The following is a 576,716-nucleotide window of genomic DNA, read 5'->3' as shown; positions in this document are numbered from 1 at the left end:
GTGCAACATTTTTGGCATATGACGCTTTATTATTTCGAGAAAGGTAAAAACACAACTGAAATGCAAAAAAAGATTTGTGTGGTGTCTGGAGAAGGTTCTGTGACTGACCGAATGTGTCAAAAGTGGTTTGCGAAGTTTTGTGCTCGAGACTTCTCGCTGGACCATGCTCCACGGTTGGGTAGACCAGTTGAAACCGATGGCCTCACATCAAGACATTAATTCAGAACAATCAATATGATACCATGTGGGAGATGGCCAACATAGTCGAAATATCCCAATCAATAAAGTTATTGGTGAAAATGAAAAATGTGTCTTTTGTTTTAAGGAAAAAATCTAAGTGGACTTTTTGGCCAACCCAGTACACGGGTTGGTCCAGAATGGCCACTCTGAAGAAGTGACTTGAAGGATGAGGCAATGTGTCAAAGGATCAGCCTAGGAAAATCTCCAAGCTGTGACAGAACTTGGCCTATCTGAGGGGGAAAGAAGGCGGGTCCGGCCGGAACACAGTCGCAAGTAGTGGGGAGACAGGAGATGGAGTCGGAATGGAGGGGGCCCAGTCCTTACAAGCCTCACGCATAAGGAGTTTCAGTTTTAGTCTAAGGGTAACAGGAAGTAACAAGTATTTTAATCAGGGGATGATGCAAACTAGTTTCCATTGTTAAAAGGCCTCTCATTGCCTGAATGGAGAGTGGACGGTAGTAGGACCGAGCTGGGAGCAAGAAGGGTTAGGAGCTCAGGGAGAGGAGACGGCAGTTTGGACAAGGGTAAAGGTCATGGGAGTGAAGCAAACGGGTTTGGTTCAAGTTAGAGTTTAATGGGTGAGCACAGCCATGGAAGAGCCAGATGAAGTTGTGGTGATTGTAAGCTAATCCGTAAGTTCTTTGCCTCTCCTTCTGTGCGTCCCCTTCCCTTGACTCTGAGCGGACGATCATGACCCACCTTAACCCCAACAAATGCATACCAATTAATGTAATGTAAGTTTTATATGACACAGGAGTCTTCCTAAAAGAAATAAGACCTGAGGAAATGTTCATCCCTGAGTGTTTTCATCTGAGGTTTGATGAAGGGTGGAAAGTCGTAGGAAGACAGACGAGGACAAAGAGTTTGGCTTCACTGTGGGAAACTGAGGAAACTTAGTAAGGCATTTGTTCAGACTCCTCCCTGTGTCCATCTGTCTTTGCCGACAAGGAGGCTCCTTTTCTCCAGGTATAAAAAGGGCACGTCTGACCTGTCTCCACCTGCCATTATTCAAATTTCTCATGCCTGAAATAGTCAGCATGTCAGAGTGCCATATGTGGGGGCAATATGTTCTGAACCCCACCAACAAAACACGTATTTACCAATGTTTTGTAACAAGTGTGGAGGAGGAAAAACTTCTCATCAGTTAAGTTCTGTCCCTGGAGCATGCAAACGAAACTGACAAAAGACCAATTAGCAGACCAAAAGGCATATGCATTTTTTTCATTGATTTTACTATTTTCACATGCGTAGGGGCTTCACAGAAAAGAAGGGCAAGACCGAAGAGGCTGTTAGACTTGAGAGCTTATGTAGGACTTTAAGAGAGGGAGATAAATTATAGAGAGGCAACCAGACAAAGGAGAAGGTGTTTGGGTTCCAGGGATGGAAACTTCTGGAAAAGTGACTAAGAAATGTGTGTCGTTAAGGCTGTTGAGTGAGGTTTGGCGTGCGGACTCATGTGTGATCCCCGGGGAGGGAACCCCTTTATAAATGGAAAGCGGGGTGTGGCTTTCATGCCCCGCTTCTGAGGAGGAGGACGGAGAGCAAGCCTTGTGTCTGCCGTTGTTTCTCGGTCGCTTCAGCCCTAAATCATCAGCATGCCAATGTGGCACAGCCAGACTGGCATTTACTGACCCCCTTCAAACATTAGAAACTGCTGGATGGGCAACTATTACTTTAGGGTAGTTGTCTTGGACTTTACTATTCAGATCCATTCTTGAGAATGAAATGGGTCACAGGTTACAAAATACCCTGCCTGTGCTGAAAGTCAGGTTTATCTCATTAGAGGAAACCAGCTGTGAACGGGCGTTGGCACTGCCGGACTGTAGTGAGCGACCCAAGGTCAATGTATAGCGCGTAAATCATGATACCTAAGGCCACCGTCAATGAATACGAAAGCATTTAGACTGAGTATAATTTATCTACAACTAATTTCATTCTTTTCCATGAACAGCGGATATAGCTGGGAAGAGTGAGATCTGTGCTAAGGCTAGAAAAAATCATTGCTCATTCCAACGTCTTGTGACATCACGATGACGAAGGAGCCTTTGGCACTGGTGTGTGCAGGTGGCCTATCCTGAGTCACATTTCAGCGAGGACTGGCCAAAGGGCTTGCGATCAAAGGCAGCCTGCGAAAGAAGTACCGTTGGGTGTTTTCGGAATCCACCTTAACAGGGCCTTGGCTCAGGGTGTTGGCCGAAGTCCAGGGGCTGCAAACAATAGGTACCGAGCACCCGGCATACGAAGCGCTAAATCAGACCAGATTTGCGAAAGGACTGACTCCAAAACCTGTTTCACCAGAATCAGCCAACCTGCCCCGCTCCAGGGAATACCAGAGAAAAGGCTGAGTGTCCTCTCCTCCAATGAGGGGAGCATCGTTGCTTCCCCATGTCAAGCCAAAAGATGAGAAACTTTGAAAAACCCAGAGAGGGCTTGACCTGTGCCCTTGGTGTTTGAGGTCTGGGGGGGCCTGCTGCCGCCAGACTCACCCATGAACATGCTGGAGAATAGGGACTGTCCACAGCGGCCCTCGCCCAGCAGCAGGACGAAGAGGAAGACCTGCCTCTGAGAGTGAGTCAGGCCAAGGGCGGGGAGCCACCTGCACTTGACCCGCCTCTGTGGGCTGCAGACCCACAGAGCTGGAACTGGGTGACTGACAGGCACTCTGCCCTAGAGAGAACTCGAGGAAAAATGATTTCCTCGAGAGGAAAGAGGGCTTCATTGGGAGAGGTTGCAAGGCTACTGTGATGGGAGAGAGAGCAGGTTTACCTCTTCATAAAGGAGAAGCAGCTGAGGATTGGCAGCCAACAGGCAGAGTGAAGGGCGGTCAATGGAGGGTAAGTTGCTAGGAGACGACGCTAAGGGAGAGGGCTTCGTGCTCAACCCCCGCTGTCTTGAGAGGAGACTCAAGCAGCCCAGGACAAGCCCAAGTGGGCAGGACTGAGACCGCCAGCCCACAGCCGGCACCACTGGAGTAGGTCACCGGGAAACCCAGACAAGCTTTTGAGGAGCGGCAGCCCGGCACATGCTTGACCGTAACTTCCTAAGAGACCCCAAACCAGGACCACCCAACTAAGTGGTTTCTGAATTTTTGTCCCAAAGATAGTGTGAGATACTATGCGTTTATTGTTTTAACCTCCCACTACATTTTGGAGTGGTTTGTTATGCTGTAGTAGATAGCTAATATCTCCCATTTTACAAACGTGGAGAATAACTCACTGAGGGGTTAAATAACTTGCTGGGTGCCCCGCAGCTAAAAGTGGCAGAATCGGGGTTTGATCTCGCCTCACTTGTGTAGCAGCCCTCCTTAATCATCACGCGCTACCCTCCACCCCTTAAAGAAAGCGAGGGGTGAGTTCCAAGTGGCCAATATGTACATGAGTGCATGAGCGTGCCAGATTTTAGCATTTTCTTTCTCTTTTTTTTAATTTTAAGTTTTTAAAGATCATCTTTATTTATTTTAAGAAAGAGGAAGGGAAGGAGATAGAGGGGGAGAGAAACATCAGCATGTGGTTGCCTCTTGAGCTCCCCCTACTGGGGACCTCATCTGTAACCCAGGCCTGCGCCCTGACTGGGAATCAAACCGGCGACCCTTTGGTTCGCAGGCTGGTGTTCAATCCACTGAGCCATACCAGCCAGGGCTAGAATTTTAAATAAGCTTAGTTTTTAGAGCATTTTGGAGTTCACAGCAACATTGAGTGGAAAGTCCTGATGATTATTTTGTAAACATCACGCCTTTGCGCGCATTTGAGCTATTCAGAAGCTGATAATAACTGAATATTTTATAATAAAGACTTTTTGCATTCTTTTTATTTAAAAACTTTTATGGGGGGGAACATATTTCTTTTACCCTGATTTACCTCCCTTCTCCATTAATATGAACCTGGATTATTAAAACATAACGTGTCATAAATTAGAGGTTTCATTTCAATAACTTGATGAAGTAGTAACATTTTCAGAAAGACGACATTCAATCTCCACCGGGAAGGGGTCAGAATATACAATCTGCTTAATCTTAACCCCATTTTTCGTAAAATAACCCTGAGCATGTTCTTGCTCTGGCTCCCTGCCTTCTCTACCACTGACACCAGGGCAATCCCTGGCTGTGCGCACAGTAACCCTGTTTTGTAGGGAAGGAGTGATGTGACAAGTCCATGACAGAGGTGGGGAGGGAACTGGTTTTCAATTCCCTCTCATTCCTAAACTTTGGATCGAGAGAAGTCGGCAATAACTGAAAAGTAGAGTTCAACATTCAGCTGTATATTAATAGTGATCCCCAGAAGACAGATGCTAAGTGGGCCACCTATGCACCTCTTTCCTCCCTCCCATAATTACCGCTAGGTTGCCATCATCAAAAAGTATGACTTCCAGGGAGATCCAGAAGCAGAGGAGGCTGTGCCCCAACTGAGGAAAAACACGTGGCAAAGACCACTCTTCTTCAACAGGTAGGAAATAAATGAATGCCTGTCAGTAAATACCTCTTTCAAGATTACGTTTTCACGGGCATACGGTGTAGGCTTCAATCTAGTAGCAGACGCACGGCAGCTGCCTTCTTTGGCTCGGGGCCCTGCCGAGACGCCTCTCAGCCACCCCTGCCTCTCTCTCTGGAGCTGTCCCCTTCTCTGGCCAAATCAGGCCACTCTGGGGGGTGAGGGTTTCCTACTGTTGCCAGTTACTGAGTGTCATCGTCCCTGGTTGGTCCTTAACTCCGCTCACCCCTCTGTGCGCTCTCCCTTTCTCCAGCTGCTGGTGGTCAGACCCTCCGGGTGTTCCCCTGTGTCTGCCAGCGCTCTGAGCGACAGGCAGACTGATGTCACTCAGGTCTGTAGTTCGGGGGAGTGTCACTGGAGCACACGTTTTAGAACCACGCTGCCATTTTTGCGTTCTGGATAACCCCTAAGCGCGCTCTGGCGGCCTGGCACCATGCTAAGGTGGGGAGGCCGGACGGACCACAGACAGTTCTTGGAAATCCCGTCCCTGGGCATTTCTAGCCAGGATGAGCCACCCAGGCACCCGGGGGGGCGGGGAGTGAAGCCGTATCCTATTCCTCAGATGCACAGGAGAGCGATCGGTGGAGAGGCACAGGCATTGTGGCCGTGTTCCTGCTGACCCCCTCTTCAGTGTGGGCAGTCCTGGGGGGCAGCTGCCTCGTCACCCCCACCTCCTCCTATCCCTTCTCTGGTGCTGGGCCAGGCAGGTGGGCTCTCAGATGGAAAGCACCAACTCCCCCGCAGGCGCCACAGCGACGATGCGGGAAGTGTCCAGAGACTCACCGGGCCCCAGGCTGTCTTTGGGGACCCCTGCTCTTACTCTCCTCCTCCACTTGTCACTGCCTTTTCTTCCTCCCCAAGGACAAAAGGTCAGAGACCAGACAGGAAGACTACAGCCTTCCAGCGACTGCCTGACCATGAGAGCTGACGACATGCTGTGTAAGGTCAGCCCTCATATTGATATTTGCATGAGAAAAATAGATATAATGGGAAAACCCTCACGTAGCTACTCCACCATTCTTTTATCTTCCTATATGTACATGTTAAAATATTTTATCTTTCTTCTTTATTGATGCTGTTTCAACTATAACTTCAGGGCCTCTTTAGATTTTAAAATATCTTAGTGACAACGCTGTAATTGTATTCTCTGTGAGAACATAATTAACTACGTAATGCCAATTTGGAGGCCTGCTTTGGGGTCATGAGCATCCTCACAGAGGCTAAGATTTGGAAACTAAACTAAAATTCAAATGAGCTACTTTTTGCTCTTTCTCAAACTGTGATATGGTAGTTATTAGATTTTGTAAAATATTATAAAAGTCTTTAACTTATAAATTTTAAATGATCTGTGCATTTCTTTTGTCCATATTAATCCTGTTCTTTCTCTCCTTTTTCTCTTTAGTTTACAGATGTCTAAATTGGCCAAACATTTATTTATTCTTTAATTAAGCTACTCTTAGTAAACGACCTGCTTTTATTTCAGCGTTTTGTCAGTGGAAGGTCAGTGGACCTTCTTTCATGGGTCCAATAAAAATCCCTCCATATGAGCTCATTTCTGATGTACCATTTCTTGCAAACAAACACATTTTTCCCTATTCTTCTGGTAGAATTTTTCACATATTTTTATAATCCCTCACCCAAGGATGTGCTTATTAATTTTAGAAAGGAAGAGAGAGAAAGAGAAAGAGAGGCAGGTGAGAGAGAAACATCGTTCACGTGCCTCCCGTACACGCCTGCCCGAGGCTCGAGCCTGCGACCTTTTGGTGCCACCAGACGACACTCCAGCCCACGGAGCCGGGGCCGCCGCGCCGAGGCTTTTCCACATGTTTGGACTCATTATTATGTCACCTGTGTCCTCTGTCTGTGTGAAATAAAGGATCCTGGTTAGTCTTTCTTTTTTACCTTGGGGTCTAGAAGTCACCCCATTCCTATTCTCTTATTTTGGAATTTTTTCTTCAAAGTTAAGACTCTAATGGCTAGAGTATATGGATTGTCTGATATCCATATCTGGTAGAAAAATGTGACATGACAAGAGATAATAACTTCCAGAATAAATTATGTCTGGACTTTCTTTTCTATGAATGCTTTGCTTTTATGGATTATGTAATATTGTAGATTGTGCCTGAATATTTTTATATTAAAAAGGGAAAAGTATAGTCTCATAAAAATATGGATCTTAACAAGACCAAAATACCTACGAATCACAAGACCTTTTATTTCAAAAAGAATACAATGAGGAAAACTAACATCTTAATTTGTCAATTTGTGAAATTAATACAATATTGTGTGTGACGCAATAAATATTTAGAAAACAATTGTACTTCAAAATCCTTTTATATTCACCAACCTGAAAAATATTATTTGATGTAACCAGTAAATTGGGACTTTCTTTGCTATGTGAACTCCCTCTTAAGAGCTAAAAAGGAACATCCACAGAAACAAGAACATGCATTATCTTATTTAATTAAGTGCCACCCACAGTGGGGCTCATCAGCCTGAGGAGAATAAGGGACTCGCGTACCGTCACGCCGCAGTAGAAACTAAGCCTAGGCTTTCTTCTCATTTTAAAAACTATCTTCTAAATCAAATACGTACATTGGTACAGTGTTCATTTTAGTTTAAAAATGTTTATTTTTAAAATAATTGGCATAGAACCTGGACAGTGTTCTATTTCACTAATTTTATAGTCCTGGGGAGCTCACTACAAATAGATGAGAAGCATGGTTAGTAATTTCCTGAGCCAAATAATTAACAGAGTTTGTTTAAATGGGGTGAAGGGAGAGAAGAGAAATAAATTCAGAGGAAGGTCATATGAAATCAACATTAAACTTTGCACAGTAAAAACATATTGTATATAATTTACTACTAACAAATTGATTTCATTTATACGTTATACACTCCATAATTTTCTAAAGTATAGGCTATCATATAAACAATAATACAAAGACCATAGTAATTACCTAGACTGAAAAAAATCACTGGAAAAGAGGCAGACAATTTCTGTTCTGTTTTCAATGTGGAGAGAAAGGAAGAGAGCAGTTGCCTTATAAATTTTATTCCTTGCTTAATGCAACAACTGTGGGACATTTTTAGGAATAAAAAGATATTTCAACACAAATGAAAATTACCTAGTGACATTTAGATCTAGAATTCCTAGTGGAATTCCCATCAATAAAGGTAAAGTGCTAATTTCCTTTCCAGGAAAACAAAGTAAAAAATTATCCTCTTTTAAGTAGGATTTTAAAAACATTGCTTTTGAATTGATACTATTTGACGTCATTATTTTCTATTTTTTAATAATGAAATGACCCATTCACGTACTGGCACAATGTTAAGCATATTATTCCTCTTGAATTAGTTGCCTAGCCTTTGCGTTCATATCCAGTTATTTGTTTATTGATTGATCGATTGGATTTATTGGGGTGACATTGGTTAATAAAATTATATAGGTTTCAGGTATACAATTTTGCAAGACATTATCTGTATAGTGTGGTGTGTGTTTACCACCCCAAGTCAAGTTTCCTCCCATATCAAGTTATTTATATATTCACTGCCAATTCCCCAAACCTTAAGCATGGATGTTCGCTTTTTTAACCTTAAATACCTTAAAATAAACAGAATGACTTTTAAGTGCATAAGTCCAAGTATTACTTACATGTCTTTACAATGTCAACTCTATACCTCACCGTGCTGGTTTTCAGCAGCATAACTCACAGGAGAAATTTTGGGTATTTCACCACTGGCTGATTCCCTACATGGATTCAAGGACAAAAATTGTGCTACTTTACATCTAGGAAACTTTATTGCTGGAAACACGTCCCCAGTGTTCTATGACTATGTAAAAGTATCACTGGGCTTTTTCTCACTTGTGTTTTCATTTTATGAAGTGATATGATGTCGAATCTACAGGCATGAGTTGTCATGCCATAATTCAACTTGCAATGCTAAAATTTTAACAGAGACCAATCTACGTTTTTGGATTGCCTGCCATGAAATGAGCATGATCCCTTTGGTCGGACCCTGTTAATGGATTCTTCCTCGCTCTGTTTAGACAGATTCATAGCCCTGTCGAGCATCACATAAGGCTGGTGGCATGGAAGCATTATTCAATGTGGTTGCATAGCGGTATTGCAAGCTAACAATGAGGAGCTTCTAAAAGCAGGTTTGGAGAATGGGACTCACTGCAACATTGTTGTCCTTTAGGAAACTGCAAATCCTTGAAGATAATGAGAATGTGTTAAAAAAGATGTAAAAAAAATGTAATACAGTGCATCAAAAACACCAAGGAAAGGCTTGCTTTAGAAATTAATTACTCTTATTGCCATTTATTATAGATTTTCATTCTTACACAATATCCGTCATCAGGGCACCGTAAACACTTAGAAAATTTTAAGTAAGCATGCATGACGACTTATTATTTTATCTGAATTTTATGATAATTCTCCCTGGATGAATTTCATGTTTATTTTGTAAAAAGATCTCTTGTTATAATGGTGAATAAGTTGCTTGATACTCAGCAGTTTGTGAACTCCTTGGAAAGGAAGCCAGGATCATAAGACTAGGGCATGGTTTCACCAAAAACAAGTGATGTCACACTAACCTTAGTTCTTTTTTAGACAGTGTGACCAAAGGGGTAATTAAGGGACATCCTGTAGACCCAGGGTATTTAGACTTCAGCAGAGCATTGGGCAAAGTCTCTCATATGATATCTTTGAGGATTCACTGGAAAAATGCTAGTTAGAGGCAAGAACCATTTGATGGATTGAACTCAGGATGAGTGATTATAATAAAAAAATGTCAAATGATCATAATCAAGGGCAAGCTTTGTCCTTGGGCCTTTGTTGATGAAATTTTTTAATGAGTTGGATAAAAACATAGACCCCCTTAGATTTCTAGCTAGTATAAAAAATTGAACAGAAAGAGCTGGTCAACTGGGTTGAATCTGCTAAGATGGAATTTGACACAATACATTCTTGAAACTTGGTCTCAAAAAAATTAAACAGTAGGATTGAAGGAAATTTAGCTCAGCAATTTCAGTGAGAATATGCATCAACAGTAAGATATGACCTTGGCAAAACACTGACCTTGGGCTGAATTGCTTGAACTATAATGTCCAGAGTGAAGAAGACAATAATTTCAATCAGACCCTGTTTGGAAAGTATATTTTCTGGGTGCAAATTGGAGCTTATTCAAAAAACAGTGACCAGAATGTTCAAGGGGTTCCAATGCCTGCAATCTGAGACACAGCTAAAGAAGTGGGAATGCTTAATTGGGAGACAAGAATGATGAAGCAATCTGAAATCGTGGCTTTAAAACATTGGAAGGACAGCCAGGAACAGAAGGATTCGCCTTGGGTGCGTTCCCAACAGCTGACACAGACCTTCCTCTGGAGGGAGGAGGAAAAGCATTCTGTGCAAATCGATGTCCGCTTGTAAATACAGAAGGATTGATGGAATTTGAAAGTCACCACTTTGTAAGTGCCATTGAAATCAATGATTCAGGCAGGGATGATCAATAGATATTAAACCAGGATGACAAAGGTTGATAGGGAACAGGGCATTCATCTGGTTCCAAGGTGTCAAGCCACAGATGACGTTCTGCTACAATGCTTGTTTTAAAAGCGCAGTTCAGTTCCAATACGATCAATATACGAGGAAACCATGCAAGCGTGACACAAATTTCACGTGTGTTTACGCATGTTTTCATCCAGCACAGTCATCCTCCTGACACACGCAGGCAGACTTCATGCCTTTTCAGGAGAAAATGCTGTATTTATACAGTGTTTATCTATTTCTAAACCATTCAACATACATACACCTGTGCTAGCATTTTTATCGGGTTTTCTTTCTCAATGATTTCTTGGAAGTGTGTCACTGATGAATTTTATTTGATTTGTGCTTCTACCCCATTTTCCTCATGAATTCTGTGGCTTTTATTTTATAATTTTGCGTAGCTGATGGTTTCTAGAAGTACATTTACTGAGTCGTAAATAACCCAATCTATTTCTTAATCACAAAGTTTAAAAGTTCCTGCAATAGAGTGATCTGTCTTTGCGTTACAGGAAATGATTCTGCCTTCCAGGAAATGCCTTATGATCATCTGACATTATGTACTGCTTGATGGCATATAACATGAAGTATACGTACCACCTATACAATGGCTGGAAATATATGATGTGGGATAGATCTTAGTAGAGTCAAATGCATCTGATCAAGCCTTTACACCAAAAGAAAATCGAATATACAGGGTCCAGCAAAAGTCGCTCCTGCTTGAGTGTGGTTGGTAGGGTAATAATTTATAGTTTTAATTTGAACATTTCACCAAAAATATCATATGATGTGCTTGAGTGTGGTATTGTTATGTTGCAGAATTGCATGCTTATGGTTTTGTAATAAAAGGTCTTGTAATAAAAAGGGGGCATTATTTGTGCCAGACCCTGTGTATTTATATAACAAACAAGATTGGCACAGAATTTGCAATTAGGACAAGTATTATACTTCATTTGAAAACAAAAACTAAAATAAAACCAGCTAGAAAAGAGCACTTGCAGAAAATTGGGGAAATTTGAAAATAGCCTGGGTATTAGGGAATTACTGTGAGTTTTCTTGTATGATAATTGTTTGACGATGCTACAGGAGAACATATTTTTAGGGGATGCATGTTGACATTGAGGTAAAACGTCATGTTAGGTGAGCAGTGTGGTAATTCATCATATCGTTCTTTGAAAGTTATGTTTAAAAATTTTAACAATAACTAGTTGAATAAATTAATAAAACATCATGAAAAATGGTGAATGATAGGGCTGGAAAGGGGCTAGTATTGATCATGGACTTTCAGGCTACATACGGTTTTTGGGGTCGGCTCCCACTTGAAATTTCCATGTAAGTTTTATACATACATCCAATTTTGTTTATTTGAAAAAAACTAGACTAATTACTGTCAAGTCAATATTAAAGTGCCTGGCATTAAAAATGATAGCTCCCCTCCTTTGAATAATGGGCTTCAGAAAACTGTATTGGAAAGCAATAAGTAAAGAAATGATTTATTTATGTGAAACCAAGGATGATAAAATGATAAAAGATGAGAAGGGTAATCTGAGGAACTATAGCATGGGTGTGAAAAATGAGTAAAAACCGTTAGCAGCAATTTGTGAAAGTAAAACGAACACAACATCTGTGAGTGCGTTTGTACAAAACATCAGCTGGAAGAGTGGAAGTGAGGCCCCTGCTTGCTGGCCTTCCCTGGGGCGACAATTCGTCTGCACCGACCCCCCCCACCCCCCATGAGATTATGCCGGAGAAACTGCTGTCCTGTTTTTCTTAAGGAAAAACAATTTCAAGTTTTTAATAAGGTGGGTTCTCTTTGAACTAACAAAAAAAGACAATGTCATTGGGGAAAAAACACCAGTTACGTGGCTTATGCCATATAACCCTGATTAGACTCTGGCTTCGGCTTTAGAAGCAGCAGGGATAAACTGTGATCATACCGTCAATTCAGTCACCCACGAGGTCGTGACAGCTCCAAACCACCTGTAGGGCTTCGCTTTTTCTATGCTTTGGCTTCTCTTCAAATTGTTAATCTTTTATCTTTTCTTTATCGATGGGAAGAAAGTCGATTTCATTGACATAAATCTGAGACCATTGAAACAGGCGGCCTCCCACCCTTGAAAACTGACGACCGATATATCAAAATGACAAGATAAATCGTTACATGCTAATTTTAACTCAGAACCAAGCCTCCATATAGTTCACTTGACCTCTGTCTCGCGGAGTCACAGGCCAGAGCAAAGCGAAGTCTTTCGGAGACGAGCGGGGCAGAGGTGGGCACCAGGCCAGCTCCAGGTTCGCAGCGCCGTCGGTGGTGAGGCGGCAGGAAGGCGCGGGGCAGCGGGCCGGACTCCGCAGGGCGGACCCGCGCCGGGGCGCGCGGAGCGGGCAGTTGCTGTCAAGGGGCAGACAGCACACGCATCCAGACCCACGGGGACCGGCGCGTTTCACCCGCGGACCTGACCACGGGAACCTCTGGGACATGATTCTTTTGCACACTGTTGAGAGTCAAGATTTACCTATTATTTTTCAATGGCAAATGACTTATCTCTTGCTCCCTAAAATCCGGATCTGCCGGAATGCTGGCATGTGTTATAAATGCCGGCTGGCCGCCCAGGTTGGTATGGATCAGTGGATTGAGTACCGGCCCGTGGAATGAAAATTCACGGGTTCGATTGCTGGTCAGGGCACATGCCTGGGGTGCCAGCCAGGTCCCCAGTTGGGGTGCGCGAGAGGCAAACTGTCAATGTTTCTCTCCCTCTCTCCCTCCTTTTCCATCCCTCTAAATAAATAAATAAATATTTTTTTTTTAAAAAAAATGGATAGCTGACCATATTTCATAGCTTCTGGACTGTAGACAGCACGAGTTCATTGTCTCCGAGGGCCCATTGTTGGAGAAGCACAGGAGAAAATAAAGGGGCTGATTCATTTTCTTTCCCACCTCTTCTCCCCGTTGGTGGCTGCTGAATTGATTGGTACATGCACTCATTTCCCGCTCTCCCCAACACTGCCACTTTTCTAAAGCAAAAGAAGGGACAATCCACCCTCGTCCTTTTTGTGGCCTTTCTTTTCCTTCAGGGGAGGCTTTGAAATATATTTAACTTGATTCCAGCTGGACAGAAATGGATGGTGTGGAAGAGAAGGAAGCATGTAATGAGATCATGTGTTCCCCAACACTTCCTGGAAATAGCCCTGTGCACCTCATTCCCCTACGGACAAGCCTCGCTGTTGCATCGCCCATAGAGCATCTTGTCATTATACAGCCATTTATTCCTCTTCCTGCTTTCCATTTCATGGATTGGCTTATCTCACAGTGCCTTTGAAGCCCACATATCATTTGTCACCATTAATCAGTTATTCATGAGTTTTATCCATCTCTGAAATCTGTTCATCAGGAAAAATCGCCTCAATTTACATTTTAATTGACCAGTGTATGGTGGTATCTGGTGATACAAACAGTGATTTCTGGTTAAGTAGAAGCTTGTGTTTAGTAAGATTAAAATGATCTTTATTTTACTGTTCTCAGTAAATGCACTAAAATAAAAGGTAGGGATTGCGTGTACATTAAACTGGTTTCACATGGAGCCATTACAACTCGGTTGCCAAATAAAGTATAGGAGGCCCTACCGAATTTGAATCTCAGCAAAACGACAAGTAATTTTATACATAAGTATGCATACAATATTTGGGACATATTTACACTAAAAATATTCATTGGTTATCAACTCCTACCGATGTCCAGTTAGACTTAGAATTGCTGACCACTATTTAACTTCTGTGCTCCCCTCTCATCAGAATCCTGGAGTACTGACTACGCTGGAAACTGTCAGGAAGCCTTCGTGGCCGCTGAGAAGGATTCTCCAGGAGTCACCCTGTGTGACGTTGTGGGAAGACAGGCATTGCAAAAGGAGATGGTAAGTGTGGAATTTGTGTGTGTGTGTGTGTGTTTTCATTTAGTACATTTCTTGTCATAGAAATTCTGAGTGCTTGTTTTATAGAGTACCGTGGACATTAATAAATATCGATATTTATATGAACAATCTACCTATGATCTAAGCAATACAATATAGCTGATGATACAAGCAATACAATATAGCTGATGATACAACACAGCTTTTTAAGTTAAACAAATGATTTCTGCTTTAAATGTGCTCCCTTATTTAAAATATGCATATGGAATACCATTGATATAAATTAATGTCTGTCTGTCTACATCTCATCTGCCTGTCTATCTACTTCTGTGTATCTACATCATAATATTTTTAAAAACAAAGAAAAGCACAAATTACCAGACTACCTTAACATTACCACTACATTAAAAAAAATTGCTTTGCATTAGAGTTCTTAATACATTGTCCATGTATGTAAAGCCTTAAGTTTTTGTCTGATTTTTATGATTATGAAAAGGAGCAATACATTTCACTTTTTGGTACACTGATTTTTTTTTTTCCTATGGATAAACTGCAAAAATAAGTTTGGAAAGTATTTTCCATTAAATAAAAAAGTATTACGTTCCTGAGTGTGTGCTGTTATTGTTTCCACCCACGAAAATAACACTGCATTGCTACTCAAAAAATGTCACATTTATTTTTTTGTTTCCAAAACAGTGTCAGAAATTCCCATGATACTTTTCCATTTGAAAAATTATTTGCTAAGGTATAAGGGAGTGAATATTATGCTGTAGACCTTTGTCTTGTGTACCATTGCAATTAAGCTTTGAGAAAAATGATTTTGAGTAAGCAAGGAAATAAAACCCCGAGCATGGCACTTGTGTAAGTAAGCACAGTTAAATCACATGTGAGCCTTTGTTTCAGGACACAGAAAAGGTAAATAGGGCAGTTCCTCTCACAACATGAGCCAAATTCCATTCAGTTTTCCTGCATGCCCAAATTAGTGACAGATGCCGTTTACTGAGATTCATGCTTCATGACCGGTTTCCACACAAATTCAAGCTATTGTATTAGTTGGAATTCCTTCAAGCTCGGCCAGGATTTTGCTTGGCGTTGCAATGCCCTACAAATTTGTGCCAAGAAATATATCTCTGTTAAACAAACAAACAAACAAACAAAGCTTTTCAAAATTACTTCAGAACTTTCAATAGGACTATTTTTTGTTTGTTTCTGGCTCCGCTCTGACCGTCCAAGAAAGCAGTGCAATCACTGGTGAGTTTTCCATGGCCTGTGAATGGGGTCGTCTTCCGCGCTTTTGTTTGGATAAGCCTTTAATTTCCCAGTGTGGCCTCCACCACACCCTGGCTAAGTTCTGCTAACAGAGGCACACCTTGGAAAAGTATGCAGGATGTGCTGTCATTTTTTCCTTGTTATAAAATCTCACCATGGCTCGGCTTGGTGGAGCAATTAAAAGCGACTAAAGAAATGATACTTTACGAAAGAGCAATTGTTGGGAAAGCCTGTAAAGGTTCAAATAGGAATTGGACTTTCCCGATTCCTTCATTCTTTTATTGAACATACCCTTCCAGCAGATTTTGATCTCAGATGCAATTTTATTTCCTAACAAGCTGAAGTTCAGATGGCCAAGAGGAATGGCGTATAGCCCAAATTGACGCGGTTGTACTCTTTCTTTTCTGATTTTGCTACAGGAACTGCCTGGTTGTTCGGCTAACTCAGAGAGGGCAAGTGGGATGCAGGTAGGCTTGCAGGCTGTGCCCATGGGGAGGCGCCCCCAGGGTTCAGGGGGTTCCCCTTCACCCTCGGATTTGGGCACAGAGACACTGTCCCCTCCTCCCCCACCATGTGATTAGTTTCTCCCTACAGTTATACACAGCAGAAGAGAAAGAGAAAAAGCAATCAGTTGGCATTGATATTCATTCAAACGTTATTGGGATGCTCACAAGCCAGGCACTTGGGCGCTTACCCCTGAGAGGAGAAAACATGCGGACAGGCCATTCAAACATACAGTGATTAAGTCTCATTAGCCATCACACCTTGGGGGTTTAGAACCAGTCATCCCAAGATGTGCCTCGTGGGTGTGCAGAATGTTTTAAGCTAAAGGCAGCTTCAGCCATAGGCTCAAGAGAAACTTCTGCTCCTCCCTTAACTACTTAGAAGAACGTGAATGAGGGGCCCTGGAACCTCATGAGTGATGATCAGCAATGACCTCTTTTGGCCTTTCTATAAAGCAGGTCGGACTTCTATTCACTAAGCATCTGATCCCCTCATCCTGCAACGCCCCTTTGAAGTCCCCCAGGGTTCCTGACTTCACCCCTAGCTCAGGATGTGTTATATCCTGTGTTAGCTTTCTGTCCCTGACTCACATACGCTGGGTTCCCATGCATATGTATTAAATACGCTTATTTTCTCTTGCTGTTCTGTGTTAGGTCGATTTGATTATTAGATCAGCCAGAAGAACCCTCAGGGGACAGGAAAAATGTGTTCCTCCCCCACAATGCATACACCTGGTGGCTCCACGCTATGAACTTGTTTTATTTTTCCTGTGTTAATGAATTTAGCTTGCTTAGGGAAAAAGACGAACAGTTTCCAAGTAAAATGTGCCTTCTTTCCTCTTTTTTTGCAGTAAAATGACCCCTGTTGCACACCAGGGTTCCCTGCCCAAATTGATAAATACTTCCAAGTGGAAAACCTAGCGTAATATAACTAGGGGCATCACTGGCATTTAAAAAGGAAGACGGTTATCTCTTCTCAGACACTTAAGCCATAGAATTCAACGCTGCTCTGAGAGGCAGCTTTTCCATTCCAACAGCACTCATTCATTGCCTGTTACTCTGTGTGAAGAAAGGTGAATAAACCCTGGAAAGCGTATCTGCCAATAGACCCAGGGTGCTGGTAACTGTGGGTGGGAAATTCAGGGTTTCGGTTCTTACTGTCGAATGACGCTGAGTAAACAGTAGCAGTGGCCACAAAGGACTTGACACACTATTCTGTACACTTTTATTCCGAATTTTTTAAATTGTAAAATCCTTTTTTCTTTCTTGGGTTGTTTTCTGTGACTTTTTTTCAGACCGAAAAATATAATAATTACGGAGCAAGCAATGCAAGAACCACATTGTCAAAACCCATGCAAATACTTCATGCACTCGTTTTTGTAAGATCTTTGTGAACTTTGGCAACATGTAAGGAAGTTACTACCTTTGCCTCTCTGTGACAAAAGGAGAGTGAATTGATCTAAAGCTGACCTTCGATTCATGCACTTATATCGTATTTCGTTCATCTTCTCTGTGATGATCCAGTCTCAAAACTGGAAATGAGAATACCTCGCAAGCAGGTTGTCAACAACTCTGTCTTGACATATTCTCTGCAGACAGGTTTGTTTGAAACACACTACTTCTCCTCTCTGGAATGTATGTTGGTAAACACTAAAGCAATAGATTTACCCTGCCTTTTCTCATGCCTTACCACTTTTGATTTCCATAATACTTAAAAGGAGAAGTGCCAATATCATTTCTACTCTACAGATAGATAGGACAGTCCAGAGATGTCAAGTTTCCCAGCCCAGGCATGGCAGAGCTAGATATTAAATTCACATCTTTGATTTTGTAATCTGTTCTCTGAGAATAAGGGGATGTGCTTCCGACCACAAGAACGTTGACATAAATAGCAAATGTGAATGTGTGAGTTTCTGTCCTAAATCTGTAAATGATTGACAAGGAAGGTGATAAGAGACCTTTTGGGACTCTCATGCTGGCTTTCCAGAGGTAGAGTTCCATTCTGAAGGCATAAAAAACCACCTTAGAGGCTTGAAAAATACCACGGGTGGCTTAGCCTTAAAGTCAAGAAAGGATGTTGTTACCAGACACCAGTGCATTTTCGTTCATTTTCTGTCTTGGTGATTGGCTTTTACTTTAGACCTCGTAGTGACTTAATTTTAAAAATAATGATAGGCATAGTACCTGGAGGTGTGGAATCAAAACATTGTCCAAAATGAAGAAAAATAGGACGCCTTCATTTCATGTTATGCATGAGGGAGGGGAGTGCTGAATCAGTGAAAATGACTGAATGCATTTACCTTCTTTTGCGACGTGCTGGGGAAAGATGACCCCAGTGTGCAATGTCCACGGACCAGTCTTTGGGAACCACCCACGGGGATGAGGAACGTGGGCCCTGGCATCTAGTTCTAGCTCTGTGACCTTGGGGAGTTACTTCTTGCAGGATCTCAGGGTTTTTTTTTGTGTGTGAAACAGAGAAGGCCTTGGACTAGATAACTTCCAAAGGACTGCAGTTCTAAAATTTGAGGCTCTTAAATTCTCTGGGGAGTCTGTGGCCATCTGCCGGAGCCTCACTCTGCCTTTTGCTGCCCGCAGCCAGTTGCCCGTCATTTCCCAGCCCAGCGCTCATTAGAAGGGATGTGCTGGCATCTGTACAAACTCCCTAACTAGTAGAAGGGTGCATCTTGGGGGGAGAGTGGGCAAAAGAGAGAAGTCTGGGAGTGGTGCTTTCTCAGACCAATAATTGTATCAAAGGTCGCATAAAAAAGGTAAATGCACGTGAGAGTTTGTGCCTAAACCCTAGATTTTACTAAACTCTAAGTTCCACTGAGGTTGGGGCGCTAACTTTTTGATTTTTGTATGTTTTCAAAAAGATGTTTTGAATAGACAGATTTCTAAATACATAAGGATTGTTATTCAAAATGTATAAAGTGGTTAAAATCTAGATATGTCTTTTACAAATATTTTCACAAATAAAACTCTTATTATTAAAACTATATTCTTTATGAGAACATCTCTTGCTCTAGAAAGCAATTCTTGCATATTCTTATATTACCATGCTTTTAAAATTGTTATTATTTTAGTTAACAGATATATAAAATTAAAGAAGAATATCATTGTTGACATTAATACTATTACCTTGAAAAAATTTTTTAATCTTCACCTGAAGACATTTTCCCATTGCTTTTAGAGAAAGAGGAAGGGAGAGAGAGAAACGCACATGGATCCTGTATTCACTCATACTGGGGATCGAATGTGCCTGGACCACAGATGGCGCCCACAGCCTAGGTGGGGGCCCTGAACGGGAATCAAACCTGCAACCTTCCGGTTATGGGATGACACTCCAACCAACTGAGCCACACCAGCTGGGGTGGAAACATTTTATAGTAAGGAGAATATACTGTAAATAGTTATTTGTGGCCAATCTTATGTTTGGCTTCAATAATACGGTACAAACTTGCTTTAAATTAAACCAGGGAAAACAGATGTTACCTCAATGAGTACTGGGCCTTTTCACAACTCCGTGGTCTCATTTAAATAGTGTAATATATGCTTTTCTATGCCCATACTGTCTTATAACAAGTCATACAAAATATGTTGCGCTTCATTGACATAGCATACTTTTGATCAATCATTAAAACTTCAATATAGTCTTGATTTCTACTGATAGTCAAAAACAATTCAAGCTCTCTACCTGTGATGAATGATATTGGTGTATTTCCTTTACAGTTAAACTGAGCTTTGCCCTTCAGAAACCGCTAAACGTAGCCAGTAGAGTAATGTACCTAGAGTGAAACTCATTTTGAACCATTGTTGAAATAATTCAGTTGGAGGATGGGATTGAGGAAAGAATTTACAGCCAAATTTATACTCCATGAGATAGACACAAAAATTGACCTTGTATGGCTTTGTAGGAAATGGGGACAGTTACTAGGGGTTTACTGTTGAGATATGTCTCAACATAGCCCACCTAGGCTGTGGGCTAGGACATAACACTATGGCCTAGCAGGAGCCACCGAATAAACTGATCTGAAATCCTGAAAGCAGTATGGATCATAAATGAAACATTTGGGAGGATAGAGTGCTGACTGCTAGGATAGCGATGATTTCGGACCGCTTCCCCATCCAAGAGAGATCAGGTAGGCTACTCCTTTTGCGATCCACTCTTTGGCTTCCCATAGAATAGGATGCGGGTTTGTCACACACAGAAGTAAAAACTGGCTCTTCCTGGTGGCTTCTGATGTCAGTGAGGAACTGCCACCTGTGTTTCAGTGACAGTGACATGTAGCAAACCATGTGATGTGAGTGCCTTCACTCACTGGGTCTGTGAGCCTCTCTGTTCAGTGAGCTTTAGGGTGAGACTTGTCTGTTTCTGCAGAAAAGGCAGTTGGGATTTTGTTCTTGATTGCATTATATCTACAGATCAATTTGGGAGTATGGCCATTTTAACAATATTGGGTCTTCCAACTTATGACACGGGATGTCTTTCCATGTATTAGGGTCTTTAAAATTTTGTTCAGGGACATTTTGAAATTTTCAGTGTATGTTTTACATTTATTTTGTTAAATTTATTCCTAAGTATTTCTGATGCTATAATAAATGACAAATGGAATATTATGCAACTATTAAATGCAATTTAGAAAGTATGGTATAATAACAAGTTATTATTGGAGGTAAAATATAATAACATTGGAAGATGATCTTTACTGAAGGTAAAAAAAAAAGCACAAATTTTATGCATTGTAAAACTGTGACTATGTACCCAAAATAAGCAAAGAAAGCTGTATATAGAATACCTGAAGTAAAACTAAATGTAATTTTCCTCTTTTTCATCTTTTTGTAATTCCAAACATGTCATTAACAGCAATGATTACTTTTATAGCATAAACTCCAAATATATAATTTTAAAAAAGCTAATAATCTTGAATTATTTAGGTGGTTAAAATAACCAGATTAGAGTATTTGTGATACATTTTTTGAGAGTTTATTGCATGTTTATTCTGGTGATTCTGAAAGTAAAATTGCTGCATTTGCTGTCAAATCGAAACCAGTTATTCACATATTTTTCCAATTTCCAATGCTAAGCAGCGTGTATAACATTCATTTACATAATGTTTAGATACAAACTGTATTTACACAGTACTTATTGGATTTTTTTTCCATATAGATTTTTGAGTTTCAATTGTATCTGCATACTACGTATTGGACTTTTTTGCCATATAGATTTTTAGTTTCTTTTTTAACCCTCATTCAAATTTTTTCACACTAAACATTATTATAGATAATCCTTAGCTCAGCAGTTGGTACATGATTAAAAAAAATTATATCAACAGACACCTGTACATGTGACATCACAGAAAAAATAATTTTTATTTTTTCACAGAGTAAATCATTCAAATTCTGGCTGCAGCATGAGGGTCCCCGTCAGAACAGTGTCACTGACGTGTCTCAGGCCTCCTGACTGCTCATTCCACGGATGCAAGGAAAAGCAAACCAGGATCTCTTCTTGTACAATCTTTGCCACCCACTTTTCCTGGAAGAGGTAGACACCAAGTCACATACAGGAGAGTGACATCGCTGGGACCTTCCACGCCCGTGATGATGCCTTCCCGGAGCGAGCCCCCTGAGCTGCCATGGACGATTCTGCTGAGTAAGTGGCCGTGGAATCCACTCTTGCTGCTGACTGCTCCTCCTGGCTGCAGACACTGTGCCCCACAACTGAATTAGGTGATAATTCTAATCTACTAATTTAACCAACACTTCTTTTGAGCATTGTGTCACTTGGCCTGTTTTGGAGACTTACTGGGAAAGGACGCCGTTTCCGGGCAGAGGGCCCTCAGTTACTGAACCACGGTGGCCCCTTTGCTATTGGACTTGACTCGCCTGTTCCCTGGTATGGGGAGGTTTCCAGCCAAACCCATTATTGCTGCGTGCCCATGAAGATGAATTGTCTACAGGGCACCTGCTTTCCTGAGAAGGGATCTAATTACTAACACGCAGCTAGCTCTCGCCAAGAAGAGGGTTCACATGTCTCTGGCTGGCTCAGTGCTTTGTCAGCCTGCCTGCTTGGTCTTTGCGGTCCAAGTTTCTTCCTCCTCCTTTTGTCCTCGGAAGGTCCTGCTTGCAAAGCGCTCTCCATCCTCTGGCTCGGAGGCTGGACCCGTGTGCCCAGTCCTGCATCTAGATTGCGCTCTGATATGAGGACCATTGTTCCAGTTCCTGCCTCCATCTCAGGGGAGTCATTTAGGCCAAAGGACATCCAGAGAGTCACAGCGGCCCCGCCCCCTCCTGTGGCTGCTGGCGAACACTGCGCCCTTTCTCTGCTTCTGCTTGTCGCCCTCCTCCCAGCCTCACTGAAGGACTCCCCCTGGACGCAGGAAAGGCAGGAGCAGCAAAGTTGGGGTGGGGGGGCACCACAATCCATTCCTTTGTTCCAAGGACAGCTAGTCCCAGCAGTGCCCTTAAGAACGGAAGCACTTCCGCAAGGGAAAGTCACCTGAAACTCAAAGTGCCTTCCTGGGAAAGAGAAGCGGAATCTACCCTGGCTGACTCGGTGACCCGGCCTGGGAGCCACGTTTCTTCCCATCTCGGCTTCCACGCGGGACAAAGGCGAGGGCTGACTGGCTCTGTTCCTGTGTTTCTCTGCAGGTTGAGAGAATGTTTGGGGAATCGCATGAACGCCACAGAATAGTGTACTTGGGCAGGTAAAACAAGTTATAACCAGAGAGGCGTCCCCTCACACTCTGAGGTCCATGGTCACCGGCTTAGAATAAACAAACAAAACTTTGACCGCAATCTCTTAATTCATTTGGGAGTCTTACATGCTGGGATTCTAGCCGTCCGTCCTGGATCTTAACCTGACTCCAGTGTCCTCAGGCACTATTTGTGGGATTGTATAGTATTTGTCCTTTACTTGTCACAATGTCTTCAAGGCTCATCCATGTTGTTGCCTGTATTACCAATTCATTCCTTTTAAAGGCTGAATCATATTTCCTTGTCTATGTGAGCCACGTTTCATTTATTCATTTATGGATGGACACTTGGGTTGTCTCTACACGCTGGCTCATACGAGTAATGCTGCTACAAACATTCATGCACAGGTTTTGTGAGTACTCACACTTTCATTTTGGTGGGGGGTTGGGGGGTAGTATATACCTAGAAGTGGAACTGCTGCATTAGACAATAACTGTTTAATTTTTTGAGGAACTGTTGACTATTTTCCAAAATAGGAGTGACATTTTACATTTTAGTACATAATGGTTTAATTTCTCCACAACCTTGCCAAAACTTATTCTCTGACCTTTAAAAAGGCTTTTTTAATCCGCACCTGAGGACATTTGTTTCCCCCTCTGCTTTTAGAGAGGAAGGGAGAGAGAGAGAGAAACATCCATGTCAGAGAGAAACACTGATTGATTGTCTCCCACATGCACCCCAAATGGGGATCAAACCTGCAGATCTTTGGTTATAGGATGACGCTCCAACCAACTGAGCCACATTGGCCACGGCTGGTCTCAGACTTAAAAATAAAAGCCCTATCACATAAAATTACAAATTTTAAGTGTATAATTCAGTGAAACATAGAAAAATATATCTGTATATCCCGTAAGAATATACGCTTTGCAAGACCTGGCTTTTAATGTTTTAGCATCTACAGTTTTCCAATTTGCTGTGGATTTTCTTTGCTAATAATATTGTCTTTTATTTAAAAAGGTAAAGTGTACAATTCAGTAGCGTTTAGTAAATTCACAATGTTGTGCAACCATCATCTTTATCTGGGTCCAAAACACTTCCATCCCCTCTGAAAGATTTTACATCCATCTATAAGTCAGTCCCTACCTGCCATCCCACCAGACCCTAACAACCAACAATCTGCTTTCTGGCTCTATGAGTCTGCTTGTTTTGGATATTTCATACTGTTATGGACTGAATGCCCACCCCCACCCCCCGTTCATAAGTTGAAGCCCTAACTCCCACTATGACTATATTTGGAGAGAGTTCCTTAAAGGAAATAATTAAGGATAAGAGACGTCAAAAAGGTGGGGCCCTAATCCAATAGGATCGGTGTCACAGGGAGGGGTGCACACAGAGGGGTAAGGCCAGGTGAGGTCACAGCTGGAAGGTGGCTCATCACAGGCCAGGGAGGGGGCTCTCATGAGAATCCAAATCTTCTGGCACCATGATATTGGACTTCTTGTCTCTAGAACTGTGTGAAAATAAATTTCTGTTGTTCAATCCACCCAGCCTGTGGTACTTTGTTATGGAAGCCTGAGCAGACTGATACATAGGCACATGGAATCATACATTATAAGGCCTTTGGGACTTGCTTCTTTTCCTTAATATCATGTTTTCAAAGTTCATGCATGTCATAGCATGTATCACTACTTCATTCATTCTTAAGGCTGAATACTATTTGGCTGCATGGGTACACTACACTTTGTTTATCCATTCCTCTACTGGGGACACTTGGGCTGTTTCCACTTTGGCTACTGGAAATAGTGCTGCTGTGAACATTTATGTGTTTGAATACCCATGTTTAATTCTTTGGGGCATATCTCTAGGATATATATTCAGGAATTGCTGTGTCATATGTTAATCCTATGTTTTACTTTTTGAGGAACTTCTGATATGTTTTCTACAGAGACTGTACCAATTTACATTCCCAATAGCTATGTATGAGGCTTCCAATTTTCTCCATGAAGTTATTGCTCCTGCTTTTGATTATAGCCTTCCTGGTGGTATCTCATTCTGGTTTTTCAATTTGCATTTCCTTGATGACTAATAGCATTTAGACTCTTGTCATGTGCTTATCGGCCATTTACACATTTTCTTTGAAGAAATGTTTATTCAGATCCTTTGCACATTTTTAATTGAATTATTTGTTGTTTTATTGTTGAGTTTTAAAAGTTCTTTACATATTCTAGATAATAGACTCTTACTAGTCATATGATTTACAAATGTTTTCTCCCAATCTCAGGTTGTCTTTCTACTTTCCTAATAGTGTCCTTAGATGCACAAGTGTTTTAATTTGGATGATGTCCAATTTATTATTTTTTTTGCTGTGTTTTTGCTTTCACATGTAAGAAGCCATTGCCTATTTCATGCTCATGAGGATTCTGGCCTAAGTCCTATTCTGAGAATTTTATCATTATAGCTCTTGCATTTAGCCCTTTGATCCATTTTGAGATTTTTTAAAAAAAATATGGTGAGGTATGGATCCAAATTCATTCTTTTGCATATGAATAGTCAGTTGTCCCATTTGTTGAAAAGACTATTATTTTCTTATTGAATTGTCATGGCATACTGATTGATAATCAATTGACCATAACTATGAGTGACTCTTTTTGGACTTTCAATTCTATTCCATTGATATATATATGTCTGTTCTTATTCCAGTACCAGACAATCTTGGATATTGTAGCTTTGTAGTAAATTTTGAAATTGGGAAGTGTAAATCTTTCAACTTTGTTCTGTTTCAACATTGTTTTGGCCAGTTTGATTCCCTCGATTTTCCATGTGAATATAAGCCAATAATGTTTATTTTATTTCCAGATGGATAAGTTTATCAATGTCTTCTTCAAAGGCAGCTGGGTATTTGACAGGGATTGCTTTGAATCTGTAATTTAATCTGGGGGTATTGCCATCTTAATAATACTAAATTTTCCAATCCATGACATGGATTCTTTCTATTTATTTAAGTCTTTGATTCCATTCAATGGTATTTTATAGTTTTCAGTGTAGAAGTATTACATTTATTGTGTTAAATTTATTCCTAAGTATTTTTTCTTTTGGATGTTATTATAAATGAAATCATTTTTCTTATTTTTTGGACTGTTTATTGCTAGTATATAGAAATAGAATTGGTTTTATATATTAATTTTGTATATTGCAAACTTGCTGAAGTCTTTAATAATTTCTTTGTGGATTCCTTAAGATTTTCTGTATATACGAGCATCTCAACTGCCAATAGAAATACATTTACTCTTCCTTTCTCACCGGGATGCCTCTTAATTTCTTTTTCTTGTCCAATTGCCCTGTATAAAACTTCCAGGACAACGGTAAGCAGAGGGGGTAATGGCAGACATTCCTGTTTGCCTCTTTGTGTCTATAATCAAGACCCTTATTTATTCAACTGTTCAGAGAAAGCAGAGTTCAAATCCATGTTGCTTTGCTATTTGAAATGCAATAAAAATATACCTTGTTTCACACTTTAAAATGGTGTGAAATATTTATTAATTTTCTATTTTAGTGTTGGGAAGATAAATTAGAATTTGACAAACTCCTTAAAAATGAAATATTATATAACCACATAAGACAGAGCTATGGAGTGTGACAGGAAAATTCGTAAGTGGAGGATGGAAACTCGTGTTTCAACCATTTTTCCTTCTCAGAGGTCAGACCTACCATAAAACCACGCTCTTCATTTTTAAACAAGGCAGGCTGGTGTCCAGGCGACTTTCTGGAAGACACACAGATTGCCTGCCTGCCCCGGGGGGCTGTGAATACCTTCTACACGTCTATTGGATCGAACCCTTCTTGTTTGGGAATCCCGCTTGCTTGGTTTTTTTCTTTTTTCTTTTTCTTTTTTTAAACATTGTCCTCATAAACAAATTAGTATCCCAATTAATGTAAAAGTAGGTTTTGTGTTAACTGTAAAACAATTTCCCCCTAGGCCAATAATTTCTTCACTTTGAAAAATGAGGAAAGATGGGTTAGAGCCTTTTTTTCTTTTTTCTTTTTTTTGCTAGAAAGGCTGCCTGAACGTGGTTGCACAAACGGCTGTATGGCGGCGGGGCGGGGCGGGGCGGGGCGGTGGGGGCACCTCCACTATCAAAGCCCCGCCTACCGAGGTGCGAGGCTGTCTGGGCCCCGGGACGGCTGCGATAGAGGAAGAGCTACGACCTTGTGGTTCCGCTTGCAGGCGGTACCAGGACATGGTCTGATGTTGCATCTGATTCCTAGAAAGAGGAATATTCCAGTCCACTGGGGCGGCCATAACCAAGTTGTGCAGACTGAGAGTTGTTTATAGGCTGGAAAGCCCAAATCCAGATGCCAGCAGACTCAGTGTCTAGTGACAACCCACTTCCTGGGGTAGAGACGGCTTTTTTTCTTAACCCCAATTCATGAAGGCTCTACCCTTACGACCTAATCATATCCCAAAGGTTCTACCTCGAATGCTATCACACTGGGAATTTGATTTTAACATGAATTTTGGGGTGACACAAACATGCAGTCTCCCGCAAAGAGGCAACCGCAAGTTGGCAGCTTCTGCAACAGCTGTTACTTATAGTAACCTGCTGTTAGGGAGGCCTGGGGTAAGTGCTTTCTCTAAGTAATCTCCTTTGGTCTTAGAACGATTGCATCGGTAGGCACTATTACTAACCCCAACTTCTACTTGTAGAAGCTGAGGCTTAGAGGTTATAGAGGCATCAGGTCTCCCCAACCCCCTGCCCAGACCCCAAGATTCTTTCCCCTCCTTTCCATTAATCCCACCCCTTTCCTTAATGGAAGTCCTTTGCCCACCTCCATGTAATTCTGATGTAGTGACGATAGGCTGCACTCCTGCTCGGGCTGTGAATCAGCATATGTAGGGTCAGGTCATCTTATAATGATGATTCGAATGGGGATTTTTGTCCTGGTTCATACACAGGCGTTGAGAGAGTAGCTTTCTTCTCCCTCTAGGCTCATCCTCTAGGGGAGGATGGACGCCTGGGCCACAGGCCCCTGTTCCCCTGCAGTTCGGTAGAATCCTGCTAGCGATACAAGAGAATGAGGCAAACGCACTGAGAGAAGCAAGCCAAGAGATTGAGAGAAAAAGAATATTGATATTGTTTGGAGTCTCTCAGGCCAGATCCTTTTCTAGATTGCAATGAGAAGTAACTCGTCTTTACTTCCTTGCTCAAGCTAGAGTTTTGCCATTTGCATCCAGAAAGTTCCCTAGCTTACCCACTGCTAGGAGACGGAGAAGGCTGCGAAGCTGGTTTTAAATCTGTGCCGGTCCGGCTCCAAAGCCCGCGCTCTATGCAGCGCTTTGTTTGCTGGCAGGGCTGGGAGCCAGATATTTTAAGATAGTCAAGCAACAGAAATAAAGGTTTGAAATGCATATGATGACAACTAAAAGAACTACTGTCCATGACCCCAAGTATTAAAATTCATGTCCGTGCCAGGAGGAAGAGCAAAAATGCATGTCTTTTCCCAGAGAAAATAAAGCATTTATTTTACTCTTAGAATAAATCACCATGGATTGTAATACGAGTTCTTAGGAGAGGAACTGAGTGTTTCCGGTGACTTTGGGTATAACTGTCTCCATCTAATCTGAGTGATCTGATCCAGCAGACTGCGGCAGTGACTGCTAGTGGTTCCTGGGTCTGACTAAGAGGTGGAAGAAACACTGAGAATTAAGCGGAGCTCAGTGACTACCCCAGTGTGGCCTGTCCTCTGGGGCCATGTGTGGTTCTCTGCGACGCTGCCTGGCTTGTGGCAAGAGCAGACTTCAGCCTGTGGAGTCTCTGCCCTTCACCCCTTTCCGATCCATATCTGTATTGTCAGCTGAATGAACTAGCATTTTCCACCATATTTAGGTCAATAGGTTTTTATCACAAGGTAGCATTTAAATAAATGTAACAAAAACTATTATAAATACAAGGAGAGAGTTACAAAGTCACATATACATACAGTTCTCCATTCAGCCACACAGATACCTGCTGTCCATTTTTTTCAAGCAGTTGGGTATCACTTAAAATATTTGACCTTGAAGGTCAAAATTACGAAAGCCTCAGTTGCTGATTGGGATATAATGTAAATTAATAACTAATGTATATCCAAGAAAGTCTTTACAACCCTCCTAAATAGATCTTAGGTGAAATAAAAAGTATCAAAACAGCAGTTACAGCATGGTTGTGAATAACAATAGTTAGAACATTGTAAATCTAAATTCACAATGTGTTATTTAAAGCTTTTTTTTAGATGCAGATTCTTGGACTTCATATTTTCTATAACTAAATTAGAAAGAACGAAAATAAAGCGATGAAACCTTCAGCCCAAGAAGTCACAAAAGAAACAGAAAAACAAACCTAACATAGGAATGATAAACTGATAACAAATAAAAATATGGTTAAAACATTATAATACATGTGTGTGAAACTGAAGGTTGATTCTTTGAGGAAAACCTGATAAATAATATTTAGTCTAATAGGAAAATTATAGTTTTTTTTGCTTTGAAGTAATAAGCAGGACCTAATGAGTTTGTGTAATTATAAGCAACATACATTCAACAGTAACAATACAAATTTTTTAAAAAAAGCATAAAAGAGACCATTCCCTACTTTGACCCCCATCTTACAAGCGGCATACTTGTTTTAATTTATTTTTCTCCCTCAGTAGTATCACCTTTTTCCCTCTGACATCCCCAATTCCCAGTTTCTTTTCATCTTAGAAATAGCGCTGAAAAGTTATTTCTATTATTTCTCTGTTCTGTCACTTCAAATCCACAACTCAAACCTTCGTGCCTGGACAACGACGGAAACTTCTCAGCTGGTGTAATGGCCTCACGGTTTCCACTTTTCGGTCCATTTGGCACCCTGTGCACAGGAGCCAGCACCCTGGGGTGGAGGAAGGCAGCCAAGGGCCTGGGGGGCTGCAAGGTGCAGGTCACTTACTGCCCATGAAGAAGTGGGGGGTGGGGGGAGAATAACGAGCCAATAACAGCCGCTTCCCCCTCCCTCTCTTCCTTCGAGAGGTAAGCTGGCCACCTGGAATCTCTCCTTTTCCCTTTTTTGACAGACTCCCTCTGAATCCTTGCCTTTGCGGGTACCGTTTTCTCTGGCGGGCCACCCCTTACTCCATTCCTTTGCCAGGCAAATAGGCTCCTCCTTACTTACCTTTCAAGATTCGCTTCTAGGGTCCCCCTCGCTACTGGTGCAGAGGCAGCAAGAACCTAAAGATATTTATTACAAAGGAAATTAAGGTCAGGTGTTTAATCCACCACTTGCCAGTTGGTGTGACATTTCTTTGATTTTAAGTCCCCCACTCCTCTCCCCACCCTGCCACCCCGCTTTCTTTTTTGAAATAAGAATGGGAATAGCTGCCTTGACATCCCTTTCCACGGGAAATTCAAAAGGCTTAGTGAGAGGAAATGCGCTCTAAAATGCAAATCATTTTACAAGTTACACTTTCTCGTTGTTGCTCTCCCATTGCTTAGAATTTCTTCCCTGTTTGTTCAGATCAGTCACAGTGCAAAACTCCACTTTGGTGCATTCGAATACTAATTAAAACGTCCCCCCCCCCACCCCTTCTCCCCCCGCCCCCCGCGTCGTCTGCAGCCTCCTTTTTTTCTCTTCTGTTCTCTCATTCCCTTTCTCCCCGTTCCCCTTTCCTCCTGTGGCTTGCTTGTTTATACTGAATTTATCCGAGACCCAGCTTAATTTAGCAGGTACGTTTCACAGTTCAAGAGTGTAAGTCATTTAGTAACGCGAATGAGGGGAATCCAAACAAAACAAATAAAAACTCCGCACCCTAGCTTGTAAAGTTCTGGGCCCGAGAATTTAGATCGGCAGGATCCTAAAGGGATCTCGGCAGAGCGAGGGCGCCGGGCCAAGCTGGGCTTCCGCTCTGAGCGCGCGCTCAGACGCGGGAACCCCACGCAGGCGGGCGAGCTGGCGGGCCCGGAATCCCGGGAAGGGAGCACGGCGGGGCCGAGACTACAACTCCCGACGTGCACGGCGGCCAAAGCAGGTTCCACCTCTGCTTGCCCCTCAATCTTTCCGGTTCCTGCCTCACAGATGGCCGTCTAAGAACTGCGTGGTGGTAATCAGAGAAAAACCTTCAGCTTCTCCTGGCGCGCAGGAGCCGGGAACAGCCCAAGCAATGCCTGTCCCTGCTCCGGTGGTTCGCCCCGGCGTGGCGGAACCCACAGTCACACTGCTCGGGTTTCCGGGGGGACCGTCATCGTGGCCGGACTCTGTCGCGCGGCAGTTTAATTCTCCGGCAGCGGCTGATTGAGCGGGACGGGATGGTCTTGACCGTCCTCATCAGGAAACTCGGTAACAATCTGAGCTGCCCCTCGCTGGATTTGCCCGCCCTCCCGGCGTGGCCACTTGCTGAGAACGGCCGTGTCACGTTTCCTTTCCGGTCTTGGCTTGTCCAGGGCAGCCCCCGGGGACCCCCGTCGGACTCTGTGTAGACGCTGCAGTGCGCGTCCTGGCCGGTGGAAAACATTGGCTTCTTTCTGTCCCTCGTGACCCCCGCTGACCCCCGCTGACCCCCGCCGACCCCCTCCCACCCTCTCCCACCCTCGCCCACCCTCGCCCTGGGCCCCGCGTAATCGCGATCTCCGGGCAGGTTCCGGGTGGGCGACTCCGGGGAGTCAGGCACGGCTGCGAGCGGCGTTTCCTCGGCAGGTCATCAGCTGGCCGAGATCCGGGAGCGCGCGCTGCGGACCATTCTCAGCAAGGTGGAGCTCAACTTGGTGGGCTGCGCGGACCTGGCTCAGGACCGGCTGCTGTTCGTGCACCTGCTGCAGTGGTTCAACTTCCCGTCCGTTCCCCTGCAAGCGGAGGTGCTCGGCCTCCTCAGCACGCTGGTCAAGGTACGATCATCCTGACATAGGGACTCAGAGGAGCGAGCGTGTGTTAGCCATTTCATCGGGGCATTGGGGGAAAAGTTAATTTTACAAGTTTTTGAAAAACGATTTTTTCAAAAGACGTTGAACTTGAACTCATTTAGGTATATGGTTCTAGTCTTCCTTTTCTCTGATTTGGGATGTTAAATCTCACGTTGTCTCCACTGTGCTCTGAACACAGATCTGAGTTCCGGTAGTCGGGTTTTTGGAAATCTTCCGGGGAGGTTAATAGTTGCTATTCTGTTTTTCCTTGTGTTCTGTTATTTGCATGTTAAAAACTGAGCCTGTCTGTATGAAAAATGACACGTTTTAAGGTAATGTTGCAGACCACAATTAATAGGTCGCAAAAGTGTGTTAAATTGTTTTTGCCATATCTGCTTTTCAGATTTATGTTCCTTAGTGTATCTTGAGAATAGCTAGTAGCCGGGATCAGACGTCAAGGTGCAAGTTTAACCTTACAAATCTGTAAACCGCCGGGCAGTTGTGGGTGATTCTTACTACTTCGGCTGGTTGGAGGTAGGAGATGATAGGGTGAATGTCAGTGGACAGAAGTCATCCTTTTGATAAATGAGTACAGGAATTGACATTGTGCATTTCCAGTGTTTAGTTTGGGTTTTTCTCTCCTAGGTGTTATTTAACATTTAATGTCTCTAGAAATCTCTGTCCTATCCATGGACGTTCTTAACTCACGTATATCACTGCACATGGAGTTTTTAAAGAAGGAACATCTCATATATTAAAGTGCTGTACGAGAAAGTCCAGAAATTTTCTTGTTTGCTCTCATGACTCCTCTTCTTTCAGCATCCCGCAGCAGTCCAGCATTTGGTTGATCTTGGTGCGGTCGAATTCTTATCTAAACTTCGCGCTAATGTGGAACCAAGTCTTCAGGCTGAAATTGACGGCATTCTGGATGGACTTTTTATCCTTCCTTCAGATGTTCCCGCGCTGTGTTCTGCATCTTACCAAACCAATCAAACGGGTAACTCTTTGGAATCATTCTGATGCATTTGGTTAAAATATAAATATATCGGGTCTAGTGATTAATTCTAAGGAAAGGAATCTTAGATTTAAAAAAGAAAATCTACCTCCCCACCTTATTTTTCTTGTGTTGACTTATAGGAACTCGACCTTTTGTCCCTCCTCTATTATCATTCAGAGGAGGATACATTTGTATTTATTGCTTTTTTGGTGAAAGGGCCTAAGAGATGCGGTGAGTTTCTTTCTGTGAGATCAGTTTGACAGATTATTTAACAATAACAACACATTTCTGTCGAGCACTCATTACCATGTGCCAATGGTTGTTCTCATTGTTTCATACTTGCATTTTTGGACTGTTTTTCCTGTAGTGCTGTGTTGATATCTGCTCTAGCTCATGATTTTTTTATGGGCTCCCGTCAAAATGATGGTATAGTGGATACGATCAGAGTCAAAGAGACATGGATTTAAGCCTCAGTTCTGCCACTGGTTGTGTGACCTTGGCTGAGGCACTTAAGTGTGCCTCACTTTTTTAAATTAAAGCTTCTGGGCTTTAGTTTTCTCATCCCAGAATGGGGACAATAAAGACCTTTTCGTAAAACTGTTGTGAGGATGAAATGAGGTGGTGCCCAAGTAGAGCTCAGCCCGGGCCTTGAGCCTGTGAGGCACAGAGGGGTTGTCTGCTGCAGTTGTGTTCTCTCTATTTTATGCCCTGTAGTGTGCCTTCCATATGGGAAGCACTGGAATTGATTTGAAGGGAAAAAAAGGGCCCATGCAATTTATGTGATGAGTGGTAAAAGTGTAAAAAGTGTTTTTGTGTGCTTAGTCTGTTGGACCGTATTTTTCTCTCTATCAGCGCTGTATTGCTGTTGCTGTGCCTGTTGGTAGCACTGTTAACAGGAACTGTGGTGGGTGCCATTCATTGACATCTTGCGTGATGGTGATTTTTAACAAAGTAGTTCACAATTTCTGTCTAACCCATAATAAGTAAAGTAGAATCTTAAACTGTGACTTTTCAAGCTCGTTCCTCACAGGTGAGGTTAGCAGTGTGGTCTAGGGCTCTAATTTCTAGTTATCTGTATTAAGAACCACTGGTGTAAAAACTAACAGAAAATCAGAAAATTTAGTTTTAGCCTTTTTCTCACTTTTACTTTTATTGCATCTGTACTGCTGAACATGTAATCGCATGTGATAGGATCGTGGAAGGCATTGAAAGAGTGCTTGACGCCTTTGACAACTTTTTAAAAAAGGTATTAATGTAAATTGCTGTGACCAGGAACTATATAATTGGAATAAAAGACAGGAGGGAGGTAGACTTAGAAGCAGAGATAGACAGTCCTTCAATAAATACTTTGTAACAGATTCTTTATGTACACTGTGGGTGTTTTCATTCTAACAAATAACTTAACAATAACAGAGAAAGGAAGGAAAAAATACCCCAATTTGAAATTGACTCAGCATTCACATTTTTTCCTCTTTAGGAAGACAGATTATTCAGAGGAAAATAACTGGATTATTTTTCTAGTTTTTAAAATGATTCACCAATATGTTCAAGAGAACATATTAACTCAAGAGAACACATTAATTTTGAAAAAGTATCTTACACTTTTTGCAAATCATGAATCACTAATACATACAATAATATGTATTTTCTTTTCAGAATTTCCACAACCACCTGAAATCTTACCAGGCTATTTTCCTCAAGACAGAAGTCACTTGCAGCAGACAGACGGGCCTCCAGGACCCGCAGGTGAGCGTGTGCGGGGAGGGAGATGGTGCTGTCCTGGTAAATCAGAAGTCAGTACGCTTTCCTCGTTGCTGTGAAGATGCATAGTGATCCAACCTGAGTGCCTCGGTACCAAACTGAGTGTTTCAGTTTCTGCAAATTAGTTTAGGACAGGGAGTCTAACAGGTGACATTTCAGCTATCCTAACTGCACCTGAGCAGCTGGGCAGGTGGGTGGCAGTGGCGGCAGTAGCACTCAGTGCCTGCTGAGCTCAAGCCCTTTGTCGGGGACTGTGCGGTGCGCTCTGCGGGTCTCATCTCCGTCTGCAGCGCGTGCAGTGCACCGGCTGCCCAGTCCCCCAGGCCAGGGATGCAGGAGCGTCTCCGTCTCGTTATCTTTATCTCGACATACTGCTGAGTCTAGAGTTCCAATTTAGATGCCTCGTCCAGGTCTTTTCGCATCTGCTGTGTCCGGCCTCTGCTCACATGCCACCTCCTTAAAGAGACCCTTTGACCACTCTAGCCAGTGAGCACTGTCTGTGTTTAGTTTTCTTCCTAACACATGTTATGATTGGAAGTTGTCCGTTTCTTTCTTGTTTTCGTCATGGTAAGTTCAGAGGTAGCGGCAAAACACTGCTTTATCTCCATGTGCAGAATGATGCCAGAAAGGTATCGGATGCTGAGAATGTCTTCTTTGAGGGAGAAAATGAATCCTCACAGAGCCCCGGTGAGACGGATCTTATGGTATCCCCATTTCCTGATGTGGACACTGGGGCTGAGAAAGGATGAAACCTTTGTCCCAGGTGCCCCGGCGGCTGGGAATGGTTAAGCAAGGGTTCTTTTTATACTTTATTGCCTGCAGAGTTGAAAAAAAGTGTCCCCAAAGGTGTATCTGCTGATATCAGGGATTCAGTTTAACTCAACTTGGATGCCCCTTGTTATCAAAAAGCTTCCTTAGAAACTCCCAGGCGCAAGAATAGCATGAGAAAAAACAAACCTTGTTCAGCTGCTAAAATACTTTACCTTTCCTTCTGGAGAAACTTTGTGAGGCTTGTAGGGAACTTTGGTGTTGAGACAGTCGTCCTCTGTGTGTGTGGCCCGGAGGCTTAACGCAGTGGCAGTGAGAGGCGTCTGAAGGGGCGAGGGTCTCCAGGGCTGGGACGTGGCGGTGGAGCTGCAGGTGTCGAAAACGAGACCCCCAGGCAGAGGTGCTTTTGCATGGGGGTTGCAGCTCGTGCGTTGGCGGTCTGGCGGGTTTTGGGACACATTTCTGTGCGTGCAGTATAAACCTGCCCTACCCTCTCCCCACTGCTCGCTCGTCCCTGAGAAAGCAAAGCCTGCTCTTGTGTCAGCACTGTGGAAAGGAGCAACTATGCTGTGTTTGGGAAAATAATAATAATCTGAATTTGACGAGTCCATGCTCCTTTCACAGTATTTGGCAGGACTGTTTGTCATTTGGAACGGCTTTCGTAGATGCTATTTCTCAGTGCACCCCCTTAACTTGTATGATATAAGATCTGTTAAAACAATAAGAGAGTAGATCTTCAACGTTGCTCCCACAAGAAAAAATTCGTAATTCCGTGAGAGGTTGGAGATGTTAACCAGTGCTACTGTGGTAATCATTTTGCAGTACATGTGTAGCAAATCATCATGTTTTACACCTTAAACTTATACAATGTTGTACATTTGTCAATTATTTCACAATAGACCTTGGCAGGGGCGGGGGCTGTTAAAAATAACGTGAACAGTGGTAGTTTAGAGTTGTGTTGGTTTCTCGGATTTCTTTTAATCTTTGAGGTTGAAGACATTTGATCTTCAGCCTTATGGTTTTCAAGTTTTCTTCAAAGAGGTTTAACCATCTAACACCATTTAATCCTAAATGACTAATTTGAAAATGACTAATTAAGTATAGTTTATGATTATGTTTTATCATTTGTAATTTCTGTAATTATAGATCTCCAAATGCCAGGGCCTTTTATGTTAAATTTAAGATCTGTGTTTTGGTCAGCCAGTAAAATGGAAAATGTAATTGAAAGTAAATGTCATTTGGTATGGGTTTGTATTTAATGCTCTTCTAATAATAGCATATGAGTTCTCTTTAAATTATGGAGAGAGAGCTCTGTTGTTTGTCCTTTGAGGGAAAAAAATTTGCAGCTGACCTTGTTTGGTATATTTTAGGTCTCTGTATATGTGACTTTATTTTGTGACTTACTTTAAAGGTGAGTCTGTCAACCCTGTCTTCTTTGATGGCTTAAGTGTTGCTTTTCCATTAACAGTGACTCAGACTGTGAAGTGTCTGAAGTTTTCGACGTTCCCTTGGCTGCCCCTGACCACGACAGACAGACACGTCCTCTCCTCCAACGAGAGGTAATGGGCCTGATGGCTTCCTGGTGTTCTCGGTTCATCGCTAGCCATTGCATCTGGCGGTTATTACGCTACATGTTCAGCAGGAAAACAAAGATATTACGTGGCTGTAAATGGAAGAATGGGAATGGATGAATGATTTTCAGTATTTCAGAAAGCAAGCCTTTGATCAGGCGGAAGTCTTGTGACCACCTCTTACTGACCAGATATTCTGATTGGCCATGGCTATGCCTTTGCTTAACAAAAATGGAAAAACTGTACATAGATGCAGTTTTCTTAGCAGGCAATATATTTCAAAACATGAACTCTGTAATAAGGGTGGGGACCACTGATCTTATGTAATGGATGTTAATTTGTCGTTGCACCCCAAAGTAGGGGGCTGATATATAGAAGTTTGGAAAGTGTCTTAATGTCTAGTTTCATTTTCTTGCTAAGACTTTGATTTCTGTAAATATTACAACAAATGACTTGTCTGTCTTTTTTATGGGGGGGTGGAGAATCTGGAAGATAAAGACCAATATCTTAGAATTAGGTCCAGAGATAGGAGGATGCTGTTCACTGAGTTTTGGTAACGCACCTTGAGGAGGGGCAGGGCGGATGTGACCCGCAGGTTCTGAGTCAGCCCCCGAGGGGGGAGGTGCTCTCCAGTGACACACTGGCGGGTAGTGGCCTGGGGCTGGGCTGAGGGGGTGCTGGGGGTAGGCCTTCTGCACCCTAGGAGGGCAGATACAGTCTGAGATGTTGAGGTGGCGTCCCTGCTTGATTTCACTTAGAATAAGGAAGAACAGTAAGGGGCCGAATTCCTAGAATTTAACTCTATGGTAACTGTTCTTTTTTCTGTCTTATTTCTTAGTTCACATGGCAGGTGTCTTTGAAGTCTGTTCCCTTTGACCCTCTCAGTCTCACTTTGTAGCACAGTGAGGGTCTCTGGCACGCAGTCTCGAGGAGGGTCCAGTGGGGGATGCAGAGTCAACAGGCAGTCACCGTGGCGCCCGCACAGGGCTGGGCCACGGCAGCAGCCCCGGCCCAGGGTGTTTGTTGTTCAGGGAAGAGATGGAGGGAGGCTTCCCAGGGGAAGCGATGCCTCAGCTGAGACTGGAAGGATGTGAGAAGAGTCATTTGCCACTAGGTTACTCAGAATCTGGTATAGGTAAACTCTTTTTAAAAATAAATAACACTCTATTTTGTAGTTCTCTAAGAAGTAGTAACCACACTTTAATCTGGAACACCTGTGAACTATTGAAGGACGTCATCATGCAAGACTTTCCTGCCGAGATTTTCCTTCAAAGGCCGAAAATTGTTCAGGTGCGTATCCTCTTTCATTGTGTTAGATTTTGAAATAGAACTTTTTGCAATGAAATCAATTTTGCAGTGTAAGTGTCCTTAGGAAGGAAATGTGCCCTACCATAAACAATAAAGTATTGGGCCATTAAACCCCTTATTCTCTAACTTATTTCAATAGTGGTAGTTCTTCTGATAGGAGGAAGTCTCATTTGACACGTGCAGTCCATGTGGCCACCCTGAATTTACCGTTCATGGGTCACCTGAAGAGGTGACTAGACTTTGGAAAGTGAGCTTGAGCAGCAGCAGTGCTCCTGAGCATGAAGAGTAGCCCCGCTCTCTGATTCTCCGGTGTGTGGAGGGCGCAGGGCTGGCTGCCGTGGGGGCAGCAAGCAGGAGAGGTGGACTCTTTGCAGCCTGGCCTGTTGCTTGCAGAGGGAGGCGTTGGACCCAGGGCCGGGGGGCGGGGCAGCTGTGCAGTGTCTGGTAGCGTCCGTGCCCCCTCACTCGGCAGTCACAGGGCGGACGCCACCCCGGTGAACGCAGCCATGAGTGGTACTGTGGCCGCTGTCACAGGAGAGCAGGGGGGAAGCGGTCAATGACCAAAACATGACACAGTGATTTAGCTTTTGAGATGTGGAGACCTTGTGCTTTTTACAAAGTACTGTGACCCTGAATGTCCCCAGTGGGGAACAATGCCCGTGTTCCTTCTGAAGGCGCTTAGCTCGTCGGTTCAGGATGGAGCAGCGCTGACTGTTCTTCTCACGTTTTCTCTGATTTTGACCTGTTTCCTTGCGTTATGCTAAATCACTTTTGCCCATTTGTTTCTTGTCTTATAAGTATCTGGCAACTTACTTCTTTTGGGGACTCATTTAACCACCCTTCAGCTCCCCGTCCCCCCTTGAAGCCGAGCACCTGGTTCCGCGATGGTTTTCACGGCCCCGCTTCATTTCAGAGCCTCCTCTCCCTGCTGAAGCTGGCCTTCGGCGCCGAGGGCGCGCCCCGCCTGGCGCTGCAGTCGCTGTCCTGCTTGCAGCAGCTGTGTGTGTATTTACGGAGCAGACTCCGCTTCCACCGCGACCCAGGCTTTTTCTCCAGCAAACAAGGTATTTCTGGTTATGTTTTCATTAGTTTGTGGCAGCGTGGGCAGCATCTTCCGAGAAAGGGCCCCCTTGTACTCATGGTCAGGGCTTACTGTATGTGAATTGTCAGGCAGACTCCCCATTCCTCAGCGTAATCAAAGGATCACCCGGGAAGACAAACTGCCTGCGTCAGAACTGCGCACGAGCCACTGCTTTTCTTTGTAAGAGACCTTTGCGAGGTGTGCGCTTTTTCATCCGTGTGTAGAGCGTTGTTGGGAGTTTGGCCTTGGGATTCCACGTCCAGCTATTCGTGTGGGACTTTGGGTATTTTTTGCAATTATATGTTGTGTTAATAAGTTGGGTTAAAAAATACTGATTTTTATTTTATGGCAGTTGTTTTTATGCCACTTGTGATGTCTTCAGTTTACTGGGTGATCATAGTGCCTGACTTTTCGTGGAAAAGCACCACCTAATGGACAAATAGAGGACTAGGCTGGCTTTGTCAAAACTGCACAATTTAGGATTTCCGTGCACTTCCTTACACAATAGGCATTGAAAGTCGAATATTACATTAGTGTGATTGGTGATCAAGCTTCGCAGATAATCCCTATTTTCTTAGGTGTTTCACTGACCCTCAGCTACTTGAATGTTTCTGCTTTGATGAACTTTCTTAGAGATCTCAGGGGGTGTTATCGTCCTTAGATACAATCTTCTGCAGATGATTGAGGATAATGAGGTTCTGGGTAGCCCCTCCTTTATCCGAGAAAGAGTTACAGTGTCGATCATTTATATCTCTGAAGGTTTATCCATTAATTAAGTAAATATTGTTCACCTACTATATGCCAACAGATATTCTAGTCTCAGGACAGGGGTTATAATACTGAACAAAACTGGGATAAGTTTCCAGCCTCTATGAGCTTGTATTTTATAATTAAATTTATTTTATAATAAAAATTTATTTATTTTATAAATAAACTTGGTTCAGACAGGGAGATGTGTGTGGAGAAATGTTTAGTAAAGTCCATTGCCCATTTTTAAAACTTTTTATTGTTATGTCTAGGAGATTTTTATGTATCTTGGATATTAAATTCTAATCAGATACGTGATTTACAAATACTCGCTCCCATTCTGTAGGTTGGCACTTTCTTCATAATGTCTTTTGAGGTGTAGGAGTTTTTAATGTTGACAAAGCCCAGTCCACATTTTCTTTGGTTGGTTGTACCCTTAGTGTCATGTCTAAGAATCCATTGCCAAATTGAAGGTCATGAAGATTTACCCCGCTATTTTCCTTGTAGCTTTGATTTTAAGTCTCATATTTAGGTGGTTGATCCATTTTGAGTTAATTTTTGCATATGGTTTGAGGTGGGGGGTTCTTGGAGAGTGTTAAGCAGGGGAGTGCGTGACCTGGCATTCAGCCTTGGCCGTCTCTCATGCTGTAAGTGACGCATGTTGGCCTGAAGGTTCTGTGTATAGTCAGGTTAGACAGAAACCTCGATGGGCTAAGTGAAGACTTGCAGAAAAGGCTGACCTTTATTTTTATTTTTATTTTTACCCCTATAGAAGCATTTCTACCAACTTAATTTTTTTTAGAGATACTACATAATCAGTAATCTGTCTCTACTAAGGGATCATTTTCTTCTTATCCCCCCACCCCCCAGATACAGTTTCCCAAAATTCCTCTTTGTCTTACTGTCCTGAGGTAAGAGTTACTCATCATTCTCAGAATGCTTCTCCGGGAAGCAGCAGCCCCCGGCCCTCTGTGGTCGGACGCACGGGCCAGCGACCCAGAGGAGACGGCCAGGACTGGGACGCAGTGTCTTCCAGGTGAGTGCAGGACAGAAGTTACACCGGGTCGCGTGCGTGTGTGTTTCAGTTTCCAAGGGAGGTCATTCTTTTTCTCTGCCTTCTCTTTTGAAACATTACCACTGGTGTCAGCCTTGTGTTAAACCAGCAACTTTCATACTTTTCTGACTATGGCCCAAAGCTTCCTCACGGGGCCTTTGTGAGTTGAGAGGAGCTTGGGGTGCTTGGGATATTGAAATTGAAGAATTGATAAAACACGTATTAAAAACTGTGGGAGTTCTACATGTTCAGTAGCATTAGTGTGCCTCTGTGACCCAGCTTTGCTTGTGGATGACATCAAAAGTCAAAATTTTAGGATACTGGCAAATGTAGGTTCAAGCCTTTTTATACACTTTTATCTCCACCCTATTAACTTTATAGCAAGTTAAGAATTTTTTAATGAAGAATGCCAACAGAGATGGGATGTCCCATCTTTTGGTGTGTTTTCAAAATCATTATGGGATGTAGAATGTGCTAAATAGTCCGTTTTTCCTTTTTTTTTTTTTTTTAGCACTCTTTGGTTGTTAACAGTGGCTTACTTAGAACATTTGGTGGAAATAACAAAAAATCTAGGTCACTGTATAAACTATTTAGTTTTGCCGTTATAGTTGATTTCAGAAGAACTTTGCAGTGAATCCGCTCGCTTTCCTTAACAAATGAATGGGTTATCAGTGCTAATGTTGATTGCTGCTGTAAGAATGTTGACACATTTCTAGAGCATCAATTTGAAAAGCAAACTATAAAGCATTTTGGTTTCATTTACAACTTGGAGCCATCTCGATGGAATTTAATCTCAGATTTGTCAGGGTCTCTACAAACCTGAGGCGAATTGTCGCTTGAAGTCCTAGAATCGTGTCCGCTCCGAGGCCCGTCCTGCACCAGGCGGCGGGGCTCTGCGTGGGCCGCCCCGTGTTCAAGGACTCTCCTGTCGCCCCGCAGCGGGAGCAGCAGCCGCGCGCCCGCCGACTCCCGGGCCTCCGCGCCCTCGCCCCTGGACGCGCCGCCGGAGCCGCCGGAGCTGCGGGAGCCGCCGGACCCCCCGGAGCTGCGGGAGCTGCGGGAGCTGGAGGCCGAGGACGCGCTGCGCTTGCAGTTCCAGCAGCTGAGCCTGCCGCAGTTCTGCGTCTGCGCGCTGGAGGCCGCCGCGCCGCTGCTGCGCTCAGGTCGGTGGTCCCGCGGCGCGCGCCGTGGCCGTTTTGTCCGCTCCCTGGCCGTCTTGCTTTTCTTTTCTCGCCTTCTAGCTGCGTTAGGGCCTTTGGAATCTGTGATATTTATTTTGTCCCTTGGGGAAGACATTCCTAAAGACTCAATGCGGTCTTTGTTACCTGTTTAGTCAAATGTCACCAACGCTAGTGGCGCGGGGCCGCCTTCGGGTGGAGCCTGGCCGGCCGCCCGTGGCTGCGAGTACGCAGGCCGCCCTCAGAGTGGCCGCGTTCAGCGGCATCGCCGGGAGCCGGGCACTTGCCGTCGGCCAGAGGTGGTGGGGTGGCCGGGCAGACGAGGGACAAAACCCCTGGCCTGTGTCCTCAGTTCATTCTTTACACTTGGCGGTTACATCACGTATGAAGCCTGCTAGAAACACACCTACAACTGGATTCTTACCTTTGCTGGGATTTTTCCTAAAAACAGACGACAAAACTCAAACCACCTGAACCTTTTACATTTCCTTTCAAAGGCACTAGTAGAGTTGCAGCGGTACAGTGCAGTGTGCAGTGCGCTGTGGCCGTGACGGCAGTGACGGGCGACCGGAAGGCAGCCGCGCGGCCAAGGAGGGCGGACAGCCTCGTCCTGGGGCTGGAGACCGCGGGGCTGCCGCCGGGCGCGCGCTGTCCGCCGCGGCCGCCGCGCGCTCCCTGCGGGGAGGGTCGGGCTCAGCGGGCGCTGCAACCCGGGACACCGAGCTCTCGAGTGCGGTAGGAAATGCCCAAAGCCCCGCAGCTGAGGTCAGACTGGATCCAATGGAAGCAATGATTCTTATTCTCTAAACATTTTGAGTAGCTGATAAGCTTGTCTAGATACTAATACAAGATAAACGAGTTTTGCCTTTTTTCGATTATGCCGGCTGAGTAAAACAGAGATCGCGTGCTGATGGTCCTTTAGGGCCTGTGGCCGTTTTTTTGTCTGCTTGAGGGCGAGGGGGAGGAAGGCGGGAGGCCAGCGTTTATTGGGAAAGCATTAACATTTTATTCTATCCTGACCATCTGACTGCGTAGTTCTGCTGCCGGGAGTTAGGAGTACAAAACAGTTCATGCACTAATAATGTGGTGAAGGAAAATCTGAACTTTGGCATTATAAAGTATATATGTTTGTCTCTGCGTGGTATACTGAGAACAGCTTTAAATTTAATGATTTTGCATTTAACCTTTTCTTAATTTGCTGTAAAAAGTCAGATTGATAATTATAAAGCTGTATCTTGGTATATAAAATTTTCTAAATGTTCTCTTGCCCTTTTGCGGTAAATTATTGCGTAATTTATAATTGTTCAGTCTCATCAGAGATTTCTAAAAGAACCTTTTTTTAAACCTTTAGACAGAGGGGAAGGGAGGGAGAAAGAGAGGGAGAGAAACGTCAACGTGTGGCTGCCTCTTGCCCGCCCCCTAGCGGGCACCTGGCCCGCAACCCAGGCGTGTGCCCTGATGGGACTCGCACCTGCGACTCGTCGGCCCGTGGCCCGCACTTAATCCGCTGAGCCACACCAGCCAGGGTGAAAAGAACGTAAGCCATTTGTTCTAATGAAACGCTTAATGCGGACCTTTAGGATCCAGTGGTCTGTTTTGCTCTCACTCACCAGAAATGTGCGTCTCGTAGATGGGCACGGAATGTCCGCCTGTCTCAGAGCGCGGGGGGCTGGCTTTCCGTTGCCGCTCTGTCTTTATGGAGAAGGGACATTACACGGGTGGGTGTGAACTTAGGCCTGAGAACATGTTTCAGGCGGCATTTCTCCAGATCGCTTCAGCATGGACCTTTATCCTTCGGTTGCTCCAGTCCCAGGGAAGCTTCCCAGGCAACTCCTGCGTGGGAACAGTTTCTGCCAGGGCTTAAGCCTTCTCGTCCTAAATGGGAGGTTCTTAGAGTGCATTTTCTAAACCAAGCTGGTGCTCTGTCATGGATTACGTGGAACATGGATGGTCTCTGAACTTGAAAAATTATTTTAATCTGTCTCCCAATACTTGTAGTTAAGTTATTGCTACTCTCTTCTTGAGTGTCTTTCCTCTTAGGAGCACATTCAATTTGTTGTAGTAAAACAGCATTATGATCAGAAGTCTTTAGTGGTGGTTGTAGATTGTGACTTCCTTGTTTTTCTCCAGCAATTCTAAAATCGATGTATTAAAAGAGAAGTAGGAGTTTGTGGGTGTGACTAGAAGATTTGAGAATCTGGCATTCAGCTCTTTATGTGGAAGTTAACTGTTTTCTTATCTCTCTCCTGCTTATTTTTCTAGGTAGTGGACAGATGATAATAAGAGTTCTGGAATTGCTTGCAGAGGATTTGATACTTATTGGCGAAGCAATTTCAACAGATATCTGGGATGACAGCAGCCTTTTTGCTATAGATATGGTGAGAATCAACTGTTTCCTTGAGCAGTGGCATTATGTTTTGTTTTGTTTTGGTCCTTTTAAGCTGGTATCATTGTCCCGTTAGTCTTTGAAAGTGTTCTCTCCTTTAGACACAGTGTGTCCCGGGCTTGTTTTGTGCATCATCAGGGACAGGCCGTTGCTCCAGAGATTCTGGTCACTTCCCACAGGGGCGTGTGTGTCAGGTTTAAAACAGGCCACCAGGGCTGATTGCAGTTACTGGGATATCGTTCTTTCCTTTTAGTAACAGAACTAGGAAATAATGTATTTTAAAAAACTCATACGTTCAGAATCCCGTTTCTGTGATTTTAAACTTGTATGTTTTTGCTTGTATTTGTCTCTCATAGAAAGTCTTAGGTTTTAACAGTATCAACGTAATTCTTTTTTAGCTTTACCTTCAGGGTACATTAATTTCAGAAGAGCAATATTAGTACTGCTGTGGTCCATAACTAATAAAGTTCCAGATTTCCCTGTAGTTCTTTTTTACTGAGACTAATTCTCACTAAGAATATAGAGTCAAAATACTGTGCCTTAAAGTCAATTGGAAGAATTCTTTTCTCTGTTGCCAACACAGTATACAGTTAGATTTGTTTCAGTTTATTTTTATTTTTGGACATAGTTTTCTCTTCATAAAATTAACTCAGAGATGTCCCCCTGCCATTTTGTTCTCTGATTTACTTTTCTCATTATTTTAGTTTTTTGCAAATGTAAAGTATGTAGTTTTATTCCTTCCCCACATCTTTCATAAAAGGTAATACGTACAATTTTACACACTTTTTACAATTAAAAATGCATCAGTATGCATAGAGTCATAGGCGTGGCGATTATTCCATGTTTATACCTGGAGATCTTTATCTTTCTACTGTTTTAATCTGCAGGCACTTCATTGGTGTTTATCACTTAGTTCCCTGGTGATGGACATTATTGCTCTCAATTATGAAATGAATACTGTGCATATATCATTTCATACTTCTGCAAGGATGTCTCTAGAATAGATTTTTATCAAGTGGGATTGCTGTATTAAAATGTAAATATTCTTAATGGTAGATATTGTCACATTATCCTATATACAGCTATACCATTTCCATCACTCGCCAGCAGTTTGTTAGAATGTGGCTTCACCTACAAGCTCAGCAGTAGGATTTATAGTCAAACCTCAGATTTTTGCCATTCTGATAAATGACATATATCAGTATAGTATTAATTTACACTTTGCGCTGAGTAGGGTTGAACATCTTTTTGTAACCCTAAGAGCCATTTTCATTTCTTTTTCTGTAAACTGTCCAAACCTTTATCCATTTTTTTCTTGGGTCATTAATTGGTCTTTCATTCTTTCATTGATTTCTAAGGACTCTTTATATATCAAGGACATTGGCTTTCTGAAACAAGTTTCAATTTTTCCCCTATTAGTTTTTCTTTTTTTTTAAACTCTCCTACTGATATTTATTTATTTTTATGTAGCTGCATTCATTAATTTCTTTAAAAAAAAACAAAACAACTTGGTTCTGGATTTTGAATCAAAGTTAGATTTTCTTTACATCTTGGGAAAATGTGTTGTATTTTCCACTTATTGAGATCTACATTTTTGTCTTTTAGGAGTATTTTCCACACATAGATTTTGCACATTTCTTATTGTTTTTTAATGTATATGTGTGTGAATATATTTATGTGGCTTTTAACAGGTTTACTGAAGTATAATTGACATATAATGGGCTGTGCATGTTTCTTAAAGTTTGTTGTTACATTTTGACGTATGGATACACCTATGATATAGATTATCTTGCATTTTTCAGAATTTTACATGAATGAAACTCACTGTATTTTTTTTGTCTAACTTTTTTTCTTTAGTCTGATTGCTTTGAGATATACCCATATTGTTGCATTAGTTCATTTTATTACTGGATGTCTTGTTCTTTGCTATTTGCATTTCAATAGGGAAGATATTTTTTGGAAAATATGGCATTACATTTTTTTGAAAGAAATATTTTGATTAATATTTGCATGAGTAAACACATGTACAAGTTTCCTAGGAATATTATATTATAAATAATATTTAAGACATCTGTGAACTAACAGAGTATGTCTCCATGTAATTATAAATTGTATCCTTTTATACATTTCAACATATCAATTATTTGTCATTTGATATCTTTTATTTTGAAATTTTCAGTTAATCTTGATTGTTTTTGAAATACTGGTGGTCTATCATTTTTAAAATGTAAATTGGTAATTTAGCCTCTTTTTTTCCCCCTTGCATTGTCAGAGATATGGAAGGAAAATTTATTAGTCATAGAAATATATATTGACTCATAGTTATCAAAGTTGTTTTTATGTTGTTTTGACCTACGTCTATGTTGTATTAAACTTTGTTATATGCTGTCTGAAACCCTCGTTGACTAGAGGTTAGAGTATGAAAAGGAAATGCTGATGTTTACTTAATACCAATTCCCACGTGTAAAAAACCCACATTTTTTAAGAACAAACATTTCTTGAAAAGAGAAACCAATGAAGTATTTTACAATTGGTATAATATATTGTGAAGGCCCTTCAATTTCTTTTTCTGTGAAATAGCGGAGATAGTTCTTAATCTTAGTTTTGCTTTAGTCCTTAAGGTTACCCTACTATTTTACAGTATTTTTAGAAGATTTTCACATATTGAAGGTTTTCAACAAGTGAGTTTTTCCTTAGATGTGTGAAGACTGTTTTATCAGTTGCTTCTTAAATTAACTTAAATTTTCTTGGCCAGAACATTTATCTGTAAAAGTTAGTCATTCACTTTTAACTTTTGGCTGCTAATCTTTTCTGATTCAATGAATTATTTTTTACTTTAAAGGTTAAATCTGTTGTATAAGTGCCAGTTGGTATGTTAGAAATGTTAAATAAAACATGCTGTTTAAAATTATATTTGACTTACTCAGGCTATATATTAATAAAAAGAAACTATTAAGTAGAATTGCATAATGTCTTTACTTTTGCCAAGTTTAAAAAGAAAGATAGAAGCAATATTTTTGTTCCTTCATTAAGGAAGCAAAATAATAAATGTGTTGTTGCCAATTTAGAAATTAAACACCTGCGAGCATAGGGTCAAACCTCTGGATCTTTACAAGCGGTGCTGACGGCGCCCATGGCTGGGGCTCGTAGCTCGATCTGTGGAAGCACAGTCAGAAGAAATGTCTCCAAGTGGACACTTTTTATTTCACTTGGAGTAAATAAAGCAAAAAAATTTTAACTGAAGTTATATTTTGTTAAATAAAAAATGTGTTGATCAGCCCTCGTGAAGGTTAGGTCGACCCGAAGTGCGGCATCCGCTCTTTGGAAGGCAGCTCCCAAATCAAGTCTGTCCCCTTATCCACGCAGCAAGTCGGGTTCCAAGAGGAGGATCTTCCCCGAGCCCCGGCACCCGGGCTCCCGAGGTCGGCGCCGGCCATTTGGGCCTTCGCCGCCGCTCCTGCCCTCATAAGGCCGCAGAAAGCAGCCTTTTCTCCTTCCCCGTGACGCGTTGCCTCCTGGTGCCCGTGCGTCCTGCCTCGAGCTGGTCCCCTTTTGTGCCAGGCAGGTCGGAGGATTTGCCGAGGGCACGGCAGGGCTGGAAGGTCCGAGGCTTGCGTCCGGGAGGGGGCGCTGCGGGCGAGGGAACCCCCGGGGCTGGTGCGGGGTGGGCGGGGTCCCGAGCTGGCTTTCACCTGCCCTGCCACGGCCACAGTCAGGGACTGTTCTTGTAAGTCACCGGACATTTTTGAGTGCCTGTCGTAGGTTAGGCCCTGCATGTGAATGAGCGCAGTGTTCTCTCCAGGGGTGAGGTGGGGGGGACCGCAGGCACTTTTGCTGTGACACTCGTAGAACGGGGAAAGCCTAGAGGAACGATAGCAACTGAGGGGTTTCATACCAAGCTTGCTGGAGGACAGGCACTGTTGAACCACGCGGGGTTTGTGCGGCCTCTTAATTTACATCACGGCCCTATAAGGTGGGCAACTCATCACAGGCAAGGAAGTGGAGGCACAGTTTCTTTTCAAGGTCGGTTCTGTTTTTAACCATGTTTTATTGCCAAGGATGCTTGGAAAACACTCAGCCTGGGATCTCAGGGCGGGCTTCTTGTAAATCGCGACTGAACTGTGTCTTGGATTATAATTAGGACTCGGCTAAGCGAACGAGGGTGGGCTTTTTGAGCTGGCAGTGGGAGGAGAATGTCAGGGACGCATGGATAGTGCCGTTTGGTGGTGATCGGCAGGGCTGGTGGGGCAATGAATGCACAGCCAGGGCCTCGGGTGGGAGCTGGCGGGAGAGGCTCTGCGCTCTGTGGCCCGCGCCGGGTGGCGGGGCCGTCCGTCCGTCTCTGTGTCCAGCAGGCAGGAGAGTTTGCCCTCCAGCAGGGGCGTGCCTCGCTGCCCGCCCCTGCTGGGGGGATCGGCTGCAGCGGGGGAGGGAGTGGGTGAGACTGTCAGCGTGTGGGGGACACCCGGTGCCAGTCGCGGGCTCAGATGCTCTGCAGACTCCACAGTCTGTTTCCTCATGTGCGTTTGCAGAAGCTGTGTTTGCACTATAAATTCTGTTTTAATGGGAGTATTGAGAATATTTTGCTAATCTGGTATTTTAACACTGTGCCTTCTTTTGTAAAAACTGTGAATATCCTAAAACTGCCAACCCCCTCCATCAACTACTTCATAGGCGTTTCAACATTTTTTAGCCTTTAAATTAAAACTGTGGACCAGTTACTATTTTTTAATCCACTCTTTTCTTAAAACCTGTTTTAAAAAACCACTTTTATTTGACATCGAAGAAATGCTGGAAATAGTGAAAATCACAAGACTGATTCACACAGTACTTCCTTTTTGTATTATTTTGAGAAGCAGGTACTGGTAATTCATCATTAACATAAAGAAGGTTATTTGAAACAATGTTACAAGTACACAGACTTCTAGTAAAGGCCTGAAAATACTGCAGTCTTAAAGATGTTCATTGATTTAAAAATTGTAAATTGTCAGAGTTAATCTCGAGTAACAGATATGTTGTAGGAATATAAAAGCGTTATTTTAATGGAGAAGTACTGAGTGAAAGAATTGCCCGCCAATATAACGAGGCTGTCAAGTGTGTTTCTGAGTTGTTTTCCCTAGACTAGTAGTTATTAATATAAATCTATTACGTTTTTTGTTTTAATTTAGTAAGCGTTGCCCTCCTTTTGGTTTAAATTTTATTTTTAGTTTTATTTCCTTGGGATCAGAGAAGGCAGCTGTAAACACATATTGAAGTTTTCTTTGCGATTAAGTAGATGGCTAGTTTTTTGTCAGTGTCCTTGGAAACTTGAGGGGTTATAGTCTTTGAAATGTTCCAAGTTTATCTATTTATTTGATTAATTAGTTTCAAAAAGCATGAGTTAAAACTTATAAAATCCATTCTCATTTTACTAACAGGTTTTACTTGACATTCCATGTTATTCAGACCACAAAGACTCGATTTGGGGCTTAACTCTTAGTTATGCATTTCATCAATAGAAAATGTCCTCCCTTTACCCATTTTTTTGGTCTTGAATAATTTATTCATATTTCATATATTTTTGTTACTTTTTCACTAAAACATTTAACTTTTAACTTTTTGTGCACAGAATTATTTTCTATTATTTTTGACAGTAGCCATCCTAATGGGTGTGAAGTGCTATCCCACATTGTGGCTTTGATCCTTGATGTAGTTTTTATAGTGCTCATAGCTTTTAGTTTTGTTTCCCATGTATTCATTCGCCCGGGAATAAAACAGTTCATTACATGCATGAGAGTTTGGTCCTCAGTCTGCAGGTTCTATGCTAAGTTATTTTTGGATATTCCCCCTGGGGAGGTGAGAGCGAGGAGCTGCCCTGGCGTCTGCCTCCGACCTACGCGGTCCCGTTCCCACCTGCTCACGGGGTGTGTCCTCCCATTGAGGATGTGATTGGTCTCCTATATATTGTGATTTGCAAGTTAGTCTCCTGCCTTTTAGCTTTCTCTTCGTATTTTATATAGGCCTTTCAATTTAAAAGATATAACATCTATTTAAGTAATGAGTTGTCTAGAAATTGATGATGGCAGAACATTTTCCCTCGAAACAACCTTTTTACTTGGAGAGCTTCCACTCAACTGGACATTTAATTGTTTTTTAATTATTTGCCTCTCCCTGTTTCATTTCTCTATAGTGCTTTTGGGTTTACTTTGAGGGCAAGGATTATGTCTCTTATACAAAGGTGTTTTTTTCCCCATTATACCAGCCACTGTGTTTAGCATGCAGTGAGCCTAATAAATACTTGATGAGAGGTTTATATGCAGATGTTCAAAGTTGGAAAAATTAATTACAGGAAATTAGGAGAAATTTATGGTTCATTAAGCTTTCCTACATTGTTTATTTTTTATTCATTATTAGTTAGAAGTCATCAGATTAAATGCTTCAAGATTGTTTTTTAAAAATTTAGGTGTGCTTATCATTCTTTCATTATCTCAGCAGCTATTGATTGGAATAATTGCATTTGGGTTTTTGTTATTTAGCAATAATATTTCTAAGTTGTTCTCCATGACAGATTGGTTGTTTTCCTGTTCTGTGTGTAACTGTTTGCAGAAAGAGAAATTGCTTGTGGTGCTGGCGTCCCTGGGAGAAACCATGTGCTACCACCAAAGCAGCGTCGGTCTGGAGCAAGCGGAGGCCGCGCGCCGGCTCCACAGAACGGCCTTTGTCAGCGTCTCCCTGTTCACCGTCCGGCTGCTGCAGACGCTGCTCCCCGTTGAAAAGGTGAGGCCGGGGGTGTCGCTCACCTGTAATTCACTGAATGTTACAGGTACGTGTTTTAAATTCCTGCTGCTCATTTCACAATGTACAAAGATTATATTGGAATATGGAAACGGAGAAATGGCTAACAATTTTGACAAATTATTTGATTGGAACAAACACATTAATTCTGTAAATTTTTTTTTTTAGGACCTTTCAAAAAATATAGTGCAACATAGATTAAGACAGGTACACAGTTCAAAGTACCTTTACTAAGTGAATGTATCTGTGTTTCACAGGTGTAACCAAGCACATGACAGAGAACACCACTAGCATTTCAAAGGCCTCTCCCCATCCACCGCCTCTCTTTCCTCCCCAAGGCCGAACTCCTCCTTCTGACTTGGTTGCCATAGATCAGGTTGTTTTTAAACAACATACTAGTGGAATTACCAAGTTTGTACTCAAGATTTTTTTTTCAAGATTCATCATTGTTACTGCTTGTAGCAGTTGCATGTTAATTTTTATTGCAAAATACTATTCCACTCTATGCTTTTTTGGTAAAGGTGATTTTCATAGGTGTAATTATTCTTTAAAATTACTTGTTGACTATTTTAAAATAGAAGTTATATTTTTGAGTTTGCATATTAGTGGTCAAAATATCTCAAATGACTCTTGCACAAGTGCTTAGCAGTGTACTTACTGCAGAAAGGAGGGCGCGGCAGGCATAAGAGAATGTGCAGGAGGTGTTACTGTAACCTAAGAATGGTGTTCTGTACCTTTGTTGCCCTGGTTGTAGCCGTTTGCCCTTCCATTCCCGAGAATTCTGCAGAGCGTACAGTCTGGACTCCAATTTTGAATAAGTTGCACATGAAACACTGTCAGGTTGTCTGGGAAAACAAGAATAAAACACTAAATAATACATATAGTATTTTGCTTTGGGGAAAATAATACCATTTCTGCTCATGTTAATTTTTAACTTTTATTCATTAGTCAGGTTCCTGAAGAATTTCTTGGTTTTAAGGAGTGGTAATTTTTCAAGGTATAAGCATTATCAGTTGAAGCATTCTACTCATGTAAGACTGGAATTGCATTTAAAACATGTCTCACTTTACATAATAATATAACTGAAAAATTAGTGCTACAATAATTTGTTATTAAGTATTATAAATGATCAGTCGATGCATCGGTTGAAGTATTGATGGAAAACTTCATTTTCAATTGTAGCATAGAGCTTATTTATTGCTTTTTTAATTATAGATTTTTTTCATCTACATGCTTATTTGGGCAGGAAACAGTTGATATAGAAATCAATAATTTGTTTTTTTAATTTCCTTAGTTTAGTGTTAAAAAAGGTAAAACCAATTTTCCAGTTTTTTGAAGGTAGTTATTTTTTATTTATTTGTTTTTGTTTTTGAAGGCAAGTCAATACCTGTAATTTTTGGGAGCTCTTTTAAATATATAACTTGGATGTTCATTAGAAGAGTTAATAAGGTCATTGAAGAGAATGTAATTGAAATACTGATTTATAGATGGTTATAATTGCCTTGACTGATGAGCTGAGAACTTTAAAATGAGATCTAAACAAACCTGCTGTCCCGTGGCTGTTAGATGCCCCTCGGGTTTGCGTGTGAGCGCGTGTGAGCGGGAGGCTCCCTGCCCCTGCGCGCGGCCGCCCACCCTAGGGGGGGGGGCGGGGGGGCGGGGGGGGGGTGGGGGGGGTGGCGGAGGACCTGGGCTCTGCGAAGTCTCCCCGGGAAGTGCTCTTTGAATATTTGACTTTCTACTGATCAGATTTATGATTTGGAGGTGGGAAAATGGAGGAGTTTATGGAGAGATTTCTCAGATTTCCAAGAGTTGACAAAGTGGCCCTTGAAGGCCTTTTTTAAAAATTTCTAATTTTTGATTTTAAATGATTTTGGAGAATCAACAATTTTAACCCAGGGACAGGTTAAAATGCTACATGGGTAATATTACAAAAATATTCTGCTTGGTTCATTCAAGTTGGTAAAGCAAATGAAGGGGGAACCCTCTGGGAAGTAAGGGATAAAATTGCTGGCCCTGCACTGGAGGCGGGTGCCGAGCCTCCCAGGAGCCCCTGTCACCTGCTCCCCAGGCCAGCGGGGTCCGGAGGGGCTGGACCTCCGCTGTGGCTTTCTCAGCCAGGCGGGGAGGTGCGTCGTCTGGTGGAGCTGATGGACTGAGGGTGGCGCTTCTCAATGTGGAAGGTCCTCCGTGGCCTAAACATCTGAGTCCTGTATTTCTGTCCTTACTTGGCAACTTCATTTTAAAACTGTTGTTTAACTGATTCAACTCTTAATCTTAGACTTCTAGGCAGTTAGTGATTATCTTTAAAATGGGTTACCCCTGAAATAAATCATGACCAACCTTCTTTAAAAAAGACAGCATTTCAGCCATAATAGTGAGCTCTGCCTGCCAGATGATTTCCTCTGAATGTTGAAGTTTTAATCCTTTTTATTTTCTCAGTTGATGCCTACAATCCTATCATGAAGCTAGAATTATTTTTTTTAAAAGAATAGTTGTTTTAGTTTAAACTAGTTGATTTAAAGTATAAAACATAATATTTCATGTGGACTTGATCATTTTTATACTAATTAAGGATCAGTCTTCTATGCGTGTTCTAGAACTACTTTAAATACTATGTTGAATTTTACCTTTCTCCTCTGGAACACAGACAAAACCGAATAAACATCAATTTCTGTTCACATCGGCTTTTAGTTGTACCTGATGCAGTGCTGTTCCCGGCCTGTGTGCTGGCGAGCCCCGGGGCGTGTGCCTACGGTGGGTGTCCTCACCCCCGGCCAGCCCTTGCGTGTTGTTTGGTGACTTGTGTGCACGTGCTCTCTTGCCCTAGGCACTTAGAAAGGAGGCCCGCCCTGGAGGCATAAACAGTACGCAGTAGGGCTGGGGAGAGTGACCCTGAGCAGTGGCGGAGAGAGTTGGGAAGGAGTTGGAATCCGGGCTTGGGACATTCGGGACTTAGAAAAATTGTATCCGATACAAGCAGAGAGATGAAGTTTTGGAGAACAGAGTTTTCTTTAGAAAAGCATAGACTTCGTGATAGAGAATTACTAAGAGAAAGTTGAACTACATTAAGGTTATAGTTTACCATGTTTATCTAAACATTTTTTTTAATTAGTTTTTTTTTTTTTTATTTCTCAAGGCAAGACACTTTTTACCAGAGTCTATGTCAGCAGCATTATTTCTAGTTTCTTTGGACATGCCTATTTCTTTGGAATATCCAAATATTCATGAAGCTGCGGTGGCCTACTTGGAACAGCTGGATTCTGAAAACTACAGCATTTATAAACGGACTGCAGAGGCTGTGTATTCAATTGAATGCGCCTGTAACTTCCTGTCGGACATTGGGAAGGAGGTAAGAAGTTTTATTAACATCTCTTTTAAATTCCTTGGATGAAATATTTGGAAAATGTAACCTGTACTTTTTGAATTGATGGACATAGGACAGTTGAATTGTTAAGATGCGGGACACATAATTAGTGAGTGGGTGAATTATCAGGTTGAAGTAAGGATATGACTTGTAAAAACATAAAATGAAGACTTTAGGTTAATGACTGATATGTATTTATGAAACTAGAGGTTTTAAAATATCAGTAGTCATTAATTATTCTCAGTGTCTTAGCATTTAATAGTGAGTTCTCCTCTTTGAAGAGGCGTACTGTGTACGAACAGGAACACTTGCCATACACAGAATTATATAAGGGCTTATAGTTCCATATACAGGCTGTTGTGAAGAATGCCAGAATTCACATGAGAGTACAGATGGCTCTTCACAGAATTTAGTGCTTATTTGTAGACACAGTTTTTCTTTAATATTGATAGATCCTTATTCACTCACACAAGGAGCCTGATGCTGCTCTTCAGTGAAGTCATGACCTAGGCTGTAAGGCGCACGATGCTTTTAGGTTCAATGTTAGAACTGTGTGATGCTCCTTATTCCTAGGAGGACGTTCTTTAGTATCTTATCAGCGAAAGGTTAGTGAGTCTAATGTGGACGTTGACTGCAATAATTGTTTATTGTCTGAAAATACCAAATTAGGTCCTGAAGATCTTAAAAACATGGGGGCAAAATCCTTTTTTGGGGGCCTTACATTGCAGTCTCTCTGAAGCTCATATTTCCAATTTTCCTTTATCCACTCTTGTTTTTTTCTTCTTCCTCTGTTCTTTTTGCCGGATCTTAAATGCCCTTGGCTTCTTGTGTCCTCCATGGTAGGATTTCGAGTTGTCTTTCTGCTGAGTTATTTCTGTAGTTTTCTGCATTGTCAGCCGACCACACGAGTATTGGGCGGGATGCTAGAAGGGGGAGTGGGTCGCAGGACCCCGAGTCCCGCCTGGAGCTCCAGCTGGTAGGGCGGTAGGGATGCAGGCAACTAGTCCAAGGACCATTCAGGCCTGCCCAGAGGGGGTCCCAGACAGTCTCATGTGGCACTTAGCCGGGGGTTTTTCCCACCTCTTTCTTCCTGGACCGACAGCTTAAATGCTTGTTGAGAAAATGGACTTAAGCAAATGCGAGCAATCTCAGGGCCTCTGAATAATCTAATTTCTTGAAGCTACTTAGTTAGCTACAGGGAGTTTTGTTATTTTGTTACACATGAACTTGACATTTACTGTTTTATTCTGATTTTTTTTAGGGAGAGAAGAATCTTCTAGAATTAGTGGAGCTGGCAGACCAAGCCTTGCGTAGCTTTTCCTATCATCAGTATTTTCCCCTAATAAAGGAAATCATCTGCATTTGTTCAAAGATGTAATGTTTTCTTTCTTAATATGATTATATTTATAGGATATGGTGGGGGCGTGTGTATGTGAGAAGTTAGGAGCAATGAAAATGAATTTGGTCTTAAATCTTGTTGTTATCATTATTTTTTAGTTTAAATTGCTTTGATATATGTCTGACCTTTTCACTATATATGTATAACTTGGTGCATTAGGACTGTTGGCTTATTCAAGAGTAAACTTTAAAAATGTCATGCTGCAATCAAAGTGAATTGTCCTTGGATTTTTATACATTTGGTTTGGTATCCATTCAAACCATGTATTCAACCATATTAATTTACTTAGTTATCTTTAAAATTTTAATTAATAATTTTTTTTAATGTAAGTCTCATTACTTTCTAGTTTTTCCTTTCTAGTTTTCCAAAACTCCATGTAAGGAAAGCATCATGCATTGGTCGATTTTTGGGGGGAATCATTGGAGCAGATTCATAGTAGAACTTAGTATTTTTATTGCTTTGGGAAAGAGCAAATTCCATGGTGGTAAATATCAGTGAAATATGGGATTTTATCATTTATTTATTTTGTACCTTACACAACTACCATTTTCGTGTGTGTGTAACATTTAACAAACATCACGTGTACAACACAGGACTCTTGCCAGCAGTCACCACGTACTGCGTCAGGTCCCCAGAACTTGCTGGTCCTGCCTAACAGAAACTCTCTGCCCTTTGACCAGCAGCCGCCTCCCCGCTGCCCCCCTCCCGGAAAGCACCCCTGTACTCTGCTGCTGTGGATTCGACCATTCCAGATCCACACGTACAGGAGGTCACGCATCGTTTACCTTCTGTGTCTGGCTTATTTCACTTGGCATCATGTCCTTTGGGTCTCTCTATGTGACCAATAAACTAGGTTGTAAGGCTTGGGATGCCTCTAGGTACAGTGTTACAGCGACAGCTGTGCGTTGCTCCTTATTCCTTTTTAAAGGCTGGGTAGTGTTTTATTGTATATACACACCATATTTTCTTCATTCATTGATGGGTGGAGACATGGGTTATTTCCATATACTTACTATTGTGAAGAATGCTGGAGTTAACATGGGATGGGAGTATGGATATCTCTTCAAGATACTGATTTAACTTCCTTTGGATACATATCCAGCAGTGGGATTGCTAGGTTGTATGGTAGTCGTCTTTATAACTTTCTAAGGAACCCTCCGTATGTTTTCCATAATGGTTGTATCAGTTGACATCCCAAGTATAGGTTTTAAAGACATTTTGGGTGTTTTTTGCACTTTTTTAGAGAATATTCTTTGTCTTGCAGCGAGTGTGTGCGTGGGTAAATACTGCTAACACGTCACTTAAATACGACCCCAGTTAGAGGATGTGGAATGGGAGGAAGCTCCTTCCACTGTGCTTTTCTGCGTCTTTTGGTGATTTCTTTGCTGTGATGCCTTGGCTGTTCTGTCTCTCCACAGCTGGAAGTCGGCACAGGCCAGCCCGCTGCTGCAGGGGGAGAGCCAGAAGGTCTTCCTGCGCATGTTGTCTCACCCACTGCTGCCAGTGAAAGCCGAAACTTACCGCTGCTGTCTGGAGATTGTTAAGGTGGGGTTTCTGCTTTTTGATGTTTGGGAGGTGAACTGACAGTGGGTTTTCTCCTTATAACTCCAGAATTAAATTGCTTGCCCTTTTGAATGCGATAAAAGGACTATTACCATAAAAATAGATGCAGTTATTAGTCAACCCTAAGCAATTTGTACATTAAACTCCCTTAGTTTAGCAAGGCTAGCAATTGAATTGCTTTATTAGAGGTTTTAGTAAGAATTACATTTATGTTGTGTTATTTAATGATGGCAAATTGTAAGGAAAAATAGCAGGTATTTAAAAGTGATCTCTATGTTCAGGGAGAGTTTTAGATTATGATGGCTTAAATTATGTACTTTCAGGTCTTTTTTTCTTAGTAATATACTTCTTTTGAAACATTTGTTTTCTGTGTTTTTAAATTAAAATATTTCAGCATAGAACATTAACTTCTCCAATATTGAAAAGAACATTGTATGTAGGAAAATATGGAAAAATGTATGTTCCTCTGTCCTCTTGCAAATGTTCTCTTGCATTTAACATTCTTGTAAGTAGTATCTATACATAACAAATGTTTACATGTTACCATTTTTACTTCTGATCCTTTTCTTTTTTTTAAGATTTTAAAATTTATTTATTTTTAGAGAGGAGTAGGGAGGGAGAGAAACATCCGTGTGTGGTTGCATCTTGTGCATCCCCTACCAGGGACCTGGCCTGCAACCCAGGCCTGTGCCCTGACTGGGAATTGAACCGGTGGCCCTTTGCTTCCCAGGCTGGCACTCGATCCACTGAGCCACGCCAGCCAGGGCTAATCCTTTTTTATTAAGAGAAATAAAAATATTGCTGTTATAACTGAGGATTCTTTCGTTTCTTTTATCCTTCTTCCACCAAGATAACAACTTTTATACAGTTGGTGTTTATCCTTCCCATCCATTGTTTTATATAGTTTACTCTATGTGCACATCTTTATAAATAATATATATTATTGTTTTTATACCAAGCATATGTTTTTGTTGTCTATTCCTTTCATGTAGTAGTAGGATTTGACATCTACCTGGTTCGTTCATCTTAACTGCTCTTTAATTTCGGTGGCCTCTCCTATTGAAATAAATGTTTAGGTTCAGTCTATTTTTTACTTCAATAAGTTTTCCAATATTTTCAATGACAGTCTGTGCTTAATGGTACATATGTTTGAAAACCTCTTGGCTTTACCTTACTCCTGAAGGGTAGCTTAGCCGTGTATGGAATTATGGGCCGACTGCTGTTTTTCCTCAGCGCTTTGTGACACTGCTTGGTCCTGATTGTCGTCGTTGAGAAGTCTGCTGTCAGTTAAATTATAATTGCTTTGTATTTTTTCCTCTGGTTGCTTTGAAGATCTTTTCCTTGTATCATTACAATGTCTTTGTATACATTTTCTTTTTAATTACCTTGTTCAGCACTTTTCAATCTGGAGACTCATATGTGCTGTCATTTCTGGGTAATTCCCAGTCATTATTATTTCTCTTAACCTGCTGTTCCTCCCCAGTGACACGCTCATGAGATCTATGTTAGACCTCGTATTCTACCCTTTGCACCTTTTAAGCCTTTTTTTATATTTTCCATATCTGTTTTGTTTGGATGGAGTTCCCAGTGCCACCATTCAGTGCACTAATTCTTTCTTTAGCTATGTCTAATTTGCTTTTTAAAAAGAGTGGTATAATATATATAACACGAAACTTAGCATTCCAGTCATTTTTAAGTGTGCAGTTAAGCGGCACTAAGTACATTCAGACTGTTGTGCAGCCATCCACATCATTCGCCACAGAGCGTTCTCCTTTTCCCGAATTGAAACTCTGTGCGCATTAAACAGTGTCTCCTCATTCCTCCCCCATGTGCTCACAGCCACCATTCTACTTTCTGTCCGAGTTTGACTCCTGTAGGTTCCTCCTGTAAGTGGAATCATATTTTTCCCATGAGCCTGTTTCTTTTCATTTCACATAGTGTCCTCGAGGTTCATCCCTGTGATAACTTAGATCAGAATTGCATTCTTTTTTAAGGCTGAATAATATTCTGTTGTCTGTATGTATCATATTTTTGTTTATCCATCCATTGAATTTTAAACAGAAGAAAGAGGAATCCTTTTGAAAAGTCAGTGGCACTAGCATTTAACAACTTTTTGTTTTCTTTTCCAGGAGTGTTTAGGTATCCATAATGTCACTAAACCTGTGTCGTCACTTTGTAATGGGATTCATTTTCTACTCCACCCGAAAGTTCTGTATGAAATCTGTGCATTCGGCATGCAAGAACCCAAAAATGAGGTACGACGCGTCCAAGTGAGTGTGGAACTCTGTGGTTCCTTAGATGCTCGGCCAGACCAAGGTCACATCCTCATATAAGTAGAGAGTATGATGAGAAACGGGAGAGAAGCTTTCCTTTGATGTAGGGGTTCAGTCAAGTTGTTTAAATAAATGGAAATGTGAAAGAAAATATGAGAATCAAACCATAAAACACACCTACTCTCAAAGCATTCAGATGAACCTGTTCTGTTTTCCATCTGAGATGTAGAGAACTATGCAGTGGGTATAGTTAGCAAGTTATTTCCTTACGGGACATTTTTCTTCAGTGGAAGAACATACCCTAAAGGTAAAAGAAAAGGAGTGTGAGATGATGCGACCGCAGTCCCATCAGTTGAAGGACGAGGTGTTAACCGCAGCCCGGTCCAGGTTTTGGCTGAGGCCCCAGGCGTGCCGGCGACCCCCGGCTGCCGCCTCACCCGACGGTGCTGGTCTGTGTGCCCGGCAGGTGAACGCCGCCGCCAAGGCCATCCTGCTGTACCTGCTGCGGGGGCGGCTGATGATGACCGCGCCGACCTGGGCCAGGCTAGTCCAGGCCCTGTGCCCCGTCATCCCAGTGCTGCAGGTACGACGTCAGGCCCGGTTGCGACCCGCTTCCCTTGGGTGGGCGGGAGGGACGGGACGGGGCTGGGCACCGGCGGGGCTGTCGTGTTGTGCGAGGGATGTGTCGACCTCGGATGACAGCAGGAAGCGCAGGCGGCCGCGTTTCTGGCAGAGGAGCAGGACACTAACGGCTCCGCCTCTGCGTCTGGGTGGGGGGTGCCGAGCGAGCGGGGCGCAGGCTGTCCGCCCAGCGAGAAGAGCAGAACCGGGAGCGCCGTTAAGCAGACTCGATGTAACAGCGTGCTCCGCGAGTTATTTCTATGCACAGAAGTGACTAGAGCTTTCCTTAGAGGAATGCACCCTCTGAAGCAGCTTTCCCAGCAGCCCTGTGGGCGGTGCAGGAGCAGGGGGCGCTGGGTTCCTGCCCGCGAGTGGGCGGCGGGGTGGGGGAACAGCCTGAGGACAGCGGCTCCCCGCCAGGCGTGCCTGGCCCGCCTCTGTCCTGTGCGCACAGGCCCGGAGCCCGGGTTGCCTCCTCTAGGATCCTGGGCAGCCGCAGAACAGTTTGCAGGTGTCCAGTGGGATGATGTGTTTTCCTGAAGGTCTTCAGTATTATTTTTAAAGTACAGTTTTAGGTAGGCTTTCCACATCCATCATGTAGGTTATTTTGAAAAGAAACTTCTCAGCTAAATTGAGAGAAACTGAGGAGTTGCCTGACAGGTCGGCGCAATTCTCATTTTCAAGTGGGAAACTGAAACGCCGTGTATACAGTTGAACGGTAACTTCTTTTCTCACGCCGCCAGGGCTATGCCGACACGGAGGACCCCTTGGGTAGCTGCATTCTCCTCCTCAGCGAGGCGAGCTCGGAGGGGGACGAAGGGGCTCTCCCCTGTGCCGCCCGGCTCAAGTCCGTGCTGCGACTCCTGCTCGTGAAGAAGCCCTCGTAAGTACAGCAGAAACGGGAATGCTCTAAGGAAGGACAGCACGGTACCTACGTCAGTCTGAGGCAGACTGGAACTAGGGAAGGTAAAGGAAGGCGATCCTTTTCATTAGACAGAGGAAACTGATGGGTGAAGCTCTGAGCAGATGCAGGTGTTTTGGGTGCTTCCTGGAAGCGTCCCTGCGTTCCCAGCACAGTGGCCGCGCCTGCGTCGCTGCTGAGCGGGGCGCTGTGGGCAGGGCCGCGTGCAGGTCGGGAAGCCGTGCAGAGCTGTAGGTTGCAGGGGTCACAGAGCATCTCCTCGTGTCTTCCCTTTAGAAATCGCTGGCCTGGAGCGGTCCTTTTCTAAATGCTTGTCCTGAAGATGATGTGTTTCGCAGAAGCGTAGTGGCCCAGTTGCCTCTCATACCAGAGTGTCCAGGCAGTTTAATCTTGTTCGGCTTGTCCTCTTGGGAGTCTGAAAAAGTGGCCTTTCCTCCATTGTTAGTGTCAGTGTCATTTTAACTAATGGAAAAGGATAAGTGTGTTGTCCCTCCGTTCCCGTCAGTGCAGCGGGAGAGTTCTCTGTGGCTCTGCAGGTAGCTGGTTAGATTCTCCCTCATCGAGAAGAGACAGCTCAGGGCAGACGGAGAAGTGGGGGCGGTGAAGGGAGGCGTTGGCTGGAAGGCTCGGGAGGCTGACACGCTCTTCGACAACGGACAGTCGAGTTCTTCCCAAACCTTACATCCTGATAACACAGTGGCTTATCCATAAGCAGAGGATCAGGCTTTGGAAGATAAGTAGGGGGAAATAAAATATTCAGAGAATGAAAGGGGGTAATCAAAAGGATCAATTATGAGGATCTCTGTGTAGCGTGAAGTTAGGGGCGATGCAGGGCGGAGGGTGGGCCAGTGTCTGCTCCGCAGGGATAGGCTTCCGCATGCCAGTCACGTGCTGGTGTGGCACATGCCCTCCCCTGAAACTGGCCATTGAGCACAAAAGAAGTTCCCTTGCTGGTTGCCCGTGGGCCCAGGGTGTCTGGGTAAACAAAGACATTCCTGGCAGGCAAGGCCAGACCTCTCTTTGGGTAAGGCTCTATCACACAGACCTTAACACAGTTTGGATTACCTTTTTTTTTTTTTAATTTGAATTATTCTACCCCATTCCACTAGATCATAAACTGCATTAGGCAGAAACCCTGTCTGATGGCTAATCTTTCCATCCACAGCACTTCTTGGAGTACCTTGGACATAAATATGTTCAAAAAGTACTTGTGTAGTGTAGAGGAATGAATAACTGGACCCCGCGGCCCCAGGCGAAACCCAGAAAGATGCTAACTGTATATCCGAGCTGGGGAGATGCAGAAATACTTGTGCTGTACATCCCTCTCTAGCTTTCTTACTGGGGTGGTGACCGTCCCGGAGCCGACAGCCCCAGACCTCGGCGTCGGGGGCCGTGGGCGGGAACAAAGGGAGCCCAGGAAAAGCATCGCTTTCAGGAGGGAACAGCCGCGGGACGGGAGGAAGTCTGCCTGACTTCCCACACCCTTGCGGAGTAAATGTTAATCCCCTGAAGATGGCGTTTGTCCGTAAGGGTTCAGGAAATTCCTGCACGGAGCATCAGCTGTGTGCCCAGGAAGTGAGGACGGACAGCCGCGGGGACCGAGCAGCACACGGCGGGACAGGCCCCCCTGCTCTGGGCCTGGGTTGAGAAGCGAGGTCTTGTCGAATGCGCCCGGTTCCCTGGGACAAAGCGAGACCAGGGTTACGACAGGGGACCGCGGGGCATCGGGACACAGTGAGGCGACCCCGCGGTGGCTGAGGCAGCGGCAGGTGCGGGCTTTAGTTGCCGTCTGTAAGTAGCTCTGTAAGTAGCGCTTGAGACCCGGCACCGCATCACCACCGAAAGCTGGCCCGCGCTGTGTAGGCCAGGGCCCGCCTGAGGGGCGAGAGGCCATGTGTTGGCTCCCTGTCGCCTGCTGGCGGTCCCGGTGTTCCTGGTCTCCCTGCCGCTCTCTAAGGGCACACAGAAAGTCGCCTTTTCTCGAATCTCCCGCCTCTCACTCAGCTGACCTCATTCCTAATCCATTCCAGATAAAACAGGATTTTGATGGGGATCGAAAGTATTTCTGTGTTCATATTTGAGGGGAATCCATACGATTTTTATCCGTTGTTGTGATACTAGTTATCAGTTATTGCTGCGCTCACGCCCTGGAGGGTGGACCTCGTGTCTCCCCTCGGCTCATGGCTCTGGGGTCATTTCTGCGACGCAGACCGCGCAGGAGGCTTGGGGCCAGGGGCCGCAGGGGCGGCCTGCAGGCTGGCTGACTCAGGTTGACCGCGTCCTCGCCTGACGCTCCCAGCGGTACCGGCTGTGAAGTTGACGGTTTCAGTGAGTGTTTCTTCATTTGTAATGATTGATTCTTCTTTATTCCTGATGTTTATTTATAAATATAAGATTGAAAGGATGATTGTAGTTACACACTAAGTATTTTGACAGGAAAAATAAAATATTACCAGTAATGTCCGTATAAGCATGGCTGGTTGTAGTGTGGCTTTATGATAATCTGTTGCCACTGGAGACCGTTCTGCTTTGTAGACATTTGTGCACTGCAGAGTGTCGACTTGTGTATTTTGTCTCTTCAGGGTCCGCGTGCTGGCCCTGAAGCTTTTAGCGTGTCAGCTTACAAGGGAAGAAGGCGCCGATCGAAAGCGCCCTGCGATAGATGCCAGAGTCCTCTCCAGAGTTACTAATTTATTTGTTGTGAAGAAGCCTATTGAACTCAAACTGGATGACAGAAGAGAGCTGATTATTAAGGTGACTGTGACTTTTGGGTTTATCTCTGTGTGGTTATTTGATCCATTCGTGTGTCACATCTTACGTTTTCTTCCTTAGTTTGTGTTCTGCGCCGACAAGGGAGGGAAGCGGTAGCTTCAAGTGTGGTTACTCACGGCTCCTTTGAAATCGTGTTCTGGCTTTATCTGGTCCTTGGACACCCTTGTTTACTGGGCAGATAAATTTCTTGAGTGTCTACTGTGTGCCAGGCACCTTGTCCTTTTTCATTTAACATGCTGCTGGAAGCGCAGGTAACTTGAATAGGGTCTTCAGTACAGCATGAGGCCAGGGCAGTGGGAAGGTCGCTGGCGTAACGCTCTTCAGAATTCTTGTTCTTATGTTGGGACTTGCCTGTAACAGGAACAAAGAAAACGTTCCTATGGTAAAAATTTTTAGCCTCTTCATTATCAGAGGAAAAAAATAATACAGGGGCAAAGGCAGTTTCTCTTCTAAGGGTAGGGCAGCGCCCGGCCTGTGGCAGTGCTGGGGGGCCTCGGGGGATGCGTGATACGGTGGCTTTTCTAAAATGGGGGAGCACAGCAGTGCTCTTCCAGCCGCCGCGTTTGGGGCCGCCGGCCAGCCGTGCAGGAGGTCGGAGAGCCTTCCCCGGGCCAGGGCCAGGTCCTCTTGGGGACTCCCTGTGTCCTAAGCATTGGTCGTCCCTCCTGTGCCCTGTGTGTGGTAGGCAGGAAGGCTGTTCTAGAACTGTCTCGTGAGTCCCCGTGAAAGCAGCAGACGACAGCGGGTGGGGGAGAGGAGAGGTGTTGTCTCCATCCTTTTCTTCTCCCCCTTCCCGCCTGAGTGTTGCGGCCTCGCACCCCATTCCGGTGTGAACGTCAGTCAGGGACTGGTGTTGGGGGCGGCCTGGCCGGGTGCTGGGCGGCAGGTCCCAGAGGCCGTGCGCTTCCTGGTCGGGGGAGGGAGGTCAGGGCAGAGCCCAGGGAGTTCCCGTGGCCAGCGTCTGAGCCGCAGAGGCTCGCCAGTCCGCGTCCTCGGTCCGAGAGGGACCGCTGGTGTCGGGCGGCCGGCTGCCCCGCCGGGACGTTTCCCATGGCCTTCTTTGGGTGGCTCATGGGCTCGGAATGACTTCCAAGCAAAAATATCCAGTAGGAGAGGCTCGTTTGAGACCACGGCTCTTTGTTTTAAATCCTAAGTTCCTCCCTGACCTAGCACATTGTTATTGCAAATGTTGCAAATTTACATGTATGTAAATATGTCATTTCTGGAAGCTGACTTTTTGAGCTTTGTTCTTGTGGTATGAACTATAACGTTTTATTGGAGCATTGGAAGTAGATGAAAGAAATTTTTTTTTTTCTTTTGGTTTGCAGTTGGAGACTGTTGAAAAGGTGTATGAAATCTTTATCTCAGATGACGCTGACCTTGTGCTGAGGAAGTCAGCCGCGGAGCAGCTGGTGGTGATTTTGCAAGGTAATGTCTGGGGGCTGTACTGGCTGGCGAACTGCGGCCCGAGGCCTGGTCGGACCCTTTGACAGCCCTTGAGTTAAGAATGGTTTTTATGTTTTTAAAGAGTTGTTAAAAAGGAAAGAAAATAAAAAAATATGGGACAGACCCTTTGTGGCCAGCAAAGTTAACCTATTACCATCTAGTTCTTTACAAAGGAGTTTGTTGACCCCTGGTCTGCATTCTCATTATTTTACCTACAGAATGTCATTTGATAGAATTATTTTCCTTCTAAGAGATTGATGTAATTTTAACAGTAATTGCATGTTCCTTTCTCAGTTTACCTAGTAGATGATGTTTTCAATCTGTTCCATCTTGCTTAGAGAATCAATCAAACAGTACTGTTTGTGGGTAGGTAAACTAATAATAATGTACTGTAACTGTGTTTTCTTTAAAGGCTTATTTTAAAAAACACTAGTAAAATATATACTGTTAACTTTGTAGTGTTGTTATTCCATTCTTTGGGCTAGTTTTTTATTTTTTTTCCTATATTTGTAATATATAATTTATCTTTCCTACTAGAGAGAGAGAGTAACTTTGTGTTACATGAAAAGATTTTTCTGATTTGGAAGATGGGGCACGGTTGATATTGCTGTCCTGCATTAGCAGGAGCTCGGATGAGAGAGTTATTTGAAAAAACATATGCAATCTGTTTGGGGCTTTAATAATAATAATAACACAGACTACAGAAAAAGAGGCTCTAAAAAATGTGATGAGCCATGACAAGAAAGGTTTAAAAACTTTTAGAAAGTGCTCTTTCAGTATTATTAACATTTCAAAAATACAACGTATAATTTTGGTGTACACTATATTGGGGGTAGTGAAAACTACTTTTCTAATAAGTGCCAGCTAAAGATATTTACAGCAATAGCTACTGATCCAGTACGAATACGTGTATTTGTTTCTCAATATGTGTGTTCATTGAGAGTATAGGAGAACAAATTAACAAGATTTGTTATCAAATTATTAAATGCTTGTCACTAATCTATAAGCACCTAGCGTTCTGGAGCCAGTGAGACTGCCTGTGTGTGCGCATGTCTTCGTCTGCTCAGGCTGCGGCACTAAGACACCGCAGACGGGGGCTTGTAAACGAGACCCTTGCTTCTCTCGGGGCTGGAGCTGGCGCCCGGGACCCTGGGGCCAGCGGACTGGGGTCTGCTGACAGCCTCACCTGAGAGGGCAGGGAGCCCTCGGGGCCTCTTTCGCTAGGGACACAGAGCCACCTCGTGACCTGGCCTCCTCCCCGAGGCCCCGCCTTCTAATCCCGTCACACTGGAGATTTGGTTCCTGCCTAGGAATCTGGGGGGACATAAATATCATAAATATTGGGTCCATAGCAGCGGGTGCACACACACATACACATACGCTTATGAAAATTCAATCCCTTTCCCTTTATATTTGCTGTTAACAACTAGAGGTTAGACATCTTACTAGTAGAAAAACGATCATGTTGCAAACTGTTTTTATACATTAACTTGTGAAGAATTCTAAACATTTCGAGGTAATGGATTTAGAAAAGAGAAGAATTGTCAATGAAACAATATAAACACAATAATATGTCATGTACAAACACAAGGACTCATTTCTGTGCCTAAAATTCTAGTACTTTTCGGAGTCTGAACTCTTTCAATTAACTATTCTTTTTTTAACTGTTTTATTTTTTACAATACAGGGTAAGATCTGATTCTCGCTTTAAAGTTTTCAAATTGTTCAGAGGTTTATTAAGTAAAAACTTAAGAAGGGGAAGGGGCGAGCAGAGGAGCATGAAGAGAGCGCGTCCATGAGCGTGGACGACGGGCTGGGGCGATGCGGTTGCTGGGGGCGGGCGGGGTGAGCGGCGGGGGAAGGGGGGGCACTGCAGCTGAGCAGCAGTAAAAAATGGCTAAAGTTTTATCCTTGAATTTCAGCACCAGGTGTGACTGTTTTTAATAGTGTGAAAGTTATGTGGATGCCTGTTCTGTATTATTAAAACTACAAAAAATGTTCTTTAACTTTTAGTAACTTTTTTTTTTTTTTTTGCCTACAGATATTAAAATGCATGCTGTGGTGAAGAAGTTATGCTTAATTGACAAGATAATTGAGTATTTAAATGAGTTTGTGGGTCCGGATGGTGAGGTAAGACTAGTGGGTATCTAGGCACATTTTCCCAGATCAGTATTTTTATTAGTCAGATCTGAGAGTGAATTCAGCTGAATTTGCATGAGACCCTGGAGTTTAAGTCCTAACACCTACGACCTTGTTTGTTTGTTTATTTCCAAGATTGACGTCTGTATAAAGAAAAGCTAATCTTGAAATTTCCGTACGATGTGCACACAGAGGTATATACAAAGCTTAATGTTAGTGGAAATTAATTCTTAATATTTATTTGCGTTTTTGTTTCACACACTTCTGATAAAGCGTAACGTTTAGAATAGGTTAGTAAGGATGTGACAGAACAGCAGCACAGTGTACGTGGTGTCCCCTTCGAGTTGGCGACCTCGGGGCGACTGTGCGTGTCCCTCCCCGCCAGGTGGTGGGGTGCCTCATCCCGCCCAGCCTCGTGCTCCTGCGGAAAGTCCTCTGCGCGGACCCCGCCGCCCGGGAGGCCCTCGCACAGCGGCCGTCGCTGCTGACCCTGCTGTTCAGAGGTGAGTGGACCCGTCCTGCTGCATTTGAGACCGACCTTCAGCTGCAGGTACTATTGTTTAACTGCGGGGGACGTTTACTTTACATTTCACTGACTTTACTGGTCACGTAAAGGACCCGTTGCAATGGAAGCTGTTGAATACTTCTGTGCACGTTTCCCGGAGAACGGCCTCTCTCCCCTCTGTGCAGGATACTTGGCGCTTGAAGTCCATTCTTTGTAATATTTTATAATGTCACACTTCTTTTTATTTCTCAGTTTCCTTGATATTTCATGAGGACTGCACTGTTGTGACTGAGGTCGGAGCGTTGTTTTGTCTTCTGTTATTTGATGAAGTCTCGAGAATGGATGTGTGGTGAGTTTAAAAGGCTGTGGCCCGCGGTTCTGTGCCTGAGGTTTCTCATGCAGCCGTCCGGCAGAGCGTGGGATTTTCCGACCTAGGGCGCGTGTGCCTTCCGAGGTGGACGTGCCGCGGGGTGGTGGTGGGTTCGAGGAAGCCCAGTGGCTCCGAAAGTCATGCTGAACTTTTATTTGTGAATATTATAAGTATAAAATTGAAAACTACTGCAGTAATTTTTGCTAATGATCTATTTTTCAGGATATATTTTCAATTTTGTGTGTTTTTCTTTAATACTTTATTTAAAAAAACTTTAGGAAGATTATGAGGATGGTAATATCTGTTTGACACTGGCCTTGAGTGGGGTCAGCAGCGGGGGCATAGGTCCACCTGCCACCACAGCACTTGTGTTGTGTGAACCAGTTACCATACGCACTTCCTCAAGGAAGGTGTAGTTATGCTTCCTAAGCAGATCCCAGTCGCAGGGAATCTGTTAAAACTATTCTCGATGCTGGGGCCGGTCACCCTTGTGCTTGGCGTTTGGGTCGAGGTGGCAGAGTGAGTTGTGTTTGTTAGCCCGTGGGCCGCTCAGCTGTTCCTTTCCTTGCGTGTTTCCTTCCTGACGTAGGTCTGTCACTCCTCCTGGGACACCTTCTTCACCATCAGTCTTCAGTTTGCCTGTTTCCGTTTTCAGAAGGTAAAGGATGTTTCTCTTTTTCTTGAAGGTGAACTGTTGTTACGGAAATGGGACTTGGAAGCTGTGCATCTGTCACAGTTTTCATCTGGCACGTAAACCACATGGCTTGCAGTGTTGTGACGCGTCCTTCACAGGGGTGCCAGGAGCGCTCAGCAGGGGTCTGTCCCCATCGCCAGGCTCTTGTCTTGGTGGTGGGCTAGTTCACAGGACGTCCGAGTGCACACAACAGTGAAAGGCTGAGCCGTGAGCTCTGGTCCGCCCTCCAGCCTAGATTTAGCAGCTGTTAACACATGGCCTGTCTCGACCCCCTCCCCATATATTTATTTATATGCAGTTTTTCCTCCTGGCCCATTTGAAAATAAGACATAATTTTACTTCCCTCCTAATTATTCTAGCAGGTACCTCCTTAACTCTTAAATCAAGGACATTTTCCTACACAAGCACTGTCAACATAACCTACGTAAAGTATACAAACCCTGAGAGTGTGGCCGATACGTTTCCCACACACATACAGCCATGCCACTCCCCTGCATGTTAAGGCGCAGAACGCTGCTGGCGTGCCAGGGGACCTTCGCGCTCCCTCATTACCTTCCACCTCCCGCGAAGGTAACTGTTTTAATTCCCGTTGCTGTGCATCATTGTCGCTGGCTTTGCTCTTTAGGAACAGAGTATGTGCTTGCGTTCAGCTTCTTTGGCCCCCCGTGGGGGACGTGTCTGTTGGCCACGCTCCTTGCTCTGTAGGAGTCAGTGTAAGAACGTGCAGCCGTGCGCCCACCCTTCTGTCGGTGACGGGCATGTGCCCTGAGCTCATGTGGGCCAGGGGGCAGTCATATGCTTAGTCCATACTTCCAAACAGTCCTGGCCGCTGCACATCCTGCCCGGCCCCGGTGTCTGCCCCACCCGCTCTCTATTTGCGTTAGGATGTTTGTGCATCTTTGCCTGTAGTGGCCAATAGCTAGAAACGCCCCAAATTCCCAATGGCAGGAAGACCTGGTAAACGGACTGCGCTGTCTTCATGCACGGACTGCTACCCAGCCTGGAGGACCACCCTCCTCGCAACGGGGGTCTCATAGATGTGACAGGTGCCGCATCGCCACAGCACGTAGCTGAATGAACGCACGAGGGACAGCACGTAGTGTTGGGCATAAAGCAGGCTTTCATGTGTTAGCCGAATACCTTCTGTGGTTCGAAGGGGCACTGGCCCTCTCTGCAAACAGCCCTGTACGACCTCAGCAAGCCCCCCAGGGAGAGCTGACTGAAGCGACTTTGGGAGGGGAGAGGAGGGAAGAAGAGCAGGTGGGAACTCACCTCTGGATTGCTGTGGAATGGGGTGCGTAGAGCTAGCCCTCCTTTGTGGCTCGTCCTTTTGATTAGCATTGAGGCGTTGAAAAGTTTGTCATCATTTGTGTGCATTCTCTCAGGTACCACCTGCCAGTGCGTGTGCTTGGCCACCATGCTGTGAGCCCTTACTCCATCGTCCTGCCGTTATCTGCCGATTGTTTGGCCCTGAAGCCGGTCTCAGACATGCTGAGAATAGCCTGGAACCTGTCGTGGTATCACGGGACTGACAATCTGTTGAAGCACGTGAACTCTGAAATGAAAAGCCAAGAGTAAGCTGCTACATTTAGCTGAAAAAGCATTCACATTTAACCCATTAGTCAGGTTTTATTTTTTCTTTAGGTCAAGTAGTTTTTTTACTTACCGCCTCCTGATTCTGCTTTTGCGTTGGAGAGTGTAATTTCTACTTTGTTTTAAAGATTACATGTGTTCATTACTTTATAAATAAAGGGTCACATGAGGAAATTAAATTGGAAAGCACAGGGCACCTGTGCTGTCTTAACGGCGAGATGAAGTCGGCCCAGTTACTGGGCGTGAGTCACCAGGACAGGTGCCCCGGATCGGAGCACGAGGCCAGCAAGCGCGGGTAGGCACGCGGGCGAGGCGTGCTGAAGGCGGGGAGGGTTTCTTCTGAGTGTCTGAATTCTCTCATCCGCCTGGACCTTCCTACTTCAATGAAAGTCACTCCGTGGTGCTGTGGCAGGAACGTGTCCACGCGAGCATGTAGGATGCTGGCGTGAGGGCCTCACGCTGGCAGATACAGACCAGGCCTCCTTGTGGCTGTGAGCCAACCTTCGATGAAAGGAAAAGGAAGATAAAACAGAATTTTGGAGAGTTTACAATGAAAGGGAGCTTTGATTTTAATAGCTTTATGTCCTTTCTTTTTTCTGTTCCTTTAGATTTTCAGACACCTTGAGGTTATCCTCCGAGGACACCCTGGCGCTGACAGCGACGCACGCAGCGAGCGGCCTGGGGGGCTGCCTCCAGGCCATCGTTGGGGCTGCAGGCCACAGGGAAGTGAGGGCCGCGGTCACCAGCATGAGCTTTTACTTCCTGAATGACAGGCTGTCTTGCGAGGGCGGCGCTGGCCCACGTGGGGCTGCCCTGAGGTCCTTGGCTTGGCACAGCGCCCTCGGCAGGTCAGTGGGGGCGCCCGTCTGCGGGATTCACAGACTGGGCTGAGCTGCGTGTGGATTCAGCACCGCAGCTTTGGAGATAAGAGCGTGTGGTCTTCCGGTTGCCATTGTGAAAAAAATATTTATATAGAAGGGAAACCCCAGGATTTCTATCACTTGTAATACATATCTGATAGCAGAAGCAAAAAATTTTAACCTAATCACTGTGTTTTAGAAGGACTTATTAATAAACTTAAAACAATTTTTAAAATATCCTTATGGAAAATTTTGCTCTTATAAAAGTAAATGACTAAGCTGAGACATGAACGAACAAACGGAATGTTTATTCCTGTCCATATTATCAGTGACTTGAGACATCAGTGGGTTGGTAGTAGGTTTGGTACCCGTGGAGCAGGCCGTTTTATTTTGTTTTGCTCTTGCTTTTTTCCATAAGCAAGTGATCTTGCTTCTGTCCTTGCTGTGACTTGCGCCAAGTTTGTCGCCCAGTGTGGAGGTCTGTTTGTTGCTGTGGGGGAAGCGTGAGCCCCGCCCTGCAACCCTCTCGCTGCTCGTGAAACCAACAGAGACGCACTGGTGGGCAGCAGCAAGCTTGCGTGCTTGCCTCCCTGGGACTCCAGTAGAGAGGGGGCAGCTTCCTCATGCAACATACCGTGTGCCCTTCTCAGAACGCGAGGTGGAAGGGGTCCCCAGGGGCGAGCTCCTTATTCCGTGCGGTGCTCATGGCTCTGGCTCTGCGTCTCCGGTGCCGGCCGTGCACCAGGGCTGCCCGGGCGAGACCCGGTGCCTGCCTTGCGGGGGGCTCACCATGGTGCATGGTGGTTGGTTTAAACAAAGCTGCTCCTCAATATTAGATGATGTAAACGTACAATTCAGTGAGTTATATTAAAATAAAGGTAAAGGTTATGCGAAATTTGTCACTTCCCAGTTATTTTACGGCACTCCATGATTTTCTGTGCCCTCCAGGTTGCGTCTGTTCTGCGTTACAGAGATGGTGCTGTGCGTCTCTCCATAGCTCTGTGTCATGTTGGTGGCTGGCTCTTGGCCTCGGGGGATATTTACGCTGTGGAAATGGGCAAATGCAACAAAGCGGCGCCCACTTCTCAGCCGGTTGTTAAATATTTATCGACATACCACCGTATGAACCAGAAACCATGCTTGTTGTCTTCTCGATCGTAGGTTTTTACAGGTGCTTCCTGCTTGCACTGAAGATGAGAAACTGCTGATAGATATCGTACATTTCCTAAATAAGTTATTGAAGGAACAAAGGAAGAACTCATCAGTGGAACTTCTCAGCTGGCTTATGGAATTACTTCTTAGGCCCGTAAGTGTTGTGAAGGAATTTGGGTTTTAGGTTTGACAAGTGATGTATTGGAAAATTATTAATACTGTGTTATGGAAAGGTAAAATACTTATGTGGCCCGTGCTAAGACAAGTGCTCGTGTTGTGACAGAGGGCCCATGGCCAGGTGGCTTCCTTGATGTCGTTGTGACTGGGTTTGTTAAATTAAGAGTCTGCAGATGAATGGGACCTTCAGTCTTGCTGTTTAACAAAACCTATATCCTGTGAGTTTTTGCTGCAACTCTATTTTGAAGTGGGGGCCTTGGGGTGCGGGAGTGCAGACAGAACTTGGAGAGGCGGGGCAGAGTCCGAGGAGGCCAGCGGGGCGTGGGGGTGGGGAGGCTGGCGCGGAGGACACCGGGGCTCCGCGTCGGATGCGTTCACCGAGGTCTTTGCCCTGCGGCCCGGCCCCTCCCAGCTTCTCAGCCCACTGCGCGCTGAGGAAGACTTGCCAAGAAGCTGGCTCACTGTTGTTGCTGTTTATCTGTTTTGTTTTGTTTTTCAAACACCATATGAATTTACTTAGCAAAGATAAACCTTCTTACAAGTAATCACGGAAAAAACCACATAAAAATGAGAAAAGAGGGCCTGAATTGATACGAAGATAGTAGACCTTATAAGGCAAATATGTTCCATTATATGTTAATATATTTACAAAGCTTATTTAAAAACATGATTCTCTGTAAAAGTACCAAATGCCAAAATGGTGAAAATTAAAAAGTCTAATTGAGAATACTTTTTGGTTTAAGTTAGAAGTTCTGATAGAGAATACTTTATGAAGTATTTATAGATTTAAGAAATCTGTATGTATATGAATGTGTGTGTAAAAGTTGTTTAGATGTTTATTGTTTTCTACTTTTGTGTAGATTGGTGAAAATGAGGACTTTTTTCACAGTTACATCATACACCATAGTACCTTATGCGGACAGAGCTCTCAGCAAACATTTATTAACTCAGTAGTAAACTTAAGACATTAAGGAATCTATTCAGTTAATTATAAGAAAACAAGAAAATTTCAGTGTCATAACCTGTTAAAATTTAACAAAAATGGAAACTATGGGCCATATTACATATGCACGTATATACTTATAGACACAATTCCTAGAACTGTATTTGCTGAGACAGTTAAAAATTGCAAAGGTGCTTGTGAAGATGTCTTTGTTTTGAGGTTCCCAACGACCTCAGTGCCTTTGCGTTTCCTTTTGCCTCTGGCTGGCGCTCCCCTTCCCTAGATAGCTGTGCGCTGCCTGCCGCGCCCAGCGCAGGGCTCTGTTCAGGTGACCACGCGGTGTGACGTCCCTCCTTCCATACTGTCTCTCTCTGCCTCAGCTCTTCCTTCGCGTTCTGTATAGCACTTGGACGCAGAACAGCTTTGTTGATTGTAGGTGTACCCTGCTGGAAGTAGACTCCATGAGGACAGTTTATTTATTTTATTCACTGCTGTATTATTTTTATGTAGTCACATATGAGTTTCTTTATAGGTTCTAAATTATGTATCTCATTGGAAAGGTCTTTCCTACTCTAAGGTTTTGAGTATACACTCCTATGTTTTCTTTTATTACTTCTAAGGTTTTATTTTTGTTTATATTTTTTATTCCTCTGGTATTTTTTTTTTTTTTTTGGTGTAGATTATTTCCCTTCGTTTCAATTACCACCATTTTAAAAAACCACACTTATTTCCTATATGTACATGACTGTTTAGCTGGACTTTGTATTTGTTCTTTTGATATGCTCATATTTTCTCAAGATACACATTTTAAAGTTATTTTAACAATTTTTCTGTAATAAACTTTATTTTCTATATTTTTCTGGCCATTTTTACTTCTTTCAGATTGATTTTATTTCCATTTTGTGAAACTCAGGACAGGACAGTTGTCCAATGGATGGATATTATATGTGAATATTATTGGCTTCTCTGTGTAAGGCAAGAAATGCCTTAAACATATCTAAAAAGATAGGATAAACTCAGAAAAATATGTATAATACAAATGAGAGAGACAAAAGATTAACTACTTTAAAGTACACTTTTTGAATCTAATAAGATGATTAAACTTCCAAAGTACATAGACTCACTGTTCAGTAAAGTTTGCTCTTTCATTACTCCCTCAAGGAGGATTGCAAAAAACCATATGAATTTTCTCTTTTAACTATTAAAAAAAATTAGGAAAGTATTCCGAGGCAGTTATTTTCTGAACATTTTTAATAAAGCAAAACCAGTAAAGCCTAATGCCATTATAGTTCTTTTAGCTTTTAAGCATGTTTAAATATTCCAGAAATTAGATATTAAAATATTGTTAAAAGAATCTCTAGAAAGCTTTCCCTCTGAATGAGTTTTTTGATAACTCAAATTAGTTTTTGATCTACAAATATTTTATAACTTTCATCTTTTTACTCATTTTTTAAAAAGAATAAGCTCTAAAACAATCGCCTTCTTGGGTTAGAGTTCTTATGAGGATTATGGTTGCTTTGAGTTGTGAAATAGCGGATATAGTAGGCTTTAGTTTTAGAATCTTTCCTTGAAAATCTGTGCATTAATTAGAAATTAGCGTAAAAGACTTTGCATATAGTATATAACAATGGAAAAATCACTGCATATTAAAATATATTTTCCTAAATTATGTATAACTGTAGATATTAAAAACTTTTCGTTTAAATGATTATGAATTTTGTAGTGTGCTGAGTGCAGATATTGATTGTATAATTTATTCATAGTTTTGAAATTAAAGTGAAATTTGTGTGTGATTTTAGATGATTGTACTGTAATTTAATTCAGTTTCAGAAAAGATCTTTAGTATAATTGAATGTCTTTGCTTGACTCGGCGTAGTAGCAAGGCTGTCTCAGGAAAGCTTTTACTTTATTTCCTCTTATGTTATCATTACTAGTGTCACAAAATAATACTTCGAGGTGGGGCAGAGTGGGCTTCAGCATCCACTCTTGGAGGGCTTCCTCTCCAAATCCAACGCCACAGAAATTAAGTTAGTAAGTGTTTGTAATGACCGAGGCTCAAAATAAAGGAAGCCTGAAATCAGGCAGCCAGGTGTCTCTTGACATTTATCGTCTGAAGTGGGTGAAGGAGTGAGAAATGATTTCAGGTGGTCAGTAAAATAACATTCCCAAAGGGGTTGTTTTGAATGTATAGACAGACTATGAAATGATTGCCAAAGTAATGGTGGCAGAAGCTAACAAAAACAGGCGGATATGAATACCTGATTTGATGGGAGAGTGCTCATAGGAAATGTAATGATATTTGTGAGTACATAAAATAACCTGGAAGTGGTGAGTTATAACGCCTTTCTTGACAGGATGAGTTTTTGGATGGCAGTTTGTCAAAGTGGAACCATAATTTTTGGGGGGTGGCAGTTCAGAGCCGCACTGCGCATGTCCCTGTGTTTGGCCACTTTCCTGGGTGCCCGCGTGCTCGGAGTTCGTGGGGGCAGTGCACACCGTGCCGTGGTAGCTGCTGACGGCCAGAAAATCGGTTACATGCATGGTGGCTGTGCTTAAAGAACACAAGCCGCCGTTCCAGAAACTGCTGCCTTTTGGAGGCCAGCCGCGGCAAAGTAATGGCCGAACATCTGGTTCAACGTTAGGATTGAACACTAATGTCTGAAGACAAAACCTTCAGATATGATTAAGCACTTGAGATTAACAGGCATTAGTAGAGACATCTATTCTCTTTATTGCACCCGAGGAATCGCAGTGCATGCCGTACGTTAGAAGCGATGCTGCTGAGAGTCACTGTATCTGAATGCGAACGTGTAAATCCCAGAAGATAAAGGGAAAAAGGCTCAGCCGTTTCCAAGCAAAAACAAGTTATAGACAGAAGGAGATTCTTTGGAGGAATCTTTCAATTTTAGGTTATACATACTATATCAATATATTCATATATGAATCTGTATCCTCTACTAAATTTTTTATCTGTATATCAAAATCAAAAATTCCTGATAGTAAAGTTATATTTTGGTAAGATGGGGTTGGCATGAAAAACAGCTGGTTGACCTGGCCATGTGTATGGGGTTGGAGGGGCTGCGGGTCCAAGTCCGCCTTTGGTTCTGTGGGGCTAAGAATACTGTAGATATATATTGATTTTTATAATTTTATTAAATGCGTATCTTGATTGTCCTATTCATGATGAAACATGGAAGTTGTAGTTACGTTTCATGTCATTTTACTTGATCCAAATGAAGCAGTTCTTGCTCATGCGGTGGGTGCACGTGAGTGACTCTGAGTCAATCCAGTCAATCCAGTCCATCGTGAGCAAGGAGACGGTCGTGGGAAACCACTCATTGCCCCATTAGGGAGTAAACGTGTTCTACCCATTTCATGTTTTAGAGTCCAAACCCGCTGTTCGACCTGCTGGTTCTGACAGAGTCGCAGGCGCGAGAGGAAGCAGACGACGTCCGGGCTGCTGTCAGGCAGCAGCTCCAGAAAGAACTGGTGGCCTTCTTCAACACCCTGCTGCTCAGTTTCGCAGCAGTCACTGACAGGTACTGTGGCGTCGCTGGACGTCTGGGCATGTGGACAGAGAACCAAGTTCTCTTTTGAGTTCCAAAGAGTCTTTCTGCTTTCTTCAGACTACGAGGAGGAAAGACTTCAGTACTAATCAGTGTGGTGGTCTGTTTTTGTTGCAGTTGAATCTCTGATGTAGCCTGGTTGCAATTTCACACGCAGGGTATTTTTTTGTTCTTGAGGTTTCAATTCTTGGTCTCCTCTTAATTGTCGACACATCGCCCTGAGCAGTCATACCCACTTCTGTGACTTTATGAATATTTTGCAGTCATGCTTTTTAAATGTGGTTTTGACATTTTTTGTTTGTTTGTTTTTAAAATCAGGTGAATTTTACTGTTTATTTTGACCATTTGAAAGTGTAGAATTGATGGCTTTTGGTGTTTTCACAGTGTTGTGCCATGACCACTGTTTCATTCCAGAACACTTTCATGTCCCCCTAAGAAACCCGGTGCCCGTTGAGCAGCCTCTTCCCAGTCACCCCTTACCAAGGCGTGGCAGTGAGGAACGTTCCTCCCTTTTCTGTGGGTTTGACCTCTCTGGGAGTTTTCTGTAAATGGGATCAAACGATGCGGCCTTTTGTGTCTGGCTTCTGCCACCTAATATTGTGTGTTCAAGGACTGTCCATTTTATAGTGCCTGTCAGTGCTTGTTTCCTCCTGTGACTAAATAATATTCCCAGTGTGCCTGCGCCACATCTTGTTTTCCTGTTTATCCGTCGGTGGACCTGTGAGTGGTTGGCCCCTGAGGACTCTGACAACGCCGCTGCGAACACTCGTGTCCAAGTCTGACCGTCCACGCGGCGGATCTGTGTGGCCCGCAGCAGTCACGCCGCGTTCCCCCCTCCTGTGGGGGCCGCGTGTTCTCGGTTCTCCACATTCTCACCAACTTGTCTTTAACTCTTTGGAGAAACATCTGTGCAAGTCTTTTTCCTGTTTTTGAACTGGATTTTTGTTGTTGTTGTTGTTGTTGTTGTTGTTCAGTTGTCTTTAGATAGTCCATCCATTAATCCGTTATCAAATGCATGATTTGCAAATTTTTCTGCAGTTCTGTGGGTTTCTTTTCACTCTCTTGGTAGTGCCCCCTGACGCACAGAAGTTTTTAATTTGGTGAGGTCTTCCTGTGCTCAGACCCCAAGGCTCTGCTGGGAGGAAAGCCCCGGTCCCACACTTGTGACATTGTCTTCAACAAACTGAGGTGTCCAAACGGCCCTGGTTCAGCTCAACACCTGATCAGACCCAAAAGGTCAGCCCCTGACCCAAGTCCTGTGACCAAAGGGTGAGCTGTTACTCTGAGACAGCATTATGCACTTCACCCTTAGTAGCTCGTTATAAATACATGTGATACATACTCACAAATGAGAATTGTGAAGGAGCAGAAACTGTCTGCCATAACTAGTCATTAAAGTCATTAAAAAGTCATTAAAAAGTCATTAAAAATAGATCCATTGATGTCCGATATAAGAACTTTATTACTATTATTATTTATTTATTTTATTGTTCAAGTGCCGTTGTCTCCATTTCCCCCCACCCCCACCTCCCTCCTTCAGTCGAACCCCCCTTTGGCTTTTTCCATAAATATGAGAACTTTAAAGTTGCGATTATAAATAACATTATTTTAAATAAGCATAATAAATATTAGAGGAACATATGGAGAAGATTAATAAAACTATGGAGAATACCAGCTGCAGAGAAATGGAGAGTGCAGAAAAAGAACTAAATACAAATTCTACAACTGAGAAATACAATTTCAAAAATAAAGACTTCATTGTATGGGGTTAGCAGCAGACTAGACACAGTAAAAGAGAAGATCCGTGAATTTAGAGCACAAGTCAATACAAATTTCACCAGAGAAGGACACCTGGAAGCCTTCTGAGGTGCTGAGAATGTTTTCCATCTTGTTATGCTTAGGGGTTACATGTTGATATACATACAGAAAGCCATTGTGTAGAGTGTACCTAAAACTTGTGAATTTTAGTGCATGCAAATTATGCCTCAGCAAAGTACTGAAGAGAAGAACAGAGTGAATCCAAGGATGGGAAAGCCTGTGTACCCGGACTGGGATGTGTATAAGACCTCCTGGGGGGCTTGTGAAAGTGATAACGTCAGTGGCTCAGGAATCCACGCGTTCAATAAGCACCGCAGGCGGCCCTTGGACCAGGCTGGGAGAAACGGTGGTGTGGGCTGTTCTCTAGGTGAGCTTTGATGCTCAGGAGAGGAGTCGTTGAAACACCTTCTTTCACGTGTTGGTCACGAACAGGTTAGGATTTTTATTTGTTTTAGGATGGAAGATACTTATGCGTGCTTAGAGGTGGTTGGTCCCACGCCTATGGTAAGGGACAGTGAAGAGGAAGAAGGTGGAGGGGAGAAAAGCGAGGCAGGAGGTAAGGGGAGGCGGACGTACGCGGGCGAGGAAAGGAGAGGAGGGCAAGAGATGGGTATTGAGGGCGACAGAACTGAGTGAACAACGCGTTAGCAAAGGCTAGGGGACGAGAGAGAACTATGGGGTGCGAACTTGCCTTATGCTATTGGATTGTCTTGTTGACCTGTGAGAAATATGAATTTATAGACATATTTCAAAACTTTAAAAGCATCTGGATGACAGAGATATAAAAATTAAGATCTTTAAAAGTTGTATACCTGTGTACCTAGAATATGGGGTTAGAAAGGGTAATGCAGTCAGCCGTTGTCACTTTTGGAGTCTAAAGGTCTGTAAAACTGAAGAAATTTTTAGACTTTATTTTGTGTTTTCTTATACAATGATATCACTTCTGGGAATTACATCTTTGGATCCATGCCTAGCTACTTAAGTTCAGAGATTTTATTTTCTAATAGAAATTGTATCTTGATTGTTTTGATGGTTTTATATAAATTATGTGTCAAGTGCATTATAACCTTTCATTTTCTTTTATTTTAGCTTTCTGGGAAAAATACATTTTAGCCAATTAGAAATTCAGTTTTTTTAATGAGATAGTGAATTATTAAAAGTACAGGTTTAATATATAGCAATTAAACTAATTCAAAATATGCATTTAATTTTTCATTCCAACTTTTCGTATTATTGGGTGGCAATACCAATTTCCATTTATGTATTTTTATTTTTTAAGAAAGGATTCTCTTTGTTTTCAGAGACAGGGGAGGAAGGGAGGGAGGGAGAAAGAGATGTGTGAAAGAAACATGAGTAATTTGCCTCGTGCGCGATCCCCTACTTGGGATCTGCCCGCAGCCCAGGCATGTGCCCTGACTGGGAATCGAACCTCCGGTTCTCAGGATGACTGCTCAATCCACTGAGCCACATGGGCCAGGGCTTTGTAGTTTCCAATGTATTGCTGGTATTTTACATTCTACACCCAAGGTGGTGATTTAACAACACCTTTTTTTTTTTTTAAGTCTTCTTTGAGAGGGAGTATTTTCTGCCTGTTCTCGTAGTGCATGCTCTTCTGATACAGCGCTGGCAGGGACCCTCCACCAGCAGGAAGGCCGCCCCGCGGGCCCCCACGGCTGACCGCGCCCTTCTCTGCCTGCACAGGGCCTGCTTGGACCTCTTCCGCGCTTTCCAGACGCGGCTGGCTCTGCAGCTGCTCCAGTGCCTGCGCGTCACGGACGCGCCGCACTTCTACGGCCTGCCCTCGCTGGAGAGGACCCTGCGGGGCCTGGCGCACCTCACCGCGCTGCCGGGCTGGGGCTCCCATGCCGCCCGCGCCAAGCCTCTGGAGATTTGCGTGAAGTACTTGTCGGGGCTCCTGGAAGTGAGTCCCAGCCCCAGCGGCTGTCCCAGGCCTGACCGCAGCCCCCAGCTGGTAGTGGCTTACTGCTCGCTCAGGAGGGCCGCTTTTACGAATACCCTTATTTTCAAGAAAAGCAAGCTAAGGCTTACATTTAAGTCCTCACATTAGGGTGGTTTGCTCATTTACTTATATTGTTTAACCTATATATTTGCATCATACAACAGATATGCAGGAAATTGAAGAATGTAAACACATAGCCCAGTCGGTTATCACACAGTGACACCCACGGAAAATATGTTTTAAGAAGCAAGCTTCCCTAATGTGTTTAAAGTATGATTCAGTCTACAAGGACCTCATTTATAGCATCATTTGTAATGTGAAGGGCATATCCCTTTAGATAAGAAACATTTTGTTGTTACTGATGGAAGTGTGTCAAATCCTGAGAAATATGGGAGAAAAAGTTGATAGCTAATGATTTAAATAAGCATATACTTAAATATGAAATAGAAATCTGAGATTGTTCAGAAGAGGGGAAAAATGCTCATTTACATTTAAGCCATAATTCTAGAAAATCTAGCCTAACCCTGGCAGTCTGTAGGAGTTTCATATAGCTAGTGTTTTCTGAGTATACTTTTCGCAAGATATTTATAAACTCTTGCTTAAAAGAATTAAACATTTAAAGAATGTTATGAGTATTTTCTGAATCACTAAAATCTCTTAGGAGGACATTATCCATTCTTTATATAAGTTACAGAGGAAAACCATTTTATGATTTACTCTTAACAGATTTTTAAGTACATAGTACAGTACTGTTGACTATGTGTTTTTTAATTGTGGTAAAATGACAACATTTACCATCTTAACCATTTTTAAATGTATAAACTGTGATTAGGAGTCAATTCAGACGCATCAGTGGCAAGCGACATATTTAGCCGTATTGAGCACCTGGAGTAAAGTCGCTGCGAAATCGTTGGCCTTGTTTTTCAGGTCATCACCTCTTTTTACGTGGAGCGCGGAGGAAACGCTATGTCCTTCATGGGGAAGGGCGTCACCAAGAGCACGGTCCTCTGCTTGCTGCACTTGTCTCACGAGATGAAGGCCCAGGACCAGAGCTCGGTGAGCCTGTCACCTGAGCAGCTGCTAGAAGGGGGTGTGCGCAGCTGAATGCGTTTTCAGCCCAGAGGTTTCTCTCAGGCAGATCTCTTTTGTCTTTTCTCCTTAGGAGACAAAAATGATTTTTGACTAAGATGTTTCTTAGCAGTTGCACATTACAGAAATCTGAATTTTATTTGTCATTTATGTTGACGGACATCTGCCTTGTAGCCTACATTGATTCTAAATCACTGGGAAAATAGCTGTTCAGAAAAAACTGTTATGTTTAACTTTTTAAGGAGAAGCCAGTATTTTTGTTTGCCTTGTTTAGGCTAAATAATGATTTGAAGCCAAGTGTTTAGTATGTTTTTACTTTGTTTTGATTTTTTAAGATTCAGAGTTATTTGAAAAAACCTACATTTTATCCTTGGAAACTTACTTAATGTGGCCCTGTTCCCTTTTTTCTTTTTAAATTCTAGGAGTGGATGTCACTTTGGTTCCTGCCTTTGGGTGGTCACAGTGAGGAGCACACGCCCACCCAACAGGGGCTGGCTTGGCTGATTCCCTTATGGGTTGACCGGGACCCAGAGGTCAGTGGGAAGAACAACGAGTCCATTATGTGTAGATTAAGAAACAAATGAAACAAAACATGTGCATATACATGGTCGTATTTTCCGAAGTGAGATTATTTTAGTTATTGTTCCTTACGTATTATTTACCCATGTGTTAACCAGCTTGCACTGCTGTGACAAAATACTGTGGATGGGGTGGGGGCGGGGTGGGGTGGGGGTGGGCTTTAAGAACAAACATTTCTCACAGTTCTCTGAGGCTGGAAGTCCAAGATTAAGAGGTAACGGGGTTGGGTTCTGTCCTTCTTGCTTTTAGATGTTTGACTTTTCCCTCCTCCTCTCCTTATAAGGCCACTAATCCTATCAGCCTAGGACCCCACCCTTATGACCTCATTTAACTTTCCTGACCCAAAAGCTTTGTCCTCAAATGCAGTCACGTTGGGAGTTAGGGCTTCAACATATGACTTTTGAGGGGTACATTTCAGCCTATAGCATCTGCTCTTCAGTCAGACTCATTAGGGTGCAGATTAAAAATAAAAAGAAAAGGAAAGAGTTATAGAATTTATCACTTTTAAAAAGAACAGTGAAAATTATTGGAAAACCCCAGCCATTTTCAACCAGTTTAGAAGGTTAGCTGCCAAGTGACATTTGGGTGTCACTAATAGAATAGTCCCGTTACGGTGCAAGGTTTTATATTATGAATGAAGTTTCCCTAGGATTGTCCTACAGAAAGCTGTAGCCCTTAATATGCCAGCTTCCTGAGTTTGGAGAAACCACAGCCACTGCCTGTACCACCAACACACCCTTCCCCCCTTCTTTACTGTTTGGTTGTTTGTTTAATTTTATGATCTACTCTTAGCAAATTTTTAAGTATATAATACAGTAATGCTTATACCCATCATCCGTTAACTCAAGCAAGAAATTATTATATCCCATTATAATAGAAACCTTGATTCACAGAGCTATTGTTCGATCTGAACTGAGAGGTTACATTGTTTAGATGCATTGAACTTGGACTTCCTGCAAGTTCCCCCCTTGTACTTGTTCCTTGACTATATCATGACTGTAGTTTTTGTTACCTCATAGTTATCAGTGAAACTGTATTTGGGGATTAGAATTCGGAGGATTGAGGAGTCACCACAGTGCGTAGCTTGGGCAGCTGTGGTACGATGCCAAACCTGTTGCACCACATCGGCCTTAATTGAAAGTATTTTTTAAAATATATTTTTTGGGGAAAATGCTGAATGTCTTTAAGAAGTAATTCCATTACTTCTTTTTGAAAAGACGTTTTAAGGAAGTTAAAGCCATTTATTTGGAAGAAACACTAAAAAATTAAAGATGGTAGTGCAAAATAATAGGTAGTCTTTTTAAAAATGAGGGCCGCACAGGAATTGGCTCATTAAAGATGTGTGAGCGCCCTGTGCTTTCCCTAGAAAAAGTCTTGTGAGCTGTATTTTTTATTCTTACTTGTACCTGGTTTTGACATTTTGTGACATTTCCTTTCAGTTAACTTTTTTCTATATTATTACTTTCTTGAAGTGTGGAATAGGATTTTATTTATTCATGCATTTATAGGACACTGTTTTTTGTGTGTCTTTTATAATTTAGGATTGTAAAGACAATGTTGTCAAAGTATGGTATTTAATGTACAGGAGAAACTGAGAATTCGTGTGAGGAAATCAGTCTTTGACTTGAGAACTTCCCTTTCACCTGAGCAGGTGCGGTTCACGTCACTGGGGCTGGGGTCGGCCCTGACCGCCCTGGAGAGCGGCTGCGTGGCCTTGGCCCAGAGCTGCCGGAACATTCCGGGCGGGCTCTGGGGCACCGTGGTGAACATCCTCCTGGACCAGTCGGAGTGCAGCCTGGTGCGCCGGGAGGTACGTGCCCGTGTCCGCCACCCCCCTTCCCGTGGAAGCTCAGGGTGATGGGCCTTGGGATGGCTGACCCCCCCCCCACGCCCACGTGAGGCGCTAGCGCAGAGGCACCGCGGTGTTAGCGCACGGTAAGTGTGGGAGTCCTGTATTCTGATAAGGTCGGAGCAGGGTGTGGTGCGCTTTAATAGACTCTGTTTTATTCCACATTGAAAGGATTCACAGAAAAAACTGCTCTCATATCTCCTCCGTGTCGATGGGTCTCTGGTGTCTTCAAGCTTTAGTTAAGGGGTTGTCCCCACGCTCTGTAGTAGTCGTCACATGCCGTGCAAGAAGAGAAGTAAACCCTGTTTTAAATCTTCCAAATAGTTTGTGGTTTTCTTTCCTTTCTGCCTTTATCCAAGTGATGGTTGATGTAAATAGCTGTACAAACAGGAGTGAAATCAAGCTGAGGGGTGGGTGAAGCGAACCGCAGCTCCCGGGCTCGCTGGGAGCCTGCTCCTCGCGCCAGACCCTAAGGCTGTGCTTGTGTGGGTGCGACGCTTAAAACCGCAGCGTCCGCTCCATCGACCAGCTCCAGCGGTCATCTGCTGACTTCTGGTTAAGACGGTTGAAAATTTCACTCTTCGGATCCGCTCTGTGACCCTTGGTAACTGGGAAATTTTTATGGAGGGGAGTTTGTGTGAGAGAGAGACGAAGCTGGGGAGAGGGTGGGTGCGCACACGTAGTGCGTAGGGGATAATAGGAACGTGAGCATGTGTTTCCTCATTGCTACCTGAACAGTTGATATTTTATACAGATCGTTGTTTTTTGAAAAGTAAAATTCTGAACTAGGAGAGAATATATTTCCCGATGAAATACTTTCATCCCCAAACTAGAAATGCGGTTTGGCATTTCCGTAATGACCTGTCAGCGTGTGCAGTTGACCAGTGACCTGCTTTTTTTATTGTTAAATTACCATCTGTTGTTGGTTGTTTCAGAGATGACACCAGATGGCAGTATTGACTTTCTTTTTTTTTTAAATTTCAGGCTGCGTTTATTCTTCAGAATCTCCTTGTAATTCCAATGCCGTCAGTAATTATAAAGGATTATACTTGGCAGGTGGGTGACTTCAAACAATTATCAATCGAGTAGATATTTGAGATTGATTATGATAAAGTTTCAGCATGTGTGTATTTCATTATTGATGAAATTTCATATAAGGCAGCGGGATCTCTTAAAAAGAAATGTGGAAATTGTCGCGTGCTCACTCAGGTTTATAAATTCTGCTCGGTGGCAGTAAAGTAACTTTGCACAGAAGTGGTCGCGCACGCGCTGGTGACTGTGCACGTGCCACGCAGGGTTGTGGTTTCCATTGGGTGTCTTTCATCTAAAATACAGTGGTTCCTACCTGCTTAACATTTGTGACCTCAGCATTTTTGAGGCTTGCAGCCTGTTTAGTTTTTGTAATAGTCTTTAATTAGTTAGGTATTTTTTTCAGAAAAGCCATGGAAGTGTGTGTCATTAGTGTAGTCTATCTGGAGATATGCTGTCTCTCTGTCCCATTACTGGTGACTTGACTTTGCTCACTTGGTTGAGGTAAAGACCGCCTGTTTTCTTCATTGTGGAGTTGCATGGTGGTTTTCCCTTTTGCAGGGAGATCCTTGGAGATGGTATGAGTGTCTGTTCTTCAACCGTGTTCTTAGTTTTAACTTGTACTTGTTGATTCTTATCCAAAGCAATTATTACAGAATGATTGCCAAATGGTGATTTTTTTTAATTCCATCACTTCTCGTACATTTATCACATTTTACTGTAAAGAAGAGCTTTCCTTTCTTCCCCATTTACTTATTCACTTTTTTTGGTTAAATTTACACAGAATGGACTCCAGGAAACTTTGTTTGTCTCATGGGTTATCATCTGTTTCTGCCATTATTTAGATGTTGAAATTGTCTGAGATTTGGCCAGGAGGAACCCCTTCGTGATATCTTGCGTCCCTCTCATGTGTCTGCACCCATCTCTGAGCACTTTCTTACCTTCTGGCACAGTCTGGACTCCCCAGCCCCAGCCCAGAATCAGATACCTGCTCAGAGAGCCCGGGTTGCCCCAGGTGGAGAGCTGGTTTCCAGATGTGCTCATTGGTCCTGGGGGTCGGGGGCGGGGAGGGCGGTCATTGCTTCCATGCATGCTCGGAGGACACAGCTGAAGTCTGCGTGCGTGTGTTTGTGTGGTTTAGATAGTGGGGTCATTTCTGTTTATAGTATAGATCATTTTCATACATAATGTGATACTGTCATTGCGTATCTTTCATCTTCTAATGTGTTCATCACAAGTCATTATGAATATTGATTTCACAAAACAGTAACAACTCAGTGTCAAAGACACAGTCTCATTTTAACTATATTCATAATTTATATGCAGTTAAGGATTTCTTATGTCATCAAGGTGATTTTTTCTAATCTCTAGATTGCATTATCACATTTGAAAATTGTGTTATATATCAAAAAAATTTTTTTCTTCTGGAAAATATTAAATCTCTGTTTTTCTTCAGTGTACTTTTAATTTTCTGTCTGGTTCCTTCTGAAGCACAGCTAGAGGGTGTGCCGCGCTCTGACACTAGGTGTAAAATGTGTTTGAATGTTAATATTAGAGCTTACTGCATCCTTGAGAACAATTTTTTCGAACTAATGGGCATGTTCTATGACATCCTGTCCAAAGCAATTATTATAGAATGATGGCTAAATGGTGGCAATATTTTCCTAGTGATTTGAGGAGTTTTCCCAGTTAATTTTTTCCTAGTGATTGAAGAGTTTTCCTGCTCTGCGTACTGTCTGTCCCGGCTCTGCGGCTGCTGGGCGGCCCTCGCCTGAGGGCGGGACGGGGAAGGGCACAGGCACCTGGTGTCCCCGCTGTGCGGGAGCCAGCCCTTTGGGCACTGGTGGCCCTGCGGGGCGGGGCCTGACGTCTGCGTGGAAGGTGTCACGCTTCTGGCCCGTGGGCCTTTGGTCACCTGTGGAAAGCTGGAGTCAGACCCTTCGCGCCTCGGCTGGGCTGGCTTGGCTGCCGCGAGTCAGGCCTGCTGCTCAAGTGCCGTCCCAGTAGGAAGGTGGGGCCTGCGGGGAGCGGGGGTTCAGGCTCACGGCTTAGTTACGATAAATCAAATCAAAAAGATACGTACATATTCCAGATCACTTGGTTTTCTTTGAGAAGTTAAAAAATATTTTGAATTGTTTGAGTTTTTCAAAGAAATGATTTTTTTCAAGTAATAAGTACGTGTGGTTACGAGAGCAAAAAGAGCTTACAATGAAATCCACTACCCCCTCCATTCACAGAGCTTTGCCTCCTACTGGTTTTAATTTTTCAGCATGGTTGCAATAATACATTTCTTCCTTTACTGTGTGGATACATAGAACTTAGCTCATTTCAACAGTGTCCTGCAATATAGGCCTGTCGCCGTTCTTATGGCCTCCTCTGCCCGCCCTGCGGATTCTGGTCTTGTTGTCTACGGCCCCTTCTCTGGGCCCCATTTAGAAGGCGAGGAGGTACGGCCGAGGCATTGTTCCTACCCTCTCATTGGTATCTGCTCCCCACTTCTGCTGCTGGTATTTGCCAGTTTTATCTCTCTGCCTGTTTTATCTTTACCTTTACCTCGTGAAGATTGATGACATTTGTGTTCCCTTCTGCATTCCATTTATCTGCATAGTTTAGTTCTAGAAAGTGAAAACCAGTGATTCACTACAGGACCACTTGCTGGGCTGTGGTTATGCTTCCTTATGTCTGCTTCCAGGGCCGGCTGCGCTGGTCCGCAGAGGGGGAATGTGCGTGCGTGCGTGCGTGCGTGTGTGTGTGTGTGTGTGTGTGTGTTAAGATTACAGAATTTATTTGGGTGATTTTTTTCCTCTTGGAGTTTATATTACACTGTGACTTTTTATCATGTCTCAAGTTTTTCTAAGCTCATAATCATCCTTTTTTCTTTAGTTAGAATTTTCTTTTCTAGTAATCAGCTTCAAAATAATTGTATTCTTACTTAAAAACCACTGTATGAGGGATAAACCTCATGAGCTCCTGCGTATTAGAAAATTTAGTTAAGTTGCACTGGGTTGACTGGGCTAGATACCAGATACTAGGTTGAAACTGCTCATGGGAGTTTTGCTCTGCGGTCTTCTAGCGCCCTGTGCTACTGATGAGCCGGTGGATACCCAGCTGGGTTTTTTTTTTTTTTTTTTTAACCTCTTTATGGCTTTTTCTTTTACCATCTTTTCTTTATCTTGGATATTCTAGAACTTTATGATTCTCTGTCTTATTTTATTTTTTCTTGTTTGACATTCATTAAGCTTGATCGGAAGATGTAGATGTTCTCTATCTCTTGGCTCTGACATTTTTTTATGTCTATTTTAAAAATCACTTTTCCTTTTTTTGTTCCCTTTTATCTTTACACAAATTATAGGAGTCCCATATTAGGCCTCCTGAATCAATTTTCCTTGTTTCCTTTTACATTTCTATCTCTTAGTCTTTATTTTCTGGGATATTAATGCTTTGGTTCATATCAGAATTAGTTTAACGTCAGTCTTCATAAACCAAATAATTTTTACTGTGATTTCGAGGCAAAGAACAAAAAACAGGTTCTAAAGCTTTATTAGGTGGATTTAATTTTAAATTTATGTCTTTTACGACATTTTTTATCTTTATTTTATAAATCTTTTTTATGTTGGTAAGAATTAGAGAAAAAAATCAATTTTAAAATACATAAAGGATAAATGTGATTATTTAGACATCTTTATGACGATTATACATATTTATAGCATAGCTACTACAGTTCTACATTATAGTTTCATGTATAGATTCTCACTTACTTTGAAAATACTTCTAAGTAAGGAAGAGATGGGTTTTTGGGGACAGTGGGTTTCCAACACCTGTCGTTCTAGCAGAAGTTACAACCCTCAGCCTCAGGAAGTCTGTAGGAAGAAAAGGTCCGCAGATTTAGGAACTCTGAAACGACTTGTTTTTGATGTTTACAAAGTTCCCATTTTCTCATGTATTTTTCTTAAACCTGTGCCAGTGTTGCCCTGTGGTTGTAACTCACCCAGGAAGCAATTATATAGGCACAATTTTGCAAAAGTAAAAATTTTGAATAATTTTATGTAATCTGTGTGATATTTTTAAATTGTTCTGGGCATTATTATGAAATGTATATAGAAAAGTAGTGTTTGTGCTACTTGTTTAGTAGTTTTATTTTATTAGTTTATTGAGGGTTGTCATGTAGGTGGAGTTAAGCCAGTAAATTTAGTTGCATTGTTTATAATTCTCATCTTAGTTGTTTATCCCTTTTCTGAATTATTATAACAAGGCCTTTACATTGTGATGTTAAGCAGCTCCTGCAAATCTGTCGTGTGTTTGACATGTTTTGCACACTTAAGGGCATTGTAAGTTGCCTGAGCGGTGGCACATTTGACGTGTGAGCGGCAGAACTGGCTCTGTGGCTGTGGTGAGTTGCTTCGTCCTGGGTGATCCAATGAGGGGGCGGGCGAAAGGGCCTCGCGGCCTGACACGGGCCACGGTCAGTGAGCGGGAGCCGTGCGGCCTGCGCTCCCTGCCCTCCGCCCTGTCTCGCCTGCCTCCTCGGGGCCTGACAGCATCAGTCACCCTGTGGCCATCGTGTGCTGGCTGCTTGTTCAATAGCTGTGTTTCTTCTTAAACATGTAAACTGCTGTACTGACAGAGAGCAAGCTAACGGTGTTGGGCAGGTTCATTAGAACACATCTGTAACAAATTCACAACCATAGAAGGTGTTTAATACTGAAGTAAGAGGTTTACTTTTCATGACCATACCCTTAAAAAGAAGGGTTAGTGGAAATAATCTTATTAATGCAATCCTACCTTTAACTCGTGAGTTACTTGATCTTTCTGGATAGTAAGTTTTAATACCCATCGTCCCTTAGTGTGATGAGGCATGAGAGAAGAGACACACTCAAACCTCACTGTTGAAGATCAGTTGTTAATGTGTTTTGACCATAACTTTCTTAGTGGCACTTAGATCTCTGTTTTCTTTTATTTTTCTCTCTTATGGTCTGTTTTAAAATCTTAACTTTTTAAGTTATTTCCCCCCAAATAGAAATATTTATAAACTAATAATGGAATTATTTGCAACTTTAAACTAGTCTTGTTGCTGCTGTTTGCCACTGGATATTCCAGGAAAAGCGGCTTTGTGAAAAATTGGTTGAAGAAAAGCCCCCAGAGATTGGAATTGTGGAACGGCAGGTTCTTCTCAGTCTCCTGTGGGAAGTGTGTGCACAGTGTCCACACACGCGTCCCCCGCCCCCGGCACAGCTAGGGCAGCGGGAGGGAAGTGGCAGACGCTCCGACTGTGGGTCTTGATGGCTCTCTGCGATTTATCTGCTGTAGTGATTACCACGAAGACTAATTTTAATAACCTGGGTCACAACATTTCTGTTATTGTAATACTAATTATTCTGTGTAGGTTGTAAAATAGCTTTTTGTGTTTATGGCTCAAGTGTATAATTACTTGCTTGAAGTTGTACCATTTCATGGATGAATTTTAGACTAACTGGCCCCTCGAGAGATGGGGAGGGCCTTCAGCCCTCAGTGGATCCCTGGGCGGCTGTCAGAGAACGCACGTGGTTCCCTGCTGTCAGTGTGGGGGGCGGGGGGGGGGCTGTGGGCGCGTCTGGGCCCTGCTGGTGTCCTTGAAGGAACTGTGGATACGTCACTGTCTCTCCTGCAGGGCCCCTGTGTCCACGATGAGGACTCTGGCCTGTCGCTCGTCGGAAAGCCCGCCCTGCAGGCCCTTTTGTCCCACTGCCATTTTTACGAACACTTCAGTCAGATGGTGAGACAGCGATACCTCGGGCTGTACGCGTGTGACTGGAAGGGCTCTGCTCTCGACGGAGCTTCCGACAGCAGCGACTTACACGGTGAGGGCGTTCTACTTACAGGTCTCGTGAACGTGACACGGTTTAAACTGTTAACAACCACTGTGTTTGTTACAAAATGTTTGAAAAATAATGACAAGTACACAGGAAAAGCTGATTTCGCCTCTTGCCCGTGGCCCACTGTGTTACGGTGTACTCTCTTCCCGTCTCCTTTCTCTGAGCAGCTTTTGCTTGTTTTACAGAATTGTGTTCCTATCTTATGTACATTTTTGTATTCCTTTCTCTCATGAAACATTGCCTTTCATGAAGCATTTTCCTGTTATAAATTCTTCATGGAAACCATTTTTGAACTCGTATAAATGTTTCATAAGTTATTTCACAACCTTCAGCAAAGTTTTAGGCTTTCCTGTTACTGTTTTGAACTTTAGAAAGGTTCTTCTTAAGCAGTCAAGAATAAGACATTTTCCTACTAAATTTTCTAAGGTTTTGCTAATGTATCAAAAATTTATTTGTATTTGGCATGTTACTCATTTATCCAAATATCTTGCTGAAACCTTTTCATTTCTATTGGTAGATTCTCTTGGATTTCCTAAGTATAAGATCTTAGAACATGTAATAATTTACAATGATTTAATAATATAAATTGAATTTTAAAATTAATTTCAAAGTAATTTCTAAAAATCTTGACATAATTTCACACTTACAGAAAAGGTCCAAGAAGAGTAGAAGTTTTATTATATTTGCCTCCCATGATGTGTGTGTATATATATGTGCTTATGAATAAAATTTATTTATGTGCATGTATATATGTATGTATATGTTTTTCTGAGACATTGAAGAGTAAATTACAGACATGAAGTTTCTCTGCCCTGAAATATTTAAGTGTAAATTTCTAATTCACTTTCCTGCTCACTTCTTGGAGGAATTAAGAGGGTACTTTTTGCTACAGTGTTGAGTTCTAAATAAATGTGCCTATTAGGAAAGTGACCCATTTAATTATTTGGGTGTCTTTGGACCTGTGTTACTGAAAACATAGCCCGTGACCCATGAACGCAGACATCGCTCTGAGCGTGTTAGCTATGCGAGTGTATGGCCGCCCCATTTAGGGGGTGGAAGGAGTTTCTTGGGTTAGGACCCAGGAACTACTTTAGCACATGGAAGTTTGGGAGCTAGTGCTCTTGATAAATTGCATATGATTAAGCTATCACACACTTAACTAATTGTCTTTAAATTTTCTGTAAAACTAGCTCTATATACAGATTAATTAGGCAAACCTCTTTCCTTAGTTCTTGATTGCTTTCATCTAATGATTTTTTTCTGTTAATTGTTACAGTACCTAGGAGACTATTCATGGTGACCGTCCTCTGTTGTCACAGGTTTGGATGACTCGTTCAAGTTCTGGAGTGCTCCATCTAGAATGTCCCATCAAGATCGAGATCCAAGTTCTCTCTCCACCTCGGAAACCATGGTACGTCCAAAGAATTCACAAGTGCTGTTTTTAAACCTTTGAAGAAAGTTGAGTAGACCTAGTGGAGAGAGGCCGGCAGGACGTGGGAGGCCTTGTTTGCTACAACAGCCGTGACTTGCTCGAAGCGCTGCCTGAGCCTTGCTCGAGTCGTGGCACTGAACTACCTTTGAGATGAGCTTCCAACCCCTTTCCTGTCTTTTCTGATAGCACCAAAACTTTAAAAGTGCTTCTCAGGTGTAGAAGGAGAAGAGAACAGATCCCCAGTCATTCATAATGCTTGATTCCCCTGACCTTTGGCTTAAGGACAAGGCAATTTGGAGAGAGTTGCCCAATCAGATGACTGCAGCGTGGTGCTGACGCGCACATTTCTGCACACTTGCGTCAGGGAACTGCTTGTCTGGATCGTGCGGAACACCTGAAAGTCCGGTGGGCCTGCCAGCCTCTTCCCCTTTTCTTTCCGTTCATAAGGTGCTCAGTTCTAAAATGTTTGACACACCAAGTATTTCTAAATAATAATGATCCCAGGTGTCATTGGTTTTACAAGCAGGCAGAATCGTTTATTCTCAGCTGGAAAGCATTGCATTCGGTTGTAAAGTGCTGTTGGGATAATTACGGCTGTTGTAGAACCAGGAAGCCCAGAGCTTGTCACTCCCGATTCCAGCAGCAAAGAAGTGCAGGAGTGGCACCTGTTATACAGGCATTAGTAAGAGTCCCTCCTGCACAGTTTCTCAAGAGACTGGTACTTTTTGCTACAGTGTTAAGAGTCTCATTTTTTTGAGACTCAGAAGAGTTTATTTTATTTTATTTTTTTTTTAGTGCTAAACTGAACCTTTGCTGAGGAAAGTGGAATAGTTACCCTGGTTCCACTAGGGGTCATGCTTTCCTTTCCAAGCTAGAAAGACTGTGTGTGCATCTTTGTCTCAGTAAGAAATAATATGACTGAAGGCAAAGAGGATTATTTAATTCATGGAAGGAGAGCATTACCATGTCCTTCAAGGTACTACTTAGGTTTCCCTGTTTGTTAAAAGGGCTGTTGATTAACCTGGAAATCTGTGCATTTTTCTGTTCTTTGCATATAGTAAGTACCCAGTGAATACTAATTGCTCTAATTAAATTTGAGCTGTCTTTGCTATTTTGTAGATATCAGGTTGTATTTATCCTATATAAAAACACAAGTACAAAAAGCAAAAGCAAATCAAACTTGTGCATTTCTGAATTTTATTATAACATATAGATCTTAGGATTTAGGATCCTAAATTAGGATTAGGATTCTAGGTTTTCTGAGAAGAACTTTGGAATTTTGTTATTTGTCGTAATCATTATTCAATTAGGGGCACCTCTGTTAGTGTGAAAACCTTTAGCTTGTTTGTGCTGGGACATCACACACACTTTCAGAAATACATCCCGGTGAGATCTGTTTAGAATTAATACAGTGGCAGGTAAAAATAGGACATTCATTCTCTTTTGTGTGCATGGCATACTCAATTATATAAATATTTTTTAAAAAATTATAAGGAAGAGCCAGGATTATTTATTGTGGTTTTTTCTGTGTTTTATTCTTATTTTGGTGTGTTTGAAGTTCTCCAAGCTAAGTAATTACAGAGTTATAGCCATTGCTATCAAGTGCAAACATTTAAAGAGACAGGCAAAAACATTTTGAACTAGATTTCAGCAATTTTTATTAAGCAGTGACTTCTAACTGAAATAAGTAAAATGGGTTTGGGTCTTATATTTGTACTAAAATAAACTTTCTGCTTTTTGGTAAAACTCAATTATTTTATATCGTACATTTTGGCGTGTGGAACCAGCGTGGCCTGCGGGCTCCGGGGCAGCGTCGGCCTGTGCGCTGTGTGCTGTCCCCGCCCTAAAGCCTCAGATCCAGGCCCTGGAGGGCGGTGGCCTCTCCCAGACTAGCAGCCGAGTCTCAGAGCAGCGGGCCTCCGCCCAAACTCCCAGAGCTGGGAGGCGGGGCAGGACACGCTCTGAGAGGCTTGTTGTCTTCAATTAGATGTGGCCCTGCCTGGGATGCAGGCTGTGTCCTGGGCTCCGAGGTCTGGGTGGGAGTTGGGGGGCTTACAGTCAGACAGGCAAGGGCCCCCAGTCCTCTTCTGCTGGGTCCTTCAGTGGGGCTTTCTGAGCTCGCTCTCTTTTTAGAGTGGACACAGTCCATTTGAATCACAACTGTAGTCTACACAGTTAAAGTGATCTCAACTTCCTGTTGGGATTTACCTAGATTTCCTGATTAGAAATCGTGGAGCACGCCAGAGCTTTTCCGCTCTTGGGCATATAGAGAAAGGTATCAGAAAATTGAACACAGGGAACCTAAAATTCCTTTGAAACTTCACGTACCTTTTTTGGTTATGCTTTAAAAATGTGAGTAGATTTGTACTCCATCTTTTTTTTCATACCACAAACCCTCATTTTCTTCCTTTGTTCTCTTTTAATTTTTGTTTTTTTAAATCAGATAACCTGTTTTGGCACTGATGCTGTTTTTGATGAAAGAGGATAAAAGGCATTAGGACATCATTTTGAAATATAAAATATACAACTCCTGAATTAACTTTGGGAAAATTTTAAAGTGTCCAGTGAACTCTTTTATTTCTGTAAGGCAGAACCCAAAGAAAACAGTTTTTAAACAGTTGGTGCATTTTGTTTATATGACAGGAAGCTAAGAAAATAGTTTTAAACTCAAATTTTATTTTGCTATGGTAAATGACTTTGCTATTTGCAGCTATTTCAAAAGGACTCCCTTAAAAGTGTAACTGCTTATATTGCAATGCAGCACGATTTAGAAAGCCTCTTTAGTTACCATATCTGTTTATAAACACATTGACGAAAAGGTTATCTCTTTTAGCTTTTATAAGCAAAATGTGAATCTGAGTGCGGTGGCTTTAGGTAGCATCTGTCCGTCTTCACTGACAGATATCTGTTGCCTTTTATAACGTCAGTGAGGCAATAAGGCTAGAAGTGTGTACACCTCAGTTCAAGGAAAACTCAGTTTCATTTGTCTTATTATGGGACGTAAATTCCAAATCTCAGGGTGTGTCACGTGGCAGAAGTCAAAGTGAGGGAAAAGTCGAGGTTGTGGGTTTTCCCGAGGCCGTTTTAATGACTGGGGCAAGCGTGGGCACAGAACTAGACAGAGTCACGGGTTCGGGGGGTGACTGTGGCCTCCCATTCAGGAGTTGTCTGTCCTGTGCAGTGGACAGCAGACGAGACTGTGTTCTCCGCTGGCGGGGACCAGGGGTGACGTAACATGCCGTTTGCTCTTAGCCTAAGCCCGCCTTCTCCCCCTGGGAATGGGCAAGAGTCTCTCAGTTCGGCAGAGGTCTCTCCTTAGGAAAGCGTGCCCCCCCCCCCCCCACGTGAGTAGTTTGTGCTGCTCTGACTGCCGTCTCAGTCTCGGGGTCCTAAGTGGCCACACCCCCGACTTGTCCTTTTCTGTCCGTGGGACCCTGGCGAGGGCAGGCCTTTTCTCTGCAGCATTGGAGACCTAACGACCCCTTGCCTCCTGGTAGCTGACACCTCAATTTCAAGATGAGACAAGTAACATATTTCCATATTGATGTGTCTTAGTAAATGTAATCAAATACATATTCACTAAAGAGTATTTTGAAACAAGCAAGGATCCGAACATTCGAGTAGAGCAATTCAGTCTAATACTTTTTTGTCTTTTTGAAATATATTAGTGTAGCAAATATTGAAGTATAGACAGGCTAGTAGAAATATAAACCACCCATAATTAATTTTTAAAATGCTATATTACTGTATAAAGAAGTCCTTGCATTTTCTCATCCGCATGGGGTAAGGTGTAATCCATGAGTGGGAAAAAGTAGGTTTACAGTTGTGAGTGCATGAAACACAGTTTATTCTTTTATTAGTATTTATCATTTATTGTATTTTTCCATATAGACAACTATAAACCTATGTTTGCCCAACCGTGTACAACTAATTGGTAGGTTCTATGTAAAATCCTATTTTGCAAACTTATGTTTCTCTTCCTTGGACAATTCTGAGGAAAATACGTATACAAAATACCGCTTTTATTACTCCCTGGCCTTCGGCCATGAATTGCAACTGTACTTTCTCCTGAGAGCCAGGTACTTCCCGGACCCCTAGCAAACTGCAGGGGAGGTCCCTCTGTGTCTGTCAGTAGTGAGGACTGCGCGAGTGTTTGTCAGCCAAGAGGGTGTCCCGGGTAAAGACAAGCATTCCCACGTCCTCCCCCTTCTCTTCAGTTTTCTTACACGACCGGCAGGCGCGGCAGCGGGGCCAGGGGCGGCAGTCACTCCCAGTGGCCCGGCTGCCAGCCTGGTGTGTGGCTGCCGCCTTCACGCCTATGTTATCCGCATGTCTGCTGACAACAGTATTCTTCCATCTTGTACATCACTTATATCCAATCGTAGGCAAATGTTTAAAAAAAACAAATTTTAGGTTATTTTTTCCTATTATCTAGATCTAATATAATATTTTAAAAAAGCATATAATACATGCCTGTTTATGTGTTATTTATTGAGACTGAAACTCATCTAGGTTTACTTTTTGGATGCCTTGATGTGTGTAGCTTACTTTTTGGCTACAGCTTCCTATCACTTATTTCTTCTTTTTTCAAAATGTCAGACTTGAAGTGGCAAGAGGTGAATAAGGTCTTAAAGTTGAATGGTGGGTTTTAAAACTGTATGTTAATTTCATCTACCGTTTCCTGCAAATTGATATTCTTTGTGCCGTCAGAAACGGTAAACGAAAACAGCCGTGGTTTTTGCCTTCACCCTGTTGCCTCGAGGCCAAGGTGTTGCCCCCAGGGGCCTGCGTGGCCGTGCGCTGGTGCACAGGGAGCTGGGGCGTGTCTGAGCCAGAGGCAGGGCGATCCCCAAGTTCAGCCAACAGCGCCTGCCTTCCGCACGCTGGCAAAGACCGCGCCCAGGTGTGGGAGTTCGTGCTATCAGAGAAAATAAGCTGGCGGTGAGGAAAAGGGTTATCTGACCTCTCCAGATAAGGCATTTTTCACACGGGAGGCGCTGGGCTCATCGGTTTGGGCTTTTTCAATTTTAGGAGGCCACGCAATCTTTACCTAATAAACCTTGAGTGAAATTGTGTTTACGTTCTACAGAATTTCTGTTATGTCTAATGATTTAAAAAGTGTAACTGAAACATAGTGACAGCATATTGTCAAATTTTTAAAACAATTCTTTTACAGTATGGGAAGAAGTAAAGAAAACTGTTAATACTTCAGCTAATTTTTTTCATGGGCACTATTAAAATCTGTGTGTGCCATTTGAAACTTAAACAAACCTCTTTTATTATGCATTAAGAACTCAAGAAATTAACCCAAAGAAAAGGAAAACACTAGCCCAAAGAGATCTGTGCACCCCCATGTTAGTTGCAGCATTATTTACAGTAAGCAGGAGATGGCGACAGTCTAACCCCGCGGAGGGGAGCCGATAAATTACGGTGGGTGCATACAGTGGCGTGACAGTCGGCTGTAAAAAGCAACGGAAGTGTGTCATGCGAGACCAGCGGGGACCTCGGGGGTGTTTGCTAAGTTAATTAAGTCAGGCAGGAAAATGCCATGTGACTTCTCTTATATGTGGAGTCTATAAGTAAATCCATTGGTAACTGAAGCTCATAAAAAAACAATAAAAAAAACTGTAACAGGTCTTATAACAAGTAGAAAATGCCATTCCCAAAACGGTGATCACTCTCAAAATGTAGAGCATTTCCTGTTAGATTATTGAGTGTAGTTGCGCTGTAAGCCTTCTGTTTCAGGATATCTGTTGTGTGCACACCTTGTTTACGTTTCCTTGTCCGTGTCCTCACGTTAAGATGCGATTGCTGTGAGTGAAAGGATGTTCTTGCTGGTCCGTAGGTGGCGCCTTCCTCGGGGAGCACGGGACTGTCGCCGCTGGCCCCCTCCGCAGCGTCTCTCCCCGAAGCCTCGCACGACCCGTTTGTGGCTCCAGGTACCCTGTGGAAGAGTCTATTCAATACTTTCAGAAGGAAAAGTGACAAGTCGGTCCAGACAGATATTTTGACAGCAAATGTCTAGATAAGAACAGAATTAAATAAGTTCCAGAACAAAGCATCTAGATAAGAACAGAATGAAATGTCACAGAACATGACAGAATAAATTAGAATAAATATATCAGAAAGTAACAAAACAAATACTTCTCACTAGTAAATGGGAATTTGGCCATCCATTAAACAGTCTGATTTTGTTAGTTAAGCATAGGTAAGCGGGGAACTGACGGATATTAGTTAACTCCATTTTTTCCCCTCCTTTCGAAAGACCCTTCATTCACCCCAGTAGTCTACCTGAAAGTGATGAGATCCGGGTCCTAAGTATTTTTCAAAGGCTGTGCTTCCATTATAAAGCACACAAAATGCATTGAGTCTCTTATATTGCAAATGCCTGATGAGTAACCTAGGATTTATTTTTATTAGTGGCAATATATACATTTTTACACCTTGCATTAGGAACTGTTTCCAACTCTATTATGCTTTCAAATATATGTACATATATGTATATATTTATACTTGAAGGTCACAACTGAACATTAAATTCCTAACCTGTAAAGAATATGCTGTCTAAAAAGAAGGTGGTTTTAAACACTGAAGTGTAAGCATCTGCTGGGAAAATGCTTTCTAAAACTTCCGAAATACGTGTTTAATGAAGACATTACTCTGAATTTTTATTTCAGTACTTGCTCATAACTTCCTAAACAATTTCCCATTTTGATTTTTAGTACTTTATGTTGACAACATACAAAAGTGAGGAAAAGCTTACTTGATTTTCTTGAGAACAAAGGAACACACTCAGATTGTTTAAGTAGCTAAGGACACAGTATGTAATGAAATTCGATAATGAAGGTCATGAATATTTATCTCTAAAAGTATGTTGTATTACCCTTTTTTGAAGTGTTTTTGTGAGATACAGCTCACGAGCCGCGTTAAGTGCACTGTTCATCTGTTTCCAGCCTGTTCATGGGGTCGCGTGGCCGTCAGCACAGCCAGTTGTAGAATGTTTTCACCGGCCCGGACCCCGGCATCTGTAGCGGTCGCTGCCCCTGCCCCGTTCTCCCCAGCCTTGGTGCCTCACCAACACACGTCCCCTGTCTGCATTCACCCATTTCGGGCATTTCCTGTAAATGGAACCACACTGCTCGTGCCCCTTTGTGGCCGACGCCCCCGCGCGGTGTTCCCAGGGCTCGCGGCGTTCCCAGGGCTCGCGGCGTGGCAGCTCGCGGCGTGGCAGCGCGCACCCGTGCTCCAGCCCCTTCTGTTCCCAAAGGACGTGCTGCTCTGTGGGTGGACCACACGCGGCTTACCCGCTCATCGGTTGATGGGCATGTGGAGTTTGTCCACTTTTTGGCTATTATGAAGAATAATGCTACCAACGTTTATGTACAGGCTTCTGTGTAGCCACACAGGGGTGGGCAAAAGTGGATTTCAGTTGTGAGTACATGAAGCTCACAGTTTATGCTTATATTCTAATTTATTCCTTATAGCATTATTTGTATTCTCTGTCATCTTTTTGTTATTATTTTGCGTCCCTGTTCATGATTCATCTTTCAGAGAGTGACGCCTGGCAGCGTGACCTGCTCTCGCCCTGCCCTGCACACGCGCGTGGGTGTTTGGTTGCATTACTCTCGATTTGGATTTACTTCATTCTCAAGGATTGTGCTTAGAATATATATTCATAGACAATTCTACTGATTGCCAGTCACTTCAGTGTGTGTATTTGACACGAAAAAAGCTTTTGAGCCCCTTTGTTGAATCTGTCGCACGTCTTTGAACTGGGCTGGAAATCCAGCATTGCATTTATACTGCCAGTGAGTCGCAAGACTAGAGCAAGTTTGGATGCTGTTGATGCCTTTCTGAATTCCATCTCTTTAAAATAGTATTCAGGTGCAATTTTTTTTTTTTATTGATAATGAGATTTTAGTTCGCTCAGTCGGAACGTCTAGCAGGGTACTCCGGTGAAGCTGGGTAGCCCTTTCACTGCCTGTTCTGCTGTTCTTGATTTGCGATTTGCTTGGGAATTATCACGTCTAATCACCGTGACGCAGAGCCAGACGGCGGGTGTTTTCTCCAGCACATTCGTTAGGTCCACTTCAGACATGCGACCTTTCATTTTTAAATGCAGTTTCTGACTTTTGTAAAAGAAAAATTGTATTTTGGTAGAAGAAAGCCATTACCAGGGTCTCTCATGAGTAAGCTGCATTTGATTAATAGTTTAATCATCACAAAATAAGTGTTCGTCTCTTTGAGTACTATGCGTATAGATAACTGAGATAATTCTGTCCACGAAAAGTATAAAAATTATATTGAATACACTGGAATTCTGTCCAGAGAAAACGTAGACTTATTCTGACTACAGTGTGGGTTCCGTGCGTGCCACGCTCCGCCTGTTTCGCGGTACCTTTTCCTCTGTGTGCTTGCCCTGGATGGACGTGCTGAGGATGTGTAGTCCATGTTTTGTGCCTAGTCTTTAAAATTCTTCCTCAGGACCATTTGAACTATTTCTGTGGAATTACCTAAGTTTAATTTTCCCAGTTTTTTTAAATTTAAAATATCAAATCTTTCTTGGTGATAATATACTCTCAGAAGTGCCTCTCTGAAGGAATTAATTAATTACCAAGGGAAACTTCTGTCTTTTATAATCACAAAAATTCACAGGAAATCCACAATGATGCAGCAGTATGATGTATTCTGCAGACCTTTTACTAACTTTTGCGTGTTGTCCCACGAATGTGCTTTCTAGCAAAGGTAAAAAGTTCTCTCTCCCCTGGATCCAGCCCAGGTCCGGCCGTGCACGTAGCCGCCCCATCTCTCAGGTGCTGAACGGGAAGAGCTCCCTGGCCTTGCCTGGTCTTCCAGGACGCAGGCCCTTTGTGACGGTCGCAGGCCAGTCACGCTGCAGGAGGCCGGTGTCTGGCGGTTTCCCCGTCCTGAGGCCTCCCGCACAGCCGCCGCGGAGCCGTGATCCCCCCGTGTCCCTTGCCGGTGGTGTTGACGTGGACCATCGCGTCCTGCACGTCTCCGCTGTGAAGGACCCACGCCGAGCGCCCGCGGAGTCCCCCGCCGCCTCTCTTTGGCGCGTGCAAAACTTCCCTCTGACTGTCAGGACCTGGGACTGTTGCACGTAACGGCAAGTAAACCAAATAGTGACGTTCTCCGTGCCCACTTTCAATCACAGGTCAGCCCGACACCGCGTCTCCACGGCTTCCTCGTGACTCGTCCCTTTCTGCCCCGCTGCCCCGACCGTGCGTCCTGGTCACCCCGCCCCTTCTCTCCGCGATGTGCAGCCTCTCCGACAGCCTCTTGGTGATCGCGCCCGCCGACACGGCGCGGGCTTTTCGACAGGCTCGGCTGGTAGAGCTTCTCTGCAGGTGAGGCGGCCCCCCGCAGAGGCGCCCCCAGGCTGCGTGGCTACTGGGCGGCCTCGCGTTCCGGCCGCCTCCCGCCTCGTGGGCCGCCGGACTGCAGCCTGTGCTGTTGCCGGGGCTGGCGGCCGGCCTTTGCTTCGGATCCGGGCGCCTGCGTGTGTCGCTTTGGGATAGTGACTGCTCGCCCCCCTCACAAAAGTCCTGGTTTTGTACCATCCAAAGGCTCTACCCTATTTGTCAACCACGCGCAAGGAATGTTCGGCCCCCTCTCATTCTAGTGGGACGGGAAGGAGTTGGGGGATTTAGCTCCTTGGCGGTCATATCTGATTCATGTCCATGGGCTGAAAAACCGTTTTTAAAATTCATTTGGATTTACATAGTTATGGGAGGCTGAACTTTTTATTAGAAAGTAGTCTCATAAAATTTAGGGAAATGATGGTTTGTTCTTCCATTCATCTATAATATTAATAAGCCCCTGACATAAGGTTTTCTGGCGTTCTCGGTGGTTATCTGGCTTAGTAAAAACAGACTTGGGTGTCGCACCCAGCCCGCCTTAGGGCTGACTCCCCAGGCTCGTCCCCTCCCCAGGGCTGCCGCTGTGCCTTCAGGGTGTCGTTGGTAGCTCCTGCGTGACCGGGTTAACGTGAGGCTACGAGGGATGTGTTTAATAAGGTTTCATTAGACATTTGCCTTTGACAGTCTCTGCTTCCCACTCCATCTGATAAGATCTTTTCCTGTGTTCTAAAATACCTTTTTATAAACGTTTATTGACTTCCTTTATAAAAACCCTTTCTCTTGAATTCTACTCAAGGTCGCAGTCAAACGTCAAATTCTGATGTATCAATCTTTAACTGGAGGCCTGCTAACTGGCGGGAGGGCTTTCTTTTCCTGTCCCTGACAGCGTTGCAGATGCCGCCCCCCTAGAGAGCTGTGTGCAGGAGCTGAAGGCCCCGCTGCCCTCGTCCCCGCCCGTGGAACACACACAGGCCCAGGTGAGGGTCTCCCGCTGCCTTCCTGCCCCACGTCTGTCTGGGCCAGAAACACGAACCCTGCTGAGGCTGCACTAACCACCCTACTAAGGCCGCACTAACCATAGAAAGGGGCGAACACCTCTCCGGTTACACAGGGCCTGGTGGGGTTAGTTGAAATAGGTTACTTAACATTGTAATCTTTAGGGGGTAGAAGAGAGCAGGGGGCTTTGAAGACCTCGATTCCACGCCTGATTCCATCATGAACTAGCTATCGATGTTTAATCAAGGATCTGGATATCTTTCAGCACCGCATTCAAAAAGGAGGATGTTGTATAGCAGCCCGCCTTCCCCGTCTGTGATTTTAGGCTATCTCTGTCATTTTCACCTCAGTTAGCATTGCTAGAAGTCCTGTATCTTTTCAAAACCCAGTCTAATAAGCATGCATTGATTATTTTTAAGTTCTTGCCTGCAACGAGAGTCTGTAAAGAGCATTTAATAGACCTTTGGGTCGTTGTGGCTAACAGAAACATTACGTCAAAATCAACAGTTTTGTACGAAGGGCTGCAAGAGGCATTTGGGGTGAAGTCAAAGGCGGACAGACTTAGTCTCTCTTGGTTTGTAATATCTTCTCTGAGCTTCCTGAATAAGGCAGGCCTTCCCCCCTCCCCCAACAAGGGTGAGTGATGCTGCACTCTGTCTTCAAGCGCTTGTCCCGGCAGCGTTTTTGTCCGCCACGAGCTGCTCTGCACGGTGGCCATCTCCTCCATTGTCTGCCTGTCCAGCAGTAAACCGTTACCCAGGGCCTGCCGCATGCCAGGGTCTTCCCTGCATGAAGAAGACAGAGACCAAGAGCAGACCCACACGTGCTTCATGACGTCATGGGTGGACAGCCAAAGCGGGGCACAGGCCAAGTGACGTCCTTGCTGGGAGGGTAGGGTTTTGCCATATCAGGTGGTCAGCAGAGGCCTACTTGGCTGTGACGTGTGATGTGAAGTGAGGAAGCTAGTCCTGTGGGGCACAGCAAGGCCCCCGGAGTGGGGCATGTTTGGCCTCAAGAGGCAGCAAGGCCGGAGTGGCTGGCGCAGAGTCAAGAGGGGCAGTGGGGTCAGAGCGGGCGGGGAGGCGGGGCCTCTCCCGTTTGCGTGCGCCCTCGGCCCCAGGACCGCCCTGCGCCTGTCCCAGGGCAGCGCCCCTGCAGTACTCGGGGTGCATGAGCCTCACAGTGATAAGCATGAAGCACCAGCAGTGGCCTCAGGGCGCGGCGGGCGGCCTAAGCGCGTGGTGTGTGCATGTATAGTGAGGGGGCCTTCGGGATGTCTCTCACGTTGATTGTGTGGACAGTCTCATTTCCTGGTGATAACGGATAAATGAGACATCATAGCTTATTCTTTAATTTTTACATATTCAGAAAATGATTTTTTAAGAGCTTTTGTTAGTTAATGCTTCTTATAATATTACAAGCAACATTCCAGAAATGGTTTTATTGGTAATATTGGGGCAGATTGAATTTTTATTTTGTAACTAAGAGTAGTATTTTTATGCTGAAGGGTAGTTGAGGGCAAACATGCAACGATTTGCATTTGATTTGTAGCAACCAGTATACTATTAGGCTACCTGTTCCCCCCACCCCGCTTTGAAGAGTGTTTTGTAATTTTTTTTTTTTCTGTATAAAATTATAGGCTCTATGGTTTTGGAATGCCCTTTGCTGCTTCTCTCAGAATATTGATTCCACAATTTAGCTACTTGAAGAATTCTGAGGCTTTCTTTGTCTAAATGGCATTCAGTTGGCTTTATAAATGTTGTTTTGTTCTGTGTCATTATAGTAGATGGTGTTAATGTGGCCATTAACGATGTGCTCACAAGAAAAGTAATGCTCTGTCCACCATGTATTCATTTGAGGTCTTTGAAAGTTATGATTGCTACTTTATTAGGTTGTTTTTTTTTTATGACTGTATTTACAAAGAAGTTCCTTCCAATGCGTAGAAAAGTGAAACACCTCATCGCTGAGGTGGGCCTCGCCTCACTTCCTGTCCTCTCTGGCAGGTGTCCTTCCTCCTCGAGTACCTGTGCTCCTTGTCCCGGCTTCTGCAGTCGTGTGCAGTGGTGGACCCCGACCTTGTGCTGCAGGACGAGCTGCTGAAACCCCTGGTCGCAAACATCGTCAGAGTCCTCACCATCTCCCCCGACGACCTGTTGGGTAAGCTTACTGTTTCAGTTTAGGAGGGATGTGAGTAATATTGAGGGAAAAAATCTTTGCACCTGATATTCACTGCAAGGTACACTTCAGGCGACCCTTTGCCAGTGTTTCGGAAGGTTTCATGATGAGTTTTCTAGTCTGGATGCGGTAAGAGGTGCCAGGAGACCGTTTGAAGGGAGGCTGCGTGGGCTCAGGGCCGTCGCTGTGCCATCAGCTTCAATGAAGGTCAAGTTCGTAATGGAACGTGAGGAAGTGCCCATGAGCTTTAGGTAGTAATTATTCTTGTAAACTGGCTAAGGCCAGGTGACCCACCAATACCTCGTTTCCAGTAATAAGTATACGCAAGTCTAGCATATAACATCTAGGTGTGAAATGATTGAAAAATAAACTGATGAAAAGTTGAATATAGTACTTAGTAGTAGAGACCAATAAAAAAAAAAAAGTAGGATCTTTACCAAAATGCGATAATTGCCTAACATAGTTTATAATGAAGTAATTGATCGTTTGGCAATTCTCATTGGAATCTCACGCCCGGCTGGGTGTGAGGTCTGATAAGTGACACCAGCGCTGCTGCTCGGCAGAGCTGGTCCCCCGAGTCTCTCGTCAGTGTTAAAATGATTGCAGTGCCAGAGGCGTGAGGTCCTGACTAAGCTAATCAGTGAGACCCTGCCTTCTGCAAGGGTGATGTCACCTGCCCTGGAGCACAAACTGACTCTGGGGGGAGGGGCGGGGCCTCCGAAGCTGGCCTCTGCCCAAGAAAGTATCGCTCCCTAGTCTCTTATTGTCCTCCCGGGTTTCCTTGGGTGTCACTTGAGAAGCATTAACTTTGTGTCCTTGGAAGATGCACAAGAACGGTGCCAGGTCGGCGCTGAAGGACCCGTGGCTGTGAAGGGCGGGCTGGCTCGATCGTTTGCCCGCGCCCGCGCCTTGTGGCAGCGGCGCCCCAGCACCTGGAGGCCACACCTGCCTGTGGACGCACTGCCGATTCTCTGCTTTTGTGTGTGACTTGCGATTTGAGAATTAAATGAAAATAGTGTATTATTATTTAATTATATGAAAGTGTTTAACCTGTCATTAATTATGTCAAGTACTGAGGAGAAAAATGTCAGGAGCAGCTGAATGTGCATCTAGTAAGTGGTTAAGTTAAAAGTTGTTTTCTCATATCTAGCAAAAGTTGCAAGTCCACTAAAATGTTTTTTAAGAAATTAAAAACTTTTTCCTGGAAAAATAAATTTTGAATAGTTTTATAAAAATTGATATTTCTAGTGTATATTTATATGATTTGCAATTTTCATGTATAATTTGATACATTTTAATATATGAATAAATTACATTAAAAGTTGTTCAGCAAGCACAGTTATGAAGTTAAATGTTAATAGCTTTTTAATTTTTAATTTAACTTCCAACTTAAATATTTCATTTGGTCCCCTTAAGCCTGTATTGAATAAAATTAGTAAGCTTTATACTTACTCTTTTTATGTGTAAACTACAGATATACAGAGAGCACATAAACAGATACAATATCTGTGGAATTAATATTTCATGGGGCTGATAATGAGAAAACATGCGTCTAATAGACTCCTGTAGCACTGGTAACAACAGAAAGGTAGAGGCATAAGGGGATGCTCTCCTGACGCCCCGAAGGGGCTGTTTCCAGATGCCTGTGGCGCTGATGAAGGCCAGGAAGGAAGTCCTCGGTTCGCCTCGTGGCAGGGTTAGACAGACGGGGCAGAGCCTGCTGGTGGGCGGGGCCGGGGGGGGTTAGACAGACGGGGCAGAGCCTGCTGGTGGGCGGGGGGGGGGTTAGACAGACGGGGCAGAGCCTGCTGGTGGGCGGGGCGGGGGGTTAGACAGGCGGGACAGAGCCTGCTGGTGGGCGGGGCGGGGGGGTTAGACAGACGGGGCAGAGCCTGCTGGTGGGTGGGGGGGGGTTAGACAGGCGGGACAGAGCCTGCTGGTGGGCGGGGCGGGGGGGTTAGACAGACGGGGCAGAGCCTGCTGGAGGTTGGGCAGAGAAGACAGGCCTCAGATGCTGGCTGCGTCCAGTTCTCCGGTGTCACGTGGAGACGGCGGAGAAGCCGTCCTTACCCAAGGAGGTTGCCTGTCATGTCAGCCATAGCGGAGCTACAGACCCGCTTCTGGGTCACCGTTTTCCTTGTGGGAAACGCTCCCCTGGTCCCCAGAGAGCTTCTCCTCTCCTCTGTGGTGACCTCGGTGCACTGTTTGCCGCTTCCCTCCCTCCACAAAGCTGCTGGAGGAGGAGGAGGAAACCAAGAACCTTTACCTTTATAGAAGTGGCACAAACATTGCCATGTTTTCGCAATGTGCCCAGTAAGTACTTCTGAAGTAATGGCTTAGTATTCAGTTTGTCTCATGTAGTGTTTGTAGAATATCCTTTAATGAGAGGAGATGTGCGCGTGCATATTTATTTGTCCATAGGAAGATGGAGGGAAGATGCATCTAAGAAGCAAAGTAAAAGAAAAAGGAATTGAAATAAATTCATGCTGAATTACATTTGTGTCTCTTTGACAAGTACACTCCTTGTTTTAAGTGTAATGAAGCATCTGATGAGTCTTGTATTTGAAAAGGCCCTTTATGTTTGCATTCATAACTTGACATGTTTTGATTAACTCAATAGATGGAGAGTTAGTATCGGCGTTTCATCAGACATGGACACACTTGTTCAACCTCCTGGCCGCCCTCCTGAGGAAGGCTGCGGCTGCCTCTCTGCCGCCCATAACCGCGGGCCTGGCCACGCACTGGCCGGCGGCGCTCGGTAAGGGACACTCTCCCCCAGCTGGGGTCTTCTGCCGATTCAAATGACAATGGTCTTTATTACAGTTTCACATATATGCGCCTTCTCTAAAATTAAGTAGTAACAGCATGGCTCATGAAAGAGAAACCAGGTTCTGGCTTCAAGACGTTTGCAGTGCCCTTGAGAAGCCCCAAAAGCAGGAAATTTTAGGAAAATTGCAACACATTTCAGGGGGCCCTGAAAACAGGTAAGAAAGCCTGTGGCGTTATGAAGGTACAGGCAACGTGGCTATGAAACAGCCCGGATTGGTGTGGGAGCCGGCGGCGTGCACTTCAGTGGGTGAACCTGTGCATAGCATCCTGTGTATATGGTCGTGTCGGGGGTTCTGGTAAAAGTGGTGTCTTGTCCCAAGCTACACGGCTTCTCTTATAGCACAGAAGTGTCAAGAATAGAGTGTAGTTATTTTCATAAAATGTTTTCTCTGTAATAGTTGCGTACTAAACAGTATTTGTTAAATAACTGCCGCCTTTAATTTTTCATGAAGTTTCTTCTAAATTTTAGCATAGCAAGAAGCTTTTTTTACATAAATATTTTAAGTAACATGTATGTTACCTTTAAAAAATAACCAGTTTAAATATATTCAAAGTTGAATTTCAGTTTCCAAGTTATCAGAAATTTACTTTTTTCCCACATTTTATTTTATCATTTGGTCATCCTCTAAATTAAATGTATGATATATTTTGTAACCAGAATGCTGTTTTGAAGTAAGATTTATGGGGAAATACATGTTTACTAAGAAATTGTTAGGTATGTGTCTATAGGAGTTCTGAGCTTCCCTAAGGGGAATAGTATCCATTTAGAGATCATTATTTTGTTAAAAGAAACAAAAATTGAAGGAGATGGGTTGACTGACGGGTGGAGACGGAGCTTCTCCTGCTGCACCCACGGCTCTCGCCGCCAGCATGCCCAGCGAGGTAAAGCCAGACGCCCAGCGGTCCGCCCCGAGTGCCCGGCCCGTGGCCGTCGGCCGTCCTGGTGGAGGCGGTGGGATGCGGGCGGGGCTGCACCGAGCTCTCGCTTCCTGCCCGGCGGGCATCCACGCTGCCGTCTGGGCGTCCAGCCGCGGTGGCGGAGGCCGGGGTCCCGCAGAGCTTGGAACCCTCAGCCCCGCTCTGGGCCTGTGCAGAAAAGGCCGCTGACCCTGGGTTAGGCCTGTTGATCTGGACACTGTCTCCCTAGTGATAACATAAAGACATATCAAATTCAAAATTTTTCTTCAAAACACAATTTTAATTAATAGTGGTGCTAATGAAAAATAACCTACTACATAGATAATTGGCTTTGATAATAGTGATGCTGATGAAAACATAACTAATAAAAACAACCATTTACATTCCTTGCCATGGAGATGTTTTTGTTTGTTTTTGTTGATTTTCCATGCCACGTATGCACACACATTTAAAATATCTTGTGGTTCTGTAACTGACGTTATCTGTAACAATCTTTGCTCAAACTTTCAAACTGGCCTAACATTTAGACATAATTTACATGAACATAATTCTCATGAAATCCACTCCTGACTAAATTATTTTCCTTATGTTACTTAAGAACATGGCAATTTCTATAACCAAAACCTAGGTAGAAACCCTCATGGTTGTAACTCTTAACACAAGTATGAATCCAAAATAATATATAAAGAAAACAACAAAATTATAAACCGGTGCTAGCAAATTAATACCATTAAGGTAATGCAGCAAATGCCCCTCTGATTACATGCAGCAGCGCTCACAGCAGGCGGTGAACACGGCTGACCCGCGGTCAGTTTTCCTCCCGGCCGCCTGCGCGGCGGCCCCCGCCCTCGCGTTCTCCACGCGGCGCCCGCGGGGCTTTCCTCCCTGGCTCCCGCCTGCGCCGCGTGTGAAGGCCTGTTTTAAATGCTGTGGAGCATCAGCTTGTTTGAAAGGGGAAACACAGCCACACCTGGAAGGTGGTCATCTAGGTGATTCAGAGCAGCTGCGTGAACTCTTCTTTTAGATTAGCCTAGAAATTAAAAAAAAAAAAAAAGCTGAGGACTCTAGGCATTTTGGGGATCCCAGGACCTCCCCAGAGGGATCTAGAGGGATCCATACATCGTCCTCTTACGAGGAGTGTTGTGGGTCTTAGCAGATACCACGCACATGTGCATTGTATACACACACAGACTCCTTCATGTAGAAAAGAACTCATCTAAAAAGGATGAAGTGAAAATGAAATAGATTCCTTGATTCAGTATGTTGTCTTAGTACTGTTTAAATTACTTTTGAACAATAGAGTTATTCTTGTGATACTTGAACTGGTGAACATCCTTTACCTCATTAAACATTGCTCATCAGTCTGATTCGCTGCTTTCACTCTGCGGTGATTTTCAAACACTCACACGTGGGATTACCCTGCCTCCTAGACAGGCTCTGCGGGTGTGCGGGCCTGGCCGCCGCCTGCCCTCCGCTCTGCGCTGCGAGCCTGCAGTTCCTCTCCGTCCTCTTCACTGAAGAAGCCAAGAGGCGCCTCCGGGAGAAAGACACAGCCAGCTCCACTCCAACCATGGCTTCCCTTCTGGACGAGACTCAGGAAGCTCAGAAGCCTCTAGAACGACTTAACGAAGTCATGATTCAGGTACATGATTTCTTGAGTTTTTTAAAACTTTATGTTTTCCAGTCCTGGTTTTGTAAAAACAAAAAATTTTCAGTCTTTTGAATTAAAAAGTAATGAATGCTGCCCTGGCGGGTGTGGCTCAGTGGGTTCCGCGTCATCCTGCAAAGAGAAAGGCCGCCTGCCCGCTTCCTGGTCCGGCACAGGCCCGGGTTGCCGTTCGCTCCCAGGTCGGGGCACGTGCGACAGGCAGTGATGGACGTTTCTCCCTCTCTCTCCTCCTTCCCCTCTCTCTAAAAATAAATAGATCTTTAAAGAAACAAATAATTAATACTCATGACGACCATTTGCATAATAGAAGAGTATATGTAGTTAAATTAACCATTTTCTATTCAGTTCCACCCTCAGGTGTTGACCAGTCTATGATATAAAAATTCAAACTGCAGTATTAGTCATCAGAGTCCAGCAGTTTCTCACAATAGTGTGTCATATCATGACCCCTGGGTATATTTCAAGGATGAAGGTGGTGTTCACAATATATTTCCACTTTAAAGACAGTTTGCATCTTTGAAAATCTACTCACCTAAGTGGCATTTGATTTATATACATGAACTGTGTATATTTAAGGTGCTTGTGCATATAGACATAGCAGACCTGGTGGTCCCCTTTTTGAGAAAATGCCCCCTTTCTAAGGTTGGATGCCTTTTTTCTATTTTAACTTATTTTTTACAATGCTAAAATAGGAACAAAGATTTTTACTTCCTCAAAAATGTTCGAAAATCACTGTCAAGGATTTTTACTTTATAGAGTAACAGTGAAGACAACCAGAAGCGTTTCCTAAGAGACAGTTGTCTCTTGCCACGAGGAGTCCTTGCCAGACTGTTAGCGTTAAGACCCCTCCTTCGCAGTGACTGGGTGGCACTGTGCCCTTTGCCCTTTTGCTGTGAAGAGAAGAGTCCACTGACAGGCGTGTTGAGAATCTGCCCCTGCTCCCCAGCCGGCGGGACCCGCCGCCCTCTTCCTTTGGCTGCTTGGGGCCTGGGGGCGTTTGCCCTTTCCTGCCTGCGCAAGCCCTGCTGGTGCAGACCTTTCTGGAATGGCCAGTTGCGCATGCTGCTTGGTGGCCTTGACTGTGCTGGGATGCAGGTGGGGCCAGCAGAGGCCAGGGCAGCTGCCCGAGGAGGGGTCACGGGCTCCCCGCGGCCCTGGCACCCCGCCCAGCAGGCGGTGCTCATCTGGGAAGCGGGGTTGAGGAGCCCGATAAGAGACCCCGGGCGTTTTCTCCTCCGTTTCTCTCTGGCAGCTCCTCAGACACAGGGTCTCTAGGGAAAAAAAGTCCTCAGAATTTCTCAACGTCCCTCGTTCTGGAGGACACAGCGTCCCTGGGGCTGCTCACCCATTCCACTCGGCTTTCCTCCTCTTAAAACCAGGACTGGGTGCTCTTGGCTGGTCTGATTCACCAACAGAACCATAGGCTTTATTCCCCCGGTGATTGACGGAGTGCTGCTTGGCACTGTAAAGAATATAATACGCGCCCTGGCTGGTGTGGCTCAGTGGGTTGGAGCCCCGTCCTGTACACCAAAAGGTTGCGGGTTTGATCTCCGGTCGCGGCGAGTAGGAGAGGCAACCAGCTGGTGTTTCGTTCTCACATCAGTGTCTGTCTGCTTCTCTCTCCCCCCACCTCTCTCTCTCCCAGCAATGAAAAAATGTTCTTGGGTGAGGATTTAAAAAGTGAATATTAAAGAATATAATAAGCAGGAAAACTCAGGTTCACACCTTGACAGAAGTCCCCCAGCCCCGATCCAAAAGCTTTATTAACGTCCGGTCTGGGGCTGGTGGAGCACTTCTCTGCTGCGGAAGGGCCCTGGCTCTGTTCTTCAGGGAGCTGGACTGGCTTGCGGAGCAGGTCGCCTGCTTTCCCTCTGGGGGGCGGCGTGACCCGCCCCTCCCCCATCGGCCCGAAGGCCCCACAGCTCCGGCCAGGACCACGGTGGCACGCATGGCCCCTGCGGCCAGGCCCCCGGGCCCCGGGGGTTGAGGGCCCCCAGCTGTTTCTCTCGCTTGTCAGTGCTGCTGTGTTCCAAGGAGCCGCGAGTGGGCTTGTGGTGAATACGACCCACGGCGGGTGAGGGGCCACATTAAAAGTAAGGTAGCTGCGCCCCAGGAATGTGGGGCCACGTCCTTGTTTTTCTCTAATGTTTTATAATATTATAAAAGTTACTGTTTCTACTCTTTTGCTGTTCCCTTCTGGGTGGAGGAATTATTTTGAACATAACTGGTAGAAGGAAAAGTTATGAAATTTGAATTCTCTAATATTTGTAAATCTAATGAGGCACTTCTTGATTCTGACACGGGAATTGACGAACCCCTGGACACTAATAAAAAGGCACGTGCATATCCACGTGAGAACCTTACCACAAAAAAGTTCCACCTGAATCTAGTCAAGCCTTTAGAGCTCAAATACCCAGTAACTGAGAAGCGCAGAGGAGAGGAGACAAGGTGAGGTCTTCGCTGGGAAGCAGACAGACAAATGCAGAACGTGGGCGTGCCGAGGTGTCGCGGGTCTGGTTTATTCAGCGACAGGACCCTCCTGGGGGCAGGCGGGAGGGAGCCAGGGGGTCAGGATGTGGGGCCTGACGTGCCGCTGTTCACTCTCTCTGCAGTGCTATGAAGGCCAGCCGTCCGGAGACACCCTGAGGAGCGCGGCGGGCCGCGGGCTGGCGGCGCTGCTGGCGGCCAGCCGCCGGGCGCAGAGGCTCGCTCGGGAAGGTGGGCCGCGGCCCTGCGCGGGCTTCGGGGGCGGGCTGTCCGTGCAAGCTCCCCTGCTCGTTCGCTTTACTTTGGGGGAGCCCTAAATGTAAACAGCTTGCACTCTCAGGGCCACTAAAAATAGCCAAGCATGCCTTTTAACATAAAAAGGTCATATGTGTAGATTATTGTGTGTGTGTGTGTGTGCGCGCGCAATGGTTCCTACTTTAGAAAATCTCTAAATATTATAGAGGCTTAAAAAGCAACACATCACTTAACTTTGTAGTGACTAAGTATTAGTAACAGAAGCATGTGTTACATACCTGAAAAATAAAACATAGTATTAATGGCGATACCGACAGCATTAGATGATCCTATATTTCAGTACAAATGTCCCCCCCACCTGCTCCCCAAGTATTTTGATTTCTCGTCTGGAGAGCGAGCGCAGGTCTGAGAGCCCAACGGGAGGCGCAGCCCCGTCCATCCCGCCGATTTCCATGGTGAAGCAACGGCTGCCTTTCTCAGGATGCAGCCCAGGTTTCGGGAGCAGTGTGCTCAGTTGGAAACAAGTCGGCTTTAGCCTCTTGGTTCTCTTCTATTGCTTCCTCTGACTCATTATCCGCTCACTGAAAATACTAACATGGAGCTGGTCAGCAATATAAAGGGTTATTTTTGAGGATTGGGTTGATGTATGTGGCTATAACTCACTTGGAAATGGCATCTGCTTTTGCTGGTTTTCGGTTTTGTCTTCCAGCCGACCTAATAGACGTCTGCGTCGCGCGGATGAAGCACATCAGCGCCCAGCTGAGCCTCGACTCCCTGAAGCCGGGGAGAGCGGCGCTGAGGAAAAAGGTAGCAGGTTCTGGAACCCTGGGACAGACGCCCAGCCATGGGAGAGATCCCTCGCCCGTGTCCTCGTACCTAGAAATGGCACCAACATCGGGTTCAAATGAGTGTCTGACGTAGAAGGAAGGCACAGTCAGAAAAATGAATGGGGTTTCTACATTAGCAGGTTTGGGGGTTTTGTGTTGGGTCTTGGTTCTCACTTCAAGATCTTTAAATGAAACGTATGTACTTGCTGTTATAAACATTTTGGAGTGGGCACGGTAACATACTGTGGAAAGCAGGTCTTTCAGAGCGAGCGCAGGTGCACCGCGAGTGACCTGCGGCTCGCCGTGCCGGGCGCTGTGCTGACATTTTCCTGTCTGTCACCCTGGGCACAGTTGTCATGAGAAAGCCAGGATTTCCCCCACGTCTGGCGGGTTGCAGAGCGGATGTTCCTCGTCTCCAGTTACCATTCCCTTCCTTCTGCTGGACTCACGTTCAGGCTTCATGTTTACATAAACTTGAAATAATACAAGTTTTATGTAATAGTAATGGTTAATAATAATACCTGTGGTTAAAAAGAGCTGCCACGCAGGCTCCCTGAGAAAATGGATGTGTATGTATTTATAAACGTATAAATGCACGTGCATGTGTACAGCAAAGGCCATTGGAGAGCAGAGATCTGTGTGACAGCCAGTTCCTGCTGCGTTTGGTTGGAAACCAGAGAAAGCCACGTTCAATTGGCCGAGTGATGCAGGGCGTTTCACGGCTTTCAGTTTCCTGCCCCCTCCGCTCCCCGCCAAGGCCCTGGACGTCCTCACTGACGAGGCCAGCCAACACCTGAGGCGACCTGTCGGCACCTGCTTCACTTTGTTGAGATGAAACAGGGAGCTTATTAAGTATCTCGGTTTCTCCATAGAATGGAAATCGCTTTCTCGTGGTGGGTGCGCTTGAGGCGCGGCCCCTGCTCAGAGCTCCAGAGCATCTCAGGCCCTTTGGAGGGCGGGGCGGCCCTGCCCTGGGGCCGGAGGCCGGGCAGCCACCGCACCCAGCGTGGGCTGGGCCGCCGCGTCCCGGCGTCTCAGTGCTTTCTGTCCCAACAGGAGGATGGCTTCGCTGAAGAGTTGGGCACCGCCATGCAGCTTCTCAGGAACTGTCTTTATCGGAACGAAGACTGCAAGGTAAGTGGGGCTACTTCTCGGGTTTCGCAGCAGCGCCGGCACGGGGCCATTCAATTTCTGTATGAGGCAGCGTGTGCCGGAAAGTGGAAAGCCCTTTGAAGCTCCTCCGATGCACAGCCATTCGGAGCTCAGAGTCAGCGGCCCTGACCGCCGCGCCCTTCAGCGCTGATGACAGTCCCTGATCACGTCTGCATTTTTTTCTCACTGACACTTTGACTTCCCGTGGCTCAGACACACACGTGCCCCGTTCTGTCCCGTCGGGCATGTCACCTGCTTTTTGCTGAGATGGGTGAATGGCCGTGTATGTCCCGTGAGGCAGGAGCTTCAGAGGCAGCTGGCTGGCAGGCGGCTTTCCAAGGGAACAGTAAGCAGAGGTGCCCGTGTTCCCAAGGAGAGAGGATGAGCGGGCCCTGTCTGCCGCCTCGGGGCTCCGCTCCCCAGGCCCTGCTGGCTCAGCGCCTCTGCCTGGCGCCACTGAGGTGCCTGCTCACTCTGTCAGGAGCAACGATTTAAAGACAGGACTGTGCCCCTGGTCGATCTAGTTCTGCCTCTGCCCACATAGGTGCGCGCGCGCGCGCGCACACACACAGTCAGGGAGAGCTCAGAGTTGACCAGAGTGTTCACTTAAGCAGAAAATCTCATTTCTTAACTGTATCAGGGCATTTACGGTTTATTCGGGGTTGTGAGATCTCACTGTATTGTTACCTGACATGTCAAAGCTGTTTTTCTCCATTCCTGGCGTAAGTTGCCCGTCCGGCGCCCTGACGTGGGAGGCGCTCCCCGAGGGCGGTCAGGCTCATGGGGCCATCCTGGCGCGAGGGCTCCCGGGCCTGCTTGCGCTCATCAAACCAGGATAATTTGATCTTTGTCTGCTTGCGCTGGTGACCGCTGACCTGGGTTTGATCTAGTTTTGTACGTTCCTGCCTCCAGACTAACGCTGTCCTCCTTCCCCGTCCGCAACAGGAAGCAGCGCTCGGAGCCCACCTGGTGCCCGTCCTGCATGCGCTCTGGCCTTGGCTTTTGATGGACGACTCGCTGATGCAAACGGCCCTGCAGCTGCTTTGCGTCTACACTGCGAGCTTTCCCCACGGTAAAGAGCCCCTTGTGCCTTGGGCAACGTGGCATGAGCTCAGATGCCCGTCCCGTGCACCCTTGTCAAAGTGGGCTGGGAGGGCCAGCGCGCGGCCTGTAGGGTGTCTCCCCCTCGCTGAGGGTGTGCGGGCCGAGGCCCGCGGCCTTGTCGGCGTCGTAAGGGCGCGCGGGTGTGCTCGTGCGTTTGGTGAGGAGTCGTGACTCAGCTCAGGGAATGGAGAGGGAGAGATGGGCCTGATCCTGTCGTGGGAAATTGAACTTCATAGGAAAATTGAGAGAGTGAAAATCAGGATGTCAGTCCTTAAAACGCAGGAAAGGGTTAAACCTCTAGTGGATTCAAGAGCAGGGCATGGGCATGACGGGCAGTAGTTCTGAGTGCGGCTGGGGCGGGGGTGGTTGGTGCCGTTGGACGCCTCTTCCCTCCTTCCGCTCACCGCCCAGACGTTGTGCTGCGCACCCACTGTGGCCACGCGTCTGTGGCGGCCAGCCGCTGGGGGCCGGCACAGACGGGGGCAGAGCGAGAACGGGCGAATGGGTGCTGGAGTGGAGGGCCAGGAGCCTGCCGGGGAGGTAGAGCGGGGTTGCGGGTGGCCCGCAGGTTTGTGCGCTTCCCCGTGTCGACATTCAGCTGCCTGGCCACTGGGCCCTCCAGAGAGCAAAAGGCGCACAGAGAAAGGCCTGGAACTCACAGCAGTCGGAGCCTGTGTGGTCACCCCACACAGCGCCCAGCGTAGCTTACTGCCCTCCGGCGCCGTCCGTCGGTGGGGTCCCAGCAGCGCGTCTGTGGCCGGCGCGCACTGGCCTTGGAGCTCCGGCGCCTTCCCCGTGGGGTGCGGGGCGGGCCTCTCCCTAGCCCCTTCTCTGCCCGCCCCTGCATCCCTCAATTTAGGGATATGGGGAGGAAGGAGGGAAAGAGAATCCCTGGCTAAATATTGAGCAAAAATCCCCATTTACTTTAATATCAATCTTTTGAAACTATTATCCGTGTTACTTTCATACTTAAAATTGATATAACTATGAGAATGCGATCAGGTAACTCAGCTGAGGAAGAAACTTCCTACTTTCCTGTCTGGTTTGCTTCCAGGCAAAGTCGCATCGTCCGTGACAGTTTTATGTGACAGTTAATAGGAACAGTGGTGTTTGGCTACCGCTGTGCAGCGAGCACGGAAGAGCGCCGCGTCCGTCCAGGGGACTGGCCTGGCGTGAGTTTGTCTCGCGGAGCGTGGTCACACTTAAGCCGGCCCCTTGCTGGGCCTGCACCCTCGGTCGGCCAGCCCGTGTCTGTTTCATCACGGTCCGATGCACGTCTGGTTCCCTGGTGGTCGTCCTTCTCCCCCGGTAACTCCCAGGCGGCTGCTTAAGTAATGGAGCGGACACGCGAGCCTGGGGGACCGGCGGGCGCCCCTGCTGCCTGTGGCTGCCCGTGAGCTGCGGGACCTGGAGCCGGCCACTGGCCGCTCTGGGCCGCGTCCCTCCCCCGGCCTCTGTGGCTGTGCCATTTGTCCTGTCCCCACGCCCCAGCGTGACTGTGTTTCTTTCTTCCAGGAAATGAAGGCGCTAGACCAAGTTACTGCCCATTTCTAAAATTCTTTTCCTGTTTAATTAGATGTCTTATTTAGGAGCTATTTTAAAACCCTATCATGCTTTTTTTATTTTCTTAAAAAGTAACCTAGTGCTGCGTGGCGCTCTGTTGCCGTCACGAGGCCTTCGTGAGGTCTGCCAGGCTCGCTGGGCGCGCCAGCGCTGGCTCTGAGCCCCGACACCGTTCGCAGGTCGATGGCCAGGTCGTTGGGTGGACCGATAGGCGTGGCTGCTGAGGGTGTTTTGGACCAAACAGCGAAGCTGAGAAGCCATTATGACAAGCTCTTATTTTTAAGGTTGCAGTTCTCTCTGCTGGTCCAGCTCTGGACAGTCCCCTGCTCCGGCCGTGGGCCGGGGCGGCCCCGGCAGCTCCCTGATGCTGTGTGTGCTGCGGCTGGCCTCCCAGGTGCCCCTCGCGAGCTCCGCCGTCCAGCAGGCCGTCTTCACGTTGCTGTCCAACCTGGCCCTGTCCCACGACTGCAGAGGAGTGATCCAGAAGGTCAGTGCTCACGTTGCGTCCTGTCCTCAGCCGGGCAGCGGAGCCGTCTTCCCCGGCAGGGACGGGTGTGGGAAACCCAGACCGCAGCGTCTCGGATTAAGTCAGTTGATTTCAAGACGTTTGATTTGAAAGGGTGGTAAAACGATTGAGAGGTTCCCTTTGTTCCAAGTTGATACATGGAAAGTGGAAGAAGCTGGAATATGACCAGCCTGTTTCCTTTTGGTTTATCTTCTTAGCTTTGGGTTACATTTTATCACTCTGAAATGAAAGGCAGCTGTCTTACATTTATTTGCTATCATAAAGGTAATATATTGGTCTTTAAATAAGACCAAATTGAGCAGTGACAATTTCAGTTCAATTTACATTCTCAGAATGGTTTATGAAATCACAGCCCCTTTCTCTCCGAGTTAGACCTGACGGCTTTATGACAAAAGGCGATTTTATCAGTCCCCGGGGACTCCAGCGCCCAAACTTGAATTCTTATCACTGATTTTAATTTAAAAGGGACTGAGTGGTTGAAACAAATTCTAGCACAGCTGGTCTGTTAGACTCCATTTAGGTGCGTTTCAACAGGATCCCTAAAATGTGAATGTGATCACATGATCTCTTACTTAGTAGCACATGCTAAATCCAGTACTTCTCCTCCTTTTACATGAAGGCCAAGATGATGGCAAAAGTTCACAGCATTCACCAGAATTGAGTCTTCCGCCACTGCCTCATCTCCCCTCCCTGCAAAAAAAACCTTCCACTTTGATTGCAATTTCCAAATAAACTGCAGCCTAAAAAGTAAGGCAGGATCTTTTCAGTGCTGTGTTGGAGCTCACCCATGTTGGCTCCCGAGTGGCATTAATTTTCAGGCATTTGGAAGCCAGTCGACCTCCCAGTGGTACCTTGAAATCAGCTGTAGCTGATGGTATTCACACCAGGTCACTTGGCAAAATGTGCCAAGCAGGGACCCACTGCTGTCCCTGGAGCCAGCGGCTTGCTTCCCGCACACGGCTGGGTGTTTTCTTCATATGTGTGAGTTGAGTGTGTGTGTGTGTGTGTGTGTGTGTGAGAGAGAGAGAGAGAGAGAGAGAGAGAGAGAGAGAGAGAGAAGAGAGAGGCGCCATCCGGCCTGGAGGCCTGTGGTCCCCCTGTTGCTCTGGCGAGGCCGCAGAACCGGGTGCAGGGCCGGGCGCAGGGCCCATTAGCGGGCGTAGGGACAGGAGGCAGGGTGGCCCCCTTGCGGCGTGAGAGCCAGCCTCAGGTTGGCAGTGCGGCTGTGAGCTAGCTGGAGGCCTCTTCTTTTTTAACACTTAGTTTCTTCATTTTTAAGCTTAAGGGGTTAAACAAGTGATTTCTAAGGCATCTGCAGGGATCAGTCTCTGACTAAGCATATTTTGGCATCGAGATGATGAGACGGAGGGGCAGGCCAGCGTGGTGTTTTTCCTCTGCTCTCGGGAGGCACCCCAGCCTTGCTCGGCCGCAAGGCCGAGGCTGTAACGAGCCCCGGACACGCCCGTGGCCCCCGTCGGGTCCTCAGCCGCAGGCTCTGGACGGTGCTGCCCGCGCTGCGCTGCAGCTCGGACTCGGGGATGCCGGCCCTCCGCCCTGGCGCACTCCCGCACCACGCGCGGCCGGGGCCCTTCTACGCCTCCGCGGGCCCAGCGGGAAAGAACGGTCGCCGGCAGCACGTTTCCCTCCGCGGCGCTGCTGTGTGTCTCCTCACTGTCGTCAGCCCGACGGCCACTCTCACAGCAGCAGCTGGCCGAGTGGGCCGCCCTCCCGGCGCTGATTCGGGGGACAGGCGAGGGGTGGGTGTGAGTGCGCGCACTCGGAGTCCTTGTGTGCGAAAGAGTTGAGTTTATTTCATGGCGTCGAGGCATCGTCTGGGTTGAAGTGCAGGGGAACCCAGCAGTAAGCCAGAGCAGGCCGTGGCGGAGGGAGGGGGCCGGGGGCGGAGACCGCACTCCCGCCCCATGTCAGATGCGCCCCCTGCCTGAGGTCCCCGTGCTGTCCTGGGCTGCCGCTCCCTGGGCTGCTTCCCTTCATTCATCCTTTCATTCTTTCTTCCTTTGCCTATAGACTGTTCTAGGCAACAACTTCCTGTCTTTCACGTAGTTTTGCAGAAGGATTTTATTGGGAAGTCGAAATGACTCTTACACTTCCCTACGAGAGCTCCCTCCTCTCTGTTTATGCGGCCGGCCGACGTTCGCCATGAGAAACCTGTAAACACAGGCCGCAGCTGGGTCAATGGAGTCGGAGCTGTCCCCGCGGGCCGTTTTTAGCGCGTCCAAAGCGCCAAAGATTCAGGTTCTCCTCAGCACTGCCAGGGCTCTCCGTGTGGGCAAGATGATTGGAGTTTCGGTTCTTTTCTTTCTTTCCTTTTCTATTTGTTAGTTTTCAAAGTTCTTCTCGTCAATTTTCTACAGTTAGAGTTGGCGTACGGAGTCGTGTGGGTTTCAGGTGTCCGGCACAGTGACTGGGCATTATGGGCCCTCCGACGCGGCCACACAATGAGTGTAGCAGCATGTCGTTGTCATGCTCTCATTGACCGGTCTCCCAGGTGGCACCTCACATCCCCGGGGCGGGCTGGCTTTGTAACGGGGGTTTTGTGCCCTGTGTTCCCGTTCACCGTTCTCCCCCACACCCTCTCCCCTCCCTCTGGCAGCCCCCGCGGGTTTTGCCCCATGTTCCTCCCCATAGGACAGCTCTTAATGAGCAGCCAACTGCCAGAGGCAGGCAGGGGGAACTCGGGAGGCCTGAACCGGTCCCCGAACGGAACCTTCAGTCCTAAATAATTAAGAGTTGACTGTACCTACTTTATCCATCATCAGAAAAGAATTACGGTTAAAATTTGAGCACTATTTTGTTCTCCTTAACTTTTTCACTTATACCTGGAAACAACGTAGATGGGCTATGAGGAGGGTATTGGAGGAAGGAGACATTCAAGTTGGGAAAAGAGCAGAATCCTCGTTAATTGGTCTCCAAGGGACTAGGAAAATAATGCAGAGACTCAAAAAGAAAATAACCTTCTCTCTGTTTACCCGCAGACCAACTTCTTACAGAACTTTCTGTCTCTCACATTGCCAAAAGGAGGAAATAAACATCTCAGTCAGCTGACCATCCTCTGGCTGAAGCTGCTCCTGAATGTGTCATTCGCAGAAGATGGGCAGCAAATGATCCTGCGGCTCGAGGGCTGTTTGGACTTGCTGACGGAGATGAGCAAGTTCAAGCACAGGCGCAGCCCGTGCCTGCCGCTCCTCATCTTCCACAATATCTGCTTCAGCCCTGCCAATAAGCCCAAGATCCTGGCTAATGGTGAGAGCCCACTCCATACGCCACACCCGCATGCGCGCGGGGCCTTTTCTACGTGTGGTGGTTCGTTCACCATTCAGAGTGGAACACAACATGGTTGTATAAATAATTTGCTGGGTGTTTATTAAGCCCCATTCTGTTGAAGGCACTGTGGGCTGCAGAGAGAAGGCATCAGGTGTGATGCCTGTCCTCAGGGGTGAACCAGGTGTGGCTCCGGCCCCTCGAAGCTCCCAAGGCTGCGCAGAGTCCGCTAGCTTACCCGTCTGCCAGACAAGGGTCGCTGCTGGCTTTGGTCAGCAGGCCCAGATGTCTGGTTCAGACGGTCCCAAGTGGAGAGGGCCGTGGGGCCTGCCCTGGCTGTTCAAACAGATCCCGAGAACTCCACATTTCTGGTCACGTCAGGCCAGGTGAAAACAGCAAAAACATGTGAGATAGCAGAGGTAAAACTCCCCTTTACAACCATCACAGAAGCAAAAAGGCGGTGAAAAACTTTGAGGCCAATTCTTCGTGGAAGTCTGTGCCTAGAGAGGTAAGAGGTATGTAGAGAGCCCTGTTGTCCAGGGACATTTGCCAAGGCTGTGGGCTTTTGCGCAGGACCACCAGTGGGTCAGGGATCAGAAGCCAAGGCTCCCTGTGACGGGGAGGCTTGGGCCATCCTGCCTGTACAACGCCGGGCCTCCAAAGAACCGACTGTGTAGGAAATGGATGGATCAGAATTAAATTGGTCCCCCGACCCTCATCCAAGTGGCTGTAAAGAAAACAGGCATGAGGCCGTGTGAGACCGGGTGCACGGCCCAGGTGGCCCGTGACCTGGGCCCGAGCTGGTCCTCGACTGACTGACAGCCTCTGGGCGCTCCGCAGAAGTGGATGTCTGCTCCGGCGCGGGGAGGGCGAGGTCGTGCTGAGCTTCCAGGAGCCCCCACACGTGCGTGTCCAAGAGTGTCGACCCAGGTGCAGTGAAAGGAGACCAGGCCTGTCGGGAAACAGGGCAACGGGAGCCAGAACCAGCCTGGACTTCAGACATTGCAGTTAAAAAACAGTCAGAAACAACTTGAATGATACCCTATTTAGTAAATAAATGCAAACATTGAGGACACTTGCAGGGAATAGGAGACTGGAAAGTAGAAAGATTTGAAACAGAGCATTGAGAACTTCAGTGTCCAATGAGACAACCTGTTAGCTACGCGGAGGTATTTAAATGTAAAGCAATTGGCCCATGCTGCTTGTTGGTCACGCCAGGTGCGCCTGGCCACCAGCTGGCCGCTCGGTGGCACGCGTCAGCGCTGGCTTCCTGGTGGGAGTCGCGCGGAGAGACGAGCCTTGGCGGCACATATGACAACTCGTGCCTCTGCCCAGCGGCGTCTGGTGCCTCCGAGGAGACTTTAGGGATAGAAGACAGTCAAAAAACCAGTGTCCGGGATGCAGTACAGCGCCCGGAAGGGGAGAGGTGTCCAAAGAATGAAGAGGGAAGAGCAAAGGGCGGCGGCCACAGAGGCATTGAGCCGGTCCAGCCGCGAGTTCGGTTGAGGTCCTCAGAGGGGAGACGAGAGAGGGAATGTTTGACATGATGATGGCCCAGCATCGAAGACCTGCTGTAAGACACAAATTGACAGATTGAAGAGACTCAGAGAAGTCCAAGTGGATAAATAATAGTAAGCCCACTTCTAGACACATCACAGTAAATCTGCAAGAAACCAAAGGAAAAGAGGAAATGGAGACTTGCCCTGCGAAAACGCGATGGCGCGTGCTCAGAGTGCGAGCTCCCGTGACGCGCGTGATCGGGGAGCTGCCGACACGGACCAGCTGGCGGGTCCTGCCGCGGGAGACGTGGGGCCGCGGCGTGAGAACGGCAGCACCGCAGCGCCCCTCTGCCCCCGCTGCTCAGAGGGTACTGTAGGGAGCAGCTGCTTTTTTTTTTTTTTTTCCTGTAAAAGACGTTAAATTCCTTAAAATTTCTTTAAAAACAACCGAGTCACTGAAACAGCATTGTCATTTGCATTACTTACGGACTCTCATCCAGCTAGTGTTTGCTGAGCCTCTCAAATCAGGGGGCGCAGTGGCGGGGTCCCCAACAGGGAGTGGACGGGCCTGCCCTCAGCCGGGCTGTGCGGTGGCCAGAGGCATCTGGCCGGGTGGGGGGCAGCCGGGGACAGGTGTCCCCCGATTCCGAAATCTTGCCCTGTAGAAGAAAAGGGTTCAATGTAATGACAGGAAAATACGTCATAAGATATGCTCTGATGTTGCTCTGAAGTGCCTGGGCCATCTCTTCGGTGCCAGGCCACCTGCCTCTTCACTGAGAAGGGGCAGGCCACCGTGCGTGACCCCAGGCTGGACTTCACCCCCCGGCTGCCTTTGCCAGCAGGGCCATCTGTGTGTGGATGTGCCTTTGGGTCCCTCTCCCTCTGACACATGCATCCGCAGCAAAGCACATTCCTCTACGATGTCTGGTGCTTTGTAAAAGGCTTAACTCATGCTAGTCCTTGATTACCAATTTATACAGTAGCCCATGCTATGGATATGTCTGTGTAAAGTCTTTATAATTTATGACAAGAGCAAAGCTGCTTCCCTGCGCTCCGCCGTGTGAGCACTAATTGAGGCGCTCGTCAGCAGAGCTCTGGAACCGCGGGCCTCCCGCTGCCATCGTCTGCAAGTGGGCGCGCCCTCGTGGGAGGAGGCCGGATGGCAAGGCCCGGCCGCTCCTGGGGCTGCGTGCTGTGTCCTGGGAACTGTACAGGGGGCCCTCCCTCGTGCCGCGCGCTGGGAAGATTGAGCTCTCTGAGATAAGAATACGGTGTCATGTCTGGGGCTGAACCTTTTTTTTTTAATGTGTTTATTAGAAAAAGTCATCAGTGTGCTGGCTGCCTGTCTGGAAAGTGAGACTCCCAATGCCCAGAGGATTGGAGCAGCCGCGCTTTGGGCTCTGAGTCACAACTACCCGAAGGTCAGTTTTTAAAGTCTCTGCCGTACAGCGGGGCAAATGCCCACCTTGCGGGCTCCCCGGGACCTCCGAGGAGTGTCGGCGAGGGGAAGACCAGCTCGGGCCGCGGCGCCCTGCGGGCGCCCCCGCACGGCCAGGGAAGCAGCAGTTCAGACGGCCTTTTTCACCCAATCGTCTCAGCAGCCTCTCTCCTGTCAGAGATGTCTCTCTCTCGAGTGCATTTTCCTTGTTGACATAAGTTGCTTTGCCTTATGGGTGCGACGTTATGATAGATGATTTATGCTCAGAGGAGTGTCAAGGAAAAACACGCCTTGAAGTAAAACCAAATAGCCAAGTGTTATCCCATCGCGGGATCTGCCTGCCTTTGGTGCGTGTGGTCCCTGAGTTCTGGGCTAAGCTCAGTCCCCAGGCCCAGGCCCCGCCGGGGGCAGCAGCGGGGCAGCAGGGGCACTCGACCCTGCTCTCTCTCCGGCCTCTGTCTTCGCTTCCTGTGCAGACGTCTCACTCCTGAGAGGAAGGCCCGCGTGTGTCTAGTTGATTACATAGGGGCCAAGTGACAGCGTGAGCAGAGACCATCGTCGCCGACGGGCCCGCTCAGCTGCCGTCCCTCATCGGGGCAGCTGTTCTTCCCGCGGGACGGTGCTCCCGCACGCGGGGACAGTGGCCGCTGCCGCCCCCTTGCCTGTGCCTCGGGGCTCGCACACGGCTTGGTGCTCTGCTGTCACGTAGTAGAGATTTGTTGGCCGACTCGTAACGTGGGATACTTGTCCTGGAACTGGAGGTTTGAGGGAGTGGGAAGGAAATAAAATGGAGAGGAGGTGGTTTAAAACAGTAAAATGAGATTAGGGAGACGGGGCGAAAGGGAGGGGCAGCGAGTCCGTGGGACGGACGAGGAGGAATCAAGTCAGGGAGGGAAGGGGTGGCGCCGCCGCAGTGACTGTATCCTGACCCCTAACCTGTGGTCCTGTGTTCTCTCCAGGCGAAAACGGCTTTGAGGAGTCCGTCAGTAAAAAGAAGAGTGGAGGAAGCATATTCCTTAGCGAAGAAAAGTAAGTTTCATTGTGAGAGAGTGCAGTTAAACTTGGAGGCTCTTGATTGAATTCTCCGATTAGTGAAATATTGGGACAGTTCGCAGCAAAATAACAGTCTTTTCTGAGCTGAGATGTTGCAGACACATTTGAGGAGACGGCTCATTGAAGCGTCATACAATGTGCCAGTATTCGGTCCGTACGTTTCATTCTCACGTTGTTGAGATAATAAAATACGGTAGTTCCTTCCAACAGGTCCGTGGTCCTTCCCTCCAACAGGTCCGTGGTCCTTCCCCAGGCCACCCTTCCTTGCACTGAGCTTGTGTGGGCCACCCCCGCGCTGCAGTGCATTCTCCGGTGACAGGTGCGGGACCCCGTTAGAACGGCCCTGGACAGAAACCTGTGACCCGACGCGGGGGGTCGAGCGGGCCTCCCACAGACAGGGCCCGCGCCCCCGGCCCCGGCCCGACACCAGGCGGTTTGCCTTGTGAAGCGCGGTGTTCACGTTAAGCGATGCAAGTTGTCAGCGAGCGTTGTTCTCTGGCCACTTTTTCATGCTCCGACGTGTGTTTGTGGTGTGGTTTTTAGTAAGTGGCTGTGGTTGTGGGTTTTGTTCTGTTTGTTTCTAGCTGTGATGTGTGAGCTTCAGGCCACGAATGGGCGGGCTGGCCTGAGTGTTTCTGCGCCAGGCGCGGGAGTGTGGCCTAGAGATGATGGAGGCTGTGGCGGAGGACTGGCCTTTTCCATTTACACTTGTTGGCTAACCGATCAGCTAAAAGTAAACGTAAATTCCGTAACTTTTCTTTTTACCGTGTAGAATATCCTAATGCTAGTCCGTCAAGAAGGCAAGTAGAACGTTGGCCGCTCTCAGGTGCAGTACTAAGTTTAACCAGCTTGCTCTTGCACGCTCTCATTTTTCTCTCGCAGCTCGTGCAAACTCCGAAGAGAACCCTCTAAGTGCCTATTATTTGAGATGTCTGGAGAACCTCGTTCAGCAGCTGGCCTGCTCGTGAGGATGGAGGCGCTCCGCCCTGCGGTCGGTGGCCGCCGGACAGCTGAGCCGCGCGGGCAAGCTCTGTGCCCGGCGGGCGCCTGAGGACAGGCGAGTCGCCTGCGAGGTGCCGTGCCTCCCCTCCTGACGGGGCGCGGGGCTGGTGGGCCCAGCTCCGTCCCTTCACTTCCGACCAGCTCTCTCCAGGGGAGAGCAGCCGAGCAGGAGGCGGCGTAGAAAAAGGACACAAAGTTCCGGGGACCGCCTTTTTCTAGGCAGTTTGCTCTGTAAAAATCCTATTTAACAGTTATTTAATAAAATATTTCTAGAAACTGGACATTGACTAATAATTGCTGCCCACAGGCTTTTCTCAGTCTCATAAATGTAAATTGTAGGAATGGAAAGAAGAAATATTACGATTTCTTTTTATAAAGTTTTTTTACATGAAATTTTGCGCCTGTCAATACAGATCCTTATCTTTTAAACTTCAATGTTGTCCAGAACATACACATTGGTGAAGGGCTATTTGTATATAAATGTGTATAATTTTGTGAGCAGCTTTTTTCTGTAATTTTTAGTGATAGTTGCTCCTTCCCCTGTGATATGTAAAGCTATTTATTTTATTCTTTTTATTTTTCAACTTCTGAAATGCTGTGTAATAACAAAGGAGGAAATGGAGTTTTTGGTGGTAGAGGCCTGGGTTCAAATTCCAGCTCAGCCCCAAATACCGCCAAGAACAAGACTGGAAAACCGCTCAGAACCAAGCCCTGTCGCGCACCCCCGGCACCACCTCACCTGGCGCGGCCTTCGGAGCGCAGAACTTCAAGCTGCATCAGCTCCCTTTCCGCAGTTCCCAGACACTTGAAAGTATGAAGAAAAGACCGTGTCTACGGAGTGAAAACAAAAACTGATGTGTGTGTGCGCCCTGTACATACATTTAAGGGGAAGTTTTATCATTGAATTATGGTGAACAAGAAAAAATTAACATTTAAAAAAAATTAAGTGCTCTTAGCACATTCCTATTATCAATCAAATAAGCCAGGCAGTGTTATTTCAGCTGGAAGTGTGAGGATGAAATATATGCTAAATACTGAAAGAGAAGCAGATAAATTTGCAGTGTTTCTAAGTTATTGATAGAGAGGCAACACACAGGTGCGGGAAGTTCAGGAGTCCTGGGCAGCCCATGCTCATGGGAAGCAGGGGATGTGGCCGTGTTCCGAAAAATCTACCAGTTCTGAGAGCAGGAATCTCAGGAACTATTTCTATCTTTTCCCCTGGTTTCTTATATTTTATGTCATTTTCTTGGCATTACCTCTTAAGCCCTCATTAACGAATAATGGGGTGGATTTCTTTGTAACTTTTGGTTTAAAGAGCTATTACTATGTCACAGGTGCTACTGTAACTTTTTACCTAAAGAGCTGTTACTATGTCACAGGTGCTACGGTGGCGAGCACTTACTGTGTAGTTTACTGTGAACAAATGGAGGCTCAGCGCAGCTGTGTAGTTTGTTTGCGGCTGGAGACTTGTGGGGTTGAGATTGGACCCAGGGTGACTGCTCAAATGCCCGAGGGTGGTTTTTGTTTTTGTTTTTGTCCTTGCCTGAGGACACACTTATTGATTTTAGAAAGGGGGAGGGGAGGGAGAGAAACATCTCAGCTGCCTCTCACAGGTGCCCCGACTGGCACTGAACCTGCAACCCAGGCATGTGCCCTGATTGGGAGTCAAACCCGTGACCTTTCGGTGTACGGGACGATGCTCTGACCAGCTGGCCTGCCCGGCCAGGACCAAGCCTGGCGTTTTTTAACCACCGTGTTGTGCTGCCTCCTTTTCTCTTTTCCCTGTTGAAGTTCTTGCCTTTGTGTTTGGATCTTACAGGAAACCGCAGTTTTTCCACAAACACTTGGGTCTCTTCAAGGAAATTTGCAGTTCACAGATTGATTGATGGGTTGGTTGACTGACCTATCAGGGTGTGCTTTGCCTCGGGTCTTGGGACTCGGGAAGAGCTGTCATTGGTTATTGCCCGTGGCAGTTCGGGACGGTGCTGGAGGGGGAGGGTAACGCAGCAGCCAGAACCGTGCAGGCCGCCGCCCCGGAAGGAGGCAGAGGTCATGGCCTCAGGAGAACGCGCCCTGGTGTCCGCGGGTGTCCAGGGACGTGAGGCTGGGAGGCCTGCGGCGCCCTGGGTCCCGATGTCGCTCCTCACAATCTGAGTCTCTCCAGACTGTGCAGCCAACCAGGGGAAGCTGCTGAGCAGGGGGTCCCTGAGGTCACTGCTGCGGTGCCACCATGGGGACCCCCCCTGCATCGGAACCTCCCAGGGTGCGTTTGGAAAGGCGGGTGCCTGGCCCCACTGTGACACGGTTGTCACGTCCAGGGGACTGGAAGTTTCCCCAGGCGGCCTTTGCGCATGGCAATTTGAGAACCGCTGACTAATCCCTGGCGTTACAGAAACCTGTTTGGGATGTGAACGTGACCGTCATGCAGCTACTTAGGAAGGAAATCAGGACTTGGCTCTGGGTCTCTTGATTGCTGAAGTGTTTTCTCTGCTGCGTGTCCCTAGTTGAGGTAAAGATCCAGGAAGCAGGCCCAGGGGACTGGCATGTGGCTCGCGGTCTCCACGTCTCCCACGCTGTGGCCTGTTGGCCGGCTGGGTCGGAGCGTGCGTGGAGCTGGGGGCGCGCGCTAGGCGGTGCCATGGAGCCAGAGCCCGGGCGTCAACAGGGAAGCTCCGGATTGGACCCCTGTGCAGTTTGGGGGAGGAGGCAGCTGCCGGTTTTGAAGATGGGAACAGCTAGAATTGTTAAGTGGCCCAGCGGGAGCCTTTCCCTGCTCTTCTAAAATGGCCTTTACAGCCCTGGCTGGCTGGCGTGGCTCACTGGATTGAGTGTCAGCCTGTGAACCAAAGGGTCACTGGTTCAGTTCCCAGTCAGGGCACATGCCTGGGTTGCGGGCCAGGTCCCCAATAGGGGGTGCACAAAATACAACCACACATTGGTGGTTCTCTTCCTCTCTCCCTCCCTCTGCCTAAAAGTAAAAAGGGATAAAATCTTAACAAAACAAAAACCCACCTTTACAGGTGATGAGTGGATGGGCAGAGCAGAGTAAAAAACAGAACTTGCCCGTGTAACTGCAGGTCACCCCCTTCCCTTCGTCATGTGAAGTAGACTCGTCGAGTGCAGTCATTTTCCATCACTGGCTGGGCCTGGCTGTCCCCCGTTCCCTCAGATCTGCTTCTTGACCGTAAGGGTCCTCAAGTGCAGCAGATTGATGGGCAGGAGCCGCGATGGGCTCCCCTGCTCCTCCGTGACCGGTGCGCCCTCCGTCGCTGCCGGGAGCCGGAGGGGGCTGCCGTGCAGTGCTATGCGGGGCTCTGCGGTTGGTGGTGCCTGGATGACCTGGGGACCCGGGAGCGGCCCGTGGCCGTTGCTGCTGCTGTACCTGGGGACCAGGATACCTGCCTTGTGGTTGCCACCAAGGTCGTCCCTGGTGCCCAGCCGGTCCTCCTTTAGCTGGGGTCAGTGCTTCATTCTTAAAAACGCTCCAAAAGTCATCTCTCCTTCATGAAAATACTCATCTTTTGTGGCCTCACCACCCAACAAGTGAGCTGCGTTGTCCAAACCCAGGCCAGCCCTGGTGTTGGTGGGGACGTGCGCCTGCGGTCCCGAGGCCCCCAAGGCCCCCACGGGTGCAGACACTGCACAGGCCACTGGGGAGCCCAGGCCTGGCCAGCGCGGCGCAGAGGCGTGAGGCCTGCCTGGGGCTGGACGCGCTTCGTCCTCCTGAGGGGCAGCTTGTGCTGCCAGTGGGTGAGGTGCTGCTCTGCCTCCTTGTGGATGGCGACAGTGGAAACATACAGCAAATCACGACCTCAGCAGCCGAAAGAGCATCTCAGCGTAAACGTCCATCCTTTGGGAGGAGTCGTTGTCCTTCTGCCTGCCGTGACCTCTGCGATCCAAAGAGTTAAAGGGAGTGGACAATAAAATGCTGCTTCTTCGAGGTTATTCTTGCTAAGCTAAAAGTGACTCCTCACAGAGGTTGTAACACTCCACTAAGTGGGCGGGGCTGAGTGAGGGTCCTCTGGGCCTTGCATGGACCCCCGAAGTCTGAGACCCGGCGCAGGATGAAGAGCTGGACGACACTCACTTGTTTCACCTGCTCCTTCTGCGTCTGAGAAATCCACTTCAGAAAAAATCGGCTCTTTTTGAACAATGGCTCACAGAAGACCCATAAAGTAACATGCAGTGCATTTCTGTTTAACTAATTTTGCCTGAAAGCCAAGAGAAAAATAGGCGCTTCAATGTAGATGGCGAGGAAACAGTTTATATGAGGGCCTCCCGTCTCCGCGACGCTGTCCCTGCCGCCGCTGGGCTCAGCAGGCAGCAAGACTCCGTCCGCACCCTGAGGGTGGGAGAGGGGGCTGGCTTGCAGTTCTGAGCAAATGTTGGAAACGTGATTTCCTCAGATACTGGATTAGAGCATTCTTCCCTTGGCTTACCATGGACTGACAGATCACAAGAGGGAAAACTACTATTTTAGTCGTTTTCTCATGATACTCACAAAGGTTGGATTGCAAAGAAGAAGTTTATGGTTTACAGTCACCTTTTATATGTTAAGAAAAGCCATGATTGTCTGAAATAATAATGGCTTCAGGAAGAGGAGTTTCTTTGTTCCGTTGCTTTTTTCACATCCAGGAAGCGCCTGGTGGGGGGGGGGGGCCTGGGGGGAGACAGTGCTTGGCTGACCGTGTCCTTGGGGCCTCGGGGGGCCGTCCTCCTGCTTGGCCAGCTTTGGTCCCCAATTCCTCCAGCAGGTCCCCGGGTGACCCTCAGGCTGGAACAGGACAGAGACGGATGTGCCCAGCTTTCTGTCGCCCTTCTAAGGAGCCTTCCCAGCAAGGCTGGCCCCACAGCCTGCCCTCCCATCTTCTTAGACAAAACGCAATCAGGTGGCCCCTCGTGGCCGCCAGGGCACAGGCTGCAGCCGTGCAGCTGGGCTCCCCCCCGCGTCCAGTCACCCCCCCAGGTCCCCGCTGGCCCAGCAGGGACGGGGGCCCCGTCAGGCAACCGCCAGCCTCTGCCCCATGGCCAACGTTCGAGCCGACTTAATAGAAAAACAATATAATTAGGAGTAAAAGCATTATCCTCCCACATAAAGTATAAGGAAGAGATCAGATGCTCATTGAACTCACTCACGCTGCACTTAGACTTTGCGATTCATTCCAGTTGCATTCAGGGCTGGAACTACTAAGGTCAGAACGCAGTAAGGCGGCTTTCCAGCCTCAAGCCGGAGGTCTGTGTGGAGTTTGTCCCCGCGACGTGGACGCCTCGGCCGGAAGAACTCGCCTGGTCGTCACAGAGAAGCGCCTCTGGGGAGGCAGGGCCATTGCTCTGAGCAGGCCTGGCCTTCTCGCAGATAGTGACTAAAGCTTGGTTGGTGGGTTGAAAACTAAAATGCGTTAAAAAATTAAAACAGTATCTACCTGTGGCGTGTTATTTCAAATATGGAAAAGTGTATGCGTTACCCGATCTCTTGATTCAGGTCTGAATCCTCCTTTGAATCCGGTTCTCTCCCTGGGGTTAATGCTATGTTTTGGCATCAGTCACACCCAATGTCTCTGGCCAGTGGCCAGTTGCAGTTTCTGGAAGAGAAGCAAAAACCAAGACATTTATTAAGCACTCTGAACTCCAACCTCTTCCAGATATTTTTTTTTTTTTTTTTAGCCATTTTATCCAGGAATTCCCCCCGAGTTTTGCTTCTGACATTCTTTTAAAGTTTACTCTCCCCACAAAATTCAACAATTTGTGGCTCCTTGTTAACTCATTCTTTGCAAAGAACGAGGTGCACTTCTTAGAGAAATAATTATTTTTCATCTCACTTCTGTCATTAACACTGAACCGAGTCTTATAATCCCAGCGACACGTCTAAGTGGCAACGCGTAGCGCAGGAGCACGTGTACCCTGATGTCGGTCAGTATGACCCCGCCTCGTGGGAGCCACAGAGGGGCCGGGCCGCGGGGCCCGGCGTGCGCCAGCGCGCGGATCGGAGAATGAAGAGAAGGGGTACATCCGAGCAAATTGCTTCTGCGACTCCCCATTAGGAGAGGTTATGGTGTCCTGTGAGCTTTGAAGGTTTCTTGAAACTCCGAGCTTCCTCTGTTCTGTCTCTGTGGTGGTTGGCCCTTGCCTGGCTCCCTGCTGCGGGGCACAGAGCTGGGCAGGGCCCGCGGGTGCCTGCGGGACACTGCCCCCCGCGCCCCGCCCCCCGCGTCCCCGCGGCGCCTCGCGCCCTCTCCGCACTGGCTCTGCAGGGCCGCGGCCCCTCGTCCCCCCACCTCCACGTTTCCGTCGTGCCTGCTTTCAAAGGCTGCCAGCGAATGTCACCTTTCCCATGAGCTGTGTCAGACGCCCCAGCTCGGAGGAAATTCTTTTTTCTTTGTGTTTCCATACCAGTTTTAGTTTGGTGTAGGGTTATTTTTTTTTTCTTTTTTAAGCTTTTCTGTCACTCGGTTTCCCCTTGTAGTGAGCTGATTTGCATTCGGTCCTCATTCCCACCATCTGCTTGACATGACTTTTGTCTGACCTTGTAACTCTGCCTCAGTGTCTTGCACAGAGCAGGTGCTCAAGTTATGCTTATTTGAATGGACGAATGAGTGAATGAAAACATAGTAAAAGCTACAGAACTTCATAGTGTGTGAGGCCGAAAATTATGTTGACTTTGTCAGAATAGGCACAACCATAAGCATTTGTTTTCATGAGAGCAGAGCATTGTTCTAAAAATAAAAAATGAGAGCCAAAAGCAGTACTTAACAACACTAAAGTTCTTAGAATGTTTTTTAGTTCAACAGAGAAAGAGTAGAAAATATTTTAGATACGATTTGAAGGCGTAACCGGCTCCAACATGAAACAAAGACACTCACCTGAACTTTCAGGATCCATTGTTTTACTAGGCATCTCTCTCGGGATATTCTTTTTGGGGAGTGGAGTGTAGGTATCAGCTTTTTGAAGTTGGAACTGTAAGTTCTGAAAGTGGCGTTTTGAAGCTGCAAGGCCCGCAGTGTGGGGGAAGCGGTCGCAAAGCAAGAGATAAGCTGCCAGCTTCCTCCCAGCCCCTGCTTCTTGGTGCCCCTGTTTGGTGGCAGCAGGCGCCCTTAGAGTCAGACTGCCACTCAGGCCTGTGGCTGCTTTGCACAGACGGGCAGATGGCGTCTCAGAGAGACGCGGAGTGGGAACGCGTTAGTTTGACTTCCTGGGGTCTGAGGGAAGTGCTCGCCCTGCCGGACCGTCGCTGCGGGGAACGAAGTCTGCGGTTGGACCTCTGTGGCTCGTGCACATTTCTCACCCACCGCTGAGAATACACAGCCCCACCTGCACCGTGAGCATTCCTTCTACTGCTCCTGCCATGAGTCTGAGTTTGGACCCCACATGGTCCAAGCTTTGTGTGTGCAGAGTCTCATCCAAACCTGGGCGCTCCCAGCGTGCGAAACGTTTGCTCTGTGTGATTGACTTAAAGATTTGAAATTGTTAAGCTACAGGGGCTGGGACTGACCACGATGCTGAACGACCAGACTGCCGATCCCTGCCCCCGGATTCAGTCCCAGGAGGGAAGGGGGACGGGAGCAGCCGGGACTGCTGGGGCCGTAGTGCGGTGCCTCTCTGGTCGAGGGCCGGAGGTGCCCAGCAGGCCTGCGAGGGAAAGCAGAAGCCGTCGGGGACCTGCCGTTGCCGTGGGAGGAAGAGTGGCTGCCCCCGTCCCTCAGGTCTCTGGTCCAGGGTTGCTCCTGACTCGCTAGGCAGCGGGAGGAGCTGAGAAGACAGGTGGAGCTCCCCGACATCCCCAGTTTTTCCGCTCCCTGCTGCGCTGAGCCCCCCAGGCCTGGGCCCTGGGGCCTCCAACACATCTTTTTCTAACGTTCCTCCTCAGGCAGGGAGTAAACGGTGAGCGCCTGACCCGGAGTGGTTTTTTGGAGCGAGAAGTGACTGACTGATCATTTGGGGCTGGACTCTCCGCTGCCCCCAACTGGGAGCCTGCGGCGAGGGCTCCCGCAGACCAGAGGCCAGCCTCCCGCTGTGTGGCCTGGTGTTCCAGGGAAAACGAGGTCGCCGCCAACAGAACCAGACATCTGACGAGTACTACGACTTCAAAAGGAAAAAGCCATGCTGGACATTTTCCAAAAGAAGCAGAAATATTAAAACAAATGAAACAAGAATTTTGAATTGGCCAAGTAAATACATAAAAGAGACAAAGGAAGGAATTAAGAATATATGCCCCAAATTAGCCATCCTATAGAAGGTCCAAGAAAATATTGTGAATGGCAAATGTAAAAGTTGAAAAAAGACAATTCCAAGTAGGACAAGTAGAAGGAGTCCAGCTGAGTGATGAATTAATGAATTAGAAAACAAGAGGGAGGGAATTTCTGCGAAGGAAGAAAAGACCAGTAAATAGGAAATAGGAAATAAAACATGAAAAGTAAGAGATACAGAGGACAGAAGCAGAAGTGTCACATCTGGGTGGGTGGCAGGAGTCTCAGAAACAATAAAAATGAAAATACTTGCATACTGTAAGCAAATTTACTGATGTAAAAATTGATGACAAAGTTTATACTTAAAGAGCTCACAGAAAGGCAAAGAAGAGGGAGAGGGAGTGTGTGTGTGTGTGTGTGTGTGTGTGTATCTCTACAGTCATTGCACAATTTAAGACTATCAAACTGGAAACAACCCAAATGCCCATTAATAAGAGAACAGATTAAAAAGGATTATATGTATGCAATTAAACATTGTTCAGCAATTTAAAGAAATAACAAAATACGGATAAACCGACATCATGAATAAATGTCAAAAACAAGCTTGAGCGAAAGAAGCCGGACACAAAAAGAGAACCTCCTGGGTGATTCCACTTACAAGAAGTTCAGCGAAAGGTGGTGACAGAAGTTTCTGATGGTGATTTTTAGTGTTTGTTGACTGAAAGGAGCGGAGAGCCCCATCCGGCTGCTTCTGTCTTGATGACTAGGGTTTTGTTTTTTGATGCAGACTGTGCTGACTGGGAGTATGCGTCTGGAAGAAGTCTCTGTGTAGAGTCTACTTCGGTAAGACACGGGAGAGAAGAAATAAAGTTTGGATAATATCAACTTGCTGGGCCTTGGGGAGGGGAACAGAGAGGTTCAGGGAGTGCTGTGTTGCTTTTTGGGGTGGAGAATGCAGATGCCAGTGGTTTTTTTGTTTTCCGTGATGATGGATAAAAATACAAAAGGAGGACAAATTGATAGAACAAAGTAAGATGACAGAAACACATGCAAACATATCAATAAAAGTAAAAAGACTAAACTCACCAGTGAAAGGTCTTAAAATATTAAAAAAAAATCTATATTCTGTTTACAAGTTTGCAATAAAAGGGTGAAGAAGCAAATGTAATCGAAGTGAGACTGATATTAATGTAGGAAAAAAACTGACTTTAAGATTCTTTAGAGATGAAAAATGTCACTATAATGATAAAAGAGTCAACTCATCAAGATGATGTGGCAATTTTAAACATACATGCACTTGATAAAATAATCTCAAAATATTCGAAGCCGAAAGTGACAGAACTCCAAGACAAACCGATAAATCTGGCACGACACCAGTAGCCTCCAACACACACTCTTGATTTTTGATAGGTCAAGATAGGAAGCCTGAATAGAAGAAAAATAACCTTTATCTAATGGGTAGATACAAATTTCTGCAGTCAAGAATCAGAGAACTCATCTTTTCCCCCTCAATTCACAAGAAGCATTTACACATATCAGGCAACATAGAAAGCCTCAGTAAATTTCAGGTCTGGGTCCACATGCACCAGGAACTTGTACCGCTATGTAATTAAGTTAAAATTTAATAAGGGAAAGATGGGTGAAGTATTTTTGTATATTTGGAAATTAAAAGACGTACTTCTAAAGAACCCACAAGTTAAAGCAGTAACCACAATGGAAATTTACTGAATGATAATGAAAACGCTACGCACAGAGACCTGTGGGATGCAGCAAAAGTGAAGGTTCTCTCACGTTTTTTTATCCTCAAGAGAAAGTTTATCTATAAATCTGTCTAAAAGAAGGCCTCAAAATTAAGAGCCAAATGTCTATCTTAAGAAGTTAGAAAAATAATGACAGAATATACCCAAATTATGTTGAAGAGAGAATAAAAAAAACGAGAAGTTGATGAAATGTAATCAAAGGTATTAAAGTAGAAAAGCAACAAAGCAAAAATTGGTTCTTTGAAAAAATGGTAGTAGGCAAATTTCTGCCCAAAATGATCACTGAAAAAGCAAAAGGACACAAACACTGTGATCAGTGGAAGGGGAGACATAAGAAAAGTTGCTTGGAGATTGAGGAGCCACTACTGGAATATCAACAATTCTGCCCTTGCAAATTTGAAAGCATGCATGCAATGGGCACTTTCTTGGAAAAATATCATTTAGTAGAATTGGCCTCAAAAGTAATAAACTTTAATAGTCCTATAGCTATTAAAGAAATTGAAGTAGTGATTATAGTCTTTTCACAAAGAAAACACAAGGCAGATGGCTTTATAGGCAAGGTCTTACACACATTCCAAGGACAATCCCAATTTTATTCAAACTCTTCACAGTTATAGGAAAAGAAGGAAGAATATCAGTTCACTCCATGAGGCCTGGAAAACTGATACCAAAAGGAAACCAAGACATACGGGAAGGGATGAGTAGAGACCCACCTCTCCCGTGAACAGAGGCAAACATCCTAAGCATTAACAAGGCAATAGACAAAATATTAAAAAGAGGAAAAAATCTATATGCTTATCTCACTAGATGTAGAAATAGTACTTTATGATAATTAATTATAAATCTCATGGTTAATTAGAAGTTGAATGGAAATTTCTTAACCACTTGGAGGTATGTATGAAAAACAGAGCACCGTCATTCCAGGTGTGGAAACGTTACAAGCGTGTGTTCCCTCCGAGTGCTACGAGGGGGCTCGCTCTTTCTGCCTCCGTTCAGGTTTCATTGGGAGGCCAAGGCGGTGCAGTTAGAAAATAGACTAGAATCATTAAATTTAGAAAGGAGAAAAAAAGTATTGTTTACTGATGACATAATCCTTTACATAAAAAGTCAAAACAGTTTAAAATGAGTTATTTTAAAAGTCGGAGTTTAGTAAAGTGGCCAGATTCAGAATTAGTTGCATTTCTGTACATTTCTGTACACTGCAAGCAGCTAAAAACATTAAAACACATCACCGACAATAGCAACGGAGAATGTAATGTACTGAGTCGTAAATCTGAATAAAGTGATGCCCTATCTTTGCAGGGAAATTTAGGAAGGCTTAAGACATATTCTACAAGACACGGGAAGGCAGAATGATACCAGGTGAGCAGACATAAAGACTCCTGGGACAGACGGCCACCGCAATATCTCCTATCTCCCCCCACCCCACGTCCTTAAAAATTGGCTCGGATACTTCCCCCTTCTGGAGCGAGGTCTATGCTTCTATGTAACATTTAAGGTTAGACCATACCAGTAACACAACTTTCTTCTGGTTCTTTGGAAACTCAGTCCCTGGGCTGGGAGAAGGCCAAGCAGCCACGTGGGGAGGTCTCCAGGGACTTTCTGGATGACAGCTTCAGCCACCGGACACGGTTGAGTCTCCAGATGAGTCCGGCTGCCAGCCACCAGTTCCCCCAGCCTTCGCTTCCTCCCAGCTGGGGCCCCAGCGGGCGCGGCAGGGTGAACGGTCCACCCTGTGAGTCCCACGGAGCCTTAGTCTTCAATTCTTCCTAAAGTGGAGGACAGACTTCACACAATTCCCGCCCGAATTTCAGTTGGGTATTACTGCCTGTGGAGTATAATGAGGTTATGCTGAGTCTACGTGAAAGAGTCAACCTCTGAGGTGTCCAGACCATGTTTTGATGAGCATTAGCCGGAAGAGGGCAGTTACCTCACCAGGCAGCAGAACTTACTCTGAAGCTACGGTCATTTAAACTGTCTGCAGGGAAAACAGGACCTTTATGGAAGCTGGTGTATGACTGAAGTGGCGTGGCATGGAGAAAGGAGGGATAATTTGGTTAATAGGATAAGAAAAACATGTAACTCATGGGAAAGGATGAAGCTGGATTCCTTCTTCACGACATAACTAAAAATCAATGCCAAATGGTCTCAGGGCTGATATGTCAAAGGCAAGACATTAGCACTCTCAGTAGAGAATACCACTACCTTTTAGGCCTTGGGGCTAGGAAAGACTTCTTCAACAGGATTAAAAAAAAAACATTGAATATGATAGACAAGATTGACACATTTCAACATACAAGATTAATCACTTTGTTCATTAAAAACACCATACAGAATTTGAAAAGATACGTTGTAAAGTGAGAGGAAATATTTGCACCATATGCGACTGACCATGGATCCATATAAATAATATGTGAAGAACTTGCATGAATCAATAAGTAAAACATAATCCAATGGAAAAATAGTCAAGAATTGTGAGTAGGCATTTCAAAGAAAAGGAAACTTGTGTGGCCAGTACACATATAGAAAGATCTTCAAAATCTTTTTCCTTTGTGGAAATAAAAATCAAAGCTGCGATGAGACCAACAGAAGTAAAAAGTCTGACTAACACGCATCACAGAGGATGTGAGTCCACAAGAGCTTTTTATGTGTTGCTGAGGGAAGGAGAAGTAACTGCAACCACTTGGCAAAAGCCAGTTAGCATTCCTTCCTAGCGCTGAGCATCGACAACCATCACCTGGCAGTTTTACCCCCAGGCATGTCCCCCCAGGACACTTGAGGACGAGCATCGAGATACGTAGGGTGTGTTCATAGCAGCGCTCTGTACAATAGTGAAGATTTGGGAGCATTCCAGGGTTCATCAGTGGGAGAGTCGATGAGTTTACATGATGGACTGTTATGCAGCAGTCGAAATGAACGAACGATAGCAATATCCAGCTGTCGGGAGGGACCTGAGTAGTAGAACTTCTATTATGCTATAAGAATACGTTACGTGAAGAGTCACCCTACTAACAAACTTTTGAGAGTAAAATCATCTTGCTCTCCTCTGCAGACTCCCACCCTCACTTGAACTGGTGAACAGGCTCCCACAGATAGGTTATTTCTGATTATATAGTGACCTCCAAACAGACTTTACGGTCAGATGCCAAACATGTTACCACCCACCTCACTGCCTGAAAAATTGGCATGCGTGTTGCTGTTCTGTGGCCTGAGGAAAGTTCAGGGTTTGTCTCCCCCTTGCTTATTGCCGATCGAGTTGACACAGCTCTGTGAATTAAAAAGAAAGTGGCTGCTGACCAGTTTCTGTTCCATCATTGGAGAACTGCAGGCCCCAAGGAGTCAGAAAGCGGCCACCAGGCTCCTTCCTTCTGCTTGATTCAGTAGGTGAGACCTTTTGTGCATTGGGGATCAGCGTGTGTGAGTGTGTGTGTGTGTGTGTGTGTGTCCCCTGAGGGGCCTTCGTGCCTTCTAGCATTTCAGGACGGCTGGATTTTTACTCTTTGGTCTCCAGACCGTCTTTCCTAGCATGCCCTGCCGGTGCCCTGTTTTGTGGAAGGGAAGCATCGCTCACTCTTCATTATAGAATGGTTGCTGCCTTGAGAACATTCGTGACAGGTGCTCATGTTTCACTTTTACTTCCACTCACCATGCCCCAGTTCTCAGTTCCGAGAATTCGTACCCACCGTAAGGTCTGCCTTCTGACCTTTCAAGGACCCCTTATATATGTGGGCTTTAGGGTTGGGTTTGGTGTCAATTTTTGGTTTAGTTTGACTGTCAGCCTTCTTCAGCTGTTTGCCCTGTGTCCTTCCCCCTGAGACACCACACCACTTCCTCTGATCTCGGTCAGACCCCAGGCCTCCTTGCAAACGATCGTCCCGTTCCTACTGTCCCTTGCCACTCCCCCTTGAGGTCCGATCTCTCATGTCCTTCAAGCCTAAGGGACCACCTCTCCCTGAGGAATTCAGGCTTCCTCCGCATCCCACACTGTGCTCCGAGCTCCAGGGCATCAGCCAGGCCTTAACGTTTTCTCCCTTCCCTTTAGGCTCAGTTTGCTTAAGTTGACAGGGCAGCAGTGACACAGCCACAGGGGCTGACGATCGGTCAAGGCCAGATGTGCAGGGACCGCAGAAGATCACTGATGTCACTTGGGGAATTTGGGGGGTCTTTTTGACCATCGCTTTTTTACAAGACTAATGTGAATCAAGAAGTAATGAAGAGATAAATAATTGACTTTGAAAAGCAATAAAAATATACCGCAAGGAGTTTCCAAACCTTCAAAGGGCAAAAGTTTTGCCCTCACGTCAGGTGACCTTGTCGAAATGACACCCACCCGAGTAGTGTCCTGCCAGCCAGCACCGAGAACGCACTTGGCTACGGCCCCGTCTTTATTTGCTGCCCCCGCCTCCTCTTCAAGGGCCTCCGATGTCAGACTCAGAGAGTGAACCCGACCTCACAGTGTGGCCGCCAAAGCAGACGGAGCCTCAGCGCCCAAACCGTGATCTAATGTGGAATGCTGCTGCGGGGGGTCCGGCGCTGCGGCTCCAGGTAGAACCGCAAGCCGCGCGAAGCGGTGTGAGCTCTTTTCTCCCACCTGCTGATAATGCAGGAAGGGAGGAACCCTGCCCTCTCTCAGCACCAGATTTACTTACACAGCGAGGCTAGGTCTCCTGAACCCAGTGCTCCCTCGTGCGCCCCCCTCATCAGGCACGAGGGTGGGAGGAACATTCCACCCAGGCTCCAGCTGGGGCTGTGAGAGGTCCTTGCGCAGAATACACTATGGCAGCTGTGTGGGTCCCGCAAGGATGCCTCCCCCTCCGCCTGGCTGGCTGCCTTCCAGCTGTGGCAGGCGCTCAAGGGAAACCCTGCGAGGATATTGGCAGGGGGAGCCAAGACCATGGGGTGGGGACACCGTGGCCCAGAGAATGTTTCGTGTTTGAGAAGAGTCGGGGTGGCACTTGGCACAGAGAGAGAGACAGAGGAAGGAAGGAAGGGAGGGAGGGAGGGAGGGAGGGGAGAGAAGAAAGAAAGCCCTGTTCAAGAAAGGAATGACCAGCATTTACAGTCGTAACAATGACACCAATAATGATCAGCTTTAAAAAACCCTGTTGAACACATCCTAGGAGGGTGGCAGGAGGGAGTGACAGGGAGTGTGTAAAAGAAGTCACCTTCATCCACTGTGCATTGTTCTGTGTTCACAGACAAAGGACATTTCCCCAGGAGTGTCAGATGAAGGTCAGGCAGCGTTAGGGGAAAATGCTTTAACCTTTTGGAACATTCCAGCAATAGGCATTTTGCCTTGCCTGAGCTTGCAGAGATCTTTCCTTCCCATGGACAAGAGACGTCATAAAAGGAGGGCAAAGGATAATGGAGAAGGTCAGTAAACCAAGAAGGAACAGAACAGGCATGTCACTTGGGAAAGGGGCATAAGAACAAACAGAGGTGTGGGAATAGCTGTTTCTTGGGAGCAGAAGGTGAGGCAGGGAGCGAGGCACGGCGTGGCTTGTTCTGAAAATCCCTCCAGCTTATGTGATGCTGAGACGAGACTCCGGTGTGGTGCTCCGGCTCCCTCACCCAAACAGTGTTTCAGGAAAAAAACGGACGCAGGGCATTGCCTCGTGTGCGTGGGCCAGGGCGCTGGCCCCTCACTCAGCAGCGGAGCACAGGCCCTGCACAGCCAGGTGTGCAGCAAGGCCGGGGGCACTCTGACCCGCGCCCCGCCTGCCCGCCACGGCCAAGGGCAGGGCCTTGCTGTGGGAGATGTCGGGTGTTGACTGTAACTTGCCGTAGGAGGTGGCAGAGCGGTGTCAGAGAACGGGGTCCTGCTCTGGATTGGGGGGCGGGGATGGAGAGGGGCGGGCGCAGTGGCTGCCGCAGAAGCAGCTGTGCCCTCGCTGGCCGGGAGGGGTGTTGGGTGCTCTGGGAGGTCTGCGCAGGGACTTGGCTTTTGCCTGTGCTCCGTCAAGGTTAGAGAGCGCCCCGTGTCCTCCCTGCCCCACAGGGCGGTCAGAAGTCTGTCAAGGAGCCCTGGCTGCTTCGCTAGGGGCGGATCTAGAAAGCAAGCCCGGGTGGGGGCAGGTTTGTGCGTGGCTATCGGGCTCTCAGTGCCTCTAGGCCCGCTGAGAGGGGACCGAGTCAGGAAATGTGTTTTTAAAATCCTTTGGCACTAGCCAAGATCTGGAAACATCTTAACCAACATGCCCATCAGTAGATGAGTGGGTAAAAAAGTGACGGTACGTTTATGCAACGGAAGACTGCTCAGCCCCAAAACAAGGAGGAAGTCTTACCCTTTGCGACAACGCGGATGCACCTGGAGAGGATTACGCTCAGTGAAACGAACCAGCGACAAGCAAGACAGATACCATATGATCGCACGCCTATGTGGAATCTACAGAACGAAGTAAACTAACAGAAAAACAGAAACAAACTTGTAGATACAAAGGACAGACGGACAGCTGTCCGAGGGAAGTGGGGAAGTGGAGTGGGGGGTAGGGAAAGGTGAAAAAGGTGAGGGAACGAGACAAGACAACAGACAAATGAACAAAACCCTCAGACACAGAGGACAGGCCGGTGGTTACCAAGAGGGAAGGGGGGTGGGGGGAGGTAGAAGAGGGTAAAGGCAGAAAAATCGTGAAGGAAGGAGACTTGACTTGCGGGGGGTGAGCACCCAACACAATGTACAGATCATGTGTAGAGAATTGTACACCTGACACCTACATAAATTTTATTAACCAATGTCACCCCAATAAATCCAATAAAATAAATCAACACCTTAATTAATTGATAATAAAACACCATGCAGGCCCTGGTGACGCCTGGCTAGTGTAACAGCCAACAGCCCAGAGTTCTCATTACACGTTTTAGACAGCTTTAAAAAATGATCCTGAAAAATGGTTCCGAGTTTTAAAAATAGGAACAAAATTATGTAACGTGCTCTGTCACGAGCACCTCAGTCTTTCGCAATGTCTATAAATTAGAAATGTTGCTTAGCCTTTTGGGGGAAAAAAACAACCCTGCGTTCCCACTGAGGACGCCAGGGAGCCGAGGCCACGGCGCCGAGAGCCGCCCTCCTCCTTCCCGGTCTGCGTGTGCGTATCTCTTCCTGGCAGCAAGGGCCCCGGCGCCCGCCACGCCAGGGTGAAGCTAGGCCCTCGTTTCCTCTGTCCCGCAGAGGGCACAGCGTCATCTCAGAACCGCTGGACGAGGGCCACGGCCGACGTGTCAGCCCTACTTTGCTGCCAAGTCTAGTTCAGTACTTTTTTTGGCCATTATTTAGGTGTTTCAAAGGTAGCCCTAGAGCTACCGTGTATAGAGACCCGAGTGCCAAGCTGGCTGGGATGAATTCTTTTTGTTTTCCTATGTGGTTATATATTTGAAGTATACTTAGGTTCATTGTTTTTATTTGCAGTCCATTTTTGTGTGATTTTTCTCATCCTTTAATTGTTTTCTTCTGAATATGTCAAACACACAACTTCAAAGTCAAAGCCAGAGAAGTACCATTTCTCGCTATACACCCCGCCTGCTTCCCACCGGCCCCACGTGGACACGTTGTCATTGGTTTATGATTTACGTCTTCCGTATCACTTTTTACAAAAATAAGCAAATACATATCATTATACATTTTCTTCTTAAGTTTTTCTTACAGAAATGGCAGCACACTGTACACACTCTTCTGTACTTTTTCTTCACTTAAAATCTATCTGGAAGTCACTGAGTCCAGACGGACCTTCCTCGCTCTTTGCAGCGTCCCATTACACAGACAGGCCATCGCGCACGCAGCCGGCCTCTCAGGGCGAGTAAGAAGTTGGTCCCTGTGTTCTGACTCCTACAGAACGCCAAGCCATCCCAAGCCTGCTGCCGGGCAGGCGTGTGCTTGGGGGGGCCTGTTTTCAGAGCTGGCCCCTAGCTGGGCCAGGGAGGTGCTCCTGCTCGCTGGACCCAGAACGGAGGCCCTTCCCCACGTGGGAGCGCGGAGGCCGAAAAGAACGCTTTGTTCGCAGAAGAGCGTGCGACTCCCTGCTGCCAATGTGACTGGAGTGTGTGTGTTGGGGACTCGTAAAGACCCAGTGTGGACAATTGCAAAACACAAACTCACAGGAGAGAATCTGCCCTGGGCGGGCCCCGTGGGCAGAGGCCTGTGGTGTCCGTGAACTGCTGTGACTTGTACTGCCGTTACCTGAGGCTGACGTGAGCAGCGACTGTGCTCCTCAGAGTCGGGGACATTCCCGTCCTTTTCAGGCTCCGCCGCGTCCCTTCAGAGCCCACGCCTGCAGGCCAGTCGGCACTTCCTGAAGAGTTTGCTCTTTCACGGGCTGTGCTGCCCTCGTGCCCTATACGATGTTCCAGCGTGGCGCTTAGTAAACCGTACAATAAACCGTCATTCCCTTCCTTTTCCTTTGAAGACTTTCCTGTCTCTTGGGCAGCCTATTCTAGTTAAGCCATCAAGTGTCAACATGTAAACTTACTTTGATTGAAGAATTTTTCTATCCAAAAAGTTTCTTACCTGTAAAAATAATACCTTTTCATATGAAATTTGTAAGATAAATTCACAAATATAAGTATAAAGGTTGGTGTTTTAATGCACCAAACCACATATAACTACCACTGTTTACATCCTGGTGTCATTTTAATTTATTTGCCATTCTCCAGTAGCAGGAAATATGTCAGATGGCTTTTCTAACCCCTGTGCTACTTCATGTCACAGTGGGTCTGAGGAGGGAGACCAGTAGGCAGGGCAGAGCTTGTAACTCTCAGAAACCCAAGTCAGATACTCTTTTGATGGCGCTGAAAAGGTGAACGAGTCCCCAGCGCAGACTCTTCTCATAAATGCCTGGCAGCGGGGCACCAAAGAACCATAAAAGTGATGCTATGTTATTGCCTTCTCTCTTTTTTTAATTGAAAATTTTATTGAGATAATTGTAGATTCACATGCAGTGGCAAGGAATATACAGAGAGATCCCATATACTCTTGACCCAGCGGTAACATCTTACAAAATCGAGTACAAATATATAGCACCATATCACAAGCTGAAAATTGACATCAGCACAGCCCACCTGCAGAATGGCAAGTGTGTGTCAGCGAGCGCTGTTGCATGAAGCTGTAGAAGATGCATAAATATGTCATATTAATATAAGAATAATCGCATCAATTATATTGGTTTTTTTTTAGATTTGTGGATTTTAGAGGCAGAGAAAGGAAGGGGAGAGAGAGAGAGAAACATTGATTTGTTGTTCTACCTATTGATGCATTCATTGGTTGCTTCTTGTACGGGCTAGAGATCAAAACTGCAACTTGGTGACTCAGGATGACACTCTAACCAACTGAGCTACCCGGCCAGGGCAATTATGTTGAGTTTTAGACAGTTCATCACCTGTGTAGGTTTTTGTATCTACCATCACAGCCGAGACGCTACGCACTCCCAGCACCGTGGACACCCTTTGCGCTGCCTGGCCTATCCCAGTCTCTCTTCCTCCACATCACTCCCCAGTCTGGCAACCTCTTATCTCCCTAAAATTTGTACATTTTTTCAATTTTGTCGTTTCAGGAATATTCTATAAATGGAATATATTCATTATGTAACTTTTAGGAGTACAACCTGATTCCCTGGCCATCCATCCAGGTTTCTGTGTGTACCAACCATTTGATCCTTTTTATTGCTAAGTAGTATTCCATGGTATGGATGTTCCAGACAACTAAGTCTTTATTTTACTTCAAGTGAGTATAAATGGTATTATGTTTTTAATTTTGGTTTCCTTATGTTTACTAACATATGGAAATGCAGTTGGTTTGGGGATATTGATTTTGTGCACTGCAAACCTGCTCAACTCAATTATTCTAGAAGATTTTGTACACTTCTTGGGTTTGCTACATAGACAAACATGTTATTTGCAGTCAGCAGTAGTTTTATTGCTTTCTTCCTCACCTGATTGCTTTTATTTCTTTTTCTTGCCTTATTGAAGTGACCAGAACACCCAGCACTGTGTCACATGGCAGTGCTGAGAACAGACCTCCTTGCATGTTCGCCAACCTTAGGGGGAAAGCATCCAGTCCTTCTAGCTATAGGCATTTTACAGATGACTTATGTCAAGAGGAGGTAATTTGCTTGTATTCCTAACTTGCTAAAGGTTGTTATTGTGAGTGGGTGTTAAATTCTGTCAAATGTTCTTTTCTGTGTCAATCAGGAAAAGCACTTGATTTTTCTTCTTTCACTTGCTGATGTATTAAATGACATTTGATTTTCAAATGAGAAGTGACTTCGGAGAGGTAAAGAAGGTAGTCGATTATGGAAGACTTTGAAAACAAAGTGAAGGTGTTTAGATTTGAATTTACGGCATAGCATTTTCCAATACATGTTCTGTGACGTATGCTGATAGAGGAGATATAAAACTATAGTTTCTTGGTCAAACTAGTTTGAGAAACTGTGGGTTAAACTCAGTTCCAGAGGCTTCTTGGCTGCCGGTCTTGTCAGAGCCTTTAATAAGCTGTAATACACCACAATGAGCAGTTCCCCCATTTCTGGGCCAGTTACTTAACCTCTCAGATCCTCAAATGCACTGGGAGAGCAGTAGCCCTTCCTAGTCTCTAAGATTTTTAAAGAGTTTATGAATGAAACCTGTAAAGCATTAGAGAAGTGCCAGGCCCAGAGCAGCCCTCCAGTTGTCATTACCAGTGACGTTTAGAGTCACAGCACCTGCCAATATCATTACTCAGAAAGCCCTTACTAGGAAAGCGGGCCCCGGAGCAGGTACTGTGGGCCCACATTGGTGCTTTGGGGACCACAAGGGGGGCGCGCAGGTGGAGGGACTGCGTGTGAAGATAGCTTCTTGGACTTTTCAGTATTTAGTGACTAGACATGAGGGGTTAAAAAGAGGACTCAGAGCCTCAGCGAGAAGGAAGTGGACTGGGTGGCCTCCATGAATGAAATGTGTCCTGGATACTAATGCATGAGTCCGATTATTTTAGCATCCTAGTTAAAAGACAACAGAGATTGCAATTTCTGGGTTTCCTAAGTGCAGGGAAGTGAAGAGTTTCGGTCTGTTTCTGCAAAGGTCCGAAAGCCGATCCGTGTTGGCAAAGGAGCGTCTGATCGCCCAGTTGAACTACGAGGACAAGCGTGCCCACGGGGCAACTCTGAACTTGGAGGGCGTAGCAGCTTCTTGTGCAGGAACTGCCAGGGCAGGATGGTCCCCTGGGCCGAGACGGAGGGGGAGGGTGGTGCGCGGGGGCTCAGAATGAAGGGGAGCTTCACACGAAGGGGAAACTGAAAAGGCCCCTCGAAAAACCTGTAAGCATAACTTAAGGAACGAGAGGAGAGGAAAATGTGTTTGCACCAGCAGAGATTTCAGCAGAGGAAACTTCATAAAATGACTTAAGATGAGCCAAATGTGTAAGATTGAGACAAGCTTCGTGCACAACCATAGACTTGACTTTGAGCGAGGATAGAGCCCAACTTTTGTTTTCACCTTATTTCTCATTTTCTTGGAAGAGCCTGGCTGAGTCCTGCTGAGAGTGGGTGCACTTGGCAAGAGGACCCCAGTGTGAGGTCTGCCTACCTGGGTGCCCACCCTGGCTCCACAGGGCCTGTGCAGCCGTCGAAGTTCTCAGTATTGGACCCGGATTTGAACTCAGGTCTCTGCAAAGCCCATGTTCTTTTGCTTATTGTGTGGTGGGGACTCCCTTCTCAGCAACTAACCATGACACAGAGGGAGAGTTATCAAAGTCATGTGGGATCCAGAGGGGAAAAGAAAGACCTGCCAGCGCGTGGCTGAGGGGAAGAGATAGACGACATCAGCAAGTCCTGTCCCTCCGCGGAGCCTGGCCACCCCCTGTTTCCTGGGTCATCGAGAACAAACTCCCCGAGGGGAAATTGCTACTCTTCTGGGCTTGATGCCTGAGGTCAGCAGTCCTGAAGATGTTTGTGCAAGAGTTTATGTCCTTGAAACCATGAGACGGTCAGCGAGGTAAGGCTGCAAGCAGAGGAGGGAACGGAGGCCGGGTTGTGGGGAACGGCTGAGGCTGCTGAGCCCGGGCGATACCACAGCCAGGTGAGCAGCAGGCGTGGGCTCCCGCGCCAGGTAGGAGCCCATTCCAGGTGCCTCGTTCACTGTCTTACGTTTATGGGCATGAAAAAAAGTGCTTCACGTAGTTAGTTAGAGATGCGCCGCATGTCTCAATATAGACCTGCACAACCAGTAAAGAGAATTGGAATAGTTCATCCCATGCATTTACAATCTTCTAGAGATAGGAATAAAGACTATTCCCAAGTTTTATTAATAGAAATAATGCTGTAATAAACACACATTTTTAAATATACCTCTTTGCTAAATTTGCTGAATTTATTCTTCCTTTGGATAAACACCTTGAGTCAGCCTCTCTGGGTCACACGTCACACGTCACACACACATCGAATGTTTTGCGTATGTTGTTGACTCTGCTGTGGAGATCTGGTGTTTAATGCCTGTTGCCCCTTTTCTTAGTCGGGTATCTGTGGTTTATGCTGTCATGGATATTAAAATGCTGTGCATTTAGAAAATATCACACTTGTCTCAAAACCTTCTTAGGTCCCTCTCCCAATTCTCTGGCCTTTATTTGTCTTCGTTAGTGTCTGAAGCTTGCCATGCCGGAGTTTTGGTTTTTATGTAGGGAAAGCTCTCATGCTTCCGCTGGCTTTGGTGTTTACCATATATCTGTGTATATATAGCCTATGCATTTTAATATATATTGCTTTCATATACATTATCTCAATATATGTATCTTACGGGTTATCTTCATATGTCTTTATATACAACGTTATCGTCCGTGATCTGTGCGTATGTATCTGACCCCCGGGCGAGCTGAGCCTCTGCCACAGGTCTGGTCCCTTCTCCTGCTGCCTCACTTTTCAGCCAGGGGGACCTGATGAAGAGGGGTCGCTCCTGTTGCCCTGAGAACCAGCCAGTGGTTGTGAGGCTGGGCGCCTACAGAGAAGCCTCCCGCGTTACCGTCTTTCCGGAACTCAGAAAGCAGCCGTCCGCGGCGGGGGAGACTGTGGGGGCCGCAAGGCCGGGCCAGGGATAATCCCTCGGCTCTTGGCTCGGATCTCGGCCCCCCGTCTCGCAGGCTCCTCATGGGCCCCGGGGCTGCGGGAGGCGGAGGTCAGGAGGGTTCTTTGCTCAGCCGGCTGTGCGCACGTCTCTGCCGCTGAACCCCGGGAATGCTCTGAGGCTTCCTCTGGTCCCTCGAGGCTTGCAGGAGAAAGCGCTTTTCCGCCATGGCTTTCTCATCTGTTCTGGCACCTGGTCGTGCAAGAGGCTTCTCTCCGTTTCTTCTCACCAAACATGCTCTTAGCTGTCCTGCATTTAAACAGAGCCCTTGCTCTGTGTAAGGAAGCACACGCAGTCTGTGACCGCACGCAGACCATGCTGGGTGCCGAGGAACAGTGCCGCTGGCCGCCCCGCGGCTGCTGCCGTCCCCTGTCGCGGGTGGTCAGCAAGAGCCCGAACGGGGCTGTCACTCGTGGCCCAGGCTGCTCAAAAAGGTGAGATCATGACATTCTAGGGGAATTAAAATTTTTTGGATGTGTTTCCCCTAAATGGGGTCTTGCCATAGCGGAAGATAGCGCATAGTTACCTCCGTCGATTCAAGACGTTTAATTTATTTTGATTGAATTTACAGATTTTTGCATGATTCCTATAAATCCGTGAGGCACATGCCTATATATTGAACACACATATATATATGCAAATGTGTCCCTATATGTAAACTGTTAAAATGACATAAAACAAAGTGAGTCTTATAAAATTATTTTGCTTGACACCTTATTTATTCTTTTTTTTAGTTTTTTATTTGATTCTTTTGTGGTCTCCAGGTTGATTATCTACAAATAATAATAAATTCACAATAATTCTTCAGCATTTACAATTCTCGTTCTTTTTTAAAACTTACAGCATCCGTTCAAGCTCCTACTTACTATCTGCGGTGACAGTGGTCATTTTTGTCTTCTGTAGAAATTTAATTGAAATTCTTCCAGTGTCTCCCCACCAAGCGTCCTATAAGTTTCTAATCCATTTTCTTTAACATGCTTATTAAATTGCAAGATTGCTATGCGTTTTTTATTGGAAAAGAATATTCAGAGCTCCCAAGTGCCTTTGGGGGCATTTAGGGGGTTAGGTGGTGTTTTCTTATGGGAATAATAAGGGCTGTTTGTTTACCGAGAACCCGTGCTGTGTTCTGCAGCATCTCTTGCTTTCTGTGTGAAGTTCGTTGCCTCCCTGCAGGGCCTTTGAACTTGTCCTTCTAGGCCCTGCGTTTCTTACACACGACTCGGCCCTCCCAGAGGCTGGCCCGGCTTAGGTCCGGGTGCTTTGGTAAGAGTGTGTCCCCGGTGGCGCTGCTTCTGTCCCTCTTGCGTCCCCTGCTGTCTGGCGGTACCAGTGGGTCAGAGGGCTCAGGTGTTGTCAATGGGCCGTAGCTTCCGTTATACATTTCCCCACTAACCTTTCGCTATGGCCTTTAGCAGCTACTAAAAGGGCCTCGGTCTGACCTTTTAATAGGAGTTACAAAATAATGATGGTAAAATATCTGTTATTGTTTTCTCTACTTAGTAGCTGAATTTTTTTTTTCTATGAAGAGAAACTCAGGTTCCCCTGAAATGCGATTTGTACAGGAAATGGGGCATAAGTGGTTGCTTTTCCCCTCACTCCCCACGTGTTCGAACACTGAGCGGGTGCCCGATGACCTTTGAGGCTAGGAGGCGAGGAAGCCAGAGGGGCGTTCCGCCCCAGGCCCTGAGGGTTTCTGCTGCGTTCCTTAGTCTGCCAACAAATGATAATGTCAAAGAGCATTTTTCTGTTTAAGCTGCTGAAAAGGCCCTTCATTGGGGTCACTTACAAACATGGGTGGGAGGGACTTTGCCCGTCTCTCTGAGTGGTGCGTAAGCTTCCTTCTGCCCCACTAACTTTTTCGCCTTCTCCTCCAATTATATCCTGGCTGGAACATTTGGGGCGACTTTCCTCTAGAGGCACAAGGCAGCTTTATTGGTCTCAGGAGGTTTTCATTGATTGTCTGGGATTCATTACAGCCTGTGTGATCCTTCAATGTTTCCCCTATGTGTTGAATAAGATCACGTAGCTTCCTGTTGGGGAGAACAATGTCGCCTTCTGGAAGTCAAGGCACAGGATGCCTGTGGTCCAGGGGCCGGAGGCAAGCTCCTTGTGAGGGTCTTTGCAATGAGCAAGACTGCACGATTTCGAGAGCCTCCAAATCGAAGCTAAAGAAACCGGATGGGACCAGATGGTCCCGACAGAAAAACAACAGAAACCGTGTCCATTTTTCCTTCCTTAAATAATAGCGGCAACTTGAGTATGGCATGTGGGTGGTTCCTAAGATGATGATGGTAATGGGGTGTGTCTGCTTGTGGTGGATGCTGAATTAGGAAGTGATTATAAAAAATCAGGTGATTTGGGGGAAATGTTTACACGTCTGCATTTTGTGAGTCAGAGATAAAATTCCAGAGACATGACAATGGGCTCTGACATTACAGGGGTGTGTCATCCAGGCAAAGATCTAGAAGCAGATCCACTTCTTGGCTGCTTTTAATGACTTCAAACCTAGTGGCTACTGACATGTCGGTGCTTGACGGCAGCTCCTGCCCGAAGGGGCTCAGGTGGAGAGAGGAGTCAATCAGGGCAACGGTGTGGGACCAGTGACGTCCCAGGATGACAGCCCCTAAGGAATGAGGAAGCAGGTCGCTGGCTGGTGGCAGGGGCGGAGCAGGGCTGAGGCAGAGGGGCCACCAGAGCAGGAAGCCTTTCCCCAGGACGCGCGTCGGGAAACGGGAGTTAGAGCGAGCAGACTCTCCCATCTCAAGGTCAGTAACCTTCTAGAAGGAAGATTGAAAGCGGCCAATTGCATGCTTTTAAAATTACCACCGTGCCAAGAGTGGGGCTGTTAATGAAATAGAAGTAGATGGAAGCAGATACAGTGGGAAGGAGCTCGGGGACAAAGCTGTCATTAGCGGAATGGTTGGTCTCTGTAAACCTGCAAGTTTAACGATGGGTGTAGTTAGTAAAAGGATGTCTTGTAAGTACTTCTTCTCAGCCTATTTCTAGAAGAATTGTATTTATAAGAGGTCTGGGAGCATAGTTCTTGAGAGTAAGAAAATGGAGCTAATTTTCCCAGTGTCTGACCGGCAGGTTGAACCCCCAGAAAGCCTGAGCAAGGACGACCTTACGTAATAAGTGTTCACTATTGAAATATTAGCCTGCATGAGCGGTGGGGAACTTTTACTGCAGTGGGTCAGAAAGTGCGTGTTTTCAGTTTTGTCGGCCATATGGTCTCTGTTGCTACTATTCATTATAGCCCAGAAACAGCCACAGAAAACGTGCTGAGAAAGGAGCCTGGCTCAGCGCCAACTAAATAATTTTCAGAGTCAGCCGGATCCAGCCCACGGGCCATCGTCTGCAGAGTCTTGTCCTGGAGGATCCCCGCCGACCCACACTGAAGTCTCTGCTTTGAGTGCAAGTGCGTTTTTACTGTTCCCTCAGGGGAGGCGGGTCTCCGACATCCTGAGGTGCAAGGACGCCATGGTCTAGCAGGGCTGTCCAACCTTTCGGTGTCTCCGGGCCACACTGGGAGAAGAGTTGCCTTGGGCCACCCAGGAAATACATTGCAACACGTAATCACAAAACAGTCTCATTATGTTTTAAGTAAACTTATGATTTTGTGTTGGGCCGCATGCACAGCCAGCCTGGGCTGCCTGCGGCCCGCGGGCCACAGGTTGGGCGCCCCTGGAAGGGAAACTACATGTCCCTCATTGGAAAGATTCTCTTAAGGAGACACTTTGAGGCAGGGAGCAGAAATCTGGACCATAACATCCCAGTGGAAGCCTTGCTGGCAGTAGGTGCCTCTTCACAGCTAGGGTAGCACGCGCACGATCTTCCCAGCCCCAGGCACCTGTTCGCGAAGGTTCCCAGCAGCTGTCTCTGTGGCTGGCCAGTGGTTTTCTACAGAAGCGAGGAGTGCAATCCCAACGGTCCCGAGTCCCAGCGTGCTAGATCTTGCGAATGTTCAGGAAGGGCAGAGACATTGTGAAAGCCGGCGTACCGCAGAAAGCAGAAGGGTGACCCTGAGGAGATAGAGCGGTGTCTGTGGGGACAGCCGAAGGGGAGAGCCGTCACCAGCCCAGGTCCCCTAAGGGAACTTGTGGATGAATTCATTCCTATGTGGTTCAGCAACAGAAACCTCCAGTAATTTTTTGATTAATGACTTCCTGGAGGATGAAGTGCTTTTATACAAAGAACTCTATTAAAAAACAACAACAAGAACAAAACCTCAAGCCAAAATCCTGCCATAAATCATGCAAAAAATGGCTGCCTCCACAACAAAAACAGCTGACGCGTGCTATTTGTCTTTGGTTAGATGGTGACACATAGGGCTCATCCTTAGCAAAACCGTAACAGCTGGACTTTATCTTCAGCCACACATCCTCCTGCACCTTTCAGGAGGATCTGTGGCTTCCCTTGATGTTAGTCACTTCAGATGCATGTGCAGCATCTTCCTGCCGTAGCTCAGTTGGCTGCGGATGCTTGGGAAGGAAGGCATTACCACAAGTTATTGTCAATTACTACCTTTTCTTCAGTATCCCCCAGCCCCCACCCCAGCTGATTCCTTCTTCCTACGAGGAGGAAGTTCAGAGAGGAGGTGGGAGGAGGAGGTGCTGAGAGTGGGTGATGCTATGTTACACCTGATTTCTCTTAGGGCCCATGGCAGTGCCCTGTCCCGGCTCGCTCTCCCTCCTCTCCCCCCGCACCTCTGCCATGTCTACCCTGCCCGTCACCCTCTTTCTTTTCCTGGCGACACACACACACACAATCACACACTCACACACACACTCGAGGTTTTATTCATATATATATATGTATGTCTTGGCACTTGTTTAATGAGCGCTCAATGATAGTTTATATCATGAATCATTGACACCTGGGACGGCGACCTTCTGCGTTGTCTGTCTCCAGTGGTTAGTAGAAAGTTGTGGCTCAGACTGTCCCTTTCCTCTTTTTCAAGACCGCTTTGCAATTTTATCTGAATTTGAGGACCGGCTTTTCCACTTCTGCAGAACTAAAACCAGGCCGTAAAGATGAAATTTTGATAAGCACTGCATTAAACCTATCATTGCCTTACGCTTGCAATTTAGATGCCTTTCATTTCTTTTCTTCTTCTTCTTCTTTTTTTTTTTTTTTGCCTGATTGCTCTGGCTAGAACTTCAAAGACAGCGTGAGTATGGTGGCGAAAGCGGGCACCTCTGGCTTGTGCCTGTCTTAGGGGGAAGCTCTCACCACCGAGTGTGAGGCCGGCTGTGAGTTTTTCACAGGCACCCTTCACTAGCAGTCACGGCAGCTCTCTGAGCATCAGTTTTCTCGTCTGCTGTTTCCCCTGTTTTCTGATGGGGCTATGCCTTGGCCTTTCCTAACATCTCTGGAAGGAAGGTATGGCCCCCCCACCCCCCAGCCCCAGCCTCAGGCAGGCGGCGGCCGCCACAGTGGGCAGCGGTGGCTCGTCCCAGGCCCTCTGACCGGGGCGGGGGGAGCGGTTTCCCTCTTAGGCTCCTCTCTGAGTTGCCTTCCTGCCCCTGCTTGGCTTTATTTGCCCTCTCATTACTCTTTTTATCAGTTTTTCTTATGAAACGACTTCTATTCAACCAGTGGGCATGGCTCTGTCTTCCTAACTGGACCTCGACTGAGTCCCATGGGGGCAGGAAAGCTGTCATTGTCACTTCTCCTTGTGACTATGGTGAGGCCCAGCAGTCAGTCCATTTTCCTTCATCTTTGTGGGAATCTCCCTGGAATGAGCCGCCAGCCTGTCTCTCTCAGATGGTGGTGACAGTGTCCCAAATTGGACGTCGCTTTGTGCTTCTTCCCAATCCAGTCTCCATGCAGCAGCCAGAACAAGTGTACCAGTTCCAATGTACCTGGACACAGGAGACAGAAACTGGTTTTCTCACAGGCTTGTAAAACCTGGGGATTAATAACCTCACACGACCCGTCCAGACTCCAGAGCTTTGAATTCGGTGGCTCAATGATGGCATCCGAAACCCAAGTTCATTCCCATCTCTCTCTGCCACCCTCTTTGTCCTCAGGCTGAATATTTTCCCCTGTTTAAGTGCAATAAGAATTCAATAAGAGTCCACCAGGGTGGGAGGAGAGAGAGAGAGAAAATGGAGATGAAGATGAAGGAAAGGGAGGAGGGGCGTAGGAGGAGAAGAAGGAAAAGTAGGAGATGGGGCGGGGGTGGGGGCAGGAGGGAGTGAGGGGAGGGAGGGACACCTGGCATTGACATGGGAAGTACATAATGTCCTTTACTTACATTGGTCAGTGTAGTCCGTGGGTGGCTTCTCCACTTGCTACCCCCAAAGAGTCATAGTTGTCAACTTAGATTTCCCCTGTGCTGTGGGAGAAGGAGTAGACCCCCAAAGAGGTCAGGTTTCCGTTAGGAGTGAGGGAAGAGACATACGTGATGTTCGGTTGTCTAAGAATTCAATTCAGATCCTATCCTGGGACCTACCAGCCTCCAATAGCTTCCACGTGCTTTTATAATCGCATCAGAATGCCTATAAGGGCCAACCTTAGCTCACCCCATGTCTCTGTAGAGTCAATCTCCTGTCATTTTTGTCCCCATCTCCCCGCAATGGCTCTAGCTACAATGACTTTGAAAAGGTTCCTTCAGGGCTACGTGTGTGCCATAGACACATGTCCCAGGAGTTGTCCTTGGTTCCGAGTCCCAGCTGTAAGCAGAATGCCGTGGTTCCTGGTGGGTAAGTGTGGTGTCCTTTATGTGTGCCATTCAAGACACTTTCAATCCAGGCCCGAATTCGCTTTCGTCTCTTCCCATTCAAGAGACTAGAGTCACCCGATGTCCTGATAGTGTCCCCCATCGTCACACCATGATCTCTTTCTCCTGCTTTTCTGCTGGGAAAGTTTTACTCAGGTTGGAAGGCCCAGGGTCCGGTGCGCCTTTTCTAGGAGACTTGCCTAGATCTGTTCGAATGACTCGTTCCCTCTCTGGGATGCTATAACACGTGATCAAATGACTCGTGTAGAAATTATCAAGTGTTCCTGCAATAAATTGCTTCTTTATTTTTCCTGACCGAATGCATCATGCCTGATTTGAGGGTAGAGGCTGTGACTCTCTTAGACTGGCGTTCTTGGGGCCTAAGCAGCGTGTCTGGTCCCACACAATAAAACTTTCAGCAAATTGTGTCATTGAATTACTGACAAAACAGAGGCAACACATATGTCATATGACTACCACAGAGGTGTTACAGGCACAAATAATAACATCAGTGCTCAAGTTTTTGGAAAATTGAACACTATGTAAACAAGAGCTGGCTCCAAACATTATATGTACACTTTACAATTTTGTTCTGATCATGAAGACATTGTTGGTTTCGTACTTGATTTCATGTTTCTAGAAGAAGTTCCCACCCTAGACACCAATGTGAACTGGTGAACACCAACTGACAAACTTGGGGTGAGCCACGTGGGAGGTTCGGAGTCGGCATCAGGCAGAGTTGTCTGGAGTGGCTGCTGTCCCTCTGGTGCCCAATTTTTACCCACTTTTATTTTGACACTCCCATCAGGAGCCGAATGCATTTGTACCATCCCTATTGTTGTAGAGCCAAGACTAGATTTTTATGCTGCAATGGTAATATGTTCCTAACAAGATTTTAAGAAACCAAACTCTCATTTTACAAAAGGTGGAAGGGAGGCACGGTGAACCTAGGAAATCAATCACGTGTTGATATCGTACTATAATCATAGACGGTGTAGCCATTGGGGGACACTGGTTACAGGGAGCACAGGTCTGCTCTGTACTATCTTGGCAAATTCCTGTGACTCTATACTTATTTAAAAATAAAAGCCTAGGAGAAAAGCACCCATCGGGTAGATTGGCTATGTCCTGAGCCATAGCCCTTTTCTCTCTGGAGAGGTGTTGCAGGTCCCCCCTCACCCGGAGCGAGTGCCTGAGCTCAGCCCAGGACAGCGCGGCCCGCAGAGCTGCCACGTCCCAGCCACAGGGTCCGCCCTTGCTCTTGGGTCTCTGCCCCAATCTCGCATTCTCATAAGGAATCCCTGGGCCTTTCTATCAATGGGACATAAGACAGTGCCTTCCCTGTCCCCACGTCCTGCTGTGTTTCCCCTCATACATTTACCACCTACAACTTACTATACTTTCTACCTCTTTGTTTTCCTCTCTGCCTCCTCCCACTAGAATCTAAGTTGCATGATGGCAAGGATTTTTTAAAAATGTATTGCTCTATCCTCGCTGCCTAGAGCTTCACAGAGAATGCGCTCAGCAAATGTTTGTTCAATGAATGACTCTTCGTAGAAAATGAAGGCTTGAAGAGAACTTGACGATTTCCCCGAGAGAGAAGCAGTTCAAATCTGCCTGTCTTGGTATGAGAGTGAATCGGACTTTGAAGCTAAGCCCTTTTTCCTGTGTTCATGCTTCAAAGAGAAGACGCTGCTGATACCATCTGAGAGGAAGGAAACAGTGCATCACGCTGGGCCTGTGCAAGTAACTATTATCAAGACTGTCTTTCTTATAGACCAGCCTCCCAGGTGCTTTCCAGAGATGGATCGCTTGACTTTCTTCTTGGCTCTTCTTCACGTATATAAAGGTAAAGATAATGTCTTTATTTAAAAAATTTACTCCATTTTTTGGTCTTATAGTGTGACATGTTCAGAAATTACAATGCTCTTTTGTTGGCTTAGATAATTTTTTGCTTGTTCAGAGAAGCTAAATGTTACAAGGGCCCCTCGCCAGCAGCAGAACCCTTGTTGGGCTAAGGTGGGACTGCTGGCCTCTACCGTGGGCTCAGCCTGCCATCTTGCCAAGCCTTAGAAAGCTCAGACTAAGCTTCAGGCATCTGGGTGGCGTTTTGATCCTAAAGTCCACTTGAACTGATGGGATGTCTGTTTCAGCTCTAGGAGAAGACAGGTTTTGGGATACAACTATCAAACTTGCCGAGACAGTGACTCTGGAGTGTGTGCACCCGTTGGCACTCAACTTAACCCAGATCGAGTGGTTCAGGATGGACACTGCGAAGAAGGAGTCCATTGCCATTTTCCACCCTGACTATGGCAAGGTCGTAAGGGATCCCTATGTTGGTAGGGTGGACTTGTTAGAGTCGCCCTCAGCGCGCGATTACAGGATACTCTCCATTCGTAATGCCTCGGAGGCGGATGTTGGCTTCTATTCCTGTCTCCTTGATACTTTCCCGCACGGATCTTGGGAAAAGGTGATACAGGTGGTTCCATCAGGTAAGTGCTCATGTTATTTCCCTTTTGACTGACCTGCAACATTGGATTCTGTAAAGCCCAAGTAGAAACTATGAAATGCTTTACCATATTTTTGTCATGTTTTCTGATTCCATGTCTGTGGTGTCAGAGGAATGAAACTATGAGTTAACTTTGTTTTTCTTAATGCGCTGTCATCTTTGAGTAGAAGAAACATCTCCCAGATTTGAGTGTCATGGGAGAAAGCACAAGTCTTCTACTGCCTTAGCGATACGATGACACTACATTACACTGATGCCGGCAGCGTCTGGGCTCAGGAACCAAACGCCACCCCGAGTGCCTCACTCAGGCAATGCGGTGCCACCGACCTTCGCGGGGCACTCAGCGCCGCGAGCCTCGGCCTCCGGTGCCCACAGGCCTTTCTGCAGCGCCGGATCTGCATTGATCCGTGACTCCTGGGCAGGGTTCAAACACTCGCTGCGTTTTCTCCTTCATCCAAGTTTCACCAGAGAGAACCCTTCAGAAATGGTGGGCTGTCATTTCAGAAAGAACCTGATGATTTGCAGTGTTGTCTTTGTACCCACCCATAACTGCGGTTTGCCGCTGAGTGCCTTAGTCCTTCGTGTAGCAGCCACGTGGATTTGGTGTGGGGGGTTGGGAAAACTTAGTTTGGTAGCATTTACTTTTCATATAACCTTATGGTCGCTGCTCAGTCTCTCTGAATCTCAGGTTCCTTAATAGTACATTGAGTTAATGATATCATCTCTTTGTCAAATGGCTTAGGCACCGTATATTTCACGAACTTAGCCTTGGTAATCAGGGAATGGTAGGTATTATTATTATCATTATTATTTGTTATGCTTCTGACACAAAATGGCTCGTGATGACCTTTTCTGGTATTAGCAACAGTGTAAGGCAGAAAGTAACTTGGAACCATGTGTTTCTTGTCTGATAATTCTCCAATTATATTCCAAGTGAGCATCCAGAGAGTATGTGATATCTGAGATAGTGCTTCCTTTTTAAGAGATCCATATGATGAGTTGCAGTTATGTAGGCTAAATCCATCTTGAGAGCAAAAGTATAGCGAGTGACTAGTTACTGGCAGTGTATTGAATTCTGGAAATTTACTAAAAGAGTAGAATTCGGGGCTCTTATTGCACTTACCTACACAAATGGTAACTGTGAAGTGATATGTTAATTAGCTTGACGGTAGTAACCATTTCCCGACAGGCTAGTGAGGGTGCCCCCCTCACCTTCGAGACTTGGAAGACTTCATTTTTTTAAACTAAGAATGACACTGAATTAAAAAAATATATAGTAGCTGTATTTCAAAATGAACCTTAGCTGTATTTAAATTTTCCCTTTATGAGATCTATTAATAACATATCAGGATCTGGACACACAACGTGTGTGTATAATGTGAAGGGATAGCCGGCGAACTATTTAATGATAGAGGAGTGGACCCTGGGTCCAGAACCCTCCTTTGCCAACTAGGTGGCAAGGGATTCAGAAGGGTGACGGGACTCGTCTCAGGCTCCCTCGGTGTATGGGGTCCCCCTCTTTACCAATGGCTTGTTCTGCAGCTGGAGCTCGGTCACTGTCTGACATGGATCTTCTCATGTGACCCTCACTGCACACTGGGAAGTGGTCATGACCTTGGCTTTCCAGGTGTGGACACCGAAGTGCAGTGAGGTCCAGCAGCCAGCCCAAGTTCTCAGGCTTCGTATGTGCCCCGCCAGATCAATGTGCAATGTGAGGATGGAGAATGATGACTTGAGGGGACTCAGGGGCCCCCGGGGCTCTCAGAGGAGAGACATTGACCACTCTACAGCCTTTCTGCCCCCTCCCTCTCAAGCCTTCAGCCCGGAGTTGAAGAGCAAACTGAATGCTTTATTCTGAATGGCACCATTAACGCAAAATGATGTTAGAATGTGTGTGAACTTCAGAACAGGCATTCCTCGGGCAGAAAGTGATTCAGAGAATTTAAGAGGAAGGAAGGCTGCATTTATTTACTGCTCCTGGGAAGACATGCCAAGGTGACCTGGGAGGTAACATTTCAAGGCTGCCCTTTCGTGGCTGTTTGTGGTGGGAGTGGAGTCGTGGAGAAAATGACCGTAACCCATGTGTCTCTGGCCTCACTGGTCAGAGCAAATGTAGTTGTGTTATGGAAGTGTCCTCCAAAATGGGTGGCCTACCCAGAGTACTCCACCTCCTCACTCTTGCTGGGTGCCCACCGGGTGCTAAGTAAACACATGTCATCCCACGTAATCCTTATGAAGCTCCGTGGGGCGGGGGGTGGTAGGCGTGCCCATGATGCAGATGAAGAAACTGAGGCTCAGCATCATCAGTGAACTCAAGGTCACCGAGCTGCCCAGCTGCAGCACCAGGCTGAAACCAGGTGATGCCTCTGAACGGGCCGGGAATGATCTGCTTGACTCCAGCAGAGTGAACCAGAGTCTCAAGGGAGGAGCAGGCCATGCTGGACTTTAGCGATGGGGAGGGAATTTTTTAAGTTAGAGGGGCTGGGGTGAGAGGAGAGGAAATAGAGAAAGAGGGGCATCTTAGGGGTTGCAGGTGCTACGGAGGGGCACAGGGAGGTTCCAGCTCCTGCAGGGGACAGAGAACAGACCCATCTGACAGGCACAGAGCTTGACAGGGCGGGGCTCTCACCCCAGGCTCTGACACCTTTGCTGTCACCAGGGGTGGCCTGAGATGTGGCCTCAAGGGCGAGGAAAGAACTGTGAGAATGGGCCCCTCTCCCTGCCCACACCCGCAAAAGGCCTCAGCATATGGTATGTTGGGGTTCCGAGTAACATTTTACCTGGCGGCTTCTATGTTTTCAAAGGCTGTGAAGCAGTGGAATGTCAGAGAAGGTTCTGGAACGTTAGGGCACTGGACTTCCCTGTGCCTAATAGAACGTGAGCCTGGCTCTGTCGTGGGGACCACTGGAGTCCTTGGACGATCGTCAGAGAGAGGCGCTTGGGAAGCCCAGGCTGGTTACCACCAGGAAGGCTCAGCTCGTTGCAGCCCCACAGAAGGGAAGAATTTAAGGGCGGGCGAACCAATAGTACTTTACCTATTGGCACCCTCACCCACTGCCAGTCAGAGTATAAACTGGAGCATCTGTTGTTTCACTGGTATTGGTAATCTTCAGGGTTCCCCAGAAAAATAGAACCAATAAGACGTGTTATACATAGAAAGAAACTTGTTGGAAGGAATTGGCTCATGTGATTATGGAGCCAGGCCAGCCCCCATCTGCAATGTGTGCAGACAGGAGCGCGCACACGCGCGCGCATGCAACACGTGAGTAAAGACTGTTCTGGCAGATGTTGCATCTCAGCTGTTTTTTATTTAAGAAAGAGAGAAGAGAGTTAATCGTGCCTCTAAGAAATAGTCAACTGATGAAACAGAAACATTCTAAAGGCTTCGAAATCCCCCCCGTTCATGAAATCAAATAGCATATAGAGAAAGCAGGTGGGAAAGAACATTTTGGGCCCTGCGGAGAGCCAGGCATGGCCCCTGCCCTTCTCACAGGCAAGGCGGATGGGCGTGCTGGCCAGGGCTGCTTCTGTTGACCGGCTTCCCGTTTGCTAAGGCAGGGAGGGGCAGGCTGGAGGGCACATGCCACCGGGAGAGTCAGCGCGCAGGCTCAGGGGGAAATCTCGGTCATCAGCAGTCAAAGAGAGAGGAGCGAAGAAACCAGCACCCAAACAAGGCAACCGTGGCTTTAGGGGTGCGATGAAATTCAGTACCGGGACGGCTGAGGAAAGGGATGCACAAGCACAGGATGTGGCTGGGTTTCCTGAGAGTTGTTGCTTCTGTGTGTCCAGCTCGGTGCGTAGGCCTGTGCTATAAAGGTCTCGGCTGCCTCGGCTGCCTCGGCTGCCTCGACTGCCCCTCCTGCTCCGAGGCCCCGTCCTCTACCCTCATCCCGCAGAGTCAGCAGAAGAGACTTTGCCTTCCAGGCTTATTCCGAGATGCGTTCAGGCTGTCCAGAGCGGGGCGTGACATCGGCTGTGGCCTTCGCAAGCAGCCGTTCCGTTTACTCCCCTTCTGGACGGCCTCCCCTTCTTTTGGTGGCTGCTTTTACATCCCTGGGGTAGGGGCGCGTTTGGCTGAATGGCTGGAGAATGAGCCACAGCTGACATTTCTCTTGGAGATGCTCTGAGTGCGGCCGAAACAAGAGAGTCCGTGGGTTTTCGTCCTCTAACTTTCAGAAACCAAGATGGTTCACGCCTCTTAGTCTCTTTACCACAACTGCCGTTTCCCCAGCACTCAGGGCGGTTGCCCCTGATGGCAGAATCTGGGCCACGTTTCCTCTCCGGGGCGGGCCACAGCAGTGTGTGGGTGTGAGGGCGGAGTGCGGAGCGTGGCTTTAGGGACCTCAGCCCCCCGCAGACTGGGGGAGCTCAGCCCCTGTGCCCAGGAACTCCTGGGTCTGTATTCTTGGGGAAGAGCCTCTCTTGTCCGGATCAGAGCTGCAGACATCCAACACTATACCCGAGCTTCCTCCTGGAAACGCCTCGGTGCCCTTAGGGGGTAGGTGTCCGTGACCTTCAGAGACCTTGCAGGAATTTGCCCTTTCACCTATTGCAGTATTACCTGAGAGGACAATTCCTTTTGTGCATTTTCTAAGACACAAATGCTGGATTTTTGGTGTTTAAAATGAAATGATCAAAAAGGAAAAATAACCAGAGAACGGGGAAAAGCGAAGCCCTCTGCTCCCCCGAGGCCGGAGGGCCCCTCGGTCTGCTTTCCCATTGAGCCCGCGCGCCCCGGCCAGCACAGCTGGCACTGGGGAACGGAGGCTGAGCTGTGCTCCTGTTCATGGCTTTTGTTCCTGTTTGGTTTTATATGAAGTGGACCTGGCAAGCAGGGTGGATTTCTTCTCATTCGGAAAAGTCTCTGGAGACAGTTAAGATTTTGAGACCATTAAGAATCTTAAGACTATCAAGTCAATCCTCGGGGATCAAGGCAACATTATTCCCCCAGGGCGACTTCTGTTCCGCTGTCTCCACAGTCGTTTTAATTAAATAACTCAGCTGACGGGGCGTCTGGCCCTTCCACGGAGCCATTCCTCACAACTCAGTAAATCTCAATGTGGGAAAGTTTTCCCTGGCTTCACCTATTTAACCAACCTACCTTTCTTTTTTTAAAGTCTTCTTCATAATCGGCCCAGAGAGAAAGGCCTGCGTTCCACAGATGCCTGATGTATACACACTCTCTAAGGACGGAGATCTGATGTCAGTATTCACATTCGCGAGCCCTGTAAGTGGCTTCCATGGGCCGTACCTGCTGATGTCAGTGGGGTGTAGACTGTGGCCGATGACAGTCACATCCGGGCGTGAGTTCTGTGAGCACGGAAGTGTTCATCGAGCCAGCAGAGTCCCTCAGAGACTCACATTCTCATTTTAGCAGAGCGGCTCTTGGGGACCTGTCTGCCCCATCTCTTGGCAGCCTTCGCGTTGTGTATGCTCCAGATGCGGACAAGCCCCGGGTAGCCAAGTGGAGGGGGTGTGTGCATTTTCTAAGTGTGTGGGACAATTTCCTTCCTGACATACAAAGAACCCAGAACTTCAGAAAGATTTAGGGCATCTGAAGTTTCCTTTTCCCTGGTTTTAGTTACCTGCAGTTAACTGCTGTCTGAACATAGTAAATGGACATTTCCTATGCAGTTCATAAGTGTTAAATTGCACACCATTCTGAGTAGCTCTCTCTCACCTGGGACGTGCGTCATCTCTTTGCCCGCATTTCCACAAGCTTGTGAGTCACTTGGTAGCCATCTCAGTTGTCAGACCAACTCTGTTCAGGTAAAGCTTATAGTGGCCTCACGCTGGGGCCCAAGGCCCGCGGCGCTCTGCTCCCTCCGTCGGTCAGGTCTGCCCCGCCCTACCTCGCAGAGTCCAGGAAGGGCCAGTGTGGCGCCATCGGAGAGCAGGAGACAGAGGCCACAGTCACGTGGCTTTTACTGCAGCATATTCTTATAATTGTTCTATTTTATTGTTAGGTTCTGTTTATGTCTTCCTATGCTTGATTTATAATATAAACTTTACCCTAGGCGTGTACAGAGGTTTCAATAGCATCTGTGCTGTCGGGCATGCCCCGGGGTGTTGGACTGTACCTCTGCAGGTAAGGGCGGAGCTACGCACCATTTGTCATCTGAGAAACTGCCGGATGGTTCAATTATTGTCTCCAAGACCAAGCTCAGTAACAGCGAATGAGACAAAGGAGACTGTTTTGCCCATCCTATTAGCTTATGAGGTCACATTTCTCAAAATATCTCTATTATATTTTAGGGAACACGGTTGCTCATTAAAGAGGTATAAATAAAGAACCTTTATGTAAAACAGTTAACTACAATGTTAATTCTTCCTCCCATGTCTCTTAGATCCTAGAAGTGGTCCCTAAAAGAATAGACATCTAATAACATGGAAACATTCCCAATGACTGGCAGTGCGCTTTGCTGAGCAGTTTCATATTTAACACAGTCTGATGAATATGTCCCCCGTGGAAATAGCAGACGTGCACCAAAGAGCAAAATTTTCAACACTGTTGTTCAAATGACACTTTGAGGTAGTAAAGTCAGCTTTTGGTTGGATGAATGTTGGTAACAGTAATTTTAAAACTTGTGTAAACCCTTTCTAAATCCTTTGGCTAGGCATTTACTTTTTGCTGTGAGAAGGTGCGATGAGTAAGAAGGTCTTTGTTTGCGAGTAGTTTCTAATCCACTAGGGGAGGTTTGTACTATCCATTATGTAAATGTGGGGGCCAAGTCCCCATAATGCAGAGTGGAATTTGTCACACAGCATGGGACAACGTCAGGGGAGCTGAGAGGTGACAGAAATTCCTTCCGGCCTGAGGGAAACATGGAAGGGCACCAGGTGGGAAGTCTGAGCATGATTCTAGAAAAACATCACAGGTAAGGGAAACGCTCTTATATTTGGGACGCGTGGAAAATACCATTGGTCACAGGTTTGGGGAAAGGTCCGTGGGGCGAAGGTCTGGCTTTTGGACTTCATCTGGTGGCTCACAGAGTTTTGCGGTGGTGGAGGTCACGCGTGGGTCAGGGTTGCACCTGTTATGCGCCAGGGCTTCTCGTCCCAGGGATCGGGGCAAGGTTCCCGAGCCGTCCCCGGAGGCGCGCGCGGCAGGTGGAGGGAGGGCATCTGTAAGGGAGAGAAAAGGAGCAAGCGAGAACAGCCTCCCCTCCCCACGGTCCCATGGTGCCGGGCCTGGCGCTTGCCCTGGGGGGTTTCATTAGGCGTTTGCTCAGTGAAACAGCAGGAGGATGGGGGCGGACAGAGGGAAGCGCTGCCTCCATGGAAAACCGCCAGCTTTGACTCCTTGTCAGGACCCAGGAAACGTGTGCATCCCACACATGATGAAGTGGAGCAGGACGGCCTCTTAGGAGTACCTTCCCAGACGTCTAAAGGACATTTATACTTTGGTAACATTTATAACCCATGATATGACAAACATATCAGTTTGACGTATTTTTGGTGTACATTTATTTCCCCAAATAGTTCAATTATTTATACCTAAACAATTAGGAGAAGAGATTTTTCACCCTAAATATATTCTTCCCATGGGGTGTTGATTAAAATGTATCTACCACTTTTCTATATCTAGTTTACTAAGATACTTTGGCCATTCATCCCATTAGTTTGTTATTTCCCCACCCAGAATAGTTTACTGTCATTTGTGAGGCTTTGCTATCATGATTTATGAGCAAATCATGTGCAAATATATTAAGTTTAGTGCATTCATGTTTGTAGAAGAGTTATTCATAATAACCAAAAGGTGGAAGCAACCCAGGTTTTCATCAAGGGATGAGTGAATAAACAAACTGTTGTATAAATGCACAATGGATTATAATTCAGCCTTAAAAAGGAAGGACGTTCTGACACAGGCTACAACGTGGATGAACCCTGAGGACATTATTCTAAGTAAGCCAGTCACAGCAGGACTGGTACTGCATGATTCAAATTCTTCGAAACATAAAGTAGGATGGTGGTTGTCACGAAGTAGGGGTGGGGGAAAGAGCAGTTGTTTAATGGGTACAGAGTTTCAATTTTGCAAGGTAAAAGGGGTTTTGGAGATTGGTTGCACAATAATGTGAATGCACTTAACACTACTGGACTGGACAGTTAAAAATGTCAGGATAGTAAACTTACATTATGTATATTTTATCACAACTGAAAAATTTTAACATATATATTTGATGTTGGGTTTAGTTCCAGGACCAACCCATAGGAGAGTTCGCTGTTAACAATGATCTATTTAGAGAAAGTGCAGCTATCTATTGTTTTGTTTTTTGTCTTCGTGACAGTAAGAATGAAGGTAGATTTCTTCTAACTAGTCCGGTGATGTTAGGAAAGTCCCTTCCTTTTTCTGAGCTTCAGTTGATTCATCTGTAGAATGGGAATGATAATATGTGCCTTATGGGCAGGCTTGAGGATTAATGAGATGCTGTGTGTCCCTAGCACAGAGCAGGTGCTCAAAGCACGGCTGTTCCACGGAGTTCCCTGTCCACGTTCCTAGAGGAATGAGATATTCTTGTTCAGTGTGAAAGAGCAAGAGTCATTTCCACAAACACGTATTACCACTTGCCAGGGGCTCCTCCAGGAGCCAGAGATGTTCCAACGAGTGAGATGCTGCAGCTCGTGCCCTTGTCTCTGCTCTGCGCTGGGACGGGAGAGAGAGTCAGTGCATCAGTGTGTGCAAGTGCCCTGCTGGGGATCAGCGATGAAGGAGGCCACTAGAGCTCTTAGAGGGACTGTTGTCTTTCCTCAGCGTTCAGCTTGGGGGTGAGAGGGTGTCTGACAACTGCTGGAGGCATAAGAGTTGGCCCAGGAAGGAGCAGGCGAGGCTGTTCACTGCCGGGGAAACAGCATGTGCAAGGAAAGGTCCAGAGAATGAAGGAGGAAGGACTCTGAGGGATTTGGGGCTGAAAAGTGAGCCCATCATCCCGTGATGGACACTCTGCGGCAACGATGGGGACAGAGGCAAAAGCAGGGGCCAACACTAAGTGGTTCTGAGTGTCAGGGGATCTCCTGGAGGGTCTCGCCCAGGAGAGAGGTGTCGGATGCCGTCGGGGAGAGCATTTCGTTTGCGAGCAGGACTTGCGGGTGGTGTCTGGGCAGGAGGCTGTTTTAGGGATGCAGGTGAGGGAGACCGGCAGCTGGACCGGAATTGGGCAATGGGGTAGAGAGCCGGGCAGAGGTCTGAGAGTATTCAGAAAGCAGGACCAACAGGACCCAACGATCGTCGGAGGAGTGGGTCAGGGAAAATAGCAAGGATGTCGGTTTCTCAACAGTGAGGAGAACGGGAGGGGTCCATTTGGGGAGGGATACGGCTTCGGGTACCTGTGAACAGAAAGTGGATGGAAAAATGTCAAAAATGTAAATAAGTTGCATCTCTCAGTTCTCCTTTGCCACATGATTTATGCCCTCGGCCGGGCCTAGGAGGTGAGTCAGCATCATCTTCCCTTGCAGAGAGCACGCTGCAGTCCCCATCCTAGTTTCTATCTGGGTGCACATGATGTGCTGTTCCAGCCTGTTCCCCGGGTTCCCAGCCCAGGCCGAGCCCCAGCAGCGCTCGTTTCTTACCTGTGTGGGGCTCCCCTCCTGGATGGTGCCGGGGAACAGGACTTGCTTGGGGGAGATGCTTGCTCAGAGGCGTGGCCGCCATTCACGAACACCAGCTGCCCGTTTTGTCTGTCAGGCCAGCTGGCCTCCGGCCCACGCAGAGCGGTGAGTGCAGGTCCCCATTCTTGGTGAGACCATTTTCTGTCCAGTTCCAGGTCAAGTGCTCATTGTGTCTTTACAGCAACATGTTACCAATCTGTTCTAGTGTGAAAATATGGAAATTCCCTGCACATTCGCTCCATAAAACTGGATCCACATTCCACCAGCGTCCTTGTCTTTCTTGCTTTATTCTCTGAAGAACTTTTGTGGGTGCTGTTTTTAAATGCAATGGGTTTCTCATACTCATGGTCTCTCTTGGATGTATTAAAATACTCTCCGGTGTTTATTTTAGAGTCTTGTTTCGCAAGATGTTTTGCAGGTATTCTTTTGGCCTAATTCTTTATACCTCTGGCTTCATCACTGCCCCAGTGGGATGGTCTTTGTTTTCTGGGTGCACCTTCATCCCAGGTGGCTGACTTGCTGCTTTAGCCTGAGGGGCTTTATTTTGAGTGCCTCACCCTTGATAGCTGTGGCGTATGTTCCTTCTGGACTCCCAGAACAGTGTTATTTAGTAGTCCTCATATTTCTTTTGCGGTTTTTCTCTCTTTAACTATATATATATATATATATATATATATATTTTAAACCAGAGTGTGTGAATTTTATTATTTTTATTTGTAATTATGCAAAGTTCCCAGTGATTTTTTTTTTTTTTTAATTTTGCTTTTCTCATTAGAACTGCCTTTGGTCCTTTTGACCATGACATGTGCTTCAAGGCGCACGGTGTCTATGTATGTGATCCATCCCACAGCACAGAATAATTTCCTTGTCTTTTTATTCCTGGTGGATTCAGGGACTGGTTTCACGAGCAATCCGGATGTGGGGAGTGCAGGGCTGTCTCAGGGCGGGGTTCTTGAGCGCGTGTGGGCAGCACGCCTGTGTGCGTTGCAGCGTCATTCCCAGTCACCAAGATTGGGAAGCAGTCCAAGTGTCCGTCAGTGGGCGAGTGGATTAAAGGTTGTGGCCCATTTACACAGTGGAGTACGACTCACTCATAAAAAGTCTTACTTTCTGCGACAGAGCGGATGGACTTGGCGAATGTTATGCTAAGTGAAATAAGCCAGTCAGAGAAAGATGGGTACCATACGATTTCACTTATATATGGAGTCTAATGAACAAACTAAATGAACAAACAAAATGACTCAGAGAGAAAAAACAGACTGGCAGCTGTCGGGGGCGGGAGGGGTGGTTGGAGGCTGGATGAGGAAGGTGAAAGGAATTAAGCAAAAATATAAAAAAATAAAAAACAACTCATGGCGAAGGTCAGAAACTACAATATGTCGATGACCGCAGGGACCAAGGAGGGTGAGGGAGGTAGAAGAGCGCAAAGGAGACTTAAACAGTGATGAAAGGAGACTTGACTTTAGGTGGCGAACACACAAGACAATATACAGATGATGGCATCACAGAATTGTGTACCTGAAGGCTATATAACTTCACTAGCCAATGTGGCCCCAATAAATTCAAAAAAAAAAAAAAAAAAAAAAAGAGCAAGTGCAGATAAATTTGAGTCCACCAGCTTAATCCTTCAATCTGCTCCATTGCGCATGATATTTTCTCTTGGTTTTACACGGCAGCTCGGAGGTCTACAGAATGATCTGTGTGCACCTTGTAAAGACGTGAAGTTTCTGCAGCACCTGTCAGTTTAGGCACGTCTGTATGCTGTCCTTTGTAAACACTGCTGTATCTATCCTCTAGGAACAGGTTTTCTGCAGTCTGAGGGCACACTACGCCATTGATTTTTATTGACTAACCTCTTTCCATCCTGCATCCTATGTGTCACTTCTGTCAAGCTTGTCACATTTCCACAAGTTCCCCATTAATCTATTTAATTTTTTTCGGCCTCCGGGATTTGTGGAGATAAAGTTATGGATTTCTGTTGAGGGGCTAAAGACGTCACTGGGGAACAGCAAATTTTTAAAAAGGCCAGAGCTGATGGGTGAGGACGCACAAAGGCAGACTGTTCAGCAGTGGCTGCTAAGACACGCAACAAGTCTCCGTGGGGCGCTCACCAGCCCCCTCGGGCCCCGGACCTGGCCGCCTCCACCCTCAGCTGCGGCTTCCTGACTCCTCTCCCGGCACTGGGCTCCATGTGCTCCCAAGGCCTCTGACTCTTCCATGCTCCCACCCCTTGGCGCCGCTTTGGGGTAGAATTAGGGGGACTGTGAAGGACCCCAGCATGTGTTCTCAGCACTGTGTGTCCTCATAATGCCCTGGGTCTGAGGTTCCCAGCTTCATGGGGTTCGTGGAGACAGGAGCCTGAGAGGCCTTTGAAACACAGCATTTCTAAATCAGGCCTCGGGCCCTTCGACATGAGTTGTTTAGTCTAACACGTTTGCAGACGCTCAGCGAACACGCGGCGCTTTTCCTCTCAACAACGGCATTCTCTCTCGCTCCCCCTTCGCCTGTATTAATATTTGAATAGTAATATTTATTTTCACTAGAATAAGTTTAAAATTTTGCAGTATCTTTGTCATATCTTCATCTCTGCTGTAAGAACCTTACGAATGCTTATTTTTCCAGGTTTGGGTAGACGTTTGTGCTCAGTTTCGTAATTGATAACCGGTCGTTTGTCCTGGGGAATGTCTTAGTTTTGAGTCACCCGTCATAAGGGGTAATAGAAAGAGTGAGGGTTGCTAGTGTTCCCTTAGTTGTAGTTATTCAAAACAGAAATGGGCTCTTGATTTTAATTTACACACAGGCGCCACCCAAAGCAAACCATGGTAATATTATGGAGGCAAATTATGCCAAACAGCTCTGGATGAAATCTGGAGACTGTAGGCCATATAATGTTTGCATCCTTAACTTCGGTTTACAGTTACTTAGACTGACTAACGAGCAGAAAGATGTGTTCACAGGATAGAGTAACGGAGGGACCCAATGGAGCTTCCCACTGGGCACATGTCTCTGTGACAGGAACACATGACCCCGCCTGTAGGGACGGTTGCGGCGTATTAACGACATTGGGCTGGGAAATGCCTCTGATATGACTGGGAAGCCGCTGCTGCCCAGGGACGCCCACCATCGAACGGCACCGTGAGATGCATCAACGACTAGCAGATGTGCGGAGTGCGGACGTGAGAAAAGACAGCATGCAGCCTGCGCCTTGGTAGCGGTTGGAGAAAGCTTCTCCGGAGGTCACGCTTGGGGAGGTTTTCAGGGTAAACACAAGTGTGGGGCTTCCAGCAGACAGAACAGCACACAGACGCCGTTTGGTCGCGCATGCAGCGCACGGGGGCCTTGCGCGGTCTGGCGAGGGCGGAGATCGCGGCCGCGGATGGACGGGTGAGGCCGAACGGGGCGGAATGGAGCTCCTGCCGAGTGCAGCTGCAGGTTTGCATCTGCGCAGGCCTGGCTGCGAAGAGCTAGACGCACGGTCGGGAAGGACCGCCTTCGCCAAGGAAGGGAGCTAGAAATGTCCACATGGTCTCCGGGTGCAAGGCAAATGCGTTTTAAGACACCAGTGACTGCTTGCAGGTACCTGGGACCAGGACAGGTGCACACAGCTGACTTACACAGCAGGAGCGAGGTGACATTTTCAATGAGAGGCCCCACAATTGGTAGCTTTAGTTGCCCACGTGGGAGCCATGATGAGCCACAGGATGTAGATCTATTCCAACTCATCATTTCGTTCTTTCTAATAAGACATTGAATCTCATTTCTGGGTTCAAACACTGACTCTACATGTTTCGCTAGCCATGACTTTTGCTACCGTATCTTTAAAATGACAATTATAATTGTGCCCAAAATGTAGGGAGAAACAATCTGACACCTCCTGTCAGATTTCAAGTACTTAGTACATATTAAATATTATTAACTGGTCAAAATAACCACATAAGGAAGAATGCCCCAAAGTTACTTTCTTTTGAAGAATGATGAGGAGTAGTGTGTAGAAACACGCAGGACATAGCTTTCATGAAAGTAAGAAAGGAAAAGAGTCAAGGTTTTTCAAATCATACAGAAATGAAGGAAGGGATGCATTAGGGAGGCAGTAAATGGTTCTATGGGTCCAAGAGCTATTCTTTTATCTTGTATCTGAGGAGGCTGTTGAAGGTAACAGGGTGTGTTTTCTGTGGAAAATGCCTGTGTTTCAAACCCATGACATGAAGCTTCATAGAAGTGAAGAAAAAGGAGACACCCAGGCTGCTTCGTACCAGACCGGTGGAGGGAGAGAGGTGCGTCCATTTGCAAACACTTTCTCAGATACGGAAGGCTGTTAGGTCACCTCCGGTTTTTCCCATTTCCTGCTTGGGATTTGAGCTTCTGTGGAAAGAGTGCACACAAAATCGTAGATGAAGGTAAGAGGATAGTTCACATTCCCTGAAGGTGATGAGTTGACTTTTTTTTTTTTAAAGAAATTAATTTTTTAAATCCTTATGCAGCGTTGGGTCCTATTCAGTAAGCTACGTATCCTGTCTTGATAAACAATTTCTTTGTTAGGCTTGATAATCTTGCCTTGGGCTGTTCTGCAAAAAAAAAAAAAAAAAAAAAAGAGAGAGAGAGAGAGATGAAAATGTGCTTTGCAGAGTGTCATTTATTTCACACAGAGATAATGCGCTTTGTCTCTTCAGTGTTTATTTATTCTTAAAACTTAGATAATCTTCTTGTCTTCAGTTCTTTCAAAACGTGGAGTCATTAGCTCTCTTTTGCTCCCAGACATTGTTTGAAAGGTTTTATCTGCCTCCCCTGATAGTCCTTTACATATTTTGGTAAAAATGAAATCTTTTGTCTTGTGTAATAAAATCCCCTGGTTCAAGGCTTCATTTGCAATATTTTAGATACTCTTTTTAGCCACATAAAGATCAATTTCTTTCGCCTATGTTTGAAAAACACTCCCTAATGGTTTTCCTGAGCTGCTTGAATTGCTCGGGCTTCTCCAATATTCTTCCTCACCTTGAGCACAATGGAAACAGAGAGGCCGCAGCAGCTTTTGGTTCTTGCTGAGAAATGGAGCAGCAAATTAGCTGAGATCATACCCAATACACATTCGATGCAGCAGTTGAAGCCTCCATCATCCAAACATTTACCGTTGAAAATTTTAACCTTATTCCGTGTTTGACATTTCTCTGCATTTCTCTCCTTTCTCTCATTCTGGTGGCCAGAGCCTCCCATGGCACCTTGAATTCTCAAATGCTCTTTCATTGTTTAGTTTCTAGGCTTTGATGGCTCCTGTGTCCCACAGAGCACAGCCACCTGCTCAGCCTCCCTGAGGTCTCACCCAGCCCCACACGTCCAAGCTGTGGAGCTAAGCGCATTGGCCAACACCCCAAGCCTTTCTCCTCTCCACCTGTATTTCCAGTGATCCCCCATTTGCAGCGGGGTGTCTGTCCTGCACGGTCCTGGGCAGTTGCCTGCCTCCTTGGCTTTTTGCCATGTCCAGTCAGGACTTTGCTTCTCCGCCTGGAACACAGCTCCTCTCCCCCGGCTTCCCACACTGCGTGTGTTAGATACAACGATCTGTTTAATTGTGCAGCTTCCTGCCTAGTTTATAAGCCCTGGAAGCTTAGGGACCATGTCTCTGCCTTATCTGTATCCCTAATATCTTCTTCAGTCCCTTACTAGAGGCTTTTATTTATTTATTTTTAAATTTATTTATTTATAGAGAGAGGGGAAGGGAGGGAGAAAGGGAGAAAAGCAGCAATGTGTGGTTGCCTCTCGTGCCCCCCTACCCACACCGGGGACCTGGCCTGCAGCCCAGGCATGTGCTCTGACTGGGAATCGAACCAGTGACCCTTTGGTTCGCAGGCTGGTGGGCAATCCATTGAGCCCCACCAGCCAGCTTGCCTTTCCTTGATGTTTTTAAACTGAGTTAGTGATTAAAGCAAGAGACCCTTTCATAAGCTACTCAGGGTAGCGATGGGTCTTGCTCCCGGTCTATAGCCTGTAAACAGTACCTCACTAATCTTCTCACAGACACTCCCGAGGGCTGGTTGGCCCCATGGAGGCTAACTCCCCGCAGTGCCGAGGACTAGGAAGCCGGTGCCACGCGGGGCCACCCTGCACGTGCCCGGCTCGGCATGGCTGGCACGGCGCAGACTCCGCCTGCTGTGCCTTGGGCCTCAGCTTGGAGAGGTTCCGACTTACTTCCCAGGTTCATATCCAGGGATTCCTGGCAATTCTAAAACGCCTTGCTTCCTTCAGAGTGATTCCCACCTACGCCACATGTTCCCCCTGGTACTTAAAAGCGCAGTGATCAGTATATCATTACTAGACAGGAGCCCTAGTCTTAGATCCATTTTAGTAGCCTTTATCCTAACAAGTTGTCCGAGGAATTAAAGGTGTGTTTATACACGTAAGTCAGGGCCTGTCTGACATTCTGGATGATGAGAGAGATGAAAGAAACGATATGGGAAAGTGAACTTAAACTAATGATACAAAATTGGATAGAAAAGTGTGTTAAATTTTTGTTTTATTAAAAGTTAGTGGCTAGATGGGAGGCACAGCTTAGGAGCAGCACAATGAATGGAGAGGTAAATATAGGTTGGAGTATGGGCATAGTCTAGTCTGCAGAAGAGACGTGATTTGGAAAAGCTTAACGGAAGGATCCACACGTGACCGGAGGCGGAAGGCGGTAGACAGGGACTGGGCAGGCAGGGTGGTGCCGGTGCAGGGGGTCCCCTCGCCCAGGGCTCAGAGGCAAGGCCAAGTGTGTGCCGTGGATTGGGGGGCCTGAGAGTGAGCGCGCAGACCAGGTGAGTGGTGGGCTGAAGCTGAAGTGTGGCGAAACCAGGGCCAAATCTGTTAGGTCTTATGATATGTGCCTAGAAGCTTGAATTTTATAAGGGTTCTGGGGATGCCTTCAAGCCTTTTCAGCAGGGACTTCCAGGGCCCTGCAAAGATTTCCCTGGCTATTGGGCGGATGGGCGGGGGGGAAGTGGGCATGAGCAGCTTCCAAGGGGGAACAGCTACCAAGCTGTCGCTCCGACACAGGGGGAGGTGCTCCTAGAACCCCAAAGAGTGGGGTGCTGAGAAGTGGGCAGATTTAGGCTCGTGGGGAAGAAGGGTACATCCGTTTAAAATGGCTTGATGTGTTGTGGGGACGTGTGTGTGTCCTTTCCTTTTTTCCTGTTTTTAGCATTATAGCAATTGCTTCTTCGTCATTTTTATATGCCATTCGCTGGCATATTCCTGCTTATTTGTTCTCCACGGAACCAGCTGGGTATATATAAGAAACGTAATGAAATAGATACTAAAATAAATAAACAGTGACACGGGCAGAAAGTGTGGGAAGAGGCAGGAAATTGAACATGCGGTGGTTGCCCTGAACGCACAAAGCTTGATTAATCAAGTGTCTTGCGTTCGGTGTCCTCAGCAGGTTTTCTTTGGGTAAATAGCTTTGCCTCTGGTCAGAGAGCCTTTGTCACACCCTGGTGAGCCTGGAGCCAGCCAAGAGCGTGGCTTCCGGTTGTCTGGGACCCAGGGCTTCGGGGAACACGGGGACCCCGTGGGGGGAAGTCTGAGGCTGTGTGCGGTGACCTGGTTGTATGTCTTTCCATCAGCTCAGAACTGCGCCATACTTGTCTTTATGTCAACAACACTCAGTGACCTCTGTTGAATGAATGACTGAGTGACAGAAGAGGTCAAGGTTTGCTGCCACCCGTTAGTAATCCGTCTTCCAGTTTAAGTCCCCTGCCCCACCCTACTCTGCGGGTACTCGTTGTCCTCTAACCTTTGGTCCCAGAGAGCACGGTGGCCTGTGCCCTGCTCCCTGTGACCTCAGACAAGGCGGGCTCCTGGCTCTTCGCTGTTGGCTGTGCGGCTGCCAGTCTGTTCCGGGCCGCCAGCCCGTGGGAACCGGCCTCCTTTCCTGCCCCTTGGAAGGCAATCTAATGGACAATTTCACACTAATGTGTCGGCGCCTGCCAGGAGCGGAGGTTGTTGTGTGCATTTTAACAAGGACAGGGAAAGAAATTGATTTCTAATTATAGGATTCAAAGCATCATAAAATAAGATATCTAAGAGCAGGGACCTCCTGGGAACCTATTCATCCTCTGTGAAAGGCAGCCCAGTTGCAGGGTGGGAGGGAAAGTTCTCAGTGTCCCGTGGGGCCCCTCCCTGGGGACCAGGATGGCGGCACCAGCCACGGGCCTCCTGCCTGCTGGGCTCCCTTCATGTCCACCGCCAGCTGGTGACTTCTCTCTGGGGCGTCGTGAGGACGCAGTGTGTCAGCACGTGAAATGCACTTAATGCTGGCGCATGGCAAGGACACAGTCAAGGTAGATTATTTTGCTTCCGAAATATGTTGACAACGTTAAAAGTGTATCAGACAAAATGCTTAACATCGTCTCTGGTGATGTTCACTAACGCAATCTGTTTTCTGGTTGGGGATGATTAGTGTCGGCGTTAACCTTTTGATTCTTTTTCTGTAAAACTCCACCATGCGGAAAGTCTACCAGAAATTTCCAAGTCTGAGAGGCCGGCTGCCAACACTGGTGTAGAGCACAAGCCAGTGCCCCCGGCCTGTTTGGTCGTCTTCTGTCTCACAGACTCTCGGATCTACACTATTTAAAATTGTTATGTCCCACGAATCATTTACTTTCCTGATCAGGGAAAGTGTCGAGCGGCTCAAAAGTGAAGACCCTTTCATGGACTTCAGCCAAGCTTGTGGTGCTGCCTTAGATGGAAAGCATCGTTCTCCCTCACTGTACCGTAATAGAGCGATTAAAGCATTTTTTTTTTAAATAATTAAAACCTATGAGCAAAAGGTGCTAGCCAGCCCTCATGAGCTTTGGGGGCTCCCCGGAACAGCCGGGGGCAGCCTGGGGACCGGAGTCCCCTGGGGCCACTGCAGTCACTTCAAATCCCAGGTCGTCCAAGGCCTGGGTTACGAGTCTTCAGACCCTCGGTGTCCATATGGGGCCTTGCGTTCTGGACGTGCTGCGGACCTCTTAGCGTGCATTTTCTGGGCCGAACCTCTGATCTGCTGTCAGCGCACGCTTGCCTGATGCAAGTTATTTCTTCCATTTAAACAAAGCGCCAGGCTTGGCCGGCTTCCTGACGTTTTGTCAGGTTGTGTTGTTATCTCTTGCAGCAGTTCTGGTCTCCCGCCTTATCAGTGCTGTTCAGTCAGGCAGTCCTTTAGCTTATTTTTGTCTAGTTTGGTTCCTTTCCCTCCGAGCAGCCCTAACTGGGGAAGGGCTTGGCGAAGACAGTGGATACCTCCCTCACGGGCAGACTTGCTGCCTCTGATGGATGCTGACAAAGCCCAGGTTGCTCCTGATGAAGTCCTTACCTATGTTTGTTTGCTTAGGCTGCCTCACCAAGGAGCCCGGCTTGGGGCTTCCCCAAGGGAGCTGGGCTGTCTCGCGGGCACGGAGGCTGGAAGTCCGCGGCCTGGTGTGGGCAGGGCAGCTCCTTCTGCAGCTACGAGGACAGCCTGTGCCAGGCCTCTCCCCAGCTCCTGGTGGCTCCTGCCTGTCGCTGGCATTCCTTGGCTTGCGGGTACTTGACTGTGATCTCTGCCGTCATGTTCACATGACACTGTCCCCGTGTGCATGTCTGTGCCCCAATTTCCCTTTTCTATAAGGACACCAGTCATGGATGCTGGATTAGAACCCGCCCTACTCTAGCGTGACCTCGTCTTTTTAAAAAAAATTTTATTGATTGATTTTGAGAGAGGGAGCGAGAAGCATCAATTTGTTTTTTCACTTATTTGTGCCTTCATTGGTCGATTCTTGTATGTGCCCTGACTGGGGTTCGAACCTGCCACCTTGGTGTATCGGGGACGACACTCTAACCAACTGAGCTACCTATCATGGCTGTGACCTTGTCTTAACTCCTGACATCTGCCGTGACCCTATTGCCACATAAGGTCACATTCTGAGGTGCTGGGAGTTAGCACTTACATATATGAGTTGGGGAGCATGATTCCACCCGTAGTACCCCTAAACATCATCGGAGCATTCCAGCTTCTTAGGGAAATGCCATCTGCTACTTTCACTGGGACCCCGTCCAGGGTGCGTCCAGGTGTTCGGGAGGTTGTGGTCCTTGTGGCTCCCCATCTGGTCTGCCCATTCTGGTCTGCAGAAGCTGCTCCACAGCTCAGTCCAGTGTCCACCAAGGCAGCCTTGTCCACTTTCTGTCTGTTGCAGGCAGAGCTGTGAGGGTGGCCCGGTCTCCCCTGGGAAACCCAGCCTTTGGGTTTGTCCTCCTTCTGCCTGAGTTCATCTGCCCACACGGCACGCCCTGCGAGCATCAGAAGCTCTTTCTCCCGCAATTGGGAATTTGTGTGTCTATTCTTTTCTTCCTTCCTTCCTTCCTTCCTTCCTTCCTTCCTTCCTTCCTTCCTTCCTTCCTTCCTTCCTTCTTTCTTTCTCCCTCTCTCTCTCACTGAGGTTAATGGATATAATATTATGTTAGTTTTAGGTGTAGAACATTATTTCATATTTGCGCATATATATATATATATATATATATATGATGTTGAAATGATTATCAACATCAACATCCATCACCATACGTAGCTACAAAATTTTTAATTTTCTTATGATGAGGCCTTTTAAGATTTACTGTCTAAGCAATTGCTTATCCTGAGAGTTCTATCTCAGGTCCCTTGAAAACCTTTCCCTAGTCATCATGCACTCAGTGTTGCATTTTGCAATTATACAGGGCACTTTATATTTAAGGGTTTTTAGCAAAGCTCCTGACCGAGCACACAGTCGTCTCGGCGTGGTCGGGGCGGTGCCAAGTTGCTGCTGTGGCCACGTCTCTTAGCTGGTGCAACAGTCGGGCTCCCGCAGAAGGCCTGTGGCAATGCTGCCTGTTTAATTTTTAGCCTTTTCTAAACATGAGAATGAGTGGTTGCCTCGTGCTTCAGAACCCCGGGGAAAGGCGTGACCGGGCAGGGCTATTGATCTGGGCATCATCCGCACGTGGAAATGGCGGGCGATCCAGAGGAGGCAGGACGCCACGGGGATGGTGAGCGGAGCAGGAGCCATGGGATCCTGGGGAACAACACGTTCAGAGACCAGCAGAGAGCCCTGGCCTGGTGGCTCCGCTGGACACAGTGCCATTCTGTACACCAGAGGATTGGGGGCTCGATCCTGGTCTAGCTTGCAGGTTCAGTCCGCATTTGGGGTGTGTGCAGGGGGCAAAGGATCGCTATCTCTCTCTCTGTCTCTCTTTCTTTCTCCCTTCCTCTAAAATCAATAATCGCATCCTCGGGTGAGGATTCAATAAGTAAATAACTAACTAACCAGCAGTGAAGAAGGGCCCCCAGAAGGAGGCTGGGGAAGAAGGTCAGAAAGGAGAGAGGACAAGCAGGGAAGACCCGTGTCACAGGGACACCAAGGGGTTTCCAGGAAGGCAGAGCAGCCACTAGTCAAGGTCAAGAGCCTTGTGACGTTTGAAGCACACAAGAGAAGCGAGGAGGCCGAGTCACAGGACAAACGTAGCCCCCCAAGAATTCGAGTGGATGGCAAGGGGTGGGGGCAGCGGTGGGGGAGGTCCAATTTCTAGCTGAGGACCTTGAGTTTTCCGCATTCCCGTGGATGGCTTGCCAGCTGTCCCTCGACACGTTTCTCCATTCCTGGTCATCCTGGAAATGGGTAGTTAGATTTAGAGGCTTGTTCCGTGTCTGGGCGAACTGTGTTGGTGAGGCCCCTGCTTCCAAGGTGGCATCGCGGAGGCTTGAGTGCTTCTGTGTGGATTTGCCTGGAGTCATTCATTCATTCAGGTATCACACGTATGGTTCTACACACGCTCCTTAATCACAGAGGTTTTGTGGATGTAAATTCCCCCAAGTCAATGCCTATCAACTGTCACGCGAAATTTCACATTAACTTTTTTCTAATCTAAACCAAGCACTGCCTACGAAGGACAGAGTGGTGTAGAGAAGGCTCTCCCAAGGCCTGGGCTTAGGAAGCTTAGTGTAAAGAGCACAGGGTTTATGCCATGGAAGAGCCACATGGCAGGCTGCCCAAACTGCCTGCAGGGCCATTGAACTCGGGGGTGGTGAAGGAGGACAGTGAGCCGCCGGGATGTGACCGTGGGCGTGGGCAGTGGCACGCCCAGCAGTGTCGGGGGCCCCTAGAGGCTAAGTGGCACCTGGAGAAGGCGATGAGGCATTTCTGAAAGAATGTTCAGAAATCATCTATCATCATGCCAGGAAAACTCCATGCAGAGCATGGAGAATTTCATCATGTTACTGTACAATACAATTCCCTGGAGGACAACGCACAGACAAAACTGTAGAATGGCCAGAGGCGGTGGACTGACAGCACCCAGCGCGGCCAGGCTGGGGAGCAGCAGGAACTCTCGTTCACAGATGGCGGGAGTGCAACATGGGGCGGCCACCTCGAACGATGGTTTGGCAGCTTCTTACAAAACTAAACACACTCTAACATGTGATCCAGCAACCATGCTCCTCGGGGTTTCCCCAAAGGAACGGAAAACTCATGTTCATACGGAAGCCTGCACGTGGATGTTTCTAGCAGCTTTGTGCATCATCACTGAAACTTGGAAGCAACCAAGATATCCTTCAGAAGGTGAATGGATAAATAAACTGTGGTTCGTGCAGACAATGGAATATTATTCAGTGCTAAAAAGAAACGAGCTATCCAACCATAAAAAGACAAGGCGGACGCTTAAATGCAAATTAGTAAGTGCAAGAAGCCAATACAAAAAGGCTACATACTGTCTGATCAAGCCGTAAGACACTCTGGAAAAGGCAAATCGAAGACAGTACAAAGATCAGTGGTCGCCCAGGGTTGGGGGAGGTGGACAAATAGAGCATGTAGGATTTTTAGGGCAATGAAAATATTCTTGATGGTACTGTAACAATAGATACATATCATCATATATTTGTTCAAATCCATAAAGTGTGCAACACCAAGAATGAGCCCTAAGGTGAACTCAGGACTTTGTGTGATGATGATGTCAGCCTAGGTTCATCCATGGTAAAAAATGTATCAGTTGGGCGAGGGATATTGGGCGACTCCGTGCCTGTGGGGCAGGAAGTATAGGGGAAATCTCTGTCCCTTCCTCTCATTGTTGTTGTTAACCTAAAACTGCTCTAAAACTAAAGTTATTAAAGGAAAACAACAACAACCCCCCCCACAATTGATTCCATATTTATACTAAGAATTAGCATATAACTACTTTTTTAGCTAGATAGGCAAATTTAACTGGTTTTTAATATTTTTGTTTCTATTTTCAGGATTACATTGTAATCAAATGTTTTCCTTCCTATTAACTATGGCATTTCGGTTGCCCCTTGAAGTGTAATTGCTTTCCGAGTCAGGCTGCCAGGGTGCCCTCACGCACGTGGGTCTCCTGGGGTGCTGTTTTCAGGGTCGTTCTGTGGCGCTCGCTCATGCTGGGCAGCGGAAGTGGGTGACTGTGCAGCAATGGGCAGCCAGTGAGGGACGGCAGCGGCACAGCCCCGCCAGGGTCCGGATGCCCGCCCGGCACCAGCCAGCATTCTGTTCATCAGGGGAGGTTCGTGGGGGTGGACTCTGTGCTTCCAAATCGCCTGCACCGTCCAAACTCCGGTGCGGGGCCTGCTCCTCCCGGCCCCTGCCTGTGTCTGTTGACAGGTGGATCGGGGTCCTGACACCGAGCCAGTGCTGGGAGACCCTCCCTGCACCTGCCCCCGCGAGGACAGCCCCCTTGAGACCTCACAGATCTGGCCGTCCTGGTGGGTTTGTCTTCTGTGCAAACACATCCGCTCCTAAGAGAAAACTGCACTTCCCGTCCAAGTCAGCAGTATGTGGCATTGCTTCTAGAGAGCAGGTGTTGGCTAGATGAACAGATAAAGACAGTGTCTGAGACTGGAGGAGGGTGGCCGCCACAGAGCAGGAGAACGGGTGTGTCAGCCCAGAAGTCGACGTCAGAACTGCAGGAGGCGCACCTGCTTCCCATTCTCGGGTTCTTCTTTTCTGTTGTTTCATTTCCCTGACACCACATGCTAGTATCTGATTTAGCCTTTTGTTTATATTGCCCATCATTCTTATTGTCTCATGCTTCCTTTTCCCTGTCTAATTTTTTTTGTAATTTCTCATTTGTTTCCTTTAAGCTTTTCTTTTCTCTCTTTCTCTTTCTTTCTCCTTCCTCCCTCCCTCCCTCCCTCTCTCTCTTTGCCTTTCCTTCTTTCTCCTCCCCTCCCTCCCTCCCTTCTTTCTTTCTCTTTTCCTTCCTTCCTTCCTTCCTTCCTTCCTTCCTTCCTTCCTTTCTTTCTTTCTTTCTTTCTTTCTTTCTTTCTTTCTTTCTTTCTTTCTTTCTTTCTTTCTTTCTTTCTTTCTCTTTTTCTCTCTTTCTTTCTCTCTTTCCTTCTTTCTCTCTTTCTTTCTTTCTTTCTTTCTTTCTTTCTTTCTTTCTTTCTTTCTCTCTTTCTCTTTCTCTCTTTCTCTTTCTCTTTTTCTTTCTTTCTCTCTTTCTCTCTTTCTTTCTTTCTTTTCTTCAGGATTTCCTCCCTTTCCCATTCTTCTGCTGGCTCACAGCTTACAGATGCCATGTTTCTTATGCGCTCGCCATGTGGGTGGACTGTTACTTTCGATAAACACTCACCTGGTGACAGAGTGAGAAGCTGGATGGCTGCGGCTTCCTCTTTCCAGCAACTTCTGACACACGGAACCACTTTCTGAAGAAAAGAAGCTGTTGCGGTGGAGAGAAACTGTCCTCAGTAGTACTCTAGTTGAAGGCAGACAGCAAATCCTGTTGTGGTTTAGACTTTGTTCTGGTCTCTTTTTCAAGAGTGGCTCCTCTTCTCTCCTCTCTTGTCCTCTCCTGTCCTCTCTTCTCTTCTTTTTCATTGGCAGTCAGGAAAGTAGCTCCCAGGCCAGCCCTGAGCATGTCTGTGACACGGAGAGGAGCCAGGACAGATGGTCTTTCACGTCTCTGCGCTTTTTGTCTAGTGTCCCTGTGCTTGGTGACACTGTGACTGCCCATCCTACTTGACAGTAGGTCAGAATTCCCCATCAGCAGCAGCAAAGCTGTGAGATTAAACAGAGCAACATTTCCACTCTGGGCTCTCAAGTATCAGTTCCTGAAGGTTGTTCTCTTGATCAGGTGTGAGGTGATATCATATTGTGGTTTTGATTTGCGTTTCCATAATGATTAGTGACATCGCGTATCTCTTTATGTGTCTGTTGGCCAGTTTGTATGTTTTCTTTAGAGAAATGTCTATTCACGCTGTTAGCCCATTTTTAACATTAAATAATTAGTTATAGTTTTTCTTTTGTTTGGTTTTCTTCTTTTGTTATTGAGTTGTAGGAATTCCTTACACAGTTTGGAAACTAACCTTTATTAGATCTACAGTTTGCAAATGTTTTCTTCCATTGTGCAAGTTGCCTTTTCATTCTGTTGACGGTTTCCTTTGACGTTCAGAAATATTTTAGTTTGCTTGTCTATTTTTTTTCTTTTGTTACCTGCGCTTTTGGTGTCAAGAACTGCTCAAGAGATTGTTGCTAAGGCCAATGTCAGGAATATTTCTCCTGTGTTTTCTTTTGGGAGTGTTATAGTTTCAGGTCTTATATTCAGGTCTTCATCCATTTTGAGTTGATTATTATGCATGGTGTAAGGTAAAGGTCTGATGTCACTCTTCTGCCATGTATATGTCCAGCCTTTCCAAGGACACTTGTTGAAGAGACGACTGTCTTTTCCCAGTCATGTAGTCTTGGCACTCTTGTTGAAGATCAGTTGACTATATACATGTGGGCTTATTTCTGGAATTTCTAGTCTTTTCTGTTGCTTTGCAGTCCCATATTTTTTCCAATACCATACAGTTTTAATTATTGTAGCTTTGTAGTTTAGTTTGACATCAGGAAGTTTGACACCTCTATCTTTGTTCTTTTTCAAGATCGTTTTGGATATTTGTGGTATTTTGTGTTTCTCTATGAATTTTAAGGTTGTTTTCCCCTTTATTCTCTTAAAAATATTGAAGATGCCAAAGGGATTTTGTTTATGTGGGTTATAACTATCAATATTTACTGTATTAGAAATTAAAACCGAGCAAAATTTAAAAGACACGATTTTGTGAGCACATATCCCAATGGTCATTGAGACTCTGAAAATATCTACTATGTATTTTCATAGGATACAAGTAAACTCCTAAGGCTATAAACTCTTATAGACAAAGAGTTAAAAAGGTAAATCACGTTTTAACATGAGTATTAAAATCAGTTTGATCTTGTAGCTCTCAGGGAGGGACACAGGGACCCTCTGGGTCCGCAGAGCACGCTGTAAGAACTGCTCACTGAAGTTTCTGGCAATGATGTGCTGAGCTCTGTGTGCTGGGTGTCCCAGCTGTGGTGGCAGGAAGGTGGGGGAAATATTGGAGGAGCTTCCTGGTACCCAGGAATCCCCAGAGCACGGGGTCCCCGCTTTATCTCTGCACGAGACAACCCATGCCCCTGAAAATTGAGTTTATGTACATGGTCAATGAAAACGACTTGGCTTCTCTTTCATGAACAATAAAATCTTCATGGACAGTCTAGACATTTGATGCTCAAGTCCGCGTGGGAGTCAGCACCCCGACATGACTGCAGGCCAATGTGGTGAGATTTCGCCTCTTGCTGTGATCACTACCAAGAAAAGCACCAGAGGGTTGGAGGGTGTTTCTTGTTATATGGTTAACCAAGTAAAACTTGACGGCATTTGTGTGAGTGTGTTCTTTCAAAAAGCTCTTTCTTACAGAAATGTGATACTAAGGTATCATGCACAATCACAAACTGTTAACCATCACCAATCATTTCAACAAAAGCTTCTGAGTAGCTTCTACCTTTGTACCTAAAAATATGAGGACCTAAGTATAGTCGATTTCTTCTTCTTTTCAGATCGTTTTGAGACAGCTGTGTCACCGGATATCGATGTGGTCTCAGAAACTGGAAAAAATGTCACGCTCACATATGAGCTTCAAAAGAATGGTTTGATGCAACAGGTAACGTGGGAGAAGATCCAGTCACATCAGATTGACCTCTTAACTAGATGCAACTTATTCCAAGGGAAGAGCAATGTCTCAAGGTACCAAAGACAAATACTGAGCACCTGCGACCAGGGGATGCGACGGAGCACCGTCACCCTGCCCCATGTCACGGCCTCTGATTCCGGACTTTACCGCTGCCTCTTCAAGGCCAGCTCAGGAGAAAACGAAACCTTTGTGGTTAGATTGACCATCAGTGATGGTGAGTATGTGGCACAGGTCTTTCTTTGTCAGACACAGAAGCAGCCTACCACTGTGGTTGCTTTCTGTTGTCTTCTCTAGGATTTTATTGTTCAAAATATTTTTTAATGATTGGATTTAGGTAAGTTTTCAGTTATTGAATGGTAGTCTTTAGCATTTCTTTATCTTGCTAACCCATCAATCACAGGTTTAACAAGGTTAGATGTTTCCCATTTTCTGGATCTGCCCCACATTCCTGAAATTTAAAAAAAAAAAAATTCAATGAGTCTGAAAAAATACATGGAATCTCCAGGCTATAATTGTCAACTGTTGAACTCCTATTTTTCAGTTACATTAAAATTTTTTGGAAAAGAAAACTTTTGGGGGGTGGTGACTAGGTTTTCTAAGCCTTCTATAGCCTCAGCAGTAACAAGATGGTGCTAGGCTGGCCTTGGCTGAATCAGCTGTTGAGTTTAGTGGAACTGAATAAGTGTTGGTAATGTGGTTGCCACTTTGCCACATCAGAGCTCTGAGCTCCTTAGCTGTTTTCAGATGTGGGAGCAGAAGCCGGCTGGCCTCGACACTGTTGATGCTGAACTCCAGGACCTCTGCCCTGAGCTGGCCCCTTCCGAGGCCCAGCGCTCATTTTGTGTTAGTCCTGGGTCTCCTTTGTCTCAAGGAAGCCCTAGCCTACGTGGGCTTCAGGCCCTGCAACACCTGCGGGACAGTGAGAAACAGGGATTTTTCACCCATGGAAGCACCAATCCAGAGAGATCTGCCACTCTGGAGTCCGCTTAGAGGCCTGTGTCCCTGCTGAGTGCAAGGAAGGGTGTCTGGGCTTCCCCAGAGTTCTGGGCAGCTATTCTCACTCCAGGGGGATGTGGCGAGAAAGTAATTTATTTTCATTCGTGACAGAAATTCTCCTCCCTTCTCCCTCCTCCTTCCCTTCCTCCCTCCTCCCTCACTCCCTCCCTCCCTTGAAAAGAATTTTAGTTCGAATTTAAGTTTACCTAAAAAGCCTCAACTTTACCTGTAAGCTTAAATAATAATCTAAAAGGTCTCCCTCCCTTCCTTCCCTCCTCCCTTCCTCCCTCCCTCCCACCCTCCCTCCTTCCCCTTTTTTGTTCGTTCCAGCCCGTGCGCCTCAGCTCCCTGTAGACCTTTATAGCTTCTGGGGATTCGGCAGTCCCTCCATGGAGGGTCTGTGCTGCAGACCGGTGCTTTCTCCTGCCCGGGGGAGGAAGGAGAAATGGTTGTTTCTACAACAGCCTCCCCACTCGCGGCAGCTGCAGCAGCCACGTGGGCCGTTGACGAGGACAGCTGCAGAGGACAGCCCTCAGTGTGCATGGTTGCCTTGGGCCACATCAAGTGCTCTTTGCTCCTTTAAATGACAGTGGGAGCTGTGGGTGACACATGTGTTCTTTTTAGAGCTTGATGCAAAAGACGGTTGACAGACTATTTGGGGGAGAAAATTAACTGAGATTTTTCACTTTAGACATACACAGAAAATATTTCTTAGCTCAAAATAACCGTGTGGTACAGAAGTGTTTTTTAAACCTGGCTGCACACACACGCAAAGTCTAAAAACAGTCACTAATCTTCTCTCGGAGACCAAGGCCAGAAAAAGTTCTGTTCAGAACAATTTCTTAACCACTTTTGAACACATGGGAAATAGGATCTTGTCCATTATATGTTCAAAAAGTGATTATAAAAATCTTAAATCATTGACAAAATAAGGGTAATGGATTTTTTTTAGGAAGTATAATTATTTTACTCTTACTAATTTTAAAAAATGGTTTTGTTTTTTTTTTTTTTTGTTCAAACATGACCAAGTTTCTTGCATGTAACTATTAGTTTCTTGGTACATAAGCTCTCAACAGTGTTGAAATGAGAGTGACTGAACCTAACGGTCAGTATCGTTGGTGTTCATTTGTTTGGAACACCCACAAAATTGCTTTTTGAGATTCAGTGGGCAGGTTGAAAGAACATCATCTGGGCCCTGAAGATGACAGCTGTTGACTGTGTGTTTTGGTTTAATTCTTTTTAAAAATAATCAGTAGTATGCATTGAGTATAGAAAATCAAATGCGAAGCGAAACAAGATCACTTGACTTTTCCGTGGTACCATTTGTTTATTTCAAAGCCTGAGACTGTCAGGTCAAACATCAACGTAGAGATAAAAGCAGAGAGACAGGTGTCAATGTGGGGCAGGTTTAGTTTCTTTCGACTGCCAAGGAAAAGATGATTGTGACACGGATTTCATAAATCGCTATGATCCTTCAGTTAGCTCCTGCCCCCTTCTCTTGTAGGATCCAAAAGAGAGGCTGGAAGAACCCTCAGGCTCTACACTCACGCAGGGACTCTTCCCCTGACATTTGTCTGCCTGTGTTCATATCCAACAAGTACCACGTACTCAGAGATCACCCAAAAGGTGCCACAATGTAAACCCATATGTCATAGATCCAGGCCTTGACTTATTTTGAATAGAGAGAGAAAGTGGCAGAAACACAAGTAGAACCCAAATTTACTATTGACTCTCTTTGCTAGAGGAATAGAAGTGGATAGAAATACTTGTCTCCCGTTCTCAGCACTCAGAATCTGAGAAGTAGTAGGAAATAGTTCCAGGCTGACTTTTCTGCACTTGAAAGTTGTCTAGAATGCAGGGCCAAGAAACAGGGGAAATTGTGTGTGTACCCACAGCAACCAAAATTGTCCTCGGCCTTTAACGTTCTTTGGAATTTCATTAATCATGATAAAAGTATTTTGGTTTCCATCCAGAGAATTTGTGAAGCCTTTTAATATTAACTAAATGATCTTCAAACTACAATTGTTTTAACTGAGCTTATTGATTATAAAAAGGAGGAGGAACAGAGAGAGGAAAACAGTGCTCTGGGAGTGTTTCTGGAGGAGTCTGGTTTGGAACGAACTTCCCTCGGCCACTGCTGAGAAGTGTAGTTCCTCACGTTCTGCAGGCTTCCACCAACGAGGCCACTCAGCTGAGTCATCAGGTTTCAGATGAGGCTTTGATGACAGAGCAGAGGAGAGGGACACGCAGAGGACAGGAAGTGACACGGAGAAAGCAGAGCGGCCCAGGAACTTGTGTGTGGCCGGCGGTCATAGATGTCTAGGTGGATATCGAGGTTCTGCGTTCCGGGTTAGCGTAGGCAGTGGCAGGCCCAAGTAAGTGATAACTTGTTGAAGTCCAGGATCTCTTTTAAGAGCAATGAAGACTACTCTCAATTCGTGACCATAGATGGCAAACTAATATTCAAGGAAGTGAAAGTCGAAGAGTCAAGTATTGACTGAAAAAGAGAAATTCCAGGGGAGGTCACGAGCGAGGAGTCAGGTGTGGTCGGTGACACATGAAGGACTGAGCCCTTGGGTGGGGCTGCCGCCATCACATATGGGGTCCTCGGGCCACAGAGGAGATCCCACTCCAGACAGACAAAACTTCATGAGGCACTTCCTCTGGGCAGACAAACTAGGAAAAGGTGCCCCTTCCTCTGGGCTGATGCAGACCCCCACTGGCGAACAGGCTTGCTGGTGGCCACGGGCCTTCTGCCCACCTGGGTTGGGTGCCGACGGGAGAGAGAAGCTGGTCTGACGGAAATATCAGCTTGGGTTTGTCACACCTAGACAGTCACTCACACTTTTCTATTTCCCCCTTTCCTTTGCCAACCTACTAATCTTTTGCACATGTACCTCCTCTCCTTCAGCGTTTCCACCAGATCTCACCATTTTAGGATTTTTCCACATTGCCCCATGTTGCTTCCCAGCCATCGACCCCTCAGGCACCTTGAATTTCTCAAACATTTATAACTTGGAGATTCATACCCTCCAGTCACCTAATACCTGCACCTATTTGCAGTGGTCCAGGCTCTTATATTAAAACTTATTTGGAATTAGGGGATATGGCATCTCTGATTAGAGCTCTCAAAGAATGTTTGCAGACCATGTGTTACCAAGTGTTCTTGGCTGATTCTTTGTATGTTAATAACATGTTTGTATTCTAGCAGGGACTGTGTCCATTTTGTGTTCAAGTTTTCTAGCCAGATTATTTCTAGATTGTCTTCATCAAAACTTAACATTTGAAGTTTAGTGATTACTGATCAAAGAAACTAGAACTCTTACAAGGTTAATGACATTGCTGGAGGAGAAATCCTCATGACCTTTGTCTGCATTTATATCTTTCCAAAAAGTCTATTTCCTTTTTTAACTGCACTTTTCTTATTTCACGCATTTGATGTAAATGGTGCGTGATTGCTCTTCACCGGGCTTGGAGGATGGGTTTCGTGAAGGAAGACTGCAGAGGGCTCACTAGGAAGTCGTGGGCTCAGAGCCAAGAGAACCTTCCTATAGGTTGCTTCTGGAGGCACAGGACTCGTTGATCCTTCGGTCCCACTCCTAGGAATGTATAATGGGAGTGAACGTTGTGGGCGAGGGTGGGCTGAGCGTGGGGCTGGGTGGATGAATTCTGCCTCTCATCATATTCACCACGTCCACAGAAAATAATGTGCGTGGTGGTTGATTGGTGGACAGAACCACGGACCAGAATCCCAGAGCACTGGTGTCAGGGCTTGCAGGTTAAAATAGCCTCTAAGGAAATGGACCAAAGGCAATTTTCAGGCCAATTTAGTTAAGCTTCAAACATTCTGGACAACAACAGGGTATCCAGGTGAACCATACTGTTTTTTATCATCACAAGCGAGTTGATTATTCAATCATGGCCTACCATACCGTTGAATCTTTACAGTTGCCTCTGCCCAGATCTGTTCTTTTAGGAGACATGGCTTTAAAAAAAATGCCACGGGTCAGTTTGTTTTGTAAGCCACACTTACTGATTTATTCATCTTCCCTGATATCCCAATTTCTGCGGTCATCTTTTATACATACCATATTTGCATAGATGAACAAGATACTGAATTCAATAATAAGAAGTTAATATCAGAGAGAAGGAGTGTTGAAAGAGGCCATGTTACCTTGATTGGGTGATGCTATTCCATGAGAAACATTGCTCAGTACATATCGGTACGTCAGGCACATAAAGCAGATTCTAACTGAACGTCATGATACAGAATGTAGGTTGGTGGTATTAGAAAGCAGCCAATTCTAGGAACTGCTTTGTTTTAAGCAGACCTTTATCCTCAGCATGAATGTCAAACAATTTTCATGAAGTGTCCCTCTCGCTAGGAACTTAGAGCACAGGTAGATACTCAAATTCAGACCAATGCACTGATTTTCTTCCCACTGGAAACCCATGGCCACGCTTGCTTACTCGGGAGCCCTGCCTGATGATCCCAGCTGCAAACAGCTGTTGACACTCTGTCGTGGGTGGGATTTTTCACTGTAAAACACCTGGGAACTGCGAACAGCTTGTGGTCGTCTCTCACAGCCTTATTAGGAACAGAGCACACACAATTGTGTGAAATTTTCCCCAAAGGCAAGTAGGAAGTAATTCACAACTTTTAAAAATTGGTCCTTCATAGAAGATTAACAGCATTTTCCCCTCCATGGCAATTCTAATTTAAGTGTTCCGACTCAGCTAGTCAACTCCTTCTGACTTCAGCTGCCGTTGCCTCTGTAGTCGCCCCAGAAGGTCGCAGCCCTGGAGTGAATTCTGCAATTACATACCCCACTGACAGTTTGTTTGAACTGCATTTATCCTCTCTGATGGGAGGGAAAATAATGGCCTTATGGTTCGCGACACTTTTGTCCTCCTAAGAATCGGCTCAGCATTGGGACAGAAGTGGAAACAAAGTCAGCAAAATAGTGGCTGCTGAGAATAGACAATCATTTTTGTATCTTTAAAGGAGGGGCTGGAAGGCTGACATTCTCCCCCAAGGATCTCGTAGCAGAACTTCGGGCAACGTGAATGTTAGGACTGTTGGTTAATTCCCAAAGCACCCAGTCCTGCCCGCATATCTTGTGTGAAACCAGTGGCTGTACTTTTTAGTGGTGTCTGCTTCTGAATTCATTCAGTGTAGAGCTTAATAAAAAAAATGCCATCTTAGTTCTTAAGGGTTCTGTGTACACTTGGGCAAAGACGCTCTCTACACCCTGCATTTTAAATATAACCACTAAATTTGGAAAGATTATTCAGTTTTAAGCACACAGACCTTTAAATTGGGTGCTATTTTTTTTCCTGATTACTAAAAGCAATACATCAATTAGTTTCAAAATACCAAAAAGCCTAAAGAAACAATTGCTTTTAACTCTTTTTTCCCTGAAGAAAATCATCACTTTAAAATTCTGGCACGTTGCTGCCTTGCAGGCTTACTTCCCAGTAAGCTCCACACTTGACTGAGACTTGTAACACGCGCAGCTGTGAATTCTGGTTTAAAAATGTTATTTAACTTGCTGTCTCTCGTCAGCAGCTTTTCATGTCACTGGAATTCTTGACACTCCTCATTCTAGTGTCTATCGCTGCGACTTTCAAATGGTGGGCCTTGCACCAGCGTCGTAGGCGTCAGTGACAGCTGCTAATCCTGGGACCCACCCAGACCTGCAGCGTCACACTCAGGAACTTGCAGGGTGGGGCTCAGCCACCTGGGGGTGGACAACCCCCACCCCATCCTGGCATAAGTCAAGTTTGACAGCCCCAGCTGCTCACGCTTGCTAGTTGGTGTGCTGTTGAGGAGCAAGGGTTTTCTTGTTCCTGTTGCAAATATTACACACTTCTGAGTATTTCTTTAGAATAAAGTAATGAATCAAAGGTGGAAGCACCCAATGAAAGGGCGTGACACAGAGACCGATTTCTTTTTGGTTGTTGTAAGTTGGAGCAGTTTTTCTTCCCCAAACAGAGCTGGGCTAGCTCACCGCACACTTCCGTTTGTACAGACTTACTCTTTAAGAGCTTTTGCGTCAATGGCTTGTAGCTCTCCTACTATCTTATGTCCCCTTTTCTTAACAGCAAGGATACATTACAGCTACTAACCAGTTTTTTTGTTTATCTTTACGTGCTGTTAGGTATAATTCAACCTACAGTTATTTTTCATTTTGACTGGCTTAATCCTGTATGTTTATTTACATTTATAGACTGGAAAGTCATCGCTCATTCCAGAGATTTACTTATATTTTCTCCGCATTTACATAAAAAGTAGATCTCTAGTTGACCCAGATTTCTTTTTACTGTAATAGAGATCTAAAAAACAGTTTTAAAAAATAGTTAAACAATTCATCCAGAATATTGTCAATGAATTTAATAACTCTTATTTCCTTGCTATGATTGACTTTTTTATTAACCTCATTATCTCTTATATTCCAATTATTTCAGTAGAGCAAGTACAATCCTTTTATAGTTTTGGGTTATAGTAAAAAAATTTCTGGTATTTTGTTTATTTTTATAATGTGCCAAGAGCTTTAAAATGTTGATATTTTTATCTTATGGGGAGAAAATTTTATTGCTCTTTTTGTAGTGTTGGTTCAATGCATTTTTGTTCTAAATGAATTTCGCTTTTCCTCTCCCCACCATATTTGGACAAAAGTCATACTTAGACTCGATGTACAAAGTCTTTAAAGCATTCATCTATTTTTATACTTTTAGTCACCTTCTAGGTTAAACAAATTTAAAACATAAAAGGAATATTTATTGTTTGACTTAGTTTCTCTTGCAGTAATGCTTGCGAAAGAAAGAGTGGATTCTGAGCTATTATCGTGAAAAAAGCGGTAGCTAGTGAATTAGGAAGAAAGAAATAATCTATAAGGCTGTTAAGAATCCAGAGAAAAGTTGGTGTTCTGGTCCCCGCGGGATCCCAGGCGGCAGGGGCACCCCGGGGCAAGCTCTGGGGCTTTAATTTCCAGAGGTGGGAAGTCCCACCACCTGGCCATGCTGTGAGGCAAGTTTGCTGTCCCAAAGAGAGGCGGCCCTTCGGACGGCTCCCGGGTTCCAGGCAGCCCCATCCCGACCACAGCACAAAGGGCTGGAGCTGTGTCCCCTGGGAGGGAGGCGGAGGGCGAGGTGCGCCTGGGCCGGGGTGGGGGGGGGGTGGTGGACGCTGAGGGGGTCAAAGGCTCTTGAGCGCCTGAGGGCCGCGCTCGCTCCGGGGGCGACCCTCGTCCAGCAGTTCACTCCCTACTCCGGGCCGCCCCGAAGCCTACGGCAGCTCTGCGATGCCATCAGCGGACGGAGGGAGAACGGGGCGCAGAGAAGTGCAAGGAATGTGCAGGAGGTCAAAACACTTCCTAAGGGAAGGACGAGGATGAGAATTTCAGATTCCCGGGCCGCGGTTTCTGTCCAGCAAGCAGTGAGCGGGAGGAACACACGTTTGCTCATTTTTTTTTTTTTTATCAGTAACCCCAACTGAGTGGGAAATACTTCTTAGACAAAATTCTACTTTTAAACATCAAAGTTACATACTGTTGTGTGTTAAATGTACTTAATACATGTATAAGACATAAGAAGCCATCTTTATTTGTATACAATTCTGATCATTGTTTTTTTCTACAAAAGATTTTATGTTTGCGACCAGGAACTCATTAGAATGAAGTGGTATCTGTCTTGGATGTACACTCTTTCTATTATTATTCTTAAGGTGTCCAACCCATCTTAGGGATCAAGGAACTAATAAAAATCTGTGAGAGTCAGAATTATTTAGGAGACTTGGAAAGAAAAATAACCTTTTTCTTTGGTCTCATCCTATTTTTTCTCGGGTTTGTTGTTTGTTTTCATGTTCCTCCATGATGATTGATGGCCCCTTCCCTCCTGTTTCTACCTTCCGTTTTGCTGGCTTTAGCTAAATTCCTAATTTCTACTACCATTTTTTTTTTCTCCTAGATAAAACTGTTCACCACTATATCCTCTTCACGGCTGGAGGGCCCGTTTTATTGCTGCTGTTTGTTATCCTCATTGCCACCATCATTGTCATTGTTTATAAAAGGTGAGCATCGCTTCTGAACCGTGTGCGCCCTGAGTGGTCCGGACTCCGGGTTCCTGTTATTCATAACCCAGTCATTCCTCAGGCTGACTTAGCACTCATGTTGTTTTGAGTGCTGTTTTCACACAAAGGAGAGGAAGGCGCTGTAGGCGTGGGGGAAAAGGGAGAAGAGTTCACTTACTAACGAGTAGGCGCTGGCAGTCTCCCTCGTCTTAACAAAGCTTCCCTATGCTGGGCAGCCGGCTGCCGACGCCCCGGCCCTGTCTCCCGCTCCATCGATCTTCCTTCCCTTGTAGGTGTGAGTCTGCGGGGTGAGGGGTGAGGGGGGAGGGGTGACGGGGGAGGGGTGTGTGTGTCTCAGAGAAGCAGAGAGAGATTCTGAGAAGGAGGAGAACAGGGTTGAACAGTAATAATGCCATTTATCATTCGTCAGGTATTTATTGCAACAGTGGTGAGCAAGATGTGAGGAAGCACACATTCTCATAAGCAAACGACATAATTTAAGGGGTTGTGTGTGTATTCTCCGAAACAAGCAATGTGGGTGCTCTTATTAAAAACTGTCATGGAAGAAAGGGGTTGGGAGGGGTGATCTTCGAGGGAGTAGGGGCCTCTTAGCTCCCTACCTGTTAGTGTCTGTTGGAGCACTTGGGAGTTTCCAGGATATTCTTGGTGGACTATTTCTTCCGTCCCGGCTCTCCATGTTCATCCACGCACGCGTCCCGGCGTCTGCGGCAACCTTGGCTGTGATCGCATTGGGTCGGGGTCACCCCTGGACTGTGGTCCAACCGCAGTGTTATCCTCTCAGAGAGGGAGGGGCCTAACATTTGATGTCTACATTTTGCATGCCTAGCACACCATAGACACTTCATATACGTTTATTGAGTAGATGACTCCGTCCCTCCCCACTGTTCTCCCCCCCAGAATATTACCACAAGTGCATACATGAAGCTGCACACGAGTACACACACGCGCGTGCGCGCACGTCCCGGGTTTCTGGGTCGGGTTTCCAGAGGTTTCTCCGTCTTCCCTCCGTCTCCGCAGCCCCGCCCCCTTGATGTCCGCCCTGCTCTCCAGCCCTCCTCCCTGCTCCGAGCTGTGTCCCCTCTCTTAACGCGCCTGAGCTTTCCTGGTTCCTTTCCTGAAAGCCAGGACGGGCCACGTCCTCTTCCTGTTCAAAGGCTTGGGTGACTTTTCCACGGCCACGAGAATAACGGTGAAACCGGCTGGCCCTGTCTTTCTGACCCAGCCAGCCTCATTGGCGTCACGTTTTCTCCTTTTCCCACTGCCCCAAGGGTGACAAGTTTTGTGACAGCTGCAACTTCGATTCTGTGAACGCACTCGATTCTCTCCTGTGGGTCAGGGGTGGGGCACGTGTCCCGCGTGGAGGTCTGTCCTGCCTCCGCTCCCTGCAAGGAGCCCTGGCGCCCCCACCCGGAGCCCCCCGCGTTCCCCCTCTGCTGCTGCCCGCAGCCTGCTTTCTCGTCCCATCTCCCCGCGCTTGTCTTTGTGTTCACATCGGCAGGGCTTATGCTTGATTCAGTTTTTGGTCTGATAGCATTTAGCACTGATCTTTCCAAATAATGGATGGTCCAAAAGCATTTGTCTAATTAAACTGAAACGAGGGACTGTTGTTCTTCCTTTCTCTCCCCGGGCTGTGCTCCACTCCCTCTTTCTCTTGTTAGAAAAGAGCCAGTTGAGGCAAGGAGCCCCGGGGGTTAGTGACGCTGAGGATTTCTCTACCTCGTCACCTTGGCTGATGAAAAATTACATGGAGGGACGATGCGGCCACAGGAAGACGCGGCGCTCAGAGAAGGAGTGGCAGCGGGTCCCTGGAGGGTTGCAAAGGGTTAGACATGAAGGGTTTAGTTTCATGAAAATGCGCCCCTTTTACACAAATAGCTAAATGGAGCTGTGGAATGTGTTGTCCCACCTGGTTAATGTGATAAAAAGATTAGCCAACTGGAACGTGTAATCACGGTCAAACACAAGGAAAACATGCTTGTTCTTCCTCCCTTGTCACTATGTCAGTGTGTGTTGTCCCTTAGAAGAGACATGTTTGGAGAAATGACACCAGGCCCAAGCAATGAATGACCTGTGATCTTTGTCCTCGTGACCGTTTAAAATACTCCTGTTGCTCCAGACGCGCTGAGTTGGCTAGAAGCCCAAATGCACCCCGTGGGCTGGAAGGAAGCTGAGCGCGGCCTGGCAGCGCGCCGCCGCCGGGAGCGCTCCCCGCACCCAGCCCCGCCCGCTCCGCACGGGCTCCGGGTTAGAGCAGGAGAGCGACCCTGCCCAGAGATCGGGACTGGCGCAAGTGCCCAGCTCCAGTACGCACGGCAGTCTATCCATCCACGGATACCTGTGTTTGTAGGAGGAAATTTAATCTTCAGCGAGCGAAGTGGCAGATACTTATTTTTACATTTGTTGTCCATGTGGATGCTCACAGCAGATAGGGTGGCTGGTCTGCCTAGGATTCTCCAAGTTTCTACACCAAAATTAGCTCATCCCTGGGAAGCTCTTTAGAACCCACCAGCAAGGACAGCTGGACAGCCAAGAGTGAACCACAGTGTGAGTGTGCTGCTCACTGTATTTTACAGCTGCCAGGACTGAGCTTCAGAGATGCGCAAAACTAGCTAGTCACAGAGTACAAGTTCAACACAGGTCTTTGGATTCTAAGCTTCACGTTCTCTTTTTTCTTTGCATTGTATACTCTAGGTTTATGTAAAATATATATATTTGGACCTATTTGGGAAGCTTAACTGTATATTATGATACAACAAGCCTTGTGAATCATGATCTAACAAAAGCTCAAAGGTCATAGATCTACATCTCAGTTTCCTCATTTGTAAAAAGCAGATAATAACAAATATATCATAGATCTCTTTTTGAGCAGTAATTTATATAAGCCACCTTGAAACATGGCTTGCACATAGTAAACTTACATGTAAAATAAGTAAATAAATTGAGTAACTGTTTCAGTAATAGTCAAGTAAATAAATAAAAACACATAGCACAAGTTAAGTTTGTGGTTATGTTGGTATGGTGGAGGATTTCATAGCAACTAGAAGAGACCATGAGGGTCAACATCTGTCATCTGATCAACTTTTCCTTGGAGAAAGGCCACCTTGCCTGGTTTTCAAAATTTTCATGAAGGAATTACTAGTGCATCTTTACAATAACAACTCTACATTTTTGCATCAGACCAATCTCCCTTGGTGTTCAATAAGAGCATTTTCTTAGGGAGATGAAAAGAGATAGCCCCCATAAAACTATTCTTAAAACTTAAATGTAGTCATCTGATCTATTGTGCTCAATTACAATAGCTTCTTTTCTTCTTCTCCTGTATTTTCTTTTCAAATATCTCTCTCGAAGTTAGGCTTTTGGAGGCTTAATTGGAAACTGGAGAGGCTACTGACCAGGACGGCTGCGGATTGCCCCTTCGACTTCAACAGCGCGGCCCCAGAAACGTGGGGTTGGGGGGGCGCTAGTAGGCAGGCGGGACGGCTGTGGGTTCCAATCCACTAGCACCACTTACAGACAATGTGATTTGGAGCAAGTTACCCTTGTCTCTGCCTCAGTCCCCCAGTCTGTTAGAGAGAGAGTTTTAAAACAAAATCTAAATAAAATAACCCATCCGGGTGGTTTAGTAGAATGCCCAGAAAATTTTATAAAGTTTAAATCTGTTAGCATTGCCAAGAATTTACTCTATTAAATTTACTCCATTAAAAAGGAAGTTTTAATTGTGGGTGATCTCCAAGTCTGAAAGTATCTGGAGAAGGCTGGAAGCCATTTTTGTAATAAGCCACTGTGAACCATTCTTTAGTAAACTCACTGAGATGCATGACTGATGTGCGCTGGCTGGATGTCCATTTAGTTGTCTCTACCGCCTGTGAGCATATCGAGAAGGTATGACAAGGAAAAAATTTAGGTCAATAGAATTTGGGTAAGTATGTATGAAGTAACTGTGGGTAGCTACTTCAACGTGTTTAGTAAGGACAGGTACAGGCGAAATACATAGAGGATTTGAAATAACACTAGCACGGAATGTAATTATTAATACTGCTATTGAATATGTATTTCCAGGAAACAGAAAAGGATCCAATTTAAGGAGTCTGAGGGAACAAGGAATAAGGTAAGTTTTCTCAAAGTTGTCATTCTTGCCCCACTTTGTGCATCATAAATGTTTTGCCAACTCAGTCCATTGGCAATTAGCAATCTTCTTTTAAATTCTCCTTTTAACAATCTGGCCATGCAATTGCCTATGGTTCAAGTATAAGCTATTTGATGAAACAATTACTTTATGAACTATTCTCTTATGATTAATACCTTTTCAAATTGTTCATTTTACATTAATAGCAATAAAAGAGCAATTACACCAACGTAATAATAATCAACCCTGTGCATTACCAAAATGTATATTCATTTCCTAGGGCTGCCGCAACAAATTCCCAAAGTGGGTGATTTAAAACAACAGAAATCTATTCTCTCGCAGGTCTAGAGGGTTGGAGCCTAAAATCAAGGTCTCAGCAGGACCAGTTCCTTCTTGGGATGAGAATGTGTTCCACGCTTCCCTCTGAGTGTCAGCTGGCTTCTGGCAATCCCTGGCAGTCATTGGCTTGTGGCTCCACCACCCCAGTCTGCCTCTGTCTTCACATGGCCTTCTTCCCTGTGTGTGTGTTTGTGCAACAACCCTATTTCCACACAAGGTCACACCATGGAGGTCTGGAAAGCCCATAAGTTTGGGGGGGACACTACCTGACCTAGTATGGGGCATAATATTTGTATGTCATAAGGCTACTGTGAAGGTTAAATGAAGTTAAACTACACAAAAGACCCAGACAAGGCAAGAATCAAGAAGGACACGATGCATGATATTCATTATCATTATTGTCTTTTGGTAGTTTATTAATTAATAGATGCTCAAATTATAAAGCTAAAGAGGTTCCAGAGGGTCTGCAGGAGTCTGACAAAGTGTAGCCTTTTTCTCCTCATTCACCCTTGATCCCACCCCTTTTGTTTACTTGAAAGAGTGGAAGATTCCATCTGCATCTGCAGAGAAGTGGACTGCCCATTTTCATGCTCATTGTCTCTGCGATAGGTCAAATATTCTCCTTAACACGCATTATTCTGTTAGGAGGTTTTATGGTAGACCACTTCTCCAAGTATCATCTACAACTGGATCCATTTCTCTTCAATTTCATTATCTATCACTACATTCTACCCTGCCAAAACACCACTTACTAAAACATTTCTGACAAATCAATGGGTGTACTTCAGACTTCTTCATAATCTAACAGTTTAACCTTTTGCCTTCTGCCAGGTAATAAGTCTTTGCAAAACAACATTTGTTTCCTGGGTAATTCATGGCTTACTTTTTGGCACCACCGGCAAAGACCCAAGAAGTCTTGCCTTGCTTTATCTGCCGCTGCTGCACAACTGAACAGCGCTCTGTCTTCCACAATTTTTGGATTTGTTCTTTGTCTTTAGCTGTTGTCCACGCAAGCCAACCCAAAGCCAAATTTGTCACTGTGAATTTCAGAGGAGGAAAGGAGCTTTGCAGCTTCCTACATTGAGAATTCAACTTTCTCAAGCTTTTGTAGAATAATGTTATTTGGAATGATGATTGGAAAGTTAGATTTCAAGTTGATATTAAGATGAAGTTAGACTTACTTGATCCTCTTTTTGTTTTGGTCAGGCTATATAATTAACAATGACACCTGAAATTTCCTTTGCTTTCTCTTTGCAAACACTAAAATAAGTCTAATAATATTATCTTGAAAATGAGTATCAGTTTATTTTGTTAATTTGTTTTAATGTGTTCAGGTCCTTATTGTTAGGCCAGGACACCATGGACTTTAAAAGTATTGTCTCTGGGCTCTGGCCAGGTAGCTCGGTTGGCTAGGGCGCTGACTTAATACGCCAAGGTTGCAGTTTCGATTCCCAGTCAGGACACATACAAGAATCAACGAATGAATGCAGAAATAAGTGGAACACCAAAATTGATGTTTCTCTCTCAAATAAATCAATAAATAAAATAATAAAAAGATTGCCTCTGATGCCATTCATTCAACAGAAATTAATGGGTGCACACTATGGGAAAATGCTATGGTACTAGACTTTTCATATAAAAAATGAGAATAATTGTTCTCATCAAAATAGCCTGACATTGGGAAAGGCAGTTTTATGCTGAACAGGTGTCTCACGAACCCAGTACGGCAAGTGATGATGCCGACTAGGCTTCTGTCTCATCTCACTCACAGTACTGTGAGCCCATCAAGAACATGATTGTTCACAGCAGTTCAATATAATGAAGAGAATGTTTTACGAAATTAATTTTAATAGAAATTTGACCAATATTGTAGTTGAATTGGGGAGACATTTGTTTCTGGTGTCTTTATGCTGAAATGCAGCGAGTTATTGACACCTTCTCTGCCTGTTTTTCTAGGCATCCAACAACTACCGAAGTGCCCCCTTTGCCAATCAGCAGCCCGATGGCGCAGGAGAGGACGTGTACGTCAACTTCCCGACTTTCCCTCGTAGACCGAAGGCTAGAGTCTAAGCTTGTTCCTTGAGTTGATCAAATTTATGATGACTGTTCTATACATGGGTCTTCACATTTTCTTTTCACTACTCAGTGTCTACCCTGGATACCAGTTGACTGAATATATTTTATTTTATTTTATTTTTTTTCAAATATCACACTATTTAATTCCCTAATAAAACACTGGAAAAAGGATTATCAGTGCTACATATACATATAAAATCTCTGCCTAATAAGTAATAGAAGTCTACGTACTAATTTCTTAAAGGACATGCGTACAATTTGGGGTTTGTTAACAAAACAGAATATTACAAAATATTAAAGGCAGTTCTGTCCACGGTCTCACCACCTCATACTTGAAGGGTCAGGCTCTTATCGGTATGGAGACGTCCAGAGTCCCCTCTGCTTTCACCCATCCCAGGACTGTGCTCGGGCACAGAGGGGGACCCCGTCGGTCCTGCCCCGGGGCCGCAGCACACGGTGCTGGGCTGCCGCCCTGACTTTTGCTGGCCACGGAGGGGTAACTGGCCGATCTGCCTACTCGTTCTCCCTGGTGTTGGTGACTTCTGTCACCTAAAGAGAATATCGGTAACAGAAATGTTTCAGTAAACCTGCCTCTAATGAGCTCAGACATAAACGTCAATGTACTGACTCCTGTAACGGAACCGTGAAGGGGAGGTCAAGCTGCAGACAAGGGCGATTGACCAGGGCTTAGAGGCTGCGTCTGAATCAAGTACGAGCATGAACCACTTTCTGGATTCCCTTCCACGAGGTTGTATTCCCTTCTGTGGTGTCAGCCTAACTTCCACTCGGGCTTTGCCCTTTGCTTCCAGAGGGCTCCTGGCAACGCTGGCAATTCGTCATCCTTGTTTCTGTCTGGCAGAGAGTTTACTTATGTCACAGAGCAAACACAGTTGGTGATTTGCCCATTAAACAAGTCTCGTGGCTAGAAAGGATGGAATGACTTTAGTCAATGAGCAAGGAATGGGGCCAAAACACATAAGTGGGAAATTCAAGGTATTGTTAGAAGACGGAAGGGGAGCCCGGAAGCTGGCTGGTCAGCAGCAAACCCGGACTGCAGTGATGTTCCGAGACATCTCCTGTTGATCAGCTATGAAGATAACTTGCCGGGGGATCTCAGTCAGCTCTCTTGCCCTACTTCAGAATCTGCTGTATCAACACAGTTCACAGGAGTCTTTGACAGTAGAAGAAGTGAATGCTCAAGAGGGAGATGTGAAAGGGAAATCTCTCCCCTTTTTGTTCTCAAATAAGTTTATCTCTGAATCTGTACAGAATTCTTGGCACTATCCCTGGCCTAACCTTATGAGAAAGTGTAGTAGATGGTCCAATCATAATTTAATGTTTTTAATATTGAATGTTTCTCCTACTTTTTAGGGTTATTTTAATATATAAATTTTCTCAAAAGGGGCAGGCATGTAGGCAATATTAGCTTTTTAAAAATAATTGTGTGAAATCTGACTACGAGAGAAAGAACGGTAGTGGAGTGTGGTGGAATAGTGTGGTAGCACAGAAAAATGAGAGGGGGAGGTGCATTGGAGAGTAGAGGGAAGGAGGTAGCGGGGTTGAAGGATGGGAAGGTGCAGAGAGATACTTGTCCTGCTTCACGGTTTGGCCAAAGACAACGCTAGTGTATTAGAGACCATGTCTGCCATCATCTGGCTTCTAGATAGAGGCAAACATTAGAAAGTATTTCTGAGATTAAATCAAGGTACCAAACATAGTGATCGTTCCTGTCTCAAGTATCGATGACTGCATCACAAAAACTGCATTAAAGTGTGGAAGCTGTAGACTTCCTGGTTGTCTTAAAGTGAACCAAAACCAAACTCTCCTATGGTCTACACTGGTTCCGAGCTGCACTGTACAGTTTTAAGCCAGTTAGTGGATATATTCCATGATTTTAGCTTTAAATACCATGTGTCCCAAATAGTGCAATTATTCCGTGAATTACAGAAACGGGGAGTGTCCCTGCCTGTTTCAGAAAGGAAAAAAGTAAAACAACCACTTTCTAATTGTATTTATGTACATGCAAGAAGAGTTAGCATGCATTTTAATTTTGTTAGCTTAAAGATCTTTACATGTGGATTCACAGTGTTTCTACAGAATAGTTGGTGTAGAAAAGTTGGAAGATGGTTTACAGGAAAACGATGTTCTGTTTTGTTAACTGTATCAGATCTAGGAGAGTTCCCATGGCTGAATCTATCACTCTGCATGGTCAATCAAACTTAGCATTATTTAAAAAAAAAAGAAAGAAATGCTTTCTTTTTCCCTAAAAGGTAAAGGCAATCAAGGTATTACTTTCTGGACTATTCTGATAAGCACACTGTCAGTGACTAGCACAGATGAGAAGGAAAATGTTTCTACCATTGCAATATGGGGAAAGGCCAGTCCCAGGTTAGAAGAGACAATAGAGACCGTGGCAGGGAGAGGGGCGGGGCAGGGTAAGCCGAGGCCGCTGTCCTGGCGGCCTCCACTGCTGATGTCAGCAAGCGCCTTTGGGGTGCACCAAGTACGTGCTGTGCAAAGAACTCCAGAACGCTTGAAACTTGCCTCTTTTTCCAGGGAAGTTTAATCTTTTTAATCTTTCATTCAAAATATTTATGAGAACAGTTAGCTCTGTGTATTCTTCCTGTGTAGAGCTTAGGAGGATTTTTTCGGGGATTCGGAACCCTCAGATCTGCGGACATTTCTCTGACCTCCCAACTGATCCCCCTACGCTCTCAGCTGTTATGCTGGTGAAATTCTGTTCATTCCTTTTCACCCCCCGGCTCTGGACATCTTCACAAGGCACTTTCATTGTAGTCTCTTTAATATTATTGCTAATTTGATAGAGTTTTGAAATTCTACTGTATACAAATATTATATCTATCTATATCTAACTATCTATCAGTCTCTCTCTCTCTCTCTATCATCTTCATCCCCCTCAATCTGTTGTACCTACTATTCTGGTTGTTACTAAAGAAAGAAATCAAACCACATCCACAGGATAAAAGGTCAGAGTTGAATTAAATTATGTTTTAAATCTTTTTTTGCAAGGTGCTACTTAGGAAGCAAGATGTTTCCTAAGATTCTTTTTTATATATATAATTTATATGATATATAATATATTAAAGAAAAGTCTGTTTCCTCTGAATGCCACTGTTTTAATATTTACAGTAAAGTAACCAATTAAAGGGAATTGCTGTTTGACGACAAGGTAGGTGAGTTTGTTAAGTGTCATCATAGAATACATAGTTTTGTCAGGGAAAAGATGCATCTAATTAACCTGCGAGGACTATGCATTGATTATACTATCATCAGAGTAACTTTGAAACGTCATTGTAAGGCCTATATGACTGCGGAGAAAATGGAATAGAAGTTTCCTTCGCTTGTAATCATGCTTATGGATGGGAGGCAGGTGGATGAGCCTATCATTTTTAGTAAGTAAATATTCAAATTCATAGAATGTTTTAAGTTCTTCAGTTTTCTACTAAAATACACATCAAGTTCAAATATATTGACTTACAAGATAAAGTAAAAGAAAAATAATTTAGTGGATTTACTTGTTATGTTGGTTTATCTGGTACTGTATTAAAAAAATAAAACAAAAAACTACAGTTTCATTACAGTAATTTTCCAAATTGGTAAAGTGCATGTTGTTATTAGGAATCACTGTAATTGACATGCATGTCCGTGACTTATAATAATGCTCTGTATTCTTTTGCTGCTTGATTGAAAATATTGTAGAATTAAGATGCCTATAAAGTATAGGTGGAGATGCTGAATTACGAATACAGTTTAGCTTTTTTCCACAGTAATGATAAGAAAATATCTTTGAATAACATAAAATGACAAACATGTAATGCTATTATTTTATTATCATTATTAGTTTGGCCACTATTAGAACGTAGTGTCTAGAAATTATTGACCTTCATATTCCTACTTTTGCATAAATTACTATATTTTTTCATTGATTTGTTCGTTGGAATTACTTGAAGCCAAATCCCTAGGCTTTCATACATTTATCTGAAAAATAAAAACAAGCAAAAAAAAAAAACTTTTCTAGAATAACTGCAGTGCTTTCTAAGGAAAGTTTATATATAAATCTTCAAGTTTGGCTTACATATTATATTTCTCCAGGCTTAAAGCACTAACTATGTTGTAAAGTATAAGAGAAGATCTAAATTGGGGGTATGGGTGATAAATGTCTGAACTAATCGTCATTTATTGCCTATTGTCCCTCTTTGAATGATGCTATCTAGTTACTGTCTTATTAAACATTTTTTCCAGATGTGTCATTTCAGACTTTTGGGGTTTACATGCAAATATTTCCTTGACCTACTGTATTTTGTTTGAATAGCTAAAATGCAGTGCTCCACAATTATTAGTTTCACTTGCCACGAAAGAATATTAGGCAAGAATTTCTACAGAATAATATTAAAATGAAGAGTTAAATGCAGGAAAAATGCAAACCACTGGCACTTTGTAGTTTCCATCTTGGTGTGGCGCTTGGTGCATTTATAAGTGCGTGTAGTTCAAAGAGTCTACGTGCTGCATGGGTTTTCTGCAAAAAATCCTCCCCTCCCCTTCCTGTTGAGATTAGATTTGGGTATTAGAATTCACCAACTCCCCCAAATAATAGATATATTGCTCATTTTTCTAGACTTGAATTTTACTCAAGTTTATTGATTTTAAAAATTTCAACTTATGTCTAGATAGGCACCTCTTTGTATAAAATATGAATTTCTTTGTAACACACTACCTCTGCAATCTCAAGTAAGAATTTGACCTTTGTTGATTTTTTTAAATAGGAAATTGCCCATTAAAATGCCACAAAATTACACCAAGTGCCTTTTGACCTATAGAAACCAATACTATTAAAGGAAGGAAGCCATGGTTAGGCAGAGCCAACTGTCTATGTGTGGCCAAAGAAGCAAAAGCCCTTTCTGGACTAAATTCTTGTGAGTTTACAACATCAAGCAACAGCTCTGGCTGAGTGGCTCGGTTGGCTGGAGTGTCGTCCCATAACCAAAAAATTGCAGGTTCAATTCCCAGTTGGGATTAGATCGTTGTTTCCCTATCACATCTCTTTCTCTCTCTCTCTCTCTCAAATCAACAAACATATCCTCCAGTGAGGATTTAAAAGTTAAAATATCAAACAACATTCCTCCAAATACCGAAAGAGTGATTTCCAACCATATTTTTAAGACATAAAACTTGAGAATCTCTCATAACTTACTTTTTTCACTCTTCAAATTTTAACTAATCTTCACTGATTTTGTATTTTCCTGGAAACTCATTCTTAAGAATGCCTTCCTATCCAGTAACTTATTCATTTCAACCCTTATTCCAGGTATTCAGAAGTACGTAGGGATAACAAGACCATTATTCTTTAATCAGCTGACTGGATAAGACTTTGAGCTCTCCAATTTACTCTTAATGTTATTAAAATTTCTAATTACAGCTTTCCATGGCTTCAGTTAAGCTGATTTTATCATATGAAGAGGATCAGAAGAAAATTTTGATTTTTTTTTAGCTCACAGGATTATACAAAGAAATGTCATTTCTCAGTAGCTTCTAGAAACATGGATGGCTCTTCTAGCCTTCCTATAATTTCACCATGTCTGTTCAATTACTTGTTCACTAGCTAGTGAATAGCTTAGCTATTCTAAAGTTTGGCTATTGACAAAATGTACCATTATGTGTTTCTGCTGTGTACTATAATTTTGGAAGCAATTTTTTTATACTCTTCTCTTTGATTCTTATAACAACTCTAAGATGTAGGTAAAATAAGTATTATTATCCCAATTGACAAGCGAGGCAAAGTAAAACCAGGTGACAGAATTTTTATGGTATTTGAAAATTGGGCACAAATAAAATATAGAATGAAATCTGAAGCTTTGGATGAGATCATGCTCAGACCAACATCAGGCTTCACAAGTTTTTAGTCCAAAAAAAATGCAAAAGGTAATAAATTTCACCTTGATTCACCAAAAAACAAGGATGTGTCAAGTATCCTCCATCAGCAAAAACTAAACCAGAGGACCCATCCATGACACAGAACACAGTCTCAGGCACCAGATTCAATGAACTTTTTTTGGCTTTACTAAAATGGAATAAAATATGCTTTGCAGAGCAGTGTTTACCTGGTCACATGTATTCAATACTAATTTATTTCAAGGTTTTATTGCACAAAAGGTAAATCTGACTTAAAAGAATCCTTGAGGAAAAGGAACCAAGGCAACAACAGCATGGTCAAGAAATACAGAACTATATATATATCTATAAAATATCTAGGTTTCTACTGAAGACAACACAGAACAGAAAGAAAGATAAACAAAACCAGAAAGATGGTATGTACATCCTATGGTATGCTAGTCAACGCTTGCGCTTGGAATGCTTTCAGGAATGTGTGAAAGAGTCCTTTTTACATGCAATTTAGAATTTAGAATGCCATCTGAAAAAAGAGTGTCAGCCTGGGTGGAAAGAAGGGCGGGGGAGCTGAGTAAAACATTCACAATGTGGTCTTTGCAGCCTTTTTTGTTCTTTAGATTTCGTCGCCAAAAAGTGAGGTGAGTAGTTAGAGTGAGTGAAATGGGTTGTTTCTGGGGAATGGCTTTACTACTGATTTTTTGGGCATCAAGTTCTCTCTATATTTAGCTCTTTGAAATATAATTTTATTTATTAAAAAAGGATAAGCCTCAAAAACCCAGACTACCTAAAACACCTTTTTAATGGCTATTGGAACAAGAAGGTAATTCCTGTGCCAGGGGATGTTGGCGGAGCTGCACTGGAGTGAACATGCCTGCTCCCTGACTTGCAATGCATGCTTCTTCCCTCAACGGTGAGCTCCTTAAAGTCGGGTCCAGGTCGCACTCACTATTGAAATCTCAGCATTTCAGTTAATGTTTCTTAAACTGAATTGTAAAATAGTGTATATAGTTTGGCTATCATGTAACAAAGGTGTGCATTTATTCAGAAGGGCTAGGATGGGGGGAACAGGGCTTTGTGATTCACGTGTATAGAGGAAGCGCCGGTGAGTGAAGGTTTTCCCTTGAGGTGCAGGTTTGTGTCAAGAGAGGAATTGCGAACTTTAGAAAAAGAGGCTTCAAAAATGTATACAGTTCAAAGAGCAGGAGGTAACTTGGGAGTTATGTGAGACTATAATAATTTCTCGTGATTAAAAAGAGCAGGGTCTGACTAGAGAGAGGAGGAGGAAGGAGGCAGGAATTCAGGAACAGCTGGGAGGAAAGGTCGTGGGAGGTGGAGCCGGGTGGGCTCTCCTGCCTTCCTCGGCCCTCTGGCTCTAGCCATCTGCATCCCTTCTCCTCGAGAAGGCCGTCAGAGCTCCCCTACCCCTGAAGCACCCAGAGGAAACAAAAGGCAGTGAGAACCGAGGGCTGGGAGATCGTGGTGGTTCTTTATTCAGGGTTTGCAGGTAGTCAGCACTCAGTACCTGCCTAGTGATTAGCTGGCCTTTGAGATCATATGAATTAGCCACTTGATTTTCCTAAAACACCCTGATATTAGGATAATTCCTACTTTCCTGAATGCTTAACTATTTTATCCAGGTCAAATCTTTATTTTATTAATTCACCATATCAATGTCAAAATATGGTTAATTTGTCTAACGTATTTCTTGACCTCCCTGGAAATAAGGATAGCAGTTTTGCCACTTGGGGAGATTATTTGTTTTTGTATTTCTGTGTTTGTACACTATAAAAATGACAGAGCAACTGCTGTTGGGCTGTGCCTTGTGACATTAACGATCCCTTTGATGTCAGCTCTCTCATGGGCTTTGATTTCTCTGATGTTATGGAAGCCTTAGACTTCTTTGAAGGCATAGCTCTCTGAAAGGAAAAACATTACTAACAAACGAAACTAGTAAACCAGAAAAAGAGTATCCCAGCTAATATTTAAAAATTAAGTTTGAGAAAGGGATTCGGTGAGTGTCGTTCCAGAAGGATCCAAACCCAGGCGACAAAGGCTGCTCTGTCATGAACTGCAAATAGCGAGGAAGGCATTGGTAGCTAGTGTGGTCGCGCCTGCATGCTTCCCACTTTTGATGTTAAATACGTGTCAACCAAATGTTCATTTTCAGTAATTTCCTTTGTTAGCGGGCGAGCAAATGCCAGAGGAAAAACTGTGTTCCAGTTGTGTGCTGTTGTGAAAGCCACTTAAAAAATGTCTCTGGATGCTACTTCACTAGAAAACAAAAGTGTTGGTCGCCGATGTCCTTTTCAATATTAATATTCTATGATTCCACCAAACCAGAGTCAACCTAGGAAAAATTATATCCCATTATAGCACAGGGTTAGGAAAACACTGGAAATACATAATGAACTCTCAGTAATCTTGCATTTAATAAAGGGCCTCTTTTACTTTATTTTGAAAATCGCAAGCCAATAAATAAAGGAATACGTGACATTTTAAAGGTTCAAAGAATATGATTGTCAGGATTCTGTGTAATTACATAGTTACAGTTCACATGGTAACAAAAAATGAAAGATCATATAATATTACAATGCTAACAATATTCAGTAACTCCTGGGTGAAAACCAGCCATTTAGATGTTCAGATCTCAATCATGCAAAGTTGTGGTGTGAAGTGGTATTTTTGAAGTGCTTTACCTTTTTTCAGTGATAGAGGAGATTTTAATATTGCACAACTGTAAATGATCCTCTTGTTAGCAATCTCAATTGTAAATTTCTTATAATTATAAGTAAGACATTATTAACAAGAGATTATTTATTGAGGATTGTGATATAGAAACTTTTTCTATACTTCTAAAGGTAATTTTTGAACTATGTATTTCATGTATTTTTACCAAGGGCAATGTTACATAGATTTAAAAATAATTTAATTTCCTAATTTTATTTATTGCCTCATTATTATAATATTTTTGTTCTGCCAGATATTTACATTTACGTTCCGGGACAGTATTCCTTTGCATTCCATTCCAAAAGGTGGCTCAGATATTTAAGTACAGATGTCCCCAAACTATTATCTGGAATAGACTGTGATGAAAAATAAAGTATATCAAATCATATATTTTCCAAAAGAAGCAAATTTGTAATGGGTATTTTACTTCTTAACCGGGGCATAGTGTCCAAAGTTACTTTATCAAAATGACCATAAGCATTCTATTTAATCAGTGACAAATGATAAGCCCTGTAGAATATATAGTATAAGACTTCACAAAGTATATATAAATTGATTTAAAAGGATTTACAGAAAGCAAACACGTAACACATAATTTAATACCTTTTGAAGATTCATAGGGATGAGGATTTGGCAAGAAGGGACATCTCCGTGTGGGCCCAAGAAAAGGTAACAACAGGAAGACACACAGAGCAGGTCAAAGCCAAACGTGAGCACGCTGGGGTTTCCGTCGGGTGCCAGGGGAGGCGCCCCGTTGTCTGCAGCCAAGTAAATATGGCTCAGGCTTTCACGGTCACTTGCTGTCAGGGCGTAGACAGGTTTGCTGCTGTGATTTATAGGCTGCTGACTATCCCTCAAATAATACAGTCTTAGGACTGCAAAGAATCTCTCCTTCATATTTCAAGTGTCCACACAAATTTGAAACCTTCTCCATTCCACCCATTGACACATATTTTTTGATACGAATAAGCACTGTTCCTTGAATTATGCAACAGATGTGTAACTTTGAGTTTGATTCATCAAATGATTTCATATTGACTTACGTCAATTTCTGATTGGTATTGAATATGACGATACCTTTATCATTTTATATACATTATGCTAATTTCTGATTTATATTAAATATCAAGATGCTACTATCATTTTATTTTTCATTTTTCCTTGATTTTCAACCTCTTAGTCAAGTAGTTAATGATATTGAAAAACCATAAAAAACCCTTTCACAATGTTTTCTTCGAGAGAAAACCTGCAGTGATTTTAAAATTAAATTGAGTCATCATCTCAGTCTTCTTTTTTTGAATTTGAGTTTTTAAATTTTGGGTTCCTGGAAATAAACAAGTCTTATGAGGCTGTGGATTAGTTAGGTGACTTAAGACCGCAATCAAATTCCAACATGAATGCAGCTACGGAGTCTGGGTAGACCCTTGCTTCGCCGGCTGCACAAGTCTGTGTCTACAGAATGAATTGATTTTATGTTCTCTTTAAGTCTAAAATCATCCAAAAAGCAAGGAAGAGTTTGAAGAAGTTAATTGTATCAACTAATAAAATAAGCCCAGAATACAGAGTATGGATTAGGGTAGTAGACATAGGAGGTGAGGCATAATTAAGATTTATTAAACAGAATTATTAGAAGGAAGTTGACACTCTCCTATTACAAGTGTATTTTATCTTTCCTTCAAATGTTTATAAGATATTAAAATCTTAAAATAAGGAAAGTGTATGAAAATCACACATAAAATATGATTTCCATATTATTTTGTAATTTTAACTTATGTCTAATTTATCTAAACCTTCATTAATTGAAGCAATTGCCTATGTAATTATATAAGGAAAAACTTGATGTAAAGTAAAAAAAGTCATTCCCCAAATTTCAGTCGAAAATGGAAGCTTTTCAAAGTTCACAGGAAAAAAACTGTAGCCCTGATGTTATCAATTCTCTAACAAAGCTGTGACAAATGCCATAAATAATTAAACTGAAGTGCTACAAAGTAATAAAAATCTCCAAAATAATGATCATAGTCACAACGTAACAAATTAGTAGGAATATGAAACATAGATACCTAATTATTATTATTATTTCTTAGTTTGGCCATCACCTTAGAAAAGGTAAGTCTGAATTTCCAACAACAAACTGGATGAAAATGTAGGAATAGTAACACTTATACCAATTGTTCATGACCTACAAGCCTAATGAATCGCCCCACACAGCCTCTCCATTGATACAGTTGGCGATGAGTCCAGGAAGAGTTAGAAACATCTGAAAAATTTGAGAAAACGCTTACATATACAAGGGCCTGTTAACTCACAGGCCATGTGGCATTTCTCAGCTCCCACTACGTGTCCCTGGGAGACACAGCGGAGCCAAGGAAACATTCCTGGACCGGGAGCCCGCCAGGCGAACCCATGCCTGACTCTTTCGTTGCTTTTGAATAAATTACAACATCCATGTGGTTCAGTTTTCTACTGAGCAGAACACCAAGTGGGATCTTTACTCTATATGACGGCTTCTAGAGCTGGCTAGCATTCCGCCTATCTAGAAAACGTGCCCCAAATCTCATGATGCTTCCGCGGGAGTCTATAAACTACACAATGCCTCATCTAGTGAAATAAATTATAGAAACGATCAACAAAGATTCACATTCTTCAGTAAGAAGGTAAGGAATCATGGTAGTTCCAGGGAGGAGGAGGAGGCAGGTTAAGCTTCCAAGGATGTTTATAGGGAATGCACATGTGGCAAGCGTGGGTCTGACATGGTCAGCCCCCCGCCTGGCTCGCTGATAGTATTATCTTCACCTTGCAACTCACATGAGGTGGACCCTACAAAAATGACCCTCACATGATTGAGGAGACATTTGACCACCAGGATTTGGTTATGTATTCTTTGGTGTTAAATAATTTTCACTCAACTAAAGGAAGCACACTTGTTGGTAATGTGTGGTCTTTGTGCGTAACTTCAAAATTGATACAACGGATGTCATCTTGCACACTCAGCACTCAGTGAAACTAGTAAAGGAGGCCAAGTCTGGGACATGGGACCAAGGTTAGAATGTTAAGAAAGTAAATCTGGACATTTCGTTGGAGTCGTCATAATCTTACCTAAATTGTCGCCATACCTCTCAAACCTTGCTGCAGGAAACTGCACTCCATGAATTTCATGGGCAAGAGATTCACTTGTGTAGCATATTACCTATTATTTTAATTATTACTGTACAAGTATGTCTAGTAGGCAAGTTTTTATCTATCTTGAGAAGGCCTCAGTTCAGGGATTTTAAAGTTTAGGTGATTATTAATATAGTAATTTGAAATTGCAAGATATCAATAGACATAGTATGTTAATAGAATTGGAGAAAAATGCATACTTTTCACTTTGAGCAGTTTTTGGCATAGTATTTGTTTTAATATGAAGTGTTAAAGTCTTTAGGCTCAACCCTTCTGAGTGTATATTGCCCATTTATTGTTTTGAGTTATGACAATCAAAATTGGCCTACAATATTTTTGTAAGAATATGCGTATAATTTGCTTAGCTTGTTTTCACTGTATCATTAATGGTTGATTTTAGGAAGTGGCTCAAATTGTCTAGGGAATAGGGTACTCATGCTTTTTTTACAATGTTCTCTGAGATACTGGCCAAAGAATGAGGGGCAGACATCAATTTTTATGATGTGTTTTAATATCTACTACAAAGACAGCACATGCAATAAATTGGATCTGTAGGAACTGCTAACAGTGTAAAGTTATTTATCAGTTCACTGTTTCTATATTGGACAGAAAGTATAACTGGTTGACCATTTTATAGTTGATAAATGATTTCCAAACATAGTTGCCCAATGAAGACAGAGAAAAATTGTACAAGATTCTAAGTCTAGTATTCCAGTCAGTACTTGGTGAAAGAAGTGAGGTTTACTTTTAATAAATATGTTCCACTTTATTTCACATGCTCTATCAAACAGCATCTTCCCTAATATATAAGTAAATATACGTTTCTTATTTCATTAAGTTCGAATCCTGTCAGTGGCCAGAACCTATTGATTCCTAAATATTTGCAACCTGCACAAATAAATTAGTTCTGAGCACCTACTATTCACTCAACAGATAAGTGAACGTTGTGTTTCCTTTTGCCCTCACCAGAATAGTAAGCTATTGGGTTAAAGTGATTTTGTACTATTACGCATTCTAAATATAATGTCATGAGTACCGTTAATATTGTCAGAGGAAAGAACGGGGGACATAAGAGCTAAATCTGCTCGTGTAATCCGGCTGTGAAATGTGTGTGCCCCTGGCCTCTGCCCTCAGGAGAGCCTTGGTGACGGAGGTTGGGTTCTGTCATCATTGCTCTCTTTCCGCCTGACGTGGATTCTGGGACCATCTTCGCACACCTGTCTCCATCTGGATGGGCCCTAACTGAGTCACTTTTGGAAGGAGCCAAAAGATGTCTTTGGTTCATAGCAAGTCACTCCCTCACAATGAAGAAGTCACACGTATATTAAAGATAGAATACTATCTCTGGAGGGAGAAAAACGACTTGCGGAGTGTAGAGGCATCTTTAGTCTAAACCTACCGGCTTGAGGGAGTCAAATTCATGCCTCTGGCCACTCTGGTCGCTCCAGTGAAACCGATTTCGTGAAGTGCCAGGAGACTCGTTCAGTACCGTTTCATCTTTGGTTTTTGCGGAAGATTTATCGGCTTGTCACTTTTATTACAACGTGCACTGCCTTATGTCAAGCATATTAGGTTAATATAAATTCTCCTATCTGTTCATTTAGTAATTTTGACTTAGCTACAATTTTAAGTATAGTTGGAGGTGTGTGCTAGAATAAATCTCCAAAAATGTCCCATGAGATATTTTATCGTATTATTCTCATTGTGATGAGATTGGATAAAGATGTGGGAAAGGTATTCCTACCTCCCAGACTCTTTTTTCTGACATGGTTTTCAGAATGACCTGGCCCAAGGTTGTGTCTGATCTTTGGTGCCCTCTCAGGCGTGCCCACTGGCAATGATCACAAGAAAATGGTCTTCTTGAGGGAGTCCATGCAGGTGCTGCGTCTCCCACCCGTCACCCACGAGAGCAGACTCAGCTAATTAGCAACCCACCCCCCCCAACTCGCTGTCTGTGCTTCGGGCACATTAATAAAGCTGAGACATGAACCAGGAGCCCTGAGGGCCTTTCCCCGTAAGTCCCTTGTAGAAACCTGTGGTCTCTAAGCAAAAGCTCAACTGAGTGACCAGCGGGAGTCGGTCCGGAACGTGAGGCCACTAGGAGCTGTGCCCGGATGGTCTCAGCAGCCAATTGCTCCGGGGAGCTACGCGAAGGGCATGTCGGAAGCAACTGCGGCTGCTAAAGGAACGCGGAGCGCCGGCCTCCGACGCCGGGATTTCGGGGGAGGCTGGGCATCGCCTGGAGCCCGTCGCCGGCCCTCGGCTGTGTCAGCACAATTCACAGTGCAGAGCGTTTGAGCAATTTCCCTTTTCTCCCTGAACGCTTAGGATAATTATTTTTCACAGCCACATTAACTCTTATGATTAGCATCTTGATGGGGTTTTCATACTTATCTGAGAGATGGGGAGAGTCTAGGTCGTTGCTCTAAGTGCGAATTTATCAGAGAGGGACCCCGAACGATTGAATTCTGTATGAATTCTCTGAAATGAACTGTCCATCTGCACTCAGGCTATGGATAAGGGTGAACAAGCCAGTCTTCTCACAGAGCAGCAAAACAGGTGCCCTTTCAACAGACTAACTTGGATAGCTTAAAATATTCTGCTGTTAAGAAGAACAAATCAGGTGTTCATCTGACACGGCCCGGGCTCCCTGCTGCGTCGGTCCGTCCTGGAGTGTTTGTGTGCGGACCACCGTAGGCAAGTGACATCAGATAATCAAGCAGAACCATTTCTAGTTTACGCAACCGAACTCCAAAACGGGGGGCAAAACTCTCCAAGGGGACCTGACTTAGCCAAACTTCCTCAGTTCACATGGAAATCACCACTTTCCTTTAAACCTCGGGGGTTTATCAGTAATGCGACGGATGAAAACAATTACGTTTAACCTATTTTCTCACAGTCCCAGCCAACCCACGTCCAGTAAAAGGAAGGAAAAGCCCAGCAATTCTGGCTGCCCAGCCCGGGGCACCTCTCCGACAGCGCCCCGAGAACAGCAAGATTTTAAACCTCTGCCATCCTGTGCTTGTTCTCCTCGTGCACAACAGCTCAGTTCTTTTTAAGGGCATTTTGATCTCTTTCTTCAACAGTGTCTCCGTTAGAGTCTTTTTTCTGGAGATTAAATGGGAGCCGGCTGGCGGTCACACCCAGCCTTTCCCATGGAGCTCAGAAGGACGGCCAAGGGGAGAAGACACAGTGCCGGCGCCAAGGGAGTGCTAACCAGAAAGACCACGGGCGTGTGACGTGGGGGACAGTCAGACCCGTTCCTTTGCTTCCAGGGTGTTCCTCCTTCTCACACTCTTACACGTCTCACAGGAGCAGACTTGACTATATAAATACTTTTCCTAATAAGAAGCTTTTTTTTTTTTTTTTTTACAGCATGGTTTTAAAAATAGCTATTCAGCATAACAATTATTAATTTTAATGCACCAAGGTACAGATTTCGACAATTGAAGTGAGCATGACCTGCCACCCTCAGCACACAGTTGGTGATACTTGTTAGATACAGGTGGCTGTAGCGCTGTCCACATCTACATTCGCCTACAGGCACACGCCCGCGCGCACACACGCGCGGGGAGAGCCACAAGGCCCTGCTTGCTAGTGTGCTCTACGACTCGTGTTCCCTTTGTGGTCACTGGGGCTATTTATATGGAGAGTCACGATGCCATTCGCAGGGCTGATTGGATTTGTCCCTGTCAAAACCTTCCAAGCCACACAGCCTGTGGTGGGTCACCTTTATGTCTAAGTCCTGGCCCTGTCATCGGAGGGGAAGGCTGAGCCGTGAGGACGCCGACCAGGTACAATACAAGCCTGTGCGGGCAATGCTCGCAGTGCCCAGGCTGCTGCTACTGTCAGACCCAAAGAATTTTATTTAAATGACTGTTCATACGATTTGGATTCTATTTTTGTAAAACATAGATGTCCCCCCCACCCCCAAGAAACTCAATAAATAAAGGACTTAGCCACGGACTCAAGGAAGCGGAACTCCAGTTTTGAACCTTCCACTGGGCATGGGGCTAGACCCGACTCATTTCAACTTCTGCTGCAATTGGTCTTCCAGGAGGCAGAGGGCGCCATGACCCCACAAGCAGGTCCGGGACGGACTGTCTCTCTGGCCAGCAGTGGCTCTCTGTGGGTCATTGAATGAGGCTGGAGCTGTAGCTGAATCCATAGCTGCTTGACCGGGACAAAGACTGTTGGGTCTCTTCGCTCTGCTCGGAGGCGTAGCTGGGAAAGGTCTGTGCACGTGACATCTTCGAAGAACCAAACCCGTGACCTGGGGAGAGAGAACAGGAGAGCTGTGCTAAGACACAGGTTCAGCGAAACAAAAAGATATATCGGGAAAACAAACACATCGGAGCCCTCAGATCCTCCATACGGAGCTCCAGGTAAGGAGGTAGCAATGGAGATTCTTGGTACCTTCTTCCTTGATAAGCTAAACGTGTTACCTGCAAGGCTCGGTATTTTCCACACGTGTGTCTTGTCAAGTTGTGGATGCCGGGGAGCTAGGTGAATTTTCTAAGGATCTCTTACTTCTACCGTCCTTCGACTTTTGAAACAAAAGCAGACAGGCTTTTCCAAAAAAAAAATACCAGTGTTTTTGAGGGCGAGCCTGTAAGCCGCTTTCTTTTCTTTTATAATCACGTTCGGCATACAAAAGCCAATCACACCCTTTCTTCAGACCTTTCTGAGTAGGCAGATTGCACTTCATCCTGGGCAGTAACCGTGAATTATTGGGAGGAAGCGCTCACGGTGAGAGTGTTCGGTGCCCGGGCTTAGCCCTGCGCCTTTGGGCGTCAGGGAACCCATTTCAGGATACCTTAACCCAAATGACCAGCCTTTCTGATGACTGAAATAGCCCCCTGAAAGTGAAATCTTACAGAAGATACAGTCTGAGAAAATTCCGTCCGTGCTTTTTTGTGGTTCAGACGCACCTCTGAGATGAGAACGTGGTCTAACACACACCGCCGAAGCGATTACTGAAAAACTCTGATTACATACTGATTACAGAATGGTCAGAACGTGGGGAGAAAGTGTGTACTCCAAGGCCGCAGCGGAACTTTCCCCCCGTCCTTCTTGTTAACCAGCGATGAGTAATCCTTCAGGGGTGAGGGTGGTCCTTAGCTCCTGGACGAGCTTAGCGGGCGGGGAGAGGAAGGGGTCTGTGAGCTCTGCCCTGCAGACTGTGTCCGGCCCAGAGGAGGCAGCGGCTTAAGCTCGATTTGTGCTGTTTCCGGCCCGGCTGGTGAGGCCGCCAGGGGACACAATCTGTTAGGCAGAAGTGTCCAGCGTCTCACCAGGTCCTCTGGGCGTGCTGCCCTTCTCAAGGTCATGCACTTGAAGCTGTTTCCTTGTCAGGTGTGTTTTCCTTGCAGCGTCTGAAGCTTGGGATCCAGGGAGAAAATGCAAATGAATTGGATAATCAAAAGCTAATGAAACTGCTAGACCCTCTTAATGTGAAACTAGTGTGAGAGCAAAATCTCGCGTTGAGGGTAAAAATCCTTTTAGAATTCACGGTTGGACTGATGCTCTTGTTAAGACTCAACATGAGGCCCTGGCCGGGTAGCTCAGTTGGTCGGAGCATGGCCCCCATACCCCGAGGTAGCGGGTTTGGTCCCTGGTCAGGGCACATGCAAGATTCAACCAAAGGATGCATAAGTAAGTGGAACAACAATTCGATGTTTTTTCCTCTCTCTCTCAAATCAATAAATAAAACATTGTTTAAAAAGACTGAACTTGAGCAGGTCAGGGAGAAGAAAGATGCGGGCAATTTACTCCTCGCGCTCTCTGCTCGCTCCTGTGGTTCTGCAGCCCAGCCTCCTTCAGGCTTCCAGACCTTTCTGCCCCTCCTCTTTCTCCAGAAAGGGCTCTGGAACCCCCTTTGCTCATTTATTCCTGAAGGAGGCTTCCTGCTGCTGCCCACCCTCATGATCCCTTATAGGTTTTGTAGCCTGACACATAGGTCTTTCAAGAGTTCATTAAATTCTCTTAAACTCTCAGCTGAGCATGGCTTCTCTTTCCTGTAGGAGGCCTAGAATGCTATGAGGAAAACTGAAGCTGGAAATAGGCAGGAGAGTGAAGGTAGGAGGTTGGAGGAGGTTAGGGCTGGGGACTCGGGAGCCAGAACCCGAGGTACATGTGCGTCTTCTGCTAGGGACAAGGTGTAACTAACCTTGCGAGGCTTGCTTCGTCTCTGGGTTTCTCAGTTTCCTGACCTGCAAATTCTGGATGACGTTAATGGCATTCTATGGTCCTTTAAAGTGTGAAAATCAATATGTGTGAATTGAGTTCATACATGTTAAGTGCTGTCACCATAGTCAGAGAAAGGATGTCACCCTGGACTCCAGCAGTCATCTCTGTGGGGTGAAGGCCCCTCTCAGATGTGGCATTTTGACATGATGTTTCTATGTCAAGGTTGTGATATACTATTTTCATATAGGAAAAAATCACTTCAGATTTTTGACAATTTTGTCTCTTTATCTTACCATTGACTTGCTAGATGAAAAATTCACACTTCCTTTAATGGGAGATACTGGCATTTTAAAGCACAAACCAGGTGGCAGTTCTAATATGAAGGCTATGTTCCTGGCCTAGTTTTATCCTGTTATTTATTTTATTTGTGGGCTAAAAGCTAAGGCTTAAGTTGCAAATTCAGAAGAGACTTCGCCCGTGCACAGTTTTTTACCTTAGACTCTTGGGTGTAAAAGGTCAAACATGCAACTAACAATTTGCCAACCATCTGCTAAAACAGCTCAGAACGCCACAGCGGAGACAAAGTAATGGGAAGTACGGTTCCTGACTTTGCAGGGTTCCCAAGCTGCTTCGGGCACGGCCGTCCGACAAGGAGAGACAACAATGGACGTGAGCCGAAGGGTGCGCACAGCCCGTGCCACGCGGGGTCCGAGCAGGGCGCCCATGGAGCCTAGGAGCGCTGGGTAGGGGACCGCACACAGCAGCCCACGTCCCTGTGTCCTTCGCCCCACAGGGTGTGCAGACACCATCCCCGCCAGGGGCTTCAGAGACACACAGGCTTGAGTTCCTTCCCTCTCCTCCACGGCGTGGAGAAAGCATCTTTCTCAGAGTGTTTGGAGGACTAAATGAAATGCCTACGCAGACACCTGGAATGGCGGGTTCGCCAGAGCTTAGTTGTCTCCCTTCTTTCCATGAGGAATGGGCCTCTACTCTTGTCATTCTTTTCGTTTAATGCTGTGCTGTCCTGCCCTATGATGCCAGTTTTTGAACATTATTCTCCTTCAAGATCAGCACTGCTTTCTTTATTTCCTCTGTGAACAGTGTGTAGTCTCACTGGAAATTAAGTTATGGTTTTTCCTCACCTCAACCACTTCTTTAGAGACAATTTGCAAATGATGTCATTGAACACTTCTCACAAAAATAGCACACCTCAGCCAGGACTGCAAGTGCGAAGGTGGGGGGCTGTGGTTTCCCTGGGGCAACAGTGAATATGAGGACAAAGGGGAGAAATAATTAACCATTTCCTCGACCTTCATATGAATTATGCTCTTAGGCACTGTCGATGAAAATGAAATGAAACAACTGGAATGAACTTTGCTGCTTAAATGAAAAACTTGCTGGAATAGCCCTGTTCACTAAACAGAGACTCTATTTAAATGCTTCCTAAACTTGCCCTTCAGCTCACCCTGGAAGGCAGAGGAGATGAATTTACCCTAAGGACCTGGGGGAGGCAGAGGTGAAAAAGCAACATATTTCTTAACAGCTATTCATGTGGCTTAAAAGCCCTTTTGGATTTTGGTTTCTACTTCATGGTCTGTTCACGTTTGTTTTAATAGAAAATAATACTTTCTACCCATATAGTCAGGTAGCACTGGTGATCTGGGAAATGAACCCATCGTCCTTACCTGACGGTTTGAGGTACACTCTGAAATGAATTCTTCCAATGAACCCCCCCCGCCCCGGTGTGTATACAGACTCCAGACTGAGAAATACTGTTCTGTTCCATAGGGAAGGAAATACATTGGATATAGTGAGGTTTCAAACATTTTCATTACCCTAACAAAAATGCTCCCAGTTCTAGAAACTTAAGCAGACCATATGTTAAGAAAGGTGAAGTCACCCTACCCATAAAGGTAAGTCTTCACTGCTGCATCATGAAAGAGTCAAACCAGTAATAAACTAGAAGGAATGCACAGGCAGTAGGAAATAACTGAGTCAGGATGCAAGGCCAGAGTCCCAGGTCACCCAGCACAGGACAACCAGAGGACAGCACCTTGCAACACCCTCCCCTTTCCAAAAAGGTGAGCGGAGTCCTGGCTGCTCAGGCCTCTGCTTTTCTACAATGGCTGACACTCACTGTGCTCTTGACATAAACTAACAGGTGAAGGAATCTGTCTCTGGAGGAAAGAGGATCCCAAAGCACAGAACTTGCGGTTGTTCATCAGTGAGAAACAACGGTCTCAGTAAGGCTCCTTGATTTGAATTTATGTTAGTATCCAGGGGTGGGGAAGGGTGCTGTCTCTTTAAATAATAAAACAAAGTTGAAAAAACAAAGCAGAAAAATAACAAATGAAACCGTTGCTTCATGAAGAAAGGGGCAGCCTGGAATAAAGGCATTAACAACTATCGGGTCCAGGTAGGCACAGAGAAGACGGTGTCTTTGTCTTCAGTAACAAAGGGCTCTCTAGCTGCTGGGGAAAAGGAGAGGGCAGAGGGCAGATCAGACCCGACACCGGAGGACAGACGGATGGACACTTGGGGTTTAAACAGGGGTCTCTCAGGGCTCTCCCCTGCAGTGAACCCAGGGCCAGAGGTTTCTAGGGGACAGAAGCGTCCCGGGAGTGTTGGGTGTCTTAGCCATGACCTTCCATCTCTTGGTTATGCTAAGAAATGCCAAGACTTGTCGTCAGCTTCTCCACTGTGAGCCATCAAGCTGCTCAATTCCTTGTGATTCGGCTCAAACCCAACTAAGTGCGGGTTTGACCTCTGGGCTCTCCCAGGGGGTGCTTCTGACATGCCTGTGGAAGAGATTTCCCCGGTCCCAGGAGTCTCATGACCCTTGAGTGGATTTGTTGTGGGTATCAAGGCTCAGATTCAGCACAGTTGAGCCAATGGGGAGTATGAGGATCACGCGTTTCAACTCCTAAAGAAAGTGATTTGAAAAGCCGTGATATAATAGCCACTGTTCATTAGGCACTTGTTCATGCCGACACTATGCTAAGTACCTTACAGATGTTACTGTTAAAAATCCTCCCGTTGGTTCTGCGAGGGGAGAGTTCTGTGAGGGGAGAGTTCACATGGGGAAGAACAAAGCCCAGGCCCACCGGCGTTCACCGACTCGCCCCGCGCACTAGAGGCAGAGCAGCGGCGCAGCCCGGCCTGCTGGGAACCGGACCCAAAGCGTTGCCCAGCATATTGCTGGGTGTCCTCGTGGAACTCTTCCGACGCCGGTCATACATGGGGACGCATAAACCACATGTGTATTTATACGTGCTCGGCTTCAGAGGAGAAGAAATGTCAGTTTTCATGACCTCGCTCCTAGGCTTGCTTGAAATGCCTCTAAAATGGTGATGTATGTTGTCAAAGAACAACAGACCATTCAAGCCAGTAGAAAGTGTTCATCTGTCACAGCTGCCACAGCCAAGTACACGGGCTGGGGGGCTTCTGCAGCAGGTACCGCTTTCCCCAGAGCTCTGCAGGCTGGCCGCCAGAGGTCAGTGCCGGCGGGGGGCGCTCTCCGTGGGCCTGCTCACTTTGTCCCCACGCCGGCCCTTTGCCGTGTGCTTTCCTGGGGTCTCCAGCTCTTCTTCTAAGGACGTTAATCCTATGGGATCCAGGTCCCACCCACATGACCTCATTGAACCTTAATGACCTCCTTAAAGGCCCAAAATACATTCACTTTGGGGTGGGGAGTCAGGGCGCCAACCTATGAATTTCTTGGGAGGGGGGCACGATTCAGTTCACAGAAAGTTATAAAAAAATAAAATGGATTTGGACATGTTAATTTAAAATAGTGTAGGTGACACTTGATGGAAATTATTATTTTTTTTACCTTTTTTCTGAGAGGCATTTGTACTTGTTAGTGAAATTATGTGATGTGGTTTAGGATTACATAAAATAATAAAATATGTAAATTTTTTTACCCTTCAAATTGTCAAAAAACCTTTAAGAATTTAATGGCTGTTTTCTGTCACTAAGTTTCTGATACACACTGTCAGTCTGCACTAGGCTTATATACACTCCCACCTCCAGGGTTTAAAAGTACTTTCTCTCCTAACAGTAGCTAGATCTGGATATTATGAGAGTGTCATCTCCTTCCCAAGGTAAAGGATGAAAAATTGCATCTCATTTCATTAACTTCCTTTTGCTGCATAAAGTACTCGAGTTTTTGTAGTCAACTCTTCGTGTTTTCTGAGGGCTATACCTTGATAATAAGTCTTCCCTCATCACAAGATTATTAAAATACTTTCTTATAAGTTACTTGCATAGTTCCATCAGTTTCTTGGGTTGTCTCAGCTCTTTACTTCACTGGGACTCTCTCCTCGTTGCTGCCCTAAGGCAAGGACCTCGCCGTGTGATGGGTAACAGTGTTGGCGCTGGAGGAAGCTGGCTAGGGTTTGGGTTCCTGCCCCACCCTTTATAGCGGGTTGGCACCTGAAAAGTTACGTAGCTGCTCTGCTCCTCAGGCTCCACAGGTGTATAAGGACAATCTTCACAGTTTCTGCTCATTCAGTCCCGTGCCGAGTTCATTCATGGTGACGTGGTGTAGTAGTATGTTGCATGAGCATCAGTACAAGACGTTAGCACTGAGCGCAGGGGCACTATATCCTAATACCCGTCCCTGCTTATTAGCTCATTTAGCGTTCACCACAAGCGCTGCTCAGAGAGACAAAGTTTTCGCGGGGGGCGGGGCCTGGCGTGGATGCTTCGTCACCCGTTTTTGTCCTGTCAACTTTTGAGAACTTCTCTTTGTCACTCGTGTCACGAGCTGCATGAGGAGATGTCTTGCTACAGGGGCCTCTTCAAAGACTTTATGAGCCCTTATTTATTTTTTCCAATCAAGGCACTAAGCTGTCCCATTTCTTGGAAATAACTTCGGAATTATTATAATTTTTGTTAATTATTTCCCTTCCACCGTTTCCCCCCTGTATTTATCTTCCCTCTCATCTCTGTGCTTTTTTCCCTGTAGTATTTAATATCTACATGTTCTAGTGCTGCACTAAGATTGTCCCAGCCTTTTCTATTTTCACTCGCTTTTTTGTTGCTTTATTTTGTGGGATATTTGAGGTTTGTTTAACCTTACCTCCCAAGCTTATTACATTATAAAAAATTTCTATAACTCTAATTTTAATTTGCAAAAAGGTTTTTCTCTCCTTCCCTCCCTTGCTCTTCATTCCTTAATATACGTTCATACTTTTATTGTTATTACTGATGGCACTTTCACTACCAAAACTATGAACCTTTTTGCTTATTTTATAAGTAGACATCTAAATGTTCTTTAGTCATATTTTCAAAAATTATTTTTGAATGGAGAAATGCATCTTATTAAATGTTATGTAGTATCCAGCCCACAGTTGTAAAGAGACTAGTGAGGCAATAACATTCTAACACTAAAAAAAATCTGATATAATGTAGTTTAAAATATTTCAATTTCCCTTAAAGATGGTTTAATTTGATTCACACAGAATTACATTTTTAATATTTATTTTAGAAATTCTCTAGAATAAAAATGGTCTTGTATTTATTATTCTGGTCAATGTAGCATTCATTTATTCTTGTTGCTTGCATTTAATTTCTCTTGTATTCTAATTACCTACTGGGATATTAATTTTCTACAACTGTGAACTCTTTGTAAAACTTGGCAGAATTCTTCACTGTTGGCAGAATTCATCTGAATAATTGTGGCATTTATAAGCAATCTGTGTCAGCTAATAAAATGAAATAATCTAAGTTGAAATATAATATGAGGAGTAGAGAATACATGAAATAAAAGTTCATTAATGTTGATCAAACAGAGGGATGGAGAAATAAAATATAATAAAAAAATCAGATATTTAGTTGTAGAACTATAAATAGCTCATTGCTATTTTTAGAGGTTCAGTTATAAAAATTTAAATAGAATATTAATAAAATTTAAAAATCATACATTGATATCTTTGTTTCCATTTCTGGTCATATTATTTGTTGATAGTTTTAGCAATCAAGGAACTATTTAAGATCATGAAGTAGAGTACTCCCAATTCAGGTAGAAATTTCCAGAAGTATAATTGAAGTATTTTAATAAATTTACTGAAAAGGCACATTAATCTCCTACAAATCAATAAGAATACATACAAGATGACTGTCCTTAAGATGATGTCTTAAGGAGAAAATGGAAAGTTTTATTTGCTATAATTCTCTTCTAAAAAGTTTCAACTAATGCGACTTCCAGTCAAGATGGAGGCATAGGTGAACACGCTTCACCTCCTTGCTCAACCAGAGAGAATTACAACTAGACCTCCAAACAAATAACACCCAGAACTGTCAGAAAACTGAGCTGCATGAAAGTCTGACAACCAAGGATTTAAAGACTTCCATGACTTTATACGAGCGACGTTATAATATAAACAGTAAATGTTTCAGCAAGAACAAGACTGAGATAACAAAATACTTCACCTTTTAGAAGTTTGAAGAGAAACTTTAAGGGAAACATGAGAAAATGTTCAAAACACAATCCAGGGTGTGATAGACTTGCATTTGAGTCCTGACTCTATAACTTAAGCCTTAGGTCCCTCTTTACCTGTAAAATTACAATAGTCCTAGTAACCACCCCAACTTTGTGAAGATCAAATAAGAGGATGTAACTTAACCAATAGATGGAGTAAAGCCCAATATATTGTATTAGTACCGTCAATTTGTTTACCCTTTGTTTGAAATTTATCTGGATATAAACAACTAAGTGCTGATCAATTGAAGAGATTTGTTTTTTCCCAAAAATGGAGCGTGGGAGGTAAGTTGCTTTGGGGTTCTTTGTTAGGCAATGTCCTCTCCCCGCTATAGACACAGAATGCGAGGCCTCGACATTCAATGCGACCTTCGTGCCTCCCCAGGGCGGCACCCTTCAGCGGACTCGGGGAGGACGGCCAGGATGCGTCTCTTAGCAGGAAGAGTTTCAGAGCTGAGCCTGCCTTTCTTCCCGCCCCAACACCCCTTTCCTCCGGTACTTGCTCTTTCAGTGAACGACACCCTCCGACCCAGCAGCCCAGGTGGAAGGGCTGGAGCTGCTGTGGCCTCCTGGCTTCTCCGCCGTCTCCCCACCTGCTGGCGGTCATTGAGCCTGTCGTTCTGTCTCCTTAAAAACCCTGTGAGTCCCTTTATTTTCTTCATGCTCACGACCTCTGCTTTGAATCTCTCATCCGGTTTTTGACTGCAGCCACCCGACTGGTTTCCCGAACAACCTCTTCTACCTTCCTCTAATCTGTACTTGGCCATAGTGGTTATGAGCGCCTGGCGGTCTCTCCCCTCTCTGCCTCTCCAGGATGAAGGCAAACCCCTCGCGTAGGAGTTCAAGTTCTCAGTGGTGGTGCCACAGGTGTGGGAATTCTTCAGGCAACCCGCATGCACAAAACCCCTCAGGTGCGCTCCTCACCAGTAAAAATCCGTGTAAGAACAACGCTTCCAAATATGGCTTCAAAACAAGTGCTCCAGGGCTCCCTTCTAACCAGGCTGCCTTCAGTAAACTCTTTCCTGTCTATAGATATATGAGTGGGGGCCCCCCAAATCCCAAAATTATCTTCTGGAGGGTGGGCCCCTTGTAGCACAGGCTTCCCCCGCTCGGTGAGTGTTCTAGGAGCCCATCTGGATCCGTGGACCAGCTGGCGTTGTTGTGAGAGGCTGCATTTTGCTTCAGAGAACTTTTTTTTTTTTTTGAAGACTCTTTCAACATGTTTGCCCCATTTCATGATGGGTGATTTACAAGTGCACCTGCCCACAGTGTGCTGAGTGTTCAGCAGTTTTTGACCAAAAATAGCATGCCCCCCCCCGTGCCCCACCCTCCCTATTCCCCCAATCTCGCACTGAGTGACTTTTTTTTGTTTCCTTGGATGAAAAAATTCCTCACAGGGAAACATTTTGCTCACGTGGAAGAGGTGAAACAAAAATAAAACAAAAATGGAAGAAGGACTAAAAGGCATCAAAATCAATGAGTTCAAAAACCATTCCGAGCATTGGAAAAAAAATGTCTCAACAGATGCACTGCATCAAATGGAGAGCAGTCTGAAGGCAACTGCAGTTTAAACATGTGAGAATACATACACAGTTTTTATATATAAATTCCGGGTTCTTCGGTTCCCCCCTCACGGAAGTAGATGGAGTTTCCCCCAAGGGCGCTGTGTTCAGAACTGTGCTCGCTTTTCCATCGCCCTCCCTTTCCAGTTCCCACCTCATGCCCTCTGCTCCCGCGTCCCCGTGCTAAAGCACACGCCAGTCCCTGGGAAAGCAAGCCCTCGGGACCGCCCTGGGCTTCTTCCTAGGCCCGGCATGCCCACCCTAACGTTCATGTGCACTTCAGCTCATACTAGGCTGATTCCCCTTTTCTTTTTCTTTTCATTCACCCAGGAAGCCTTACTTACACAATCCTCCGCCATCCCACCCAGCTGAGTCAGCAGCCACGATCTTATCTTTACCTGTGTCTCCTCTACCAGCTTATACTGAACTTGAGAGGACTCTTACTTACTTTTGCGTTCTGGGGCCTTGTAAAATGCCAGGCACACAACAGGCGCTCAGTAAATATTAATGAATGAAACGATGAAAAATGCATGCAGCAGTTCACCCCTCTGTGCACAAGTAGAGCAGAAAATAGAGAGAAATGCAGCTATCTAGAGAGCGCCTGGCATGTCTTTGAAGGTCAATAATTATCTGTTGAGTCAAAGTGATTTAATTATGTGGTATGGTCCTGGCTAATGGGAAAATGACAATCCTTTTTAAAATGAAAATTTAAATAATAGAAGGCTGAATGTGATTGTCTAATGTATGCTATAGGTATAAATAGGATAATAAGGAAATGATTTTTTTTTAGCTTCATTACAATACACTGACCCCAATGAATGTACCAGTTTAAAAGGTTTTAAAAATATAAACATGTGGTGAGAAAATGAAGAAAGACTTTTGCGGTGGCGGTCTGTGGGTAGAGTGTCCCTGCAAGTCCCTTGCACGTAGGCACATTTTGTGAGCAGACACTGACGGCCTTTTATTTCTGGGGTATCTTTTCAAGGACATTTGTAGGGCAACCAGCCTTGGAAGATGGAGACAGTGCCTTCCCCTAGAGATAAGGGAAGATGTGTTTGTGTCCAACACAATAAAGATGGTGATTTCCTTTGGGACAAATGTCAGGCTGTATTTTTGCCCATTGTAAAATATTGGGGTTCCCTAAACTCATGGTCCTGGTCCCATAAAACAACCTACTTCATGGCCCTCTGCATCTCTCTGTGGTAAGTAAGATGTGTGGGGCTTGTAAGTACTGGTGCTCCGGCTGATGCTGTGGGCGTGAACCTTTTGTCTGACCCAGAAACCTCACATCTCTCTGGCCCGAACCCACTGAACTGCATGGCAGGTGAACCTGCTGGCTTGCATGTAGGCTGAAATCTTAAATCCTTAACAGTTCTTGACAATGTTAATACACAATGATATTTAATGATTCTCATGAAATAAATGAGAAAAAATAAGTTAAATAAATTAAAGAAAATGGGAAAGCTAAGGGCAGTGCCTTCCAATTTTTATTGGATTTTACATTTATTCATTATTTTCCAAGAATGCTAAGTTTCAGTGAAATCCTTATCTGAAATACACATGATGTCTTAATGAGATACTTTACATGATCATGACCAATAGGAATTTCAAAAAGAGGACTGAATAACTCCGTGGTGTAGAAAGAATGAATATGGGCAATATTTTCACTGGAGAATAGAAAATTAGGCAACGAGCCTCTTATGACTGAAACCCAGGGGATTGAACTGATGATTAATTAAAATTAATTTCCAGTAATAACAGTCCAGCTACCTGAGAAGAAATGCCCCACTGATTTGTTATAGGGCAGATTGCGGTGCTGTTACTGTTTTCGTGGGGTAAGTCTTTCCTTCAAATGATTTTTTTTAAACCTTGGCATGCTGTCAGGATAAAGATGAAACCCGGGGAGGGGGGGCGCGAAAATCAGAGCGCTCATTTGATTTTCACAGGGAAAAAAAGAAACATTTATTTTAGGACAAACACAAAGCAGAGAAAATGAGCGATTCCTGTAGTTTTAGAATGAAGCTTTTATCCTGCTAGAGGCTTTGTTAAAAACAGCGAAGCATGTTTTAATTCTGAATTTGAAAAATTGTTCTCAAAGATTTGCTGCCCCTTCAAATTACTCTAAGACACTAGTGCTCCACCACAATAGGGTACTTTAAAGACGGAAAATAAAGAGATTACAGGGTAAATAGCTTGCAAGCTACGCTGGTTAACATTCTGGGGATGATTCACTGGCAAATATGCCTCCTATCAGAGTTCTTTTGTTAAGATAGTTTCCCTTCCCTGCCCCCGATGGACAGGTGAACTGAACGGAGAAAATGCAGTCACAGTGTATTTTAGAATATCCTGTTCCTGGCTGTGAGAGCGTGGGATGGAAAGCAGAGAAACGTGACCCACACAGGAAGTATGGTGTAGGGATTGTGAGAAACAAGTCTAGAGTCAGGGGTACTCTGTTCTGTTGATAGTTTCCAGTTACTGACTTGTCTTATGATGCTAGACTATTTTAACCATTGTGGGCACTTTTCACAGGTGATTGACACTTGATTCTATTGACAAAAATGCGACAATGCAATACATGAATGGCTAATTGCATTATTTTAAGATTTACAAATAATTTGGCTTTTTAATTTAATAACAATAGGTTCTGGTGTGTTTCTATATTGCATCTGCATGTTTAAATTTACAATTTTGCACAACTTTAAACCTGTGAGTGGAAAGAGATAGTAAATGGAAGGTTAAATGTCCCTTTTCCTCTTCATTCTTTGTGCTAATCTGTGCGCCTTACGGACCTAATCCATGCACAGAGGCGGCTCGGCTCTCGCTTGGTGTGCACTGAAGTGTGCCTTATTGGAAAGAAATTCACCAATGATGTGCCTAATTATGCGTAGCAGCATTCTGCCTTTTGCTTTCTACTGACAATTTCTACTTTAGAAGTTTCATTAAGTCTGCGTATATACATATATATATATGAGATAGTGTATGTACTTTTCTTTGTAGCAGAAACTACAAAGCACAATACTTTCTGTTCATTTAGATGCTTGAGATTTGGGGTGTGAGTGCGGGGGTGGTGGTTAAGGTCATGGCCTGATCCCATCCGGGCGCTGGAACTGGAGGCGCTGAGATGGATCTGGGACCCATGGCAGGGAGGTCCTGGGGGAGAGATGGCTCACACATCCTCACAGCTAGAATCACAGAATTGTGAGGGGCTGTTGCTTGTTTGATGAACAGCAGCCATTTAGATGCTTTGAAAATGCACATCTATGAAACATTTTTGTCTAGACTTTTTAAAAATAATGTTCTTCACACGTCACCCATGAGAAGAACACGAGCTGAAATCAATGACTCTTATACTAAGACTAAGATAATGACATGAATTAGATTGACGCATTAAAATAAACAAACCACGTGGAACTCTAGAGAAGCAGCTGAGATCTAAGAGTTTCTCCTGGTGAAAGAAGACCGCGTAACACCCAGGCGCCTGTAAGAATATTCCCTGCTTCTGGAGTAACACACATGCTCTCACACGAACGCTCACATGGTAAAATGAGAAACTCCCCTGAGCTGTGCCAGTAACATTTTGTTTTCGGTGTATTTTTTACACGTTGTTTCCTGAACCCTTCCAATAGCCTTGTAAGGGGAGGCCAAGGGAGGGTTCTCTCTCAGATTTCACTGGTAGCAATTGGATGCTTGGGTGTCGCCAGGTTAGGACTCTCGCTCGCCCACGCCCTACTGGAGACGTTGCCCGAAGGGCTGCTGAGATACCATGCTGCGGTTCTTGCTGATGGGCTTGGTTCCTCTTCTCCCCCAGGTCCTTTGGTCCTAGCATTCACTGGTCAGGGACAGTTCCAACACCAACATTTTCACTGATTTTCTCAAGCTCTCCAAGCTCTAAGACATCGCCTGTCCCTTCCTTTCTCCCGGGTGTCCCACCCCAGCCCTCTTCCAGCTTCTGGAGCCTTACCCCAGCACCAGCTACCCCAGGCCGTCCCTTCTGTGTTACACCCTCTGGGCCCCGAGGCACACGATCAGTTGAGTTACCTCCAAAGACGGGCTTCTTGGACCACTGCAAAACTGCACTGTCTCTTTGCTTGATATTTCTTATTAACACGGTCACTCCTTGACATTCTACTAAATCTGTCTGGAATAAGTCCAGCCATTGTTAATATAATGAGAACAGTTTGAGTGATGTCAGTGTAACCTGGCAACCAAGGAGAGTGGGCTGGAATACGCATGTGCGAACAACGAGCCTTTACTGTACTCGCCAGTGGGGGTGGTAGACGCTGCTCGGTGAGCATGTGCACTGTGTGGCCGTCACATTCAAAATGACTGAGTGAGTAGAGCAACAAATCTGTATCAAATTGTGCCTCAAGCTTAAACATTCCTCCACAGAAACCATTCTAATGATTCAGAAGGCCGCAGCTACGGGCAACTGGTGATTGGCAGCTTCATTACAACAACGCACCTGCTCACAGATCGTGTCTCATGCAGAGTTTTTTAGTGAAACATCAAATCACCCAGGTGACTCAGCCCCGCTACAGCCCAGATTTGGTGCCCTGTGACCTCTGGTTTTTCCCAAAACTAAATCACCTTTGAAAGGGAAGAGAGTTCAGACTGCCGATGAGACTGAGGAAAATAAAACGGGGCAGCTGATGCCAAGTGGGAGAACTGTGTGAGACCCCAAGGTGCCTACTTGGAAGAGGAATGAGGTATCATTGTCCTTTGCACATTTTTCTTGTATCTTGTATCCTCAATAAATGTCTCTATTTTTCATAGCACACGGATGGATAATTTCTGGACAGATATGGGTTTTGGTTTTTGGTTTTTTGTTTTTTTTTTGTTTGCCTCCTCTTTCAGAAAGTGTGCTCCGTGAAGACAGAAACTGTTTATAGCCCTGGAGACACTGTATATCACAATGAAGGTGTTGGATAAATATTTATTTTATCTTGATGATATTCTTAGGGACGTTAGGAGCTCTGAGGATCCTTTGGACTTCACTGCCCAGTAACTGTGTTTTCTTGTCACTCATGAAATTGGAAAAAATGAGGTGAAGTTGCTTGGAATTTGAGCATTCGTCAGAATTGCCCAAAGGGCTTCCTGACCGCAGGCTCCTGGACTTCCCCACAAGGATTTCGGAGTCAGTGGGTCTGGGATGGGGCCTAAACTTGCATTTCTAACAAGGTTCCTGGTGATAACGATGCTCCTAATTTAAGAACCACTGGGCCATGTAATTTCAAATTCCCTTAAGTTTTAACCATTTGTGTTTGGGAGTAAACGGATAGTAGTCATTGTCAAAAAAACTAGATAGCTTGGCACTTTTGATAAAGAGCAACTAAAATGGAGTAAACTCATGCGGTACCCACTGGCATCTCCTGGCCAGGTCTGCCTAGAGCTTGATGGGAATTCAATATTGGTTTTATTTTCCAATTTGAATATATCATGAGCCTGAATGCTATTGTTTACATTATAGAAATTTGTAGGGACATAAAAGGCAATTTGCATGCAATCTGATTCCCGAACGGTCTTGTCATTTAACATAATAATGGTACATGATAGTCTGCCCAGTCATGTGAGTCTCCAATTACCTAACCTACCTTGTAAAATATTGATTCTTAAGGTTGATGATAATGAGACTACAGTGATTGATACATAGGATTTATACTGTAATTCTGGATCTCAGAAAATTAAGCCAAAAAGGTTTTTATTTGAGCTATATAACTTGTTTCTAGTCAAGGCAGCAGATGCAAAATTTATGTCTCTTATCTATTACTCTGTTAGGTTCATGGGTTCTGAGGGAAATAATCCTATTTTCCTGCTTAATAAATACAGGATGAGCTCATTAATTACACTGAGATTAATGTGGCATTTAGTGCAGACATTAAAAAGTGCACTGCATCGAGTGTTTGACCTTTTACAGCATTCAAAGTTGAAATGGGCTAAAACAACATACAAAACCAGTCCAAAAATAGAATTAGCGTGCTCCTGTAATTTTAATATTTTACTCAATTGCTTTTCATTAAGAATGTATAGGCAGTGAAACTATCTAAAAAACATAAATAAAATTAATTTTCTAAATTGTAAGGCTACCATTAAACATATTTATTATACTAAATATAATAGAACAAGTATTTATTTTTGGCTGAGGTGCTACTCTGTTACAGGACTAAAAAGAGCCCAGGTACGAAAGACATTTAAACGGGTAGAAGGTGAGTTTCAGTTTAAAACTTTGAAACACACACCAGAAACCTTGACGGAAAAATAAACACTAAATCATACAACCTATCTTTCTCTTTTTAATATACATACATAGACACACACACCCTGAATTTAGTTTCAAAACCAAATAATTAATACTGAAGGGACACTGATATGATATTCCTCCTCTTAACAATAAACAAAAAACTTGTTAGAAAAGATATGCAATTCAAATGACTTTTCTTATTATGTATTCGCATACTTGTACCCTGAGAGGTTTCCGTTAAGCCGATAAGCCTTTAGTCACAGCGTCACGGCAGTGTGTGCTGCTTGTTAATTGACAGTGATCACACACGATCGTGTACCTGCTTTACGTGAGCAGGATTTATTTGGAGATCCTGTGGCCTCGTTGGCTTTCCTTTCCTTTTTTGCTTTCCTCGCGGCGTGTGTTTCACAGGCCTGTGAACCGTGTTCTGGTTTATGGAGTATTGAATGAAGGCTATTGCAGGCGCAGTCAAAATTGTGGCCCCGCCTACTCTACACATGGCCACGTGCATTGTAAAAAAGGGCTGCGCTGATTTTATTTTTCATGGATTATTCCATCCATATCCTTATCTCTGCTTCTTTATCACTACTTCTGCTGACTCTCTCCCTTCATGCAAACCGCTCGCTGGCCTCGAAGAGTGCTTCATACCCTTGTCCTCTCATCTCCATCCTTCATACACCGAGAGAGCGGGGAAATAAGATCGCCCTCGTCAGCGCTAGTGAACTTGAGGCCTCCGATGAGAGCAACCTCTTCGGTGTGGAGTTTAATGTCCCTGCAGCGCATGCGCCTCCCTTAGGTTATAAACTGCAAGTGCAGGATCTGTCTCCATGGCCACACGAGGTCTGACTTGTGGATTACCCTTAAGCACCATAATCGTTAAATGGGTGGGCTTCCACTCCTCGGGCGAAGCCCCCACTCTCGCAGCAGAAGGACATTAAATGGGGCGCTCGCAAGTGCAGGGACTCGCCTTGGCTTCTCAGCAGACGTTCACTCTCACCCTCATTCTTTCCTCGTGGCTCAACTTCTGCATTCTTTTTTTTTTTTTTTCTTTTTTCCAATTACAGCTTGCATTCCAATTATTCTGTATTCGTTTCAGGTATACAACACAGTGGTTAGACAATCATGTACTTTACAGAATGGACCCCCCATATTTCCGGTACCTACTGGCACCCTGTGTAGTTGTTATGATATTATTGACTTTTTTCTCTGTGCTGTAATTTATATTTCTGCGACTATTCTCAAACTACCAATTCTTCATTTTTAACCAACCCTGCAGATAGACACCCCTCACCAAAATCAAAGTTAGAGAAAATTTATGATGCACATGTAACAGCTGGTATTGGTTGGTGGTCTGTGTTAATATTTGAGATTGTAGAATCAGCATATTTGTGAATATGAAAAAGTCTTGGCTTAAGATTTCCTGAGGGAACTTAAGAAGTTTGGTTTCCAGTTGTAAGCTAAATATGTCCTGGGGGTGTAATGCATGGCCTGGTGACCACAGTTAGCAACACTGCATTATATACTGGAAAGGTGCTGAGAGACTAGCGCTTAAAAGTTCTCATCATTAGAGAAAAAAAAATATTGGTGTTTAATAGCAAAACAAGCAAACAAACAAACAAGCAGAAAACCCAGGAAACATTCCAACGTTTGACAATGGGAAATGGTTATGTAAATTACACAGCAGACACACTGCCTGGCATATGAGGTAGACTTTATAAATGGTGTTGTTCAAGGATATTAACGATGTGGGAGAATGGCTGTGGCATATTGCCAAGGAAAAAGTAGTTTAAAAAGGTAGTGTTAAAAGTAAGAGTCACTGCTTCATGTTTTCAAAGTGAATGTGATGTCTGGAGCTATAGCAGTCATTTTGTGAACATGAGTTGCAAACATGAAGATGGGAAAGAAACAGGAAATGCCCAGTAAAACAGAGGCACAGACCAACCCTGAATCCCCAGGGACATCACTGAGCAGCGAAACCAACAACAGCAGCCTGTTGACAAGGCTTTTCTACATCATAAACAAATGCCTGTTGGTGTAAAAATTGCCAGTTGGTTTTTAATGTACTTGCAGCCAAAAACATTCCTAATTATTGAATGAGATCCACTAGTGGAATTAGAATAGACAAGGGGACTGCAACTATCATTAAAAAAATACTATGAGCCACCCCCTCAATAAACTATTTTCTAAGTGTGTTTCAAGAGAGGCTATTTTATGCAATGTATTTGTTATCATGTAGTCTGGAGTAGGTTCTATTTCCTAATCATGGTTTCTAAAATGTTGCTTCCCTATCCCTCAAGCCAATGCAAGGAAACCTATTTCTGCAAAGGGATGGGGGATAGGAGGTGGCTTCCAGTTGTCCCGCGGTGCCTGGTGCCAGCTGAGGCTGGACCCCCAGAGCCGCAGCCCAGGAGGCGAGTGCGCTGAGCGGCGGCCCACGGGGGCCCTGCCCGCGTGGGGCGCTCTGCTGGGTCACCAGCCTTCCCTGCAGCTGGGTGCTCCTCCCCTAAGCTTGAACTTTCTACTGACACGAACGCTACCAATGTCTGCTGGGAAAAATGACAGACGTTGTTAGCAGTCTTGCTCCAGCTATGATTAAATATTTGTCTTTGATAGCTTATTGACAATTTAGAGTAATGCCCCGCTGTGCGGTGCTTCCAAAGTCACTGGGGTGACCCCAAGTATTTAGTGTTCTCTGTGGATTAGCCCATATGTAATGAAACACTCAATGGCTAGGGAGTCAGGGAGGAGGTGCTAATTCTGGGACCCCCAACACCTGGTTGGATGACCATGTTGGCTCCCCAGGGCTGCCGGAATAAATGGCCACAAACACAGTGGCTTAAAAATCACGGATGATTCTCTTGCAGCTCTGGAGGCCCGTGTCTGGAGCCATGTCCCTGGATAGAACCGATGGTGGGCTGCACCCCCTCCGCCATCTCTAGGGAAGGGTTGGTGTCCCCGCTCCAGACCCTGTTCCCATTCTGGCTCTTGACCCCACATCAGGTCACCTCCCCTCTGTCTGCTCTCTAGTCACATGACCTCCTCTTCTGTAGCCAAGTCCCTTCCTGACTCCTCCTTTAAGGACACCAGGTATCACAGTTAGGGCCCGCCTGGATAATCCCACCTGCAAAGCCCCTTTGCCAGGGAAGGTAACACAGTCACAGGTTCCCAGGGTCAGGGTGTGAGGTGGTCATCTTTGCAGAGCCATTAATCAGTGTACCGTGAGAGCCTTCCACAATTAAGTAAAAACAGCACTGAAACTCATTCAATCCATATTGTGTGCCAGGCACTACTCTAACACCTCAAAAACAGGGGAAGGGACGAGCCAAAGAACACGTGTGCACGGCCCGCAGACACAGACAACAGCGTGGTGATGGCCGAGGGGGTGCGCGGGGGCTGGGCGGAGGCCGGCAAAGTGGGAGCGGGGCAGAAATGAGGACATCTGCAATAGTGTCAACAATAAAAACAAAGAAAAAATAGAAGCAAAAATATTAACTCACTTAATACTTGTATTCTTATGTGGCAAGTACTATCATTATTCTCATCTGACAGGTGAAGATAACAAAGTACAGAGACGCTGAATGACTTAGCCGAGATCACAATGCGGGCTAAGTGGCAGTTATCTGGTCCTACCGGAGACCCTACTCTACACCCTCACACCCCCGGCCTCCCTGACCTTTCTGGCCACTAGCGAGTGGGAGACGGAGGGTACAACAGGGTCAGACGTGCTCTGAACTTCAAGTGCTAATGTCTGCGGGTCTTTCCAATCCGTGCTCGTGAATACATTTAGCTCAATGAGAAAAATTCCAAAGGCGAGTTCGTTGTATCAACAACATCACCAAAACATACATTTCAAAAATCATTTATCATGTTCTTTGAAAAAAGGGTAGTGTAGGAGAAAAATCACACATTTCTTGTGGTACACACTTCATCAAGACATGAGTAATGACACTTCTAAACTGGCCAGCATGACCGAACCAGTCAGAGCGTGAGTCTGAGGGGCCAGGTTAATACTGGACACGTGCCAGGGGCCCCTGTGGCAAAAGGCGCTGTGTGTTTTGCAGAGGCCATTTCCAGAAATGAATTTTTAAAACGTCCATTGTTCGGAAACTGTCATGGAACCAAAATGGAAAAAGTCTGGAGACGAGAAAACATTCACAGGAAACTTTTTCCCCCCAAAATGGTCAATTCTGAAAAAATAAAATAACAAAGCTTTTCTTGTGTGTTAAAGCAAGCCTATTGGGCATGAATACAGACAAAATGCATTAGATGAGTCATGTTTAATAAGAGCACTTAATATCTTTCCCAGAAACATAATGGGTCATTTCTGAAACATAAGTGATTTCTGCAAAGAGGAACTAAACAGAGGCAAAATAAATGTAGAAATGATTTAACTTCTTTGTGATAAGCAATTTGAAAATATAATGGGGGAAGAGCAGAAACTAATTGTAATATAGAGTATATTTTAAAACCCCATTTAATGAGAAGCCATTTGGTAAGTAGGGTACCTAAAGAAAAATGTTAAAGTACTTTGAAATTAGGGAAGACTATAGATTAGTGGCCTCAGGTTCCATTCACTGTCTCAATGTAATAAAACACGAAGCCAAATTGAATGGCTCCGATTTTTTTGTGTTTTTATAGCACATACAGAAATAAAGAAAAACTAAACATAGTAAAAACAACGCCATAAAAATAAGCTGAACTGCAAATGTTTCTTTCCTGTGGATTTCAATTTGTTGCTTTGAAATTGTGTATGCTGGGAAGCGACTCCCACCCCTTGAAAGACAGCTACTATGATTACTTTTATTTGCTTTTATATTGAGGCCAAACGGCTTGGAGAATCGAGTTGTGCTGTGAGGTTTGAGGGTTCCCCAGCCGATGGTACCAGGTTGGAACCACTGAAGTGTGTGTCACTGTAATGGAAGTCTCGGTCATTAAGGGGCCTGAGAAGTGCCTGACTCCCAGGACAGAACCTCACCTTCGAGTTATCCTGCCGTGTCTTCCTCAAATGACTGAAGCAGCCCGACTACTCGAGACATCGATATGGACAGTTATATCTATCAGGAGGTAACCTAAGAATTGGAAATAATAGTTTCATCCCCATAAAATGACTAAATCAACAGGTGCAATTTCCAGCAAGAGTAATCACCATCGCCCAGCTGAGTTGGATCATCAGACAAGAGGGTTTTCAAGAATCTTTTTCAAAAAAAATGTTCACACAGACTCATGATGCTTTCAGTTGCAACTGTCCTCTCTGTCCTGGACATCATTTCGGGAGGAATCACGCAACCCTGGAGAGCTTCCCTCTCCCAGGCTCTGAGGACGACTAGCCATTGCTCGGGGAGTGGTCTACCGGGCTTGATCGACAGTATGCGGTTCGGGTCGCGACCGCTTTCTCGGGCATAGCGTTTAGTGCCTAATTTGACACAGACACTTTCCACATGCATTCATTAGGGAATTTCAACAAGTCGCCAGTGACTTTAATCACTCTATAAATGCTATTTGCGGAGCAAGACTAGTCTGTATGGTGCACAGCACACTCTACTTTTACGGATCTGTGTGTTCATGTCTGCCAGACCCTCCCGCACTATCCTAGTTCCCAACAAACGGGTGCAGCCTTATGTCCTCAGGAAGTTGCGGTCAAGTGCAAGCCAAGAGGTAGACATTGTTCTCATCTCTGCCAGATCCACGTGGTTAGACTCACAGATACTTTTAAAAAATCAGTTGGAACTGAGGGCAAGGTAGGCGCCCTGCAAAGACCGTCCCAGGCAGATTCCCAGCAACCATTTTTCCCATTGTGAATGGCAGAATTTGGATGAAAGAAACTGTGAAGGAGGGTCCCCAACACACCTACAAAGCAAGCCACACTCATCTGGGTGTGTTTCCAGGGCCTTCCTCTGGAATTCTAATCACAGTCTCGCCACGGTGTGACGAGGTTCACCCCCAGTGACAGGAGACGCCAGGACGCATCTCTGCCTAATCCAGTAATTGGGACTCTGGCCGCAGCCAGCCTTCCCCACACCGTCCGCTGCCCAGGTAATTGCTGTGACATTTCATTTCATCTCTCTTCTCTTTGAAAGAAACACTCAGGCAGAAAGCTCATTCTTCTAGAAAGCACCCTGGGCCCCGAGTTACAGGACGGCCGCGCTTCACAGTTCGGTGGCCGGCCCTTTCCCCGCACGGTCCACAGTTTGATTACTCAGAGGAAAAATAACCCTGGGCAGCTCCACAGACTGGTTTCTTTTTCCCCCACTTTTTACGAGGTGGTTAAGAGCAGATAAAGCTTCACATTAAAGCCCTCGAGTTGGAGTGCAGTGAGACATTCTGTTTATCCTGTCTGCCAAATAGTTACATTCCCAAATGTGCCGTTGGTAGGTGAGTCAGTCTGTGTACTGTGCCACTTCCTCAGGCAGAGGCCTGGCGCTTTGCCCAGCATACAGTCGGTGCTCAGTAAACATCTGTTAAATCGATGCGAGCATTGCAGAACGGGACCCCTGTTCCCACAGTAAGCGGCGTTGTTCGGGGGGTTCGCCTTTCTGTCTGCTTTCCCTGGGAATTGTATCGTGCTCTCTTTCAATGTGTTGCTCTTAAACTTCCCAAAGTGTGTGCACACAGCTTCAGAGTTCAAAGTAAATACATTCCCAGATCTATAGGAACGTCCTCATAGCCTTCATCACCTGGTTTAAGAGATGGAAGGATTTCTACAACCCCTATAAAACATGCTGAAGGAGGTAAATTGAAGGGCTGAGTGTTTTTAAGCTTAAATGACCTTGACTGTCCTCTGCTATGCATTTTACAGGAGAAATGTGCAGTCCAGAGAGGGCAATCAGCTTGTTCAAGGTTGCGTAAGAGGTTAACAACAGACCCGAGATAGCAACCCAGGGTTCCCGACGGCCACAATGATGCAGTTCACATCCTATCTGTCAACAGGGTATGATGAATGTGCTGACAAGGAGTCAAATGGTACTCATGTTTTTGGCATATCTCTTCTGAAATCCCAGAGCGTAAATCTCCATCTGTAAATTATGATGTGTTGGCTCTCCTTTCACTGCCAATAATCCGAAGCCAAAATACCACTTCATTTAAAGAAATAACATTGGATTGGAGGGCTGAAGTATCATAATGATGAAAAGAGAGCGTCTTTTGGTGGATTTGAAAATACATGTTCATTTTCTGTATGATTACCTTCTCCTTTGCCTAATGACATTAGCGCGGACCTAAGCTAGAGAGAGAGCGCTTACCCAAGGGGGCCACAAAAACAGATACTTTTTGCAGAAGCCAGGCTAACGTGTATTTGGATATTTGGTAGAACTGTTTATGACAGTACTGGCCCCACTGGATGGGCTAAGTATGGAGACAGGACCCACGTGATATGAAAAGTGAGTGGGATCCAAGTGACCAGGAGACAAATACGTCTCTTGTTTGTTTTAATAGATCATTTTAATTTCCAACGGAGACTATTATTCCTTGTTTCTCTAAAGGTTGCATGACATTTTCATCATTTCCTGAAGGGTTATTTACCAAAATGATCAAGGATAACGAAACCTGGACGGACGTGGAACGCGCTGTAATTATACGGCTCGGAGGCCTGGCTGGTGTGATTCTCATGGGTGAGAGTCCCCTGTGTACGAGGACGCGCCTCGCAAAAGCAACACAGCACTGTGTTACGGCTGCATTGCTAACCACGGACAACCAAGATCTAAGTGTCTTCCGTCTTGTTTTTTAAAGGAACCAAAACCATTCTTACATGGAGTGCACTTTGCTTAGGTAGTGCAATGAATTATACACAGTTTTTAGATTTTATAATGTTGTTACTCCACCGCAGTAACAAGGCAAGTCAGTGGGACCTTTTTATTGTATGCAGATGAAGTCAGGGTTAGAAGCATTTTTGCATCTTAGAAACAGTGAATGTCTCCAGTTCATCCTGCAGCTGTGTGGGGACCTTCGTAGAATACCTGCTGGTTTATTCAAGCTGAGAAGAAAAAGTGTTCAAAAATTTATTCTGAACATGGGATTCAAAGAGCCCCAGCTGAAATCTTAGTGGTTAGCCATAGCTAGATTTGAAAATGTTGGGCTAAATATATTTAATATGGTTGAACATGAGTACTAATTTAATAAAAATTTTGTCAAAAGAAATATTGCAAAGTGTGTTTGCCTAAAGTTGTCTTACTATGTTATTTTTGGCAACTCTGAGAAACTCTGTGTTCAGTTGCTTACGACTCCCACTGCCACAATACAAAACAGGTATACAACTAAGTGTTCTAGTAAAGAATAAGTTTCAGGGGCCATTCGATGCCTGTGGTACGGCATGGTGAGTGTCTAAGGATACTCTAAGCTAAGGATACTGTATTATGACCTCGGAAGTTGCTGACAGAGTAGATCTTAAATGTTCTCATCATACACACACACACACACACACACACACACACACACATACAGGATAATTATGAGAAGTGAGAAAGGTGTTAGCTAATGCCACATCGTAATCATTTCTCAATACACAAGGTATCAAATCAACATGTACACAATGCTATATATCATACACATTTTTTAAAAATAAAAGAAATATAATGAAACAGATATACACTTAAAATTAGTGATTTTTCTATTTTGCATCGGGTTATTACAAGATTTAGAGATAAGTGAGTGTTTTCCTTTGATTTTGATTTAATTTAGGGAGTTGTACCAATGCAATGTAAGCATTTTTAGGATGGAAAGAGCAAAGGGGAACGAAAAAAACTAAAAGATAGGTCCTACAAGATACATAGTTTACTTGTAAAACCAGATTTTGCAGATGTATTTTTGTGTAGAAGCACATGTATGCTGTATATTTGACAAATATTCAATAATTTACATAAAGCCTATGGATAAGTACCAATCACTCCAATGAAAGAAGGAATTCAGAGTCAGAGGGTGAAAATTGTAACACCTTCATTTTCCACAATTCATATACACCTGGACTTGCATGATCCTGTTTGTAAACCAAATATATGGTCTCGGTTCTTCTTTTACAGACTTCTTTTTTTAAAAAAAATAGCAAAACATTATTCATCTTAGAGAGCTGCAATCACCATCACTCCCTTCCCATTTTAAGAAGATGTTGACTGCGAGCGTTCTCTGTGGTGAAAAGCGTTGAAGCCAGGCCATCTGTTGCATTGCAACGAGCCACGTGATTTCTGCAGGTCAGTGACCTGTAGGCAGATGTCTCCATGATTCCACGAGACAACCTGGCTAAAAGTGGGAATGCAGGGAAGCAGAACCAATGGTCGGCCCTCCTAGCGTACAAACGGGGACCGATTAGAGGGCTGGGAGGGACAGCCCTTCCTGCCAGGTGGGCTGCCCTCCTCACCTGGCAGTGATTCTGTCAGCTGACACGGGGGGGTGTGAGAGGCACCATCACCGCAGTTGACACATTCAGAGGGCACTGCTGCGTATCATCTGAGGCCAAACACTTTGGCTAGTGTGCCGAACGGTTGGGTAGGGCCCTTCGGATAGCGTCACGCACTGCTGAGGGCCGAGCTTAGGTGGATCGTGTGCTTCACATCACTTTAGTGATGGAATCGCCCCCTGCTCCTTGAGTTTTATTGGTTGCATAACAGTGGAAGCTGCCAGGTGCCCTCTCTTTCTGCACACAATGACACAGTGGAAATGCATCTGAGCCCTCAAAGCTCTTTGTATTACAAGGAGCCACGTATGCTTATAAACGGTGACTGCACTCTGAAGGACATCGGCCATTACTCTCTTTGTCTGAACTGTCCAGTGGTTTGGGTGAGTGAGGATGGTGGGGGGTGTGGGGGGGATTTCTAGGTTCCTGCCGATATCGGCGCCTGTGCTGGTACTGAGTGGCTCTGCGACCGTGTTGGGTGCTTCGCCTGCTTTGTGAAGAGGCTGACAGGGCCTGCAGCTCAATCCAGGAGGGATCCAGAAGACCCCACTTATGCTTAAAGCTTGTTAGCACTTTGAAGTGGAAAAATAGAAGTGCCAGACAAAGTATGGATTTTTTTTGGAGATTTGAGGGTTCCAAGCTGAAGCCATGTTTCTTTAGTGGCTCTAGAAGGGTTGTGGGAAGATTTCAAAGCATCTCAGAAGTGGCCGGGGACTGAGCACCTTCCTCAGAAATACTCCTATGAGTGCCGAGCATTCATTAATAAATAAACCAGAATGAGGGTGTGAAAACCCTCAGAAGTAAGTTTAGCATTGAGCTTGAATGTATTTAGTCTAAAATGAACACAATAGAGTATGGAGAAGAATAGAGATTACTTATTAATTTTAAAGATATCCTCATGCAAAAAAATAGGGAATTGGACCCTTTTAAACCACACACAGAACTCAACTTGACATAGATTAAAAAAATTAAATGTAAGACCTGAAATCATAAAACTCCTAGAGGAAACATTGGAAAAAAAATAGTTGCACACAAAAGCAAACAGACAAATGGGACTATGGACAACTAAAATGTTTCTCTCCAGCAAAGGAAATAAACAACAAAGTGAAGAGGCAAACTACAAAATGGGAGAAAATATATACAAATTATATATATTTGATAAGAGGTTAAAATTAAAAATATGTAAGAAATTATTTCAACTCTATAGCCAAAAAAAAATCAAGCAACCTGACTCAAAAATGGGGAAAAGACCAAAGATCTTCAAATAGCCAAAGGTATTTGAAAACATGCTCATTATCATAATCATCAGAGAAATACAAATCAAAACACACATAGATATCACCTCACCCGCTAGAATTATTATTATCAGAAAAACAAAAGGTGACAGGTATTGGCGAGGATATGGATAAAAAGGAAACCCTCTTGTACTGTTCGTGGGAATGTAAATTGGTACAACCACTATGGAAGACAGTTTGTCTTCAAAAAATTAAAAATAGAACTACTATATGATCCAGCAATTCCAATTCTGGGTAGATGCTCAAAAGAATTGAAATCAATATCTTGAAGATATACCTGCACGCCCATGTTCATTGCAGAATTATTTATAATAATAAAGACATGGAAACACTTAAATGTTCAATAGATAAGGAATGTAGCGTATACATATGATGGAATATTATTAATCCTTCAAATAGTTGGAAATCCTGCCATTTGCTTTAATATGATGATCTTGGAAAACATTATGTTAAAAATAAAATAAGCCACTCAAAAAAGAACAATTACTACAGGATCAAACTTATGTCAGGAATCTAAAATACTCAAACTCATAGTAACGCAGGGTGAATGGTAGTTAACTCTTCTTAGGGCCAGGAGGTGTTAATGAAAGGGTACATAGTTTCACTGATGCAAGATGAGTAAGTCCTAGAGATCTACTGTACACAATAATGCATATAGTTAATATTGAATTGTATATTTTAAATTTGTGAAGTGGGGAGATCTTATGTAAATATTCCTATCAAAAAAAAAAAAAAAAAGAGGAATGAAGAAAACTTCTAGAAGTGATGGTTACCTTGAAGGAATGATGGTTCCACAGGTGTATACTGTTCTTTTTCATCAAGTTGTATCCAGCTTTTTTTATGTCAGTTATATCGTAATACAAATTAATTTCAGAAAGGGAAAGTACAAGTAATACAGATTATGCCAATTACTCCTCTATATTCATGCTAGATTATATGGCCTCCAATACCCATAAAACTATGGTTCTCACTTAGAGGGTTTTATTCTCCACGTTTAAAGAAGAAAGAATTCATAGCATTAAAGCCATTTTATTTTTTAGCGCAAGCACTTAAAATCTGAGTTGACTAAAATATGTCGTATCTGCACTTAAACTTTTGCATTCTGGGATGATTTTAACCATCATGACAGATACGAAAACATTGAAAAAATATTAAAGTACTCAGAGATAATTCCATTTACTGGTTTTTTTTTTCCTATTCCCATTTGTAAGGGAAAGTACGGATCATGGAAGAGTATTAACATTTCCCATTCTCCTGTTGTCTCAGAGACATTTTAATTTGCATTTAGACTCGTTGAGTATATGACTGACTTGGAGAGTTTAATTCAGAGTGAATGTTACCCTTCTAACTAAGAGAGTGCAAAGAATTCTAACCACTTTATTAACATCCCTGTTAACCATTGTCTACCCAGCCTCTTTCCACAAAGTATTCCAGGTCATTTATGACTTAAATCAATGACAGGTTACGCAAATAAAATACACTACTTAGTGAAGCCCACCAGTGTGGACGCTCCTGGAACTGGGGTCCTGTCCATTTCTTCCAGGGCCCATGGGCTGCATGGCACATGTGTGGTTTGTGTGACCAGGGTCTGGGAACCCACAGGACAGGGAGACGGGATGGGTCGACCGCAGGGAAAAACAGTGGGAATGAACAGCAAGCTTGTATTGGGGATCACCTGTGGTCTATTTTGATATGTTTTTAAAAACAGAAATGATTTAATGAAGAGCAACCTGCTTTAATGATTTAATGATTTAATGTGTCGCTCCCGAGACAGCTTCCTCGGCGGGGTGGCGGGGGGCGGGCGGGGGGCGGGGGGGGGAGGGGCAGGGCGGTGCATGAAGCGTTAGAGAATCTTAGAACACACGACATTTCCCGAGAGCGCGAGATTTTGAAAACTCTCTAACCATGGCCAGAAAAGCGAAGCTGCCTTCTTCAGCATGCCCACTCTCTCTGTAGCCTCCGTGAGCATTAATTCTCTCTGCAATAAATGTTTCCACTTTTTCCCTAGTAATTAAACGCGTTATTGGCTGTGACTGGAAGAGAACCGCGATCTTATTCTTTCTGACTGCTCATTGGGCCTCAGCTCGCTCCCTGCTACAGGGGTGACTAATCGGCTGCCCAAATCTAGAAAGAACTTTTTTTCTTTAATGAAACCTCTCTCTTGTGTTAGAAAATAGGTAATTTTAGTTGTTTTTAATACAACAGTTTTCTTTCAAAGGTAAATACCATGTGAAGGTTATCATCCAGATGAAAAGGTCATTTTTACTTTGACAAGGTTTTCTTTTGACAGAGGAAACTTCACAGTTTTCGAAATATACCCTCCAAACTATTTTGTTTGTATAAATTTAGTGACATAATGATTTCAACCACATTAATCTGCAAAATTCAATTAAAATGACCATTAATTATGTAATCCCATGTGCTACCAGGTGAAATGTACTTTTTAGCCTATTTTCTGCATCTGCAACTGAGACATATATTTGTATAACATAAAAATATCTACTTAATTACAGTGGTAATGAAGTCCTTTTCATAAATTTTGCCTACTATATTTTTCCCTTCTGTGAATAATCATATGTTTTGGTGATAAATGATTACATCACTAACATTTATTTCTGATCACACAATACATATCTGTGATTAACAATGACAATAAAACTAGAGTGAGGTTGTTTGAAGCCATTGAGAATTTTGCACATAAATGCACCCTATGAACAGATGGTGCGTGGTGACTTATGTAACTAAGGGTGTATTTTCTTCAAGAAATCTCGGAGCTGCCACGGGTGAAAACATCAAACCATCAAGCTTCCCAACTAAAAGCTCTATTTGCTTCATTAGTCCTGTGAGAAAAAATTCCTACTTTTCTAGCACTAAAGAAAAATTCTCTCATGTAAGAGTGCAAATTACTTAAGTCAAGGAAGAACGATCTCTTGACACCCTTTTCTGTTCTGAAGAGGACAAGCAGATGATCAACTGGAATTTGAAACCTATTTTTGAAGTATTTTCTCTCGGTAGCTGAAGGTGTTTGCAGGTATTGTGTGCACCACATTTCCCACAAATGACCACCTGCCACTCAGGGAGCAAGGAAGCCAAGGGGACCTCTCGGGGCTAAACTACGAAGTCCCATAGCTACTGCATGTGCTGTATGGTAGACAGACCATAAATTTCCACATCTTTGGGCCCATTGAAAAATAAAACTTTTCCCATCCTCTATACTGTCAGAATTCTGAAATACAATCACATGATTTTCATGCAAACCTCAGCTCTATTTTATAATTTGCCCAACCATGGATTCAACTGTATAATAGAAGGTTTTTAACCTTCTATACTGTATGTAAAGAGAGGCTGTGTCCACCAAAACTTCTTAATTTATATTCCTAAAACAAAATATTAATCAAAATATATGTAATTCTGAAATTATTATATATCATATGTATTTTTTGTTTTCTTCCAATGTGAAGGTGGGTCCATAAAAGTTTGTTTTATATAGAACTTAATGTGTTACCTGTTTATAAAAATCGGGGAAGCTTGAATGAGAGAAATCAAGTCTAAAGAACCAGTTTCAGATTTAATTCAAACCCGCAATTGAAAATTCAGTTGCAGATTTGAATTTAAGAGCATGAAGCAGTTTATTTTACTAAGACTGTTGGTAGATTATAGCATCTGGAAACTCTGAGTCTTCTATATTTTACGTGTCTGGTAAACATGATTGGACGGCTGACTTGTTATTTTGACGCTGTGGATTTATTTTACTTATTTATTTTCATGTCTTTGGAGTTTGTGTTGTGCTCTGTCCAGATAACTTAAAAATCTATTCTTGCCTTTCACCGTGGTCCAGCCAGCGGCTTGCATCCCACAGAGAATAAATGTAGTAAAAACTTGCTGAAGGAAGGCTGTTCTACGTTAGGAGAGAGGCTGGTCCCTGGTGAAGAGAGTCCCAGAAATGCTTCTCAGCTGTCAGAAAAGTGAGCTCATTGGCCAGAACAGATCCTGGGTGGGCAGGTGGGGGGGGGGTGGGGGTATGTGGGGACACCTCCTCTGCACTGAGCTGAGTGAAGTCCTTCCAGGAGTTTTCCAAATCCTGGCCTAAAAACAGGGCCTAGTTCCTTCCAAATCCTGGCCTAAAAACAGGGCCTAGTTCCTTCCAAATCCTGGCCTAAAAACAGGGCCTAGTTCCTTCCAAATCCTGGCCTAAAAACAGGCTACCTGGGCTGAGCAGGGTGAGGTGTAGGGCTCCGGGAGTGAGGGGGTGTGTTTCTGTGGCAATGTCTTGTTTATAATCATTGGTGAGAGGGAAAAAATAACTGAAGACTTAAGCCTGACATTTTACCTGACATATTTTTTTTTCCTTACATTAAAAACTTGAGGTTAGGTTGAGAGTTAGCTATAACTTTTCTAGAACTTTAGAAACTAGAAACCATTTCCTAACACACTAGCTTTGTCTTGAGGCCTTGGAACACCACCAAATTCCTCACATGTAGTAGGAACTCTACAATAGTAGTTTAAAGTAAATACTAGAGTAGATTGGCGTAGGATATCGTCCTTCCCTTTATCAGAGAAAGAAGCTGATGAGTGCAAATTTCATTGACTTGAACATATTGACAGTGGTCCATAATTATTAAATGTTCCTACCTCGTGTGGATGATCTCCTTGAAGCGCCCTGATAGATACTGTTAGCCTCCTTTGAGAGATGAAAAAATGAGGCTAAGAAAGGTTCAGTAAATTGTCTGAAGTTATGCAAGTCAGCAGTGGTAAAGCTCACGTCCAAGTTCAGTTTGGTTTAGCTCTAAAGCTCAAGGTTTTTGCCTCCAGGGGTAGTGCCTCCTCACAGGGCTGGGCCTGAAGCGGGTGGGGTGGGGTGGGTAAAAATCATTCCAAGTTGCTACCTCACCGGTGACCTGCTGGAAAAAGCAGGTTTATAAACGAAAGCATCACCATTATAAAGTCACACAGAAAGGACCGGGAGTGCAGAAGAGGCTGTCGAGCCTGACCGCAGAGTGTGAAGGCCATTTCACACGGAGACTATTTCGAACGTTTTTATGGTGTCTATTTGGGGACGCAAAAGATTAATTTATCTTTAAAAATGGGTAACCAGAGAGGCATTTTCTGCCTTGGGCTTACCCTTCTCAAGGTAAGCCTATGCAATAAAAGTTCATAGAGACGGTTTAACAGACAGCAGGTGTTGGGCCTAGAAAACGGTGCACTTTTTTGAAGGATGTTGCCATAGCGCCCCCTGCAGGCCTGCGCCTCCCTGAGACCGCGCGGCGTACTGGGCTGCGGCCGAAGGTCACGGCCGAGCTGACCTGACGATGGACCTTGGAATGCAGGGGAGACGGCAGCCGGGGCACCCACAAGTTCCCTTTTACTGCTGGTGCGATTCTTTTTTGTACTTGCTTCAGGAGGCTTTTAGTAACTTTGCAATTTGGGAAGCATCACAGAATAAAAATTTTAACAGAAGATCTCAACGAAAACTATTCATATCTTGACACTGACAGGGCAGTAAAGACGGACAGAGGGACGCAGCCGAGCAAAGAGAAGCAAACCCTTTGATTGACCTCCCTCATCTATGTCAGAACTCCGTTTACTGGTTTCTGAAGGTTATCTCTGATTCGAATTGCCTGTGTGCTTCCTGGCTCGCTGAGAACCTGCAGCCGCAGACACCTTCCCGCGAACACAAAATACCTTCAGTGCAGTCGGGTCCTGTGGCTGGGCTGACCCTGGATTTGGAGCTGAACTACAGATTACAGAAGGCAGAGGGAGGGAGATGCTGGCATTTGAATATCAATCAGGGTGAAGGAAAGCAGGGTGGCACAGTGGCCACCTTTACAAAGGGCTTCCCATTCATCCTGGATTCAAAGAGCCCTGCTCCGTGTTCAGGCTGCTCACAGGTCTGTCGCTGTAGTTTCCTACAGTCCCATTCATTTACTTTTGCCTTTACTCCCCCTTGCCTTTGGGGTCAAATTGATAAAATCTTCTCCAAAACCAAGGTCCATATGTTTAGTACCTATGTTTTCTACGTTATTTATTGTTTCGGGTCTTGTTTTTCAGTCTTTGATCCATTTTGGATGGATCTTGAGGATATTGTACTAAAGCAAAATAAGGCAGACAGAAAAAGGTAAGACCCATACGATTTCAAACTCATATGTGGGCTATGAAACTGAAAGCAACAAATAAACAAGAAAAACAAACAAAAACTCATAGACGCAAACAGGATGTGGTTCCCAGAGAGAAGGGGGTGGGAAGTAGTAAAGGGTAAAGGGGGTCAACTATATGGTGATGGAAGACATGACTGTGGGCGGTGGGCACACGGTGCAACATACAGATCACATGTCAGAGAAGTGTACACTTGAAACCTATATGATTTTATTAACCAATGCCACCCCGATAAATTTAATTTAAAATTTTTAAAAATGGAAGTAAGATGACAAAGAGTCACCCTACAGTCCACATAATTTTGTGTAAAAATGACTCACTGAACGTACCAGGGGAAGTTTAGTGAGGAGAGTACACAGCCCCAGGCTCACAGGCCTGTTTCCAGCCCCCACGGTTGGCTCCCTGCACCCCAGGAGCTGGCGGAAGAGCTACTTCCAGGGAAGCAGCGGCAGGTGGGGACAGAGGCCCAGCAGTCAGGTGAGAGGACCAGATCTTCAGTCTCTCACAGTGACTCGCGTGCTTCCAACTGAAGTCCAGCAGCAGCAAGCGTCTGACGTGCCACGAAGACCTGCGGTGTGGGCACAGAGCAGTGGGGCTGCCGCCTGGCAGCGGGGGCACTGGGCGCAGTTGTTTCTGCAGCCCTGGCTGAGAATTTTGCTCAGAGAAGAGACAAGGCAGCAAGGGCGCCCCCTCCCTTGGATCCGCTATAGTGCATTTCGACTTCATTTGTGCATCCAACAAAGCCTTGGGGAGGACCCGCGTGAGCCTGGTAACTTCAGGGGTTTCTATTAGTTTTGTCATTTTCAATAATGCTTTTGTCATCTTGGAAAACCCCAACTTAAAGACTCTGCTGTGCAAAATGGTGATTACAAGTCCAGGTCAGAGCCTTGAAGTAAGAAAAATTCTGACCTCCTTATAGGGTTTTTTTCTTTTCTCTTTTTTTTCCTTCCCTCCCTCCATTTTAGCTTTTCTGGAGGTTCCTTATGCTTCCAATATGTTTTCTTCTGAAGGCCTGAGAACTAAAATCACAATTCCATAAACATTAAAACAAATGGTATGTTTTAAGTATTCCCTTTGAGTCAAGAGTCTGAAAACACGTTTCCTTCCCTTTAACAGTGTAGGTCACCCTCAGGCTAGGCCACCAGGGGTGTCCAACCTTTGGCCCCAGAGCTGTATGTGGCTCAGGATGGCTGTGCATGCAGCCCAACTCAAAATCATAAATTTACTTAAAACATTATGAGATATTTTTGTGATTACAAGTCACAATGTATTTAATGTGTGGCCCAACTCTTCTTCCAGTGTGGCTCAGAGACGTCAAAAAGTTGGACACCCCCGGTAGAGTTAACATCTCTAGAATGTGTTGTGACATAAATTTTTTTTGTAAATGCAGATGTTGGAGAAATATAAATAGAAAATTGCCTTCACAAATTGATCATTATTTATTACCTGACCAAAATCAAGAAAAGGAAAAGTCCTTATTTACCACTTCTGCAGGACGTGGGGACATACCCATCAGAAGCCATTTAGGGGAAGAGATTTTAAACAGTAGCTGCCTGGTACTCAGCTAACAAGTACTTGTAAGGGCTAATTATTCTTTTCGTTGTCTTTTGACTTCAGAGAGCGAGAGTACACTGGGGAAACTATAACAATCTATACTTTCAGAGCACCATTCTGGGAGTAGCGTGGAGAACTCCTTTTCTAGACATTAAAGTAAATGCAGTGCTGCTATGTCAGTCTTTTAGAGTGCATCTTGCCTCTATAGTTACAAAACAGATGACAGAAATAGAGACAATAAAAGCAAGCAAAGTGCAGTTTTGAGGGTGACAGGCAATCAATGTGATAGAAGAGTCGATACAGAATGGATTTGTCTACACACCATGAATTTTTTTCCAATTCTAGTGCGTGTGTTGCTTAATAATGAATCTTCACCTATTAAACCTTAAATACATAAAACGTTTCCCCCTTTATCTACTGAATGAAAGCTTGCCAAATTTAACCCATGTTCATCTCATCCTCACCATTAGGATATAAACAGTACGATGAAAAAAATTCTAGAGATGCGTTTTTGTTCCTCAATGCCCTCTATGGTTTACTTGATGATATAACACCCACCACAGCCCAATTTCCTCTCTGACTTTGGAAGATCAGTGACCACAACTGCCCTACTATGCTCTTCTCTTTGTACAGGGGAGGTGAAGCTACTTCAAGGACCACAAGTGAGGAAATGAGACCCTCTGAATTAAATGTAGCTTGGTGAAAAAAAAATAAGTGTGCATGAAGGGGTGCTGAGGTTCAGTGTTTCTATTTTTATTTCTTTTTTGTTTCAGTTGTTTTATTCTGTCCTGATTCCACTAGGACGTAGTCAGAAGACATAACAATCCAACAGAAAACTACGGTCAGGCCCTGGCCAGGAAGCTCAGCTGGTTAGAGTATTGTCCCAATACACCAAGGTGGCAGGCTGAATCTCCAGGTAGGGCACATACAAGAAGTAATCAATGATTGTATAAATAAGTAGAGCAACAAATCTCTCTCTCCTCCCTTCCCTTCCTCTCTCTCCCTCTGGTAAATCAATAAAAAATTTTAAAAAATGGCCATAGATGCTTATCCTTTGCTCAAATTAATTGCCTCAATAGAACAAGAGAATAAAACAAATCACTACTCTCAAAATATCACTAACAAGTTTATATCTATATCTGTGTATTATCTCCACCTATCTACCTACCTGAATATTTCTATATCTCTCTCTATTTATATAATATAACCATAAAATTAGGGGTATGTATAATTGTAAAATATATTGCTCTAAGAAGTACACAATATAAAAATAAACATACAGTGAAATGTAATTTACATGGAATGCATTCTATATTAATCTGACTTATAGTAAGTAATTAATGTATTTTTGTTACATATAACAACCAAAAATATATCAAGACCATATAAGTAAATTGTTCATCATAACTGATATTTCAAGCCCCTAACTGCTTGAAATTAATATTAGTGAAATAAATCTTAGAGTTTTCTAATTAGGTATTGACTGTATTTCATAACGTAAGTCAACATTGTCTTCTAATGAATCTGTGGCAGTGTTTTAAGAAATTCCAATGCATTCTGGTGTTTTCTATTGGATGCATATGACATTATTTCTGAAGTTGTGCATCAGCTTAAATCTGAGCTCTCCTTCCAGAGAAAGGTTTCCTGTGTGCTACTGTGAAAACAGCAGTCTTATATTGCTGGAAGTATAGACCAAACTCTTGTCAACAACCAAAGTTATCATCACCTGGGTTCCAACCTATTTCCAACTTATTTGCATTAGCATCCACTTTCATTTTGCTTACATTACTTGTTTATTTTCTTATTCAAATATTCCATAGTTTGGGCTTTATTGAATATCAATATTCATTACATATGTTTATATTTAAATTAAAACAACCTAACTTTAAAAGTGTGCTTTTTAATTATTCCTAAACAAGCAAAATTAATTAATTATACAAGATCATGACTCAGGCTACCTTCGTGTGTGGTTTTGGCATTTGTGGAGGGAGGCAAAGGAACGAGGAACAAAGTATCCTCTTTCTGATTCATGAAATGGTCAAAAAAATCCTCCTCCCTTTTCCAATTGAAAAAAGACATCAGGCCTTAAGCAGGGTCACCGGAGCTGAGCTCCGGGCAGAAGAATGAGATTTGCTACGGAGACTAATTGTGGTTCCTGCCTCCCCAGGAATGCAACTGCTTAGCCTGTTGGTCTGGAATTTCCTGGTCAGTATGAGGGAGGTGATCAGTACCTAAGAGACCCTTTAGTCCCTTGCCTGAAATAATCTTTTCTTTTATTTATGGCATCCTTGTCCCACCCCCTTTTGCCTTTAAAAACCTTTTCTTCTCTGAAGCTCTTTAGCGGTCCCCTCTGCTTGCTAGATGGGATGCTGCCTGAGTCATGAATCATTGAATAAAGCTAACTATACATTCAAATTTACTCACCTGAATTTTAAACTCTATTGAAATTTTTCTTATACAAGTAACTAATACAAAAAGATAAAAACTACCTGCTAAACACAGGTAGTCAAGTTGGTCATAAGAGCGTTCACTTAAAATATTAAATGCAATTACCTTTAATAAGTGACTAAAATTGTTCTGACTGCTTCTTTTTTTTTTTTTTTTTTTTTTTGCAGAATGTATCTTTAATGGAGTCAGTTCTCAAAGAGTTCTTTCAATTTTTTCTAAAACTTTTAGTCCGATTCCTTCTTCTACCTGAATCATTTCTAGATTTCTATCTTAGAGCTTGCTGGCTTTCTCTTCCACCTGGTCTGCTGTATTTCCCATGCTTTCTAATGCATCCCTCCTCCCATTTATTGAGTTCTTCAGCCCTAGAGTTATCTGGCTCTCTTTAAAGTTTCCGTTTCTTCAGTAAAGCACTCCTTTTGCTCATTAATTTTATTCCTGAGCTCGCTGAACTGTCTTTCTGAGTTTCCTTGTACGTCACTGAGTTTCTTCATGACTGTAACCTGGAATTCTCTGTCATTTAAATCAGTCTTCCGTGACTTTGAGGTTGCATTCTGGAGACTTGTCATTTTCTTTCTGTGTTAGTGTGTTAACTTGGCTATTCATGGTACTTGATGGATTGTCCCTCTGCCTGCACATTTGAGGCAGTGAACTGTTTTGCTGTTTAGATACCATGTTGATCTTAACAGCTCTACAGATTGATAACTTTGTTTTCTAGTACATGGTGATATAGTGAAAGGGTTTTTTGTTTGTTTGTTTGTTTTCCTGTCCTTTGCTACTTGCATCTGCTGGCTCATGATGCGGGGCTTGGGGGACACATCATTGGGATCGTGGAAATTGATGACCAGATGACCAGGGTAGTGAGTCCCCGCTGTGTCCAAGTCACTTCAGTCTCAGGACACCACTACCACAGTAGGGGAGTGGTGTGCGCTGCCCTGCTTCTGCCTCTCTTACCTTCTGCTGAGCCACAGTGTGGGGGGTGCACCCCAACTCCACCGCCACCACAATCGCTGGGGCACAGACGGGCTCCAGACTGTGTGTGAGGACACCTCTGCTTCCCTGTCCTCCCCGCCACCTCCCCTCCCTGCATGGTCCCAGATGCCCGCCTACCCACGCGTGGTCCACTCGGGCAAGCTGGTGTGCTGAGCGGGGAAACTTTGCTGGATTATAGGTGTACAACTTGTAACTTTAAGGGGAGACACAAAGGGGTCTTTAACACTCAACCACGACATTGATGTCGCTCGCCAGAATGTACCTTCAATCATTAACCCTCACTGTTCAAACTCTATCAGCCTACGTTTGAAACCACGGCAAGAAAATATTGCTTTAAAAATACACTATTTTAGTTTGCTTGTAACAGAATTTTTTTTGTCAAAACATTTAGTATTGTTAATATGAGCAAAAGCTAAAGTATCAGAGGAACAAATAGCCTCCATGCCTATTGTTCATTGAAGGTCATAGTGGTCATTCCTTCACTGGGTATTTCCTGGGATCCACTAGGTTAAAGCCCATTGTGCTCAGCAAGCGTTAGCTGGACGAGCATTCTCAACTGTGTTGTGTTAGCCTGTTCTTCTTCGCTCCTGCTTCTTCCAGTCTCGGGCAGCTGTTAGGCAGCTGCCTGCAACCCAGTCTTTTTCTGAAGAATAAGATTATTCATTTTGGGGCAAAGGGAAGGAATAGGGAAAAGAACTTCCAAAGCTGCAGTTTCTGCTCTTGTTGATGAAATACCTGTTATTTAACAATTTGATAAACCTGGAGAGCCACGCCAGTGCTAGTTAACCACTTAACATTAGGAAAATCACAGAAACAAAAGGTTTACACGGGTCTCTTTCTGCCCCGGCCCCACCCTCCCCTCCCCCTCCGCCTCTCTCCCATCCCCTGCAACCAAATGGTTTCTACATTAAGGCTTTGACTAAACCTTAAAACTGCTGTGAGTAGGTTTATGTAGCATTTTATTACAGAGCCTGAAGTCAGCCTCCTGAACTTATACCCAACCCTGTTACGGAGTAAAAGATGCTTAGAAAGACATCCTTTGTAAAACCCAGCATGAAACAGACCCTGGTGTTAGCTACCGTTAGCTTCTGATAATACGGGTTGGATCCTTTTTCCCTCCAGCTCCCACGCCCTATCAGGTCCTCAGCCCTTGCTGATTTCGGAAATAACTTTTATCATGAGTCTGAAATGATAGCTTTCCAAAAGCCACCGTCAATCTCAGCGCTCCTGCGGTGGCCAGCGACAGCTGATAAATGGAAATGGAGGAAAAGCAATCAGTGCAAATACAAAGCGATTTGCATGGCTCCTGGTCCACCTGGAGGAAGCCCTGGGCAGGGCTGCTGATGGCGTTCGTTACTTGCCTTGCAAACTGTAGATCTCGCCGACGCTGTTCTGACGGGTGATGTGGTGCCAGTAAGCGCTGCGAGGAAGAGATATTGATTTGGATAACGTCATGGGTTCAGTCAGGCTTGTCTGAAGCTGAAAGAAAGAGAAAATAGGTCTTAGGCTTTCTTTCAAACAGTAAACTGAAATCTGCTCTTTTCAAAGTTGGGGCGTGAAATGTGGGTGACGTATAATCCGATAGAATCCCTGCCCGAGCTGCTGTTCAAGGATAACTGTTTTACAAAAAGGTAAAACCGTGACTGAAGAACTAGGAAGGGAATACTTGGAAGCAATTTAACCCCACCAGTTCATTAAGAGGCGAACAAAGAGATGGTACAGCTGGTTCCAAGTGGGTTTCGAAGGACGGATCAGGAATGCTGGTTAATGGCCGCAGAAATAACCAACTGTATTCCACCAGGAGAATCTATTTGCATTTCTATCACTATCAGCTTCCTACAATTAATTGAATTTTAAAATAGCTCAAAAGAAGGAGGTGGAAGACCCTTCTGAAATGTATACTCTGACCGCGGTTGCCCCAGGGCCCCATCTCTTTTTCACCCTTTTCCTGGTCTTTCAGTTCTGCCTGACAACCTCTCCCACCCTTACTTGATGCCTCTTTCTTGAAGACGCCATTGACTTTGGCCCTCTGATACCATCTTGTATGTTAAAAAAGCGTTTTCCTTGAGAAGCTCTGTGGGAACGCTGTGGCGCGTTTTCTCCCTTGAAGAATAAAATTAGGGTGAGCCGAAGAGATCCAAGCCTCCCACCGGGAGCTCAGGCATGTGATTAGTGCAAAGAGAAGGTTTAGTTTTACTGATACACACCAGGTTAAAAAAAAAATTACCCAGAAATGGTTTTATTTGGTCTTAGTACACATTGCTCTGATGCAATCTGAGCAAACGTTCACTTTCTCACAGACCATGGGCAATCCTATAATTAATAAAATCTCAGATTCTCTCTTGTTCAATGCCTGACTTTTGGCATAGCTGGGAGGTGTAAAGACAAGCTCAGTCAAGGGTAGCCTCAGAGCCCTGTGTGCCAGCCACGTGTGCGCTTTCTCACGGGGGTTTTCCACCCTCAATTCCTCCATAGCGCTGCACCCCCTTCACCGAAGATGCTGTAAGCAAAGCACCTGAGAGGATAGAGCAGGGCCTTGAACACATGTCAAACTAAGAGGTCTTTCCTTTTTAATAGAATCAGAAGGCAAAGGACTTGAAGGTACCTGTTTGCTTTTACTTAAAAAAAAAATTGATTTTAGAGACAGAGAGGAAGGGGAAGGGAGGGAGGGAGAGATGGGGTGGGGTGGCGGGGGAGAGAGAGATCAATTTGTTGTTCCACTTATTTATGCGTTCATTGGTTGCTTCTTGTGTGTGCCCTGACTGGGGACCAAACCTACAACCTTGGCGTATCAGGGACCACACTCTAATCAACTGAACTATCCAGCCAGGGCCTTATTTTACTTTTTTAGGATTGAGGCATTTCCAGGATAGCTATGTCTTGGCCCAGAAGTACCCTACTCAGTGTATTTAAAAGTCTGGCCCTGGTGAAGGTACTTTTTTTGAAGATGGCTCTGAAGAGCAACATTGCAACCCATTTTTATATTTCCAGAATTTGCTATATTTCAACGTTTTCCTCCTTATGATGAAAAGAGGTGTACTAACTGCACCCACACTCCACAGTTGGTGGGCAGGGACTGTGAGGGGGGAGCCCACTTTCTGGGTCACCCCAGAATCTCTGCTGTGCTTGTCACCTGGATATTTGTCATCTGGCCTCAGATCTGAGGGTTTGAGAAGCTCGCAGGAGAGCTGTGCGTGTTTAACACCCAAATCTTCAGGCACAAGCCGTCATCCCACTGCGGAAGGGGGTGGAGGCAAGGACTCCCTCTAAGAAATCGTCACTGGGACCAAAGGGCTTTGCCCTTTAAAACCAGTTCCTCATGTGAGGTATAAACTGAATTAAACACATGAATCTTTAATTAGTGTCAGCAATGCCCATTAATAACATCAACTAATCCATGAAATGAATCTCATACTAATCACACTCTGTCTGCTCTTAAATCCTTTTTCTAATTTATTATAATTTGTTTACTACTTAGCAGACAGTAGATCATCTGTGGTAAATTCATCTTCCCCAAATTTGATGAAAGTGCGTTTCCTTCTTCTTCTTCTTTTTTTTTTAAATTCTGGGAAACAGAACGCTTGCTAAGTCTAGGAACCCTCCATCACAAGGCAAAATTGTCACATTACTGTATGGATTGTATTCTCCTTCACTTTTTTCACCCATCTCCCCACCTCCGAGACTTGGGGTTTTAATTTTATTTAAAGAATTTACATTTTTTCAGTTTTTCTTTTCTTTTTTAAACACATGTACTTTATTTTTATTTATTTTTATTTTTAGAGAGAAAGAAAGTGAGGGAGAAAAAGAGGGAGAGCATCACTGATGTGAGAGAGAAACATCAAGCGGGTGGCTCCCAAATGTGCCTTGACTGGGGACTGAACCGGCAACCCAGGCATCTGCTCTGACCAAGATTCGAACTGGTGACGTTTTGCTTTGCAGAACATCGCCCAACTGAGCCACACTGGTCAGGGCTCAGTTTTGCTTATATATTATATTTTGCTCTTATCCTAATTAATTTCCACCTTCGGTTTTTCTTGTTGTTTTCTTGTTTTCCCCCCCTTTTTTCTCCCCTCCCCCAACATACTATAATATGCGACTTTACAGTCTTGTCTTTTGGGACCTCCACCGCCTGGAAGAAGCAGGGAGGGTCCGGCGATTGTGATTTCCATGAAGGGGCTGCCTACCAGAACCTCTTCCTGCTTTTGCTGAATAAACTTATCCAGGCGACCTTATTACCTTTTGCAATTTCCCTCTACTGTTTTGAGATTCCGCCTCCCCCTGTGATAAACATTAACGCTAATTTGTGTTTACCCACATAAAATTTATCTGCATAAAAAATGTTAACAAATTAATTCTCCTTTTGCTCTGTATCTTCCTAATTATTGCCTCGGAAATTGAAAATCACATTAGCACCGGGGGCGCAAATCTGTACGTTCGGGAGGTGAAAAATATTAGCATTTATAAATGAGCATTTATGAGTCATTCTCTGTGCCTGGCAGTGTGCAAACTGGCATCGTAGGTCATCTCACGTAATACCCACGTAAACTGTCAACAAAGACAAGAAAAATGAGGCTCAGAGAGATAATCTGTGTTGTTCACGGTGTCACAGCCTGTGAGTGATGTCTCTGATGCTCAGAAGACCGCAATGTTAATCCCTCTTTATCATAACTCACTGCAAGGCCAATCACTGGATCCCTTTTCCTCGGGGAGCAGATGAGATAGGAACTGTGCCTGTTGGGTCTATTCCACTGGAGCGAGGCAGGAGCCGCGGCGCCACCCGCCCCTGCTCCAGGCAGCGCAGCACGCACACGTGGAAGCAGACTGGTTAGCCCCGGGCTGCGCCGAACCAGGCCTCTTACCAAACACCAGCTCCACACGTGCCCCGTCGGTTGACCTCAGTCAGGCAAGGCACCTATACGTGTTTTTAAGACTATTTTTTTCCCTTTATCTCGCAATTGGAATTAATATAATCCACCTTAAGTGTTATACATATTTTATAAGATGATGCTTTCAGAGTGAAAAGCACAGTGTTTATCATACCTGAAAGCTCAGTGAAGATTGCTGCCTTGTTATTGCTCCTTCCGCATGGGGAGGGGGCTTAGACCAGAAGTGTCTGCCTATGTTTGTGGTCAAGACATGGGACTCTGTCCCAAATGAGAGACCAAGGCGATGACAAGGCGAGGGCAGAGGCATGTAGTTGGATCTAAATCTACGACCTTAACAGAAGCACCAAACCCATTATGAACATGACTGAGGAGGACGGGCAGGTGGGCACAGATGGGGCAGGTAAGCGAGGCTGGAGGCAGGCGCTGTGCGTGCGCGCCCACCCGCATACATGCACACGTGCATAACATAAGCTGCAGAGGAACAGTCGCAGCTGCTTCTGGGTGATGGAGTTGTGGAAGGCCATGCTGGGTGGGTGCGTCCACGTGCTTCCCGGGAGGTCTGAGACAAGAGGCGTTAGCCAGGAATATACACTGTCTGTTGGAAACACTAGAAAAACTTCATACAAGTGGTTAGGAAACAGGCTCCTGTATGTCAGGGTAAGAAGAAACGTGGTGCTGCTTGGTGTGGAAATGCTGAATACGAGTGGAGAACATTGAATTTTCTTTGTTCTTGGGAAAGAGCTCATGATACCTGAAGACTGTGTAGAAGTGAACCCCCTGGCGGTGTTTTGCCAGCCAAGCTTGGCGCTGTTTGGATTCGTGCAAAACGTCCTCTGAAGTTGGAAAGTCTATGGGCAATTGGTTTCTCACAGACTTGACTTAATTTTCAACAGGGGACAGCTCACATTTAATCTTTCATTTTATTCAAGATAAATGGAAAGGAATTAGAAGACACTTTGCTTAGATTGTACCAGACTAACAAATAAAATGTAGTTTATACAGCCATTTAATGGAAGCTGCTAGGTGGAATATTATTTTCATTAGGCTCGAAAAAAAAATGAATGCTATTATTGTATATTTTAAACCACGCATTGCCCAAATTTTAAGGGAAAAGGACATGATATAAATAAAACCCTTCCTATTATACTGCACTACAGAACTGCTTATTAGAAAACCTACAAACAGCCTTCTCACCATATCCGTCACATTTGTGCATTTATGCAGAAATGTGTATTTTTCTTTGTGTTTGTTTAGACACTACATTTTCTTTGGTGTTCTGAAACTGGAACAGTAGCAGATGAACTGATTCATTAGGATTGCAAGTCCACTTTAATTATTGACTATAAGGGTTTGTTCTAATTGACCCTGGGTTGATTTATTATAATCAGTGCCTATCAATTGGTAAAGTGAAATTTTACAATTATATGAGTGGCATTTCCCGGCAGGGAACTGGTCATTGTCAACAATAACGAAAACTCTTGTCTTATGATTGATTAATAATTGATAACATTGAGCAATAAATAGATCCATGAACAGAACTTTGAAGAATGAATTAATCAGCAGATATTCCTGTATATTAGATATTACATAACCACTTGCAATCACAAATCACACATTTAAATTTTTCCTAGAATTTCTTAAATGTCTGTAAAGAGTATCTAGAAAAGAGATTGCAAAATGTGGTAAAATTTTTCTGTGCACTCTCATTAGACAGTTGTCTTTCCAGACTCTGCACATTTTCAGCATGAGAAAACTTGCATTTTTTTCATAACTGATAGGGATTCCTGGAAAATGTGGGTATGAAGAATGCTTTCACTGAAAAGGAAGTCACTACCAAGGAGAGGGCCCATCCTGAAAGCTTTCTCATTCCTTCAAAAATTACAAACGAGCACACGGTGTTCACGGTTGTACTTGAATTGAAAACCATTATTTAGCTACAGTTGGGCGCAAGATTTTAGTGCCTTCAGAATATGTCTCATTACAAGTATTATGCACTCTAAGATGCCATCAATTGAAAGACAACATTATTTTATGTAGCGCCGTGAAAGAATAGTGCAACTAATTAAACCGTAACTCCAATTAGACTTGAGAGGTGTTCAAATGCGAAAAAAATATTGTGCATTTTGGAATTGATGTAATATAACAGTATTTCCCTGTTTGTGGAACTATTTAGACAACAATTATTTCATGGGCTGGTAGTAGTCAATACGTGGGTAAGTTTTATGATCAAGTATAAATCTGGAAGAACAAATTTTCTTACTCTTGAGTTGCTGTTTCAGTGGGTTTTACGTACAGATAGCTTGCTCCTCTCTTCTGCGCCCTCTCCACTGAGCCTGCAGTGGATGGAGGTGGCATCGGGCGCGTCTCCATGCCGGTGTGGTGAGTGGCAGAGGACGCGACTGCTGCTGCTTTGTCAGAAATTTCTTTTCATTTTACATTATAAAAGGAAATCAGGTGATTTGACTTTGAATGATTATTATCAAAAGAACAGGAATGATCTCTGTGAAATGGAGACAAATTGTAGAGGAGTTGTTTGTTTGAATACCTCGCTTCACTAATATTCTCAAATATTTGAATCTTAGTACTCTCTCAGAAATAGTTTAAAATTTGTCACTGTGACTTAAGTCTCCAATGCATTTTGCAACAGCCTGGGTGGACCTGGAGAAAATTATGCTAAGCCAGTCAGTGAAAGAAAAGTACCACATGATCTCACTTATATGTGGAATCTGATGAATACAATAAACTAACAAACAAGACATAATAGAAGCTTAAATACATAGAACAGACGGAGAGTTGCTAGAAAGGCAGGGGGTGGGAGGATGGGATGAAAAATGGTGAAGGGATTAGCCAATGAACATTTATGCACAATTCATAGACATGGACAGCAAGGTGGGGATTGGCTTGGGGTGGGGAGAGCGTGAAGTTGGGTGAGGGAGGGGAAGGGGAGAAAAATGGGAACAACCGTAACAGCTTAAACCATAAAAAAAAAAAAAAAAAAAATGGGATCACTGTGACTATAAAAAAACCAAGAAAATAAAATTTATCACTGTGACTTAATTCTGCAATGCACTCCCCCAAAACAAAACTTTCTTTAAAATGAGACTGGTTTGGGATTAGTAAGTAAAGAAAATTGAGAGACTGCTTAAGATTGCTATCCCTTTTTTAAAATCATGCTCACTTTCCATTTCCCCGCCGGACACAGGCGTGGGAAGCAAGAGGGGAAGGCTGCCTGCGTGGACTGCAGAAACCATGCTCTGTGGGGGCTGGACCGAGGACCTCCAACTAGCTGGTCATCGAAGAAGCCAGTCCAGCCCCCTTGTCATGGCCATATGAACAGGCCCGGCTGGTGTTTTTAGTCTCAATGATCACAATTTTGTGATGGTGATACCTTACCCAGCTGATTCAAGTAGATGTGAGAAACTTTTGATACTTTAAGGAGTAGAAGGACATGAGATAATCTCAGTCGGGACAGTATTAACTATTTGATCCCTGAAATTCTGGGCCATGTGAGAAGGAAGGGACTTTCTTGCTCTTCTCTTGCAGTCCCTACACTGACACGCAGGGTCCTGAGCACTAGGCAGCCTGCGAATGGTTGATAAACAGCTAACCTCTACTAGAAACTTCCTAATTGAGTCAGTTAACATTAACTAATCCTTTAAATATATTTTTTAGTGAAGGAAAACAAAGTCTACATTTTTAAGAGCCTTACCAACTCAGTGATTCTTTTTATCTGCTATTCTTCTGGACAAATGTACTGTTTTTCTAGATATTAGATTCTTCAAGCAAGAAAAGACATATTCTCTAACTTAGATTATGGTGACATATCAAAATAGGTTTATTTATGTGTTCCCCTAGAAGGAAGGTAATGAACCAGGGGAAAACAAGGTTTTATAAACATACAACGTCAAAAGGTATTATTGAATTATTTCTCTTATAATTAAGAAATGGTTATTCAGACATTATTTTGTTTATCTATAAAGCCAGTAACACTCCTAAATCACCTTTAAAAGGATGCAAGTAAATGTTTCATTCAGTTGCCCAGTTATGTTTGCTTATATAACTCGTTGGTAATTTAATGTTGTAAAACCTTTTTAATCACATTAAAATACATAAACATTTTCTATCTGATCAATATTAATCTTCCAAGGCTGATGAACAGTGTCATCATCGTATTTTGTGTGAGATACATAATAAGTGAAATGAAACACTTTTATACCCTAAATAGGTTTTTTGGTACTTTCCCAACTCCCACATTACACTTTTGTCTAGTTTACAGCACAGACATTCATTTTATTTAAATAAGCAAATGGAGAGTTACTGCTTCATGAATATGAAGAGGGTATTGAAATACTATTTCATTCTTGTTGGAATTTCTTTCTTAGAAGAGATTTGTGCATGTAAAGGCAATTTCTTAAAAGAAAGAGAACAGCCTGTGTCTGGGAGGCCTGGCCGCCTTTGCTCATGGCCCTAGAATCTGAGCAATTGGGGCAGTTTACAAGGTGAATAACTTGCCCTCTAAAAAGCATCATTAATTCAGTTTTCTCTGAAGGATGGACCAGACCTGGAGGTTAATTTATTAGCATTAACCTTCAGAAAACATAGCTGTGCATTCATTTTGGAAATTAAACCAAATTCTCCATTTACGTGTATGTACAGGTTGATGGAGAATCTCTAGAAACGCTTGGATTATTTGCTGAGCGGTACCGAGGCTGCTATTTCAACGCCCGCCCCACGTCCCCTGCCATCTCCGAGCGTCCGTCCCAAGTGCCCCCACCCCCCAGCTTTAGGCGGCCCGAGACCGCGGGCAGGCAGGGGACCCACCGGCCGCCCGACCCTCAGCGGCCATTGCTCGGCCGCTCCCGGCCTTGCCCTCGGGGCGCGGGACGCGGAAACGGCCAGCAGCGTCCGCAGGGCAGGCCGCTGAATTCTGTTTTCCGAACTTTTTGGCACAAGATCGCTAGATGTTCGTGAAAGGGATCGAAAGATATTATTTAGCTATCTTTAGGAATAACAATGTAGTGTCTTCACAAACATTGCAAATCTTATAAATATTCGAAATCTCTCCTACATATGGCTCACCATCATCATAATGAATGTTTTGTGGTGCTTTTATGTGCCAGCTCTATTCTCAGAAAAAAAAATACACACACTCACTTCTGAGTGTGTATATATATATATATAATTAAATATATAATAAATATATATTTAATCCCATCGTCATATTAAGACGTATATATGTATATAAGTGCACAGACACCTCATAGCAACCAAACAAACAGAACCGTTATACCCTCACTTCACAGATGAAGGAAAATGAGCCATTCAGAGGTTAAACGACTTGCCCACGACTACACAGTGAGTAAGAGGTGGAACTGGGGACCCAGGACACAAAAGGAATGTTCCCCTTTATGGAGGACAATTGCAGTGGTGTGCAAAAAGGACTTTCCTGCAGGAAAATATAATTTAAATAACTTATGAGCACTTTGCCTGTTTGAAACAAGTATAAGAAGAACTATAGCTATTAACTAATGGAAAGTGAAATCACAATGATTAATTTTGGTTGTCAATAATTTGGTTGTAAATTGCCAATATGAACTGATAAGAAATGTGCACAATTCTGAAATAATTTAAAGTTTGGTAGGTATATTTTTAACCTTATTTAAGCCACTAGAGAAATGTCATATTAATTAGATAATTATTGCGATGTTTTAAATTTCACTCAAGTCAAGAAGACTAGGTCATCTCAGCCTCCTATTAATGCATCTAATTAATCCCATAGTCATATTAATAATCCTACTAATGTTCAAGGTACTCATTCTCCCCTATGGAAGGCCAAATGCCCTGTATAAGGCCGAATTGTGCTTTTCACCCTCGCTGTTCAGAAAACTCTTTAAACCACGTGCTAGACAGGGAGATAAAATTATGCATGCAGTATTGAGAAAATTAAACATGCAAAAAATGCGTTAAGAATAACATGAGATCATTTGTTAAACTATTTCTTTGTTTTTTGTATATAACATGTTATGTGATTGAGAAATTTTAAATCAAAACTACTATACTACTAGATACAGAAGCCTATTGTCTTCAACTGGAATTGAATCACTGTTTTCTGATGAAGGACCCCTATTTCTCAAAGCTCCACTTGTGCTCTCACAGGTAAAATCTCATGCATCTCCGTAAGTCCTGAAGAGAGAAACAATATTCACCTCTTTTAAGATTGTATTCAATAATCATTCCATTGTTTGCCTTTCCAAGTCAGTAATAAAGCTTGTAATTTTTCCAGCTACATGTGTAATTTACTATTTCAGATTTTTTACTAAATCACTTCTTAGCTGGACCCGAGACTGCAGGTGGTAAGCTTCCAGGGCAGGATAACAGACAGGCAAACCATTCTTTCCGTGAACAACAGAAGCTCCTTCTGCAAACAATTTATTATTGGCTCTGGAATATACACTGAAAGACAGAGAAGTTTCAGAAATGCTAGGATAAAGACAAAAAGAAAATGGAATCCTTCCTTCCTTCCTGGTAGTTACTATATTTTCCTGGGCCTACATTTGAATTTCTGATTGTCCAGCTGTATGTGGAGATATGCAGAGGACATTACTTCTTATTTCATTCTCTGCACACGGCACCCTTCTGGGGTAACCATGGCAACAGGTCATACATACGTAGATACACAGAGTACAGGGCTCCCTGTTAGTAACCACGAATAGCTTCTTTTCTCAGCAGCTGAATAGGGAATTAGAAAGAGAAGATTCAGGAACTGGGATGAGCTCTGGGGGCTGGGGTGGGGTAGACACTGGTGGGGGGGGGCACGGACGGACCCGCATACACACCATGTACCTCAGACCTCAGGGCCATTCATTTCCAGGCTGTTCGGTTACCAAAGAGGGAGCCTTACCCGGGCCTTCTGCTCCATTTCTAGCATTAATCTTTCGTGTTGCTCAGCTATGGCCAGTGTCGCAGAATGGACCTTCTGATAGATCATCTCTCCTTCCCTTGTTTGAAAAGTGAATAGTCCTTCTCCGGTGTCACACATTCTGTGAGAACAGAGATGGAAAGAGATAGGTCTTCATGCGTTCAAGTGTGTAACAGTTCTCCACGGGACAGACGCCCTTGCCCTGTGGTACCCTCCTCCTTGACTTACAGGAGTTAGTGAAGCAGTTTGTTCTTGACCAAACGAACCAACCAACCAGCCAACCACCCAACACATCTTTAAATGGTACATGAGAACAGAGCTAAGGCTTAAAGTCCATTTATATTTGCATTTTTAGATGAAACGTTCCCAACAATCAAAAAGAGCAGGTTAAAATGTTTGCGGTTATTGCAATGCATAAAGAATAAAAATAAGTTATTTTTACAGGATTTTCGTATTTGTGATATCACAGTGCTACCTCCTATGACTTGATAGCTCTTGAAAATGAAAGAACTTAAGAAAAAATCTGCAGTTATACAGCCAAAGCAGCAGTGACCAATGAGGAGACTGTAAAATTTTAGCATGAATTTCCACACAGAAGTTGAAGTTTTTATTTAAATGAAGTAACTCTTATGCAAATCTTGGTATAGCCTAGGAAACCACGTGGCATAAAAGAGATTCTCTTTTATTTGAATTTTGACTCTGCCCTTACCAGCAGCGTGACCTTAGGCAAGGTGACTGACTTGCCTGTACCTCCTTTTCACGTCTCTAACACGAGAGAAACAACAGTTCCCATCTCATAAGATCTGTATGACAATTAAAAGACCTGATATACAAAATCTTTATAGTATTACTTAGCACATATTAAATGCTCAAAAATGTTAGCGATTACTACTTTCATCACAGATAAAATATGGTGCTAATCTCAGTATCCATGAAACGGAAATGATTGGCTTAATTGTAACATTTTTATCCAATAGACTATTACGCGGCTCTTTCTGTGTTGTTTCTAAGAATATGTCATACATTAGAAATTCTTATTACATAAATTCAAGAAGAAAATCAGAACACAAATTTTTTTTTCAATTATTTTTTTGGAATAAAACTAGTGACAGTTTGTTAGACAACAGGACTATAGCTAAGTTTTATTAACAGAGTAATTCTACAGTGGAAAATATTTTACATTACTGTTAGGCCAGTTTTGAAAAATAATTGGAGGCCTTTAGAAAAACTCATTACCAACATAATGTTACCACTCAGACAGATGTTGGACATTCGCTGAATTGCCGTGTTGCTGGTTTTCAGGTTATAACATCAAAAGGTTTGCACAAAACGTTCATGCAGCTAAACTATGTCTTCCAGCACCAAAAAGGTTTCAGGTTCTTTTCTACGATTCTCCAAGGAGTTTTCAGTAGAAAAGAAATATCTCAAGAGGCTACAGACATTCCAGAGGCTTTGACTGTCATCCCTCAGGGCCCCACGGAGCCAACACTTAGCTTCTGCAAAAGAGATCTTAATAAAACCCACCCAGCGTGAAATGGAAAGTCTGGGGGAAAATGAAGAGTTTTCACAAAGTGAAACCAATGAGGTTTCTTTGTTGATATGGAGGAACAGTAAGCAACCCAACAGCTGGAGCAGGAAAGAAGCAGTAAGCACATTCTGTTAGAGGTCGAATTTTGTTTATTGTCACCTGAAACCCACTGGCTCCAAGCCTTTGGAGACGAGAAGGTGAAGCACAGGTTGTCATTTCAAACCCAGACACCCAGAGGTCTAACACCTGCTTCTGGGGACTCTGCTCCGCCCAGTGAGGGAGTCTGAGAGCTTCCAGAAGGGTTTTTTTCCAGCCTCTGACACAAAAAGCACGGTAAACATCAGCCTTTGATCAAGAATAAGGCAGTGAACGTGCGGTGTTGTAAAGCAAAGGCATTTCGGGTAGAGGTGCTCCCTCCTCACGGCAGGCACCTAACGCCAGGCTGAAGGCAGAGCCTTTCCAAAACTAAGATGAAATAAATGAGAATGTAAACTGTAATTGAAAAAAATTAAAAAATAAAAATTCTTTGGTAAAGATTTTGGTAAAATCTTCATGACTGTCGTCAGCAGTGTTGACAGAAGCCATTTAGGTTTCCAGTTTCCTGTTTGAAACATGTTCTTTGGTGAGGAACAGATATGGAGATTTTTTCTTGTATGTCTGAACAGCTTAGTGGTAGCCAGAGGGCACGAGAGAAGATCACCAAGGGACAGATGACCTAATTTTGAGGGTTGTCTCTGTGGTATGCAACACGAGGCCTGCAGCCCAGCACCCCTGCGACCCTGGCCGCCTGGCCGGGCACAGTGGTCCTGCATTTGACGGCGTCCCTGGCGATTCCTGTGCACACTCAAGTGTGAGAGGCGCTGACCTGGAGAGCCCGCTCCACTGGTCGCTGCTTCCCTAAAGGGGACGGAGGGATGACGCTTAGGACCCAAATGAGGACAAATTAGAAACCACGGCTTAAGTCCATCATGTGAAACTGAGAGACAGAATAAAAGAAATATGACAAAAATAACAAAAACCTGAAAGAAACCTTTCCTTACCTTGGGTGCATCTAAGACAGAGGTGCTAGTCACACCTGACTATCTGAACAGGGGCGCATGTCCCCAACATGCACAGACCTCAGTTACAGTTATGCACAGAAACAGGTGAAGATACGGGCGACGTATGTTTGGCCTGACTCCAAGCTAGGAGTCTACTGACATGTATAGATAATTACAGAAGTGTTCTTCATCTTTACACTTCACAGGTCACGTGCACAAAATGACTACATTTTCCTACCTAAAATCAAATGTTACAGAAGATAATCTGTAAAGTCTCTTTCAGCTTTAAGGACTAGGGCCTCCTAAAAAATCTAAGAAGTAGGTGAGACCCATTGATTTCTAGTTTCCTTCCTTCCTTCCTTCCTTCCTTCCTTCCTTCCTTCCTTCCTTCCTTCCTTCCTCTTCCTCTCTCATTCTCCTTTCTTCTTTCTTTCTTTCTTTCTTTCTTTCTTTCTTTCTTTCTTTCCTTTCTTTCTTTCTTTCTTTCTTTCTTTCTTTCTTTCTTTCTTTCTTTCTTTCTTTCTTTCTTTCTTTCTTTCTTTCTTTCTTTCTTTCTTTCTTTCTTTCTTTCTTTCTTTCTTTCTTTCTTTCTTTTCTTTCTTTCCTTTCTTTCTTTCTTTCTTTCTTTCCTTCTCTCTCTCTCGATATTGTGATATAAAGGGCATCATATAGCAAAAGATTTAAAAGATTAAAGGTACAGATTCCACACACGATGTGATGGCCCATCACATCCTTTTAGCACATGTTTATCATGTTCTGTAAGCCGGACAAGGCCTTGAACATGGGGATGCAAAGCAGGAAAAACACACCTGGCTCATTGCCTCCGAGTGTCCCCAGTGGCGGGGAAGGCTAGCGCTGTTTGAGGAATGACGTACTTGCTGGGCTCAGTGTCCCAGGAAGAAGTACAGGACCGAGAGGAAGGCGGTAGGGCCTGACCTGAGCAAGGAACGTCACCCACCGACCACTCTTCTGTAAAACGGGGGCCATGGGTCTTTGTCTCAGGATCGGTCTTTTAAACAAGTGCTGTCACATGTGTGACAGCAGCGTGGGAGGGATTCATTCAGCAGGCCCAGGCTGTGCAAACCCTGCACACGTTCGGGGGGGTTCCTTGGCTGGCTTCCAGAAGGTCACCTCTGAGCCTCTGGAATGTTCAGCCTGATGAGAGTGTTCTTGGGGACCTGAGGCCTTGAACTGTGCTGTCCCCGTGAGACCAGGCACAGTGGATCCCCGGCTTGCTCTGGAGGAGGCTGAGGCCCATCGTGAGGACACCGCATGCCTGGAGGGCTGACCTGCCTCGGAACGTTGGACACCAAGGCTTGGCTGACCGACCTCCCTTCCTGTGTGTTGTCACCCAGCATTGCTGGGAGCACTGTGGGTCCCCATGTGACGGCACTGGTGCGCGGGGGGCGGGGTGGGGCGTGCACTGGAAGCTTCATTTGGTCTTTCCTGGTCGGCATCTCTGTACCTTTTCCCTGTGCTGTTTTAATCTGCACCTTTCACGGTAACAAACCACAACTGTGGGTAACTTCACATTGTCTGAAAATTTCTTGAGAATTCTTAAGCCTAAAGGAAGTCGTGGGGAGCCCTCCACCCAAGACAGCCAGCACGCGGTAGGCTGTCAATATATTTTTGATAATAGAATCTAGAACATCCTGGTTTTTTCTCTAAATGGCTTTTTTCAAATTCCATTCCTCTCAGGATCTTAAAAGGGTATCCTCTTCCTTCCGCCCCACTGACTGCTCACTTCCAGAACCACTGGAAATAATGGTACTGTTGTAACGAAGAACGGCAGAGTTCGTGTGAATGGCTGAGCTAGTCAAAGGAAGCTGAGCTGCAAGTGAGGCGCTTCTCTGTGCAGGCTTCCCGCAGTCGCCTTCCAGGGGACAGACGACCCGGCCCGGGGTCCCCGGAGGCCATGTCTCCCAGGCCGGCCTCTGCCCCGACCGGCCGTACCTGCTCCGCTGCCGCCCTCCTGTCTGGCCTGGGACCCTCCAGCCCAGCCGGTCAGGGAGGCCAGTTTCCCAAATGCCAGTGTTTCTTCCCAATGGCACACAGAAGAAATTTACCAAGTCAAACGTTAAAGAAACACTTTACTTTTAAAAAGAAAAAGTGGATACTTTAAAATCATTCCCTGTGAGTCTTTAGATAAACTCTTGCTGCCGAAGAATTTGTAGACCTTTGGCAGCTTTGTTCATCTCCGCAGCTGTGTGATTTCCTTCTCACCGAGCATTTTGCGATTTTGTGTGTATGTTTAATGGCCAAATATTTACCCTCCATGCACACAGACATTTTAAACTCTCAGCAATGGAGCGGAACAGGGGCACTTTCCTGAACCCCACTGGTATTTCTATTCAGTATTTAAAATTTAATGTTTAATTATAGAAAGTAATGAAATTCTTAAAAGCACAACTTTTCTGCCAAGTGGTTAAAACCAATTAACACTTTTATTCTGTTAACCATTTAGTCTTTATTGTCACTTACCAGTGCTAGCAGTTTACTATTTTTAAAGCAGCTATGAAAAGGCTCTGGTGAATCAGACTTTGGTCCACGGTACCAACTGCGAGCAAAATGTGGAACCGCATAGAAATTCTTCTCTTGAACAAGACCTTTGCTCCTGTCTTTCCTTTTGATTCAAGCTGGCCTCGCCCAGCACCTGCCTCACCCGCCTCCTTCTCCCTCCTAAGTCCCCTTTCTTAAGCATGAAGCCCTCAGGACAATGAGGTTCTGATCAGCATCAAATAATCGTAGGAACAAAGCCTTGGGTCTGCTAGCCCCAGAGGCGGTTTTGGTCAAACTAGAGATAACATCTAGGCCTCAGCTGTGTATCAGCTCCAGACCCAGAAAAGCAGCAAAACCAGGTGAAGAGAGGTCGTGGCTGACGTCAGGACCAGAGGCACCGATCAGCGCGGATCCCGTGCCCTGGCGCTAACCAATCAGAAACCGTGGTCCTGACTGTGACCCTGACTCCCGTGGCCAACAGAATTACGGTTCCCCCCATATCTCCCATCCCTCGGAAGCCACCGGGTGCCAGGTCTTCCAGCACTGGCTCCCCTGTCTCGGGGTGTGGGGCACTTCCTGGGAATAAACCCTTCCTTTCTTCGCTGCAAGCGCCTGTTCTTTCTTACTGGGCTTTGGGATACAGGCAGGAAAACGGACCCCCCTAGTCTGGTCGCAAAAGCAACAGCATACAAAGCCCAGAAAGAGACCCAACTTGTAGGAGAGTTAAATGTGATTAAAGTATGATCTCGAATCTGTGAGGGAAAGCCGGACTCTTCAGTACCTGATAGGTATTGATTCTGTAGTACCTGACAGCAAAAAATTAAGTAAAATAAAACGAAGACGAGAGAAACCTTTTTTTTTTTTTTTGGAAGAACGATCCCACGGTGTTAGCGTATTTCTCCGAACAGAGTGCACCAATCAAAAGGAAAACAGAGAACTGATGTGTTCTTGTGTTCCCAGTAGAGTGGCCCTTGTTCCATTTTAAAGCTGCACACCTGTCCTAGGCAAGAGCTACCAGTATGTGCTCAAACCTCTTTTTCTGGGGAAAAGCTAATAACAAAGCAAGTCAAGCGAAGGCTTAAATTCTATTGCTTAGAAATCATACGTCTTTTTTAAAGTGAATTTGACTGCCGAGTTACGGTTGGACAATTTTTATAGTTTAACATGCAAGTTATTAATATTTAGTCACTGAATTAGAAAAGGAGAGTTATGCTTCTCTTCACCATTTTTAGGGAAACCTAAAAATGAGACCATTATATTCCCTCAGAGCAAAAGAGCATGTAATCAGGGTTTAAAAATTACATTTTCATTCTTTTTGCATTAAATATAGTTAATTAAGGTATTTTTTATTATGTAAAGTATATTTTCAGTGTTTCGGTCACTATAGAAGAAAGTGTTTAAATTATAGTCAAAATAGGAAAGAAACTTAAGACTATACTTGATTTTACCTTAATTAAGGCTTGCCTTTTCTTAAGTTATATATATTCATTCATTAGCTTTTTTGGACACCTACCACATGTCAGACTCTGTATTGGTTTCTGGATGGTGTTCATAAAAAACATTTAAAATATAAATACGTAAATGAACATTAATTTATGAATTGCATATGCTCTTATTTTATATATATATATCTTCTCATTTAAAATTAATTAAATGTGTAGATGGTTATGTGAAATGTAGAACAACATAATATATTTTGGAGATTAAGAACTATTGAGTTGCTTCTCCTTACTGTGCTAAAATTCCCTCTAGAGGTTTTCCTTAGTTGAGATATGACTCTAGAATATAATTTTCAGTCTTCTGTTGCCATTATCAAAACAGGCCACCCCCAAAATGGTGAAACACAAATCAGTCTAAGATACTGAGGGCAACCACTGATTTGTACTACAGAAGATGTGGGCATATGTTGAAGCTACAGCTTTTTCACTTGTTTTGCAACAGAACTTAAAACTTAGTGCCATGATGAAATAAATAAATCTACTTAAATTTTAGAAATTGAAGGATTTCAAATTCAATTACCTAGACTTTTTAATAATATCGAAGGTCATTGTAAGTTTTAAACCTTAATTTTAAAACTATATTTAACACTTTACATTGTATTCCTTCAAATAATATAAAGTAATAATATGACAAACATATCATTTGGACCACCTTAAAGCAGAAGCTTAGAAACAGAATTAATATTTCCCCATCATAAAAAAAAAGTATTAATCATTTTATATTATCCCTTGATACCTTTGACCTTCTTAGGTATAAAATTTTAGTGCTCATCAAGGTTCATACTGACATATTCTAGTCTAAAATTAACCAATCAACTGTTTCCCCTGCTTAATCAGGCATAAACCTGTATTACAGGGTTTCTCGTATCTTATCAGCCTTATTTTAACCTAACTTCTTCCCATTAGGCTCTTATCTGCTGAAAGCAGAGGCAGGTGGGGATGAAAAGAAAATGTAGCATAACACGTACAGATTCAACTGCTCAGTCCACCAAGGGGGATATTGTTATTTGAGACCGAAGGAGGAATTCAGCCCAGGAGCTAGCGGAGTCACCATCGACCACCAGATAGCTGGGGACGGCTGAATCCTGAAAGGCTTAAAAGAATAGGTACAGGAGACATTGGGGAGAGTGAGGCACTGAGCTATTTTGTGTGCTAGGGCTTGTGTAGTTAATCCCCCTTTGCGACTTCTCCTAAAAAGACCATCATTAATGATATGATGGTTTTCAAGGCGTTTTAGAATTGAATTTATATTTCTTTTGGGAGTTCTACTTCCAGTATTGATGAGTAAGTTTCTTCCAGAATTTCCTTGTCACAGAAGACAACTGTAAATTATAGCAACCAACCAACCAACAAAACTCTTCCCTCCCACATCCCTTCCCGTCCTCCACCTTATCGTTCCTGGTCTCTACAATCACTTGAGGGTACTGGGTGAACTGAATGTATTTTATCTTGAATAGTGTTGTTACTAAAGAGCTTCTTCCTCTTGCCATTGTCAAAAAACCAGAGAGAAAGCCCAAACCAAAAATGTATTCTTAGATGTTGAGCACAGAGGATGGCAGATACTCAACATCCAATGACCTAGATTTCAGCTCGTCCATGAGAGTCCTGTTGAACAAAGTGTTGCTGAGACAGGCATATTTGAGCACAGGCATCCCTGGGGCTGTGATCGTTCACCACTGGAGTTAGGAGAGTGGGAGGGAGTCAGTCAACTCAGAGCACTTGCTCGGGTGAGGTTAACGCTTGGTCAGAACCTGGACATTGTGGTGAGAGAGAGCAGCAGCAAATTAAAGAACAAGTTAAAAAAACAAAAATATGCTTGGGAATGGTCAGTGAGTCAAATGGTGATAAAACGATTTATCACCGTTGAGAAATCGTTTATTCAAAAAGAGTACCTTTCAGTGAACAAGTTGGCTATATCCTGAAGACAGAAAGTGTTCCAGAGCCAGAAAGGAGGGAGTAAAGATTAGAACAAGCAAGTGGTGATTTTGGCAGGGAGCGTGGAGGTGGAAGAGGGTATAGAGGGGTAAATGGTAAAGGAGAGAAATACAGTACAATAAATACAAGAAAACGGTTTTCCAAATAAAAATAAAATGTAGAAATTATTTTCAGAGTTTCATCACCAGACAATATTCTAGATGTTATGTCTCCTTGCTCACCCTCCCCACGGCTGTGGGCTGAGGGTACTGACACATTTCCCTCATAACTTGGGCTGCAGGTGGGTGAGAGTATCAGATTCTTTCTGATCAATGGTATAATCTATGAGTCACAGGGGTAATAGCATCGGTGTTAGGTGTCAAGTCTGTAGGACAGACACAGAAAAGGTGAACAGGTTTGGGCGAGGGTGCGTAGCCTCTTCCTGAGATTTTAGCTCTCTGGTCCATTTTGTCCGAGGCCGGGTATACTTTGTTCCAAGTGTTTTAAGTCCATCAGATTTCAGAAAAGGGAGACTGATCCCCTGTTTTAAATAAACACTCTAGGTGGCCCTTCTGCACATTTAAGTTTGAAACAAGTGCTTATAAAGCAAGCCCGGGATGATTTCCTTCTCTGCTGAATGCCGAGAGAAGGAAGGACCACACCAGGCCCCCACACAGGACCAGATGTTCAGTAGCTTGTTTATTCCTTCAGCAAACATTTATCTGTCATTCACTGTAGGCAATGCACTTGGCCCGGCCCAGCCTGCAGCTGCGTGGTGATGGGTGTGACTTGGAAAAGCTACCTGAGTAAGATTCTGGAGCTTCCCTTGAGTGCTCTGTACTCTCTCCACTTGCTTCCTGTTTACCACGCCTCCACACCTGGACCCAAATTAATTTCCTTTTTCCAGAAATGCCTTCAACTGTTAATTAAACACCTTCAGGAGAGTGGAGGGCCTGGTGGTAGAAATGAATTAATGCCTTATGTAACTGAAAAGTATTTACAGAAATAGTTTTGCTTTTCCAGGCTGGGCAATGCATGTCTTTGGAAGGGAAAACCATCTAGTGGTGTTGGTTGGTTTTGCCAGCCAGGGAGCTGCCTGAAGACCCAGGTTCTGTGGTGGGTCAGCAGAAGGAGGGGCGCAACCAGAGAAAATCCAAAGGGACAGACAGCGCCGATTGCACATCCCGTGTCATTTTGGCAAGAGCTGGTTAAGGCATCTCTGCGTTAATTTAATGATCAGGCCCATCTGGACTCCCGGGACCCCTCCTGGACTGGCCGGGTGGAGGCTGGGAGCGGCAGGTGAGCTGGCTGCCTGGCGCCCCTCAGCCGCTGTCCTGCCCCGAGATGAAATGCTGCTGGAGCGGCGAGGTGGGACTTTATTGGCATCTTTTCCACTGCTCTCAGCCCAGCACCAACTGTTGTAAAGAATGAAATAAAAATGCCAAAGGGAAGTAGTTGAGAGAAATTTACTCTTTTACCCTTGAGATCTAATGGGAATTCAAGCAGTATACATTTTATTTTATTTTTCTTAATGGTCAAAGCCCTTGGCTGCATATTGTAAACACCTATCATGGATCAAAGCAACCTCAGTGAGCAATACTCCGTTCAGCATGCTGGTTCGGGTTCCGAGAGGTGCTCATTTAAAATGTTATCTTCTCAGGAATAAACAATTATCCACTGCTCAATAATATGTACATGATGTCATTCTCCTGATTGTATAGAAGGATGTTAGAGAAGCTCAATCACGTAAGGGTTTGAATTGCTCTGCGGCCTACACTTCTAAATGCTTGAGTTGTAAAGTAACCTTATGTTTACATAATTCATCCTACTTTTCCATCCAGGGAATGAACCCTCATTTCAATTCCCAGCAATTGTTTCTCTTGCTATTTCCATTAGAATTTCCCAGAGACTGAGGGGGAGCGGGAATTAGCAAGGTAGAGAGCAAGAGAGAATTGCAGAGCCAATCTCTTTTCAAAAAAGATCCACGTGAACGGCCGCGGTAGAGGTTTTGAGATCAGGCTAAGAGATCGCACGGTCCTGCGGGGCGCAAGCCGTGGTTGGGGAGGCGAAAGGATACGACGATGCCCAGGAAAGGCTCAGAGCAGCGCGGGGAGGCGCGCAGAAGGGGACCCAAGGGCTGGGGCCCAGCTTGCCTGCCTTGGAAAAGCCGCCTGACCTCCAAGTCTCGGCTGCTCACCCCGACAGCTGTGTGCTGTGCACGCCTGACGGGACTGCCATGGGACTCAATGTAAAAGCATTTTAAACACCGTCGACACAGTGAGAAGACATTAGGGGTGTGATTAGGTGAGGTGATGGCCCCAGAGTGCTACCGCTGTATCCGGAGAGCTGAACCATCCTCCTCAGCTAACGGCTTGTGGCCGTGCTTCCGAAAATCGCTAGCCTCTCTGACAACGCCCGATGACACGGCCTTGTCTATGTGTGGAGGTGGCAGTTCCCCTTCTCAAACTGTGACCCACAAGGCCTCTGGTGGGCTTAGTCCTACCCTGGCAATTGCCCCCATCGGAGAACCTGCCTCTGAAAAACCACGTCCCTGGGGAAAGTGGCAGCGTTCTATGGGGCGGGGGGGGGGGCAGGGGAGGGCGCTGCCTCTACATCCACCGGCCCAGACGGTATTTGTGAAGGGACCAAAACACGCGCTGCTGCTTCGCCAGCTCTTGTACAGGTCATTCCCAGCCTGCCCCTCCTGCAGCGGAAGGTTTGGGTTGCGCGGCTCCGGTCATGGAGCCTTTTTCGAAGTTCGTTTCTATGCTTGGGCTGGGTTGCGTTCCCCCACCCCGACCTTCATTAAAGGCAGTGCAGCAGAGCGCGGAGATAATGTGGCTGGAATTGCAGGCAAAATAACCCATTACTACAGCTATCGTCTGCTTTCTGCACCTTTCACGGAAACGCTGCGTGCAAAAATATTTACAGATCATCGGGATTAGAATGCATGGCAAGGCTTAGTTTCTGATTCTGGATTTCGGGGCTTTTATATATTTTCCTTTAAAACATAGCAATTTACATTGGCAGAAAGAGTAAGAAAATTTCTTATATCCTTAGAGTTTCTATTAATTGTAGGGTTCATTTTGAACCAGTTTTCCTTGTAAATAGAGCAATGATATATATTTCCTCAGAATACTGTGTTGTTTTAGATTTTGGTGCTGAATATTGGTTATTATATTTTAAATTAACATAAATACGAATGAATTTAACTTTAGAGGTATGATTTGTTTTGCTGCTAGTGTAAACAGTAATACTAAAGAAAATAATCTAATAATTTACCATTTCAGTCTTCTAGTTGGAAACAAGAGTTCTGGATTCAGGCTCTCCAGGGAGGGGTTTCTCTGCCGGATGTGCTAATAATGACTTATGCGACCTCGAATGTATCGATTGCTCTCTATTTGTACCCTAGTCATTCCCGGTCCTTGTCTGTCTCGACCGTCTGGCTCTGCGCCTGGGAGGCCGACTTCTGGGGGCCCAGGCGTGTGCTCGCCTTCTGGTCTGCGCGATGTACTCGGGGCGCTGACGGCAGGGGGCGCAGTCGCGGTATTTTTCCCACCCGTCCTCCCTGGCTCAGCCTCAGGTTGGCAGTCCTTCTTCCCGGGACCCCAGTTCTCTCTGGGTTCTGGTTTCCTTGTCGCCCTGCTGCTACTCTTAGGGCACTTCGTCATCCCATGTTTTCCCTAATCACGCCAGCCCATCTGTAAATAGCTCCTACATGGAATTCTCCTCAAACTCTTTGAGTTGGTCATTTCTTTATTGCTGGGGCTAAGCTTAATTGACAAGTTATTTAATCTCTCTGTGTCTCAGTTTCCTCATTGATAAACGAGGAAAAGGATCTGACTGCTCGGTCTTGCATGATGGCGCTAATGATATCAGGATGACAGTCATGCCTGGCATGCATTATGTAAGTACTTCACAGCTCACGCTCTATCCATAGCACCATTATGGAACGATGGGAGGTAGAATTGGCCACCGACGACTTCCCATCCTCTATTCGTGCCCTTACAACCTTGCCTTTGGGGATCCTGTCATCAAAGGGGGCGTTGTTCTCCACCCTCTGATTCTAGCCAGTCTTGAGTTTTGCTTTGGGCAATGGGAAATAAGAAATGAGACCTGATCAATGATTTACAAAGTGCTTGTGCACTTGGGCTCCCTGCCACTATGTGTACAATCCCGGGGAGTCTGTTGACTGACAAGACCCATGTCCCAGTCATGTTCAACTAGTCACTGAGCCAGCCACCACACTCATAGGCGACATCCTATTAGATCATCCAGTCCCCGGCTGAGATCAGTGGAACCTGGCCCAGCCACGCAGACTGGGTGGCCTGACACAAACATAAATGGCTGTGGTTTAAGTCACTCAATTTTGGGTGACTTGTGATAACACCAACAGACAGCTGACGCAACCATTCTTTGCCAATACAAAACACAGAATGTAATTATTCTAAATAACGTTATATAAGTGAATAACCTGTCTCATACATTCTTAGTGTTGATGTACTATGATGGCAGAAAAAAAAAGTGCTCCCGCAAGGTCTCAGGAAGTTGTGCTTCCTGGAGTGTCTCAAGCACACAGAGCAGTTCTGCTCAGGGCACAAGGCCTGAGCAATAAACACTGAGTGGGAGAAAACTTTCAACGCATGTGTTTGTGGGCATGGTGGCCATGCATGTCAATAGATGAATTTAGGTGTTGCATATCAGTTAAAATTAGAAATTAAAAACAGTACATACTGAGAACCAAAGAAGAGGAATTGGCAGAAGAGAAATAAAGCTTTGTGGATTCGAGTCTTAAGAGAGAGAGCACAGAATTCAAGCATGTCAGGGCCTTGGATTAGAATTCTGACTTCTCAGACTAGGTCAAAGAGTATATCCAGAGGGAAGCTCCTGCCATATCATCTTGGATTTGGCTAAAACAGACAGAATATGACAATAAATATTACCCAACTACTTTTCTCTCCTGAGTCATGATAACCTAGAGAGAATGAGCTCACAGCATGCGGTCCTTAAGGGATTCTTCAGAAAACTGTGATAATGATTAGGCTGAAAAATTCAAGAGCTGCATTTTTTTTTTTAAGTTGGATGTTCGGTACATTTGAAATATCATGCTGGCGCGGTCCATGTTAAGTCTCTGAGAGAGGTGCTCAGGGGGCGGGCTTATGGGGGAGGAGACCTGCTAGCTACCACTAACGCTTGGTCAAAGGACAAGTGTGTCCAGGTTGGGACATCAGGTTATGTCCTGTGCTGAGGCCCTCCACATCTGGCAGGAGCTGCTTGGCTGTCAGAAGGCACTCGTTAGAAGATAACATAATAGTTTACTTGGACATATGTGAATGAAAAGTTCTAAGGTGTAAATGTGAATAGTAAAAAAGCATCATTTTCTTTCCTGAAGAACGTACTAAGAATACCAAAGCTGAGTGACTCGGATGACACATAGATCTCAATATACAATTTTATTTTATAATGTAGAATTAAATTAAGGTCTCCTTTAAAAAGAGGTATGAAACAACACTGTATTTTTTTGTTTAGAGAGAGCTTTTGATGTCCCCCAATTTACCATAATTCTAAATTCATATGCACTTTTTAAACAAATTTTTTAAAAAAGATTATTTATTTATTTTTAGAGAGAGGGGAAGGCAGGGAGAAAGAGAGGGAGAGAAATACCTATGTGTGGTTGCCTCTTGCACGTCCCCTACTGGGGACCTGGCCTGCAATCCAGGCATATGTTACCCTAACTGGGAATTGAACTGGCGACCCTTTTGGTTCGCAAGCTGGCACTCAATCCACTGAGCCACACCAGCCAGGGCTGAATTCACATGTACTCTTGAACTGACCCTTTGCAGTCTAAAAATTCACTTATAATTTGAGCCTGTTGGTCTTAAAGACAGGTTAAACAGGTTTTACTCAGTATATCCATAGTTGTCACTGAAAAGAATAAACTTACAATGATTCTTTAACTTCATTCTAGTTAAAAAGATAGGCATTTATATTATTTACTTATTTTTAGGTGGTCTCTTGCAGCTGCAGGAAAAATACTTCTTTGGTGGTTATTTTCTCTATTGTTCTCATCAATAAATGTATGAAATGCATACTTTAAGTAAATTCATAATAATGCTTCCATTGCATTTTGAAAATTCCTTCCAAGGGAACTAGCTTAGGAAAGGGCTAATATAATTAGCATTTTTTGATGGATGACTAGTGTCGAGACAGAGAGATGAAAAAGCTGGTTGTAGTTGGAGAACACATGCGAGCGTGCACTGCATGCTGCCACCCAATGCGACGAAGAACGTAAATTAAACTCACTCTCTGCCTTTAGACAACCAACGCATTCTTTTCCCAGTTTTATAACTTATATAGTCATAAACAGATTTTTATTGAAAGTTGTGTGTTTATGTTTATTTTAAGTCTGGCCAGATCTTGCGCGCGCCACCTAGGAACTTCTCTGGTGTGCCCTTCATCAAGGCCTTTAGAAGACGACGTAAGCCAGAAAAAAATTTTCTCACTCTCCAAGTAAATATCTGACTTAGGCTACAAACATCCTGACATAATTAAGCAAATATTTTTTTGTGTGCCTGCCTGTGCCAGAAATGAATCTGCTTGTTGGAGAAAAGACCTTTCTGAGAAGGACTTTAGGTAACATCCTCTATCACTTACTGAAGTGATCTTCTGACAAGAACAGAGGAGGGAATATTTTAATCTAGGCATTTGTATAATATCTTAAGGAGGGGAGGATAGGCTCTTCTATTTACGACCCGATGAAGTTGAGCTGTGGAATTTATGTGCCATCTTTATGCTAGTGAACACAAGCAACATTAAGGACAAAAATTATAAGAAAGTCAAGGTTGAATCTACAAATATGTTTATGGGGCAGGCTGTAAGCGCATTTCTAAAAACAAAAGAAAAATCCTTCTTCCTGGTTGTCTTTAGTCCTTAGTACAGGAATTTACTTATTCCACCTCTTAAGATTTTAAAGAACGTTCATTGGATTAAAATCATCACTCTTAATGAACTTCCTTACAAGAAATCTTCTGAAGCTTTGATTTTTATTTTAAAAAATAGTCTTGTAAGGGAACATGATATTGAAATTGCCTTGCTAACTATAATTCAAAAGCCAGAACCCAACAACTGTGAAATTTTATGACTATATGAAGAAGTAAATGAATGAGTTAAGTATTATGTCCATGTATATCATGGCAATAGATGGAAGACATTCAGCTTTTGGAACTCTCATCTGACTATCCTTCAGGAAATCAGCATCGATACTCTGGGCCAATCGTAACTTAGGTTTAAAGTATCTGAACTTTGTATTCAGTTTTCTATTTTACACCTTAATGGCTCTTTCTTCATCATTCTCAGCAAAGGCATTTAACATTAGAATTAACATAGGATCAAAAGGGAAGTGTGAACATTGAACTGTTCCTGATTTAACCACTTGTCCTAATCTGATTACCCAGCAAATTTTCTTTCAGTTAAGGAATTGAGAGGAAGCTAATGAGTTGAAAGTTAATCTAATAGTAAAATAGCAAAATATTTTAACAGATAACACACTAGAATTATCATGCTTCTCAATGTGTTCTTCCTTTCAGTATCCTGAAATAAGATTCAGAAAAATTTAATGTCTAAAAATAACAAATTTGGGTGTCGTGCCAACTTACTCTCTTCCTTAGGGTTATCTGGTTTACTCTCACACACTATTTACTGAAAGCACTGACTGTTCCCTAAGGTTCCGCATTACAGACTTTGCTGTAAAACAAATATCTATGGAAGAGTTTATATGTTTCTTCTAATGACAAAAGATCTTTTTGTGCTAATGCTGCCGTGATAGGGCATGTCTTCTCTGCTTGTTCTTCAACGATGAATTGGCTAAATCACAGGAGTTTTTCTATTTTCACTTCCTGATAACTGTCCCAGTCAGCTTCTTAAGTTTTACATCTTCATTCTTTTCATCTTTATTCTGTACTGTATATAATTTTCTATCTGGGGACATCTTCCTTTGGCATAAAGTATACCTGCATTTCCTCTGGTGAATGTTTGCTGTCCAATTTGGTTTGTGTAAAATATTTTTATTTTGCATTTACTTTTGAAGAATATTTTCATTAGGAATAGAATTTTAAGTGGACAGTTGTTTTTCCTTTAGTATTTTATAGATTTTATTTCATTTTTTCCCTGGCTTTCATAACTTCTGTTGAGCTATTAGCTTTAAGTTACATTGTAACTTCTGAAAATAACCTGGTTCTTTGTTAGCGCAATTTTTTAAATTTATTCATCTTAAGTGGAGTAGAAATTCTTGTTTCTATGGTATGAAGTCTTTCATTATTTTTGAAAATTCTCAGTCTTTATATTTTAAAACTTTGCATCTGTCCAATTTTCTCTCTCCCAGGACTCTAATTAAGCATAAGAATTCTTTGGGTTTCTCATGTTCTCTTCCAGCCTTTTGTTTATGATTTTTTTTTCTGCATATTTCCTTCTGAGATTTTTTTTGCATTCATTAATTATTTATTCAGAGATGTCTAATCTGTAGTTATGCACATTTAATTAGTTCCTAGTGCTTGCTGCTTATATGTGTTGTATGGACCTGCAATTTTTTGACATGAATTCTATCACAAGAAGGAATCTTACCCCACTTCCGATGAATCTGGGCTTATCTTATGATTTACTTCTAATGAACAGGATGCAACACAAGTGACATGCATGACCTCTAGTCTTAGCTCATAAAATTCAGCTTCAACCTGACCCTTCCTACTTGAGATGCTTGCTCTTGGAGCTCAATCACCATTGCTTGAGGCCACATTGAGGAACCTCCTTGTAACTGCCCAGCACACTCCCCAGTGGACATCTGGATCTGAACAACGTTAGCTTCCAGACAAGTGAGCAAGGGTGACTCTGAGGTGCTCCATCCCTGCCTCCATGTCCTTGCAAACACGTGAGAACAACGAATGAGCAAGGACTGCCTAGCTGAATCCGGCCAACTCTGAGCCTTGTCAGAGATGGTGATGATGGTAATATTACTAATACATAATACTACTACTACTAACAGTAATACTTTTTGCTGTTTTACACCACTGTTTCAGATAGAGTCAAAAGGCAAATGGAGCATTGCATTTTTAAGTTCCGATATTCGCATTTGCTCAGTTTTAAAAGTAGTTCCCAGTGTTTTGGCTACATTCTCAATCTTGTCACTTATCTTTCTGATTGTTGTAAGTGCATTTATCTCAAAGTCTGCAGAAGATGACTCTCAGAACTGGTGTCTCTGGGTTTGTTATCACTGTCCACTCTTTCTTCTAGTTGTTCTTCATGGTATCTCACCTTGCTGTGTTCTGATTATTTTTTAATGTGTGATAAACTTTTCATTAAGATAATTTGAGCCCTAAAATGCATATTCCCTTCCTCCTGAGACAATTTATGTTTACCCCCTCCAAGATCCTGCCACTGTAAATTCTGCACTTTGAATTAGAAGGCTGACGGAGTGACTCAGGAGATGAAGGGTATCCTAGTGAATTATAGCACTGAAACTGTGTCTCTAGCCTAAAATAAAAAGACACATATCTTTTGAGAAATAAATGTAATATAAGTTAAGAATTATTTCTTTGTAATTAAAAAATCATAGAGCTTTGAAAATCCATTAATTCTGGAATTAATTTATATGTACATACACTGGAGACACAGAGACGAGCAAGTTATAGTAGGAGCATTCTGGGCTTCATCAGGAGGAGAGGCCACAGTGAAATAAGCAACTATAAAGATAATTTAAGATGGTAAGTGTTGTAACAGAAGTAGTAGGATTCACTAAAACAGTGCTGGGCACTGCTGGGAGGGCTTGGGCCACAAGACTGGGTTGACAGTGGAGGAGTGATCTGCAAAAAGCTGTGGGTAAACGAAAAACCAAGGAAGAGCATACGCACGCAAGGTCTTTAAAAGCAAGGGTGTGTCATGAGAAGCCACGGCTAAGACCGTCCACACTCTCCTATTGGCAGTTGGTATGCATGGATGTGAAAGCTGGACAGTGAAGAAGGCTGGTAGGCAAGAAAGTCAATTCGCTTGGAATCCGATGCCGGAGGAGAGCTCTGTGGACACGCTGAACCAGCAGGAGGATGAACCAGTGGGTCTTTGGGCAAAGTGAGCCTGAGCCACCGTTGGAGGCCAAAATGACAGAGCTGAGGCTGCCTCACTTCACATGTCATGAGAAGACAGGATTCTTTGGAAAGGACAACAATGGCGGGAAAAATCAAAAGCAGTAACAAAAAGAGGAAGACCATGCGTGAGATGGGTGGACTCTATAGGACCGGTCACTGGGGGATATCATGCATTTCCAGAGTCACCAGGAGTCAGAGCAGACACAACAGCACGTAATGACAAATATTATATATATTTGTGTTGTGTGTGTGTGTATACACATACATAGAGAGAGACACACACACACACTCAGAGACACACAGACAGCAAGATCATTTAAAAGTGTAATTATACACTATACCAGCTTAGGAACCCAGTAGCTAGTATTCTGCTTAATAATGTAAATCAGGTTATAAAATATAAAAACACCACCCATGCAAGTCTTGTATTTCCTTAATCATGACTCCATGCTTACTCTTTAAAGCACGTTCTGTTGGTGAGAATTAGTGCTAATGTAAACTGCTCGTCATCCACATGGAGCCTGGGGCTTTAGGTGACAACCACATTTTGCTTTCAACATTTAAATTATATTCTTTCCTCATCTAAGACTATAGAATAATTAAGGTCTAGAGTATATTCAATCAGTGTGCTGAACTCCCCACATCTTAGCCGTTTAGATTTTGAGTTGACCCCAGTTTTCCTTTTGGCAAAGTCTAATACATCCATATAGATAGTCATCCTCCTCATCCTCATTGGCAGGACCCCCTCCAGCCCTTGCTGTCTTTGGCCACCTGGTTACCTTACAAAATGAGGGGCAACTAGAGAACCAGCAGACCAGAGATGACGCCAGTGTTCACAGCGAATGCTGTCGGGCATATCCGAGTGGTGGAGCGCATGACTCATATGAAAACCCCGGCACGTTCTCTTCCATTGAAGAGGGATAGCTATCGGCACGCTAGAAGGTGATTACTCACTCTTCGATGAGCAGGGTACAATATCAGTCTTCCTTTTGTAAACTAAATAGAGGCTTCATCTCAAGAGTAGAGAAATTTTCTCTTAACAATTTTACCACCTTGTTCTTTCCAAACCCTGCCACATAGTTCCTTTCTGGATCAACTGTGCTCTATTGTTCCTCACCTAAGAGTGTCTGCTTTCTGCCTCGAGAACTAAACCTCCCAGCACTTGCTGCTGCGTGGGAACGGCCTGTTCCTCTCAGATGTCAGTCCGCTCCCGTGCGCTTCACTCCACTCCGCCCCTACTTGCACCCACCCCTTCCAAAGCGCGGAGACGCACGCTGGCTCCTCAGTGATGCCAAGACTCGACGTGGACACCGCCGACCCTTCTGCCCTTATCCCTGGCGGCTGAGCGCTGTGGCGCTCTGCTCCAGGGGCCAGACAAGGGGGCTTCCTACTGATTTTAAAGACCATTGAAAGAGTTACCTCTTGCAGAAAATATACGTAGACAACATTGCTGTGTTAATTCTGTCTCTTATTTTCTGTGTTCTGATGCTCTGCCACCTAGGACCTCGCTAAGTCTAGAGGTGCTACCTGCCCCTCCCGCCCCAAGATGGTAAACAGATCACCTGCAAGCACGCTTCTCCTGGGCACACTGGCACATCCAGAGGCCCCACCTCCAACCCCTACGTCATCCGGCCTTCACACACTGGGTCCCCATCCACTTGCCCCTAACCACTCCAGGGCCAGGTAAGCAAGAGCTCGGGGCAGCCCCTGCCGCTATGGCTGCTGAAATTGTTCAGACCCGCCAGTCCTAAGCTGGCTTCACCTGGCTCACCAGTTCCACGGAGAAGGCCTTGCCCACAGTGCCCTGTCTCCCCCTGTCTGACCAACCCTGGTACCTCCCCGTGCCCTGCCCGCCCCTCCCCCATGGCGGCTCTCCTCCCTTAGGGACTGTGAGTAGTGAACTCTCTGTTCAATGGCCATAATCTCATCTGTTGACCTCACAAAACCTGAATCATTAAATCTATTAAAACAATGATATATGTACTCTTAAGTCATTTTTTTTTGTTTATCAGTACTTACTAGGTGCAACATGAAATGTATTTCTCATATTTTCTATGGCTTTCATAAAATATTTTTTTATTTCTGAAGGCTTATGTTTTTACTCACATAGAAATAATATTTTCAAAGGAGACAATGAATCAATGAATACCTTTATGTATTAATCTTTGTACTAAAAAGCTTTTGGTGATGAAATATTACATGGTATTAATATTCAGAAATACATCTACATTGGATCCAGAGGTTTATGGGATAAGCTGAGTCAATCTCTCTGGGGTACAGAAAAAGTGAGAGAGAATTTTCCTTAAAACCAGAACTCATGCGTTGATATGAAGCAAGAAACTGAAATATGTTTAAAATTCTCAACTGGTGAGTGGGTAAAGAATTTGTAGTATATTCATAGCACAATAAAAAAAAACTGAACTTCTCTGTATGAGACACTATGGAAGACTCTATTATGCATTATGCTAAATGGAAGTAGCCAGCATGCATTTAAATGACATCCTGGAAAAAACCCAAAATTATAAGGGACAGAAAATCACATCCATGTTCCCAGGAGCCAGGGGTGGGTGGACAGTTTTGCTCACTTGGTATCCCTCTGGAAATTAGAAATAATTCACAAGTTACTCTTCGCAAAAGGAGATGAATTTAAGACTCCATTCTAGGGCAGGAGTCATAAGCAACCAGAGGACGACATTTTTGTCCACTTTGCAGGGAGAGAGTCTGTTACTGAAGACACAATCTGAGAATTGTCTTTAAATGAAACGGCATAGGGACATTTTAAGGTAGACTATACAGAAAACAAACACTCACGCACACACACTGGTGAGCACAGAACAGAGACTCAGCAGAACTGCACAAATAAAGACCCAAAACAAAACAGAAGCCCCGCTGTTTCAGGTTAAGGTTTTCACCATTTCCATAGTGAAGAGAAGAGAGAAGCACCACAGTAGAACCTCATTGCCATGAAGTTATAGTTTGTCATTTAAAATGATAATTGAAGGTAGCTGCATATTGAAATGCCGCACAGTTCTGATAAGATACTATTCCTAGCTAAAGTTTTCCAACTCACTCCTTCAGGTGGAGCCTTACAGAATAACATGGGTAAGTGGGCTTCACGTAGGAATTCCTCGGGGATCTGGTAGGTAGGAAAGAGGGCTTCCTCGTGGGGGTGTGATTTCATCAAGGGTCGAGGTCACCCTCTGACTTGCCCAGGAAGAAGAAATTTGTTCTGGCCCTGTGAAGCAAGGTTGGAGGAAATCTAAATGAATCTATTGGAATAGAGCTGGGAATTGGCTGCCGAAATGGTATTGTGAGAGCGTTCCTTCTCCTTTTGATTAGACTTTATATTTCAAACAAATTAGTTAATTCCAGCAGAATGGTGGTGCTGCCTAGCTCTCCGCTGAATGAACCAGTTCCTGCCAAGGGCCTTAATAGTAACAGAATGAATGCAAACGCAGTAGCCTCAGAAATGCTACACCCAAGCAGCGAGGGTCCGGAGTGGTAATAGGAAAGCCAAGAGACAGTCAGTGGGGGCCGTTCAATGCCTGCATGACCAATACAGACCCTGATTTGACTTGTTTCTAACACAATCCCTTTACAGAGCAATGGAGTGTGAGTCTTTCAAATGGAACTCTAGAGACGGCCCTTCATTTCACAGACTGCAAGGTTGGAAGGATCCATTGCCTTGGCAAAACTGGATGTTGAATGTTGTGCTTCTCATTTCTCAGGCCTGTGGCTAACTCTGAGCTAGGTGGACAGTTCTGCACGCTGAGCCTGGTGCGCAAGCGGGCGCGCTGATGCCTTCAGCTTGAGAAGTTGTCTGTCTATGCTTCTTTGTTTATTATCGCGTGTGTGGCCTGATGGGTAATTTCTCTTTAAAATAGAAAACCCTAGTATCTTTTAAGTTCAGAGACTGCCTTAAATTAAAAAACAGAAGACCACAAGGGGTCTAATTCATAGCCACGGCGACTCTCGCTACGTGCTTGCTGCGTGCTTACTGCTTGGCAGGTGCTGTGATCATTTCCTTACACGTGCACCAGACCGTTTAATTCTAAAACAGCCCCATGGACCAGGAAAACTTAATCTCCAGTTTCCAGATGAGGAAACTGATGAGAGGCATAAAGTATCACACACAGGGGAATTTTTAACCCAGACTGGTTTGCCTGTGATCGCATATTCTGGCCTAAAACCACGTCATTACATGACCTTAATGCGAGAAGTGTATAATGCCATAATGCCAAATTTGGTCAGCTATAAAGGCTTTTTTTCCCCCCATTCTAGTTCTTTTCCTGAAGGAATAGATTATCTAAATTATATTACAACAAAAATAGCATATAAGCCAGAACTTCACATCTCTCTCCACTGATTTTTATCTCTTTGATTCTGGCAATCATTCCTTGATTTAATGGCTATTACTAAAGTTTGGAAACTTTCTGAAGGGGAATTAAAAAAACCTAAAAGGAAGGCCAAACTGTCATTGAGATCCCTATAGGCCAATTAATGAAAAGCAATTCACACTAAAGTATGTGTGGGTTCAATAAAAATGTATTGAACTTTAAAGTTAATGGAGCAAAAATTAAGATCAGAGCCTTCGTTTCTTGATAAGAACACTTTCCTGTGAAATAACTAAGTCATTTAATTAATGTTTTATCCTAGGGGAAAAATATTAGTCCCAGTATTATAGTAGCAAGACATTTACCAAATTAAACACAGAAATAAAAGGCACTAAGTTCCTGAAAGGCTTTGTCTTAGCATCACTTCTTTGGAATCACAGAAAACATGTATATAGATGTATTATTTTTAAACACCACAGATATCCCTACTGCAAAGTGTTAAGGGAGGAACACTTTCTTACCCCCCGTAACATGCAACTCAAACTCAATTGAACATTATGATTTAAATTTTTGTGATTTCAAAAACTCCATTTCTTCTCCAGGGTGCTTTCAATCATTTGCCAATTGCCTGATAAGAATTAGAGAAACAGAGATAGCTAAAATATAATCCCTGTCCTCAGTGAGCCCAGAGGGTACTTGGAAAGACAGACCAACCAAGGATTAGAATATAATGTAGGAATTGTACAATAACAGGAAGATATTCATTTAGTGAGTGGGTACTGAAATCACAGGAGGGTCATATGGTTTAATAGGTTATGTTTGTAATTTAAAAAATAAAATAATGCTAACTCCAGCTCTCAACAGCTTAACATAACCAAGATTTCTTTCTCACTGAAGCTTCTCTGATGGAAGTCGGGGCCAATCAGCAGGACAGCTGGATTCCGAACCATAGGCTGCTGCAATCCCGTGGCTCACACATCGTACCACCAGGCCATGGCAGTTGCCATAGCAGGCACAGGGCTGGGAAGTGCTCCAACAGGCATGTTCGGGAATGAATTGTGCACCCCGCTCCCCAATTCATGTATTGTAGCCTCAGCCCCCAATGTGGCTGCATGTGGAGATAGGGCATTTCTGGAGCTAATCAGGCTAAATGAGGTCATAAAGGTGGGGCTCTGAGCCACTAGGGTTAGCGTCCTTATGAGAAGAGCGGCCATAAAGGCTTAACACTTCTCCCCTTTCCCCCATGTGAGGACGCAGTGGAAAGTCTGCAAGCCAGGCAAAGAGCGCTCGCAGGGAGCCTTTTCAGCCGGCACCATGTTCTTGGGCTTTTGAGCCTCCAGAGCTGTGAGACAGCGCGCACTTACACTTCTGCTGCTGAAGCCACCCGGTCTGCGGCATTTTGTTAGGGCAGTCCCCACGGACGAATGCCAGGCATTTAAACACTTCAGCACAGAGGGAATGCACGTTACTTCTTCCATGAGTGGCCCCGTGCGCGGAGCAGTGTCTCACGTGGCCCCAGCTGTCTGCGAGGGGCAGTAAGTAGGTGGACTCTGACAGGCGTGGCGGCTCTGCCCCTGTCCCGGCTGCGGGCCAGCCAGGATGCCTTTCCACCCTGCTTTCTACACACTGCCGTCCTTCCCGAAGGGGGATGAACTCAAAAGCAATCCACCCCGCCACTGAGTGTAGCTCCAAGTCCGGAACCTTGGTGAGGTGCAATAGTGTCTACACCAGTCCAGACATGATCTAAAGAGAAATTTTCCGTCTCCGCCCACCCCGACCTAATGGGGAATGAATGAAGAGGATCAGAAAGACGACCATCAAAGCAAATGCTCCCCTTCAAGCAAAGAAGGAATGGGAGACACGGCAGGCAGGACTGGCCCTCACCATTTTGAACGTGGTTTGCTAGAGAGGACGAGGCTCCTTACTCTGCTGGTTAATGTTGATCCTGGACTGCCTTCTGCTCTTGGGGAGGAACTGGCTTGTCTTTTACCCTGCTGGGCTCTGCTCTCTGCCCCCTGGGAAGATTCTCTATCCTGCTTCTCGGCCATATCTGAAGTGGGCGTTGGGCAAGTATTCCCCTTGAGGCTTAGCACATTTCTCTGCCCTGCAATGTGTATGTGAGGGATCTGATTATTTTCGAGTCTTAAAAAGTCATAAACACTTCAGGGCTTATGTTTTTTTGCCCTCTGTAGAAGTCTGCCAATATACTTTCCGGTGGTAGTATATTTAATTCCAGTTGAGTCCATGGACCAAAGGCAACATGGCCTTTTTGGAGTGTTTTTGAACACATGCTCCTGAGAGTTGCGGTAATATTTCTCCTTCCCTGAAACTCTTTCTTTTCATTTACAGTTGCTATCTTGACTTTATCAAGTTGTGTAGGAGCACATTCAGTTCTTTACCACGGGTCATTTTTATCTAATTAAAAGATTACACCAGGCACCATACCCTTAAACTGCTTTTCGCCTGGTCATGCTTTAATCAGTCCAAAGGACACTTAATCTGCTTTTTTTTTTTTTTCTTTCCTTGAAGCTGGTTTAACTTGCTCTTGTCACTTAATGATTTTCTTATTTTTTTCTCCTACTCTTTGGTAACTCAACCTATTTATCCTTTCCAGTTTGACAAGGTTTTGAATTTTGCAAATCCCTTTCTTTTTTGCTTGCATGTTCTCAGTTTGTTGTTGTTACGGTTGTTAAGAAAAATCACTATATCCGTTTCCCAGGGTCCTGCCTCTTCACCTTCCTACCCCAGAGCACAGGATTCCAATTTTTCCACATCCTCCTCAACATTTAGTATTTTCTGTTTTATTTTGATAGTAGCCCTCCTGATGGATGTGAGGTGGTATCTCATTGCAGTTCTGATTAGCATTTCCCAAAGGATTAGTGACATTGAGCATCTTTTCATGTACTTATGGACCTTTTGAATCTTTTCTTTGGAGAAATGTCTACTTAAGTCTTTTCCTCATTTTTTAATTGGGCTGTTTGTTTTTTGGCTGCTGAGTTTTAGAAATTCACTAGGTAGTCTAAATATTAATTCCTTATCTGATATGCTATTTGTAAATACTTCCTCCCATCCTGTAAGTTGCCTTTTTGCTGCCGATATTGTCGTTGGATGCACAAATTCTTTACATTTTCATTAAGTTCAGTTAATCTACTTTTTCTATTGTTGCTTGTGCCTTTGCTGTCATATCCAAGAAATCTCTGACAGAGCCCACGTTGTGAAGCTTTTATCCCATTTCTTCTTAGAGTTTTATAGCCGTAGGTATTGCTTTTAGGTCTTTCATCCATTTTGAGTTAGTTTTTGCATATGGTGATATTTAATGGGCCAACTTCCTTCTTTTGCATGTGGACATACTTTTTCCAGCGCCATTTTTCTGAAAGGACTATGCTTTCCCCGTTGAATGGTCTCAGCATCTTTGTCAAAAATCAATTAACTATATATGTAAAGCTCTTTACTTTTTAAAGATGTATTTTTAAGTTTAAAATTTTACATATAACAACATCCAGCCCTTGTCCTATACAGTTATCTGGGTTTTGACAAATGTATAGAATTTCGTATCTGCCACCATGAAATCAAGATAAAGAGTTCCATTATCCGCCGAATTTCCCTTGTGTTGTGGTTTTGTAGTCAATTCCTCCCCATACCTCACCCTTAGGCAATTGTTGGCCTATTTTCTCTGTCTGTAGTTTTCCTTTTTCCAGAATTTAATGTAATTGGGGCCACAGAGTCTGTTGTCTTGGATCTGGCTTCTTTCTCTTGGAACAATGCATTTGCAATACATCCAACCCATTGTGTGTATCAGTCATTTGCTCCTTCTCACTGCTGACTAGCACTCTATTTACGGACTCACCGTAACTTGCTTATCCACTCAACGAAGGACATTTGGTTTGTCTAGTTTTTGGCTATGATGATAAAATTATTGTGAACATTCATGTACAGGATTTTTTAATGAGCATATATTTTTATTTTTACTGACAAAATACCTAGGAGCAGGATTGCTGGGTTATATGTTAAGTGTATGTGTTTAAGTTTATTTAAAAAATGCTAAAATTGTACTCCAAAATGGCTATCCCACCAAAATTATGTGAGAGTTCCATTTGCTATACATCCTTGTCAGTACTTGGTATTGTCATATTTTTCTTTTTAATTTTAGCTATTCTAATAGGTATATAGTTGTATCTCCTTGTTGTTTTAATTTACATTTCCCTAGTGACTAATGAGGTTTGACATCCTTGTGATTATTGGCCAATCATATATCTTTTTTGGCAAGTGTCTGCTCAAATCTTTTGCCTATTTTTAAAACTGGGTGGTATTTTTTTTTTATTGTTGAGTTTTGAAGTTCTTTATATATTTAGGATACAAGTACTTAGTTGAATATGTGACTTCCAAATAATTTTTCTAGATCTGTGTCTTGTTTCTTCATTCCCTTAAAAATGTCTTTGGCAGAGACAAGTTTTAAATTTTGATACAGTCTAATTTGTCTTTTTTTTTTTAAATTATGCTTTGATATCACATTTAATAACTTTCCCTCTCACCTTTCATTTTAACTAACTGGTCATGAATTAGAGAAGAAAGAATTTCTCCCTGCATTTGTGAACAAAAAAGGTTTAGGGATAAATTAAGCAGACCTATAACATCATAGAATCCTTGATTGCAGCGCATATGGTTGCTTTCATTAGCCATCATCCTATAGAAATCGTATCATAATATTTCAGCACTGTTTTACATTTCCAACTGTTAAAAATATGTAACCAGGTTTTTTCCAGACTTCTAAGAAGAGATGGTATTATCAAAGTTGTTAGTAAGACATGTATTTTAAGCACCGGTTTTGTTATATTAAGCTTTGTGCTGAATAGGGAAGTTCAACAATATGTGTTGAACAATAACTTTATAAAAGGGATTTTGGGCTCAATTGAATTCTGTTACTCAGGCATTTGAACTCATCCTGATGTTTGCTTCCAATATTTAAGAGATGACATAAACTGAAAATGCCCCATCAGCAGGTAAAAAGTAGTTTTGTCTTTCACAGGATAAAATGGTACATTAATCATGAATCCTATGACTTCTTCTGCAGGTATGTTTCTCTGTTTTGACTTTTTTAGCAAATAAGCTCACATGGCAAATTGTTTTCTTTTTTATGCTCTTAAAATGCAAATGTACCATCATTCTAGTAATGGAGCGGTTGTGCTCTAAACTGGCGGGCGACTGTGAATTCATCTCCCTCCCACCACGCTCCCTGGAGGGAGACCCCAGCTGCGCGATTGCTGGTCCTTACTCTCCTTGGTCCTCGCTCTGGGCACGGACTTGCTGAGGCTCACGGTGTGTGACTGCGATTGTGAGGCTGTGTGAACTGTGTTCCTCTGTGAAGAATGATCTAGATCTAGGCCTACTGTTCATGTTTATATTTTAGCATTAGAGTAGAATTTAACAATGCAATTGAATAAACCTATCAGTGAAATAAAGTATTTTGATATATGCAATTTTATTACTTTATAGTACATGCAGTAAATATAAAAAAGTGGCTAAAAACTGCTACCAAATGATGTACCTGTGCAAAGAGCTCCTATGTCTATGCAACAAGCATGGGTGAGACCTTCCGCCCTTAGCTCCCTTTAACCAGAGTGAGGTGGTCGGGAATTTATAAAATAGATGCACAAAAAATGGTCACTAGCCCAGTTATTAATGGGCAACCCTCCCGCCCCAAAATTCAGTGAAGGAAAACATACAAGGGAACAGTATACACAAGGACAAGCCTGCAATCATAAAAAGAAACAAAAGACAAAAAACAATGAAATATCAAAGTCCTCTATCAAAACAGAAATGTCTTAAATCATCATTTTAATGTTTGTGGCCATGCGGTCATGAAGAGCATTCTTTGCACATCAGAGGACGTGTGAGTTGACACATTTCCTTGAAAGCAATTTACTATATTGTGAAGAGCCTTGAAACTGTTAACTTCCTTTGACCCAACGATTCTTCATTAAAAAGGTTGTGCTAAGAAAATAATCAGAGCGCTGCACATCTTCTCCCAGATGGTTGGTGTGGCTTTATTTATTAATAGTTGGATCTGGAAACATCTTAATGTTCCATTAATGATGGCGCAGCCATATGTTCAGATATTATACAGCTATTAGAAACTTGATTTTTAAATGACTCAGAGATTACTTCTCAATTTAATATTAAGTGACATTATAGGATATCTTTAGTTATATTGATTTTGAAATATATTGGAAAGATTACACCAACATATTAAAAGTAGCTATGTCAAGACGGAGAAGCGACTTTAAGCTTTTCTTTACAACCTCTCTTCCGAAAGTTTGTATTCAGTTTTTAATCAGACAATATAAGATATTAAAAACATCTCAGTACGAACAATAATGGAGATTTACAAAGAAAAATTTTAAAGTTCAAAACCTGCCTAGCTCATGAAAACAGATTTCTGACCTTCCTGTACTTCAGAATAAAGAGCCGGTTGTATCCCGCAGCTTGAAGGCCCTACCCGCAGAACGCTCGTGGCTCGCCCATCTCCCTGAAGAAGGGTTTTATCACAAAAGTAGCAAACGATCACGGCCAAACATCCAAATAATATGAAAAATAGAATGTAAGAATACTAAAGCCTCTCCTTTCTTTATCCACATTGTTTTTTTTTTTGTTTTTTGTTTTGTTTTTTTTTTACTTTCAAAGCATTGGGGTATAATTTGCATATAACAGTACCAATATTTAGCAAATGGTTCCATTTTTTTTTGACACACACCAGGATACAGGGCATTTTTCACCCCCTCCCCAATTTCACACGCTTCCCTGTGCCATCCATTCTCTCCCAATCCCCAAACGAAGGCAACCACTGATCTGCTTGCTGTCACTATAAATTAGTTTTGCTGCTGCATAATTTTCTGCAAATGGAGTCAGGCATACTGCTTAGAATAATGGGTTTGAGATTCATCCATGCTGTATGTCGTTGGTAGGTACAGTATTCTGTGGTACAACTATTCCTAAAGCTATCGACTCATAATGGATTGATGGCCGTTTGGATTGTTTCCACTTTTTGACTGTTACAAGTAAAGCTGCCTTGACCCTCCAGGTACAAGTATTTATATGTTGTTTTTGGATGGCTGGTGGGTAAATATCTAGTAGTAAAAGTGCTCTGCCATATGGTATACGTAAAAAAATGCCAAACTGTTAATGGAAGTGATGTTCCATTTCATTCACATCAGCGTTGAGACAGGGTCAGAGTTGCTCCATCTCCGCTCGACATTCTCAGCTGTTTTACTGTTGTTGTTGTTGTTGTTGTTGTTTTGTTGGGGAAAGGATGGATTGGTGTCTCTTTGTGGTTTTAATCTACATTTCTTTGTGATGAATGATGTTGAGCATCTTTTCTTGAGCATATTGTCTATCAGTATATCTTGTAACCTGTCCAAATTTTTGTGCTTGAGAAATCATGGCCTGTTTGAAGGTTACAAACATATTTTGTTTCTCCTGTAAGTTTTATAATTTCAGCTTATATTACCTAGTTCTATACCCATATTATTTTGGGAATTATTTTGGGGGGTATGGTGAAGTGTATTGGTCAGCTTTAGTTGCTGTAACAAAATACCATACACAGGATGGCTTAAAGAACAGAAATTTATTTGCTCACAATTCTGGAGGCTAGAAGTCCAAGATCAAGGTGTCAGGTTAGTTGGTTTCCGGTACAGACTCTCTTCCTGACTTGTACAATAGATGGCCATCTTCTCCCTGTGTCCTCACGTGGCAGGAGAGAGAGAGAGAATAGCTTTCTGGTGTCTTTTCTTATAAGGTCATTAATCCCTTCAGGAGGGTCCTATCTTTATGACCTCATTTAAACTGCATTATCTTCCAAAGGCCCCATCATGAAATACCATCATATTTAGGGTTAAAGCTTCATTAAGAATTTTGAGGAGCTGAACACAATTCAGGGCATATCAGAGAGATAAGGGCTGAAGTTCATGTTTCACCCTGTGGGTACCCAGTCACTCCAGCATTGCTGTTTCTTTTCCATATGGAATATCCTCAGCATATATTTAAAGTTAAATTGGCTCTATAGGCAGGTATCTGATTTTGAACTCTTCATTCTTTCCCATTGATTGTTAGGCCTACCCTTACATCAACACCATACTGTCTGGATGATTGCAGCTTTATAGCAAATCTTAAAATCAGGTAGTGGAAATCCATCAGATACGTTCTTTTCCAAATTGTTTGAGCTATTCTAGGTCTTTTGAGGTCTTATATATATTTTAGACTCAACTTGTCATTTACTTCAGAAAAGTCAGTGGGAATTTTTATTGTGAACACAATGAATCTATAATTGATTTGGAGAGGATTTTCATCTTAACAATACAGGGTCTTCAAATTCATGAAGGTGGCACATATCTCCATTTAGATTGGTCTCCTTTAATTTCTCTCAGCCTTATTTTATAGTTTTCAATGTACAGTTCTATTACATTTTTTGTTAAATCAACCTATATATTATATAGTATTTTGATGACATTATATAGTATTTTGATGACATGATGACATTTGTAAACTTGAGGCATTTACAAATTTCTCCCTTCCAATTATTCATAGATTACATATAAAATAAAATTGATTTTTTATATATTGATCTTATATCCTGAAATCTTGCTAAATTCACTTTTAATTTTCAGTAGCTTTTGGCTGAGATTACTTTAGATTTTTCCCTTAATATTTTAACAGTAAAGAAGTTTGATTTTCAATACAGTACAGTCTGATTTCTCCAGAGGCAATAATACTGGAATGTAAACTCATTCTAAAGAATTGCACATGGTAAATTAGAGATTTCTTGTGTATCTGTTGATTCTTCAATGAAATAGGCACCTCCTAACTCATAAATCTTGTTCCAAGCACCCGTTAGTAAAGAGACAGCCACTCAGTTTTGCCCCGTGTCTGTGCTCTGATGCCTTCTTGTACCCTTCCATTCTCCCCTGGTCTCAGATTCCTGACTCAGGATGGAGACATCAACTTCTGATTCCAGACATTGAATCTGCAATGATCTCTCCAGCACTTGAATGCAAGCTTCTCCCAAGCGCTACTGTTTGGCTTCTCTCTCATCACCTTTCCCATGTTTTGGCCAAGGCAGAGTCCTTTATGAAGGGAGTTCTTCCTCCCTAAGTAGAAGCTGCATTCAGAAACTAGAAAAAGGCACATTATATAAATTCCGACATAGAGTAGGTAATCATGATTCTTCAGTGCCCACTATGTGACAGTACCGTGTTACAGGCTTCTTTGTATTCACTAACTCACTCAACTTCTCCACACACATCTAGGAGGCAGAGATTAGAATTCTCCTGATGGAAAGAAGAGAACTGAAGGCCAGGGGGTCCAATGGTGCAAGCTCAATGATTAGTAAGTGACAGAGCTGTGATGTCAATCTAGTGCTTCCTGATTCCCAGGACATACAGGCGTGTGGGTGTCAACATTGTTTCTAGACATTGAGATATTTGATTTTTAAGAAGTTTTTTCAGGCAATCAAACAAAATATTACCTTCTAAACCAAGAAAAAAAAAAACCCAAGCAAAAATAAAAACCAAACGGAAAAACCTTGAGAATTAAGGACTTTGTCTATACTGATATAGTTATATTTTTTCATGTATCTTAAAACTGTTAAAAATCATAAAGATCAGAAAGAAACAATTAATATTGAATGTCAGATAAGCCAAATTGCACATCAAGCAATTTGATGTTTTGGTTGAGAATATCAGTTTTAAAACCTGTGGAGATCACTATGGTCTCCCTAACAAAATTTTAAGGAACAAGGTAAAAAAAAACTAATGCAGATGGGTATAAATGGAATGAGATTTCTTTATAACCATGCTAAAAAAAATAATTACTTGTTTTTTAAGATCCTGAGATGCCTACTGAAATGAGGAAACAGGCAAGATAGTTAAATTGTTCCACATAAAAACAGGAAAACAGGCGCACCCAGGAGAAAGATCCAGGCAAAGGCACCTCGGAGGTAGTGTTGCTAAGTGATGAAGAATAAACTCTCTCTTTTTATATACACATACACTAAGTTTTAAGGCCAGTGAAACTGTGTCATAAATTGTGTCCATGAACCTCTAACCTTCAAAACTATATGATTTTTCATAGTTATATAATTTTTAAAATAGTGCATGTGTCTAAAAATGTTCATTTTCTTATAAGAATTTTTGTTCCTTAACACTTATCTAGAATGTGATTACAATTACACTGCCGATATCTAGGCAGAAAGAGCTAGACAGCTGAGTGAACTCAGCCACTAGGTAAATACAGGATTGGAGGTTTTCAGGGAAATCAATGTGGTAGAGACTTTAATGTTACCTTAGTGCAAAATAGCTCCAGACTCATATAATTACTTCTGCTCAGGTCTTCTTCCTTTTCCCTTAAGATATTAAAAGACATCTGGCCTGGCCCTAGATGGATATTATTAGAAGCTGACTTTGAATAAGTACTTAGGAGTTTTGTAAGAAGAAACTTCCATAATTAAAATTGCTATACCAAGTGCAACAAAACTTTGCTGTAATTACCTTATAATACCACACATTCCTTATCAGAATGTAAGAAGTCACATTTCCCATGTGAACACTGATACATTAAACATCTCTCACGCAGAATCCCCAAACCTAGGTCTTGTGTTGGATACATGATAACACCACCACACAGGCGTCGTAGCGTAAGACAGTACGCTATGTAAGACCAACTAATGAGTTGGTCGAAGCTCCTGTCAAAACCGTGTCTGTGAATAATGATTGGGAGGCAAGCCCTCATTTCAGACATTTGTGGATTCCAGCCATATGCCATGATCAAGAAACTGATGTGTTTGCCTTGGCATACCAAGTTTACAATCTGAGTTACCCATTCCATAAATGATGGATTCGCCAACATGTGTTCAGTTATTCTGAATTAATATTTATACTTACTGATGGTATTAGCCTAAATACTTGGATAAATAGGTGTTCGTTAGCTTATTTCAAACCTACAAAGTAATATTTAAACAGTTTTATGTAAAACGGTCTTCCAAAGTTGTATGCTTATAAAACACAAACTAATGCCAACAACACCGTGTTGAATTTTATGGGAATCTTAGTGTACTAAAAATATACTAAAATATAATACTGCAATAGTATTGCAAACTATATATTGCATGATTCAAATAATTATGAAACTGGTTTGATGTCAACCTAAGAGACAAATTATTTTGAATGGGGTAATTAACCTAACCATAGAATTGACACAAATTTTTTTAATTATAAACTAGACTCTTTATGTATTGGGTGAATTGTACCTTTTATAAACACAATGGGCATCCTGGGGACCGGCGGAGGGAGCCTTTCCCTCAGGAGTCTGCCTGCCACACACCCGCCTACACTTGGTCGCTGCACATAGCACTTACCTCCCCGACTCAAAGGTGAACCACGTGGAGTCCCGCCCGTATCTCCTCAGGGAGCTGAGAGGCCACATCACCAGCTTGACCTTGGCATTGTGGATATCCCAGAGATAGATATTCTCATGAGTGATTTGCATTGTGCATTCGCCATAAATATCCAGATTTGGGGTCGGCATCAGGTACACATTGAACCGCTCTGCAAGGAGGCAAAGAACGGAGAGAAGAGGTGTGACCACGGCAGCCCCAGGTTAGCCCGGCCGCCCCGGCACAGCCTTCAGAAAGCGGGGCCGTGTCCCTGGGGACATCGGTGTACGCGGGAGAACACGGCTTTCTTTCCCTGTGGTGTATGAAAGGAGGGGTTAATTAAAGTATCCTTAATCATGAATTATTCACTCACTCATTCTACAACTTTTTTTGTTGCCTGCATTCTCTATGGTGGAGATTAAATGGTTACATTGTACGCTGGAGACAGAAGGGTAAAGAGCTAAGTGGGTTTTAGCCCAAACAGTGCTTACCGTCTGCTTCTTCACATATCGTCAGTGGGTATCATAGACAGTCCCTGAGAGGAGTGCCTCATTCCATTTAAGCGAGAATTTACTCCTTTTCACCTTTGTGGTGTGAAGTATCCAATGCACACTCAGACTGGCTCTCAAAGCGCATTGTAGCCTCCGTCAAGCTCAGCATATGATAACGGCAGGTATTTGTTACTGCCCTCTGCAGAACTATAGTGGTTGTTTTGGTAAGCAAAAATAAAACTATATAACTGCTTTCATTCCTGAATACTTTGTAGTCGAAACTCTGATAATCAGGCAATCATTCCGAACCAGGCTTTACAACTTTTTGTATATCTTAAAGGCTGCCACAAAATTCTGCAGCCTTTAACCCCCATTTAAATGCATTACAGGCACTTTATTTTGAAAAATGGGGTTAGTTTGTAAGTTCCAGGAAGTAAAGATCATGGGATGACCTTCAAAGTGCCCTATGAAATATCCCAGATTCTGAGCACCATAGTCTTGGTCTAAAGTAAGTGATCAATAATTGTTGGTTAACTGTATGAATGAAATAGATATCACTGTAATAAATATGGGTTGCAAGACTTCAGGAATTATAAACAAATAATGAGTCATGATAACAAACGTTTTAAGAACTACTGGCGGAGAAGCCTTGGTGAGGTTGCATTTAGTTGTGGGGCGTGCGGTACAGGCAGTGCTTTTGAATGAATGACTGAAAGACACAGCTGTGCGGCTGCAGGTGGCGAAGGACTGGCAGGGGAGAAACATGCCCTCACCTTTCCGAGTGCCTCGCTTGCAAACACTGCCCGCCTGCCTGCACTGAGCTGGCACTGTCTGGGTGACAAAGAATCTTTTTGGGGGCAGGTAGTTTGCAAAATAAAGATTTATTGATGCAAAAAACCAAAAATCAGATTCCAGATGGGTTAAATCTAATTTAGCCATGACAGCTTGAAATTTAGTAACCATATGAACAATATTTATAATCAAGTGTCTAGATATTTTTGACTGAAATAATCTAATGGTTTCATTTTTTTTCACTTAGATTATTGACCTGTAAAAGTAGTATGTATGTGATTTCACATTCATTTCCTAAAGACAAAATGAGATAAATTCCATAGCTGAAAAATGAAGAAAAAGCACTGTCCTATTAATTATCTTCAATAAGAGACATACGTATATATTTCATACATTCTAAAATTCTTACAGGAAACCAAGTATGGTATCAACATTTAGCATTAAACATATATATCACTCACATTGCCACCACAATTCCCACACCAATGGGGTTACAAGAAGTGAATTCAAGGGGCATGATCTCATGTAAGAGTGTAAATGAAACTTGGACCAAGCAGAGTGACTCCGGAATACAGATAATGTCTAAAAAACAGCCTTCTTTCCTTTGGTCAAGACCCTTTGGGTGAAGGTCAGCTTTTACATTTGGGACTAATGATGTGTTGGTGGCATCTGTCATGTATAAAGAAAATACTGCTATGAAAGCAGAAAGTAAAACATCCTTTGAATTCCTTCTTTTCCATCAATTCCAGAGTCTGAAGATAGCACCCGAAGAATCATTGCCAAAATGCCAAGAAATAACAACACTTCTTCCAAAGTATTGAAATAAATGAACATCATTCATCAATTTTACTGTTGCTTCAGGCCTCATTGACCCTTGATATTCACACCGACAGTTTGATATTTGAAAAAAAGAAAACAGATGTAAAAATATAATCTGGACATTGAGCGCCCTTCACGTGGATGGCACGAGAAACATTACATATAACCCGCAGAAGCCTGCAAGAAACACACGCTTACAGAGATGTCTGTGAGCTCTAACGTGAGCAGATAAAACCTAGCAATAATGAAGAGGGAAAGAGTACAGTCATCAAGGTGGACACAGGAGGAAGCTGGAAAATAATACTTAGGTGAACTTAATGAGACTCCGCAATAGAGGGCTCTAGATATTTACAAGCAAATACAAAGTGATTGAATGACTTGCCCCAAAGGAGTTCTTCCAAAGCCAGTGCCAGGCAACCTAATGCAGGTGAAATGGACCTGTGGTGCCCTTCCCCAGTCAGCCTTCAAATTTCCCAGTCCTCACACACTTTGTTACCTAGCAACTCAAGTTAACCTTTTCCTGCCATGGTTCAGAATGCTCCGATCTTCCTTTCAATGCTACTGCTTGCATCTTATGAAAAAATTACCCTAAAATATTTCATTTTCAATTTTTGAATGTTCAAATCCATCTTTCCCTAATGACTAATTTCCAAGGATTTGAGAGTTGATTAAAAACAAGACTAATGTCGTCGAGCAGAAAACTGGTCGCACACAGATGAGAGCAACACATCAATTATCTAGTAAATAACACTTCTTTGTAGTCCATCACAGGGCAGGAGGAAAGCTTCTGCACTTGCTATGTGTGAATGACTGATTTAGACCCTTAGTAATGTAGAACATGCTGTTTTCCTTGAATTCGCCATGGTTTCCATTGGAAAAACCATTTCAATATGGCATAGTTAAAACTGGCTCTGCTAAAATGACTTTTATGTTAAATAAATAAAATGACTTTCATTTATTTTTGTGAAATAATTTTATCAGAACTCTCTTTTAAACATTTCTCTAATCATGTCACTTTCTTATTTATGAACTCTATTTTGTTTTTATTACCCAGAGAACCAGGTTTCGGGTTTTCTGCGCATCAAAATTATCTAAAGCGTTTGTTCAAACAAAGAGGGCTGGGTATCCTCACCTGCTGCAGTCTTTGATATTGTAGGTAGGTCTAGGCTGGGGTCAAACAATTTATATTTCCACTGTTCCCGGGGAACAGAGCTGCCGAGGCAATGGGGGCTACACCTGGAGAACTGTTGATCTGTGAAATTCATCTTAGAATGTTGCCAAGAAGTAGTAGCATAAGAGAAACCATGAGGAATGCTTCTGAAAAGTGATGCTATGTTCCAGGAGAACAGCACTTTCATTCAAAACTGTTCTCTTATTTCTGCTCAGATAAATTAATCTCATCTTAGTTGACTCATGACTATTTGGCAAGATATGCCAATGGGACAAAAGAAGGAAGAGAGGCATAGGAAGAAAGGAGGTATATGACAGTGCACAATTCATTGAGATATGTATGTTCCAATTACTTTCTTTTAAGATAATCAACAACAACAACAAAAAACACTGTTAAGGAGCACTAAACAACACAGATCCATGTATCTAAAACAAGTTGAAGACATAGTGCTCTAAACAGAGATAATATTCTAAAACATGAATAACAATTCTAATAATATGAAGGGTTGGGAAGACTGCTGAATGTGTGAATACATAAATTTTTGAAGGGTTATGTAAAAATACATTAGACTAAAATATATTCACACATTTAAACTATAGAATTCTAGAGCAAAATTATTCCAAACATATTGTCCATAAAAATTATATTTTGGTAAAACTTCGGTTCACATAGTGGCTGATATATGAGAAAATATAATTTTGTTTTAAATGGCCAAAACAGTAACAAGGTAGAATATTTATTAAACTAATGTCCCACAAAGATGCTTACTATTACTGAATCTGCAGTTAGATTTACAAGAACATTTTTACACCAGGACTGCATTAAGAGATCCAGTGGAATAGACTGTGTCTCCCAAGGCCGGGACACAGGGTTAGAGTCACAGCCACAAGCATGGTCTCCAGGGAACTACTAAACAAGATTCAGTCAAATTGAATTGGACAAGGTCTGGCAAGAAAGGGTAGTAGACTCAGGAGAAATGGCCCGGGAAAAGGAACAGTGAAACCCCAGGCTACGTGTGGGAGACTGGCTGGGTCATCAGCCCCGAGAAGGACCAGTGCCTTCCTTTCTCAGCTCCTGAGACTAAATGGATCAAGGACAGTGATGAGGTGGAGCCTGGCGGGTGGAGGAAAGTGGGGCACGTCGCTGCAGCAGGAAGCAGAGGATCCGAGGGGGGGTTTCTGACAGGAAGCAAAACCACCAACCAGGGAGTGGGAATAAGCAAAAGAAAAAGGGGCAATGAGCTCTTCAGCCATTATCTTGATTCTGGATTCACCGTTTCTGAACTATATTGAATACTGCAACCATGAACCTGGTTTGCACCTTCATTTATTTAGCCCTCTCTTAATTTCTCTCAGTGATATTTACTTTTCAGGGCAGAGGTAGGGTTATATATGGTTAGGGTTAAAGTATGATAAATTATACTTTATATAATTTAATCTCTGAGTATATGATTTTTCGATGATGTCATACATGATGTTTTTATATTTCATTTTGCAAATGTTTTTGCTTATTGCTAATGTGTATAAATATATATATTATAACACATAACATACATATGCACACATTTTTGCATGTTAACTTTTTATTTTACAACATCTCTGAATTTACTTAGTTTTAGTTGTTTTCTTATAAATTGCTTAGGATTTTCCAGGTACACAATCCTGGCTTATTCTTTTTTTTTTACTAATTTTTATTTTTTTTCTTGTCATATTACACAAATTAGGACTTTAAGTAGAACAGAATATTGAATAGAAGTGGAGAGGATATCTTTGCTTATTTCCAGTCATATGAGGATAGCATTCAGTATTTTACCTTCAAGAATGCTATTTTTAGAGTGCTATTTTTCATTGATGCACTTCATCAGTTTTGAGAAAGTCCTCTTTACTCCTAGGGTTTTGAGAGCTGTTTCCATAAATGCATGTTGTTTTTTAAAAACTGGGTGGCTTCAAACAACAGAAATTTAGTATCTCTGGCTCTGGAAGCCTGAAGTCTGAAACTGAGGCGTTGCTGGGGCTGAGCTCTCTAGAAGGCTCCAAAGGGAGAAACTTCCTGGTCTCTTCCAGCTTCTGTGTTTGCTGGAACCCAGGTAAATAGTTGAGAAGCCACATGGGAATGCTGCTTTGGTTCTGAAGAAAGGCTATAATCACTTTTAGGCTAAAAGTAGGAATTCCTGCCAACTCTGGTTCATTCGCTTGCGGAGACACCAGGTCCTAGACAGCACCAAACCCTCAGCTCTGACTCGGCATGAACCAGATGGCAATCTGAGGCCTCTCTTCCACTTTCTTCCAGATGGTGATCACTTGCACCAGTTTCAAACTGGACATACGCTCTGAGTCCCCTTCTAACTATCACTGCAGGAAGTTCCTACACATGAGTTGCTTTCTGGTTATGATGCTACTTTCCCTATTAATATTTAATATGGAATACTTCTTTCCTAGAATTGGTGTTCTATCTTGTTAATCCTTTATAAATAATCATGATTGTAACTATGATTCTAAGGTTACTGTAGGCTATCTTAAATACTACTGAAAGATGGGAAGATTCTGGAGGTTGTAAGAATTTAAAGTTTAAAATGTGTACATAATACACACTTTGTTGTGGCAGTGTTATCTGAAGACTAAGCCTGTGTGTGTGTGTGCTTGTGTTTGCTTAATTTTTCCCTGTACCATGTGAGAGTCTGTCAATATAAAAGTAACTGAGAATGTCAGAAAAAAATGATTATAGCAAAAAACTAATCAATAGCTACTTATATTTCAGCAACACATATTACCCCTTTAAAAATTATTTGCACAAATGTTCCTTCTTAGCTAGTCTCTGAGTAAATAAGATCAAGTTGTCTGAAGAGTCAGAGACATGGCAGAAAAAAAATAGCAATTTCAATGTCAAAAAAATGCGGTGGTCACGGCTGAACAGTGAGTCTTTCCATAATGATAGGGTGCCAGTAGATCACCCTGAGCCACCATCGTGTGATTTATTACATCAGTTCTGCACACGTGTACCTCATTGTGCAGGAGACATTTTAAATGAAACCCAAGCAGATTATTAATAAAATAGTAAAATAATATTTCTGATGAAGAGTCAATTATATATTTTAATACTAAAATGCTTTAAGGAAAAAACTGTAATGACAAATATTTCATAAAAGATTCATTCCAATTTGTACATATTAATGACTTCAAGCATGCAGCAGGGAGGATTTTAAGACGTGCTGTGCTTGAAGATTCTGGAATGGTGACTGGCAGTCATAAAAGGGCAGCTTCGACATTTCAGGTCTCCTCTCAAGTGTATTCAGGAAGCATTTTTTGATTTCTTTGTGTTTACTTATGTTTAAAGACACTTGCGTTGTTTCAATTGAGCGAAGCATGAGAGTTCATCTTTATGTCACATGATCTCACTTCACCACCATCGAAGCCCCATGAACGTATTAGTTCGTTCTCCCGCTGCAGTGAGAAAGCTGAAACTAGAAGCGAGGAACTCGTCTGTGAGGGGGGTCTGCGGGGAGGGGCCTGCGTTTCCCTTGTGGCCCCGACCATGACTTGGCAGGCCAGGCCGCATTGGCTGGTGCCTTTGACGTAGCCCTGGCATTGAATTCTGTGTTTGTCCTATCCTGCACAAATTATATTTAAAAATTCCCTTTATATGCTAGGCAAATGACTTTGACGTTATTACCAAGTTAGATACAAAAATTATAATAACTCAAAGGAGTGTATTATCCATTTGGATGGAAATCACATCCAACTCCCAAATTAAAATAAAAGCGCACAGTTCACCCTGAACAGCCGTACAATAATGCCACCTCTCAGAGGCCTCATTTCGTGGCATTCTTCGCATTTCTTTTCTGTTGTTCTTGACAAATAGTATCAGAAACCGTTTTTTTCTTTTTCTTTTTCTTAAAGTGAGCAGCCTATTGAACAGCATGGCCGTGGACTCTGCACCGAGGACTGAGAGTCAAGAGAGTAGATGGGAAGCTGCAAGAGAAAGAGGCAGCGAGGAAAGGAGCCACGGAGCCGCCTCCATGACCTGAGAACTATCAGCGCTGGCAGTGTTTGGAGCCCGTGGGTGTTCATGATCAATTAGTGCAGAAAACTTGCTTTTCAGTTTAGCAACAAAGAGAAGGTAATGCTTTTGAATGGACTACGAGACAGTGATGGTTCTTAGAACACTATTAGTCATGACCAGATCATAACCAACAAGTGCTACTGTGGTGCACATCTACCTGTTCTGCCTAAGTGATAAACCACACATCATTCCAGAATGTCTCTGTAATAACCAGTGCCAAGCTTTGCCAATAGATATTGTCGACCTTTTCAAACACTAGCCATCCAAAATTAGCAACGTTGAAACGTTTCTATTTTCATGCCACTAGATCACCTGGTGGTGATGGCAATTATTTTTTAAAAATGGAGAAAAAGGAGTTTCATTTCATTGCTCTGATTTCATTATTTACAGATGCTAGTCGGGGGCCTGCAACATAAATCCTTGAGAGATACCAGAGATGCCTGTTAAATTACAGGACAGTGTAGGAAGTGAACTTAGGAAGTAACCTCTGGGTGTCACATGAACCTCAATTTTATACATCCTGAGATTGCATCCGCTGTACTGTTACCTATACCGCCTCCTCACCCCTACCCAAATTCATAATATTGAGGCACTAACCCTCCGAAGTGATAGTATTTGAAGGTGGAGTCTTTGGAAATAAATTCAGAAGGGGTCATAAGGGTGGGGCTCTTGTAATGGGATTAGTGCCCCTGTAAGAAGAAACACTAGAGCGTGCGCGCTCTCTCTCAGTCACGTGGGATCACAGCAGGAAGGTGGTTATAAGCCAAAAAAGGCCAACCCTCCTGGCACCTTAGTCTTGGACTTCTAGCCTCTAGAACGGTGAGAAACAAATTCTTTTTGTCCAAACCACCCAGTCTATGGTATTTTTGTTATAGCATTCTAAGCTAAGGCATTCATTTAGGGAATTAGCCAAATTCCCTAAAACCAATTGATAAATGACATGATAAGCCAAATTTATTACTATAGACTCTAACATCCCAGAATTCTCAAAGGAAAAAAAATGTAAGAATGTTGTACATTCAAAACCTTATATATGGCGAGTTAAGTTATTAGTTATTTGTTTAGATAAATAGCCATGCCACAAAGGAAGAAGTCAGGAGGCTCTAGTTGCTATGCAATCTTGGCTAAATCTCTTAAACAGCTCAGCTCGATCAGTTTATTTTCTTTGAAACATGACTGGTCTGAAACATTCCTGGGCTCCATCCTTTTCAGCCTTTGAGCCCTATGACTATGAGCGGACTTCACAGTGACAGAAGGCCACTGCCACTTACCATTCTGTTCTCGCTGCACACCTGCCGCCAGAAGGTCAGGCTCCCCAAGGGTGATGTCATTCAGCCTGGTCCCCAGACACTCCATGCAGAGATGCTTGCACCACTCCTCGGCCTCCAGCTCTGAAACAGACCACATCGTCGGCGTCAGGCAGTGCTGTGCAGGGGTAGAGGGGAGGGGTGCTTCCTGGCCCCTGGCGCCGGGGAATCAGTCAACATTAAAAGTCTCCCCCCAGAAAACCAAGGAGCTATATTCAAGAAGTAAAAACAACAACAACAACAACAACAAAAACCCAACAATCATTTCCCGTTGCTTGACATTATATTTTAAGATGATTTTAAATTATTTCAACGTATGTCAACTTATTCACAAATAATAACAAATGGCATGTTTGTTTCCCATCTGGTATATTTTAGATTGATTTGATGTTTGAAGGGAAATTCCTTAGAAAAATTAGTTAAATATAAAAGGAAAATATATAATAAATAGTTGAAAGTGTCAGACTAGATTAAGCAAGGGAATGTTTTGCTAAATGTGACAGGTTTGTGTGGGTTGAAGTTCTGGCCTGAATTCAGTCTGAATGTCAATGGGTCATAGTTCAGCAGGAAATTGTGACAGTTTGTTTTTTTCCCTATAAACATCAGAAGTGAGATCTCTTTACTTAAAAAAAAAAAAATTTGGGATAGACTATTAAAAGTATGATTCCTCTTTAGCAAATGCCAATTATCTAAGACACTGATTAGATTCACTCTTTTTAGTTCTGTAACATCTCAGATTCTTTATTTTTTAGATATATTTTAATTATTTATTGATTGATTTTGTTTTGAGAGAGAAAGATGAGAGAGAGAGAGAGAAAGAGAGAGAGAATGATTTGTTGTTCCACTTTGTATGCATTCATTGGTTGCTTCTCGTATGTGTCCTGATGGGGGATAGAATCTGCAACCTTGGCATATCGGGATGATGCTCTAACCAACTAAACTAGCCGGCCAGGGACACTTCATCTTCTTTATGTTATCAAGTTTTTTTCTTTGCTTGAGACGTTAGACTCTCTGATATCAACATGAAGTCTTGTAGTGACTGACACTCTCACAGACACAAGTCAGTTTGATTCTAATAGAAGCCTTGTGTAGGTGAGGTGGCTCAGGGCTGGATTCCTACCTGGGTCCCATGGCATATCCTTACCATTGGTCAGTGCGAAGACCAAATCGGAACCCAGGCTTCCTAGCGATTCTGGGTGCGCAGTGATCGGAAAAAGACTATGAGGTCTAAAATTTTGAGCTATGCTCCCCCAAACCCCTCCCTGGAATGAGTTAAGAACTCTCCAGCGACACCTGCCCAGAGAAATGTCTGACTTTCCCAAGAAGCATAAATCTACACCAGAACAGTTTAATAAGATTTCCTTCAGATCATTTCTTGCTCTCCGTGGATGACATGCCAACCTTTGCCTTGGCATTTTAAACTCCCCATAAAAAGTCACCTGTGACAGGTCTTCTTGACTCAGTGAACTTAAATACCAACGCTCGGCTGCACGGCTGACACCACTGAGCTTGGGGAATGTTTTCTCCCTGTGCCAGTCAGGTTGCCTTAGCATCAAAAATAGGCTTGGCCAATGGGATGTCAGGGCAAATTTGTCATTCATTTTCAGTTATATTGAGACCCTCAAATAGTGTCAGAAAATCAAGAAAAGAGCACGCAGCCTCCCGCAAGGTAATGAAAACAGTAGTTCCCCTGTTCTGATCGCCAAGGGTGTTTTCTTTATTGAAGGACCTGTTTGCATATTTCAGGGGCCGCCCTCTCGGTAGTGGGAGGCGCACCATCTACGCGAGTCAAGGACGAGAAGATTCTTGCATGAACCTGGTCCCTCACTCACGTGGAGCCAGAGGCTGGATTTCGCTGCGGGGCTGTTGTCTCAGAAACCTAGAAAGTAATCCTTCCCACACACCAGGGCCCCGATGAAATGAATGGGCAGTTGTTGAGGACCCCAGGGAATGTCAGCCTTCACAGAAAAAATTTACAGGAGCAACAGCAGTATATATTGAGAACAACTTTCATTAGATATATGAGTCTGCTTGAGAAAACTTATAAAAGTTTCGAAAGCTTTTCTAACAACAAATCAGCATCCGAAGCCAATTTACTGTATCTAGAGAAAAGCTTGACATGTCTGCTAAGGGAGAACATGGCTCTATGCTGTCTTTTTACATTTTAGTGTTTTGAATATTTTTTAGGACTCCCAATTAAATCATTCAACTTAAAATCACCAGTAAAGGCGCATTTAATTAACGTCTCATCTGCATGGCTCTGAGCCACACAATCTGCTAGGAGGAGGTTGTAGGAAAGAATACAGTTTCTGTTCTCAATAATCTTGGGGTCTAGGTGGGTGGCAGGTGGGGCTGCTGCGCGATGCTCCGGAGGGCTCAGCCAGGTAAAGTGGGGCGTGAGGGCCAAAGGGCCGCCGCACAGAAAGACTCTGACCACGCACCTGCAGGGCAAGCAGCAAGAAGGTGAGGGCGTTTGCATGTGTGCGCATCAGTGTGTCTGCATCTGCATGAGTGCGCGCATCCATGTGTGTCCGTGTGCGTGTGGTGCACCAGTGGGTAGCAGTGTACCTGAGTGTGATGGTGTTTGTGAGGAGGAGTGTGCGTGTTAGTGTAGGGGTATTTGTGAGTGTGTGTGGAATCAGGCAGGGCCGGGGAAGCGGGGCGAGGACGCAGCTGGGAAGGCCTGTCCGGGACAGTAAGACGGGCCTCCCGCGAAGAGCTGTGGATGGTGCCACGTTCGGTACCGAAGCCTGAGACGCAGGCAGCAGTCTGTCCTTCTCAGCAGGATCTGTCATGTTTTGTTCAATTAGATCATCCCGAAACCTTCATCTCAAAACTATTAACCTTCATAATCTGCAGACTGGATCTAACAGTGTTGCTGCAGAAGACTTGAATTTGTTTGAGTGTTATAGAAGATTTTGGTTTTTAATCTGTTTCTGATTCATCCTTCAAATCATTATCATTATGCCTTTGATTTGTTCTCTCACAGGCAAACTCTAAGTATTAAAGTCCTTTAATTTTTTGTCTGTTAATTTATTTCATCCCGTCATTATTTAACTAGTGATTTCCTCTGAATTATCTTCTATCTTTCACTTTTCCATGTTTTTTTTCTTACAAGAATGAGATTCAATACAAATGCAATAAGCTGAACCCATTGCATTTTAACTATTTTCCCAAAACTATGTGCCTTTTGTTTTTTGCTTTATCTTTCAAACTTCTATCTTAGTGTAAACATAGTGTATGAATAATTAAACATCTTCATGGAGAAATAAAGGTATAAAATGTGCAACAATATTTGCTATGTTTTTCTCTTCGTGATAGAAGTGCTTTTTTCATTAAGATTTTTTTTTCTAAATAGCTTGCCTCTATGACCAAATTCTTAATTTAGGTAAATGACTTTTTCTCTAGGACAGAAACCCAAATAATGCTTTCATTGGGTGTAGAATTGGTTAAGTGAAGAAATTCACTAACTTCCAAAAGAAAAATGAAGAGAAACCTGGAAGGAACAAGGCAAGTGCAGGAGAGAGAGTAAACTAAATGAGTGAATTATGGAACAAATGGCTTTAGTGATTGTAGGGAAAAGGATGATCAGAAGAAGTAGAGCAAAACAGAAACAGACTCAAGAGCGAATAGCTCCATCCCTCCGTCACCACATTCTGGGGAGAGCGTGGCTACATCCCCTTGAGTCCGAAGGGGCCATTATAGAGAGGACCCTTAATAAATGCCCACTGGATAAATGGTTACATTCAAGTTCTGTGTCCATCACTAAATGTAGACCTTAGGATAATAAGATGAAAGTTAAATGACCCCAAATAGGCCATATTAAGAACAGTGAACAATTTTTCATCACATATAAGAGAAAACAAGCTATCAGTCAGAATCATACAGCAGAGTTAAAAACAGCACGGGACCAGTTCTGTGTTAATTTATTGTAAGAGGCAGACAAGACTAGTTTTGTGCACAGACGATAAATTCTTATATTTAGTCCTCACTGGATTTAGCTTTTGTTAATAATCTGGGAAAAATGTAGATAAAATCATCTTGTTTCATCTTCAGCAAACACAGCAATTCTTAAGTATACCAAATTCATCTGTGTAGATTTGTTATTATTCGGTGATAAATGGTGTTTTTATATTTATTAAAATCTTCTTAAATGCATGCTTTGCTGGAAAGTGAAGAAAATATCTCCTCATGAGCACTATTCCTTAAAGAATGCAGAGATGTCTCTTATTTTTATTTGAAACTGATAGAGTTATGAAAATATACACCATTTTGATGATTTTTTCACCCTTGAAGGTTGGCACCTTCTGGTTGCTTCACTGGCCTTTGCTGATATTTTACGACTTTTCTTTTTTTTTTCTCACTTTCTTTGTAGGGGGACAAGGAACCAATTACAACCTAAACGCTTGCTTCAGCAAAGATGGGGAACCGTGTCTCCGTTTAGCAGGAAACAGAGAACTTTTCCCGATGAAGTCAAACTGGTAAGAGTGGTCAGTTTTGAGATGGGGGAGCTTTTAGGTTTTTTGTCTAGGCAGAAAATACGTGTATTCCCTCTCCCCACAGGGCCTGCTTTGGCTCCCTTCCACTTTCTCTCACACTGAATAACCCTTCAAAACTGGTTTCAAACGGGACCTCCTCAGTGTAACCCCCTCAGACCCCTGCTTAGGGTTGACGTCCCTCCTCCGCTTTCCCACAGTTCTCTGTAAATCATGTTATCATAGACCCCGCGTGCCACTGAGTTACTTGTCTGCTCTTCCCAACCAATTATATTTAAGATATTTGAGTGCTGGAGACCTACCCCATTTAGTCACTCTAGACCTCCTCACAGCCCCTGGATATGGAAACTAATTTGTGGAATGAGTAAATGATTACAAAATTCAAGACAAATCCTAGGACCAAGTATAGATAATTTGGGGAGCGGTCACAGGCTGGGTGGTTTGGAGTCTCTATTCCTCCCCATTTAAGTGGAGGTGGTAACTCTGCTGCTCACAGCGGGCGTCTGTGGCTAAAAGAGGGCTGCCTGGTGGGTGAGGGCTGGAGAGGAGGCCCCAGCTGTAGAAAGTTCTGGATACAGGAACAGAATCATGGATACGGAGATCATATGGAGGGTTATCAGTTGCGGGGGGAGGGGAGAATGGGGGAAGAGGTGCAGGAATTAAGAAGTACAAATTGCTAGGTACAGAATAGACAGGGGGATGTTAAGAACAGTATAGGAAATGGAGAAGCCAAAGAACTTATATCCATGACCCATGCACATGAACTAAGGTGTGGGAATTGCTGGAGGGAGTAGGAGGTACTGGGTAGAGGGGGGCAGAGGAGGAAAAACTGGGACAATTGTAATAGCATAATAAATAAAATGTATTTTTAAAAAGAAAGTTCTGGATAGACTATGGTGCTGAATGTTGGCAGGGTCAGCAGAGAAGAGCAGGAGGCCAGCGGCTGGAGCCCACCTGACCCACACCAGGGCCTGGGGGTGGGGGTGGGGCCCCTTCAGGACCTCTTAAAGAGGGACCCTCTTCCGCTCCACACTCCTTCATCCCCTTCTGATCAAAAGTGAAATATTCTTGTGTTAAAAAATGTCCTTAACACATAGCATATACATATGATACAATTTTTTTTTTTTTTGAAATTACTAAGGGGACCCTGGCTGGTGTGGCTCAGTCGGTTGGAGCATTGTCTTGTAACGAAGGTTGCAGGTTTGATTCCTGGTCAGGGCATGTACCTAGGTTGCAGGTTCAGTCCCTGGTCTGGGCGACTATGGGGGGCGACAAATCGATGTTTCTCTCTGACATCGATGTTGCTTTTCCTCCCTTCCTCCCTCTTTAAAAGCAATGACAATATGTCCTTGGGTGAGGATAAAAAAATTTTAAAAACTACTAACAGGCTTCAAGAGATTATATATAAGAATACAGGGAAGTTACGAGACAAAACTTGAGTGAATTATTGTCCAATAGTAAGGTATGTTTTGCAGTTGGTGTAAAACATATTACTGTTTCTTGGAATAAAAAAGGTAGCAGAATTCCCCAGGTCTTCTTAGAACTATACATCTGCAGAATTTCTTAGATTTTTTTCCCAATTGGCATGTTGCACCGTGTGTGTGCACTATCATAATCAACCTGAAGATCACACATGGACCCATGACTACTGTCTCTCATAGGACTGGTTTTCATATTCCAGATGGATTTTCAGTCAAAGGGACTTCCTGTGCTTAAATGACTTGTGATTCTAATTTCTCTTGGAGAATCTTAAAATAAAACTCGCAGGATGAGGTGAATGCAAAATTGTCTCAGAATACATTACGGTCTAGGGACTTCCCTGGAACCAAGAATTTGGCTGGTTCCATTCCAGTTGTTAATTATGTCCCTATGGGTGACACATTGTTTAGCAAAATCTGCAGGTAGAAGTTGTCCTTCGTCTCCTCGTTTTTATTAATAACTGGACTATTTTTTAAGACACTTGAGAACGAAAACACTGTTCCAAGGAGACAGCATGAAATCATTTCTGAATGGCTTGGGAATGGCTCCAAAAGGCTCCCTTTGGTTTTCTTCGTAGGCTTTGGAACTAAGATGAAAAATGTCACCTTGAAAACTGGATCCATCCTATTGCTTAAATTCATTTGTCCCTGAGAAGTAAATGTTTCTATGAAAGTGACTATTTTAACTTGGCCCGAAGATCAGTTCTGCAGCAATAAATTCAGCGGGGCTGTTGGATCGTCATAGAGTTGGCTGTGGGGTAGTGTTGCATTGGCGTGGCACAAGAGATTAATCTTCACATCATTACTCTGTTGCTTATTTATAGGTCACAGCTGATTTTCTTCCTAAAATACAGACTTCCAAACTGACTAGGAAAAGTCCCAATGGCAATCATGCAAGATTTGATTTGGTTAAAATGGGTCAATATGAAACAGTGTTCAAAAATTTTCTATTTGTTCAAAGATGATACCCATCTCACAACAAAGGCGTTAAGATAAAATACCCGAATAAACAAAAGAGAAAGAATCTATAATTTAGAGAACATAGTTAGAGTAGGAGAACAACATTTTCAAGGAAAGAGCCCTCTTTTTAAGAAATGAAGTAAAGAAAGCAGTACACTATATTAGGAGCAAGAGTTCTAGATGGGTCTGAGAGAAATGTATATCCTGATTAAAATGTTAGAGTCTTAAGACAGAACTATGGGAGAAACAGAAACGATAGAAGAAAATAAAGATTAGCTCCTGAAGCAAAATACTTATGGGTTTTGACCACTGTTTGTTTCTGTGCTAAGCCCTGAAGCATAGCTTTTTAGAGTGGGCACTGTGTGGGTGCAATTCAGCTTTCTGATTCAGACAGACAAGGAAGAATACATTTGTAATGAGTATTTACCATTAGGGGTGACAGTCCACACCTCACATTTTATTTAAGCTTTTTGTGTTTGTATTCAGTTTTCAAAATCATTTCAGTAAATTAAAGTTTTGATATACAATTGTTTTAGGTAGGACAACCCAATTGATGCTTTAGGCAGGATGACCCGAATTGACCAGGTGATCATTAATCATGTTACATTTTGATATTCTCTGACAAGAGTGAGCTGAATTTTAGAGCAATTATTCTGATAACTACACATAAAGGAACCTTGAACTCTTACTGCAGACTGTCGTGGGAAGGACCTGAACCATGGTCCACAGGTGCTGCTGAGCAAGGTACCTGTGTCTGTCAAACCTCAATGTCGTATTCGGGACATGCCGACCATTGCTTCCTGTTTTTTGTTTTTTGGGTTTTTTTTTTTTGCTCCTTAATTAAGTACTTATAAACATAATTGAATAAAGTTCAAAGTGCTATTCCACCTCTTAAAACTTTCTGTATCTGTTCTCTTCTCAGCTGAATTTGCAACCGATACCAAGTGTAGGTTAGTAAGAATGTCTCCATAAGAAAAAGGAAGAAGAAGGTCTTGCTTCTCAGGAAAGTATGAACACTCCAAAGTGTGTCCAATGTAGGTGGTGGAGGAACCGTTCAGAAAATTTTAGTCCTGATGATTGTATCATTGGGGAGAGAAACATAAAATGATTTTAGTGATGGCGTTAAGACCGATACGGGAACATAGTCAGCACTCTGCCTTAGCACACTGTAATGAAACAGTGAGAGAAGTGGCCAGCCTCCAGAGGTTTGTATCTTAGACTCAAAACTTACAGGGAGTGGGAATTTCACAGCCATTAACTTTTATTTGAATAAACCTACAGAGACATTCGCATTCCACTCCTCTCAGTATAAAAAGGAACATACACATTTGGGCACCGACTGAAGTCTGTGTCCCCAAATATGAAAACCTTGTGCCTCTTCCTGGCCACCAGGCACGGTGTCTGTTTCAGGAGCTCATAAACCATGTGGAAAGAGTGACAAGTGGCCTTTGGGAAGGAAGTTGGGGCCCTGGCGGCCAGCGACATGTTTGCTTCTGACTTCAGAACCGCTGCTGCGCGTAAGTGAAACGTGGCGGAGAACAGGCCTCGTCCCCTTGCAGAGCTGCGACGCCCCCATCACGTGCCTCAGGAGAGGCAGTGGTTCTCTAGTTGACTGCTTGCACCGAAACACCAGGATTTTGGATTGCTTGTCTACCAGTATTGAAAATCCAGCATTTATTCAGTGTTCAGAGACATAACATCTTAGCAAACAATGACAGGTCCATTAAGATTAAGGTCCTCTTTAGCCATTTTTTTCAGACACTCCAAAAGGCATTATGGTTTTAAGACACCTGCCCAACACGTTCTTGCTCTCCTGATTTTATCACCTTCATTGTGCCCTTGACTCCATCGCAGGTTGCTTGATGGGTGAAATTCCACCAGTCCCTGTGAGTAATGTCCAGTTTCTCAGGGAATTAATTCCTCAGTAAACACACAGAGAAATACAGTGTGCAGAAACACACAATACATTACTAGGTCAGTATCTTCTTGCGTGAAACGAAGCACGCAGCGTCCTTTTCCTGCCTTCCTGCTCAATTCATCTCTTTCTTAAAGACACTGGATACTTTTTTCCAATGGTTTGTGCGCCCATTAGAGGACAGCACTTGGATGTTGCTGATCACCCTTTAATGTCACCTGTATAGCAGGAAAGGCTAGAGTGCTACCAGCTGGTTCTGAGCAGAGCAGAGAGAAAAGCAAGTGCACGTGGACCCCGGAGGTGAGCAGATGGAGCAGCAGGTGTTCGGGCTGCTGGGAGCCCCTGTCTCCCTGGGCTTTAGCAGCAACCCCATAGAGCCAGGGGTTAAGTACTCACATTTTCTACCCCACTGCTTGGATTGGGTTTAATGTGTTTTCAAATGTGCAGAGTAGAAAAATCATCCCCCTGAAGACAAAACCATGTCAACCTCCTCAGCGCCAGCCTGTGCCATCCCGGTCTGTTAACGGCTAGTGCTTAATTATGAGACGCAGGCTATCTTTCTAGCTGCCTTAAGTGTCCACCAGGAACGCCAAGACCCTTGAACTATGAGAAACCCAGTTGACAATTACCTTTTTTCCCTATTGGAGAAGGAAAGTTAAATGTGCGAAAATTAAGCTTTTTGAGCTTCGCTCTATATATTTACTTGTGCAGTATTCAGGAATATTGGGAAAAAGACACAAGTTAAAAAAAAAAAAAGATCTGTTTCCATTTATAAGACATATGGGAGAATACAGAGAGCTTCCCCTGGAGATCTTGGGCGCTAAGCGGAGGAAACTGTGTGACCCGTCTGTTCTGATCAGGAAGACAGATAGATAGAGGAAACTTCTGACCGCAGTGTCTTTTCTGTCTGGTTCTGACATGGCTATAGGTGTTCTGTCATAATGACAGCAATGGTAACTGTAGTCGTCGTTCTTATCCTTGTTCCAAACATTAAAACGATAGTATTTGTAAAATATTTACCGTGGCAGACATTGTCCTCGGGGTTTCACGTTGCCTGCGTTAACGCGTGCTCACCTCCCACCGACACGGTGAGCTCGTCTCTGTCTGTTTCCTAACTGTATGGACGGCGGAGCTGAGGCCCGAGTCCCACAGACAGCCCGTGAAGGCCGGCCGTCACCCGCGAAGGCCAGCCGTCACCCGCAGCCAAGGGCCGCTGCTCGCTCCCAGAGGAAGACGCGGGTTGATTCTGACCTCGGGGCTCCAGGGCTGCCTGCAGAGTTCTAAGAGGTGCAGGTCAACATCTCCCCTCTGTTGGCAGACTTGTTACTTCTCCCAGATATCGATGTGGCCAAATTCCCCCTTACACTGTTATCCACCCATGGCTTCTGTTTTGAAACTATTTATTAGGTGTGGAAGGGATGAGGACTGTTAGACTATTTCTAATAAATGTTTTAGCCTCAAAAATCTTACTACATCGTACCAACCAACTTTGGCTTAGACTGTGCTGTGGTGAGGAGCAGCCCCGCAACCTCAGAGGATTGCTATACACAAGTATGTGTTTCTTGCTCTCGACCTTGCTGGGTGCAGGTCAGCTCCAGCTCTGCCCCGGGGTTCCTCCAGGTGGGACGGGGATGAAAGGCAAGCTCTCAGAGGAGAAGGTCCAATACTCTAACAGAGCGCAGTGGGCGTAGTTGGAAACAGGCACCACCACCTCAGCGACTTTGAACCCTTCTCATCTCGTGGCACACATAAACTAATCGCTAAGATTCCGTGGCACACCAGAAAATGAATTTTTTGCAGATCTGACAGAACATATTGGTGGACTTTTGCTGTATTCACACCAGACGACTATTGTGTTGGCTGTCGTCATTTTTCATTTCCAGTCGAAGGGAAAAGAGGTCAGTGCCCCTGAGTAATGGTCAGGTACTACATGTTTTAGGAATTCCTGTGGTGCTCTGGTTGAAATCGCGGGTCTACCACACGGGGTTCATCCTTTCCCCTCCCTTTACTCTCTGTCACTCTGGGTCCTTACTGCTGTGTGCACACATCTTGTAAGAAGTATGGACCTAGATTATTTTTAGTCCAATGTAAGATCTCTTTAAAAAAATGTAGGTATTTATATTTATTTGGATTTTTATTGACCAGTTTGTGTTTTCTGCTTGCTGTGACTTACTTTTCTCACATCTTTCTTTGCTCTCTTCTCCAGCAGAAGGGCTCCGGCTTTCCTGGGCCTTACAATCACCCGGAGAGCTTGTTCAAGCTCACACGTGGAGCCCTGTCTTCAGCGTCTCACTCAGCAGGTCTGAGGCGGGGCCTGAGGACTTGCATTTCTTACAAGTTCCCAGTTATGCTCCTACCGCTGAGCTGGAGGCCGCACTGGTCTATGGCGGGGACCGCGCCGTGTTTGTTTCCCCCTTCTCCATGCGTCAGCAAACAATAGGATGACCTTAAACTACTTGAGCAATGTCCTCTCACCTTTATACAATGTTATTTTCCAATGTTTTATTTGCACCTTCTTTTAAGTCTATTATTCTTAAAAATCTTAAATAATTATTCTTCTTAGCATTTTATATCAATATTACCTCAAATTTAACAACCTATTTACCTGTATTTTAGTCACTATCCCTTGTACTTACGTATCAGCGCTTTGCAAGTATTGACTTGTTTGCTGTCCATGAGGATGTTACGTGCTATTAGCACTTTTATTTTCATTTGACGGGGGGACACCGAGGCGCGGGCAGGGAGAGCACTTCCCCCTGCGTTGCACAGCGTGCTCACCATGCACCACGTCCGAGAGCACCTCATCACTGGCACCCGCTCCCTTCTGGTTTCAGTGTCCTTCTTCCTAGAGAATGTATTTTTAGCACTTTGTTCTGTGATGGCTTAGGTTAATACACTTCCTTATTTTTGTATTTCTGAAACTGTCTTTCTACTTCTGCCCTTGAATGACAATTTATTTTGAATGCTATTTTTCTCCAGGATTTTGAAAATATTTTTCTAATGTCTTCTACTTACTGTTGCCAATATTGAGTCATCTGTTCATCTGTCATTTCTTTCTGAAAGTAGTCGGTTTTCTCTGGGGCTGTTTTATATGTAATTTTGCACATTCACATATGTGTCTACATGTTGGCTTGATGTAACCCTAAAAGAAAATGTCTTTTCTTCACTTTTAGGATATTTTTAACATATTATTTTTATTTCTTCATATTTTGTGCTGTATTCTTGATATTGTCAGATTCATCTTCTAATTAACTAGTAATATTCTCAAATAGTTTAATTTTATGAATCCTTTCCATTTCAAAGGCTTTAACAATATTTAGAAGTTCTAGTGGTATATTTTGCATATAATTTGTTAATATAAAATGTCTATTTCTTTCTTATATTTATTTCAAGTATAGTTACAGTCATACCTCAGTACTTGTTGGCTTCAGAACTCATCAAACCCAGTACTCGTAGCCTTTTGATAAGAAAACAATGTTTCAGTGCCCAGCGCTTGCTCAGGATTCGTGGTGCTTGCTAGACCTTATATGAGTCACAACGTGGCCCCACAAGAGAAAATGCTTCTCTTTGGTTTTGGCATTCATCACGAGTTTCGGAGTGAGTTAACCGTGAGCACTGTTCCTTTATTCTTTTAAAACTTTTACTATTTTTGCCACTCTGGGGTGCCAATTTGCCCTTTTAAAAACCAGATGACTTTATCTCATTGTGATGTATTCACGTGGTTTGTACTGTTTTATTGTAACTTCATCTTTGGAAAGATTTTCTCTCCTCTGGAAATCTCGCAAGTCTGGGACTCCTGAAGCCGCTTAAGGAAACAATTTCCAGCTTGCCACCTTCAAAGCCCTACAGCAGTGAGCGATTCTGGAGGAATTTTGAGTTCACTAGCACCCTGGATTCTTTCCTTATGCAAAGAGTTTCTTGTTTGTACGTTGCATTCACGTGTGTGGCGAGCCTTCGCTTGGATGATTGTTCTCCGCAACCTCTGTGACCTGCTCCTTGTTCCTCAGGACATCAAGTCAAGTTGTGTTCTTCCTTTCCCCAGGAAGGAGAGAACACTTGTGGAGCCAGATTTTATGCAAAGAATTCAAGTCCACAGCCCCTACTTCATGTTGACGCAGCATTGAAATCATGTTTCCTAACCTGGTGATGTTTACAACTGTGTGCGTGTATGTGAAATCTGGATATTTCTAGTGACTTATTTTTTAGTTTACTAATGTATTCCGTGGCTGTTTTTATTTTTAAAAAACATGCATTGTGTTTTTACTGACTACATTTATTAAATTCATTTAATTCTGATTTCATTTGTAATGTTTCCCAGAATTTCCATTTGATTCCTTTTTATAGGTTCCAATTCTCTGCTGAAGTTTTCCCCCTTGTCTTTCATATTTTAAGTCTCGAGTTGGTATGCTGCTTAACTCCGACATTGAATAAGTGATCGTCCTGTTTCTATTGACTATTTTTTCTCTTAGCTCCTTTTCTGGGTGTGATTCCTGACACTTGATTCGATGCTGGAAAGTATATATGAAACAGTATAGAGACAACTTGAGGATCTGAGTGACGTTAGCTTTGTCTAGAGAGGGTTCAGTTCAGCTTTTTGCTAGTAGCTAGAGACTTAATCCACATTATCCAGTCTGGGACTCAGATGATTCAAATCTGGGTTTCTGTTTTTGACAGTACTAGATTATATTCAATTTGTCCTTATTTCTGGGGTATAGCCCTTCAGGATCCCACCAGGAGCTCGGATATTTCCCGAGTCCCTTTTGCTTGGCACACGCTGAAATCCAAACTGGACTCCTAGTATCATGAAGCTCTTGGCCATAACTGTCAGTACGGCTTCTCAGCCCCTTAGTGGTTCCTGCTCAACAGTAAGTACCTTGTGAAGCAAAGCAGAATCAAATGCCAGGCTCAGTTCTCCATGCTTCCTTCTCTCCAGGGTCTTGGTTCCTCAAGTCCTGGATGTCTCGGCAGCTTTCTAAACTTGATTTTTTTCTTCCCAGTCCTACAAGACTGCTTGCAGCTCTTCTCAGTTTTCCCTTCAGGACCTCTTCTTTCTACCTGGGACTCAGCCTTTGGGACCCCTGCTACTTATAAACTGGCAACCTGATGCCCATGCTTCATGTAGGGGATTTTCCAAAGAAATGTCCCAGGAGAGATCTGTTAGAGAATTAGTGGCCAACTTCTATTTTTTAAAAAAGGTCTAATTATTGGAATTACATTCCATAAATAGACGAATATAGCAAGATCTGACATCTTTTGTATGCTGTAATGATTTATATATTTATGTGGGTCTTGCACATTTCTCAAATTGTTTACTCCTGGGAATTTTATGGGAATCTTTGTCACTGGAAATAAAGTCATTTGTTTCCATTACCTTATCTAGATATCTATCGCTTCCTTGTAAGTCATTAATTTCTGTATATTGATCTTTTATCAAACCACTTTACTGAACTCATTAATTCAAATCCATTTTCAATTGATTTTTTGCATTTTCTAATTATACAATCATAGAGTTTGTCATGACTCAACTATTTTGAAAAAGCAGTTACACAGAAAAATTTTCTCACAGCAACATAAATGAAACTCTGAGAATATCTATTGTGTCTGACAACTTCAATTTCTTCATCCTAAGAGAGGCTGGAAACCTCTGGCAGTGAAACTTCATGTCCCAAACCAACAGACCCCTTTTCTCATTATTACCATGGATCTGTACAAATTTGGTCCATACAATAAAAGGCATCAGTTTTCAGACCTCTGACAAGGAGCTTATTGTAGTCATGAATTATTTCTCTTGGAAAATTTTCATTGTAGAAAAAAGGCTTTGTGAAAAGTCTGTGTTGCGACTACTTCTTAAGTGAACATAAATTTACTATCTTTCTTTTCTCTAATTAGATGAGCCTTGCGTTTGCATGTGTCCTTCCTTTGAGAAGAACAGAGCCACAGACTCCTTAGAGGAGACATTGTATGGATCGTAAGAGGAGGCCAGGAGACTTTCTTTCCAAGAAATGACTGGGACTCAAGAACAAACCATCTGAATGTCATGCTCTAATAATATCATATCCAGTGGGGTTATGTGTTTGATAGTACATACCATGTCTCTCTCTCCTCCTCCTGGGTGTGATTCAGCTCACGTTCTTGCTCTTAATTTATAGATTTCTTTTTAAAAAACATCAGAACTTGGCCAGGGATTTGACTTTCTGCATAGGAATCGATCAATAACAAATACTTTACTACCGTTTCTAATTGCACAAAGAGTTATTTTACTGCAGATGGCAACAGGGGGCTGTTATGATTATGTTCTGTAAACTCGGGGCACAGGCAGGCCAGGTCCTGTTCTCAGCCAAAGGCAGTGCGAGGCTTCGGGGCCATTGAATCGCGGACACTGAAGTTCTGCCCACCAGCCAGCGGGGGCTCTTCCATGCACATGATTTCACACCTTCACATCTTCTAATTCTAGTCCTTACTCTACAGAGATTAGTAAGAATTTTATTATTTTATTAATAAAGAGATTTATTATGGTTTTTAACTTTCCTGGTAAAAGGCCACTTAGATAACTCTCAATCATGGATAGGGAATATACATCCTTTCCATCCTTCAATGGAAAAGAGAAAGAAAACAGACCCTTTTATTTCTTTGTTTTGTCAGAAACAAATACATTGTAGTCTTGGTTTGCACCTAACTTACAAATATTCTGAAATTGAGCACAATAACATTTGAATCCTTCTTTTTAATAGTCACCTTAACTATGACGGTAAATGATTGCAGGGAACTAAGATGTTAACGAAACGTGGACGTGACTGTAGTTGCCCTTCCTAGGTGTGTGCAATAAAGGTGAAGGGTAAATTTTGAAAGTACTTTTTAACAACAAAAGGGAGAAAAAAGAGATGCTGAGCTCCGCAATGACTCTAAACCTAGGCGAGTATTTGGTAGCCTCTGTTCCATGATGGGGAATCCTGGTCCTTTCACTGCTGTGGGGGGGTGGGGTCCCACTACAAGGGAGACTCAGGAACCAGAGTGTTGGGAACGTGAGGGGCAGAACCCTGTCTCTGGGGAATCAGAAGGGAAGGGCTTGAGCGGTTGTAGGACTGAGAGTCGAGTCTCTTGAGAACCTGTCCCCTGGGAGAGGGGAGTGGCTCGTCCAGGTTTGGGGGCACAGAAAAAGGAGTAAACAAGCAGCACAAAACGACGTCCCCGAAGAAGCACAGGGAGCTGACGTGAGCAGACACCCAGCCGTCCGCTTTCCTCCGGGGACCGCACAGCCAGGGAAGAGTTACAGTGAGCCAGCGGTCACCTTATCCCTGCTCTCCCCTGTGTGGCTTCCAAGAAATACGGAGCTACTGAGGGAAGGCATTCAAGAAAAGAGACCAATATCTCAGTGGGTAGGAATTATTTTCTTAGAAAATAACCAGAAAGCAGAGGAAACTCTAACAGAATCCCTGTATCTGTGTTAAGCACCTAAACATGGTAATTGCAGACATGCTAAAGCAAACATCTAATATCGAATGTCAAATCCTGAAACAGAGACAGAAAAAAGATATAGTTGTGCAAATACGGAAAACACTTAAAATATGTATCACTGGAGCCCTGAAGAAGAAAAACAATGGAATGGGACTAATACACACCTGAGAAAACTAAAACTTGCTCAGAATTGAGAAAATCACAACCTACGTACAGAGAGAGAACTGGGGAAATTTGAAAAATGGTCAATTCCTCGTTATACTTTAGTAAGACTCTGGATTTTAAGACTAAGTAGAACCAGCAGCCGGGAGGGTAGTGAGTGACGACCAGGGTGAACCATCGATGTGTCCTGGCAGGAGGGACAGTGCTGTGTCCACACCTCAGCAGTGATTACACAAACCTACTCACGTGATAGAGCGACTTTGAGATCTACACACACACACACAGTGCCCACATTAAATTCCTGGGCCTGGGGGTGTGCTTAGTAAACTGTCATCCCTGGGAGGAACTTGGGGAGAGGGGCACAGGAGCTCACTGCGTGAGGTCTGCAACTTTCCCTAAGTCTGTCACTAATTCTAAATGAAAAGTTTCAAACACCATTTTAACATTGGCCCTGCCAAAGCATTAATTTCATGTTTTCTAAGAAAGGGAAACATGCCTCAAGAATCATGAAGGAACAATTGCACTTGTTACCCTTTCATGCATTTTGACAGGTGACAAGAACTCCTGGGTCAGAGAAAAGAAAGACCTGATTGCTGAAGACACAGCCACCAGCATGAGTATCAGCAGGTTGTGAATAGATAAAACAGTCTTGAGAAAGAATATCACAGTGGGAGGAATCACAGCATTAAGGCTTATGATATAGCTGCAGTAATTCTTGGGGTGGTCTTGGCAAGAGAGAGAGATGTAGACCAAGGAACCAGAATAGAAAATCCAGAAATAGACACGCACAAGTATGCCCAAATGATTTTTGATACATGTACCCAAGCAATTCAATGGGGGAAGGAGAGCCTTTTCGATAAATGGTGCGGGACCAAACGGACATCCGCAGGCGAGGAAGGTTCAGCCAAGCCAGCCCCACGCCTCGCGTGGAAGTTAGCTCAACATGGATCGTGGACTTTGGTGTGGAGAGTAAAGCTACAAAAATGCTTAAAAAGTGAGATAAAAGTCTTGAGGAAGGGAGAGTAGGCGACGAGTTCTTAGACTTGAAACCAAAAGCATGACTCATAAAAGGAAACATTAATAAATGGGATCTCTTCAAAATTTAAAATCTTTACTCTGTAAAAGTCCATGTCAGGTGGATAAAAATACAAGCTATCATCTTGGAAAGAATAACTAAAAACCACCTATCTAATAAAGTACTAATATCTAGAGTATGTTCACAAAACTCTCAGAACTCAATAGTAAAAAGGTTTTTAAAATTCCAATTGAAAAATGGTCAAAAGACATGAACAGACATTTAAATAAAGACCATATATGGATGACAAATAAGTACATGAGAATACGTTCAACATCCCTCATTAAGGAAACACAAATTTTAAGACCACGATAAGATATCACTACACTCCTATCAGAAGGGCTATAATTAGAAAGAAAAATCACAAGAGTAAATGACAAGGATACAAAAACCCTGATGACCTATACACTGCTGGTGGGAATGTGAAACACTGAAGGCACCTGGGAACACATGTCAACACTTGTAAAACTACACAAGCATCCACCATGTGAACTTAACATTGACCACCCGAGTCAATTGACCTTTTCCCTTGTCCTTATTCACAATAAATGAAAACTTATGTCCATATGAAATCTGTACATGAATATATACAGCAGCTTTACATATGAAAGTCCCACCCTGGAAACAAACCGTATGTCCTTCCGGGGGCGAATGGCGAAACGCACTGATAAAGCCACGCCATGGCACACTCAGCCATAAAAAAGACAGACTATCGACGGATGCTTCATTCCACCTGTTATAGGACTGCAGCAAGGTACAGTCGAGGGAATCATGTTGAGTGAAAAAGGACAAACCCAAAGGATTGCATGTTGTATGACGCCATTTATAGAACATTATGAAAGGACGTGATTTTCGAAAGGGAGGACAGATACCGAGGGTTAGGGACAGGAGTGGGGGGATGAGATGGAGTTGGGTGTGGCTATAAAAAGGCAACAGGAAACCCCTGTGGTGTTGGGGTTTCTTGACTGTGGTGGTGGGTACAAGACAAACCTACCCAAGCCATAAAGTGCAGAGGGAACACACATGCGCATGCACTTACACACACTCACACGCAAGTGAGTGAAAGCAAGGTTGGAAAAATCTGATCGGTGAATTTTAACGTCAGCATCCTGGTGGTTATGTTATACTATTAACTTTGCAAAATGTTGCCATTGCGATCTCTCTGTTATTTCTTACAACTATATATGAACATACAATTACTTCAATGAAAATCTTCAATTAAAAAGAATAAGAGTAATGGTTCATAACACCACGTGTATAAAAAGAATGCATGAGTACAGACTGATGCTCAAATCAGAAAATAATAAAAAAAGATACACACACACACACACAATGATGAGGGAGACTAATCCACCGAGGTTTCCTGACAATGGATGTCATGATAGGGCCTCTGTTTTCCAATTATCGATGTGATATTTGTTTCAGGCAATGACCATCGATATATTCTTAATCTACTGAGCTAATGTTTGTGAGAAAAATCTTACTACTTACAAATAAAAACGGCTACTTTTACAATAGGGAAATCTGGCAAAACCTACCGTATTCATGTGACTAAATTCAACAACACCCTTAAAGGGACAAATTGACGTTGTGTAGCTTCTAATATCAGGCTGTGAGGAATATGTGACATGACTTCTTGAAAATGTTTAACCTGAGGGAAAAACATGACAAATCCAAGGTGGGAGATACTGTAAAAGATAAGTTTCTGTGCTCTTCCAAAACATCAGGATCTTGGAAGACAAAAAAAAAAATCTAAATTAAAAAAGATGAAATGTGACAACCAAAGCAATGACTAATTCTTGAATGAAATCTGGAGCAAAAATAAAAATAAAAAATAGAAAATATAGTTAGTTTCAAGGAAAGAACATGTATTATTTTATTTGTATAAAGTGTCTTGGATGTGATAATGCATTATATTTATGGAAAAAAATATTCTTCAATTAAGAGACAAATATAGACATACATAGGGTAGATATCATAGGGTAGATATCAGAAAGTGTGTAACATACTTTCAAGAATTTAGTTAAAAATTACATAGTTAAATAGAAACAGGAAGAGGGAAAGAGGAATAAATATCCCAAAATACTAATCGTTGAGTTCAAGTGTATGCCTTTCTATTTCTATTCCTTCAACTTTTCAAAAGTTTGTAATTTTCCAACATAAAAAAAGTTAGCAGTTATTAAATGCTCTGAAAGAAATTAAAAAAAATATGTCAGCATCTTTGCTCTCCACAATCTAAGCGAGGGTGGCAGGGGGAGGGAGAGAGGAAGGTGGCTTCACTCCTCAGATAATTATTCTGCAGAACACTTCTCGTGTTTTCTGCAGTGCTGCTTGTTTGAGGATTCAGATAAACACCATTACCTTTAAGGTGGTAAAAAATTCAAGTCAAGAGACCATGTTTTAAAATAACCATTCTGGAGCAGTGTTCTCAATGTGGAGTTTCTCAAGCCACATAATTACCATAGGCAGCCAAACTCTAGCTCCCAAGTCAGTGCTTATATTAGATGTGAAAAAAACCCAAAAATAATAATTAAAAAAGCTTAAGTTACTATCACGATTTCAGCATCTGCTTCTTTGAAAATGGAAATGTTTTGGCCTTGTTCCAGCCTTAATTTTAAATGAAAAACTCTGGGGGTTGCTCCAAACTCAGTAACATTAATCAGCTCAGATTTGTGGACAGTTGGCATTAAGGTGTTATTGCTATTGTTCAAATATAAAAAATAAATGCAATTAAAATGTTCCACTTCTCCGTTAAATATTTGTAATCAGTCTGGTCAATGATTAAGTGGAAATGGGCTGTGGAAAAGCATTAGCATTACGTCCTATTTATGGTCATTAAGGTTGAACTCAGATTTTTAGGAAAATAAGCAGAAAAACATTCATACGTTAAAGGATGTGGAGAGCATACAATTATATTTTGTTACTGGGATGCCGGCATTGTTAGAAACAGGTCAGTCCACTACTTAAGAAAGAGTAATGGAAAGTATTCTGAAAGAGATGTCAGATTGCCACATGGTTAATATTTCTTTATGCTTTTTTTGGAATTAAAAAAAAAATAGTGTCTGTCAGCCATAACATCAAAGAAAAATACCCTCCCATTTTCTTTAATAAAGTTTAAATGACATGATTCTACAAAACCAGGAGCCCTTCCACATCCAACCGCCCCTCCCGCCCCTCCCGCCGCTCCCGCCCCACGGCCCCTGCCTCTCTCTGCGCCTGCAGTTCGATGTTAGCTCCTCTGTGTCTCAGCAAACAGCTGGGGAGGCCCCCGCTCTTCTCCTGCAATGGTGCCTCTCATGAGATAAGAGAGCAAAATGGCTTAAAAGGAGAACACAAACCACCAAGGAAGCCTGAGGACGGTGAGATTCTCTTTGCAACGGCGTCTGAGAACCCCCTCGGAAAAACAGAGAGCTGAGGAGGGAGAGAGTGGAGTACCAGCCTGGGGACACGTTCGGGGCAGGTCTGGCGAGAGCCATCTCTCAGGCCGGCAGGAAGGGAAGAGCGCCGTGGGCCTGACGAGCGCAGGGCTTGAGGGCCCGCAGAGGCGGTCCGGCCTTGCCAGGGAGATGCAGACACCGGGCCGTGGTTGCCGAGGACTCCGCTGCACGCAGCTCCGGCGATGATATATGCCGCAGGCCGAGCAGACGGGCTGGCATCCGAGAAACCAGTTCACAGGGTCAGGAAGAAAAGGACCTTTGGCTCAAGGTGTTTATGGTTACCTGGGAAACCGGCCACAGTCTCTCGTCATCAATTAACAGGGCCAGGATCCAGATGAAAACATCAGAAGAGGACCAAGGACTTTGGGGAAGATAAGGCTGCTCTGGTTTAGCATAAGAACAGGGAAGAAATAGGAACATAATGCCTAAGATGCTCAATTAGCTATTCCTTGGCCGATTAATAATGCTAATACGTCTCCTGTGTCCCTGTTGACATTCACCATTTTTTATTTCTGTCTCTCCTCCCCTCTTTTTTCCTTTCTTCTGGCATTAATTCAGTCACTTTTATACATTAGATTCTGTGCTTTGGTTATTCCCCCAGTGGTAGGGAATAGAACAATCAATAAGGCATCGCATTAGGATCCCACAGCACCTGAGAAGGAAGGATAAGAAGGGTATTACAAGGACAAGTGGTGCTGGGGCTCACAGGAGAGCAGGCCAGGCTGTTGGAAAGCTGTGGAAAGGAGAGCAGGGAAGGGCTCTCCAGAGCAGGCAGGGGGAGGGGCCTGTTCTGCTGAGTTCAAGGGAATCCCCTTCTCCCTCACCTGCCAGGGCCTCTGGTCTCCCAAGCCCCTCCCACATCTCCAGCAGGTGAGGGCTTTGACCTTGGTTTCCCATGCTGCAGGGAGGCTCCTCGCTGTTGCAAAGAGTTTGCTCTAAGACAATCGCAGGACTGGAAGGCATCCAGAGATGTCTGGGCAAATTTTGTCTCTTGATTTCCCAGGACAGGGACGAAGCGGCCCTTCAGGGGCCTTGGATTTTCCCCTAGTCACACAGTATTGGAGAAATGGACCCCGTGATTAAAGATTTTTCTTGGTTCATGCTTTTTTATAGCTTCTGTTTTCCTCCTACCGCCTCCACTGCAGGAGAAAGGGCACAGAATTTGAAATTTAAAGTCCTGAGTTGAGGTCCCAATTCCACTGACCAGCTGTGTGGTTTGAGCCTCAGTTTCTTCAGCTACATGATGAGGAGAGAAGACCTCCCTCCCATAACTGTAAATATCAAGTAAGAATAATGTACCTTGTCAATTGTGCAATATCACATGAATGTTGATTGCCTTTTAGTTGTTTTGAAAACCTTATTCCTAACTAGCCATCATCTTTCTTTATATGTTATCATATGTATCATACATATAGGTATATACATGTTTTATATTTCTTTAAGTGAGCCTCAGATCCTTTAGAGGATACTTATAAATTCTTCTTTGAGTTACTCTGATTGAAGAACCACATAAAAGCCAGTAATAAATAACACAAGAGTTTATATATGAACTACAAACATAAACTAAACCACAAATTGATGATCTGAATCAAATCAATGTGCTAAAAAAAAACAACTGAAGACAAATATTAAGGTTCTTTTGACTCACCCTTGACCTAATACAAGTTAAAGAGTTATTATTAATCAGTTATAACTGGAAATAAACATTTGTGGTTTTCTAATAGTACAATGCAGGAATTAACTGTTCTCTAGATCAATGTTTGCCACATTTGACCTTTGTGGGGAAAGAAAACACGGGATATGTTTTAAAAGAATGCAGATTCTTGGGTCTCCTCCTAAATCAGACTTATAAAAGACATACTGGAACCTGCAGTCGACCCCAAAGATCAGGTGGTTCCCGTAACCAGGGAAGGGTCCATGGCAGGAGTCGGCAAGCCACGGCTCACGGGCCAAACCCAGCTTGCCGTCGGCTTCTGTAAGTAAAGTTTTACTGAAACACTGCCATACTCATTCATTTATGGGCTGTCTGACTGCCTCTACACTACAAGATGAAAAGTGAGTAGTTTCGACAGAAACTGCGTGACCTGCAAAGCGTACGATGTTCACTCTCTGGCTTATTATAGAAAGTTCGCAAACACTCCCTCTAGAGGGACATCAAAGGCCACAGGAAGACACCACGTCAGGGAACTAGGGGCTCTGCATGAAAGCCTCTGTTCTGCCAAAGAGCATAGGTGTTGGATAAGACCGTCAGGCCACCTTTCTGAAGCCAAAGCAAGTCACACGTAAGTGACTGAGCAGGGGCAAAACCTGGATCTCCCGCCCTCAGGGGGTCATGGACATAAATAATTTTCACCCCTAAAAACGTAAAGGTCTGCCAACTAGAACATCAAGATCCTTTGCTATTTTGCTGAAAGTATTATTAACCCACCAAAGCAAATATGGAACTCGCATTAATCAAAGGCTTGGGGAGGTGACTTCAGAGAACTCACTATCATTTGCCAAGTGATTGGTGGAAGACTTTGTGCAAAGCGTGTGTCTAGGGGGAGAAGTTAGGTACGGTGGTTTTTCATGATTAAATGTTTGTGAACCACTAGATTAGACAGTCTCTCAGGCCCCTTTGGATTCTAAAACTCCATGAACGCAAATGCACTACACACATCCTTCAAAGTTGTTATGATCGCTTGTGTCCCTTTTTGCCCCCGAAAGACGACCAGACAGTAAAATAAGTCGGGGAGAAGGAGTGGTTAACACAGAAGTGAACTGGAGTTATGGAAGCCCATAAGCTTGGTAATTGCAGAACTGAGTAAGAATAAAAATGTCTTTTTATTGCTGTTTTACTCTCTTTTTAAAACCCTTTATGTAAATGGACCTGACGAATTTTCAAAAGGGGAGACATATTACACTGTATTTCCCAAATTCATATAAGCATGAAAATTCATTTTCCTGAACACCTCTTGTGGCTTCCTTTCTACAGAAAATACTCTTGAAATACTGTTGATGAGTGGGCTGTTAGGTAGATTTATGACAGAATAAAAGTGAATGGCAAGAGTACTTTGGTGATCAGACAAATCAGAGGTGTCCCTAGCGGGGGCCACGTTTGGGGGTGCTCTGTCCCGAAGGCTACAGTTAACAACTCTGACTGTCAGACAGTGAGTGTGGGGTTCAGAGGTGAAGAGCGGCACCCTGCCATTCAGGACGAAAGGTGAAGTTTTTAAGCCACACACACACACACCCCCCCACACACAAAATCATTCAGGACCTGTAACTACTACACCACAGTTAAGTTACTTCACGGACTTAAACCCTCACTTCCTAGGCTGTGCTTTTAACTCCCCGACTGAAGTGGACTTCATCTGCACACGTGCATGTGTTTTGCAGTCATGCAACACAAAAGGTGATTGGTAGGCAACGGTATCACCGGCAGCCCTGTCGCAAGTTCAGGAAAATACTGACAGGTGCAAAAAGTGGTTAAGTAGCTTTAAGATGTGGGAGTCGGCAGAAGGGAGAGCGAAGGGATGTCAATCTTTGAAGGAGGTGAGGAAGTGTCTTAGCCTGTGTCGCCCCAGAAAGCTGAGCCTGAGGCAAACCACCCTGGCCCCTTAGAAGACTATTCTTCACCTTGTCCTTCAGGAGCGCCGTGAGTGAAGGCGCCGCACGGCAGAAGTCCACCTCCGGTCAGCACAGACATGCCTCGCTGACTTACTCGTGAGCCACACCTGGATGGTTCCCTCCTCCCTTCGTTCATCAGAAAGGATCTCGCATGAGGTGACAGACAGAGGATAAAACACAGAAGCCGAGTCAAGAAAGGAATGTGACGTGGGGTCTGTGCCCTCGATTCTTATGTCTTGAGTCATCTGTGTCTGTTAGGACTTGATCCTGAATATTTTCATTATGAAGTTCATTGCTACTCTGTTTAGCTGACCTTCAGATCTGGCAGGTTTACAAATATCCAGCTCCCAAAAGATGCCTCTTGTCACATAGGCAACCAGTACCCAGCAGACCAATACTTATTCCCTAGTAAGGCCAGGGTCATGCTAGGGTCAACTTTAGGATGGAGAGCGGCTCTTGGTCAAGGGCAGGAACTTGCTCCAGACCACGAGCTCTCTGCTCTGCAGGATTCCCACCCGGGCTTGCCAGCGACCCCAGTCAGCATTGTGGCCACGGCACCAGCAGTGCTATCGGATCTACTGGTCACACAGGCTTCGGGACAGCGATGGCTGCAACACAGCCCAGACGTGCTGAAGAGTCCTTTCTTGCTCTGGGTGCCACTGAAAACTGGCAAGCTTCCAAGTAAACCAGGAAGTGGCTTGGAAAAATATTCCAAAACCTGATATACGTTGCTTCCCGAATCCAAAGAAGCCCCCCAAACACAGAACATCTTTTTTAGGGGTTGGCGGTGCTCAGTGTGACATGTCCTCTGTCAGGCGGGGAGTCCAGGTATGATGCCATGGCAAACCCCAGTGCCTCCACCTCTACCTGCACCTCGTCCCGGTTAACGACAAGTGGACATCTTGGTAACTGCAATGTCCCTGTACACCACGAGTAATCCCCATGAGTTTATAAGCAGAAATATGCTTTTCATTGCGGTCGGAAGGGGAGTCACCCTACTCCCAAACCTACCCTGAGGGCATGCTGCCTCAAGCCCGTTCTGCTTCCAGGGCAGCGCGAGTCGATTGTGATGGCAGGGCATGTGTTGCTGTACTTTGTGGGAAGGAACAATTACTGCAGGAGCAGTGGGGGATGAAGGAAAACAAGGTCCACTGATATAAAGTGGCCCGATGGAGCTGGCCACCTCCATGTGCAAATGAATTCTCAATGTAGCAGAGTTGTCCTCAGAAATGCCATCGAACCTGTGTCTGAAGCCAGCCCACCAGGGAAGAAAAAGATCAGCAGGTTTAATCCCTGGCTCCCTTTCCCACTGGGGTGCATACACCATGGTCGTGGAGCACCCCTACTCTTTCTAGTTGCCTGTCTGAGTGCCAGTCAGCGTCCCCAAGCCCTCGAAGCCTTGGTGTCAACAGGAAATGCACGGAGCAGAGTGATAGCCACACGGTGTGTGTACTGTGAGTCTGCACCAGGGTGATGTCAGCAGGAGCCACCTATAGCTATAGACACATGAACCCAAAAAAAGGCAGGGGATTCGTGGATTCTCTGAAGTCGAAACATGGACCATACATGGAGGATCTCTGCCTCAGAGCTATAAGCTTACTAACCGTTGTTGAATGGAGGACAGACATGGCCAAAATCATTGCAAAGCATGATGCTCTCAGAACCTCAAACTGGGGACTTGGTGGTGGCCGCAGAGGTTGGTATCTGACCAGAACAATTTCTACAGTTATGTCTTATAAGTAATATTAGAAGAAACAAAATGTTAGCTTGCTGCTGCTTTTTGATTTAGCTGGATTCTAACTTTTTTTTATTTTTTATTTTTGCACCAAATGGTGCTTCTTTTTATATTTATTGTGTGGGAATTTGTAGACTGTATGTAGTTATAAATTTATCAACAAGTGTTTTTAAATGAAATACTGAAACTGTAGATGTCTAAATATTGAGAAACAGGTCTAGGGAGAGCTTACTTTTGAATACCTGGCTACCAAGTAAGAGGATGACACCTGCTGTTGTCATCACTTCCATTATCAGAGGCCACCAGGTGACTTAATATGGACATTTATACCTGTAGAGGCTGTGGCCCCAGACATCATCCTGTATACAGTATTCCAATACAAAGAATTTCACCAAAGCCAATAGAAGGCCCTCCTCTTGGAATTAGACAATTATTTAGGTAATATTTTAAAGAAAAAACATTTGAGTGCAGGATGTTTAGAAATTTTAATCAATTTTCTAGGTCTCAGGTGGAAAGTTCAGAGCACAAGAATGGAGATACGTATTTTAAGACTGGAGAATACCCAAAAGTTTGCCCCACCTCCACACACCAAGGCGCCCACGTGTTGATTACATTACAGATTATACTCCATTTCCCATTATCAAAGGTTCTACAGTCTATTAGCAGGGATGATATGATCTCCTAACACAAATAAACCAAATCCATTTTTTAGTGACAACGTGTCTTTTTTCTTGACGATCAAACATCCGTGCCTGAACAATCAGTAATGCATCCTAGCTACACTGAATAGTGAATTTGGGGGTGAATCCTTCACCCAGTGATGGTTAGGAAGCCTGGTGGGGGGGGCATGGGGTGATGGGTAGGGGGTTCAGAGTGGGAGCCTGTGTGCAAGACGACCACGGCTCCCATGGCCACGCGGCCACACTGAGAGCGGGCAGTGGCCGAAGGTGTTGAAAGCTGGTATGTCGAGTTGGGTGCAGTCAGTTACCAGGGTTGGTCTCCCGGGCTCAGCCAGTGATCCATTCTCTGTCAATGCCTCCGATTCTACGTAAAAATTATTGTCAGGGTTTTGTGGGCTGGCCTTTCTCTAGGGAATCGGCAGCCTCCGAAGACACTGGGTTTATACACGAACAATTACACCCTCTCCAAACCCCTGGTGATCGAACTTCCTCATCCAAAGAGACAATTAGCAAATGCGTTGTCTCAGGTAGTCTTTGTTTTGCATATATTTCCTGAGTTGGTGCTTGATTCAGGGGGGATACTTGAAATGTGCTTAACTGAAAAGATGAGAGCTGCTTTTATTTTTTCCAAAGTAGACTTAGCTGGAGATACTTTATTAGAATAGGAATGACTTCTTGGAAAAAAAAAAATGCTCCCTGATTCCACAATGACTGTAATCCTGATTGTCACGTATGAAACTATTTGAGCTAACTCCGCCAGGTTGCTATGCTACCCCTCAGTTACTTACATTTCTAAACGTTGACTATTACTTGTAGGTATTTACTTTTTACCGCCTTAAGAAACTATCATAAGAAGAGGCCAATTCCTTTACATTTTTCCAAATAACACAAAAATGTTCAGCAATATCCAAAACATTTCACACAAGCATTTCACTGGAATTCAATAATGATTTGTAATGTACAATGTAATACATGCCCTCAGAATATAATTTCACCATTCAACAGAGAACAAAGAAATCCAAATTATTCCTGGATCTGGGAAATCAGAAACAAATACAATGATTAATGCTTTGTGAAACTTGGGGACATTTCCTTGGGAAGAACTATATATCTACCCCCCGTTATTATGATTTCAATTTTTTATAGCACTTTATGGAAACGGCAAGCCTCTTAGTCTCAACTCAGCCCTCTGGCTAGATTCTGACAGTCTATTTGTGTTCTGATTTCATGAATAATAAATGACGGAATGTGAAGAAACATACAGCTTTCTTCACCCGTGCAGAAAGTTTTAAAGTAAAATATTTAAACATACATGTTACTAAATGTTTTCTTAAAAGTCTAAAGGAATTAAAATTTGACAAGGTGGGCCATCTCTTTTCCCCCCCATTCCAAAGACTCGCGGCATAATCAAGAGAGCAACGCAGTCAAGAAGCCCAGGGTCCCTTTTCCAGTTGATTTCCAAAACATCTCCTTTGAAATGATCAAGATTAAGTCTTTTCTGAAAACCTGCTGTTGGCACCGTGCCCTCGCACACTGGCGTCACCTTGCGGGCTTCCCTGGGGGCGCGAGGAACCGGGCGACACAACTGTGAAATGCGGAGTCAGCCGTGTGTCGCCAATTCTCCTGGAAGTTGCCGCAGGGCCGAGGGCGACTGAGCTGGGGCTGACCGAGTGGAGGGCAGAGACCTGCGGCCCCGCACCCTGGATCGGTCCTTCGAGGTGGACGGGACGGGTACCGACCCCTAACTCCACAGGGACAGGGCACCTACGACCCCCCTCCAGGGCACCGCTTTCTCTTCTCCCGGCCGCGCTGTCACGACGGACCGTATGTTGCCATTTATGACGCACACTATTTCGCCCAAACTTTTTGAGGGAAAAATAAGGATGCACATTATGCGTGGGTAGTACCTGAAATACCTTGTATCTGTTCTTGTATGTTGTACTTGTTCGTTACCCAAAATTTCTTGTATCATAGTATGTTACAAAATAAATGCTAAAATTCCTTTACAATACAAAAAACACACATCTAAAAATAAATAAATAAGAAAGAAAGAAAATTGAAACGAATGATATTTTTTCCTGACAGTTTGGGCAAAAAACGTGGATATGCATTATACACGGCAAGATACGGCAACTGGTTCCACAGCAATTCTTAGATCCGGTCTGCCAGGTGATGGGAAGAATACTGTCACCTCTGGTTGTCCCAAATGGGAGCTCGCATGGGACTGGGAACCCATTGTGGCTGGCGATATAAAGGAAAAAAAATATCGACTGCCTCCCCAGTGCCAAGTCCTGAAGAAGGGCTTTTATTCCACTTCTAAATAAATTAACATTAAAATACACTTATATTGCAAATTCCCCTTTCAACAAGAACGGCGGATGCAGGAAGCAAGAAGGATGTAGGCCCGCATACTGCCGTTCTTTTAATTGAGTACAGTATGTAACATGTGAAAAGCGTCAGTCACAAGTTTACTATATGGGCATCATAGTATGATCAGAAGCATGGGCAACAATCATGTTTAATATCTTATTCCAAAGTTCAGCAGACTTCCATCTGAGCCCTTGTGCACTGAGCTAATTAGAGAAATAGTGCCCCTAGCTGTGTCCCTAAAGACCACAACAGCCTTTTGCATCACTCCAGGGGAGCCAGGCTATGAAGACCATAAAAATGAAGCTACGGCAAAGATTTGGAGCTGCCGGGATATTCTCAGAACAGCTGCTGGGTTCATTTGGCCATGGTGCTCCCACGGGCACGGCCCCAACATTCCCTCCGACTGAAAATATGTCAGCCTTTGGGAAGAAATCAGAGGAGTTTTTATTATTATGGGATCATCCCTCCAGCCAGGGGTGAGGTGCCCTGTCTGTGGATAAGCCCCTACTTAGCCTTGATGTGGGCGCTTGCACATCGCCCACAGACTGCCCCAGCTGACCTCAGTTAACTCTTTGGTGCCCGTAAGTCCTGCCCCAATCCGTCTGAGAAACTGTTCTCCATGACGGAGTGAATTACTCTCAGACCAATGTCTCAGCCATTCTCAAACCAATAAACATAATAACTGTTTCTCTATGTCTCTACAGAGCTCATGATACAGTCAAAGTTTTAAAAAAGAGGGAGCCCTGGCTGGTGTGGCTCAGTGGATTGAGTGCTGGCCTGTGAACCAAGCTTCATGGGTTATATTCTCAATCAGGGCACATGGCTTGGTTGTGGGCCAGGTCTCCAGTAAGGGGTATGTGAGAGGCAACCACACACTGACATTTCTCTCCCTCTCTTTCTCCTTCCCTTCCCTTTTCTCCAAAAATAAATAACTAAAATCTTTAAAAAAGTAAAAAAATCAGGGAGTCCACAGTCAAATACATGTTTGGGAAATACCCCTCTTTTACAAGAGGCATGGCTTACCATAGCATATGAATTGTGCTGAGTATTTCTATAATAAATAAAATTGTTCACCTCTGCTTGATTTGGAATCCCTCACTCAACCACCCTCTCCTCACTTAAGATCTATTAAACTTACAAAGATTTAACAGTCTACAGAAGACAACTTGGGGAAACACCAATGTAACACAAAATTCTTCAAGTTAGGTGCAATAAATCTCTGCATTACATGTTGATGGTCAAAGTTAAAATTGATTCTGTAGGAATCATTTGAGGAGACAAATTTTGGGGGCCATGATGTAAAAGTTCATTTAAAGGGCACAATGCGCATCTTAGATTCTTCTATTTATGCAGTTTTATGAAGTGCCAGCTCTGTATTTTACATACAAATGAATGTCGTGGATGATTACACTGAAGAGTGCTGTTCCAAGTCTAAACTCCCTCAAGTTCCTAGGATTTTGTTAAATCTCTTCATCTTGCTACTCGATGGAATTGACACCCATGATTCTGCGCTTGAAGATCATGAAAAAGTTTCGGAAGCTTAATTATCTACAGAAGACCACAAATCCCCTCTGGCGCACCCTGCACATTTGCCCCGACTACTTGTTTAAATGTGTCTGCGGGCTATTTTTAGTATCTCTGTCTGCTCCTCTGGGCTGTCAACAGAGGCTGCACCCACTGCAGGCGTTGGGCATGTTGTCAATGGAGGTTCCCCCCTTATCTGCCATCGATCCCCCGCCACTGCCCGAGCTTTACTTCCGTTTGTCTTGCCCCGTCTTCCCTGTCTCCCTTTTTGCTCCTGGGTCCTGCTTTTCTCAGCTGTAAAAAGCGAAGCAGATCATGAAATGGCGGGGCCCCATGCCCGGCCTGTCTCGCCCGCCCCGGTCTTTGTTCAGGTCGACGTGAGACAACCAAGCCTCTCACCTTCCCTGAGGACCTCCGGCCTCCGCTCACCCCCCCCATCACGTAATAGTCCAGATGGCTTAACCAGAGAGGTCCCTCTTCTCCCTAGGCTTTCTTCTTTACTTTTTCACTTTATTATTATTCTTTATTTTTGTTGTTGGCACTACTACAGATGGTCCCGTTTCCTTGCCCCCACCCAGGCCTCACGTCCCCCTCCCTCTCGCCATCCCCACACTGTTGTCTGTGGCTGTGGGTCACGCACGCGTTCTTTGGCTCGTCCCTTCCCTTTGTCCTCTGGTACCCCCACTAGAGCATTAAGTCGGCTTCTTGAGATGTGAATCCTTTTTAGGAGCCCTATTGCCAGTGTTACCACCCACGAAGGACCTTGTAGCTGTCCCTCTGAAGCATCATCCTGGAGGAAGACAGCGCCCTGTCTCCCAGGCTCTGGGGGAGTGAAGGGGGCCCAGTCCCCTGGTGTCTCACTCCCGCCATGGCGATAAGAATGGGTTTACTTTTGTTGTGGGTTAGACCAGCTCTTCCCACTCCTGCCAATTTTCTGGGTAGTGCATAACTCTAAGTTATTAAACATTAAACATGTTAGTCATGCGTTGTGTGTATTTTCTGTCTCCTTCCAATTGAGTTTGGGCTCTTTACAGACACTCATTTTTCTCTGTTTATTCACAGCTGTGTTCTTAATGCCATGAACCAAGCCTTGACATGGCTAACATTTAATACATGTTTTGGAATAAAAAAAAAAAAGAAATGCAGGACGCTGAATATATTCTTTTTTTTTTTTTGTAATCATCAACAAAAGTCACTGGGTGGGTTGAGTGGGCGTTTAAAGTGATAGGGGTAACATTAATATGTCCTCCTGCTTAGGAGTGAGCAACAGAATCAGGAATCATCTGACGTTAGATGCATCTTGGATGCGAACCTCAATATAAGGTTGACCTTCGCTTGGTCCAGGAATGTAGATATGGGGCTGCATTTCCCTACTCCCTGTCTCAGAATTCACTGAATTCCACCCAGGAAAGCAATGACTTATCAACTGCCACTTAGCCACTTCATTTTCATAGAGGTAATATTTATCAATTAAAGTTTTGAAACAAAAATTAAACATATTTCGAAATCACTGTGCCTGCGCCTATGAACATTTTTAATAGAGTTCAAATAGTTTATGTGAATCCAGAGTCCTGGGCTTGGTCCCAAAACACGCACCGTCGATGGCGGTCACCCTGCTGCTGACACAGGAAATAGTAAAGTGATTCACATTTCTTCCAAAGTGATTAAGATTCCTGCTTTAAAAGGTACTTCAGAAGCCTGGAGCACTTTTTTCCAGCTTCAGGACCTTAACTTATGCAAGTGAGCATGCTCATTTGATCTTATATCTGTGGAACAAAGATAAATATTTATGATCAATAACGACTGTAATGAGTCTGACCGCAGGGTTACCTGGGTACAGGCGAGCCCTCATTAACTGTATGAGCTGCTACAAAATTTATTCTTAAAAGCAGAAGTTTCAACCCAGACAATTTAAGGTGAATCACCCTTCTGAGATACCCTGGCTGGGAACTTGATCAAGCCATAGATTTTATTTCCCTGACAAATTATAAAACAAACTTACCCTCCGGCCATAAAGCATGCTCCTCTTAGGATTTTGACTCATGAAAATGTAATAAAACAACTCCAACTTGTGACCTTAAAGTGAATTCTGATTTGGTCTTCACAGTAATAAAGAGTTTACTGCGTTCTTAGATCACCCACTGTGTTGTTTTATAGCCTTTTAAATGGCATTTTGGGCATTTACCTATGTGATAAGGACATGGAAAATGCTAGAAGAAATGGAAGAAAACCAGTTTTCAGACCTTCTCTAGAGTTGCCTAGTCAAGTTGTTCTAGGATGTATATCAGCTTTCAGTGTATTTTAATAATGACTTTGAAAGCAGTACTTAAAAAATGAAAAATGTATCCAGATACCAGTAGAGTGGGATATATAGGAGCTTTAAAATAAAACTGATCTTCAAAAACGTTCAGAAAAACAGATGGGGAAAAGAAAGACCATATTTAATAAGATTGGCAGAAAGTAAAAGAATGCAAGAAAACTATTTTATACATGCCAGTTGGGAAGGGACTGCTTCTAGTCTGCATGATAAAGTGATTCAAAAGCCAAGATTCATTCTAAATTTAATGACAAATGAAAATAGCATTGTTAAGGGGAAAACATAAACTCAGGAACCAGTTAATTAAATGGAAAATATGGCCCTTAAAAAGACTCAGATGGACCTACAGGGTGCTGTGCTCAGTGAAATAAATCAGTCAGAGAAAGACAAGTGCCATATGATCCCACTTGTGTGTGGAATCTAGTGAACAATAGAAATGAACAAACGGAACGGAAACAGACTCAAAGACACAGAGAACAGGCTGATGGTTGCTTGAGGGGAGGGGCTTCCAGGGGACGGGGTGGGGGGAAAGGTGAAGGATTGCGAAGCACAGCTTGGTAGTTACAAAATAGTCACGGGGATGTAAAGCACAGCGCAGGCAATACAGTCAATATCATTGTAATGACTATGTACGGTGCCAGGCGGGCACTAGAAATGCCAGGGGGACCCCTTTGTCACGCGTGCGATTGCCGAACCACTATGCTGTGCACCTGAAACTAACGCAAAATAAATAATACTGAATGTAAACCATAATTGAAAAGTACGAAAAAAAGACAAATAACAAAGAATCAAAAAGGAATTCTCTCATGAAATTCATCCCTGGTGAAGCTTTTGTTGGGTTAATTGCGGGTGGTATAGGGAACAGGTGTACTGAGTCTGCTGGGATCAGGCACATGATTCCTAATCTAATGGGACCGTCTGCTGATTAAAAAGAGAGAGCTCATTTTCACGAAAAGGAACACCTAACCACTTTTCGCAAAAGGGATTATGATCCCTTGAACATTTCCTCTGATTATAGGAAAAAACTGCATTTCTACCTGAGTCCAGATTACAAAGAAACGCAATTGGAAAGGCCTTGTTTCTTTGCTGCTAGCATTTGTTATACAAGGGGCTGCAAATGCCTGCTATATTTTAAAAACATATCAGGCCATTGTTTTCCTCTACTGATGAGAGACAGAAAGGATAATGACGATCATTTACGGAACGTTTGGGTCCCATGAGAGAAGAAACGACTGGGGAGGACGTGGGGGTGACAAGGAGAAGGGAGGTCTGTAACCTCTGCAACCGAGGCGGCTGGTTCAGGACACGCGCAGAGCGTTCCAGGGGCCTGTAGGTAAAACGAATTCCCTTCTGAACTGTCTTCAGATTTATTAAACGTTAGAACTCCCCAAATGTTGAAATGGCACAGACCCTCCCTCGGCATCAAGTTGATGAAAGACGTGGCCAGGCGGGCCCAGCGGTGGTGGCCGCTACCACGCGCTGTGGGTTTGCTCGACGCCCGGGGCCGCACATCCACCCTGTCTCGCGGTTAATAGCACTACGCATTATACGCATTATTCCCTTTTGCTGATAAAGCACAAAGACTCCCATGTACAGACACACGTGTACAGCAGCCGGGGCAGAGGTTCTGAACTCGCATCCCAGCTCCAGCCCTGACGAACACGGGGCATCACAGCACTTCTGTGTCTTTATCTTCATTTTACCACCTCAGAGAGGGGAACAATAACCTTCTCTAAGCTTTGTGAGAATTAGTGTGATTTAAATGAGTTCATGGTAGAGAGCACCATGCGGGGAAACACAATAGTATTCGATAAATAGTAATAGCCATCCTGGGAGGGACTTAGTGATTCGGCCTCGCGTCCCAGGGCTGACAATGGCTGGGCTGGATTCCTCTATTTCCACGGCCCTGCACAGCTTTACTTTCTGAGAAGACAAAGAACTTTTCTGGTAAGTTTGCTTATGCATATGATGAGCCAGTATCATCTAGACAACACAGATGTTCAATAAATTATTTACACCTAAGTTGGATCTTACTTTCCTAGTGATGTGTTAGGTAGATTTTATCACCTTTTCCCTATGCTAGAAAACTTCCCATGAAGTATCCACAATAGTTATCACAATGTTTAAACAAAGTATCCTGGAAATAGGGAAATGGCAAGGTCCGCTCAAATGTGTTGATTTTGCCTTTATGTGATTCAGGAGAGGAAGCGATGGACACCAACAGTTACTTTTTCTCTTCTCAGGCTGGCACACTCCTACAAACTCTTAGATTCCTCAAATTCCCAAGTGGGGACCGGTCTCAAGGTCAATCATTTTTTTTTTAAGTTTTTACATTTAGATCCCCTCACCCATAATAATACTTTTTTTTTTTTTTTTTTTTTTTTGGTGCCTACCAGTGTCTCAGATCTCTAAATCTCAATTTTCTTTGTGTCATTCTGCAGTTTCCATTCAATGCCTGCAAGCTCTTTATCTAAGGAGGCCGTGGTGACTGGCGTTAAATCTAATTTGCTGCTGACATCTGTCTCACTATTTAAAAACAAATTCAGTTCAATTTAGTGAACCGCAGCCATGTTGTTAGACGTAGTACATTTAAAGACAGGAAAATATAGCTTAAAGCAAATGTAACAGGGCACTTAAACACAAAACGCTACTGCTTATTTCGTGGCATTTCCAGTGACAGGCTAAAGGAAATGCTTTTGGCTGCAGACACTGAGCGGCAGCTTTGTGACATATTCTGCCAAAGAAATTATGGTTATTGAAACAAATAAATCCTGCCGATGTCTCTGTGATGTGTTTCTATAATACAAAGCTCGAATTCACAGGAGACAAGGTTATCAGACTGGGGCCGTAAATATAATTCTTTAGTCTCTGTTTTCTCTCCTTATAGAGCTGGAGAAAGTTGCAAAAAATAAGGCAAGGGGGTTTAGAAACTAGTGAGAAGGAGCATGCCTGGGAAACCCACATAGAAGGGCTCCTTTTGAAAAGGAAACAGGGCCGTTGATGTGGCTGGACTTCCTCAGGATGGTGCCGGGCGCAGTGGGTGCTACGTGTTTCTGGCTTCCGAATCTGCTGAAACCAAAAACCTCAAAAGGGAAATTAATGCCTAACCTGGTACTGAAGTAAGTTATAACATTCAATTACTGTATTCGCTTTTGTAAAAATTACATCCTCCCAAGAAGGCAGCACAAGAAGTACATTAGGATGAACTTTCAGTTATAGTATTTTAAATATATTTTAAGGGCCATTTTTTCCTTTCACCGCACATGATCGGTAACGGCTGCTTTGTGTGAATCTACGGTGCAAGGCATCATCTTTTGTTACTGAGAAATTAACTATTTCCTGTAAGAAAAATTTCCAAGTAACCCCACTTCTCATCTTTCATTAAAACTACTTTCACACTCTGATCTCAGACCTCTTGTCTTTCTGGTTTACTCCATTGAGCATCTTGATTCCAACACTCTTCGAACTCCATCAAGCCCACCAAGGATCTGCTACTGATTCTACTAGCGTCCAGCTCCATGAGCCCTTGACGTCCTTGCTCCCGTCCTTACCCGCCTAAACTACTGTCAACCATTATAATCACTTCTAGGCACGTCATGCCAGTCCTGGACTCACCCCCTCACTTCCTCATGGTCCCTGCCCAAATCTTCCTAAAATAAGACAGGAAAATACACACATTCCTAAACATTCGAAACAGTTAAAAAAAAGAAAGAGGACGGACAAGTACATAAAGTTAGGAATGAGAAAGTGTATACAAATGGAAGGAATAAGCTCCAGTCACCTCACCAAGTGATGAATAGTTTTAGTAGTTTCCCTAATTGCCTTTTTAAAGATGTCAAGGCCAAGGTGTCTGGAGGGAAGGCCGCTTTCTCCCAAACACATCATGGAAACGCAGGGAGCCAGCCTTCACACGCGGGCAGTCAATGCCAGAGGCTGTGGTGTCTCCTGGTCAGATACAGGGGAATCTGAAACTTGGGGTGAAAGGATGAGGCCCCAGGAAAAACAAACGGCCAGCATGTGCGTAGGAATCTTTAGAAAGCCACCAAGTTCGTAACATAGTGCCCCTCAAATGTGTATGAGGCAATGGTGGTTTCAGAAGCAACATGAAACTAGTGTTCCATTCGTTTTGCTGAACCGCTCTTGAGCTTAAAATCAGGAACACTTGGATTTCTTTTTCTTTTTATGAACACCGACAATACCCTGAGGCTAAAGCCTGTCTAGGAAGGTACAAAAAATTCACAGACCTGTCTCAGCTGTGAGCGTCGTGAAAATCTGACATGTGACAGAAAACTGCATTTAAAAGTCTATTCAGGATAAGGCTTCACTGGGTCCAGTTGGAGTTGGCTCTTGACATAAAAACAGTAGCGATACAGGGAGAGGACAGAAGTGGGCTTACAATTGTTCATATGGAAAAGAACACAGCACCTAATTAATAATGATGCCAGAATAAACTCTGTTTTGCGTACTCACAACTGTACACCTACTTTTGCCCCATCGTCTGTGAACTGTCACTTGTCAAATGCGTAATTTGTGCTAGGCTTTGTCCTTTTGATAATACATGTTTGTAATAAACCCAGGAGGCGACATTATTATCGGCCCCATTTACAGATGAGGAGTCGGGGCACAGGGAGGACTTGAACTCAGAGACTCTGGCTCCAGAGCATGCCCTTGACCATGATTTTGCAGGAAATATGGTAAAGAGTTCATTCTATTAATTGTTTAAGGGGAAAGAACCATGTGGTTCTACGGATGGATGCCAACTTTGAGTGAGTGACATATTTTAAGAATATAGCTTAGCTACCAGAAATCCAGCACGGTATAACCCTGTAATGATATAAAATGAACTAGTGCCGTGTTTATCAAAGTGGAAGAAGTTCACAAATACGACAATAAGGAAAAATGGCGGCTTGTCCAAGAATGGAGTAGGTGATATATTTTTATAAGTTTCAAAAATATGTTTCAAAAACCCATGATTTCTAGAAATAAATATAAATGTTTACTAAATAAAACAGGCAAAGTGGGACGGTCATAATGCACAGTCACACACGGGGGGTTTGAAACGTCCACTTCCGCTCAGGCCTGGAGGCTGGGAGACGGAAGAGCAGGTGTCAGGAGGGCGGGCTTAGGCTCGAGGCTATACCTCGAGTCTGCTCCAGGGCTCTCTCCCGCTGTCTGGGGACGTCAGCCATCGTGGCCATCCTGACCCTAGCTATATCTCTGGGTCCCTGCCTACGTCTTCACGTGGCTCTCATCTCTCTGTGTCCTCTGTGCCCCTCCCAAACTTCTGTCTCCTTTCTCTTATAAAGATACAAGTCGTTGGACAGACCTAATCAGCTATGGCCTCAGCTTGACTTGATAGCATCTTCAAACACCCTGTTTCCCAATAAAGTAACAAGGGTTGGGACTTAAATCCTTTTTTTGGGGGGGGCATAATTCAACCCATTTAAAATTCTTTTTATTATAAACCTGTTTTTTGCTACCAGGGGATTTTGCATTATGGCCTCTTCTTATTCTGTTTATAGTGAATCTTTTACAACTATAAAAATATATAAGGGACAAGTTGGCAAAAAATAAATTCAGTCTCAAAGCTTCCTGCACTATTGAATGGTAATTGTTTAAAACATTTTTAGAAAGCTTAAACAAAAAACACATTTTTGTTAGTTTACTAAGATGAGTTGCTACTTTAAGAAACATACTCAAATTTTAAGTCCTCATTCAACACTTCAAATAAAAGTTTTCCCCCCATAAAAATATTAAAACTCTATTTCTGCATCAAAGACTTCAAAAGCCTGGTGCCCCATTGTACATAGTTTGATTTCCTAGGACAGTTCCGTATAACAGGATAGCAGATGGTATAATTTTAGAGTGACACATCAAAGGTAATTTCTTTATGTAAATTCTGAGAGCAAAGCAGAAGTACATTTTCTTAATATACAGGAATAAGGGATGACATCTCCCCATCACACTATTTTCCAGCTGACACTCATGTATGTTAATTGTTCATAAAACTTGAAAAATACTTGGCAAATTCTTGCACAAATAGTAGTTAGGTCTAAAAGTACTTTCTTCTGGAGAGGTTCATTGCTTTAGGGGGAATCCAGTCAGCTGTCTCAGAGGAAGGGCACAAGAGCTCACTGACGTTTCACCGTGTGACCTAATAGATAAAGTACCACGCAGAGGCACTTCGCTGGAGGGCAGCAGGCGGGAGGCAAGGACAGGCTTCGGGAAGACAGGGCGCTGCCTCAGCCTGCGTACCAGACTGTCTTGTCCTGTCAGCGCCTCTTAGAGTTTGCTCATCTTTTGTGAGGGATTAAACCAGGACACATCAGTATCGCTCATGTTACATTTAACTGTACACAAGGGGGGACCTCTCCACACCCAAGAAATGGAATTAACTTCTGGAAAGCAGGCCCCTTGTAGTACAGGCTTCCCCCGCTAGGTGAGTGTTCCAGGAACCCATCTGTATCAGGTGCCAGCTGGCGTCGTTGTGAGAGGCTGAGTTTGGCTTCAGTGAATTTTTTTGAAGACTCTTTTGATGTGTTTGCCCATTTCATGATGGGTGGTTTATGAGCACACCTGCCCGCGCCGTGCTGAGTGGTCAGCAGCTTTTGACTAAAAACAGCATGACACCCATGCCCCACCTGCCCTATTCATCTATCTTGTTCCAAGGGACTTTTTTTTTGTTTTCCTTAAGGAAAAAGTCCTCAAAGAGAAACGTTTTGCCAATGTGGAAGAGGTGAAACAAAAAATGGCAGAAGCACTAAAAGCCATCAAAATCAATGAGTTCAAAAATTGTTTTGAGCAGTAGAGAAAACATCTTGATATGTGTACTGCATCAAATGGAGAGCACTTTGAAGGTGACCGAAGTTTAAACGTGTAAGAATAAATATGCAATTTTTTAGGAATACATTCCAGGGTTTTTTTGGGGATTTCCCCTTATATACTTTGATTAATTGTTAATCAGGTTATATACTTTCATGTAAGAATGAATTCCTTTTTGTTTCCAATGTCTCAAGTCAAAGAACCTCTGTTCAACGAGGTGCACCAGCCACACTCAACCGGAGTGTGGTCAGCTCTCCTGGGCCATGATTTCGGAGCCTGCGCAGGACCCGAATTCCCCAGGCTACCTCAGTGACCTGGACGACACACAAGCACCTGGACGCCTTGAGCAATCGAGTCTTCTCAAATTCTGCTGAAACCGGTTCTGTCTGTGATTTCTTCTTCATGTCAACCTAATAATCATGCCCGCATTCTGCCAAACACTTAATCTTTTCATGACAGGTTGCACCTGAAATTTTGGTATTTTTATTCAATGTGATTCTGTGAAGAACATTAAAAATTTAAAGTCTCTGGGTCAAAAGGCAGATCTATTTTTAATTTCTTGAGGCCTCTCCATACTGTTTCCACAGTGGCTGCACCAGTCTGCTTTCCCACCAACAGTGCAAAAGGTTCCCTTGTCTCCACATCCTTGCCAGCACTTGCAGTTTGTTGATTCATTGCCGAAAGCCATTCTGACAGGTGTGAGATGGTATCTCATTGTGGCTTTAATTTGCATTTCTCTGGTGGTTAGTGACCCTGAGCATCTTTTCATGTGTCTGTTGGCCATTTGTATGTTCTCTCTGGAGAAGTGTCTCTTCTTTGCCCATTTTTAATTTTTTTTTTCTTGGTGCTCAGTTTTGTAAGTACTTTATACATCTTGGAATCTAATCCCTTATCAGATGCATCGGAGAATATGTTCTCCTGTTCTGTGGGTTGTCTTTTTATTTTGATCCCACTTCTGGGAATAGATCTGAAGGAAACCAGAACATTAATTTAAAAGAACATGAGCACCCCTATGGGCATTGCAGTGTTATTTACAATCGCCAAGATATGGAAGCAGCCCAAGTGTCCATCAATAGATGAGTGGGTAAAACAGCTATGGGACATTTACGCATTAGAATTCTACTCAGCCATAAAAAAGAAGAAAATGTTACCCTTTGTGACAGTATGGATGGACCTGGAGAACATTATGCTAAGTGAAATAAGCCAGTCAGAGAAAGACAAATACCACATCATTTCACTCATATGTGGAATCTAATGGATGAATTGAACTAACAAGCCAAAGAGAGATAGACTCATAGATGGAGAACAGATGACAGCTAGTTGGGGAGGGGGCAGGGTTAGGGGTCAGAGGGATTGAGCAAAAAGGAAAAAGGACTCGTGGACATGGGCAACAATGTGGTGATCGCTGGGAGGAGGGGTGTATAAAGGAACTAAAAGGCAATGAACAAAATACAATAAAGATTAAATAAAAATAAATTTTGAAAATAAAAGGAAAAGAAAAAAAATTAAGGTCTCATTATACAGTTAACTGCCACGTTCTCTCTAAAGAAATAACTTCAAAACCCCCAAACATTTCAGATCACATAAATCCACTAGATTCATTTTTTTTTGCATTTTTTTTATGATTTCTTCCAAATCTTAGCAGGATAGCTAAGAACCAGATGGCTATCAACCAGAAATTCTATTCCACAGTGACTGAGCCAGATAGAAATACAAGTTGTTCCAACTTCATTCAAGTTCTCTTTTGTATTGAACAGTCAGTAAACAGAAACATCTTCCATCATCCGCAAAGTAAATGGACGGCTCGCAGAAGTGCTGACTGCCTTCACGTGACGCTGAAGGACGCTGTGTGTCTGCAAACCACGCATTTGTGAGAAGCCTCCGTGGGTATTTTTCTCAATGTCACGCTCTGTTGCTGCTGGAAGAGGGGTTCTTGTGGTTTGTAAAGGAAAAGGCTTTCCTGAGGATGTGGCCCTGTGGCATGGCTTCTTGGTGAGGCATCACTGAGGGGGTCCCCCTCCTGACTTCCCAGTGTCCCATCTCCGACTGTCACGCCATGGGGAAAGTCCCATCTTGTCTTCAGTGGGGCCAGGATGAAGGCTGCCGTCCAGAGTATACGCTCCGTGTCGAAGTCCAGTCTAGCTCCCAGTGAACTCAGCCTGTGCTTTCAGCTGCGGTCCATGTGAGGCGCCCTCGTGCTGGGGCCTACCTGTGGGGTTGCACGGCCACAGGCCATGCAGCGGCTGGGGCCACGTGGAGAGAAAGGCGGGTGTCTCGTGCGAGTGCAGGTCACAAGCAAGAGAGAGCTTCTTTGTTCCCCTGAGATTACATTAGCTTGGATGTGGGATGGACCAGGTGCCTTTACAAAATGACCAGTGAACTTCCCAAGCTCCCGTGGGCTTCGGGAGGGGGCACCTTTTAACCAGCGCCTGCCTTCCGCAGGCTAGACTGACAGGCCTCTTTGGTCCAGCACCTCCCCCTGTGCCCTTTTGCCTCCTGGTGCACAAGTGCCTGCTGTCCCCTCTCCCGCCTGGCACTCCGGTACCAGGATAGGGAACGGACAAGTGTTAATCCTCTTGGCAGGGAAATGCTGTAATCCCCGCGGCTGTGAGGTCGCGGCTTCCGTACTGAGCAGGCAGACTCATGCTTCCCAGTTTATTAAACTCAAGATCTAGTTCCCTTTGCTCTCCTTTTCCAGCTAAATACCGATGGTAACAGTTTGACTTCTTAAATTCAATAAAATTGATTTCCTCCTTTGTACTGGATATGAACCAGCTGTTACTTGGGTTATATAAACTATATTTTAAGAATTTTAAGTCATACTTGATTATATGAGTAAACAATCATTAAAATCTATCAGTTGTTTTACTGGCTTACTTCTATTAAATTAGCTACATTATCACAAACAAAAAAAAGTTCTATAAGCTGGGGCGAGTACCTGATGTATAAAACCTTTATACCAGGGACCCTTTCCCCGTTAATTATTAAGCATAAATTGAGTCCTTCCAAAATTAAATAACCCATATGGCTCAAAATATTTCTTAATATTATATATACATATTTTTATTATAATATTCATGAATAGCAATTAGACTTCACAGTAAGTTCCACTGACTTCCAAGAGCAGATTTTTGTCTAGTGTCTAAATCATTAGTAAATATGAATAGTAAGTTTATTTCTAATGTCTACAGATTTTATGTCACAAGTAGGAACAAACACAGTTTTTGTAATTGCATATATAATAAAAATGCTAATTAAAATAAAGGCTTAAGTGCATGCCTATTACCTGTCATTTTGAATTCAAGAAGGATTTTTGGCTAAATCCTTTTTGGACTTATAGGGAAGGTTATTACAAGCCTGAGAGGCAGGGACCTTAGAGAATTGTCTGTGGGAAAAAAAATGCTTTCTTATAAGACTCAGTAATAATATTATAAAATAAAAATACATCTTATTGACTAACATAAATTTATGGGAAAGTGAGGTTATATTAGAAAACAATGTCTTTCAGAAATAAATATATAGAATTTGTGAAATATAATGAAAATAAACTGAAATGTGATGTATTTATATCTAGGTATTTCAGGTACAAAGTGATACTTATGCAAAACTTAAAAAAATTAATTTTGAATGTAAGGATATATTAGGATTTGGGTTTTGACCCAAAATATTTCATTTTAATGTGGGGGCATTTATTAATTTCATAAATATGCCACTATAAATTTTGAATGGAAGAAAGTATAAAAATAACTTTATTATATTGAGAATATATAATTCAATGCCTCAAATAATTTTTTAGGAAATGAGTCAGGTTGCTCACATTTTAAATACTTCTTACTCTAAATTATTTGGAGATAAGTTTTGGGGTTTCATATATTGACAATGACAGACCCACTTGAGCGCTTTTTTCCCTTTTTTCCCTCTTCAAAATGAAGGTAAGAAGGACCTACCACCAATTGCTGGGTTTCCAACATCTAAGCTGTATGCGCCTTCATCTACTAGACACTGACTTGAGATCGAATGCGCTCAACCCACCCGCCCCCAGAACAAGGAATCGCCAAAGCGCAGAACTTCTCACTCGTATTCAAATGTTTTATTCTTCAGTCACCGCAGTAGACCTGGCGGGTCATGGGTGTTGACACACACACGAACACCCTCACATATATGCACGCAGAGCCTGCTCATTCTCCCTCACCCCTGACCCTCCAAACATCACAAACACAGAGCAATCTGTTATCTGGCAATTTAAATAATTGTACCCATAGTGCTGCCCAATGAGTCTCTAAAATGTGTTTTGAAAAAGAAACTACCCCTTTGTAAAAAGAGAATGATTACTATATTGGTGTAACAAGACTTAAATATAAATTTTACTCATTCATGAATCCATTCAGCCAACACATTCTTTATCAGCACCGTGGTGCCGGGAATTCTGGGGTAGGAAAGACAAATCTGGTCATGTGGGCATGGAGCTTAAAATCTGACCGAGGAGAGAGATTGTGACCAGGGTTTGTGAAGTCCAAGCTCAGGGTGCCGTGGGCGGGTAGGGCAGAAGTGCTAGGCTCGGCGTGGGGCAGGAAGGACACGAGGCAGTCGGGCGGGTGTGCGAGCGGGGAGGGGGTGGGGGGGCGCACAGAAGCTGGGAGACGCTCACAGGAGTCTCCACGTCAGCAGAGCGCGCCCGGCCTCGGGTGCCAGAGCATGTTTCTTCCTGTTCATAGAACATACACAAGCTGCACAGGTTCGTGTTTAGAATTGTTTTCGTTGTTTGTTGTGGTGGTTGTCCACTTCTTTTTACCATAGTAGAATAAACCAAGTACATTTTTTTCTGTAACTCTCTCCTTACCCTGTTTTTTAACTTAAAAAATACATCATAGATGGCCTTATGGATAATAGGTCTAATTTTTATTTATTAAGATAACTGCAGATTCACATGTAGTTACAAGAAATATTATAGAGAGATCTGCGTACGTTCTGGCCACTCTTCTCCAATGGTAGTATCTTGGGAAATTATAGTATAATATCACAACCAGGATATTGATATCATTTAGATGTTTCCAGTTTCACTTGTAGTTATTCGTGTGTGCATGTGTAAGCTCTATATAATTTATCGCCTGTGTACGTCTGTGTAAGCGCCATTACAATCAAGAATGACTGCTCAGTTTCAGCAGAAATTCCTGTGACCCTTTCATGGCCACGTACTCCCTGACCCCGTACCCCAAATCCCATTCCTAACGTAGGCAACTAACGAGCCCTTCATTTCTAGAATTTGTCATGTTATAGATGTTATATAGATGGAATTACAAAGTATGTAGTTGTTTGGGGGTAGCTTTTTTTTTTTTTTTCATTTGGCATAATTCACTTGCGATTCATCAGGTTGCCGCATAGATCGACAGTTTATTCCTTTTGTGGCCGAGGAGTCCTTCACGGCATGAGTGCACCCCAGTTTGCTGCAGGACATCTGGGTTCTTTCCGGTCTGGCACTATTGTGGAAAAAGCTGCAAGAACATTTTTGTGCAGATGTAGGGTATGAGTGTGTGTGTGTGTGCATGTGTGTGTGTGTGAACATGTTTTCATTTTTTTCTGAGATAAATGTCCCAAAGTGCTATTGTTGGATTCTGTGATAATTACATGTGTAATTTTACAAGAAGCTGCCATCCGTTTTCTAGAATAGCCGTACCATTTTCCATTCCCACCAGCAATGTATGAGCGATCCAGTTTCTCCAAAAACCTCACAAGCATTTGATGGTGTTACTATTCTTTTAAATTTTAGCCATTTTGATAGGTACATATTGATATGTCATTGTAATTTTAATTAGCATTTTCCTGATGACTAACTTAAAAAATCTGGATCCATTCATGTACACATTCACATCCACATAATTTCATGTGAATTACGTTTATATGCTGGGTATTAACTTCTGTTCATTTTACTTTCTTACTTCTCCTGTTTTGCTTGTATTTTTCCCCCATCTTCCTTTTCTGTCTACCTCATTATCCTCTTCCCTGCCCTGGTAATGCTTGTTACAACAAACACATTCTCTCTCATTATTTATTTGACAAAATGTGATTATTCAGTATATACTTCTCTGCTGGTTGTTTTGTTTGAAGAACTCAACTTCATAGAAATGTTTTCTATGAAGTTAATTGGTTTAGAATTCTTCTTAGTAATTGCATATTATTTTAGGATAAGAATATCCCATAATTTATTCAATTATTTTATTTATAAGCACTCACTGGTTTCTAATTTTGTTGTCATTACACAAAATGTGCTTAAACCTGCATCCTCACGTGCTGGTACACGTGTCTGTATGGAGTATGTTCCGAAGAGGTTCACTGAGTCAAGGGTATGCATATTTATTTCACAACAGTTGCCAGTATTCTTGAAAAAGATAATTGAAATAATTCCCATTCCCACTAGCCATTACTAGAATTACAATTTTACCTGCATTTCCATTAGAAATAAACATCAGAGCTGTGTGTAATCTTGGCTTGAATCTTCCAGCTATTTTGATTTTCACATCCCTGACTGCTTTGTAGTTTGAGTCTTTTAATTTGCAAGTAGAAGTACTCAAGTTCCTTGAAAGTGCCTTTTTTTCTTCCATGGGCATGTGCCATGAAGACAATTCTTAAAAATCATGCCTTTGTTTCTTAAACATAATTTTTTACTAGCTTCAAGCATGCTGTTATTCCTTCACCTAAAATGTGGTTATAAAAAACCAAATAATGCTTTCACATAAGTCATACTTTAAACAAACATTCTCTGTCTTTATACTTGGATCTAGTTTTGGCCTCACTCTCCAGAAATTCTTATCTTGGAAATTAAGCTCATTCTCTTCTAACAAAGAACCCTTCATTTCTCAAAAATCTTACGTAAACCATGAACCCACCACTGCTGCTGCTGCTGCAAAAAAAAAAGATAAAAATAAAAATACATTTGACAAAGGTTTCAATTTCAGACTTGTGCGTTAGAGCACTGAACTGTATTTCTGAATCATGTTGGAATATAATTAGACATACCCTTCTTATCTCAAGTGATTGAGTCCAGTACTGCCTATGTACCCACAACTTGGCTCAGTACAACTTCAAAAATGCAAAACAGTTGTGAAAATTGAAACTGGAAACATACCACCAATAGCCAAAATTATCCTATATCTTTTTTTGAAAACTCATTTTCTGAATGTTATTGGTTTTAATATGAGACGTTATCTCAGAGCCCAGAAAACAGTGAAGTGGTTGTAGACAGTTTGGAAAGTCAGGGAACAAGAAGGCACAAATACTTATATGCGTCAAAATACGGTCCCATCACCGCTGAGACAAGTTCTATTACAGAATGGGAATTTATATTACCAGTTAGCAGACTTCTGTGCAACTCCAAACAGTCCATCTTAAATGATGAAATGAAGTCATATGACAAGTGAAGAGAAGTATAGCAAAGGGAATGAGGCGTTCGAGGAAAGGGGGACACTCTGATAAAGGCTAATTGTTTAGTAAAACTGAGATAAGAGTAGGTGAGGATGTGTGAGCAATTTTATTTAGGCAAAGTGACATTATTGGTTTTAGAATAATATAACCTGGTAGTATGGCTTTCCATACATTTTAACTATAAATCCAGAAGGTTTATTTTTTTTTAAGTACTCAGTAAATCTTCTCCTAAACGTTTAGCTATTATTTTAAATTCACATCTTTCAAACCCTTAGTGCTCTTTGCTTCCATCCATTATAAAATGAATGTGCTGTTTCATTAAGTAAAATCTTTAAAAAGCTGTAATAAGCCAAGTAATACATTATATAGCACAGGAAATGCAAAATGAAAAATACTGCAAGTTCCAGCTAGAAACTGCCTGGCGTTTCAATGCTGCACGAACTGGAGTACTCAGATCCAATCATATATTTACTGGCGGCATGGGAATCCATGAAAGCAAGCAACTGCTCAAAGTTCTGCTCTGAAGGGGCCAGGCAGGCTGTGCCACGCCCCGCTCCCGCCAGGCAGCGTCCCTGTCGCCACACCAAGTGCCTCGCGTCTGCATCCGGCCAGACCCAGGACACAAGCCAGAGCCTCGCCCTAACTGCATCTCCCAGGCACGGCTCCTTCATTCTCTAGGCTTGAAAGGAAACCTTAATCGTCCTCGGACCACCTGGGAGCAAAACCCAGACACACACAGAAAATAAACAAGCACCAAAAACGTCTGTAAAAATCACTATGTTGAGCCTCTGAAAAAAGTCTTCCAGGCGCGTTCTCATGACAAGAAGCCCTCCTACTCAGCAGTGCATCTCAATGCCTCTGGGCCACTGTCCCGGACGCAGCTCGGCTTCCCCCCTCTGCCCCCTCCCCCCGCTGGGGACGGGGCTGTAATTGCTTACCTGACTCACAGGCGAATGTCTTGGATGTTTCGTCATGAAAGATAATGGCCACTGCATGCTTCTTTGTCTCTCGAGGCAGTCTGGTTATATTTTTGATGTTGTGCAGTTCAGTTACCTTGGAAGAAAAGATATTTTTTAACTCCGTGCACAGTCTATGCTGTATACCGGTGTGCTTAAACAAAACGACCAGTTATTACTCTCTTCTCCCGCCTTCCAGTGGATATTTGTACTCCTTTCTAAGTAACTGCAGCCAAAGACAATACAGGAGAAAGCAAAATGGCTTCCATTATGCCCCCAGTTTTGGTCATTGTTCCCTGAATTTTCGAAACAGTCTAAAATTATGTAGAAGAATAGCTCCATGAAAGCAAGGGCTTTGTGTTTTTATTAAAATTGTATCTCTTGCAAACAATAGCACTTGTGCTGCACAGAAGATTCTCAATAAATTTTTGTTGAGTATTGAGTGGATTTAATTTCTCCCCTCTCTCCCACCTGTCATGCAAGTGGCTGGTAGGACTAGGGTTGTGATGGGACTGACAGCTTTTGATTGGCAGACAAAATGACTCTAAAAGTTTAGTGTCGTTAAGCATAAGCAATGGGTATGTTTCACCAAAAAATGCATATGGTGTCCAACTTCACCTTTGCTTACTCCTTTTTTGATGCTCTTCCTTCATTTATATAGGTCTGACTGCTTAACCTACATTATTGTCCTATCTAAAAAAGTTCTTTTAACATTTCTTGCAAGTCAGGTCTACTGGAAATGGAGTATCTTCATTTTATTTATCTGATAAAGTCTTAAGTTTGCTTCACTGTTGAAGGATAGTTTTGCAGGGTACAGAATTCTAGGTTGGAGGGTTTGTTCCTTCATCATATTAAATAGTTCCTTCAGCTGTCTTCTTGCTTGCATGATTTCTGAGGGCGCAATGACCATACTTTGCTCTTTGCTCCTCTATAGGTAAGATGTTTCCTCCCCCACCCTCTGGCTTCTTTCAAGGTTTTTTCTTTATCTTTGATTTTCTATAGTTATACAACGATATGCTTAGGTATAGCTATCTTTTTGTCATTTATTCTGCTTTGTGTTCACTGGGCTTCTGAATCTGTAATTTTATATCTGACATTAATTTGGGAGAAACTGTAAGTCATTATTGTTTCAAATATTTCTTCTGTTACTTTTTCTCTTTTTCTTCTGGTATTTCTTCTGGTAATTCCCGTTATGCATGTATCATACCTTTTATAGTTCTCCTGTGGTCCTTGGATATACTGTTTGCTTTTGTCTTTATTTCCTTTGCTTTTTAGTTTTGGTGATTTCTCTTGAGATCTCAAGCTCATAGATTCTTTCTTCAACTATGTCCAGTGTACGTACAAATCTATCAAAGTCATTCTTCATTTTTGATACAGTGTTTTTGATCTTTTTTCTTTTCGGTTCTTTTTTGGGATTTCCATCTCTCTTCTTACAGCGCCCATCTGCTCTTATACGCTGTCTGCTTTACCCATTAGAGTCCTTAGCACACTAATCACAGTTACTTTAAATTCCTGGCCTGATAATTGTAACATCCTTGCAATGTCTTGTTCTGAGGTTTGTTCTGTCTCTTCAAATTGTGTTTTTTGTCTTTTGATATGTCTTGTAATTTTTTTATCGATAGCCAGATATGATGTTCTGAGCAAAAAAAAAATTGCTGTAAATTGGGCGTTCATAATGGGGTGGTGAGGTGTGTGTGGGCGGGGAAGCATTCCATAGTCCTGTGATTAGGGTCCGTGTTCATGAGCCTGAGCCTCTGGACTGTGAGCTGACAAGAGCTCCTCAGTCATCCCCAACCTTAGATGGGAGAGAATAGCGAGTGGGCAGGAACTGGGCATTTCCTTTGTCTTTGACAAGGGAAGCAGTTTCGCTTGCTTGATCACTGTTCAGTGCTTTCAGTTTATGACACATGTTTTAACTGTCCATGAAGGGAACTGTTGATGGGAAAAGACTTAATTCCATTCATGACTTACAATGTCATCCTAGAAGCATTATCGATCACCAACTAGTGTTCAAAATGGATAAAAATTTAGATATATTTCATATTTTTTAAAAGTTTGGTCCTCCAGCCCTGACCGGTGCGGCTCAGTTGGTTGGGAGTCATCCCACAAAGCTGAAGGTCACCTGTTTGATTCCCAGTCAGGGCACATGACATGGTTGTGGATTCTGTCCCAGGTTGAAGGCATATGAGAGACAACCAGTCAATGTTTCTCTCATTGATGTTTCTTTTATCTCCCTTTCTTTCTCCCTCCCTTCCCTGCTCTCTGAAAATAAATAAATGAAATCTTTAAAAAAATTTTTGGTCCCCCAAATTGCAAAATCATACCTCCAATGTTGATTAGAACATGGTAACATAGAAAGACTTATAGTAATCAATACATGACTAAAAAAAGGTGCCCTTTGTCATGTAAAATAATATCTGTAAGATATAATTATTTGGCTGCTTTTTTAAGAGCTTGACGTTGTTTGCCACATTTCCTTTAAAATCTGTCATAGCTTAGACTTCTAGCCTCATAAAAATAAGCACACTACTAAGGGTTGCTGTGCAGGCTTCTGGGAGGGGCGCTTTCATCTTCTCTCACAATGAATTTACAGTTCTCTCACACTGCTGAAAAGTTAATTGCAATGTATCCTTTGCTCATACTTGTTTTTCTCTCTACTTATGATTATCTCATTAGATTAACATGCCAAATTAAGATGAGCAAGATGAGTGATTTCATATACGTGCATATATGCAAATATGTATAATGTATATTTATGCAAATCTTACATATATTCACAGGCATACACTATACATATTTCCTATCTATCTATCTGTCTATCTATCTATCATCTATTTATCTGCAAATACTCAGTTCCTCTTTCAGGAGAGAAAATTTAGTCATCAATATCTAAGGATTAATACCCTAGCGATAAAGATGAGAAAGCTTTTTTGGGAACAATGATTCACAAGTTATGTTTAAAGTACATTAAAGTATGTTCTCAAATGAAGTTACACTCTTGAATTTTTAGATGATTTGATAATTGACTCAAGTAATACTTAAGCCAAATTTTATTCTAACGCAGTAAATTGAAGTTATATTTGAAAAGATGTTATTTTCAAGAGTTATTAGTTTTAACTAAACAGAGGATCGTACCAAATTAAGTAGGGTCTAAAAGCAATGAAGATCTTGCGTTGCTTAAGCGTTCATACAGCTTATGACAGGTGAGCATGAAAGTGATAAGCTGCTATAGAAGATACATTATATGTAATCTAGTTGCACAAAAGAGTATAAAAATACTTATTCTGCTCAAGGGCTTTTTCAAGTATCTTTATTTAGAAATATGAAAAATATCAGAACAGATATTATGAATTCCATCTTTTTGCCCTCTCATAGCACAAGTCAAGAAAATGAACTAATGGATAGCCTATGGAAACGCAGCCAGCTTTTTCTAACTTTTCTAACTTTTCTAACTTCTGTGCCTTGGGCAATCTCACAGATGACTGAGTTCAAACAAGGTGTTTGCTCTCCTGTAAAATTTACATTTAGAGATGCAGACAAGCTCTCCGAGCAGACTCTGTTACGCTGGTTTCCAGAACAGTGCAAAGCTCTTTGTTGTTGATCCTTAGTGCGATGCCGTGCACCTCGCTGCGCCCTGACACACTAAACGGATGTCAGGAGAGCAAAGCGCTCACGAGGAGGATAAAATTCGTCCGCTCCCGTGTTCTGGTTAGGAAGTTCAAGTGCTGCACCAGATTAGAAACTGTTTTAAAGTCAGACCAAGAGCTTTTCTGTGTATCTTTGGAACTGTCTTCCAATTCAGTATATATTTTAAAAAACATTGTGAATCATAACAATTGTGGTCAAGATCTAATATATTTCGATGTTCTATCCTCACTTTTAACTCTCAGGACTCTATGGGTTTACCATCCAGAAGGAAACTACATTTTTGAAGATGAAGACAACTTTTAAAATGATGTTTTTATCTGTTTTAAAATAAAAATGTTATTAGTCTAAATCTAGTCGACATAACATAAAAATAATTATCAACATTTATTAAGACTGTGGAAATCCTATAGCATTTCAATAATAGATCAATTATTGGTTTTTTAAATAATTCAATATATACTTTGAAATATTAATTTTTCTCATGGTCCTTGGGTGACCAGGTGCACTGTTAGTATTAATTAAAGTTTAATAAAGGCATTAAAATAATTTTTTTAAATAAATATAAAATTAACAGAATTTAAATGAAGGAAAAACTACCCAAAAAATGATGCAGGAAGTTTAGTTCTTAGTCAAGAAATACTATAGTTGACAATTTAAAATACTGAGGCCTAATGAGTGATACAATTAAAACCAATATATAAACATAGCTAGATGATGAGTTGCTAACTGACGTGATTTAAATTTTTCCGAGGAGCAACCCCTAAGAAATTCATAGTGTTAGAGTCAAATTGTTTATAGATGACACATACAATCTTTCTTTCTGTAGGCTTTTATAATTTACAAATTACAGTGATAAACCCTGTGAAAGACTTAGAAACAGAACCAAAGAAGCAATGAGGAAGCAGACTCGTACAGGCCCACCTGGGAGATACTGCACGTTCCCTTCCCCATCGCCACAACAAAACAACTGTCTCCATAAAGCGAGTTACAGTTTCCTGGTTTCCCAATGCACATAGCCTTTATGTTTATGCTACACTGTCGCATACTAAGTGGGCAGTATTATGTCTTAGAGAACAATGCACACACTTTAATTAAAATACTTTATTCCTAAAAAGTGCTAACTATCATCTGAGCCTTCCAAGAGTCATACTCTCTTTGCAGGTGGAGGGTCTTGCCTTCATGTTAATGGCGGCTGACTGATCGGGGTGGGGGTTGCTAAAGGTTAGCATCGCTGTGGCAGTTTCTTAAAATAAGACAAAGGGTGTTTTGTTGCATCAATCAACCTTTTGTTTACCTGCAATTGAACTTCTTTCAAAATTGGAGTTAATCCTCTCAAACCTTCCTGTTTTATCAGCTAAATTTATATAATATTCTAAATCCTTCATTGTCATTTCAACAACTTTCATAGCATCTTCGCTAGGAGTAGATACCATCTTAAGAAACCATTTTCTTTCTGCATTCATTAGAAGCAATTCCTCATCATTAGCTTTTTCATGAAATTGCAGTAATTCAGTTACACCTTTAGTCTCCCCTTCTCATTCTAGTTCTCTTTGCTCTTTCCACTACATCTGCTGTTACTTCCTCCAAGCCTTGGACCCTTCACATCATCCTTGAGGGTGGGCATCTACTTCTTGCAAACCCTATTATTGTTGATACTTTGATCTCTTCTATGAATGTCTCTTAATGGCACCCAGCATGGTGAATACTTTCCAGAAGGTTTTCAATTTATTTTGCTCAGATTCATCAGAGGAATCACTATCTATAGTGAAGGCCTAACAACATGTAATTCTTAAGTAACAAAACTTGAAAGTCAAAACCGCTTGGATTGCAGAATGGATGTTGTATTATCAGATATAAAAACAACATTCATCTTGTTGTACATCTCCTTCAGAGCTCTTGGATGAGTGGGTGCATTGTAAATGAGCAGTAATATTTTGAAAGGAATCTTTTTCCTTTTCTTGAGTAGTAGGTCTCAAGAGTGGGCTTAAATGATTCAGTAAACCATGTTGTAAACAGATGTGCTGTCATCCAGACTTAGTTACCCAATTTATAGAACACAGAGTAGAGTTAGCATAATTCTTAAGGGCCCTAGGACTTCCAGAATGGAAAATGAGCATTGGCTTCAGCTTAAACTCACCAGCTGCATTAGGCCCTAATGAGAGAGTCAGCCTGTCCTTTGAAGCTTTGAAGCCTGGCATTGACTTCTCCTCTCCAGCCATGAAAGTCCTAGATGGCATTTTCTTCCAATATAAGGCTGCTTCATCCACATTGAAAATCTGTGGTTTAGTGTGGCCTCCTTCATTAATCATCATTGCTAGGTCTTCTGGACTGCTTGCTATAGCTCTTAGCTCGCCCTTGCTGCCCTGCCTTACACTGTTACGTTACAGGGACTGTTTCTCTCCTTAAACTTTATGAACCAACCTCTGCTGCCAGCTTCAAACTTTTCATCTGCAGCTCCCTCACTTCTCTCCCTCTCCCTTTCTCTCCTCTGCCCTGCCCCCCCCACCCCATTCTCTGCCTTCATAGAATTGAAGAGAGTTAGGACCTTGCTCTGGATGAGCCTTTTGACTTAAGGGAATGTTGTAGCTGCTTTGAGCATATAGTCAGACAAGTAAAATTTTCTCCACATCAACTATAAAGCTGTTTTGCTTTCTTATAAATCCTGTGTTCATTGGAGTAGCAGTTTTAATTTCCTTCAAGAACTGTTCCTTTGCATCCACAACTTGGCTCACTGTTTGGCCCAAGAGGTTTAGCTCAAGAGGTTTAGAGGACTCCCTTGGCTTTCAACATGCCTTCTTCACTAGGCTTAATCATTTCTAGCTTTTGATTAAATGAGAGACATGTGCCTCTTCCTTGCACTTGAACACTTAAAAGCTATTGTAGAGTTATTAACTGGCCTAACTTCAATATTGTTGTGTCTCAGGGAATAGGGAGGCCCGAGAAGAGCGAGAGGGATGGGGAATGGCTGGTCAGTGGAGCAGTCAGAACTCACACAATATTTATGGATTAAGTTACCACATATATCGATTGACACAGTGTGTGGTGCCTCCCCCACAATAATTGCAATAGTAACATCAAAGGTCACTGATCACAGGTCACCATAAAAAATATAAAAATAATGAAAAAGTTTAAAATATCTTGAGAATTACTAAAATGTGACACAGACACATGAAGTGAGCAAATGCTGTTGGAAAACTGGTGCCAATGACTTGCTGGTTGCAGTTCGTTGCCACAAACCTTCAATTTGTAAAAAAACCCCACTATATATATATATATATATATATATATATATATATATATATAGTCATAAGAATTATTAGAACTTATAATTTATTCAATATTTATTCAGTTATGTGTTTAAAATTTAATAAAACCATTTTATGTTATTATAAATAACACTTTAAAATAAAAATCCCCCAAATAGGTGAAGAGTGGCAAATATTCTTACATTTTTGCAAAACTCTTAATGTCTTGCTTAACAGAAGACAGCTTGATATTCATATCTTCTTCCAAATTCAATTTGTTCCAATGAATAGTTTTAAGTATACACAGAAAATAAAGCCTCATACAGACATGAAGTCGTAAAAGGCAAGAATAATTTAAGAGCATTCTCAGTTAACTGTGGGTATTCTTTGATTCCATCTCAAAAATTGACAAATGTTTTCTTAAAGGTCGTTGCCATGGGGAATCTGACATCATGCGATACACTTTTTACACTCTGTTGCATTAAAACCTACAGGTCTATTTTCAACTTGGACTGACTGTTGGGATAATGCTGGTTCACTGAGTAATGAAGCTCTTATAAATGTTGACATATTTCATTATTGATATAAAATATACATTAATATCACCCTTGATTTCCACAGAAAAATCTCTAAGTTTTAAGAAGTTATCAAGCTCAAGAAGGCAGGCACAAGGTCCCATCCCTTAATTTGTCCTTGAAAATGTACATTTTAGCATTGTTAATAAATAGTCAGTTTTCCCCCTCATTTAGCTCATTTTTGAGACAGTGTCTGACAGATACCTAAGTCTGAATGACCGTAGTTTATCAAACACCCTCTTATTAAAACAGCTGTTCTTTGAAGAAAAGATTAACTATTTTTCTTGCAACTTCTCCAATCACACAAGTATTCCTCCAGCAGCTAACCCTGCATATCAGGATGTAGCAGAGGAGTTTTATGCGTTCTAACCATGTTTTTCATGTAGAATATTAATAAAGATGTATTTAAGGATTTAGATTTAATAAGTAATGTTTATTATTGATTTGTCAATGTCATTCTGAAGTAAAATTTAATAAAATTGTTAGATATATTTATTCCTTGTTTATTTACTTATCTGGGTGCATGCATAATGATGAAGAATACAATGACTTCAGTCTCACTTATTTTTGCTTTTGTCTTCTGAACCTCTGGCGTCCTACCTACAGTGCTCACTGCCCAGATCAATGTCCAGAAGCTTTTCCTCTGTTCTCTTCCAGGAGTTTTATCATTTCTGGCTTACAGTTAAGTCTTTCTTTCTTTTGGAGTTGTTCTCTGTGTGCGTTGTAAGAGAAGGGTTCAATTTCATGCTCTTTTGCATGTGCACATTCAGTTTTTCCTACAGCGGTTACTGTAGAGACTATCTTTCCTCCGTTGCATTTCTGGAACTCTAGATGAAGACCAGCTGACCATACATGCTTGGGTTTATTTCTGGGCCCTTTATTCTGTTCCACTGGTGAATGTTTCTGTTTCTAGGCCATTTTCATACGGTTTTGATTACTATAATGATGGGAAAGCAGCTCTCTCACTTTTGCCAGCCTAAAAATTTCCTTCCCAAATGAGAGATAAAACAAAACCATACATAGTACACTGCTGGAGTTAGATCTCAACACAGAGATTCTCTAGGTGCACCTGACTGGGCCACGCGAGCTTGTTAAAAGCGGGTGTTTTCTCCAGCCGGTCACAGAAGAGAAAGTGAGAGATGCAGAACTAGAGAAGGATGTGGTGTGCCGCCGTCCTCCCAGAGAGGGGTAGAGGCAAATATGCCGAGGACGGAGAGCAGCCCTTCTTGACAGCCAGCAGGGACACGGGGGGACTGAATGAGCCAGCCACAGATGGAGCCCAGAGCAGAGTTTTCTCCAGAGCCCCCAGCAACAGCTCGGTCTGACCGACACCGCGACCCCAGGCTTGGGAAACCCTCAGCGGAGAACAGGCGAGTTGGATCGTTTGACCTACAGAACTGCAGGCTCGGAAATGAATGTTTTTTTGAGCCTCTGAGTTTGTGATCATTTGTTAGTCAACAATAGAAAATGATAACAGTACTCCAGTTATTGTTAGTGACCAAACTGCATGAAAGGTCCACTTTTGGAGGATAACGAAGGGTCTGACCAGTTCAGTTTATTTGCAATATGGAAGTGGGATAAAAGGTAGGAAAATTGACTTTTGGCCCAGTTCTAAGACTAGGAGAATATTGGCAGCTCCAAGCTTGGGAAGACAATTTTCTCTATACCAAGGCAAACATTGTAGGAGAGTATAAAAAGATTAAAGGGGAAATCTACGCTACTGAAAATCAGGTTAAAATTTAATTTTATAGTACATTGGATATGTAAATATGATGAACTTGATTCAGAAATATAGACAAGAGAACTCGACAAAAATTGTTGCATTTTTATGCAAACACTTTAAATCTCTCTTCTCTTTTTGTTTCCAAATAAATGAAAGAAAAAACCTCCACCCTATTTCCCTGATTATTGTATAGCAGGTTTTAACCATTTCTTCAGGAAGTCAAACTAGGTGTGAAATAATTCTTAGTAGAACAAATGAAACAGTTATCATCAAAAGAAGTAATTTCATTGAATCTCAAAATGCATTGTTTCCTAAATTAAAAACCTGTTGTTTTATCTATAAAATCAGTTTAAGTGGCTGCTATCGATTTGTAACCTATGCTTGCTAATGGTTAATTAAAAATTTAACTTTGTTTTTTGTGGAAATACTAGATGTAAAAAAGCATTGAGCTTTTAAATTATATAAATTTGAACTAAATAAAACAGCATTGTTATTTATAAAAGTTAATAGTGAAGCACAAAGTATTAATTTATGAATGAATTCTCATTGAAATAATTTTCAAGTTGTATGTTATAAATAAATATAAATTCAATACTTGAAGTATAATATATAACTTTCCATCAATGTGAGAAAAACAATTATACAATAAGCGTTTTTCCTATGCCATCTGTCAGAGATCGTACAACTAGCCAGACTTTGTTAATGGGTAAAAAAAAGAGATTTTTAAAAACCAAGAATGCATTGATCATATTCTGCAATAATAATTAAGAGCATTGGGTATTAAGCCATTAAATAAATGTAAAAATGCTTCAGAAATAATGGAAATAATGTCATAACAGAATTGTGCAGTTAAATATTCTTTCCCAAATTACTATCCGATTTGCCATGTAAAGTGACTTGTTTGATATTACAAGTTACTTTATTATGCAAATTGGTCTCAATATTTTTCTAAAGTCAGTATGGATTATTTCTCTGGTTTCAAAGATGCAAAATAGGCAGCAGTAATGACTTGTACAACCATAGTCATTTTACGTATTATCTAACATGAAATTATCATCTTACTCTGTGAGCAAAGATATTCTCAATTTACAAATAGGAAAATGAGAGAAAGATATGGTTTCAGTCATACCACGTTTTTTCTGATGTAGTACCATTTTGGATGATTGCCTCACACACACAAATGGATAGTTTTAAAAAGTTGAGTAAAGAATAATTTTGCCAACATAAACCACCTTCTGTATCCTCCAAGTCTAGCCCAGACCAATCTTACAGATATTTTCTAAGTCTGACTCCTTATTTCTCAGTGAACAGATACCTGTTGTGGAACAATAGGTTAGAAACAAAAGTCCTGATTGCTGAGTGATCTATTTTCTGTAGAATCTTAAGCAGCACAGAGCGATGCTGAAGTATCTCAGAGGTTGTAAAATCCTAACTGGCCTTGATTCAAATATTACCAAGGTCACGTTTACCTCCGGGAGTCTCCTCTGATTTTGAGATCACAGCTTTGTGGATCCCCATCCTCTGAAAGTCTTAGCTCCTGCTCATTCTTGGCCACCCCCGGCTTTGGAGTTATCCATCCACAACACACATGCCTGCACCAGAGACCCTACCCAGATGTGCTCCATGCCTTGGGCATTTCCCTCCTCCTTTCCATCCCGTGGAAGATCAACTTTTCATATTCCATTTCCTTCAGTCTTCCCCGAGTGACTAGCATGTGATCAGAAAATATGAGTAAAACAATCAATAATGAATGAATGGGCGACTGTCCCAGGAAACAATGAGTGCGTTGGTAGAAGATTATATTCAAGAAACTGAGACCCCTTCAAGATAAGAAATCACAGATGGGTGGGTGGATGGATGGGTGGATGGAGGGACGGACGAATGAGTAAGATGCCATAACCTGAATAACTGATCATCACTCTGGGAACTTCCGGCAGGTATTTGAAGAGACATCAAGCCTTTGCACACCCTTCACATCATACCAATTATGTGCTCATCCAGGCATATAACCATTGGAATAAAAATGAAAATCTTCAACACAGCACATTGTACACATGTGCTATTCCACACTTATCAATGATTTTGTTACTGTCATTGAGGACATGCCACGTTTGCAGGTGGCTATTTTTCATTGGGCTGTCTTAGTCGTTTTCCTAACTTTCTTAGATGTTTGCTTTATATAAAGATGAATACTGACAACTCTAAATAGGAGAAAAGATGACGGAATAAAATGATGTTTTCAATGTCAGGGAAACATTGAAAACTGGAAATTTAGAAATAAGATTGGTCCCAATATAGGCATCATTTTCACAGCATCACATAATTTTTAGCACTGGATGTCACATAGTTTTACCTTCATTCATCCTTCTAGGGAACTTTACTTATATTTTTATATTTTCCTCTCTATAGATAGCACTCATTTATTTTATTAAAATTTCTAAAAACTATCTCTTTTTCACCTGCTTAGAAAATTAAGGAAAATTTATTAACCGATTCTATGTAAATTGCTGCAGTTCAGTTTTCACTGTGGATAAATTTGTTTTGAATATCTGTAATGACAATTATATACAGCTAAACTTTCCAACTTAATACATTTTTAATAACTTCCTTCAGCACCTAGTGATTTGAATTTCAAATTTCTTTCTATCAATAAGTAAAAAATAGTCTATACCATTTTACAGCAGTTTTATATAAGAATTGATTTATGCACCAAGCTCTGTTTCACAGTAAACACATCAAATATCTAAATGAGACCATTAATACTCATCAGTTTTACAACACGCATGTTCCAGACAGAGCATAGCACAAAGTTAGTGTCGGCAAAGAAGTAATTGTACCACTCACTTCTTTTTTAGAAGTCCCTCATTCAGGTTGAAAATGCTTCACTCATTTGATTGATTATTTTCATTTATTGCTATTGAGTATTATAGCATATTTTAGGGCATATCAAAATAACTGACTAATCATAACTTTAAAGTATTTAAACATTAACAAATAGGACACTTTGGGAAATTCATACTAGTATGTTTCTTCAAGTCCTCTTGAAAACCAAGAACTCCCCCCAATTCTGGGAATCTAATATTTGGACTGACCATTAATTGCTCAAGAGAAAACAAAGACTTAAAAATGCCAGCCTTTTTGATAAAGAGAGCTTCCTTCATCTACCTGACTGTCAGAGCGAACTAGGAGCAATTTACAGCTTCGCCACTGCTCACTTCTGAAAGGTAGGGTTCATAATTCCCCGACTGGAACAAGGCATGAGAAGTGATGGTTCAGCTTTGGACTTTTTGAAGATGAAAATATCAAGGACACTTTCAATTGCTCTCTTTTTGAATTGGTGGCTGGTTGTCCGGCCTTGAACAAGTTTCATGCCACCTGACCCCTGCGGCCACATTCCCTGCCTCACTCACTGCTTCTACCTCCTATGGGGAGGGACGGTCCCAGGAAAAAGCAGGGCACACAACCTCCACGGCTTACTCTTCTTCAAACCCTCTGCAAATGTCAATATTTTTCATAATTTGCTTTTTGATAAAAGGAACAATGATCTGTTTAGAATGATTATGTTTTTACTTAGGAGTGCTTTTAAAGAGTCTCGATGATCACTATAAATTTTATAAATTTGACTGTTCAGTATTTTAACATTTATTCTACTAACAGTTCCTCATTTAAATGGCACTTTTCATATTTTTTTATTATTTCTTGAATTAGCTGTTTTTCTTTTCACTCCGCAGTTTCCTTAAAATTTGAACTCTGACTACACCTGGAATGGAAATACCGGTGGAGTACTCCGTACCTCCCATAAGGCTGGTGCTATAGTGCCTGTCTTTTACAGAAAACAGTTGTCGCTTATACCATGAAGGCTTTCACGGAGAGGTGCTGATATGCACCCCTCCTTCATATTAATTCTGTTCGGTGGCTGTCCTGGACAGTTTCACTCCAACCTGGCTGTACTTCTAACTGTGTAATGAAATAGTTACCTGAACATACTGTAAATACCTCAGAATTTACAAATAACAGTGCGACTTATTTTCTTCACTGGAATAGTGCTCCCTTCCCCACATGGCCTCGGTGGCCACGAACAGCATGACCATCCCTATGACATCAATCCTGAAAAGACACCAGTCTGACTCCTCTCTCATGCCCTCTACATCTAATCAAGGCACTAAGTCTTTGGAATTCTATTTCACTGTACCTGGGACAATACGCCCAAAGCGATCTCCTCTCCACTGACCTTCCTTTATCCATTTAGGACCTTGTTGTCTATTCTGGGGAAGTGGGACTATTATCATATTCAATTAACACGTTTCTCTGTATACACTTTCTCTGTTATTCCTTTGATTGGATGTCACACAGATTACTTTTTAACTGTACATTTGAAATATGAAAACTATTGAAAACCTTTTGCAGCTTCTCCATTGCTTGTATGATTGAGACCAACACATGACTAAGGCATTAACGACCCTTCCTACGCCCCGCCCCCTTCTGTTGGGCTCTTCTGCCCCCCGGCCCCCGCCCTGGCCCTCCTGCCGGGGTTTGCCAGTGCTGTACTCGAATCTCCTCCAGCTCACCACGCAATGGAACCTCTCAGTACATGGGATCCCACTCTTTCTTCTTCTTTTAATAACACATTCCTCTTTATTAGTTTTTTTTTTGTCAAAACAGAGTAATCCTAAGAAGCCCCTTGATACTCATCTCCTTTGGAAAGTCCTGATTTCAGGAGGCAGAATTAACTGTCCTCCAGCGCTTTTATATCTGCACTTTGCACATCATCCTATTTCATTACAGGTAGCTATTTGCAAACCTAATTTCATTTAATGGTAAAATCTTAAAGCAGCAATACTGTTAGCACTTATTGACTGTGTAGAATCTTATTTATTCCTTATGACAGGCCTGGGGAGCAGGGCCATCCCTGTCCTTTGTGTACAAATGACAGCAGCACCTGTAACTACTTCACCTTCTATCTTGTCACTAGACAGTGTAGCCTCACAAAAGTATATGTCTTATTAAAATGGTGTTTTATGTATTATCTTGCATTGGATTTAATAGGAGTTTCCCAGTAACAGAAGCAGGATGCAGCTGGATGTTAACTTATTTCACCCAGTGCCAGCAGGTGTTTATGCTGAAAGTTTTTACTTTAATTTGAGCAAAATTAGAGGTGCTTATTGGTAATATAATTTTGATGCTTAGGCGGATCACAACTGAGTGGTAAAGAGTGGCATGATAGAATTATAGGAGATGATAAGAGAGTTTTTGAATAATACTAGATGTATATTCTAAGAAAAAAGAAGGAAAAGTCGGTGTCACGGAACCGTTAAGATTGTAGGAAGAAGGAAAGCAGTGATGTTTACACAGATGTTTTGGTCTGAGCGCCTAACAGACATTTCACGTTGAACACACACAGAGTGAAAGCTTCTGTTTGTTTACCCAAGGCCTATCATAAGACAGCCAGTTAGAAGGATTGGTCAAAACGCACCAAAATAAAATCAAAATACGAGAGGAGACCATTTACATACTCTTCTTGAAAACAACCCTTAAGATTTATTTTTTCTCTCATATCAGAATTGGTGTGACTTCACCACTTTAGTTCACAATCGCTGAAGAGAAAAATAAAAATAAGTTCCTGAAAGAAAATTTAAATCACTAGGAAATGGAATGAGCCTCCCAAATGCTATGAAGAGCACGTTGTAATAATAAAAAGTTTAATCATCACACAAGAAAAGTATATCTTTGCTGTCACATAGACTGAATCTAGTTAATCAAACGCTTTGGGGAGCTTCCAGTTACAGTCAGTGACATCTGCTTCGCTATTTATTAAAAGATTAATGATTCCTCCTCTCCCCGCGCCCCTTTGATTTTCTGCTGCTTCGTTTTCACAGGCTGGAGGGAGAGAGCTCACGCCGTGAATGCGCACGCGTCTGAAGTGTTGGTCGTAGTGTTCACGCTCACCCAGCCCACTTAGCTCTGCCCTCATTCTATCCCTTCCTCTTTGTCAGCACGACCTCTGGTTCTGTGAAAGACCAACCCCTGTAATTACATGCAGGAACAGTCTACTCATCACCTTTGCGGTCTCCCAGACCCTTCCGTAGCGTACAGGTGTGTGGCAATGTGTGCCACGGTGGGAAATCATATCTACTACCTATCTTGGATCCATTTTATGGCAAAACCTCTGAAATAAATGGCTTGAGTAGCTGTCCCTTCCTTCTCATTCTCGTGTAAGTCACTTGAGGTGAAATTGGGCCCTGCATTTCGCTGAAATAGCCTTGGGCGAAGCCACCGAGGGTCTCTGTGCTGTAAGTCCAGTGGCCCCTTCTCTGTCAAGTTTCTCAGTCTCTCAAACCAGACACAGATGACCACTTGCTCAATTTTTTTTAAACACACGTTTCTCTTGCTTTCCAGTGATTTCCTCAAATGTAATTCTGCTCATCTTATTGCCTGCTTTTCTCAGATTTCTACTCTGGTTCCTCTACCTCAGCTAATCCTCTAACTTTTGGGGGTGTGAATTATCTCCTCTTTTTTCATTCTCTCTCAAGGAGAGTTTATCCAGTGCTACAGAATAAAGTATTATCAAGATGCCAATGGTAGCGAAATGAATAACTCTATCAATGACATTTTCCCCATTCCAGCTGACATTTGTTTGTCTAATTAGCTACTTGACATTTCAGTTTGAATGTGTAATAGATATTTCAAAGTTAACATATACAAGGTGAAATCCTGTGGTTTTCACTCAATGTCTGCTCCTTAAGCCTTCCCTATCTTCATAAATCACACCAACCGCCGTTGCAAAGCTCACACTCATGGATCACTCTCGAGTCCTACCTTCCACTTATACCCAACATCTGATCCCCAGGTATGGCCTGCCAGTTTCCACAAACCACCTCCAAAATGTCTTCTTTCACCTCCAGCTTCAACACTATATCTAGTTATAGTTCATCTCATTATGTCTATAGTATCATTTATCCCTTATAATAACTCTCTTTGGTAGGCAGTATTATAATCTTAATCTGTCAGAGGAGAAAAAGTACATATATAGGGGTTAATACATAGAGGTTAAATAGCTTTTGCAAGTTCGCACAGATGTTAAATTTAGGAATAGGAATCTTTACTGAATAATCAGACATTCTACCAACAAGCAATACTATTTCGACTTCTGAATTCTGATCATGAATCTTCGGCAGCACTATCCGATCCTTAACTGTGTTTTCATACTACCACCAAAGGTGACTTTAGGAGGCATATTTAGCATCATTGCAGCATTCTTTCTTACATACTCCTAATTCTTAGGAACTTGATACTTCATTCTTAGGATTTCTGCCACACCAATCTCTACACATCAGCGTATCTAATAATCACTGTCTTGTTAAGGCTATAAACAGAAAATGCCACATCCATTGACAGGGTCATCAGCACTACTGACTCCAGCCTTAAAAGTTGTATCTCCTAAATGTAGTCGACGGTTTAAATCAAAGTAGCAAATGCACAATTAATCTGAACAGCGAGAAAATGCTTACTCAGCACCTTGTAAAATGATCTGGTTGAGTTATGCGTCACCTCATTTTGCAAAGCAGCAATAAAAATGAGTCTTTCATTTTGCAGAGGCACCTCTGGCATTTACAGCAGATCATTAAAATAAAGGAGAAAAATAACTTTTGCATTTTATTGGAACAGAGACATTTTATCCTGGCCACGCACTTTTCCCTTGCAGATTTCATTAATCAAAATAAATGTGTCCACAAGTTGTTGCCAAGGGTCCAGCTATTCCCCAGAGACTCTGAAGGCTGAGACTCACCTTATGGAAGTTTCTGAAATATGCTGCCTTTTCATCTGGAAACTTTTCTAGCCTTCTGGGTCCCTTACTAGAAGCCTTCTTGAAAACCAACCAGCATCGTCTGAAAATCTGAAAGGAAACAAAGGAATCCTATTAACTATCTTTTTACGTGAGTTTAGTAGCATCAGGAGTTTATTGAATTAATATACTGGGAGAAAGTATTTTTATATGCACTTAAAAAACTAGCATAGTAGTACAATACGGAACAGATAAAATGCTCTTGGAAACAGACTTTGTTCAGCATATCTGTAACCATTATGGATATTTGCATATATTGTAAGTCATTGTTAGTACCAATATATTTTAAAGGTTTCAAATAATTCTGATAATTTTGAGAATTATGTTATATGAGATATATAATAATACCAATAGATACAATTGTCAAAATCTGCCATTGAATACAAATGAGTTCCTGCCAATTTCACAATGGTTTGGATATTGTTGATCCAAATATAACTATTTATACATCTCAATACACAGCTGACAAAAATTTTTAAAATGCATCAAATTGACTCTCTTCCTCAAATCTCTCTCTCCACAATATAACATGAAGTAATTTTTGCACAGAATAAATAATTTCATTCAGTCTTTAACATAAATCACACATGCTTATATTAGGATTTAGCACGTTAAATGCCTAGGAATGTAGTTGAGTTTGTTTTGTTTTTTTTTAAATCAGAAGAATTTTACTTTCAGTGCAGGTTCTGTTACTTACTAAAGCCTCGTCTCGCAGAGGTTATTCTCTCTTCTCTAAGGCCTAACTTCCTCACCTACAAAGGAAGGTCCGTGTACCTCAGGAAGTTGCTCCTGGGGATTTAATAAGACGGCCTGCAGACAGCGCCCCGCCTATGGTCAAGGTGTAGCCCACACACTCTGACCTGAAACTTGGGTTTTGGAAACTGCTATGGACTGAATGATGTGCCCCCCAAATCCACATGTTGAATTCCTTACCCGCAAGGGGATAGTATTTAGAGATGGGCCTGTGGAAGAGTAATTCCATCTAAGAGGGTTAGATGAGGCCATGAGTGTCAGACCCTCAGGACAGGATCAGAAACCTTGTAAGAAGAGACCAGCAGAGAACTCGCTCTCTCCGAGCTCTCACAACAAAGGAGGCCACGTGAGCGCATGGTGAGAAGGCAGCTGTCTGCAAGCCCGGGAGGGAGCTCACCCAGAACTCCGCACTGCCCCAGTCACGGCAATCCAAGCTAAGACCTGTTTTAGATTTTATTTTATTGGCAGAGATGGTGGTGGAGGTGGTTGCCGTAGTAGAAATATTGCAGAAGTGAAACACAGTTACAGGAATCAGCACAGAAATTTGAGAGACTGAAAGCAGGTAAATAAAAATATCATTGCAAAGTGGGATGTATATAGACGATCAATATTTATCTCCTGGTTATTTATTAATGGATTTTGAATCCCAGTCAAGGTAGGCAGGCTCTCTTTGAATGGAACTGAGACCCAGCCCTAGTAATGGAGTTTCTGTTCTCTCCATTACTAGGAGGAATGCTTTTCCCAGCACCCTTTGCGCTTTATTGCTCATAACTCAGGAACCATTGTGATGTCAAATGAAGCCTTACAACATTCATGGAACTACACAAACGTTGCTCACTGACTGTAACACCCCAGCTTGTGTGTCTAATTATTTTCTACGAAAGAGTGTGTTAAACATGAGTCACAAAGCGTAGGTGTTTCCACTTGGATACTCAATATTGCTATATCCAAGACTTAATAATGGATAATAAGGAAAAATAGACTTGGTATTTTCAACAGTATCTTATCTCTTTGCTATTACATTAACAGAGGCACCACATATAGATAAAACTGATTGTTACCAACTTGATGTTATAGACTGTTTACCAAACTGAAGCTCTTATTATTTTCTTATTTTGGAACAATTTTAGATTTATAAAATATTTGCAAAAATGGTAGAGAGTTGCCATAAAAACTTTATTTATCTCCCTCTAATATTAAATCCCAAACAATCATAGTACAGTTTTCAAAACTAAGAATTAACGTTGGTAAAATACTGCTAACTAAAGGACAGATTACATTAGAAGTCACCATTTTTTCCCACTGGTGTCCAATTTTGTTTCAGGCGAGGACACCAAATTGTGCTTAGTGGTCTTGAGTCTTTAGTCCCCTCTGATCTTTACCATGACAGTTTCTTCATGTATTTTCTTTTTATGACCGTGACAGTTTTGAAGACTATTTCGTACAACGTTCTTCAATTTCTGTTTGTTTCATCAAAAAGTTATTTTGATGTTTCAAAAGTCTAATGAAAATCGCACAATAAAGTGATTAAAACAAATACTTTATTGGGAAAAATAATGTGAATCTATCACAGCTATGGGATAGTTACATACTGATCAGCTGTACACTTGAATTTGTAAACTTAAAATATTAAAAGGATCACTTACTACATTTAGAGGTTTTATTGAGTGCGATTGGGTGTTGTTTTTTTTTTAATTAACCGAGTTTTAAAAAATGTTTGCTTTGTGATGAGAGTAAAATAGTGAAAAAGGCCCTGGTGCTGAAAATTTGGGAACATCCCTGTGTGTCTGTGTGAAGTCAGGTCCCACACGAGTCAGCGCTCCAGATGCAGCCTTCGTGCCAGGAGCATAGTCGCAGCAGAGTGCAAGATCCCCTCCCCTCCTCGTCTTCACACAGCGAGGACTATGCTCTGCGGGAGGCCCTGGGACGGATGCCCCACATGGGCAGGTTGGACAAATGACAGAGATGAGCAGCACAGAGGCCTGTTGGAGACCAGGAAATCAGTCCTCTGAGGGAAAAAAATAATAAAGGAATAGGTTCTATTTTGCTCATAAGTGACAGACACCAATTCTTGGAGACCATGAAAGAGCACCACATAAATAAAATTGGGTACCTCATTTTAATTTTTCCCCTGAGGCAGAATAAAGACATGTCCTTCGTTAGCAGTAGTGGGAGGGGACCGGGGCTCTTCAGGTTCTGCTCTCCAAGGGCATCTGAGGACGCGGGGCCATTCACCGGTTAGCAGGAGAATTACTGCTTAGGCTCGCTTTCTCCCCCCCCGATGGCACTCTCTCTTGCCCCAACACTGTCGCAATGCTGCTTCGTCCTCTCCTGGGGAAATCACTGATTTCACCTTCTTGTTCAGAGTTGCCTCCTAAGCATGCCCGTGGTCTTGCCAAATAGGCTCCTGGGTACCCTTCAGATTTTTCTTCCAGAAAATTCCATGTTTTTGCCAAGACTCCGGAAATCCCCAGGATCCCCAGCTGCTCAGGCCTCTGTTTTCCACTGCATTAGCCAGCCAGCCAGCTTGCTATCATTAAATACCCTCTTAAAGAGTCCCCTTCCATTTTCCTTCAGAGCAATCCCTTTTCCTTCAGAGCAATCCCTTTTCCTTAGTGCTTTCACTTTTTCAAGGTGATTTTACACTAAGGACATCCTTTGTCCACTTAAGACTCACTGTGAAGCAGAGGGCAGATTTCTGGCCTTGAGTTCATAGCCATGATTATGTTATTTAGCTAGGAACCATTCATGAGCTTTAACTTAACCAAACGTCAGATTCAATGGGTCCATTCTATCACAAGAAGATGACCTAATGAACCCTGTACTTCAAACAGGATTTTGGTTAAGAACGTGGAAGAATTTCTTATTATAGGAGTACAATGCACTAAAGGGAGTCACAATAATGTTGACTCTAGAGATTTTGAAGAACCTAGAAGAAAGCAGCATCTCTGTGGTGGCTTGTATCCGTGTTTCCTTCTGATACTACATAAATGCTGATCTGGGGTACAGAATTCAGTTATTTCTTTATAATGGTGTATCAGCTGAACATATCAAAACAACAAATAAACAAAACAAATAAGCAAAGCCCATCCAGGCATAGTTATTATAGGCTCATTCTCGGAGTAACTTCAATGAATAAAGTCCTGGGTCTTTGTCCTTTCATAGATCGTTTATGTACTACTGAAAGACACACTTTTTTTAAAAAGAGTTTTTCATATACTTAACACCCCCCTATTTAAATGTACATGAAAGGACCAAACAATTGAAAACTTCTTTTTCTCGTCGGAGTATAATTTGAAGTTCACATTCATGAGAAAGTTCTTGCCAACGGTATAACTCAAGAGGTTTGCCTCCTTCAGCATTGTTTAATGCCAAATACAAACATTGTTATCCATTAACACTGAAAAATGCTTTAAGAGCAATATGTCTATCTCAATTTTGCTCATTTCATGTAGTTGGAAAGGCCAAAATGAATGTGTTAGCGTTCTCTGATTCCATTATCTTGCTTTCTCTTTATCCAGAAAAACAATTTGGAAATTCATAAAGGACAAATGATGATTCCAAAATTGGCACCAGTGGCAATTTTGGAGGAGGCCAAGTGGTTTTTGTTTTTCACCTGAACATATTTAGTTCTGTCTGTTGCACCTGTCTACTGTGCAATCAATGAAAAACAGGGAGAGAATACACATTGAGTTTAGAGTCACAGCCAGAAATGAAATGCTTCACAGCCAGAGCAAGTTTTCCGTGAGAGTGGGAAATTGTTGTCTTTATCAAGAGAATGAAAACGAGTTGTAGAGCAGACCCACTGAGCAGGACCCCAAGAGCTGGCAATTTTTAGAAGTGATCACCGTCTTGAAAGGGTACTTGCAAATACGGCTCTTCCACCTCCTGCTTTCAGAGAGCCCCTCACTGGCAGGAGAGGAAAGAAAAGGTCCTTTCTGTCTGCTCAGGAAGTCCAGGAAAGAGCCATGCCTTTTGGATTTTAGTGTCTCTAAAATCAGAACACTTTTTGGCTCTATGTCAACATAGGTTGTTTGAAATTCACGGTGTTTTATTTTCATCAGTCAGTTGTAGAGGTGGAACTCGCTAACCAGGGCAAACTGTACGTTCACACACAGCCAGTTTGTTTTTATTTCATGGGCCCTGTTAGTACAGGGTTCCATCATGCCGTGACCTGTCCCCTGAAATTTCAGGGTGTCAGCTTTTCAACTGACTTTTTGCCCAGTGAGTCAAATGCCTAAATCAAAGCTCAAAATATTTTCTATTTAGTTTATCTCTATTCCTGGATTTTTTATTTCCTTCATTTGATGAACAGATATTTAGGCACACAGTTTCAAACCTTGGTATCACCATTGATTTTTTTCTTCTTTTACCTAAACCATTTCAAAATCTCTGGGCAAAACCTAGAAGGGAGACGCCACCGTGACACAATGAGAAGGGTTTGAATGGAGGAAGAAAAAAAACACATCTAGGAAAGAAATGAAGAATGCAAATAACAATAGTGGAGAACTTTGAAAACCCGATGCTTCTCAGCTGATGCAGCAGAAAATGGGAATCAATGATTAGTTTTACTGAGGGATTGGTATTATGGATATAATGTTTAAAGAATATTAGACCAGTAGGAGCAGGGTTAGCAATGACCATGAAAATATAAAATATCATTAGGTAATTACTACATTCATACCAGACAAGATTACAACTCAAACAGTGCTGAAGACAGAGGACAGAGAGATGATCCCATGATGAAAAGAATTATGAGAGAAACTTAGAACTTCACAATAAATGTAATATGAATGAAGGTGAGAGATGAACTAAAGGTATATCTAAATTTTTACACCTACATAGTTAAGCAAATGATGTTACTTATGCCATTGTCGTAGGACCTAAGAAATGAAGAGTTTAATTTTTGGTATATTGAGTTTGATATGACATTTAAAGGCTTGCATCACCAAAACTGCTCTTGAGAAAGTGGTTTTAAATTGCAGCCTTCCTGTACAATAGGTGCTTTCCAGTCTACCTCTTAGAATAATTTCTTACTATTAAATATCTCCTCCTTGTGAAACATTCTCTTAGTTCAGTTTCTTGGTATAAATTTGCATACTCATCCAATGTTGATTTTCTCCCTGCTACTCAACACTTGGTGTTTTTGGCTGCCTCTTTAAAACTATAAGTTTCAGTATGTTTAAAATATCAAATCAACAAACCTGTTGTTTCCCTTACTGTTTCTGCACACCTTTTGAATTGTCTTGAATGAAATCTTTAGACCCAAAATACAACTATTCCATGCCTCTGATAATCCATCCTCAGATGTTAGTTTTATCTGGGGGACTTACAGTATGGTTTTAAATGATGTGCATTTTCTGTTAATAAACTTGTTTATTAGTGAAGTTACTGGGTTTCTTCTAATTGGCCATGAAGAACTGCCAGATTTGTTAATGAATTTAAAGAATTACTAAAATGTTGATTGGAAGTTTTGTAATAATCTAAAAGAAATTCCAGAGCTTGTAGTTACTAATAAATTCTCTTTTGTATATGGACTGCATAGCACATATTATCTTAATGTTAATGTGTGCATCCTTCCAATCAAGGACTTTGTATGTCCTCTATGTTTATTATAATTTTTATATTTTAAATTTTGTATTAATAGCGTAAAAATCACAGATAAGATATTATAAAACCTAATTTTCACATCCAGTTTTATGATTGAACTTTATCCATGTCGCTATATGTCACAGTTTTTTTTTCCCTTTTTGCTTGTTGATTTGTAGGCATTTTTAAATATATTTTAATTTTAAATCCCTTATCAGGTGGATGTGTTGGAAATGCCTTCCCCTATATTATAGCTTGACTTTTCACTTCTTTTTATAAAAGACTGTATTTATTTGTTTTTAAAGAGAGGGGAAGGAAAGGACAAAGAAAAGGAGAGAAACACTGATTTAAGAGAGAAAAATTAATTGATTGCCTCTCACAGGCCCCCTGATGTGGGACCAACTCTGCAACCCAGGCATGTGCCTTGACGGGAACCTGTGACTTTATTGTTCTTGGGGACAATGCGTGACCCACTGAGCCACACTGGTCAGGGCTTAACTTTTTACTTCTTTATAATTTAATTTTTCATGCACAAATTTTTAATTTTAGCAGTCAAGTTTGTCGATTATATCCTTTAAGGCTGTGTATTTATGGTTTGTCTACTAATGGAAATGCTTAGTCTATTTACATTTATGTGGTTACTGATATAATTGAACTTTTCACCTTCTCATTTTTGTTTTATTCTTTTTTAATGCACTATTTTACTCTTTTTCTAATCTGTGATGGATTAATAGAATGTCTTAGATTGCCCCTCTGTTTTCACTCAACAGCCTTTGAAAGCTTTTCATCTCACTGCACAAAAAATACCCAGTTAGGGAGCAAAAACACTTAATCAGCCGTGCATAACATCTCTCTCCTTTCCTTTCCACTACTAGAATGCAACGGAATCTCACGTGAAGAAACACCGCTCCAGTCACCACCCACCTGATTTCTGGCCTTCACACTTGTTTCCCTCCGGTCCATTCCCTCCTGGAACCATGGCTGTATTCAATATCCCAAAGCTCACTTCCGGTCAGGCATCTCATTCCACCAGATCGCACACGAACGGAGGACATCACTGAACCTTTCAATGCCTCGCCATCACCCATTGTTTATCAAAGAAATTTCAAATTCTGAAGCTTGCTCTTCAGAAACACCCACGAACTAATCCCGAAGTGATGCGAAACAGCCGTCCCTGGGACTTCCCCCAGCAAGTCCTCTCCTACGGCGCCATTTCTCCTCCTTCCCGCTAAGCTCCCCCTTCTCACAGGTTCGCGGTTCACCTAAATCCCAGAAAAAGGCATCCGAAATATCTAGAAGACCGTCCTTGTTCTTAAGAATTGGAAGCCAACCAATGAAGGGGAATTACCCATTTATTCGGATACACTGAAAATTTCAGTACAGTGGCAACATGTCATGTCTGAAAACTCAGATGACAGGAGAGACCAAATAGATGAGTGAAAAGAGAAAGGCCTGGAAACTCACGTCCCTCTGTCCACAGCCTGGGGACCCAAGGCCAACGCTGGGGTCGTTGGTGACGGACCCGACAGAGAACCCTTTAGTTATAAATAAATTCTTGCCTCCAGACACAACTGTTTCTAAAAATACCCCTTTCAACCAGCGTCGCATTTTTTCACGGACACAAAACTTGTGCAGGGATAAGTGATTTCGTTAAAAGATCAAGACTAAAATAAAATGCCAAGATTGATACTAAGTGCCACCTGAGAACACGGGCACCTGGACGCCTTCAGCCCCTCATCCGCCTCGCTCGCCAACCAGAGGATCCCGCCACATGCCATTAAGCAAACGCACAAGCTCAGGATTTCAAAACACCAGGGGAAAAACAGCTTCGAGGGCTCAAATGTATGAAGCTGCCTTGACATGAAACGTCTCAAGCAGTAGTTTTTACTCAGGAAGAAAGTTAATTTCTTTGCACATAGTACACAGGGTTTTCTTTTTTTAAACCCACTTCACATCTTTATTTCTATCGTCTTCTCTCATTTAATTTGGTTGTCTCTTAAAAATGACTGCCTTTCCATTTAGAGCTCCCTAATTAGGTGGGTGCTCCGTGTTTGTTTTCGTAGTATTTTAATTTTATAGCGTGACCCAACTTTTTCTCTGGGTCAGCACTTTGGGCGTCGTTCCCCTCCGGTGCCAGCGGCAGTCTGGACTTTCAATGATCACTAGCGTGTCCAGTTCTTCTTACGTCCTCCGCCGTGGTAGGGAAGGTGCACAGATCCGAGCACAGCCTGCAGCGCACCGCGATTCCGGGAGGCCGGCAGTATAGTTACCCCGCAGCCAGGATGGGGCAGGCAGGAAGAACGGTTAAGGCACATAAAGTCTGGCACAACGGTCAATTACTGTTACAGTCTGTTCATGTGGCGTCTTACCTCTGTACTCGACCCTATTGCATACTCTGCCGCTGAAACAGTCCTCCTCCCATTTCCTCCGTTCCGTGGCGCCGTCACGGACTCTGCTTACAAGCCCGGGATGCGCGGCCTTGCGCACCGTCCCCGGCCGGGCTTTCCCACCTGTCTCCCGCTTCCTTTGGTTAACACTGAGCCCATTTGGGACTCACATCTCCTTGCTAACCCTCTTTTTTATGACAACTTTATTGAGGTATAACTGACAAATAAAAAGTATGTATATTTAAGGTGTACGATTTGATGTTTTGACATACAGCAGCCGCCCCTTATCCTTAGGGAATATTTTCAAACTGCCTGAAAGCAGAGAGTACCGGACCCTATATATATACTTTGTTTCTTCTATGCATACAGGCCTTTGATGAAATTTGATTCATACATTAAGCACAGTAGGAGGTGAACAGAAATAATTGATAGAATAGAACAGCTATGACAATATACTGTAATAAAAGCCACGGGACTGTGGCCTCTCTCTCCTGCTCTCCGATGGGGCCGCACTGGCCCTTCCTGGATGCTCCGAGGTGGGGCAGGGCAGACCTGACCGATGGAGGGAGCAGAGCGCCGCGGGCCTTGGGCCCCAGCGTTAGGCTACCAGGGACCTGCTGAGAATGCGTCAGAAGGAGGATCAAAACCAGCATGAGTTCTGTTTCCTTTCTCAGAATTTCACGGGTAAAAGTTTCCTCCCTACTCTAGACTTTAGCAACCTCAACATATGACTTTTTTTTCTTTCCTTAGTAAGTCAAGAACTTTCACCTTTTCACATAAAGGAAGCACTTTACAGCTTCTCTTTGGCAGATCTGAATTGCCAACCTCACTGCCTTGGGAGCCGTTATTCAGCAAAATGAGGGTTAATTGAACACAAATGTGGTGACACCTGGTGACAAGATGGCTCCTACGTGACCAATGGCAGGAGCTTCTATACCGTAGAGATGCTGGACAAAGGGATGATTCACGTCCCACTACTAAAAATGATATACTCCTTATGATTTTTGAATCATTTATATCTTCGACTTTCCATTTAATATTTTTAGATTTTGATCACAGGTAACTGAACCATAGGAAACCAAATGGCAAATAGGGGGTAATACTGTATGTATAAACTGTGAAATGATTACCACAATCCCGCTAATTAATATATCTGTCACTCCAGATTTATAATTTTCTCCTTTGTTGTTGTTGTTATTGTGAGAACACAAAAATCTACCCTCTTTGCAAATTTCAAGTATACATTACAGTACTGATAGCTGCGGTCACCATACTATACATTCAACACTTTGTGCTTCCAGGTGTCCATCAATCTGGTCAACCGGATTAATCTTTGCTATCAATATAATAGTTTCAAAGAAGAAGTGGGAGCAAATGAAGTTTGCCTGCTCATGATAATGCCTCCAGTCTCCACTTTCTTATGGCTTAAACATGTACAAAACTGTAACGATGCTTTCAATCTTTATGGATAACGTAGATTATGCACAGGTCTCCCCCACTGTTACCTCCAAGTCTTATACATTCAGTCCATATGAAGGGCAACAGTTCCTCTAGCACAGGCACGTAAATACATCTACCTAGGAATTATTCAAGAGCATGAGAGCAAATTGCAGTAGGCTGCAATTTTAGAGGCTTAACTTGTATTCAAACTGCAGTATAAACGAATGCTGACAATATGAAAAATGTCATGCTTATAATAGGAAAGACTGCAATTCAAACATCTTCAAGAGACAAACAGTCTGAGGAAACAGAGCAAAGGTGGAGGAGACCTAACAGGTACCAAAACATACTGTAATGCTCCAATAATTAAAACAATTTAGTAATGGTACCTCAATAATCAGACTCTCAGCCCAATAGAACAAAACAGAAATTCTGCAAAGAGTATGTGATGACAAAGTCGGCATCTCAACAAATCAATTCAGGAAGGATAATGAACCTTTTTTAAAAAAAGTATCAGATTTACGTACATATGACTTTGACCCATCATTCCCACATTTTAAAATTTGCACCATAGATACATCTGCATTCATAATGATGTTATGTGCGTAAGTTATGTATTGCAGGATAATTGATAACAAATTATTGAAAATAACACTAATACCTGTTGATAAGGAATTCATTAAATAAAGTGTAGCACACCTACACAATGAAATAAGAAAGCTTTTTATATTCTGATATGAAAATATCTTCAGAATATGCTTATGTGTGAACAAAACAAGTTTGTTTGTTTTTTCACACATACATGTCCTTTTGTATAAGGAAGAGAAAGCTAAAATCACATAGCCATATTTTCTTGTATCTCCATAAAGAAACAGAACTGTTAAAAAGAACTTGAAAATTGGTTTCCACAATAGGATTCAGGAGTAGAGTCTGCTGAGATAAGGCTAAGAGAGAAGTCTCTCCATTGACGAGCTGTAAGCCGGTAACGTTTTTGACTTGTCCCTGGCTGGTAAGGAATATGGAGATCTGATCAACAAGTGTTTAATGTTTCACAGAGGTACTTTGGCTTTTAAAAGACAATGGGTGTGAACAGCCATTTGAGACTGTGGGCACGATGGCTTTTAGAAAGGCTAACGCGGGCCGTGGAGTGCCGAGCAGTCGGGTGAAGAGAAGCCGGAGGCGGGGGCGGCCCTTGGCGGGCTTCACTTCTAGTGACAGCGGCTACTCACGAAACGGTTTTGACATAGCAAGTGCCCTCTCTTTAACCCTCACCCCATTGCTGGGGGCGCAGCTACCCCTTAGTTCCACAGACAAGCAACTGAACTCAGAGGAAGCGCCTCCTGGCCTTCCAGGACCAAGACTGCCTTTGCATGGGGGAGGGGAAGAAGGAAGGACAGGGCAGGGTGACACCGAAAGGAACAGAGAGGGAAGGGATTCTCGGGAGGACAGTCAGAAAGGTTAACAGGAGCAACAAGAGAGCGAAGTGCCCCCGTGACTAAGAGAGCAGGTAGGAATATAAAGAACGGCATAGTAAAAGAGAAGTCACCGAAGAGATACATCATCGATGGTGCTTATTTGAACTATTCTTATGCGGGGGGAGGGCAATGGGTAGTTCTCTTGAGAGAAATAATAGTAAAAATTAGATACCAGGTCCACAGTAGCCTCTGGTCTAATTTAAAAGCTACAGGGCTTGCTATAAGACTTATCTTTCTCCTCACGCTTCTCATATTTATCTTCCAGGTAGGTTCTCATATATCAAAATAACATTTCTATTTGCAAAACACATTTTTTTGACCAAGAAGATACATGGGAAAAGAGCCTATTTACCTAGTCTTTCAATAAAATGATGATAGCCCTGGAACTTTACAGTATTTTTCATATGTCACAATCATGAAACATCAAATTGAACATGACAGTCTTATTTTAAAATCTCTGCTTCGATACAAGTTCTTTTTTAAAACCCTTCAATCATTCCTCCAGAAAAAAAATAACAGTACGGAGAGCTTTCTAAGCAGCTTATTTTTACTAGAAGCTATATCTCTGGTACATCTTGGACATGCTGGGCTATACTGTCGATATACTTTTAAGACACACTGTGATAAAAGTCACATGAAGGCGGAGAGAGTTCACTCTGTAACGAGAGTGTGCCGGGATCTCGGCCAGGTGTTACTGATGATATCTTTGAAATGTGTTGGCCAGATAAAGGTCATGAATTATTCTTTGTTCAGAAACATAAGATCAGAACAGAAGTAGAGTTTTGCATGTCTGTGTAAAATTCACAAACTTTTCTAGACAGAGAAGAATGATCCAGCTTTTATCAGTGTGTCTTAGTAAGTGCTCAATAATTCATTGAACACATAGATTTCTAAATGTAATTCGGTCGGTTCAACAAACAGTCAGAGAGGCTTAATAGTATTTGACACTGTGCTAGGCACTGGGGAATGTGCTAGGCAATGGGGTAATTAATGAATCCTGGCTTGAAGGAACAGCTAGTTTAGTGGGGACAGTCCACCATGCAAAGATAATTTCAAATCACTGCAGAAAGCACTATGGCAGTGATAATTTGCGGTGGACCGAGACAAAGTGGGGCCCCCAGCACACCCTGGAGAGGAAAGGCTGAAGAAAGCAAGGGTGATTAAAATGAGATTCAGTTAGCCAGGCAAAATCACTGGCAGAGAGCAGGAGTCCAACATTCAAAAGCCTTTTGTAAGATCAAAGGGGATCATCTTTATAAATCATTTTATCAGTCATTACTTGAATAGGATATAATATTTCCTCCTTGTATGTCACTATGTATATTCTCTAGCCTGCATGATAATTCTGATTAATTAATTGAAGATTTATCAAATTTATCCCTTGTCCATTCAATCATCAACAAGCTAAGTGAGGCTGGACGGCTCTCTGAAATCCTGGGACTTTCTCAGAACCACATCACCAGGGAGAGCACTTTTAGAACAAAATGTACTGTGATGCATTGTGGATACATTAATACACATGATTCATAGGTTGCATCTTTTTTATTGTGTATTTATTTATTTAGGAATAAATAAAAATTAAGATGTGATTTTTAAATAAAAATGATGGCATCTACATTAATTATAAAAATTTTAAACACCATGGCATTGTAAAGAAGAGAGAAAAGTTTTCACTAAATGGGAATAACTATAATTGTTAAAATAGCCAATATTCTATATAGATGCTTTGTTCATGAACATAGTTAAGTGGATGGGTAGTCAGAGTTAATTTTATAAAAATGAGATATACTTAATAAAATTGTATTTGATAAAAAAGCATTCAATATACTTTTTCATTTTGACAGTATATATATATATTCAGCATTTTGTATTTAATTAGTCATAATTTTACACATCAAATTCTATAACATTTACCTTGCATTCTGCTCACAACTGACTAAATCACCTAAAGATCAATGGATTCAATGCTTACCAAATCTTTTTACCATAGATACTCTGTTCCAGAAGTAATTACACCCACACACGTTTCAATGGACTTGATTTTATTGCCAAGTCATTTGTTATAAGAAAGGTTTGTAGGTATAATTTTTGAGTCCTTCCATCTTTGAATGTGGCCACATGTCTTTACATTCACTGGCTGTTCGGCTGGGTTAAATCCCTTTGTAAGTGCTTGATTCTGAGAGAGCTTGTGCTAATTATGCAGATACTGAGTCTGGCACTGGCCCTTTCTCTGTCATTTCAATTTTTTTTTTGGCAGGGCTTTTCATTTTATTATTATTTTTCAAGAATTCCTTCTAGGTGTTACATTTTTTTAAGATCTTTCATGTTTTGGAACATGTGCCCTTTACAATGATTGGAATCATAATTTGGCCAAGTAGAAGGTTTTTTGGATAAGATTTCCTATCACTCAGAACTTTGTAGGTATTGATATATTATTTTCTGAAATCAAAAGGTTCATAAGGAGATTTTAGGCTTGTCAGTATGATTCTATTCTAAGTTATTTCCTTTTTCATTTGGAAATTTGAAGAACTCTAGGTTTTTATTTTTTAATATAGCCTAAGTAGAAACACTTCATTTAATAATACTACATAGAAAGAATACCCTTAAAATCAGGAACATGATGTGAAAGTCCTCTATCATGTGTATGTTACCTAAAAGTCTTAGAAAGTTCATTAGTCAAGAAAAAAAATAAAAACTATGTAAAGGTTAAAAAGATATACAAGAAACCAAAACTGTTATTATTTATAGAAATTATGTTTACTGTATTAAAAACAATGAATCTATATCAAATTATAAGAATTATAGAGATTTCAAGTCAGCCAATGATAAAATCAATGTACAGTAATTAATTGCTTTCCAATTCATCAGCAACAAAGATGTAGAAAATGTAAGATGAAAAGATTAATTTTACAATGGCACTCAGAATATAAAATAGGAAGAAATCCAAGAAAAGTGATTAAGACTGTAATGGAGAAAATATCTAACTCTGTTGAAAGATATTAAAGTCCCAAAGAGATGAATTCACTGTGATTATCCCTACACCAATCTATAAATGTACCTTCAACCAAAGCCTATACAGGCTCCTTTGTCCAGCTTTGCAAATCTAAGACCATGGCAGAGGCTACGGAATAATGAGGTAATGGTTTTTCCCTTTCTGATATGAAGACTTCTAATGGAGGAATAATAACTAATGCTGTATGGTGTCGATGCAAGGACAGAGAGAGGGACAGGTGAAATATTATGGAGCTCATAAACTAGTCTACAGATATGTGGAGCAATGATATATGACAGAGCTGGAATTTAGGGCAATGGAGTAAAAGATTACTCAATAAATTGTATTGGGAAACACCGGTTATTCCTATGGAAAAAACAAAGAAAAAATATTATTCCAGCTTCTCACCATATGTAAAATCAGTCCCTGAGGATAAATGTAAAGGTAAAAAGAAACACAAAAAGTTTTGAAGTAAATATAGGATAACGAATATATTCCATTATGCTTGGGAAGGATTTATTTGACTACATAAAATGCATAGGACATAAAAGTAGAGATTGGTAAACAATAAGTACATTGAAATGTAAAATGTCATTTATCAAAATATATCATTCCTACAGATGATATCTGAAACACATACGAGAGAATGATATGTATATCACTTACAAAATCTGGATATTTTTGAGTGGAAGCCAGTAGTAAATCAGCACATACAAAGGAATACACAAAGGCTATTTAACTGTGTAGTTAATTTCTTCTTCAGCTTGTTGGAGATATATGTAAGTACTGATTTTATTTTTCTTTAAATCTTTGTATTGTTAAAATATGGCATAATAAATAACGATTTTTAAGAGAGGAAATTTAAAAATTCATCTTTTCACATTAGTACATTACGTCCTTCTAATTCTTGCTGTCTCCCAAGTTTGGGAAAACAAAATATTATTACTTATAAACTTATGAAGTTTCCTCTTTCTGTAATTAAGAATCGGAAAGTACCATGACTCCATGCGAATTTATTGTTCTAGTGGGATAATTTTAACACACCAATATTTACTTGATTAGTTGAGCTAAAATTCAAGGCTTTTAATTCAAACTTGAGAGCAGAAAGCCATGGTACAGAGGTGAATCTCTATGAGGCTGAACTTGAGCCTGGACTGAAGTGTATACAAACAACAAGGACTGCAGTTAGGAAAACAAGGGAGAAGAATGAACTTACTACAACACTGAGCAGAGGTCAAATCTCAGATGTAAGGGAGGCAGAACCATGAACGTTGGCGGTGGAGGGTAGTTCTTAATTAAGTACCTTGGGGGAATCTCATCTCTTGATTACAAAATATTGGCAATTTTATACCATAGGTATCTAATTGGTACCCACAACAATTGATTGAGGAAGATGATAATTTAAGGTGTGGTCTTCCCACATTATGGACTGACCAGATAAAATCCCATTTGTCTACTCATACTATTGTTCTTCGGGAAATACATAAAAATGAATTCATTTTGAAGAGACTTGTAGATTAGTGGCATCAAAATTAAAAATAATTTGGTCTGGTTCTTATTTATTAGGATGAAAGAAAGTATCAGATATTTGTAAACCCATATCTAATGAGATCATCTTGATCTAAATGACGCTAGTTTTAATTTCACAGGTGAGAAAATGGAGACTATGTAATTTCCCTAAAATCACTGATACTTCTTAATTAAATATTTAGGACTGGACCTCACTTCTGATAATCCTGATCTGTATTTTTCCCATTATTCCATAGTTTTTCCATTAAAAAGTGAAACAGTTATATAATGATTCTACTAAGGTGCTTCTCATCTTAGTTATTTAAATAAAACAATTTCTAAAGTTTCTTTTTCCTACAGTTGTTGGGTTAATGATTGTATTTGCATACCATGAATTGATTCCATTTTTAAACTTTTCTGTGACATAATGACTAGATCCTTATTTTTATTCAATTTGACTGAAAAGAAAAATCTGTTGGTATAATGTTAGACATGCCTTATTTTGCATTATAGAAGACATGACAAGCCACAGTAAAAATAACTTTTAAGAGGCTAATGAGAACACAATTGTTTGAAGAAAGTAAATCATTCAGCACTAAAGTTGAGTTATCATTGGAATGATGTTAGCAATGAGCAATATTATATGTAAGTTCATTTAAGCACATAGTATTCAATTTAAAATAAATGTGAAGCATTTTCCACATGATGTAGTGGACTGAATGTTTTGCTTCAGTAAATAATCATTTTTTCCTGAAGGAGGATAAAATACTGAGTGAACATAAACATGTGGTATCTTCTTTTAAAGAACATATTTGTGCTGTTACATCCCCTTATTTCTTGTAGAGTATCACAAACGTCACCACCTTTCAAAATGACTGTCTGTATTTGTTTGGTCCCAAAAGAACAGACTAGGAAATTGATGGTTTTCATAAGGCTGTTGGCTGAGAAAACAACACACACACATTTATGAATATTTAACCACCACCAACATTTGATTTTTACAGCAATTTTATTTCCATAAGTATGTTAAAGCTATTGACAGGGAATATGCATTTAAAGAAAAATATTACCTAATTTGTTAAGAAAACTACTACCTAATCTATTCCATCAGAGTTTTGAATGGTTAAACACATTCTGACCAGAATTGGCAGGAAAAATTTTTATTATCACATTTTTATAAAATGAGAAAATGCCCTTTCATTGGTTAAGATATATCGTCTCAGGCAGAATCATAAAAGTGTTTCTGTGTAGGCTGAGAGTGATGCTGAGAACTCGGCCAGAGTGTTTGATAAACGCTGAGGTCCTGCCCCATCAGGGTGAGTCGCGACCCCGCCCACACGTCATGACTTGCCCCTTCAAGGACCACTATTCTCAGAGCGACAGCATCACTTGGGAATAAATGGCGAGTCAGATTCCCTGGGAGGTGGTCCCAGCTGCATACATTTTAACAAGGTCTCCAGGTGAGTGTGATGCCCTGGACCAGGGCGACTGCTCGGGCGGTGGCCGTGGCATTGCTGCCAGCTTGCCCCAGCTCCAGACCGTTGTCTTCTTCATTCAAGGCCCCTAACCTCCACTTACTTTAGAAAACTTTCAGTTGCCAATTCTTCCTCTGCTCAGGTCCTCTCCCAGCCTCTGGGTCATGTTACAAACAGGAAAGTCTTTCTGAAGGAAGGACCGGGGAGCACCCCCCTTGCAATGTGATCTGGAAGGAGAAGGGGGCCCCTCTCTCTCAGCCTCTGTGGGAGGGTAGGAAGCTCATTTCTTAAGTGCCCCTTAGCAAATGCAGGTGGTTGAGTCACATGGACAAATCCCTTCTCTATTGCCCTAGTATTTTCCTTCTAGTCCACCCTGTGCTTTAAGACTTGCCTGTCTTTCAGAGGAGTTGAGTTCAATCTCTGTTCCCTTATAGCAATGACCTAGAACAAAGCCTTCCTTGTCTAACTACCTCTGTCTGGTTTTCCTTCGAGAGTTCTCACCCTCCCTGGTTCTGTAACCTTTGGGGAGGCACTTAAAGTTGCACATGCTCTCCAGGTTACCCTGCTGACAGCCTCACATTACCTTTCCCTGCCTTAGCTCGGCTTCAGGTTTGGGGAGACTTACGGAATGCCAGGGTTCAAGGTGCAATCTCACCCAGACGAAGCATGCGGAACACACAAAGTGCTTTTGCCCTTAAGATAGAACTGTTGTCAGTCCAGTACTTGCAGTATAGAAGATAACCCTTCAGCCTCAAGGAAAAGAAGAACGTGTCATGGACAATATTGCATGGTACTTAGAGTCAGAGAACTGAGCTCAGCTGTTTATTGATGGTGTGATCTTTTTCTGTTTCCTGTATCATTGGTGCATCAATTCAGTAGTCCATAAAGTGGTAATCGTATTAATAACAATAATAATTTTGAATGCCCTTTCTATGATCACATGCATAATCACATTTTATCTTCAAAATGACATTATGAGACACCATGATAATTCTCATTTGATGGATTTAGAGTAATGGTTAACAGGCTAGCCCAGAGCTACTCAACTAGTAAGCACCAGAAGACCAAGGCCCTCTAATTCCGTATTTGGCACACTGGAGGGAAAATGAGATAATGCATCCTCAGTGCCTCAAATATTATTGTAACAGCAATTTAGAGATATGTGGAATTGTGACACAGAAAAGAGCCAGAACTGAATCATATTGAAGTTTAAGAATAAGAGTTTCATTCCTGTTTGGATGTCACCAAAAATTCTGTGGAATAGAGGAACACTAATTCTAAACCTGAAATGATGAGTATGTTGAATTTTAATAAACTAAGTAGAGAAAGAGAGCTTTCCTGCATAGCAAGAATGATGAGCAAAAATTTAAAGAAAGAAAACATAAGGGGTATTTGAGGCAGAGGGTGCACTTACTGTGTTTGGAACACTCATTAAGGTATCTCCCAATCATCGGTTTCCATGGCAGGCGCTGAGACTCAGCAAATATTTACTCCTTTCCAAGCTGAGGTCCCAGTGCGTTAGCCAGATGTCAGTTATGGAAATGAGGGGAGACTGCAGGGACTGCAGACAGGGGACCTTCTCTGGGGACCAGAGTTGGGAGTCCTCTGAGAAATGACTCCAGCGTCTGAGATGAAGGTATAAAATGCTGCTGAGTGGGGGGAATTTAAAAGAAGTAGCCAGTAGAAAAAGCCATAACACTAGCAGAGAATGACTGGCTATTTGCATAGGGGAGTGAAGGAGAAAGAAATCAAAGAGGAATTCCAATTATTAAACCAAGACTAGAATGGAATTTATGGAGCATTCAATAATGCCTGGTGCGTAACGACGATTCAGTTTCGGCAGTAAATAACCTAATTTACTATGTAATTCCCCTTTATTGCAGATAGTGAGCAGGACGTGCATGCATGTGTGCATGCATAGAAGGAGAGAGAAAATAAGAGGACTAAACCAACACACCATACTCATTGCCAGATTTGACTATGGCAGTCAACAATCCAAAAATGCAGATGTTCTTTGGACCTTTCAGGGCAATGGAAATTCACTTGTGTTTTCTCCTTTCCCGGAAGAAGAATGGCGAGATCATAATGTCAGCATGGCCGGCTGCTCTCACGAGATGCCGCTTTAGTAGTTTCCGACCAAGAGAGATGTTGAGTAACGATACAGATGTCATGGTCCCACCAAAGATTAATTAATGAGGCCCAGGGGGAACTTCAGAAAACGATGAATACTCAAATGATGGAGACCCAGTTTTATTAAGCCTTACTTTTCAGCAGGATGTCTAAACAAAGGAATGCTGGCGTGGAGGAGGCTCAGAGTTCCTCACCACTGCGGGGCTGGAGAGGTTAGAGCTTTCCTTGGGGGAGGTACTCTTACCAGCAGCGCGCGAGAGCAGGGCTGTACTTCAGGGAATCTCCTGGACGAGAGCCCAATGCAGAAATCGAAGTCCTCCCTGCTCTAATTCACTTGACTCAGAAGGCTAATATCCTACTAAGACCTATGGAGGGCTGATGCAAATGTTTACTCCTAAGTTATTTCCCACCTTATACTCATTCTAGGAATCTTAGAAAATGTAACATTCTCAAAAGAATGTGACTAGGGCATGGCAGAGTTATGTTCATGGTATTAGTTGTACCTGAGAGAGAAGATACAGGGAAGAATGGTGAAAAGAACAATCTACCACTGACTCTCTGTCATTAGTTTACATGGCAGTAATAATGGGCTTCCTGTACCTCGGTCTCAGTTTGTGCATTTGTACAATGAAGCGCGTGTACTGGAAGATGGGTCTTATGATTACACTTAGAGCCAAGTTCAAAGTGCGTTCACGGTGACTGTTGTTCAGGTGCGTAAAAGAGAACCGCTAGTTTTTAGAAGTATGAAGTCATATCGACAGGAGCTCAGCCTTCATTTGTCTTTTCAAAACAGGCTCCCTTGTCATATGAATCAGGAGACTGTCCGTGGACAGTGCGGATGGATATGCGGGGTGGATGCAGAAAGGGACTAGATAATCTGACTGAATCCCATGAGCGAAGCCACCTCACTGGAGTGGAGGAAGGGATAGGTGCTGAATTAGGTGACTTTGGAATTGAGCGGAGAATGTAAAACTAATGGCAAAAACGGCGGTGCATATGCACTGACTCAAACTGCCAAAGCTGTTTCTGCCAACAGTGCAGTTAACAATTCCGGAAGCGCTGTACCTGTGCGCTGGGATTAAACAACTACACAGCGGATGGCAGAGGGTGGGGGCCCGGTTTCTCCTTGTGGAAGCAGAAGGTCACAGAAAGACCAGGGGCTACAAAGATTCGTGGGGTAGTGGGTAAGACATGAAGGCAGAGAAATGTTTACCTAGAGATATATTTATCTACATGAGAACATACATGAAATGATACACAGACATACATTCTCTTGTTCTCAAGTGCACATGGAATATTTTTCAGGATAGACCCAACGCTGAGCCATAAAACAAACCTCAATAACTTTAAATAAATTGAAATCACACAAAGTATGTTTTAAGACTACAATGGAATGAAATTAGAAATTACTGTGAAAAGAAATTTGGCAAGTTATTATGCGACTCAGAAATTCTACCTTAGGGATTTACCCAAAAGAAATGAAAACTATGTCCATACAAAAATATATACATAAATTTGTTATAAACAAAAAAGTAGAAATAACCCAAATGACCATCACCTGATGAATGCATAATTCAAATGTGAGATACAGTGGCACAGTATTCAACAGTATAAAGGAATGAGTAGATATATTCTACAACATTGAAAAACGTTGAAAATAATATGCCAAGTGAAAGAAATCAATCACAAAAGACTAATTTTGTATTGTATGATGTTATGTATGTGAAATGTCCAGAATATGCAAATCAATGTAAATCACAAATCAGTAGTTGCCTAGGGTTGGGTGGGTGGATTGGAAGAAAATGGTAAGTGACTTTTAACAGTTATGAGATTTCTTTTTATGATGAGGAAAATGTTGCAGAATGGGCTGTGGTGTTGCATATACAATTCTGTGGATATACTAAAAACCATTTTATTGTACACATTAAATGGGTGAATCTTGTGGTACGTGAATTACATCTTAAGAAATCTGGTATAAGAATTTAGTAAGGAAGTAGGATTATGTATAACTTTATTATAAAATGATTTATTTCTATAAATATGACATAATGAATAAATTTTAAATTGTGTTGATTAGTGCTTCTCAAATTTTATTGTGTATACACTATAGACCATACAGAACAAAAAGGACTCAGGTCAGATTTACACATGGCTCAAACACCAAAAATGCCTTTTTCATTTTTAACTAGTTGAAAAAAATAACAAAAGACTGTTTCATGTCAGGTAAAAATGATATGAAATTCAAATTTGTGTCCATAAATAAAGTTTCATTGGAATCCATCCATGCTCATTCATTTATACATCATCTATATTGGATTTTGTAGTAGAGTGGCAGAGTTGGGCAGTTGTGACAAAGACTTATGTCCCATAAAGCCTAAAATATTTACTATTGGACCTTTTGCAGAAATAAAGAATTGCTAAATTTCCCAGTCATGGCAAGTAGCCCAGGGCAGGAAAATATATAGCCAAGCGTAGCTGTGTGTGCCTGAACCAAAGCAAGTGCAGTGGAGATGGAAAGGGGATATTGGATTCAAGTTCAGTAGAACAATAGAATAATTACTCATTGATCTTTCTTCACTTCCACCGAAGTCGCTGAATAGTCTGAATAACCCTGGCCTAGAAAATGTTGTTAGTGCATTTGTGATTATAATTGTCCACACTAAACAATATTTAGGACTTACTTGAATAACTAGAAGACACTTCATACCACGTCCACACTCCAGGTTAAGTCACTATACTTTCCACTCAAGGAATGTGGGGACAATGAGAGTGACACCCTAGTCTCACAGCATTTAGTACAAGTGCTACTAGCAAAGACTTAAATTACATAAAATATCACATGAAGCCAGGACGATGTTTAATAAAACTGTTTCTGCTAAGGGGTGACAGCACCCAAAACATTTGAAGGTATTGCTCATTCCATTTTTTATGTTTAGGTTGTTTAATACAATTTTCAAGTGGTTAATTTTCAATAATTAATTCACTCCATCACTTCGATTCTTAAGCAGAACTGTCCAGTGTGACCAAAATAGTAACAACATCACAAAATTAATGTTTCTCAAATATGAAATAAACACAAAGCATCTCATACCATTACAGGATATGTAAACTACCTCATGGCTGACAGGTGTGGATAAAATCTCTTGTAATGTTATTAGACTTCTGCACCTGTGCATTTGTGACATCATTTCTTTACTATCCCAACTGCTGAAAAACTGAGATGGAAGTTAGAGAGACATTTCAGACTGTAAATTTATGAATTGGGAATAACTTCAGATCAAAATTCCAAGTCAATATTTAGCTCTTAGATCCTGTTCATCTGATGCATGTGCAGACCATGTTCATCTGTTCTCTGTGGTCACATGACTCTCACCATTACTGTAAGAAATAGTTTCTTGGAGGTACCAGCAGTGCAAACATTATTGGTGCTGATTCAGTTACAAAAGCACATAAACAAAATATACAAAACCAAGTGAGACGGGAAAAATTATATGGTGGCAAAACAATTTCTTTGGTGGCAGATCAATATTTACAGTGTCTGAAAAAACATTAAAGTGAAAATGTTTTTAATCATCAAATAAAGCATTTTAAAATTTATTTGTTGTTGAATTTATTGAGGATGGCATTGGTTTAAAAACTTATATAGGCTCCAATGAAGCATTTGTTTTGAAATCAAGATAGAAAATCTTGGATAGAGCCAATAAATCATTTCTAAAACATATATTACATTAAATCAACTTTAGAGTTTAAATTTAGATTTGTTTCTTTGAAAAATAAACAAAGCAGTACATTATTTTTCAAGTGAAGCATATATTACCTGACTGTTGTTTTATTTTCTAAAAAATAATTGTTTGGCAACCACTCATGGAGCATACAAATTCCATGGTAATATGTTAATATAAAATTCCAGTCATATGTTTCAATTTATCATGTCTTCGTTTCATTCCTTATTCATGTTTCATAACTCTGTGTACTGCTTCCATTGTTCGCCCTGTGTCTCCGATGGAGGATGCAGAACTTTCACTGAATTATTACTTAGGATTTTATGTGTACCTGTATTGTCATTCTTTGTGTGGTAGTTACATGTTTCTACTACACATAGTTGTGTTTCTGCCACTGCCACTAGACCAGACCTTAGTTCAAATTCAGAAAACGTAACATCTGAATCCATGGCAGGCTGAACAATGCCTGGAAGGTGAAACTTTCTTGGATGACGTGCACTTTGTAAAACCACTGAGATGTACAAGACATAGTCCCTGCTCTCAGTCTGCACGTTTGCATGTCTCTCATGAACTCTGGGATGGAAACTGAAATCACATTGGGAATGACAAAGCTACAGAAAAGTAACAATCCATCAGCTTCTTCTATGTAATGAAAGCAAAACAGTACATGCTAAAGTGAGTTCTGGTGAAAATTAACTTGTGGCCTAAAGAGCTTAGAAATGCATACATGTGTTCAAGAACTTTGTAATTCATATTAACATGCTTGAAAACTCTGAGAAGCTCTACAATAACGAAAATACCCTTCAATAGTAAGACTTCCCCAAATACTTGATCATAGTTTGAGAGAGACAGCTGGAAGTGAATGCGGGGCTGACGAGGGAGACTATGATTCTGCAAAAGTTGTCTTATACAAAAGTGTGTTTTCCTTTTTTTTGCCTCCCAAATTGTTGACATAAAGTCAGGCTAAGTGAGAGTGAAAAGACTAGTGTCCACATATTTCTCACTTCCAAGTTATTTCTCCATTGACTTCTCGGAATTTTCTCCCTTTGACTCTTTTTAGACATGTGTTTATGTTTTTTCAAATCCATTCTATTTTTGTTCCATCTGAGCTGTAGCAGAAACAAAGAATAATAAAAATAGCTTTTATCTTTTGTAGCTCATGCTGGATCCCTCATTTATTCAGCATGTCACTGGCTTTGTGGTAATGACATCCTTAGATGGCTCAAAAACAAAGGGAAACAAGACACATAATTGACCAAGTGATGACAAAAAAAGGAGCTTATCTAGTGACTATCAAAAAACAATGAAGCAAACAGGCTGCTGAATTTATTATCAGGCTCACCTTAAATTAAGAAAGCAAAAAAACAAAACAAAACTCTCATTCCTTTTATACACATTACAAAGGTTATCTGACCACAGTCATGGAAATTTCTTTTAGTTACATATATTTACACAACCTCCCTTTGCATTCCCACTTCTATGGTTGAAAACAAACAAACAAACAAAAAACAGGAAATCTCGGAAATGATGGACATATTAAATTGTACACGATTAACCATGCTGGAAAGGATTAATTTTGATATAAATTACTTGACTCATCTCATGTGTGTTACTATTATGGTGAAAAGAGGTTAGCACCTGAAACAAAATGGTAACACTGACACTATCCTAACCCGAACAAAAGCATGTCCCCTACGAAATGCCATCAGAAGTCATTGATCCCTTGAACAATTTCCTACCATGTCATCCTGTTAACTGTGCAGAGCTTCTAAATAGTCAGAGGTTATGGATGGAAGACAAAGCTTAGTGCCGGGCTGGGTGGCCCTGACTACTAGGCCCAAACACACATTGATGCCCTGTGTCTTCCATGAACATGGGCAACTCTAGTTCACAGATGGTGGGGGCCCAGGGACTATACTGCATAATCACCAGGGGGCTTTGTCTTCCCTGCCAGGAAGTACTGTGACCTGATTTTGAAATGAAAATGGATTAAAAGAAACCAACAACAGCAAAAACAACAACCAAATCTACCTTAATTGTTTGAGGTGAAAGATGTGGGATAAATTTAAGATCATAAAATCTTAAGAGCTATTCCTCTTTTTTTAGACAAGACCAAAAATATTTGCTGCCATCATTTGTTTAGTATAAATACATGAACAGAAATTAGTATATGTATTATGTAAATATAAACTATGTAAACTAAAATAGGCATCAGACTTAGTGAGCAGCTTTTATTGCTGTATTTTCATTATAATTCTAAAAATGAAAAAATCGATTGCAGAGTTAAATTCAACTGTAATATACTACTTTACCTTATATATTGAATAAAGTTAGATATTTGTGGCATATAATGAAAATAAGGTTAAATTTACCTAACATTTACCTCCAGTGAGACATACTCACATGAGAATATAATATACAGGTTAAAAGACACCTTATACATGGCAGAGCGCTAAAGGAATTTGGACAGTTGGGATGCATGTATCAGGTTTGTTTTCTTTAAAAATATACCCATTTTTAAGGGCTAACAGTCATAGAAACCACTAACTTAGACCAAATTCTCAGTTTCCTAGATGAGGGCTGAGTGATAGAACTTGGTAACTTCTCAAGATGATACCCCTTGTTAATACTACAGGAAAACCTTAGTTTCACTCTCATCATATGACAGTTTTTTTGCTCCTAGCTATCTAAATAAACCCTGTACTCGAAGGTTTAAGGAGCCAAGTCTGAGGGGGAGACTCTAATAGGCTTGGGCTGGACTAAATGCTCACACTTGAATAAAACGCTATATCCAAGAACAAGAATGCCGTGATCGACAAGGCTTGAGTATCACGTTCACGCCTCTGTTTATGAAGGTGAGACTGGCGGAGTATTGAGACACGACAGACCTGTCTGTGAGTAAGGAATGTGATTCCTATAAAGAGGTAATGCTTTTTTTTCTTTTGAAGTTTTGAGTACTGTTTTTATTAGAATAACGATGACTTGAATTGCAACTCATTTCTTGGTCTCTGCTCAGTTTCTCCACAGAGCTAGAACCCATCCTGGTGTTGCAATTCTTGGACATAACAGAGAGAATGCTTTCAAAATAAAGAGACTCTGTGTGTGAGTGAGTGAGTGGAAGGGGAGGGAATAGGGTGGGCTGGAGGGCAAAAGATTGGGACCAGAAAAACCAACTAATACCCACTGTCAGAAGCATTACTGTGACTATCAGGATAAACTCAGACATCTGCCCAAGCATAACCTAACTGATATCCCAGTCTACATTCAAGTCATAGCTACCCAACGTATTTCTCAGTTTTATCTAAAATTCTGGTGTGTGTTACTACAGGTACAGTAATTTTAGTCTACTATATGTTAATTGCAATGGAAATTAAATGAACCACACTCTAGAAGAGCTTTAGTGAAATAGCTATAGATTCAGTGGTGTATTAAGGTACCTATATTGTACAGCTAGCGAGGCAGACAGTTTAATATTTTGTAGGATATATTGCTATTTGTAATATTAAATGTGGGATAAGATTGGTTTCTGGTAATGATTAATGGGATCAATACATGAAAAACCTTTGGTATGTCAGTATTACCAAGTGCCTTACCCACCAACTGCTTTCACGTACTATGATATAATAATAATAAATTGTGCTATAACATAAAAATAATATATTGAAAAAATGACAATATGCCTGTGTGTGTAAGACTCCATATCCCTTAGTGAGGGTCTGCATAGGAAGGATGAAGTTGAAGCAAGGTTTTGTGCATTTTGAAGATTTCTTGTCCTGTATAACCTGAGTCCTTCAATATTACCCTTAATTCCTAGGCAAGGAGGTTCTTAGAACTTAACTCCTGAGTGAAATAAGGTTGAGAGAAAGAGAATTGCGAAGAAACAGTCTTACAATATTATAGATATGTACCTTGATCCTGATTTAATACAATACACTTCAATTAAAAAATAACTAACATCATGTGTGAGAGCAAGATGCCAAGATACATACAGCAGATGACATGGGAGAAAGATGGTTCAAGGTCATGGAGAGTTATGTAACTATAAACAGATAATGTTTCAATAACAGATGTGGATGATATGAAGGAAGTAATTTTTAATATAAAAAAAGTAACACATATGGAGCCATCTGTTTGCTTAAATCATCTCTCTTCAAAATCCATTTCCTCTGTTAACAAGTTTTGTTTTACTTTTTTTGTAAATAAGATAATGCCACCAAAGTTATTTTTTTTTCCTAATCTCTCTCACTTAACTTCACGAATGCTTTAGTAACATTGATAATTTTCTTCAAATACAAAATAAAGAGAAGAGGAGAAGGAAAAACAGAAAAATTAAATAATGTTTAATTACTAAAATAACCTCCAGTTATAATTAGTTTTTAAATATGATTTCCTAAAATGATTGACCAAATTGATTAAATTGAATCTGACTTCCTCTTTTATACCAATTTAGAATCATAACATTTTTTTGTATGTTGCATTAAACATAATTTCAAATGTGCTAATGCCTTGTAGTGTGGCCAACTTATATAGATTTCTTTGGATAGAATAAAAATGAGTGGCATTCACTTTGGCAATTTCTATTTAGAAAACCACAGAAAATTTTAAAAATAATTGGCTCAGTGTTTGGTATTTAAACGTAATGAACCAAACCACAAAATCCAACTCATTTCCTTCATTAAAAAATACTTGGCATGAATGTTTTAAAAGCAATTAGTAAAGAAGCCAACATAAAAACAGTAGCCTGTATTCACAAAAGCAAAACTGATGGTATGAACAGTGAGAGGTAAGGTGTCTTGTCAAATGATTGAATACATTTTCATTATTTAATGGTTGCTATTACCTAAAAGCAATATTGTATGATTCTAATAGTGCCAAAAAGAAATATACAAGTAATAAAGAATTAAACAGACAATACCCAGCAGCCCCAATTCAATGTAATAAATTCACATTTTATTGCTTTCTGTGCTTAATAAGAAATCTGGGATTCATTCGTTTCAAAGAATTATCAAATTTTAGCCAAAATGATTCTAAAATAATAGTAAGCTCATGAAACACGAATTAGAGCATTATTCTCCTAGGAGGGGAATCGCAGGGTAAAATTCACACTGAATCACTATCCTTCCATTAGACGTGTGCGCTGCAACACCGATCGAATAAAATTACCATCCAGACAGAGCAGTTTGATCAAGTCAAACATTACAAGCAAAAAATCTGCTGCTGCTGCTGCTGCTCCTGCCAGGGCTGCTGGGGCTATTTCCGTTCTGAAGACGGGGAAACAATGACCATGTTCACATGCATTTGCCATGGCAGACACACAGAGCCCCCGAAAACCTCAGCACTGGCGTCATTGCACCTTGGTTGTGCTCACCCAGGAATAAAATCCTGTGGGGACTGTTTTATTTAAATATAAGCATTCATATTTTACTTAAATATGCATTTACATATTAACTAAACAATTTGTTAGGGACTGTGCTGTTGGAAGGAAGGAGAATTAAAATATGCCTTCACCAAGCACTTCCACATGAAAATGCAAAACCATTTGGCGGTGGTCTCTGTTAGGTAATGTCCTATTCGAAGTCATCTTCTTTTCATTGTAATACAATTGGAATATTGGTGGAGAACTGGAAGAAACATTTAAGTAGTTGTCTCGTGGAATCTCCAAAGTCCTAGGTCACGAGATTTGTAAATAATCTTGACAATTTCTCCTGATGGCCCTTGTGACTTGGTGGCTTTTGGTTGGTTTAACCCATCATATAAGGTGGTATTTCATATATTAAACATCTGTAAAAAGATGTCACTTTTATTTAAGAAAGAATGTATATTTATTCTTGAATGAACTATTAAGGAATATGCACTTTCAACTATATAAATACATTTTTAATTTGAATATTATTGACGATATGCTCTTTCCAGTTTTCTTATTCAGTAGATAAAACATGTTTACTAGTGTGTCTCATTAGGACCATCGCTCAAGGTATAGAAATAACCTAGCAAACGTTAAAACAAGCAGTAACCAGAATCCAGAGTCAGACAAATATCAGCCACACAGTTCTGATATAAAACTCTCTACATACTTGCTATTCTCTTTCTATGTTCATTTCATGAAAAATCATGTTCATGAGGAAAGAGTTGGTGTGTTTGTTTTAGACGATTGTGCGGTCATGCCCACGCTCATGGTTTGTCAGGTAGAAAGGGGTAGTGTGGACAGCTCCTGTTAAGACTTTGAGATTTAAACTTAATAGATCTCCTTGACCTCACATATTTTAAAAAAGACTTTTGAGGGTGTACTTATTCATCTAACTACCCAGAATAAATGACAGTCCTCCTTAGGAAACTTACCCCAGATAGACTGGTGACTATCACCTCGGCTGGTAATCAGCTTAATATTTGACATGGAAACCTATTGTATTACAATGTCCCTTTGTGAACCCATGTGGAGGATATGACCGAAGATGGTATAAACACCAATAACAAAGAACAGCCAGCTAATGATAAACTAAAGGATTAATAGGAAATGTGCTGACTACCTTTTTCAGCTACATTAATTTTCACTGTTTGTATTTGCATGCCCCCACGCCAAAACATAAATTCCCTAGCTTCAGATACATCCAAATATCTCACAGTTTCCCAGCAATGTGTATGTCATTCTAGAGTCCGTCAGACATAATATTACCTCTTTTTGAACTAAGACACATATTTGAATGTTTTACCCTGTGTTTGCTAATCATAAATTAAAGCCTATTTCTGGAATTTCTGTATTTCTAATAGCAAGTGCACATTTCTTCCGGGACATGTTACACTACAGAACGGATATGGTATTTATTCAAGTATTATTAAATGGCATTCACAGTTAATCACATCTTTGCTTCTCAATAGATTATTACTTGACATGTCATTCTGGAGAACCTCAGGTTTTAACATATTTAGTTTTTAGGTTAAGAATTGTGGCAGATTTTATTTTACAGAGTCCACCACAATAACATCTCCAATCCCATACGTCCTTCTGCAGTGGGACTTTACTTTTCCCCCACTAAGGGGAAGAGCTGATGTCGCTACTCCTGGGCACTGGGGGTGGACCTTCTGACTGCTCTGGCCAATCACATGTGAGAGAATGAAGCAGTTCCAGTTCCTGTCCCAGCAATTAACGGGATTGAGAACGTAGGCTCCTGCGTCTGGAAAGATAACTGGCATATGAAGGACTGACTGTACTAGGAGAGCCAAGCAGACAGGGGCCTGAGCCGCAGGGAGAGGCCCTGGGGCCTGAGCCTGTGAGAGGAGGGGGATCCAGGGCTCCCGAGGAGCCAGACCCGTGAGTGAAGACACCAACATGGTGGGAAGAAAAGCTTCAGTGTCGGTCACTCCTGCCGCTGCCCCGCAGATCAGGGATGAGCCACCCCGCAAGCCCTTTCCAATCTTGGGAAAAGCTGAATGAAATAACGTCATTGTTTCAGGACACTAACTTGTCCTGACGATCAACACAAACGTTAACGTTTCTGTTTTCTTTCTAATGACTCATGCAAGTTGAAGCTATCTTAATAGTTAGAGGCCTGATTTGTCCATGCATGGAACTCATAAACAGTTCCATGTGGGTTAGCCCCTGTGCCTAGGGGCTAGATGCCTCTTTTGTACTTGCCAAAAAAGGCTGTCCTGGGCTTAAAGGAATTTGTTAGGGGAAGAAAAGGCTCTGGTAATTGCTTATTAGCCAATATCCAGAAGAAAAGAAACAAGAAAAATGTATTAAAAATCTGATTCTTTTTCTGATTGCTAAAATTATTCATTCTAGCTTCTGCACAATTTCTATCTATAGTAGTATCCTTGGAGTTTATTTCTAAATATTTTGTGGTTCAACGTATTACATGCACAGAGAAAATAAGAAAATCCTAATAGATCTTCAGTATAAAACTATTTTCCAAAAAGGCCACAGGCAGTTTTAATTTTTATCAATTGACTGCCATCCATCTTTAGACTTTTAATCTGTGGTGTACATTAAATATTGAACAATGGAAACAAATGTGTTCCACAGGGGAAATAAATGTCAAAGGCTCAAACAACACTACAGTAATTTCCGTCAATGATTTAGACTTCACTGTCAAATATTTGCATAACATAGTTTAAATGAAAGTAAAAACCATGCATTTAGTATGAATGAAGTGGCATTTTTCCAAAGGGTAATTCTCTTTAAGGCTCGTTCAAAATCTATTATAGATGCTTTAATAACATTTCATTATTTCAACTCTTTTGATCCATGTTTCTGCAAGGCATTTCTACATTTGTACAATTGCTTTATTAACTATGATTTTTATGTATAATTTTATATTTTCTGTATTCACTGTGTTAATGTATTACCATGAAATCAATAAACTATCATAATTTATGCTTTCAGTGATTGGCTTTTGTCACCATCGATTTCTTCATAAGTAATCCAACTCAGATATATAAATATGACATTAGAAATTAGCAATTTTATTTTAAGATGAGGATTAGATGATTTAAAGACTCAAACATCAAGGAAATGAGAAGACATTTATCACAAGTGGAGTTAACTGCTGAAAATAAAATGTATATATTCTTATATTCTATTGAAATGTCAAAAAGGTTGGTTGTCAAGGACCTAAAATTCTACCTTTTTGTGCTATAGATCTTAAAATCAACAGTGATGGGCACGAAGTGATTTTTCTGTAAGATACTGATTTTCCAATGATTCTTCAGTAGCAAAAACTTTTTCCTTTATGATGTTTTAATAACAAAATCATCCTCGTTATTGCAATGAAAGACACAGTTGAGGATATCTCTTTTCTAGGGAACTGAGCCTGGAAATTGGCCATGTCCTGCCCACCCGATCTCTCCTCCTCCTGCAGAGATCACTCCAGAACCCCTTCTATGGCTGAGTAGGTTCCAAGCACACCATTAGAAAACCACTGTCTTAGATTGGTTAGTATCACTAGAAGAAAATCAATGTATTTTATGGAGTGAATAATGGGTTTAAACAAAAAGTCATCCATCCTTGCCCACCGCCTGCAAGCAAGTTACAAGGCACCCACTGACCTAAGTACTGGCCACAAAACATTTTCGGGTTATAAACAGCATCTGGTCCCCATCACCACTCTTTTGACATCAGACAGTTCATTAGCATTCCAGCTACTCCATATTTCCTGGTCCCTGGCGCTTGGCGTGGCCACATCGGGACTAACTTGTAACAGCAACTCATGTCACCTTCAGCTCAGTTAGTGAAAAGACTCATCCTGCAGTCCCTTAATGTCTGCGATGGCCACCAAGGAGGCAACCTGTCTCATGGTGACTCCCAGGCGAACATCTGCAGCAGGGCCCCTAACCAAGATGTTTATGGTACATGTTGGCTTCCACTCTGCAGGCAGAGGAGTGATGTTCTCACTTAATGCCATTCTCCTAATCTTCAGCTAATTTTTGACAATGAGATACATAGATTGATAATCAGCCATCCATCTAGTAGAAGTGTTCAAGCATGTTGGAACTAATTATTTGTTGAGTCATTTTTCTCTCCTCCTCCAAGTGCTGCACAGATTCTCTATTTTTCAACATTTATGTAGTTTTCTCTTGAATAGAGTCCTTGATAGAAACTGATTTCTTCAATTTGAAAAGCGGCTTTGAAGAAATATTAACAGTCATTCAACAGAGAAGAATTGAACAATCCCCAAACACGGAAGGTGGTCAATTAAATGCTGGTTTTAAGTAAGTGAGTAATAGTACTTATGAGATAAACCTGGGCTCATGAATAAATATGAAAGTCACTATACATAAATAAATTACATATGGTCAATATATTATAGATTATTTAGTATATATATGCTCATGTAATAAATATATAGTTATGCATGAAAATATATATGCATTGCATATACATATATACATACATTTATAGGATAATAGTAGATTATTATAAATGTGTATATATAGTAGTTTTTCTAATTATTTCACTCTGGAGGTAAGGGAACAAATATGAGACCATTCTTGGGACTATTTCCAAAACTTATGTTATTGGAATTATTTTCCTTTTGTGGTAGAAAGGGTAGAGGAAGGCAAAAATATAATGGATGTCAACCAAGATACACAGATATTGGCATGTAAAATTTTTAGAAGCAGAGAATATTTTGTCCGGTCTTAAACCAGACCAGAAAAACGTCTTCATTTTTAAAGCACTACCAGTCCTGTCTTCCTCAGAAGGATGAACCAGGCAAGGCAGCCGTCAGCTAGCCCTGCCCACCTTGCTCCTCCGAAGGCTCTGAGGGCGGAATGGAGCCCACGGGGCTGAGTCCTCCCCCTTCAGCACAGGCCTGGGAGGAGGGATGGCTGAGGGTGGACAATGAGCAGCCTGACACAGGGCCTTGTGCTCTGTGTTCTGGGCCCCTGAGATAGTCCAGGGACCACGGACGCCAACCCTCTCCCACTGTCCGGAGAAGAGGATCTCTTTTTTCTTCTTCAACTTCCTATCGATCAAGAAACTTTATAAAGTACATTAAAAATAAATTTCTTAAAAAAAATAAACACACCTAACATAGAACCCCATTAAAAAATATCAATAGTTTCAACAGATCTTAAATCAAGCTGCGATGAGGCCTTCAGGCCCGTGGCCACACTTTTAGGCCCGGCTCCTCTGGGCTGGAAATCGGAATTGTGCCCCTGGGCCGCCTGGGCTGAGCTTGGAACTCAAGAGTCCCCAGTCCGATCGCAAGAGGGTGATAAGGCACGCGCTGTGAAACACACTGGGTGCTCATTTTTTGTGGATTCTCTGTTTGTGAATTCATCTGCTCATTAATGTTTTTGTAACCACGGGCCATTTGAGCCAGCCAACCCCACGTGGTCCCAGCTGAGGCCCAACAGAGTGATGCTCTGCCTTCCTGTGTCAGCTCTCTCCCTGGAAAAAGTGTCTTTTTTCATGGCATCCTTAGTAGGCATGTTGTGGACATTTTTGTGCTTTTTGTTGGTGGGTTCGCTGTTGGACAAAGGGGCCCCAAGCATCGTGCTGAGGTGCTGGCCCATGTTCCAAGCACAGGAAGGCCGTGATGCTCATGGGGGAGAAAAGACATGTCCTAAGGAAGTTCCACACAGGCCTGTGTCCAAGAGTTCCATGTTAAGCGATCAAAAGTATGTATTAAGTAATGTGTCTTTAAACAGAAACATACTGAAAACAAGTTTATGGATTGACTGGTTAGAGAAAATGCTGTGAACAGGAAGACCGGACCCAGCTTGCTCTCTCCTAGGAGAAATGGGTTGGTATTAGTCAATTCCATCTTCTTGATGGCTCTATGGAACATGACTATCATGAATTATGAGGATTAACTGTATATACAACTCTTTCTTCACATGAGAGTTCATTTGCTTAAAGTACCTCCAGAAACTGTTTAAAATGTATTTTAAAAATATACTTCTTATATGTTTAGTTTTTCATGGTCAATGAGAAACAAAACTATTTTAAAATGTATTACCTGATGATGTACAAAGCTTAAAATCCATCTAGATCTTTCTATATTAATTCTTGAATTCATTAAATAAATACAGAGCATAAAACCAGAAAATGTCTAGAAGTATTTGAGGTCTGTACCATAAGAGAAAGATAGCTTCTAAATTTAGGCTTTGTTCCCATCACCAAAAATAAATCAACTGAGTATCTTTATGCATACTTATGAAGCTGACATACTTATTTGGATTCCTTCTAAAAAATAAATATTTCAGTTGCTTATATTATAGAGGCTGATTTTTTTTAAAAAAAATACACATATTACATAGAATCAGTTCATCATAGTGTTTTATAAGAATAATACTTCAGGCCATAAGAAAGAACTTTCACTGTTTGCGATAGCATGGATGGACCTGGAGAACATTATGCTAAATGAAATAAGCCAGTCCGTAGAAGACAAATACTATACGATTTCACTTATATGTGGAATCTAATGAACAAAATGAACTGATGAACAAAATAGAAATAGAGGCCTGGACACATGGAACAGGCTGACAGATATCAGAAGGGAGGGGCTGGGGGGACGCTGACTGAAACAGGGGGAAGGGATTAGCCAGAGAACATATATGCATAACCCATGGACACTTACAGCAGTGTGGTGACGGCCAGAGTGGGGGGAGGGGCGGGGTGTGGGGGACGAAGGGGGCGGGGGAATGGGGCATCTGTAATAGTGCCAATAAGAATAAAGAAAAAAGTTTTTTAATTTAAAAAAAGAATATATTTCAGCCAGTCTTATTTTGACCTTTAATTCACCTTCAGCAGTTAGGCTCAGGCCTCAGGGTTTATAAATTAAGCAAAAGGCGGCAATTCAATATATATTAAGGTCATGGGATGTCAGCAAAGATCAGAAAGCCCTCAACCTCTTGGGTTCTGATGTCACAGATAAAGAAAACTTTAGGATTAGTTCTGAAGAACTTAAGCATGCTTGTTTATTTGAAAAATTTAAAAGATTTAAATAGCCAAATGAATGAACCCAATTTGACAGGCAGATTATCGGACAGAAAAATCATTTTAATCATTAAAGGACAGCAATTAACTTTTTAAGTGGAGGCTCCACAACAAGTCTGAAAGAGACATGCAGACCCGTGTCTGCCTAAGGTCTTTCTTTTCTAGGTTTTGTAAAGTCAAGTATGATTTAAGCCCACAATCCTGCTGAGGATTATCCACTAAGCAAGTCTTCCAAGGCACAATTTATTACCATAATCTGGCGGGGAGTTTCTTGAGGTTTGAATGCCACCCACAGTTACTCTGGACAAAGGAGCTACAAGGACTCGCATGTTTCAAAGGTTCAGAAGACAAGAGAAGCCAACAGGGGCAAAGATCAAAACGAGGAGCCAGCAGGAAAGTGACCACCACACAGTCTGTTAAAGCTCCGTGGGAGGACCGAGGCCAGTCACACCTGAGCAGCCAGAAACCCTTCCAGACAGCGGTCTTCTGAGATTCTACTTTGGAAACAGAATGAGCCTCCTAAAATAGAGGGGCCTCAGGACCCCTGGATGCCACTTTACCCTTAAAGCACTGAACGAGGCAATGGATATTCTGCGGTTCTTTTAAATTCTTCATATTTCTTACACAATTCTTTCATTTCATTCTTTTTCATAATGTTCCTTATCTTCTAGAACAATATTTAAAACAGAAAGATCCTAGAGAATGGAGATACACATATGCTAAGCAAACCAAAACTTTTTAAACAGACTCTTATTATCCTTCTATGAAATATTAATCTGTTTAGTCATTTCCATTTTTACTGTACATCTTGTTTTGGACAATGGAGAGTCTGCTACAGCAGCAGCTTAAGCCTAAAAATGATACCATTCCTTTTATCACATACGCAACGAGTGTGTTGAGTGTTCTAAATTCCATACAAACACGAATGATTTTACTTATTCTTCAGTGTCTTCCCCCAAATGTGCTATATTGATAATTCCATGTCCCATTTTATTTATGACAATTGGGTGGAGCATCAGATTTCAGACAATTTTCAGCTGTGAACAGCTGAGTCCAGCGCAGTTTACAACCCAGCGTTGCATCTGATTGCCATCTTACATCTCCGCTCTGAAGCAGGAACCTTGAGGGAGGAGAATGGGGGCGGGGCTTGGCCTCCTTCCTTCTCTTTCAAGCACCTGTGGGTGAGGGGGGCTCTGGTGTGGGCTTGGTCCTCCCAGACAGGTCTAGCAGAGCCCAATGCCTCTGTCGGAGACAGCGAGGAGGGGATGTTAGGGAAGAAGGTTGAATATCTCTTCCCTTCCTTCCCCACTGTTGAAGTAAAGAAGTTACACTTCTCTGGTTAAACCTGACTGGTCAGCCAACTGTCTCTGGCCTGTGAGTGAGTATTTCAAAGGGTTCTGCCAGTCTTTTCTGTGGTGGGGCAGCCCCCACCCAACTCAACAGCCTGCAAATGAAAAACCTGCACTTGCCCAATAGCACATACCTGGATTATTCTTGTCCTTGAGTCTACAGTCCTGTGCCATCTAAAAATCCTCACACTGGACCATGACCTTGTTTTCATCAATGTCATATCTCCTTCCCCACCTGTGTTTCCCACGTAAGACGCTTCTTATCATAACCACGTGCTTTCAACCGGGACAACACAAAGGAACTGTCCAGTCCAAGCCAAACTGCCCTGTGTGAGGGAGATGTCAAAGAAAAAAATACCAGCATATGTTTACCAATGACGTTGTTTATTGAGATCTTCCCTTAGCTTGACCCTGTTTGCTTGCTTACAAGCACCAATAATCCACATCCCAGACTGTAAACTTTTCGAAGTTAAAGATCATATCTATTTATTCTGATGTGTGTACTCAGGTCACACATTTACAAGTAAAACTGATAAATATATCTCAATTAACTCAGATTAGATATGTCATTAGTCTTGGTTTGACGATATAAACTCAGAGAATTACATTAATTGTAGAAGAGGCTACAAGAATATTTTAGATGAGCTACTTCATTTCCATAAAGTAATGAACAAGGACATATAACTAACACATGAAAAATGTGTTAGGTCCTTGTCGCTATGGTAGTCTATTAATATTCATAACTTTGACACTTATTTTGTCATTTCAAAAGTTAGATAAAATTTGGAGAAAAAGTTTCCCATGTGTAGTATTTATTACCTTTCATCTTATAAACTGCACATCCCTAAGCATATCTAAAATTATAGCAAAGTTCATAAAATTGAACTTTAAAATTGAACTTTATAATTTATTTTTAAATTAGTTAAAATTATTTTGAGGTAAGTTATCACTACTATAAAATATATCTATTTTACCATTTCAACTGCTCCATATTTGATTAATAGTAATGTATTCAGTTATATTAATATGCTAACAAATAGGCTGTAACATCTCATTAGTTTAGATGCTGAAGAATTAAATAGTTTTGAGTGTGCCAATTTATTAACAACTCTTGGAATTGACCTGCTCCCTCTTGATTTATGTCTAAATTTATTAGTGGTTTTGATAATTAAATTAAAATCAGGTCACTACCACATACTCACAAGAGGCTGAACAGATGCAAAAGAAGTGTTTAATCATGTTAGTGCCATCCTTCATTCAAAACAGTTTATGAATTAGAAGGATTTCTTTAAATTATTTTCATAGCTCTACTTAACAATGTTAAGTACTTTTTCCTCCTTATGGAAATAAAGTATAATTCCCTTCTAACTGAAACCAGAAGTGACAGAGAGTATTTCCTTTTTTGTAAAAATGTGCTGAATGAATAAATTACCCAGAGAAGTACGCTTTAACTTACACATATTAAGTTATATTCATGGACTGTTTTCACTTAGAAGAGCTCACAGTGAAATCTCTAAAAATTTATGACAGTGATCCTATTATATAAAATATATCTGCGGCAAAATATAAGTGGCAAAAAAGACTGTACTGTTTGTTATGATCCCAGAGCCCTTCCAAACTTGCCTCTGCATTTACTGTCATCTGTCACTGGCTCGACAACCCTCAAACACCGAGAGCAACGTGTGGGGGCCCAGTTCCCCTCACTCAGCTCATCCCAGCCAGTGCGCCACCTGTGGCTAGACTGCATGTCAAACGACGCGACCCCATCCTCTCTAGGCCACTGAATTTCATTCTCACATTTCTAACTTTCAACTGGAACTCTTTCTGGACCCAAGTGGTCCATACAAAAATGAAGTGAAGACACGCTTTTAGACGTAGAGGACACTCACAGACAGGTAAGCCTCTGGCACTTTTGAGACGTCTGCTCTGCGGCACACCACCCCTTGGTAAGGCCTCCTGGTGTGAGGATCCCCCACAGAAAACAAGCTCTAAGTTTGAGCCCGAACTTTGAATTTGTATCTCAAACAGCACTGTCACCAGAGAGTTTTCATGCACTCTGTGAGACACACGGTAGTACAGTCGTCACTGTACCAAACCCCATCTCTACGTGCCACGCCATCCCCAGGCGACGAGGAGCCTCCTTGGGAAGCCAGCTGTGTGCATAGTCCAGGGACGGGCACGTCCGCAGAACTTGCAGGCGGCCTCAACTGCAAACCCAAGACATCTCACCCCTCAGTCATGAGCTGTGTTCATCAAAGTCAACGCTGTGTCCTAGGCCCCACTGGCCCCTGCCAAGTCACTCCTCTCACTGTCTCGCTCTCCGTCCACAATCTGTAGGGACTGCAGATGGTCCCACTGGGGTTCCCACGCAGGAGAGTTCCTAAGGGCTGTGGCCTCTGCAGGCGCTGCTCCTCCCCCTGGGCTCAAGGCGAAGGCCACGGGCAGCTCCACTGCCACCGTCAGCTCCGCTGCTGGTCACAGGCCCTCTGCTTGTCCTTCAGGCCCAGGGCTGGCAAATGCTGACTGTTGTCTTTGGTCCCCATGAACCCGCCCACTCTCTGCCTTGTCCACAGTGATGTTTCTCTAATGGCTCCATTTGAGAAGGCCACCTGTCTCCTCCAGGGACCCGGACTGAAGAAATGCCCACTGCACATGTCTCCCAGGAGTCCCTTTTTGCTGATCCACTCTTCAGAAGGTAAAAACCATGAGTCCTCAGGAACTGACATTCATTACAGGACAGTTTTAGGAATCTCTAGAAACTTTCTTGCTCATATATATTCTTTATATATGAAAAATTCACATATGTGCATCTATTAAAAAAAAAACAACTATGTGCTAAAGAAAAAAATGGTTCAGATGGTGCTAACTCTCTTTCCCAATTGACATGTGGATCGACTCAATAATATGAAAATCACGTAAACATGCCTGGGGAGAGCTGCATTTAAAATGTTAGGTGCCTGCGAGAAGTAGCTCAGGTTGTTTAATGCTCGTTTCATAGAACCAGAAGATGATCATTCATTAAATAGAATGGACAAAATGAAGTTGTTAACATGGAAAGCAAGACAGGAGTCGCTGCTACGTATTTGCTGGAAGAGCTGATATGTCCAAAGGAAGACAAGTGTGAAGCAGAGGATGGCTCAGCGCACTGCCAGATAGAGTCGCGCTTCCTCCCTTCTTCCAGGAACAAGGCCCAGGCCAGCCGAGACGGAGCCACGTTCACGAGGGTGCGCTTAGAAAAGGCAAAGGCAAAGCCAACAGCACAGGAAGCAATGAATTTCTCTCATCAAAACACTCGCCAACTCTGGGGTCCGTCATTCCTGGGTTAATCTCTGTCTTATACTTCTAATTTCAAAGTACTTGATCTTTTTACTATCTCATAATGGAAAAATTACAAAACATTAGGTAGGTGTTTGTAATCAGTGTAGTGCATCTACAAAAGGTCTGGTCTTAACGTGTAGTTTTTCTTTATGTTTCATGAACTACTTATCCTGGGCAAGAATGGCACTTTTGTTTTCCCAAGTTGCCAGGGGAAATAAGATTCCAATATTATCTTCTACTTAACCAGAGTTTCTTTCTTTCTTCTACAATGGTTAAATCTGTTATACCACTGTCTTGTTGTGCTACAGTAGATTAAAATACTGAGGCATAAAATTGCTATTTATTAAATTGCATTACTTCTTCAGTAATGATTTATTACACTTTTCCTTAATATGCTAAAACCAATACAAATATGCCCACCAGAAGTTCAACAGTGAAACATCTACCTAGTTCAGGTTTTATTTGGGTACTCATATATTTAAATTTTACCCAAGATAAACATTTTTTAGAAAAATATCTGGAACAAATACATTGTTGTTGAATGCTTTAACAAAGCATTACGTTGCTCACCTTTTGATGTGGTTCAAGATTTTTTACTTACAGATAATTAATATCATTGGCTATAGTATTTATGCAAAGATTATTTTGGTTTTATTATTGATAAGAATTCTCAGATTGTATTAGTTTTTGTCTTTGATCAAAATTACCCTACTATTCAGTGCCTGTGAAACCCTGCATCGGAAAACCTTGGGAACTCTTTTGGCTAAGCTATAACCAAAGATTTTCTTGCCAAAGAAGGGATAGGCAGCTCCCTACCTCTCTGCTTCCAGAGTTTGATGTACTTTCTAAGGAATAGGCCCATGGAATATATTAAGCCTTATAGAAACCACATCAAGAGTCAAATTCAAATTACTTGTAGGTAAAAATTTTATTTTAAAGATATAGCCACTTATTTGCTGAATGAGTTTAAATAAAATTAATATTTCATATTCATATTAGGATAAAGCAGCCCAGAGTTTGCATTACACCTCAAAATGCAGCATCAGAGTTGTTCAGCCTTTCAAATGATTTCGTGTTGTTCCAATATTTAGGGGGCCATATTGGTTTTATAATTATGCACATACAATTACATAGTTTTAAAAACAGAAATATATAGAGAGAGAGACAAGGACAGAGAGAGGGAGAGAAGGGAGAGCACCCCCCCTACACACACACAATAGAAGTTGTGTAAAATGGGAGATTTAAAAATTATTTTGCAGGATATTTTTAATTCCTGAAATCCTACTGTAATGAAGCTTTTCCGCCATTGTCCGCACCCCCGTCACAGGAAGAACAACACTGCCTGAAATAAAGGGGTCGCTGAGTCTGAAAGCTGGCTTTCTGAAATCTTTACTGAGTCTTCAAAGCTTGGATATGTGGAGAAAGAAAAAAATATTCTTAATTTTCAGGAGCCCGTTTCATACTCCAGAGCTAAGCTGGAAGCCATGGCCGGGGGGCAGGGAGGCCAAATTTGCAGGGTGGTCACAGCCGACAGGAAGAGGTTTTCCGTGTTGACAGGGAGTCAAGGAAAGCAGAGAGAACAGTCAGGCCACCATTCCAGACGTAGGCCTCTTCCCCCAGTCCCCACTGGGGTGAACTTCTGAGGGGCCATGAAACAAACACCCGGAAAGGGTCAACAGGAAGCCAAAAGCAGGAAAGATGACATATCCTGCTTGCATCTGTATTTCTAGAAATCAGTACACTCCCCACCCTGGAAGACCCAACAGCAACCTTGTGACAGGAAAGGGACCCCAAATCCCTCAGCATACCCAGCAAGGACATAGGAGGCTCTGCCACTGTGGTGAGGGTTCCACTGACCCCAGAGCGGAGACTCACAGCGGCACACCCCGGTCCAGTGCAAAAGAAAGTGATATGGGGGGTGGGGTCTTCCATGGTGACAAGAACTTAGGTGAGTCTGTGTTAAGAGGGACCCCCAGGCTGTTACTGTGACAAGATCCATCCTACCTACTGGAAACATATCAGGGAATACCATTTCATTTTTGGGAGTACCTCAACTAATTTGAAGCATTTTAATACCTTTTTGTTTTTTGGCCTTTGAACTAAGAACACTGTTATAATTAAGGTTATAATTAGGGTTGCCAGATTTAGTCAATAAAAATACAAATATTGTGTAGAATTTATGCTAAAAAATATATTCACTGTTGACTGAAATTCGAGTTTAACTCTGTGTCTTGTATTCCACGTGACAAGCCTAGTTGTAATTAAGTCAACTTTTTCTCAAAGTTGGGAAGCAAGATGATATTAGTTACTTAAAACAAAGAGTATTAATTCTTCTCATCTAAGTCAGTACGTGCTCACTTGTACTATATGAAGTAAACATAAAATGTGCTGTTCCCTCTGATTCCCATTAACACAGCTATGAAAGGGGCCAACGCCAGCTACTGACTTTGAAGAGGTTTCAGTAGTATGAGCTTCTTTGACACGGGCAAGAACAGAGCAGCAACAACATGATTTGAATAACCTATGACTGACATTCTTTTGTTTCTTACAAAGGAGTTCTGGAATTGGATAATTTTAATCGGATAATTTGTCTGCCTCTAGGCCAGGCTTTGTGATGGAGGACAAATGGAAAAGAAAAAAAAAATATGTTTCTTTGAGGGAATAATAGGATCAGACATGTGTGTTTTTTCTCCCAATTTTTCTTTTGATGTGAGAATGGGAATGAAGACGACTGATTAAAAGGTTCTAGAAGTAACTGAAGAGTCTTCTCTCTCCCAGGGAGCCCCGGGATGAGCACCCTCAGAAACGAGGTTGGGGGGAGAGAACCAACAATAAAGAAATGCAAGTCCCAAGCCTCAGCTGTGTAAAATGGGGACATTTATGTGACCTAATTCAGAGAGTTGTCTGGATACATTTATATGAGACACCATATGCAAAAATGCTGATCACACTCCCTGCTCAGTAAATAAAACTAGCACAATAACAACAACAACAGCAACAACAACAACAACAATTTCTGTATTCTTCTTATTTCCAAACTCAACCCTGCAAGGTAAGTGTTGTAATAAAATGGAGGCCACACGGGGATGAGAAACCAGGTTGCCTGCATCTCCCCATGAAGAAATGGGGGGAAACAGAACTCATCGGTCAGAACCCCGGTGCAGCTCCTTGGGCGCTCGGACGGTTTCTCTACTTTTCCTGCACGACCAAGGACTAATTCTGAGATCCCAGAAGCAGAAGACCATTCGCTCATTCACTCAGAATTTACTGATTAGCATCTTATTCTAGACAGAATATCACAGCAGCATCTTCAGTGTGCTCCCAGATTCCTTTCTCTGCTGTTTCCTCCCTCCCCCATCCACTTCTAACCTGGCAGCCAGAGTGAGCCTTAAAAAATGGGACTCAGATAAGGAATCAGATAACGTCTGCTCAGAAGTGTGCCCTGGCTTTCAGAGATAAAAATCCAAGCCACACGCCCTTCCTCATTTGGCTCATGTCCCGCCAGTCTCTGCAAATTGCTTCTCAAATGTGCCGAGTCCGCTCCCTGAGTCCGGAACGCCCTTCCTGTGCGCCCTAGGGTAGCACACTTAAAAGTCCATGGAGAGCACTTATCCTCATCTATGTCTTTGTTTATTTTTTCAGTATTTATTCACTGTGTCCATCCTCTAAAACAAAAGTTCCATGAGAACAGAATTCCCATCCTCTAGCCCTGGCACTTAAGTCAAAATCAACAACTAGTAATTGAATGAGTGAAGAGGTTTATACACTTTGTTTTCTGCTCCTTTACTAACTTTATCACGTTAACTTTCTGGAATGGTTCATAAATTACATGGATTTTTTAAAAAATTCGATGACCATCTCTCCTAATTCCTTAACTATTTTCCCCATCCTACAAAGCAGTTACACGAATTTAAATTATTTAACTTTAAAATATTGCATTATTATTTACATTAAAAATAAGGATACAATGCTTTATTACTTAAACTTGTACAAAACTAAAAATGAATAAGTGAACGAGTAAGAAATCAAATAAAATAAAACCTCCTTGTTTCATGAATTGATCGCTTCTCCGCAGACAGTGAAGGGCCAGGAATCTGCATTTCTTTCCGGGGCTCTTGGGGCCCCATCCCCAAGCACAGGTGCTGCTTCCTACTGCTTCTCCCTTTCCAGGGCAGTCAGCACAGACAATGGCCAACTCATAAGGTTCCTACACAAACCCCCGCTCCCTTTGGTAGCATCCCCACTACCCTGAGCCTTAGCAGCTGTAAAAGATCCCATCTTCCAAAGTAGCTCTTCCCACACCGTGGTCCCAAACATACAAGTAGTTCTGTAATCCTGGTGTAGCTCACTCTGAAGTATGTCGCGGTTCTTCCTTTGCTTCTGTTTCAAAAAACAGCCCCCCATGTTTATCCAGAGTGGAGTTTCTCTCACTGTGGTCAGGCTGGTTTCTATACTCCTGCTTCTCTCTAGCCCGTCATTCATAAATGAGTCACTCTAGAAAGTTCTCTTGTCTGCCTGTATGCAGAAATTATATCATGGGAACCTGTGACCAATATCATGCTGCCATCTAAGTCTGAAATCTACATGGTCCTGTGATCTTGTTAAAATTGAACAAGAGACACGGGATGTCTTGGGCTCCTCCTTCCAGCCTCATCCTTGCTTCTCAGATCTCAGAAGAGGGAGGACAGGTAAGTGGATGGAAACATGGGGACGTCTTGCTTCCTTATAGGAGCTGGTCAGTCCGTCAGCAGCTCCAGAGGACATGGAGGAAAAACTCAGGGAAACAAAGTTTATTGTACCTATGGGTCCTGGGGGCAGGAGAAAGGTACACAAGGAGCCACACAGGGAAGACACCACCAGGGTGGTCAGAAGGCAGGAGATGGGAGAGAGGGGAGCTCCAGGCCGGAGACTCCACTGGGGTTTCCACAGGAAGAGCAAGGCTAGGAGGGGTGGGCTGGTTAGGACTGGTTAGGACTGGCTCATCTCTCCTGGCAGAAAAGCTTTTTAAGATGTCAAACAACATAGTGTACAGAAAAAATATATCTAATGTGTATATACAAATACAAATGCATATACAAAATATATACATATATGGCATATACAAAATAATATACATTATGTATACTCTAACTGTAGACACACACACTGCAGTAGGAACCCCGTGCATCAAGCCACACACTCGTCAAGGGTACAGACACCGCCCATCTGATCTCAGAGGACACCGTGCATTCTAGGCCATGAAATCTATTGGGTGTGTTATTAATGTGTTGAGTTGAACTGAGTCTGAAGTTCTAAGTAGACCAGAGTTTAATGGAAGAATCTAGTCAGTGACATGTTTCTATTTGTTAAATAAATATTCGTAATTTGCTTCCTGAAATGCGGAAACCTCCTTTACTGTGTACGAGGAAAGTAATTCTATTGTAATGAAAAATATCAAATTGCCACCAATACATAATGGCAACTGTGTCTACAATACGAGCCAGGGAATGACACATGAATCATGATCATCACCTAAGGAGAATAAATTATGAATAACGAGGCACACAGTAAAAAGCAAAAGGAATTTCCATGTCATTTGAATAGAATAGCTTGGAAATTAAGTCGCTATTAGAAATTAATGCATTATTAGAAATCTAAAGGTCCTCCAATCCAGTGCCCAGAATGCTGCTTTTTGAAACTGTAAGCCCTCTTTCCATTCTGTAACTCCCGGTACAAATTGGGAGCTCGCATCTCTCTCTAAATCCTTTGGGTAACTAACTATGTCACTCTTCAGTTCAAATACAGACATCACAATAGTAATAGTAATTGTAAATATCAAGACCAAAGGTAACGTGTGCCTCAGAAAAATAATTCATACCAGTGATACAGGAAACTGCATATTTACATACTTTGGGGGTTATCCAGCATAGTGTTTATCTGGTGGCATATAGAATGATAAGTTTTTTTCTTTTAGCACCAGTTTTTGTCATTAAGTAAGAGATATACGAAAGTGAATGATTTGATAATATGTAGATAGCTTTATAGAAAACACGTGCTAACTTATCTACTTATACAATGAGTCAGAAATAAATTCACTGACTATAAACTAGGAAAGAGAACTGCATTTCCTTGAAAAACTGTGAAATGGTGTTTGAACACACTTGTGTTTTACTGTATAGAACAGGATCACTTCACTGCCTGATTCCGAACAAAGTCTTACTTGGTTCATTGCCAATGTTTTATGTGTTAAATATTGCTTTAAAAAATCCATTCATACTAGTCATTTAAAAACGGTCCTCTGGTCTGATGTGACAATTACCAAAAACCTGGAATCGCCGAGAGGGCCACAGACCTCTTCCAGCGGCTGTAACAGAGCGTGGTACGTTCTCGTCATTCTTTCAAACGTTGACTAATCCTATCCTCTGCTTCATAACGTTATTCAGTCAGGAAATGGGCAAATACTTTGCCTGTATCACACTGTGCAGACAGGGCGGATGGGTCCTTTCCCGCCCCACCCCCGCCCCCGTTGGAAAGGGCATAGCTAGTCACTTCGGTCTCTGATGTCATTACCCATCCGAGGCAACGAGAGCCTTCCTGGTCGTTTCTCTTTCCTGTTTAAGGGGAAGAAGGAGAGGGTAGGAAGGAGGGGGCAGCAGGGAGGGGAGGGGTCCTCATCTCCCCAGTAGCAATATAAAAGTCACTGGGATCAGCTCCTTACTCATCAGAAAATAGTATTTCATTACAGATGGAGAAAGGGCCCTTGTCTCCTCTCCCCTTCCTCACCACGCCCTGCCCCGTTCCTCTCTCTCATATTTGGGATCTTTGTCTTGTTGAGGTTATACAGGGTGGGGCAAAAGTAGATTTACAGTTGTTTGCATGGAAAATTATACAATAATAAATCGTAAAACAATAAAAAATTATACAATAATAATTAATAAATAACAAATAAAACTTTGTTTTGCTTACCGAGACCTGTAAACCTGCTTTTGCCTGTCCCATATTACATAAGCGATTAATCACTTACTAAGCTGAAGGGTCTTTTTCATTCTTCCTATTTTATTTGTTTGTTTGTTCTGAAAACCTTTCAAAGGCAGGAAAATACATATGGTCATATATTAAATTTAAATTTAAGAAATAATAGAACAATCTTATTAGAAATTTTGCTTATTCTTTTACGATTCCATCACAAAAATACAAAAGTAAGTTCAATTGTTTTTCTGTCTTAAATGAAGACACATAATTCATCAATATTTGCTTTCGATGAAAACTATTGTTAGAAATCTAAAGATCCTCCAATCCAAGATAGAAATTAAACCACCCATACAATAAAATCAGTGAATTAATTTGTGTTTGCGTGTGCATGTGTGCATGTGGATGTGTTTACAATCTTTTTCCCCATATTTGGGTTCAACAAATTATAGACTTCAATTACATGGAACCATATTGAATGAAGTGAAGTTTAATTTCTTTTGTAAACAAAAGCATGTAATAGCCAATTAAGTTATATAAAGATGCTATAGGAAATTAAATAATTTGAACTGAAAGTTAATTTGAAGTACATTTGAAGAGCATTTACTTTAAAAAGTGTGATCTGAAAATTAAAAATAGAGGTAGTTTTTGTTTTTGTTGTGTTTGGAAACAGACTCTTCAGGCCCTGATTAACTTTATGTAATGCTATTCCACATCTTTAAAGGCATTTCATAGTTTACATCGTTAATTAATTCAGGTTGCCTCTGGTCACAATGAACCCAAACAGCAAAAATTTTGTTGACAAATATAAGACATCCACAGTGTTACAGCTTCAGAATTTTATAGACTATGTATCTGCATTATCTTATAGATCATTCCACTTCATTAATTCCTGATAACAAAATTCTTCACTGAGCGTCTTGGACTGGCAATGATGAAATAAAAATGTCACTACGAATTAGCTTCTAGTTCTTATAATCTAATATAAAGTCCCATTTAAAAAATAAATCAGATGTCACCAAACTGTCAGCAAATCTGAAGGTAAAGATGTAGACAACTCAGGAAATAGGTTTCTCCTTAAAGAATACAAAATTGGATCATAGTAACAAATGTAAGTGGCAAAAATAAACATATTCTCTCCACTGCAATGTGCGTCTTACGTACAATCTCCCGAGACAAGGTTTCAACGAATAAGAATTTTTGGAACATGTCACTCCCACATCAGGATCTGTGACAAATTACTGGAATTCACATTGATTAGATGATTTCTTTTCAGATATGAGTCTATCATTAAGTCAACATGTTTACGAAAACAACACGCATGCTGTTCAGGTATTATACTCATTAAATGTGCTACAATTTACAATTACATTGGAAGCCCAGGGCTTACTGTGCACTTTAAAAATTGCCAAATCATTAGATGGCCCAGATCTTTATGCTTTTAGGTCCAGAGTTTAGACTGCTATTAACACAGGAGGAAGCAATTTAAGTAACAAAATATTGACAAAAGTCCATAAATAGTCAAGATTATTTTCCAACAAAAGCAGCAGTAACTGCGATGATTCCAGTTGAAGCTTTATTTGGAGTCAGTAGGATGCTAAGCACTATATTGATGGTACAGAGTACACGAAATCTACATAAGGGCACAATGAAGATTAAAACACGCACAGAAGTCAGGAAAAAGCTTATTCCATGCGGCCCATAGAACTGGAAAGTGCCTTGGGGACTTCTTTATCAAAGGTCTTACCTAGGAATAAGTTAGTGAAATGTTAGTTTGATGACAAAAGTTTCATGTTTCAATAACTGAATATATTCCTAGGGGGAGAGGCCAAACAATAAGTAGCAATCCCATTATGCCGCTGCCCACCTCCAAATGCTCAGTTCTAAGGAATCTTAGGAGAGGAAAGGCAGGGTGGGCGCGCATGGCAATGTGGGCGGCCAGTGCTGAGCCCTAGGCTAACCTCCATGGAACAGGATGGAGGGAAGTCATGGACGAAGGCGATGAAAAAGAGGTAGACCTGCCAGCCATCCTTCCTGGCTCAGGGAATTTGAAAGGCAGGACAATCCTTAATGGCTTGAGTTATTTGGCCACAGAGTTACAGTAAATGCTCGCGCTCCCAAGAGAAGCCCCCTCTCCAATGCTTAAAATGCTATTAATCTGGATTTGTTGAATTCTGCACAAGTTGAGGGTTTTGCAATTTTCTAGCAGAAGGATTAATCAGTTAATACCCTACATGACGGCTCTATAGGAACATTTTTTAAAGCCAAAGCAATTCACTGAAGCTTTTAATAAAAATAATGATGCAAAACCTAGCACAAATCAGACAGGGTCTTTCTAGCATTTATAATAATGCGTTGAATAAATATACCTTTAAATGCTCATGACATTTAGAATTTTCAATACAGAAATGGAAAGAAGCAATAATGTAAACAAAATATTCAGGGAAAGCTGATGTTTGAGGATGCATTTTGTAAATTTCTTAAGCATTGCAGCCCAAGGAGAGGTTTGAGTAGATGTGTGTGTGCGTGCACACACACACACACACTCATGCAAAGAGATTAACATTTTATATCATAAAGGATTAATGAACAACCTCTCTGTGCTGAGAGACCTGTGCTGGATCTTGAGAACACACAGTGAAAAGGCACACAGGACGCTTGCTTTCATAAACCTTACAGCTAGTGGAAAACACCAACAGATAGATGCACAGTTATACCCACAAATAAGACAAGGTGAAAGGACTAAATGAGAAACATAATGTGCTGCTGCTTTGGGAAACCCAAAGTGAGCATGGAAACTTCCAGAAAGACAGAAGTAGACTTTGAAAACAATGATGATGAAATAAGGAAAGAAGGAAATACACTTTCTTTAGGATAGGTGCCACTATTTTACCATTCTGTACAAGTTAAAAAACAGTAGATTCAGTGGTTTAGTTGGAAAGTAATGAATTCACAAAGATGTCAGTTACTATAAACTTCTCAGGCTAAGGAGCTTGCTATACAATTTCTTCCCTGTCTGTGAGTTTGATACAGTTTCTTTCCTGCCCATGAAAGGGTATGAATGACTTCATATTTAACTACAGTTTAGCGATATGCAATATGTATGTAGAAACATTAATATATTTAAGTACAAATACATTGGTCAGCCCATCCAGTAGCTTTATATAAAGCATAACATCATAGTTCTACTTGCACCAAAATATTATCGGTATCTAATTATTGTTTATATATAGTGAACTATATCAACATATTCATTGTTATTAACACAGTATGTTATTGATATGTTATATTATTATTCAAATGTATACTTCCTCGTTTTGCATCATGTCAAGATCCAGCAATCTCACTGGGCCCATTCTTGGTCATAAGTTGTATCATTTAAGTTGTGAATCTGCTTTTTGCTGTTTTTACTCAATGATGAATGGTGTCAGAGTGATTCAATGATTAGTGACTGTGAAAGAATACTTTTTTTCCTATTTCTATCACTCTTTTTGCATTTTATTGCTCATTCTTTGGTGAGGAGGAGTTTTCTCCTCTCCCCAGCACCCCTATAGATTGTACCCGAGAATAAGGACGTGCTGAAAAGCTGACAGACACGAGAAGACAGGGAGAAACTAGCCAGGACAGGCTCTCAGAGGCCCCCTAGGGGACAATTTAATTATCAAAATGAATAATGAGAGAGGTTGATTATGAACTGAATTTTTAAAAAGACTACCTAAGGGATATTTGAGAAGTAAAAAAAGCTGTTTTTTAAACACAAATAACATATGGATAGGAAAGTAGCTTCTTTATTTAATGACTTTTATCCATAGATGCAACATCAAAATAGTAGTAGGCTCTCTGATAAAAATTATATCAATTATGTATATGGAAGCCAAGTGCCAGACGTAATGAATATGTTGCTTTCACAGTTCCTGTTGAGATTTCTTCCTGAATGTGAATTATGAAATAGTATTCATTGAGCTCAGTGACAGGAGAGTGCTAAGTACAGCGGCAAGAGCTTAGTCATGGAGAATTAAATATAGACACAGAAGACAATCACTGACAAAAGCTGTAAGTAGAATGTTCTGAGCCCAGGTTCTGGAGGCTAGGCTGGCTGGCCTTTAACCTTGTTTCAGAATTTGCTAGTCACTTGCCAGATGTCTGACTTTCCTCAAATATACAGAAGTAGATGTTAAATTATTTAAAAGGAAAATACTAAGAACGTTGACACATGCGATGGCATCAATAAAGGTTAGCCTTTATTGATTATTGGTTATTGGTATCTGGTGTTATCAACCAATAGAACATAAGGACCAACAAGGAGGACAAGAAGAAACTTAGACAGTAGGTCTAAAATGAGAAAAAGTACCAACCTTTCAGAAAAACTGATGAGTCCTAGAACATATAAAAAACACATTTTAGTTGTAACTAAATTTGAATTTATTGAGCTCTGGCTGGTGTGGTTCCATGGACTGAGCACTGGCCTGCAAACCAAAGGGTCGCTGGTTCGATTCCCAGTCAGGGCACACGCCTGGGTTGCAGGCTAAGTCCTAAGTAGGAGGTGCTTGAGAGACAACCACACATTGATGTTTCTCTCCCTCTCTTTCTCCTCTCTTCCCCTCTCTCTAAAAATAAAGAAATAAAATAAATCTTTAAAAACAATAGAGTTCACTTTATTGAGTTTGGATTATAATAAAATATTATAAAAGAATTTATTTTTGAAATGTATTTCTGAATAAAACTAAGTTTCTGCATAATTTTATTTTTATTTTTCAGAGTTTATTTTAAAGATTTACTGATTTATTTTTTTTTAGAGAGAGGGAAAGGAGGGAAAAACAGAGGAAGAGAAACATCAATGTGTGGTTGTCCCCCATGCTTCCCCCAATGGGGGCATGACCCACAACCCAGGCATCTGCCCTGGTTGGGAATCGAACCCGCGACCCTATGGTTAGTTTCTGCATAATTTTAAAGTACCCATTTTGATGTGGTAGGTATGGTCCTTGACTGTGATGCTTGAATAATAATTATTTTTGTATGCAGAAACAAATTTGAAACCTGTGTTTCTTCTACTTAAAACAAATATAGAGACCTTAATCTCTCCGTTAAATTCTGGTTTTTAATCCTGATACACTATAGTCATGGAAATCTCTAAGAGAATTGGCATTTCAAACTAGTTGTTCATTCTTTTGGATGAAAAAAAGATTAATGTTGTCATTATTTGCACTGAATTTAAAAAAGATAAATGAGTTTAAATTGCCCATAATTTAGCTTTTTGAATATAAATGACAAGTCCTTTGCCAATACAGCTGCAGGTAATTTTACTGAAAAAGAAGGACTGCCAATATTTTACATTTTATTCTGCGGAATTACCCCTAACATGCTCTATGCTCCTCATCTGCTGTCAGTTAAAATACTGAGTCCCTATGGATCTAACTTCACATCTCCATGTAAAAATGAACCTCCATATTGATCAAATATCTCCCCGCACACAATCGTGATTCTACATGGTTCTAACAAATATGCCCCATGTACCAAAAAAGAGAAAGCACATGGAAAGAAACCTCATTGAGATATTTTATAGTATGAATTATCCATACACCTGCAAATAATATATGAATATACAAAATATATCAATATATAATATAGGAATGCATACTTCTATTGAAAATAATTCAAGCCATGTTCACTTTATATATTGAAACATACACATGTGAAATTAATTTACAGACCCTCAATGTAGCAAATCTTTTCTGCTGTCTTAAGAGATAAAGTAGGCCACATGCCTTTTTACCTAGCAAGAATGGAATTCCAGGATGATTATTGGAATCCTGTGATTATTGCTGGAAGCTTACCTACTAGTTTCCACAACACCATTTGTTGAAAAGACTATTTTTTGGTTATTGTGTACTTGTTGAAGTACTTCCTTGCTGAAGATGAATTGACCACATACATGTGGATTTATTTCCGGGCTGTCTATTCTGTTCCACTGGTCAATGTGATGTTCACTACCATACTGTTTTGGTTACTGTAGCTTCAAAATATATTTTGAAATCAGGAAATGTTATGCCTCCAGCTTTGTTCTTCTTTATCACGACTGATGTGGTTCTGTGTACCTGTGGTCTTTTTTGATTCCATATGAATTTTAGAATTTTTTTCTTCATTTCTGTGAAAAATGTCTTTGAGATCTCCATAAAGATTGCATCAAGAATCTATAGATTGCTTGGGGTAGGATGGACATTTAAACAGTCCGTGACACAGGATGTCTGGATAGTCACATGTAAAAGAATGAACCCTTATCTTACATCATACACAAAAGTTAAGTAAAAATGGATTCAAGACTAAAAATAAAAAGCACATAATTGATCATACTGCATATTAAATTACATTTTTACAGCAGCAATACAAAGATTTCTAATGTAATATATGCTGTAAATTTAATGATTCCCAAATGAATGGGAAATACTGTTCATAAATGTATTATATCAAAAGCAGATTGATCTTGTACCCAACTCTTTAACAACAAGCTCTTTACACATGTCTAGGAGGATATCAAAAACTAACAATTACAAACCACAGGGACTAGCCCATGAATCAAGTTCATTAATCACTGGAAAGTAAGATTGAATGAGAATGATCAAATATACTGGGTAGTCAACACAGCACAGGTATACCATAATTCTGAGTTCCTAACTGCTTAGTTCTTTTTACTCCCAAAGGGTCCAGGGTTGAGTGACAAGTTATTTAATCACCCTAATATATACTTTGTATTTTGCTATATTCTGCTGTTTAAAAATGCGGTCCCTGATATAAAAGCCACTTGATAAGTATTTGCTGAACATTTTAAGTATGCCACTTTTCATTGTCCCTAATAGTTGATTTAAAAGATAGCACATGTCCTCATTATCCAGTACTTCAAAATACACTTAATAAGCTCCCACTAAGAATCAAGCATGGTGATAAGGTCCCATTAAGAATCAACTATGGGGGACCAAATATGGAGTGATGTCACCCAGACAGCAGCATGGGCGACTCAGGGCCCCATCTTTGCACAAAGGCACCAGGAAAGCTGTCCGAGTCAGCGCCTGCAGAGCTCTGGGGCGGGGCCCCACACTGAGAACCTCCGGGGAAAGCTTTCTGAAGGAAGGTGATGCTGCATCGCCCTGAGAGACACTGTGGCATTTGAAACTGCCACTGGGACACCTCCTGCGCTCCAGATCAGTGGTGGCCATGGAAACAGCAGACCAGGCTCCTGGTGCAGACTGCTGGGGCCAGAGAGGACAACATGGGCCTTCTTCTCAAAGGACTACGGCTGTGTCCTTTTTGCCTGTCTGAAAGGTCCCTGAACGACCAGCATGGCGGCTTACAGTGAATTCATTGGAATCAGGGCGTTCCCAGGGCCGGGGTAGCATTTTCCAAAAGCACTTCAGGGTGAGGGTGTTGGCCACCGAAGCCTGGGTGAGGGATAACAGGACAAGCAATAGGCCAAAAAGCCAGGGAAGAAGAGGTCGAGAAAAGAAATGTGTGGAACAGTAAGAGTTTCTCAAAAATGTGTGTGTACTGGGCAACTGAGAAGACCAGACACATGTCCAGGGCTCTAAGCCTGCTCTTCAGAAAGCTGAGGATCAGCTAAGCACTCATTTCTCCCTTCCCTTCAGACTCCATGCAAGCACAAAGTGGAGGCTAAGGTGGAGTTGTAAGTAGGCCGGCTAAGTATTGAAGTATGAAGGAAAAATAAGAAAATTGTAAAGTTTAGGGCAGAAATAAGTGAAGTAGAGCATAGAAAAACAACAAAGAGAATCAACAAAACCTAAAGTAGATTCTTTGAAAACAAGATGAAAATGAACAAACCTTCAGCTATAGTCCAAGAAGAAAAGAGAGAAGATTCAGATTACTAACATCAGATATGAGAGTGCAGAATTTATAGAAATAAGAAGGATAAAAGAAAAGTTTACGCTAAAAAATTAGAAGTCCTAAATGTAATAGATAAAATCCTAGACACACACTACCAAAAAGGACTGAAGAAGGAATAGAAAATGCAAATAAATTTATAACAGTTTAAGAGATTGAATCAGTAATCAACCTCTACCCTTAAAAAAAGCCCAGAAACAGATAGTTTCACTGGTGAACTACTCAATATTTTCAAACAAAAATTAACACCAATCCTTTTCCAGCTCTTCCAAACAATAGCAACGGAGGAGGAAGCACACCTTACGCATTCAACTATGAAGGAATTACCTTGATACCAGTGCCAACAAAAGAAATCATGAGAAAACTGCAGACCAATACTCCTTATGAAAGTGATGTAAAAATCTTCAATAAAATACTACCAAACTGAATCCAGCGGCATATTAAAAAAATTATACACCATGACTAAGCGGGGTTTATCTCAGGGATGCAAGTGTGGCTGAATGTATGAAAATCAATCGAAGTAATACGCCAGAATAGGTTGGAGAAAAAAGTTTATGTCACATGACCATCTCAATTGTGGCAGAAAAGCATTTGACAAAATCTAAAACCCTGTCATAATAAAAACCTTCTATGAACTAGAAGAGGAAGGAAACTTGCCATCCTAATGAAGGGCATCTGTGAGACACAGAGCTAACATGACACTCAGTGGTGAGCGGCGAAAAGCTTTCACTCGAAGACCAGAAACAAGGCAAGGATGAGCACTTTGGCCTCAGGTGGTGCCTGGAGGTCTAGCCAAAACTATTTGGCAATTAAAAAACAAAATCAAAGACATCCAAATTAATTTAAAAAGAAAAGCAAAAGCATCTATATTTGCAGAAGGCCTGATCTAAAAATTCTAAAACACACACACACACACAATACCTGTTAGAGCTAATAAACAAATTCAGCAAAATGACAGAATACAAGATCATCATAAAAAACTCAGATGGATCTCTACATACTGACAATTAATAATCTGAAATGACATTAAGAAAACAATTCCATTTATAATAGTATCAAAATACAATACTTAGGAATACATTGAACCAAAGTGGAAGACTTGTAAATTTAAATGACAAAGCATTCCAAAATTAATTAAGGACCTAAATAAAAGGAAAGACATCCCATGTTCATCAACCCCAGCAAGTGATCTACATCGTCAATGCAATTCCTATCAAAATCCTATTGGCCTCTTGCAAAAATGTATATAATTCAAAACTCAACATGGAATTGTAAGTAACCCCAAATAGCCAAAATAATCACGATGAAGAACAACAACACTGGAGGACTCAGTTCCCAATTTTACAATTTACTACAAAGCTCTGCCCTGGACCTGGGTCGCCATCTCCAGGGGAGATGGTATCTGAGAATTTAAACCAGCAAATGCAGGAGAAAGAATACTCCAGGTCTGTGTGTAGGGAGCAACACGAACAATTCCCTCGCACGAGACAGAGTCAGCAGCAGGCCGCTCTATGTGACTAGGGAGCGTGCACACTGGGGAATGCTGGGGGGGCAGAGGCAGGCCCTGAGTGGTCTTGAAGTCACCCTGAGTTTAGACTTTGTCTACAGCACCGTCAAGTCAGCTAATAGAATTTGGAAACAAATGGAACACATATGGCACTCCAACAATTACTCTCTTATGGGCAGAGGTATCCAAAAAGCCGATAGGGAGTCAGATCTCTCCAGCTGAGAAGGAGTAACTCCTGTTACTCCTTCTGATTTTAAGCAGCTGTGAAGCGTGGGGTCCCTGGTACCAATAACAATATCACAATTACACATTCTTTCATAGCACTTGACTTGCATCACTTTTCTAAGTGATTTAACTCATTTAGCCTTCACCCTGCCACCATTTTTCAAAGAAGAAAAGTGGAGAACAAAGAGGAGATAACTTTCCACCATCACCAGGAAGTGTTAGGGTGGAGCAAGGTGTTACCCAAAGACAAGCTCGCTGTTGAATCTGCACTTAGCCACGAAGCTATGGAACCCTTGGTAGGTCTCCTAGGGGCTCTGTCTCCCCCGCTTGCCGAGAGAGGAGTCATGCGTTTGCAGGCAACCCATGTTTATGTTCGGACACTAAAATCTTTCTATAAATACAGCAATTTAAAAAATCAATATGAAAAACTCTTCTCAGAACTGTGCAGCATCCAATTTTTTGATTCACACCCCGAATCTACTAACACACGCATCGTGAGGTGGGCTACCCTTTATATGTCCTCTTTGTACCAAATGGAAAAAAATTGGAGTCACCATCATTATGTTTCAAAAAAATTGGTGTGAAGAAACATTTATGCTCTATCGATTTGTGTATTAAGTCAACAAATATTTATGGACCATCTTCCATGGGTCATCTTCTGTTGTGAGAATGTAGTGACAGCAAAGGCGGTGGTTCCCTAACCTCAGGGTGCTTAGTTAGTGGGAGAGAGAAACGCGAAGAAAATATATATATATATATATATATATATATATATATATATATATTCTTTATATATAATTAAAGACTATGCTGTTTGCTATGAGGAGAAAATACAAGTATTTTTAAGACAATCATCAGCATGTAAAGAAGTGTCAAGCGGAAATTCAATTTCTACTGCTGAAAAATAACTTGCCAAACATATTAAGAATCCTTAAAGAGAGCTAAAAGTTAAAAACACATAATAGATCATTTGTAAGCATTTGTAAGATGAGCAAATTTACTCTATTTTAAAGAAAGAGAATAAAACAAGTCCAAAATAACATTAATGGTGAAATTTTTAAAGAGTAATAATAAAACACAACGTAAAAGGAAGACTGATTAATTATGCAGAGTTTGTACACAATTTAGGATTACCCAAATCCTCTGAATCCTTTATTTTGTCCTCTTACCTAATCTGTGTATATCCCAAGGTAACCATATTTTAATCCCCAGCTTAAACGTTATCTCCTTTCTAAAGTATTTTTCTGAACTCTGCCCTCCTTCCAGCTAGAACAATTTGTCCTTTTCTCTCAGCATTGAAAATACTTTTCTGTGTCTTTCTTAAGGCGCTCCAAACACTTGGGGGTGCATTATGCATTCTGGTGTTTCACTGCTACCTGGGCCATCTCTTTGTATCACAGGACACCTGGAGTGCTTTTCACCTGCCCCAGCTGTTCAATGAACAATGACTGTGTACATCCCCTGGCCACTGATATTTCCATTATAAAAAAGAATAACAGCTTTGTATCTCCATTGACTGCTACATCGCTCTGTGCATGTTCTGGTGGGCCGAAGAGCAGAATTCTTCGGCTCAGAAATAACTTGTAAATGCAAGTCATCTTGGTCACCCGTGCTTGAATGAGTCATTGGGGATGAGTTTAGTATGGTTTTAAAATGTTTTCTTTGTAAGAAATATAGTTCAAAACAATTCTGATTAAATTGCACATTAATAGATGTTATATACAGAGATGACATATTAAGTGTATTTTTCTCTTGCCTCCCAACGTCTTCAAAATACCTATCACAAGATGATACAATGGACAGAAAAGAAACAATAGAATTTCAAAAAGTTAGCTCTTCTATAGTAGGGTATTTGTTATACTTCTATTGTATTTTTGACAGTAACAGTATTATAATAACTGCCATGAAGTGTTACTTTAATATCATTGGGTATTGATATAAGGGTGATTTTTCTTTGTTCACTATTAGGAGTGATTTAATATGAATTTAAAAAACACACAAAATTTACCAGGAAAAAAGAAGGTATATAGAATTATTTTGAAAAGTTTCATTGTAATGTGTTTCTGTCTTCTATTGTAATTTCAAATGCTTAAAGCAGTGAACTGATTTTTAAATTAGCCTATTGGGCATCCAAGAGCAGAATCTAAGGCGCTTCAAGAGCTGCTGGATTTCGTTGCCACTTGGATGCGTATTAAAGCTTCATTTGGACAATGTGCACTTGTTTTCCTCTTCAAAGATAGCAACCTCAAATAAAGTTCATCTTTTCTTGTTTCATGATCAATGTTTTCTAAAGTCAAGGGAAACAAAACATATTGTTTAATAAGAATGGAAATCCAAGAAGTAAAAGCAGTTTGAGCTGAAAAGTGAAACAACTGAAAAACCAAAACTCTCCACAGAAAGAGTCAGTGCTAGAAGGGTCTCAATGAAAAAACTGCAGCCCAAGAAACATATTGAGCTCAAGTTCTCTTCTTTCCTTCAAAGTCCATCGTTTGCATTCTAAGGTTCACTCTAGTATTGTATATTATAAGGTTCTGGATAATGTATAATGGCGTATATGTACCATCATAACATCACACAAAGTAGTTTCACTGCCCTAAAAATCTGTGCTCCAGCGTTCATCTCTTCTTCCCCCTCAGTCCCTGGAAACCACTGCTCTTTTTACTGTCTCCATGATTTCTGCCTTTTCCAGAATGTCTTATAGTTGGAATCAAGTTCCCTTTCAAGTACAAAAGTTCCAGGCAGACATTCCCATGTATGCCGTAAGCAAGAGAATTAACTCATGACTACTCTACGAATCTTCCTGAAAACAACTATTTTCTGGTGACATCTAGTTAACCCATGTATGTGCCAAAATAAAGATTCAAGAATGGAGAGGCTGCGATGTGAATATTGCATAGGCTTAAACATATAACTATATATAAATATATAATATCTAATAATATGAATATAAACAAACAGGTTTTAAAAGATATAAGAACTCTATAAGACAGATTAGATAGAAAAGGCCCTAATAAGTTAGAACGGAATGCACAAATCAGAAAGAGAAGAAAATTTGTGTGTGCTAGTTTTACCTAGTTTCATGGCAGAGAATGAGGAAACACGATGTTAAATTATCCTAAACATTATCTTTACATCGCTAATGGAGAACAATGAGAAAGAAAGAGTAGAGATACCTCATAAGGATGAAACTGAAAAAGGGAGGGGAAATACTCCCTTCAGCTTGTATGCAAATAATGCATATTCTTTGAAAATAAAAAAATAATAAATTTGAAATATCTTAGGCAAAAAATAAGCAGACAAAATAATTTAAATAGACTTTAATTAAAGTACAAAGAGAATGCAATGATAATGATATTCTACAACTTGCACTTCTTCCCACTTCACCCTCAGCCCACCTGTTGAAACAGAGGCCCAGTAGGGCATCCACAGCTTCCGTGAAGCCTTTCCCACTCCGCGTCCACACTCCAACGGCAGTGGCCTGCTCTGTGCCCCGCTTCGCACAGAACGTAATCTCTAGTCTATCACGAGCTCAACAAGGTTTCCACAAACATCACTAGTTACTAGACCATCCCCACCAGTTCCATGTGATTCCTTCATGGAAAGATCCACATCTCATCTGTCTGTCTCCAGCAGATGAACAAATATTCGATCAATCAATAACGACATGGACTTAAACATGATTGGATAATGAACTGCAGGGGGACAACGCGAGGCCGCGACGGGCAGATGTGGGGTGGGAAGGCTGGCTCCCGTGCCTCAGTTCCTGACACCTCTTCAGAGCCGCCCCAGTATCAGAGGTCCCAGAGGAGCAGGCTACAGCCTCAGCCTCAGCCTCAGCCCTGAGACGTTGCGCGTCTCCCTGTACCAGCCCTACCCGCCTCACTCCCTCACGCGTGGACCTCCCGAGGGCAGCCCCAGTGGACCTCCGGGAGTGGATCTCTGTGCACCCCTCTCCCATGCAAGCACATGAAGTCTCCTTTCATTTCATCTGAGTCTCTTCACCGTCGTAAAGGGGAGAATTATTTTAAGTGCAATGTGTTCAAGCAGTTCATCCAAGATCACACGGAAGCACCTGGCACGAACATTAACGATGATGACGCGCAGAGGGCCAGAAGTCTACAGGTCTCTGCAGAATGAATGAGAAACTGGAAACAGGCCTCCCCCACCGCTGTCCCTGGCTATGAACCTTGCCCCCGCCGCTGCACCAGGATTCCAAGATCCTCCAAAGCTCCCCCATCGAATCGGATGCATCCTCACATACTTGTGCTCAGGAAAGAACAAAAGTCGTTAAGAAATAGTTAAAAGGCACAGTGAAATGGGAAACAGATTAACTCCCGTGGAAAAATCATGTATGCATAAAAGATCTTGCTCCATTTGCAGCTACACAGAGAGTGCCCCTAGCGTTCTTCCTCCATTCACTGTGCTTTGGCAACACTTTCCAGAATATAGAAAATCTGAGGTTAAAAAATACATAGCAAAACATGTGACAAAATCCCCAATGGGAAATCCTTGCGGTTCGTTCCCTATTTGTGCTCTGGCTCATTACCGCAGTGTCATATAAACGACTGCATGTTTATGTAGCCCCTGAGAAGAACCACTCCCCCTTTTTTCCAAACTACTTATACTCATGTCTTTAAAAAGGAAAGGACGTCTGCGTGGCTTCTGCTCTGCTGTGTGTACATGAGACGCCAAGCAAACCTCCAAAAGCCCGAGGGCACCGCGCCTCGCTGGGTCCTGCCCGCGGACCAGTGGGGGCCCTCCCAGTAAAGGCATCGGTTTAGGGTCTCTAGTACAGCTGAGACCTGGGTGGGAATGCCATTGAGCTTTATCTGGGCTAGTTTTGGGCTGCTATTCTCGTTTAAAAAATATTTTTATTACATTCTAATGAACTTACAAAATTCGATGCAATAAAAACAAAACAAAACATTGTTCACTTAAAAGTCACCTTGAACTTCCCCTGCAAGTGCTATCGCAATGTGCAAGAGGTTCTTGTAAAATGTCTGAGACAGCTTCCCAGGAATCAAAACCTTTATTTTTTTTTCCATTCAAGTAAGTAATAATTTTTTAAATATTTCACTGAATCTCAAAAAATAATTCAGGAGGGAAAATTGAAGTCTGCCTTCTAAGACTGTATTATTATTCATTCTCCAAGCAGAAGTAGTGTTCTATGAACATTAATAAATACAGAGCTAACAGATCCCCTAGGGAAGTTGGACGTGTTCTATTTGATTTTTAAAATAAATTCAGATTTTATTAACATTGACAAAGTAGATTCAAACCTATTAGAACACACACAAACAAAGCTCTTTAAATAAAATTAAGTGAGTAGAAGACAGTGTCCATAATTCTACCTACAGGGCTGTTTCTGTAAGCTGCCACTTCCATGACTTTGCAATAATCAAAACCATTAAAGCAAGTAAATAACTGCATCCTGAGGTCAGGCAGACATCTCTACTGCCTTAAATCCTTGATTTAATAACACTTATTTGGCCCGAAAGTATAATGCACACTCACTTTATTTTTAATTAGGGAGCCACTCTTTAGCTTAATCCCTTGTATATATTTCAAGCACTGCACAAATAAGTGTTTTCTAATGAACGTTTTAAAATTGTGTTAATATACGCTTTAAATAAAATGTTATGTTCTTCCATTAATAACTTTTCTTTCCCTCTTTCTGAGGGAGAGTTTAAATATCTAAACTCTGAACTCTAATTTCTAGGCATCAGCACCAACAAATATCACTGCTGCCCGTAGTCATAGTTAATGAACTAAACTGTGAATGAGATTAACTTTACATATTGAAACCTTGTTTAAATACAGAAATATGCATACCTATTAAACAATCAGCTTAATTTTCACTCTTCACTCAGTCTATCAATAATTTGAGGGTCTTTAAACCACTTCAGAATTTCAGCAATGAACTGGTTTAGTTTAATAATTTTTTGAGAAAAGTTTCACTAAATTTAAACTTTATGATGGAATATTTCAGTGCTTAAATTATATTTACAAGTTCTTTTTTGTTTCCTTTGGTAATTATAATTTTATATATATATATATATATATCTCAATAGTCTAATGGCTGTGACTTAAAGAAACAGTGCTTAAATGCAGTTGTTATTTTTAATATATGTAGTGAAACAAACAAATGAAAATAATCCATGGCCCCTTTGCCCTGTGCCGGTTACTCTGTTTACCTGCCCAATACCTCTTCCACGCCACCTAATAAGCTCCGCCTCTTCATCAGAATTAACTCAAATGCCTCCACGTTTCGGGAGCCTTCTTGGCTCTCAATTGCAGCATTGCCTTCTGCTTCTCTCACCATCTTCCCTTGCAAAAGGCACATATAAGCTGTCTGTTTACTTTCTTGATCCCTTATTACACGTGCTCCTAGAAGTTAAGATCCATGTTCTCTGCATTGATATATCCTGGCCACCTACACAGTGATTGCACAGAGCAAGACCTCCATATAGTCAATCTCCAATTAGTGAATCACTGTTAGATGCTAGATATGAAAAGAACAACTTTCCTATAAACTGGCAGCAACCAATAAGATAATCTCATTTAAAACAAAACAAAAAATGATTTGAACAACAGAAACATTAAGTGTGTAAGAGTAAATAAAATATTGGAAGTACAGGTTGGAAAACAAAGAGTAGGACTTGTTTAACAAACTCATGGATAAACATATTTAGTAACTGGAGGTATAAAACTGCCTATCCATATGGAGATGGGATTCCAAACTTAAATCTAAAACTAAGGATTAATCATAGGTTGATTAGAAATTTAAATGTATACAGAGTTGCATGAAAACAACAGAATAAAATAGAAAATAGCAATTTTATATTACAGTGAGGAATGATGTTTTAAATAAGACACAAAACATACAAGCTACAAAGAAAATAAAATGATTTCACTCAAACTTAAAGTATCAGTAAGACACAGGAGACCATAATAGGGGTAGATAGCTGTACGGTTTATAACTGCAAGAGACTAGTACTCAAAATAGAGACAGAACTCCTGCATGTTGATGTCACATAGAAAGATGGGCTACGAAGCTGAAGAGATAATTTACAAACCAGGAAAATTAGTGTGTCAGTGAACAAATGAAACCATGTTCAAACTGCAGGGAAGTACAACTTTCAAACACTCATTTATCCGAGGGAGGAAAATGTCGCAGCCCACCAGGTGCTGGTGAGGAAGCAGAGTGATGGGGACCCAGTGGGGAAGCACCGGGGGCGATGCCGGGAGGCACAGCGGTCGGTGTGGACCAACCTGTGCCCGGCAAGGCCATCATTAAGTATGTGACCGGAAGAAACTCTTACACATTTGCATTAGCAGAACCAAACTGTGGAGTATTTATACAAAGAAAAAGCATACAGGAATCAAATGAATAAACTGGAACTTTATATAGCAAGGTGATTAAATCTCAAAAATATAATCAAATATGTTTCAGGAAGTCATACTGTATGATTCTGATTATATGAAGCAACAGCATATATTAAAGAAATGTAAAAATGCAATTAAGTATAGAAAAACTATATGCATAGAGTTATAAACATAGGTTTACTTCCGAAGTTACTGTGTTCGGATGTATAAGGACCTCAACTTTATCCGTTTTACAATATTTTTTTTAAAATCTGAAGAAAATGTAGCAAAATGTTACTTTTAATAAAGTTTTATGTTCTCTGTATGCCTGAACTATTTCATAATTTACAGAAACGTGGCAGTATCAATTACTGTTGAGGAGATGATAAAAGAAGTTCTCTCATTTCATTGCTTCTGGGCTTACACATTAGAACAATTACTTGGGAGCCCTCTGAAAACTTCTAGTAAAGTGAAAACGTACATGTTTTAAAAACCAACAACTGTACTTTTATCCACAACACGGACCCTGGAGGCCCTTGGATGCATGCGATCAAAGAGAATTATGGACGTGTATTTGTTGAAGCACAAACAGAAAAACCTTACAAATGTCCATCCACAGAGGAAGGGTGGTTTATTCAGGCAACACAAAGCAATACAACCACTGACATGAACAAACTGGATCTAGACAGGAACAGAGAAATACTGACTACAACTGTGGAGCGTGTTAAATGGTGAGAGATTCACATGGGTCTTGAACTCAGCATTTTTCCTCTTAAAAATTAAAATCAGAAAAAAAAGTACGGTGATAGTATTGGTAAAATATGGGTAGTTTGTAATTTGAGTCTGTGTAATTTCCGTATGCCTGGAATATTACATAATTTAAAAATCCCTAAATGAAACAATGGTAGGTATTGTGGATAGCTCTGAATTACAAGTTTAAGTTTAATTATTACTCTAGGTAATGAGAAACCATGGGAAAACTTAAGAGGGGGAATTATATGTTTCAAGCTGAAATTTAGGAAAATTAATCTGGCAGGACTACAAAGGTAGTCGAGCAGGCAGGCAGTCAAAAGAGCCGTTGGGAAGTCCCATCAACATCTGAACCTCAAGTTACAGAAGCAGAATTGCAACTGGAAGGCGACAGCAGATGACACTCCCAGGTGGCACCAGTAAGATGTGGCATTTGGTTGTGTGTAGTGACTCAGAGAAAGGAAAGACCCAGCGTTGTCTCTGAGACCTGATGCTGAATCATTTGTAAATGAGTAGCAATGCTCATGGAGGCATCTATGTACATACATGTTCACATGTGACCAAGTGGCTAGTGCGGGAAGAGGAAGAGTGTGTTCTATGTGGATGCATTCATCAGCGTGGGGTGCGCTACCGGTACACAAGCGGGCAATGTCTCTTAGAAGTTTGGGCCTGCACATCTGGAGACTGGAAGTGAGAAGAAAGTTTAAAATAGCTACTTTAGAGGAGTCTTTTGAGACATGGGGATAATACTGTAGGGCTCAGGATGAAATGAGGATCGTCAGGGAAAGAGGACAGGATGTGACGCGGCAGCAGCGCATGGGGAAAGTTGTGGCAAAGGTGGGGTCGGGGGAGCAGGAGGGGGAAGGGAGCAGTGAAAGGCGCGGGGAGAAAGGGGGCGAGGCGCTTTGGGGGGATTCTTGCTCTTCAGCACATGTGACAGAGGTATTAGAAGCACAGGACGTTTATTTTAGGCTGGAAATTGATGAGCTAGCTACAGGGTCCAGCAGAACTAATGTCTGCTTGAGTGTGGTTGGTAGGGTAATCATCTGGGTGTAGTAATTTATAGTTTTAATGTCAACATTTCATCTAAAGTGTCATATTGTGTGCTTGAGTGTGATATTATTATGTTATAGAATTACATGCTTATGATTTTCTAATAATAAAAAGGGGACGTTATTTGTGCCGGACCCTGTATAATGGAAGGTCCAGCAGTGGAGGGTTTTCTGGGTCATATTATCTGTGCTCCCGGTATCTGACACAAATTAAAGTGACATTTTTAAGGGCTGAAAGAGAAGAGCTGGTCTGGCACAAGGAAGGCGGTGCCACAGCCCAGGTGAGGAAGTATGGCGGCCTGGTGTCTCCACGACACCCTAGCGACCTCTGCTCTGGTTCCCAGGGCTTCCCGCCCATCTGCCCAGGAATGTCATTTGCCAGTCTAATAACTCTAAAACCTCTTTAACCCAGCAATTGCTCCAGATTAAAATCTGACTATGCCTTCCTCTTTTGGCTGCATCAAATACAAAACCTGGCAAAATAGTTTGTCCAAAGCAAAGAGAAGTGCTGTCCCAAAGAGGTGACACTAAATATACTAAAAAAATAATGATGTTCCTTCATTGTGGCAAGCTAAGTCAGTGCCTGTTGTTCAGAAACACTAGTAGGTAGAAGGGAGGGGTCTCCTATGAGTCAGGCATGTTGCATACAAGGAGGGCAAACACAGGTTTACAGTTGTTAGTATGGAAAATAACATAATTATCAATAAATAATTATGCAAGAATAAACTCTGTGTTCACACACTCACAAATGTAAACCTACTTTTGCCCCACTCTACATTCATGGAAACAGTGATACATCATAAGGAAAAAATTAGCAGAGAATTTAAAGAAGTGATTATAAGAGTTACATCATTAGACAATCTTTTAATGATCTGATACCTTTAAAAATCCAGTGATTTAATAAACATTTTTAAAGGACAAGAATAAAATTCAGGAACATTTTTTTCCTCAACCTGATTTTCTTAAATGGAGAAAAGCTTATTAACTAGTGAAGACGAATTTCAAAGCCAACATTCAAAAGAAGTTTTCACATGTCTGCTTTGCCCAGATAGTCAGCTAAGGCCCCATCCTCAGCAGTCAGCACTGGAATATCTAAGAAGACACTTACTTCACCCTGGAGGCACCTGGGTAAGGGTTGGCTTGTGGCCCTCATCCAGGCCACAGCCTTGAGCTTTTTGGAGTTGATTTGTGAGGAGTAAAGGATACATTAGAACATTCCATCTGCAAATATGTTTTCATGTCATAATAATCTCTGATTCAATTGGCCTCATACTTGGGACTATTTCAACCCATTAGAATATAATAAAATTAGGTTTCTGAAGGCATATGTCCATAAGAAATCAAATATCTGTGCATATTCCATTAGAATTATTTTAACTTTGAAATTTTGTTTTGAACATGAACCATAGAACAATCATTATGTATCTTCTGAGTTAAAAATAGCTTACTTGGGAAAGTCCACAGTTCTGAGTCCATAAAATGAGTAATATGTCTTATTAACTATGAACATGAAACGTTTATATAATTCCTATTTCTATGATTTTGGGTATGGCTATACATTGTCATTTTTAAGGCAACAATTTCTGCTTAGAGTTTTACTTCATGGGACCCACTTACCAAGCTTCACAGAACCATTTGTGTGAAGTTTTTTCATTTGAATTCACCCTTGTGAACACTAAAATATTCTGAATAGAAGCATCTGTAAAGTTTTTAAAAATAAATAATATTCTCCAAAAGAGAGTCAAGGTTAATTTAGTTTAATATTTGAAGATTAAAACAACCACCAAAAAACCCCGTTTCAACACCGACCTGTGTAAAGTTCACATTTCTCAAGTACAAATGGAACACAAAAGTAACTCCTCTGCTTATAAAAATGCCTTTATTGTCTCCCAGGAAAGCTGTGCGTTACAGAGGCATCACTCTCGCCAGCGCGCATGGACAGATCAGCTGTGAAAGTGGAAACACCACACACCCCCACGCGCCTCGAGAGGACATGGAATCCTGGAAGGGCATTTCGAAGGCTGATAATGCCATGGTTACCCAAGAAGCATTCAGTGTTCTTCCCTGGGACCCCATCTTTTAATTAGGTTGCGTATTCGCCTTTGTTGTATGTAATCCTAGAAAGCCCTCGTGGGGGGCGGACTCCAGTAGACCCCAGGGCCAAGTGCGCGGGGAGGCGAGCCCTGGGCGCTGTTGCGTTCCTCGGTCTCCGGTTCGGTGCACGGTGGCTCCGGCGGAAGCACACACACACCTCTCCCCGGGGGACTTAAATCATCCAGGAGCTTATAACTCTGGAGGTGTCAGACATCACTGAGGTTCCCAGAATACGGACGAGCAAGAATGATGAATAAGCACCACGTGGGACAGGGAAGGGCTTCAAAGGTCACGTTCCTGAAATGGCTCTCGCCTCCTGGTCTAGCTCTGCGCCTCCCTCCTTGGCTGCCCGCCGTACGGGAGACAGAGCCGAGCACCGCGCCCGGCCGACAAGCCAGTGGCCTCCTCGCTGGACCACTGCAGCTTCTCACGTGGCTCCTGTCTTACCTCCCGGGAAGAGAACGCGGCGCCTTCTGCTACCCAAGAGCAGCGCCTGAAACCGCTCGGAGGGTCCGCCCGCCATCCTCCGGCGCCAGGCTGGGGAGGGGCTTCGCGCTCCCCTCTTCTCCAGATCTGCCCAAGTTCCAGAACGGATTCCTTGTGTCCTGAGCTTGGGGGGCAGTCTGCGTCTTGACTGTGAAACCCGGAGGAGGCAGCCCCACGAGGCAAGTCGGCTTCCCCCTGCCTCCAGCACGCCAGTCCACTAACACCCACCCACCAACTCCCCACAAAGCGACTCCTTCTGGGTGCCTGGGGATCCTTCCTCTTTCAGGGACTTTGCCCTACCTTAGTTCAATTTTCTAACGATCTCTCTCTCTCTCTCTCTCTCTCTCTCTCTCTCTCTCTCTCTCTCTCTCTTTTCTTAGTGATAAGAAATGAACGAGGCTCTCCCTCCTTTTCCCCTTGCCCGATTGTAGTATTCCTCCATTCAGATGGGAACGTGAGGAATGTTCTCGTCCAAGGCCGCTTTGCCCCACGATTCTGGAGCTTTCGGAGCAGGAACTTTGGGAACAGTGAGGTTGACAGATATCCCAGGAATCCAAAAAACGGGCACGTTTCATCCGCAACTGGCGTTTATCTTCCTGCCCCGGACCAGCCGGCCCAGGTCGGGCTCCAGTGCCCACCTCCAGCGTGCGGTCCCCCAGGACCTCCTGCCAGTCGCTCCCACCTCTCCCCACGTCCCCCCAAGTCTGGGCAGCCCTCGGCCCAGGTACTGCCCGCCCTCTCTTGCCCACACCTGTCTACACCCCAGATCCCCCACGACCGTCCCTGAGTCCTTCTTACCTCCTCGCCTGGTCACTAGAGAAGTTCCGAACCCCCGGGGTCTACATTGTTTTTGCCCCACGCCAGGCAAAGAACATCTTTCAAGAAGAACTATGAAAAGGTCTCCGTAAACTTCGCTGTCGTGAACACTCCTGTGCCAGCGGCTGCGAGCACACACCTGCCTGCGCCCGGGCGCAGGTACACCTGTCCGGGCGCACCCTGGGCCAGGGAGCCAGCCAGCGGGAAAACCGCGCAGGGCGCTTTCCAGTTGCTGGCAAGTCGTTGGCAGGGACGCGGGGTCTGCTTGGGCATCAATAGAATTTCGAAATGGGCTTGGGAAGCGGGGGCCAGAAAATGGTGATTCTAAACACACACACACCCGCAGGTCCGTCCAGCCCTGCACACTTTTGAGAACAGACCACGGTGGGTCGCACCGTGGTTGTAAAACCGCCCTCAGGGCACATTCATCTCGGACCTGACAGTCCCTGTCGTCTACAAGACTTCTCGGTCGAGGTCCAAACCAGCCAGGCGCGCAGGGGGATGGGGACTGAGGTGCTCCCGGAGCCCTCAGCCCGGCGTGCAGAGCCCCGGAGGCAGGTGCGGGCCGGGACGCCCAGCAACAAGCACGCTGTCTGCGGGCGCTGCCCCCGTCCCCGCGCCAGTCACCGCTCCCAGCCCCCCGCTCAGCTGGCCCGAGCCAAGCGGGTGCCGGGGAAGGAGAAAGCCCAGCGAGCCACTCACCCCCAGCTTCCTGCTGCGGATTTTCACGTAGCCCTGCTTGACTATGTCGTTAAAGTTGGAGGCCATGCCAGCGCGCTCGGCTTCCGAGAGTCCAGAGCCGCTGTCCGCCGCCGGGTCCGCGCAGGTCCCGCATCCAGCCAGCCGCCGCCAGCAGCGCGCCTCCGCCTGGTGCCCCCGAGCTCCCGCCGGCGGGGACGGGGGGTGGGTGGCACGGCGCCCGCGGGCAGGGACACGGCCTGGCGCCGCAAGCAGCGCCCGCCCTCCGCGCGCGGGTCCCCACCTTCGCCCCCGCCACCCCTGCGGCTCCCACGGGCTGGCCCCTCACTCGGCGGCGCACCGCCGGCCGCAGCGCACCATCTCGGATCCCAGGCGCGGGGGGAGGGAAGGGGCGGGGGGCGGGCCGATTTGCCGGCGCGGTCCCCTCCCCCCGGCCCGCGGGGTGGCTGGGCTGGGAGACGCTCGCCAGACGCGCTCCATCACCGCCCCCACTTCCAGTGCCGGGCCGCTCCCACCCATGTCCCCGGCCCACAGCGCTCCCAGTGCCGGATTCCTGAGGACAAGCTCCTCATTCTGGGGCTCTTGATCTCCACTGCTAACTGGACCCCAGGGAAAGGGCGGGAGGCGAGGGATGCTTCAACGCAAAGAGGCGATCGGGGGCGAGACAATTGTGTATTGCAAAGGCCGTGTTTACAGTGCATTTTTATTCCTGGGCACCGGCTCGCCCTCCAGGTTTTTGCCCCGTTAGGAAGTGTGGAGAGACGCCAAGCCCTTCCCGGTGCACACAAAGAGACCAATCGTGCGCATGTGTCTAATCCCTCTGCTGCCGGAGACGCTAAGCACTCGGGCGAGGCAGCCGGTCGCCTACGTCCTTCCCAGCGAGCAGCCAGGGCCAAAGTGAATGGATTTATGCACGCATTTTGGTTAACTGTGACCGAAGGGGCTCGTGGCTTTTCATTTTCTAGGGGAAAATGGGCACAGGAGCTGTTACCCGTGGGTGCAAATGATTTATTGAAATGATCAACTTGTGAAAACAAAACAATGAAGAACTTTCTCCCCTTAATGAAGGAAAGCATGGCATTTTAAAATAGGCTATTCCCTATAACAAAGAAATCGCCATTTAAAATTATATCATTTTTAGACGAATCAAGGAAAATATAGGATGTATTGAATTTTGGCTGGGGGCAATGTATGGGCTTTTGCTATTGTACTGTAAGAATATAAGGATCATTACTAAATAATAATAGTAATCTTTTGGTAGCTCACGATGTTTCTAATTAGGAAAATATGTATAAAGATTAAAATTTTTATGACTGACTCCTTTATTTATAGAATCTATGTTTAATGAAAGTTCAGAAGATTGTATTTTATTTCTGCTTATTATAGGGAGCAGTATTTTTTCCTTGTTTCCAGTTAAAATTTCTTAGCCTTATTGGGAACATACTAATATTAAGAGAGTAAGGAAATTAGTTAATTGAGGAGGAAAAAAAAAAAACAATATGAAAGCTCAAATAACGAAGTAGCATGCCCATTAATCCAACCACATACATTTTTATCCCCATCATTAAGAGTCTCCGTCTAGAGCCCATGTTACTCAATAGGAAGTCTTACTTGCCTTACCAGCATACTATTCCAATTCATTGATTTATGTAGCAAACATCTGTTTGGTCTACCAAGAGTGCCGAGCACTGGATGCTGGGGCAGAAACCTAGCATCAGGCGGCAAGATCGCTTAGGCTGAACATCCCTGAAGACTTGCATAAACTCCATTTAACTTAATGTGATTCCTTCTTCCAAACACCCCGGTATGTTGACTATTCCATCCACTTGTTACTATTACCTATATGACATGGTTATCATTTCTTTTTAACTTATACAAAGACTTTTAGGCTTGTAGATAAGTACTTTAAATACATTATTTCATTGTCTTCTTTTGCAACCTCATGTGTCAAGCAAAAAGACCCTGCCATTTAATAGATGATTAAACAGGCTCAGCGGCCTTCAACTGCAGAGCCATCATTTCAAGATTGGTTTTGAGTCTACAGTAATTCCATTCCCACCATTATTTACAGAATAATCTGTTTCCACAGGTCAACTGTAAAATATCTGAAGTGAGGGATTAATTTCATGTCAACAACAATCTTTGTGCTAACTAAGGGTGAGGTATGGTTCACAAGTCTGCTTGTTAGTAACACATAATGATTACGCCTTTGCACAGGTACTTACGTGGGTCTCTTAACACCCTAATGTGATTTAAATATTCTCCTATAGTTACATATGATGTTGAAATTTCCAATATAGCAATTTGTGTATGCGTGTTTATAGTGAGTATCCTCTTGTACTGTTTGTGTGTTTGCTTGCCACTTTAAAACACTAGGTATCCATCATGTAAGTTTACCCAGTTCTGGATTGGGTTGGTTGTATTCTCATTGCACCATTTACTGTACTTACCTAGGCCTCCAACTTTTTGCTAACTAGAAATGTGACTTAGAAATTTAAGTACATTCTTTTTCTCAAGACTAATTCATTAAAAAAAAGCATTTGACAAAATCGAGCACCAACTCTCAGAAAAGCAGGAGTAGAGGGAACACAGCTCAACATAACAATGGCCACATATGACAATGCCACAGCCAACATTGTATTTCATGATGAAAAGCTAAAAGCATTTTCCTTAAGATTAGGAACAAGACAAGGGTCCACTTTCACCGCTTTTATTCAATATAGTACCGGAAGTCCTAGCAACAGCAATGAGTCAAGAAAAAGAAATAAAAGGCATCGAACTGGAAAGAAATAAAACTGTCATTGTTTGCAGATGACATGATGTTCTGTATAGAGAACTCTGAAGAATTCACCAAAAACTATTAAAATTGATAAATGAATTCAGCAAAGTAACAGAATACAAAAATTAATATTCAGAAATTGGTTGCCTTTTTGTACAACAATAACAAACTATCAGAAAATTTAAGAAAACCAATTTATAATTGCCTCAAAAATTAAAATACCTAGGGATACGTTTAACCAAGGAGGTACAATGTTCAGAAAATTATAAAACACTGAAGAAAAAATTGAAGAAGATACAGATAAATGGAAGCATATACCATATTCATGGACAGGGAGAACTAATATTGTTAAAATATCCAGACTACCCATAACATTCTTTAGATTCAATGCATTCTCTATTTGAAATATCAATGACATTTTTCATACAAATAGAACAAAAAAAATCCTAAAATTTGCATGGAATCACAAAAAAAAACAAACCCCAAAATGAAACAACACCCAAATAGCCAAAACAATCTTGAGCAAAAAGGATAAAGTAGGAAGCATCGTGCTACCTGATATCAAGCTATACTGCAAGGCTGTAGAAATCAAAACAGCATGGCACTGGCATAGAAACCCACCTAGATCATTGGAACACAATAGAGAACCCAGAAATAAACCCATGCCTGTATGGCCAATTAATATTTGACAAAGGAGGCAAGAATATACAATGGAATTAAAACAGCCTTTTCAATAAATGGTGTTGGGAAAACTGGACAGGTACATGCAAAAAAAAAAAATGAAGCTGGACCACTTTCTTACACTATATACAAGAATAAACCTAAAATGAATTAAAGACTTAATTGTCAGACCCAAAAACCATAACCTTTGAAAGAAACATGGCAGTAAACTCTGACATTGCTCTTAGTAGTATATATAAACATAGTCCCATTTGTGTATGTTTGTGTGTGTGTGTGTGTGTGTGTGTGTGTATGTATGATATGTCTTCTCTGGCAAGGAAAACAAAAGAAAAAAATAAACAAATGGGGTTATATCAAACTAAAACATTTTTTGCCCAGCTAAGAAAGCCATCAACAACATGAAGAGGCAACCTACTAAGTGGGGAGATAGTTGCCAATGATAAATCTGATAAGCAGTTAATATCCAAAATACATAACGAACTCATAAAATTTAACACCAGAAAAACAATCTGATTAAAAAATGGGCAGAGGACTTGAAGAGACATTTCTCAAAAGAGGACATACAGGTGGCCAACAGATGTATGAAAAGATGCTCAATGTCACTAATCATCAGAGAAATGTAAATTAAAGCTACAATGAGCTATCACCTCACACTGGTCAGAATGGCTATCAGCAATAGATCAACAAAGAGCAAGTGCTGGCCAGGATGGGGAGGTAAGGGGACACGTGGGCCCTGTTGATGGGAATGCAGATTGTGCGGCCACTATGGAAAACAGCAGGGAGGTTCCTCAAAAAATTAAAAGTAGTGAATTTACTTCACTAAAAACTCATTTAACTCTCTGATAGCAGACTTAGACAAACAGTGTAGGCATCTTCTTGTTCTTACTGAGGAAAATATTCAACATATCCATATAACTTACTAACTAAATACATAGAAATAGCTTGCTGGACGTAGCTTGCTAACTAAATAAATAGAAATCATTACTAAATTAAGGTATGTGAAAGCAACTTGTAGAGGGCATTTGCAACATGTTTTTAAAATAAAAAGAGTATTGATTATAAATAAAAAGATCCATTGTATAAAAAAAGAGCTGAATACATTAAGAAAGTAAGAAAAAGAGGGATGCTTAGAACCTCCATGTGAAAAGAAGAAAAGCCAGTATCATCGAAAAAGAAGCAAATCAGTGATAAGTTTATACTTAAAGATCATTCAGAGGGCGAATAGGAAATACAGTGGTAGGACTTTTTTTCCCCTCTACGTGTATCCCAACAGACCGTAAGCCTGAATGACAGGCTGTCTGGCTTAATGAGTCACAGGAGAGTGTAGAGAGCTCACCATGAGGCCCAGACAAGGCTCAGGGTCGGCCATGACTCAGGGAGGCAATTTCTCACCAAGGTTTCCCAAACCCCAGTGAGTCATGAGCGCCTTCCTTCTTCCGTCCCTTCATTACCGCAGTTAATTCACAGAAGCGAAAGAATCAGAACAGGTGTCAGAGCTTATCTTGCTCCTAGTCCCTGAATTTTAAATATCAGTTGAGCAGGTTGTTATCAGAACAGAAATAAGTATCAGGGGCATTATGTGCCATTTAATTTAGGAAACAGAAAGGAAAACTGGCTAATTGGAAAATGTCTGTGGAAATACCTGACCGTTTAAAATACTCTACCTTTACACCATAATATCAGATCTATGGTAGACAATTAGGGAAAGAACAAATTCAAAGTTTTCTGCTCTCCTGAGTTCATTTCAGTGCTATGTAAATACTAGCTCTACTTAAGATTAGTTTTAGGTCTCAATCATACCAGTTCTCTGAAAATGACAGCAGGTTAAAAATAGCCTATACAACACAGATAGAAGATAAAATAAAAGGCAAGTTACGGCAAAAAAGGGTAGTCATTTTGAATGATAAAAAGAAATTAGCCAAAAGTGATGGCTTTAAAAGTAAAAATTTGAATTGTTTCACTAAATATATGTCATTTTATATCTTATAAACCCATGATATATGCCATGAGACATACTTCAAATGTGATTATATTCTATGTAATGTCTCAGTTAATTCAAAAAATGTATAACAACATTATATGAAATGAAGCTATCAAATTTTAATAAACCTGCAAACAGTCCAAAAAAATAAATAACATTTTACAATAGCCAGTATCAAAAGTATACTAACTAAATTCAAACCACTCATTTTTGGACATCTACACTAATCAAAGACTCTTTTGGTCAAAGAAGTAATTAAATTTCAAAAGATTCTTTAAAATACATAATGAAGGGACATTATATAAAAATATTATGGGCCATATATTCAAAGCTTTACTGAGATATATATCTATGGTTGTAAATTATATTGCTGTTAAAAAAATTAAAAATAATATGGTATGTAACATATAATGTTCTTTGTGTGCCCGAAACTCTCCTAAGCACTTTACCTGCATTAACCCATTTAACCTCTACGGAAGCTCTGCAGGTGCCGCCACCGCTCCAGATCCTGCTGGAGGATGTCAGGTGCGGCGGGGTCAAGGGACTTGCTCCAAATGCAGGTCCTATGTACGTTAGCTGTCTGGCTTTGGGTCCTGCAATTTTTGATGTTGCAATTTTCTTTCTCAAAAATAGAAATAAAGAAACTATTTCACTAATATACATTTTAAGTTAAGGAAAATAGAAATATTATTATACCAAATTAAAGTAACTTGTAGAAAATAAAGGTAAATGATAAAGTTGATAGGTCCAGGAGTTTAATTTCTAAAAATGCTTATTTAATCATCAAAATGAGATAAATTATAAATAAGAAAGAGCAAAATGCACAATAGTTTTTTTTAAATTTTATTTTAATTTATTTTTTCAAATACATTTGTCTCTGCCTACCCCCCACCACTTTCCTTTGCCCCCTCCCTCCTTCCCTCCCTCCCCACAATAGTTTTTAAATGAAAAGGAAATAGGTATGTATAGAAAGTTGAACAATTTAATGAATGGACAACCTTCCCTTAAAGAATCTTCATTCATTCACTCAAGTTATTAATTAAGACAGCAATTACACCCTGGCCACCCAGGAAGCAGCGCTCCAGCTATGAACAGACAAGCGTGACCACACTGAGATACCATCCAACGCCTGTTCAAATGCCTACTATCAGGAAGGTAGACAACAGAATCGGTGAGGATGTGGGGAAAAATAAACCCTTGTGCACTGCTGGTGGCAATGGGGACTGGTGCAGTCACTGTGAAAAAACACTATGGAGGTGCCTGAAAAATTAAACATGGAACTAGCATATGATCCAGCAATTCCACTTTTGAATATTCATCCAAAGATATAATATATCTGCACCTCCACGCTCATTACAGCATTGTTTCCAATAGCTGAGATGTGGAAACGACCTAAGTGTCCGCCAATGGGTCATGGATAAAGAAGATGTGGTGTATGTGTCTACAATGGAATACTATCCCCCAGATGAAGGATGCAGTCTTGCCATTTGCAGCAACACCGATGGACCTCCAGGACTTCATGCTAAGTAAAATAAGTCAGAGAAAGGCAAATACCAAAATGTTGTATGGCCTCTTTTGTACATAGAATCTATAAAAACAAAACAAATCGAGCTCACTGATGTAGAAAATATGGGTGAAGATTCATGGTTTCCAGAGGTGGAGGTGGGGGGATGGGGGACCTTCTTTTACTCCTTTAAAATTTTTTTTTTAATTAATTGAATAAAAAAATAAAATTTGGTAAAGGGCACAATTCCAGCCCTTATTCTTTTTCTTTTTTTTAATGCATTCTGAAGGAATAAACCAACTACCATGGATGAAACTGGAAAAGACACCATGGAAATTCTTCCCTGCAATTTGTTGATGAAACAAACAGGCATCTATGACCAGGTATTGGTAAGTTTCTTGGTAAGTTCTTACAATGTGAATGGGTTATTCATATATATTAGAAAAAATAGATATAAAAAGTGTTCAAATGAATTTTGTGTAGCTAACATAGTAAGAAAAAATAGTAAGAAAAATAATTAAAGGGAAGTTCCTGGTGAAAATGGCTATCTTGTCTCCAACCCTGTCCCTATAGCTCTAGTCCCTTTGGGGAAATCCCTCATTACCGATGCTTTTAATAAATGGATATTCCCAGAGGACACCTCCAACTGATTTCTCAGTGAATAGTCAGGGTTCCCAGACCCATCTTCCCATTTTCCCTGGATCGTCAAAGGCATGACCGCATGCCAGTTCTGGGTTAATAAAACATCCTCTTTGGGGATTTTGCATCTTCAAGGAATATGCAAAGAGAAGGCACTCTGGCTAAAGAACGAGGGTGCTCCTTTCCGGGCCCTGGGCTGTGACTCGTTAGCTCACCTTCGGAACCTGAGGTTTCTCTCACACGAGGCAGGGTTCAGCCCTCTGCCCATTCTGCGTGTCCCACGGCCCTCCTGCCAGTTCCCTGCGGCTTCGGGCATCTGAGGCGCTTTGTGTTGCTGGCAAATAAGAATGCCAGCTGATAAAATATAAATATGACAAGCTGATAAAATATAAATATGACATTCCTAAATAATACTAACAGTTAAATTAAAATTGAGTTATAAAATGAGAGAGTAAACGTAGTTGTTTTTTTTTTTTAACCCAAGAAATTTAAGAACAGGTCCTTAGGGAATCCTTCTCTGTCAGTCAAAATAGATTATGTACATCAACATGTCATTAGATGATGAAAATCTATTTGGTAAAATACAGTATCTATACATTTAATTAAAGTCCTTTTTAATTTTTTAATTTTTATTTTTATAATGTTATATTTTTCTCCCATTAAAAATATAATCTCCCTTGTTCATTTTTTCCTTCACTCATTCAGTTATTCATTCAACAAGTGATTATGGAGCCATTATCATAGAGTGGTCTGTTCTAGATGCTTGAGGAAAGAGTGGGGAATGAGACAGACAAGAATTTCTGCCTTCATGGAACTGAAATTTTAGTGAGGAAAAAAATGTTTCATATGCGTAGTGTTGTGGGTTGTGAAAAGCCGAAATGTCACTCTAAATAGAAGGAAGCAAAGCATTCAAAACATTCTTTCCAATATCTTTGGAGCATGTGCTAGACAGTTCCTGCTGGAAATGTGAAGTAGGTTCCATCACTATGTTACAGATGAGAAATTAGACTCAGAAAGATGAAATAGTTTAGGGTAGAAGGCGTGGGTTCTGCCCCAGGGCCAGCTGACTCTTGCGAAGACTTTAAAAGAGACATATTTTCTTGAGTTTTATTGATTTCATGACAAGGAATTGAAACTTAAAAGGAGGGAGAGAAAGGTGTCTGATATATCTGTAATACTGGTAGAATACAGAAAATCTTGTCTGTCAAGGGATAAAGAAAATCAATAGAAGGAAGTCTCAGCAGATCCTGGGAGAAATTATTGTAAAATGTATCAGAAGTCACATTCATGGCTCCGGATAGCACAGTGTACAAGGCAGAGATAACATGAATTTGGGATTCAAATCTAAGTAGAAAAACACAATCACATAGGCACCACTGAGTCATTAGACCTACGCTATGGATCTGCAGGGAAGCACTTTGTTCAAAGGGACCATGTCTGGCAGAACAAGTGTCACTCACGATGGCCACGTGGAGGAAGACATCTGACGGTGCGGACGGTCACACAGCTAAGAGCAGAAGCGGGGTAGAGGGTGTGCGAAGGAAGAGAGAGGGGAGGAAGCAAAGGAATGAGGAGTCAGGGAGAGTTGGGGCTAGAGAGGGAGAGACAGAAAAGGGTAAAGAGATTGCAGGAGAGGGGAAAGGCAGGAGGGAGAAAGAGAGGAGGAGAAAGTGAGAGAAAAGGACATGGGAAGGGAGAGGCGGGAAGGGAGAAAAAGAGGAAGACAGGGAAGAGAAAAGGGAAGACGGAGGCGGGGAGCAGGGTCCAACAGACAGTGCGAGAGGAAAGACTAGATAATGATGTAAACGGATGATGCATTTCCAATAACAGACTGTGATATGGAAGGTTACGTTTTAAAGGGTTTGTCTGGATGAGTTCCTCCGCTAAAGTAAGAATTGTCATTATCCTCAAGTAAGTATTTAGAGTGGATGTTTGAAAAAGTGCTTGGGGTTTTTCTGGTCTTAGAGGATAATACCGGGAGAGAGAGATGGAAGGTTCAAGAAGAGATATTTATTTCTCAATTTTCTAGTCATTTACAGTTTGAGCTACTCAGAAACAGCTTATAGTATCTCCTGAGACATTATTTTCCTACCATTAGAAGTTTCAAGAAGAAACGGACTCTCCTGAATGTTGAAGAAGAACTGCGTGCATTTACCAGGAGGTTGTTTGAAATGCTTCTAAAATCACTTGCAGCCCATGGGTTTATGAAACATCTGACTAAAATCAAAGGCATTTCACATGGGTGTCTCGAATCCCTTTGATTATTTGATGTCTCCTTTCATCTTACCTGGCATGTGGTCCCTCTGAGCAAAGGTCCCTTCTGCCTTTCCGAGTTTTCTTCTCCACCTGTGCCCCTCCATCATCCTCCTTGCTCTCCCTGTCGTTCCTGGACCTAGCCCTAGGAACTCCATCTTTGCCATCCAGAAAGATGCTGGCTTCCACTGCCTTTTAAAACCTTCTCCCAGATCGCCACTGTCTCTGGAGAGGTGGGGAAGCACTTGGATTTGCATATAATAAGAGGGAGTTTTTCTAAGAGCTCTGAAAGCCAGCTTGCAGGTATGACAGGGGAGTGAATGGTGAGTAGGAAGAAGTGGCCATTATCTACCAGGACTTCAGAAACAATAACAGAACCTTAAAATCCTTTCCCAATCAAAACCTGACCTGAACAGAAGCAAAGTGTCACACAAAAAATGGTTGTTTAATGATATCTAATGACCTTGGGTCTCTTGGAGAGCCTCCTTGGACAGGTTTAGACTGGGAACTATTTTTGTCAATCCCAGGGGTTGGGAAGCCAGCATACCATCAGCTCTGTCTCTTGGAGAAAGCTCGCCACAGTGAGCATTCACTGCTTGGGGGTCGTGGTGTGCGTTGCTGCCCGCCCCTGCATGTCTGGGCCCTGTCCCCTGGGCTCTGATGCTCGCATTATGTCTTCATTAATGTCAGGTGGTCACATCACTGACTCTGTGCCAGGTGTTGCCAGCCCTCAGATATGGCTGGCACCGTGAATTCTCAGCTGAGGGCATGCACTTCTGATGCCGAGTATGTCGCTTGTGGTTGTTGCACTCACTGCTCCTCAGCATCTTAGCTCGGGCCCTTCGCTGGAGGCCTAGATGTCTAACCACAGCCTTTACTGTCACCTCCCAGTCTCGGTGTTTGTATTCCTCTTCCTCCTTTCATTAGTTTTGCCGGCAGCTCACTCTGTTGCTATAGAACAAGGGATGGGCTTAACATCACTTCCCTGAGGAACTGAGACAGGGAAAGTGATCGTTCTGCTCTGCAGTTGGTGGGATGAGCTGCTAAGATACCGGAGCCCACCAGACGCTGGGGCCAGTGTGAATGCACCTCTGTTCAACTTCTCCCTGGGGTGAGGGACATGTTAAAACCCATTGTGAGCCTACCTAGACCATTTATTTTTTGTGATAAACCATAAAGTTCATTGCCCTCTGCATAATTTTCCATTAATACTTGTTTCCAAAGAGCTTAATTTTTAAGTATAAAAGCAATAGAAGTGCACGGCATGAATATCTGAAACCAGACAAAAGAAAGAAAACGCATTAGCTCTTGCACATGTGTGGAAACCTCAAAGAAGTGCATGTGACATTGTGTCACAGGCAGCAGTTCATGGGGTCAAGGTTGTGTGGTCAGAGCAGAGGTTGGAAAACTGGCATCTTCAGATTCTCAGATATAAAGATTGGAGAATCCAAGGTGTCAAAGTAGAGCATTAATGAGCTAGGACAGCAAGAAGTAAAAAGTTTGGTGAGGGTGGCAGTGCAGAGGGGTTAACACACCTTCCTCCCATTATAGTTTGCATTGTCTTTAAAATTTTAATACTTATAAATGTATTCTTTGCACTTTAATTAGCACCTGGAACGTTCTATATAATAAGGATTCCATAAACATTTATTTAATTGAACCTTTATTCAATGACTATTATAGAGGCATTCAGCATTTAAACATTTGTATGTGGATAATTCTTATGCTAGAGGCATTAAATTATAGTGGAAAAAAAAAAAAGAGTGGTTTAATGTCGCTAAATAATTAAGTGTGCTGCGAAGGTTGCTCCTGAAAGCCCATTACTGCTTTCTTTAAGAGAGCAGTAAATTGCGAATGGATTTAGCCTTGTTGTTCTTCCAAATGAAAATATGATAAAAAGGAGCAGGGCAATTCATCTTTCGGTTTATGATGGTTAGGTTTTGTCCTTTGATGAGAGTCGACATGGAAAATAAATTTTAAATGCCACCTTGCTGTAAAAAAAAAAAATGTTTCCACAATATACTTTCTCATGTAATCTTGCTCTACAGGAAATGGAAGAGTCACATGAAGATAAAGAACGGTGGACTGTGTGGGAGGGGCTGGGGGAGGGGAGAGGGTGGGGTTATTAAACTGAGAGTTCTAGAGAAGTCCTGAAAGAAACGCAGATGCCCCCAGATTAGAGAAAAATTGTCAAGTAGGTGTTTATACTCACAGCAGTATCCAAACGACGTGCCATTTCAAATCATAGGTCCCACTGTCCCTGAATGTGTACCCTCCCAATGTAGCTAAAGCTCTTTACATCAGGGCCCCCTCACCCAAAGGCAGCGCGCCAAAGTGAAGACATAGATCATGGGAAAGATCATATTTGGATTTAGGGAATTTCTCATAATAGCCTTTACATTATGCATCTGAAACACTAATTGTACGCATCTTCTCATATTACAAATGCATAATAAGAGTATTTTCAAACAGTGAGCATTTGTGTTGACTAAAAGTCCTGGGATCAAGACACAAGAAGAAAAATGAACTCACTTTGTTTCATATCCCCGTGAGCCTGTGAAAAGTTCTTTGTGCAAAAAGCAACAGAAAAGACATTTATTATCAAGCAAATAATGTATTTTTAAGGATAAGCTATATTGAGTGTTCTCTAAAGAATAAAGGAGGAAATTATGTGCCAAAATGAAGAAAATCTGGAGATATTTTGAATGGAAAGTAGATGCAAAGAAACTATAACTGTAAATTCACTGAACAAATAATTAATGAAAAGAAAGGGAAGGATTATTACAACTCCATTCTAGTAGGGGACGTCTGTAGTTATGTAAAAAACCAAGTTATTAGGACTAAGTCATGGACACCAATGAACATAGGACTTGAGGGGTCCTACAGGAAGAGATCAGCTGTTAGAAATGGAAGAGTGAGGAAGGGTCCATGGGCCCTGTGGATGATCAAGCACTGCCTCCCTGGTGAGTCTCCCTGGCTTCCTCTCCTCTTTTCGCTACCTGTGAATAAAGGCTCGTGCGTTGTCTGTCTTAGACTCTAGGAGCTTCTTCCTTATTTGTGATCCTCAGTGATCTCATCTGAAGTCCAGGATAGAAAGATAACTCATGGGGGCTGGTAGAGGCATGGGACAGGGGGTAACTTTAAGAATTCAACAACTGCAGTCTTTGTAAAGGTTGGAATTTCTGTGCTAATACAACTTTCTCAAGTTTTGGCAGGCTTCACGTCTATTTACTCTCAATATGGTCTGCACGAAGGTGACAGTACACACAGCTCTGAAGTCTGATAAACCTCCTCTTTTATTTACTGGGTCTTGTGTTTGCACATCTCTGTCCCCCTCAGTTTAAGGGCAATTACCTTGAGGCCATGTGAAATAATAAACGTGGAGGAAAAGGAGACACCCTTAATTAGCTTGGTACGATTGGACTGGCTCTTAGAAAATCGTATCTTTTGTTTCCTGGTGTACGCGTACGCAGTTTGTCGGCTTTTACAGTCCTGTAAAGCTGCAAATTACTGGACTCTGAGTCATTCTAAATGGCAGTCCATGGAAGAGAGAGCTTCCTTTAGTAAAATTCTGTTCCCTTTCATATTTTTCAGTATCTCATATCTTGCTAAAAGCATCAAGGAACAGCTGAGGCTTACCAAATTGTAAACTTTCCAACCTGTGAGATGCAGACTTAGTAAGCAAAGTTTCTACTCCCAAATTTTCTATTTAACTCCACTTATTAGAAATTCACTTGAACTCTTGCCTCACTACCATATTCAATCATCATCTACCATGTCCAACGCATTTTAATTTCTAATTACTTCTCAAATGCAATAATAACTTCCTATCTTCACATGACCATTTGGACAAGCTGTTCAGAACAACGCTGACTGGAGGGAGAAGTCATTTAGAAAATAAATTATGTTTTTGATAGGCAAACTATATTCAAATAACAAGCAATGACAATGTGTCATGAATATGTTGTCAGTTTAAAATACATCTGCATTAGTAATTTCCCAAGGCTGATATTCAACAGTATGAAATAGAAGAATGATACATTAATTTACATAAAATATATTCCTAAATTGATAGATTTCATAATTTCTTTTATTTATATCCTAAAAGTGTCTACTAATATTTTCCTGCATGAGCTATGGAAGTAAAAAGAAATAGGCATTCCCTTTGGTCTTTAAGTCATAAACATTGATTTGTTAATTTAACAAATATTTACTTTTGCATATTGTTTGTCCTGCATACACATGTGCGCCACCCTGAGAATGCGCGGGAAAGACAGATGTGGAGGCAGGTCTGATAGGAAGATGGTCCCTAAACTGATGAAAACACAAATGAACATGTGATTAAAACATCAGAGAAGTGTGTAACAGAAAGTAAAAATAGGATGTTTGTTTTGGAAGAACATAATAGAGAGAAAAGTCTATTTATCACTGAGCATCAGAGCAAACTTCTTCAAGAAAGTGCTGCTTAATGTATCTGACATGTTTACTTATTTTAACATTCTTACATTTTATGAACGTGTCTTTTGGAATCCAGTCACTAAAAACAAGCATATAGGATATATTCTAAATAGGGTTTAACTGGAGTTGTAATATGATTGCTTCAAATAAGAAAAATTCAGAGAACTCTGTAATATTAGCAACTCATTTCAAAATATTTTCATATTCTGAATTGAAAAAATCTTATATCATTTTTCATTACACTTTCTCCCTGCTTCTAACCTTGCCTCTTTCAAAAACTGTTCCTCGCAAGTCAAATCAGAGTTTTTTTAAAATAATACTTTAAAATCGTGTGACTCCTCTGCTGAAAGCCCTTCACTTTATTTTTGAACTTGGCACAATTCCGAGGTTCTCCTTTTGGGGGTGGGGGGACTACTGAATCTCCTGTATGACTCATGTCTACCTTCCCCCAGTCACCCCCCTGCTTCATGTCCTCTCCGCCACTGCTAAGGAAAACGTGATTAACTACCACTTTGAGACAGTGTTGAACTACACTTGCTTCATATGCTAACATTAAAATTACAAAATCACTCTGCCCTACCATCATTTCTACATTTACTTATAGAAACATAGAAATCATGGAACTGATCATGAAGGCTATATGTGGATGTTTAATGCCAAAGTTTTTTGTTGTAGTAAAAATCAATGAACAAAGCAGAAGAAACCCTGGAACCAATCTCTAGGTTCATCCCCTTGGGAAGGACTGGCAAGACGCTTTAAGAAGAGCACGGCCGCCAACAACGCAGGTGTATGGGATATTGGTTGTAGGGTGTGTCGTAGGAGAGTCAGCGCGACTTGTCGGGCACAGGGCTGGAGTTGAGAAGTGTCTCTCTGGCTGATCGGTACCCACTAGAAACACGCACTTTCTCCACCATTCCGTAAGAGTTGGCAGGCTCGCCAAGCCGAGTGTGAGCTGGTGAGGGGGTATTCGCCAAGCTTCGGCACACTCAAGACCCGTCCCAAGTAATGAGGGCCAGTTGCTGCTGAGGTCTTGAGAAGCCAAAAGGAAGCAAAAGGGAAGAAAAGGCATGGAAAGGACTCCAAAGAAGAAAGGAAAATATGTTTAAATCTCTTTATGTAGTTAAGTCATGTATCACTAAATGAAGCCAGGATTAGAGTTTAGATGGAAGAAAAAAAAGAGTTGATTATGCACAGGTATATAGTAGTAGCTGTATTTTCAGGAAACTTGCTCCTTTATTCATAAATTTGGATATGTCTTCCTAAGTCCCCTTTGGGCATTCCGCCCGTGGTTCTGGCTGAAGGTCATACAGCTTCAGATTTGATCATTTATATAAGGACAAACTACATGGTGAAATTAAAATTAGAGGGCAGAAGACTACCATAGCAATTCCAAAGAGCAGGGTTATGAAAGAGACTTGCTTGTTGTGGGTGCCACACAGCGTTTAGAGAGTTCGGTCCAGGTCAGTGTTTAGAGTTGTGGTCCAGGCTGACTTCTGCAACTGAGTTCGCTGTCCGCTCTGCTGGGAGGCCGCTGGAGGCTTCTGACAACATTGGTTCCGACGGTGTTCTAATACGTCTGCTGACGTTTAACCTGGGAAAGGTTAAACTCTTCTAGGCTTTTCAAAAGTCAGCCTTGTCTCTTCTTATAGGTCTACCTCTGGATTCCACAGCTGAATTTTCAATGCTGTTTTTAAGAGATACCCACTCTACTCATGGCTGGTTTTCAGAATTTCAAGATGAAGGTTGACACATTTCTTTGTAATTAGAAATACTGTTGCAGCTTTCCTTCAGATTTAACAATTGCCTAGTAGCAAAAATAATACTTTGCAGAGTGACTGCTTCCAAATTATTGCAAGTTTATAGGGCATAGATACGGAATAAAAGACATGGACTACTTGTCATTCTGGCCAGGATAACCCTATGAAGATCATGTCCGCACACCCTCCTTTGTTTGGCTTTGCTGTGGATTTTGGTGACACTATATATATATATACAGTAACCCTCGTGTACACAGACCTCCAAGGAAATTTGATTTGTGCATTAAGCACAGTAGGAGATGAACAGAAATAACTGATAAAGTAGATCAGTTATGACAATAGACTGCAATAAAACTCACGTGACTGTGGCCTCTCTCTCCTGCTCTCCGATGGGGCCGCACTGGCCCTTCCTGGATGCTCCGAGGTGGGGCAGGGCAGATCTGACCGATGGAGGGAGCAGAGCGCTGCGGGCCTTGGGCCCCAGCGTTAGGCTACCAGGGACCTGCTGAGAATGCGTCAGAAGGAGGATCAAAACCAGCACGATTTCTGTTTCCTTTCGCACAATTTCATGGGTAGAAGTTTCCTTCTTACTGTAGACCCTAGCAATCTCAGCATATGGTTTTTTCTTTCCTTATTAAGTCATGAACTTTCACCTTTTCACTTGAAGGAAGCACTTTACAGCTTCTCTTTAACATATCCAAATTGCCAGCGTCACTACCTTTAGGGCCGTTATTCAGTAAAATGAGGGTTAATTGAACACAAATGTGATGACACCTGATGACAAGATGGCTCCTACGTGACCAATGGCAGGAGCTTCTACAGCAGAGAGATACTGGACGAAGGGATGAGCCGCATCCCGGGGGGACAGCGTGAGATTCCATCCCGCTGCTCAGAAGGGTATGTAGTTTAAAACATGGATTGTTTACTTTTGGAATTTTTTATTTAATATTTTGGACTGTGGTTGACTGTGGATAACAAAACTGTGGGAAGGGAAACCACGAATGAGGTGGATGTATTTCAGTTTTTAATTAGCCTCTGTCATTTTAAGCTCCATAGTTGTGACACTTAATGCTTTCATTTACATTTATTTGTAATAAAATTTAATTTGAATTTTTAAAATGTAACTCAAAATATTTAACTTTTATTTTAATCCCCAACTTTAACAATTGGAAGGCAGAATGTACTATTACATCTTTTGATGTATTTTATCTTATATTCAGAGAATAGATATGTATTATTTCACCTCTTTAGACTTTATTGTGCTTTTATCATGTTTAATAGGGGGTTAATTGTTTTAAATGTTTTATGGAGATTAGAAAAAAATGTGTTTTCTATACTAAGCACTAACTTTTCTAGACATATTAAACAGCCAATGATGAATAGGTTGATAGAGAGATATGGGTCCTACACCACCTTAAACAATATAGTTAATTGTTAGTTTTTCTTTTTTGCATTTTTCAACAAAATCGATAATATCTTTTTTTCTCTGCTGCCCCCTCAAATGTTTGCACAGATGTGATTCCTAATTTAATTATAAGACAATTACTCTTTTTGTTTCTTATTTAAAATTCTATTTTTATTTGCATTAAGTTAAAAATCGGTTTTTCAACAATAATTCAGGTTACTGATATGGTTTTCCGTATTTTAATGTATCCCAGAGCTTCCTTTCTGGGGTTTATTTGCATGTTAATGGAATGCATCCTCTGTCACTTTTTTCTAGAAATCGTACATGCTGGTAAATGTCCTGGCCATGCATATATGAATAAGTCATCTTCCCTCACCACTAGATATTTATTTGGGTAGTCATAGAATGTTCCATTCTGTATCATTTGCTCTCAAATGTCAATACTTCCCTCCATTTTCTTCGGCGACTCTGTTTTTCTCATGAGAACAGGAAACATATGTGTTGAATGTGGAGGAACGGTTTGTGACGTGATGCTGACATGTAACCCTGGAAAAACCTATCTCAATGTAGCCTCCATTCCTCTGCACGAACATTCCCACCAACTCGTATTTCATGCAAGCATCATAGCGGATTCCGGCAGGGAGTAATGTGAAAAGGAAAACCCCAACAGGGATCATCTATCAGGTACATCTTAGCTGTAGCAACTTGGACAATTTCCAGCTGAAACTCTGCGGCTCCCACCAACGACATAATGCTGCATAAGGCTGAACTGGCCAACTACTATGCCTTGAAAATAACACTCCTGTCACAGTCGCAATAATTTTTACGTATCTATTTGTGTTGTTTAATACTGGTGTCCCCTAACAGACTTTTAAACTTCCCACAAGGGTCATTAGGATTATGGTAATTTCCTACGATTTGATGTCCCTGGAACATAATGGGTGCTCAGAAAATATTTATGGGCCTTCATTGAAAAAAGGGGATTGAACATGTTGTGAATGAGTTATTCAAAGGAAGGGCAAGTGACAGTCAAAAACAGGATTCTCTGCATCAGGGGAAAAAAAAAAATCTTTCTAAACCAGTGGCGGAACCCAAGGTAAATGTTAGAAATATATTTTCATTTCACAAATTACTGACTTGCTTTTTAGCATAATGCATCTTATAAATAGGCTCTTGTTTAAAAGAAGGTGATCAAATTTTATGATGAGCTAAAGTGTTTTAGACACCCACCTAAATCCAAGCACAAAATTCGGTGAGACCCGTAGCGTTTGGCATTAGGCATGGCGCCTACACGGATGGGGTCACATGCTATAAGTGCTCTTGCCTCCAATACCTGTTTGCTGCCACCTGCTGGCCACCTCCCTCCCTTCAGTAAAGACTATATATTTAGATTTATTTTTAAGTATTTGTACATGACTTCAAGTTGATCAAGTCCCGTGTCCATCACACAGGTTTAGAACAATGACTTCTTCCTTACTCACACTGTCTCACAGCGGTCACCTGGGGGAACCTACTCTCAAAGCTGTGAGGCCAGAAGTCCAAACTCCAGGTGTGTCTTCAAGGCGCCGCTCTGGCTGAAACCGACAGAAGGGAACCGCCCCCTGCCTTTTTTATTTTTAATTTTTTTTGGCCTCTTCCAGGTTCTGATGTTTGCTGGGAGGCAATCCTTGGCTTGTATGTGCCACATTCTAATCTCTGTCTCAATTGCCTCAATCTGTTCTCTCCTGTTTGTCTCTCCTTTCTTCTTCTAAGGACATCAGTCATCCTGGATTAGAGATGACAGTAGCTAGCAGTGAATAAGCTGATGTCTCCCATGTCTGTCAGCATCGCTCTGAGATGTGTGTGCTTTCTGTACTGCGTCCCCAAGCTCTGCAGTGGAATTAGCCCTAGTTGCTTGCGATGCCAACGTGCTGGGTAACTAGCCCCTCGTCTTCTTCTTCCCCTCTCGCCCTCTTGCTTTCCCACTCCTCTGTACCTGCACACAAACTGCTTATGCTTTGATACTGGTCTTCAGATCAGCTTCTGGGGAACCCTTACTAAGACAAGCAGACAAAGCAAGTCCCCTGTCTACGCCAAACTTTGAAGAGAATAGGACCTGCCAGCGAACCATGTGCCTAGAATAGAAGCACCAGAATAGTTTGTAAAGAACTAAAACTGGGCTACTTTGGCTCTCCTTTTCCAGAAGTTATAACTCTTCCTTTGTTTCCCTGCCCTTTTAATACAGTGTTGAATGGTGGTGGTGTTAGCAAGCCTCCTTTTCATTTTCTGGTTCAGAAAATTAGTCCCATGGTTAACAATTACGGTTTTCATGTATTTTCTATTAGGTGAGCTTTATTCAACTAAAGCATTCCCCTCTAAACACATTTTACATAGATTTATTTTCTTATTTCAATAAAGCCCTTCTTTCTTCTCTTCCTGTTTTAGCTTGGATGCCTTAGAAAACAGAGCTTTGGGGCAAAGTATAATATGGAACTCTTTTTGGAGGAATAAAACCCCTATTCAAGCACAGTGAGGACACAAAGGAAGTGATGCAGGGCACAAGAGAAAATAATATAGCTGTACATACATATACATATATGCATGTATTAACACATACATACATACACATATATGTGCGCATGCAAAATATACACATATATGCTCATATTTGACACCAGTTCACTAACAATTTTATCTCTTTATTTTCCTCCCCAACGGTATTAATAAAACATTTTTGTGTTTCTCTTCGCGCACTCGGTACTACCAGGACATTCTCTTATTGGCTCATTTAGCTTTAAATATTTTAATGCGTTCATATACTCTTGAATGTATCCTGATTCATGCCAACATTCCATAGGTGATGGACATTTACTTGGTTTCTTGTGAAAGACATGGACGAACAAATCTGATACAACCATCCTCAGTCATATATATTTCTGTATCAACTGATATTTTCATGGGACAAGATAGACATAGTGAAATTTCAGGGTTTAAAGACATCTATGTGTGTTTAATTTCAACAACTTCGCCAGAGCTGACTTTGGGTAAATAAGCCATCTGGAGCCAAAAAATGATTATCACAATTCTGATTAATCAGGTTGAAGCAACTCCGAGTGAGACCTGAGGCTACTGAGTGATGTGCCGGCAGCACGGACCGTGAACATGCACCCAGTGTCTCTGATCGTATGCGCCCAATGTTTTGTCCTGTGACCTTGGGCAGTTTACGCGGACCTTCCGTCCTCTGTCCCCCAGTTTCTTCGTCTGTAAAATAGGAATAATACAAGTCCTCCCTCACAGGATTGTTGTGAGCCTCCTGTGAGTATCTGTGTAAAGTGCTTAGAAGGGCAGCTGGTACAACAAAAGTGCCTCTTAAGTACTTTGTCACCCCCATTGTCATGGTCTTTGTTGATGTCATCATCATCTTGCACCCAAGTGTCACACTTCTATTTTTTGATTTATTTCCATCCCATGTAAAAGAGAATAATATTTATCTCAAACCTGGGTTTGTATAAGCACCCTCCACGTTGGCATCGATACTCCCCAGAGAGCGCGGGTGTCAACCCAAAAGTGTGGCTGACAACTTCGGCGAACGCCCAAGCTCCCACCTCCACCAGAGGCTATTTCTGCTCGATCAGCCCCCACACAGGGAGTCTCTGAACTTCAGGAGAGTTGCCCCCTCGGGAAGAACCACCTGCCCCAGTTTCCGTGGCCCGGAGAGTGACAATCCTGAGGCGTATTCTACATGGTTCTTCAGAGAGTTCCCCAGCACTGATCCCAAACTGCCCGTAAAGCTTCTAGAGGAACTGCCTCATTAACACACCCTGTGTGGCCTTCTCACATCCCCCACCCTCTTCTCACCGGCTCATGTTCCCTCCTCTCCCACCTGTGTTCCTGGGACCACCTCCCAAGCAAAATGCCTGTTCTCGTGCCTTTGATTCAGGTCAGCTTTTGGTGACCTAGGGTAAGAAAAACTTCAAAGCTTGGAATACTTAATTGTGTGGACATAAAACGTTTTATTTTTACCAGAACAAAAGTACTAGATTCTATTACTTTTTCCTGTGCGTTTCTTTGTTCTTTTGAATATATGTGCATTTCTATACACATATATGCATGTGTATGTGTATATATTCATATATGGGTGTTTATAAATCTCTTCAATATTTTGCTCTATACTTTAAAGTAATGTTCACATTTATGTCCCAAGTACCTATTGCATAAAAAAAAATTCACCACCACACTTGAAGTCATTAACCAAAATTTTTAGTTGTGAAATAATTTTTTGCTCAAATTATTTTTTGAATCATTGTGCATGTGTGGGCTCCATTTAAAACCCTCTTGGGTTTAATTATTTTTCTCAAGTGACACAACTTTCAACAGTTTTACTTCACCTCTTCCGATTTCCTCGAGTCTGCATTCAGGGTACCTCTGAGAATTTGTATTTCTCTGTAGACCCAGAAAAGGCTGGAGTCTGGAGGGGACCCCGAAGGGCAGCATTTCCTCAGTGGTAGAGGCCAAGCAGGATCTGGGGTAAGGCCTGCATGCTAGGAGGTATCAGAAAGCAGGCTACCCATCTTATTTTTGAAGCACCCCTGGTCCCAGGTTCTTGCGTGTTCCCAGACACGGCTCCCAGAAGCTCCTCTCAGTGTCTTGGGGACCAGCTCGGTCAGTCACAGGCCATGGATTGATTGTGACCTCTGTCTATTGCAGACACAGATCTCTGCCAGTCAACCTCTTCCCGAGATCCACAGCTTCTTATTCCTTCTCTTTCCTACCATTTGTGTTCAGGGGCAAAAGCCCAACACCACCTCTTTCCACATAACCCATTGGGTGAAGCCCAAAGTCTTGCTAACATCACCAGCCCCTAAGCCTTGGCCAAATTTAGCCCAGAAGGTGAGAGTGACCGAGGGATCAGTCAGGCCCACAGACTCCCATAATGCCCCTCTGAGCCCCTAGGACTTTATCATCTTTTGTTTTCGGTGACATTTTCAGGAACTAAACTTTCCACCCGGGCAGTGTAACGGGGTTGTGAAGAAGGAAGTCTCAAGAGCAGGATTACAAAGATTCAAGTCTCAGTTTTTCCACTTTCTGAGTGATCCACGCATGGAAATTTAAACCTGGTGCTTCTGCTCCTTCTTTACAATATGAATCACAGCGCTCCCTGCTCGTCTCCCAGGGAAGATCACACGATGAAGGCCAGACCGGTCACCAGATTGCACACTGCTGGAGAATAAATCACAACCAGGCAAGTCAGGACATCGGCTTACGACGGGAGATGCCGCCACGCGCAGCCGCCCACGAACCTCGGACTGACGGGCCACGCCGCCCATTTCACGACCGAACTACGGGCGCCCTCAGTGTGAGCGGCTGACTCCCGAAAGGGCAGAGCGGAGGGAGGTGCCCCGAGATACGTACCCCGAGTTTACCTATCACCTAAGCCTGGGCACCTGTCTGTGGGTGAAGAGAAGAACGGGGGCGGTAGCCTTCAGTTGTCTATGGAAAGTGTGTCTCTGTGGAAGCAGGAGAAATCAGGAAAAGGTGCCTTCCCAGTCACACGGAGGTGTGACATTATCAATTTTCTGAGCCAGGTTTTGTTCCGAGACTCCTTTGTGCCTTGGCGTCATTCCCGCGGTAGAGAGGGCGGTGGCTGCCCCGCAGGGGGCGGTGAGCCCCCTCCCGTGGCAGCTCTGTCTCTCCCTCCCCCTTCGGGACGCTGTCCCTTGTAGGACAGAGCCTGGTCTTCTGGACTCTGGCTGGACAGGCCCGACTCAGCCACCCTCAAGTCTTTGTCATGGGAGAGAAATACACGCTTTGATTCCACTTTGCAGTCATTCCATTCCTGTTCTATGTTCTGTTCCTCGTCTTACCCCAAATCATGTGCAACCACAAAGTGATATGCATTTGGACACCAAAAAATAGTATGAGTTCCAATTCCAATTCCAAATGTCACCCGAGTACGCTCCCGATTTTAATCCTGTGCAATTATAAAATTCCCAGGAAGACATTCAAGATCAAATACATAAACCCTTTAAAGTTAAAATCCAAATATCAAAGTCCAAAGCAATTAAAATCAATTATTTTATGCTTATAAGTTAAAACCTAAAATCCAAAAATTTTTTTGTTAAATTTAAGGGAAAAAACCATCCTTCTAAATTTTAATTCAATTCCATCCCCTTCGGAGGCGTTTTTGATGACAGCCCAGAAGTATGTTTCTTACAGCAGCTTAAGATAGCTCAGGCTGTGCCTTATTCCAATGGGTGTGGTTCCTTCAGGGCCTGAAAAATTAAGGATGCAACCAACCTCTCAACAGGCCTACTTTTATTGGTTTAAAAGAGTTCAGAAAACACTGAACATTATCAATTTTCTGTCTCCATCTCCAGCAAATCTGGAAAACAAGACAGTCATGAGACCTTATAATAGTAATCCCAGGGAAAATTATATTCTCAGAGCCCAGAACATATAAGGTCTGTTTGGAAAAAGTCCAGTCATTGTTAATATAATGAGAACGCTTTGCGTGACATCAGTGTAACTTGGCAGCCAAGGAGAGTAGACTGGAATGTACATGTGTGAACAATGATGACTTCAAGGTACTAGTCAGTGGGGAGGGTCTGTAGACACACATTGACTGAGCATGTGTACTGTGTAGCCATTGCATTGAGAATGACGGAGCGAGTAGAGCCACAATCTGCATCAAATTTTGCGTTAAGCTTGAGCATTCCTCCCCTGAAACTATCGGGATGACTCAGAAGGCCACAGCTCTGGGCAGCTGGTGACTGGCAGCTTCATCCCAACAATGTCCCTGCTCATGCACCACATCTCGTGCAGAGGTTTTTTGGGAAACGTCAAATCCCCCAGGCGACTCAGCCCCACTACAGCCCAGACTTGACGCCCTGTGACCTCTGGCTTTTCCCAAAACTAAAATCACACTTGAAAGGGAAGTGATTTCAGACCATAGATGAGATTCAGGAAAATGCTGGTGGGTAGCTGATGGTAATTCCAACAGAGGATTTTGCAGAGTTTTTTGAACAGTGGAAGAGATGCTGGGAGAACTGTGTGAGGTCCCAAGGTGCCTCCTTTATGGGGACTGAGGCGTCACTGTCATATGTACAGTGTTTCTTGTATCTGGTATCTTCTTCAAAAAATGTTTCTGTTTTTTCATATTACATGGCTGGATACACTCTGGAAAAACCTTGTAGACAAAAAAAAAGGAAAAAGAAAAAAAGTGTTTATTTGTGCTCCCAGTGAGAAGCCTATCTGATATTTTACAACAATGGATAATCAGAAGAGGGAATTGACTCACAAAGATAAGAGCACAGCAAAGAACTGAAAGGTGATAATGTTGGAAATGAAATTCAAATGGCACATAAATTGAGTCATGGAAGATACCGCTGATAGTCAGGAGGTCGACACCGCTGTTACTTTAGAAATGCTACCTATGTAACCAGAGGAATTTAGTGAAAGGTAATTCATTGATGTCATGAGGAAAGTGTTTTTGACAAAGAGAATCAAAATGTCCTGCAGAAAGTAACAACAGCACTGAGTTCTGTTTGTTTCATTCTTATCTATAGTGGTTTTAAAAAGTGTTATGATTTTAATCAAAATTTTATTACTCCGCCACTGACAAGAGAACATAATTCCTCTAATTTATTTCCTGAATATGGTCATTTGGAGGAAAGCCATTTCCATACATCAAATCAGGTATGAGATTTGGGTGTGGACTATGATGCATTTTACATGCATGAAATAGGCTTTCTAACATTAAAATGACCTTTCTGTGACCCTCCAAGCAGAATCAGCTACATTTTCTCCTTCATGGTTATTTTAATAAATGCCATCATTCATCCACAAATCCTTTGTTGTAATTATGGCTTATCAATCTGTCATTCACTTCTCCTGTTTAATATATTTTTGTTAGTCAGGGACTCTGACTTTTAATGACAAAATTTTCCTTGATTTACATATTTTTGTCTACCTGCTATGTGATATGCATTTTTCCCTGTATTTTACTGTTATATTTTAGTTTGTTAATTTTGCTTAGAATTCAGAATTACCAAAAGAGTTTGTTGATATGCTTCATTAGTACTAGAATCATAAAAGAAAAAATTAAATGGGTTATTCCTTTTTTCTCAGAATCTTCTAAAGGGAAACTTTGTATAATATTTGTAGGGAATTTGTATTTATATTGCATAGATATAAAACCATATTTTAATTAGGAGACACTCAATTTATAAATTAAGAGTCACAGTCAGGAAACACATTTTTGTGATCTAAAAATTATGGCTTTTTATGGTTTTAGAGAGGGAGTCCATTATTATCTCATGATATTTATGTAAAAGTTACATTTTTAAATTATATCTTCTTATTGAATATTTTTGGTGTCTAGAAATACTTTTCTTTAAAATGATTCTAGAGGAAATGGGGAGCCAGCTAGAGAGCATGGAAAATTACTTTCACGGGTTTTTAAAGCAAACTTCATAAGAGGCTGGTGAACATATAAACAATGTTTCTCAATTAAAAAAAATTCAGATTTACTTAGTTTAATCAAACATAGTAAAAGCCAAATCATATAACAACCATAGGGAAAGCTGTATGTAACTACAGGGTATGAAGTGAAAACAATAATTTCCAGTGTTCTCACCTTGGAGATTAATAACTAAAAAAAATAGCTAAAATTTTCAACATTGCTTTATTTAGCTTATGCTGTTCACAATGCTAGGTGTAAAGCCCATTTGTTCTGTTCTCAATAAGTGCTTTGATTGTAGTATGGTGCAAGGCATATAGTAATGTTTTATGAATATGTTTTATGATATTAATAAACTACTATGGAAAATTGGAAAAATGAGTGAGGTCCGATCGTGAGTAAGGAAGGAAGGCTTCAGAGAGAAGATGCTTGAACTTCTTCAGAATAGCTGAGGAAGCATGCTACGGTGTAGAAACCTATCTAGACCAAGGTGAAAACTGGGAAAGCCGAAAATAAACCAAGGTACGTAGAGATACCAAACAGATGTCTTTGAGGCCCCTGCTCCCAAAAATATATAAAGGGAATATAGAATAGAACTCTACGCGTAGCCCATGTCTACACACAGACAACAATGTGGTGAAGGCCGGAGGGGATGGGGATGGACAGGGACTGGATGGAGGGGGGCAAAGAGGGAGGAAATGGGAGACATCTGCCACAGTGTCAACAATGAAAAAACAATCTTAGCCAGAAAAAAAATAAAACTCTGAACGTTTAGGTAGGAACTAGATTTTGGGAAGGCTTGATCTTCTAGCTCTCCTAGGGGCGGGGCCTCTGTTCAGGAAGGGATGAAAATCAGCTGCCTTTTGAGCTGGGTAGGCAGAGCCACAGTGAGAGCCATGCTTTCGAGAACAGAGTCAGAACCATTGCAGGAAACAGTTTAAGAGATGCCCACTGGATAGTCTAATGTCACATGCATATATATGGTCTTTACACTCATGTTCTAAAGGCTTTTTTAAAATCTTAATTAGTTCAAACTCCATTAGAATACAAGTTGGCAGTTCATGATTAAACTGCTAGGTTTTTTTTTTCTTAATTACTTATTTGATTAAAGAAAACTGATGAGATTCAGAGCTATAGTAAATCATATGCAAAAGATCAAAGAAGTTCCCTCACCCACAGAGTTGCCCTCACCCACACCACCCTGGCCATTGAACGTGAAAGAACTCTATCCTAATAGCTACCAGTTCTTCAGAAACATTACAGTGAGAGGGGAGTAGTGGAGAAGGGGGGCCCCACAGTCATAGCAGACACATTTCAAGTCCATTCCAGTAACCCGGAATACTTCCGTCCAGTTCCAGTTGGCCACAAGCCTATTCTTGCTGTCAAGATGATAAATGAACCGGGGTGTCCCACATATTTATCATATCTAGACTCAGCCATTAAAATGCACTTTATCTGAACATTAACACAGCAGGCCCATAAACTGCAGTAGGCACAAAATAAATCGGCTCACCCACCGGTAGGATCAAATCCCTCATAAACGTAATCATACACCTCCACCATCACCAGCACCACATTGTGTAAGAGTCTTATACAGTCAAAGAGTCCAGGTGATTCTTGCATGAGTGAACAGTGCCCCAAGTTCATATTCTTTCTTCTTATAATGAGTCAGGGTTTTATCAAGTACAGAAGATATAATCTAAAGATATAAGTTAGCCCTCTAAATGAGACGGGGATGCGAAGTAGAGATCACCTTGGAAAAGAAAAAAAGCCATTTTAACCTTAAAGAAATGGACATGTTACAAGTTAAAACTAAACACATTGCTGATGGTCATCTCCCCATTCTTTTATAAAATTTTCATTTTCATTATTCCTGATCTGTTTTTTGCACCATTTTGAAAAGTTCTTTTAAAACTGAGCAGTATTCCTTCCTCTTTATAAATCATGCATATAAAATTTAAGAGTCAAATTTCTCCATGCACAGCACCATTTGCCCACTTGTAAATCAAAAGAGGTTTAAGTTTTGTTTTGTTTTTCTTTTGTGGGTGAATTTATAGTGACCTGCACAGATTAGAAATTAGAGTCCACTGAAGTCTTCAATAAGTATACGTGTAACTATTTTAAACGATACTCGAACTTTAGAAATCGCCTCCTCTGGCTGAGAAGAGAGCAGATTGTCATACATCTCATGTGTCGGTGATGCCCATCTGTGATTGTCAGCAGGCTCGGTGGCAGGGACATTGGCTATATGGAGGTTACGGCGAAAAGCTCTGTGCGATCTTGTGTGAAACACAACAGCACATCCTCATGCTGCAAATTACCTGAGAGATACGAGGACATGTTTATAGTTTACACATTTATATTTATTGTATCATGTGATTCAGAGACTATGAACTAATATCTAGTGAGATTTAAGCATGGACTAAGTACTAAGGGAGACTTTTTTCTTAAGAATGAGGTAAATAATCCAGTATTTCATTGGGTGTTATATTAATAAATATGTTATTATACATAAGTTCCCTAGTACACAGTAAATATTAAATATGAGTTAGAACTTTGTGGATTATCCTTATACAAAAATACACCCCTCAGCTATTGCATTTTGTCCTTTATTTTTTTAAATTTAATTTTATTTTTGATTTTAGAGAGAGGGAAAGGGAGGGAGAAAGAGAAGGAGAGAAACATCAGTGGGCTGCCTTCCGTACATGCCCCATCCTGGGACCAAACTTGCAACTCAGTCATGTGCCCTGACCAGGAATCGAACTGGTGATCTTCTTGTTTGTGGGACAATGCCCAACCAACTGAGCCATACCAGCCAGGGTTATTTATGCCCTTTAAAACTTCTCATAGTACAAGTATTCTCCATGAGAATGTGTAAATTATTCATATATGAATGATATTACAAAACACAGACAAGAAAAAGACCTTTACAAATGTCTCACTGAACGTCAACCACAGAGCCAGATACAGAACATATTTTCTACTCAAAAGAAAATACACGTATTGTTCTTCAAATTTTTTTAAAATGGGAAATACATTTATAAGTAGCCTAGTCAATGTTGGGAATATTTGACTGAAGTTTTCTGATGTTTGTGAAATAATAGTACCCCTCCATTTCTTGGCAAACATTAAAAATACTTCAACTTCGGCCATGACAGAATCAGAGACATGCCCATCCCACCAAAAACAACCGGTCCTGGAAGTACTAGATGAAGCAGCTTTTCCCCTCAAATATTGGAGAACAAGGTGTTTAGGATTGTAAGCACTAAGAAATGGAACATTAAATAGGGTCACTTTGTTATTGCCTTGGTGTTCTGCCGGGGGGAGGCAGATGCACACACATACGCTCAAACGTATTTATAGTTACTTATCTATTTATTTTACGATGGGGACATTTGTTATCTTTACATTATTTAATTTATTTGATAACAAAACTTGACTTGTCAAATACTATCCCACTCGAAACTGTTGTATATAAAAAAATTAAAAAAAAATACCTGCCGCGAGTGCCTAGGGACGGGAGGCGCGCCCTCTGTGGCGGTTGGTAAGAGACCTGGAGAGAACTCGGCTGGAAAATTGTAAGAGGTTGCGTTTGTCCTCACTTATTTAGCCAGGTTGTGAAACATACATTGTTTATATATTCTCTCTAAAGAATATTGCAAGTTGTAAAATTTAATTATGGAATATCAAATTGATATACACACATGCGTGTGGTAAGATCTAGGCTCTCCCATGTTACTTTGAGGATGTCAGTTGAGTCTTTAATATTTGGTTGACATTGGTCAATCTATTTTAACAAAGTTAGTCCAATTATTGGAACAATATGAGTTACTTTTTGAAAATATGTGCTTTGCAGTGAATGTGGTTACCTATGATAAACTAAGTTTATCATTTTGGGGAGAAAGATAGTTTCTACACCTAATTTGTGTTGTCCTGCAAATACATTGTTGATTAGTTTTAGTCTGAATTATCATAATGAGTTATGATTACTTGAGCATTCAGATTTAAGGAGATGATTAATGTACAATCTATTTAAAATGACGGATTAGGGTGCTCCATAATGATCGTCTTTATCACCATGATTTATCCTGTCTTCCTGCTAATATAGTCAACCTTCTAAAAATGTATAACTTTTGGAAAAAAGTGTGTTTTCATCATTTTAAAATGAGAGAAGCATCATTTTAAAATTAAGTACACATTTTAGGCTGTGAAAAACAACAATGGCTTGCCTTGAATAGAATTGTCATTCATTGGATCATTCAATTGTTTGTCTTACTTATCTTGAGACTTCAGTGAGAAATGGAAGTTTATGATTAATGTTCAGTATACATATAGGAATTTTTACTTTAAAATTACTGTTATCGTACTTCTTATTTTGTCTAAAATGTCTTTTAAACCCAATAGACATTCTATATTTCTTCTTATAGGGACTTACCTAATGATTTGACATTTTAAAGAGCTTTTTCAATGTATGTGAATTGTATTCAATATTCTCTCTGGATGGTCTTGATAGGAGAAAAGGAAAAACTTAAATTTGAAAGCCGTTTGAGTTGCATTCACTCTAGAACCCATACATCTTCTGAATTTTAATTCTATTTATTGGAAAGTATTTCACATCTTCTAGTGATGTTGTGTGTGTGACATATATAGAAAGATATAAAGTTACCTCTTCTTATATAATTTATATTTTCAGTTTTGATAAAGAGGATCTCTACTCCTAGAGTTCCCGTGTGTTTTTCAAGATTTTTTTACAATATTATATCTTGTTCTTTTTAGAGTTAAATCTTTAAACTATCTGGAGTTTATTTATTTATTATTTATTTTCTTTGTAGTAAAGTTTTATTTAATTTTTTTATTGTTATTCAATGATAGTTGTCCCGCCCTCCTCACTGTTCCTCCCTCCTACTCCTTACTGCCCCTCCCACAGTCTATCCCCGCCCTGTTGTCCAGGCACATGGGTCCCTCATGCATGTTCCCTGACTTGCCCTGTCCCCCTCTTTCCCTGTTATCCTCTCCCCCCTCCCCTCAGGTCACTGTCAGTTTGTTCTTTATTTCCACGTCTCTGGTTCTGTTTTGCTCCCTTGTTTGTTTTGTTGATTAGGTTCTGCTTATAGGTGAGATCATATGGCATTTGTCTTTCACCACTTGGCTTATTTCACTTAGCGTACTGCTCTCCAGTTCCATCCGTGCTGTCGCAAAGGGTAGGAGCTCCTTTGTTCTTTGTGCTGCGTAGTATTCCACTGAGTAAATGTACCACAGCTCTTTGATCCATTCATTTACTGATGGACACTTAGGCTGTTTCTAGCACTTGGCAATTGTAAATAATGCTGCTATGAGCATTGGGGTGCATAGATTCTTTTGAATTGATGGTTCAGGATTCTTAGGGTATAATCCTAGCAGTGGGGTCAATAGATCAAAAGGCAGTTCCATTTTTAGTTTTTTGAGGAAACTCCATACTGCTTTCCACAGTGGCTGCGCCCGTCTGTAGTCCCGCCCACAGTGAGCTAGGGCTCCCTTATTTCCACGTCCTCACCAGCACTTGTCGTTTGTTGGTTTGTTAATGATGTTCATTCTGACCTGTATGAAGTGTTATCTCATTGTGGTTTTAATCTGCATCTCTTAAAAGCTTCTGCACAGCTGAAGAAAATAACAAAATGAATAGGGAACCAACCATATGGAAAACATAGTTACCAATGATACTTTGGACAAGGGTTTGATCTCCAAAATATAGAAAGGGCTCACATGACTCTATACCAGGAAAACAAAGACTCCAATTAAAAAACGGGCAAAGGACCTGAAATTTATTTTTAATAATATGTGAAAGAAGGGTCCAAATTATATGAAACCAGATGGATATCTGATTGTGCCAACACATTTCATTAAGTGTATCATGTTTTTCACACTTGCAGTATCACATTTGTCATGCAATATATTTTCATATATATTGAGTGTTATTTCTGGATTCCGTATTATGATCCATTAGCCGATTTGTCTGTTGACATGCCAGTATAATGTTTATTGTTTTGTTTCTTTTCAGTAAGTTCTGCAATCCAGTTTGGTTAAAATGTCCCCTCCACATTTTTGAATCATGTTCTTTATAAATATTTTCTGATTTTTATATTCCTAAATACAATATACAGTTATCTAGTTGCTTGGTTGATTAATAAAAAAAAACAACAACACGTAAAATCACCCTTGGCTTCCCTATGTGGCTTAAAGCTCTCGTGCCTTCCGTAAACCATGCCGGCTGGCTTTACCCTCCGAACAGTCCCTCCTTCCCCGCGCTGTTTCCCTGCTTCCACCCCAGCACCAAGAGCAGGACACAATCATCTGCCTGCGGTCGCTCAGGGTGCTTCTCCTGGTTCCTCTCTTTGGGCCTCTCTCCTCTGCTCCCTGCCCACGCAGCCGCCTGGCTTTTGAGATGTCCGGCTGCTCAGATGCCAAGCGCTGTCTGTTCGTCCTCATCACGCGCGCAGCGAGAGCCAAGTACCCCTTCACCCAAGGACTTGAGCCGTCTGGCAGCGGCCTGTGTGCTGGGCTCCAGTCTCTGCCATCCGCCCCCTCGCTCATTCTGTTGTTCTGAAAACACACTTTTTTTTTTTTAGGCTCAGGCATTGACAGTAACTGCTTAATAATTCTTTTCCTCCATCTACTTAAAGAGCTTAACCACGCAACAACACGTCACTCACCTCTTGATTTAGGTACCGCTTCCTCGGAGAGATGTTTGCAGAACACATCACCTCTCTACAATTGCGCAGAACACATCACCTCTCTACAATTCTAGCAACTTTCGTATTTTTTCCTCAAAGCACTGCCCCTGCGCGACAATATGTTGTGTAGCTTTAGCACGAAGGTCTCCTCTCACAGGTGGGAAAAAGCGAGCGCGCAGGGACTGCGTGTTTTGTTTCCGCTGCATCCTGAACCACAAGGGTCGTGCCCCCGCCGCGGGTACGTTCAGCAAAAACTGCCGGCAAGAGGACACTTCGTTCCTTTTTCAGAAAAACACGCAGGGGGGTGTAACTGAAAGTGTATTGAGTTTAACGACTGAGTTTTGGGAGAATTTACATGACATGATTTTAAGTTTTCACATTCGTGGAAGAGTTTTCCATTTGTTCACATCTTGTTTTTCTAGTAGTTTTGATTTTATAAAGGTGTAGAGCTTTGAATGTATTTCTGAGTTTATAATAATTCATGTTTTCAGTGTGAGGTAGTATTTTTTTCCTCACTTTTATTTCTAGCCATTTCCCCAAAATACTTAAATCTAATTATCTTGTGGATTTTTAAGTATAAAGTCATATTAGAAATGTTTTATTATTTACTTAATGTTTATCGTTAATGTTTAATGTTATTATTTTATTTTATCTTACTATTTTGGTTAAAATCTCCTAGGTAATACGTAATAAAAATGGTAATCAGGACCTGCCTATCTATTTCCAAACAGTTATTTTGTTTGTTTTATCTCTTCTTCTATTTTATCTTCACATATTTTTTTGCGTATTTGGCTTAAGGCTTTTTTTTTTCACTCAATATTCTAAGCTTACTTTTGAGATTTTTCCAGGTACCTGCCTGTAGTCCAAAAGTCAAAATAGAATTTAAAAATTGTATGATTTTTTAAAATTCTAAATGACAAATTATTTTGTTTTAATTGCTGCTCCTTTCCTTCTCCTCTCTGTCTTGTGGGGACCCGAGGTTAGCGTTTAGCTTGTGCTTTCTTGTGATGGGCCCACAGTGGGTTATTTTCCTCTGCCTGCTCCCTGGGCCTGAGGTTCACCTGCTGGGACAACTTAGGCAGCATCAGGCCACAAGTGGGGCTGGCAGGCGCTCTTCCCTGTGTGCTGCGGTTTCTGGGAGAGCAACTGCTCTCAAGCTGGAGCAGCACCAGGAGGCCTCTGCTGACCAGGAACACCTGTGAGGCAGGGTTCGCCTGTCCCCCAGACCACTGGACAGGGACGGGAAGGCAAGGTCAGACTGTCAGACGTCTGCTGGGAGTGGCAGTGGCCCAGGCGTCCCTTACGAGTCTCGAGGGGGGCCAATATCACCTAGTTACTCATTTCATTTCTTTCTCCAGGTGCCCTTTCAGAGGCAGCAAAAGTTTTGTTCATCTAGTCCTCTTTGCCTAGGAGCTCTGCCAAGAGCCTGACCCAAGAATGGGTGGATCTACCAACAGATCCCAGATTTTCTTAAATGTACCTTTATTATTATTTAACATATGTGAGATTGCATAAGAGTACTAAACGCATGAAATTAAAAATAAGACATTCAGTTTTAAGTTTATTTATACTTACATTATTTGTGAGATGATACTATAATATTCCAAATGCTCTAATTTGCACCTCAGATATATAATTTTCTTTAAAGTTTAAACTCAGTAAGGATTTAATTAATGTTAAGTGCAGTATTTACAGTACCTGATATCAAGAAAACAGCTACATTATTCTTTTATACGTGAATAACTGATTTAGTTTAATTTTTAAAGATGAAAAAAACTACATTTATATTCCTAAGGTATCAAATTATCAGAGTTCTGGATAAAGACTTCAAAAATCAGCCAGTCCCCAATAAGTTTGACGATGTAACTATAACTACGCTACCAGATGGCATGATTACAGGAAGTAATCAAAATTTTATGAGCATGTAGTTGGAAATTTAGGAGCTATTCTGTTGCTATAATAGTGCTGGAGATTTTAGTGAACTGTTAATTATGGTTTTGAAAATAAATTAATTTTAGGGAATCAGAAAATTTATCCCTGAGGGTTCGACCTTAATCTCATAGTAGAGGACAACTTATCATTCTGTAAAATATCGTTCTCTATGTTATCAGTAATGTCTTTATTTAAGGAAGAAAACGACTAATGTAAAGAACTGAATGCTTCAGTATGAACTAAGAGATCATCCCTCTTCGAAACAGAGCCTGGGTCCCTAGATGCTTGTTGTGGCGTGATGTATGATGGCCTCCCGGTTAATTAGTGCAGCATTAAAGGATATGGGTTTAGAGAAATGAGTCATGCCTTACGTGGGGACTCGTTGTCCCTGGCCTGTCCTTTCCACCTCAGGAGCCCCATGATTTCACCCAGCTCTATGCATGGCCAGAGGCACTTTGGCAGATGTTGAGCTCAGAGTCAAGGTTAAACATCTTTGCTTGTGCCCCGCAACTGCCATCGGCTGACATGAGCAACCCAATTAGCTCATTTTATACTTTAGTGCTTCATTTTGGAATAAATTCCTTATGTGTGATTTAATTATAACACAATCTTCTCTGTCTTTAACAAATTAGCAAATCGACTAATCACCTCGCATCAACATAACGACTCATTGGACTAGTATAATTTTTGTATTATTATATTCACTAGAGGCTTCCTCTTTCATAATTCTTATCATTGTTCTTATTGCAAAATACCTCCATTAACTGAGGAAATCACTGGAAACCAAATTCTAAAGACCACTCATCAAGTGTGATGGATATTAATAACTCAATTTTGAGAATATTTCAAACTTTGTATTAAAACTTCTTGCCTCCCCAGAAATTATAAACACATTGACAGAAAGACAAAATGCACACACATATATGAATAAACATAAACACACAGAAATGGCAACATAGCCCAGCTTCTTGGTTTCTTTACTTCCCAACGCCTGACCATATTTGCCCCACCCAGTTCTACCGCTGCTCCCAAGACCATACCATTGCCTTTACCTTCAATGGTAGTTAACCAATTTCCACTTTATTATTTCAATTGTCCCATTTCTGGCCCTTTCTTCACTTTCCTTGTCCTGGAACTGATCCACGATGGCCGATACTACGTGCCAACTTGAGCTGACCACTGGATGTCCAGATTCAACATTGTATTTTGGGCATGTCTTATCTAATTAATGGATTCACTTTTAAGATTTCTTCTATTTTGTTTAAATTATCAACTCTATCAATTAATATATAGGTATAAATGCATCATACTATATATCACACTCTAACTCATCTTTTTAAAGAGAAAAAAATCAAAATCAAAACTGTATAGACCTCATTGTCCAACCCCTTCCCACTACCACTAACTACAACCTTTTCTCTCTTTTTTTCTTTATAACAAAACCCAATACAGTTTTGTATACATGGTACATTATTCCCACATGTCACATTCTTTTCTCAAACTACCCTGTTTACCATTTTACACAGAAACTGTACTTGTAAAATTCATCCAACCTCCGTATCTATAGTAAAAACTACAGCCTTTTTGGTACTTGTATTTCTTGACTTCTCAGCAGTATTTAGTACAGTTGAATACCAGGTTCCTCAATATTCTCACTGTTCTCAATACTCTTTTTCATTCTGCTGCTCTGACCTCACTTAGTGCTGCCTCTTCACCTGGTCCCTTTGCTCCTTCTCTTCTTCCTGAACTTTAAAAGTTGGACTGAATGAAGCAAGGACCAAGCCTTATAACTGTTCTCTACTTACGCCTACTTTTCTGAAATATTTCTTTCATCCAATTCCATGGCTTCAAATATACCTCTGATGCTGATGACTTCCACATTGCTATCCAAGGCCTATTTTTCCCCCATGAAGATGTCATATAATATTGGACCCACATAGAAGCATTGAGATATATTCAGGCCAGAGTATTACTGTCTACTTTAGAAGAAAAGAGAAAGGGTAAGTGATCAAAGTCACAGACATATGGCAAATGTCTAATAAGAGAAAGTTCCAAAGTGCAGGTCTTGTGACTGCTGATTCATTTCATTATACCATCTATTTTGTTCACATTTTGGGACTATTTAAATATATTTTTTTAGCCCTGGCTGGTGTGGCTCAGTGGATTGAGCTCCGGCCTGCGATCCAAAGGGTCACTGATTTGATTCCCAGTCAGGGCACATGCCTGAGTGGCAGACCAAGTCCCCCGTAGTTGGCGCTCAAGAGGCAACCACACATGGATGTTTCTCTCCCTCTCTCTCTCCCTTCCCCTCTCTAAAAATAAATAAATAAATTCTTAAAAATATATATATTTTAAAAATAGTATAAGTACCACTGAGTATTGTATACTGATTAACTTCATGTGCAATCTATGAATGGGTATGATTATCTTCTTTCTTCTGTATGTAGCAAAATTCGGATAATGAAGCCACCATTTATAAGAGTAAGCAAGATTTTTTTAGTAGGGTTAAAGAAACTGAGGCCATCCATTTTCAAGAAATCATCTATGTTCTCGAGCTGCTCCCTTTGCCATCACATCTTTCACGTTTACAATCGCAGCACTGGAATCAGTCACAGGTGCTGCTGGGTGGACCCCTAAGATAACCTCTGCTGAAGTGTCACAGATAAGGGGGATGGCTGTTTACTGCCCCGGACTGCTCTCCATTTATTCAGGTCACCCATCAAGCGCTGCCTTCTAGTTCTGACGTATATCCTTCCTCAGCGCGGGCCTCACAACTGCCTGGAAAGCGTGAGGCAATTACCCCGACGGTGTCGGTCTGTCAGGGAGGAAGCCAGCAGGTGATGCATTTTCCGTGACAGGAGCAGATGGGAATCTGAGAATATGCCGATTGATAAAAGCAGTAGGGAAATGAAGAAATGATGGCGAAGGTTACTCTCGCACACTCTTTAAAAATTATGAAATCCAAGCAATTTCAGACAAGCTGAAAAAGCGTTAGGAAAAGAAGGATTTCAGACATATTTTCCCCGTAAGTGTCAAAGAATAATGCATCTCTTAATAACTCATTTGTCTCTAGAGGGAAGATTGCTATTCTATCTAAAGCCCTATCTAGCTAAAGGGCTAAGTGACTTTAAAAATAATTATACTTTTAATTTCAGAAGAGCTTTAGGTTTCCAGAAAAGTTTCACAGATATTACAGAGGGTCCCTGTAGACCCTTCAGCCAGTGTCCCTTCCTGTTAAAGCGTTCTTTTACTATGAAACATTTTTCACAGCTAAGAAAGTGATTGGTACCTTCCTGTTACCTATCCTCCATACTGTATTCGGGTTTCCTTAGTTTGTACTGGAAGTCCTGTTTCTGCTCCAGAGTCCCATCCAGGACAGCACATTTCAGTCAGTGATCCCATCTCCTTCAGCTCCCCCTGGCCTTCGACAGTCTCTTGGGTTTTCCTCGTGTTTGATGGCTGTGGCAATATTAAGTGGTCCTCAAAGATAGCTTATACAGCATCCCTCATTTCGGTTTTGTCTGATGATCAGGCAAGGGATTATCTGGTTTCGGGAGGAAGAATACAGAGGTAAAGTGCTATTCCCATCCCATAATATCGAGGGCATACACTGCCAACGTGGTTAATCACCGCCAGTGTTCCCCTCGGCCCCCTGGCTGGGGCCGTGTTCGCCAGGTATCTCCAAATGCACGGTTCCCTTTTTCCCTACTTTCCTACTATGCTCTTGGGAAGCAGAGAGACTGGTTTTTATTATTTGTAATACACTAATTAAAGACACAAAGCATCACAGGATACAAGGAGCACCCACATAAACACAGCAGTCTAAGATTCCAGTATATTGCATGTACCTAAGGTGGCCTCCCTGGACTACCTGTTAGGATAAACTTTTGCAGGGGTACACTTTAGTCATTTTTCCCAGGTGGAGAGATGCTACAATACCTATAGTTAAAACTGTCCTCTACTGTACATGAAATAGCTCTTCTATTGAAAAAAACTAGGTCCCTCAATATTCTCACTGTAATCTGCACAAAAAAATAGTTAAATGCTTTGTTTTCTATATTTGTTTGTCTTTTTTAAGCATTTTAGAATAGCTCTGTCCCAAACTGTGGTTCATGAAACACCGAACTGTAAGGAATAAATATTCTATGAGAAAATAGTTTTCATGTGTAGCTAAATTTGGGAAAGTCTTGAGTTAGAAGAGTAAAAGATTTTCTACCAGAGACCTTTCACAGTTTTTAATATGTTGATATGCATTGTTAATATGGAAGAGTGCTACATTATGTATTTCTCAAACTTATAGTTAGAATATTAATATATTTATAAAGCCTCATCTCCAGAAAGCATAATTTGGATTTTTATGAAGATAAATTGAATAACTCCAAAAACTAAAAACATTTTGAAATAACAATGCAGTTCATCTTGAAGACTGGTAACAGAAATACAACTAAGAATCTGAGTGATTTTTATATCATTTCCTTCCAGCTCTATAGTTGAAACACATAAATTGGTTTTTCCTCATATCTGACCATTCCTTGTATTTAGAAAATAGATTTCCAAATGGATTAAAGACTTAAATGTTAGATCCAAAACCATAAAAAATTGTACTAGAATACATAGGCAGCAAAATCTTGGACATTGCTCATCGCAATATTTTATCAGATATATCTCCCCAAGCAAGGGAAACAAAAGAAAAAAAATAGACAGATGGGACTACATCAAACTAAAAAGGTTTTGCACAGCAAAGGAAAACATAAACAAAATAAAAAGACAATCGACAGAATGGGAGAAGATATTTGCCACTACACCTGATAAGGAGTTAATATCTAAAATTTAAAAGAACTTACAAAACTCAACACTGAAACAAACAAACAACCCAATTAAAAAATGGGCAAAGGATCTGAATAGAACCTTCTCCAAAAGAGGACGGACAGATGGCCCGTAGACATACGAAAAGATGTTCAACATCACTAATCATCAGAGAAAAGCAAATCAAAACTACAATGAAAGATCATCTTATATCTGTCAGAACGGCTATCATGAATAAATCAATAAACAACAAGTGCTGGTGAGGATATAGAGAAAGGCGAACCCTTTTGCACTGTTGGTGGGAATGCAGGCTGGTGCAGCCACTGCAGAAAGCAGTATGGAGATACCTCAAAAAGTTAAAAGTGGATCTGCCTTTTGACCCAGTGATACTACTTCTGGGAATATATCCGAAGGACCCCAAAACACTAATTTGAAAGAACATAAGCACCCCTATGTTCATTGCAGTGTTATTTACAGTCACCAAGATAGGGAAGCAGCCCAAGTGTCCATCAATAGATAACAATTATGGATAGATAACAATTATGGGACATTTACACAATGGAATACTAATCGGCCATAAACGAGAATAAAATTTTACCCTTTGTGACAGCATGGATGGACCTGGATAAAGGTGCTATAAATATTCATTTTCAGGATTTTTGTGGATGTAAGTTTTCACCTAATATAAGTAAATACCAAAAAATGTAACTACTGAATTGCGTAGTAAGAGTATGTTTAGTTTTGTTAGAAATCACCAGACTGACATCAAGTGACTTTACCACGTTACATTTCCACCAGCAAAGGATAAGACTTCCTGTTTCTTCACATCTTTGCCAGCATTTGGCATTGTTAGTGTTTTGGATTTTGGACATTCTAATAGTGTTTAGTGCTATCTCAGTGTTGTTTCAATATGCATTTCCCTAATGACATATAATGTTCAACCTCTTTTTATATACTTATCTATTGTACTTTGTATATCTTCTTTGTTAAGGTGTTTGTTCAGATCTTTTGTCTGTATTTTTATCATCACCCAAGAACATTTTTTTAAATTGATTTTTAGAGAGAGGGGAAGGGGAGGAGAGGGAGAGAGCCATCGGTGTGAGAGAGGAATACCTATTGGTTGTCTTCTTGTACGAGCTCTGACCAGGTATCAAACCTGCAACCTGGGTATGTGCCCTGACTGGGAATTAAATGTATAGTAATTTACCCGGAACAACTTTTGCCCAAGTTTTCCTACCTGCTTTCCTATAGCAGTAGCCGTCATGTATGATTAACAGGGATATGGTAGACAGATGGAGCTCCATTTTTGATTTCATGATTTTCACTGAAATTAGAGTAGAGTTTTACTAAAAAATAAATACACACACAATCAATAATGCTGCTTGGTACTTGGTCCACATTAGTACTTTCTGAATTTATAAATGCAATAAAATCCTATTTTTTCTCTTTGGTCTATATATGGTAAAGTAAATATTCACAATATTCATGACCTTCTGTGTTATAAAAGTACTATTCATGTTTGTGCGCCATTGATTTTGGCTTTAATACATCTTTCAAGCTTTCAATTAAATATAGAACAAGTGTTTATTAATTTATTTCATTTCCTTAGGGTTTTAGCTCAGAGATTTCAGTGTATTGCCTTTCCGATTGGAAAATGCTAACATAATCGATCATAAAAACTGATATTAAAGTTCCCTTTCCTCTCAAGAAGTGAATCTTATTATTTTGAAGATATGTCTGTTTTAAGGCACTTAAATATCTAAACTTTAGCTGTTGCTGAAAACTCAGTTGTTATATTAACTTGCAAAGCATGTTTGGGGAACGAGGAGGATAAAGAACTTTTCTCTTCTTGAGCCTAAGGAATATTAGAGAGGTTTTTCATTTTAGGGATAGCTGGCAGAGGAGAAATTCAATTCATTTCTCAGGACTAGAGCCAAATTAATGATTTAATGAGGAAAATGGGGACACGACATAATTTGTAAAATGTGCAATAAGTAGACATTTCCACATTTCCACTCTACCATTTAGTGGGATCATCCTAAAGCACAGATCTGCTAGAGAACAGATCTGCTAGAGAAGGTGCTAGAGAACAGCACCTTCAAATGCTAATTAAATGTCTTTCCCAAGTACCCTTTACTCCACACATAATGAATTTCCAACACCACCCTCAACATAACTACCAGCGCCAGACCTGCATGGCCACTGTAACAAGTACAATAAATGTTTTGAGAACCTGTAACTGCTAGATACTGCACTAATTTAGTCTACATTTATCTTAATCAATTTTCAATGATCAATTATCAATAATTATCAACTATCAATTCACATCTCCACTGTACAGATGATATAACCAAGTGTCAAAGAGTCTAACTGACTAATCAGCCCCAGTTAACACTCAGTATCTCTGCAGAGTCGGCGGAGTCCCCCTCCTTTCTGCCACCCGTTCAAGACATGCCACACGACTTTGTGCCTGACTTTTACCCCAGCTGACGTCTTTTCTCTTCTCTACCTGCCCCAGGTCACATAATTTCTCTAAGATTTGTTCCAAACCTCTCACTCAGGTCAAGTACTTTCTCCTGAAGAAAGCCCTATTGAGTTAAGTGCTCCCCTGTCTCCTCTTATCTCTCAGGGCACTTTTTATATTTCATACAAGCTTTGACATAACTGAACCTCATGAAAAAAATCAAGGTCATGAAATCCTGGTGTTGCATCTTATTTGGCTTTCATAACAGCTCGCAGGGGCTTGGTAGGTACATATGAAGAGAACAGTGAGAATTTTTAACTTGAATGATTATCTGTTGTGTCTGGGTGTTAAAAAAGGTGAACGTTGGGGAAAAAAATCTGCGTGTGCATTTATGTAACACTCTCAATGTTATGTGAGTAGGATAGTACATCCAAACAAAGGTGAAGATAGAGAAAATGACTACCAAAGCTAAAGCACAAGCCATAGAGAGTGTATTCAAGTGCTTAAATATTGAAAGGAGAACCTATTGGGGTGGGCATGTGATTCCCGAAGTTTCCATGCCCCGTTAGAGTGAGAGCACAGATGGAGAATAATACCACAATAATCTCTGGTTCTTCAGTTGTCAAATCTGACTCCAAACAAGAGTTTTATTAACTTCAAATTATCTTCTCTGGATGCATTTTAAGAGCTGAATTTCATTACTCCAAAGTAATCTCTGATAACTATGAAAACTCATGCACATAAAAGCCCCTTGAAGTAAGGCAAATATTTTATTTCATATCTCTTCAAAATAATGAGGATTTCATGAGACCAAATAATTTGCATTTGCTTTAATGCTGCTGCTACATTTTGAATTAGGATGTTATTATATAAGATTTTCAACTCCTTTTTCATTCTTTTTTTGAAATCTGAATGAGGAATACTCCTTGTAATGGATTTCTTAAAAATATTTTAAGTGACAGGAAACCCCAAATGCTTTGATGCTAATGTAAATTCTTAAATAATTTTATCTAAATGATTAATCCCTTTGTGCTCTTGAAAATGCATTTACTCAGCTTGTTTGTCAAATTTTGTGCTCTATGAATTCATGTGTCTGTTATAATTATTTCTTATTTATAGACCCCATAATCTATCAATTCATATCTATAAACAAACGAATTACCATATGTCCTCCGAAGAGATTTGAGTATGGAATTCATTATATTTTAAACATCACTGAAAATATTTTAATGAGAAAATGTGAAAATTTTATTACTTGAAAATAGGCCACTCTTCTATTTAAATTTGACAAGTTATTTACCAAAAGATTTTTAGGCACACAATTCTGTTAATTGTTAAGTTCCTTTGTTTAAATATATATTGAGAACATAAAATTCCTATTGTCACAAATTCTTCATAGTTTTGATGAACTCTATCATTTTAAATGGGGAGAACAATGATTCTCAATGAATAAAGAGGAAAAAATAAAGTTTAATTAGATTAATTTTGAAAATAAAAATACAAGGAAGCTTGAAAAATAGAAAAAGTTTTCTATTCAGACTATTGGTGACATTTTGTTTATGGGACCAAAGCACAAAGAAACAAGCTTCAGTTCTAATTCCCTCCATTCTTTGTTTTTATCTTTATAACCTTTTTCAAAGATCACATTGTATCTGCTCTTTAGTTTGGAAGTTGTACAGTGGCTTTGTCCAAAACCAATAAAATTCTTTCTTGCCTAAGAATTGTTAAACTTTGACATGTGTCACTGAGAAACCCTGAGCGATCTCTTTCAAAGGGGACCTTTAAATTTTTCTACTTCTTTTGACAAGAACAAATAGACATTCTTTTTTGAAAGTAAAAGAATGGGCTAAATGTCCTCTTTGATCTACTCTTTAACTTATTTAATGTAAAATTGCATAATTCCTAACCAGCTTTAAATTTCAGGGGTATAAATAACTCCTGTTACTCAGTCTTCTCAACTATTGGATTTGACCTCCACTCGGCTGTTAGGAGAGTCAGGACCGGGGCAGGCGGATACCGTTGTTGTGTTGTCAGAGGCTTCCTATTGAATTCCGCTGCCGTTGTGTTGGCCAGTCATTGGCGAAGGGACCAACAGTAAGTGCTGATGTGCCATTTCATTAAACAGCTGCTAGAATTGTACAGGGTGGGTTTTGTAAGCCCTCAGTTTACTTGTGTTTTTTATAAACCAGTCTTAAAGTTTCATATTACTGGAATGAGGGCATAAATCAGAAAATGCAATTTACCATTATGCTTCTTAAAATGTTGGCCTTGTAGTTGTAAAAGAGATATGCGTAGTACAGAAATCAAGCCCGTTTCATGTACTTGGAGGTCACATAAGGCAATGTCCTGGTTTCATGAATTTGAAGGTGAACATTAAGTCTGTTGATTTGTCAGCATGAAATATCCATCATGAAATAAGCCTACGTGTAGAATTTCTATGGAGTCTAAAGTTGGAGAAAAGGTCTGAAATCAACTTAACAGATGGAAACTGGCTAAAGTAATTAAGCATTGAGAATTCAATCCCATTTCACACAGCTGCACAGAATGTTAAATTAGACATTTGACCAACGAGACCGAGCAGAGAGAGAAATGCATTTCCGCTCACAAGAATCTATATATTTAATATATTCAAAGTCCTCCTGAACAAGGATGTGGACCCTCGATATTACCTGAGTGAGAGCAATTTTATTTTATATCATCTGAATGTTGCAAAATATGTCTATGGGGAATTTTGAGTTCTAAAAGCAATTATTCTGTTATTATTTGTTCTCAGAATCTTGTATTTCAGTTCAAATGTAAAAAATGCTTCTCTAGTTAAATCCATTTAGTTAATTCAACTGTCAAATTATAAAGGACATAGAAGCAAATAAGCTTGTTATTATTTAAACAGTATATTCTGTGTGCTATTTTTTGGGAAATGCATTTCTCTATGATTTCAAAATAGTAAAATTTTTAATCATAAATACTATAATTATAGTTAAGAAAAATATTACATACCCTGAATATCTAGTCTTATTTATTGAATTAAAATAATTTTATCTAACATTTGATTATAATAGATGTTATAGCCTTTGTATTGCATTACTAGTGACAATTGAAACACTTTAAATAGCATTATCTTCTAATAAAATTTATTTGAGCAATTAGAGCATAAAATAAAGTAGTATTAGATTATAACCTAAAATATAAAAATACAAATCTGTGAGTCCACACTGATACATAAATAAATGGGGAGGAGGTACAGATCTTCCATGCAGAAGAATTTCAAATAATTTATCTACATACGCTGCTCATGAGGAAGGGAAACATGACTCCTTCCTTCTTAAATGTGGGCTGTTCCTAGTGACTTTCTGCCCAAGAGACATTATGGCGGGACAGGAGGAAAACTAACTTCACAGTGAAGAATCTGAGAAGCATGTCCTCAGTCAGGTAATCAAGGTCAACATCAACAGTGAGAAGTCATGTGGACAGCCCGCATCCTTGATAAGGCGTGATGAAGTGGGGCTTTGCCTCTGTGGCCTTTCTTCCAAAACGTATAGCCCTGGTGCAATCATGAGAAAAGCATCAGCCAGGTTCCAAGAGAAGGGTGTACTACAACATACCCGACCGGTACTCCTTGGTACTGTCAAAATCATCGAAAACAAGAGAAGTCAGACAAACTGTCACAGGCCAAAGGAGACTGAGGAGACGTGGTGACTGAATGTACTGTGGCATCCTGGATAGGATCCTGGAACAGCAAAAGGACATTAGGTACAAATTAAGGAAATCTGAGTAATTTACGGACTTTGGGTAGTAGCAGTGTGTCCATATTGGTCATTAACTGTAACAAATGTACCAGAATAATTCAAGAGGGAACACTGGGTATAGTGTGTATGTCCTATCTACTCAATTTTTCTGTAAATCTGAAACTGTTCCCCCCAAAAAAGACTATTTAAAATAATATGTTAAAACATTAACATTACATATAATATATATCTGTATGTATTTTATCTAAAATTATAAAAATTCATTTGAACACATGACCTAGTATGACCAATAAGGTTTGTACAGAAAAAATAATTAATAAGTTTCTAATCAAAACTTTTATTCTCATACATTTCCCTTCTTTTTCTGTTGGTAACCACTGTGAACTTCTTGATTTGGGGGGATTAAAATTAATACAAGTGCGCAAATTACAAAATGAAGAGTTAAATTTTATCTGCTGACAGTTCGCTAAGAAACATCTTCAGATATTCAAATTGGAGTGTTAGATGCTCCTTGCTCAATTTAAGTGTTTGTTAAGGGCAGAGGAGTTTGTCTTCAAATTATTTTCCAGTTTTCTCATCTGTACGCCATGAACACGTTCTGCTTTGCAAGGCCCCTGAGAGTTGGAGAAGTACATGTAGCTGTGCTTTCGGGAGGGCCTTGTCAGGTGCAGCATGTTATTGTTTCATCACTTCAACAAATTAATTTTCCCCTATGCAGCATGCCCACCATAATTTGTTCCTGGTTATGGTTCAACAGTAATCATTGTGAACCTTTTCATAGGCGCTTGAGTCTTCTCCACTTCCTTCTTTGCCCTTGTGGTAAGCAGAAAGATGGCCCCACAAAAATGTTCACTTCCTAATCTCCAGGAGCTAGGAATATGTTAAGTTACATGAAAAAAGGGAATTATGTTGGAAATAGTGAATTAATTCCAGTCTATGTTGTCTGAGTGGGCCCCGCAGAATCTCAAAGCTCCTTAAAAGGGGAAGAGGGAGGCCAAAGAGAGTCAGAGGGAGATGTGACAAAGCAGGCAGGGTCAGAGAGATGTACATTGGTGGTTTCGAAGGTGAGGAAAGGGGGTCATGAGCCAGGGAATGCGGCAAAGCCTCTAGAAGTGGAAAAACAACAGGAAATGTATTCTTACCTTGAGCCTACAGAAAAGGTGCACTTTGCCGACATCTTGAGACTCATGAACATCAATGTGACCCATCTGGAATTTTGAACTACAGAGCCGATCAATAATAAATGTGTCCCTAAGGCACTAAGTTTGTAGTAACATGTGATAATGGCCACAGAAACTAAAGCAGTGCCCCAAACACGTGCGATGCTGTGCATACATTCAATATAATGTTCCTTCACACTGCTAGCGCCTTTAGTTACTCATTCATATTTCCCCCGAAGACAGGCCAGGAAGTATTATTATTTGTAATGATAAATGACCAATTTCATACTTTTGACCACATTTTGGTGCTCAGTAAATAATGACTGATCAAACTAACTACTGTTCTTACAGCACATAAATCAAGTGCCCCAGACAGAAGAAACTCTTAGCTTCTCTGATTTTCAGTTTTCTCATTCATAAAAATAAAAATTGTGTTTTTTATGGTTGTAGACTTGAATGCTACTACATAATTGAATATTAAATTGAAGGCATATACAGCAATGAATTTTATAATCATTTACCTCTATGGATACGGTGGTTAGTTTTCTGCTTGCCCTTTTCCCAGCTCGTCTGGAAAACATTCGGAAGCGAAAACCAGTTTTATCTCATTCATCTTCATCTCTTCTGCAGGCTGTATCCTATGCATTTTTCACTTATTCAACAGATAGTTACATATTCAAGTTTAATGGAATATAGTAAGGATGGGTTGGGCAAAGCCAGTGCAAAAACTCAAGGAGAGACTAGAAGTTCCATTGTTCTGCTAAATGCCACTTCTTTCATTCCCACCTCTGAGATTGTTCTAAGATTGTGTTTCCTTTCTTGTCCTTAGAATCTGCAGTATTATCCTCAGTTCTAGCTACAGGATAGGTGAGTGTGGGGGATGACAAGGACACAATGACAGAGTTGTGCGATTTATACAACGAAGTAAGGAAATACACGTGTGCTTGGATTACCCATACCTGCGATGTCCACGGACGAGTTCTGTGGCCCAATGGCCCCTTTCTACACCTTGCTTCAGCCACGTTCCCATCAAGCACCCTCCAGTCAGGGCATGGCAAGGGAAGGCCCAGTTCCAATGCAAATATGCAAAATGTCCAAGCGTCTCCTTCTGAATTCCTTCCTGGGTCATGAAAACTCCACCTCCATCCAGGGGGTCGAGAATCCTCCTGTTCTCACCAATTCCCTCTAGTGCTGAAAGCTGGACCAAGGAAAACATCACCCCTTTAAGCCTCCTGGGTTACTAGCAGGTTTAAGATTTTCAATTAACTTTGAAATGGAAAGATTCAGCAGTGTTGGGAAGAATTTCAGCCATCACTGAGCAAGTTAGGGAGGCCTATTTTGGAACCAGGGATCGAATTCTCTGAAATCTCATCACCTAGGCAGCGGCATATCCTGCGCCCTCCCGAGACTAGCTCTGCTGTTTCTGTTACTCAGCACGTCATCGTCAGAACTTCAAATGTCCTTCACCCTGGGAAAATAAGCCGAGTTCCAAAGTATCAGGTCTCTGCAAAACTGACGTTTACACTAAAATTCCTTCTTAGAGTATTTCATTATTGCTGTTACTTTAAGGTTTAATAAATATATTTTAAAGCATATTGAGATCTTCTCAGGATGACAGTTTACCAATAAAAAATGTTTGTTGTTACCTGTCATCTTCTATCCCTTGACACACTAGAAAAATATACCTTTTTATATTTGAAGGGAAGAAGTATGTGTATGTGGGGGGTTGCTAAAGGCTTTATGATATAATAATGCAGATATATGAAATTAATTCATGAAGCCGAGCAGTTTTACAATGCAGGTCATAAAAACCCTACTTGATGAATAGTACTTGTTCAGAATTAATGCTCACATTTTCTCAAATTTGTGTCTGTCATTTACATTGAAGTGATTTCACTCTGGATTTGCCAGTTCACTTAACCTCGTGATTCTCTTCTATAATGTTTTGTCATTTTTCAAATTTTCAATTTCTATACTGCTTTTTGGCAGCAATGATTCACTGCCTAGGAAAAATGCCGGAATATGTTATATTATATCATAAGCAAAAATTTCACGCTACTTCAGATTTTCCTTGATGATTTTGTATTGCCTAGACCTTAATACAAACTCCATATTTTATGTTATATCTAAATTTAACTGTTAAGTTAGAAGTTGTGCCTATTTAGTATTAATTGTGTCTTCTAATACATGAAAAACGATTTTTAGGTTATTTGAAGTAAATTTGCTTAAACTGATTCCAAAACCCAAATTAGTTATTTATAGTCTTGAGACCAGAAAGGGAGAAGAAAACAGAGTTGTTAATAAGCGTCTTATGTCTAAATGTTTCGCTCATTATAGTTGACTAGTGTGAGTCATAATGAGCAAATGCTCTATCATTTTAGAAGATGTAGACAAACAGAGAACTTTACAAAGCTTGATTTTGTTAGCTACTTTCTCTTCCTACTGAATTCTGATCATAGGGTCCATTCTTGCCTGATCAGTTACCATTTAAGTTCCAATAATCAGTGTATAGTTTCTTTCTTTCGATCCCTTAGTTTCAAGATACAGAAGTAGTCAACAAACGCATAGCCAGAAGGAAACAATAAACCTCCTTACTCTGGTCTTAAACAAATACATGCTTATCTAAATAGCATTTTTCAGCGAAGCTACTTTTGGTCTTAAGTTTCTGCCGAAACCTAGAAATACAGATCGTACATTTTAAAGGAGGATTCAGGACGATCTCTGTGTAATTCTTGTAAAAGCAGTTTCTGCTTATGCCATCAGGCAGCCAAAGAGGATGGAAGGGGTGAAGAAAGAGTTGGAGATTAAGGAAAAACGAATCACAACACTGGTTACTAGATTGGGTGTCCTCGTTCCAACCCAACGCCCAGAGGAGGGGGCTTCAGTGGGATCACATTTGTGGGATGCTTATTTCCTAGAGTTTCAAAGGCGTAGTAAACGAACGTTCAGATCATGCCTGGGAAGCACACACAAAGGCAGTTGGCCTTCACGAATGCTTGCCAGGTGGGGAGGGGGTGGGGGACTGGATGAAAAAGGTGAGGGATTGAGAATCACAGATTGGTAGTTACAGAACAGTCAGGGGGATGCAAAGTACAGCGTACGGAACATGGTCACTAATGTTGCAGTAACTGTGTACGGTGCCAGGCAGGTATTGGAAGTATCAATGGGACCACTATGCTGTGCATCTGAAGTCAACACAAAATATTGGATGTAAACTGTAATTGAAGCATAAAATTAAAGAAAATGAAATAGGCTGTGTAGCGTGTAGTGTCGGGAACAGGAGAGATGTTAGAGGTCTGTGTCTTCTGACTGCGAGAACTGCCTGTGAGTCAAAAGCAGGAGAAAATCCGCCACAGATCCTGCCTAGGGAACTGCAATAAGGAGAAAGAGGAAGAGGAGGAAAAGGAAGAGAAGCAGCTAAAACCATATGAATACACACTTAGGTCCTCCACGTAGAGGGGCAAGGGGAGGAAGAAGTGTGCTCCTCTCCAAGAAGCTCCAACAAATTGGCTCTGCAGGGAGACTGGCAGCTGGGAAGAACAGCCCCGTGCGAGGCCAGCCACCAGACCGAAGGCTCGGCAAGGCAGAGCGGGCCGCCGGCGGGGGAGAGGAAGAACTGCGTTCAGGGACAGCCCTACCCAGGCAGCCCCTTTACCTCTGGGCCGCAAGCAGGCCCCAGCCGGGGTAGGGCTGTCCTTGAATGCAGTCGGAAGGTTATTTTCAACTGAATCAGGAATAGTATTCATCCGAGAGTGTTTTTGTAATTAGAAAGAACTGAAGCCCTTTTTATTGTTTGAAAGTAGCTACAGGAAGCATGGACAATTATTTTGTTTGTTGTTTGAGCAGGAAATGAGTTGTTACAGACCATGGAAAGGGGGAGAAAAAAAACAAACAGTACTTTTTAAATTTTACTCTAGAGCGCCCTCTTTTTAAATCTACCAGGGCACATTTAGTGGTATAAAGGGATGGATAAATGAATGAATAAATGAATAAGTAATAAAACAAACGAAAATAAATGAAAGGCAAGTTTTCTCAATCAAGTTTCCTTTACTGCTAGACTTTCCTAACTCTGTATTTTATTCTCCATTACAGCTCATTTTTCTGGAAAATATGACTTTACATACTCCCACTGGAAATTTCTAGAGGCTAGGGACTGTTTTTCATTCATTAAAATATTATTTGTTTCTACATGATATCAAATTATGTATGCAGAAGAACCTTGTACAAATCGAAACTTTTATAATTTAATGGATTTTATGCATTCAAGAACCCAAGCTCCATTATATTTATAAATTTGTAATTGCTTTGCCATTTATGCTTCTAAGATTTCTTTATTATGAGACATAGAAACTAAAGTCATAGGTGAAATTTAAGTGACACAAAATTCTGTGAGAACTAACATTTTCAAAATTATTATGTTAAAAATTATTTGAATATTGTTATCTGATTATATTACTTATAAGGCTTTAAATTTATAAAATGCATTATAGACACATTTATTTTTGCCTAAATTAAGGGTGTCATGTTCATGCAAATAAATAAAAGTGAAATAAATAAAATTTATAAGCACATTAGCCAGATAAATCCGGGAAGCTGGTCATATGTAATATACCTTTTCCATTGGCATTGCCAGTTTTCTTTTGTTGTTTTTTTAGAACATTTTTTTTTCTGGAATACCATATTTTTGAATCTTCTGTTTTAAGGATCACAATAACATACACATTAGGCACAGTTATTTTAATCATTATTTCAACAATAGCAATCATAATAATTTAGTAAAAGTCAAATTATAGAAATATATTTCAGTTTTCATATGCATTTTACCACACACTTTACATCTGTTAATGCTTTAAAATTCCTGGTATTAACATTTCTGCCTTGAATTAGAGGAATAAGGTGCAAGTCATGTGTGAGTATGTGAAATACAGGTTAAACTGTTTACAATATCAGATGAGAGAATGGATACTGTAGCCTACTAATTTCATGAAATAACAGAAAAGATATATAATATTGAAAATACATAGACTGTATTTCATTGTTGAGGAACCATAAAAATAAAGCAAACAATAATTAGAAAATAGGAAGCGCAAAGAAACAACTCTTATTTTTAGGGTCACGGTGGCCAGTCGCATCATCCTGTAAAATATCTCTTCAGATCAGTTCCGTGCTTGCCCTCCACGTTTAGCATGTCTATGTTTAAATTTGTAATAGAGTTAGGTTTACTCTTGGTATTTATATTCCTTTTTGGGGTTCCTGCCAAATCCTGCTTTGTTTCCATTTATATATTTTTTAAATTAAATGCTCTTTCCCTCTCAGGCTCACACTGTCTCACATACAATGTCTGTGTCGTCCTAACGAAAAGGCCGCAGTACAGGTTTTTTATTTAAGTTGGTCATCCAAGCAAAATTGCTCTGGATGCTGCCAATGCCGAACGTGATGTGTGTAGCTGTCTGGTTATCCTGCCACATAAAAACTGAATAAGCACCATGGCTGACAACGTAAGTTTAAAAACAAAGGTGACTCATAGTAGTGATGCCAGTCATTAGAAAGTAACTAAGAGAAACTCAGCACGTGAATGGGTCAACATTTCACCCCAGAGTGTGACTCTCTCTTTATCATTAACACTTGGTTCCTGTACAAATCCTTTGTTTCCAGATGCTGTTGCTTTCTGTGGTGGGCTGCTTTCGCCCACCCCCCTCAGATTTACATGTAGAGACCAGAGCCTCAAATCGGATGGTATTTGGAGGTGGAGCCCTGGGGATGTAAGTCGATCTTGAGAGCGGGCCGCTCCTAATGGGGTGCAGTGCCCTTAGAAGAAGAGACAGGAGAGGGCTTGCATACCCTCACTTCCTCTGCTCTCCACCACGTGCAGTTAGAAGATTGTCATCTGTCAACCAGGGACAGCGCGCTCCCCAAGGACCCAGCTGCACTGGCACCCAGATCTCAGACTTGCAACCTCCAGAACTGAAAGAAATAGAAGTCTGTTGTGTAAGACACTGAGTTTATGGTGTTTTTGGTACAGCAAACCAAACTGACTCTAGTGCTTTGTCTGGCATCATCATGGCAGAGCGTCATTGGAAAATCCAGCCCGGCAATCAGGCCCAGAAGAAGGACAGGAATGAGAAACACACAAAATTGAGGACTTCAATTCTAGTCAACCTGCTTTGCAGACTTAAGAGGTATTGTTTGAGAATTATGGAGTACCAAAGACATTTGTTAAGATGCAGAGAGATCAGATCTGCCAGTCAGCAATGAAACAGTAAAGAAGAAAGTGGAAAAACAACTTACAGGACATTGTGAAAAGGACCAATTATGGAAACTTCACGTTGCGTAGGGGTCAAAATGAACCAGCTTGACACCAGCTTTTGAAGCTATTACTGCCATGATCAATAAGGAAAAATCAAGTGATGGAGTTGTACTTTGTTTTTCTAAAATGAACTTAACCATGTTCTACATGAGAGAGTTTAATTGCTAAGGTGAGTTGCCCCTGGACAGGTATGGATGAGAAATAGGTAGAAAATGGGCTCATAACCCAGTGACAAGAAGTTAAAAAATGGCTCGATGTGTTCTCCACTCCCAGAAACGATCTGAAGAGTTTTACTGGGAAAGAGTTGCTCTAGAATTTTTGAGTGTATTGTTTTTACATAAGTCTTGCTGAGAAATTTTGGCCAAATGTGATAAAGCTAGAGAATAGTTTAACAATGTGTTTTCCATGAAGGAAATCCTGACGGCACGGATGAACCTGGAGGACATTTCACTAAGTGAAATAAGCCAGTCACAGAAGGATACATACTGCACTACTCCACTGACATGACAAATCCAAAATAGTCAAACCCATAGGAACAGGGGATAGAATGGTGATTGCCAGAGACTGGGGATAAATAGGGAGTTGTTCAACAGATAAAAAGTTGTAGGCATGCAAGATGAGTAAGTTTCAGAGATCCGCTGTTCAACATCATGCCTATAGTTAATAGTACTGTTATTTGTGCACTTAACATTATGCTAAGAGCATAGGTCCATATAAATAAAATAAAATAATGTTTAGATTGTTTTTTATATTCTATGCACTTAAGAAAAGAACATCTCAAATGGACAAGATTGATCACTTATGATTACTTCTATTTACACTAAATTAATCTAACGGTAAATTTATCTAACAGCAAAACTCTACATTTAACCCTGAAAGTGGCCATGGTATAGTATGGATCAAGAATTGTATGATCTAAATAGGAAAAATATATTATATTTTAAAATGTTAATGCCACAAAGCAGTCTAGGAGGTACTGTTGAATGGCAAAGTTTTTTATGGTTAACTTACTACATTTAATTTTTTAGTTTACCTGCAATTTATTTTGTTCAATCAAGGGAAGTTAGACTCACTTAATTATGTTTTTCCAGAAGGATAAGCAATTATATCTGTATTATTTTTGACTAGTCTATTTTTCCCATTGGTTTTTATGCCTCATTTTACATATATTAAGCTGTATTAACTTGAGAAAAGGAAATATTCCAGTGTTTGTATGGAGCAACTCTTTGCTCAATATTACAGATACTTCTGTAAACATCTCTCAATTCTACTACAACCTACCACCATAAATTTCATCTGAACAAAATAGTGAAGACATTCTACTAGATCCACTTGGAGAACTGGGTACTGTTGGTGGTATTATTTTCTTCTTATTTTAAATATCTTTGAAAATTCTTATTTTTAGAAACCTCAGGCTCCATGCTTTTTAAGTGAGGAAAAATTCAAACTAACAGAAATCTTCTGACACTGAACTTAACTCTTCCCCAGTGATCATTTAATCTCCTTCTTAAATTCATCTCAATAAACTTCATGATTAAAGACATACAAAATGCAAATATGATCATTTCTCTGAATTCCTCACTCACTTTCCTGGCTTGGTCTTTGAAGGATGGCTGCACAGGACCCCGAATATAGCCAAGAGCAGCCCCCCTTATAGCTACTCTGAATGGTACCTTGTTATTGGAACATAGCTTCCCCGCTATTTGGTACAGGGCTATGGATAATTCTATGGAGCCATTTCTTCACTTGAATGACCAGAAGTGTTTCATTTTTACCCAAAATAACAGCAACATGCTTCTAGAATTCTGCCGCAAGGTCATGTAAAGTTCCCAATCCTGTACTCCGAAAGTTGTCCATTGGCAACTTAATGGATTTATTCTCTCCTAGGACATTGTCCTTGTCTGTTAAATTTATAACATCGGCTATGAAGTGACAAGTCCTTTACGCATGGAAGAGGCAGAAAACTAAAGCTTATGAAGATCCATTACATTTCTAAAGTTTCTGTCTTTCCAGTGGCTTGGGGTGTACAGGGACAACCTCAGAAACATGGGGGGCAAGAAACTGCACTGTGAACATCGTACCCTAAAAAGGTGGTAGAAGGAACAGTGTAACTTTTTAAATTTTAAAGCCATGTAACCTCCAAATGGGTGACCTTCTCCAACTCATTCGTCATATGACCAGAAAAGCTGTTTACTCCAATAAAGGAAAATCTTTATGGGATCTGTCATGCTTAAAGTGTCTCAAGCAGAGGGGGTGCAGCTCGAGGCCTGGGACAGGATTAATAGGAAAATGGCCAGAAAGATCTTCTGGGGATTTGAAGCATAGACATATTTTCCTTGCATGGATAAATAATTATCATTTGGACAAGAGAATTTGGCTTGCTCTGGGATTCTACAGGAGTCTAACTGCTTCACCTGGGGTTACCTGGTAACTTTTCAGTATGAGCTGCACGTTCAACTGACAGATAAATTACTTGTCTTGAAGCAAAGTTGATTTATCCCAACAAAATGATTTTAATTATGAGTATTATTGCTTTTCATTTCCATAGAATGTGTGTATTTTCCAACTCCTTATTCTTTTTGTATTTTTCCCATTGAAATATGTCCTACGATAAATCATTTTGACATTGAATTTTTCTGTTTTCTCATTTCTTCTGATCCCAGTCCATGGCTATTTGAAAACAATAGGTAAGGTTACAATGAAGGAAAAATAATTACTAAATACATACTTCAAGCTTATTTTGTAGTTAAGCTCAGAGGAAATGCTGTGCATAGTTAATGAAAATCATAGGACAATAACTATCAAACATTCAAATGCTCAGGTTGTCTTTAATAGGTTCAATAAATTTTATATTGAAAAGTATAAAAAAATCATCACTCTAAATTCAGCTATTTGATGGATCTTCTGAAGTGTCTGAACAGTGGTCTAACTTCATGCTGCTTTATAATATCTCTCTTTTAGCTCTTGAATATTTCACCTTACTCAAATATCAATGGTGAATATAATATTACATTTGATTATGAGACATTTTCATTTATTTATTTGCATGCAACATTAATTAAGCCCCTAACATGTTAGGATATCAATGGTAGAGTACTGCATATAATTGGCATCAAGATACTTTAAAATAGTAGTGTAAACAACCATAATAAATAGACTATATTAAATTTAAAAATAAAGACAGTAGAGTTACCAAAAGTCCTAGAGGAGTTAAAAAAAAGGGAGAGATTAGTCCTGATATAGAATATGGAAATTATAGAAAATAGAACATTATTTGAATGTTGTAAGCTTTGGATAATTGAAGATAAGGTAAAAAGTATGCTGGGCATTTAAGAATGAAGGAATAGTTTAAGCCAAGTGATAGAAAATGAAAAGTATATGGTGTATTCAGGATGAAATGTTATTGGGTAAGACTTGAATATAAAACACATTGCTAGGATAAAGAATTGGGTGAAAGGTTTGCAAACATAGTTTGGAAACTTTGTAAAGAATTAGGATTTTATTGTGTTTCCAATGGTGAATAACTAATTTTTAACAATGGAGTCAACATTATCCACCTTGGCAGCACACTCAGTGAGAAGTCCACTTTCTGAGTTATGATATTGCTTTAACATTTCTCCGGTTTCTTCTGAGATCACAGTAGTCTTACTGAACTGTAGGAATAAGTTTAACTGGACCCTTTGTATAAGAACACCAAATCCAGGAGTCCAGGATATTTCAAACATAAGGATTGATGATTTTGGAGGCATTGAGACAAGGAAAGAGTTCCAGAGATGCTTAGTATATGTACATATTCTGTAGTGAGACATTAGAAATGTTTAAGTATGAAATAAACATGTGTTTAAGAATAAGAAGCTAGGTTCCCAGTGGGTCATGTCCAGACCAGCTGGACAGGATGTATAAATATCAAGTGAAGAATGTCTGCAATCAGTGAGTGTCTAAACTTCTGGTCTGAGAGGGACTACGCCGTGGGTAAGGCAGAGAGGTGTATCAACATTGGATGCAGAACTCTGCACACACCATGGCCCTCAACATAACCTTCATAACTACTGTGCTCCAAATTACGCTTTTTAAAGGAAGAATAAGAAATTGGGTCACTGATCCTCTCAATTTTAATCTGAACTTGTCATGACTGTCATCTTGTTTTACCATAAAATCTAAGGCATTGGCCATGCTTTTTAGGAAACTACAAAATGAGCCCTGTCTGGTGTGGCTCAGTGGATTGAGAGCCAGCCTGCAAACGGAAGGGTCACTGGTTCGATTCCCAGTCAGGGCACATGCCTGGGTTGCAGGCCAAGTCCCCAGTAGAAGAGCATAAGAAGCAGCCATACATTGATATTTCTCTCCCTCTCTCCCTCCTTTCACTTCTCTAAATATAAATAAATAAAATCTTTTTTCAAAAAGAAAAGAAACTACAAAATGAGTGAATTCATTCAAGGGCATGAGTGTTGCACCTAACCTTTAATCTTTTCCACACGCTATTATCAACAGCAACGATTAAAACAAATCTAACTGTATTAGCTCAAATGTTTTATTGAGTTTTGATTTCTTCCTAATTCTGATTTTACTCTTTGCAACTCTACCATGGAATGATTTTTTAAAAATCCACATTGGATTGTGGACTACATATATAATTTAATACCCAGTACTATATAACATTAATAAACTATTGTTTACCTCTGGCTTTCAAGGCAACCGCTAAGAAATAGAATATTATACTTCCCTTTTTCTGTGTTGTTTTCAATGATACAAACAAACAAAAAAAATGTGTGTGACTAGAACTTGCAATATTCCAGACAAAGCTGAGATGTTTAGTGAAGAGAAAATAGAAGCATCTCTTAGATCCTATGGTAACCAGGCTCCAATGTCTCACACTTCCTGGTGTTCACGCTCTTGCATAGTTCCCACCCACTTGGATCTGGGCCAGTCATCTGTAACCAGTGAAGTGTGGCAGAAGTGATATTGTTTACATCTAGAATGTAGGAAATCTTGCAGCTTCCACCTTGGATTTCTGGAATATTCCCTCTCAGAAAGCCAGGTTCTATGTAACAAATCTGAAAAAAATTTTTTTTTAATTAAATGTATTGGGGTACCATTATTTAATAAGATGATACAGGTTTCAAGTGTGCAATTCTATGATACATGGTCTGTATATTGCATTGTGTGTCCATCGCCCAACGTCAAATCTTCTATCACCGTATATTTGACCCCCTTACCTTTTACTAATAATATCCTCCACCTGCCTTCCCTCTGGTAACTACCATTCCATGGTCTGTGTCTATGAGATTTTGTTTGTCTTGTGTGTTCATTTGTCACTTTGAATTTTATATCTCCCATATGAGTGAAATCGTATGTTTCTTGACTTTTTCTGCCTTATTTTGCTTAGCGTGATATTTTTGTCGTATTCCATTGCATATATGAATAACTGGAGGAGGCCCTTCCAGCTCTGTGAACAGGCATTATGGAAAGAGCACGCTGTGTGCCATCACCGCTACCCCAGCAGAGAGGACACCTTCGTGGACAAGGTGTCCCAGCAGGTGCCAAAGGAGAGGAACCAAGTGTCCAGCCTTAGTGCTCCTGTGCAATCTTTCTAGCCTCTCTGGATTTTTGTGCAACTGCAGACCAAACACAATGCAACAGAAACCCTCAGTTCCTGCTATGCCCTGCTCAGATTTCTGACCCACAAAAGCATGAGTGCAGTATTTGTATTGCGTTTTACACAAGCAATTTTAGAGCTATTGTGTATGCAGCAATAAATAGCTGCCAATGTTCCTAAATCAATTTTACTTTGGAAGTATTTGAAGAAGGAAATAATGGGAATTTTAATTAGCAAAGGAAATTGAAAAAACATAATTTACTGTAACTATTCCTGGTAAGTCCAGGTTATACTCAGCAAAGATAAAGAAATTTTCTTAAAGTGTATATTGTAAACAGTAAATGTTTGGAAAAGAGAGATTTAAAAAATTAAAGGGATGCATGCATTTATTTTAAATTAAGTGATACTTGAAAAACTGTCATTAACATACAAATGTTTAAGTTGCATACAAATTGCTCCTGGCAACTTGATCCTAATTCAAGCCCATGGTGGGTGGTCCAAGGACCTCTGGTGGAGCCCAGAGGCAGAGGATAGGGAGCCAGGAGTAGCTGAGGCCAGAGAAGTAAAAAGGGGAAGGAATATTCAGAAAATATATACCAAATCTTGGGCCCTCACCCCTATTTCCAAGTGAGGGTACTAATTTCCCTCATTTAGTAGGACCAGTGCTGTGGGGTTGAGGTAGTCTGTGATCAGGGACAAAGACAAGGAAGCTGAGAGTTTATCAGACTAGTCATCTTAAAAACTAGGCCAAAAACTAACCAAGAATTGGACTAAATTTACCAGAAGGTATTTCTATGAAGTTAATTGCAATGAGGTGGGCAGAGGCTTCAGACTTGAAAATAACATCCAGTTAAAGAAATACAAACGTTGCATTTTTAAAACCAAACTCATGACTGTTAAAAACCCATCCTTGGCTGTCTCATTAAATTTAAGTTTCTGCGGTCCTCCTCCTATGTGCAGGAAATAAACTGCTAACTGTCGAAGTCAGAACGGCCCCCACGAGACCACAACTAGGTTGCCTGGCCAAAGGGCCTTTGCAGATCTGCTCACATTAAGGGCTTTGAAATAGGAGGTCAGACTAGAATACCAGGGGAGGCCCATCCCATCACCCAGCCCGTAGAGGCAGAGCCCTTCCTTAGTTTGGCGTCAGAGGAGAAAAGCAGAAGACATGTGACAGAAGGGGCATCTCTGTGAAGACGGAGAGGGCCATGCACCAGGAAATGGGGCAGCCTCTAGAAGGCGAGGACAATCCTGGCCGACAGCAGGCCAGAAAAGAGGGAGGGGCCTCAGTCCTGCAGTGTGTGGACTTGCACCCTGCCAACCACCTGAATGAGCCTGGGAGCAGAGTATCCACTGAGCCCCCAGACAGGAGTCCAGGTTAGCCTGACACCTTGATTTTAGCCTCCGAAAGCCTGGAGTAGAGAAACAGGTCACGCCCTCCAGATTTATGACCTACAGATGCGGGAGATCATTTTTGTTTTGTTTTTTGGAAGCTTCTAAAAGTGTGGGAATTTTTTACAGGGGCCATAGAAAATGAATATGCAGACCAACAGAATGGAGTTTGGGGTAAAACAAATTTGAACCTAAGTAAGATATATTTCATCTGGATCTTGGAGGGTAGGTAGTAAAAATAAATGTTCCACAGATAAGCGGTTGCCCAGGATTGAGGTAGAGGTAGGGGATGCCTGCTAAAGGGCCCAGGGGTGCCTTTAGGGATGAGAAAATTGTTCCAAAATTAGATGACGGTGATGATGGCACACAGCTCTGGGGACATGCTGCGCCCGATCTCAGCCAAAAGGCCGAGGTATGATCTGAGTGGACGAAAACACACGACATTTCCCACTTAACGGAGGTGACTTCATGACAGATGAACTCATCTTATTAAAGTTGTGTATAAAGACAACCAAACAAAGAAAAACCTTAATGCTATCCCATGTTTTTCAGTTTGGTAAAGACCCACATGCAAAAACCAGTGGCTTTAAACACACACACACACACACACACACACACAGAGCTGACTTTCAACCTCCAAATAATTAAAGCTCTTTCAATTGCAGAGTAGGTTAAATTATTCTATTAATAAAAATGACTAAATGAGTAAAACACATCAATCACTGAGTTCAAATATATTTGTAATTACTACTGTCACCAGTGGGGGAAAATCATCCTTTTAGTCCCTTTCCTTAGGGGAACAATGAAATGAGAGAAATTGCAAATTATTCTTTGTTAAGTGCCATCATTGGCCAAATTCTAAATAAGACACAAATAAGCTTCAGAAAACAATCATTCAGTTGGGGATTAACAAAATGACAGACTTTGTTTATTCTCATTGTTTTTTCAAATTTCTAAACTAGAGATGAAAATTAAATTTTATATTTCTTTTCTTGTCATTGTTAACTCCATATCAATTAAAAACATCTAGCATGCTTTAAAAGTCAGTGTTCTGGTAGGCTGCAAAAATTGATGTGATACTCAAAAACAATGAAATGGAGAAATTTTCAGTACATATAAACACATTGACTTGGCCCCAAAGACTTGTGTTATTAAATATTAAGAATGGAAATTTTTCTATAAAATTCTTTGTTTCACTGCTCAAAAAAATAAGGAACATATTAATGCCTGTTTTATGACAGGTTTTAAAAGTTATCATATATATATAAAAAATTGTGTTAACAGCCAAAATGCCCTTGGGTGTTTAATGTTAAATGAATGATTTAAATATTTATTTAACCTTGTCTTTTATGCCAAGAAGGAAGCAAAAAAAGGTTGAAGAATGACAATGTAATACAAGTTTGTCATTTTTATCATTGTTCTTCTTTCAATATCAGTTTTAACAACTAGTGGGTGGCTGGTAAAAATTTTAACAAGTTACACATCTTCTGAAAAGAAATGCAGAAATTATATATTCTTCACTTCCCTGAGGCATTAAACATCTCTTGTTTTTATTTGTTTTGGCTTCTTCCGCCTTCCTCCCCGTACCATCTATAATGCAAAGCATGTCATAATGGTGTGGAATGCATTTTTTGTAAAGACTATAAACCGTTTTCTAACTATCTTTGTATCCAAAGATAAAATGAAGTATAAGAAGCATGTAAATGGATGTAGCATTTTGCCCCAAATAAGAACATTTTAGATTCCTGAATCTACGATTGAGCGTATTTCAGGCTTAGCATATTCAAGAAGTAATAGAGCAAATGCCATTGCTCAAAGTTACTCTTCACCTCTTGAATGTGTTTATGGAATATGTAATTGTTACCATTGTGAACAAAGAAACTCAAGCAGGAGGACCTTTTTAGAATTAAATATTTGGACAAAAAGGAAGAGATGAAAAAGAGAAACATACATTTTCCCAAAGTTTCCTACTTAGGTATATAATCATGCTAGGATTAAATAAAAACGATAATGTATATATGAGATAAAGATTTGAGAACCTATCTGAAATTCAGAGTTAAGTCAGATCAAGGTAGAGTTGAGCTATATTTGAGAAACAACATTTCCTGTTATTTTCAAACGAATTTTGCTATGAAGAGATGACATAAACTCTCTTGCTGTAATAAGGTGCTGTTGAAATTCATATGTGAACTGGATTTTGCTCAAAGGCTAACCCAATTAAGAATATAATATTATACAGCAAGTGTGCTAAGATTGCATCAGTGTAACCTGGCTCCGCGGCAGACCTGCGTTCACTCGCTCCAATTGCGGCTGGGATCCGCGCCGGCCTTCAGCTGGCAAAGGGATGGACGAGGCGGTTCTTAACACTGAATCTCCAGATACTGAAAAAGTCAATTACAAGGTGGTTATAGGGGAAAAACAAGTTGAAGGTAACCGATATTAATAAATTCCTCTGAAAAATCGAATCGAAATCCAGCTCTATTCAAGCAGGCCATGAAGACGATAATAATTAGTGCAAGTCAAAACAGGGTATTTATTAACTATCTAGTAGTAGTTTGCTAGGCAACCAGAAGAACAGAAGTGATCAGGAGACAGCACAGTCCATTTTCTCATCAAGTTTGCTTGTTCAGGACAAAGAAAGTGGTCTCGTGGAACGTGCAGCATCAGATGAGATGTCTGCATTGGTTACCTCTCAAGAACTGGGCCAGTCAGGCCACAGCATTTCCGAAGAGGGAGGGAATAATCCAGGTGTCTGACAACTAGTGGGTGATTGGTAAAAATTAGCCTATGAATGTCCAAGCAAAATACGGTCAATTAAATGAAAGAACTATTGATCTAGGATTCTGCCTATGCCTCCTGATGATGATGATAGATAGATTGTTTTAGAATGTCAAGTGGAATTAAACCTACGGGTATGCATTAGGGAGACTGGAAACAGTACGGCGCAGGTTGGACAATGCAGATGATTTCGATAAAGAGTAGTTGATCTTTACCTGAATAAGCAAGGTAGATTAAGAAAAACAAAACAAAAACCTTAGAAATAAAATACGAATTAGTCTTTCTTATTAGAGCAATGCAAAATTAGAGGTCAAAAAGTCCTGCCACCAGTATATTGTCTCAATGTATGCTATTACCAATGCTGGAAGTGTACCTGAAAAAGATAAGGAAACTACTTCTAGTATAGACAGAGACCTGTAGTATGAAAACGCTTAAGTAAAAGACTCAACAACCATGCATTTGGCTGTATACAATATATTTCCTTTTCTTTTTTATATATCATTACGAACTTATGTCTTTACAGAGTCAATGTTTTTTCTTTCTTTCTTTCTTTTTTGAGAGTACTTTTTTTTTGAAATTGGAGAGAATGAAATAAAGGACAATCCTAAATTCCTATTACATTTACATAGGAATTTATGTACTTCGATTTAATGAGTAAATGAAAATTATTGCGGCAAAGTAGGGTATGTTATGTCTCAAATTTTCTATTTTTTAATTACTAGTAACTATGCTCATTTCCATGAAGAAAAACATTTCAAAAACAGCTAGGATAAAACATTAAACTTTTCCATTTTATTATGTTTTTTAAAATCACTTTTTCAAATTTAAATGAAATTTCATATTCCTCTTCCAAATTAGAAAATGTGTTTTTTTGACAACAAAGGGATTCATACATAATTCTTGAATCAGTGGACGAGGCTGGGGGAGGTGTCGATCCCCTTCTGAAACCTGGCTTTTTTGCTAATGGAAAGTTTAAAACTGACTCATGAAAACATAATGACCTTTCAGCCTCAGAGTAGTTAATCCTTGTACCACCCTCCTGGCTTGCAGCCTGCTGTTATCACCCCATTAGTTAAACTTCTTTCCAAATATAAGACTGTGCTTTTAAAAAGAGAGAGCACTTTTAGTCTAACAAGTTCAATTTCTACCATTTTAGCTATATAAAAATGAGTCACAGCCATCCTCTCTTTTTTAGCTGGAAACACATACATTGAAGCAAAGAATGTCAACACCGCTCTTTATCTTTTTACCAAGAGAATGTCTTGTTTTCTACTTTTTAAAAACTGTGTTTGGAAGCAGCTGTGCTTCGGTTTGGCACCCCACGTCCACGCTGCCCTTCTCGTCCACGTCCGACCTCAGGACACGGGCTCCGGGAGCGCTGGCGTCTGGGATCCCCTGGCCTCCGATTGGCCAATGGAAACTCAGCAGATGGTCAGAGGGAAGAAGGGTGGAGGAGGGTTTTATTTCTCCTAATCTTTTCAAAGTCACCTCAGACCAGAAGTATCTGTCCCTCCAGACCTTCCCCCCAGGGTGCTCTTCCTCCTTGTCCTGAGGGTTCTGCTTGCTCGAGGTTACTGCAGAATCCCTCGGATTCTACTCTACTTTGATCGTAACGTTTTACGTGTTTCCCCTTTATGAACCCGTCCCCGAAGGCTGCTGATCTGATTGAAGCATCACTCTCTGTGGGTCTCTGCCTGTTCCCGGAGTCTTTCCAAAGGCTTCTTTTGGAATCCTGAGCTCTCTGAGTAAATTCTTCCAAATTCAATAAGCTTATTATGTTTGTATGAATCACAATACTTCTTAGTTCTTCTTGGAGGCAATAAATCCTTAAAATGTAAAATAAAAGAGCACTTCAGATATTAAAACACAGTTGCTTATAGTCATACATCTCCAATGCCTTTTGATTAGGATATATTATTTCAAATAGAAACAATCCCTTTACCCTTTCATCTTAATCAATGTAGGCTTCTTTTAAAGGAAGATCTCTCCATTTTTGCTATTTCCCAGTTCTCAGATTTAAGGTTCAGAATTTTAAGGAATTAATTTAAATAAAATAGACTTCCTTTTAGGAGGATCCTCCAGGTTGTGTGTTTTTTGTTTGTTTGTTTTTTCAATGAAGGTATGGTATTTGGATTACAGAATTTATTTTATTTGGTGATTTTCAAAGAATTTAAGCACTTTCCCCCTTATGGCATATCTCCTACTGGTTTTCATTATAATCCCTATGGGATTAATCTTTTATTGAGATAACCAGATAGAAGGGTTCCTGGTATCCAGGAGACGGGACACTGAATGAGGTCACCTCAGGTAATCTTGGGGCAGAGCAGGGGTTAGAAGTCAGTGATCTAAGAGGTCTTTGCGTCTCGCCGGTGTTGGGGGATGCATGCACACCGTCGGTCTTGCTTTGATTTTGCCCCTACTCCTTAGGTGAGAGAGGATGGGTGGGGGGCTGGGGTTGAGGACTCCCTTCCTCCCACTTGGAAGGCAAGGGTGGGTTGGAACTGGGTATTTCTTCCCCCCCGGGCGAGTTAGGCTTCGATAACGAACCAGCAGGTTAGGCTCCGGTTAACTAGTTTCCCCTGTGGTCAGGTCTCATTAAGGAGAGAAGGGTCTGGGATGTCTCACAATGGTCCCTCTCCCACCTCCCTGCAGTGGGCAGGACAGGGCTTTTCTCCCGTGTTGACGTGTGACCCGAGTCTAGCTCCTGCAGGTGAATGTCACAGAGTTGGGAGTCCCTCTGCCGCTGGATGTCCCCGGAGCCCTCCCTGACAACTTTGCGCACGCGGGCAAGGCAGGCAGCCCTGCGCCCGGAGCAGGTTCCTGCGGGGCGCCCCGCGTGCCCCAGTCCCCGCTGGGTAAGCCCTAAGGTCCCCGTGGACCAGTCGGTTTCGCTGCTCCCGGGGGCGGCAGTTGCTGCACATCCTTCCCTCTAGAGGAGCTGATGAATCTTCAGTGTGTTTCTTTTCTTCCTTGTTGTTAGGATGGGCTCCTGGCTTCCAGACTCCTTCCCTGTAGAGCCAGAAACTGGAAGGCCGTATTTGCTTGTTTTGAAAACATTTCATCGTTGCTTTGATTAAATAGGGAGCCTACGGGCTTCTCAGTAAACTGTGACCCTATTGTGAACAATTGTTCACATTTCCTTATATGTATGATATTTTAACCTGTCCCAAAATCTGATCATCCAGAGGATATCCATTGCAACTAAACCTATCTTGAACGGCCCCTGGAAAATCACAGGGGACTTGTCCTTTCATTTGGTGGGCGGGGGGCGGGGCGGGGGGGGGGGGCATGTATCAGAAAATATTTGGTTTATTTGATAATGAGTTGCACAAGAAATGTCATGTCCAAAGAGATGGTAGCATCCTTTGGGTTCAATTGGTATAGATAAAATATTTCTAATATAAATAGCTCAGAAATTTTAGGCTATTTGGAAAATCTAAAGAATTGTTAAAGCTCTTGTGGTCATGTTTCTGTTTGTCAGAATCCTGGTGCTGCTTTGTCTGAAATTAGATAATGATCTAGTGCCATCAGTTACACACTGAGTTATTTTATTTTTTTTAGTGTTAACTTAGTTGTAACTTTTCTTCTTTAATTTGAATCTAGCATCTTCCAGGCCATGGTTTTTAATCAAGGTCCAATCCTTACTTACAGAGTTTTATGAATATATTTAAGACCTACTTAATATTTAAGACCTACTGCAGACGTACAGAATCTCTTTTCTTGAGTATATTGATATATCTTATATTCTAGCTATAAGCTTGGAATGTCATCTTGAGATACATTATATCTGAGACAAAAAAAAAACACTGTATTTGTTCAGTTCTATAAATTAGTGTAATATTCATTCTTCTTAGGAAGTAGGAAGGAGGGCAAACATTTCTTGGATTGACTTTATTTTGCACATTTCAGAAGTAACCAAGTCTTCCTGCCTATTGCAGTATTCTTTCAGTGAACTCAAGTCAGATCTTTCACTTTTGAGAATTTGCAGCAAAAGAAAACCACAGCCATTGTAATGCATTTATTACTAAAAATAGTTTTTGCTTTATTCTGATGCTTTGTTGAAAGCTTTGCAATCGGCCACTGGCCTGGATACTTCATCTTCAAAAAGGACCGTCTCCGAGCCCTGTGGGAAAAGCCCAAGACAGGTCTGGTGAGGCAGAGGTTTATGGTGGCGTCATTTAAGCCACTTGGAGGCTATACCCATGTGCCAAGTCAGGATTTACAGAACTCAAACTGGGAAGCAGATGCATTCACGAGACTACTAACTCATGATTAAAGAGAGTAAGAATCCATTATGGAAGATGAAATAAAAGCATGAGAGATTATTATAATTTTTGTTTGGTGTTTTAATGTTGTATTGTGTTGGCCAAAAAGTTCATTTGTGTTTGTTCTGCATGATAGCTCTGGTAGCGCTTAGTTGTCTTTAATTTCATTCAAAACAATTTTGTTAGATTGTATCGTGACTGCTGTCCTATCAGTGTGCATTTAAAAAAACTAATCAAAATTGGTGAATTTTTGTGTAGCCATTTTAATATTGAAGATGGGAGAAAATAAGTAGCGCTTTTGGCATACTATGCTTTATTATTTTAAGACAGGTAAAATACAACTGAAATGCAAGAAGAGATTTGTGCAGTATGGGGAAGGTGCTGTGACTGATCGAACGTGTCAAAAGTGATTTGTGAAATTTCGTGCTGGGGATTTCTCGCTGGATGATGCTCCACAGTTGGGCAGACCAGTTAGAGCTGACAGTGATCATATCGAGACATTGAAAACCGACAACGTTATACCATGTGGGAGATAGCCGACATACTCAAAATATCCAAATAAATAAAGCTTGGTAAAAAATGAAAAATATATCTTTTATTTTATGGAAAAAAATTAAATGGACTTTTCTGCCAACCCAATATTTTCTGATATCTACGTCTCATAATATTTTATAAGCTATACTTCTGTAAATGAAAGTGAAACATTTATACACAATATCATAATCTCCCTGCTTGCCCACTCCAGAAGTTAGAAACTCTAATGGAGTATTCTTACATTAATTAAAATATAATCATTTGCGTAGATTCAATAAGAATCTATACTCCTTTTCTTAGTAAGATGCCATTGGCAAAATTGTGTGTGCAACCATGGCTCTTTGAATGCTGCATTGGAGACGGGGACTTCTTCAACCCGATGTGACCAGACAGTGAAAGCTGATTTATGGGTCTGATGCTCACAAAGCCCTTTTGAGAAAGATGGACTGACACTTGGTTTACAGGTTTCCTAGCCTCACAGGTAGGTAAAGGGGCCATTTCTTAGTAGTTTTTGTTTTATTTTACATAAAAGAATACCTTTCCATGTATAGCCTGTGGAGGTTGACTTTCTCGTTCTTAACCTAACTGTTTGGCATCTTTGTTAGTGTTGGTCAGTTTGGAGTGACAGAAGGCAAGTCCCGCCTCTGCTTACTACGCTTGTTCCTTAGAGGTCCGTTCTCCTGGATTCTGTGGGTCCAGAAGCCAGGACCCAACATGGCTTTCAGCAGACCTTATTACCCATTTCTTTGTATGATAACTTAGAATTGGGATTTTCTTACTGCTCAGTAGTGGGTTTATACTTTTCTTAAAATTGGGCAAAATTCTCTTGAAATGTTTTCAAAGTTTCAATGCCGGTATTGGTGTCATAATTTATTGAGTTCCCCTGCTTCTTAAAACTGCCTCAGTCCCTCAGTCATGCCAGCTATAAGAAAATCAGTTCAAACTTCAATTTTAAGACTTCATTCTCAGTTAAAATAACATGAGTCAAATGCTTAATAGAAAGAGACTGAACTATACAGGGTAGGCTTTCAAAAATTATTAGGAGAAAGTTTTGTCAATAAATTATAAGTAATCAGACTCCTGACCAAAAAAAAAAAAAAAAAAGAAAGACAAAACTTTGTTCTTTTTTCCTATGGGGAACAAACCACTCCAGGAATTTGGGTCAACGATGTGGATGAAAACAAAAAACACAGTCTTTTCCAAGCATGGAAAGCGAGGAACAGGTTTGAAGAGAGAGAACCAACCTCAGGAGGTTATTTCAGAAGCTAAAGGAGCGAGATGCTGAGACATAAGTCACAAGTGGCTCAACTCATAGGTTTAAAAGGAGGCAGATTGATGTTTAATTCTTGTTGATACAGAACCAACCCTGAGATGAAGCCAGGGCTTTCCGAAGCGGTGGTGAGAGAGGGGGCTTGAAGGGACTTCGGTGCTGCTTGCGTCCTCAGAACAGGGAATGCAGTTTACTTGGCCCCCAATCACTTCTACTGCCTCCCGCCCTTAGTGTTCTGTGTCCCTTCTCTGGGGTTCATCCCTCTCACTCCCCAGACTGTACCATCTTCAAGGTGAGCTGCTGGTCCCTATAACTGAGAGGTCCTCCCAGGCCCTCCCTTACTGGATCTGCTCCTGCATTTGCTATCGTTGTTATGATTTTTGTGTGTGTGAGACATGCAATTTCCTCATTGTCTTTGACATCAGCATTTTCTCTTTTGCCACCTTTTCTCATTGTCTTCTTAAATCCTTCCCCTTGTAATGACCACAGGGGCATGCTGATGCTGATAAAGTCCTACACGTAGTTTTTCCTACATAATTACACCCACATACAAGTCTTCAATTTTTACCACGGCCTACCGATAACATCTGCATTCCTGGGTTTAACTGACTGTTCAGCAATGGCTGTTCCTCAGGCCCCTCAATTTCACGGCATATCAAGGTATCCTGCTTACAAAAGTGCTTACAAGTGCTTACAAAAGCGCTGTTTTTGAGGGAAGCCCTTCCACACTGGCAGGCAGCACTATTTACCGCAGTAACTAGAACAGAACATGAGGATTCTCTCATTTTCTAAATCATGGTATGTCTGTTTTTTAATTCACTCAGACATTTCATTTCCACTCATAGCCCCCCTCTCTCTGTTTAGCTGTGCATCTTTTCTATTTTAGTGTAAGATTCTTCCATAGAATGTGAAAGCAGTCAATGTACTGGACAAAGTAAAACAGGCAGGGCAGGCTTTATAGAAAGCTACTGAAATAGGGAAGAAAGACCAGAAGTCCTTGGAGTTGAGCTGGAGGGCAGGTCTGTGTTTGCTCACTTGCTTTGCTCAAAGTCAACTTTCTGTCACCTTCCTTACAACCTTGAGGGAAATGTCTGAGCAAATTAGTCTCCTACTGTCCCATAGAGAAGGGCAGATAGAAACTCTTTCTTTGTTAATAATTAAATTTCAAATCCCAGAGCCTGGAGAAAGAAAGCCTGGGTTGTAAAACTGGCAAGAAGCTTTTAAGAAAATTTACATCGCAAAGGGACGGAGACTGTTTTCCAAAGTTAATGCTCCAGGTAATAAAAACAAATGGGCATGCCTTTATTTCAATAAAACTTTATTTACAAAACTCTGTCACAGTTTAAAAATATTGTTTTTAAGAACTAAGGATTCATTTTTTTATATACCGGTACATTGACATAGTAAATATCATAATAAGAACTCAATCTATTTTTGTAATTAATTATTTTTGTCTAGTCTATACTCAAAACAGATATGAAGCAGTGATATGTTGACCAATCCATGAAATATTTGTTTGAGTTCTTTTTAATCAACTTGTTATCAATAGAACAACAGAAAATCTTGCTTTCAGAGCCAGCTTAATTCTCCAGAACTTGAAACTTAGCCCAGAAGGAATGGGTTGATAAGGTGCAATATGTCCCTGGGGGGGCCACCATCATGTCCTGAGTTTCCACCTTTGCTAATTCATCGTTTGGTATCTTGAAGGCTTTCCTGTTTTCAAGCTCCTCTTTGCAAAAGCTTAACACTGAGGGAAGCAATCATGTAAAGCGCTCAGAAAGGGCGCCCACCACTGAGCAACTAGGACAGCAACTGTGGAAGCAGAGAAGACGATTCAATAGGCAACTGAAAATAAAGTTTACTTTCCTTACCAAATTCAAATTTTCCTTGGGTTCTGATCCTTTTGCCTAAAGGGGGGAGGGGTGCTAAAGTAAATTACAGAATTATGTAATCATGGCATTTGAATTCTGGAAGAAAACTTAAATCTGAGTAAAATGTTATTTCACTTATTAGGAAAGCAGTTTTTGATAGTACAGAGAAACCCAATTTGGTTGGTTCATAGGACAAAAATATTAGCTGTCTGATATGCATGCTTTAGGATTTAATTATTCAAGCAACATTCTTAAAAAGGAATAATGTAACACTTTCACGTTGGGGATTGAACTTGAGATGAAAGACAGAAAGAAAAGAACTGTGGGTCTTGTAATTGAGCAGTATTTTATCCTACTTATTTATTTGATGTTTAAAGTCCTGGTTTTCTGCATATTGAGAGAAGTAAGGCTGTATTATCAGAACTTCAAAGGGCCACCAAAGGATATGCCATCCACGGTAGGCCGTCAGAACGACAACAGAGAAGTAGAGCATTGGACACAGTTGCAGTTCCGTGAATGACATAAAATTGTACAAAATGAGCGTGGAGCGCACAAGGAGCAAATGGAACCTGCTAATCTATTAGGCACTCTTAGACCTGCAGCTGGGCACTTCATGGTAACGTTTAGCAATCTGTAAGGAGTGCACTAAAAATAGTCAAAATCATACAACATTTACACCGATCTAGCAAAACTGCAGAACCTTTAAAACAGTATAACTAGAAAATATATAATGATCAAAAATTAGTGGGCATGCCCATGATTTCAATCACTAAATCCTTTTCATACATACAACAAGCTTGCAGAATTCAACAGAGTTAAACAAACAAACATGCAAATGATAAAGTCGAGGCCACTGGATCTATTTCACGGCAACATTTTCTGTCTTCGTGTTCATCCGCCCATCGTTGTTTCTGCCACGCCGCCCCTGACACCCCCAACATGTACGCCCCTCATTCAAAGGCAGTGACCAATGACTTCTGGCCTCTACAAAAAGGGTAGCTTGGGCCAATGTAATACTCTGGAGGATTAGAATTTGGAAAATTGAGAAATCGAATATTTTGTGGTGGTCAATTGAACTCAGAACCATGGGTAAGCTTAGGCAATGACTGCGCGGTTAGTATGGAAAAATGGTGGTGTAGGCATGTGGATTGAAGCAACACCATCATGAATGATGGGTTTTTCAGCCTCAAGAGTGTAGAGTTCTTGCCAGATTTCCAATTCATCATTTTAGGTAGATGAAGTGTGGCAATGTGGAATTTGTGTGCTTGAATTTCCTTTCCTCTGACTCAGTTCACTTGAATACTTGCCCAGACTCCCCTTTTCTCCCTATGTTAAGGTAACTGAATTAATCTCTATGCTTTAACATTGAAAAGGGCTCCGTCTAGGTCAAATACCAAGGGAGACAATATGAGGAAAAGAAGAAGAGAAATCACAATTTCATTCAATGTAACCTATCCCTTTTAATTTTACTGGACGTTTCATTCTCTAATACTTTCATTTCACTGTTTACTTTTTTCAAAAACTTGTCAATTTTTCTGTTTTGCTTCGTAGTCATGGAATTCCAAACCAGTATTGGCATCAAGTATGCTTTAGTAGTTAATAAAGTTGTCTAAAGTTATACCACACAGAAAAAGAGGGCAATTGCAGCGAACTTCCAAATTAAAAAGAAAAAATCTCTCTCACAGCAACCTATTCACAACATTTTACCAAATCTGCTAAAACACAGATTATAAATCAAGATACATAGTTTGGAGTAGAAAGAAAAATCTCTATTGCATTGCCCTCCTAGTACTAAACCTGGGAATCTTATTGTTTCAGATTACTTAGATGATTGAACATTTTGCCTGTGGACAGAATTAGTACACAGTAAAAGATACTGAATCTGAATTTTTTCTCAATTTTCTGTCCTTTGTGGCCTCCATCAGGGGTGATCAGGAAGTAGGGTTAAGGTCTTGTAGGGTCAGTCATCAAAATCTTTTTCTTCCCACACACTAGCCTAATTATTTTCATTATCCCTTAGGTCCACTATCCTATGCAGCCTGTTGGTTTTGGGTTTGGGCTCCAATGAAGTGGAGAACTTAATGGGGCTATAGATTAAACAGTGCAGTTCAACCCAGCTAGACCAGATATCTGGATGGTGAGGATCAAAGGTCACAACAACCTACAAGGACGAGGTTTGGTGGCCCCTTTTTGCTTACTTGTGAACCGTCCGTGCCTTGGAGGGTTGGAGAGGTACCAAGTTGAAGGCAGATTCAGACGTTCTTGAGTTTTCTAACCAAATACCTTCTAACAGTATCTTAGCCCCTCCATCATGATTAACACAGGACCATTGTATTTGTCCATGTAAAAGCTGTTCACTGGATACAGTGCCCTCACAACCAATGTTAGCTAGGTGTTAGGAGGGATTCATAAAGTAAAGGTTGTATAAAGGAAGCATATTCCTTAAAAATTTCTCAGAAAATCCCGCACTAGAGACTAATGTATGATTTTTCACTAAGTTTAACAGTGAGCTTTTTCTCCAGTATGAAACAGACCACTGTTTCTTTGTTTTTTGTTGTTATTGTGGTTTTTTTGTTTGTTTGTTTTGGTTTTTGTGTGTTTTTTTTTTTTTTTTTACTTGAGCACCCAGTGAGTTAGTTATCTTGCATTCAGGGGACATGCTGTCAGAAAACTACACACCATTTGAATTTATGGAATCACATTCAAAGCTTGAAATGCTCATAGCAAGAAGCCAGACATGGTGGAACTAGACCATGGCTGAATCAGACGGCCACTCTGTTCTACTTGAAGATGGGTGCTCGTGGACTAGGAGGCGGGCAGAATCTTCATTATTTAAATTCCCACTATCTTTTCTGTCATGTACACAATTCTACACTTCTGTAAGTTGAATATGCACATGCTATCATTTCCCGGCATAAACAATAGAAGTGGCACTATTATAAAAGTCTGAGATGGAAAATAAAGAAATATAAGATGTAGTCTTTGGAGGCAAAATATGTACAAACATGAAGTTAAGTAACCAGTATCACAAAGGGCCTTATAATTAATTCCCGCAAAAATAAATGATATAGAAAATAGAGTCAACACTGCTTCAGACATGACTGTTGTGGGGTAGTAAGGAAAATCCTGGAAGATATATTGGTACTTGGCTGTTGGAAGGCTCAGAAAGAGAGAGGCCATTCTCGGTTAGTCATTTATGGTCCTGCTTACTAAATGTTGTTGCCCGCTCACATTGAGGCCAATGTGTTTGGCTAATTTAGAATCATGATCAATTTTGTTAGGTGCATGGACTAGCTCTTTTATCACGCCCATCTCCTTCCAACCCATGAGAGTCATATCGAATCGAGGAAACTAGTATCTATCACCAGATTTCCTCAGTCTGTACTCCCTACTTCACCTTCCAGCTCCATGGTGAGTTAGCTACCTACCGGGTAGAAACATTCATGACCTTGAGGGACAGGGCAGCCTAGTCTGTAAGAGAGTCTGGAGACAGATCCCCTGGGTCTGAACCCAACCATTCATACACGTTAGATATGCAGCCTAACTCCATTGACCAATTATTTAGACTTTCTCTTCCTTTGTTACCTTAGCTGTAAAATAAATATAATAATAACATCTACCTCATAGGGGTAATATGGGATTTAATGAGGTAATATTTGTAAAGCACTGTTCAATATGTTGATACTCACTTTTAAATGTCAACTCTGATTTATTTGATTCTCTAAGTAACTGGAATATTATCGTGCATTTCCATTAACAAACACTCTTGAAAATCATAAAAATTTGCTAATGGTAGATAACAACATCAAGAGGTACTTAACATACTGAAATGATTTAGTTTATTGGCGGATATGCCATTTATTTGTTTCATTAAGCACTCCTTGCTAAAGGGCATGCTTTTATGTTTATTATTTTTTCCTGTACTCCTTATTTGTTGTTATAAGTAAGACTATTACTTTCCTCAACTGACACAACCTTCTTCACTCCAAAAGCTTCCGTGATATATTTCAGGCTTGGCAAAATATTCTATTCTTCTCCTGTACTTTCCTGGATAAATTTTATCACGGCACTTTAACAAGATACTGAAATGATGTTTCTGGCAGGTTGTGAGTAGACAGAGAATCTTCAGGTAAGCGTGATTTTGTTTCTCAACACCATTTGTAGTGCCTGACAAGTAAGGACTCTTAATTAATGCTTGCTGAAATGAACTTGGCCTTTGTTCTGATCCAAAAATTACAAAGGGTATTAAGAGAACTTACAAGATCGAGATCTGTGTATACAAAGGCATATTTCTTGCCACAGAGAATTCTTTCTAAAGAAATCAATGAAGAGATTCAGCAAAAGAATGGAGCCAGGCACAAAATAACTTTGTTTTTATTTCTTAGTGCAAAATGACATTCCACCTAAAAGTAAAGGATGTTTTCTCTAGAATTGCTTATGGAATATTCAGTGTTCCTTTACAAATTATTCTGCAATGAACTGATATCCTTTCAGGAATGATGGCTTCTATATGTAAAGGAAATTGTATGTCTTCTCTTCAGAGTTAATTATGGTATAAAATAACTCCCTCACACAACCACATCATAAAATATTCAGTCTTCTTGTCCAAGTAATTACTTATGCTAATCATAGTCATTAGAATCGAAATTAGTAAAAAATATATACACAAAAGATATCTGGACATTTTAATAGTATGTGTTAAACATGAGATAAAGTTAATAAGAACATTAAAAGATGTTTTTAATAATGTAATGAGATGACAAGAACATTTTAATTATCTTCAGGAAAGTACAGATCTTTTCTTATAATAACTTGGAGCACATGTCAAAAGACAGGAAAAGAGGAACAATTTAGTGAAGGCACACTTTAACTGTACTTTAAATAATCAATTAAAAACCATCACCAAGCTTCAAGTAACTGCAAAGTTTTGGGTTAGAAATGAAAGTAGGGATGAGATTTATTATATAAATACTTTCAAAGATGCAGAATAATTCACAGGCAAAATATCATGCATAGCCACACAGAAATACTTTGTCTAGATTATAAATTGCAAATCTGATATAGACACTTATATTGATTTTTCCGATTTCTCCAAGATCTCATTGTTCCAGATCAATTAATTTTATTTCATATGCCTTAAGAGTTCCTTAAAATCTATGTAATTATTAAATTTCATAATCATTTTAATAGGTAACTATATATTTCAAAAAATATGGTTATAATTACATTTAATTTTTAAAATATTTGTCTGGCTTTAGTTTATTAAGACTTACATGTTTTATGCTCAATTTTCATAAAAAATTTTTATAATTAGAATGTTCAAGTATTCATAAAGTGAAAACAACCAGAGTAACTACAAATAAAGAAATTTTTACATTTTTATTACTTCTTTGTATATACTTTCATTTGAAATAACACTACATTAGTCTCCATAAAATTTTGGAATTCTGACTATACAGTTACATGGGAATTAAATTTATGAGATTCAAAATTTGCTTACTTTAAATTTTATTTTCTAGTTGATTATGTTTCCTCAAGGTAATTTTATTAGACCCAGTCGAATGAGTCATACAACCTAACGGGTGCTTGGTTTTCTGACTCTTCAGAGGGACCAAGACATTTCTGGGGAGTTGGCAACCAGCAGTCCAAGGAGGACTAGGCAGATAGTGAGACACATATTCCTGAGAAGTGTTCATTTCTGGGGATTTGTGTCAAAAGCTAGTGGGGCTTCTCATCTGTCCAAAGTTCCAGAGGGGTTTTGAATAATAAACCATCAGCATAGCCATCACCTGGGTTTTACTGTGTAGCGGGTTGCCTACTTGGGTCATGCATAGCTCTCCAAGTGAGAATGACTATATTAATCATCACCATTGTGAACCCCAATGGCTCAGGGAGCAACACGCCAGGGTTCAAATGTGGAAAACTGGACATAATTTAGTTTACCTCATTCAGCTCCATCGCCATGGGAGCGTGTCCCTATTCACGTCCTCCGGCTGAGAGGGAGCGTCCATCAAACGCACTGGGGCGATGGCAGGTATACGGCGACCTTTTCCTCTTTGTTGCTACCTAGTTTCTCATCTGTCATGTGGTCATTTTGGAGGCTGCGTGTACTATATATTATTGTCAGCAAAGCAGCAATGGAAATATTTCTGTCCTGCTGGCCATCTCTTTGAGGGCAACCTTACTTCTTCTATCCTCTCTGGTTAAGTTGAAGGTCAGATGTCACACTAAGTGTTTTATGACTTGCTGACTCTGTGAGTGTTCTAGAAAATCTAGATGCTTCTGAAACTTAAAAAATAGCTTTCATGTGTAAAGATGACAGCCATTCCTGTGGTAGAGGGGAAGTCCAAATGTGTTGTGGTCAGTAATTTTAAGTTTGAACACTCAATGTGACCACCCTCAAAAAGAAAAAAGTGTTCAGTCAAACTAGTTGATACAGTGTGTGGCCCAAACCCAGAGGAAGACATTGAATGTGTCTCTGTTAAAATATCACTGGAGAATCTTAAATATACAAGGTGGGGCAAAAGTTGGTTTACAGTTGTAAGTACATGAAACAGTTTATTCTTGTATTATCATTATTTATTAATTGTTGTTTTATTTTCCATATGAACAACTGTAAATCTACTTTTTCCCACTCTGTGTTCTTAAGAAAGACAGAGTTACTAAAGTCAGTCCTGCAGATTCCTGGAAGGGTGGACCACAATGAAATAGCCACAGGTACAATTCCTGAGAGAGAAATAGTAAGCTCAACAAAACATAATAACCAAAGACAGAAAGGAGTCTATAAAGAAAGTCCTAACAAGAAGATGCAGGGTGAAGACAGAAGAGGAGAGACTTGAAGTTAGAAGCCACTGATAGCAGAAGAACACAAAACAAAAGAGGAGGGGAAAAAAACTGTCCAATGAACAGACAAAACAAAACAAGTTGGCTTTTTAAAATCGTAGGCCAGAATGAGCACTTATTATTAAAGCATGAACATTAAATTCTATCAATGCAGTGAGTACTAGAAATAGTTTAGTTCAGAGATGGACTCTGGCATTACAGAGGATGGCTTAGAAGGAACACACACTCGAGTGTTCTCTGACTTCCATGATAGAAGGTGGCCCAAGCCTAGGAAATACCAGCTTGTGTGTGTGCGGAGTAAGGAATGTGAACTAAAAAACCCTGAGACGCTATCAGTGTTAGGGGCAGGCAGGGTGTGAGCACTGTCATTCAGGAAGTGTCCAGCAGGCCACATTTACATATAATGAGAAAATCTGTTTGTAGATTGTACTTTCAATAAGAAGCCACTGTTCCCGCAACCTCATTCGATCCCCACCTGCAGAAGAAGCAGAATTTAAATATCCCAACATCTACGATAACAAGGGGGACCTCTGAGTATGAACAAATGGGAAGCTGCAGGTCTGACGGGAAGACAGTAGAGTTGGTGCCCAGGAATGAGCGTCGAGAGAAGCCAGCAGCCGGCACACCAAATTTAAAGGAACACCTCCCTAGCTAGGCTGTGATCATATCGACCCTGTGAAGATGTGCAAAGGAGAGCTCGTAAAGAGCCCCAAGAGAATAAGTGTGAGCCTGTCCAAGGGAAGGAGACTGAAAATCAGCCAGCCCCCGATGAAAATAAGTCTTGGGTCTCTCAGAAGAGAGGCCAGCTAAGGACCTCAACATGTTCATCAGCGGTGAAGAACTAACCATTCCCATTTGATACCGGCTCTGTAGCCTACAGACTTGAGTGGCAGCTGATACCCACCAGAGCCACTGTGTGGGTTGTTAAAAGAGTTACTGATTGGTAAGTAGCTGCTGAGCCACTCAGGGCTACCGGCTACCCTTGTGGCTCTAACCCCTTCCCGTCAGCCCCGTCTAGGTCTGACTACTAGCTGGCTACCTATCTTTTTGGTTATTGTTTATGTCAGTCCAACCCAGGAAAATAATCTTTCTCAGGTATCCCTACGGGGGCTTTGGAACAATACCTACCTCTTCCAGCTAGTCCTGGAAGCCTGTAGTGGACACTGCCATGAGCCACCATAAAACTAACAAAGATGCCACCAGGGCTCCTCAGGAGTAGTGCCCCTTGCTGCCCACCCCTTTGTTCCCTTTTGTTCCTGGAGGGACATCCCAGGGGGAGACAAGGCCCTTGGCAGGGGCTGTGGGGTCTTGCTGAACCAATGGTCATTATTACCTGCTGTTAAGTATTTTCCATAGCATCACTGCTATTTCTACTATAACAGCAATTTACATATATCTTTCTCAATTCTGGCTGTAGAGATACATGTGAGGGTTGTGATTAAGAATGTGAGCTTTGGGGCCAAATTTCCTGTCTTTAAGTTATCTGCATTTTTATAGTCGTTTGTCCTCAACCTAGTCACTTAGCTTCTCATATGCTCACTTTCTTCACTCATAATGTGGGATTAATGTTATCTATTAACTCAAGATATTGGGAGGAGTGAACATGATAGCATACAAAGTGATGAGCAAAGGCCTGATGTATGTACGACATGATGTATGTACCACATGGCAGGGATGGGGTGCTAACCTGCCTGCGCCCAAGATTTTGACCAGGAGGTGACATGAAGGCCGGCCCAGACAGTCCACAGCCACTTTCATTCTGGCCAAACATCCTTCCCACAGGCCCCATATTTTTATCTTCTGGGGTTTTTTTGCAGATTATTTCTTGGTGTCTTTAGCCCTTTAAGTTATCCAGGTAACTGTTGCTGACCAAGCACTGGCAAAGCTGCCTGGTGTCTGTAGAGTTTCCTAGGTCTTCCCTTTCCATTGTGTTTGTGGTCAATTCTTCTACTGAGGTATTTTTGGAAAATCCCCTTTCTGGAAAAGGTTGTTGTTACAGGAATATTTCAGTTCTACCCTTTCTTGTTGATGCACAATAGATGATTGCTGATATTGTTTACCATATTCAGGGCCGGACACTTGGTGCCTTAGTAAAGATAAACGTTTTCTCCTTCTTCCCACTTCTGCCCTGCACTTGACCATGATCATCCACAGAGTCTGGATGCACAAATCCTGTGCTCTCAGGCTCCATGGCTCTGTTCACATGACACAGAGGGCATGGCTCTGTGGAACTGTTACCCAAGTAGGTTCTTAGGAATGTGCATTTGAAGGATCTGCTCTGAACTCATTCAGACCAACACAGAACTACAGAATACTTTTGAGATAGTAGAGTACATTGGAGGTCATATAATCTAGCTATTTCATATTCATTAAGTTATGAAGCCAATTCTTTCTCAATATTTTTGGCAATTGGCCATTAAGTCTCTCCTTAATTTGACTAAATATATTTTACTTCACTGTGATGTATATATCTATATCTGTACAAACATACATATCCGTATGTGTGTGTGTCTATCTCCTTAATATTCTCATATATATATATATTTTCGGCCAGAATATTTTCCCTATGTGAATTAAAGTCTACCTTGCAGTAATTTAAAATAATACAGTAGGGATCTTAGTCTAGTCTCTGACACAAATCATATCTACAACAGAGTTAACTGGGGTTTATTATCCTTTCTTTCAAGAAAAGTTTATTTGAGCTCTTCCAGATGCTCACAGCAGGTAATCCCAAAGGATCACAAATACCCCAGGCAGAATTTCCAAACTCAGTGGGCTCCCGGTCCTTTGGGAAAGGCACCCAGACACATGAGCAAACTACCTCTATAAAGCAGCACTCTTCAACCTGTGTGCCACAAAAAGTTTTCACATGTGCAATACCTGACAAGATAGGGAGGGGCACTGACCTCCTTTCCCTCAGACTGTCAAATAAAAAATGACAACAGACAATATAACAATAGCTGTGTGGTGTGAATGTATCCAAATTATACCTATTTTTGTGTCAGATTGGCAATAAATACGACTTTTGGTGTGCTGCAGAATTGGAGTAATTAGTTTATGTGCACCCTGAGATGGAAAAGGTTGACCATCGCCGCACTAGTGTGGGGAAGACAGCGGTGAATGAAGGCGCGGAGCGGTGTCGCTCCGTAGGCCAGGAACGCCACCTAGCCTGCAGGATGATGGAGGGCGCGAAGGGGCTTGCAGAAGCCAGGCCTCTTGTGAGTCACGAAGAGGTTGGAAAGGACAAGCTCTAGGGAATCAGAACTGTAGAGGGAATGACACAGGAGCATACAGGTCACACCAAGTCTTTGCTAAAGAACGGACACTTCAGTGCTGCTCAAACTTCAAGGCCGAGATAAAGACTGTGGCCCTGGGCTTCAACTGAAACCTACAAGTCACCTTTCTCCTCCACGGGGCTACGCTGCCGCCCGCAAGCGCTGCAAATGCAATGCTTCCTGCTACCAGAAGGCATTGCCATCCCTGGGGTGGCTCTGCATTTCCACCTAAATGTCACCAGCATCGTGGTTAAATCATAGGCTCCGGGGTCACATCGTACTCAACTGATGCACACTTGGCTCTCACCCACCGCAAGCCTGAGTCCCCTGCGTGGCTGCGATGGCTTTCACGCCTCTGTCCCTTGGCCAACTCACCCAACAAGACTCACCTGAGGACACGCTGTGCCATTTGTTTTTCTCCAAATGTGGTAAATCTGCTTTCTTTATATGTCATGGTACATCTGCAAGTATGTCCCTCCAACTGTGTTCAGGAGGCAGCTGCCGTAGTCACTTTGTCTCACTGTTTTCCGTTTCACCCAACAGCTGTTTTTCTCACTTAGGCCTAGACCCCTGTGTTGAACAAATGGGAAGACCTTTGTTCCTGTCAATACTCCAACCATGACAAGGAAGCTCCTCTCACACGGGCCCGAAAATGAGCATTGCATGCCTGCCCTAAACGTGCCCAACATCTAAAAAAGATGTTATCTTTTTTAGGCCAGATTAGCATTTCCTTAGAAATTCTAATATTTGGTAGATAATTAATTTACATTATTGATTTAAAGTTTTATATTTGCATATCCTGAGGCTATTCAGATGCTCTTTGATTTATTTTTGTCCTTCCAACCCCCAGTACAATGCCTCACCGAATGAATGTTAGTTGAAGTTAAAAAATAATAATAATAATATTATGCGGCAATAATGCTTCACAGTTATCGAGTACTTCATTCATGGAGTCTGTGGAGCTGTTCCACGCGTGAGCAAACCCTGTGAATCAAGATAAACTGCAAATGCTCCTGTTTTCTCCTGAGAACTGCCTTACATTTAAATCTAGCCTAAAATCTATGTGCACAAAGCTAAACTCCTCAAAATGCCAATACTGCAAGATGAGTATTCTGTTATCTTTAAACCATGCTTAAAAATCTGGATGAAAGAATGCTGACTGTTGACTAAAAAATACGTAATTAAAGTTCTGCTCAGCAAATAGAGAATCTAATTTAAGGAAACCGCTATCATTTTCCCCCCCAGAAATCATTCCCTTGGTTAAACAAGTAATTCTTCTCCGTTCTCACTAAAGTAAATGTATTATTGCACTATCTTACATGCTTTAACACTAAATAATCACTGCATGCGGAGTAAAAAGCAGGATGTAATTCTTCCAGATGGTAATTTCCTCTTAGATGCCACGGATTAGAAAAAAATGATAACGTTCTATGTGTTTTAGGAGTGGTGCCCTTTATGCTCTTAAAAGCTGAATCCTGTGGTTCAGTTCCTTATTCTTCCTCCCCAGCACCTGCCCTGCTTCCCTCTGCCCATCCCCACAGCTGTAAGGCCTGGCGGCACCAGGAGACACGCAGGCAATGTCTGTAAAGCACTGTGGCTGTGTTGAGGGGATGGCACAGAAAGGGTATAAGGTATTCTCACTTTGTGGGTCCGTCACATCTCCTGTCCTCTCCCAAGGAGAAGTATAGGATGGAGTAGACACAGGGGATTCACTGACCTCTTTTTCAAAGGTGTGAAAAACCCCGAGCTGGCACTGGATGACCAAGGCTACCAGCCCTCTCCGTAGAGTTCGTCCATCTCTCGTGATCGTTTCTCACCTCACTTCTCCCCTAAACTTCCTTCTGGTTAGAAATGAGACCATCTATGCTGGCTGATAAAGTTCAGCAGTCTTGGAAATATTCTGTCACCTCAATTACCTTGTGATTTTATTTCTCCAAGGTTCTTCTGCGGATGGTAGCAGTAGATAATTGGATAAACTGATCTCAGCCCATTTGGTAGAAAATTCATTATCCTTTTAAGCTTCAATTATGTCTTCAGCTAGCTACAGGGCATCGAAGGGCACTAAAAGGGCTAGTGATACGGGATCTGTGAACACAAAGCAGGGTTTGCTAGTTACTTTAGGTCAGGGGGAACTTTTGACTTCCATCACCTTGTGCCGTGTTGGCAGCAGCGGTCTCTCCCTGCTCACAATGCTGCCAGGGACAAGGAGCAGCCAGGCCCCCTCCTAATTGTCTCAGGATATGTCTGCTCCCACGTCTCCTATCAGCGGTAACCCAGAGGTTAAAGAGTTTGGGACAGAGCAATCAAAGACTGTGCCTTCAGTGGAGTAAGTTTTCTTCTCTGTCATAAATCAGAGAGGTCCCCACTGGGATTTAACAACCGGCCGTTTCAGCCGTGTGACAGGGAAGTGCTGGCTGGGACCATTCACCGTTTCCTGCCTAAAACGTCTGGAATGTAAGAGACAGGCAGGTCTCTCACACGGGCCCTTTATAGAGGAACACAGGGAGGTAAAGTTTAGAATCATAGTCCTAGTTTTAACATGAAGATCAGAATCCATGGGAATAGCATAGACATAGCCTGATATTAACACTTTATTTGAAGAAGGAGGTGAAGGTGAAGATATCTGTACCTATAAGGCACTGTTACTAGCCAGGCGCTAGTAACAGAGGTGAATGAAGTACCACTCCCTTCTCTCATGGAGTCTACATGCTACTCAGTGTAGAGTTCTAGAAGGTTTCTTTAGGTAGACAATGCTTTTAGGGGTTTTGTGTGTTTAGAAAGAAGACATGAAAATAACTGAACAGTGGTAATACTTTTAAAATTACTAAATGATGAGAAAAAAGAAAATGAAAGGCATTAGGTTATATAATAGAAAACCTTTACTTCAAAATATCAAAATAATACAGGAATTAAAAAATGTGATTGCATCCCCCACATGCACTTGAAATATAACCAACATTGTAAATCACAAAGCAAAATTATGACTTTTTAAAGTCATATCCCTAACAAATGTAAGCTTGAACATATTAGGAGCTGGACATAAGGCGATCACTCAATTCTCCCTGTGGGGGGAAAAAACTCTAAAAAACACTACTTGCAATTTAAGATAAATTATTTCTCTTCAATTGATTTGCATTCCTAAACTCTCCTATTTAGTTGAATTTGCTTCAATTTTTCTAAAACTTTACTGTACTGGAAAAACAGTACAGACTTAGTTACCAGAAACATTGCTTTGCTATTTGACTTTTTGAGTTATGTTTTATGAATACTGTTAGATGAAATTCCTATTTAGAAACAGATCTTCCCCCTCTTTTTTTGCAGCCCATAGACTTTTCTATATTTTTGCCCTTTTCCTGGTTTTTGACAGTACGTGGATTGGCCAGTTTCCATTCATCTGCAAACTGTCAGCATGGTCGATGAGCTTTACCATCTGCCGACCTGCGACAGGTTTTGGTCAGACGTATTGGAAGGACACCTCTCCCTTCGATGATGGCAGCTGCCAGGCCAAGGGAAAGGACAACCATGTACACCTGTCTGATCTTCACAACCCTGATAGGATGGAACCCAACCCAGGGCTGCCATTCAAACTGACATGATTAAGAACATGTAACAACTAGCAGTCCATTGAAGTATATTTTGCACAGTTATGAAGGAAGGAATAGCTTTAAAATTAAAATGACTTCATGCTTTTTTCCATTTATATCGATAAAATATGAGCAATAAAAATAGAAAAGTCCTCATGAGATATTAGTGTTCATAACTTTAAGATAGTATTTATAAACTGCACTATATTTTTTCCCTTCCCAATAAGAGAGGTATAAGGCCAGAGGCAAAAAATACTGTTACCAAATGCAGAAAACCCAAACTCATTGAGACAGGTGCTGGTGAGAAGGAAAGGGGTTTATTCAAGTGCTGGTCACCTGAGAAGATGCGGAACTCTTGTCCCAAAGCCCATCTCAAAGTCTCAGTGCAGGAAAAGGATTTCCTGAGGAGGGAGAGGATAAGCAGAACAAAGAGATCAAGCGCTGGGGGTTGAGAGTTGTCCCCTGAGGGGGCTACTTGCAGACCAGTACAGTCTATGCTGGTAGGAGCCTTGGGACTGGTCAGCAAACAGGATGGCCTCTGTGCCTCATCCTGATTTTCATAATCCTGGTTTTCCAGTGAAGGTCAGCAAGTCTCCCAGAGCTGGGATGACTGAGGACTGATGTCTGTATCTTTTCAAGTTAGTTCCTAGGATTCTTAGACAAACTTGCTCTTCATCTATGGGCTACGTATCAGTCAGAGTCAGCATTTAGGGAAACAATGTCAAAAGAATGGTGAAGTGGGTTACAGTCCCCCGCTGTCACCGTACCACTTTGCTCCAAGTAAGAGCATCATCCTCTCAATGCGCCTTGGTTCTTTATTCTACTTACTACTTTCTAATTCGCTGCATAACTTTTAGGCAATTGCATAACATCCTCAATGTTGAGTTATCTATCTTCACAACATCTAACTCAATGCCTCTTGCACATTAATTAGTAGGTGTCTGATAAGTATAAATATATGACAAATGGATGCAAAATTATGCAAGTGGTTGGCTATGCTAATAGTACAGAAAATGGAAACTACGTGGTATGCACACATTCAGATAAGAAGAAAGATGATTTGAAGAAAAAAATTGAGTCTTGTGTGTTGGGGTGCACTGTTCCCTCTGTGAAGGTAAATTTGTATAGAGAAAATTTGTTTCCAGAGGGCTTTAATTACTTTATTTATAAGTATAAAATACATCTATATACTCACATACATATACCACATGACTTTATTTCTTAGAAAGCTGCATTTTGATTACTTATCAAGTGCTATAACTGCATAAGTGATAGCTAATGTCACATTAATTGTAACTTAGATTTTTATTTATTTTTTCTTATATTTGGGGAAATGAAAGTAAAGACAGTATTTCTTACTATTGCACTAAATTATTTTAAACTCTTTCTCATCTAAGTCACAATTACACTGAATGACATGCTAGAGAACAGAGTTATCTCTTTTCAGATTGCCATATTGTTTTTAGTTGTCTTGTACACTGTCATTTAAGTTTCTTTGGGACAGCATCTACCTGAAAGGCCTCCTATTCTACTAGTACTTGTTCAGAATATTTCTACTTCTCTTTGTTTGATTGACAATGAATGATTCTTACGCATCAACCATGTTACTATATCCACTACCCAAACCATAGCATGTAGTGCTATGTGTCACTTCCCTCTTTTGGGCCCTCATGAGAAATTGTCCACACTTTTAAGATGGTATCTATAGATTGCTCTATATGTTTTTGCTTTCTTCCTATTAAGACAGATATATGCCCAAAGGCAAGAGTGTGGTGATTTTCATGTCTACGTCAACATTGCCTAGCAGAATGCTTGGCCTATGACAAACATAAGCATTTGGAAGTTCAATGAAATAATAAATCAGTCCTTATCTATAATCCCTGAACAGGCTTTTTGGTCCATCACTTTTATATAAAATTTCAATATTCTCAATTAGCATAAAGGGCATTTGATTCAGATAGGTATAGTTTACAGAATATAAAGTTTGAAATACTACAATGTTAAACACCTCCAGAGATCCAAGTGACATGTTGACAAATTATATTTAGTCATGGATATTTGAAAAGATAAGGGAAATTACATAGTAGATAAAATACAGAGTTTTCAAATTAATGTATGCATTCTCCCAAAATAATATAAACAATATTAATAGTTTCTACTTGTTAAATACTTCTTTTGAAACAAACACAGTGCCAGGATTTTTACACCTTGTTCTGGCCTCACAGCAGACATGCCAGGCAGTTTTACTTACGTTTTCTGAAAAGACTGAGGTTTATATGGTTTATTACTAAGAAGTAACATTAGAATTTGAAACTATCACTCATTTTCTCTGATCCTAAGATTGTCTTCCTAAACTTCTCAGTCATAACCAAATCATGCAAAGAGGAAGTGGTTTGTAAAAAGAAAACAGATGCCAATAATATTCTGAGTGCATCTTTTGTTACAGAACACATTGTTCCTACTTTATATACTAGTAATACCATCATTCTATCCAACTTAAACCTTAGACAAAAGATCGGTAGAAAATAATACCCAATATTTTATAGTGCTTTAGAGTTTAAAATGGTATTACTGTTGTATTCTAGTTAAGTTTATCTGGGGTTTTGTTTTCTTTTAAGATATTTCAAAGAGCAATGATGCTTAAATTAAAATTTGGGAAAAAATGAAACATTTTCCTACAGGTTCTGAAATCTCACCAAATTAGTTTGATTCCTATCCAAGCTCATTTATCTCTCTATATAGCTGTATCTACAGATAAATATCTATAATTATACATACGAGTTCTGTCTAGAAGGTATCTAGTCATGTACTATGAAAAATAGAGACATTTATTGAAGAAGATACAAGATACAAGAAACATTGTGCATAGGACAAGGATGCCTCAGTCCCAGTCAAAGTAGGCACCTTGGGACCTCACACAGTTCTCCCAGTCACCATCAACTGCCCCATCATATTTTCCTGAATCTCATTGGCAATTTGAAATCTTTCGTTTCAAAGGTGATTTCAGTTTTGGGAAAAACTAGAAGTCACAGGGCGCCAAATCTAGACTGTAGTGGGGCTGAGTCACCTGGGTAATTTGATGTTTGGCCAAAAAACTCTGCACGAGACGTGATTCATGAGCGGGCACGTTGTCGTGATGAAGCTGCCAATCACCAGTTGCTCAGAGCTGCAGCCTTCTTAATCATCCAAATAATTTCCATGGAGGAATGGTTAAGCCTGATGCAAAATTTGATGCAGACTGGTTACTCTACTCACTCAGTCATTTTGAATGTGCTGTCCACACAGTACACATGCTCACTCAGTGGCATCTACCACCTCCACTGATTGGTACAGTGAAGTCATTATTGTTCACACGTGCACATTCTTGTCTATTCTCCTTGGCTTCTAGGTTACATCAACGTTGCACAAACCATTCTTGCTATATTAACAATGGCTGGACTTTTTTCCAGCCAGGTCTTATATATAAATATATATAATTATCCATATCTATATATCTACATATCTACAGATACAAATACACAGTATTTTTATTATATATGTTAGTGTTGGTCTGGCCAAAAATTTGTTTGTTTTTTTCCATAAGATGGATCTAGTTATCCTTAGTTCTCTTTATCTTCATTCGAAACAATTTTGTTAGATTATATTGTGACAGCTGTCAGATCAGTGTGCATTTTTAAAAAAACATCAAAATTGGTGAATTTTTGTGAAGACATTTTACTGTTGAAGACAGAGGAAAATATACAACATTTTGGCATATTATGTTTTATTATTTCAAGAAAAATAAAAACAACTGAAATGGGAAAATGATATGTGCAGTGTATCGAGGTGTTATGACTGGCCAAACCTGTCAAAAGTGGTTTGTGAAGTTTTGTGCTGGAGACTTCTTGCTGGATGATGCTCCAGAGTAACTTAGACCAGTTGAAGTTAATGCCCTCAAGTCGAGACATTAATTGAGAACAATCAACATTATACTACTGGGAGATAGCTGACATATTAAAAATATCCAAATCGATGAAGTTATTGGTGAAAATTAGTCTTCTATATTTTACAGAAAATACTAAAAGGACTTTTTGGCCAACCCAATATATATATTATGCCTCAATTTAATAGTTAATAACTTTATAGAATTATTTGTCTTTTTCTGAAATTGGTCAAGGGGAATAAGACCAAAAGTTTCCTTGAAAAGTTCCCTGGGATATAAGATGGGTGCCCACTTTCCTAAGAGACAGTCTTATGAACATTGCATTCACAGGTAACATGGCAAAGAAATCCAAATAGGGAAATACACACTTAAGAATGATTACAACAACAAAGCTATGCACCCAAACTTAAGCGTCATATTGGAGTATTAGATATAGGACAGTTTTAGACATAGCTCCTCTGTTCTAGGGCATGCAGTGAGGTAAGGAACATCTAGTTCAAACAATAACAAACAGATAAAAAGATTCCCAAATGAGATGTAGGGACCCAAAGACATGGATTCAAAGAAGAGAGAGATTATTGGACAAGGAATAGCAAGGAAAACACATCATCAAAGAGAAAAGTTTTGAACTAGGTTTAAAGTGATGAATGATGTTTAGGAAAAAAAAAAAGAGAGACTTTCCAGTCTGAAAAAAAATTAAAACTAAAACCAAAGTGTCACAGGAAAGCACAGGAATGTGATAAGACTAGCTCAGCTGGGCCATACCTGAGGCCTGGGAAAGCTGAATGATAGAGAGGAGGTTTAACAGCCAGCTTTTAAGCCATGAATCTATCTTAATTGGCTCACCATGGAATAGTACTTGTAGTAACAGAGCACTGTTTTAAGTATCCAGGTTATGAAAGCAGAATCAGGGCTTTAGAAAAGTATTATAGAGAGGCAGAGTGAACATTTTTTTCTACATTCTGAAATTGTAAATTCACTTCCATAAATTAAAACATGCAATTTCAGATTTAAAAAGTGTATAGACAATAGATTTAAAAGGAATTTCTTATTCAAGTTTCTATAATTGATTAATTTAAAGAGTGCAACCCTCAAATCATGAAAACATAAAATTATACTTTATTTTTATAAAGATTTTCATGTACCCATTAAAACATTTTCTGTTTATTTTCTAAATGTTATTCATAATCCTTTTTTTATAGCATAAATGAATTATGCATAACTTTAGTATATAAATGTGATTTTCATTTCTAAAATTTTTAGAAGACTTTATTTATTTATTTTAGAGAGAGGGAAAGAGAAGGAGAAAGAGAGGGGGAGAAACATCAATGTGTGGTTGCCTCTCAAGTACCCTCTCCTGGGGACCTGACCCACAACCCAGGCCTGTGCCCTGATGGGACTCAAACCGGCAACCCTTTGCTGTGCAGGCCAGCGTTCAATCCACTGAGCCACACCAGCCAGGGCTATAAATACAATTTTCTTCCTATGGTGTGAAGATATTAAGGATCCAGGTTCTTAAAATATAATTTTGTGGAAAAAATGAAAATGTATAAATATTTAAGACAATAAAACGAGGAAAAGTTCAGTTTGCTATTAAAAGTCAATATATTTGTCTTCCATGGACAAAGCTAATTTTTTTTAAAAACTCGTAAAATCATAACATATGGGCAGAAGATGTTGATTTTTACAAACTTTAAGGAGTGGCTCATAATATTTTACAGAAAGAATTATAACAAAAGAAAGGATTAGATAACAGAGGTGTCTGTTCTAGCAAAGAAGGGCACCTTCCTTCATCCAAAATTCAGTACTGAGAAGAGAATCTGTGTTAATAGGAAACAAATTGCATCGTATACAGGCCATTAATATATCTCCCTTATTGTCAAATCAGAGTTTCATTGTTGTTGAATGACTATTGTATCTTTAAACTGTAATGGCTTACGTTGAAATATGGAACTTCTTCCCTTTCTTTACTTTATACATATATGTAGTCTATGCTCAGAAATCATTTTGCTTTATCATTCACATAACATCCACATTAATTCGTTAGGCAGAATAAAATATGGTAGGTGAAGTAAATAGTATTTTATTAAAAGGGTAATATTGGAAAACAAAGAAGTAAGTGTAATGATAGTAGTTATAAAACATTCAAATTCAGTAATAGAGAGCTTAAGGAAAATGAAGACATTTAAAGTAATTTTTGGCAAGCATTGCAATATTTAGCTGAAATTTTTCATATGTAATTAGATTATGAAATAAAGCCAGCTGGCTTTGTAAAGTTTTAAATATATGAAAGTGAAGGCATATGGTCTTTTTACTGTGTCAGCTAATTTCAATCTGGGTAGTATACTTATTGTACATGTTCCTAATAGTTTCAAGTTTTTGAAAAAATTTTCCACTGGCTAAAAATAACTATTAAAATGAATTACATTTTATCTAACCTACATCAATCACTTACTCACGTCTTTATTTGTGTCAAATATGACAAAAATGTCCCCTTCTGTATTTTAGTCATTCATCTAAGAAGTTAATAGACATTTGTTTTAATCTTTTTGAATGATTAAGAATATTTTAACATAATTTTGAAATGAGAAGTTGCCAAGAAAGTATGTTTAATTTTGAAATATATGTTAAAACAAACATGATCTAGTCAGGTTTGATAAAGTTTGGTGCTGCTGGAACCTATTACTTTTTATTGATTTCCATTCTCAAACCTCACAAGTTACTAAATTTTCAGAAACACACATCTGCTAAGACCTGCCGAAACTTTCTTCCTTCAAAATTAACAAATAGGCAAATGAGTTTATGGAAATTCAAAGTAAAATATTCTTATTTAATAACGATGTTTTTAATGTCCAGTTTAGATTGTATATATTCTATTAAATTGAAGAATTATAGTACTACAGTTAATTTAAACATTATTTTAGTCTTTAAATTACTAAAAATTTTTCCAGTTTCCCAATATATTAACTAAAATCACGTAATTATAGAAAGCAGAAAACCATTCAAACTATACAAACTTCTTTTGCTTAACAGTTTTGTATTTGAAAAATATAGGTTTGAAGTTTGCTATTTATAAATAGGTGACATTGATTTTTCCAATACTATTTTTTACACTCTAAAAATGTCTGATATGATGCTTTTCCTTTATTTTTTCTGCTACCTTCAAAATAAATTATGTAGCTGTACTTTCAAAGGGAAACATTTGAAAACTATATAACCACATATCTTTCAAATCTTCTGATAGCTATCCCTGAATGGGCCTCTTTTATTCTGGTCTCCCCCTATACCCTATTGCTAGAAGAATAGGTTCTCTTGAAAATTTTTCCAAGTGTCCTCACTAATTTCTTTTTAAGAAATCCGAACTTTTTATCCTGGTAGTTAGTTTAAAAAATCTATGCCTTTTTTTTTCTTTTTTTTTTTTGGAATGTTCAAGTTGTCCACTTCAGCTGTGCATTCTATAATTCCTCTTTAAAATCATCTATTTTAGCCAAATTGTACTGTTTGCTATTTTAGGCCCCTCCTGTATCATCCCCCTTGAGGTGCCTCTATTATGATTCCATTGGCGTGCCCTGTGTTTGCATGCTAATCATTTCCTCATTCAGGGTGGTTTTACACTGGACTTCCTCTAGTAGCCACGTCTCATTTCCAGCTCATAAAATGTCTTGTTCTACCCTCCACAGCATTTCCTCTCTGTTACTTCACCTAAGCATTTATAGTTCTGGGTGCCCAGCTGTATCTGTAGATTGTTATTATTGGACTAGGAGTTTGTTGAAAACTCTCCCTTTCTCATCTCTTTGGAAATATTTATTACTCAATATTTCTTGATAAATGATTTTTTTTCCCTTGTCACACTTCTTAGCTGGACCATCATATCTTTTAGGCATCAAAGCCACAAAAAGCAAAAGAAAGCATATCTCACATGATTGACTTGGAGGTTTTGGTAGCACTTGAGAATCATAAATAAGTCCTCCATCGCTGTTGATATCTGCAAGTAAGAAAAACACACATTTATTTTTATATTCTAATTTACAGAAAGATTATAATTTAGGACATAAAACTACTTTCTTTCCATTTTTATCCTGTAAAGCGCATTTGGTACTAAGCTTTTTAGAGGATGCTTTTAACCCTTCTAAACTCCTTTTGCATTTCAGATTCTGACCCGTCATGATGTGTTCCCTTCTGTTATGTATCGGATATTTGCCTTTAAATCAGCATGTTTGCATATGAGAGTTCCACCCTTAATTCTTGCTTTCATATAGCCACATTATCTCTTAGTAAAAGTTATCTGCTCACTCATCAGCGGATATTAATGTACAGTTGAAGGTGCAAAATAAACATTGTATCTTCTCTAACACATTATTAAATATAGGAGTTACCCAAATGCTGTTTGTTCAAAATCAATAAAATATATGAAGTTGCCATAGAGCAATTGCTCTGAGTTGTTCCAGCTATTTCAACAAAGTCTACTTGTTGTATATTAAAATCAAAATAAAATCTTTGCAGCCTCTTTAACAAGGAATGGTATATGGAAATAAGATAACCTTATTTTAAGAACAACAATTTACTTTGGAGGACTATTTTTAACCCTTTTTTACACAACAAACGTTACCACCATCGTATTTAGACACACGGACCTTCTGGAAGAAAAGATTAAAAAATAAAATGACACGTGTGTTTCTGAAATTAATTTAAAAGTGTCTGCCAACATTTACAAATATAACATTAGAGCATCTGTAATTATAAAGAAAAGGCATCCTATGTTGCATGGATAAACAAATTGAAATATTCTTATAGATAAAAATAGCAAGAAAAATGCAATAATTAGCTAAAGAAAACTAGTCCCCTCCCCCCATCATCTTTTGTGCATGGACTGAACTTAATGGCTTTTATTCTAGTTCTTGGAAATATCCATTGTGACCTAATTATGTGGCATATTCAGAGAAGACAAATATGAAATTCTTCCTGAGATTCCTCAGGCAAATACATAGTGAAAGAACTGAGTACAGGAACTTTTCTCTCTGGTGTCCATAGCAACATAAAGAAAAAACCCCAAAGAAGTGGATGGAGTGTGCATGAACCATTAGTAGCAATAGAGTGAATATGTGGAATATTTGGAGGCTACTAAAGTGAAATCCTGTATAAATACTGACAAAACATGAATTCTATATTGTCTTTTTTGAAGTTTTTATAAATAAGTATCTGTCAGTGATTCAAATGCAGAATTCCATGCTTTTTTGTTTGAATCCATAGATATATACTGCTCATGTTCATGATGTCAGGCTTGAACTTGGAATATAGAATCTAATCCTATAATTTAAAATTTTTGTTTATCCACAATTAAGACCTTTCTTTAATCTCTGTGATATGTTGCCAGCACAGCTAAGTAACATTGTTCCAAAAATTCTTCTTTATTGCAGGGTCCTCAGGTATGGAACAGGGTGTGGCTTCCAGTGGCATGTGGCATGGATGAAGGTGTCCTCCTACGGAAGCAGAGATGTGCCACTGTGCCATGCAAAATACCTGAGTTTAGTTCAGTTGTCAATTCAGGGGGGAAATAACATCCTGAGAAGAAAGCACATTTCGGAACCTCTTCCCATCTGTCATGTGCAAGAGAAGCAAAGCCATGGGATAGAGAGAGATGCAACAAAGATTCAGAAACATTCTGTAAAAAAAACCTTTTCTATTAAAAAACCAAGAGTGGACAGTAAGCAGAATAGTTTGGAAGGAAAACTTAAATAGAAAACAAATGATACAATATTAATTATTGCAATTTGAATAAGTCTGTTAACCAAAGTATAAAAATATTATGTGACTATTTAAGGACTTGAAGCAAGAATAAACATTCTAGTGAAAAATCCAAGGTCTGTCCAGAAGGTATCCAGCCATGGACTATGAAAAATAGAGACATTTATTGAAGAAGATATAAGATACAAGACACATGGTACATAGGGCACTGATGCCTTGGTCCCCACCAAAATAGGCACTTTGGGATGTCACACAGTTCTTCCAATTGCCATCAGCTGCCCATCATATTTTCCTGAATTTCATCGATGGTCTTGAAATCTCTTCTTTCAAAGGTGATTTTAATTTGGGGAAAAATCAGAAGTTGCAAGACACCAAATCTGGGCTTTCGAGTTGTCTGGGCGATTTGATGTTTTTCTAAAAACTGTGCATGAGAGTTTTTTGATGCATGACGCATGAGTGGGCACGTTGTTGTGATGAAGCTGCCAATCACCAGTTGTCCATAGCTGTGGCCTTCTGAATTATCTCAATAATTTCCACAGAGGCATATTCAAGCTTAACACAAAATTGGATACAGGTTCATTGCTCTACTCACTCAGTCATTTTGAATGTGGTGGCCACACAGTGCACATGCTCACTCAACATCATCTACCACCCCCACTGACTAGTACAATGAAGTCATCATTGTTCAAGTATGCGCATTCCAGTCCACTCTCCTTGGCTGCTAAGTTCCCTCAATGTTGCACAAATCGTTCTAGTTATATTAACAATGGTTGGACTTTTTCCAGATGGACCTCATACATCAGGGGTTAGCAGACCAAGAAAGTTGAACAGTTGAGCTAGGAGAATAAAACAATAATTGAATTGATCATAGTAAATAACAGTAAAAACCAGTTCTGTAGGAATGATTAATTGAAAATGTTAATCAGAATTCATGTGTTATAGTGTTAATTATATGTATTTCTGTTTAAGCTTAATGTACCATGAAATAAATTGTACATAGAACTCTATAAAATTTGGCTTCAATTATTGGAAAGCCATTTTATTGTAATCATGATAGTCATGGGTTAAATAAATCCTACCGCTAATTTTAAACATGGGCGTGAAGTCAAGGTACAAGTAGAATAATTTTAATATTATGGCCAAGTTTCTTAGTTCTTTCATGAATAAGAACAGACAAGCAGTACCCTTTGCAGAATTCTGTCTAAATATGCACTTATTTATATTATTTCTTACTGTTATGATTCAGCCTTTTATTCATCATTCTATTGTGATTAAACACGTCAGCTCAATGCTTGGTATAACATTTCATATAATTTTAATTCAAATGTTATGAAATCATGTTAGCTATCTATACCTAACATTTTTTTAAAATAATTTTTTTAAATGCCCATAATGTAGAATATGTAAATGTAAACTCATCTGCAAGGGCAATGACCTCAATATATAAACCATCCTAGAAGAGACTCTGTTGACTATGTTGTATTACTAAGTGAAGATTCTAGGATCCCGGGCTGACAAAGCAGATGCTTTACATGCAGATGTTTGTGTTCTGTTGTTTTTATGCTTATTGCCTGCCCAAGTCTAGATTTGATGAATATCTACCAGAGAATGCTAATTAATTCACCAGTGGAAATAGGAAGGAATCACAAGCAGAGGCCATAAAAGAACTCTGAGCAGGTGTAAGTAGGTGTATGTATGTTCATTTGCTAGTTTGTTTGGAATCATTGCTGAAGATTCTTTGGACTAACAAATGATACCCTTGTTTCTGCAATCACCTAAGGATACAAATTTAAATTTGGCTCTCTTAGGAATTTAATAGCTCCCAAATAAATCTTCTAAATTATACTTTCAAGTCACTTTAATTTTAATTAGTAAATCTTCCCATATGAGCCAAAACTGTATCATTTTAACAGCTTTCTTAAACCTGTGGAGAGATTTTTTTTTTAATCTTTAAAATCCAGGGAAGTCACTTGTTTTCCAGGCAACTTCCTGGCTAACCATCTCTCTTTCAGCGAAGAACAATTGCCCCAACTGTCATCCAAGTATGCTATAATTATAATGCAGACCAAAAAAAAAAAAAAAAAAGCAGTGTCTCTATGAGACGGGGGAAATGGAACATTACGTTATGAAACAGAAAAGAGATTCCAGAATGGAAGGCATGCCAAATCCTTAGGGGAAGGTGGGCTGTTTACTAATTGGAAAGGGATAAATTTAGATCCCTACCTCATACCATACATGAAAAACAAAAGTAAATGATTTAAGGAGCTGATATGGAAAACAAAACCCTCAGTGACTAAGAAAAAATGTTAGGAATATGTATTTTGGGCACCTAGCACTGCCCAACACCATGGAGTGGGAAATGCAGGTGGGGATGGGGGAAGTTTGCAGTTGACCTTGAGTAACTTTTGTAGTCTGATCCAGTATGAATGTGATATATTCCTATTTAACATAGAATGAGCAGTGAAGGGGAGAAAGAGATCATTTTAGGCCAGTTGTTCTCAACTGTAAGTACACCTTAAAATAACCTGGGAAGTTTTAACATGTACCCATGGCTCAACTACACCTTTGGAGATGTTGATTCCATTGCTCTGGGCTGAGAAATCATTGTTTTATTTAAAATCTCCTACGTTAATTAAATGTAGCTAAGCTTGGGAATGTCCATATTAAGACAAACATGATTACAAACAGGAGATTTCTGGGTATTGTTCTTAAGAATCTCCAAGTCCTGGTCACACTAATTGCTGGCTAATATAACTGATTCCTGTGATATCAGGAGATGTTCCTCAGGAAAATTTATATGTAAGTAATGGATTCTACCAAATTTAAAACGTATTTATTATAAAAGGAATACTTTATTTCCCAAAGTAGGATTTATCAATAATACTTAGAAGCAGGTAGTAAGTTTTGAGTTTTTTTTTAATAGGCAAGTCTTTGAGCCTTTGGATGCAACTTTGTATATATAATTTTGATCAAAACATCATCATTTAATTTTGCTTAGAGATGGCTTTCTTTCACAGGAGAACTTTTTTTTGTGGCATATCTGATATTGTTTGTCTTGTTGTAGTTGATATGGTCAAATCAATGAGAACATAAATTACCTGTATTATATATATGATTGTATTGTCATATATTTATAAAGAATGTACTCTTGCTGTTATTTCCTCATTTATCAATTTTTACTCTTCACATAAAGAATTCTTACTAGAACACAAGGGAATTTCGTTCATTTATGTCAATTCCTCTCCACGTGACCATTCTGCAATCCAACTTAACTTCTGTTTTTGGTTTGGTTTATTATTTTACATATTATTTCTTATGTATCTTTTCATTAAAAAATTGTAACATTTGCAGTTATTTTCAAGACTAGGGTTAAATTATTCAGATTTTTAAAATATTTTAAGTGTTTTCTGTGCTTAAAATTAGTTCTTTTACCCAATGATTTCCTTATTTTAATGATTAATATTGCCTTTTTCCTCACTGCTGGTAGTAAGACTTAATAATTTTTCCCCTATGAGATGATATGTGTGTTCCACTTTTTTACTGTTTAATCTGAAAGTGTCTCTTTGTCACCAACATACACGTTTGCCCAAATTTTCTATTCTTCATTCATAATATTTTTCTATACAAATACAGAATGTGTAGGTCTGCTGACTTCTGGCATTTAGTTTTGCATAGAGATCCTTTAAACCAGTACACCAAAGCCGCCTTCACTATTTTGATGAATAATACATCTAACAGAATGTTTATAGGATTATTTCAAACTCATATATACAGTTCATAATTATTGATGCTATCTTGAAATGCAACTTTTATATCTAATTTTAATCAATAAAGAGTCATCCTTTCATTTTGCTTAAGATGGCTTTCTTTAGCATAGAATTTTTGTGCAGACCTGTCTGAGATTGTTTTGCTTTATTTGATCTAGTCATTCCATTGGGAACATAAATTATATATATGTTGGCATTTTGTTCCCTGGCTTTAATATTTATTACTTTCTCATCAGTTGCATCTGTTTGTTCTTGTTCCCCTGTTTGTAATAAATTTCAACCTCCACAGTGTTGACTCAATTTTTAGTAAAATTATAACTATCAGTCGAACTTTAATTCTGCATTTTGAACTTTTAGTTTCCTTGCAATATTTCCTAATCTTACCCTATTACTTTTTACTTCAATCCTTTCTATCCACTCTTTTCATCTCAACCTCTGCTCCCTGGATTTCTTCATTAGCTATAAAGAGAGCATATTCTTGTTTACTTTTTCAAGGATTCCAAATAACTTCCTGAAATTTTCTTCTTGATTTTTCAGAGCACGATTTTTAGGGAACTTACCTTTAATTCTTAATCATTCACTTTCACTTATTGTGCAGTGTTTTTTTTTTTTTCCATCCAGAATCCCATGTAAATACTTTTTTCTTGTTTTCAACTCTTGAAAATTTGTCATATGTTACCGTTAGTGCCAGTCAACACACAATAGCCCTACTCCATCAGCACTGCTGAGGGAAGGCTTTGGAAGCTTTTTAAAGATGCAATTTATAGTCCAATATCAAGTTATTTGTAAGCTTGACCAAAGACACTTCCCTTTGACAAGGACCATTTTTTTTCTTGGCCTCATTCCTTAAGTATTTTAAAAGTCATCTTTAGTTTAACACACCTTTCCACTTTGTCCACATTATAGGTGTAGAGCTTAAAGACTTTTCAGAGTAAAAACAGTCATACAAGCAACGGAATAAAAACAAGAACAACAGTAAATCCTAGAAGCTTTTCGTTTGAGCTCTTCCCTGTCACAATCACCCCAATGGAAAATACTTAAAATGTCATGGGTAAACTTGACCTAATTTTGAACTTTATATATATGCAATATTATACTATATATTCTTATATCTGGCTTCTTTTGCTCAAAATTATAGTCTTGAGGTGTCGTATGTAGGTGCACTTCACTTATTTTCAGTACAGTGCTGTGTTCCATTGTATGAACATGTCTGTGTGGACCGAGTATGTATGTCCCTCAACACTCTTGAGCTGAAGCCCCAATCTGTGAAGTGAGGCTGTTTGGAGGTGGGGCTTTGGGGGAGTAATTGGGTTTGAATGAGGACACGGCGATGGAGCCCCCATTGTGGAATTGGTGCCTTTATAAGGAATTGGTAGGTTTGGAGCTATCGCTCTACCAACCATGAGGGTGCAGCTTGAAAATGGCTCTTTATGAACCAGGAAGAGAGTTCTCACCAGACCCTGACCTTGGTCTTTGTGCATCTAGAACTGTGAGAAGTTTCTGTTGATTAAGCCATTCAGTCCATGGTATTGTTATAGTATTCCAGGCTGACAAAGATAATACGCTTCTTTGTTTATCCATTTTTTTTTCTGTTGGTGGAGATTTGAGTCTCATATAACTTTGGATATATAGGTTTGCATTCTTTTGGCTGTAGATTTAAGAGTCAACTTACAGAGTCATAGGGAATAAAAATATTTAGATTTAGTAAATGACTAATGCATTTCAGCAACTTTTCTCATGCTATCATGACTATTTAAATAACTTCTTTTTATAAAATGTATGTTTAAGTCATTTACCCATTGTTTTATTAACTTGCCTAGCTTTTACTTATGATTTCTGGAAGTTCTCTGTGAGTCTTTATTGGGCATATGTATTGAAAATATCTCCTGGTCTGTGGTTTGTCCTTTCAACCTCTTAACCGTATCTTTTGCTAAGAAGTTGTTAATCTTAATAAAGTTCCATTCATCATTTTCTCCTTGTGATTTGTAATGTTTGTATCTTGTTTATGAAATTCTCTTCTAACCCCGCAATATTTCTGTGATCCTAAACATTGCCACATACCACAGAATTTATTTTCCTACTGGGGTTCCTCTCCCCTTGCTCAAACCTGCCCTACATTCTTGGTCTCTTAGAGTGTGGTTAACAATTGGAGGAAAACTTTCAAGATAATAAATGTACCACTTTTATTCATCTACCTTTTTAATTTTGTCTTTGGGGAGTTGCTAATTATAACAATATTGTAAAACTGTGAAAACAATGGGGAAAAAGAAAGTGTGAGAGAATTTAACATTATTGGCTATTTCACAAATAGGATCCTTCGGGGAAGTGATTATTCCATTTTTAGTAGTTAAAGAACCTCGGTGTCTAAGTCAAAAATCAAGAAGGTACAAAGAATTTTAATATTGTGCTATAAACTGAGTCATTTAAAACAAACCTTAAGTATACTGTTGTATAGATTCTGGGTAAAATCATTCAAATCATGTGCATTCTTCTTAGTGTGAATTTCTTACAGATTTGCAGATTGTGTGTCGGTGTGTATTTGCATTGTATTAAGACTATATCTTGGGACCACTTTTTTAGCTTGTTTATTTTTGAAATTCACTTATAGTAGAAAATGTCTCCCCATTTTCCTTATTGACAGCTGTTTGTCTCTAAGGATCTCTGTGTGAAACATTGCAAAGCCTGAGGCACTTTCAATTGTGTGTCTACGTGTGTGTGTGTGTTTATTCGCTGGAACAGATTCTCAGGAAAAGAATCTGATAAATGATGATGTGATCCTAAATAAAAGTCAGTCTCATAATTCTCGGAAGTACCATAGAAAAATTTAATCACCACTTGCTCAAGGTCATTTAGTAGTAACAATTTGGGAAGAAGCTAATGACCTGGAAAGGAGTATAATTGACAAAAACAATGAAGATACAGAATTTGATGTACATTTTGTTTAGATAACCTGTTTTAATGATAATAAAGGAAATACCAGGTGAGAGCCTGTCTTTATTTAAACACCTAAAGGGTATTATTTAATCCATTTCCATATATTTTTACTCTGCCATTGAATTAAAACACAGCTAAGAAGGTTAAAATAGAAGCTGAGCCCTAGCTGGTGTGGCCTGAGGACCAAAAGGTCACCGGTTTGATTTCTGACGGGAGCACACGCTTGGGAGGCAGGCCAGGTCCCCAGCTGGAGGCATTTGAGAGGCAACCAATCGATGTTTCTTTAGCTTATCTCACACATTGATAGTTCTCTTCCTCTCTCCCTCCCCTCCCCTCTCTCTAAATAATACATAAAAAAGATAAACTATTTTTAAAAATCTACTAAAAATAAATAAATAAAAACATAAAATAGAAGTTGAATTACATTTCATTTATGTTCTTTCCCAGGAGGCTGAATTAATTAGAACCAACCTTATGGCCAATTCATTATAATATTAATTTTTAAGATCTGTGTGCAAGAGCAACCGTTTGATGTATCTCTTGTACATTGCTGTTTCTCTCCCTGTCTTTGTCCCTCGCTTCCCCTCTCTCCAACAAAAGTAAATAAATAAAATCTTTTAAAAACAGAAATATAAATTCAGACTCTAAAAAAAAAAGATTCTAATGTATGTAATAATATTAAACCAAGCAAGAATCAGTTTGTCGTTAAAATTTGTTTTAAAATTTGCTTTTTAATTTCCAATCCTTGGTATCCTAGTTATGTCATGATTGCAATGTATTTGAAAACCTTTCCTTGAAAGAAAATGAGAAATACAAAATCTAGCAACTGTGTATGTCTGAGGTTTTTTTTACACATTTTAAAATATATTCTCTCTAAATATAATATTTGTTTTTACTGTTACATCAAAGCTGTGATGCATGTTATCAGGAATATGAAACAGGCTTCAATTTAAATAAGAAGTTTGAAAATTTGAAAATATTTTCATTTAAAAGTTAGTTTAAATTTAAAAATAGTATTTATTATCCACGAAAAAATACAATAGAACCAATGGGGCAATGCAGTGATAACCTCAGATCCATCACCTCTCTGAGAGACCAGAACAGCATCTTGGCAAACAAATGCCAGTCATCACTACATGGAGACTGCTGATCCTTCCAAAATATTGGGCACATCCAAGGAGCTATTTGATTTTGCCGGTTTCTTGATCAATTGTGTTGAGACTGCTTCTTACATAAGTCGAAACACATTCAGAATAAACTCTTCCAGAAAATTTCTTCATGAGCCTGCTTAGGCTTATTCCTTAGAAAATTTGGAGCCAATAAAGCTATGTGTTTTTCAACAATTTTAGGGTTTTCAAATTAATTGACTTAAGGTCACTTTGGGTGTATGGCTTACTTGAACCATTTTAAGGATAATATATATATAATATATTGCTATATCTTTTTGATCTAAAAAGACAGATTGGGTAATCAGAATTAAAATAAGGAAGAAATTTTACTGAAAAATTAAACATGTCTGTAGCCCAAGAGTATAGAGTTTTTTTCCTCTTCATTCTTCTTTCTCTTCTTACCCTTTTTTATTTATGATTCTTATTTTTAAGAAAGTATAATGTTATAGTGGAAAATATTCACTTAATGTGGAAGAAAGCGGTTGATGGCAGAGGAACATAGAAGACAGGAGAGTTATACAAAATAAAAACTAAGTTTGAAAGCCATAAATCCAACTATATATAATTATAACATGAAATGTGAGCAAATTAAACAGTCCTATCAAAAGGCAGAGTTTGCCAATATGGTTACAATAAACACTGATTATGTACTGTCTACAGTAGACACACTGTTGATTTGAAAATATAAATAAATTGAAAGTAAAATGATGGAAAAATATTCGAACAAAAACCCATAGAAAACTGGAGTGGTTATACTAATATCAGACAAAATTGTCTATAAAACAAAAAGAACATGTTATTGGAGATAAAGAAAAGCCGCGTGAAAGAGAATTCATCTGAACGTCCATGGAACAAGAGAAATAAAAATTTAAGTTCATGGCAAACCTAGGGATAAGTAGGAAATGTTGTTAAAACTCTCGGAGTTTTGAATGGTGATAATTTGCCTAAAGGTGACAGGTATAATAAGGATATACATTGCTCAGAGACGTAAATTCAATTTATAATCTTCTTGATGGCTGTGTAGGCCAAGCTGATTCGGCATAGCCAGAGTTGCTGGCCTCTAATGGGAACTGAGACATAATTTAGGGCCTAACATTTTTTTTTCTAGAGTTTTTCTTTGGCGAGGTCAGCAACTCAATTAAATAGTCATACCCAAGGAGACAAGACTGAACTACCCAAGAGAGTCAATAGAGCAAGAAGAATCCCATGACAGCAAAGTTTTTAGAGCATAATTGAACTTACTCTATGGCAATACATAGCAAAGTGGGTGCGAAATTCTAAGTCACTAGTAAAATTGTAAAAAGCAAAACTTATGAAAGGGGAAAAGGGAAATCTGAAGTTTAACTAAAGTCAGATTTAGTTAATAGTCAACAATATTTCCACATAAAAAATTCCCCACACATTGTGATTCACTGATGAATTCTGTCACATATCTGCCTAACAAATAATCCTAATCATATATAAACATTACAGGTTTAGAATAAAAATAAAGAGTAAAAATTCCCCTAAATATTTTATGAGGTTATTCAGCACCTTAAACAAAACTGAACAAGGGCAACAGCAAAATAAAGGAAAATCCCAAAGTCAATATGACCTACCAGCCTTCTTACAAAAGTCCTAAGTGAAGTATTAGATAGTAAGTGAACGATGTGTGAAGGATAATCCATCATGACTCACTTGGGCTCACACAAGGACTGCATTACCATCAATTAATGCGATTTGCCACATTGCAAAGTACTGAAAAAAGAAAGAAGCAGGACTTGCACCTGCTGCATTTGATAGGGAGGGTTGTTTGATGAGGGCAACACTTCCTGGGGGCAGAATGGGGACAGGGCCTTGTGGTTCGGCCATCTGAAGCCTTCCTGATTTTCCCAGATGACAGCATGTAATATTGAACCTACATTTTAGGCCTTACAGCACAAAACACATGAAGACGAATGTTTATATGGAGAGTGCAGTCAGACTAAGCTGCTTCCATAGAGTGAATTTTTCAGTGATGCGTTATTTTTAGCTACAGGATGAACAATCTTATTGCAGCCATATATCACTTAGTATTATCCTGAAGCAAGTGAGAAGGTCCAGACAGGGGTTAAGAGAAACGTATCAGTTACAATAATAAAGTCCTCACGTGTGTTCGTTTCTTCCCTCCTCCCTATTCCACCTCCGTTTTATCCTTGCCAAGAGTTTCCGGTTTCATCAATGTTTTCTGCGAGCAGTTGCCTCACCTCACCGAGTACCTGTAAGTCATGTCACCCGAAGTGCGTGGTAATGAAAGCAGCCAAGGAAAGAGACTTCGTTCTCTAACCTGTAGATCAGGTGAGGGGCCACACTACTACAGCACGCTGACAAGATGGGCCCATAGGCAGGTTTAAGCAAAACCCTGAAGGAGATTTAGTTTGATTTTCTCAGTTCTTGCTAAATTTATCTCCTTAAGACCATCACTCCTGTGTCCCTTCTCCTTTCTGCTTTTTGCCTCATACTTGAACAATCTCATTGTCCTACCTCCAAGTTGATTGATAAATAGGGAAGAGGTGGCTTGGAGGGTTAAGCATTAGCTTTTTCAAGATATTGTAAATAATTTATAGGAGAGTGAATATGAGAACTTGAAATTTCTGTTATTTCAGAAATGATGCATTTATTAAAATTCCTTAAACCTGACATTTTTCCTCTTTATTGGGCCTTACCAAAAATTAGCTGAACTGAGATGATAAAAGTAAAAATTAATATTAATAGGTAAACATTAGCAAAGTTTACTGGTTGTCAGGAGTTTTACAGTATTTAAAATATTTTACTTATTAATTCTACTGATTCTCTGATTTGTGAAATTTAAACAAAGTGCATTTTTCTGTGATTAAAGGTTGAAATGTTTCCAAAGATAACTTATATTTTGACTGACTTCCTAGTGCTTAGTCCCTTTTAAAGGGTGGGTTCATTCCTTTACTTACCATTTTTAAAACTCATCAAAAAATTATCATTAAATATAGTTTTTAATTATTTTCTGTGGAAATTGCTTTGGTTTAATTCTTTTAACAATCATAACCAGACAGATCTTTACTGACTACCTAATTTTGCAAAAGTGGATTAGAATATTTTTTTCATGTAATTCATGTTTTATATGTTCATTTGGAAAATAATTAGATCAGTAATTAAGTATTAATTTTTAAAATGTTAAGAGGAGTACCACTGAGGACTAGAATATGGTTTAATTTTTAAAGAAGGGCTTTCATATGTACCCTTGAGACAAAGAAATATTCTTCAATTTATTTTTATTATCTATGAGGAAACTGAAATCTCTGAGTAATAACCATATATTGTTTATTAATAAAGTATTCTTTACCATGAATTGCTATTATGGTTGGCAAAGACATAATGAAATATATTGTGAATATGAGTCTCTGAAATTGCCTTGGATTGGGTGCAAAATGCCAGACGAGGTTCATAAAACATGCCACTATTAATTATGTGGAAAGTTCCTGCTGAGCACCTTATATAGTCAAAATAAATGGTTTTCATTAACTAGTAATTAACCTGGCTACATTAATGAAGGTCAAAAATTAGTCTATAGCAATAACACCTTACCCACAGGTTTCAAAAGATAGATTTATCCATCTAAATGCTCTCGGGACAGCACAAGTAAAGGCAGAGGAAGAATTACAGTAAGTCAATAAACAACGCTGGCAAAATCCCAGAGGGAACAGAGTGACATGGTGTGTCGTCAGGAGAAAATAAACTTTTACTCACCACTCACTGTCTCTCTAGTACTATCACTTAGGTGATTATCTTACTTAATTGTCTATAAAAATGTAAAAGTTGATTCCATTATTTCCAGGTTTAATCCAAGAAGTCCAGAGGTGTCATGTTTCCTAAGTAGCAAATAATATAAGAGGTAGATGGGAAACGAACGGTTCCTTGGGGCAGTTTACCAGTGGCCGAAGTCACACTGCTCGAGTAGCAGGGAAAAAATAATTTTAAAAAGAAATAGTATATGAGTACATAAATAATAGATTGAGCAATGACTAAATTAGCAAAATAATTAATGTAGGCATGTTTTTTCATAACTCGTCTGACTGCTAATTCTATATACATAAAATTTTAAATAGTGGAAATTACAGTTGTGGGGAAAATTAGGAGAATGGTAGAATCAAGGGAATAACAGTCAATGCCCTATTATTGCAACCAATACTTAAAAAGTGAACATTTGAGAATTGTTTTTAAGATTTAATTTAAGAAGCGATAACAATAGGTAACCTCGGGGTTTCTTGGTTTATTTTTTGAGAACATTGGAAACACGCAGATATATTTGTTTGGAGTAGATTTTTTTTAATGAGTCAATTAAGAAAAGTATTTTCTATTTAAAAAATGTTAATTGAGAAAAGAAATTAGAGTGAAAGCATTAGTTATTTTATGTAAGGGTACAAAATATACTGAGTGTGTTCACTGACAAAGAGAGAACTTAAATAATTTTGGTCCCATGTATGAACTAGTTGTTCCTCAGTCTGGGAAAAAGCTATGGCACCTTTGTGACTATATGTGTGGGCGTGTGTGCCTATAATAGAAGCAGAGGGCGTGGCAGCTGCAGAAATATTAATCCGAATGGAGATTGAGCCCGTATTTGGAACATTCAATATATATGTGTATATGGAGACTTGCTGATGGAGGCTTGTCAAGCTCCACTGCATGCCATCTGTAAGCTGGGGAACTAGAAAGCTAGTGGCATAATTCAGTCCGAGCCCAATGGCCTGAGAACCAGGAGCTCCTATGTCTGAGGGCAGGAAAGACTGTTGACCCAGATGAAGAAGAGGGAGAAAGAATTCACCCCTTCTCTACCTTTTTTTTTTCTATTGAGGCTCTCAGTTAATTGGATGATCACACTTACCTTGTGGAGAGTGGATCTTCTTTATTCAGTCTACTGACTCAAATACTAATCCAACCTGTAAACACCCTCCAGGACACGCTCAGAAGTAATGTGTTACCAGCTACCGGGGCGTCCCTTAGCCCAGTCAAGTTGACACATAAAATTAATCATCAAAATGTTTATCCTTTCTTTTCAAGAATAAACATAAGTAGAATATGTCCATGGAAGTGGTAAATATATAGTTGCCTGTTTTGGACATTGTTCTGGCCATTTTTTTCGGCATGCTATGTGCTGATAGAGAAAAGGCATGCAAAAGTAAAATTGGACGAAAGCAATACTTTTAATTGATCATGTGTTCATTTTATTTTTAAGATTTGAATCATCAAATACATAAAGTTTTCAAGTCAGTTATTTACACTTGACACGTTTACATTTATAGCTTAAAACAACAATTATTTGATGTGTTGAATACATCTTAGCTCTAACTCTCATGTCCATCTTTCTGACCTGTCCAAGTTGAAGGTCCTAAACAATTTCTCGTTGGGGAGAATGCTAACCTTAGTGAAAGCTATATCCCTTTCCTCCTCTTCCCTTGTTGTTTTAATCCTTTACCCATGTAAGATGAGCAGAGTGAAGCAACTATTTGTAATGAAGAACAGGCATAGACAAGTCGTAGACACAGGCAGCAGAGGGGAGGCGGCCAGAGGGAAGGGTGGTGCGCGCTGAGTGGAGGGACAAAGGTGGAGGCAATGGGGACATTTGGTATAGTGTCAGAAATAAAAATGAAGGAAAAAATAGAACAAAGCTCTAAGGAGAGTCGTGTGCCAGGAAGAGGCATGGGGACCTGTGCAGCCCTAAAAAGCAGTGATGTTCTCATCGGCTGGACGGCAGGTTGGGTCCACTGCATGTCAGGAACCATCACTGCTTTTCATTTGTTTATGAGGCAAAACTAAAGGACATTTGGGAGAGAAACAACCTTTACTGTAACCACAGAAAGAACTCCTTTATAATTTGCTTCAGAAAAATTTATTTTCTCCCTACTAGTAAGTTATACAAAATCAATGATTAATTTGGCAATGACACAGAAGAGAATATATTATGAAGATAAAATGTGCATGCCTTGTTTTGTTTATCTCATGCATTGATAAGCTTTAGAATCATAAAGTGAAAAAAAGTTGCAAAACAGACAGTGCTTTATCACTTATGTAAAAATAAGTGACTACATATTGTCTATAGACACACGTATCTGTGAACAGGAATGTATGTGTGTATCTATGCATGCACATAACCTGGAATAGAGAGAAGCACATTCGCTCAGCATTTCTGAGTGAAGGCAGGGGATGGGAAGCGAGTGGGGATAAAATCTCTGCAGTGTGTCTGTAAAGTTTTTTGTAATAGATGGAAATATATGACACACATTATAGTTGTTAGATCTGGGTAATCACTATATGGGTTTCTGCTATATTAATCTTTCTATTTTTATCTTTGCAGAAAATCATAATTAAAGAACAAAAAAGATAAATTAAAATAAGCACGCATAGCAGAAGGCTCTTTTGGGCAGGAGAGGCAAAGCTACTAATTAGAGGCATTTGCATCCAATTAGACCTTTCACAAAGGGACTCCAGTTCTGTTTTATTTTAAATCATTTCTGCCTTCTTCCTTAAAGAAATGTATTCTGTTATCTGTCAAAATTCCTTAAGCTTTCTAACAAGCAGAGCCATGAATGCTACACAAATTATAAATCTTCAAGTTTAACCAATGTACTTTAGGACATAAACTGAATATATTGCACTGAATAATAATGACAAATTAGTGATTAATGTGCATCTGTGATTCCATAATACATTCAGGTGCATATTAATATTTAATCCAATGTATAATCTTTATTTAAAACTCAAAAACATCATAAGTATATTAAAAAACAGTGCAATGTTATTCTCATAAACAGGGTCCAAAGGAAATGTTTTTAATGAAGCAGAGGTATTTAGAACTCCATGGATACTTATAAGAAAGTGAAAATCTGTAAACCGGAAGAAAAAACCTACAATGATGAAACTAATAAAATCTGTCAGCCTGCCTATATAGAGTTGCCTATAGAGAAGGGGAATTGAAGGTTTACTTATCCTGCAAACGTAGGCTTTGAAAATGGAATTACTTAAGAGCTCCCTGCTGCTATTGTTGGAAGGCAGTTAGAAATCATTTAAGTTCCACTTCATATTTTATCTCTCATGCCACATTTAATAATATAATCTCAAATAAGGTCACATAATGAGGCATAATTCTGCTCATAACAAAAAAGTGCCATTTTCAGAAGAAATTCAGAGCGTGTTAAGTGAAATTGTTCACAAATACCCATAGCTAGCTTTATGTATATATTTTTTTATCACTGCCATATAGAGTAGACAAAGCTTAAGTTATCTTCAAAAAGGTGCAATCATTGGAAAAAAAGATAAGACATTTTCTCTGTAGACAAAAGAAACTACTATTTCTAATAACTAGAAATGTTATTAATGTGGCTATTCTACCAATAAAAATTAACTTATTAATCACAATTTATTTGTATTTTTTGTGTAAACAAAATGCTTCACCAGATTAGAGTAATAGAATGTAGAAATGGAAAGAAAATAAATGGACAATAAACCAGTAATTGGATTTTCCCAGCTGCTTTGACACATTTCTCCAGAATATTTTTGCAGTTAGAGAATATTTAGTAAAAACCCACCAGGAAATTATGCATGAATTCATAATCATGCATAGCTTTTATAAGATGCTTACAATGTACTCTATCTTAATTTTCAGACTAGAATATTCTATTAGAATGGGATCTCAATGATATCTGTTCATGTCTTTGATTTATAGTCAAGGTAACTGAAGTCCAAATAAGTCCATGGTGGCAGCTCTTTGGAAGTGAAACAAAGAGAAGGAAAATCCCAGGCGTGTGTTCACTCTGGAACACCTGGGCAACTTTCCTCCGTAAGAATCGTAGAAGAGAAGTCAGCCAATGGACTAACTCAACTGTAAAGCTCCATTAAAAAAAAACAAGTAATTGCTGTGTTATTAATGAGGGTAATTGTTACATGAAAAGGGAGTAAAAGCTCCCCTGCCAAACCCTCATCTTAGGAGAGTCTTTAACAAAGACTTTGGCAGTCACAACCAAAGAGTGTTGTAAAGATCATTCTTTCATCATGCTTAATAACAATTTATGAAAGCCTTTATGTGAAAAATGATTTTATGCCAAGAATTGTGCCGGTCATTGAGAAGACCAAGATGAATAACACAGTATCTGCTTTGAAGGCTGTCAGACACTTTTGCGGGAGACAGGGATATGTAAAATGCACGGGCAATGAGGGAAACGCTTTAATTAAATGTAGTAATTTCTATGGGGATATATTATTGCAGGTGGAAATCAAGGAAAACTTTTTAGGAGTCTTGTAAAATGGATAGGGTTAACAAAGTGTAAAAATGCTGTGCTGAGGTTAGGGCAGAGAGATGGAAGACAAAAGAGGGTTCTGGAAAAAAAAGAGAGGAGAGAACAAGGTAAGAGGGGCAGGAGACACTGGACTTGGCCACATACCAATGGGAAGGAAGACGGGACGCTGGGAGGACCCTCACTTTATTGCCCGTGGCCAGTGACGGCCCACCTCGCCTCAGCCCAGCTCGGGGCGCTGGGCCTGCAGCGGGGAGGAGGGAGGCAGGCTGCCCCCCACGGCCCCCGCCGGCCATAGTGAAATGGGGGTTTGTATCATGATGTTGGGAGGGGGGCTGGAAAATTCTGACCTCGAACAGACTTGAGTCTGGGAGAGCTGATCCTGGCAGCTTCAATGTGAGTGGACTGAAGCAGGTGACACCCCAAGGGGAGGAACTCAGGTTCCAGACCGAGAGTTTACTTTTTAGAATAGTTTCATCATGAACAGGAAGTCTGACAGTGACCGGACACGCAGGCTGCTTCCCTCCTGCGCTCCGTTCTGCCCCCCAAAATAACCCCGCCTCCTGGACAGAACTTTCGCTGAAGTTCTCGGAGGAGGTGTGGGAAAGAAGTAAACATAGTTTCCTAAAGGTCAGAAAGACTCTTAACTATTGGACAAGAGATGGACAGGCACTGTCTCTATCAGCTTTGGTACTAAGAAACGTGATACTGGTCCCAGGGCTTGGACATTCCACTCCTGTGACTTGTCTTCCCCCTGTGCCACTTAGCAGTGGGTAAGCGCCGGACAGGAGGGGTCCCGGGACAGTCCTTTGGCCGCCCCACGCGGCCTCCCACCGCGCCTCTAGACGTTCTAGAGCTGCCGTATTCGCCGCCCCATGCGGATCTTTTTATTTCGTACTGTTTCCAGAACAAAGGAAGGGGAATGCTGCTTCCTGGCCTGCTGGAGGCCCCGGGACCCAGTGAAGAGGGAGGTGCTCACCGGGGTGTTGCTGATTGAGCGGAGGCAACCCTTCCCCGAACTCACTAAGTGAGGGGAACATTTAATTAGCCTTCAAGTCATACAAGTACAGCTATCCCTTCTAAAAAGTCTTGTGCTTGCAAAAGCTGTCGATTGAATGAATCATTTGCCGTGAAATGGGTTTGTGAATATTTATCTCTCTAATAGAAGGTAGCAGGCATACTAGTTAGGAAAACAATGGACCGCACAGACCCAGTGGCAAAAACGGCAGCTAATTCAGAGATTTAAAATGATTAAATTCACAAGTGTAGGCAAAGAGGGAAACCTCTATGTTGAGTGAGAAAGGAGGGAAAAAACGGAAAGCAATTTCAGCATAAGCCAATGGTTGGGTCAGCGATTGTCTGTGCTGCCAAAACCCTTGTGCCTCAGCTTCCCCAAGCATCCCTGTTACCCACATTTGGTATTGCCAACATTGATTTTTAGGATAATCCAAAAGCTTATTTTATGTTCTTGGTTAAAAAATTGGAAGGATTTTTCTCTTTACCTGGAACTGCCATTCAGTGTTAGAAAGTGTGTGGCAGGTAGATGCTTACAGGGGCAGACCTGTATTCCACCGACATTTGGAAGGAGGTGAATGGAAAACCAAAGGGTTGCTTTTACCTGGGGCATGGATTTTAAAATCCAGTTATTTATCTTTCAAATAACACATTGCATTTTTACCCCCCCCCCCTTTTTTTTAGAAAATAAAAAAGGATGCTATGTTACAATAAGATTTGTTTGAAGAAATTAACATTCACGGGGACTGTATTTCACACTTGGAAGATCAAAAGGAAATTTTTATCTCTGAGCATGAAAAGTCCTCGTGAATTCCCTGAGGATTAGAATTTGTTTGTTGTGCTCCGCCTTTAGTCCCCACACGTCCTCTCCTCAGATACCTGTCTGCTGTCATCCTCAAGAGCCACACCCACGAATCCACAGGTGCCCGACGGGCTGACTTTGTGCAACTCTTCCTCTGCATTTTCCACTTTTGTGCAACCCTCACGGGTGCTTTTGGTATTTAACTTCAAACTGAGATCTTTGTCATTTTCTAGTCTAAAAGATGGAGGGAATACATGAATAACAGGCCAAATACCAAACTCTGGACTATACCAAAAAGCTCTCAGCTCAGCCAAATAGGTAGGCACACTTTGCCCTTAAAGAATTAAATGCTATGTGGGTGAGAATTATGTTTCAGGCAAATGCTTCCAACCACATACGTTATTGTATATTTGCTCTTTGGAAAATTTCCTTCTGCTGAGGAGGTTTTCACTTATTCTCTGTACAATTAAAAATCAGTCCATGGCTCCCGTTAATTTAAGCTGATTAGGTGTCATCTTCTGCTCCCCAGGCACGCCCCTCACCACTGTCATCTCACGGAGGTGGCAGATCACCGAGGATAATCTTATAAACTCACACGGGAATTTTGTAGCTTAATGGATTTAAATTCTCCAGAACAATTGTATGACCGCCTCCCAGTCTTTCTCTCAAATGGCTTGGCCTTAGGATGCTTTTCAAGAAATGGTTCCCCGGCACAACTCAGATCCTTGAGTTCAGACTCTAAAGTTGCCGTGGAGAAGACCACTCTGTTGTGCTGTGCATGGTCCAGGGCACGGTCTCCTCTCAGCAGGGAACTCAGGCAGCTCCCAGGACTGCCCAGGAAACGCGAACTGAGTCCAGCCCGGTGGCAGCAGAGCTCAGCCCCTTTTTTTTTGTTTGTGGAGGCGGTTTTCATTCATTCACTAAGGACCCGTGCATTCAGAATGTACTGTGGTCCAGGTGCACCCTCAGGCGCAGACTGGTTTCCTCGTGTTCGGGGACGGCTCTAAAATGAAGCTTTGTTTACTCTGTGATGCCTGGTGCAGTGTTAAACATTAAAAACCACAAACTGTATTGTCCCTAAAGCTGGCTCTTGGCTGCCTTTCATGCCCTCTTCTGCACTGAGTTGTGTGTATGCCTGTCCCCCATGAATGTGAAGACAAAGGACAGGCACTTACCTTTCATACATTCATTTTCCTTCTGGCTGTGAATTATTCCATAGCATGTACTTTTATTTCCAATGTGTAGGGAGTAACTAACAGGTAATAGATGCCCAAAAATTGTCTTGGAAAAGGAAGAATAACTATATTTAGTTGAAATTTTAAATATATAAATATTTTAATTTATAAAAACAGAATACAGGTACCGTAAAACCATTAAATTTATAAAAATCTATTACACTTTTTAGAATTCATACATGTTTCATAGTAATACATTTTTAAATGAGGAGAACTAATTTTCAGAGTAAATTATATAGTATCAGTCCCTAAAAGACTGGACTTCATGTTTTCTGTACTTTAACACAAATCGTAGTTGATAGTGTTTAATTAACACATCTAACGAAGTCACCAAATAGTGTCCTAGAAAACATCTTAAAAGCTTTAGTATGCATTTCATTAATATTTTAACTGGAGCCAATCAGCTGCAGGCGCTGGTATGGAAACTTATTTCACGGCCTCAGAGTTCACCTTCCAAGGCAGCACGACCCCAAACATACCACGCTAATCATCCCCTTTGTCTTTGTCTGAAGAGATGCCCGAAGTCAGGGAATGAAACGGAGACCAGCCAACTGGAAACTGTGTATAAAAACGATATTCTCCAAGTCCTGGCCAACGTTCTTCTTGGGGTACTCATAATCCATGTATTTCAAAGAAATTCCTCTCTCTCGTATTTTGTAACAACAATTTTAACTGAATGTTAACACTCAGGCATTTTTAACAATAGTTATGTCTTTCTGGTTTAAAAGCTGAGTTTAATTTAATAGGCCCTCACAGGCTTGAGGAGAGAGAGGGAGGAGAGGTAAAAATATATTCAGTGTCTGATTAGTAGACACAGAAGGTCATCTTAGTCTCTTTTCAGTATGGACTCTTAAATTCCTGAAAATGGCATATGCTGCATTTTGAAAACAATTATTATTGAAATTCTTTAAGTGTATAGCAGTTCTAGGTAATTAAATTATGAGATTCAGTTATCTGAAACAAACAAAAATTGGGAATTATATTGGAAAAGAGTTCTGAGAGAACCCATTTTCTCTCTTTCCTAGGGGATAGTTAATAGTATAATTTGCTGAATAAGAAGGAGTAAGATTTTTGTCCCTTTTAGTACTGTGAAACAGGGCCATTATCTTAAAAGATACTCTATAAAAATACCTACAAATCTTCCAAAGAGATGTGGGCTCACACACACACACGCAGTGTACACACGAGTCATTTACTCATTCAAAAAATATTTATTGCATGCTGACTCTAGGCCAATGCCGGTTAGGGTCACCCAGCAAAAACCAACTCGCTGTCTGCTTTCGCAGAGGGTGCAAGCTGGTTAGGAGGCACAGTCTCAACTTCTCCTTCTTTGCTGAAAGTACAAAACAAGATGCTTCTGGATACCAAGTGTGGTTTCTCTCTCCAAGCTATGCCACAGGTATACTCAGAACTAGCCTTTCTGAAAATATTTTTTTCTTAGTGTACCTGTGTTTAAAAAACTATTTAGCTTCTTTCCCTTATGGTCTTGCTAAAATCTCAACTTTATTATTTTGATATTTAAGATCTTTCAAAACCTCCTTGGCCTACCTGTCCTCTGACTACTGTCTCCTGTCTAACCTGGTACCTATTCTACCTCATTTTTAGTGTGCAATACCACTAGAAATAGTTTTATTTACCTAGAAAGAGGCTTCTAAGTGCGGGTACTCGGTTTGTCTCTCCCCTCCCCACCAGCACTTCCCAGCAACTAGGAGAGGAAGAGGCAGATAGGTAAGGCTCTATAAATAGACTGATAAATTCCTACTTTCCAAAATGTCCCCTCCAGGTGGTTGCCTGCCCTTCTTGAAGACACCTTACACTTTGCTCCTGACCTCATGTGTGTACCGCGGCCGCCTGGAAAACCTTTGCAGGAATTCTCACCTCGCTCTTTCTTTCAGCCTATCTGGCGTTTGCTGAATCTCGGCCTGAAATCACTTTACTTCAATTAGTAGTTCACCATGAATAGCATTCCTCCACATGAACGATTTCCCCCCCCCCCAATATCTCCTTAAATGTGCTCTTGTTTTGCCTGATGGCGTTTTGGTTTCTTAAGTAGGCTATACAGTAATTCCTTAAAATAGGGATACGATACTACTTTATTTATTTTAAAAATTGTGTGTATACCAAAAGACTATATTTTTAACTAATTGCTCAGCAAGGGATGCGAAGCACAGATAACGGGATTCCTAACACACGCCGATGACAAATCAAGGGAGGGCGTGTAAAGTGGCCAAGAGCGGGTCCTTCTGTAGAGAAGAGTTTTGCTAAAGCTGGAGAAGGTTCATCATAAATATCCATCAACCAAGTCTAGGGTGGGAAGGCCCCACTAAGGAGGCAAAACACCTCAAGTTGTCCAATACGAGGTGCTACAAGGCCGCCAGGAGAGTGATGAAGAGGCTGCCCTATAGCATCCAGGTGTAACAGGCTGTGTGGCACACTCTCAACCTGAGCGTGAGTCTCAGCGCCCGTGTAGCTAAAAGCACTAATAAACATGTATTGCTACTTGTGAATGTGTGAATACTGATTTGCTGATTAAGAGACCTCAAATTATCTCATTACGGATCACCATAATAAATTACTTTGAGGGATATGAATACAAAGACATGTTCATAAACTGAAAAACTTTAAATGTAGTCATAATAGCTAACATTTATTGAATTTTCCTGTGTTACTCAGTAGTGTAATTTCTTAAAGTGTAGAAAAACTTAATTTTCATGAGTGTCATTATTGTCCTGAATTTACAGAGTGAAAAACTACATAGCAGCCCTGGATGCTGTGGCTGTTTGTTGGAGCATCGTTCCGTAACTGAAAGGTTGTGGGTTCAGTTCCTGGTCAGGGCACATGCCTGGGTTTTAGGTTCAGTCCGTGATGGGGGCTCATTCGATCCCCGGTCTGGTTATATACAGGAAGCAAACAATCAATGTTTCTCTCTCTCTAGAAGCAATGCTAAAGTGTCTTATGCCAAGGATTAAAAAAACAACAAAACTAAATTAAGTTGTCCATAGTTACGTTTACTAAGTGGAAGAGCTAAGATTGAATTTCAGATATTCTTATTTATAAAGGCCATGCACTTTCTACTACACCATCCTCAATTTATGTTACAGAGAATTTTACAAATTTTTACATCTATGAAGACAAAACACCCTATACACTGATTTTGCACATTTCTGGTACTTGAAATAAAAAGTGAGTTCAGTCCTGACCAATGTGTCTCAGTTGGTTCAGTGTAGTCCCACAAAGCAAAAAGTTCGCAGGTTCGGTTCCCAGTCAGGGCACAAGCGTGGATTAGGGGCTCAGTCCCCAGTCAGGGGGCATGTGAGAGACAACTGATCAATATTTCCCTCTCACATTGGTGTATCTCTCTCTCTTCCTCCATCCCTTCTCCTCTTTTTAAAAATAAATAAAATCTTTAAAAAAAAGAATTAAATTCCAAATAATTTACTCTTGTTGATGGTTTTTAAGATACTAACAAACTTTTTGATACTTCCCCCTTCAAGATGTGGAGCTTAATTTCTCCATTGCTAAGTGCAGACTATACTTAGTGACTTATTTTTATTAAGTAGAAATAGCACAGATGATAGTATGCCTCCTCTGAGATTAGGTTATAAATAAACTGTGACTTCCATTTTGAGTAGTGCCCCCCCACCCCCTTTAAGACCCAAAACTGTGAGAACATAAATTTCTGATGTTCAAAATACTCAGACTATGGGACTTTGTCATGGCAGCCTGAGCTAAGACACTCCAAGCAGAATTATTAACATATAATAAGGGGAAGGAAACACCGACAGCTGCCTCCACAGCCTCACGCACTCTTTCCCCCTTGGTGTGGTTTGTTTTTTTCTATAGAGCTGATTCCCATTTGAAACATTGCATGTTATGTGTGTATATTTCATGTCATCCCTCACCAATATGTAGGGAATTTTTTGGAGGATTCAGACTTCATCTTTTGCCCACTGCTCTTGCCTCAGGGCCTAGGATATACATAGCATCTATTAGCATTTTTTGACTTAATAGCATATCTGGCAGGTCTTTAAATTTCAGAACCATCAACATCTACTTCCTTCACTTTTGATGGCTTACATGTTAAGGATATAGAGCCATTTCTTTACCTATTTTCATTTGGTGGTCATTTGCTTTTACTCCTAACTTTCCCTGAATTTTAAAATGTATTTTAATCCATGTTTTCATTTTTCAAAGCTCTCCCCAGCATTAGCCTTCTACTTTCAGTTCTGACTTTCCAGAAACAGCTGTTTTAATTTATTGGCTTTTTCACTTGATATTTAGTTCCATTTTCCAAATAACGTGCTTATATTGATATTTTCATTGAGTTTTTATTTTTAGTGTTATCATGAAAAGTTGTACACACACACACACACACACACACACACACACACACACACATACACACACAGAGGCACCGTCCTGTCTCCTCTGCAGTTGGTTCTCTGAATTTCTGGGTGTGACCAAGCAGAATTCTAGTGCTTTCCTCTTACATCAACATATACTTTGTACGTACACATGTAGAAATACCAAGGGAACTAAACATTTTTCTGTCTTTCCCATTAACATTTTGATAAAAGGATAATGAGAAATAAAACCCTCAAAATCTATCAGTGGAGGGGACATTCAAAAATTGACATTATGGGTGTTTCCATTTAAAGCGCACACACTCTGCAGACATTACCTATGACTTGCAATGCACTTAAAAATACACAGTCCTGGAAATGATTTAAAGGAACAAAAATCAATCTTTCCATCTGTAGGTCACCCAGTAAGAGCCCAAGAAGCCTGGTCTCTAAGGACAGCAGGTGAAGAGAATGTGACAATGCTGCTTTATCAACACCGTCGGTCAAATGAGCTCGCCTTGCAAAATATGTGAAAAACGAAGGGGCCTCGTGTGCAGGCTTTGAGCACAGTTGTGCATAAACTTGCACATTTTTCTTGTATATATGTCCTTGATTTAAATATTCATGGAAACTACAAATACTATTGTCTATTTGTCAGCATTTGGTAATAAAGAAGGCTCAGACACTAGGCAGCTAAAGGAGAAAGGACTTCCAAGGATAGCATCTGTCTCCTTGGCAAAGCCTGCCCTGCCTGAGACTGCAGCCTTGGATGGCAGCTGGTTTTGGCATTTCTACATGGACTGACTTGGGGAATCTTTTTTTTTTTTAATTGGAAGAAATCACTGACTTCCATGTCAGGCTCACATTCTGACAAATGTAGTGGAGTTTTGAAAATGGTAAGGACTTCTTTGCATCCTTCTGCCACCCACTGTAGAGCCAAACTATTTGATATTTGGTTACTGGAAGGAGACAGACAACAGCTGCCACAATTTTTTTTTGGTATGGAAATGTGCTGTGTGGGCTGGTGCCACTCACCCTCCCACCTGGCTTAGCTATCTCTCCAGCTCACCTGCTTCCTTTCTTAATTAGAACTCAAACATGCGGCCAGTTTTCCTCACTGTGAAATTACCTCTTTCTTCTTAGCGTGAGCATTGACATGTTATTTTATTATGAAATAAAATTCTAGATATTTTACAAAAATAGAGGATCTTTTGAAGAACCATGAAGGAAATTGTGTGCCTATTCAGCAATATCTCATCTCATTATATCTTACCTAATGATATACCCTTTTGCATATCTATTGAGAATTGAGGGTTCTTTTCTTCCCCTGCCCCCATGACAAAAATAGAACCCAAGGAAGATCATTTATATTCAGCTTACCTAAACATAGATTTCATAAACTTGGGGTGAGTTGGTTTTTAGGAGAGAAAACCAGCAACAACAAGTAGTATTGGGTTTCTACAGTCCTTTAATTTAAGGCATATGAAGTTGTTTTTAAAAAAAGAAATACAGAACAGTTAAAAACAAAAGTATACAAGCACATTTTTGCTCATCAGTGTTTAATAAGAAATGGTGACATAATTTAAAAAGAAAAACAATTCTGGTTAATCAAGAAACAAGAAAAGGACCTTTTGTAACCCCAGAGCTAAATTTAAATAATATAGCTGAAAGGTACATTTCTCTAGAGGCAATGACATAACAACACAGAAATCTCAGGTGATAAGGGACATAAATGTGCATGTGGATCACTGGTTCTCTTTGATGAGTCTTAGTCATTAGGTGCATCATCAATATTGGAATACTGACTTACATGTTTTCTGAATACCAGGGTATACACCCTTCCACGAAGATGAATCTTCCACCCAAATGATCCTAAATCTTTGGGAAGTACACCTGTGCTTCACTTTTTAATCCAGTTCCCACGGAGAGTGCATTGTCTTAGTCTTTGCTGAGAAGAGGCGACTATAATATCAACTGCCACCACCATGAGCTGTTGAGCAGGAAGAAGTGGGGAGGAAGTCTGGTTTTAAGGAGCACAGATCTATCAGATCAGCTGACTCCCTAAGTCAAAAAAGGTATTAAATCCAATCAGATGTCTGTCAGTGTCATACCTGATGTGCAGGTAAGAAGAGCTTTAATTTCTGACCTCCACGGACGTGATAACCTAGCAATATTGAGGCAGAATTCATTGATGGAAACTTCAGTCCTAACGACCCACCCAGTAACACTCTTAGAAGAGAGAGGCAACGAAGGCTGGCCCTGCTGAAATGCTAGTCATGCATAAGGTACTGAAGTGCTTAAAGAATGCAAGCACCGAAGTCCTGTTCCTCATAAGAGAAAGACAAAACTAATTCTCTTCCTCAGGCTTGGGGACCAGACAACAAGTTGATCTGCGTTGGTTGGTTCTCTAAGAAGAAATTTGGGGCATTCTAAGTTTTCTGAGACATCTCAAAAACGAGAGTATCTTTAACCACACTCTCATGTCATTAAACTGATAGAAGAGGTAAGTTGGTTATTTTTTTCTATCCAGGTTACTCTCCTCATTCTGTTTTTCAATTCAGATGAAAACAGCTATGTGGCTGGATGTTTGGTCTAATGAAACTTGCACTTCCATTAAGTGGCTAGTGACAGCTTGAGAGTCGTTGTACTGTGATGTAGAAAATGACCTACTTTTAAGTGGGTTAATGGTCAAACATTAATGGGAAAACTTATTGACAGCAAGCCAACTTCTATTAGTACTAGCGTCTATGCCATGGTCAGTTGCTTCCTTCCCACCTTTTAGAATAGAATGCTTCTTGTAGTGGTGAATTCTAAAACCTGCACCTTTTTTTTAGTTTAATTTTTTTTATTCATTGATTTTTAGAGGGGAAAGGAGAGACAGAACAAGAGAGAGAGATTGATTTGTTGTTTCACTTATTTGTGCATTCATTGGCGATCCCTCACTGGGGATTAAACCCCACAGCCATGGCGAATGGGCACAGTGCTCTAACCGCCTGGGTTACCCCGCCAGGGCTAACGCCCCTATATCTTTAACTCAGCCTACTTCTGCTTGTCCCTGTCACATCTGCCTGTCCCTTTGTGGGGGCCGCCACCCACCCCTACGCTGCACAGTCACTCTCTGCACGTAACCCTTCCTAATTTGGCTCCCCCTGCCCTTGCACAGCTGTGTCCTTTCAGCCTCTCCGTCGCGGGTACAGCTAAGTGGCAGCACCAGATTGCGGCTCACAAACTGCCGTTCTGTTGCTTAGATCCACCCTTTCGGCTGCACCCTAAAAGCCTGACGAGGAGGCGCCTGCTGCTCCGAGGTGCCCAGTGTTGCCGGCTCTTCGTTGTGTTTCCCACCCACCTTAACAGCATAAATGCACAAATGGAGTTTTATTTTCCAAACCTGCCATGTTTTGCGGTTTCACACATGGTACCCTCCAATGCCATGCCCTTCACCCTTTTTGCTCTAAAAGTCCTTTTTAGAACAAGCGACCTGGTGTGCCAGGGGACGGAAGTCCTGGGCTGGGAGCTGGTGTGCCGTCGGCCAAGCTGGCCAGCTGTGTGAATGCATTTGAGAGGCATGAGGTGGGGCAAAAATTGAAGCCTTTTTCAGAGCAAGGGAACAAAAACTCGCCCTTCGATGATTCCTTCCAGAAGGATGTTTGAAAACGCTGTTGTTTAAATGTCATCGTTCACCCAGAGAATTCCTCATGCGACTCTGTGCTGGGAGAATCAGTCTTGCCAGTGCCTCCTGCCCGGGCTGCCTAAACTCTAGCAATTGGACTTTCAAATGGACTTACTTTCATTAATAGATTTAAATAGAAAGCCGGCACACAGACTTTTCTTTCATTAAAGACACCGCGATAGAAAGATGTTTTAATATCTAAGCTTGTGATTTTGCCTTTTGAAAAACCATGCATATGTGACTTCTAAATCACAGCTATTTTTCTTTTTTTTAAAAAAAATTTTACTGGATTTATTGGGGTGATATTAGTTAATAGAATTGCATAGGTTTTAAGTGTACAATTCCATAATACATCATTTGTATATTGTATTGTGAGACCCCAGCTATTTTTCAATTCTCATTCTGTAATATAGAAAATATCTCTACTAGATTTTTGGTTACATGCATCATAGAATACATATGCAAGATTGGCTAAAATATGTTAGTAGATTTATGTCTTATATTTTCCTGCCAACTTATTTACTTCCTTGGATATAGGGTAAGAATAAATAGACTCAGCTCTGCATTCTTGGTTGTAAATATTCAATCCTTATTCTGGCTATAGTAGAAGATGGAATTTATGTTGAGCATATCAAGATGCTCAGAAAACTGGCAGAAAGCTGGGAAACCATGTTCAGAAAATGGGGGAAAACAAATTAGCAAGGGACATAGTGCTACAGAACCATATTCACCTCAAGCTTCAGAAAACACCAGAGAGTGCTGATGTTGGCATGCTGGCCGGTGGCCCCTTAGGAACACAGTCCCTGGGCACCAGGGTGTCTGACTGTAGTGTGTAGATTACATGCAGTGGCCTGGACAACTTTTGGGAGAGGAGACAGGGAGAGGGGGAGAAGGGGAGAGGGGCAGTTACAGCTGCTAACAGAAAGTGGGAAACCTTTCCATGGTGAGTCTGTCTGATATGAAATATCCTATCAATGAAAGGAGTTTATGGGATGAACGGCAAACACCACAAATCACAACCAGTGAGTATGGACTAACAATGGAAGCCCTCCAAGCCTCCCCTTCCCACCAAACTATAACACAAATGATGTTCCCTCTTCATTGGGCACTGAGTTGAGAGAGGACTGGTCATCATCTTTGATCATTTACAGATTGAGTCCCTAGATACTACCTTCAGATGAATACATGAGAATATTTGCATAGTGAACTTATTCACCTTCAAAAAATCTCTGGCCCTGCAATAAGACATTAAAATGCTTCCTTGCTGTGGATGGCAGAATAATGACCCCTGCACCCCCACCAAGGATGCCTGCACACCCATCTCTGTAATCTCTTACCTGACCTGCCAAAGGGACTTTGCATGTGAGGTTAATGTTGAGGACTTTTATGTAGAGATTACTCTGGATTATTTGGGTGGGCCATATGGAATCACATGAATCCTTGGAAAGCAGAGAGTCTTTCCCAGCTGTGGTCAGCGAAGAGAGGAACGAAGCTGGACCACACCACCCACCACCGCTGCATTACTGGCTTTGAAGATGAAGGCGAACAGCTTCTGGAAGTTGGAAAAGGCAAAGAAAAAGATTCCCCCTGGAGCTTCTAGAAACAAATGTTCTAAGTCCAGGGAGACCCTTTGAACTTCTGACCTCCAGGACTGTGAGATGATAAATTTTTCTTTGAAGATATTTTGTGGTAATTTGTTACACAGCAACAGAGCATAACACCATTGTTCTCTTGTGAGTAAACAGGTAACACGCTTCTCTTTACTGTACATATGCAGCTGGCGAGGCTCAGGAAGAGCAGACACTTAACAGCAAAATGATATTCAAGTGTTAGGTGGCTAACGCAACCTAGTTCACCTACTTTCTTGCAGCCAGTCTGCAAGAGTTAAATAGCAACATTATACTGCACATACATTATTGTGCAATTTTCACTTTTGAGGATGACATGCACATCGTTAGAAAGAAGTTCAGAAAAATAAATTTTTGAAGTTGCTTATTAAAAAGCCAAAATTCCTAAGGGTAAATATAAATGTTAGCATCCAGAGAAAGGCATTGTTGATACGCACAGTGTGTCTTCGGTTTCAATTAGAAAACAAATTGGGTGGTGGGCACGCAATGCAGTATACAGACAATGTATCCTAGAATTGTACGCTTAACATCTATAGGAATTTATTAACCAATGTCATCCCAATACATTTAATTTTTAAAAAGCTAAAAAAAAGAAAACAAACATGCCAACAACCAACAAAAGACATCTGTAATTGAGATTAGATTTTCAATGTTTCAGTTATCTAATCATGTGAAACTTACAGCATCCCTCATGCAGGAATTTTTAAGTATACAAAATTGAGAGGGAATCTCCATCCCTGGGTGAACCTTGCATTTCAAATGACAAGACAGACTATCGGAATAAAAGTAATTCTCTAAAATATAATATATTTTATGATCTATACTATATAATCTAGATATATATCAGTACACACTGCATTTAACAAATCCTGGAGGTGGTAGGAAGCTTCATGACAATTCATTTCTAATATTTTTTCATACTAAAATTGTACTAAAAATCGGTAACTTCATTATTCAAGGGAAATAAAATATGGGCAATTATTCCTTCCTGATCTTATTCCCTGATAATGTAAAATGCTCAACGTGGGTCCAACTTAATGCAATTCAATATGGTGGCATTGTTAACAATTAAGTCCTTAAATATTTTCATTCTGTTTATGGTAGTTTTATGAATTTACAACTATATACTTTTTTCTCAAACTCACAGAAAATATACATGAGTAATACACATACCAAAACCATGGACTTTGCTTTATCCAAGAAAAGTAAACACATGGATGAAATATCGACAGGTCCACTTCATCCTTAATATAAAAATTAGCATTCTAAGAAATCAAATTCCATTTAACAAAAGCTCACTTCATTATCACTGAGACTAAATACATAGAAATTTAGTGAAATATGCCCAGAGTATTACCTCCATGTTTTTCCTACTGTAACAACTGTACTGTCTGATGTTTCAAACCAACTCCCATGACATTGAAATAAATAATTTTTTGAACACACAGAGGTCTCCATAGTGAAACTACAACTTTTTCCTTCTAGGCTACTTGACGTAATTACACCATTAGTTTGAGTGTCTTTTCTAGTTCATTGATTTAAAAGAATTAACAAAGCACTCTCTGTATGAACTACGGAGACAATCCGACTATGTATTCCCTCTGAGATTCAGAACACCAAGCACTTTTTAGTTTCACATTTTAATAATATTTTCTTAGAAGTATGATATATAGAGACACAAGGGCAGACACAATGGCTGTATCGCTCAACACGTTTTAGCCACCAAACACCATCTGGTCAAGGAATAGAGTATATCCAGCACCCTAGACCGTAACCCATTCCTTCTCTCAGCTGTCACATTCCTCCTCCATCAAGGTTCCCACTGTCTCGATTTCTAGCCCCAGAGATGAATTTTGCTGATGTCTGAATTTTGTATATATTCATATGTGTGTCCTTTCTCACATCTGTCATCTTCAGTGGAATGCTACTTGAGATATCACATTGTTGCTTGTAGCAGTTTTTTTTGTTTCACTTTCATTGTTATTCTATTTTATGAATATACAAAAATGTATTTATTCACTCTACCTAGACAAGACTTGATAATTGTTCTGCTCTAAGCTCTTGCTTTATAATCTTCTCATTCATGTATGTCTTTTGCTATATGTAATAGATAGATGCATAGAGAGATAGATAAATTCCTGTATGTATATGAGCAGGAATGCAATTGCTGGGCCATAGGCTTATGCATTACTTTGCATTTAGTAGACATTTCTGACAGCTTCCTAAAAGCAATTTAAATTTCAACAGTAGTGCCTAAGATTTCCAATTACCCTTGCCTAGGTTGGCACATATATTCTGTCTTTTTAATTTAGTCATTCTTTTGGTTCCCTAGTGGTATTTTGTTATTAATTTAACGTACCTGGTGGCTGAATTTGAATGTCTTTTCATGTTTATTTAAAAGTAGGGAGCAAAGAGTGGGATTTAAGCAGCAGAGTGGGGCGTGGAAGTCTGAAGAAGGTGTTTCAAGGAAGGCTGTGCATTTGAGTTGGATGCAGAGGAATAAACTTGACAACTTGTCTAGTAGGAACAATGGTACTGAGGTGGAGGGAGAGGGATTTAGCTTTTGGTGGTTCCCAGAAGCCATAGCTGCCATCGGAGAAACATAGGCTTGAAACTCTGTTGGCTCAGGAGGACTCCTGATGAGTCCAATGTTTCTAGAGCACAGAATAGCAGAGGGCATAAGGTGGGGGAAGATTACGGAAGGAGATTCCAGCTAGATTGGGAGGTAGGGCTCTGTTATTACCAAAATACATCAAAACCTGATATAATTTCTAAATAATAAAGAATACATTTTACGTTCCTGAAATATTAGACTTATTTAGCTTCTTTTTGCCTTGGTAACATTTTCATCCTGTAAAAAATGTGTGTATGCCCACAAAGAAGACAGATTTAGATGCCATTAATGATTAATATTGTTTCAAAATTGAAATCCATGATTCATTGTTTATGCAGAAGTGAGCTCTAATATCATGAATGAATAATACAAAATATTACACAAGAGAATTCATTCTCATTGTATGAATAATATGGTAGGCAGCTTCTGGGTAAGCTGCACAAATTATTTTTCTAAGAAGTCAGTTTGTATACAAAAAGGAAAGCTGAGTTGAGGGCAATAGATGAAGATTATGAAAACAGTGGAATTTTATATTTTAAAAATCTTTAGTCCTTTCATGCTTCCAGAACATTATTTTGTTTCAATTTGTTAGGAACCTACAGGTGGACTATCCTGGAATATTCTAAATGGCCAGTTAGAGGTCAATGACCATCAAAAAGTTATTTAAATCACATGAGACTCATTAGTCCTATCTATAAAATGGGATTATCTTCATTTTACACAAATCATTTATTTTTTAAAGAAGGAATACCTGACACAAAATAGTATTATCGCTTTAGTGGATGGTTCATTAAGTTCGTAACAGCCACCGATTCTCTCTCATTCTTCAGGCTACACCTTCTTGTCACTTCCCAATATTTGGGGATCATTGTTGGCAAGGAAACCCATTGTACCTGTGCTGCTTACTATTCTACAATAGCTGTGGAAGACTCAATATATTGAAATTTTAGGGCTTTCTATAAAATTCTATAATTGATTTTAGGTGTACCATGGAAATACTGTAAAATTCAACATGTCTGTTAACACCTGAACTTAGAGGATTTATAAAATTCTGTGCAATAATATGTTTTCTCATTTCCTTAAAATTCTTGACTAGTAAGTAAACAGGGGATGCTTAGTTTTCATACATTGATAAAGTGATTTTATAGATTTTCATTTTAAATTGTCAATGACAGGGTTCTTTGAAGATTTAAAAGAATTGTAATAAAATGCTTCTTTTTAAACCATTGACTTGTATCAGCTGTAGGATCACCTGGGTCTTCATTTTTTGAAACCAACTTAATATTTAAGAAATAAAGGGACCTTCGGTGACACATGACTGTCTTAGTGTTTCTTCAGCATTGAAACGTGCCCCTGGGCTGGCTTCGTTTCGATCCTCTGCCACGCCTTCTGAGCGGTCCTCCTCTGCCCAGGCCTTCTACGTTGGCCTCCTCCGCATTTGCCTTCTCACTTTACACTATATCCTATGGAATTTGTCTTTCAGCCACAAATACATTTAATGCCTACATACTGATGACCTCCAGAATGCACCTGACTCAGTCCCTCCGTGTCTGTACTTTCCGTGCCTTCACGCAGGAAGAAGTCGAGCCGCAGTGACCGTGATAGCAGCAGAGGTCACGACCTTTGCACTCACGGGTGGAGGTCCTCCCTCTGCCTGCACGTGGTGTCTGCCTCCGTCAAGGGCATCGGTGTCCGTCGTGCAGTTCGACACAGAAGCCTGTGCGCTGCCTTGGACTGGCCACTCTCCCTCCTGGCCCTGCCCACCCGTACCTGCTCCATTTTCTGAATCCTCTGGGCCTTCTCGACCTGTCTGCGTCTCTTAGACTGTCAATGGCCTCGTTGGAGGGACAGGCGTTCTCATCGAGCTGTTGCAATAGTATCCCAGCCTTTATTTGCATCTACACTTGACGCTCAGTCTCCTCTCATTCCTGAGTGCTGGTTATTATAGGCACAATCCATTATCCACTCTCCTGTTTCAAATCGTGACAATAATTTATTTTAAAGTCCTTATGAAATATGACTATTGTTCAAAAGTGTATAGTACATTAAGTAGAGGTAAAGAGCAACAGTGAAATAAACAGCTGTGTACCCTCCACCAAGCCAAGGCACAGAACATGTGGTACAGCGTCCAGGATCTACCTCCCGCCACTTTTTTTCCCTCCTTTGCAAGTCAACCACCACCTCAAAAACTGCCCATCACTCCCTGCGCCTCGTATCTTCTCCATTATCCAAGTAACGGATAGCAGCTCTGATTAAACTCAAGTGTTGTGTGCTTGAGGCCCTGGATAACTGGGAAACATGATACATTTATCTTCTCAGACATATTCCCTGCCCTCAGTGCTATGCTTCTGAGTGTCGACGCTAGCAACCCATGACGTTTCCTTTCATTGATTTTTTTCCCTGCTTCGTGGAATATTCCACTATGATTTATCCATTCTAGATTGATGTATATTTTGACCGTCTTCAGTATTTCGCTGTCATGACCATTGTCAGGACTTTCGTGTAATTGTCCCGGGACACACATGCAAGATGCTCTTGAAGTTACATGCTCTGCGGCATGGGTCCTGCATTGCAGAGAGAGGCAGAGGTTCCCCACCATGGCAGCACTTCAGAGCCTCCTGGGGGGCTGCTAAAACTCCCCACGCCCAGGTGTCAGCAGGTAACAATTAAGTCGGGCTGGCTGAGGGAGGAGCTGGGCCTCAGGAGCTTTGAAAAATCCCCAGCTGACTCCCACATGCCCCGGTTTGGGAACCACTCAGCTAAGGGCTGGTTCAGCTCTGCGCGGGACACCGAATGTGTTTTTCAAAGCAACCCTATTCCATTTTCCACCTCCAGCTGCACTGGGTGAGTGTTTCTGTGGTGCTGTATCTCCACCAAGATTTTATATTGTCCGATTTATAATTTTTGTCAAGCTGGTTGCTGAGAAATAGTGTGTATACAGGGTTTTAGTTTGTATTTCTCTTGGTTGCCAGTGAGGTTGAGCATTTGTGGTAACATGGAAGTGGGCCATTTCTGTGTTTTTATCTGTAAAAAGCCTTTTTGTGTTTCTGCCTGAAATTGTGTAGATTTATATATTGGTTGGTATAAAATATTTATTTATTGGTTGGTAGAATATATTTATGTTTTGTTGAAAATCCTTTGACAGACAGACATCGTTACCTGCCCAAGAGAGCCCTGCCCTAGTCTTGTGAATTGCAGCGGTTTTGTGGAGACAGGGGCATCTGTTGAGATGATTAAATGTTTTTTTCCTTGATTTCAATGTAGTCTGATATTTTTAAATGGAAGTATCCATGTGTCTTTTGAATAAGTCCTCTGTGTTCTAGCTATATTAGTTCAATGTACAGCTAGATTCAATGTGCGAATATTGTAGGTAGTAAACTTACGTCTATTATTTTCAAATGATGTGTTTATAATTTTCTGTGTTTATGAGCAGTGTTGCTTCTGTTTAGAGTTATTTTAATGAGTATTTAACTATTTTCTCTTCATAAAGCTTTTCTATATTTTAAGAAAACATTGTCCCTTGTGGAGTAATTCGTTTTTTAAGACAGAGCAGTCAAATGGTGAAGTCTGTTTTATGAGACGCATCCTAACTCTCAAGGAACAAATCCCAGCTTTGTTATATGCCAGCTGGGGGAATTAATAAGCTAGCTGTGTGTGGGTGGGTGTGTTTTCTGATAACGAAGCAAGAAAAATTAGTTAAAGTTGTTCCCCATGAGGTTTTCTTTCTTCTTCGTTTGTTCTTCAAAGAGCAAGCGAAGCTCTAATCTGGCACATTTTCTCAAGTGACTCTGAGGCAGTCATATGGCAGAAGTCAGGGGACCCAATTTCAAATTCTGCCCCAGTGACTTACCAGCTGCATGGTCTTCGGGGCGGGGTGGGGGGGCGCACATTAGACCTCTGTACCTTTCAGTTTCCGCATTTGTAGAACAGGCAGGATGATAGCTGGCTCATTGGTTTGCTCTGTAGATTACGAGTTCATATTTGCAAAGCATTAAAGTAGTTCTTGCCACATAGAAAGTACCACATTCCGGGTTGCTAAATAATAAATAGGATGCGTGGGTCCCTTGATGTGTCCCTTGCCACTGAACCTGCTGATGGCAGCATCGCCTTCTCCAGTCCTAACAGGATGGCAAGTTCAAACGCGTTGCCCTGACTTACACGTCCAGTTCTATCGGTACGTGCAAAATGCAGATTTTATTTCTTTTTTTTTTTTTTTTTTTGTACCAAATGAGTTGCTTTCTGACTGCTTACTGTTTCTAAGTACTTCAGAGGGGAAATAACTTCTTCTGTCAACGGCTTTTCCCTCCTGTCTGCCGTTGTTCATGTAGGATGCTATTAGCTCTGGGGGGTCTACCCTCCTCTCCTCCCTTTTCTCTCTGAGCGACACAGTAACAGTGTTCTGGCCATGCCTTCGACCTGAGCATTCCCAGCTCATCTTTGGTGCCAACGAGCACAGCCGGTTTGGAGGGACACCTTTCGTCTTCCACCCCGCTGGTGGCTTCCCCACTGCGTTTTGTTGGCTCCCAAACTGGGGCCGGCGCCCCGGGCGCATCGCTGTCCCTCCGCCGGTGCTGCTCCCTCCGAGGGGCTGGAGATGCTGCCTGCT

At 42.0% G+C, this 576,716-nt stretch overlaps 3 protein-coding genes across 4 annotated transcripts; 2 read left to right on the top strand and 1 right to left on the bottom strand.

Moving 5' to 3' along the window:
• The first annotated feature begins 30,914 nt into the window (after nucleotides 1–30,914).
• On the top strand, nucleotides 30,915–127,270 carry RTTN (rotatin). The gene is made up of 49 exons (XM_054583779.1): nucleotides 30,915–30,994; nucleotides 31,352–31,539; nucleotides 32,374–32,551; nucleotides 34,208–34,297; nucleotides 36,549–36,639; nucleotides 37,827–37,941; nucleotides 38,873–39,023; nucleotides 40,658–40,823; nucleotides 41,781–42,004; nucleotides 44,282–44,397; nucleotides 50,991–51,161; nucleotides 54,319–54,531; nucleotides 55,808–55,920; nucleotides 57,364–57,490; nucleotides 59,638–59,763; nucleotides 60,248–60,364; nucleotides 61,146–61,285; nucleotides 63,907–64,078; nucleotides 65,425–65,524; nucleotides 67,584–67,672; nucleotides 68,067–68,184; nucleotides 68,439–68,535; nucleotides 69,146–69,214; nucleotides 70,636–70,824; nucleotides 71,452–71,691; nucleotides 72,865–73,009; nucleotides 77,360–77,514; nucleotides 81,061–81,280; nucleotides 82,247–82,375; nucleotides 82,831–82,941; nucleotides 84,639–84,797; nucleotides 85,821–85,892; nucleotides 91,513–91,702; nucleotides 93,037–93,128; nucleotides 98,995–99,088; nucleotides 102,325–102,517; nucleotides 103,416–103,506; nucleotides 105,529–105,682; nucleotides 108,321–108,458; nucleotides 110,878–111,089; nucleotides 113,729–113,834; nucleotides 114,568–114,665; nucleotides 115,742–115,819; nucleotides 116,783–116,909; nucleotides 118,789–118,991; nucleotides 122,027–122,294; nucleotides 125,129–125,232; nucleotides 126,209–126,278; nucleotides 127,185–127,270. Exons 1-49 carry the CDS (start codon nucleotides 30,964–30,966, stop codon nucleotides 127,268–127,270), a joined length of 6,726 nt encoding a protein of 2,241 aa, XP_054439754.1. The 5' UTR covers nucleotides 30,915–30,963.
• Nucleotides 127,271–158,828: 31,558 nt separating this feature from the next.
• CD226 (CD226 molecule) lies at nucleotides 158,829–201,794 on the top strand. Of its 2 annotated transcripts, XM_054583890.1 has the most exons (7): nucleotides 158,829–158,900; nucleotides 159,205–159,543; nucleotides 186,038–186,385; nucleotides 195,136–195,238; nucleotides 199,139–199,141; nucleotides 199,319–199,367; nucleotides 201,681–201,794. In XM_054583890.1, exons 1-7 carry the CDS (start codon nucleotides 158,855–158,857, stop codon nucleotides 201,792–201,794), a joined length of 1,002 nt encoding a protein of 333 aa, XP_054439865.1. In that variant the 5' UTR covers nucleotides 158,829–158,854. The 2 variants fall into 2 exon arrangements, with proteins under 2 accessions (XP_054439865.1, XP_054439867.1); XM_054583892.1 differs by lacking the exon at nucleotides 199,139–199,141.
• Nucleotides 201,795–217,726: 15,932 nt separating this feature from the next.
• On the bottom strand, nucleotides 217,727–446,627 carry DOK6 (docking protein 6). The gene is made up of 8 exons (XM_054583889.1): nucleotides 446,562–446,627; nucleotides 376,089–376,196; nucleotides 359,094–359,208; nucleotides 310,666–310,785; nucleotides 302,045–302,234; nucleotides 267,676–267,814; nucleotides 257,250–257,367; nucleotides 217,727–217,866 (listed from the first exon to the last, which is right to left on the bottom strand). Exons 1-8 carry the CDS (start codon nucleotides 446,625–446,627, stop codon nucleotides 217,727–217,729), a joined length of 996 nt encoding a protein of 331 aa, XP_054439864.1.
• Nucleotides 446,628–576,716: the final 130,089 nt, after the last annotated feature.

Source organism: Pteronotus mesoamericanus, unplaced genomic scaffold (genome assembly GCF_021234165.1).
Source record: "Pteronotus mesoamericanus isolate MK-2021 breed Mesoamerican mustached bat unplaced genomic scaffold, CSHL_Meso_final contig_74, whole genome shotgun sequence".
Lineage (NCBI taxonomy): Eukaryota > Metazoa > Chordata > Mammalia > Chiroptera > Mormoopidae > Pteronotus > Pteronotus mesoamericanus.
The sequence above is the reverse complement of the archived record's forward strand: the minus strand, read 5'-3'. Positions and strand labels throughout refer to the sequence as shown.

Coding starts and splice junctions, on each gene's coding strand:
- RTTN (XM_054583779.1), top strand. CDS start 30,964: ATGGTCTTGACCGTCCTCATCAGGAAACTCG. Junction 32,552..34,207: donor TTACCAAACCAATCAAACGG/GTAACTCTTTGG, acceptor TTTTCTTTTCAG/AATTTCCACAACCACCTGAA. Junction 81,281..82,246: donor ACTTGTCGGGGCTCCTGGAA/GTGAGTCCCAGC, acceptor CTTGTTTTTCAG/GTCATCACCTCTTTTTACGT.
- CD226 (XM_054583890.1), top strand. CDS start 158,855: ATGGATCGCTTGACTTTCTTCTTGGCTCTTCTTCACGTATATAAAG. Junction 158,901..159,204: donor TCTTCTTCACGTATATAAAG/GTAAAGATAATG, acceptor TGTCTGTTTCAG/CTCTAGGAGAAGACAGGTTT. Junction 186,386..195,135: donor TAGATTGACCATCAGTGATG/GTGAGTATGTGG, acceptor TTTTTCTCCTAG/ATAAAACTGTTCACCACTAT.
- DOK6 (XM_054583889.1), bottom strand. CDS start 446,627: ATGGCCTCCAACTTTAACGACATAGTCAAGCAGGGCTACGTGAAAATC. Junction 376,197..446,561: donor TCCGCAGCAGGAAGCTGGGG/GTGAGTGGCTCG, acceptor GTTTCCTTTCAG/ATTTTCAGACGATGCTGGTT. Junction 310,786..359,093: donor GACATTCGCCTGTGAGTCAG/GTAAGCAATTAC, acceptor GGTCTGTTTCAG/AGCTGGAGGCCGAGGAGTGG.